Source organism: Lissotriton vulgaris, chromosome 2_1 (genome assembly GCF_964263255.1).
Source record: "Lissotriton vulgaris chromosome 2_1, aLisVul1.2, whole genome shotgun sequence".
NCBI lineage: Eukaryota > Metazoa > Chordata > Amphibia > Caudata > Salamandridae > Lissotriton > Lissotriton vulgaris.
This window is the reverse complement of record NC_141687.1, coordinates 1,973,569,152-1,974,083,937: the sequence shown is the minus strand read 5'-3', so window position 1 is coordinate 1,974,083,937 and position 514,786 is coordinate 1,973,569,152. Positions and strand designations below refer to the sequence as shown.

The 514,786-nt window shown below is 46.6% G+C and overlaps 1 protein-coding gene across 1 annotated transcript; it reads left to right on the top strand.

The window, feature by feature from the left end:
* The first annotated feature begins 113,581 nt into the window (after nucleotides 1-113,581).
* Nucleotides 113,582-390,746, top strand: UNC45A (unc-45 myosin chaperone A). The gene is made up of 20 exons (XM_086958180.1): nucleotides 113,582-113,707; nucleotides 141,979-142,137; nucleotides 152,955-152,991; nucleotides 154,068-154,243; nucleotides 159,304-159,396; nucleotides 164,890-165,057; nucleotides 169,704-169,872; nucleotides 175,349-175,519; nucleotides 177,653-177,824; nucleotides 199,653-199,953; nucleotides 211,340-211,434; nucleotides 242,151-242,292; nucleotides 262,804-262,944; nucleotides 263,441-263,568; nucleotides 300,066-300,132; nucleotides 300,496-300,609; nucleotides 324,689-324,804; nucleotides 348,190-348,307; nucleotides 375,827-375,982; nucleotides 387,784-390,746. Exons 1-20 carry the CDS (start codon nucleotides 113,687-113,689, stop codon nucleotides 388,051-388,053), a joined length of 2,814 nt encoding a protein of 937 aa, XP_086814306.1. The 5' UTR covers nucleotides 113,582-113,686; the 3' UTR covers nucleotides 388,054-390,746.
* The last annotated feature ends 124,040 nt before the right edge of the window (nucleotides 390,747-514,786 follow it).

Sequence of the window (514,786 nt, the reverse complement as noted above, 5' to 3'; positions counted from 1 at the left end):
ATCTCTTCACAACCTGAATGGCAACCCCCAATTAAGACACAATACTAGGTTAATGCTCACTTAGTTTCCTGTCATGTACATTACCCTTCGTCACTTGTAGCCAACCTTAGCGTGAGTTTACAGACGTACCGCAGCCTGGTCCCCACAACTTTCTGTGATCCGCTTCCATAAGCTATATGTTAGGAGAAAGACAGGCAAATTACTTATACGTCTACAAGGCCCTCAGCTCTACACCCTTCCTACAGAGGTTGACCTATCTGGTTTTGTTTTTATACTCTTGGGGATATTATCCTTCAGTTGTTCTACCGCCACCAGTTCAACTCGGTCACCAAGTTGTCTGACCGGTTGGCTCGTTAATCAGTTTATTTAGAACCTTACTCCTTCCTCCTGCTTCACCTCTAGAAATACTTCATTTCGTAAGTCTATTCCCTGCTGGTAATACTGGGAATGTCACGCAGGGTAGATGCTGACACATCACTTAGTTTCCTGTCATGTACATTACCCTTCGTCACTTGTAGCCAACCTTAGCGTGAGTTTACAGACGTACCGCAGCCTGGTCCCCACAACTTTCTGTGACCCGCTTCCATAAGCTATATGTTAGGAGAAAGACAGGCAAATTACTTATACGTCGACAAGGCCCTCAGCTCTACACCCTTCCTACAGAGGTTGACCTGTCTGGTTTTTTTTTTATACTCTTGGGGATATTATCCTTCAGTTGTTCTACCGCCACCAGTTCAACTCGGTCACCAAGTTGTCTGACCGGTTGACTCGTTAATCAGTTTATTTAGAACCTTACTCCTGCCTCCTGCTTCACCTCTAGAAATACTTCATTTCGTAAGTCTATTCCCTGCTGGTAATACTGGGAATGTCACGCAGGGTAGATGCTGACACCACTGCTCAAATCAACCCGGAATGGGTTTGTGTTCACCCCTTCACTGTACGGAGGTAACTAGTTCACTTTCTCTCCTCCCGCTCCCAGGGTGCTGTTCCCCGCTTACTTCAGGGTTTGAAGGCTGTCCCTTGAAACTCGGACACGCTCCGGCACTGGTCCTGAACCCGGTAGCTGAATGAGGGGCAGGACTTCACAGCGGCTCCGCAGCGCCTCTCCTCTCTGAGATCGCGGAGCTCCGGGGTTCTGTCACGCAGGACGACTGCCGCTGCAGATTCTGCCAGACTCCCTCCGGCGCCGACTCCTTCCGCGGCAAGCTCCGCCTTCTTCGTCCGGCTTCTCCACACACTGGTACGCCTCCTCCGATTCCGGCGTCAGCTTCCTGCCTATGTTCCCCGCCTCCGCTCCGCCTTCCGACGTCACCTGGGGCTTCCTCCTTTCACTCCTGGAATCTCCGACGAGCCGCGTCTTCTCCTCAGCGGCCGTCGACCACATCACCCGATGAGAGGGAACTCCTCCAGTTACCGCTATGTCAGCGATGCCTCACCTTCTCCTCACCGTAAGTGCGTTGCCTGCTCACACCTTGCGCCTTGATTATATCGGGAACAATCTCCACAATAGACTTATGCAGAGTCTTGTAGGTCCTTGAGAGCAGACAGTCCTTGGGCTACTTCCCTGATTTAAGACTTCAGGTGATAAGTGCCAAATCCTGCTTTAAGGTTAATAATCAGAATCACATGACAAGGTTCGGTCAGTCCCAGAGGGGCAACGTCAGTACAAGAATTCAGCCGGCCCACAGGTCGATCTATCCCTGTGAAAGCGCTGTCCTCCTCATAGGTTTGCCTCTCTCCTGTCTCGGTCCACACACAAAATGGCCACCCTTGACTTGGCCTTATATAGGCTGACCTCGGACTCTTAGAACCTGCTAGTGGGTTCCAGAACCTTCTTCATTGAATCCAATGGGACTGCTTCACTGAAGTGACTGTGATGGCAGTTGCTGGACACCATTTTAGGTTTCTAAGCGTCCCTAGATTTTCAGGAGCTTGACTAGGCCTCACAGAAAATGAAGGGAAAGATGGCGACATAGTCAAGGAACACCTAGCCCCCTGACAACACTGTAAAATCCTGGTGAACATAAAAAAAAATAGAAACACTAGGAGGCTAAGGGCGACAAAAAATAAATAATAATGGTTAGAACACCCCCAGAGGCAAACAGGTCTAACAGTGTACCTTTATGATTTGCATTTAAGAGTATGTGAAGTAGTACTATATAAGTACTACAACAATGCTTATGTGAATGTGGCCCATTAATCAACCCACTGATTCACAGTAAGCATATCTCCCATAGATTTCAGTATTTTATGACAAGCATGGTCAATGTTTTAACCAGGCTTATATTGTTCATGATTATTATACAGATTTCTTTGCTATTCTTTACTAGTTTTGGAAGATACTGTTGCTTAATCTGGGCATTTATAGCATAACAATGTTGTAGTTACAAATTATCAAATTACAAGGCCTAAACACATTTGTACTCTTTAAATATTACATGTAGACCTTTAGGAGTCAATGGAACCTGGCTATTTAATGGCTTTGACCAGAGAAACAACTGCAGCCCTAAATATCGAGCCTGGAGGGATGTTCAGGTAAGAATGGCAAAATCAACAAATGCAATTGTTTACATTTTTGGGGCTTTATTCTAAAATATATATACATATATATATATATATATATATATATATATATATATATATATATATATATATATATATATATTAACTTTCTTTATTTGCATTTAGAACTGTCATAGTCATACACAAATCATACCCCTGATTGAGGAGGATGGTACACCAAGAAGTCAGTTTTCATCTTCATAACTGACAGAAACGCGGCCCCATGGCCATCCAGTAAACACAGTAATGCTCCATATTTACCAGCAAATGTTGGATCTATATGAATCTAGATCATCATCAGGACGGAAAAGGAGCTTCCTAAAATCAGAATTTTTTCTGACTTGTAATCATATTACGTACTGGGCTTCGTGAATATTTACATTAACTGTTGGAATTTTGGTGCAAATCAAATCAATTGAAGACTGCCCTGTTTATTCTGTATATGCACAAGGGAGCAGATCGATTTCTCAGTTGTAACTTGCTTGTTCAAGTTAAACTCTAACGTTGGAGCAGAGTCATAGTCCTCCGGGAACTAGTTCTGATGATGATCTAGATTCATATAGATCGAAACGTCGTCGACTCATACAAGAAAATTCCCCTGTTTTATTGTATATCTTAATGTGGATGTACCTTGTTGTTTTGTGATGTCTTGTTTCACTTTGGTCACTTATGTCACACCCTGCACACTGTCACTTGTGAGCACCTGAGACTTTTTCTACGAAGAATTCAAATTGCAAATAAATGAATATTGTATAAATTCCCTATGTATTTAGCTCCTTAGCGTGAATTCACTAAACGCTTTCACTTTCTTGTTGGGATCCTGTTGGACAGCTGTCGAACCATTGTCTGTTTATATACAGAATAAGGTATTGGACATGCCATATGATGGTGAATATCTGTTTGGCCCCCAAGTGGAGGAATCCTTACAGACGATAAAGAAGGATACGGAAACAGCTAAATCCTTGGGCACCCTTCAATTCCGCAAGCCGCCCTTTCGAGGAGCGAGAGGACGGGGATCGTCCTCCAACAGAGGTGGATACAAACAACAATCCTCCTACAGACAAGGCAATCAACGCTATCAACCCAGCGCTACCAATCTTGCGGCCAGAGAAAGTCTACTTATACCCAGAACAGGGGAAAGACAAATTACCGCGTAAAGGATAAGCGCCAATGAGACATTTCACCTGCCACCACCACTGCCCCACTCTCGAGGAAAAATTGGAGGACGAATATCAAAATTTTACTCAAATTGGCTGTCGATAATGTCAGACAAATGGGTCTGGAGATCGTGGCCAGGGGCCATGCCCTAGAATTCGAGCAATTTCCTCCAAATGTCCCACCGAAAGGACCACCTCCAGCTCACTTGAAGGGGCTGTTTGCCCAAATCAAATTGATGATACAAAAAGGAGCGATCGAGAGCGTACCTCAGAAGATGAGGGGAATGGGGTTTTACTCCAGATTTTTCCTAATAAAGAAGAAAAACTGAGAGTGGCGCCCGCTCCTAGATCTTCGCGCTCTAAACAAGTATTTAAAGAAGTTAACATTCAGGATGTTATCGCTTCAGGAAATATTACATCTTTTGGCAGCGGGAGATTACATGGTCACCTTAGATCTCCAAGATGCATATTTCCATATCCCCATTCTACCTCGCCACAGGAAATTCCTGCGCTTTAGGGTGGCTGGCAGGGATTACCAATTCAAAGTCCTACCTTTCGGACTACGGTCAGCGCCAAGAGTATTTACAAAAGTTTTGGCTCCAGTGGCGGCGCACCTCCGGCTGGAGGGGATTCAAATTTTCCCATACTTAGACGACTACCTTATAAAGGCCAGTTCTCACGAGGTTGCACATTATCATCTACAACAGTGTCTACACCTGTTTCAGTCTCTGGGTCTGTCCGTCAACCTCGCAAATCCCAATTGAAACCTTCTCAAAGACGAGCTTTCTTAGGAGCAACATTGGACACCCAAAAGCTCCAAGCTTTTGTCTCGGAGGAGAGGCAAATGAAGATAAAACACATGGCACAGAATCTGCTATCAAGAAGGTCAGTTTCAGTTCGACTGTACAAGTCTTTTCTGGGGATGATATCATCTTGCATCCCATTAATACCAAACTGCCGCCTCAGGATGAGACCGCTTCAGGAAGAACTGAGCTTGCAGTGGCTGCAGGTCTCCGGCACTTTCGAAGATCTAATCAGGATCACACCACTCATGTGGAATTCTCTCCTCTGGTGGACACAAAAGCGACATCTCCAGCAGGGGTGCGCATTCCTTCAAGATGCACCAAGCCTTACCATCACTACGGATGCGTCTCTCGAGGGCTGGGGAGCGCATCTTCAGGGCCTCACAATCAGCGGTAAGTGGACTGCTCAACAAAGGCGGTGGCACATCAACCGTCTGGAACTGAGAGCCATTTTTCTTGCACTCAAGGCTTTTTGTGCAATCATTCAGGATGCCAATGTGTTGGTGAGAACAGACAACACAACAAGCATGCACTACGTCAACAAGCAGGGAGGAACACGATCACTTCTCCTGTCCCAAGAAGCCCAAGACCTATGGGCATGGGCTTTAAAGCACAATATAAATCTTCAAGCAGTGCATGTTCCGGGAACGGAGAACGTCCTGGCAGACGCACTCAGCAGGACGACGGTCTCCACTCACGAGTGGGAACTGCATCAGCAGACAGTGGAGCGCATCTTTCACCTGTGGGGTCGACCAGACCTAGACCTATTTGCGACAAAGACCAACAGCAAATGCCAATTCTTCGCAAGCTGGCATCCCCACAAGGACTCTCAGGGGAATGCGTTTTCGATAGATTGGTCTCTGACATATGCGTACGCTTTTCCACCGATTCCACTAGTCCCCAACGTCCTGCGGAAAATGAAGAGGGAACCTTGCCGACTGATTCTAATTGCTCCCACATGGCCGCGCCAGTATTGGTTTACAGAGCTCCTTCTTTTCGTCGGAGTGCGAACCGATTCAGTTGAATCCAATCCCGAATTTACTCAGCATTCAGAACGGACAGGTTTACCATCCGGATCCAACATCATTGAGATTAGCGGCCTGGCGCCTGAGTGCCATGAGTTCGCCCACCTAAACATCCCGGAAGACTGCAAAGAGGTTCTGGCCAAGGCAGGGCGCCCGCTAACATAAAGACATACAGTCTTAAATGGAAGCGTTTTTGTATCTGGTGTCGCTCAACCGGGGTTCACCCTTTTTCAGCAAAGCCGGAGGAGATTCTGCCTTTCTTCTTGCAATTAGCAAGATCAGGCCTGTCTCACGCAACCTTGAAGGTTTTTCTGGCTGCGATCTCAAGGTATCGACAGGATGGGACCAATTCCCTTTACTCTGCGAGGATTATACAACAATTCTTTAAAGGCCTCTTTAGAATGTTCCCTCCAGTACGTCGTCCACCTCCTGTGTGGCATCTAAATGTGGTCCTGGCACAACTCATGCGTCACCCATTCGAACCCATTCACAAGGCAGACCTGAAATATCTCTCGTGGAAGGTATCACTGCTGCTGGCTTTAACATCCTCCAGGAGAGTCAGTGATATTCAGGCTTTCACTGTTCACCATCCTTTCCTGCAGTTTACAAGTGACTCTGTAATGCTCTGCACTATTCTGAAGTATATCCCTAAAGTATCTTTGGATTTTCACCTCAACTAACCTATAATTCTAAAGTCATTCTTTCGTAACCCGTAAACACCGGCGGAAAGAGCGTTGCATACGCTGGACGTTAAAAGGTGTCTTAAATTCTATCTGCAGAGAACATCCGCTTTGCGCAGTTCTGACCAACTATTTATCACCTACGGTGCAATTCGTAGGGGGCAGGCAGTTTCTAAACAGACTATTGCGAGATGGATATCTACTGCGATTGCCGTTTGCCATGCACAAGCAGGACGACCGTTGCAAGCAGCTCCTAGAGCGCATTCTACAAGAGCAATGTCATCATCTACGGCCTTATTTGCTGGAGTTCCCCTTCAGCAGATCTGCAGGGCGGCTACTTGGGCCAGTCGCCATACATTTACCAGACATTATTGTCTGGAGGCAACCAGCGAGGCTGATACTTCTGTGGGCCGAGCAGTTCTACGGAATCTTTTCAACTAAGGTGAGCCTCTGTTTCCCACCTCCTTTTACTTCGGTCAGACGCTTCCTTTGTTCTGTTTGTTACACATGCTTGCATGATTGCACTCTGCTATGCTTAAAATAATATGTGTATTTTCAGTTTGCACTGTTATATGACTTATATGCTGACAAGCTTGACTACCATTGGCGTCTGCCTAGCACGAAAATGTACTGCTAGCTACTCTGATTCAGGCATGTGAATCTATGAAAGACACCCCTAATACTGGAGAAGAACAATAGTTACTTACCTGTATTCTGTGGTTCTCCAGTATTGGTGTCTTTCATAGATTCACATGCAACCCGCCCACCTCCCCTCAGAGGTTTTTAGGCTATATTGGTTTACCTTCACTCCTTGCGAGAAAATCTAAGAGCCTGAGCCTCTGGGGAGAACCTTCTGGTGGGTGCTGGCGCCTGATTGGCTGTAGTTTGGACTATACAAAATGACTAGGATAGTCATAGGTGTGGAAGTTTTTTCTGCTGTAGCTTTGGCTACTTTACTTCCTGGTTTGTTTTTATTGGTATTTACTATATATTTATGGCATATTAGTGCTTTTTTATGTACCGTGGGACTCCCACTCCGACAACGGGGAATGATTCAGGCATGTGAATCTATGAAAGACACCACTACTGGAGAACCACAGATTACAGGTAAGTAACTATTGTTCGTCTCACTCAGCCACCTCTTCCTCTTCTGACATGGAGGCTAGTGAATGAATCATAGCTCCCCAGGAGAGCAAATCATCAGGCAGTTTATCATTGCTCCTTGTACACCACATGTTGGCCTCCTTCGCACCTACCCACTCAATCATAACTTGTCTCCAATTTTGCATCGCTGGGGGAAACCTGATCGCTATCCGTCATTTGGCCACTATGAGGCCCAGATTCACAAAATGCCTGCTCAATTTCTTCTTTGATTCAGAAAAGGGGGTGGTGATGAACAGAGTGTCTGAATTAACAGACCACTCTTACCCAGTCCAAAGATCAGGGCTTGATCCATCACCGTTTTTCAGCTCACTGCACCATCCCAGCTCAGAACTTGGCTATATGCAAAATATGCGGTAGCTTGTCTCCTTTCTGGTGAAGAATTGGCTTGGTAGTTTAGTCTGCCCTGTTCCCATGATGCACTGGGCCAGGGACAGACTGATTTGCATATAGCCAGGTTCTGAGCTGGGATGGGGCAGTGAGATAAATAACGGTGATGGATCAAGCCCTGATCTTTGGACTGGGTAAGAGTGGTCTGCTTAATTCAGACACTCTGTTCATCGCCACCCCCCTTTTCTGAATCAATTTCTTCTTTGGGTCAGTTGGGAGTAGGCCCAGCAGACACTGTTGCACTGTGGCGGACCTTTCCCACCCGGTAGCCTCCTTAAAAATATAAGAGAAATACCAATGAATGATTCTCAATTAGAATTGAGGCTGGGACTGTTGAAAACAAGCATTGGCATAGCCAATAGGTCTCACCTTCTGGACCTTTTAAGTGTTTAGCAATGCAGTACATTATCCCCCACTGGCATGCCCACACACTCCAAGTCTTAAATAATATAGCGCCACATACCTCGGAAGAGCGCCGAGATGTATGTTTTTTGCCTCCGCTACCCTCAACCTAAAAACGACATGTGGGGGAAGGAGAGTGACAGGATGTAGACAGCATAAAGTTAAGTTATGTTGAGTGCTTATTTGGTTATTGCTAACTTTATTGCGGACAGGATGTTGTGTTTGCGGAAGTAATTTAGGCAAAATCCATTTCAAAAGAATGCATCACAAGGCGGCGCTTCTCAAGACAGCGCAGAACTGGGCCGTAGTCAGTCATATGTCAGACTACACAAGGCTTATTCTATTCCAAGCCTGCCGCTAAACCTACGGGCCTGCCAGGTATGTACATTAACTCTGCAGGCAAGGCGACTACACCTGTACAAAGCTATGAAATGATATTTAAAATTAAAAGAGGGATAAGTAAGAGTCAGTCACCAGCGCAGCGGTGTATAGAGAGACTGGATTTGAGAGAGGGGCAGCGCGGTGGGCAGGCACAGGGTGTGACTCAGACAGTGGCGCAAGTTCCATCTTGTATAAGGCGAGTGGTGGGCAGGGCAAGATCCCACGGCCCGTGGAGGAAGAGACAGGGTACTGAGTATTAGATCCAGGGCTGGCACGTGAAGAGCCGTTCAACTAGTAGTTGGGCCTAGCTGGGAGAATTTAGCTGTGGTAGGAGCATAAGTGCTTATTTTAACTTGTCTTTTGGTACGTTTGTGTAATGAGATTTTACATGTCTGTAGCAGTCAAGTTAACGATCGTCCAGCAGCACAGAATGCGGTATCCGCATTTAGTGATATTTTTTCCTAAATTAGAACTCATGGATGGCCAGCTGAGATATTCCTGATTTCAGTATTTTCAGAAGGCACAACCCTGACAACATCCAGCATGAGGGGAGTTCTTACAGCCCATAAATCTATATTTTTACGCACTTATATTTTCATCCAAGGAAGATCACAGTACCAACATGCACAATTCCAGTTATATGAAAACAGAAAGTTATATAATGACAAAAAGGGTGTGAAATACAGTAAATAAAATAACATACATGTAAATGGATTTAGATACAACAGCATCACAACAATACACCAAGCTATTGAGTATGTCTCAAATGCAAATTAGCATCCAGGGTAAACTAGACAAAAACGAGATAATAAAATACAAAGCTGTACAACAGAACACCACGTTAACTTATCTGACAGAACACTATCCCAGATTCATCAAATGGGTGCAGAAAGAAAGGAGGCAGAAACGTTTATGTCCAAGGACCCTAACTATGACTCTCCACACAACAATCGTGCATCATGCATTCAGAGAAAGATCTTAAAGCATACCTTTTTAAATGACTCTGACCAGTTTCTTTTCATGAAATGTCTTGTGGTGATTCAGTTAAAAGAGCCTTGTTATACAACCATATTCAGTAATGTTTTCCATTGAATTACCATGTGCCCAGGGAAACCTACAGTAGAAAATCTGAGGTCCTTAGTATCAGTGGCAGCAGTGACATTTGAAAGTGGCGGGACGTAAAAGTTGGGTATGACTTTTATATAGCGAGCGAAGCGATCAAGCTGTATAGACAAACGTGGGGCTCAGGGGTGGTCCACCTCTCAAGAAAAACTTTAAAAAATATTGGCAAATTGTGCATTTTAAGCAAATTAATTTAGTGAAAAAGCAAGGTTTATAAAGCAGTGGAAATGTATAGTCTCAAACTATTAAACACATTAAAAACTGCCCTATATCTTACTGCATTAATATGTTCAACAATTACTGTAATGCGCAAATTGTACAGCGCAACAACCTCAGGCTTCTAAAGTGTGTACACGCCCAATGTCTTGCACTGTATGTGGCATCAACTTTGGTAGAAAATGCTCTAATCAGGCTTCAGGAAGCACCCATAGCTGCTGGCTGCAATCAGTAATACAGAAATATGTGTAGACAGATAGAAAAAAGGTGAGGGCTCTTCAAAAGGGAACATGTAAAATACATTTCTGTGAGTCCCATAGTGTGCCACCTAACCAGCATTTTGGTTTCTCTCTGAGATGTTATTGCCTCCAGTTATGTAACACAACTGACATACACCTAAAACCTGCCAGTACTATTGGCTTTGTCAGTGGTTGTTAGATGTTTAAGATAAATGGGTAACAACAAGGATATCTTGTAAATAATTAATATTGGAAAGGTTTCCTTTCTTAAATTGTGAAATTGTAAATTAAATATTATTGAGGCCTCTGGAAGGAATATTGGCCTTCAGTTATGCAAGATTTATGTTAGATATGAATGCCCTTTTTCTCCACACATCTCGTCAATCTGCTCATCTCTCTCCTCTTCAGCATCGTCTTTTCACTCTCCCCGAATGCACTTCCTCACTTTACTACCCCCAAACAGACACTGCACTCATTCACAGTTAAGCGCTTTATTTATTTTTACTTTTGCCTTGTTCATTGGTTGATATCTGTATACCAACCTTCACACACATGTACACAGAATTCAATTGCAACTGGATTACATGACCATTGTTCTGTGTGCTATGCAGAGAGGCCAACCCACTGCCAGGTTCTTTGCTTTGCCTTCTGCCGCAGCACTAGGGCTCTCAATCAAAGCACCTCATAAACTCCTGGTACGACTCAAAGTAGACACTACACAAGAGTAATAGGATGCACAAAAAGATACAGAAACACAACGTGATGAAATAGCTAACACTCTTAGGGAATTAAAACAAGTATAATAAAAGAGGAGCCTAATGACTGACATGGATTAACTTATTGATTTTAACATTCGTTGTGCATTTACTGTCCCTAAATCAAACCAAGTTTTTACAATTAACGTTGAGGGAATGAAAATAAAGCCTTAGGTGTACGTCACATTGCAGAAAGTTGATTTACTGCCTGGCTTCTGTCTCCTGCTTCATAGTGAGGTAGCCTGGGCCAGACACCCCAGACTTAAGTACATCGATTTGTTTAGAGATACCATTATATCTCTAAAAAAATTGATCTATTGAATATGCTTTTCAGTAAACATGTAGGAATTTCAGAGGGGCGCAGTCCCACAGCCTTAATGGAGAAACCACTCCTGTTTAGTATTTATACAGGTTTACCCATCCTCACTAGACAAGGTGTACAGATTATCAAAGTCTAGTCTCATGATCCACAATGCTACGTAAAAACACTGTAATTTCTGTGAAGTCAGTTTGATCCACTTCCATGCACTTGTAAACCCAAATAGGCACCTCCTTCCCAGTATAAGTGTATACACAGGCAATCTGAAGGAAAGTCAGGGCAAAGACAACTAAATTTTGTTGATTTGGTATACTTCTGTGGGACAAGACAATGTGAAATTGTGTTTTTGATCTACTTCAAAGGCAAATTTGAATGTATGAATTATGTTAGGCAATAGCCTGGCTGACAACAACTAATTACACGTCCTTGCGCATCACTGATTAACACAGTACAAACACAGACTATAGGTGTGACACAACATTTCGGAAAGTTTTACAACAGTGATATTGCAGACTTTTCAATGTAATCGCCTGATTTAAACACGGTACTGTTTTTATTGCTTATGGGACACATGCAATTCATTGAGATTATGCCTGGATCACTCACCAGAATCATAACATACTCTCAGTGTTTACAATTTGACCCTTAGCTATTAGGTCTTCCATCTTTTCAAATCAAGGAGCAAACTGTGGTCCAAGCCCATCTAATGTTTCTAAAAAAATCTGGCCTTCTTGAGTGTACAAATGTTGGACATGGCCCTTCTTAAGGGATTTCCTTAAAACCTTTTGCTTTGTTTCCTCCTGTTTTTTGCTGATTCTCTTTTTGTGGCCTTAGGACTCTGGACACTTTCCCACTGTAATGCAGTGTAAAAGCAAGTGCGCCCTTCGTACGCATGCTAGGAAGTGGTGCTCACCTGATTGGTTTAGTTGCTGAGTACCCTGTAAAGAGGTATACCACATACCTAGGCCAGGTACTAGTGGGTCACAGCACTGATTGTGCCACCCACAAGAATAGCCTTTCAAACATGTCTCAAGCCTGCCATTGCAGGCCTGGGTGTGCACATTTTACCTTCTGCTTAGGGTGCCATTTCTAAACCATTAAACAACGCTGAGTGGGCCATTCGCTAACACTAGGACATCCCTAGGGTAAGCCCTGCATGGTGGGGCACGTGGTAGGGGAACATGTGTTCCATGCCCAGGTACTGAATAATTCCCATGTGCGGATTCCCTACCTAGTAGGTCAGCTCTTCCCTTGGGTCAACATGGGGAAATTGCTGAATGCTGAATGACTTTTAAAGTACAGTTTAAGCTTACAGCAGGGATTAGCCTCATTGTACTTTCAAACACGTCTCAATCCTGCCATTGCAGGCCTGTGTGTGTGTATTTGAACTTATGCTCAGGTTGACCTTTCTAAATCATTTGCCAATGCTAAAGGAGCCTTTCGCTAACACTAGAGGACCCAGCGCCTCAGATATTGTCCCTCATGCCAGGGAGGTACGGCGAACCCGAATGTGGGTTTACTGTAATAGGTTTGTCTGGTACGACTCGTATCATCTTGCACCCAATGTTGTGCCTCAGTTCCAGGGAGGTAGAGAGAACCCGACTTGTGGTTCATTATGACCGGATTGTCTGGTGTGACTCAGATCAACGCGCACCAGACACTGTGTAACACTTCCCGTGGGGTGCGGAAACAGCTGCACCCCCATTCACGAGTGTTCCGTCTTGCCCTCAGTGCGGCAAATCAACGGCCCTCTCCTCACTTGGCCTGAAGACTTTGTGTTGCCAATTAGTATTGCCCAGAACGGGCCTGGGTGGTGAGAATAAGTGACTGGGGTGGGAAACACTTCCGACAGCAATCAGAAGCGGGTCGAGAAACTGCGGGAACCCCGGTGCTTCGCAGAACTGGTCTGATGCCAGAAGATGAATTGAGGGACCTCTTGGTTAAACTGGGACAGCCTCTTGCCCACTTCTGCTCCTCATAAAGTGGGTGAACTTCCTGAGTGGTGGCCAACCCCCATTTGTCAACAGTTGCCTGGTTACCCTAGTAGTTACTTCAGCCTTCTCCCCTGGGCCCCTGACTATGTGTGACTCCGGTTTTAAATCGTTAAAGTTTTTTTGTTTACTCTAACCTATGGGCAGAGTAGTGGTGAGGTAACGGTGTGGAATGGATTGTGCCACGGGGTCCGCATTCAAATTATCATCTGACCTGCCGGATATCATTTGCACCGTGTTACTGTGCTCAGTGCGTGTGTGCGAGTGCGCTTCATGCGAATTTGCCAATATCCATTGCACCGCATTATGGTGCTTTGTGAATGTGGGGGATTGTGCTACATGAGAACAGCCTGCTAATCGTTACACAGTGAAGCAGTGTTGTTTTACTTATTTGTTTCATTACCTAACTGTTAGAACTGGAGTCACCTATTCTGACACGTTAGCTTGGCACGAGGCAGGAAGGCACCCGAAGGCAATGTGTAAAGCAGAAGTGCAGCACATATTCACACTGACTCAAGAATATGCACACAATAAAATGACACCACACCAGGTTTCTGTTTGAATCAAGAATCTTTATCTAGACTCTTTAGTGCATGTAAGTAACTCTTCTTATATACAGAACGTCATTTACCAGGGCAGTCTTATGCCCCGTACAGCATGACTCCACGCTTACTTTAGGCCCCACGGGCCGACAGGACCCTCAGAGTGGGAAATGGGGCCTTCATGGCCCAGTTGCAGTCTCCTGTGGGGAAGGGCGGACAAGGGGCTGCCACTCAGATGTTGCCAGACTCCTCGGCAGCCCCGCTATCCCCGGACACTTTCGCCCTCCCCGGGGGGTGTTACCTTTGTTTTTGGCCTCTGTGAGGCCCTCGCTGCTCGGTCCTGGTCTGGGGCAGGTCGGGGGCTCTCGCTCTCCTGGGAGCCCCCTCGCCGGTTTTCTGAGTTGGTCCCGGGCCTTCCGATGCTTGCTTCGGCCCGTAAACCAATTATGACATGGCTCTAGGGGGGCACAGCGCCAGCAGGGTGTGTCTGGCAGGGGACGGACACAGGAGCCAATAGAATGGCGGCTTCCTGTAGGCACGGCCGCAGGAACCAATGGGGCTGCGCCTGCCACCAGATGCTGTGATAACAGCGGCCTTGTGGAACGCTCCGGGCATAGTGTGGCCTTTCCTATACCGTGGCAGCCCTCCCAGGCTTCGGGGGCCACAGCGGGGATCTCAAGCGGCGCCTCCTCCTCGCCCAGCGGGGCACCGCCCACGAAGCTTCCGCCCCCTCTCCCAGGGCTCACCACGCTCCTTTCCCCAGCGGCAACAGTGCTGGATGGTCTCAGCGCGTAGCAGGCGCAGCACGCGGGGCCCAGCAGCAGTCCGGCAGAACCTGGACTGCGGCGGTGATTTGGGGCAGATAGTGCTCAATGGGGCCCATCGCGGGGCAGCCTACACAGTTCCTTCGGGCCCTCCATGTGTGGGCAGTCGACTTGGGTGATGCAGCGCTTCAGGAACACAGCAAAGGGGGCACAGTTCTTGCAGCAGCAGTCCTACAATAAAGAGCTTAACAGGCAGCAGTTCTTTCCAGTCCTGGGCACAATAGCGCTTAGAGGCTGCACAGCGCCTCAGTAGCACAGCGCTGGGGGGAACAGTTCTTGGAGTATGGCGGTAGATGGGCACATCGCTTTACCTGGTTGATGCCCCAGCAGTGCTCACAGCAGGCAGTCCACTTCTTCCTTCAACACTTGATGGGCACAGCGCCTCTCTTGGGGGGATGATGGCAGGCTCTCACTTGCAGGTTTTTTGGGGGGAAGAAGGGGGTTGAGTTGGCAGGCATAAGAGGCAGGATGGTTCCCTGCAGCACACTGGAGTTGGTCCCCTGGGTTCCCCCTCACTGGGCTAGATCAGCAGGCTGGCAGAGCCCCTCATCTAACTTGGGTACAGCAGGGCATAAACTCAGTCAGTCCCAGTAGTGTAGGTTCCTCCCCTAGGCCCAACCACCTATACTCCGGAAGAGGTTCCCCCAGGTCCAGTGGTGCCCCAACTGACAGTCAAGTTTCCCTCCTTTCCTCTTATCCTCTAGGTCAGGTGACCCTCCTGTAAAGTCAGCAAAGCATAACCCCTACAAGGGCTGGAAGCTTCCAGGAGCTTTCACATGTTGGGCTATGGAACAAAAAGGCGGGACGGCAGAGATACAGTATCAGGATGTCCCAGCCTGCTCCTAACTACTAGTGCATGTATTCAATGGCCACTCCGCAGTAGCAGGGCCCTGCGGCAGCCATGTTATTGGGAGAGAGCTCCTGCACCTCAGCACTGTTTGGCAGTGGTAAGACGCCCAGAGACCTAGGTCTAACAAAAGACGGTGGGAAAAATAAGGCGAAAAGGACAAAAAAATGGGGTAAGACCACCCTAGGGCTGACAGGTCTAACACTAATGAATACTCTGTTTTGGTTTTTACATTGGGTTTTCCCGTGCTGCCTTGGCCCGAGAGGCTCCTGAAAAGTGTTATAAATCTCTGTGCGTACACATTCCTGATATTGTTGTGACCTGGGGTGCACTTAAAATGTATGGATTTACTGTGTGCTATTTGCCCGGGTGGGCCCAGTTCTGACAACGTATCGCACTACATAAGGGCGGTAGGGTAAAATAGGATTTTTCCCAAGTGTGCATATTACTGATGTCATTTTAACACTGATAGGCCTAGTACTGCTAGTAATATTTCCAAGTGTGACTTATGCCCAGAAATACCTGTTGCTCATGTGGTGTTAATTAATGTGTGTTGAATACAATCTTTATTTACATACACCACATGTGAAGTCTCTTTTGTGATAATCAGTGTATTTATCATGTGAGAGTGCTGTGCCAATGCTTTACTCATTGCCTCTATGATAAGCCTGACTGCTCAGTACCAAGCTACCCAAGGGAGAGCGCAGGCTATACAGTGAGTGTAATCACCTAACCCTGACAGGAGTGGTAGGTTCTGCCTGGCTTTGGCACAGTCTCATCCAACCAGAAAGTACCAGTTCTGGTTGGATGAGTCTCCAGCTTCATAAGGTTCCCAGTGCCATATTACAAAGTTCAGATTAAGAATATGGATAACATGGACCCACAGCTGGCAGTGAGCTGGCTCTTTGGCATTAAACCATCTTCTAAGATCTCATTTGGTGCAAAACTGTGTTGTGGTGGTCTCTTGGTCCAGCTCAAAAATCCATTCTTACATCTAAGTGCTTGACGTAGAATGTGAAACACTCAAATCACATGGTCCATCAACAAATCATAGAACATATACATAATATGGGGCGGTATGACGCCGCAATTCCAGGTGCACTGCTGAATGCGCGAATTAAGCGCCTGCTTATTTCTTCAACCACTTAACTCTGTGTATTCCATGTACTCGATGTAAAACATTCTTTTGTAACTTAGTTCTAGTTCAATCCACACGTAGGAATATTATACCATTTTCAAAAGCTTCTCATGTTTACGTTGTGCCCATCCGGACCTCTTACAAAAACACGTAATAATGCATGATTCGTCCAAGGCAGTGTTTATTAAAAACTCAATGCATTTCAGGCTACCAGAGCCTTTCTTCAGGGGTAACTGTAAATGACAATAAAACATTCACCATTATCTTGTTGTTGATTATTAAAGTCCATTGTTGTTGTTATGCTACCTACTTGTTATATTTTAACAGTGCAGGACTAAATTGGCACAATCTCCATATATTTATATCTACTCTGTGTGTATTTCAACTCGTAAACCAATCCAAAAACAGTCCTAGTGATAGTGACGTGCAGGTATATTAAACTAACAAACCATTTTCATGTTTAAGAATCAATCACGTACTTCCCCAACATTACCCTCTCTTTGTTTCTATTTTAAACATCCCCACATTGCTTAAGCTAACATTCAAGTCTTACTACATCCTCTCTTCTTCGAATGTTTTAAATGGAGTACATGGAATACACGGAGTTAAGTGGTTGAAGAAATAAGCAGGCGCTAAATTCGCGCATTCAGCAGTGCACCTGGAATTGGGGTGTCATACCGCCCCATATTATGTATATGTTCTATGACGTGTCACTGGGGCAAGGCATTTTTTGAAAGGATAAATATGGACAAACTTTGGATGAAAAACGGTGTGCATCCCACAACTCAAATGGATCCATCAACAAATCAGCCATTTATTTCACAAATCTTGACAGAGCTAGCTCCTGGGTTCCTGTACTTTCAGACCAATAATTTGTTATAGTGACATTTGGGGTCAAAGACAACTTTATACTCTCCAAGCAGTGCTTAAAATCACATTTCCAGGATCAATAGTCCACGGGGCATGTGTTAGTTTTCTCCCTTGTATAAGTTCATGTAGAAGAAACACTGGTCCCAAAGTTGAAAACAATGCAATCAATACAAATGAACCACATGGTTATTTTAATCATTAGTTATAATAAATCATAAATAAGGAAATTTCATTAAAAAAAATTACTTAATGACGGCGCAGTGGGTGTGCAGTGAGAACTGTGCTCGGTGCTCTCATCAAAGTGATACACACATGTCAGCAAATTCAGTGATCAAAGCTGTGTATCTTAAAAACAAGAACAACACAGCCCATTTATTATGTATTATAATCTATCTGGGGTCCATGGTGGTAGTTGGCTATGGTTCAAACCCTTAAGAAGATGGGGGACAATCATCAGTACACATAAGATAAGGAGGAGCCTGAAACAAGGGGAACGAGGGCTCAAAGAATACTAGAGATAGTTCAGAAAGAAAAGTGTTTCGGCGTGAGGTGTAAAACTCACAGAGCAAAGATTGACAGTTTCTGTGGGGAAAAAAGGCGACTGTCCCTGAAATAAGAATCCAAGATATAGCCGGGAGGCTGCCCAATAAAAACATAACTGGCAGAAGTAAGAAGAACAAGCTCTACCTAAATCATGGTCGATCAAACGAACAAGTAACAATGTTGTAACTGTGATGTCTGTCCCACTCGAGTATGGCTGAGAAAGACAATTATAAAAATGGAGGGAAAAAGGTCTTCAAGTGCCCTGAGTGAAGAAATGTGAATAAAAAACGGTATCAAATTAAAAAGGCCATGCCTTTCAGATTTTCCAGATGAGCAATTATAATGTGAGGAAAATACAGCTGATTCATTGATATCAGAAGTAATCTGGGGTTGTGAAAGTCCTTACTGTATTCTGCAAGAAGGGAAGAAAGCCAGCAGACAGAAATCATGTGCACTCTTCGCAGCACATGCGAGCACAGAGTGCTTCATAGCGCTCTGAAAAATATTAAGGGGATTCCCAAGGAATGGTCTGTAGACAGCAGGTCTGCAATCCAGTCAGGCAAATACCAACAAGGGAAGATGTGCTCGCTCATATAGAGAAGCACATGCTCAGTGGGGAGATCTTAGAATGCCATGGCAGAGTAATGGAGGACTCATAGGTAATAGGGAATAAGTGGCCGCCATGTTGGGAGAACACAAATTGTCTTATGGAAAGGTTACAGGAAAGAAACATTTGGAAAATAGCTAGATCAACAGATTAGAAACAGATGTATTGTCAGCCAAAAGAATTCAATTGAGGTCATGTGTAACACAATAATATAGTAAACATGATTAATGCAATGAACAGCCAGGTTAAACCTCTTCATCAGTACAGATCATCAAATACAGGGCAAATCAAGAAAGGAAAAATGATGTACTTCTTTAAAATAAGCTCATGATCGATGTGGTATGCCTTCTAGATATCTTCAAGTCCCATCAATAAAACAGTGTTTAGTACCCCATCTGTACTTCAATAAATCTTACCCAAGAGAGGGCTTTGGAACTTGGACCAGGGAAGTACTATATGTGGGTGAAGGAATGATTCCCACATGATTATTTAATTAACAGCCCAAACCGTGGCAGGTGATCAGATATGAAGCTCTTCAAGCAATACTCCAACAATTAATGATTGTAGCCTGAGCCTATATGTCTTTTTATGTTTAACTCATTGACTGAGCTATGTCTGTGCACAAATACAGTCACAGCAATGGTGGTTTCACAATGAACAACAACTGAGATCGTTTTTTCTCCCTTATTTTGGATGTGTTTTAGACATACTACTGAGGGTAGGTGCTAATCCTATTTAGATAAAATGAATAAAATGCAGCTTTCAATATAATGTGTTTGTCTGTTTTTAATAGTTGGATGTACTGAAATCAGTATTTGCAGCATTTAAAGTTTCTGCCTTCCAACACCTTCTATGCAAATATCATCATGAAAACTGTTAAGATAGCATCCACAATTTAAAAAGCACAACACTGAGCAATTCCAACAAATGGAATCCCTAATACATTTTAGGACAAAAAGTCCTAAAACCGCAAACTAGCGTCCCACTTGATGCTACAAACCCAAAAATCATTAGGAAAAAAGGCTATACTAGATTACCTAGAACTGTCTATTGATTATATTGTGCATTTGTAATATGTTTTTGTTTAAAAACACAATTTAAATAGCAAGATGAACAGAAAGAAATCAATAATAAAAGTAATGCATGAATCTGTTACAATTGAGAATAAAAGTCAGCAAAACATCAAAAGTCTTTTGTGATATTCAGAAGGGGGGAATATTTAGGATAAAAAATACTTATGTAAATCTAAGTATTTATCCTCATATCTTGAAACTAATACAAAGAATCTAAACAGATTGCATTACTGAGGCAATAATAACTATATACAACTAGCTTACCCGTCGCACGTTGCTGCCATCTCAGAAGAAAGGAAATTCAAGGAAACTCGTTATGATAACATTAAATTTACATTGTGTCATTGTTATTGAAACGTATTCATTTTATTTTTGAAAGCATTTCCAATCTTGATTCTGGTTGCTTGTTCGTTTGAGAAGAACGGGCTTGGGCAATGCGTACTCGATCGGCTTCCAATCTTGATTCTCGTTGCTCGTTCGTTTGAGAATTACGGGCTTGAGCAGTTTGTATTCGAACAGCTTCTAATCTTGCTTCCCGTTGCTTGTCTGTTTCTGAAGCTCGTAATGCCTTTTTCTTTCGTGCTTCTGATGTACATTGAGCAATCGATTTCTGTTTGGTGGTCATAACTGTCGACAATGCTCGTAAATTCGCTGTCTATTTCAGTATACGAAAGATTATGAGGGCCCTGGAGGGCCGATTAAAAAAAATATTTTGACAGAAACCTTTGCCGGAGTGTATTCAACAACTTCCCAAAGTTTCATGCCGATCGGATGAACGGTGTAGTAATGCATAAGGGACAAACAGACAGACAGACATAGTTTCGTTTTTATATATATAGATAATAACCCGTAAATATAAGAAACAATACAGAGAGTGGCTAGAAGTTTTCCGACAATGTACAATTTTTAGATGATATACCAATAACAGTATTATTAAGAAAATAAATCAGGGGTAACCATGGCAATTGAACATTATGAGAATAGAACATTGAGACATATAGATAGTGTCCAATTTATGATGGGAACAAAGAATATCCCTCAAACCTTATATGATAGTTTAGATGAACATTTCAAGTTAAAAGCAAATTGTTGAAAGGCAATAGCTAAGAAAATATCTAGTATTTACAATCCAGGAAGGTAAGAGAAAATTAATTGGTTTAAGTACCTAAAAGGAGATGGAGAATGTTAAAGGAGTGCTTTAATTTGAATACTTGTTTGATTTGCAACCAAACCTTATGCCAAAAGGAGAACTTATTGGGACACCAAAATAACATATGCATAGTATCACTTTTGGAAAATACACAAGTCCAGCATTGAGACAATATGGATGTGGAAAATTTTGAACAATGTGAGGGGGTATAATAGAGTCTGATAATATAAAAACAGGCTTTAAGTAGTATTAGCTGTTCTAGAAACGTTATATATACGTGGCCATAACGTATTCCTAAAAGTAACATGCCAGTTCATGCCAAGGTATTTTTCCCAAAAGAGTTCAGCTTTGGATTTGGTTCTAGAAGGGATTGTGGATAAAATAACTTTGTTAATAACAGATGCTTTAGGCTAAGAAGTTAGAAGATTAGTTAGGTCAGACTTATGTGATCTAGCGAGAGGATTGTCCTATAGTAAGAAAAGACTATCCAATACAGCTTTTATAAGCAAAGAAGAGTGGGAGTGAAAAGATTGAAGATACTTAACACCTTAAGTGCTGCGCCCGTCCAACGGCCGACGGCACCACTACCTCGGGAGTGCTGCTGTCGGCCGTTGGACGTTCCAACTGCACCTGCGCAATGGAATGTCCAGCACTGGATCTGGACGTTCCATAGCTGCTAAGGTGTTAAATGTCTGTCAAAATTGAGGAAAAGAGATAGGAATATAATTTTCAATTAATTGTGCTATCTACATAATACCTTTATTCTTTCGAGAACGCTATAAGATCGGTCTGTTCTGGATTAATTGTCAGTGAACTTGCTCTCCCACTCTCGCAGCTCCACCATTGAGTGAGGTCATGGGCATGTATGTGCTTCACATTGCACTTTGAAAAATGCAAAAAAAGTTCATTTTCAAGGAATTCGCAAATTACCACCAACTTGAAGTTGGTGGTAATTTGCGATTCCTTAAGGCCAATTTGCATTTGTTTAATTCTTCTTACATTGCATTTAAGGAATCGCAAAATTAGCGATTCCTTAAATGCAATCGCAAAATAAGGAATCGCTAATTTTGCGATTCCTTATTTTGCACTCAATTTTGCTACATACATACCATTTAGAGAAAATGAGTTAGCAAACGCCGAAATTCGCAGAACCCATTTGAGCTTCATACATATGGCCCTTAATTTCCTAAAGGTGACTTTGGGAATATATACCGGTAACATAGAAATAGTATAGGGCAAAAGAAGAGAAATTATAATTTTAATGGAGTCTTGACGACCCCACCAAGATAAATATAGGAGATTCCATGAAGAGAATAAAATGTCCATTTTGGTATAGTGTTCCTTAAAATGAGTTGTAACCAAGTCTTTTACTGAATTTGTACCTAAGTATTTAATCTAAGAGGAGGACGCCCAATGAAAACCAGCTTCTATGAAGGAATGTTTAAAGGTATATTTATTTAAAGTAAGCACATTCCATCTGGTCTTTGTTGACTTTATAATCTGAAACCTTAGAGAAAAGGCCTATTTCATTCAGTAGTGCAGGCAAGGACTTCTCCAGGGATGAAAGAAAAGTAAGACATGATCTGTGTAAGCCTCTAGTTTAAGATGACGATCACGATAATGGAAACCAGAGATGGACGAGTTAAGGGAAAGGAAAGGCTCAAGAGCAAGGACAAATAATAACAGAGAAAGAAGACAACCCTGTTGAACACCACGCTGTAGAGGAAAATATGGAGACACTGCACCATTAACTAGAACAGATGCCTTTGGGGAAAATGCCAAAATAGACACCGTAAGGTAGGACCCCAAAGAGGCTCCCAGGCTTGGGATTGATCCAGCGTCACTACAGAAATTCTGTCTCACATGCGTCACCATTCACTACCTAATACTCACCAAACTAATCAATACCAAGGCCCATGCAACCAGGACAGAAAATCATGAAGCTGAATCATATGGCCTAATTAATCACACTATCAAATTCATATGTACATATTTATAACTGCAGTATAACAATTTATTCATAGATTAACAAGAAAACATTTAATTAGATCATGAGGCCAACGGAAATAAGCTAATGGTAACGACTAAATAATGAAGACCAGCTTGACGTTTTAAGTCTTTTATTTTTAAAGTTTCATTAGTTCAAATCTTTATTAGCTCATTTATTAAATTCAAGCATTTATTTAAAGTCAGTTTTAAATCATTTGATTATTGGCTCAAAAGGTCCGACACTTTAACATTGCACAGAAATATTTAATAAAGAAAACTTCAACACTAAACCCTACTGTTAAGCTTTCTGACCCGAAAGAGAAAAAATCATTTATTAAGCAAACATGCCTTAGGTGTCCAAAGGAAAACGGACAGCACTTCGCCCTCAGGAAACAGTCAGCCCGCTCCCCTCAAGAGGCCAGATTTTTATACCTTTCTTACTCACTAATCTAACTAGAAACGATATTTTTTTGGAAAAAGCAGCAACCTAATTGGTTGTCATCCATCAGACCACCGAGAGGCCAACGCATCAGTCTTAGTGACATCATTATGTCATTGTCCATTGACACGAAGCAACATTGGCTTCCCAGAGTTGCAACATTTAACTAAACGTTCATATTCGTTTCCTCCAGGATTTTAGCCAAGCAGCCTCTACACGCTTCCTTGGCCTTGACGCGTTTGCTTTCGGAGCTTGACATACACATCGTCCTTTGTTTGAGCTTCTACACGTTTTCGTGGAAGTTTTTCAATGACAACACCGTCACTGCCGTGCTCAGCTCCCTTTGTCAGGCCAACCAACTTTTCATTAGAACTAGGCCTCAAACCTTTCACTCGAGCTAGTATTTAAACAAACACAAAAAGGAAATTAATTCAAGCTAAATAAACCCTTTTGTTACCCACCCTTCATTGCTAATATTTTAACCCATTAATAAATGTCACCTAGCAGAAGCAAACAAATAAAGCAGCACATTTAATATCTACCATTCTTCTTAATGTCCAGCTGGAATCTTTATTGATCTGAAAGAGTAAAAAGATGATCGAACAATACATAGACAAACAGTCACGACATAAGACAAACACTCAAGCACACATAATGAAAGCACATGCCATAAAATGATCAGCCGCATTTAATTGTGACAAGGACAATAGGACGAACAAGACAATATTAATCATGTGTTACAAGACAAACTCGCAAATGCAACAAGAGCACATAATGTTAATCCCACGTGTTCGTGAATGTAATTTTACTCTAAGTTGATTTAATCAAACAAATCATGCAACAATTTATTAATAAATTAGTTCATGTTACAGAGAATTAACTTCGCGAGTCAGAATAAAATGAATTCTGAAACTCTCTCCATCAGGATCATCCGTCCTCATAAGCCCTACTGCATCGTCTACACATCCCCTTACCTCACAGAAAACTTGAGAAGTTCTGCTCTGTGGCAGCACCAAAGTTCATGCTCCAGGCCGTGCTCATGTCCGACTCACTGTGGATCCTAGCAGTGGTTGAATGACATGGAGTTGCGGTGATCGCCGACAACATACAGCTGTTTGGGATGGTGCTTGTTTAATTTTACTCTAAGTTGATTTAATCAAACAAATCATGCAACAATTCATTAATAAATTAGTTCATGTTACAGAGAATTAACTTCGCGAGTCAGAATAAAATGAATTCTGAAACTCGCTCCATCAGGATCATCCGTCCTCATAAGCCCTACTGCATCGTCTACACATCCCCTTACCTCACAGAAAACTTGAGAAGTTCTGCTCTGTGGCAGCACCAGAGTTCATGCTCCAGGCCGTGCTCATGTCCGACTCACTGTGGATCCTAGTAGTGGTTGAATGACATGGAGTTGCGGTGATCGCCGACAACATACAGCTGTTTGGGATGGTGCTTGTTAGACTTGGCTTCTTTGGCATGGTTTCCCCAGACTTTTTGCCTCTACCGCCTGTATTTTTGATACTGTGCTGGATTTTTTTTTTACTGGCTTAGATGCTTTGGGCACGTTGCCACTGCTGATCAGTGTCAAAGTGCAAGTGCTCCCTGTGTAAATTATGATTACAATTGGTTCTCCCTGATTGGCTTCTTTGATTTACTGGTATGTCCCTAGTAAAGTGCACTGAAGTGTGCCAGGGCCAGTACATCAAATGCTTCTAGTGGGCCTGCAGCACTGATTGTGCCAACCACATGACTAGCCCTGAAAAGGTATCTCAGACCTGCCACTGCAATGTCTATACGCAGTTTGTTAACTGCCATGTCGACTTGGCAAGTGCAGCGACTTGCCAGGTCCTAACCTTCCCTTTTCTTACATGTTAGGCACCCCTATGGTAGGCCCAAGGTACCCCCTGAGCAGGGTGCAGTGTACTTGAAAGGTAGGAAATGTAGTGGTGTGGGTGACATGTACTGATAGTGAAATAGTGCCAATTTTCGTTTTTCACTGTTAAGGGTATCTTGTCCACAGGATAGATTGGGAAATGGTTTGTAACATTTTACAAGTATAACTTCCCATTGGGACAAGATGGAGAAATAAAGTTTAGGCTCTCTGAACTCATAATTTAATAACACATCTTTTAGTAAAGATTGTTTTTAAATTGTGTGTATGAAAATGCCACTTTTAGAAAGTAATAAACAAAGCAAAGGGGTAAGACTGTATCCCTCAGAACCTGGGCATACGATACAAGTAACAATTGGTTCTGTGGGGTAGTGCAATTTCTTTGTAAATATACGCACTTAAGTAAAATAAATCTAAGAGTGGCGCTAGAACACATTTACGTAAGCAAAGTTATTCATGTTTCTAAGAGGAGATATATTTTACTTAAACTTTTAAAGATTCAAAATACAATTCAAGATAGTAGAGGTTTTGGTTAAACAGTACAAAATTACCAAAAAGACAGGCTGTCTGGTGATTCAGTGAATGAAGCGGCGCATGAGAAAAGGTTCAGGGTGACGTGGTGAATAAAGTGACAAGGTGACTAAATCTGTGTATTATACAGATAGGTGAAAGCATCAATGCTATACAAATATTTACAAGTGAGATACTAAGAACACAGGTCCGTCTCGGTTTTATCTGGCCATACTTTAATAGGTCTTCATCTAGGTTATAAAGGTAATCCTGAATCTGAAGGTATTTGTAAAACTTCTCCTTGGTTAGCTCAAACTTTTTCTACATCTGTACAAAGGAATGCAGTTGGCCATTATCAAAAAATCTCCCAGCTTCAAGACTCCACAGGCCTTATACCGGTTTCACATACCATCTTGAAATATGCCAGGTAAAAAAGAGGAATCCCACATAAGGATATAATGATTTATTTTAGTGATGTGAAGTCTCTTTTTAATTTGCTCCAGATCTTAAAGGCCCCATCCACTCTCTTAATCTTAGTCTTCTAATAATAGCTCTTCTGTAGGTCCCTTAAAAAGCACCACTTCACATCAGAACCTGACATGAGTTGATATATAGACGGTGCTACGGCCGGATTCACATCTTGAGTTTTACCTGTTAACAATACGGCAGAATGTTGTATCATACACCCCCAGTAGTATAGAATGAAACCAGGAACCTCCCATCCTCCTCGATTTTTTGGTAAGATCATACATTTTTAGGCCTGCCTTGGTGTCTTGAACTGCCACACGAAGCTATTAAACAAGCTGTCCAGTTTAGTCAGCCAGCCTATATGTATCTCAAGTAGGATGGTTCTGAATAGATACAATAGCTTCGGGAGTTCGGTCATTTTCAATACATTGCACCTTCCATCCAACGTCAGTTGGAGATTATCAATTCTATGAAAATCTAGCTTGATTTTACTGAAGAGGGGGGCTAGGTTTAATTCCACTATCTTCCCAATATCAGGTGTGATAACCACCCCGAGATACGTTGCCTCCTTTACCCAGCGATGGTCAACCAGAATCATTGCCTTCCGTACTTATCACTTGGGTCTTCTCCTCGTTGAGATGATACCCTGAGACAGCCTCTAACTCCTGTGCTTTCTCCTCAATATATTTTAAAGCATTTTTAGGGTCTGGCAATATACATCATGGGCATATGCCGTACTTTCTACTGAATCTTGCTATTACATTCCAATCGTACTGAAAATGGATCACTGTATAGAGCGAATATTAGAGGCAAGTAGGGGCACACCTGTATTGTTCCTCTAGTTATACTGATTTAATTCGACATCTTGCCCATTATCTGAAACCTCGCCTTAGCAGCTTGATACAAAGCACTGATTGATTTGATAAAGCCCTGACCGAGTCTCTTCCACCTCAATACCTCCCAAAGGTAGTCCCACAAGACTTGGTCAAAGGTTTTCTCTGAATCTTAAAACACCAGCCAAGGCAGTGATTTATTTACTTCTGCTCTATCCAATAGAGTGATCACTCTACGCACATGATCATCAGTGACCCTCCCCATGCTGGCAAGGAGACAGAAGCTTCGAAATGACCTTGCTAATTCTCATTGGTAGAATTTTCTTTTTTTATAGATTTTAGCATCAGCATTTATCAAGGATTTTGGTCTGTATGACCCTGGGTTCCGAGGAGGTTTGCCCTTTCAAAAAAAAAATCTAAATATTGTTTTTTTCCCATGATGGTAGTATTACCCCTTCTAACTGTGCTACTGGAACTATAAGGGACATAGCCGCTTGGAGCTCTGGAAGAAATACTGCATAAAATTCCAGAGGAATTTTGTCTGGCCTGGCAGCTGTGCCCCTTGCCATAGCTTTAACTGCAGTCACCAGCTCTGCCGCTAATATTTGTATTCCCGGAGACGCTTTAGCCTCTTCCTCGATTGGGTTCCCCGTAATTGTGCTAAGAAAATTAGAACATCAGTTTGGCTGTGGATCTATATCTTCTAAATAGAGCTCAGTGTAATACATGTGGAAACTTCTAAGATCTCTACAGGCACTATTGTTTGTTAGACCCTTCAGCCCTTTGGGTGGTCCCTCCTAATTATTTTCTTTATCCCCTTTTTGCCCCCTGTCTTTTTCTTGTGTGTCCACTATTTTTTTTCCATTTTTTGGTGTTGACCTTAGAACTCTGGGTGCCTCATTATTCCTATATAATGATGAGGCGCAGATGCTCTTTTAAAATGGAGGTGGGAGTAAGTGATCCTCTACAAAATGGTGGCCTGCCAACTGACAAGTTTACCTCATAGTCTAGTGCAATAGGGTAATATGAAAGGTTCCAGAACCTTCTGGACCTCTCTGGACACTCTAGGGACAGGCTATATAAGTGGAATGTTGAGCGACCATTTTGGTGAAGGTGAATTTTACTGAAGTGTGAGCCAGTTGGAGTACAGGCTGTGAGGAGAGGAGGTTGGCGCAGTGTGGAGGGCTTGACTGCCTTTTGGGGCTTCTCTCTCTACTTGCTGATGCTATCCCTCACTTGCTCATCTGACCCAGCAGGACCCCTAATATTGAAAAGGAGTGTTACCCTCAGGAGTAGACCGGAACATGGACTGAGGAAGAAGGTCAGGTGAGGGAAGCTGAGCCTGCCTCCTTCTTTTGAAACTTAAACCCCTGAGGGGTAGACCCTTGCCGACATTCAACACCCTGGCGTGACCCATTTCACCTACAGCTTTGTGATCTGCCTGAGTCTGCCCCCACCCCTTGACCAGGAACTTACTAGATTTGTGAGGGTCGACAGCTGATCCTGGGTTCCCCGCGCTTGTGTGACTCTCCGCGGCGGGCCTGTGTGAGCTCGTGAGGTGAGTGACGCCGCGCTGATTATCGGAGCTGACAGCGTCCTCAGAACGGAGCTCAAGAGGGTGAAGCGGGAGGCAGAGACTGATGCCGGGTTCTGTCAGCGGGCCAGATACTGACTAAAAGAGAGCCGGGGGCGCCAGAGTTGGCTGGAGGGACCGTCCTTGGGAGGTTGCCGGCAGCGACGGAGATCCTGGTTGGAACCCCACCCTGGGGCTTTCTAGGGAAGCACCCGGAAGGAGTAGGCGGGATTGTAGGAAGCCGGGAGGGGGAGGAGTTCACCCTCTCCCAGTGGGTGGCAGTGTGACAGAGGCTGAAGCGTGTCCTGCCCTCGGAGAGAGGGACCTGCCTCCGTGAGACTTCGGATTTCCAACTGGGCTATCGCTTGTGATTGAGACTCCCGGAGGGGAAGGATTTGTTACCTCAGGCTGCTAGCACTGATCGGAACAGCCGATTGAACACCTGAAGCTAGAAGAGAAGCAGGGCTTTGGAGTGGGAAGGGAGGTGTGTGACCTACGGATCCCTCTGCTGGGCCTGGGGAATAGCTAGACTTCCTGCCTCACCAAAGACGAGTGAATGAGGGGGACTGGGAAACTGCACTACATCAACGGAACCATCAGGGGAGATCTCACCCTTTCAAAAGAGTAGTGAATCCGGGAACATCTGCTGATTCAACGGTAGCAGTACAAGAAACAGTGAGATAACGAGCTAGAGGCAGGGGTATTCACGAGTCTGGGATTGTACCTTGCCTGCCTAAGTACATGAACTGTGAATCTTTTCTTAAACCAATGTTTACACTTCAGAAAGGCGAATGTCAATTGGGAATGGTATTTAAGTTGAATTGTTATACTGAAAATTAACTTTCTTCACCCCCTAAACATTATTGTGCTAGACCATTTAAACCACCATCTGCTGATTCTATTATTCTGTCTCAGGACCTCGTACTAGTTTCTATAATAGTTAAATGGGCTATTACCAGAAAAAGGATTCCGTTTGAATTTATCCTGCTGATTAATTTTATGACTAGGTGAGGTTCGCTAGAGTTACATGATGTGTGCCATATGATAGCTTCACAGAGTTAGGAACATGAAATGTAAAATGATGACATGTTAAGGCTGATGTAACTGAATTCAAGCATAAACAGAGAAGATAAAGCTTTTTTATTTTTCTAAAAAGAAGGTGTAGTGTCATTTTTGAGTGGAAGTACGCTGTGCTACTGTATTGAGTGTGACGCAAGTGCAACAATTCGCCTTAAAGTTAGGCTTTACCTCTTGAGCCAGGCTATCCTAGGTGGACCGGTAATCCCAGGTCCAACATTTTGATGTTCAGTGGTGGGATTAGGGCTTGTGCTTGAGTCCACTTGACAGTGGCTCAGTGTGCACCACGTACCCTGCACCTGGAGTTTTCTCCTAGTAATCTCCCTAATTGGATGTTTTGTTTTTTCCAAATTCCTTTCTGGTGGTGGGGTGAAGTAGCCCTATTTGACGCCTCTTTCTTGTATACTCCAAGTAAATGTCTGAGGTCCCACCTGGTAAAATGGAGTTTGAGTTGGATGAGTTGGAGACCTACACAGTGGCCCAACTTGTGGAATTTTGCCAGGAAAAGGGGGTGTTCTTCAAGCGTGGTGCGAAGAAGGTGGAACTTCAAACCAGATTGAGAGCATGGGTGGCAGCTCACCCAGATGGGAAAAAGGAGGAGGACGAGGAGGATCGTGACACTGTCATTGAAGCAGACATGCTGTACCAAACCGGAGGGGGGAATCTGTTACCCGGTCCTAGGACACCTTCGAGGGCGGGCAGTAGTGTAACTGAAAGGAGCCATGACTGCAGCAGAGTTAGCTGACAGGAGGGAGGAAAGACAATTAAAATGGGAGTTAGCTAGGTTGGAAAAGGAGAGGGAGGAGACGAGGCTCGCTCATGAGCCTAGCTTAAAGGAGTTAGACCTCAAAGCCCTACAGGTAGGGACCTTCAGTAATCCTATTGGTGGCAGCGTACCTAAGGAGGTTACCAGGGAACCCAGACCCTACTTGCCCAAGGATGTAGTCGCCAGTTTTAGTGTGGGAGACGACATTACCAAATGGTTGGCTGCCTATGAGGTCTCATTAAGAGCCCATGGGATTTTAGAGAGTCATTGGGGGGGGGAGGGTGGCCTGTACAAGTATATGCCTCCAGTGGGGAGGGATGCTCTCTTAGCTCTGGAGCCAGAGGAACAGACCAATTACCCTACCATGAAGGTTGCTTTGATTAGAAAGTTTGGGCTGATCCCTGAAAAATACAGGCAGAAATTTCGAAACAGCCACAATCTCGCTACACAAATTTGGGTAGATTTTCTAGACTACGCTTAGAAGGCCCTAGAGGGTTGGGTGCAAGGCAGTGAAGTGACTGACTACGAGGGGTTGTATGATTTGTTCTTAAAGGAGCACCTCCTCGAGAAATGTTTTCCGGAGCTGCGTCAACTCCTGGTGGACAGCAAGCTGACTAGCCCTAGGAAGCTTGCAGAGGAGGCAGACATCTGGGCTAGTACCCGGGTGTCCTCAAAGAGGACTGGAGAGGATTCCCAAAGGACTGGTCAGGGCGCTCCCCAGAAGAAAGAGGGGGGAGACAAAAAGAGGGAGTTCTCAAAAGACACCCAAAACAGTTTCCAAGGAAGGGGATCAGGTTTCACCCCTAAGGTTAATCCACAAAAAAACCCCATCCTGACCATAGTCAGCAGCCAAGGGTTGTCCGCTGTTACGAATGTGGTGGGGTTGGGCTCTATAAAGGTTATGCCAAGTGCCCAAAGAGACCACCACCTCCCATTGGAGGAAAAACCCTGGGAGTGGCTAGTATATTGCTCGGGGACGAGTTGCATCTAGATAAGGAAGGTGAGTGGGCGGGAATAACCTTAGTGTCCCTGGGAGACAGTGAGATGGTTCCCAAGATCCAGGTGCCCCCAAATACCACCAAGTATGGGCATTGGGTCACCATTCACGGCCAGAGAGGGGAGGCTCTGAGGGACACAGGTGCCAGCATGACTATGGAAAGAAAACAGCTTGTGTCCCCAGAGCAGGTGATTCCAAACGTACTCCACACCGCCGCGATGGTTGACGGCAGAATAGGTCACTATCCTGTGGCTGAGGTTCCCTTCGAGTGGGGAGGGGTCGCAGGTCTCCTTCGAGTTGCGGTGAGCCCTGCCTTGCTAGTCGATTGTCTGTTGGGGTATGACTTGGAGTACAATGCTTGGAGGGAGGTGGAATTCCGGACTCATTCGGAAATGCTGGGTACACCTGATTGGACCTGTGCAAGCACACGGTCCGCGACTGCCCGGGAGGGGAGTTCGCCAGGGCTGGAGCCTGGAACAAAGGCACAGCCGGCTGCGAAAAAAGGGGAAAATCCGGGGATAGGAGAAACCTGCCTCGGCATCCACACCCCGTGAGATGGATGGGACACCTGAGGTGGTGAGCCCGGAGTCCACGGAGGGGGATGTTGTCTCCCTGGAGTTCCTACCTATCCCTACGGAATGGCATGTGGAGGGAGGACCTACCAGACAAGAGTTTTGTCAGGGGCAGAAGGAGTGCCCTACCCTTGAGGGTCTGAGGCGACAGGCCGAAGCACAGGCAGCGGGTAACATTGCAGGAAACTTCCACATTTACCGGGAGGATGGTCTTCTCTACAGTGAACCCAAGGCTCCGGTGCACGTTCGTCACAGGCCTTGGTAGTACCCCAACGTTACCGAGCCTTTCTCTTAGAGTTGGCTCACGAGATTCCCTTGGCAGGACACTTCGGTCAGGACAGGACCTTTGCCCGGCTTGTCCCCGATTTCTATTGGCCTCAGATGAGGATTGCGTCTGACACTTTCTGTGGGACGTGTGTGTCTTGTCAAGCCAGTGGGAAAACAGGGGTTAAGCTGAAGGCTCCCCTGGAACCACTACCTTTCGTTAGCACCCCCTTTGAAAGGGTGGGCATCGGCATTGTGGGGCCATTGGATCCACTCACTTCAGCCGGTCACAGGTTTATGCTGGTTCTCGTGGATCACGCCACCCGGTACCCAGAGGCAATTCCTTTGAGGACCGTTACTGCACCTGCGGTGGCTTGGGCCCTGATGGGGATTTTTACCCGAGTTGGTTTCCCCAAGGAAGTTGTGTCCGACAGGGGGGCCAACTTTATGCCAGCCTACATGCGGGCTATGTGGAAGGAATGTGGAGTTACTTACCGGTTCTCTACCCCTTATCACCCCCAGACCAATGGTTTGGTAGAAAGGTTTAATAAAACCTTGAAGGGCATGATTAGAAGTCTGCCTGAGAGCCTGCGGAGGAAATGGGACGTCCTCCTACCCTGTCTGTTGTACTCATACAGGGAAGTGCCACCGAAAGGAGTGGGCTTCAGCCCCTTCGAACTTCTGTATGGGCAGCCTGTCGGAGGACCTCGCAGCCTGGTGAAAGAGGGATGGGAACACACTCCCAGGAAGCTTCCCCAGGATGTGGTGAGCTTTATGCTGGCCTTCCGTAGCCAAATGGCTAAGTTGTGGAAGCAACCTTCTGACAACCTGGAAGCCAGCCAGGCAGTTATGAAAGAGTGGTATGACCACAATGCTCACCCTGTGGAGTTGGAGCCTGGCCAGAAAGTGTGGTTCATGGAGCCTAGAGAGCTTAGTGCCCTCCAGGATCACTGGACAGGCCCCTTTGAGGTGGTTGAGAAGAAGGGTAAGGTCACTTACTTAGTGGATCTTAAGACCCCCAGGCAGCCCCATCGGGTGCTCCATGTCAACCACCTCAAACCCCACCATGAGAGGCCTGAGGTCATCCTGATGATGGTGACTGATGGAGCAGAGGAAGAGGAAAGTGAGCCTCTCTCTGATCTATTTTCGTCCCAAGAGAAGGATGGGTCAGTGGAAGGGGTGATCCTCTCACCATCCCTAAATCCTGAACAGCGGAGGGACTGCCGTCAAGTCCTGGAGCAGTATTCCTCGCTGTTCTCCCTTATCTCGGGAAGACCCACCTGTGTACCCATGACGTGGACACAGGGGACAGCCCACCTGTGAAGTCCAAGACCTACCGGCTGTCAGATAAGGTGAAGGCCAGCATTAATAGTGAAGTCACTAAGATGCTGGAGCTAGGAGTGATTGAACCTTCAAGCAGTCCCTGGTCCAGGTCGGTGGTTCTGGTACCAAAAGCTGCCCCGCCGGGCACCACTCCAGAACTCAGGTTCTGTGTGGATTACAGGGGACTGAATTCTTTAACAAAGACAGATGCTCACCCAATCCCTAGGACGGATGAGCTCATTGACCGGCTGGGAGCTGCCCAATATCTGAGTACTTTTGACCTCACATCAGGGTACTGGCAGATCTCCCTTACAGATGGAGCAAGGGAAAGGTCAGCCTTCTCCACTCCTGAGGGCCACTACTAGTTCTGTGTGATGCCCTTTGGGCTCAAGAACGCCCCTGCCACGTTTCAGCGGTTGGTGAACCAGGTCCTCTCCGGTATGGAGGCTTTCTCTGCTGCTTATCTTGACGACATCGCTGTCTTCAGCAGCAGCTGGGAGGACCATTTGTGTCAACTTCAGGCTGTCCTTTAAGCCTTACAGCAGGTTGGGCTACCGACCCCTGCCAGATTGGGCAGGGGTCGGTAGTGTACCTAGGCCACTTGGAGGGCAGGGGGAAGGTGCAGCCCCTCCAGGCTAAGATTGAAACTATCATGGCCTGGGAACCCCCCAAGACTCAGACGGAGGTCCGAGCTTTCCTGGGCCTCACAGGTTACTACCGCCGCTTTGTTAAGGGGTATGGCACAATTGTGGCAACCCTTACTGAGCTCACATCTAAAAAACAACCACGACGGGTAGTCTGGACTGAGGCGTGTCAACGAGCTTTTGACACCCTAGAACAAGCAATGTGTGCGGCTCCTGTCCTAAGGGCCCCTGACTTTTCCAAAGAGTTTATTGTCCAAAGGGGTGCATCAGAGCATGGCATTGGGGCAGTGTTATCGCAACTCAATGTGGAGGGTCTGGGCCAACCTGTGTTTTTCCTATCTAGGAGACTGCTTCCCAGGAACAGAAGTGGAGTGCAATTGAACGGGAAGCTTTTGCGGTGGTATGGGCTTTGAAGAAGTTGCGACCATACCTGTTTGGTTCGCACTTCCTTGTTCAAACTGACCACCGGCCCCTACGATGGCCGATGCAAATGAGGGGCGAGAATCCCAAGTTGTTGAGATGATCTATCTCCCTACAGGGAATGAACTTCAGGGTGGAACATCGGCCTGGAGTGGACCACGCCAACGCAGACGGTCTATCAAGGTACTTCCGCCTTAGTGATGAGAACTCCCAAAGGGTTGGGTAGCTCTCCCCACTTTCAGCAGGGGGGGACGCTTGTTAGACCTGTCAGCCCTTTGGGTGGTCCCTCCTGATTATTTTTTTATCCCCTTTTTGCCTCCTGTATTTTTCTTGTGTGTCCACTATTTTTTTTCCTTTTTTTTGGTGTTGACCTTAGAACTCTGGGTGCCTCATTATTCCTATATAATGATGAGGCGCAGATGCTCTTTTAAAATGGAGGTGGGAGTAAGTGATCCTCTACCAAATGGTGGCCTGCTCACTGACAAGTTTACCTCATAGTCTAGTGCCATAGGGTAATAAGAAAGGTTCCAGAACCTTCTGGACCTCTCTGGACACTCTAGGGACAGACTATATAAGGTGGAATGTTGAGCGACCATTTTGGTGAAGGTGAATCCTACTGAGGAGTGAGCCAGTTGGAGTACAGGCTGTGAGGAGAGGAGGTTGGCGCAGTGTAGAGGGCTTGACTGCCTCTTGGGGCTGCTCTCTCTACTTGCTGATGCTATCCCTCACTTGCTGATCTGACCCAGTAGGACCCCTAATATTGAAAATGAGTGTCTACCCTCAGGAGAAGACCGGGACATGGACTGAGGAAGAAGGTCAGGTGAGGGCAGCTGAGCCTGCCTCCTTCTTTTGAAACTTAAACCCCTGCGGGGAAGACCCTTGCCGACATTCAACACCCTGGCGCAACCCGTTTCACCCACAGCTTCGTAATCTGCCTGAGTCTGCCCCCACCCCTTGACCAGGAACTTACTAGATTTGTGAGGGTCGACAGCTGATCCTGGGTTCCCCGCGCTTGTTTGACTCTCCGCGGCGGGCCTGTGTGAGCTCGTGAGGTGAGGGACGCTGCGCTGATTATCGGAGCTGACAGTGTCCTCAGAACGGAGCTCACGGGGGTGAAGCGGGAGGCAGAGACTGATGCCGGGTTCTGTCAGCGGGCCAGATACTGACTAAAAGAGAGCCGGGGGCGCCAGAGTTGGCTGGAGGGACCGTCCTTGGGAGGTTGCCGGCAGCGACGGAGATCCTGGTTGGAGCCCCACCCCGGGGCTTTCTAGGGAAGCACCCGGAAGGAGTAGGTGGGATTGTAGGAGGCCGGGAGGGGGAGGAGTTCACCCTCTCCCAGTGAGAGGCAGTGCGACAGAGGCTGAAGCGTTTCCTGCCCTCGGAGGGAGGGACCTGCCTCCGTGAGACTTCGGATTTCCAACTGGGCTATCGCTTGTGATTGAGACTCCCGGAGGGGAAGGATTTGTTTGCTCAGGCTGCTAGCACTGATCGGAACAGCCGATCAAACACCTGAAGCTAGAAGTAAGCAGGGCTTGGGAGTGGGAAGGGAGGTGTGTGACCTACGGATCCCTCTGCTGGGCCTGGGGAATAGCTAGACTTCCTGCCTCACCGAAGACGAGTGAATGAGGGGGACGGGGGAACTGCACTAGATCAACGGAACCATCAGGGGAGATCTCACCCTTTCAAAAGAGTAGTGAATCCGGGAACATCTGCTGATTCAACGGTAGCAGTACAAGTAACAGTGAGATAACGAGCTAGAGGCAGAGGTAGTCACGAGTCTGGGATTGTACCTTGCCTGCCTAAGTACATGAACTGTGAATCTTTTCTTAAACCAATGTTTACACTTCAGAAAGGTGAATGTCAATTGGGAATGGTATTTAAGTTGAATTGTTATACTGAAAATTTACTTTCTTCACCCCCTAAACATTTTTGTGCTAGACCATTTAAACCACCATCTGCTGATTCTATTATTCTGTCTCAGGAACTCGCACTAGTTTCTATAATAGTTAAATGGGCTATTACCTGAAAAAGGATTCCGTTTGAATTTATCCTGCTGATTAATTTTATGACTAGGTGAGGTTCGCTAGAGTTACATGATGTGTGCCATATGATAGCTTCACAGAGTTAGGAACATGAAATGTAAAATGATGACATGTTAAGGCTGATGTAACTGAATTCAAGCATAAACAGAGAAGATAAAGCTTTTCTATTTTTCTAGAAAGAAGGTGTAGTGTCATTTTTGAGTGGATGTACGCTGTGCTACTGTATGGAGTGTGACGCAAGTGCAACAATTCGCCTTAACCCCTTCGCAGCGCTAAGAGGGGTGGGGGTGGGGGGGCGGTCGCGCGGCGGTCCCGTACTTGTGACGGAACCGCTCTGTCACGGCTCGCGGGTGAGCTGTGCTTGTGACGGAACGGTTCCATCACGAACTCGCCCGCCCATTAATTAGTCAGCGCAGGCACGGAATTCGCGCCGCGCAGGCCCGGCGAGCGGGCCGTGACGGAACCGTTCCGTCACAAGCACAGCTCACCCGTGGCTTGTGCCGGAGCGGTTCTGTCACAAGCATGCAACGGGTTAAAGTTAGGCCTTACCTCTTGAGCCAGGCTATCCTAGGTGGACCGGTAATCCCAGATCCAATACTGTTCTTCTCAGCTGTTTGTTAAAGATTGCCTCGATCCCTCTTGCTGTCTTCTTCTGTCTAATGCAATGTGCTAACAACCTGCACATACTGTCCACATATTCGTAGCACTCTGCCCTATAATTCTGATATCTAGCAGCCGCCTCCTTGCTGTAATATTTGTTTATCCTTGCCTTAATTATCACTAATTCCTGCACGCTATCACCACTATCCAGCCCCAGCCTATCTAGCTTAGCCAAATCAAGCTCATATTTGTAGAGTATATCATACATTTCCTGTATCTGTCTCCAATTTTACTGTTGTTTAGACAAACTATAACTCAGTGTCTCTCCCCTCACTCCTGCTTTTACGGAATCTCAGACCATTCCCGGGGGCAGCTGTGCCCTGATTTACTAAAAGAAACCCCTTCAACCACTCATGCATATGAACCAAATGGTGCTTATCCTTTAGTAGCTTCATGTCAAACGTCCAGGTTCTGAGTTGTCTTTCAAGGCCTACCATTGCACATTTTAGTAAAAGAGGATTGTGATCTCATATCGCCCTAGGGAAAGATTGAATCTGACAGAGAATAAGAGGGGTTGACCAGGTTGATAATTCCAAATTAAGTAAATTGTGAATCTCTGGATCATCCAGATAAGGGCAATATATAGTGAGCATGTTGTTACCCTCCCTGTACCGATACGCATGCCTGCAATAGCCCACCTTCCTGCATTATCCTCTTTAGTCTTGATTATCGACCTCACAAACTGATTGGACAATATAGTAACCCCTCTCGTATTAGCCCCCTGCATCATGCAGCTTAGTAATGTATATCCCAATTCCTCCAGTATTTTCCTGTTGTCCCAAAGGAACATGCACCTCTTGTAGGTATATAACTTCCAATCTAATAACCTTAAGACCCATTGCCATTCAACCTCTTTTGCACTTATCATTCAGACCACAAACATTTATTGTGCAAATACAAAGTTTACTAAGCATCATATTCTTCTCTGATAGTGTTTTGATCCAGATTACACAGACCGCCTTTTTTAACACATAAGGATTATTCAACCTCTTCTCTGCTTTCTTACCCCTACCACACTCCTGTTGGCTGTCTAGAAATATTTGACCCATACCTTCCTGACACACCCCATATATCTTTCTTTTTTCTATTTTTTCTTCCCTTCTCCCTGTCTTCCTTTTCCCCTCTCTCTTTTCTTCCTTTTTGCTCCCTAGCACATAACATAATATAGTGATAGGCAAAAATGCATTATAACCATGATACCTTAGTGTAAAGTGCCCTTATACCACAAAAAATCTTGCTATGGTGATTACACATAACATTATTCTAGGATAATGTCCCATATATATAACACATTTTAAACACTAGTTCTTTGGGTACCCTCTGCCTTGACCTCGTGCAAAATCTAAGACCAGCCTAACCATCAAGAAACTCTTTTACTTTAATTTCTGATGTGAAGTAATACGTATGGTCTCTTTGAGTCAGACTTTGAGTTTGTCTGGGTTAAGTTAATGCCTGTGCCCCCTAAGACTGCATGGGTTGTATTAACTCCCGTAGCCACCAATGTCTCTCCACTGTAGTGTGGCAAAAGTCTGGTCTCACAGAAAAAGAACAGTCATCTACCACTCTCTTTGCTTCTGGTTGTGTTTTGTCGAAGATAGCCTGGTGCAGAAGATAGTTACCAAAATATACCAAGAGAGCCCTGGGTCTGCTCCCTTCTGAGTCTTAGCGCTAATTATTATTATTATTATTATTTATTAATCTTATAGAGCGCGACAGCTACCCGAAGGGTTTCCCGGCGCTAATTGACAGTAAACAACATGATTGATCCTGAAGGAGAAGGATTATTGGGCAAACAGCCAGGTCTTTAGGGCTTTTCGAAAACGGAGATGGCACTGCTCCATTCGTAAGTCCATGGGAAGAGAGTTCCACAGTTTGGGTCCCAGTACAGCAAAGGAACGGCCTCCCACTCTGGAAAGCCTGAACCTAGGTACGCAGAACAGATGTTGGGAAGAAGAGCGGAGTGAGCGTGTGGGTAAGTAAGGCTTGACGAGTGCACGAAGGTAAATGGGAGCAACATCAATTTTAATCTTATGCATAAAGCATAGTGCCTTAAATTTTACACGATTTACAATATTGAGCCAATGAAGTTGCTTAATGCGTTTCGTGATTGGATCATATTTCCGGCATCCACACAGGAGCCGGGCAGCAGCATTCTGAACCAATTGGAGACGACGCAAGATCGCCTTGGTAACCCCCAGATAGAGCACATTACTGTAATCTAATCTAGAGGTCACCAGGGCCGTCACAACAGATCTTTGGGTGTCAGATGGCAGAATCCAGAAGATCTTTCTCAGCCATCTAAGAATAGTAAAACAGGTGGCTGAGACTTTATTGACTTGGTCTTTCATCGACAGATCCCTGTCAATGAGAACCCCGAGGTTCCTAGCACGTTCAGATGGAGTAGGTAGAACGCCCATGGTTGACGGCCAGTGTCTCGGACTCCAAAGGTCAGGCTTGTTGCCGAAGACAAGCACCTCCGTCTTTTCGCTGTTAAGTTTTAGAAAATTACGGCTCATCCAGCGAGAAATGTCACTAAGACCAGATTGCAGAGAGGAAGGTGAAGAAGGGTCTGCTTGAGATAAGGAAAACACAATCTGAGAATCATCAGCATAAGTGAAAAGATTGAGGCCAGAAAGCTGTGCAACATGAGCCAACGGAACAACATAAAGATTGAAGAGGAGAGGGCTAAGGATAGAACCCTGGGGAACACCATGAGGGGAATTGTGGATATTCGAAGTGGAAGTATTAGAGAAGATTTGGAAGGTCCTATCAGAAAGAAAGGACGAAAACCAGAGTAAGGCTTTGTCACAAATGCCAAAAGAGGCAAGGCTATCGAGAAGGATACTGTGGGAGACAGTATCGAAGGCTGCACTGAGATCAAGCAAAATCAGTGCAGCTGTTTGACCTTGATCTAATAATTGGCGAATGTTCTCAGTAACACCTAATAGGGTGGTTTCTGTGGAGAAGCCTTGGCGAAAGCCAGATTGAGATGAGTGAAGAAGATTATTGGAAGTGACAAAACGTGAGAGATGTAGATGAATGTGTCTTTCCAAAATTTTTGAAAAGGCTGGCAGCAATGAGATAGGCCGGAAATTAGCAGCAACATTAGGATCTGCAGTGGGTTTCTTGAGGAGTGGGGTAACCATTGCATGCTTCCAGCAATGGGGGACCGTGGCTGAAGCAAGGGAAGCGTTAAGTAAAGAACAGATCACTTCAAGTTGGGAAGATTCAAGCTGGCGTAGAACCGAAATAGGTACGGGATCCATGGGTGAGCCAGATTTGATATTGTTTAGAATTTCTAAGAGAGTGGCAGGTACAAGGTCAGGCCAAGTCTGCAGAGAGGCCAGGGGAGGGCAAGTGGTAATAGGGGGTGACCAAGGGCAGGCAGTAGATTCCTCAAGTGATTTGATATCTCTATAGATTGTGTCGATTTTAGATGTAAAGTACTGGGCAAGTTCGTCACATTTCTTACTCGAAAGAGGAGGGGGTATAGCGACTGTCTGTGAACCAGCAAGGTCTTTTACCACTTTAAATAAAACATTTGATTTATTCATGGCTTCAGTAATCAAATTTGTGGCATAGGTGGCTCTGGTGTGAACACAGGCCTTGTGGTATAGTTTCAGTTCGGCTTTATACGTAAGCCCGGCAGCAGTAGAGTAATCTTTCCTCCAGGCCCGTTCTAATCTTACATTGAGCTTTGTGTAGACGAAGAGTTTCATTATACCATGGGGCGGGAGAATTATGGACAACATTTTTTTTGTCTGTAAGAGGAAGACAGATATTTATAGCATCAGAGAGCCAAGAGTTCACCGAATTAGCAGCTGAGTTCATATTGTCTAAGTTAGGTTGATATTTAGGCAAAAGATCAAGCAGTTTTGAGTTGAGAGCTGTAGTATCCAAATTCTTCCAGATTCTCCTTTTAAAATTGAGAGAGGAATTAGATGTGGTCTGAGTCTTATTGGTAGCTACAGTGAATTTAACTGGATAATGATCTGACCAAGGGACAGGTAAGGCAGGAAAGCATGTTATTAGTGAAGAGTTTGAAAAAATAGGATCTAAAAGATGTCCACCCCTATGGGTGGGGCCCTTGTTATGTAAGGTTAAGTTCATAGCAGCAAGATCGGTGATACAGCTATCAGCAGCCTTATCATTGGGGTTGTCTAAATGTAAGTTTAAATCACCAATGACAAAAAAGTTACTGGAAGATACGAGCACAGAAGCTATGTAATCCAAAAATTGGGTATACCAAGAATTAGTAGTGCCAGGGGGACAATACATTAAAAGTCCAGTAATAGTAGAATTGGGGTTTAGAGTGAGCTTGAAGTGAAGAGCATCACATTTGCTCAGAGTAATGGAATCAGCATGGCATTGGTATTTTTTATTGAAAATTATTGCCACACCGCCTCCTGTCCTTACAGGACGGTCACAACGGACAATGGCATAGTCACTGGGCAGTGCTTCGGCGATATCAGGGCCAGAGTTGTCGTTGAGCCAAGATTCAGTGATGAATAGCGCATCAGGCGCCTCATCAGTAAGCAAGTCAAAAAGATTGCGTTTATGTTTGGGTAGAGAGCGACAGTTATGGCTGATAAAGATAAAGCCAGGAGGAGAAGGATTGGTAACTAATTGTTGTTGACTTTTACATAAATCAGGAGTATTTAATAGGAAAGGGCAATCAGGGCAGTGCAAAGGAAAATTTCCAAGCAGGTCAAAGGAGTGCGTTATATGCGTATTGACAGGTCTTAAGTCAAGTAATTGTTTTCTGGAGTATGGGCGCGGAGCCGATGGAAAAGAACCAGGGGTTATGGCCCCGGGGCCCGGTTGGGCGCGGACGGGCGCAGACGGGCACGCCTTTTTAAGCAGCTAATGCTGCTTAAAAGCGAATCTGTGCACCCTCTTGATCTCTGTTTCCCAGTTCCAGTTTTGTAGTTCCACAAAGGCACTTTTAAACACACCAACAATAAAGCACTGGGCATCCTCTTACGATAGCCCTTCCTCCACCCCTAGAACCCTGAGGTTATTTCGTCTTAACCTGTTTTCAAATTCTTCAAGGTTCCACTGTGTGTCCACTAAGCATGCCTGATGATCTACACCCTTCTGTTTGTTGGCTATGGTCTCTGTTTCTAAGGCGCCCAGCCGGCCTTCCATTTCAGACATTTTGGTTGCAAACTCCTTTCCAGTTTTCGCCATCTTAAGAACAGACCCTTGGAGCTTCATATTGGCTGCCTTCATCCTCTGAGAATCTAATATGGTGTCATCGCAATGGGCCATAACTCCTTGATAACAGTTAACACATTCCAAAACCCAGAGGCCAGCGATTGAACTTGACTCAATAAGACTCGCTTCTGCATCTCAAGAAACTCTCTTTTGATTAACAAAGACTCAGTAAATCTCAGTAAATCTCAAAATGCTTTTCTCTTTTACAAACACAATGTATTGCATCAGTTTGCACGGATCTTTCGTCCATATCTTTTACCCTCTTTTACTGTTTTAACTTTCTTTGTAAAACTTTTGATTATGTATCTACTGTGGTAAATAAAATTACCTGGTTAATTTTTCCGTATAATTATCATTACAAGACAGCTCATAAAAATGAGAGGCAGAGTCCGTGGTATCTGAGTTGTACGGGGTTTATTAGAAAATCTCGAGGTTGGAGATCATGTTCCGTCACCACTAGGGTTCGGGAAGGGAAAGTCAACGATTTATTAACATTACACATTATATATAGTACAGTAACATAATTGAATCCAATGCAGTAGGCGTAACAGGTGGAAAAGAGTGAGATAAGAACACATGTGCGAAATAGGAGGCGTGAAAATAGGCGTACACGAAGGCGTGCACTGTACATGTCAGAGGGACGTCACAAGAATCGTCACATGTGGGTGGGTGCATAGAGAAAGTTGCGGAATCAGCAGAAAAGTGTGGATGCGCGCGCAGCTAGCATGACGTGACATGGATGTGGTAACTGGGGAGAACTTTAACACTAGTAGAGGAGACAGAAGTCTGGGATGTCAGAACGACCTGGACCTATAACATATCTGGTATCTTATATTTGGAGGATGTATTATCTGGAGTAAAAGGTCTCTCGGGCAGAGGCTATTCTATACTGTGGCTAGTGCGTGCATATGTGTCTACGTGTCTACGTGCAGGGCCATGGGCCTACTATGGCAACGGGAACTGTAAATTACTTGCATGGAGACAGGAAGGCTTGCTCTTTGCTCTGCAGTCGGGGAGGTGTTTACCTAAATCACTAGACAGGAATGTATTTTCGAGGAGGCTGAACAGATAACTTGAAGGCAAAATACGGTTTTGGCAGGCAGGCCAGGTTGAGCCAGGCACCGCTTCGCTTGGCAGGGAGTAAGGCAGAGGTCAGGGATACGTGTCCATGCTGTAGCTTTCAGAGGCAGAAGGCAGAAAGGGCTCGGAGACAGAAATCAGGGCCTAGCTCGGCAGAGCCAGGAAAAACGAAAAAGTGTACCATGTAAAGACGTTGGCATGGTATGGTTAGGAACTGAATTATCGATCCATTCATGGTGGATCTGAAAGAGGACATGTTAACGTTGGACGCAAATGTATTTGCGTCTTCATATTCGGTCATGGAGGGAAATTACATGTACTTTAAGCACGTACATGGAGACGTTGGGGTACACGTTAGGGGACACTTGACCATAAAAATTTCAATTACCTCATTCCCTCCTTGTCCCCTACGGACCCTTCAGGATATATCTATTTTCATGAGTCCATCTATCTGTTCATATAACATCATTTGCTCATCTTTTTTCATTCGAGCACGAGAACGTGGACTTGGACGGGGAATACATGATGTGGCGCACAAGCCGCAAATCGCTGGCCCACATTGCAGACATAGGCAACAACTGAATACTATGAGGAGGGCTATTCCAAGGAAGGATAGGACTTTCCATCCCCAGGCGGATAATACGCTCCAGAGCCAACCGGACCAGGTCCAGGTGCCTGGATTCTGGTGTATCTGACTAGCAATCTTGTGGAGCCGAGTTATGGCTCTGTATACTGACGGTGCATTATTTGGAATGAAAACACAACAACTGGATCCGATTACTCTACAAGCCCCGCCCCTATCTGCCAAGATGACGTCAAGGACGAGACGATTTTGAAGAACGACAAGTCTCATAGCAGACTGCTCCTCTGTTAAGTTACCTAGGGCAAACGTAGTTTCATTCACTACAGCTTCAAGGGTTCTGGTCAATCTACGTATCAGTTTACTGTTTGAGACAGTTCCTAAATAGGGAAAGAATCCTTTATTGAAATCTGTGTATTGCTCCCATGTTGTTTCAGTATAATCGACAATTGGGAGATCTCTCTTGGGTCTAACATGAATGAGATGGGAATTTCTATGGTAATCAGGTGGGGCTAGAAAAATAGGTGGCAATAGGAATGCAATATAACAAGTACCATCCCAGTCTGGAGGTAAACGTATGTAAGCTGTATGGCCACAAATGAAATAGGAATGTCGGGAAGCTTTGAATGTAGACTTGCCTTTATCACTGAATTCAATAACTGTGTTACAATCGCTGTGTCCTAAATGTACTGAACCATTCTTTCTAACGCATAGGTCACCTTTCACTGGCAGGACTGTAATTGAAGGTGAGTTCGAACTAGTTTCTGACTGGACATTCAAAATCATGAGGTTAAGTGTAAAATTACCTAATCCATATACTTCATTTTCCAGATCGGTACCTGTCATTTGGGGAAGACCCTCCTTGTCAGGGAAACATGTCTTATGCATAACTGTGTTCAGGTCTCCCCATATCCAATTACCTTGGGAAACATCGGACTTACTGTCTAACGAGGACATTAATGTAAACCATGCACCACACGAACCATTATGTGTGAACAGATAAGGAAAAAGAGGCAAGGCTCCCGTCATTTTCTGGTAGGGAGGGAGTCGGCCACATATCCAGCAGTTAGTAGCATTGCTGGTCTGGTGAGAATAATGTAACATACGGATGAAAGAATTGTTACGCAGTGCAAGTCGGTAAGAAAGTTCATGCGGGGGCAGATCACTAAAGGTGTGGTCTGCAGTGTTATTTAAAGAAGAGTGTGCGTGTATAGGAAAATATACATGTAACATATAGCTTAGGCATATAATCGTAAGACTCAGAAAAAACATGATAAGTAAAGTAACGATACATCTGCTAGCTTGTACATGTCAGGAACCCGTCTAACCGCTTCACCCAGGGGGGACTTAAACAATTAAACTGTCTGACTTACTAGACCTTAATTTCAATTTGTACTCCTGGGACGGAGTTTTCTCTACCAGGGGGAGTTTAGTATCAGTTTCTGGTATGTGAAAGTCCTGGGAATCAGTCTTTGGCGGAAGTCCATAAAAACGTTTCACGTGACTGGAGTGTACCCAGCCCTTCCTCCCCTCTAATTTGACTGCAGTCCTGGTTGTTAACAAAACAATCTTCGGCTCCTTCCAGCGGGGCTCCAGAGGGCTTGACCTGTCGAAATTTCGGATTACAACGACGTCCCCCGGGACCAGTTCATGTGGTTTCACCTCGGTGTTGTCTGGGAAGGCTGCTGCAACCTGTGAACGACATGATTGTAGTGCAGACATCAAGGAAGCAAGGTAATCTGTCAGCATGTTACTATCAACATCAGTTATTTTGCGTGGCAGAGGCGTCCCCCACATATTCGGTGGTCGGCCAAAAACCACCTCATACGGGGATAGCCCTGTTCTAGAGTGGGCTACCATTCGCATATAGAAGAGGGCAACTGGAAGAGCTACTATCCAGTCTACTCCTTTTTCTGCACAGACCTTGGCAAGACGTGTTTTCAGAGTCTGATTGTGTCTCTCGACTAGTCCCGCTGCTTCGGGATGTCTAACACAGTGGAACTTCCACTGATATCCTAACAAAAGGGAAACTTGCTACATCAGTTCGGACGAGAATGGCTGTCCGTTATCTGAGTACACGACACGAGGCAAACCATACCTCGGGAAAAATTCATGAACCAACTGCTTGGCAGTGGTCGGGGCAGTGTAATCTGGGACTGGATATGCTTCTGTCCATCGGGAAAGTGCACATACAACTACGAGGACATACTTGAATCCTCGGCAACGTTCCATCTGGATATAATCCATCTGGAGGACTTCAAAAGGGTGATCAGGAGGATGAAATCCACCTTGCTCTACGGGAATGCCTTTACCTGGGTTGAACTGACAACAGATCATGCAAGTACGCACTTTCTGTTTTGCTGCTGCTCGTAAATGTTTATTGAACCAAAGGCTTTGAATACTGTCTAACATAGCTTTTTCTCCTAAATGTGCAGGACTATGTGCTGTGTTAATGATAACTTGAACCATGGAGTCGGGGAGAAACCAAGTGGATTTTCCCTTCGTCATCCATCCCTGTTCTGTCTGGATCCCTCCTAGTTCTGTCCATTTCTTGATTTCGTCTGGGGTAGCATGTGTCTGTATGTCAATTACATCTAGTGCGGGATCCCTAACTGTCATGCAATGTGTTGGAACTATTGTTTTTGTCATATCAGTCGTATGAGTATGAGTCTGTGCTGTATGTTTGGCTGTTCGATCTGCCAGGTCGTTACCCTGGGAAATGGTATCTGTGACTTTCGTATGTGCCTTACACTTCATGATGGCTATGGCTGTAGGCAAATGTATTGCTTCTAACAGAGCTTGAATGAGGGGACCGTGCTGTATCTTGGCACCGTGGGAAGTTAAAAAACCTCTCTCTTGCCAGAGGACTCCGAAGTCGTGTACAACTCCGAATGCATAACGGGAATCTGTATATATGTTAACTTTCTTGTTCTTGGCTCGAATACAGGCTTGGGTCAGAGCGATGAGCTCTGCTGCTTGGGCAGACAGGGTGTCAATACGATGTGTTTCTATGACTTCGGTTTCAGTGGTCACTGCATATGCGGCCACCAACTCTCCTGTACTGGTTCTCATGCATGAACCATCCACATAAAGTGTCAGGTCCGGATCTGGTAATGCGATATCTGTCAGATCTTCTCTGGGCTTTGTCATAGTGTTAATGACTTCCACACAGTCATGTGCCAAAGGGTCTATTGTGCTAACTGGTAAAAGTGTAGCAGGATTCAGTGTGTTGCAGCGTCTGATTTCTATGTGTGGCTGAAATAATGTCAATTCATAACCTGTCAGTCGTGCTATAGTCAAATGCTGGGTCTGTGTTCGGTTCAAAAGAACTTCCACGGAATGTGGAACCTGTACTGTCAATTGGTGTCCTAATACTATGGAATCACTTTGTCTGATTGCTAGAGCTGTTGCTGCTACAGATTTCAAGCACGCAGGCAGAGCCTGGGCTACTGGGTCTAATGTACTAGAAAAATAAGCACATGGCTTGTGTGAACCTGCTTGATCTTGGGTGAGTACTGACAATACAGTACCTTCGCGCTCTGTAACAAAAAGTGTAAAAGGCTTGCTGTAACATGGTGTCGCTAGAACAGGTGCTTGACATAGGGCTTTCTTCAGGTCGTCAAAAGCATGTGTATGTTCCTGAGTCCAAGGGAGGACAGTCGATGTCGCTGCCTCCTGGGTTGTCAACTGTATCAGTGGCTTGGCTAGATATGCGTACTGAGGGATCCATTGTCTACAGTAAGAGGTGAGGCCTATGAAGGCCGGTACCTCCTTTTGTGTCTTGGGTTGTGGCATATGTACAATTAACTGGATGCGGTCAGGTGCAAGCTGTCTCCCGAACTTGGACAGCAAGTGACCAAGGTACACAACTTGCTGAACACAGAACTGTAGCTTCGAAGGAGACACTTTGTGTCCCTTGTCGGCCAGAAAAAATAGGACTGTCAGAGATGCTTGTTCACATTCTTTTTCACTTCGAGCGGTGATCAATAGATCATCGACATACTGAAGTAGGGCAGTGTTAGCAGGCATGTGGATACTGTCAAGTTGTCTTTTCAGTGCTTGGCTATAGATACTCGGACTTTCCGTGAACCCTTGAGGTGCACGTGCAAATTTAAAGCTTCGGCCATTTAGACTGAATCCGAAAAGGTACTGGCTTTCTGGATCAATGGGAACACTAAAGAAGGCATTCTTCAGATCAATTACAGTGAAGAACACCGCTTCGGAATCAATGGCAGTCAATAGGGATGAAATATCTGGGACCACTGGGAACTGAGGTATGATACATTTGTTAAGCTCTCTAAGGTCAATCACTAGACGATATACAGGAGGTTCTTTTGGATCAGTACGTTTGAGAATCGGAATGATTGGGGAATTACAGATATTGGAGTCAGTTTCTACAACTACTCCGTGAGCAATGAGCTCGTCAATGATCTTCAATAAGGCTGTTACAGCCTCGGGTGGCAATTTGTATTGTCGAATTCTGGGCAGAACAACTCCTGGCTTGAGTGTGACACGATATGGTGTGATATGCATACATCCAACATCAGTCGGACCTTGTGCCCATAAATGCTTTGGTACATTCTGTAAACGGGGATCAAAATCTCTCAACACATAGTGACCCTTAAAGTCACGCAAAAACAATCTCACTCCTTCCGGAGAACAACATATTACAGCTCCTAGAGCTTTCAGTGTTTTAATACCTAACAAGTTTTCTGGACATGACTTCGTAAGCAATAAATCTGTAGTACGGGACAATGGACCAACTGCTAGGGGAACTGGTTTCGATACTTCATTAACAATAGGCTTTCCTGAAAATCCAAGGGAAACATTCTGTGAGCCTGAGAGGGGTGCCCCTGGAACCTCGTCATGACTAATAGTAGTTCTGCTTGCCCCTGTGTCAATCAAAAATTTTCTGTCTTTTCCTAATACCTGACTATGTACATAAGGACCGTCTTGATCTACAGGAATCTCGATGAGAGGCAAACCCACTTCCCTCTCTAGGCTGTTTCATGAATACTGTTGGTAATCTGGATACTCTGACTGTGCATACTGGTACATCTGCTGTGTAACGTGTTGTGTTGCGGCAATGGGTTGGGGCTGTGGTACCGCTACGGTCTGTTGCTGAACATGCTGTGGAGCAGGTTGCGGATTCTGTTGAATATTCTGTTGAACATGTTCTGGCCTAGGCTGACGTGGTCTTTCTTTCGTTTTGCCTGTAGCAATATTATGTTTTAGAACGGCACAATCACTAATAAAATGACCTGGCTGTTTGCAATAATTGCAATTTCCTTTAACGGGACCTGTAGGGTGACTAGTCTGTGTGTTCTGCACGTTACCCCTCTTCTGACCATCTGCTGGAACAGACTGGGCAACTAATACTTTCATTTTAGTGTCTTTCATGCGTCTTTGTTCATGATCGTGTTCCTCTCTGATCCTATTCTGGTGATACTGTAACATTTGTAACATTTGGGAAGGCGTATTTGCTTGCCCTGTACATTCGACTTTCAATACTCTGTTCTTAACATGGGGTAAGGAATTCTCAACTAATTTGGTTACGAAAAGATGTGGGAATGACTCGCTACTTGTTTTTAGGCCACTGTTAATAATAAAACATTTCTCGAATCTAGAATAAAAATCACTAGTGTCTTCATCTGGTTTCTGTTTGCAGGCTGAAATTGCATCCCAATCTTCCTTTTTAACTGTCAATAATCTAGGCAAAACCTGTACTAACAATCCTGGTAATGCTTTGGTTTTATCCCCAAGACCTAAACCTGGGGTACGTCCCTTATCTTCATCTTCTAATTCGGCCCAATTAATCTTTTTGTCTCCCACCTCCCAATCCTTCTCTTTCAGTTTCTCGTAAATCCCTGCTGGCAATAATACTTTCAACATTTTAAGAATGTCTGAATATGTGTAATCGCCCATAAGTAACATGTCCTTTAATTCACGGTGGAATCCTGCAGGGTCTTTATCGTGACAAGGTACTATTTTCTTCATTTCCAATAATTCCATTTTAGTCAAAGGAGTGTATACAAATACACGTTCAAGCGTATCATCTGGCTTACAAATTGGATGTACTTCTCGTAAAGGGTTCTGTCTGTCTAGGTGGTATGGCTGTCTGACTGGGGGTGGAACTGAAACAAGACGTGGAGTCAGGAACGTACTATATTTGTGTCGTTGTTCTAAAATGATATCAATCAAATCGGTACCTAGACCTCTCCACCTTCTCAGGAGTAAGTCTTGTAATAGATTATACAGGGGACCTGGATCAGACTGTTGATTTTCATACTGGGTAATGAGATGTTGAGTCATGTATATACCAGCTAATCGCTGTTCTTCTGGAGTAAGACTTAAAAATGTTTGCGCTACTTGTTCGTCTTTATATATATTGTCATCCCCGGCCCACTGAACTGCTGACCGGGCCAGTTCCTGATCACGTAATGTAGTGAGTTCATGGTAACCTACTCTTTCTTTCAGGATTTTGTCAGTAACTTGGAATATGTGTTCAAGAGAACACTGTTCTGGTATCGGGGAAAGGTATCGTTTCTTGCTTTCTTGACGAATGGGTCTGTCAAAAGGATTACCTAAAGGGTACTGTTTAGGAGGTTTTGCTCTACCTACATACGCTACTATATCTTGAGTTCCTGTAGTATTCTCTTGTTCTTCCTCCTCTGAGGATTCTTTATCGTCTGACTCGGCTGTCCTTTCGGTATTTTGTCGGGTATGTATGGCTACTATTTCCTTACGGATTTTTCTAGACATGGCCTCTATGCATTTCTCTCTGTCATGCTTACAATCTGCAATATTCTGACTCCATTTAGTCAATACATTCATCTCTTCTTGATCATAACCTGGTCGATCTTGTTCTCTTATCAAACAATTAATCAAGAACCGTAATATTAAAGCTTGTGTATCAACTTTCTGATATGCCATGGCTTCACGAACACATTCAGGGCCTTCTCCTGTTTGAATAAAATGATATATCCTATCTAATTGTTCGGGCATTCCTGGTAGTGTAACCAGAAAATCTGCAACACGTCTTAAACGTAACGAGGCTAACATCATGAGTCCTGTCTTGCCAGGTACTGAATCATATCTACAATCTGTAAGATATTCTTTAAGTTTTTCGGCAGGGGTCGCTTTTGGGGTACGCAGTGTAGCTAATTCTCTCATTGTCAGTCGCTGTACTTGTGGCGGGGTGTGATAGGGACCTCCTGTGGCACCTCCTGAGGCGGAAGCATGGGCATAACCGGGCTGTAGCGGGATTGAACCTTGGGCTGCGTCTGTCGCAAAAGGATTAGTAGGGGGAACAGTAGGAGACGTGATAACAGGTGCGGGAAAATGCTGACGTGGAGGGGTCGTGGCCTGTGGTAATCGATCAGCAGGATTAGGCTGTGGCGGATTATTATCAGTAGGTCGTATGTTGGTATATGCGGGAGCTACATCATCTAAATAGGAAGAAAGGAAAATATCTGCTGCGGTCTTATGGTAACGTGCTTTAGTCGGGATCAATGGTGGGGGCAAGTTACTGGATACTTCCGGGTTGGCCTTAGGCAGGCACTCGGCAAGTACTGGATACATGCCTGTAATGAGTGCATTTCTTTTTCGGTCTAATTGTTCTGATCTGACCTGTTCTCCTTCCTCTAGCAACTCCTTTTCTTTGGCTTTTTCAGATTCTTCTCTACTTCTATCTGCTTTTCTGAGTGCTTTTTCTGTTCTTCTATGCGATTCTTTACGCCACAATTCTATGGCATCTTTCTGGGATTGTCTGGCTTTCTTTTTCCATAATGCTTCTTCTACTCTCATGATGCACTCGGCATCCCATGTCCCTGAGACAGGCCATCTAAACTGCTCTTCTAAATGCTTAGTGTAGTCCACCCATAAGTCTAAATACAACACAGCGTCTAAGCCGTGCTTGTGGTACATAAAATATCCTGGAGTGTCCCTAGGTGGGACAGGCACTGCTTCTTCGAGTATCCCTTTCCTAGTTCCTATCTGACGCAGTTTCGAGAATAACGGCATCTTTACTGTGACACGAATACAATAAACACGGCAATAAAAAGCAAACAGTCATTCATACCACAACATGAAACACATTAAAACATTCTGAATAGATACTGCCTAGTACATAGAACACAATACGTAGAATTACGTGAGAATAATACTAGAGGGCTTGAATCTTGAATCACAGACTTACTAGATGCACTGCTAAACAGTACAGACCGGTCCCATAAAGAGACACGTCATACCGCACTCACCTAAGTGAACACGTACATACCAGGACTGTGTACCCAGACCTGTCTTTACCGGACACAAACTAATGCACCCGTCTAGATGCGTCCCTAGCAACGGTACTCACCGGGAGCAATACTTGAACTTGAACTTGAAGGCCTCGGACTGGACTGGACGTCTACTGGTACTGCTACTACGCATGCGCCTCGTCACATCGGAACAGGTGGGCCTCTGTATACCTCGGACACTGCTGCTCTCGGCTGGGCTCTGGTCGGGATCCTCCGCACTCCTCACCGCCTCGTCTGGATGTCGACCGCAGTCTCAGTCACCTCCGTAGGCCTGAGGGAAATACAGGAAAACCTGCAGATGCGCATGGATGTCCGTCACAGCTGTGGCAGGGGACAAGGCTTGCGACGCATCGCCGGCGCGTGGGGTGGGGGAGGGGTCCCTGTTCGGGCGCCAAATTATGTGGTAAATAAAATTACCTGGTTAATTTTTCCGTATAATTATCATTACAAGACAGCTCATAAAAATGAGAGGCAGAGTCCGTGGTATCTGAGTTGTACGGGGTTTATTAGAAAACCTCGAGGTTGGAGATCATGTTCCGTCACCACTAGGGTTCGGGAAGGGAAAGTCAACGATTTATTAACATTACACATTATATATAGTACAGTAACATAATTGAATCCAATGCAGTAGGCGTAACAGGTGGAAAAGAGTGAGATAAGAACACATGTGCGAAATAGGAGGCGTGAAAATAGGCGTACACGAAGGCGTGCACTGTACATGTCAGAGGGACGTCACAAGAATCGTCACATGTGGGTGGGTGCATAGAGAAAGTTGCGGAATCAGCAGAAAAGTGTGGATGCGCGCGCAGCTAGCATGACGTGACATGGATGTGGTAACTGGGGAGAACTTTAACACTAGTAGATGAGACAGAAGTCTGGGATGTCAGAACAACCTGGACCTATAACATATCTGGTATCTTATATTTGGAGGATGTATTATCTGGAGTAAAAGGTCTCTCGGGCAGAGGCTATTCTATACTGTGGCTAGTGCGTGCATATGTGTCTACGTGTCTACGTGCAGGGCCATGGGCCTACTATGGCAACGGGAACTGTAAATTACTTGCATGGAGACAGGAAGGCTTGCTCTTTGCTCTGCAGTCGGGGAGGTGTTTACCTAAATCACTAGACAGGAATGTATTTTCGAGGAGGCTGAACAGATAACTTGAAGGCAAAATACGGTTTTGGCAGGCAGGCCAGGTTGAGCCATGGCACCGCTTCGCTTGGCAGGGAGTAAGGCAGAGGTCAGGGATACGTGTCCATGCTGTAGCTTTCAGAGGCAGAAGGCAGAAAGGGCTCGGAGACAGAAATCAGGGCCTAGCTCGGCAGAGCCAGGAAAAACGAAAAAGTGTACCATGTAAAGACGTTGGCATGGTATGGTTAGGAACTGAATTATCGATCCATTCATGGTGGATCTGAAAGAGGACATGTTAACGTTGGACGCAAATGTATTTGCGTCTTCATATTCGGTCATGGAGGGAAATTACATGTACTTTAAGCACGTACATGGAGACGTTGGGGTACACGTTAGGGGACACTTGACCATAAAAATTTCAATTACCTCACTACTCCAATGTTTTTTTTAAAAGAGTCATTGCAAAGATTTTTATTAATCACGCAATAAAGTTTATTATTATTATCCTTGATATATACAGTCTCCAGCATAATCACCTGAGGTTGAACCTCTGCGCTAATGCTACACTAGGGGTGGCTCCTTCTGGTCTTGCCATTGCTGAGTAGTCCCACATGAGAGCTGTGTGGTTTGCTTCTCCATTAGGTGTATTAATATGTTTGAGAGGTTTTCGAGTCTCCATTCTTTCACGCCCATCACCACATTCACTTGATCCACTGGAGCAGCTTCTCAGGCTGTCCTTCAGGTAATATTTCAATTTCAATTCTTCCACAGACCAGTCAGCTAAAAGAAGTGCTCCACCACTTCCATCACTTCTGGGTGGCCATCTGATTTAGACCTGACGCTTCTAGGGGTTCTAATTTTAGGCACTTTCCCTTTCTTTCCCATAGCGTTCGCCGGTGCCAGGCTGACTGCTTTTGGCCTGGTGACATTCTGGACTCCTTTCCCTAGCCCATCCTAGTTCCTGCTGCATCATCCATGGCTTCTGATACTAATATATCCATAGTTTTGCCAGGGTATATCGAGGTAGATACTAGATTCCAATGCCCATCCATATTTACCATATCCGTTACAGTGGGAGTAGGAGCTAGCTTAAGCGTACTCACATTTATTGACTCCATTGATCCTCTGCTATTTGGTGGTCTGGTCCCTTCCGTATCACCATGCAGTATGTCTGTTCCACGAGGTAGCTCTCCTGGCTCAAGGGCGGTTTCTCCGGCTTCCATGACTGCGCCTGGGTCTGTTTGTTTTTGAAATCCGATGGTTTGTGGTTACTTTTGGTCCCGCTAGCCCCAGGAGAATCCTTTTCGCATGCCTCTCTAGCTCTACCTTTCTTCCCAGGGAGTTTGCCTTTCCCCATTACTGTTCCAGTACCGCTCACCACCCGCGGTTTCAGGACTGATTTAGGGCCCATCCTAATGCCCAAGGGTTTGTGTCGCTTGTTGCAGTGCCACTCAGTAACTGTCTCCAACCTCAACACCACCCGTAGCAGGCCCTGGAGAAATCTTCTGCTGGGACACTCCCACCATTGATGTGCCATGCAGCCAGGTAGCATCATTTGTTTGGGGAGGAGCTCCTACTCCTGCATTCCTGCTCATCCTCGGTAGGGAAGGTAAGGGGGAGGGATCTGTACAGCCGCAACTACACGGTCTGCATTGTGCCTCCTGCTGGCTATGCCTGGCTAAAACAGTTTTATCCTTCAACAGTAATAACATTCTAGTGCTCAATTTTGTTACTCTTTTAAATTTGTCTCTGCTTAGTGCTAGATCCCATGATGAGGAAAGGCCCAAATTTATTATTGCTCTGTTTAAGTAGGATCTTGCTGGAGATCGAGCACTCCCTTATATTTACAGCCAGAGATGAAGACTTAGGGCCAGATGCATGAAGAAACCGTTTTGCGATTTCCTAGTTGGAAATCTCAAAATGTGTGTTGAACGCTTTTTGGGATTCCTTGGGAATCCCAAATGACCTAACTCATAAATATTAATGAGGTAAGTCGCAATTTACGACCCCCTAGGAATCGCAAAAATCACAGGGATGGTGGCGTGCTGGGATCAGCAGACCACCATGTCTGTGATTGCTTTTAAATAAAGCACTTTTTTTTTAAAATGCAGCCCATTTTCCTTAAATGAAAACATGATGCGTTTCTAACACAAAAATGAAAACTTTTCTTTTCATTTTTTAAGAGTAGGCCCACCACTGCCTGCTCTTAAAAAATGCTGCAAGAAACATTCACAAAGTGGAAGGGGTCTTTTGGGGACCTCTTCCCTTTGCGAATGGGTTACCACCTACTTAAAGTAGGTGGTAAAATGCGAATGTTTTGCGACCGCATTTCGGTCGCAAAACAATATTAGGAAGGGACGCCCTAAACACAACCCCTTCCTAATAGCGAATCGCAAACCCATTTTGCGATTCGGTAACAGGTTACCGAATCGCAAAATAGGGTTTGCTGCATCTGAAAAGCATTTTATTGCGTTCGCAAACGGGACGATTCTCTGAATCGGCCCGTTTGCGACAACAAAAATGCTTGATGCATGTGCCCCTTAAGAGTGTTCTTGCTCGCTGCTTTGTTCACAAAGGCTGCGTGCCAGGCCAGAGATAGCTTTACAAGGCCAAACTCCAGCCTGATCTGAACAGGAGACGTATAAAGATTTTTTGTTATTGTTTTCTCCATGATGGTGGTATCCTGACCTCTAAAGGCTTCGATCCCATAGGGTAAGCTTAGAAGGACCTTTGCTTGGGATACTTGTAGTAAAGGAGTTAATATTGAGCCTAATGTAAAAATTGTACATGTATACCACATACAAGGAAATTACGTTTTATTAAATGTATATATTTTTTCATCACGTAAATTTGCTTAACACAGTAAAACATAACCAAAGAAAAAATAAAAACAAATTCATTAATCTCTAAAAACAATCACATCTCCCATGAATATATTTTCTTATTTCAGTAATACGTAGGGGAGCTTTGTTGTTGTTTCTTGTGGTCACTGTCCCCATGGTTTGAGGAGCTACTTTCTTTTAGTTATTTTCTTTGAGGATGTTAGTCAGAGCATGGTATTTGACTGAGCAGAAGGCATACTAAAGGTCCGAACGGACGAATAAGCAGGAGTTACCCGAGTCAAGGAAAAGGAGAGAAACATCCACAACTTGCTGAAGGGCAATTTCTGTGCTGTATCATTGTCTGAAACCAGACTGGAAGGCACTCAGAATGTTTTTTCCTGCATAGTGAGGGATATTTCTGAAGCTACACTACTGTCTAACACTTAACCTAAGAAGGGAAGGTTTTAGATTGGATGGAAGTTGTTCAGGTCACTGGAGTCAGCTGGGCGCTTCTTTAGAATGGGGAGACTTGGCCAATTTTCAAACTGTCAGGGAAACCCCTTGTTTCCATGGAGGACCCTTATGGTAGCAGCATCTTGGTCATTTCCTCGCTCAACGTCCTGGCAAAGAGTTGGACTGGTGGTTGATTTGACCTTAGTTATGGTTTTATGTTAATGCTGCCTTTGGGTCTGTGTTAAAGAATGATCAGATCCATTGGGCCTTGCAGTTCTGTATTCACTACTTAGGGTTGTCAGATCTTGGTAGAAGTGAGGGTCCATTACAGAGTACTTTCTTTGCAAAGGAATCTGGAAAATCTTCACATTTGGATGATAGAATGTAGACCGTGCTAGTTTAAGACTGACTTCTGGGTTGTTTAATGATATCAAAAAACAAGTAGGAAGATTTTTAAAGAAGTCAAGCAGAAATATGATGTAGATAGAGTTTGCTTAAAGATGTTTGATTTTCTAGCATCCCTAAGACTAGCTTGATTACACAGAGATGTTGTCTTTAATTTTTCTCAAGATGTCTCAAATGCTTTCTTTAAGCACATAGCATTTGTAAGAACCAGGGGAGAGAGCATTGAAGCATTTCCTCTTGCTCCTCAGCGAAGCATATTCATTACCAGGTTTTACATTCACTTGTTATTTTCAGTTGTTGTTGCATTAATATCTCCCTGGGAGACAATGGTGACAAGGTTTTCGATGGGCTCTTTAGCAAGGGATCTAATGTCTATGTTTTTGTTATCATAAAGCCAAGGCATTTTCGCTTTTAAATTGATATCTCCGTGCAAAGCATGACCTGTCTTTCCTTTTTATTTTTAAATATTTTTATTGTTATTGCAAGAGGATAATAAAGCAAATACATTATGGTTCATAACATAACATTAAAAAGAGAAATTTTACCACAAATTATTATTACAGAAGACTTCATTAGGAAGAAAATAAGTTCAAAAATAGATAATAAACATTTAAGATGACTGTAGATTGAAATGGTCTCGTCAGTCTTTTAAAGTTAAACAATATTTAGTAAATCAAATAAACTTTCCCCAAATGTTCTCCCTTTTTCTCAGAGAGCGAGGCCCCCTTAGTCTTGCTAATGCTAGTTCCATTGTATAGATTTCGTTGACTAAAGCCCACCACTCCATAACATGTGGAGGTTCTGAAGAGATCCACGACCTAGCTATTATTAATCTTGCACAGGCAAATAAAATAGAATTCAAATCTTTATGTATACTATTTACATCCTGTAGATCTAATAAGATCAAATGAGCTGAAAGCGGTGGAAATATGATTTGTTTCTTATTTAAAACGCCTTCTATTCCCTTCCAAAACTGAGAAAGCGCAGGACAAGAGAAGAGCATATGTTCTATATCAGCAGCTTCCAGATCACATTTAGAGCACTTCGTGGTTTCGTTAGATCGATTATTTAGTGACCAACTGGAAATTCTTTGAGGAGTGTAGTATAATTGACAAATGGTTCTATATAGTTGTAATCTTATATTAGAGGACTGAACCACCTGATTAATTTGACAGAGAGAAGCGGAAATATGACTAGAAGTGATGTTTAATTCCAATCTATTCGACCATTTAGATGCTATCTTTCCACAATCAACCGTCTTACCTTGATTTAAATAGCCATAACTTTCGCTTATAAGTGATTTGGTCCGGTCCGAATACAAACATTTTAGAGTATCTGAATAGCGAACCTCATTAATTTTCATTTTCCGGACTAGAAAATCCTGAATTTGCATATACTTAAAATGCATACCGTCATTCACTTTATATAGAAGTTTGAGTGACGTAAATCCTAGTAATCCATCGGAGCCATAGAGGTCCCCCAAAGTTTTGATACCGCACCTTGCCCATAAAATCCCTGCACCATCTGAGAAAATTCCAGGCAGTCCTGGATTCCCCCACAATTGCAATTCTGCATTAAAAAAAGAAGTCTTATCAAAAATCATAATTGATTCCAGATTTTTGTTGTATGTCTAGCAGTCTTAAACTTGACTCGTTTAAAGTAATTTGGATCGTGGGCTCGAGCCAAAAATTGTTTACAATCAGGTCCTAACATGATCTGATGAAAAAATAACGAACTTTCATTTTTAAGTAGGCTGCGGATCCGACCAAAAAAAGTTGCGAAAAAATATAGTCTAAAATCGGGGAAAGTTAAACCTCCCTTTTCAATTGGGAGTTTCAGTAGCTGAATTGATCTGCGAGATTTTTTGTATCCCCATATGAAACTACTGCAGATTCCATCCAATTAAAAAAAAAAAGATTATTGAGTCGTAATGGAATTGATCTAAATAAATAAAGAAATTTAGGCACAATTTTCATTTTGATTAGATTGATGCGTCCAACCAGACTAAGTGGTATCTTATTCCAGCTTTTTAGTGAGAGAGTTACTTCCTTCAATAATGAATCATAGTTCAGTGCTATTATTTCATCAATATTTGCCGCTTTTTTTACTCCCAAATAAGTAGCATTTGGGCACATACCTTGCACCGAGACCGCAGGTTTATAATTGACAATGACCTGAGTTTTATTTATATTCAATTTATAGCCTGAAACATCCCCAAATCTTTTCGCTTCCTCTGTTATCCTTGGCATGGCCTTAACTACATCAGTGGTGAATATCGCAATATCATCCGCGTATGCGGTTATTTTTATTTTTTTTTTAAACTTTATTGACATGAAGGAGCAATGGTTAATCAGTTGCATACATCTTGTCGGTAATCGTTACAGTATTGTAGAATATCCATTTAGTAAAGAGCGAGCTATCTCTTGTAACAAGGACTGAACCGTCCGTGACTTTACGAGTTTTGTATACACATCAGTCGTAAGTTGTATTGCATACAGTACATTCCACTGTTAACCCCCCCTCAATTATCAGTGTTGGCGATATTTCCGTACATTGAGAACAGTATCAACAAACTTCCCAATTTACCCCCCCTAACCATGTGTCATCGTAACCCTTTTGTGTCACCCACATCCCGTAATATCCTGCATCTCCATTTGCATTGCTGTGTGCGGCCAGGTTAGTGCCGCCGATGTAACATTGTCCTGCTCTTGAGGCCACTGCCCCGCATTCGTGCAGTTATTCTTCCTCCCCCTCTGAGTCTGATTCCTCTCCTTCTGGCAAGGGCTCACAGATTCCCCCTCTATACGTGTTCCACGCTGCCCAGACTTTGTTCCACTTCCGGGGCGCTGCCCGAAGCATGTAAACCGCTCTCTCTGTCACCATTAAGATGTCCATGTTTTTAGCCCATCTACTGGCCGTGGGTACCTCCGGCGCCCCCCATTTCTGTGCTATATCCCGCTTAGCTACTGCCATGGCCAATGTTGCCCAAATCAGTTCATACCTACCCAGATCATTGGGGTCCCAGATGTTTAAAAGGCATTTACGTGGTTCAGGCAATATGGAAAGTCTAAGGGCCTGAGAGATAGATCGGAGCACCTGTCTCCAGAATTCGCGGATTTGCGGGCATTCCCAAAGTGTGTGGATCAGTGTCCCTTCCTCCCCGCAGCCTCTCAAACAGAAGGGGTGTTGTGCTCTTTGTATTTTATGTAATAGTGTCCTAGTGTAATAGATGCGGTGTAGGATCTTAAGCTGTACCAGCCTGAGCTTACTAGAGATTCCCACTTCCTTTGGGGAGGCCAGTGCCTCATTCCATTCAAAGTCGTCTGCCTCACCTATCTCTCCTTCCCATTTTTCTTTTAGCTTTAGCGTTGGGTCCTTGAGATTGTTAATTAGCTTTTTATAGGTAAGGGAGGTGGCGCTTTGGAGCATGAACTCCGTTAACAATCTATCCTCTAATGGAGATGAGTCCGGTAGTGTGGTGCCAGTAGGGACTGCCTGTAGTAATGCATGTCTAATCTGGACATATCTAAATGTCTCCGTGGGTCCGAGGCCGTACTGCTGTTGCAGGTGCGGAAACGGTATTACTGAGTCATTGTCCCAGAGGTCTCCTACTGTAGAGATGCCAATTGAATCCCACCGCTCAAACCCCTTACAGCCTCTCAGGTTCCCCAATGCCTTCGTGTCCCACAAGGGCGTCATTCTGGTGATCCGGCCTGCCCATCCCAGCCGGGCCTGCGCCATATGCCATAGCGCCACCGTGTGTTTGGTCGGACCTAGTAGGGTCTTCATTTGCGATTTATTGTAGAGCACGGATAGCATACATTCCGTCCCAAGTTGTGCCCAGTCCGCCCGATAGGCCTGGTCGTCTTTCGGGGCGTGGATCCAGCAGTTTACAATTTTGAGTTGGGCCGCCCAGTAGTATAGCTGGATGTTGGGGAGTGCTATGCCCCCCTCGTACCAGCTTTTTACCAGTTTGTCGTATGCAATGCGCGCTGGGCCTGTGTTCCAAAGTAGGACCGTGACCAGTGCCACAATCTGTTTGAAGTAGCGCGGTGGTACTAGGTGTGGAGTATTTTCCAGGACATAGAGGAGTCTTGGGAGGGCCATCATTTTGTACAGTGCCGCCCTGCCCAGTAGGGTCAGGGGGAGGGCTGCCCAATGCTTAACATCCGCTCGCAGGCGATCTATAGGTGGTTTCAGGTTATTGACAAAGAAGTCCGCTTCCCCGTTCGCGATGATAATACCCAAATATTTGAAAGAGGCCGATGTCGTGAGGAGTGGGCAGTTCTCCTGTGGTCTCGGTGCCGGGCCTTTTAGCGTATATATGGTGGATTTCGACCAGTTGAGAGTGTAGCCCGACGCGCGCCCATGCGTGTCACATAGGTCTAGTAGGGCTGGGATGCCGGTCTCGGGTGCGGTCATGTAGATGAGCATGTCGTCCGCGTAGAGCGAGACTTTGTCCTCCCATCCCTCCTCCCATTTGATGCCTGCGAACAGGGGTGTTGACCTGATCTGGATGGCCAGGGGTTCAAGCACCAATGCGAAGAGCAGGGGGGACAGGGGGCAGCCCTGTCTAGTCCCCCTGCCCAGAGGGAAACTCGGTGACATGTGGCCATTTGCCACAACCTGTGCGACAGGTTTCGCATATAACAACCTTATCCACGCTATGTATTTCGGCCCGAATCCCATGCGTTCCAGTACCATGAAGAGGTATTCCCACTCCACCAAGTCGAACGCCATTTTGGCGTCGAGAGAGAGGATCACTGCCTGATCCGTAAGGAGGTGCGCTCGGGCTAGTACTCCGTGAACTTTTCTGAGATTCATCGCAGTGCTCCGGTGGGGCATAAAACCCGACTGGTCAGGGTGGATTAAGGTACTAAGGTGGGGCAGCAAGCGGGTAGCCAGGAGTTTAGCTAGTATTTTGGCCTCGATGTTCAATAATGATATCGGACGGTACGAGGTACACTCTGTCAGGGGTTTTCCCGGCTTGGGTATTGTTACAATCGTTGCTGTGCGTTGGTCCAGCGGCAACTCTTGTCTATCCCTACTCTCCAAATACATGGCCAGCAATGGGGCACCGAGGTCTGAGGCCATGGACTTGTACCATTCCACCGGTATTCCATTAGGGCCTAGTGCTTTACCGGACTGCAACGCCTGGATCGCCAGCTGGATTTCATCCTCCGTCGGATCTAGTTCTAGGTTATCTCTATCTTCTTGTGCAATGCTAGGGATGGTAATGTCCGCGAGTGTTGCCGTCGCCGTTTGTCGTGTGACCTTTCGTTCTGGTGTGTATATTGCCTGGTAGTATCGCGCTAGTTCGCCAACTATTTCTTCAGGGTGTACCAGTGTTCGCCCTCCCTCTGTGTGTAGCCTATGAATACCTCTCGCTCCATTCCCTCTCTTATCCAGCCACGCCAGCATACGGCCTGCCTTGTCCCCCACATCGTAAATCCTATGTCTAGTGTTTGCGATATATCCTTTCTCTGTTGTTTTGAGGTGTGCTAGGTATTGTTGCTGCCGAACCATAAGGGCGTGTGCAGCGGGCGGGGAGGGGTTTGTCATATGGGCAGTGTTGGCCGTTTCGAGTGCAAGTTCCAGGTCTGTGAGTTCCTTTCGTGAGTCCCGTTTGTGTCCCGTAATTGCTGCGATGGCCGCCCCCCTGAGGACTGTTTTGTATGCTTCCCATAGGGTGGAAGGTGACTCTACCGTGCCCGTGTTTTCTGCAAAATATTGCGTTGTCACCAGTTTGAGTTTCTTCCGAATCTTGGGGATCTTTAGAAAGTTGGGGTAGATTGGGTAAAGTCGAGCATTCCGTTTTCCTCCGGTGGTGAGCGATAGGGTAATTGGTGAATGATCTGAGACCCCCCTGGGAAGTGTGTCTACCTTGTCTACCATGTCTAGACCTATTTATTTATTTGTTTGCATTTATATGGTGCACAGCTACCCAACAAAGGGTTTCCCGGCGCGACAGATCCCTGTGTCAATGCGGTTACAGGAATTAGATGTTGAATAGCCATGTTTTTAGGGCTTTCCTGAATTTGACGTAGCTTGGTTCAGACCGCAATGTGTGTGGCATTGAATTCCAAAGTGTGGGTCCTAGAAAAGAAAAGGACTTGCCACCCATGCGTGACAACTTGATCTTTGGGATTTCAAAATTATTTGCCGTAGAGGACCGAAGAGATCTAGAGGGACGGTAGGGGCGCATCAGGCTTTGTAGGTATTTTGGGGCGGTATTGGTGGAAATCCTGTGCATGAAACATAGGGATTTGAATTTGACCCGATTTTCAATTTTTAACCAGTGTAGTTTCCTAATGTATTTGGTAGTTGGAGTAGTGATGGGAATTTTCCAGAGTAGTCTGGCTGCTGCATTCTGTACTGACTGTAACCTGCGGACAGTAGCTTTATTTGCCCCCAGGTACAGAGCATTGCCATAATCTAATCTGGATGTGATCAGGGCGTTGACAACTGTTTTCTTGGTGTTTTCAGGTAACATCCAGCAGATCTTTTTAAGCCATTTCAATATGGCGAAGCAGGTGGATGAAGTTTTTACTGCTTGCTGGTGTAGACTGAGTGAGTCGTCAATAATGACTCCCAGGTTGCGGGCATGCGCGACAGGGGTTGGGGGGGTACCCATTTCAGATGGCCAGTGTTGGGGTCCCCAAAGATCTTTGTTTTTACCCAACACGATTAACTCGGTTTTCTCGCCGTTAAGTTTTAGAAAGTTTTTCTGCATCCAACCGGCGATTTTACTAAGTCCGAGTTGTAGGGAGGATGAATTGTCAGCGTCTGCTGCTGATAGCGAAAAAAGCAGCTGAGAGTCATCAGCGTAAGAAAACATTAAAAGCCCAGTGTCTTCCACAATCTTGAACAGGGGACTCATATAAACATTAAAAAGCAACGGGCTAAGAATGGAGCCCTGAGGTACTCCGTGTTTAAATGTCCTTGTATCAGAACAGGCAGTTTGCGAAAATACCTGAAACGTTCGATTTTCTAATAGTGATCTGATCCAATTAAGAGCTGCCCCGCGAATGCCTAGGGAGTGGAGAGTCTGTGCGAGGACCGCATGCGACACGGTGTCGAATGCCGCGCTGAGGTCGAGTAGCACAAGTGCTACTGTTTCGCCCTTATCTACCATGCGACTGATGTTTTCGGTCACCCCTAGCAATGTAGACTCAGTGGAAAAACCTGCACGAAATCCCGACTGGTGAGATGGTAACAGATCATGAGTGGTGATGAAATCTGTAAGGCAACGATGAACATGCTTCTCTAATAACTTAGCAAAGGTGGGTAGCAATGATATTGGGCGAAAGTTAGCTGGCAGGTTGGGGTCTGCGCCAGCTTTCTTTAAGAGTGGATGAATCATCGCATGCTTCCATTCACTGGGTACAGTTTGTTCAAGTAACGACGTATTAAGGAGATCGGTAATTGTAATTAGAACGTTACTGCTAAGTTGTTTTAAGATTGAACATGGCAGTGGGTCTCTAGGAGAGCCCGATTTGATGGTTTTTAGTAGCCCTTGAACCATGTCAGGGTTCAGCAGGGGCCAACTATCTAGTGTGGCAAAAGATGTATCATCCAAGGAAGGGCAATCAGTAATACCTATGGTATTACCTGGCGTATGTGATGAACAATTGGGGGTCGCTTCAGGAGTGAAGTCGTGTTCATTGGCAGCATAGTTGATGTCTTGACCTAGACCCAGTGCCATGAGGTAATCTATGCGAGACAAGCTGTTATGTACTGCCGAGTAGTAAGTGTATTGATTGGCCTCGCCGTGCAAGTGCCGCCAGAGGTCCGTGAGACCTAGTGCTTCCGCAAAGTCCGATAGTGGTGTAGTACCTCGTGGTCGGGTTCTGGGGGGGAGGGTGTCCCTAAGTGGATCCATGACTGCGTTGAAGTCTCCTCCTACAATCGTGCCGCCATCGGGGAGATCAAGAAGGAATTTGCCCAGTGCTGGTAGGGCCACAGAGTGTAAGGCTGGGGGAATATATACTGATACCATATTGAGAGCCCTGCCCTCCCACTGCCCATGGACCGCTGCAAAGCGACCCTGGTCGTCCGCCACACGGCTGGTGATCATAAAGGGGGAAGATTTTCTCACCAGTATGCCTGTACCCCTGGAGCCTGTAGTGAAGTCTGCATGTACTGCCATTGTGTATCCCCGTCTGTCGAGGGCTTTGCATGTGGACCCCGTGAGGTGGGTTTCTTGTAGGAGGATCACATCTGGGTTCTGCCTTTTAATGGCCTGAAGGACCAAGCCCCTCTTGATTTTATCACCCAGGCCCCGAACATTCCATGTCAGTATTCGCAGCGGGGGAATCCTCCCAACTGTGGAGGGGCCTCCGGTGGGCGTGTGGTTAAGTGGTCTGGCCATTAGGTAGATGAGGGATGTCTGCACACAACGTGTGCTGTGGCGTGGCCCATGTGTCGGCCTGTGTCGTATTGCGTAGGAGAAATTCAGATGTCAGGGTGATAGTACAATGTAGGTGTTGGACGATGACTACAAACCAAATTAAACATTTCAACATGAAAACTTCAATCCCATCCCCCCTCCCTGCTACCCTGCTCCACGGACAAACTCCCGCCCGCTTCCCCAACTGTGCAGAGTGCTTCAGCCCTCCCCTAGTCTTTATACTTGCTTGTGGGGTTGGTGAGTCCCCTCTGGGCACCGCCTGTGCCCGCCCTACTCAGCCGCGTCCGAGCCACGGTACCGCGGCGCCCATAGTCCCGAAACAATAATATAGTTCAGTGTCCTGCCGGATCCAATTGTCCAGAGTCTAGCGGATCTCTCTCCAGGTCGGATTCTATTTCTTCCTCTCCTCCTTGCTTTGGTAGTTGAGAGGACCGACTGGGTGGTGTCCGTTCAGTGTGGTGCCTCGGCCGGTCTCGTTGCGAGCGGTGTCGCTGCCCTGTTGGTCTCCAGCCCTCCAGCCATTCTTGAGCCACCTCCGGCGTGTCAAAGAACCAGGTCTTCCCCTCGGCCACTATCCGTAGTTTGGCAGGGAACATCATGGAATATGGCAGTTCCCTATCGCGTAGCGCCTTTTTCACCTCTGTGAAGGATTTGCGTCTCCTGGCCACTTCTGCCGTGTAGTCTGGGAAAAATGCTAGGGTTGCATTCTGAATCCGCACTGGTGGTGAATTTCTTGCCGCTTGTAAAACTGCATCCCTGTCCCTAAAATTAAAGAGGCGGGCTAGCACTGGTCGTGGAGCTGCCCCCGTCTTGGGCGGGCCCTCCGGTACTCTGTGCGCTCTCTCCACCGAGAAGAAGTGAGACAGTCCCTTGGGCTGGAGTTTGGTCTTGATGAGGTCTTCTATATAGAGGTCCATGGCTCCCTTCCCCTCCGTCTCTGGAAGCCCAAGGATACGTACGTTGTTGCGTCTCGAACGCCCTTCCTGATCGTCCAGTTTGTCATGCAGGAGTTTGGTTACTTTCTGCATCTTTTCCATGGCCAGTTGGAGCTCTGAGGTGTCTTCCACAAGCGATTTTGTGACCACTTCCACCTGTGACACCCTCTCCGCCATTTTGTGAAAGTCCGCTCTCAGCAGGGAGACCTCTGAGGAGATGACGCCCACCGTGGTTTTCACCTCCGAGAGTGTTTTCATAATGTCTTCCAGCGTTATTTTCGGTGCATTGTCCGTGTCCTGGGCGTGCCCCGTGGAAGGTCGCCCTGCGGTGTGCTGTTGTCCTTGGTGGCCGTAGGCGAATTTATCCAGTTTAGCTTGCGTGGATCCACTCCTGAGGCCTTTACCCGCCATGGCCTGGGGGTCTGTGAGGTCTAGCTATATAGCCCACGCAACCGTGACCTGTGCGCCTCCTGAAGTCTCCGTTAGCTGTTATCAGTTAGTGACCACCAGGCCGGCGGAAGGTGGACAGAGCGCACTCCTTCTACAGTCTGCTCAAGGATTCGGTGGGCCGCTGTTGTGTTTCGTGTTGCTGCCCCCAGTGCTCTCCCTCAGGGCTGGAGCGGCCACCGTGACCCCCACCTGTATGCTTTCGTGTTGTTCTGCCTCTCTCCAACACCGCGACTAGCGTAGATGCCGAGCCCGGGCAGCCGCCCCCTCGCACACCGGACCGGTCGCCGCGTGTTGGGCCGCTGCGGTGGTCAGGCTATGTGGGTCTCACCTGCTCTTCCACGTTTATGGCCGGTACGGCGCCGCCTCCATGGGGCACCGACTTACCCGACCTTAGCTCCGGGGTGGTTTCGTGTCTCTTGCCACTCCGCCGATATGCGGATGCCCTCCGTAGTGCCTTGCCTCTCGTTAGGCTTCCGCGGGGGGGGGCGTAGGACGACGGCCCCGCTTCGCGTAGCCCAGGCTGGGATCGCACTGACCTCTGCGCCGTCCAGGTCCCGCTTGGTGGCTGTGGCCGTCTGTATGCCGCCGGAGGATATCGCCAGGAACTTCCGGATCGTCCCGAACCTTCCGGCGGGTGCCGGGGTGTGTTCGCTTCACTTGGCCGGATCAGGTGCACTTCCGCCGGGGCCCGGATGGCACGCAAGGCCGGTGTTGCTTCTCCGGCTGTAGGCCCCAACACGCCACACGGTGTAACTTCGTCTCCGGTGCACCGATACCTCTGAGAATTGGACCGGTGACACCGCTGTGTCTCCGGGCTCGAACGTCGCCGCTTCAGGCGTGCTTGTTAGCGGATTAGTGTGTCGGATATCATGGAAGGCTGCAGTGCCCTCGGGAGCTCTCACTCTATGCGGCCGCCATGCTTGGCTGCTAGCCACGCCCCCCGTATGCGGTTATTTTTAAGCTATTCCCAGCATGTTGAAAAGGGATAATATCACCTTGAGTAAGGCGTGAGTTTAAAAATGGTTCCATAGAGAGGGTGAACAACAAGGGTGACAAAGGGCACCCTTGCTGTGTTCCCCTTTCTATCGGAAAATTGGAATAATTCATTCCTGCCTAACTTATCTTAGCCATCGGCTGATCGTACAGTGACTGGATCCATCCAAGATATTGCCCCTGAATGCCGAAGGCCTTAAGAACTGCCCATAAATAGTCCCACCCCACTCGGTCAAATACTTTTTCAGCATCTATCATAACCATTCCGAGTGGGGTGAGTTCAGTTGACGCTACATCAAAGGCTGTAATAGCCATATTAATATGGGCAGTAGTATCTCTCCCCATGACCAATCCATGTTGTTGAGTGTTGACCAGCTCAAGCATATGGGGAGCTAGTCGATTTGCCAAAATTTGAGCAAAAGCCTTGGCGTCAGCGTTAATCGATGAAATTGGTCTATAAGACCCACAATCATCCGCAGGCTTTTTTTTCTTGAGAAAAAATACAATTTTAGCAGTTTTCCAGGACAAGGGGGCCTTCCCAGTTTCTCCGATTGAATCTATCACTAGCCCAAAGAGAGGAAGTAGTTCCTGAATGCAGGTCTTGTAAAGTTCGATGGGAAGTAAGTCTTCACCAGCTGCCTTACCAGAGGAAAGAGAGGTGATTGCAGATTTTATTTCAGTAGCTGTGATCTTAGAACTCAGTTGTCTAACACCTTTGTTATCTCGTTGATTGTTCAGGTTAGTACTGAGATATAATAATATATTATCATTGGTGGTGTAGTTCTCAGGAGTGTATAGCTTACGATAGTATTTAGCGAATTGATCTAGTATCTGATCTGGCTGATTATAGATGACCGTATCTAAGCCCTTAATTGCTTTAATAGTAGTTCTAGCTTTCTTATCTGTGACTTTATAAGCTAACACTTTCCCAATTCTATCCCCATTTTCATACTGTGACAGGTGGTACTTATGAAGTTTCACACTGTATTTCTCCCTTAGCATCTTTTTAGTATCTGATTGTAATTTCACTAATTCGGTTCTTAACTCCTCAATATTTGATTTTCTTTGCATGAGGGCCGCTGCCAACTGTTGTACCACAGATAGAACATTGGAAGTCATAAGTTTTGTCTCATTCCGACACTCAAAATTCTTTTTTAGGACATATTGTTGGCAAAGCCCCTGATACTGGCCTTACAAGCATCCCAAACAAATATTACTGCCGCAGAGTTCATATTAATTTCTATAAATTCAGTAATATGTCCTTTAAGTTGTGAAATAAATATTGAATCTGAAAAAAGGTGAAATGTAAATTGCCGAACTCCTTGCCTCATAGTAGAGATATTAAATTCCACCAGTATAGGATTGTGATCAGATGTTACCCTCGGACACAATTCTATGCTACAGCTTTCCAATATTCGATCTGTGGCCCATACCATATCTATCCGGGAGCATAATTTGTGAGGTGCTGAATAATAAGTAAATCCTATTAAATTAGAATGTATGGTACGCCAGACATCCTTCAAATTATGCGGCCGACTTAGTTCCAGCTCTAACTTTACGCATCCGTTGTGAAGCACCTTGCCTGGTAGAATCTATGTCATAGTTCATGACACAATTGAAGTCACCCATAATCAGTAATTCTCCCTCCCAGTCTAGCAACTCTATATTTAGCCGATCATAAATTGTTGGTTTGTCAATGTTAGGCCCATAAACCACACAGAATACATATTTACAGTGTTCAAATTGTGCTTGAGCAATCGCCCATCTCCCCCTCGGATCAGCAGCCGTTCTAATAATTTCGATCATTAAATGCTTCTGCTTCAATATTGCCACCCCCCTGATCGAGGCTCCCAAAGTAGAACAGACAATAAGCTCGTAATCCAATTGTCTGAGAAGTTTATTGTCTTGAAACCCAATATGAGTTTCAGAAATCATAGCCAGATGTGGTTTATACATGTTAAGCTCTTCTTGAACAAGTCTCCTCTTATGCTTGCTGTTGAGACCAGTTACATTCCAAGCTACAAAACTATTTTGGAAACTACATGGCTAGCCTTCCTCTGTATTATTAAACCCCTAAAATGAAGTGCTTTGCTTTGTTTCTGTTGACCGCCTCTACCTCTTACAATAAGATTTTTCCCCCAACTTACCCACTCATCCTTCAATCTGAGCTCAGCCCACCCACCCTCTAGTCCCTGCAGAGAGAACACCCCTCTATACCCTGCTGCCGTTGGAGTGGCAGCACTGCCAAGTAGCAGCCGGGAAGCTTCAACCGAACACCCTTAACAAAAAAAACAAAAAAAATGTTTCCCATATGGAGAGAGAGACAAAACAGTATTGAATCATATGGTTAACATTCCTTTAATGCTTACGTATGCATTATCAAATATATACATAAGGTTATCAGATATCCAGCACCTAACTCAAGAACTAAATTTAGCTAATGCTTGCTCAGATTCTTTTAGATCTGTGAAGAAATATACATGGCCACTCTTGATCACCTTAAGACGGGCTGGTTCTTGTAAATATACAGTGCAGCCAATATCTTTGAAAGAATCAATTACCTGGCGTAGCTGCCATCGCCTATCCATTGTACTTTTGCTCAGATCTGAGCGCACAAAAAATGTTACACTATCAACAGTTACAGGAGTATTAGGCCTAGCTTTTAAAGACACAGCTTGCCTCAGCAAAAAATTTCCGAAATTTATCAAAAGAGGGCATGGGAATTTGCTTTCCTTATTTCTCTGAACAAGAGGTAATCTGTGCACATGTTGTAATTGCGAGTCCCAGTCCCAATCTGAAAGATCTAGGAAGGCTTTCTGAAACAGCTTAACTACATAGGCCCTGGGGTCTGCACCTTCTGATCCCTCGGGGATCCCAAAAAGTCGCAGATTTTGCCTTCTCACACGATTCTCCATATCCTCCAATTTAGCTTCCAGGCTAGTTATTCGTTCTGCATGTAAGTGGGTTAGAGATTCAGTTCGTATAACTCCTTCCTCCACCTCAACTACTCTCTGCTTTAGTTCCTCGATTTCCTGCGTCACCCCACCTAGGTTGCTAGATACTTCTAGCAAAGAGTTCTGCAATTTAGTATTGTCCTTTCTTAACTGCAGAAAATGTTGTTGCCCTTCTTGCCGTTGGTCCATTAGAGTCTTCAAAATTAAATCAACAGAAGAAGCAGAGTGATCTAGACCCAATGTCTCCTCAGAAGCGGGTGGCTCATTAGCAGACATAGAGGACAAAATAGGAACAGTAGCTGTGGCAGTGGCAGCAGCAGTAGCAGTGGTGATGGCGGTGGTAGGAGGTGGGGGCATGTCAGAACGGATAGTGGCTATGACATTGGCTGTGTCCCCCATTCTATCTCCATCCAGGTCTGTGATTGGTGAGATCAGACTCCCGTATCTCGAAGAAGAATTCACGCTATCCCTTGAATTTATATCTTCCACAGAACGTTTTTTTTTGTAGTAAATCTTTTTATTATTTTAAAAACAAGAAACAAATAGACATATCGGGTGCCATACATTCCGGTACAATAATGAGATGAACAGGCAGAAAACAGGATATATACAAGCAAATGCAAAAACAGTTGAGACGCCTACGCTTACGTGTGAGAAGCAGGATATGCAATAGTGCAATATATGATCCACGTTAAGCGCCAGTCCTCAGAGCTTGTCTACTCAAAACAGTCAGAATAATAACAGAAGCATGATCACCAGATATTAGAAGATGATTGAAGTCAGGATATTCCACCATCTATACTTATAAAGAAAAGTGAGGAGAGAGTGAAGAAACAGAAACCATAACACAAGAACCAAAGACAAAATAATTTTTTTTTTAAAACATCCCCCCACCCTGCACCCCTGCATATGGCTATTGCCTAACCCCAACTAGCAGTGTGCCTGTCGCCCCAACTAACTAAGTTCGTGGGTATAGAGACAAAATATCGACTCCAAAATATCGACTGGACATAATATCGAGTTTTAAATATAGACTGGACAAAATATCGACTGGACATAATATCGACTACTAAAATATCGTTTTTCAGGTAAGTGAAGTAATATCGACTGTATAAAATATAGATAGCAAAAATATCGATTTTTTAATAATATATAATATTTTATAGTGTATTTTTATGTAATAATATGTGTGAATAGTGTGTATTAATGTTATAAAATATGTTATTACATGAATTTTGTTTTGATAATAATTGCGTAATGTAATTCTGTAGCGGGTTGTGGGTTTATAGGGGAATAGGGTGGGAAGTAATTTAATAATAATTAATTAATTAATATATGTTTGTTATTATTTTTAATTAATAATTAATTGATAATTAATTAATATTAATTAGTTAATTAATTAATATAATTTTGAATATATTTTGTATTAGTAAATAATTGTTAATTAATTAATTGTAATTAGTTAATTACATTAATTAGAGTACATTTTTAATATATATAATTTTGTGTTATTTTTAAGTAATTAATTTTGAAAAAATAATATTAATTATTAAAATAATTACACCTAATGTTCTAATATATTTACTTTATTGTTATTGTTAATTAATAATTAATTGGTAATTAAATAATATTGATAAATTTTGGGTAAAGGAGCATTTTTAGGGTTCAGGGTCAGTTTTCAGTTCATGGGTAAAGGGGTATTTTTAGGGTTCAGGGTCAGTTTTCAGTTCATGGGTAAAGGGGTATTTTTAGGGTTCAGGGTCAGTTTTCAGTTCATGGGTAAAGGGGTATTTTTAGGGTTCAGGGTCAGTTTTCAGTTCATGGGTAAAGGGGTATTTTTAGGGTTCAGGGTCAGTTTTCAGTTCATGGGTAAAGGGGTATTTTTAGGGTTCAGGGTCAGTTTTCAGTTTTTGGGTAAAGGGGTATTTTTAGGGTTCAGGGTCAGTTTTCAGTTTTTGGGTAAAGGGGCATTTTTAGGGTTCAGGGTCAGTTTTCAGTTTTTGGGTAAAGGGGTATTTTTAGGGTTCAGGGTCAGTTTTGGGTTTTTGGGTAAAGGGGTATTTTTAGGGTTCAGGGTCAGTTTTGGGTTTTTGGGTAAAGGGGTATTTTTAGGGTTCAGGGTCAACAAATAAGATTTTAAAAAATTATTTTTATTATTTTCATTTATTATTTAATTATTATAATTTAATTTAAGTCGTTTTAAGTATATTTTAGTAATAAAAATTTAATATTAATTTAATTTAACACTGTTTTTAATAAAGTCGATATTTTTTACATCTATATTTTTGTTAACGATATTTTGTACTCGATATTTTTGTACTTACCTGTTTGTAGATACAAACTCGATATTTTGACTGTCGATATTTTGTCCACGATATTTTGGCAAGTCGATATTTTGTCAGTCGATATTATTTCAGTGATCCAAGTTCTAAAAGTAGAAAGAGAAAGTGGAGGAGGGCATATTCATACATGCCCCCGGTCCTCCCCTCCTCCCCGCCAGAACCAAGAATCCCCAAACTAAGGTCAAGAAGTCTATTAAGCCGCATATACGTATCACAACAGGGGAAACTTTAAACACCGCTCAACCTCTCGAACGCATCATGATAGCAAAACCCTTGTCCAGTAAGACTCGATGCTAAACCCAGTCACTCAGCCTCATCCTTGACTCGTCCGATCAGACGTGCGAGCCCCTTCCGGACAAATTGTCGCCTCCGCAGGATAGTCAGAACTGAGAAAGATGTATCAAAGTTCAAATTGAGATGTAGCAGAGAGATGAAAGTGCTGAGAACACCGTCAAGTCCAGAAACTCTCCTCGCCATTATGTACTCCCAGCTTCGTTTTGTCCGCCATCTTAGTAGTACCGATATACAGGGGAGAGACGCGGTTTCCAGCCAACAACAGTTCCCATCAAAAGACTCCGGAAAGGGAGCACCTAGCAGTCCTTCCTTAAACGGCAACGATCGTAGGCCAGACAATCCATTCACAGCATCGAGCACGCTTCCATCAAGCAAAACATTGGTCTGAGGCTCCGACACCTCCCACAGTTCGGGGTCTGCTTCTTCCAACGACGTGGCCATCTTGGGGGTCCCGAGTGGTTTCATTGCTTGTAGTGGAGCAGGGTCCGGTCCACTCTGCCCGATTTCAGACAAACGCTCCATCATTTTGTGAATGCGGGCTTCAACACGATCATGAAGTGACCCGATGGCTACCAGCACAGTTCGTAGTGACGGGTCACTCTCAGTCCGCTCCACCACTCCTCGGTCGGTCTCAGTCATGTTCACGGCCCCAGAGAGCCCGGTCTCCTCAGGGGGGAACAGATAAATGTGGAACGGACAACGGCAGAGGGGGACTTATCGATTGGTTCAATATCAATCTGGACTCAGCTACCACAGGCGGAGATCTCAACCCAGCGAGCACCGGCGGGGCCAGACTGGGCCACCGGGTCAGGGACCCCCGCCCACCACTACAGATGTGCATCGTCACCCCTCCTTCGATGTTACCGACTCAGCCAATCGCCGTCAACCTCGGTCCAAAAATCTTCCACTTCGGTAGACCGGACCCCGTCCCACGATCACAGCCAATGTTGTTCAACCGAGACCCGGCTGGGCCAGTACTCGAGACCCTGGCTTCCAAGCTGGTCTAGGCCGCAAACTGCCACACAACGTAACTTCGTCCACCAAACCGGTAGAAATCTCGGGATTGCACCACTAAGTTGTAGTTTGGTTCATACACACGGAGGCAGGGCGCATAATCAGGATAAATGACAGGATCATCTGGCAGGATTCAGAGGTCAACGGAGCCGGGAGCTTACGCAGCCATCTTGTTTGCTAGCGTAGCTCCTCCTTCCACAGAACTAGCACCCGATAATCTCAGCGCCATATTCTTGACACCGCCTTTCGCTTGAATCCACTTTCATCCTTATTTAGTTTTTTACGAAGATTAGCTGGCGAAGGGCCCAAGAACTAAGAATTGCCACTGTCTTTTTTGAGTTTGGATTTAGCTTTCATTTTCCCCTTTTTTAGACCAGGAGGTTTAGTAGTATCTGCTCTAGCATTAGCACTACATAGCTCCACCTCGTCGTCGGGGATTTCTTCGTACTCGGCACTCAGACTCTCCTCTGTCTCCTCTGTCCCTTCAGAGAGGAGACCACTAGTGTCTAGAATATCAATTGTTTCGCTAATTTGTTCCTCCCTCCCAGGATTAGCTGATATTGGCAGCCCAAAGGCTCGTTTAGTATATCTATAGATGCATCAGCTATATCAACTGAGTCAGATGAGTCAGGGCTTTCTAAATTCAAAGCCAAATCTGAACAGTCCTTTGTTCTATCCTCAGTAGTTGAGTCAGTTTGATTTTGTGTTTCTATATCCATATCTAATTTATCAGCACCTTCCACCAAATTGCCTTTCTCCACATCTTCTCCGGTTGGCTCAAAGGGAGTAGGTGTATTTCCGCCTCTATTACTAGCATTAACACTTCCAGGCGGTCCTGCAGTTCCTGTAGCTTTAATATTTACTACATTAGCCGGAAAGGAAACAATGTTACCAGTGCTCCCCTTGCTAGATACATTGTTACAGCCAGTTTTGCTTATGTTATTACAAGCATTCAGATCCGCCACAAATACCGGGGGCCGAATCAGCTGTTTACTTGCCGCATTAGCCACCGCAGCGTTCGCAAATGTAGCCCCCAGTACTTTAACCCCAACAAAGGATTCGGTGATATCGCTGGCCATTACCTTCAATGTTGGTGTTGATGTTGGCGAGTCTGCTTTGGCAGCTTTTTCAGCACGAGTTGATCTAGTATTTAATTTCGGAGCCATCGTCCTTTCTGGCATCAATCCAGTTTTTAGAGCCCCCAGCCGCAGTGTCTTTTCCCGCGAGTCAATGTTTGATTGAGCCGAGAGCAGCGTGAGGCCCGCCCACTGAGTGCACCGGCTGAGGAATGGCCGGGTGCTCGGCAGCCTCCACACAAGCAGCCGCCGCCAGTGCCAGCCACTAGAGAGACGGAGCATCCGGCGTCCCGCGTCCGCATCCAGCGAAATCAGCAAAGAAGGCGCAAAGTAAGCCCAAGTACGCCAAAATCCTTCTCTTTTCCTGTAGCGTTTTTTAATTCATGAAAGGTGCTCTCTCATAGTCCCTCGTAACAGGGAATCGGCTAGGCGGCGTCAATCCGCCACCTTGATTCTCCCCTGGTGGCCCTTGGTGTGGTTTGGGATGCTGTCAAAGCAGGATTGAGGAGGGAGTTTATCAGTTTTGTGGCACATAGAAAGAAGCCGCATGACCTGTCTTTCCACACTGATCGCATTTACTTTCTACAGTGGGGCATAAGTCAGTATTTGGAAGGCTGTAGTCACAGCAGTGGCATATTTTCCTAGGCAGGCGGTCAGGAATTTGCACATCCCTGACAAGACAAGAGGCTCAGAAAATCTCACTATGCCAGTGATGAGTCGAATGAATGAATGAATTCTTTATTGCTTGATTGACAAAAATCATTGCAATTAAAACATCTTAGAAACAAGACAACATATAAAACATTATCATATTCCTGTAAATAGTAGTCACCTGTATAAAAAGACAAATCTGTTATTACGACCAATACCATAAGTAAAAAGCCCTTTTTAGGTTTTGACTGGCGATGCGTACTTCAGTACGCATGCGCCAAAAAACCTTTTGATGTGTGTGTGGGGTAGGGAATACGCCCTCTCCTCTCATTGGCTAGCTCCATAAATGGAGGCTAGCCATTGGGAGAGGGCTTCATCCGTCAATCTCGGACCAGATTCGGGGGCGTTCCCGAGAATTTTTGGCTTTTGGCTACGTCAGCCGAAAGCCTGTTCTCGGGCACGCCCCCGAATCTGGTCCGGGATTGAGGGCACCCGCCTTCCTGCTCCTGTCTCACGCGGCGCCCGGCATTGACAACACCAATAGGTCTGGCTCGTTCTAGGAGTTCACCGGAAAAGCAGTAAATCATAGGAATAGAGGAGCCTTTCAGGCGCGCAGTCAATCAGGGGGCGAGCTGCAGAAACCAAGTGCACACTGTATTTATTACAAGTTAAGAAACTTTAGTCAGGCTCTGCAGTGCTGAAAGTGCAGCAATGGCTCAGAGTTCAGATCAATACGGACGTGACCTGCGGGGGGTGCTTTGTTTGCCTGCAGATCTGATAAGCTCCTTCACAACTCCTGGTCTGACTGGGAAAGGCCAGGATCCCCTGCCACCCAACCCACGCGCTGTTCACCTCGGTGACAGGTGAACATCGCATATGAGCCTGGAAGCTGCAGATGGTATGTGGGTCTCTTCAGTGGTGAGTTGAGGCGACCCACAGATCCCCTGAAGCCACGCGAACACAACTAATGACAGATGTCGCTGAAATCACCGACAACCCGCACGGCAGTATGCAGCTTCACCTCTGAAGCAACGGTGAACACCCGAGACAGGAAGGTACAACGAGGTACGCCCCTCAGACAGCCAGACCGCGGCAAATCCCGTCCAAGAGCACCGAGATACAATTAATAACAAAAGCCACGCTGAGGCACAATTTAGGACCACAGTTTATACTGTGGACACAACTTTACGGTTCTTAATGCGGTTACTGGTCTGACACTGACCGCACTTCACAGCAGCACGGCAAACTTGAAACAGGGCCCTGCCGACAAGCCAGGTGAAGGCCGGCACTTCTCAGCAGCATAGCAATACCTTAAACGGGGCCTTGAGGCAGCAGGGGCCTATTTGAATGTTTGACCTATTTGAAGGCAGTAGGTGAGTGGCGCAGAGCCCCGCTGAGGGGAGGGCTATACAAGGACAACTATATCTGATATATGAGAGACTGGGGGGGGGCTCTTCACATTCTGCAGGGGGTGTGGGTCCGTGATTTTACGTTACCTCACTGGAGGGCGGGCCAGGTGCCAACAGGCACTTCGTAGCAGCACCACAATACCTGAGACGGGCCCTTGAAGGCAGACCAGGTCCTGGCCTGCCCTTTCCGTGAGTCGGGCACAACCTGGAACAGGGCCTTGCTGTCAATCATTCCTAACACAATCCCATTGGACAGTGCAAGTGTCAGAGCCACCACAATCTACTTTACGGGAAGTGTCTGCCCCTTTCCAGCAACACTGGTGGTTGTTGCACTTACCACAATCTACCTACCTACATCTGCACACTGCAATATAATAAAGGCACCAGCACTGGCAATCTCCAGGGGCACTGCAATACTCCGAACGGCAAAGTGCAAGCAGCTCTCAGCATCAATATCCTACTCTGGACAGAGCTGAAAACCCTCAGAGGGACAAAACCAGCGCTTTTCACCCCACATACAAACTACGGATATTTGTCGGCAGCACTCAAGATGAGGATCCTAAGTTAAGCAGGACTGACACTTCTCTGCAGTTGAACATAATGTGAATGGGAAGCACTGCCATACTTAAATGGAACAGTACTGACACCTTTCAGCTGCGCTGCTGTACTTTCAAGGAAACAGCGAGTCACACCTCAGCAGTGCGGCCACACTAGGAAAGGGCAGTGCTGGCACTATTCTTTGGCAGGGCAGCACTCGTCATCCCAGGAGCACCCTCTCACCAGTCCAGTGTCTTCTATGGGTGGCTCGCTATATTTGCAGGTCAGGCCGATGTAACGATCCAAGCTTCTGAAATCATGTAAAGTTCACCTTTACACCACGCTTCTCACTCAAGTCAGCTGGTTCGTTCTTGGCGATCAGTGCCTGGAGGAGGCGTTTCATGGCGCTGTCTAGATTGCCATATTTAGCCGTGGATTTCCTGCACCTATATTTGCAGACTACACTTCATGAATTGTACACGCGAATTACTTGGCTGTACAGTTCACCTGCACTGGCATAGTAATTTAGCCAAACGGTATAACAAGCACTTGAACGCTTCTAAGAGGCACAGAAGCAGCACTTTGGAAGGGAGCGCGCAGCGAGTACTCGCACCCAGTGCTCCATGTCAGACTGGCTCGGGGTGTCCGGTCTATGCCCTCGGCCGCAGCTCCGCCCGCTAACTCCTGACAGACAAAGTTGCCGGATGACCCACTGGCACCTTATATCCTTGCTAATTTGCTAACTATTTTCAGCACAGCCTGCAGCACTTCCGGGAGAGTGTCACATGCTGCCAGAAACAAATTGTTGATGCCCAGAGCATCCCAGTGGGTGGCGCTAGCATTCCACGGTGAACATGAAAAGGCCGATGCATCGCCCTAGGAATGCGTGGCTGAATCAATAGCCTTCAAACATACATTATTGGAGGAGGGGTGGGAGCGAGGACATCAGGCTATAAGCGGCCTTTAGCATCATCTCTTCCCAGGAAGGCGTTTAACGCGGTTAGAGCCCTGGCTTTGCTCACGGCCGGAGCCCAGTAATGAATCAGCCATTGTTACTCTGCAAAGTATTCAATGGCCACTAATGCTAAAAGTGCACGAAATGTCACCTTGCCAAAGTGTTCCACGGTTCCTGCAGGAGAGAGTTCTGTGGTCTACACAGGACATTATCCTATGGAGCCAGGGAGATGCTTTTCAACTCCTTGCGGGAAAGCAGCCACGGTTTTCTGTAAAGGGCTAAAAAGTTTTAAACCCAAAACGAGCTTGAGGCTCATAGAAACAGCCTCCGGTATTCCATTGTTCTGTGGTACAAAGTATTAGATGATCCAAACTAGAATACAAAGTCCTCTGATGCAAGTCGTTCAAGGGTCTCATACAAGAAAAGATTACAATGGTCCCATCATGGAAGCTTTCCAGGGTTAATGGATGGAGGCTTTCTCTCAATGGAACCCATTGGTATAATGCCCTATGTAATAAGACATCCACGGATCCCCATGGCATGTAAGACTGCGCTGCGAAGGGCACACAGTCCTGATTCAGTAGTGTCCCGCCTACCTAATCCCCAGCTCTGTCTGGGGCAAACCATTCATCTGTTCATTTGATCTCTTATCACAGCAACCCTGTCATGTACAAGTTACTTATCTTTAAGGCCGCTGGAATTATGCGCATGGGATCACCAAATTATGCGGAAGGGTTCAGTAAAATACGCAGCCAGAAAATACGGCATAATGTGGCACTTTTTTCACACTAATCATTATTTTGTAATTTTTACTGTCTGGGTTAAGATTTCACCTCATTAGTGCCAGCTTAACAACCAAATACAGACAAAAGCAACTGAAAGATGACCAGTTAACCTCTGCAACGAGCCTTCCTCTGCACATAAACCCACGTCCCCATGTTTTTCAGTAACTTTCGATCCGTTTGAGCTAGAAACTATTTTTTTTGTTAGGTTTTGACTGGCGATGCGCACGTAGTGCGCATGCGCCAAAAAACCTTATGATCTGTGTGTGTGGGTCGGGTATACGCCCCCTCCTCCCATTGGCTAGCTCCATAAATGGAGGCTAGCCATTGGGAGAGGGCTCCGTCGGTCAATCTCGGACCTGATTCGGGGGCGTTCCCGAGAATTTTTGGCTTTTGGCTACGTCAGCCGAAAGCCTGTTCTCGGGCACGCCCCCGAATCTGGTCCGGGATTGAGGGCACCCGCCTTCCTGCTCCTGTCTCACGCGGCGCCCGGCATTGACAACACCAATAGGTCTGGCTCGTTCTAGGAGTATGTTCATGTTTTTGTTGTATACCAAGATACAATAATAGAATAAATACTAACAGAAAAATACTCAAATTTTAGTCATTGCTTTGATCTAATTCTTTGATCTAAATCTGTGCTAATGAATTAAAAGTATTTCCAAAGAGAAAATGTATTTAGCGTGAGAGAATATCAAACAATTTAAAACGTCAAAGAGAGTCGTTTTCAATCGTAATAACAAACGTTAAAAAAATTGAATTTATATATTATAAATAACAATTAATTTTTGGTTCATTTGGAATTTCAAAATATTTATTCTTTCAAATACCTGATACTTTTATAAATAAACAATTACTTCAAAACTACTGAGCATATAACCCCAACCTTGGTTGTGTTGTTCACGTACATTAACAGTCACAGCATTTAAACATGGCCTCTTCGACGACAAATGGGCAGCGGGCTCCCTGGGAGCGCCCATGACGCATTGGTCCTTCCTCAGTGTTCATGCCGCTCCCACTGGCAGGGCTCTGTCGGTTCGCTAGGGCTCGCGGACGGTGTTGGTTTGTCCCGCGGGGCGAACCGTAAGGGAGGGTGATCCGCAGCTGTGTTGGTGAGAGCTGCGAGCCGAGACAGCGGCTACTCCTGGGACCTCAACACCGCTGCCCGCGGCAAGAGAGACAGCAGGGGCGGCGGACTTGGCGACCATGGTGAGCAAAGGATGGCCGAGAGGGTCACCTGCAGGGGTGTGCTTGTTCAGGAGGGTGGGAGTAGCGGTCGTATGAGGAAAGAGGAACTGTATCGCAGGCGCGGTACGTCCCTTCAGCTTCCACTGATGCCAGTGCTTGATCCGAAGCTCAGATGGCTGGTTCTGCGATGCCGGTAGCCTTATAGTGACCCGGGATTCCCCCAAGGTTTCTTAGAGTAGGGGTGAGCTCGGGGCAGGCGCTACTTCTTCCCTACACTGGAGATGAGAAACTGTGATTATCTCCGGAAAGCAGGTCACACCGTGCACGGCTCCTCTGCTCTGCCCATTCTCCGTAGATTCATCCCGCGGAAGCTGGGAGCGCTGCCGCAGCCCCCGGCACCCGGGGACCAGTAATTGCTGGTTTTCATTTCCCTGTTAAAAGTCATGGTGTCCACGCTTTGGAAACAGAGTTGGCATCCCAGGATTCGATTCTGACAGCTCAGTCTGGCACTTTCGCTCTGGCACCTCAAGTGCTCACCTCAAACCAACATTTCTCACATATTTGGATACCGAAGGACAGACTGATACAGGTATTCCACGGCTTCAGTTCACAGTTCTTCTAGGTGGCCATCATCCCAGCACCACCCAAGAGCCATCTGTGATCAACATCAAAGAAATAAGCGCTGCGCTTCCCAAGATGCCATCCTCAGGGCTCTTACAAATCAATCTGATCGTGAATAAAAAATAGAATACTATTTGAGAAAAGGAAACTGTTATAGGTTCATCCCAAGGAAATCAAGCTCGTGTAACACATTGCCTATTAGGCTCTGACTCTGTTAGATCCAGCCAATGAATAAGAAGTTGGTACTGAGCTTCTTGCATTCCTACCACTTCCCCAAACACCAGCGGAAACAGCTGCCTTGCCGCAGTCGCTGAAAGGCCACACAATGTGCGTTTGAACTGAGAGCATTGTAGACCGAGGGTTCTTGGTCGTGTTTCCAAATATCTAGCTAAGTTTAGTCCTCCACAAAGATCGGCTACTCATTAGGGTCTTCGTGGAATTATTTTCCTGACGTTATGTCTGCGGTGTTCCGCATCATTGTCAGTTCAGAATCCTTACATTTTCAGTGGCCGACATTTGACACGTTTTCCCTTTCTAAATTCTGCTTATACTCTTTATTTCACCCCAGCATGTTGTAATGCACCTGAAGGTCATGCCGGGCTGAATAATTACGTTTACATCGAAATTACAGTCTTTAGGGCATAAAGAAGGACTCCTCAGCAGTGTGCTACCAAAGGAGTCAAACAGAAAATTTACTAGTACAAGAATGTCCTTCAACTAAGCGGGTGCTAGTATCAATAGTTTAGTAAAGTGAATGTAATTTGAGATTGTGATTGTAGGTGGCAAGCAGTGGCTGGCAAACAAAGAGTAAGTTGTAACATGAACAGAGGAGTATTACTGCCCTATCCCCACAGAATGCGATCGTGGAAGTTGCATGCTGACAAGTCCGTCATGTCCTACTTCTTTGAATTGCCATCCCTTCCTGCCTCCCCTTTTTAGGTTTTGACTGGCGATTCGCACGTAGTGCGCATGCGCAGATTCAGAGTGCAGAGTGGGGCTTTGTGTGGCTGTGTGTGTGGGGGGCTCTGTGTGGCTGTGTGTGTGGGGGGCTCTGTGTGTGTGTGTGGGGGGGGCTCTGTGTGTTTGTGTGTCATTTGCGAGAGATAAAGCTAGTGGCATTGTAAATAACAATGCCATTTATTTATGTTAAAAAAAACATAAATAAAAATAATGTCAAGAGCAATGCCAATAGCTCTAACTTTAACAAAGGCAAAACCATTGCATTGTAAATGCTTGTTGAGTTTCTATTTAAAACTGCCACACAAGTATCCTTAACAATTTATAGTTACAATCATAGTTATAGATTCAAATCCAATTAGCATTTTAAATCATTGTATAAATCAACTATAAAATCCATTAAAATATAAACTGGATTATTAAAGTGCAGATCTGGGGTAAACAGTAATTCCATTGTGCAAACAAGCTATAGAAGTGCATAAGTGTCTACCATTTTTCAACCAAGTAATAAAGGAGCATCGGCATCTTCATTGTTTAAATAGGTTACCATAGCAGCATAGACACTAAGGCCTAGATGAAGGTAATTTTATTTTACCACTTCTTAAATACCGAAGTTTACCGATTCGGTATTTAAGAAGTGGTAAAATAGAGGGGGGGGGGGGGGGGGGGGGGAGGTATCACAGAATCGGTAAATACCGAATCGTTGAGATTCGGTATTTACCGATTCTGTAAATACCGATTCGGTAATGCCCTTGATTCCTATGGGCATTGAAGCCCGTAGGAATCAATGGGCATTACCGAATCGGTATTTGCCGATTCGGTAAATACCGATTCCAGCAAGGGAGCAGGGGGTGTCACTTTGACACCCTCTAGCACCCCAAATACAGGCATGTGTGCCATGTGGCACACAGACATGCCCTAAGGGCATGTCTGTCTGTCACATGGCATAGGTGTGCATGCACACATGTGCATGCACACCTGGATTTGGTATTTTATCACCCAATTGGATTGGGTGGTAAAATACCGAATCTGAAAGGCCTTTGGGACTCAGAAGACTCCCACCTACATCTAGAAGTTACCGAATCGGTAAAAATACTGATTCGGTATTTTACCAATTCGGTAACTTTACCGATTCGGTAAATTTACCGAATCGGTAAAATTGGCCCCCCTACATCCCAAAAACCCATTTACCGGTCGGTAACGGCCAAAATCGACCGTTACTGGCCGGTAAATGGCCACCTACATCGGCACTTAGTCTTTCAGGAGGCCATAATGTGCAAACAAGCAGTTAAAACGCATCCATGCATTCAAAATTTCTCTTAGGACCATTTGAATTGATTATAGTATACCTTAGCAATGAATGAGAAACATTTTTCAGTGGCAGCTAAAAGCTTTATCAATTGGCATAACAGCGGAATCGACTCGCCAAATAGACATAAAATAAGAGCCTGATGAGTCATTACTTCAACCTGAAATTCCACAATGGCAATGGCATATGCCACTGTGAGGATCTCATCCAGTGAAAATGTGTAATCTTGGAGCTTCCTCACAGTTAAATTTGCCAAATTCACAGTGTTAAATATGCGCATTCAGTCATGAGACAAAAGTGTTAATAGATTCACTGAATTTTTAATGTGTTGAGTGAAAATTGTAATTTTCATAATCAACATTTTTTGCAGAAAGGAAATCTTGACCATCCCTTCAGCTAATTGTTGTCATGATTCATGGCTAACCTTCCCAGGAGGGTTTGGCGGGGGGCGCAAGCTCAGCATTCCAAACTCCCTTATAGTGAGTTTATTCTAGAAAAGGCAAGGATGGCACGTTTCCCCAGAGTACCAGGGCAACTTAGTGAGAGGATTCTCAACTCTGGAGGGAATGGTGTGCACCACTACCAGATAGTAAACTACAATGCCTGTGAGTACACTTAACTCTTGCATTGCTGGTAATGGTGGCAACCATCTTGAACTCATCATGGATTTGTTTCCTACTGATTCATGGCAGCCTTACTAGGAAACTGTAATGTTGGTGCTGTAGCCAGGGCTTTGCTATCAGAAATGTAGATGTCTTAGAGTGTATTGCTGTCAGGATGAATTAACTTTCTGCATGGGATTGAAAGGGAGCAATACACTATTTCGTCTCACCACCTCCACCAGTGACCCACATATGCAAAAATAAAAGGGCCATAGGTAGAAACAGGTAAAGATGAAAGGCATAAGAAAGAACAGAGAGAAACACCGGGCTGATTCGCCACTCCTGATGATCAAGCATGCCTTCAAGATGTAGTGGACAGGTGGTCAAGCAAGATGGCCGGGTAGACACTCCTCGCAGAGCTGCCACCAGCAATTTCTTATTCATTCCTAACTCCTGCAGCATTGGAGGCTCTCGACGCCTGACACTTATCTGTAACCCTGCATAAGTTGGGACTGACTGCAGCTGTCAGTGAACAGAAGGCAGAGTAGTGACGGCAGGGACCAAACAATCAACACCACTGTGGGCCCTAAATTCCTGAGATTGCTGGGACTGGGCGGGCTAACCGGACGTGGTCGCCCATGGTGGAGACACAGCTGCACTGAGGCGCTGCGCGTAGTGCCACGGAGTAGCGGGAGGCCGTCCACTGAGGAGACTTGCAGAGAGGTGCTGTGGGACAGGGCCCCCCAAGGGGTGCATCCGCTGGGACCAGGGTGAGCAGTATGACGGCACCTGGGACACAGGTCACGAGCCTGAGAGAGCGGGCGGCCTAATGACGGCTTCTGATGGAGGACTCATGATGCAGTAGGATTGAGGAGGCCCTGGAGAGTAGCTGCTGGTGTGCCCTGGGTCAACGGGCAGTTGTTAATGTTAATGTTATGGGTGTCTTATATAGCGCTCGGCTACTCCGAAAAGTGTGCCGGCGCTTTCTGACCCATAGCTAAAACAGAAAGGAAAAGATAAAAAAGGGAAGACAGACCTGTCATTGACCATAGAGCCAAGTTTTCAAACCTTTTCTAAAGGCCAGAAGGTTCGAAGTACAACGGAGCGCCAGGGGGAGGGTGTTCCACAACTTGGGAGCGAGATGTTTGAAAGAGTGTCCCCCTACCCTAGCTTTCCTGATAGTAGTGACAGTTGCCAGACCAAGGGATTCTGATCCGAGGGATCTTGTCGGCTTGTAAAAGGTAAGGCGTTTCTGGATGTACTCAGCACCTACAGCATGGAGTGCCTTAAAAACAATCCGCTTCCTGACAGGGAGCCAATGAAGGGAGAGTAACAAATCTGAGGCTCTGGCATGGCGGGGAAGGCCAACAATGGCCCTAGCTGCCGAGTTTTGGACCACCTGGAGTTTTTGTAATAGGTAGTCTGGAAGACCCAAATATAATACATTTGAGTAGTCGAGCCTGGAACAGATTAAGGCCTGGACCGTTGTCTTCCTATGCATCAGAGGGAACAAAGGAAGAAACTTGTGCAGCATTTTAAGAAGACCAAAGCAAGTACCAGTTAAGCCCAAGATCTGGGACTTCAAAGATAGACTATTCTCAATTTTGACCCCAAGGTTCTTAGCAACCAAGGAGGAAGATGAGGGAGGGAACATATTCACAGGCCACCAATCCTGCCATGACGGGTCAGCCTGACACCCGAAGAAAAGCATCTCAGATTTGTCAGGGTTGCACTTGAGGCTGTTTCACTGGAACCAGTAGAAGACAGCCCCAAGACACCTGCGGATACTCTCTCCGTTAAACTCGACACCCTTTCTACAGGTGAAGAGGAGCTGGGTGTCATCAGCGTATGATATGATCTGGGCCCCAAAAGACTCCGCCAGCACCGCCAAAGGAGTCATAAAGATGTTAAAAAGGGTTGGGCTAAGCACCGACCCCTGTGGAACTCCGACCTCCAAAGGCGGCACTTCGGCAGAGTACGGGGGGGCCCAGACCACCTGTCGATGACCCGCTAGGTAAGATATAAGCCAGCTCAACACCGTCCCTCTCAGACCGATCTCATATAGTCTGCTGAGGAGACCCTCATGAGGGACGGTGTCAAAGGCCGCCGACAGATCTAAAATCACCAGCACAGCTCTTCCACCTGAGTCCAGTACTTCCTTGATGGCTTCATTTACCTCCAGAAGAGCAGTCTCTGTGCTAAGATTGGAGCGAAAGCCCGACTGGGTGGGATGAAGCAAGCCATGAGTTTCAAGAAAAGTGGAGAGCACAGAATGAACATGCTTTTCCACTATCTTTGCAAGACCCGGTAAGAGAGAAATTGGCCTATAGTTTGCATGATTCTCAGGATCAAGGCCAGGTTTTTTGAGAAGTGGAACAACCATTGCCTGTTTCCAAGCCAGAGGGTCAGTACCACTCGCCAGTGATAGATTAAGAACTGGATTGATCAATGGGTTCAGAATCTTCGCGGCTCTAGCCAAGAAGGTAGCAGGACAAGGGTCCAAAGGGGAGCCTGATTTGATCTTAAGAAGGAGGTCCAGGGAGGTGGAAACAGAAATAGCTGGAAACTCAGAGAGAACAGGACTGGACTCGACTGATAAGATTGGTGAGTTGCTTGGGTTGGAAACGGCACTAAGGCCAGAGGAAGGAAAAGAGTCTTGAATCCGCTTAATTTTTGTTGTAAAAAAGTTTGCCAGCGAGATAACCCATGGCTCAGAAAACTCATGATGCACTGCGCTGGCCTTGGGGGAGACAAACTCCTTGACAATAGTAAAAATTTCCCTACAGGAGTTAGACGCCGACTCAACTCTTGCGGCAAAATAACTCTTTTTTTCAGTCAAAATGTCTGCATGATAGATCTTAATGAGGCCCTATAGGTGGCCTTGGCTTCCGGATCATATTGCTTGCGCCAAAGCCTCTCAGCTGCCTTACAGTTGCGCCGGGATAGTGCCAAAGACTCCGAGAACCAAGGCGCCGAACTCCGCTTAGTAGATGAGCGGGGCGCGGAAAGAGGTGCAAGTTCATCTAACCGCTCAACCAACCACTTCTGTAGCGTGTCAAGGTCGCTTTCTAAGTCACCTGATAGAATGCAGGGATGCTCCAGGCAGGCCTGAGCCAAACTTTCAGGAGTGACCCGATGGTATGCCCGACTGGGGTGCCTAAGATGGTTGGAGTTTACACAAGGAGATTTGCTAGTTCCCTGTATTTGAAAGCAGATCAGAAAATGGTCCGACCAAAGAACAGGGACGGGACAGGCCATAACAAGAAGAATGGTGGAAAACACTTGATCAAGAGTGTGGCCCTTATCATGAGTCGGAGCCACCAGATAGGGAATAAGACCCAGAGGGGCGGTGATGTCATTGATTTTAATTGCATCCCCGTCCATATCAGCATCCATGTGTATGTTAAAATCCCCTATCACTATGCAATGTTCTGTCTTAAGGCAAAGTGTCGTAATTACTGTCTGTAACTCATCATAGAAGGACCCTCGCAGGCCAGGAGGTCTATATACCAGGAGCCCTGAAAAGGATTGATGGGGAGATAAAAAAATGGAGAAAACAAGGTACTCACAGCCTGAGATGGACGTCGAGGGCACGCCCACACAAGTGGCAGATGTTTGGACCACAATTGCAACCCCTACACCCCTACTGATAGATCTATCCTGTCTATGGTCCATGGTGCGACGTGGAGGAGGAAGCTAAAGCAGAGGCTGTGTTGCGGGTCTTCCACTCAAAGAGACGAAGCCAGTTCCTGCGGGGCCTACGAGTCGGCAAGACCGGGCCCGGGCCCTACTGTGAAGGAGTGCCCTTCAGTGGGGACTGTGATTAGGACTGCAAGCCCGTTCGCCGAGGACACTAGGTGAGAGTCAGGGTAGACTTACTGCATGGTATGACAGAGCATGGGAGCTACTGTCAAGTGGAATCCTGTGACAGGCCTGTGGCATGAGAGCTCTGGGCAAACAGTTCTGGCACTGTTATGGGATTACTAGCGGTGGGTGACCTGAGTGTTGGAAACTACAGAGGCCCCTACCTATTTAGCACTGCACTGTGGATCACCTTTGAAGTGCACCCCCTAAGGAAGTGGAGTTGGAAAACTGTCAGCGAGGTGGAGTGGTCTGGACCTGCTGCATGGTTCCATGGAAAACATTTAGCCAGGTCCCGCATAACACAATGGGAAAGAGATCAACAATAAACCAGCGCATGCCAAAACAACAGTAAACTACACTCACGCTTTGCATCTGGCGGAGGCGACTGACGGACCGAAGGACCAGCTGGGGGATTCCTCCAGACCCGGTTCCGACCCTGGTGGACTTGATGGCTGCAATCCAGGGCGTGCGTAAGGAAATTGTGGTGACAATAGACTCTGTGGCAATAGAAGTCAACCTACTGAGAGCTGATCTTTGGAAACTGGCAGAAAGGTTTACTACTGCTGAGGAGAATGTCAGAATTACAGCAAGACATGCAGCTGCTGAAGGACTCAGAGGGGAGGTCACGCTGGAACAACCTGCAATTTGTTGGGCTTCCGGAGAAGGCGCAGGGGCAATCTGCAGAACTCTTTCTAGAAAAATGTATTGTTAGCACAGAGCTTCCTAAACAACTGTCAAAGATTTGTTTTAATTGAGCGAGCGCACTGTGTGCCGGCTTCTCTGCTGAGGCCTGGGGAGCCCCCCAGGGCTCTTATAGCACGCTTGTTACATTTTCAGGACCGCAATCCCATCCTTCAGCATGTCCAGGTGTAAGGTCCACCTCAGTTTGATGGCAGGAATATTTCTATTTTTGCAGACTGTAACAAAAAGGTACAAGACCTGCGCAAGAATTACATGACTGTCAAAAAAGGGCTTAGTGACCTCAACTTGAAGTACAGTTTCATGTATTCCGCAAAGGTGCGAGTGCTACATGGGGGGAGGCTTTGTTCTTCTTCACACCTGAGGAGGAGATCGACTGGGTGGATACTCTTGCTGGTGATCCACACCAGAGCAACTCCAGTTGGAATGAGAATACTCTGAATGCAGTAAGACAATCTACATGTCTGTGCAGGCGGAACTTACGATCGATCGGCCTTGATGGCTTTAAGGGGACTGGATGGATTGTGGTCTGTCAAGATGAAACACTCATGGACACGGATGTGGTGTGGTGCACACGGGGGAATCATTATTGCGACAGAGAAGTGATCTTGGGTCCGGCAGTGACATACTTTTGGAGGTCTGAAGTGTGTAAATCTTGGGCATCCGCAGCGAGGGACCTTAGCACTTGGACTAGCCTATTTGCCTGACTTGTATACTGAACGATTTATGTCATAATGTGCCAATTGGCTAATCCCAATGAGTAAATTCTGGCCTGGGATCCTTAAGTACCGCAAAATGTGGTCATAATATGGCAAACATTCACTATGCTGGCAGAGGCAGGAGTGAGGTCCGCGGTCTAGGGATAGACGTTTGAATGCCTAAGGCCAGGCAGCTCTCTCTGGATGGCGGCCCTCTTGCAAAGTACAAGTTATAGTTGTGGTAGGGATTTCTTTTTCTTGCACGAGAAGATGAGGCAGTGGAGGCTATTTCCTAGCCTGCTTGTTGCAGTGTTGGGCTGTTTGAATGTACTTAGCATGTGGAGGTTGTGGGTAACTTGCGCTATAACTTGTTTACTGTTTTGGAGCTATTTGAACTGCTCTTGCATAAATCTGTACCTGTTGATGTTACACCTGTCACTCACTCGGTTGGCTGTGTGGTGTGGGGGTGAATATGGAAGGAAGAGGCCTGCACAGAAAAGAAAGGTGGATGATAGGTAGCTTAGTGCAACTATTGACAGGGAATGTCACAGGTTTGGGTTGGTTGGAGAAAAGGTGAAGGGTATATGTCTATTCGAAAAGATATAGAGTCGCAATTGCCTTCATACCCGAAACCCATGTCTGGGGGGACTGTGTGGCACATCCGTGGAGAGGGCAGGGGACAACTCTATGCCACTTTCTACTTTGGATTTGCAAGGGGTGTCATGGTCTGGGTAGCCCCAGGGGTTTTGTTTTGCCAAAGGGACATTCATTGGATGCAGAGGGTAGATATGTGATCCTGTTTCGGGTGCTGGATGGGTCAGATGTTTGCTTGGTGAATGTATATGCGCACATACTGATTGCCCAGATTTTTATGGACAAGAAACACTGCAGCAACGGAGGATCGTACTGCAAATCTTATCCTAGCGGGTGATTTTAATTGCGTTATAAACGGTGTGCTGGACCGTGAACCGCTTAACCAGGGATGACGAGGGCTTTGCTGGACACTTTGGAGGGGGTGCTACAGTTGGTGGACATATGGAAGGAGAAAAACAAGAGAGAGAGGGAACATTTATGTTACGCACCTTCCACTAGGACCTATGGCCATTTGGACTACTCCTTTGTTTCCACTGCACTGACTCAGGCTGTGCAGGAGTAGTCATACTTAGCCTGGTATCTTTGTGACATTCCCCTCAGTTGGTGGGCTACACAATGGGGTGCCGTTGCTAGCAATTCTGCTGCAGAATGAGAGAAGGTGCATGGAGGGCTGTGGACGGTCTCTTTTAATGCCCATTTTAAATTGATTCAATATAATTATATTCCACAGGCAAACATTATACCCAAAACCCTGCACATCATATATGCAACTAGCGCAGCTGCTCTCGTTGCATGGAGGCCATGGCAGACTACCTGCCCATGGCTTGGTCCTGTCCGTCACTCACACCTTTTTGGCAGGAAGTGGTGGAAAAGCTAAACGGGGCCACTGGCTGGACTGCTCAATTCACTGCCAAGCAGGTCCTGTTAGGTCCTGTTAGGTCCTGTTAGGTATACTCCCATGATGGGATTCGCAAAATGGAAATTACCTACATATGCCCCTTGGTCCCGAAGGCACAGTGAGTACAGGACCCGTGTTAGTGCCTACCTTTGCCGCTTAGGGCAGCATATCAAATACGCAAAAGGTGATGGATGGAATGCTTGCAATTTGTCTAACCACTGGCAATCATTTGTGGTAGCATTCGGACTCATTATTCTTTTATCCACAATGCCACCTCAGTTTGGACTCCGCCATATGCAAATCAGTCTTGACCTGGCTCCAGTAAGAACTCCTTTCTGAACTGGACCACTAGCAACCCAAGACTGGTTTTGTCCTGATTAGGGCTCGTCAGTCAGGTATAACTTGTTTCTAAAGGGACACATGGATATACCCCTGCCACTTAGGGTAGTACATCAAAAATGCAAACGGTGATGGAAGGAATTCTTGCAATTTGTCTAACCACTGGCAAGCAGTAGCATTGTGACCCATTGTACTTCTTCCCACCATGCCGCCTCAGTTTGGGCCCAGTCATATGCAAATCAGTGTTGACCCCGTTTTAATGTGAATAGTCCAGCCTAAACTGCCAGGTCAGATCTTTCCTGAACTGGAAAAAAATTGCTTTAATTGGGGCTTGCTAGTGGCACAGCAAACACAGGATCCATGTCTGGGCAGGTGGTTGTTAAGTGTTTTGGGTATGTTACCGTGGGATTATCCAGGGCAGATTGTTAGCTTGAAACTAATTGAGGTACTTCAATTTTTTTTGCTGACCAGATGTAATGAAGGAGACAAGAAAACGCCTAGTTATCGTTTTCTTGGTTGGCAGGAGGAGACGCTTTATTGTGTAGCAAGGGTTAGATTGTTAACGATCAGGTGAATTCAACTTGAATGGGGTTTTCAAGGTGGAGCTAAACAGATAAGACACTGATCAAGCAAAGAAATATGGGGCAACAAGCTAAGGAAAGGTGTCTTGAGGAATACCATTTCATGGGCTATAGAGAGTTTAAGGACTTAGGAAGGGTACTTGGACTGTGATTGTGTTTTTTTTGGGGGGTGGTAGGAGGATGATTTTCCCAGATGGTTTAAGGGTAGAAACGTTAGGAACTGCTAAATGTATTAGTGAGGTAGGATTATATATACTTTATAATGGATTGCCAGTTTGACGCAGGTACCTAGCCTATAAACACTTACCTTAAATTGATTATGCTCATTGCTCTGTCACATAGGAGTAGTACGTCCAATACTTTCTTTTTTCCATTGTATTCTTCAACTTTTAGTTTTGATATTTTTATAATCTGTTCAAAATTACAAGTGCCTGAATTACATAAAAATTAAAGCTGGTGACCAGGTGATCTCTGAATTACACCCCTTTTCAGATGCATGCCATTAAAGCATATATGTACGAAGGAAATGTGGGGGAAAAAAGTTGAAAATTCAATTTGCGCCATAACCACTAATTTAACCTCTCCCCTTGGGTTCCAGAACAGCGTGCTACTGGGCGTAAAGCACTTCAAGACCTCGTCAGTGGTAATGAGCACTATATATTTTATTGTAATTGCATCGCTTACTACCCGAAGCGCTTTTTCGGCGAGTAGCACGCTACTCCGGGACCCATAGAGGATTAGTGTTGAATTAGTGTAGTGAAATATGCAAGTACATTTTAAGTGGTGGATAGGTTAGTCAGTTATTTGGATTTGGAATGATAGCAGAAGGATAGAGGAGGACAATGGTTTGTATTCATATAGAGCTTGTTGACACACGCTATTCAGGAAGCCTACAAAGGATTAGTGGTGAATTAATATTGTTAAATATGAAGTAATTTCAGTGGTGGATATTAGTCAGTTACTTGGAGTGAGAAGGATAGCGGAGGAATAAAAGGGGAAGAAAGATTTGCATTCATATAACACCTGATGGGTGTTGAATCACTTTTCTTGAGTAGTGGATATGTTATTCAGTTATTTGGGTAGTATATTAGTATAGTTTAATATGGAATTTGAGAAGTGAACATGTTAGTCTGTTAATTTCGATTGAAAAGCATAGTGGAGGGATAAAAGAGTGAAAGATTTTGTTTTTTAGCTCTTAGCAATAGGAGGAGGCTTTTGGATGAGTAAAAAGGAGTTTTGGAGGGGAGGACTCAGAGGAAAGAGTTTAGAAAGGTTTGTTTTAGGGGATCGGTATAGTAAAAGAGGTGTCAGATGATGCAAGGAGGGGTAGAGTAGGAGAGAGTCTAGAAAGGGTTATTTTGGTAATCATAGTAGTGGTATGGGGTTTGGGATAAATGAGAGAGTGGATGTAGAGGATATATTGATAGATGTATAGGATGAGAGATAGGGTAGTGCATTGGAAGGAGTAGTAGAAGTTTGAGATGAGTCAGAAGGTTGGGCTCGAAGATATATTGAGCGAAGTATAGGCTGAGAAATAGGGTAGTACATTGGAAATGCTAAATTAGAAGAAAGTGATAAATATATCAATCAATCACAAAAATGTGTATAGCGCGCTACTCACCCGTAAGGGTCTCAAGGCACTGGGGGGGGGGGGGGGGGGCTACTGCTAGAACAGCCAGGTCTTGAGTTGTTTCCTGAAGGAGAGATGGTCCGGGGTCAGCCGTAGGCGAGTGGGGAGGGAGTTCCATGTCTTGGCTGCCAGGTAGGAGAAGGATCTTCCTCCGATGGTGGATTTCCGAAATCGTGGGACGGAGGCGAGGGCGAGGCTGGCGGATCAGAGCTGGTGGGTGGGTGTGTAGAAAGTGAGGCGGCTGTTGAGGTACTTCGGGCCCGTGTTGTGGAGAGCCTTGTGTGCATGGGTGAGGAGTCTGAACGTGATCCTCTTGTTGACGGGGAGCCAGTGCAGGTGTTTCAGGTGGGCAGAGATGTGGTTGCAGCGAGGGATGTCCAGGATGAGTCGTGCTGAGGTGTTCTGAATGCGCTGGAGTCTTTTCTGGAGTTTGGCTGTGGTTCCAACGTAGAGGGTTTTCCCGTAGTCCAGACGGCTGGTGACGAGGGCCTGGGTGACCGTCTTCCTGGTGTCGGTGGGGATCTACCGGAAGATCTTTCGAAGCATGCGCAGGGTGTTGAGGCAGGATGACGAGACGGTGTTCCCTTGCTTGGTCATCGTGAGGGAGGAGTCCAGGATGAAGCCCAGGTTGCGTGCGGGGTCTGTTGGTTTGGGTGCGGTGCTCAGGGCAGGGGGCCACCAGGAGTCGTCCCAGGCAGAGGGAGATGGTCCTAGGATGAGGACTTCCGTCTTGTCTGAGTTCAGTTTCAGGCGGCTGATCTTCATCCATTCTGCGACATCTTTCATTCCTTCCTGGAGGTTGGCTTTGGCATGGCGGGGTCGTTGGTGAGGGAGAGGATCAGCTGGGTGTCATCGGCGTAGGAGATGATGTTGAGGTTGTGTCGGCGAGCGATGGCTGCGAGGGGGCTCATGTAGACGTTGAAGAGGGTGGGGCTGAGTGAGGATCCTTGTGGTACGAAGCAGATGACTTCGGTGGCCGCGGATCGGAACGGGGGGAGGCGGACTCTCTGGGTTCTTCCGGCGAGGAACGAGATGATCCACTCCAGGGCCGCTCCTTGGATTCCGGTGTTGCTGAGGCGCTGTATCAGGGTGTGGTGGCATACGGTGTCGAAGGCTGCTGAGAGATCCAGGAGGATGAGGGCAGCAGTTTCCCCGTTGTCGAGCAGGGACCTGATGTCGTCAGTGGCTGCGATGAGGGCGGTCTCGGTGCTGTGGTTTGCTCGGAAGCCTAACTGTGAGGGGTCAAGGGATCCGTTGGTCTCGAGGAAGGCGGAGAGTTGTCTGTTGACGGTCTTCTCGATAACTTTGGCTGGAAAGGGGAGGAGCGAGATGGGGCAGAAGTTCTTGAGGTCGGTGGGGTCCGCTGTGGGTTTCTTTAGGAGGGCGCTCAATTCGGCATGTTTCCAGCTCTCCGTGAAGGTGGCGGATGCAAAGGAGCTGTTGATGATGATCCGGAGTTGAGGTGCGATGATGGAGTCGGATTTGTTGAAGATGTGGTGCGGGCAGGGGTCGGTAGGGGAGCCGGAGTGGATGGTGTTCATTAGGCGTGTGGTGTCTTCAGCGCTGACAGGGGTCCAGGTGCAGAGGGTGGCGGTGGGGGGTGCTGGTTCAGTGGTAGGGTGCATGGTCTGTGCGCCGAAGCTGTTGTGTATGTCGGCGATCTTGCAGTGGAAGAACGAGGCGAGAGAGTCTCAGAGGCCTTGTGATGTCGTTGTTGCAGTCGCTGGGGTTGGAGAGTTCTTTAACGATGCTGAAGAGTTCCTTGCTTTTGTCCCGTCATTCTTTGAATGCTGTCTTCTTGGTGGTGCGGATCAGCTGGCGGTGTTTGCGGGTGGCGTTCTTGATGGCTGTCATGTGTTCTGTTGTTTGGTCATGGCGCCAGGCTTTCTCGAGGGTGCGGCAGGTTTTCTTGAGGTCGTTGGTAAACCACGAGGTTTTCCTGCTGCCGGGTCTGCTGGGAGGATTCTTCAGTGGTGCGAGTTCGTCGGCGCAGTCGGTGAGCCACTGTGTGAGGTTGCGGGCTGCTTCGTCGGGGTCTGTCGTGTTGGTGGGTGGGTTCTGGCTGAGGGTGGTGGCGGTTGGTCGGCGGTGATCTTGCTCCAGCTTCTGCGGGGAACCTGTTGCGGGTGGTGGTGTGGTAAATAAATTTACCGTATGCAGAATTTCTATGCGGTATAAGTTCAATAAAATAGCTCAATCATAAATGAGAGGCAGAGTCCGTGGAGGCTGAGTTTATAAGGGTTTTATTCCATGTAATGGAATGGTTCGAACCATGGTATCATGTTCCATCACCACGAAGGTTCAGGAAGGGATAGACAATGCTTTATTAACAGTGTACAATATATATAGTAAAAGCATACAATGGTGATGGATACAGAAGGCGTAACAGCTGAAAGAAACAAGATAAGAACACATGTGCGTAACAGAGGGCGTGCACGAGGGCGTACACGGAGGTGTGTGCTAGAAACGTCACATGAAAGTGTCACAAGTGGGTGGATTCATAGAGGAATCCTGCAGTGTCAGCAGAAATATATGGCTGGATGCGCGCGCAGGCAACATGACGTGTGATTGATGTGGAACTGGAGGGTGAAGGGGACTTGACATTTAGCACCAAAAGGGGAGACAGAAGTCTGGCGTGTCAGAACAACCTAATCCCAAATCATATCTGATATCTTGTGTTGAAGAACTGTTTTATCTAGAAGGAAAGGTCTTTCGGACAGAGGCTATTCTATACTGACTGCTAGTGCGTGCATATGGGACTACGTGTCTACGTGTAATGCGAGGGGCCATGGGCCTACCATGGTAACAGGAGCAATGAATTTCATGCACGGAGACAGAAAGGCCGGGCCCTTTGCTCTGCAGCTGGGGAGGTGTTTACCTAAATCTCTAGACAGGAATGTATTTTCGAGGAGCGGAGCAGATAACTTGAAGGCTGAATTGTCTTGGCAGGCAAGCAGGCCGAGCCGGGCACCGCTCGCCACGCAGGGAGTAGGGTAAGGGTCATGGATGCAGGTCCAGGCTGCAGCTTTCTGAGGCAGAAGGCAGAAAAGGCTCGATGGCTCGATGGCAGAAACCAGGGCCTAACTCGACAGAGCCAGGAAAACGTGAAAGTGCACCATGTAAAGACGGTGGCACGGCATACTTAGGAACAGAATTATCGACCCATTCATGGTGGATCTGAAAGAGGACATGTTAACGTTGGACGCAAATGTATTTGCGTCTTCATAGCTGGTCATGGAGGGAAATTACATGTACTTGAAGCATGTACATGGAGCCGTTGGGGTCTACGTTAGGGGACACAATTGACCATAAAAATTCCAATTACCTCATTCCCTCCTTGTCCCCTACGGACCCTTCATGATATATCAATCTTCATTAGTCTATCTATTTGTTCATATAACACCATTTGCTCTTCCTTTTTCAGGCGGGATTTAGAACGTGAACTTGGATGAGGAATGCATGATGTGGCGCACAAGCCGCAAATCGCCGGCCCACATTGTAAACATAGGCAACAACTGAATACTATGAGAAGGGCTAGTCCGAGGAAGGATAGGACTTTCCATCCCCAGGCTGATAACACGCTCCAGAGCCAACCGGACCAAGTCCAGGTGCCTGGATTCTGGTGTATCTGACTTGCAATCTTGTGGAGACGGGTTATGGCTCTATATACTGATGGTGCATTTTCTGGAATGAAAACACAGCAGCTCGATCCGATGACTCTACAAGCTCCGCCCCTATCGGCCAGGATGACGTCAAGAACAAGACGATTCTGAAGAACAACAAGTCTCATAGCAGACTGTTCCTCTGTTAGGTTGCCTAGGGCGGAAGTAGTTTCATTCACTACTGCTTCAAGGGTTCTGGTCAATTTACGTATCAGTTTACTATTCGAGACAGTACCTAAATAGGGAAAGAAACCTTTATTAAAGTCTGTGTATTGCTCCCATGCCGTTTCAGTATAGTCGACAATCGGGGGATCTCTCTTGGGTTTATTGTGTACTATATGGGAGTCCCTATGATAATCAGGTGGGGCTAGGAAAACAGGTGGCAGAAGGAATGCAATATAACAAGTACCATCCCAATCTAGGGGTAAGCGTACATAAGCTGTCTGACCACAAATGAAATAGGAATGACGGGAAGCTTTGAATGTAGACTTGCCTTTATCACTGAATTCAATCACAGTAGTACATTCACTATGACCTAGGTGTACTGAACCATTCTTTCTGACACATAATTCACCTTTGACTGGTAATACTGACATAGCGGGTAAGTCTGGTTTCGTATCGGATAGTACATTCAGAATCATGAGGTTAAGTGTAAAATTACCTAATCCATATACTTCGTTTTCTAGATCGGTCCCTGTCCTTTGTGGAAGACCCTCCTTGTCAGGGAAACATGCTTTATGCATAACTGTGTTCAGATTTCCCCATACCCAGTTGCCCTGGTAAACTATGGAATCAGAATTTAAAGAATTCATTAAACTAAACCATGCACCACAGGAACCGTTGTGTGTGAACGGGTACGGAAAGAGGGGCAGAACTCCCTTGTATTTCTGATAGGGAGGGAGTCGGCCACATATCCAACAATTTGTAGCGTTGCTGGTCTGATGGGAATGATGTAACATACTGATGAATGTATTGTTGCGCAGCGCAAGTCGGTATGATAACTCGTGAGGGGGCAATTCACTGAAAGTATGCTCGACAGTGTCGTTTGAGGAAGAATGTGCACGTACGGAGATAGGAAAGTACATGTGTAATAATATGCTTGCAGCAATAATCGTAAGACTCAGAAAAAACATAATCAATAATGTCACAATGCAGTGACTGCGGAGAGATTTACAATATTCATGTTTCTTGATCTGTTTCTGTCTATCTCTCTCTCTATTGGGGTCTAACTTGTACATGTCAGGAACCTGTCTAACCGCTTCACCTAGGGGAGGACTTAAACAATTAAACTGTCTGACTTGCTAGACCTTAATTTCAGTTTGTACTCCTGCTGAGGAGTATTTTCTACCAGGGGGAGTTTAGTATCAGTCTCTGAAACGGGGCAGGGCTGGGAGTCTGTTTTTGGCGGCAGTCCATGGTATTTCTTAATATGACTCGAGTGGAGCCAGCCTTTGCGGCCCTCCACCTTCACCGCGGTCCTTGTTGTGAGAAGAACAAGCTTCGGCTCCTGCCAGCGGGGCTCCAGCGGATTCCTCCGATCAAAATTCCGAATAAGTACTAGATCTCCAGGGACGATCTCGTGTGGCTTCACCTCGGTGTTGTCGGGAAAGGCTGCTGCTACCTGTGAACGACATGATTGTAGTGCAGACATCAAGGAGGCAAGGTAATCTGTCAGCATATTACAGTCAACATCTGTTATTTTACGAGGCAGAGGCGTCCCCCTCATATTCGGTGGCCTACCAAAGACCACCTCGTACGGGAATAGCCCTGTTCTCGAATGGGCTACCATTCTCATGTAGAAAAGTGCAACTGGTAAGGCGACAATCCAATCAACGCCTTTCTCTTTACATACTTTTGCAAGGCGTATTTTCAGTGTCTGATTATGTCTCTCTACGAGACCTGCTGCCTCGGGATGTCGGACACAGTGGAACTTCCACTGATATCCTAGCAGGAGTGATACCTGCTTCATAAGCTCGGACGAGAATGGCTGGCCATTATCTGAGTACACGATACGGGGCAAACCATACCTGGGGAAAAATTCACGTACCAGCTGCTTGGCAGTGGTCAGAGCAGTGTAATCTGGAACTGGATATGCTTCTGTCCATGGGGAGAGTGCACATACAACTACGAGGACATATTTGAATCCTCGACAACGTTCCATCTGGATATAATCCATCTGGAGGACTTCAAAAGGGTGATCGGGAGGATGAAATCCACCTCGCTCTACGGGAATGCCCTTTCCTGGGTTGAACTGACAACAGATCATGCAAGTACGCACTTTCTGTTTGGCTGCTGCTCGTAAATGCTTATTGAACCAAAGGTTTTGAATACTGTCTAACATGGCTTTTTCTCCTAAATGCGCAGGACTATGTGCTGTGTTAATGATAACTTGAACCATAGAGTCGGGGAGAAACCATGTGGCTTTTCCCTTCGTCATCCATCCCTGTTCTGTCTGTATCCCTCCTAGTTCAATCCATTTCTTGATTTCATCTGGTGTAGCATGTGTCTGTATGTCAATTACATCCAGGGCGGGATCCCTCACTGTCATGCAATGTGTCGGTGTCGGAACTATTGTCTTTGTCATATCAATTGTGTGAGTATGAGTCTGAGCTGTATGCTTGGCCGTTCGATCTGCCAGGTCGTTACCCTGGGAAATGGTATCTGTAATTTTCGTATGTGCTTTGCACTTCATGATAGCTATGGCTGTAGGCAAATGTATTGCTTCTAACAGAGCTTGGATGAGGGGACCGTGCTGGATCTTGGCTCCATGGGAGGTCAAGAAACCTCTCTCTCGCCAGAGTACACCGAAGTCGTGTACGACTCCGAATGCATAACGTGAATCTGTGTATATGTTAACTTTCTTATTCTTGGCTCGAATACAGGCTTGAGTCAGAGCGATGAGCTCTGCTGCTTGGGCTGACAGAGTGTCAATACGATGTGTTTCTATGACTTCAGTTTCTGTCGTTACTGCATATGCGGCCACTAACTCTTCTGTACTTGTTCTCATACTTGAACCATCCACATAAAGTGTCAGGTCTGGATCTGGTAATGCGGTGTCTGTTAAGTCTTGTCTGGGGTTCGTTGTAATGGTAATGACTTCAATACAATCATGTGCCAAAGGATCTGTCTCACTTAATGGTAAAAGTGTAGCAGGATTCAATGTATTGCAACGTCGGATTTCTATGTGTGGCTGAAACAATGTCAATTCATAACCTGTCAGTCGTGCTATAGTCAAATGTTGTGTCTGTGTTCTGTTTAAAAGAACTTCCACGGAATGTGGAACTTGTACTGTCAATTGATGTCCTAGCACTATGGAATCACTTTGTCTGATCGCTAGAGCTGTTGCTGCTACAGATTTCAAGCACGCAGGCAAAGCCTGGGCTACTGGATCTAATGTACTAGAAAAATAAGCACACGGTTTGTGTGAACCTGCTTGATCCTGTGTAAGTACTGACAATGCAGTACCGTCGCGTTCAGTGACAAAAAGTGTAAAAGGTTTACTGTAACATGGTGTTGCTAAAACTGGTGCTTGACATAAGGTTTTCTTTAATTCGTCAAAAGCTTGTGTATGTTCCTGAGTCCAAGGGAGGACAGTCGAAGACGCTGCCTCCTGTGTTGTCAACTGTATGAGTGGCTTAGCTAGAAATGCATATTGTGGAATCCATTGTCTACAATAGGAAGTGAGTCCAATGAAGGCTCGTACTTCTTTCTGTGTCTTGGGTTGCGGAAGATGTGCAATTAACTGAATTCGTTCAGGTGTCAGCTGCCTACCCCACTTGGTCAGCAAGTGCCCAAGGTATACCACTTGCTGAGCACAGAATTGTAGCTTCGAAGGAGACACTTTGTGTCCCTTGTCAGCCAGGAAATGCAAAACTGTCAGTGACGCTTGTTCACATTCTGGTTCACTACGGGCGGTGATCAATAGATCATCGACGTACTGGAGTAGGGCAGTGTTGTCAGGCATGTGGATACTGTCCAGTTGTTGTTTTAATGCTTGGCTATAGATACTGGGGCTTTCTGTGAATCCTTGAGGTGCACGTGCAAATTTGAAACTTCGGCCATTTAAACAGAATCCGAAAAGATATTGGCTTTCCGGGTCAATAGGGACACTAAAGAAGGCGTTCTTGAGATCGATTACAGTGAAGAACGTCGCTTCGGAATCAATAGCTGTCAATAATGAAGAGATATCTGGGACCACAGGATATTGTGGTACAATGCATTTATTCAATTCTCGTAAATCGATAACTAATCGATAAACTGGAGGTGCATTTGGATCAGTACGTTTAAGAATTGGAATGATAGGGGAATTACATAGATTTGAGTCCGTTTCTACAACCACTCCTTGTGCAATGAGCTCGTCAATGATTTTCAGTAAAGCCACTACAGCATCTGGTGGTAACTTGTATTGTCGAATGCGTGGTAGTACTACTCCTGGCTTCAGTGTGACACGATATGGAGTGATGTGCATACAACCTACATCAGTGGGGCCTTTCGCCCATAAATGTGCAGGAACATTCTGTAACCTGGGGTCAATATCTCTCAACACATAATGGCCTTTGAAATCACGTAAAAACAGTCTTACTCCTTCCGGAGAACAACAAATTACAGCTCCTAGAGCTTTCAGGGTCTTTATACCAAGTAAGTTTTCTGGACATGATTTCGTGAGCAATAAATCAGTAGTGCGGGACAATGGACCAACTGCAAGTGGAACAGGTTTCGATACTTCATTAACAATAGGCTTTCCTGAAAATCCAAGGGAAACATTCTGTGAGCCTGAGAGGGGTGCCCCTGGAACCTCGTCGTGACTGATTGTTGTCCTGCTTGCCCCTGTGTCAATCAAAAACTTTCTATCCTTTCCTAACACCTGACTATGTACATAAGGACCCTCTTGATCTACAGGAACCTCAATAAGAGGCAAGCCGACCTCCCTCTCTAGGCTGTTTCATGTGTATCGCTGATAATCGGGATAGTCAGTTTGTGCATATTGGTACATCTGCTGAGTTGCATGTTGTGTTGCGGCAATGGGTTGTGGCTGTGGTACCGCTACAGTCTGTACTGTCTGTTGTGGAGCATGCATAGGCTGGACATTCTGTTGAGCGTGTTGTTGGACCTGGTCCTGTCTAGGAGGACGCGGTCTCTCTTTCGTTTTACCTGTGGCTATGTTGTGTTTCAAAACTGCACAATCATTTACATAGTGACCTGGCTGTTTACAATAGTTGCATGTCCCTTTAACAGGAGCTGCTGAATTATTGGACTGTGTCATACTCTTTTTCTGACCGTCAGCTGGAACTGACTGAGCAACTAGCATTTTCATTTTCGTGTCTTTCATTCGTCTCTGTTCATGATCATGTTCTTCCCTGATCCTGTTCTGGTGATATTGTAACATTTGTAGCATTTGTGAAGGCGAATTAGCTTGCCATGTGCTCTCGACTTTCAATACACGATTCTTAACTTGGGGCAATGAATTCTCGACTAATTTGGATACAAAAAGATGCGGGTATGACTCGCTACTTGCTTTCAGGCCACTATTAATAATAAAACATTTCTCAAATCAGGAATAAAAATCACTAGTGTCTTCATCGGGTTTCTGTTTGCAGGCTGAGATTGCATCCCAGTCCTCCTTTTTAGTTGCTAACAAACGTGGCAAAACCTGTACTAACAATCCTGGTAATGCTTTAGTTTTATCCCCAAGACCTAAACCTGGGGTTCGAGTCGTTTCTTCATTTTCTAATGCAGCCCAATCAATCTTTTGGTCTCCCACCTCCCATTCTTTTTCTTTGAGTTTCTCGTAAATACCGGCAGGCAATAACACTTTCAATATTTTCATAATGTCGGGATAGGTGTAATCTCCCATGAGTAACATGTCTTTTATTTCACGGTGAAAACCTGCAGGGTCTTTATCATGACTCGGCACTATTTTCTTCATTTCCAATAATTCCATTTTAGTTATAGGCGTGTATACATACACACGTGTAAGGGTATCATCAGTATTCCTGACTGGATGTACTTCTCGTAAAGGATTCTGTTTGTCAAAGTCAAAGTGAAATTGTTTCCTGACTGGGGGTGGAACAGGAACAAAATGTGGTGCCAAGAATGTTCTATATTTGTGGCGTTGTTCTAAAATTGTTTCGATTAGTTCAGTACCTAGACCTCTCCATCTTCTCAGGAGTAAGTCCTGCAGTAAGTTATATAACGGACCTGGGTCAGATGCTCTATTTTCATACTGTATAATGAGGTGTTGTGTCATGTATATACCAGCTAATCGCTGTTCTTCTGGAATAAGACTTAAAAACGTTTGCACTACCGAATCATCTTTATATATGCTGTCATCTCCGGCCCACTGTACTGCGGACCGAGCTAGTTCCTGATCACGTAGGGTATTGAGTTCTTGATAACCTATCCTTTCTTTCAGTACTTTGTCAGTCATTTGGAATACATGTTCAAGGGTACATCGTTCTGGTATCGGGCAAAGGTAACGTTTCTTGTTTTCGAACGCTTCTTGTTTACGAATGGGTCTATCAAAGGGCCTCTCAAGAGGATGCGGTCTGGGGAGTTTCTCTCTACCTACATATGCCACCATGTCTCTACTTGCTAGTTGCGGTGTTTCTGCTGTTTTCTCTGATTCATCCTCCTCCTGCGAGGAGGTTGGATCGTCTGATTCAAGTGGCTCTTCAGATTCTCGACGGGCATGTATATCTGTTATTTCTTTACGGATCTTTTTAACCATAGCATGTACACATCTCTCTTTATCATGTTTACCATCCGCTATATTCTGGCTCCATTTGTTCAATCTATCCATTTCACTCTGTGGGAAACCTGCCTGATCTTGTTCTCTTATTAAACAATTAACCAAAAATCGCATGATTAAACCTTTGTTCTCAACTTTCTGACGTGACATGGCTTCACCAACACTCTCCGGTCTTTCTCCTGTTCTAATAAAATGATACATTTTGTCTAGATGGTTTGGCATTTCTGGTAGTAATTGCAAATAATCTGTAACACGTCTCAAACGTAGGGACGCTAACAACATGGGTCCTGTTTTACCAGGCACTGTGTCATATCTGCAATCTGTGAGTTCTCTTCTAAGCTGTTCGGCCGGGGCCCCTTTAGGTGTCCGAGCTATCGCTAATTCTCTCATTGTTACTCGATGTATCTGTGGTGGAGTTCGATAACCTCCTGTAGCACCTCCTGAGGCGGAGGCTTGGGCATAACCTGGCTGTAGGGTCGGTGCCTGCTGTAACTGGGATGCAGCCTGGACCGTGCCAGACCCAAAAGGATTAGATGGATGCAGTTGTTGAATACCAGGGGGAACAACGGAAGCGGGTGCAGGAAGCGGACCTGGGGGCTGATGATCATGGGGTAGGTTACCGTCAGCAGGTGGGACATGGGCAGGTACATTGGTATATGCGGGAGCTACATCGTCTAAATAGGAAGAAAGGAAAATGTCTGCTGCGGTCTTATGACGTAATTTAGTCGGAACCAATGGAGGGGGCAGATTTTTCGGTGTTTCCGGGGTCGCCATGGGCAGGCCCTCGGCCAGGACTGGATACAATCCTGTCATAATGGCATTACTCCGTCTATCGTGTTGTTCCATTCTAACTCGTTCTCCTTCTTCTAGTAGTTCTTTTTCTTTGGCTTTTTCAGAATCCTCTCTACTTTTCTCTGCTTTTCTGAGTGCTTTCTCTGTGATTCTCTACGCCATAATTCAATGGCATCTTTCTGTGACTGTCTGGCTTTCTTTTTCCACAACGCTTCTTCTACTCTCATGATGCACTCGGCATCCCATGTCCCTGTAGCGGGCCATCTCTGATTCTCTGCTAAATCCACCCACAAGTCGAGATATAATACGGCGTCTAAGCCGTGCTTGTGGTACATAAAATGACCGGGAGTGTCCCTGGGTGGGATGGGAACAGCTTCCTCGAGTATCCCTTTTCTAGTTCCTATCTGTCTCAGTTTAGAGAATAGAGGCATCCTGTAACTCGATACTTGATACTTGATACTTACTCGGACTTGGACACAACTAATACAATAAACACAGGAATGACGATCAAACAATCACTCATACCACGACATTAAAACATTTCAGAATGGACAATAACTTGATAACTGGATACTGGATATACTGCTAAACAGTACAGATACACTGCTAAAACAGTGCAGACCGGGTCTGCGTACCCAAACCCGTCTTGACCGGACACAAATTAATGCCCCCGTCTAGATGCGTCCCCAGCAACGGTACTCACCGGGAAGCACGGAACGGAAGGCCTCAGAAACTCGACTGGACTGGACCGGACTGGACTCGACTCGACACGTGACGTAGGTACTTCAGAACTGGTGGGCCTCTAGACACCTCGGACCTTGCTCTCTCGGCTGGGCTCTGGTCGGGATCCTCCGCACTCCTCACCGCCTCGTCTGGATGTCGATCGCAGTCTCCGTCACCTCCGTAGGCCTGAGGGAGATACAGGAAATCCTGCGGGTACGCGTAGTTGTCCGTCACGGCTGTGGCAGGGGGCAAGGCCTGCGACGCATCGCCGGCGTGTAAGGTGGGGGAGGGGTGCCTGTTCGGGCGCCAATTATGTGGTAAATAAATTTACCGTATGCAGAATTTCTATGCGGTATAAGTTCAATAAAATAGCTCAATCATAAATGAGAGGCAGAGTCCGTGGAGGCTGAGTTTATAAGGGTTTTATTCCATGTAATGGAATGGTTCGAACCATGGTATCATGTTCCATCACCACGAAGGTTCAGGAAGGGATAGACAATGCTTTATTAACAGTGTACAATATATATAGTAAAAGCATACAATGGTGATGGATACAGAAGGCGTAACATCTGAAAGAAACGAGATAAGAACACATGTGCGTAACAGAGGGCGTGCACGAGGGCGTACACGGAGGTGTGTGCTAGAAACGTCACATGAAAGTGTCACAAGTGGGTGGATTCATAGAGGAATCCTGCAGTGTCAGCAGAAATATATGGCTGGATGCGCGCGCAGGCAACATGACGTGTGATTGACGTGGAACTGGAGGGTGAAGGGGACTTGACATTTAGCACCAAAAGGGGAGACAGAAGTCTGGCGTGTCAGAACAACCTAATCCCAAATCATATCTGATATCTTGTGTTGAAGAACTGTTTTATCTAGAAGGAAAGGTCTTTTGGACAGAGGCTATTCTATACTGACTGCTAGTGCGTGCATATGGGACTACGTGTCTACGTGTAATGCGAGGGGCCATGGGCCTACCATGGTAACAGGAGCAATGAATTTCATGCACGGAGACAGAAAGGCCGGGCCCTTTGCTCTGCAGCTGGGGAGGTGTTTACCTAAATCTCTAGACAGGAATGTATTTTCGAGGAGCGGAGCAGATAACTTGAAGGCTGAATTGTCTTGGCAGGCAAGCAGGCCGAGCCGGGCACCGCTCGCCGCGCAGGGAGTAGGGTAAGGGTCATGGATGCAGGTCCAGGCTGCAGCTTTCTGAGGCAGAAGGCAGAAAAGGCTCGATGGCTCGATGGCAGAAACCAGGGCCTAACTCGACAGAGCCAGGAAAACGTGAAAGTGCACCATGTAAAGACGGTGGCACGGCATACTTAGGAACAGAATTATCGACCCATTCATGGTGGATCTGAAAGAGGACATGTTAACGTTGGACGCAAATGTATTTGCGTCTTCATAGCTGGTCATGGAGGGAAATTACATGTACTTGAAGCATGTACATGGAGCCGTTGGGGTCTACGTTAGGGGACACAATTGACCATAAAAATTCCAATTACCTCAGTGGTGGGTGGTTGTAGCTCTCCTGAAGTTGAAGTGGACGCAGCTGTGGTATGTCCAGTGTAGACCGGTGGAGTGGCTGAAGGAGAAGTGATTGCTGGAGGAGAATACTGGGTCAAGCGTGTGGCCGGCGTAGTGGGTGGGGGTGTTCACTAGTTGCTTGAGTCCGAGGTTGGCGAGGTTGTCCAGCAGGGCGGCAGTGTGGCAGTCCTTGTTGTTCTCCAGGTGGAAGTTGAGGTCACCTAGGAGGATGTAGTCAGTGGAGGTGAGGGCGTGCGGACTGACTAAGTCTGCGATGTCTTCGCTGAATTGTGTGCGTGGTCCCGGGGGTCTGTAGATGAGAGTGCCCCTGAAGGTGGTCTTGGGGTCGGTGTGTATCTGGAAGTGAAGTTGCTCGGAGGCGGTGAGGGTGTTGTCGGAGTTGGTTGTGATGCGGATGGTGTTTCTGTGAACGATGGCGATGCCCCCTCCGGTTTGGTTGACGCAGTCCCTCAGGGTGATCTTGTAGCCCTCCGGGATGGCTATGGCGATGTCGGGGGCTGAGGAGGCGTTCATCCAGGTTTCTGTGAGGAAGGCGACGTCTGGTGATGTTGTGTCGTGGAGGTTCCAGAGTTCGATGGCGTGCCTGTGGACGGATCGGGTGTTGAGCAGGATGCACTTGAGGTGGTTGTTGCTGATGCTTGGCTTGGCGGGTGCGGTGCACATTCGGAGGCAGGTGAAGTTGCAGGCTTGGCAGGTGAAGGGTCCGTGGGTACATTTCGGGGTGGCTCGGTAGCAGGCGGGGTCCGTGGAGGGTGGCGGCGTCGTAAGTCCGTCGGGTGGGCTGGCGTCGTCGAGGGCCAGGGGTCCTGGTGCTGGGCGCGGTCCAGGAGCGAACGGGCGCAGACGGACTTGCCTTTGGCGCACAATCGGCACGCCCGGTGCGTGTGAACGCTGCGCGTACGCGCGGGCTCCATATGAGGCGATGTGGGAGGGAGGAGCAGCTGGGAGGCGGGAGCGGGGCGGCCAATGGGGATACAGAAGAAAAAAGGGGGCGGGCCGAGAGGGAGCAGCGGCGGGAAGCGGGGGCGCACACCAGGGGTACAATACTAACGAGGCACAAAATCAAATTCAAATTAGCAGAAAATAAAGAAAAATACAGTCACGAATTCACAGAAGGAGGGCAACAGCGGGGAGAGAGAGAAACGAGTAGCAGCGGGGGGCACCGAGGCCAGGGGCGAGCCTGTGGCACCGGGGCAGAGACGCTCTACAACTGGCGAGCCGTGCGGCGTGGTGGGTGTCCTGGGGTCAGGTCACACTCGCCTGCGCCGCATGGGCTCCATATGAGGCCAAGTGGGAGGGAGGAGCAGCTGGGAGGCGGGAGCGGGCGGCCAATGGGGATACAGAAGAAAAAAGGGGGCGGGCCGCGAGGGAGCAGCGGCGGGAAGCGGGGGGGCACACCAGGGGTACAATATTAACGAGGCACAAAATCAAATTAAAATTAGCAGAAAATAAAGAAAAATACAGTCACAAATTCACAGAATGAGGGCAACAGCGGGGAGAGAGAGAAACGAGCAGCAGCGAGGGGCACCGAGGTCAAGGGCGAGCCTGTGGCGCCGGGACAGAGACGTGCTACAGCTGGCAAGCCGTGTGGCGTGGGGGGTGTCCTGGGGTCAGGTCAGATCCATAATTAGATTGAAAGTATATAGATACATAAAGGAGGTAAGTATATGTAGATTAAAGATATTGATAGAGGCACAGGATGAGAAATAGGGTAGTGCATTGGATATGCTTTTTCAGGAGAAAAGTAACAGACACACAGATCTAAGTACATGGAAGGTACAAAGATGCACAATGGAAGTATGTACATGTAGACCAAAGATGATTTTTATTTATTTATTATTCTTTCTCTCAACAACATAATTATTTTACATGTTTATACAAAGTGATACACAAAGATAGTTACATATCCATAGTGGAAATAAAAATGCTTGTATACAGAGGGATATGCAGTAAATTTCTGCGTATGGTGCTTATGTGGGGAAGAGCTAAATCTTGAGTAGTTTTCTGAAGATAAGGTGGTTGTTGGTGGACCTTATGTTGGGGGGTAAAGAGTTCCATAGTTTGGCTGCTTGAACAGAGAAGGATGTGCCACCCATGTATTTTTTCTTGTATGGTGGGATTTTGAGGCAAGATGCTCTTTTAGAGCGGAGGTTCCTTTGTTGATTTTATTCCTGATGAAGAGTGGTCCCATTCCATGTATTGCTTTGTGGGTGATACAAAGTAGCTTGAACGTGGATCTTCTGGCAACCGGTAACCAATGCAGGGCTTTTAAGGCAGGAGAGATGTGGTCTCGAGGTTTGATATGCAAGAGTAGTCTGGCAGCCAAGTTCTGAATCCGTTGTAGTCTTTTCACAGTCGTTAAAGGTGATCCGTGGTAGAGGCTATTGGCGTAATCGAGTTTGGACAGAACAAGGGAGATAGTAGCTTGGACCTTGTGTGGAAATCCCAAATGAGGGAAAATTCTTTGCAGCGTTTTTATAGTAGCAAAGCTTGATCTTGCTAGTTTATTCACTTGGACATTCATCGACAGCTTGGAGTCCATGGTCATTCCGAGGTTTCTTACTTCCTTCGATACTTTAGGTAGGGATCCCAGTTCATCAGGCCATGCAGCAAGCGGGTTGTAATGTTTCCAATCGCCACACGTGAGTATTTCAGTTTTTGAAGCATTCAAACTGAGAAGGCTCCAGGTCATCCACTGATCCACGGCTCTGAGACAGCTGAAAATTGCTGATTTTCGAATGTCTTTGGGGCATTCCAGTTGAAGAAGTATTTGCGTGTCATCTGCATAGTTATAGCACGTGAGGTGAAATTTATTGATCAGTACTGGTAATGACTTCATGTAGATGTTGAAAAGCATGGGTGAGATGATAGAACCTTGAGGGACCTCTGCTTTTGTGGAGTATGGTTTGGACGAGAAAGGTGGGGTATGGATGACATTAGTTCTGTTTCAAAGGTAGGACGCTATCCAGTCTAAAGCAGTTCCCTCTATGCTGGCTTCATAGAGTCTTTGTTTCAGAGTGTCATGGTCAATCGTGTCAAAGGCAGCTGAGGAGTAGCGCAGCAACCCTGTTACGGTCAACTGTATTCTTTAGGTCATCTCAGATGGCAAGGAGGGCAGATTCAGTGCCTCTTCCGGGACGGAATCCTGTTTGGAAGTCTGAAAGTATGTCATTCTCTTCAATGAATTGTGACATCTGGGCGAACGCTGCTCTTTCTATCAGTTTGCCCAGGAACGATCCATTTGTAATGGGTCTGTAGTTGTCAGGGTTCAGCGGGTCCAAGTTTGTTTTCTTCAGTAAAGGGTGTATGTATAACTTTTTGAGTTCTTCTGTAAATATTCCAGTAGTTAAGGAATCATTGATGATTATTCCTACTGGAGTGGCAACAGAGGTTGTTAAAAGAATTGTCTTGAAAGTTTGTATCAGACAGGGGTCAGAAGGGCTGCCGGCAGTCCTGCTTGCTTTGAACAGGTCCATCAATTCATTGTGTGAGATGTGTAGGAAGGAACAGAGAGGCTTGATTAGAGCACTCTTGGATTGGTGTTTTGTACAAGGGTTAGTGCTGGTACTTTGTTTCTGTTTTAAGTACGATTCCAATGTGTCTGCTTTGTCCGTGTAATTATTTGGCAGTTTGTCTGTGAAATCTTGAGTAACAGGATGAGTTCCTTCTAGGCAATTTGGTTTGCGAAAATCCTTGAGTATTTTATAGAATTCTTTATTTGCACAGTTAGCGTTTTGAATTCTGTCTGAATAGTACCTTTTCTTAGCTTTTTTGATAGCCGACTTGTATAATCTGTTAAATTTGTTTTGAGCCAGGTACGTTGCAGCTTTCTAATTTGTTGTTTTATGTCTTTTATTTCTATGTTTCTCCAAAGCGCTTTTTTTCTTTTGTTCTGTTGTGTGGTTTTGAGTGGTATCAGGATGTCAAAAGCTTCCTGTAGCCACTCGTATAGCTTTTGAACAGAATTTATGCTTTCCAGATTTGTACTGGATGTTAGTTGTGTTTCCAAGTGTTCCAAATTGAGTTTGTTCCACGGCCGATAGGTGGATAGATGTAAGGTAGTTTTAGGTGAGTCGCTTAGCGTTGTTTTATGTTGTAAGGCAAGCAAGTGGTGGTCTGACCATGTGACTGGAGTTATAGTTTGAAAGGTAACTAGTTCAGTATTAGCAAAAATGACATCTAGGATATGTCCAGCAGTGTGTGTCGGATTGTGGACAATCTGATGCAGGTTCAATGCGTCTAGGCCGGTGATTATAGTTTTTGGATGGGTAATTTTGGGTTTATCAAACCAAATGTTAAGGTCACCCAGAACGCATAGGTTGGAGTGTATTCTTATCAGGTTTGAAACTGTGTCTAGAAGTGCGTCTGGGAATGTTGCCTTGCTAGGTGGAGGTTTGTAAGGAGCAGGAAGTTACAGGAGGAAGACGGTGTAGGATTGCATCTTGTTAGAAGAGCCTCACAATTCTTTATGGAGATGTTGTCAATTTTAGTGATATGTATTGTTTGCCTGAATACAACAGCTAGACCACCTCCTTTTTTGGCTATACGATTTTGGGCAATTATTTGATAGCCTAGAGCCGTCGTTCCCAAACTGTGCGCCGCGGCACCCCGGTGCGCCGTTATGCGTTGCAAGGGGCGCCGCGGCACGATGTGGGAAATTACAGTGGCAGCGCTAGACATTTAGAAATGACACCTGCATAATCGTTATAACCCCGCCACTTTAAGGAAACAGGAATATAAAGAAAGGGTAGTCTGATCTGTAAGCAAAATGCAGAGTGGAGCTGCAGGGGCTCTTGGAAGGAGTGAAACAGCAAGGCCTCATTAACATGCAAATGGTCTTTAAAAGACCTGTGAAGTGCTCGGGTGCAGCTGCTTGTGTGCCCAGGAGGTCTTATCAACAGGCTGCCACACACAACTGAGGGAGGGGACTGGGGGGGTCTGAAGCCCTTTGAGTTCAGTGGGTGTTGCGCGCCTGAGTCCGAGGGCACAAAGAGAACAGGCATGGAGATAATGGATAGAGGGCACGAAGGGAGCAGACATTGAGGAAAGGGGCAGTCTCAGGGCACAAAGGGAGAAGGCATGGAGGGAAGGGGCAGTCTCAGGGCACGAAGGGAGAAGGCATGGAGGAAAGGGGCAGTCTCAGGGCACGAAGGGAGCAGGCATGGAGGAAAGGGGCAATCTCAGGGCACGAAGGGAGCAGGCATGGTGGAAAGAGGCAGTCTCAGGGCATGAAGGTAGAAGGCATGGAGGAAAGGGGCAGTCTCAGGACATGAAGGGAGAAGGCATGGAGGGAAGGGGCAGTCTCAGGGCACGAAGGCAGCAGGCATGGATAGAAGGGGGAGTCAGAAGGCACGTATGGAGATGGCATGGACAGAAAGGGTAGTCGGAGGTCACGAAGAAAGGAGGCATGCACAGAAGGGGCAGTCTGAGGGCGCGGGGGCAGGCATGGACACAGGGGGCAGTCAGAGTGCAACAGTAAGTACACACGAGGTCAGGCTTACATCCCCACCCACCCGTCCACCGGTAAAAAAAAATGGTGGGGAGCCATGGCCAACTGCCAATTAGGTCAAGGGAGCCCCGGGTCAAAAAATTTGGGAACCACTGGCCTAGAGGAATGGCTTCATGCAGGACTGTAGCCATATCTTTTCCCAAACAAATGGTAACTGTGCTTGCCTATATAAACACGTAATAATAGTGCTTATAACAATGTTAATGTCGAACCAGCGTCAACAAATTCCACCCACCTAATCACTTTTCAAATCGTACTTTGGCTCCCAGAAGACTATTTGGAGAGAACCTGTTCTGAAACACGCTCACTCACACTGTCAACCAAAATAATTACAATTTTAGTTGGGCTCAGTCAGCGGTATGCGTGAAGCAAATGTCTAAATATCACACAGAAAAGACGGCGCCTAGAGTTCTCGCCAACAAAACAGACACAATTCCTCCTTCTTCCATATTAGGAAAGACAAGAAGCAACATTCATGCACTCCCAGCACTGATACAGACGCTTCTGACATCATAGCTGCGCGCCCCGCTGAAGGGGCGTGGCTTGTCTGTGAACCGGGCTCGGCGACTGCTGGAGTCTGACAGCCCCAGGCACTGGAAGCTTCACCCGGCTGCTAGTCGCCAGAGTTCAACGACCTGTCCGAGGCTATCCGCAGCACGGAGATGGGGGAAACCGACCCAGAGGTGAGCACCGAAGCCTAGGCTGCCTCATCCCGAGCAGAACATGTCATGTAAATGGCAGTGTAGGGACGGATCCTCTTCAGCGGTTTGAAGGGAATGGAAGGATATTCAGTGAGCGCTCCCAATAAGTTATGGAGTGGTGAGCCATGTTAAAAGAAATAGTTTGATAAGTACTGGGTAGGATCAGTGCGAGGTAGAGATAAGTGTGGAGTGGTATTCTTCAAAGCGAACATAATTCTTGATAAAACTACATGTGTAAACAAGTATAAATGAATATCCTCACACGAAGTTGTAGAGGGAAGCGAGTTTTATTTTTTCAACATGTAGCACCCACAAAATAGAACATCGAACTCTCCTGATGGTCTGGCAGCAACTGACATACCAGGTGCTGCCAGAACCTCAAGAAGAGAACGTTCCTAACAAATCATTCTAAATCCTACATTCCAAGTCTAAATGACCTCTTACCACACCTCCTTCCTTATAGCCAAACAAAAATTTTCTTGATACAATACATAGCCTTTAAATCCTTTTTCATAATTTTTTTCACCACCTGTTAACAAGATGAACTCCTATTGCCAGATATATAATTGGCAGTCATGACAGGCACTCAAACATCACAATTGCCAACTTCTGTTTGGTTTCAACCAGGCTTGCCAATCAGAATCACTATCTACATAGCTCCGAGATTTAATAATGTTAGCTTGTGCAAGGGAAATGTTTATCTGTTGCCTTCTATTCCACCAACCATAACCTTGGTAACTCTCACAATTTGCACTGGTAAAGAAAATTTCGAATCACCCATATTAACTTTCCTTGGATTTCTAACCATAACCTAATCTCCGATGCTCAAATCTTTGTTTTAAACATGATGTTTTAGGTCAAAGTGCTCCTTCACTTCATTGTGTTCATACAACTGAATTTGAAGTGCTCCCGACAGATTGTGCATTCTGTTCTCTCTCCATTTTGTCTTCTAACCATATTCGAAACATACAGTGTTTTTAATGGGCCGGTACTCACCGGTACAGAGTACCGGCACTTTGTAATTTTCACCCCTTGAGTACCGGACCTTCTCCTAGGATAAGAAGAGTACGGGTACTTACTGGGGCCTTGCCCAGACACAAGTAGTGCTCCTCACATTTTATTGTGCTTCAGCGGCACTTTTTACAGGACCCGCTCTGATTCTGCAATCTTCGGCTGAGCTCGCACAGGAGCGCCAGAACAGCAGCTCTTGTCACCTAAACACAGCAATCTTGCCTTGCTTCTGTAACTCTTCCAGCCATGGTGTGGCGGCAGGGAGTTTTGTTTACCCTTTGATCCTTCACAGTGGGAATTTAGAGTCCACCATAAAACTAATGGACGAGGGCTTGGGGCGCATTATTCAGGCAGTACAGCTTTTCAGCATGTCATTGTTTTAAATGACTGAAAATTTTAGTTCATCAGCAATTTAAATTAGGCATTTTTATTGGGTCTCGTGGCGTCGACTGCGCACATGGGTAGTCTCGCTCGCAAGATTTTATGATTTCAAGGGAGATTCACTAGCGGGCTTTAAGCCCCGCCCCTCTTTCCCATTGGCTGGCATCACCGTTCATGTGAAACGGTGGCCGGCCATTGGGAAAGAGCTTGTGGTGACGTACAGTTTCTCTCTTTCTGCCGTCCCACTTGGACGGACTGCCCTGACTTCCTGCTGGCGTAAAAGGTTTGTTATCTTCTTTATGGGTCCAAACAGATGGCCCCATAAAGAAGATAATAAACCTTTTACGGCAGCAGGAAGTCCGGCCGAGTCCGTCCTAGTGAGACGGCAGAAAGAGAGAAAACTGTCCGTCATGGCGAGCGCTTCGAGCACGTGTTCCGATCGTGAGTTTGTGTGGCTGTGTGCATTTTTGCGTGCATTCCAGCCCTGAGCTCGAAGTCCAATGGGGAGCGCCCCCTGACCTCTGTCAGCAATCACCTCTCTGCGCTACCCAAACCTCTTCACGACATCCCTAACAAGTGCAATAAATGAACAGTCAAGTTTCTAGGAGAGACTGACGCCACTTCACGGAGTCCCTAAAAACACCAGCTCCGGATAACACAGCATTCAAAGACGAATGGAGTATTAGTAAACACGCCTGCTGCTTAGGGCCGGGGTTTAAGGTACAGAGATTGGACATTTTGGCGCTAGCTCAAGAAAGCACGGTTAGCGCACTAGTCTTACTTTTTTCGGGCAGGCTCGTATGTGCCTCAACGCAGATCCTTTTCTAGCTCTTCAAAATGACAAAGAGAATCCATCCCCCCAGGAAAGAGGCGCAAAGGGACAATATCCTTAAAGTTATGCGCATGGGTGTCGTGGGTCATTTTCAGTGGCGGCAGAACTCTCCTCCCTTGTTTTGACCTCCACGTTGTTGTTTTCAGAATTGGTAGCATCCCGTCGGGTTTTCAGGTGAGCGGTTTGCTTTGCGCTGTCTTGGGTCTACCCGGGACATGTATTGGGGTTTGTGTTCTCTCGCCCATTATTCTGCAGTTCCACTCTGGGGGCGGAATAGCTCTGATCTACTCCAAGGCCCGCCCTTCTGCTCCTCACTATCAGTCTTCTGCGGGAACAAGGCGCGGTGTGGATCCATGAATGAGCGCTGGCTATGCACTTTATGCTTTTTGGTTATCCCGAGCTTAGGAGGCGATTCGAGTCAGCAGCCCCAGCCCAGCAGACTCTGCATGGTATTCCCAGACGCATGTGTGCTGTACTCACCCCTCCCACACACAATCAGTGACAGCTCTCGCTATCTCTGTGGGCTAATGTGCTCAATGCTGCACTGCTAATTTCCCCTCTCTTGGTGAGAGGGTCTAGGCCCTGGCCTGTAAAATCGTTCCTGGCAAACATGGGGCCTGCAAGTGATGAACAGCGCTACATATTTAAGCGGGCGGGGCTTAAAATCATTTAGATGCATTCCAGACATAAATGTAGTTAAAAGCAGTGGAACTCCAGCCGTGGCATAGCCAATAGGTCTCGCCTTTGGGACCTTATAAGTATTTAGTTATGCAGCAGGTCTCAAAGGCGAGACCTATTGGTTATGCCAATGCTTGCATTTATATCCTATCAGGTTTTATTGGGATCAGCAGGGCATCATGCAGAGCAGGGTGGCTCACTACAGTCCATTCAACATTCATTCGAGAGGGTCCTTTTTCAACCCACAGTGCACACAACATGCATGAGGCCAACATTTTAGAGCAAGCAAATGGGAAATAAAACAAGCATTTGCAATGCAATAGGCCTCGCATTTATGCGAGTTTAAGCTATTGGCATTGTAAATGACAATGCCTTTTATTTATGTTTAAAAAATCAAAATAAAAGGCATTGTCATTTGCAATGTCAATAGCACAAACTCTTGTAAATGCGAAACCTATTGCATAGCAAATGCTTGTTACTTGAATGTAAATCCCCGCCTTTGCCGCCAATTTTATGACTACCCTCAAACAAAAAAACACCTTAAAGGCAACACAATTTTTTAGGGTTTGGTGCATTTAAACCGCTTGTTTTGAATGGGAAACCATGAATAATCCAAATGCGACAGGCAGCTCAATGAAATACCTTACACTTTCAGACAGTTCTAGATTTCTTGCATATAAAGTTTGGAAAGGTTGACTTCAGGTCAACCCAGCATGATATACTGCATGACTTTTCCCAAATAAGTATCTGCCTGGCTTGCCTCCAACTACTTGTCCGCTGATATCTTGTCCTTAATTCTGTTAACTACATCCAAGATTGTAACCACACTCTTTGTATCTTCCAATACTTCATCCTCATCATCATTCAAAGACAATCTGGACAAACAATCAGCTTGGAAATTCTTGCTTCCAGACAAATGTTTGATCTCAAAATTATACGCCTGAAGTATGGATAATAATCTTCTCAACTTTTCAGAAGTATTGTTCGATCCCTTACTTATGAGTATATGTACCAATAGTTTGTGGTCAGTAAAAAGATCTAATTCACAACCTCAAATATATGCTTTACATTTTTTGCACAACCCACATGCACGCCAGGGCTTCACCTTCTATAGTACTTTAGTGCTATTCATATTGTTTCAGTGTTCTCGACGCAAATCCAGTAGTTTGTTCATTGCCGCTAACCCACTGGCTGAGAAATTCATCAAGTCCGGTTAAGCTGGAATCCACAGTAATCATAAACTAACATTCAACTTTGTATGCTTTCAATGCAGGTACTTCAACAAAACGTTTTTCCACCTCCCCAAATACTTCTTGCAATTCTTCATTCCAAAGAAATTTTACTCCTTTCCTCAATAACACTATCAAAGGTTCTACTGTGCGAGAGTAACCTTGCACAAATCTAGCATAACACTTTGCCAGACCGAGGAACGATCTAAAACTACCTCTGCCCTTAGGTGCGGTGGCTTCTCTGATGGCTTATATTAGGGAAAATGTTGGTGTTATCCCTGATGAAGATATAGTGTAACCCAAGTATTCCAACTTCTGAAATGCAGAGTGACACTTGTTGCGTCTGATGGTCATGACAGTATCAGACAATACTTTTAATACTTTGTCCAGAATACAAATATGAGCCTTTGGCAAATAACAAAATATCATCATGAGAGGCCTGTACTCCCTGCATATCACCCAATAGATTATTCATAATCATTTGAAAAATGCTCGCCACTGGCTTCAAGTCCAAACGAAGTCTACAATACTCAAAAGCTTCGAATGGTTTCAGAAATGTTGTAAGTTTCCTGTGAGGCTAGTGTCAAAGCAATTTGGTGATATACAGAGTGTAAGTCAGTCAGTGAAAAAAACTTAGCCCAACCTAGAATTGCCAATAAGTCCTGGATCTTAGGAACAGGATGGCAATGAACCACAATATTTTTATTTCATTGGTGTAAATCGGCACACACTCTGCACACCTGACCCTTTTTTTGGCTACGATTATTGATGAAACCCACTGGGAGGACTCTGTTGGCCTGAAGACAACTTGTGAACACAGGTCTTGTAATTATTATTATTTTTTTAATCCTTCCTAATGCCAAGGAGGACATTGAGTACTTAATAGATGACAGGTTTGAGTTGAATGTGATGCACAAACCCCTTAATAAAACTAATTTTCTCCTGGAAGATGATGGTGAATTTTAGTAAGATGTTTTCAATGCCTAGGTGATTCTGTATCAACGCTCCCACTTGGGCCTTATGTTTGGTTAACTCATCTATATCATCCTCTATCAATTCAACTACTCTTACATGCTCTTCAGTTCAGGAACTAAATACCTAAATACAAACCCATCCTTGCTAAATCCTTCAAATCAAATCAGGTGTTTGTTAAGCGTGACTACTCACCCCGACACAATGTTGAGTCCGTAGGTTCTGATGATGGGGGCGAGCGGAGCCATGTAGTTGTTGAAGAGCGTAGGGCTGGGGCAGGACCCCTGAAGGTCTCCACAGGTGGTAGGTGTAGGGTCTGACCCGCTGCGTTCTGCCGAAGAAGAAGGAGCGGATTCAGTCGAGGGCCTTGTCTTGGATCCCCGCGTCGTGGAGTCTGCGTATTAGGGTGCGGTGAGAGACCGTGTTGAACGCCGCTGAGAGGTCAAGGAGGATGAGGGCTGCTGTTTCTCCTTTCTCCAGTAAGGTACGGATGTGGTCTGTTGCGGCAAGGATGGCGGGTTCCGTACTGTGTTTTTTTCTGAAGCCTGATTAGGAGCAGTCGTGGATGTTGTGCTCTTCGATGAATGTGGTGAGTTGGTTGTTGATGGCTTTCTCAATGACTTTCGCTGGGAACTGGAGCAGGGAGATGGGTCTGTAGTTTTTGAGGTCGGTGGGGTCCGCCGAGGGTTTCTTCAGGAGTGGGTTGATCTCATCGTGTTTCCAGTCGTCGGGGAACGAGGCGGTTGCCAGGGAGTGGTTGATGGTGTGGCAGAGCATTGGTGCGATGGTGTTGGCGGCTCTGTTGAAAATGTGGTGGGGGCAGGGGTCCGTGGATGCCCTGGAGTGGATTAATTTCATTGTCTTCAGTGTGTCTTTGGTGGTGAGGGCTGTCCAATTGTCGATCGCTGGCTTCAGAGTGTCGGGTGTGGTTGGTGAGGATTCAGTGTGTTGGTTGTCTTTGTTGAAGTTGTCGTACATGCTCTTGATTTTGTGGTGGAAAAAGGTGCTGAGTTTGTTGAAGAGGTCTTGTGAGGGAGGGATGTCGTGGACATCCCTCCCTCACAAGAGGGTCGGTGGACTCGCTGGTGGGTTGGGCGAACTCCTTGATGCTGTTGAAGAGTTCTTTGCTGTTGTGTGCACGAGTGGACATTCTGTCTTCAATCGCTTTTTTTTTCTCGTTTTTCTGATGAGTGGGTGGTGGGCGTTGGAGGCGGCTCTGAAGTTGTTGTGGGCTTCTGTGGATTTGGTGTTCCTTCAGGTCTTTTCAAGGCGGCGGAAAGTGCGTCTGGATTCTCGAAGTTCGATGGTGAACCATCTAGTTTTCTTGGTGTGGGTGTTGTTGTTTTTCATGAGGTGGGATATGGTGTTGGTGCTGTCGGAGATCATCTGGGCAGGGTTCGGGCTGCGGTGTTGGCGTCGTCGTTTTCCACGATGGTTGGGGTGGAGTTGCTGAGTGATGAGGTTAGCTGGTCGTCTATAATGAAAATGTTATCTAAAAATTTGAGAACAGTTTGAGTGTCAATCCTGTCTATAAACTTGACAATAGGCCATTTCGAAAAAAGATCAAGAGCTACCAATCCAAATTTCTTTAGCTCCCCTATAGGTCCAATAATGTCTACTTCAACAGTATCCCATGGAAGATCAGGTATTAAACCATCACTCATTTCAGGTTTCAAAGTTTGAAGTGTCTTGTCAGCGGAATTACAAACCACACATCTTTTCACAAAATCTTCAACCGCACCATCAACACCTGGCCACCAAAACATTCCCTTTACAATAGATTTGGTCCTTATGATCCCAAAATGACCTTCATGGCATAATTGTAGCACTTTCGTCCTTAATGACACCAGTGGAATTATTCTGTCACCTCTGAAAAGTACACCATTATCACTAGATAATTCCATGCGAACTAGCCAAAAAGCCTTTAAACCAGCATTGATATCACCCTTCCTAGGCCAACCTTTGCAGATATAATCCATCACGCTCCTCAACACAGTATCTTTTTCCTTCTCATCCATCCATTCAGTTTTATTGATGGCGGGTGCACCAGAATCATGTACCAAAGCAACACAGAATTCATTCAACACACTCTTCAAGAGGGGATGGTAATCTGGATAAACAATCAGCAATGCGATTATCTCTTCCAGGTAAATAAACCATTCTATAAATGTACTCCTTCATTCGCATAGACAATCTAGCCAATCTTGCAGACGCCCCAGATAATCCTTCACATGACAAAATGCGAATTAATGGCCTATTATCGGTGTGAACAATAACTGGTTTGCCCGACACAAAGGCTCAAAAATGTTCCAAAGCCCATGCGCAGGCCAAAGCTTCCCTTTCTATAATAGAGTATCTACTGTCAGCAGGAGAGAGAGCTGTAGAGGCAAACAGAATTATTCTTTTCTTTCCATCTAAATCCCTTTGTGACAACACCGCTCCAAGGCCTTTATCACTTGCATCCGTTGACAACAAACACTCAACATTAGGGTCAAAACTGGCAAGTGCACATACATTTTGTAAATCAACTTTGATCATTGTGAATTCCTCCTCACACATCTTAGTCCATTCAAATTTTGTGTTTTTCTTGAGAAGAGCACGTATGTTAAAAACTTTTGCAGCAAAATTCCTTATAAATTTTGCACAATATTCGGCCATGCCAAGGAATGCTCTCACTTCTTCTTTTGTGACTGGTGCAGGAAATTTTACAATATCTTCTACTAACGCAGGTTTGGGTTTGACACCTTCTTCACTAATAATGTGGCCCAAAAACGACACTCTCCTCTGGCCAAATTTACACTTGGATAATTCTACCGTCAAACCTGCTGATTGTAACGTTTCTAACACTTGTTTTAATTTCAAATCATGATTTACTTTATCAGCCGCTGCAATCAGAATGTCATCCTGAAAAAAAGAAACCATACCCATTTCCCCAAAAAGTTTATGCATCAATCGCTGAAAGACAGCTGCAGCTGATGCCAGCCCAAAAGGCGTACACCTGAACTGGTAACAACCAAACGGCGTTATGAACGCCGTACGTTTTCTAGACTCTGGATCTAACTCCACCTGATGATATGCAGCAGAGAGGTCAATCGTAGAAAACCATGTTGCACCTCTCAATGAAGACACCATTTCATTAGTTCATGGCAGGCGAAATTTTTCAACTACGATGTGTTCAGGTGGCGCAAGTCAATACATAAACACATTTTTCCATTGGGTTTCCGGGCAACCACAGTCGGAGAAATCCATTCAGATGTTTCGATTTCTTCAATTATACCTTTAGATAACAATCCTTAAATCTCTTTTTTCACCTCCTCTCTGATCAGTATGGGGATAGGTCTTACCTTGTGTACTTTGGGCTGAGCATCTGCCTTTAAAATAATTTTGTGCTCAAACCCCCTTAGAGCGCCCAATTCTTTACCAAAGATTTTCGGAAAACTCTCCGATAGCACCTCCCCCAGTTTATCATCCATAATCAGGACTTTATAATATAATGTAATATTCAAATGTTTTTGATCAAACCATCCCAAAACAGATGGTCCCACCTTCGCTACATATAACTTCCCTCGAGTGGACCTTCCATTCAATAAAAAGGTAAGCTACCTGAAAACCAGCATGTCAATTTTTTCTCCCATATAGCTAACAGGGCAAATATCTGATGTATTCAAATGTTCTCCGATCTTACTAACACATTTTTGCTTCCAAACCTCTTCATTTACAGTGGTGTAAGGGGATCCAGTATCCGCATATACACTCACCATTACCCCCCCAAATATATCTCGCAAAATGGGTTTGCCTTCCAAGGAATTTTCTGAAATATTAATAACATAATTCCCTCTGACATTCTTCACCCACTCATCATCCACCACATCTTCTTCCACATCATCAACTTCCTCATAGTATATATATTTAACATTACTACGCCTACAGCACATTTTACTAAAATGGCCTATAAAACCACATATGCCACATTTCTTCTTTAGTGCAGGACACATTTTACTGAACGCAAGATGTTCCTTGCTATCACATCTAAAACATCTTCTTTCTTTTACATTTTGTATTCTGAAACTTCGTCGGTTGATTTATCCATCTTCCTAGTTGCTGTTGACGATAACCCTTCACAGGACCTTGAATCTTCAAATAGCTCCAGATGTTTTACTTACATCCCTATCAGTCTCTTTAACCACGGTAGCGCACCTACCAGACATCTCTGACTTCCTCTAAACGGCTACCACATCATCTAATGGTGCGTCTCCATTAACCCAAAGACGATCTTGTAGAGCATAATTATTGTTATGCATGACCAATGGTTCACGTATAAGATCGTCATGCAACCCACCAAATTTGCAGTCAATAGCAAGTTTTTTTAAATCGTCAATCCATTCATCCACAGTCTCTTCCTTTGTCTGTTTTCTTTGAAAGAACTTATGTCTTATAACACCAATGCAAACCTTTGGCGCAAAATATTTGTCCATATCTTTAATAGCATTGTCAAAATCATCCAAATCTGGATCTGTAGATTTACTCATCCTTGAATAAGTTTTTAAACCCATGGGTCCTAAAGAGTGTAGCAAAATTAGCTTTTTTTGCTCAGATTTCATCATTTTGGTTTCATCCACCGCCTCTATGTAATTTATAAAATATTCTTTCCACTCAATCCATTTTATACTTGGTTGAGCACCCTTAACCCAAAATGGCTCAGAAGAGCTTATTGAGAAATTTTGTTGCGCCATATCTTTATTTATGCTTGCAGTGCTTACTGTACATTAATATTGTATAATGAGAGAGATTCCTCAAAATAAATAATATCTTTCTCCCGACTTTCTCACCTGTTGTTGTTCGAATATCACGCTTATTAATCGCGATATTAAAAAAAAAACTGCTTCTGCGATGATTCAGATAAAGCCTTATATATCTTTAAAAAAAAAAAAAATCCAATTCACCGCATTGAGTCGTAGAGTACCAAATCTTCTAAACAGTGCCAGTTTCCCTCGTCGCCAATTTGTAGTGTAGGAATCATGCAGAAATTATAGTTAAGGTACTTTATTTGTCAAAGAATGAAGATAATTACAACAACAGGTGATCGCCAGCGAAACGATGTAACCAGTCTTCAGGCAGCTCATCAACTGACCGCTACAGCTAGAATAATACATGTCCTAACATTCCTACATTCTACACACGAGCATTTAAAGAGACAATGTAAGCAATATAACAATGAGTCAGTGGTCTTGCTCGCCTGTCCCCGCAGTGGCCGACATTAAGTAATTGTCAGGGAGGGCTGTACAGCTGGGAGGTGGGAGCGGGGAGGGGAGCTGGATTGGGCCGGTCGCACTGGTCGTGCTTGGGGGGGGAGGGGCCACCGGGGCAGCAGCGGCGGGAAAAAACGGGCTAAAAAAGGCAAAACGAAAAAGGCAAAAAGAGAGAAAAGTGCAAATAAGGCAGAAGAAGTGCAAGAAAGGGTGGAGGAAAGACACAGAGGACACAGGAGAGTGAAAGGGGGAGATTGAGATGAGGGTAAAAACAAGTGACAACGGAGGAAAGACACAAAAGAGTGAAGGGGGGAGATAGAAGTGAGGGAAAAAACTGTAAAAAAAAGGAGAGAAAAAGCAGAGCAAGAGAATGGAGACAGAGGCCCACTGGACCACCAGGGATGAGGTGCAGGTGAAACCTGCGGGTGGAGGTGGGCCTTGAACACCAACACTCGAGAGTGCAGGGGCTCTGGGGAAGGCCTCACTTAATAGTGGAGCTGCGAGGGAGAGCAATTTCACTGACCATGAGTCAGTGGTCTTGCTCCTTCTACCCATTGATGTTCTACCCTTTAACAGCAACATGCACCTTTGTGAATGTGACTCTACTTAAACATTCCACATTAGCAATTAAGTAAACCACCATTTTTATGTCCTTTTCTCCAAAGGCTTTTGGATTCACATTGGTCGGAATAAGTTTTACATCATAACCCCAAACATCTTAAAATGTAAAACTCCTCAAGATTGTTATGGGAGATCTCAAATCCACCTTGACTTGCAGAGAAATCCCATCACTCTAGGCTTGTACAAAAGCTCCTTTTACGACCTCTGAGCCTATAATGGAATTATATTCTATTGTCAAAAACCACACTGTTAGATTTTTGTAAGTCTGTTTCATCATAATTCAATGCTATTGACTTTAACTGACGTCCTATTTCTTTTACAAACCGCTTGAAAATGCCCATTTTCTTACAGGACATACGCCGCTTTTCAAGTGCAGGACTGTTAGGATTGCTACCAATGTGAATTTTTGACCCACACCTGTAACAGTAAACCTTAGGGCCCCCATTAGGATGGCGGGCGGACTTTGCCCACCTCCCATCCCCATGCAAAACAGGACCGCCCGCCATAGGAGCGGCGGTCCCGCCTTAGCAATTAGGATGCGCCCGCCACACTGGCAGGCGTATCCGGTATTTTTACCATTGCGCCGGGCGGTGCTGAAAGCGCCGCCCGCCGCAATGGTAAAAATGCATGTTGTGCATTTCAAAGCACAACATGACAGGCACTGCGCGGTGCCTGCCATGTTGCACTTTGAAATGCGGGGGGACAGGCCCCCTCAGGGAGTCTCCGCATGCCTTTCCGTGGCGGCATTGCCGCCATGGAAAGGCATGTCTGAAAGCCCTTCATAATATGGCTGGCGGTGTCCGGGGTGTCCGGGGCGGAAAAGCGGCGGACGGTGTTTACGTCCGCTGCGGTCCCCCCTGCCATAGTAATATGGCTGGTGGGAAATGGGTGGCGGGCGGGCATGAATGTGGGGCGGATCGCCACCGCCACTATGGCGGTGGCGATTCGCCCGACATCGTAATGGACCCCTTCGTCTCCGTACAATCTTTTTATCTCCTTTCCCACATACGCTAACTGCACATAAAGCGTCCTTGCATGCTGCGACAGTCTCATCATTAGTACTCAGTAGGTTCACAGGAACGTCGGCATTCAAAGCTTTCAGTGAAATATTGGTCAGTTTTACTTCCTTTGCCAAATCTATGACTTAACTAAGAGTTGGATTTCCTATGGCAATAATCTTTCATGGATTCTGCAGGAGTAACAATTGAACACAAATTGGTCTTGTATACATGTCTCAATATTTTCTTCAAATTCGCATGTCGCAGCAAATATTAAAAAACTCAGAGACATATTTCTTTACACTCTCCTCCACATTCTGCTTACGCTTAACAAAACCTGGGTCTCTCAAGTAATATACTGGGTTCTTCAGAATAGAATTTCCGTTGTCCCTCTACAGCCTCCTTCTACTGATCAGTTTGACCATCACTATCCCCTACGTGAGCTCGCACTGGTGCTGCAATCGGAAGATTATCAAATATCTCTTGTGCAGCATGCCCAAGACTACCATATAATAATGCCAATTTTGTATCCAAAAATAATATCTGGTAGCATCCACTGCGACTAAATATTAAAAAAATTACTTAAACCACTGCTTCCACTTGGTTTGTCCAGGTGGTGCAGAAAAGATGGAGGCAAAACTAACTGGTGTGGTGAACTCTTTGTAGATATGCTGCGTAAAATTAAATCAATCCAGACCCTCCAAAATGTTTTGTAAAAGAAAAACTAAATAAACATTTTCTATCCTTAAATATAAATAACATCTAAATAATGTTTTCCAGGAAGATCACAGTATTAATACATTTTTGGTTTGCCCATCATCGTGTAACCGTAATGACAGGCCATAGATAAAAACCAGGGAAGCCTTCCTCTTTGTGAATTTTTTGGTGTGTCTAACACCGAAACCAAAACACTTTAAAAGCTCCCAAATTCAGGCGTGCCTTTCACCGCATATACAGGCCGATGGAGTGTGATGGTCGAAATCAGGAGAAATCACAGTGGAAACAAGAAAACAAAAACAAAGAAGCATTTCCGAAATTTGAGCCTACTGAACTTCCAAAGCAAGATGGCTGCTGAACGCGATGACTTGGTTAGCACAGTCTCTGGGGGACTAATGTGTCTTGCACAGAATGAAGAATGAACCCTGGACAAATTCAGTTGCAGGTACAAGCACCTGGCAGTGACAGCATGCACCGGGTAGCTTTCAGCGCTCAAACAAACAAAACCTCCTAAAATCATCCGAAAATTGCCTGTAAGAGGGACAATCAAGGCCAGACAGTACTCATGACAGCCCCAGACTGAGGTGCTGAAAACGCCCAACGTTGTACAGTTTTGGCTTCTGATGTCTTGAAATGCTGATCTCCTCCAGGTTGGTGAGCATGCATATGTGTTGAAAATCCAGCTTGTAGGCAATATGTAAAAGGAATATCCTCACTGTTGGACTTGGCCCTTTCTGCAGGGTCATCCCTGAACTTTTTGCCTTCCTCCAATATTCTCTCTGACCTGTTTTTGTTGGTTTAATGACTCTGGGCACTTTACCACTGCTGACCAGTGCTAAAGTGCCTATGCTCTCCCTATGAAAATGTGTACATTGATTGATTTCCATGATTGGTTCATTGGATTTACTGTCAGTCTCCAGTGGAGTGCACCAGGAGTGCCAGGGCTTGTGAATGCCAATATTGCTATTGGGCCTGCAGCGCTGGTTGCGCTACCCACAGAAGCAGCCTTTTAAAATGTGTCTAGGTCTGCCATTGCAGAACCTGCGTGCAGTCTGGTACTGTCATGCTGGCTGGGCAAGTGCACACACTTGCCAGCCTCTAAACCTTCCCTTTACTTCATATGAGTCACCCCTATGATAGGCCCTAGGGCAGGGTGCATTGTAAGCATAAGGTAGGACATGCCCTGGTGTGTGTGGCCTGTCCTAATAGTGAATCACAGCCAATTTCGTTTTTCACTATTGTAAGGCTACCTGTTCTCATAGGCCAAGATGGGCTGCTGGAATTATTACACCCTATAATCCCAGCAGGCTCAGGGAACATGGTAGAAAGTCAAGTTTAGTATGCCTGAACTCAGAATAATAAAATACTTATTTTAGTAAAGTTTATTTTAATATCCTGTGTTTGCAAATGCTACTTTTAGAAAGCTAGCATTTGCTTGCCTAACCATTTCAGCCCGCCTCTGATAGGATGTGTATCTGCTGTCTGGGTTGTGTGAGTGACAGGGTTGGGGGATGACAGGTGGTGAATGCAAGGATTACACCTTAGTGGGAGGTGGGAGTGCCCCTGGACTCTGAATAGGATTGTGCTCTGCCACCACAATGCTGGCTTCACCTCCTGGGGAGCGACTGATGACTCAGCCTGACACCTGGCCCAGGAAGAGGGAGGACTGTCAACAGAGTACTCCTGGCTGCCCCTGTCATCACAATGCTGGCTCCATCTCCTGCGGAGCGTCTGATGTGCCTGCCCCTCACACTGAAAGGAAAAGCCAGGAACAGCACAACAGAGTGCTTCAAAACTGAAATAGGCTATGCAAAGGCCCCCCTGGCCTGAAGGAACAAAAGAAACTGAGTATAAGTATAGGAGCCCTGCTCCCTAGAAACTAGATCCTATTTCCCACAACAAACCTCTGCCCAACTAGAAGGACTAAGAAGAAGCTGGAAGGACTGGCCTGCTGTCTGCCTTGCTGAGGAAGGAGAGGAGAAGACCTATAAAGGACTTTGCAGAATTGTGCTTGAGACTGTCTCCAAGGGCTTGTTGGAGCTTGCCCCCTGAACGGAACCCCAGGACCAGTGGGTTCCTTGTGCCGTCGCTCGCCTTGTACTGCGAGCCGTGTGTGCCTCTTGCTGGAGCTGAGTCTGCGCCCCCATCGCCCCCTCGTAGGGCTGTGGCGCTCTGGAGCTCGCCTGCCCTTTACCCGTGAGAGCCTCGCTCTGCTGGAGTCGCTCTCTGCCCCTGGGTCAGGCTGCCTGCTCCTCTGCCCCGCCTGACATTAGGAGCGCGCTGAAGCGCTCGCTCGCCCCTCCTGCTGGAATTCCTCCAAGGCTGGTGATCATCGCCGGGACAGCTGCCCACACGTTGGAACGTGCCCTGCTGCCCAGCTTCACCCCCCTTTTGAGACTTTACAGGCCGCGTCGCCCCCTATGGGAGACCCCAGTACAGTCTGTACTGAGGTCGTGGGCCGCGCCTGCCTGTGTGCCCACACCCGCTGCAGTGAAGGTCCGAAGCTACACTGGTGCCCCCAAGCGCACCAGACCCCTACGAGCCGTCCCCATGCCCGAGGGACGACTAATCCAAGAAGTACGCCTGCGCTAAGAAGCGCACCAAGAGCCTGATTCGTCCCCCTGCATCGAGGGACGACTGGATCCTTGACCCACGTTCCAAAGGTATATCTATTGTGCACACCACGGGCTCGGGCCCGCAACGTTCTTTTTCCCCCGTCTACAGTGAAGTGTGCGCTTTCTATTTTAATCTGATCCGAAGCGCCTTTGAGCTGAAGTGCCTTTTGAGAATCGAAGCCTTTGTATTCGGAGCGCATTACCTTTCCTGTGCGCTTGGCCCGCCTGCTCCTCACTGCAGCCAAGAGCCCCCACCGCTGGAGAAGGCAGGTCCTGGGTTTCCCCGAGGCCTCTCTCATCTCCTCCTTGCTGCTCCTCAGCTCAGCCCCCACCGTGGGAATCCGCGTCCGCCTGCTCACGCGAGATGCGTGAGCATTGGTAGGGCCCGGGGTTTTCTTCAGTTTTTCAACGCACAAGAGCGCTACGAAGCGCACCTTCCCAAGACTGGGTACAAACGCCTGAAAAAAGAGTGTCCATGAGTGCAGGACACCCTAACTAAGAAGTAAAGACACTACTTGATTAAGTAAAGAGAACTGTGGCCCACATCTGAGATCTGGTTGCCCAAAAGTAAAGTAACACGTTATAAGGTCTTGTGATATCTGCCTGCCTAAAAGATATATATATATATATATTTTATATAAAGATTACATATTTTTACAGAACCACAGCCTGGTGTCTATTTGTGGGGGGAATCAGTGTGTTTTACTGTGAAGGGTCATGAATGCTTAACTATAGCGCCCCGAAGTTTAGCCTTGTCTGCTCCGCCACGCAACCTAAAGGGTGAGCAGGGGTCATTCTGAGGGGTAGTTCCCTTGCCCTGATTAGAGTAGTGATTTCTGCCTGGCTTTGGTGCCAACCTCAGCCAGCCAGGAATCCCATTTCTAACACTCACATGAAGTAGTAGTGGAACATGAGTTTTATTCCAACATTTAGCGCCCACGGCATGGCACATCCAACTCGCCTGATGTCCTGGCAGCAACTGAGAGAACGGTCACTGCCAGAACATTAGAAGAGAATGTTTCTAAGAAATCATTCTAAATCCTACATTCCAAATCTAAATGACATCTTACCACAACAAGCCACAACATAAATACAAAATGTCTGTAATCCGGCTAAGGGTCTTGTTACGATTTTGGTCGGATCAAAACCGACAGACCGCCTATTGCGCTCTAACCAACTTCTGGTACCGCAGTCCAACTGCTGCATTATGATGCAGGCGGTAGGAGGCAGTGGGTGAAGGGACTGATTGACGCTTCTGACGGGCTCAAAGGGCCTGTTGGTCGAAGGGTAATACCCTGCAATAGGGACGGTGCCTGCTCTGGCACCGCCATAGGGATTACAATATCCCTTTCAGATAGCCTTTCAGTGGTGGTCTGACTGCCATAAAAAGGCTGACGTTAACGGACTTTGGGGGCACCTAGGATGGCCCCCGAAGCCTCCGATAAGAGGCCTGGGGGGCACCTATAGTGCTTCCCCCAGACATCCATACCCCATGTGCCACATGGTGCCCTGCACACGGGGAATGGATGTTTGTAAACATTCATTCTTCCAATACAGCTTGTGCTGCAGCCCTTTTTCAGCCACAACACAAGCAAGGAATGGAATAAAAGGATGTTTTCGAATGCCTCATGGGCAGTCGCATCCTATTTTGGCAGATAGAAACACCGACTACTAGTCGGTTTTCATTCCAAAACGATGTTGGTCGGACACGTTTCCGACCGGCATTGTAATAAGGCCTGATGTGTTTTTTTTTTTTGTGAACCTCTTGAAATTGGATGCATGCTGGATTTATATGCATCCTTAATGGTTACCATCGTATGGGAGATGATTCGAACAGCTAACTGGCATGAAGACGGTTGGCGCGAGGAGATGAGTATGCTGGTTGGTGGGCTTGTATTGATCTTATTATAATTAAATACTTCAATAACAGCAAGAGTTGTCTGGTGTCTTACCTTTCTATCACCGCATATTGGCAGCAAGTTGAACCTTGCGTAAACCAGCTCAACAAAAATTTCTGAAGCTTATTGGCGATGTCCGGGAATGGTAAGACTCGACAACCTCCACATTTTCTGCCTAACCCTCGTAAACAAAATGTGGAATGGAAACGTTGGTTGCGAGCATTTGAAAATTACTTGATGGTGGTAACTATTCCCCCTTAAAGAACGGTGACACTATTATTTGTCTGGGGAATGAAGGCTAGAAAATATTTGATCATTTACCAAACATGCAACCTCCAGGGGATGACACAGGCCACAATGGAAGGTAGAATGTGTTTATAGAAGCGCAAAGGAGACTAATTTTGCATTTTTCAGAGGAACCAGGGGTGCTTTTATAGCGTTTTCATTTCTATACTAGAAAACATTGATTAGTATGTGGCGGCACTCAGAATATTAGCCAGTACATGCTAGTTCAATAATGCAATAGATGAACACATTAGAAAGCAGATTGTCTTGAATTGCTATCTACAAAAAATACAAGTGCATTTTCTATGTTGTACAAATCCTACCCTATATAAAACAGTTGAAATTGCTAAAGAGAGAACGTTTTATTGAATCAGTGAAAGTGCTCACTGGTACTACTGGTTCAGAGTGTGTAAATGTGAGTTTAGTAAAGAAGACGGAAGTCACGGATGCAAGAAATATTCAAGACGGATCTTATGGTGACAACTGTTATAGGTGTGGATCAAGTAATCACTTGGGTAACTATGAATTGTCCTGCACAATGAAAAAAGTTTAATAAGTCTAAAAAGGTAGGATACTTTATGCCTGCTTGCAAGGGTGTTGACAAGTAATCACTTGGGTAAGAGTATGAATTGTCCTGCACATGGAAAGAAGTGCAATACGTGTAAAAAGATTGGAAACTTTATGCATGTTTGCAAGGGGTAACAAATAGAAAGAGATTTTCAGCACACCCCTATGTTTACAAATACGGCCAATGTAGTTCCCTTAGGTTTGTAGAATCAATATTTTACCTACTTGTTTCTTTAACATGAATAGAACAATCCCAAAAAGTAAATTCTACTCGTAAAGCAGAGTCCACATCAAACAATATATCTTCAAATGATGTAAGTCTTTTCTTTTTCTTTTTTTGATGTTCCATCCAGACAAAACTGCTAACACGTGTTTCGTCTTCCCATAGACTTTGTCAAGGCATACGACAAAATGAAAGTAGACCAAATCAGATACGCAAAAGCCAAATTGATCAGAATCCTGATAGCCTTTTCTTTAATATAACCGTGACTCGATTACTTGCAGCAGTTCTGTGTTGCTGATATGTGAATCGCTGATGTTGAATGTCTCTTCCTGCCTCACCTCAGTTCTGAACTGAAGGTTCCGTGTGTTTCCACAGTGCCAACAGCAGAGCAGACCATGAAGGGTTCCCACTTGGCGAGGTGAGGCAGGAAGAGACATTCAACATCAGCGATTCACAGCGGAATGAGCCAGGAACCCGGACAGGGACCCAAAAAGGGCAAGTACCCGACAGGGCATAGGGCGGCTGACCTCCCAGCGGATTGATCAACACAACGAGTCAAAGCCACACAAGTGGGGGTAGCAGCTCCAGAAGGCAACAAATCAGACAAAGCCCCAGACCCGAGAGGGAAACCGGCTAGTGAATACCTATGCCCCTTTCCAGGTGACCCACACGACCACAAAGCTTTTGGGCCTAGCCAACCTTATCCCACTGTCGGTAAAAGAACGGATATGGTATGGAGAAAAGAATACATTAATACTTTTTCACTGCTAGAGGTGCGCCAGGCACGGGAGGGACAGACGCAGGCCCAGGGTGGAAAGGTCTTTTGAGAATTGGCTGAGGGCTTTTAGGATATTGGCTTGTGTATTCATTGAAAAATTCCCAGAGAGTGCAGCAGCACTTATTTTGTATGAACATAAGGTGCATGATGCACAACGACAATATCAGGGTGAAGCATGGCTAAAATATGATGAGTGCTTCAGGGAAAAGATGCAGACCTAGCCACTAATGTAGTGACACTGCCAGGACATGGAGGGGTTCACGACACACATGGTGGCCGCCAGAGAGGGGGTCAGCACAAAAGACCACAATTTTTGGCCCTTCGGGAGTAAAGGCAAAAACGAAGGGCAAGGTCAGGGGTTCACAGGGAAGAACCAAGGGGGAGGAAAAACAGGAAAACCATGCAGGAAATTCGATAAGGATGAGTGTAAATGGCGAGCAGGGGGCAGTTCAAGCACACATGTGGGTCCTGCGGGGAAAGCCATCCCACAATATGCAGGCAGGCGCAGGGGGCCTGGACAGGAAAAGAGAAGGCAGCCAATAAAATGTGAGGAGTCAGCCCCCCTAGAGTGGCATCAAGGGGGCGGGCGGGGGACAGCCGCTACCAACTCCGATAAATGTGAGCATGCTGCTGCAACTACTGGTTCATTATCCCAAGGCAACGGACAGACAAAACTGGCAGAAGGCTTCATGCAAGGTTTTCTAATTCCCTTCAAGGGTCCCAAGGGCGCCAGTGAAAGAGGGGACTTAAAATCACTTGGAGACAACCTGGGGCTAGCTAGACAGAAAATTGAAAAGGAAGTCCAGCAAGGCAGGGTGGCTGACCCTTTCATCCCCCCTGCCTCCCTCCCTGAGAACCTGGTGATATCCCCATTGGGCGTAGTATCTAAGAAGGCAAGTTCAGGTTAATACATCACCTGCCACACCACCATGATGATTCCGTCAACGATTGGCTTGAGCAGGGGAGCTGCTCCGAAGCATACGGATCAGTGAACAACGCTGTGGACCTAATAAGGCAGGCAGGAGTGGGGGCCCTGTTGGCAAAGGCAGACATTGAATCAGCTTTTCGCCTCCTGCCAGTACACCTACAGAGCTACCAGTTGTTAGGCTTTCAGCTAGATGGACTTTACTACTATGACAAGTGCCTCCTGATGGGTTGTTCAGCAACCTGCGCATACTTCGAGGCTTTTAGCAGTTTCCTGGAATGGGAATTAGGAACAAGGGCCCCAACGGGGGAACGGGTGGATTACTTAGATGGCTTTCTCTTTATTGGCAAACCGGGCACAGGGGACTGCGCCGACCTTCTTCGGAACTTCACAGACATGGCCCGGGAATTGGGAATCCCCTTGGAGCATTATAAGACAGAGGGCCCGACCACTAAATTGTTGTTCCTCAGGATTGAGCTGGACTCTGTGGCAGGGACATTCAAACTGCCACCTGAGAAGGTGGCGGAGCTAGGAGAGATTATAGGTAGATTGAAGCGACAAAATAAGGCAACGCTAGGAGAGGTCCAGCTGCTGCTGGGAAAATTGATCTTCGCCACAAGGGTGATCCCTGCGGGGTGTGCATTTGCTAGAAGATTGGCTTGGTTAACCAGGGGCATGACACAGAGACACCACAGGGTCTGCATAACTCAAAGTGTGAAAGAAGACTTGGGGCAGTGGGAAACCTTCCTGTCAAATTTCAATGGCACCCTCATGTGGCGCGAGCCTTGGGTACCAGCAAACTAACTCGAGCTTTGCACAGACTCGGCCGGAGGTGTCTGCTTTGGGCCCATCCTGGGGACAGCATGGACAGCGGGTGCATAGCCTGAGGCATGGAGAAAGGCAGGGGCCACGGCAAACATCTTTCTATTGGAGTTGTACCCCATTGTAGTGGCATTCCACATTTGGGCGGAAAGGCTGGCGAACAGGCAGATACTGCTATGGTCCGACCACCATGCAGCAGTGTAGACAATCAACACCGGGACAGCACAGAGGGCGTCAGTGGTCGGCTTGCTACGCAAGCTGGTTGACTGCAACTAGGGGCAAACATCTCGCTTAGGGCACAACACATCCCTGGAGTGGACAGCTCTACTGCAGATGCAATTTCTCGTTTTCAGGGGGCCAGATTCCGAGAGCTCGCCCCAGATGCGGAACAAGGGATGACCACGGTGCAGGAAGACACGTGGGCATGGGTGGACCTAGTTTAAAGGAGATTCTAGAGAACGCACTGGCCCCAAAAACAATGAGACACTACTGTAAGTGCTGGGCAACATTGACAGAGCTGGCAAGGGGTCAGCTGGCAGGGCAGAGTGAGGTCCTGAACTTAATAGAAAGGGCTTCTTTATCAGGGAGACTAAGTCCTGGGCCCAGGCCCACCTGAACGCCGCAGCCTACTACACGAAGATGGAGGCAGGGGAGGACCCGACAAGGGGCTTTCACTGTAGGATGGCATTGAAGGGCTGGGGTAGGTTGCAGCAAGGACACAAGGAGGCCCATTCATTTCGACATACTTCATCAGATCTTAGGGGCCCTCTGGGAGATATGCACATCAGAGAGGGAGGCCATACTTTTAAGGGAAGCATTCGCACTGGTGTTCTTTGAGGCTTATAGAGTTAGCGAGTTGGTGGCCCCAGCAATGGGCGACCCGGAGATGGCGTGCATTAACGGGGACGACCTAGAAATAAGGGAGGGCCATATGTTTGTCCTACTGCGGCGGTCCAAGACAGACCAAGCAGGCAAAGGGAGATGAACCAAAATAAATTGCATAAAGGATAAATCCTGCTGCCCGATATGCCTTATGCAGACATATGTGGCAGCTGAGGAACCTAAACACAGGCTGCTTTTCAGACATAGGAACGGGTCGGGTCGCTCCTGAGCGTTTCCAATTTATAGCAGTAATGAGAAACGTGTGAGAGGCGGTGCGACTCCCGGCTAGGGTGTTCGGGTCCCACTCTTTCAGGATCGGGCCGCCACCACGGCGGCTGGCCTGGGCTTGGGCGGCAAACAAATCAAAGGGATCAGGCGGTGGGCGTCCAGTGCATTTAAAAGATATATATCTCCCACTTGGTACTGAGCCCGGTCTCTTCTCCCTCGATCCCCCACCGTCTAGATCCGACCAAGTAGCACAAGAAGGTATGGATCGTGGGACACTCCTACGTAATGAGAGCAGAACAATGGGCAGCTGCCAGACGCGAATTTGGCTTCGGGATACCGACCTAGTCTGGCTGGGACAATCCGGAATGAGGTGGGACCAAATGCACCCTGCCGTGCGGGAAGCATTGAGACAAGGTGGCAGACCGGATGCAGTAGGAGTCCACCTGGGAGACAATGACATGGCTGCACTGGGATGAAGAAGCCTGCTAAAAAAGATGCCGGAGGGCCTAACAGCCTATGTGTTGGAACCGGTCTCGTGGCGTGGTCCCGCTCCCCCGCCTGGCGGGCCCTGGACGACATCGCCCTCTGTCCCCCGGGCTGAAGATACCCCCTCCAACCTTCATGAGAGCCGCCACTCCTGGCGACCCCAGCTCTCCCCACACCAGAACATGGCGACCCCTACTCGCCCCACGCTGCTGGCCCGATACCTATCCCGGGCCGCCCTCGCAGGCCCCGACTCCATCTTGGGCCTCCCTCGTCCAGGCCCCGTGGCCTCGGCCCGACCTCGGCCGCGGCCCCAACGCAGCCCCGACATCGAGGCACCAAGATCCGACCAGGTGGTAAATCGGCCACTTGACACATCAGGGAGGATGGGAGTTTCGATGGCCCTCCTACCACCCCCGGACGCCGGGTTTCGATCGCCCTCCTGCCTCCCTGGGCGCTGGCTCCACCCTCCTGCTGAGTGTCTGGTCGCTCTCATCCCGGCCCCTCTGGCCCCCAGGTGCGAGGGTCCGGACATCAAAGACCACCAGACCTATATCTGGGGCAGCCCTGGAATGGGTCACTAGTTGTATCCTTGCGTCGAGAGACCCGAGACGAACTCACCTATTCCGAACCCTGAAACCCTCTTTGGAGCCCTGCTGGCGCTGCCGCGGCCCAACCTCGCTGAAACCATCTTTGGAGCCCTGCTGGCGCTGCTGTGGCCCAACCTCGCTGAAACCATCTTTGGAGCCCTGCTGGCGCTGCCGCAGCCCAACCTCGCTGAAACCATCTTAGGAGCCCTGCTGGCGCTGCCGCGGCCCAACCTCGCTGAAACCATCTTTGGAGCCCTGCTGGCGCTGCCGCGGCCCAACCTAGCTGAAACCATCTTTGGAGCCCTGCTGGCGCTGCCGCGGCCCAACCTCGCTGAAACCATCTTTGGAGCCCTGCTGGCGCTGCCGTGGCCCAACCTCGCTGAATCCATCTTTGGAGCCCTGCTGGCGCTGCCGCGGCCCAACCTCGCTGAAACCATCTTTGGAGCCCTGCTGGCGCGGCCCAACCTCGCTGAATCCATCTTTGGAGCCCTGCTGGCGCTGCCGCGGCCTGACCCTGAGGAACCCCCCAGCTCGAGGATTGAGAGCTGAGCGCAGGGTGTCCCTGTACCAGGCTGGTACCGAGACTGTCCCGCTACCCCCTTCCCGCAGTTACTAAAGACCGTAAGGATCCCTCGATCCATTTGTACTGTATTACTGAGATAACCTGCCTACATTGCTGATAAAGACGTTAAGAATCTATCCTTGTGTGGTGTCCATCTGTAGTGGTGTGATTGCTCGACCTGTACGATTCTAAGAGAGGAACCTCTCCAGGAGGCCTCTCGACCTCGCTCGGCCAGTTCCAGAAGGAGAGGTGGGTCTTGGGGTGGTCGGCCAGGCAGCCTCTGCCTCCCCCCTAAGATCGCCTTTCTAACACTATGCAAGACTGGTGCGCCTGGCCGAGGTAGTGTTCTCGGAGGTAAAAGTGCGGAGGACATGGAGGAAGGCCATATACCTGGGGGCGGTAAAGAAATCCAGACACAAATTGATATCACCATGACGAAGATATGTAGGGCTAACGGCTGGGGTTTCATAAGACACGGTTTTATAAACTTGAGATCGCCAGGTTATCACTCGGAGGTCGGGGTGCACCTGATAGGGGTGGGGATGGATCTGTTCCTGCTTAATATTGTGAGAGAGTTACAACAAGTGGGTTTTGCGTAAAGGAAAGGCGGTGTAGCGGAACGAGGGGGGAGCTTCCTCTGATCGAAAAACCGTAGGCAGCTTGGCGGGAGAAACTCTTGAAAGCTAGATAAAAGGGAGAGAGCAGATAGTCAACAAGAACGGACGAAAGAACTATAATTGCAAGGACAATAAATGTGTCAGCGGATTGTTATGCATGGCCATGAAGATTGCGATATGTATAATGTTATGTTTTTAATAAACTGCAACCTTTTAAGGCACCAAACATGTTGTCACTGGTGTGTTTGAAGGCTACAAGGGACGCAGTGGAAATGTCTGAGGGAGGGGGAGGGGACTCTCCTCTTGGGAGGGGTTTAGTGTGAGTGCCGATGATCTGAATGAAGCAACTTGTGATCAAACACACTCCTTACTTTTTAGGTTTTGCATAGCGTTGCAGCGTATGCGCTGCTAGCGCTCTTGCGAGATCTATTGCTGTGTTTCTGTCCGGGTTTCTTTGGAAGTGGGGTTGGTGACCGCCCTGTCTCCCTGAGGCCCCGCCCACCCGGGATGCGCGCTGCATCTGGACTTCTCGTCTGATGCTCGTCAAACGCGCTCATTAGGTTTCGCCTGTCGAAAGCTGCGCAAGCAGCGTTTGGCGCAGGCGAAAACTTTTGTGAAGAGTATGGTGCCTTTGTCACGCCTCTCACTTCCATTGGCTAGCTCCATAAATGGAAGCTATCCATTGGAAGTGAGATCTGTCTGTCATGGTTCGAGGTGACTCGTGGGCGTTCCTGAGATTTTTCTCATCCAGCCCCTTTTAGGACGTCAGTGCGGTGGTGGGCGGGGTTTATTTTTTTTGTAGTCCATGTTTCGTTTGGTCATTCTGCGGCCGACCGCCGCCGGAGGAAGTCCAGGTCCAGGTGAGTGCTTTGATCGTTCCCGCCCCCCCTCCCGCTGTCCATGCCTTTCCCGCCCCCCTCCCACTGTCCGTGCCTTTCCCGTTCATCTTTTACTCGTCTCGTGTATCCCGTTGCTTTGTTTGTGCGTGTATCCTGTCTCGTCTATCCCGTCTCATGTGCCCCAGGCCAAAGTGCAGCACAAAAGAGAAACTGCCGCGTGCCCTAGAAGGATACACCCCGCCCGCCCCACCTCCCGCTGTCCGTGAGCCCGCCAGCCCCCCCCCCCACCCTCCCTCCCCCTCCCGCTGTCCGTGTGCCCGGATAAGACCCAGCGTCCGTGTGCCCGGATAAGACCCTTCGTGCGTTGGGAATTTCACAGTAAAACATTTTTCAAACTGCAACACACCTATTATATTATTTTTTTAATTCTAGCCATGCTGCACTGTAGCCGCGCTGGCTAAAAAAACATTGACATGGTAAATAGCTCTGGTAAGCTAGACCTATTGGCTTTGCCAGTGCTTGTTTTGTTACCTTCTGACTAGGTTTAATCTATCTCCCTTTCAAACCCTGTAATAAACTCTCTGAGACGTGTGAGACTTGTGTGTAATCTTCTGTAATTCCGCGCCATTAAGGGAGGGGGAGGGGGTCACTTGCTATTCTTCCCTTCATCCTGAACCACAGCCTGGGCTCCTTTCTTCCATCCCTGACAACTTTCATTCCCACTCTGCAGATCCCACACATTCCTTAACACAACTCAGCCTTTTTACCTCATAACGTGTTGCCAGACCTCTTCATGTGCCACACACCTTTTCAATCTCTACTACTCATATTTCTGTACCTCCTTTATATTACCCAGTTACTTTTTATCTTCTTTGCAGCCTTGGCTGGCTCTGTTTGTGGGGCTGGCTCTGTGTGTGTGTGTGTGGGTGCAAATGCAATAGGTCTCACATTTACGAGAGATTAAGCTAATGGCAATGTAAATGACAATGCCATTTATTTATCTGTTTTCAAAACCAACACATAAATACATATTTTTTCGTTTACAATGCCAATAGCTCTAACTTTTCCAAAGGCGAAACCTTTGCATTGTAAATGCTTGTTTTTATTGGCAGTGCGGCTCCTTTGTTCCCTCCCTGCCTCTGTTTTGCCTCACTTGCCCGGACTGGAGAGTTTGCACGGACGGCGTTGCTACTGTTACTCCAATCACTGCAGCCACGTTTACTTTAACATACTGCGGGTGGTGCGATTGTTGTAAAAGTAAAGGAATAGCTGTGCAGTTTAATATCTCAGTTTTGGGGTTTGATAATATGATTCTTGACTTTTCCAACAATCGTGGCACCCACGCTTTAACTTTAACATGCCGCCGGTGCCGCGATTGTTGAAAACAAGCATAACATTCCAAAACTGAGATATTAAACTGCGCACCTATCACTTTACATTTCCAACAATCACGGCACCCGCTGTATGTTAAAGTTAAGTGCAGATGTCGCCAAATGGCAAACAAGGGGTTTGTGTCTTCCATCCTATTGCAATGCGCCACTGGTCTGCCCCAACCTCTGTACTTTTCATTTTACTACTTTTACACCTTTACTTTTTCTTTTTTGTGTTTTTTAGGTTGTTTTAGCTTTATAATCAAGTGTACAAATCAAATCTAGTATAATTGAGAGATATTTAGTAAGGCTAAAGAGGTAATCAGCAGTTGGTTATATCCAAGAACAAGTAAACCCCCAACAATTCGTTTTGCATGTTCTCTTTGGGAAATTCTTGTCATCTAGGGTCATTTCTGTGCCACAGAATGTTCAGTACCTGTTTGTGGTGGCTTGGAACATCGGGTACTATATCTGGAGCTCATGCGATGGGAAGGTTGTGAGCCCTGCGTTATCCTATTGTATATAGTCAGTATGTCTCTCATCCAGGCTTTGATTAGCCTGTTACACGGTATGTGTTCATCTAGTGGGTCAAGGTTTCGTCACTTAAGGAAGTCAGTGAACACTGGCCATTCACAGCACAGTGGTCTGTTGTCTGTTTGATGGTTGTAGAGGGTGGGTAATATTGCATCCCAAGAATGTGCCAAAACTCGCAGTTCACGCCGCCTTTGTGCTGTTGCTATAGTTTGACTAGGGAATTGCTGTCTGCTTCTCACCTTTTATTCTGATCTTTTAGCTATAAGGATTTTGGGGGTGCAATGGGAGACTTCCATGCCGGCTTTTTTGCCAGAGAAAAAGCTAGATCTGCAAATTTGCTAAAATTGATTTTTAGGCCTTCACAACAGCCCCAGCTGGGGATTTGCAGTAAAAAAAATTGCGGGAAAAAATAGAAATGTGGTCTACTGAAAAAATTAGAATGAAATAAAAGTTGCAGCTGATGCTGAGGATGGTAACATCCAACTAAGATTCCGAATTCTGTGGTTACCTATGCATCTCTGGGGAAGGGAGTTTGAAATACTACAGGGACGAAGGGGAAATAGTTCTCTGTGGAAATGCCTCGTAAAAAGTTGCGTTTATAGTTTTGCAAAACCTTTATAGAAACTATTGAATACTAAAAACATACAGCCTAGCAGTACATTTCAATAGATGTATCTAGACACAGATCTCTCAGTAGGAAGTGCTGAATATTTTATGCGTAGTATTTAGTAAATTGTGTAATAACGTACTTTAAATTTTTTTTAAGTAAAACCCTGACTGGACACTGATGTATTTATTAATCGGTATTTGGCTGCTTTACTGTGTATAAAGTTTATTGCCCATATCGCCTTCTTCAGAAGACTTTGTCACTCTGCATTGCTACTCTCGAACATGTCAAGGGCTGAACAGGAATATTTGGTAATCCAATAGTAAGGTGGCCACGGGGGCACCAGTTGTAAGTAGCTACGCTTGGATACCAGCAACCTAGGGTTACCTGAGGACACTCAAACTACAAACAAATTCTCGTTGGCACTCCCCTTTAATTAATATTTATACCACTAACCTAGAGCATCCCCAAAAATTTGGGAAACAGCATTGGATTTATCACTGGAAAAGGGAGTCAGTGCAGTGATCCGAGGTAATAATGAGCGCTCTCCAGACAGGGTAGTTGCTCAAAACAGCTGGTTGCTGCTCAGGATAGGAAGCACTAAACTAGTCTTTTCCACATAACTCTGTAATCTTTAGAGGACCTATAACTTTTTATTATTTCAGTTTTCTTTTGTATTTCCCATGACAGTGTTAATGTATGGCTCTTTCATTTTTTTCCTTGCTTTTCTCATTGCTTAGACTAATGCAATTTATCTAAGAGAGGAAGGTAACAAACTATTTAAAGTTGGGGAGTATGAAGCTGCCTTGTCCCAGTACACCAAAGCCATCCGACTATGCAGTAACAGAATGGAAGTGGCAGTTCTGCATCGGAACCGAGCTGCATGCTATCTCAAGCTGGTAAGCTTCCTAAAGATATGTGCATAACTGCATACATTTTGTTAAAATATGCGAGCAAGTGTACTATAGTAGCCGCAGGACTCCTTTCGGATTATTTTTTGGCAGTTACTTTAAAACACTTGAATCCGTAAAATTGCCTACTTGGCATTTGCTTTGGGAGTACAAGTTAAAATGTTTACAATAAATTGTGTTTTTATACCTCTGATGTTAAGGGGCAGAGTAACTAGTTGGTTTATCCACTTGGCTACTTAAAGTCCTGACGATTCAGAATCATGTATTTCTCAAACTGGAACACCTACTTGTTTTCTCTTTGTGATGCAATACTATGTACAAGCATCCTTATATAGAATGCGCTGTTCAATTGTACTTCAAATCACTCCACATGTATGTCTTAAACGTTCCATGTATGTGCCAGGAGCATGCAGGGTTAGAGCAGCAGCCACATATATGAACTTGTGAAGGGGAGGTATTGTACCACAGAGTGTACTCTTTTCATAATATGGAGCATCCATGGTGTGGCAGAAACCTGCAGAGAAAAATCTTCCCCAGCATCGATGACGGAGTCTGCTTCAAAATGGCTCCCATGTGGGCAACGCCTGCTCCTGATAGTGGTTGCCGGTAGGACTGTTGTAGACCCAAGGGAAGGAGATGGTGAGAGATAGGGAGAAGACTGGACAAGGTGGGAGCTACTATGTATAGTCACTGCTCGAAGCTTCTTGTTGTGGGCCCTGCCAGAGGGACTTGACCCAGTAGAGACTGCCGCCTAAAGTGAGCTTTGTCAGGATAACTGGTGAACTCTCTCAGATATATAGGACAGCAGATGATGTGAATATCTTGGGGCTTTTTGGAAGCAACCCTGGATGTGACTCAATGGGACGTTCGGTTGTAGTTTCTGATTGCCTCCAGTATGTTACATGAGTCAGTCTCGGCATCGTTTAGAAGTTTAACATAGGGAGAATTACTTATGTTGTGCGAGATACAGGTAAGAGGCTGTTCACTGATAGAGTACTATGTACCAGCACCTGCGGAGATGAATTGGCAGTGATGTGGTACCCTTCTGAATTAAAATGACAAGACGGATGATATAGTTAAGGAGTTAAGTGAGCTGATTTTCTGTTTAATATCTTCTGGGCATGCTCAATCAAACTTATTGATTATGATGGACTTGACATTTGATTATAATGGGCATGACATTTATAAAGAGAGAGCAACATTACATGTAGAAGTGGAACATATCCTGAGCTCTTCCTCAAAAAAAGCATGTGACAAAAAATGTTCTAATCTAAGGCTTGATACAACTATTGGGTATAGGTCTTTGGTAAAAAGAAACTGGATGCTGTGCTATGTGTATAGAAATATGTTGTCCTCTAACCTCAGCATTGGTGTCCAACATCGGTCCAGAAAGGTGAGATCAGTGACAGGTATTCAGGATTTCTAAAATTTTTTTTTTCATGTAATACATTTATATGGATATCATTCACAATACCTGGCCTGGATTCGTGCCTCGTGACATATATTGGACACCCCTGATTGATGCATTTGTGCCATGAGATGTGCTATCCCACTTCAGCACAACTGTGTCTTTTTAGGTCGAGTTGGCGTAAGCAGCGCGAAGCGCTGTTGTCCCCAGCGAGCTCTATTGTTAAGGGCTTGCCTGGGAAGTGGGACAGGAGATGGGCACGCGCAGAGCGATTGGAGCAGGTGCACCCGCACGACGCGGTGCACGTCTCCTATCCAGCTTCCGATGCAAGTCAGCCTCCTGCAATTGCATTTTTTTCAAATGCTCACGTGCGCGCCACACATACAGCATGCCCCGGTCACACGCGCTCCACACATACAGCATGCCCTGGTCACACATGCTCCACACATACAACAAGACCTGGTCACGCGCGCTTCCCACATACAGCATGCCTCGGTCACACTCGCTCCACACATACTATTTTCGAGAAGCTACCACCCTAGCATCCAAACTTAAGGAAAGGGGGTACCCCAAGAAACTAGTAAAGAACGCTACCAAGCGGGCTTGGTACTGTCCTAGGGAAGCCTTGCTTACACCAAAAGAAAAGACTGACTCAAAGCGCATAGCGTGTGTCTCTACTTTCTCACCAATTTCCAACCAATTAAGAAAGTCTATTCTCAAGCATTGGCCAATAATAAACACAGGTGCCCTCTCCATTGATAAACCAGTTTTTGCCTTCAAAAAGAGTAAAAACCTTAGAGACCACCTTGTTAGGGCTGCTTTACCCAATTCTCTACCTCCTACTACACTTGATAATGTATGGGGTCTGTCCCCCATTGTTGGGCATGCTAAATGTGGTGGATGCAATAACTTTGACAGCACTATAGAAGGAAAAAGTTTCACTTTTAACAATGTTACCATACAATGTCGATCCTTCTCCAACTGCAACACCTGCAACGTCATCTATTTAATCCTATGCCCATGCCAAAAAGTGTACATTGGACAAACCAGCCAGAAAGTAAAAATTTGCATTGGGCAACACAGAAGCCGAATCCGATGCGGTACTCCCAACGCACCTTTGGTGGAACATTTTGCAGCCCAAGAACATTCTGATAGCGACCTGAAATGGACTGTCTTGAAAGTGCTGAGACTTCCACCGAGAGGTGGCAACATGGGACAGTTACTCAATAAAGAAGAGCTGAAGTCCATCATACAGTTCAACTCTATCCAGGATGGCCTCAACAGAACAGAGGATTGGACTAGCCTAATATAAGCTAGCTATTGATGTTTCTTCTTTCCTCTTTTTTTTTTTTTTTTTTTACATGAGCTGATATAATTGTCTGTGTTCATTTTTGACTCCTTCAAAATGTCAGTTGTTTTTAAATAACTTGTGACCTTGTTATCCTGAGAACCAGCGTCTTGAACGTACTTGCACATGAGCCCATACAAGGATATGTGTTCATTTTAATCTTGTTTGTTTTTTATGACCTCGTCAACCTTAAATCACGTCCTAAGTGCACTTTTTTTCTCACTCACTCACGGGTCACACCATTCCAAGATGGCGCCCATTACCGGAGTCACTGTCATTACTTTCGACTAGTCCCTCCTCACTTTCCATCACCATAATCGAGGACCACATTAGGCAGCGCTGCATGCAGACACCCAGCACTCGGCCATCGAGCCATCCAGACGGGACCCTATTTCGGCCCCACTACGAGCGAATTGAGGTAAGCCCTGATCCGAAGCACTACCTTAGTTTCTTTGAGGGCCCTTCTCAGTCCTTTGTGCCTTATGTGCGCCCTCTATATTCTCTCCTTGCAGGCTCGCACGGAAAAGGTCCACGCTATTTAGCGCCCTGCAGGGATCTCAAACCTTAATTTACGGTAAAAACCTGCTTGCACTCGCCGCCTTCACCCACCCACCCTCACTCACCTCCAACCTTCAACTCCGTATTTATTTCTTTACAGGCTACCTTCAATTGAAGCTCCCTGTCAAGCCTACGCTAGAAACGCTAGGCTCTAACGGTAATATTTTGCTCCTTCACCTCCCATGATCACTGCCTCCACTTTTACCAGTAGGCTTTAATTCCGGACCCCTTTTTTCAGGTCCAAACTAAACCTACCAATCCGGTTTGTTACCAGTAACCTTTTCTGACGGCACTGCCAGGCGAAAACGGTAAATCCGGTAATTTTATTCCGTCCCCCTTTTTTTGCTATTCGAAAAGCTAATAATATAACTTCCTTCTTGTAGGACATATCCCACGTCAGCCAAATCGAAACGTGAATACCGACTGATGTGTTCCAGCCACGTCCGGCCCACTTTATGTCGCTCGTGGTAATTAGAAATCCCTTTATTATGGTTAGCTCACAATCTTGGCCACCTCTCGGCCAACACTCCCCCACCTTGCCATTTCTTCACAAGCACTGTGTATCCCCACACTGAGCACCAAAACTTCAATGTCCAATGCGGTATGTCCCACTCAACTCGGTCATTTTCACTCTCCAAATACGAGCACATTGCCACCCGTGCCCTTTGGAAAAACAACTGCATGTGCACGTGTTGCACCCTGCATGAAAAGAGTGGTGTCTGACTAGCTGTTTAGCCTTTCATTATGTAACCAATTGATGAAAAACATTTCCCCCCCCCCCCCCCCCTTTTTCTTCCTGTTTAAACTTTGCAGGCTTACTCGACTAATCAGGCAAAGCCCACTTTAGTCCTGAAGATGATCCCACTATATCTTTGGAGATAGGGATCGAAACGTTCGTCGACTGTTTTGCAGTACTGCCTGTTTTATGATTTGCAATTTCCATGGCAGTTGCTGTGGGATTGAGCTTATCAACATTTTGTATTGTATCATAAGCCACCCTGCTCTCCTTGTTTGCCTGTTAATTCTTTTTCCTTTCCCCCATGTATTGTCTGCCTTTTGACTTGGTACAGGCTTGTGCCCAGTTACTAATGTGTGACTTGTCTCACTTTACTCTGTCTATACTTAAAAATTGTGTACAAAATAAACTCTTCTAGGTACGGCTGGACACTGAAGAAAGAAAAAACACAGTCCTTATTTCAAGCCTGTGAAAATCATTTCTCTAAGGATTATTTAAGCCCAGGACCTTTGTAAAATAAAAATAATTATTAAAAAACGGGGTGCTCTGGCAGAACAGTCTCTTTTGGGTCTTCAGTACTGGAATCAAAAGAGTTACGCTAGGATTGCGTGCACTAGTTTAGCAATCTGGTCGCCTATAACAACTACAGCAAAAGACGCGGCTTCAGAACAGAGGTACACTGGCAAATGGGCTTGTCTCTTCACTGGGAAAGTAGAGGCAAGTGCACTTTATGACTGAAGTACATTAGCAGTGCAAACTGTCTTTCTAGAAACGTAATTGCACACTGCTCGTTAGGAACAAGGCGCATAGCACATCCATGTTGGTCTATTAGGGTGTGCAGCTGCAGGCAAGGGCTGAGGTGCCTTGAGAGAGCCGTGTGATACCCCGGAGCCCTCGGTACTGCCTCAGAGACCAGCAGAGTTCCATCCGGTCATTCACTCCCACTCACCGTCCTCAGGGGGAGCTACGGAAGGCGGCAGAGTACCCCAGCACTGCGGGCTGCTCTTCCCACCTGAAGTCTGAGGGCCGGAGGAGTCTTCCAGCACGGCGCGCTGCTGCCCCGCGTCAGAAAATCCTAACAGCCGTCCTCCAATAAGCATTCCTAGCGGGATACTTTTACTTGTTTCCAAAATACAAGGCGTGCTAGGAGGCCAAGGCGGGCAGGATCCGGGGGGCGCTCGTGCAGATGGCGGGCACACCACAGCTGGCCACATCCGCTGTCTCCGCAGACTACGGCACTACCTTCGCGGCCCCCTGTCACATGTCTCACTTTCAGATACCGTTTCCGCAGGTAGGTTCTACCTGGTGGCCTTGCTGGCAGCAGGTATGCCCATTACTGGGGGTGCACCCATAGGTAGCAGCCTCAAACACGGTCTCTGCAGATTCTAGTACTGGTACCCTGTTACCCCCGCTGTCAGAAGGTCTGTGAGTTACCACTGCTCCTCAGAGTACAGTACCTTCTGGTTGCATGCCTATAGAGGCTGTGCTCGCTGCCACAGGTCTCAACCACCACCTTTTCCGATGCTGCCCTACCTGGAGATCCGGTACAAAAGGGGGTGGTGATGGACGGAGCATCTGAATCAATCAAACACTCACACCCAGTCAAAAGAACTGGGTTTAATCCATCACCGTTCTTTAGCCCACTCTGCCACCCCAGTTCAGACATGGCTATATGCAAATCAGTCTGACCCTGTGCCAAGACATGGCTTGGCAGTTCGGGCTGGACTGTTCCCATGAGGCACAGGGTCAGACTGATTTGAATATAGCCATGTCTGAACTGGGGTGGCAGAGTGGGCTAAAGAACGGTGATGGATTAATCACCGATCTTTTGACTGGGTGTGAGTGTTTGATTGATTCAGATGCTCCGTCCATCACCACCCCCTTTTGTACCGCTTTTGGCCGCCACAAGTGTGGCAGGGAATGCTCAGATGTGAGTGCCTTGCTCACTTTGCCACTGGATTCAAGCAAGCAGGGCTGAAGACGGCTGGAATGCCAGAAACCGGTCCTCGGAAGCTTGTTTCCGGTCCAGGGAAGACATGGCTTGGCAGTTCGGGCTGGACTGTTCCCATGAGGCACAGGGTCAGACTGATTTGCATATAGCCATGTCTGAACTGGGGTGGCAGAGTGGGCTAAAGAACGGTGATGGATTAAACCCAGATCTTTTGACTGGGTGTGAGTGTTTGATTGATTCAGATGCTCCGTCCATCACCACCCCCTTTTGTACCGCTTTTGGCCGCCACAAGTGTAGCAGGGTATGCTCAGACGTGAGTCCCTTGCTCACTTTGCCCCTGGATTCAAGCAAGCCGGGCTGAAGACGGCTGGAATGCCAGAAAACGGTCCTCGGAAGCTTGTTTCCGGTCCAGGGAAGACATGGCTTGGCAGTTCGGGCTGGACTGTTCCCATGACGCACAGGGTCAGACTGATTTGCATATAGCCATGTTTGAACTGGGGTGGCAGAGTGGGCTAAAGAACGGTGATGGATTAAACCCAGATCTTTTGACTGGGTGTGAGTGTTTGATTGATTCAGATGCTCCGTCCTTCACCACCCCCTTTTGTACCGCTACCTGGAGATCCAGCTGCCAGCTGGTCAGCCGTTTTGCAGTCTCAGCAGACACTACTTAGAGTCGTGTGCTGACAGCTCGTGCATGCCCCTTTGGTTAAGAAACTCAAAATGTGTCTCTAGTTTCCAATGCCTTCAGAGTCACCCAGCTGCCTGCTGCTATGGGTCTCACTTTCAACCATTTTCTTTGGAGCCACAGCTTGGCAACCCTGCTCTCACGGTGTGTATTGGGCGCCTTGTTGTCAGCACATGTGCCCACTGACTGGGCCCTCTACATGTCACTATAAAAGGCACATGGTTCTTAAACCGTTAAAGAGAAAGAAAACAAATAATGTGGACAAGTACTCCACGAAACTGAGTAGCCTGGAGGATGCTGACATTTTCTGTTCATCATATGAAAACGGTCTAAATGCTCCTACAGATTCTGCCGTTGACTCGAACTGGGCAAACACAAAGGCTCTTAGAGAGGGAGAAAAATTCTGCAAGCTAAACTACAGGGGCTTCGCTATAACCAGAGCCGCACTGCACTCCGCACCAGAGCCGAGGAACATCAGGGGCTCCCTCGATCACTATTATGGCTCTCTTTTACTATGCAAACTAGAATCAGGAGGGCCAATTCAACTTGCTTGCACAAGAGCCCATGACACTCTTGCTATGTCAATGCTTGATTAATATGTTGTATGAACATTACTTCCGAAAACAGGAGACTGGGAGTCTGCAGAATAAATCACAAGCAATTCCCCATCTTGTTCTAAATATTTACTGCCAAAAACCCGCGGGTGCCATTTTTAATAATACACAGCAGGCACCAGACAGATGAAGGAGCTTCATGGGATGGGTCTAGTGTCTGTCATTGAGCAGCAGCGCCTCTCCAGAGATTTGGACCTGCCACTTGCCATAGTTTGAAGTTGATGCCGCAAAGCCTGAGGCGCTCCTGGCAGGATCAGCCTAACACAATCCACATGTGTTTATCAATGTGTGGCATATGGAACGCAATGGGTAAAACTGCACCCGCTGCTATTAGTGATGTTTCTCTGGATGTCAACTAAACTAGTACACCTGAAGCAAGACGGTAAATCCCAGATACTTTTCCGCAACAGTTATTTATAATACCTTAGCTAGTAAACACGAGCTAGGTCAAGTGTAAGCTCGGTTTCAATACAGGCCCTTTTTAGGTCTGGTGACTGCATAGCTGTTTCACCAGCGTCATGTAAAAAAAAAATCATAAATAAAAATACATCTACATGCTCACATATACACAAGGACTTTGGGTCAGCCTTCTTCCTCCTTTTCGGGATTGGATGCAGAATTAAGAACGAGGAGGTATTTACACTCTACATGCACATCAAATGCTCGCACTCACTCACTCTATCTATCGTCCTCACTCTATCTATCTATCGCCCTCACTCTATCTGTCTATCGATCGCACTCACTCTATCTATCGCCCTCCCTACCTCTATCTATCTATCTATCTATCTATCTATCTATCTATCTATCTATCTATCTATCTATCTCCCTCCCTCTATCTATATATTGCCCTCCCTCTATCTATCGCACTCACTCTGTCGGTCTATCGCACTCACTCACTCTGTCTGTCTATCGCACTCACTCTGTCTGTCTATCACACTCACTCTGTCTATCTATCGCCCTCCCTCCCTCTATCTATCTATCTTTCGCCCTCACTCTATCTATCGCCCTCTATCTATCTATCTATCTATCTATCTATTGCCCTCCCTCTATCTATCGCACTCACTCTGTCGGTCTTTCGCACTCACTCTGTCTATCTATCACACTCACTCTGTCTGTCTATCTATCACACTCACTCTGTCTATCTATTGCACTCACTCTGTCTATCTATCTATCACACTGACTCTGTCTATCTATCGTCCTCACTCTATCTATCGATCGCCCTCACTCTATCTATCTCTCTATCTATCTGTCTATCTATCGTCCTCACTCTATCTATCGCCCTCACTCTATCTGTCTATCTATCGCACTCACTCTATCTGTCCATCGCCCTCACTCTGTCTATCCATCGCACTCACTGTATCTATCGCCATCACTCTATGGCCCTCACTCTATCTATCGCCCTCCCTCTCCCTCTATCTATCTATCTATCTATCTATCTATCTATCTATCTATCTATCTATCTATCTATCTATTGCCCTCTATCTATCTATTGCCCTCTATCTATCTATTGCCCTCTATCTATCTATTGCCCTCTATCTATCGCCCTCCCTCTATCTATCGCCCTCCCTCTATCTATCTATCTATCTATCTATCTATCTATCGCCCTCTATCTATCGCCCTCCCTCTATCTATCGCCCTCCCTCTATCTATCTATCTATCTATCTATCGCCCTCTATCTATCTATCGCCCTCTATCTATCGCCCTCCCTCTATCTATCGCCCTCCCTCTATCTATCTATCTATCTATTTATCTATCTATCTATCTATCGCCCTCTATCTATCTATCGCACTCTATCTATCGCCCTCTATCTATCGCCCTCCCTCTATCTATCGCCCTCCCTCTATCTATCGCCCTCCCTCTATCTATTGCCCTCACTCTATCTATCTATCTATCTATCTATCTATCTATCTATCTATCTATCTATCTATCTATCTATCTATCTATCTATCTATCTATCTATCTATCTATCTATCTATCGCCCTCTATCTATCTATCTATCTATCTATCTATCTATCTATCTATCGCCCTCTATCTATCTATCTATCTATCTATCTATCTATCTATCTATCTATCTATCTATCTATCTATCTATCTATCGCCCTCTATCTATCGCCCTCTATCTATCGCCCTCCCTCTATCTATCGCCCTCCCTCTATCTATCTATCTATCTATCTATCGCCCTCTATCTATCTATCGCCCTCTATCTATCGCCCTCTATCTATCTATCTATCTATCTATCTATCTATCTATCTATCGCCCTCTATCTATCTATCTATCTATCTATCTATCTATCGCCCTCTATCTATCTATCTATCTATCTATCGCCCTCTATCTATCTATCTATCTATCTATCTATCGCCCTCTATCTATCTATCTATCGCCCTCTATCTATCGCCCTCTATCTATCTATCTATCGCCCTCTATCTATCTATCTATCGCCCTCTATCTATCTATCTATCGCCCTCTATCTATCTATCTATCGCCCTCTATCTATCTATCTATCGCCCTCTATCTATCTATCTATCGCCCTCTATCTATCTATCTATCGCCCTCTATCTATCTATCTATCGCCCTCTATCTATCTATCGCCCTCTATCTATCTATCGCCCTCCCTCTGTCTCTCTATCGCACTCACTCTGTCTCTCTATCGCACTCACTCTGTCTCTCTATCGCACTCACTCTGTCTCTCTATCGCACTCACTCTGTCTCTCTATCGCACTCACTCTGTCTATCTATCGCACTCACTCTGTCTATCTATCGCACTCACTCTGTCTATCTATCGCACTCACTCTTATCGCATCACCACCGTACCACCACAGCATCACCCAGGTGCACCACAACATCACTATGCACTACCACAGCATCACTATGCTCTACCACAGCATCACTAAACGCCACAGCATCACTCGTCGCCATCACTCAGCGCCACCACACCATCAATCTGTGCAACTATTCAACAACAACTGGTTCAAATATGTTCTCTAAATGTTTCAAGCTTTATTACAAATGTCACAAAAATTTTAATATTTCACTTCTGTTCTTGGATTATCGTCACAATAAAATACACTGAACATAATCTTCTCAAAAGTTATTTACAAAAGTTTAAGCTATTGCCATTATAAATTACAATAACTTTTATTTAAGTATTAATTATTTAAAAAAAATTAAAACCCATTGTTTTTTGTAGTATCAATACATCTAAGTCACGTAAATACAACACATATTGCATTACAAATGCTAAAGGTATCACATTTGCAAAAGTTATAACTATTAGCATTGTAAATGACAAAGCTATTAATTTCGCTCTTTTCAAAACCAACACATAAAAAAATATGTGTCATTTACAATACCAATAGCTCAAACTTTCCTATTGCGAGAGCTATTGCATTGCAAATGCTTGTTTAATATTAACAATTAGTTGAGTTTGTTACCCGTAAGGTTATACTTTCTCACTTACTAAATGTATTTCTTTTGCTAGACAATAACACTGTTTTTGTTTTTACAGGAGAATTATTCAGATGCTGAGGCTGATGCAACAAAAGGTATAGTCTCTTTTGAAAGACAGTTCGGTTTCCTTGACCATGTTGCAAGTTTTGAGAGGAAAAGCGCGCTGATAGGTTTCCATGAAAGACTTAGTTGGAACTGTGTGAAATGATAAACAAATGCAACAACTGTTTGATTTGAGGCAGCTGTCGCAATTCGGTTCCAACAAGATAACATACCTGACAGTTATTGGCTACTACTTAAGAGCTAATAAAAACCCTGAAAACTCTGTAGCCTATAAACCCCTTAAAAAGAATAAAAGTCGAATGTCAATTAAAATATACTAATTGGTGTTTTGAAAATCACCTTTTATTTATCACTGAACATGCAGATGCATTGTGTATAATATTTTTGTTTTTAAGGATGATGCCTTGTACACTCTCAGACAAGACCTTCCAGAACAACTCCTTGAGGCAATGATAAATTGGTCAACTAAAGGGACATTTAAGCAAAATACTGCTGATGGTCTGCTACAATATTTACCTTTCATATAGGAAAATAGTGGGATCTCTTTTGTAATTTTAATGGATGTTTGTCTGGTTTTAATTACGTGAAAATAAAATTGACTCTGGCACTTTGAGAATAGTGGAACTATGTTGTAATAAACAGTTGTTCTTTCATCCCAACATGGCATGGTTATTTCCCCTACTTGAATTGTAGATCGTCCTACCAAACCTGCAGATGCGATCACAGCTTAACCTTTCCCTTTCCCTAATCAGCAATGGACTGGGAGACCTGTCTCGTTAAATTGATGAACACTGTCAGAAACCTGCATTTAGAGCACAGGAACACAGCTTTTGGATTTTAATTTAGTTGTCAGCTCATATTGTGAATACGATTTTCAAGCCAGGTAGGAATTTGCTTAGCATCTTGTGAGCTGTTTATTTTATCACTTCTTTGCAGCGGTCTTACTGGATTGGCTGTGCTTTCAGCTATTGTTTCTCATTTCCTATGATGGGTACAGACCATGGGAGATGTGTTAAGTCTACATTTGTAGGGTTTGGGTTTTATAGTGGTGTACTTGTTATAAACTTGTTGTACGTGACATCCTTATGTTTGGGTCATATCATTACAGCTATTAATGTGGATGGCGGGGATGTAAAGGCTCTGTTTCGTCGCAGCCAGGCGCTAGAGAAGCTTGAACGACTAGATGAAGCAATTGTTGATCTTCGGAGGTGTCTGGTTCTAGAGCCAAAAAACAAAACATTCCAGGAGGCCCTGCGTAGCCTTGGAGTGCGTGTTCAGCAACAGGTATTATTTTTTTTTAATGGGATGAAAGCTGTAAATAGTTACGCTTACCAGAAATGAAGCCCAGTGAGATAATGCACCTACTCAGTAACTTTGGTTAAAGATTTCACTTAACAACTTGATTTAGCCCAGACTTTCATATTTCCGGGTGTGATTAATTTCAGTACTGTTGTGTTGACCAGTAGCAATATTTGGTATTGATAGTGCTGCTTAAGGTTGCAGTATCAAGTGCTCTACTGTGTTTCTATGTAAAGATGGGTCTCAGTCAGGTTCCTTCATCAAGTACTTTATTGGCAACCCTGCTTAACGTAGCATGAACGATCACAACAAGTCCTCTGTCTCCCATCAACTGTCCCACCCTGGAACCCCACATACACATTCCTATTCTAAGAACCTACCCACATTCCTAACAGGAATACTACAACACAACACATCTTCCCCCTTACAATAATAAATAAACAAAGGAAACTATATACAACAACAAAGGAGAGGAAAAAAACAAATAATAAATTGATCAGACTAACATATAATCTCTAAGTCTGTGAGGAGTATGAATGACTCTTCCAAATCTTCCCAATCTCATTGTATCAGTACAAGTTTGTTCACCCAAGCTTTCACCTTCTATGCAATTACCTTCCTCAATTCTTTCTTCATCTTCCATTGTATTTTCCACTTCATCTTCCCACAACCATTCCCCAAACATAGCTGTAGTTTCCCCAACATCCTCCTCCTCTGCTTTTTTTACATTTAGCTATTCGACTCATATGCCATACCCGACCATCGCTAAGTCTGGCTGAGTTTTTCAGACACTCCACAACCCTACAAGGTTTGGAAAAAACACTTTCTCCCTTAGCCACTTTACCCCACTTCTTGGGTTTTACCCAATCTCCTACTGCAAGCTCTTCCACCCTTGTCACATTTTTCTTATCATAGTTCCTTTTGTACACTTGTTGTGCTTTTATGATATTCTCCTTTACTTTTTCTGGTGACCATTCAACATGTTTTGTACTATTCATCCAACCAGTATTGTCCCTTGTGATCGGTTCTCTACCCCTCATCATCACAAATGGACTCAAACCAGTGAGAGAAGGTGTGAGACGATAACCCCACAACATTTTTTTAAGCTCAACTTCCCAATTCTTTTTATTCTGGCATGCAATTTGTATTGTCCCTTTAATGACGCGATTACATCGCTCTACAGCTCCATTACCAGAGGGATGGTACACAGATGTCAACGCATGTCTAATACCATTCCTTTTTAAAAAATCTTCTACCTTCACTGCTGTAAAATGTGTTGCATTATCGCTGATAATTCTTTTCGGCAATCCTTCTCTCAAGAATATACCCTTAAGAAAGTCGATCAGTCTCTGCATCAGCTTTTTTGACAATTTCTAATTCAACCCATTTACTGAAGTAGTCTATTAAAACTATAATAAACCTACCCTCATACTTGTTCTGGACAGGACCAACAAAATCAATTGCAATAGGATTTCTCTGAAAAATTCTTCACGAATTTCGAATAATACTCCGTCAGTCCTAAAAAAGAACGGAGTTCATCCTTATTCTTAGGCTCCGGAGCCTCACTCACCGCCTGTAGCAATTCTTTCTTTGGAGAGATACCGTCTGCACCAATATTATGACCTAAATAAGCCACTTTTTGCTTAGCAAATTTACACTTCCCTTATTCTGCCATCAGCCCCTTATTTCTCAAAACATTGAATACATCCTTCAATCTCAGGTCATGAGTCTTCCTATTTTCTCCCATTACCAATGTGTCGTCCTGGAAAAACAACACCCCTGAAATCCCTCTTAGAATTTCACTCATAAAGGGGAGAGGTGTGGCGCCGCGGCCAGGGTGACTGACTCCGGAATCTGGGGATCACGGTTCGATCCCCAGGGCCGGCGGCAGATTAGCCCAGCACCATGTGACTCTGGGCAATAGCTTGCTTAATCTTCCCGACGGCCCCCAGCGCCTAGAGACCCTTACGGGTGATTGTGCGCTTTACAAATGTGGATTATTATTATAATCCTCTGGAAAACTGCCGCCGCGGAGGCTAGCCCAAATGGCATCCTGACATATTGGAAACACCCAAAAGGTGTAATAAAGGACGTTATCTTCCTGCTTTCTTTGTGCAATTGAACCTGATGGTACGCTGACGATAGATCAACTGTTGAAAACCATCTCATGCCCTTCGTTTTAGCCAATAACTCATTAATCTTAGGTAAGGGGTATTTATCTACTAAGATCTCTTTGTTCACACCTCTCAAATCCACACAAAGTCTAATCTTTCCATTTGATTTCCTTGCTACCCCAATCGGAGACATCCATACAGACGACTCTATTCTCTCGATAATTCCAGATGTCTCCAACCTCTCCAACTCTTTCTCCAATTCATTCCTCACTGTAAACGGAACATTTCTTACTTTATAATTTACAGGAACAGCATTCTCTTTCAACTTTATTTCATGCTTGAACCCCTTAAGCACACCAATTTTTCCTGAGAATACATCACTGTACTCTTCTTTATTTTTTTTCGTAAAATCATCATTCTCTTCTAATACCATAACTTGCTCTTTCGCATTAGGGTTAAGTATTATATCTAAGCTCGCTTGATTTTTCCATCCTAAAACACTTGTCCATACTCTGCCACATACATCCTTCCCTCTACTACTCTCCCTTTGAACACAAATGTAACATCTCTACACCCTACAATAGGAATTTTTTTTTCCAGTGAATCCTCTCAGATTGATGTCACTTTCCATTAAATCTATGCCAATTTCTTTCTCAAACTTTTCCTTCCACATATCCAAATTGACAATAGTATAAGGCGATCCCGAATCAGCCACTAATATTACTTTAACCCCCGCCACTTCAATTTCACATTTTGGTTTGTTCCTACCATTACTCTTTACATCCAAAATAAAATCCCTTATTATAAAAATGTCATCATCATCTGAATCATTTTCTTCATCTTGCTTCCTTTTTTCGTCTTCTTCCTTTGTCACATATTTTATCCTTGTACTTTTTTCCCTTCTATAACAAACTCTTGCATAGTGACCAATTAATCCACACACTGTACATTTCTGATCTTTTGCTCTACATGCTTGACTGTTCGCCAAATGTGTATAACTTCCGCATCTATAACACACCAAATTGGTTTTGCCTTCTCTTCTGTATTCATTCTTTGGCCCTTGAAAATACTTCTTCTCCGACTTCCTCTCATTAAATGTGTCTCTCTTCTCTGCACCAACACTGCTCGCTCTTATCGTTTTCCTTACAACGCACACCTCTTCTTTTTCTTTTCCCTTCTCATCGTCCAAGGCTGCTTTTGCACACCTGACTGATACTTCAGCTTTCCTTACCACGGCTAACACTTTGTTGAGTGTTCCATCTCCCATGGTCCATAATCTTTCTTGCACCCTCTTATTCTTTGTGAGCATAATGATTTGATCTCTTATTAACTCCTCTTCAATCTGTCCAAATCTGCATTTCTCTGCGATTCTTTTCAAAACTCCTAAGTAATCATCAATTTTTTCATCCTGTTCTTGTTTCCTCCTGAAAAACTTGTATCTGTCAATTGCTACACATACTGTCGGTGCATAGTACCTTTCTAAGTCGTCCAACGCATTTTCATATACATCTGTTTCTTCATCACCTCTTTCTTTTTTTGCATCCGTTCATATTGTCTAATTCCTTCTGGTCCTAAGGAATGCAGTAATATTCCTTTTTTTATTTCCGGTGTCATTTCCTCATTTTTAATAGTGAACATGTAATTTCTAAAGTATACTTTCCACTCTTGCCATCTTATTTTCGGTTCACCAGGCTCTGTTATGAATGGTCTTGGTGGTGTCAAAGTGAACGTTTGTGCTGCACACATTTTTCCTTATTTTAATCTTCTTTACACTTTTAATAAACTTCACTTCTTTATTTTTTTTTTGTTCTTCCTCCTCCTTTCTTTTATTTATCTTTTCGTTCCACTTCCACTCTTCAAAATATACTTATCAACATTTAAACTACTATTCTGCTTCCTTCCATTCGTTTCCTTCTTTAAAACGAATACGAGTTTTCCCAACTCGTCAAAATGGCCGCCGACGTGATGACGTCACACGCTAGCCAATCAGCGTGTGTATATTCACTTCCTTCTTCACGCGTCACAATCGCTGCTTCCCCTGCTGCCCTGCGCAGTGCCAGAGTCGCTCTTCACGCGCCTCTCTTCACGTGTCACAATCACCAAGACGCTGCTCCTCTTGCTGCTGTGCGCAGTGCCAGAGTCACTCTCCACGCGCCTCTCAGTGCTTCAATCGCCGCACGCGCTTCTCAGCTGACACGCGCTGCTTTAAACGGTAACACAATACTTTCTTCTTCTTTCTTTTTTTTAATTAAAAAAATCATTTACTTCTCACTCCGTCATTCCGCTCACCTACATCTATGTCAATTTCACCATCAGTTCGAATTATCCTCGTCCGTCTGTATCTTCTTCCACTTCACTTAATATCTTTCCTTCAAACTCCGTGGGTCCACGCAGAGTTGCCCAATCCTCTGTCGCCAAAATTGTAAAGATGGGTCTCAGTCAGGTTCCTTCATCAAGTACTTTATTGGCAACCCTGCTTAACGTAGCATGAACGATCACAACAAGTCCTCTGTCTCCCATCAACTGTCCCACCCTGGAACCCCACATACACATTCCTATTCTAAGAACCTACCCACATTCCTAACAAGAATACTACAACACAACATTCTACAGCATAATATCTTTTATAGATTTTACCACTAATAGAACAATCTAAATCCGGAAAAGTCAAATCCAGGCTCGTATTTCAGTAATTGGAATTGTTTGTGTTTTCTGTAAGTGGTTTTACTGAAGAAGTATTTTACTTTCGTTTTGGTAGCACAGATTGGATAGTTAGACATCATTGACACTCACAATAAGGGGGCTGGTGGGTTAGGGAAGATTTATTTTTGAGTTAAGTAAAGACATTCATTGAGAAGTTACCAAACGTTTTTTGTTTAATCACAGTGGTATGTAACTTACCTGGTGAACTTCTTTTTCTTTCTTTCTCAGGTCCAGCGTATGTCATCTACAGACTCCAGAGTGGAACAGATGTTTCAGATCCTGCTTGACCAGGAAGAGAAAGACATGGAGAAGAAACAGAAGGTATGGATTTTGAATGTATGAAGTCCATGTCGTAAATCAGTAATTACTTTGGAGGACATAAAGATCTATATAATTGGAGTTGATTCTTCACATAAGTGTTATGCCCACATGGTTCGGTTTTGAGGAAAGGGCTGGGCTTTCCAAATTATGTTTTTGGATATTGAAGTTCGGTTTATTTGATGTAAGTGGTGGATCTGTCTGCTCTGATTGATGCATTTATGTAATAAAATCATTTAAACCTAAAAAGGTGCCTTGTTCTTAGGAAGACCTATTGCCTTCTTTTGAATTAGTTCATCTAAGTGCAACATTCTAAAATATTGTTTTTGCATGATGTTCTATGATAAAAATGTAATTGGTTTCACAGTTAATCCATTCTTTGAGACTTTTTGATCGGTTGACTGCATACCTGTACAGTTAAAATGGTTTCAGATTTTAACTTCTTTATCGTTGCCTTTGTTCATACATTGTTGCAAAAAAAATCTTCATGTGGAGTTTTGGTGGGCTCACCCTACTCTCAGAAATCTCTGGGAGTAGGGTGATTGAAAATTAGCTATTTCATTCTAGGGAAAATGTCTGAACTTGGCTGGTGGGCTAACAGGCCCAACTTTAGGTTTCCGTCCCAATATGCTAAATGTATCATTCCCTAAGGAAATTAAGGTGACATTTATTAGGATCCCTTTTACGTAGTGAAGTAATTCTTGATTCCTTATGCTGTGCATCTCCAACTAGTCATTTGAGATTAATAACTGCCATAGTCCGAGTCAGTATAACTCAATATGATGGCTTTGGACTTTGGCACTCAGCAAATATCCGGTCCTATGAAATGATTCCTAAATAGTTATCAGTATATCTCTGTCTTCCATCTTTCTATTCAGAACCTGCATTTGGGTTTTGCTAGAAGTGTTGTTGCCAGTATCTGGGGATGATATCAAGATAAACGCGTCATTTAGTTTACCTGAAGGACTAAAAGACCTGCTAAAACCAGTATTAAAAAGAAAGACTTGAAGTGGAAGAGCTTGTTAAGGAAAGGGTGAGAAACGTTCAAACAAATTCTAAGCATTACTTGCTGTAGAAATTTAGAAGATGGTTTTGTGTACAAAATCCAACCCTGTTTATAGCTGTAAATTTCTAACCTTGCTTGCAGAAATACGCGAACCTTTAGTCCATCTACCATATGGCCATTGGATCAATTTGACATAACGCCCATTCTATTCAAGCAAGATTTGCAGCGCATATGCTTCAGACCTGGAACTGCCATGTAAGTCATGGTTGTCGTGGGCAGGAAAAATAAGCAATAGTCCCAATGCGCATAGGAAGCATATTCTGTGTTTCAGTGCCATTGTTTGTTCCTTTGGCAGAAATAAATCTTAACTAGGGTAGTTTGTTTCTGCAAAAGAAAGAAATGCTAACTTGCCACAAAGAGTGTTTGCATACTTATTGGAGCTAACACTATGCCAACCGTCTTTTCACTGCCTTCACTGTGCTGTAGTTACACACTGCATCAGTACACCCAGCAAAAATAGAGGAGATGAGAAATCATTGGAGCACTACCTCTTAACCGTGATAAATAATTTTTGTTAAAAATAGGGTCCATGGGCATAGACAGTAGCCCCAGAAAAAATAAATGGGACACTTATTCGAGGCGGACCACAAAAGCCACTGGGAGATTCATATCCACCTCTAATCAGCACTCCAAAATAGCAGAGTCCCCCCCCCCCCCCCCCCCCCCCCCTAAAGATAGAAAAAAATATCTAGGCAGGTAGATACTAGAGAATAAGGTAAGATGGATAGGAGAGAAGCAAACCGGCATGCAGCAGTGGACTTCCCGCAGTGAAAAGTCTAAGAAACCACTGAGACATACAGCCAGCCAGCTTTACTGTTTTCACAAAAATGCTCCTACCGAGTTAACAGGAGGTCTTGACAAAACATTGCCCCAATTAACATGACAGAAATCTTTCATGGCAAGTGGTCCTCCATCATGTGATTGATGGAAAATAACAAAAAGGACAGCGCCCATGATAAAAAGAAATAGCTATGTGCAGAGCTAAACTTGTTGTTTAAAAAAAAAAAATGTATTGGCATTTGATCATGTAGCTGGTATTTCAATACATATAATGGAACATTTGGACAATAATTATTAATTTCTAATCTCTTATGAAACTGTCTTCCGACCACAAGCAATCCTTTTGCTTATTCTCACCACATATATTCACATGCCATTCTTAGAGAATACCCTCTTGTCAACATAACCATTTAACTCCCCTGCATACCCCCTATGTGTCTGAAGGCTACCTATAGTCTAGGTTTGATTCCAGCTTCTGGCTCCACTTCTATCCTGCTCCTGGTTCGTTGAAGTTTGTGCAGAGCTAAACTTGTGTCCTATAACCTCCTCAACATCAAGAATATATGTACAGATCACTTTTTGTGGAATCGCGCCACTTCTGCTTTGAGACTTCTGCTGTCCCCATACATTTCAATCTAATCTAGGGGATTTATAAAGCATATGGTTACCCTAAGGCTTCCCAACGCTTGCACTAATTAGCATAAACATAGAATTGGACCCTAAATGAAATCCAGGGGGTATCTAATTAATGAATATCCAGGTTTTAAACAATTTTCTGAAGGTGGGTTCTAAGTGTATATAGCGCAATTTGATCAGCAGGGAATTCCACAACTTAGTCAGGTACTGAAAAGAACTGCCTCTTGTTCTGCATATTTTTGGTACTATTGCATGAAGTGCATTCGCGGATCCCCAGGACCTTCCAGGGCTGTAAGGTTTGATGAGGGTGCCTAGTAATTGGGGCCCTTTGTTATAGTAAAGCAATACAGAGAACTTTAAACTGCACCTGCTGCTTGAGGGAGAGGATTTTCTCATTGGTAATCCTTTTTAACCCTTTTGGAAGAGGCTGAATAGTGTGTTGCCTACTCTAATTTGGTACATATTTTCAGTTTTAGGACTTTGTGCATATAGCAGGTTTGGTTTGATTATGGTGATGACCCTATTTTCAAAGGCTATGGGTCTGATTGGTTCATTGGGAAAGGATCTGATTGCATGTTGAAGGGCATCTTTCCATTTATATGATATGTTTGTGATATTAGAAGCCTGTCAGTATGCCTGCACAGTGCTTCCACCTGGAATTAAAACTGTTGTCTTGTGCTCCTAAGAAATATTTCCTTAAGTGTATGTTCGGAAAAGGCTTCAAGGGATCAATTTCACCTAAAGAAGTCTTTGAGCAATATGGCATCTCCTCCTATTTGAAATACTCCCTGCTTACATAACGCAGTGACAAGCCTGCTATTCTCTTAACTGTTTATGACATTTACATTATGGAGAAGCAACTATAACTTACTTTTTATCCCAGTTGTCTCAGCACTTTGATATAACTCGGTGTTTGAGATCTTCCTCCTTTTGGCTCCCAAAATGAAATAACTTTGATTTGTTACGCCACATTCTGGATGCTGCAGCAACCTGCTGCCTACCAGTATGGTACTTATGTTTACAGAGGCACCTTCTATTCACTAGTCCTGCATTTTTTGTTTCTAGCAGGAAAAAAGAGAATTAAATAAAGGGTTTATCTTTTTAATGACTACCAATACTCTCTAATTTTAATAGCAGTTCAAAAACAGCCAGGGAATGTATTCTTTATCTCTGTCTTTCTATGGGGCCTTCCTGTTTCTCGCTCCCCTCATAGGCCCTCAATAGTTCCAGTAGATTACTTCATCCCGCCCCATCCCATCCCGCACCCACTTCACATGGGTTCAGTGTCCCAATACCTCGCTGTCTGGCCAACTTCATATGTTGCTTTGTGATTAGGGCGCTGTCAGCGGAAGTGCACTACCCCGGTGGGGTGCACTACGTGAGTCCTAGTGGTGATGTCCTCGTGCTGACGTGGTCTCTTTACGGCTCTTGTAGTTATCACATGTACTTCAAGAGCGGAGTCTGCTTCCTCCAGCCCCTGGATGCTTCTCAGCGCAAGGCTCCAGGCTTCAGAACTATAGTTCCCTTCAGCACATTCCAGTTCAGGTGTTATTGCAGGAGCTTGTGACACACTTCAGGGACCTCTAGCCTCACCCTAGGCCGTTGATGCAGGTCTCTCGCAATGTCACAGCAGTCGTATTGGCTTCCGGTAGCATTTTCCACATGTCCCTCTAAGCAGTTCGTCAGCTTTGAGGTGGGACTGCACGCTGTCCAGAGTCATGCAGGGGACGTTTCTCCATCCCAGTGATCCTGAGTGACTGCTTTACCCCTTCACTGCTGATTAGAGCAGGAGCAGAGGCTGCGGTGTGACATGATCTTCACTCTCACTGTCTATTTGCTGTCACGTGTTGAATGACATCCTTCATGCTCGCATTACTCATCTAGAGTTCTGTATACTAGGTATGGTTCTCATTGGGAGCCATTGTTGTGATCACTGGATTCCAGCACCAGGTATTTACTTCACAGCAGAGGAATAACAAAAGTAATTTTTCTGCAGCTTTTACATTCTCGAAGGAAGCCTTTGTGCCACTGGTGCTCCTACACAGCGCCTACCTCTTGAGCCTCCCTGACAAATTAACGAAATGCCAATTGATGCTGTGCGTATGGTATGTTGTTTGCCTTTCTCTGTCTCATGGCTGTGAGCAGACTGGAGGGAGACAGGGGAATGCGAGTGGTGCTGACTCTGTCAACCACCCTATCCCATGTCTTCAGAGACCTGCTGGTGACTGGGGAATCCCCTGCGTGCTGTGCAGTTCTTGGACAGACCCTGTCATGGTGACTGTGGGTAGGATTCCGAAGGCAGTTTTGTATTTTTTGGTGGAGGGGAGTAACAGGACTCCAGGCCATGATGTTGGATGGCTCTCCCCTGACCGTGCTATCCCTGCAGTGTTGCTGAATTGATTAGGATAAGAGGAATTTGCGGAGTCCCGATTAATATTGTAGATGGATAACTTAATAAGAGGAATGTTTTTCATTTTAGAGTTCCAAGTGACATCACATATTCAACTCGAGCATCGCTCTATTTGATGTAAAAATCTGTTATTCACAATCTATAATTCTATGTATTCTCAGTTTACTATTCTTTGATAACCCATTGCAAGCACTTGATCTCTGTATATTTTAACAAATGAAACCCGTGGAAAGTGTTTTATTGGGAACAGAAAGGTACACAGAGGAGTTAAATGGAGTTTACCCATATTGTAACTGCCTATCAACATGGAATGAAATGCATTATATATTTATAACGGGCAGCATTCAACCCAAAAGACATCTTTGCTATGTAAAAAAAAAACTATTGGTAAGGTCAAGCGATAAAAAAGGCAGTGCAAACATGGTGTTATTATTTTTTTTACCATTACAGAATCTTGAGTCCATCTCATATTTGTTTGCTACAAGCAAAACTATGTCTCTCATGCTTTCTTAATGGAATATCTACAAACCTTATTGATTGTGAAATGATTTTACTATAGATACCCTCAGCTAACATTTGTTTTTCTTTTTTCCATGTACGCTAGGCTGCCCAAAACCTGATTGTCTTAGCTCGCGACGATACAGGCGCTGAGAGGATTTTTCAGAGTGATGGAGTGAAGCTGCTGCTGCGAATGCTTGACACAGGGAAGACTGACATGATGTTGGCAGCCCTTAGGACACTTGTTGGACTATCATCTGCTCATCAGTCAAGGGTACATGTCACTTAGTTGCTAAAAAATCTTTGGTCTGTATTTCATAAAAATCCTTGGGCAGTGTGATTCCAGGTTCAAACTGGAATATTTAAAACCTTGTTCAGTTCTGCATGAAGTGTAGAATGTTGAAGTACAGAAATCGTGACAGTTTTGGCTCCATCAGAAAAAGTCTTGGAGAGCTTGTAGTGTAGTTCCTATGTTCCCAATAGGCTCTGCGCATTGGAATAACATAAACAATAGTTTAGATGTAGGACTGTAGTCTACTAGGTCTCTTAGACTTAATTGTGAATGCTAGCTAGCTCAGAGGTCACCAGAAACTTTCTCGAATAAACAAGTGGGGATTAGTTTCTGACAACCATATAACATGACAACTTGATCCCCAAGAATAAGGAATGTATCTCCAGAGTCGCGGAAACAATAGATGACTATTTCACTCAGTCAATCGTGCATGCTTTGTTTCACCAGGGTTTTCGCAGAGAAATAGAGAGACAGGCGTTTTCAATAAAAAGGTTATTTATTGAGCAGGCTTCTTTCTCATGCAAGAGAAGTGAATTGCTACAATCGCAATACTTGTCATAAAGTAAAGTGCGTACAGTAAAAAGAGTATTATGAAATAATAATGTAAAAGCATTTATATGGTTTCTAAGCCATAAGATACTTAAAATAGATAAAATGCATACAATGATAAATAATGACTAAAAGTACTCAACTGGTGCATCTAAAATACGCCTACCCCGGTGTACCTAACCTAAGTCTAATAAGAAAGGAAGAAGTAAGTGAGGTGTAGCTTGAGTTAAATAGTTTCTGCCAAGAATCTATCCAAGAATTCTCTAAGGGTCTAATCAGCTCCGTACCTTGGTTATAGAATGAAGGAGGTCTTGTATCTCTCTCTCAGGACTCGATCTCCCAGTAACCCCAAGGGTAGTAGGGAAACACTGGAGCTGGATTTCTCAGCAGGAGAAAAGACAGCGTCTCTCTCAGTGCGTCAGCTGGAGGGTCGGCTTCCTTCGGCACTCGCTACAGCATGGCGTCGGGCAAGTAGTTAGTCGATCTGCTCCAAACCACTGTGTGTTTGCTAGGGCAGATGTGGGTATATTTATACCTGGAAGGTGCCGAGTTTGACGTAAGGGTGGACATAATAACGTCACTAAGAACTCAAAGTTCTTTACACGCTCCAGGAGTTCTGGGACAAATCAATACTGAAGCAGGGGGAAGTCCCGTACTGCTGAAGGCTGGTTGTCCTCAAGAACTTGTTGTACTCTTTGTGGAAGTAGCCATGCCGTATTTGCACTGCATTGTCTGTGCCTAAATATGGTTTTGATTCTTATGCATATATAATGATATGATAAGTTATACCTATATAAGAGCATGAATTGGAAAAATTACACTAGAGCTCTAGATACGTTTACAACAAGCTTTGTAACAATATGTTGGCTAACTGAAGGATGGCTGAGGAGTATTTTTTAAACTGCATGTTGAACAATTAAATAATGTGGCTACTAAAAAACAAACAACAAGCTTTTCAAGAAAACTCTGTTGCACAGTTGACACGTGCAACCTATGCATCAAAGGGAAAACCGGTCGCAAATGGGCAAATTCTCAGGATCTGCCCCTTTGCGACCGGTATTTTTGCATTTGGGATGCATCATCCCAAATGCAAACATCGCAATTTAAGGAATCTCTAAATTGTGATTTGTTAAATTGCGATTGCATTTAAGGAATCCCAAATTGAGATTCCTTAAATGTAATGCAGTAAAGTAAAAAAATTAGCGATTTCGCAAATAGGGGGTGTAAATTACCATGAAGTTGACCTTCATGGTAATTTGCAAAAACTTTGGAAAAAAATGAACTTTTGTGCATTTTTCCAAGTTTCATGTTGCGCGCACACATGCCCTTATGGCATGTGTGTGTGCAACATATGTGCACAGATCAATTTCAGGGGTGCAACAGGGTGTCATTTTGACACCCTTGCACCCTTGAAATTGCATGAGCAATTCGAGAGTATCTACTAGTACTCGTAAATTGTTCATACAATCTCCAATTTATTCCTATGGCCTGGAGGCCCATAGGAATGAATGGGAAGGCATTCCTTAATTGCGACTTGCAATTTGCGAGTCGCAATTAAGGAATGTGTAGGAGTCACAATTTTTATAGGGATTCCTACATGCATAGGCTTTTGCGATTTCTTAATAATTGCAAAAGCCTACGTTTATGCATGTGCCAGTTTGTGCTTTATCACCACCCTATTTCCCATTCTCAACATTTCCTTATTTGAGGATGACACACCAGTGGAGATGGGCATTTACAATTTTTAAATACATATAAATACATGTCATTTTTTCTTGTACTTTTTTATTATTACGCCTCTTCCCCATACCCTCTTTAGGGAAGGGCATAACTGTGGGCACAATCCAAATCACCTTCTTTTAGAGATGAGTACAATTCTCACCTGGGTCATCTTTAAGTTTCATGTAAGTGATGTTGCAAATTCGGCTGTAGTGATTCATTTCTGATCCCCTGGGATGGAAGGGCATGCTTATATTTACTTCATGATGAGCTGCTTACTATATAGAAAGAGATTGGCCTGCAGCACTCTGCTTTAGCTGAGTCTGTTCCACCTGCTCCTACACCTATGAGCATTGGACATCTCGTACTAAATGCAGTGCTAAACCATTATTTTTCTTCTCAAGCAGTTCCTGAAAGGGCTAAGCTAGCACCAGCCCTTCACAAAGATGGCGAGTAATACATTGGTTGAGGTCCGTGAGATGGAGACATCTGGAAAATGCATTCACCAGTAGTCTAGGGAGTAAATATGCACCATTAATGTAACAATCTAGGACTCCATAGTGTGCTTGTATTTTTTGCTGAGGTCCTACATCTGAAAGATGATTTCAGTCTGTCAAAAATCCTCTTCCAAAATTAAAAAGACCAAGAGAGTATGCCGTTCACAAGTTTCTGTTTTATTCAGAGCACTCACTAAGAATTGAAAGACTCTCTTGGTGGATTTGCTTTTTCAAACGTTGCTGGTTGATGTTTGCCATCAAAGGGCACCAGTCCTGTATTCTCTGTCCTGTATTCTCTGAATAGATTATATGTATTACTTTGTCACATCGCTCCCAGTACTTAAGTTGTCAAACAGTAAGTGGCAGGTCAAAGTTTTACTCAGAGTTTCTCTTCCGGTACTACGAGTATCCGATGTGTTGGAATACCAAGGCTACGTAGTCTTGGTTACACCTCATATCCATCACCAGACTCTCCCAGCCCCTTTATCTGACTCTTGCAAGTTGTATTAGATTCCTGCATTCTCCTTTTGTCACTGTCTTTCCATGATTCTCCATTTCCCCCTTCTGTGTTTCTCTTTCTTGCTCTTGGTGAGAAAAAATAAGTGTTGGTTCCTAAAAAGGAGTGCCGGTGGGTCCACTTGCTCAAATTGGGCACTGAGCGGATCTGTAGTTATATGTTGCTCATGTAGTACAAACCCTCCATCTGAAGTTCAGTGTTTTGCTAACAGAACTGTAACAAGGGGAAGACTATGGTCTAATTTTTTTAATTGTGTGAAATAGACACAGATGGCTTTAAATATTTTGTTTGATGCACTAAATGCATTGGCCCTGTGGTCTGTCTCGGCACTTTCTGATACTGTCTACTTTTGGCTTTGTTCTTGAAAAGGTGAAGCAGCCAAGAAGTCCATGCTTCTGAAGCTGCCCTTAAGACGGTATAGATTCATTGGAGTAGGATGGAGGCGCTCATGAAACAAGCTTCGGAAGACATTAAGTGGTCTGTTCCCTTTCGCCCGAAGCCTCTTCTATAAAATAATGTTGTGTCCCAGTGAAGTTGAAATCTCTTGCTTGGGGACAGTGCAGCACTGATAAACATACTAGTGGTTTCAAACTGCCAGTCTGTCTTTCATTGCAGAAGGACTTTGAAGAGAGGGCAGGGTTGCCCCGCACATGGGTGCAGTCTGTAACTGCACCTGCCGGTGAGGGATGCCCGAGAGGTCCATGGGTCCCCCAAGCTCTCTTGCCAAAGTGTGGAATTACTGTGAAATTATTCATAGGTGGCAAACAATTGTTGCTGCGTAGAGGACATGGCCCTATCCAAATGATGAATTGCCCTGTGGAGATTATACTAGTGCCTAATGTGCACGGTGTGATCCATGTTCCATAGAGGGCAGCACAAGTGTCTGCTACTACTTCTGTAAAACCAAGGTGTCCTGCAGTGTAGAAATGGACACAAACATTCATTATGCCCTCAGGGTACTTTTTGTAACGGGGCCCCTAGTGAATATGTGTAAAAGTGCCAGGATCCCAAGACTACACTCTAATTGGAGTAACAGGAGAGACTACATGTTGGTTGGAGGGAACACAGAGCTACTGATAGGCTTGTGCTTCCTTTTTTTATTCATCTCCTTTCATTTGCCCTTTCCTTCCCACTCTGGAGTTCAAAATGTTTTTTGTAATGTTACACTGCACAGCAAATGCTACTGCTATTTTTCATAGTTTGAGTATAATATGAATGCATGACTGTGCAGGTATGTCTAATTATGTCGTATAATTCAAATGTTGCTGTGCTGTTCTTGAGGCAGACAATAATCAGAAAAATGTTCTCCAATCCTAAAGTTTCAATACTTTATCTGTGTGTTCTAGACAATGGTAATCCTTAGTATGGTGGGGATGGACCGGCTTAGTACTGTGATGGGCGTGAAGGATGAACAGGTCTCCCTTGCTGCATGCAATCTGCTGCAAGTCATGTTTGATGCTCTGAAGGAAAATATTCAGAAGGAGTTTCGTGGAATGGAGGAAGCCATTGTCCTTGGTAAGTGCAGTCTTCGAGCCATTGCATGCCAAAGTGTATGTTGACTCAGTATATGTGATGAACAGTCCTTGTATATGGAGGAAGCGTTGTTATTTCAGTGATTCTTGTAAACCTTTTTGAATTAGGGCATCTGGAGTTAATTGTTTGGTCTTTGTATTTCTACCTCAGGTTGAGTTCACGTTTTTTGTTCTTTCAGTGCGCTCTATTTACTTCAACTGTTAAGAAGCCCTCCCTTGTGAGGCTTTAATATTTGGTCTTGTTCATTGAGGATTAGTAACTGCTCTAATTAGAGTTTAACTAGCAGCCCGCCCCAGCGTTGCCTGAGGCAGAAGGGGGCTGGGGGCAGCATTTCAGGCTTGCCCGTCCCTCGGCCCGTCTCTCGGCCCGTTCCTCCGCCCGTCCCTTGGCCCATCCCTCCGCCCTTCCCTCCAGGTTCACTTACCTTACTCACCGCTCCTCCTCGCGCTGCTGATTTTACCGCTCCACTGCTCCTCCGCTTCTCGCTTGTCACGTCCCTCGGCCCGTCCCTCCAGGTTCACATATCTTACTCGCCGCTCCTCCTCGCGCTGCTTCTCGCTGGTCATTACCGCTTGTCCGCCGCTCCTCCCCGCCTGTCCGCAGCTCCTCCCTGCGATCATGTCCTCCGCTCTTCCTGTTGCTCCTGAACGCCGCTCCTCCCCGCGCTCTCGATGTCATGACGCAGACGTCGCGGCCGACGCTTCTTTCAGGGGACTGCTTTGTTTTTAAAGTTAATTTTTTTTAAGTTACGTTTTATTTTAATTTTATGTAGCCTATGTCCATCTACACACCCTGACAATTTCAAGGATGTATCGGGTGTGTGGATTGGCGCTGTGGTTCCCGAGTTTACCTTGCCAAAAGAGTGGAGTTCTCTCTTTATAATAGTATAGATATCTGTTCAAGGTATGCGTTCTGTCGATACTCATGCTTTGCATACTCCTGCCATTTAGTGTTGGGTCCAGATGTATGCAAGTTGTTTTTCTTCAAAGAAGTCTTTCCTAGTCACGATTGTTTTCTTTTCGCCATAGGGTTAGGACGTGGATTGCTGTGCTCCGGTTCAAAACCATCCTTCGAGTTCACCTCGGTGCACAATCCACTGTACCCTCGATGGTATTGTTATCATACTCTTTTTCCCTCTCTCAGTGTATCGATTAGATCGGGAAAGTTTCCATCTTCGGTCAAAAACATAGCGGCGGCCTTCTGGCCTAGCTGTATCGGTCCAACATTCTGTTAACAGAACAGACTCTGTTTCAATGCTGTCCTCTGTGCCACTTGAAGTACCCTGGCACCGATCCACACCAAGCACGCAACTTGTGCCACTCACCGGTGCACAAGGAAGAACACTGTGAGACTTGCTGGTCTTTTCGATCAAAACAGATCCTTCAGGATCGTCGGGCTCGACGTCGAGAAAAGCAGCGCCAAAGCACTCAACATACTCCAGATATCTTTGGAGAAGAATCCGAACAGGAGGAAGTGACAGCTGCGGAAGAAGAGGGGGCCTTTTTGGTCCCAGAATCGGATTTCGAGTTAGAGATCAAATTGGAGTCTGACGTAATTCCAGTGGGACAGAGTGCAGTGAGTACTAAGGCCCCCTTACCACATAAACTCTCTTCCACTAAACATAAGGCTTCAGCACCACCTATGCCTTTCCGGCCTTGGTCGGCACCGAGATGATGGTTCCAACACCCTGCCCTCGGGCATTGCACTAAAACAAACAATCAAGCCTTCCGGATCAGGATCGAATTGAGACAAATGGTCGGATCCGAAACATTCCACTCCAAAAGACAAATATGGTTCGGAGCCGAAATCTTCAATTTCAAAACACAAGTCTCCTTCGGAATCGAAACCTTCAACTTCGAAGGATAAAAAGGACAAGTCTAGTTTGGCACCGAAAACTTTGGAGCCAAAATCAAGACAAGATCTCCCAGATCCCCCGGATCCGATCTTAGAAGCAGGGCCGGCTTTAGAGATGGTGGCGCCCTGTGCGACAACCACTGTTGGCGCCCCCTCTACCCACACATCAAGCTATGCATTTCTTTCTTTGGCACTGTCTGTGCTTTCAAAGCTGTGTACCTGCATAATTTCCATCGAATCACAATTTCACTTGGCCCATATGTGACCATTATTCTGTCTCCATAGCTGTCAACCGTGCAGTAGGCACGTACTCCAGTTTATCTCCTTAACAGGGAGGGCAGTGCACATGGGATGGATGATGGAGTGCGGGATGAGGAGGGAACACTCAGGAAAAGGGGTACCCACTGGCCCATATATAACAGATTCTGTCTCTCTATATCTGTCTCTCTCTGCTTGCAAAGAGGCCAAGGAATAGATGATTGTGTTGTAATGTGGATACTTTTCTGACCCAGTGACATACACTGGTTTCAGTCTCTGCTCCACAGCTCTAAATCATCTCTCATCTTCAACATTCATTCACACTTTAAAGTCACACTTTACAAGACTCCTATTACATAAAAAACAAAAGTACAGAAACTCATCCAAGAAAAGGAAATAGTACTACAGGTTAGGGGAGCATACCATGCAACATGATCTACCCCAGTTCAGACATGACCATATGCAAATTAGCCTTGACCCTGTGCCTCATGGGAACAGTCCAGCCGAACTGCCAATCCATGTCTTCCCTGGGCTGGAATCAAGCATCCTAGGACCGGTTTCTGGCTATCAGCCGTCTTCAGCCAGGATAGCTTGACTCCAGTGGCGTGGAGATTACCTGCTTGGCAATCAGAGAACTCTCATTGACTTTTTCTAGCAAGTCTTGTTGCTGATGTTTTCACAAATCATTCATAATAGACCTTACTCTGTGTTTCATCTTTCCCTGCCAAGAAGGGTGTTTGCACTGTGTTCTTTAGAAACATTACATCCATTCCACAGACTTTCCTACCTGTCACGCCCAAACTCTTACTTCGATTGTCCAACCGCAATGATTTGTCCTCACTGATGTCACAATATTCGAGTCTGGTTTGGGATCAGACTTTAAGAATTCAGAGTGTGTTGTTGGAGACTTATATTTTTTCGTGAGACGCAGAGTAACAACCTTCCCCATAGTAGGGGTCTGTCTTTGAAATATTTCAGGGGTGTGAAATATACGTCTTGAAGAAAATGGAGACCCAGAGCAAGGTGTCCTACCCACTGGAGATGTATATTAGATACAGGATGCAATATTTGGAGGAGACAACTGCAAAGACTGCAGGGACTCTTGAATGGGATCCTGAAATGGAAAAATAGGTCTCAAAGGCCTAAGAGGCAGGGTATGAGGATCCAGCGTGCCTGGCATTGGTAATGCCAGAGGTGGTCTGGATATGCATTAAGATGTAAAGAACCTTGGAGTGGGAGTCTGAGCAGGTGACTCAAGTTTCAGTGAATAAAGAGGCTTGTATTATGCCATTGAAGAAGCAGGAGGAGATGGAGAGCAAGACATCATCAAAGATATTGATGGAGATAGTGAGATATTCATTCTTGCCCTTTTTGATGTTGAAGGAGATGGTGATCTTGTTCGACGTCATGTCTTTGATGGTTCCTCTTAGAGGGTGAGGGCAATGATAACTTTTTCAATGTCAGTGAGTTGTCTTTAACGTTTATGATGGTGGTGATCTTGGCGATGTCTTCCAGTGGTCCTTCGATGTCATCTACTTTTTGGAAGATCAATCCCCCCAGTCTTCTATGCAGTGTGGATTTAAATGGTGTCGACCCCATCTTAGTTGGAGAGCACGTAGACACCGAAGCCTTCAAAATTGATGCTGTGAGTCTCAACAACTAGCTTGGAAAAACAATGAGAATAATGATGTTGACTGTGCATTTTCCTTGTCTTCAGTCCCAGATTTGCCCCTTGCTTCCAGAGGATTTATGGAAAGAGAAATCCTGAATACTCTTCTTCCTCTACTCCTTTTCAGCTCTCGTGTCCTGGAGCATCCCTCTCAGCGTTATGCTCTCCTGGCCCTTTAATGTCCTTTTTGACATATCAAGGCATATATTACATTCCGTCACAGAGTGTGAAGCCAGGGGACATACCACACAGACACTGTGTTGGGTCAGAGACCAACACTGTCGCCTTCCTTCCATTATAAGGGTACTTCTCAAAAAGAGAAAGCATTCTGACTGGAAAATATTTCCAGTTGTAGGTGAAAAATACTTCACTCAGTAGATGAGTGTAAAAACTTTGAGTGAAGGTAAAAAGGCACAAAGATATGAGCCATTTCTATCAAAAACAGTGGTGTGGAACTTCCCATCTGCTTCAAGATCCTACTCGCAGGAGCTTTCAGCGTAGGCCCATCAGACTACATGTTTTCCTTCCTGGTATACACTTTCAACCCCCTTTTGCAACTAAGACGCTGCGGTGCATACTTAAAATGTGTATTTCTTAAATCCTAAAAGCTACATTAAGGGTAAACTAAAATTACCTAATAGGCCACTAAATATTTCACAATGGCTTTCACTCTGTAGTTCTGGTTAGGACCAGGTTTCCATAGGAAATGTATTTGTTGGTTTGCTAATAACCTTGATGCCATATGACAAATCTTCACAAACCTTTCCAAAAATGGTTCATCCAGTCCAGCTCCTTCCTGAAAAGTCCTGAAATATTGCTCGTCCATACAGTTTAGCATAGGGAATTTAGATACAGCTACAGCCAAAATAGTTGAATGGAATTTCTCAAAATTTGGCAGAAAGCAAGATATTTACTCAGAAAGCATACATTTGATGTAAATCTGTTCGGTAGTTTTTGGAAATGTAGGTTAAAAATGTATCTAGAGGCCTGGGAGTACCGCAGGAAAAGCAGATCAAAAATATATTCTGAGTGCTGGCAGTGTGTAGTTGAGTGTGGTAAGGGAGTGGCCTGTCTGTGGATGATGTCATCAGTAATGTCATTGAACATGTTATGGGTGATCTGATATGTAAGCAGTTCAGGGCGGGGTTGCAAGTTCTACTTCGCTCAGATAACTAATTAGTGAATTTCAGTGTTTTACAAAAAAATTAAATGTTATGTTGTAACTGACATTGTCAAACATTTTACTTCAATGAACATTCCTACAATGCAGAACTAGGACCACAAGCAACTAACCTTTTCATATTCAAGTCACATAAAAAGCAACAAATAACCTTTTCTTTCACAAAAGTAACATAAAGACCCAGCCAAAAGACTCTAAATGTGAGTCTCCAGTGGCAGAAAACATACCGGGGTTGTTAGAAATGTTGAATTTAGGCAGTTTTAGTTATGTTTATTTTCGTTGATGTTGTTAAAGACGCTCCCATGTATCTGCTAGTGTACTAGTGTCTGTTTTTCGTAGTTGAAAACCAAAAAAACTTTGAGAACAAAGTAACAGGCCTCAGGTATGCCTCATTTTTCTTGTATTTGTGTGCTGGATATGTTTGAGTGAATGTGTTTATTAAGGAGATGTGGAATTATTACCCATGTTATTTCCATCTTTGTCTTGTACCTTAAAAGATCCCTCGAAGGAGCTGAAGTCCATGATCTTTCACCTGTTGGAGATGCTTGTCCAGAAAAATATCTCTGGTCAAGGCAGAGACAATGCTTTCAACCTACTGATTAAAGTGGTTCCACGGAAGTCTCTGCGGGACCCCAACAACAGCTTGACCCTTTGGGTGATCGATAATGGTGAGCACATTGGTATTCACTGGTAGTAAATTCTGTCCCTAGTTGTTTGTATGCTCTCAATTATTTTTATTATCTGAAAAGTAGTTTGTGTTTAGTTTTTATTGCTTAGTTGCCATCCCTTGCACTAGAATGTGACCTGTTCGTATCAACTCAGTGCTACCATATAGGTTATTTGTAGAGCATATATGGCAACAATTTTTTTTAACGTAATGAAAGTAAGTTTTAACAAACTTGTGGAGGTAATCTTGAGTATTGTGGACATTTTGTTTTGCAAATCATTTTATTGAAGGTTACCAACTTGTACCACAATGTAAAACGTATGACAGCAGCTGATAGTCAGGTCTTATACACATAACAACATTAAAAGTGATTGTCCTCAAGTCTCGCACATCCAGCAACATAATGATTGAAGAAAGAGCTGTATGCTGCTGGAAAGGCTGTATCTGTGACCAGAGGGGGGAGAAAACCAAAATGTTAAAGGGAAAACTAGAATGGGTGGGGGGGCACAAGGGGGAAAGGGAAGGAAAGAGGGGAGGACGAGCCAACCCGGGCCGAACCTGCCATGGCTAATGATGGGTGTCAAGTGTTGGGCATCGGGCTTTCTATATTACCAGGTTGGGCTTTCATCTCGGGGGTTGCAACTGTACTTTTTCGGGAGACATCTTCAAACAACTGGAGGGCACGGAGCCGAGGAGGAGTAAAGCAAGTGTATTCTAGTTTGTTGAAGTGGTCGAGCAGTGGTTGCCAGACACGGGTAAAATTTGGTTCTGTGTGTGTGACCCAGCATGATAAGTGCTCCATCGCCATGACATGCCAAAGGCAGGTGAACCATGAAGCGATAGGTGGCTCAGAGGGCTTTTTCCAGTGAAGGGCCAATACTTGCTTGGCCGCACCTAGCATTTGTGCAGTGAGATGCCATTCGGCATTGGGTCATAGTGGTAAATGTCGGGGATCGAATGCCCAAAATGGCCACGGTGTGTGTGCTCGGGACAGGAAAGCAGATAGTGTCTTTTATGTGGCTTAGGGTTTTCTTCCAGTATAGTCTAAGTTGTGGGCACGACTACCTGATATGGATTAAGTCTCTTGTTGCTGATTGATAACGCCTTTAGCTTGGGGAGGAGGTGGGAATTTTTTTTTGTAAACACAGGGGAGTGTAATACCATCTAGTCATGATTCTGTAAGCGGTTTCGTGTTGGGGTATGCTCCTATATATTTTGAGGATATTGCGCCATAGCTGTTCCTATTGTTTCCAAGAGATTTCCTCTGAAGCATCCGTGTGCCAGTGTGTTTCGTAGGTGTGGGGTTGGACAAGGGTGAAGTGGTATTGTGGACATTTTGTAAAGAGTTGTGTCCAGCTGGTAGGAATGCCAAGATTGCAGCTCAAAGAGTGCAGATATATTAATAACAGGAGTATGTTTTATATAATACAAACTGAGCTTAAATAAACTCTGGTATCTGTGCTATCCCTAAAAGGTGGATGCTAGAAATACTGGAGGCTGAAGTTCTCATGAGGTTTGTGAACTATCTTATCCTGCTTCTCCATTAACCTCTCACTGTTCTAGAGGGTGAAAGTAGGTGGACTCTTGTATTGTGAGAGCTGGTGAAAACGGTTCTACTCCACCTGAAGAGGAGAGAACAGTCACATATATTCTGCTGTCTCAGCAGACAGAACCTTCAAACTCCCAACGAAGGTCCAGGTTCCAATTGCATCTTTCTCCTGCAGAGTGATAAACATGCTGCAAATAGGAATCTCTTGTTCTGCATGGATTTGGAAGTGAGTGGGGGGAAGTGGGGTATAGTTGTGAATGTGTGTATAAAACATATGCACACAAACCAGATGATACAAGGAATTTAATTATGCTGATCACGTGCTTGCACAGTAGGCTATAGTTAGAGAGCCCAGTTAATGAAATGTTTCCTATAGGTTCAGTCTTCTCTGCATTTGTATTTTAAAGCAGATAGTGTGAACTGTGGTGCACCAGTGTTTTCTAAATTTGTTCTCTGGTGGTTCTAGTTTAATATGGTTATATGCATGATGATGTTTTGTTCCTGCAGATAAAATACCATTTATAACTTTTAGTTCTGCTATTACAGTCTACAGTCAAGTAAAATATGAATTGTGTGTGCTTTCAGGTTTGAAGAAGATCCTAGAGGTAGGTGGATCTGTGATGGAGATTCCAGGATGCCTTCCTGTTACTGATAATAGCCGGATGAGTGCCTCTGTGCTTCTCAACAAGCTCTTCGATGACCTGAAATGTGATGCAGAGAGAGAGAATTTTCACAAGCTCTGCGAAGATTATGTTCGGTGAGAAGTATACATTTTATCTAAGCTGTGGAAGATTTAGATAGTGTGAAATATGCCATAAAGTGCATAGTCTGCTTAGAAAAATGTTGTCCAACTTAAAACGTTCCTATGTGCATGTAAAAGCAGCACTTTGCCAAATACTTTTATTTACTTTTTTACATGCATTACAAAGCCTGTAATGAAAATACTGGCAAGAAAACATGAAGAGAAATACTGATAAATTACACTTGTTACAGTAACACAAATGTTCAATGTTTAGAATACACCCAATACAGGAGTGTGCCACAAATTAGTTTTTATGAATGACAGCTGTGTCTACCAAGGTGTGATCTCAGAAAAATAATGAAATAATTTGGTGTGATATAGTCAAAATGTGACTAAACTATTACATGATTAAGGAGATATATTTTCTAAGAACGATCATGAAGACAAATTAACCATAGGAGTTGTTTATAATATTACATCATTAGACATAGATCCACGTTTAACAAATAAACCTATATGTGCCCAGTGTGAGAAGTGAACATACTTTGCTGGTGATGAAGGTAATAGCCCAAAGAAGTGATCAAACAAGAGATATAGTGACAGACTGTATACACAATAATTGCTGAATGTGCCAGTAGTTGTACAGTCCACTTGAATCAATTTGCTCCGCTCTGCAGTGTAATGGTTTACCGAAATGTTTAAGCAGCCATATATGTTGATGGTGTTTTAGATCATCATTAGGATGAAAGCAATAGACTGCGGATATGCAAGAGTCTATCCTTACACAGTATAGAGTGAAAAAAGTTATAACAAGTAAGAAATTGTACAAGAATGTTCGAGGCATGTGGGCTGCTGAATTCATATCTGTGCATAGATCACCGCCTAGTGTTGGGTCCGGATGATTGCACATTGTTTTCCTGGAAGAGTCTTCGAAGTATCACTAGATAGGTGGCTCCTCCTTCGGACTACAGTGCGCATGGGCATCCTCTCCATTCTCAGATTGTTTTTTTCCGCCATTGGGTTTGGATATTCTTTCCAACACTCCAAGTTCGGAATTAACTAACTCTTCTCTTAAGGCCAAAAGGCCTTCGGATCCGTCGGTATTGTTCAGCGCTCGGTACCGATATACTTTCTAAACATCTATTGCACTTCGGTCGTCGAATCGGGCCGTGAGGCCTTCTCGACACCACGTGGCCCGACCGTCGATTCAAATACTGCCCGCAGTGCAACTCGAAGTTCCCGCACACAGATAAGCATCCCGTGTGCAACAATGCCTATCTCCAGATCACAAAGAAGATAGTTGCCTGGCCTGTGCCCAGTGCCGGTCGAAAAAGACTATCCAGAAGCGACGGGTGGCGAGGCAAGAAATGCAGCGGTCGGCGCCAGAGCCCGATAATATCTTCGACAATGAGGAAGAACTAGCTAGCGCCGAAGACTCTGATCAAGACGAAAACCAATACTCGGAGCACGACTCCGAAGATTACCTTGAAGAGGAGGACCAAATCGTCGATCTTGAGGAATACAATCAAGACATCGTAGCTGTTGAAGACGACTCCAATGACGACGAGGGGCGAACCGGGAGTACACCGCCCCATATATACACTATACCGATTTCAGAGACTCGGGTCGAGGCATCTACAGCAGGCCTTAGCCAAGGTCAACATTCTAGTTCTACAGCCCCGCCATACCGCCCGGCTAAAGATTTCTCTGAGACATGCCATACGGCACCGGTTCCATCGAAACCGAAACTGGTCGACAACACCGTCTTCGGACCAAAAGTCGTCGAACCGAAAGTAATTAGGCCAAAGGTCGTCGAGTCAAAGGCTGTAGCCCCAACACAGCCTTCGAAGCCAAAGATCGTCGAGTCGACATCAAAGATTAAAACTGTCAAGTCGAGCCTAAAGCCGTCGAGTCAACATCGCGGCCAAAAAACGTTGATTCGACGCCAAAGCAAAAGCACATCGAATCGACCCCAAAGACAAAGCCAGTCGAATCGAGCAAAGGAGTCTCAAATATCGACAAGGGGATAAAAACAGTCGACGAAAGTAAAAGGCCTACGCCCAAAACTAACGTTGAACCGAAAGTGAAACCTAGGGTGGACCAAAATAAATCGGTCGAGCCGAAGCAGCTGGAACCAAAAAAGGGCATCAAACCAAAACCACAAACACCTAAAACACCTAAAGAGACTGTCGAACCGACCTAACCGCTCGGTCCGAAAAAAGTGGTGAAGCCAGCCAAAGACGTTCAACCGACAAAATCTGTCGACAAACATCAAAAACCAATCCAACCACAAGAAACAGTCAAACCAAAGGCTACTGCACCAAGGCCAAAAACTGTGGAGGACGAGCTTATTCACCCAGACCCCTCCACAGAAGACCAGTCAAAACTGTATATTAACCCAGAAACTGGTAAAGTGACTGTTTACACAAAAAAGAAAAGGCCTCTGCCAATAGAAGACTTTCCTAGAATACCACTCAAAAAGAAAAGAGACTGTGCTATCTCTCCAATACTTTTTGAACCTATCACTCCATCTATGCCTACAACCCCATATACCCCAACATCACCTGACTACAACCCAGATGAAGATCAGGATGCAGATGTGGGGTTTGGTTACCCACAAAACCCAACTGGAGACCCCAACCTACAACCATGGGGTGTAGGAGGAGAACCAGACAATTAAGGGACTCTGCCCATTACAGAACCTGCAGTTTACCCAACTAAGCCATCACCCACAGAAGATACAGTGGCCTTTAATTCTTTACTTGATAGAGCAGCTACCTACCATAATGTAGATATGCACTCTGATGCTATTGAAGAAGACTTTCTCTTTGATACACTAACAACATCTGAGAGACATGTAAAAACACTCCCCATGTTGAAGGGTGTCTTAAAACACGCACATGACATTTTTAAGGACACTGCTAGGGCATGGGTCATAAACCCTAGAATTGAAAAGAAATATAGGCCTGTACCTATAGATCCTACATACATCAAGGGCCAGCTACCCCTAGACTCCCTAGTGGTATCCAACGCACGTAAACAAGCTAATTCCCAAACTACCGGAGAGGCTGCTCCTCCGGACAAAGAGTCAAAGATCTTTGAGGCATCAGGCAAGAGAGTAGCAGCTCAAGCAGCAAACTCATGGAGAATTGCCAATACACAGTCCTTGCTGGCCAGATATGACCGGGCACACTACGACAGCTTAGAAGAAATTCTCCAACACTTACCTGATACTTACAAACAACAGGCAGATGAACTTATACAGGAAGGAAAGCTCATCACCAATGCCTCAATTAAATGTGCCCTAGACGCGGCGGATACAGCGGCCAGATCCATCAATACAAGCGTGCTGCTAAGGCGACATGCATGGCTCCGCATATCGGGCTTGAAGAATGAAGTTCAATCCACAATTCTTAATCAGCCTGTCAACCCAGACTTTTTATTTGGTCCAGCAGTTGACTCAATTCTGGACAAAATGAAAAAGGATGCGGAAACAGCAAAGTCCATGGGAGCTCTCCAGTCCCAACAACACCGGGGATCCTTTTGTCGCTCCAATTATAGAGGAGGAGTGCAAAGTAATACATCACAGCAATCCTCCAGCTACAAAAGTAACACGCAATCCACATGCAACAAAAACACAAACAGGGGTGGCTACAGAGGCAATAGCACCAAAGGAAGGAGTTGTGGAGGAAATGCAAATAGATCCTCCACTAACACCAAACAGTGACTTCTTGGCACTACCCCCAGACCATATAACACCGGTCGGGGGACGACTACAACAATTTGTGTCCAATCTGGTTAAATATCACAAAAGACAAGTGGGTCAGGCAAATTATCCAACATGGCTATTCCCTAGAACTCACCTCAACCCCACCCAACATACCACCTGTGCACTGTCCAATGTCACAAGAACATATAACACTACTGCAGCAAGAGGTCATCAGTATGCTGCAAAAGGGGACCATAGAACCAGTTCCACTACATCATCAGGGAACAGAAGTATACTCCCTATACTTCCTAATTCCAAAGAAGGACAGGTCTCTCAGACCAATATTGGACCTCAGGCCCCTCAACCTGTACATTTTGTCGGAGCATTTTCATATGCTCACTCTCCAGCAAGTCTTACCATTGCTTCGCAAGGGAGACTTCCTAGCAACTCTAGACCTCAAAGACACATACTTTCATATACCAATACACACTGCTCACAGAAAGTATCTCAGGTTCACCATTCAAGTACAGCACTACCAGTTCAAAGTCCTACCATTTGGTGTCACAACAGTTCCACAAGTCTTCACCAAATGTCTAGCTACAGTGGCGGCACATCTCAGAAGGCAACACATCCATGTGTACCCATATCTGGACGATTGGCTAATACACGCGCCATCAGCCCAGCAGTGTGCCAACCACATGTCAAAAACCATCCATCTCCTGCACAGTTTAGGCTTCTTGCTAAACTACCCAAAATCACACCTGCAACCCTCCCATGTACAACAATACCTGGGAGCAACTATAGATACACTGGCAACAAAAGTATACCCCAACGCAGCACGGATCAACGGCATGCAAGCATTGAACCAAAAGTTCAGGCCCCAACACTCAGTACCAGCTCGAGTGTTTATGCAACTAATAGGCATGATGGCCTCGTGCATATTCATAGTCCCTCATGCCAGACTACACATGCGTCCGCTCTAAGAGTGCCTAGCAAGGCAGTGGAATCGGGCTCAAGGGCAATTACAGGACCTAGTGTTGGTGATCAGTCGGGCATACAACTCTCTGCATTGGTGGAATCCACAAAACCTTTGCAAAGGACGACTGTTCCAAGAGCCTGTCCCACAAATAGTGTTGACCGCGGACACATCCCTACTAGAATGGGGAGCCCATGTCCTACACTACACAGTACAGGGACTCTGGAATGTACTACAAAAGAAGATGCTCATCAACCTTCTAGAGCTGATGGCTATCTTTCTAGCTCTAAAAGCGTTCAAGACACACTTATGCAACAAAACCATGTTGATCCGGACGGACAACATGACAGCTATGTATTACATTCAAAAACAGGGAGGAACACAGTCACCACAGCTGTTGCACCTAGCTCAAGCAATGTGGAAGTGGGCCATTCAAAGGAACATGTTTCTTATGGCAGAGCACCTCCCAGGCAAGGACAATCAAGTATCCGACCTGCTCAGCAGGCACAGTCAACAAATGCACGAATGGGAGATTCACACCACAGTGCTCCAACCATTCTTCCGGAAGTGGGAACACGCGGAAATAGTTCTGTTTGCCACAAGCGAAAACGTAAAAGGCCAGTACTTTGCCGCCAGGTTCCCACATCCACAATCGCAGGGAAATGCGATATGGATGAACTGGTCAGGCAAATTTGCGTACGCTTTTCCCCCAGCTCCATTAATACCGCTGGTGGCACGCAAGTTGCGCCAACATTTGCTGACACTGATCCTAGTTGCTCCCACATGGGCGAGGCAACCATGGTACACAACGTTCCTAGAGCTGTCGTTGGTGACCCATCAAAGACTGCGACTCACGCCCAATCTTCTAACTCAGAGCCATGGAGAAATCCAACACCCAGACCCGCAACAGCGGAACCTGGCGATATGGCTCCTGAAATCCTAGAATTTGGATACCTGAACTTGCCTCCAGACTGCATGAATATTATCAAAGAGGCAAGAAAACCCACTACCAGAGCATGTTATGCAGCAAAGTGGAAACGTTTCGTCATTTGCTGTCGTAACAACGATATTAACCCACTTGATGCTTCTACTCAAAACATCATTTGCTATCTCTTGCACCTACAACGCTGCAATTTAGCCTATTCATCCATCAGGATACATTTAGCTGCGTTAGCAGCATATCTTCAAAACAGGCAACAACTTTCACTATTTCGGGTGCCAGCAATTAAGGTGTTTATGGAAGGACTCAAACGCGTAATTCCTCCAAGACACCCACCTTCACCAGTCTGGAATCTCAACATTGTTTTAACCAGACTTATGGGACCACCTTTTGAACCACTACACTCATGCGAAATACAATTTCTTACTTGTAAGGGGGCTTTCCTTATTGCCATTACTTCGCTTCGAAGAGTTAGCGAGCTGCAAGCCCTAACTAGTCAAGAGCCATTCATTCAAATACATGCAAATAGAGTAGTTCTCAGAACACACCCTAAATTCATGCCAAAGGTGGTATCCCATTTCCATATAAATCAAACCATCAAACTGCCAGTGTTCTTTCAAAATCCACAAACAGTAGCTGAAAGGGCCTTGCATACTCTAGATGTTAAGAGAGCTCTGCTATACTATATAGACAGAACTAAGGCATTTCGAAAAACAAAACAGTTGTTTGTTGCTTTCTCACCGCAACACAAAGGCAACCCTATTTCAAAATCAGGTATAGCCAGATGGATCGTTAAGTGCATCCAAATATGTTATTTAAAAGCCAAAAGTACCTTAACAGTTCCCCCTAGGGCGCATTCCACACGCAAGCTAGGGGCATCCATGGTTTTCCTGGGTAATATTCCTTTACACGAAATTTGTAAAGCAGCCACATGGTCAACCACACATACATTTACAAAACACTATTGTGTAGATGTACATTCAGAACAGCAAGCTGCTGTAGGACAGGCTGTTCTCAAAACTCTTTTCCAGACTGCTGCAGCTGACACCGGTAGCCACCGCTAAGGGAGATACTGCTATACATTCTATGCACAGATATGAATTCAGCAGCCCACATTCCTCGAACGGAATAGGCTACTTACCAGTATGCATCTGTTCTTGGCATGTAGGGCTGCTGACATTCATATCGCCCACCCACCTCCCCGGTGCCTGTCGCTGCTGCAGCATTCACTCTTTGTATGGCCATCTCTTACTATACTATACTCCATCTCTGCCACAATAGTGAAAAAAAATCTGAGAATGGAGAGGATGCCCATGCGCACTGTAGTCCGAAGGAGGAGCCACCTATCTCGTGATACTTCGAAGACTCTTCCAGGACAACAATGTGTAATCATCCGGCCCCAACACTAGGTGGCTATCTATGCACAGATATGAATGTCAGCAGCCCTACATGCCAAGAACAGATACATACTGGTAAGTAGCATATTCCTTACTAGTCTATATGGAGCAGGGTGTGAAGGACGGAAATGCTTTAAGCTCCGCCAAGAGGTAATGAATATTTAGAAAAGATAAAGAGAAAAGGGATGAGTCATGAATTTAAGGTGCAAGTGTGCTTTAAGTGGAAAGGAGAGTGAATTTAATGAAAAGGCAAGTGTGCTATAAGTGGAAAGGAGAGTGAATTTAAAGAAAAAGCAGTGTCCGTTGTATCCACGTGGAGAGATCAAAAAGGGGATGTGGGAGAAGAGAAAAGAGAAAAGGAACAGAACGCTGAATAAAGGTCTTCATAGAATGTACAAGACCGAATCAAATAGGAAAGTAAGGAATGTAAACTCAGGGAAATTATGCTATTTAAAATGGAAATCTCAATATGGACACAGAAGGAAGAAGGTGTAGAAAGGAGTGGATGGAAGTAACCGGAGTGGGGCTGGGAAAGAAGGGACTTTTTTATATACTTTTTAACATTGCATTAATCAAAAATACTTTTCTATTTTCTTTTATCACATGTAACTGCTTTATCTGATAGCATCATCAAGCCGCAGATTCCTTACCTGTGAATTTCCCAGGCGTCCAACTGGACCCGGAAGATTTTCCTTCGAGCAATACCCCTGTTGGGTCCTTGTGAAGTCGTCCAAGCCGGAAGTGATGTCTGCATCACTTGTATAGGTGCCATCTTGGCGCATTGACATCAGTTCTTTTCCTTCCATTCCAGCCAGCGCAGATCCGTGAAGAGACCTACCCCTTGTCACTTTTTGACAAGATTTTTTTGACATTTTGTCTAATCTCTTTTTTGGTATGTAGTTTTTTTTTCTTTATGTCCAAGAAGTCTGGATTCAAGTCGTGCAGTGCCTGTCACCTCGCCATGTCGGTGATGGATCCTCACCTGGTTTGTCTCTGGTGTCTGGAGCGCGACCACAATTCGAATTCTTACTCCGACTGCTGGGCCATGGCTCTGAAAGCTTTGCCAGAGCAGTCCCCAAAGCTGCTTGCGGACCAGCACTCTGCACCCGTCAGTCTCCCCAGGGGTCTTGTTCACGGTCCTGATCGAGATGAAGGTCCGTGCACCGCTCTAGGAGGCCCAAGTCTTCATCCTCCCACTTGAAGTTGTCGATACAGTTATGTAAGAAGTACAAAAAAAACACAAGAAGTTGAAGCATGCTTCGACTTTTCCCTGTCAGTCAGCCGACGGAGGATTCTCAGCGTTCTAGGCTCCAGTCTCATCCCCGACGACTCGGGCCCCGATTTCTCCCTCTTCTGTGGATATGGAGGAGCCTCATATGTTATGGGGGTGCGAACGGCAGCTGGGGTCCTGGACCTTCAGCTCGCTTCTGTGGCAGTTAGAACTGACATCTTGAGAGAGGTCCTGCAGCCAGGTGTCTCCTCCTCTGAACCCTTCGGGTCATTCAACAAGTCCTTAACAGATATCCTTCTGGAAACCTGGTCCAAGCCCAGCACAGGGGCTTCTGTGAATAAGAGAATCCCCCGCACCCATCGCCCTGCACCGGGTGACCCAAATTTACTCACCAACCACCCTACACCTTAGAGCTTGGTGGTCCAAGCTTCTGCCTCCCACGGCGTGTTGTCTTCCGCTCCCCTGGATAGAAAATCCAAGAGGCTGGACATTTGAGGTAAGAAAATGTTTTCTTCCACCAGCCTTGTATTGCTGATGATGAACATAGCATGCTTATTGGGCCATTACTCTCACACCCTGTGGGAAACGGGTGTGCAAGTGCTGCCACAGGTCTCGGAGGAGGCCCGGGCCATCCTCTCCCAAGCAGTATCAATCAGGAGATATGTAGCAACGTTTGCCATTCGTTGTGCTCCCGACACTACCGATTCGCTGGGCAGAGCAATTGCAGCAACAGTGGTTGTTCCTGCCACGCCTGGCTGAGGACTTCTGGCTTATTAGGTGATGTCTAGGCCTCTCTTTATCATGGACATGCCCTTTGATGGCACACATCTCTTCGTAGACATGGCAGAAATTGCGCTGGAGTGTTTTAAAGACTCCCAGACTCCAGGCCTTAGGCCTCTCAGTGGCCACACGTCTCCTATCTGCCATGCTTCCCTTTTTTTGGCTACACCATCCATATCCCAGGCACAAGACCGTGCAAGTTCAAGAACCTCTGCGTGTCTGTGCGAGCGGCTCGTTCCGACCCCATCGGTCAGGTGGGCAGCGGTCTGGTCAGTCCACGCATCCCCCTCCTCAACCTCCACCTCCAAACCTTCCTAGTCCGGCCCTTCCAGATCATGGGCAGCCAGTTGGTGGCTGGATCATCCATCACCTTAACCACTGGTAGAACATCACATTGGACAGGTGGTTTCTCCAGATAATCCAAAGAGGCTACTCCCTCCCCTTTGAGACTACCCATCCCTCCATACCTCCAACTTACGACCGGCTAACAGAGGATCACCTGACTTAGCTTCAGGCGGAAGTCATGGCTCTCTTGGCCATAGGAGCCACTGAGAGGGTTCTGGAGCTATAAGTAGGCTGTGGTTGTTATTCCCATTACTTTCTGTTCCCAAAAAAGGACAAGGGAATTCGTTCTATTCTAGATCTGCGAGTCCTCAACTACATCCTCAAAAAGGAAAAGTTCAAGATGCTCACTCTAGCTCATATCTTGTCTGCCCTGGACCCAGGAGACTGGATGGTAGCTTTGGACGCTTACTTTCACCTACTCGTCCTACCTCCTCATCGCTACCTGCAGTTTACGGTAAGCCACAAGCACTTTCGGTTTATTGTGCTCCCCTTTGGCCTTACCAGCTCCTTGGGTATTCAACAAGGTGATGGTGGTGATTGCAGCTCATCTGTGCAGATCAGGGGTGCCAGTCTTCCTACACCCCCACCCCTCCGCCCCCCGATCTCGATGACTGGCTGTTGAAGGCGAGCTTGCCTCAGGTTGTTGCCTCCCACCTCCAGACTACAGCGAATCCCCTGAATTTGCTGGGGTTTACTATAAAACATGCAAAAGTCACACCTGACTGCCTCTTAGACGCTCCCTTTCATCAGACCTGTTTTGTACACAGTACAGTTTGGTCCTATCCTCCTGAACGGGGAGTCCAGGATAGTCGGGCTATGCTACTGATGTTTCAGCCTCTATCCTGGATTTCGGTGATAATGACTGAGGCTGCTGGCCCACATGGCTGCCTGTATTCTGCTAGTGAATCATTCCAGATAGCATATGCGGGCTCTGCCGTGGGACCTGAAGTTCCAGGGGGTGCAGCATCTGGGGATTCTCTCCGACATGGTCCAGATCTGAGGAATCTGCTCGAAACCTGCTGTGGTGGCAGACAAACCACAATTGGGTCAGAGGCAGACCCATCTCCCTTTCCCAACTAGATCCTACAGTAGTGACAGATGCTACACTCCTGGGATGAGGTGGCCATCTGGGAGAGGTGGAGATCAGAAGACTCTGGTCTCCGGCGGAATCTGGACTTCACATCAAGTTGCTGTAGCTCTGAGCATTGAATGCCTTTCTTCCTTCAATTAAGGGAAAGCTGGTTCAAGTATTCACGGACAACACCACCGTTATGTGGTGCTGCAAAAAAAGGATAGAGTAGGGTCCTTTATTTATTTATTTTTTCGACAGCTCGAGAAGTAGTGTACAACTCAAAATCCATCTAAATGAGGTGGGGCGATTAGTTAATTTAATTTCTAATAAGACTGTTGAATGATCGGAAAGCTACTCTGGCAGATGGGTAATTTGGATCGTGTCTCTGCTAGTTGTACGATCCACCAAGAAGAAATCAATTCTTGAACGGGGGGCATATTTCTTGTTATGATAGGTAAAATCTCCCTCTGTCAGCCCTCAGGGATTTCTTTTCTTCCCATACGTCAAGGAGGCCACCCTCTATCATTAAACGTTTCAAGATTTTTCGAGTTTTTGGTGTGGCCTCCGCAGCTTTTTTTGACGTGGAGTCGAGAGTGGGGTTTAACACAACTTTAAAGTCCCCATCCATTATAATTTGATCATGTACATCTCCCAAATGGAGAAATAGGGACTGAAGGTAGGCCGGGTCATCAGTATTCGGGCCATAATAGCTAACAAAAGTTACCCAAGTTACATTGATCTTCGCCCTAACCATAACCCATCTACCATGAGTGTCTGACACTACCTTCCCAACGACTAGACGATTATTTTTCCTAAAAATGATAGCTACTCCCTTTGTCTGAACTGTCTGTGCTGAAACAAAAAATTGCTCTATCCATTTATGCTTTTTTAGTATTCCTGCCCACTCTTCTTTTACAAGATGCAATTCTTGGATCAGTATAGCATCATAGTTAGCAAGTCGGAGATATTCCAAAATTTTCTCTCTTCTGGCCGGGAACCTATGCCCATTCACGTTCCAGGATAGGACCTTTAAAGCTTGAGTGCTACCCATAGTTACTATTAAAACAGCATTTATTTAAAAGACCTTCCAGCCATGAAATCCTACTTCCAGATGCATTTTTTTGTGAATGAGGATTTTTTCCCCCCAAAATGCTCCCCCACCCTGTGATTAACATCTTTTCATTTGTCTTTGGTGCTTTTCCTTACCCTTTCCCACCCTTTCCCTCCCTGGGGACCTCTCTCTTATCTCTAGAGGCATACATTAAGCCTCTCTCCTTTGTCTCTCACTCTCTCATGTCGGATAGGGAGATTAAGTCAATATTAAGAATCTCAATTGGATGAGCTTTCAACCTGTTGAATCCAGGAGCTAACCTCTTCAGGATCTCTAAAATTGTAAGTTCTATTCCTCCACATAACCTTCAGAGAGACAGGGAACTGGAGTTTCGCGGTGGCTCCTAAGCTATTCAGTTCCTGTATCCGTTTGCCCAGTTCCCACTGCCTGTTTTGTGTGGTGCGAGATATCGGATCTTATACGGAATGACCAATCACCCCTGCTATAGACTCCCCTTTTCAGGCCCTGAGAGAGAACAGCCTCTTTTATGGAGTAAGACTTAAAGTTCACTAATATTTTCCTGTGGGTTTTCTTTCCTGCACGCTTGCTAAAGGGGTCGGTCCCTATGGGTCCTTTGGATGTCGTTTTCTAGAGTCGCCTTCTCGATTTTTGGGTGAAGGTCATTCAGGAGATCAATTACAAAGGTTCTAATATCCCCTCCCCAAGGTCTTCGGGGACATTTAAAATTCGAATGTTGTTCCGTCTGGCACTATTTTCCAAACTTTCCAATTTGTCTGCCCAGAGTTTCTTTCAATTTTAGTTTCTTGATCTCCACTGTATTTTCCGTGTCCTTTCTACAAAGATCTTCTACTGTGGCTTCTACCACTGCCACTCGGCCCAAGATATTGTTTATTTTAGCTTCCAGTGTCTCTCAGTTCCCCTGAATCTTCGATTTGATTATTTTCATGGATTGTGAATTTTTCTCTCATCTCCAAGATCAAATTTAGGAGCAGGTTCCCTGTTGTAGAATTAGCCTCCGCTTGATCGGCCATTGCAATTGGGGTGGAATCGACGCTTGATGAGGGGTCGGGAAAGAGGTAGAAGGCACAGAAGAAACAGTAATGCTGGAGTTTGTGATGGCTGCGGATTGCTGCACCATTTCTGGTTGAATACAGTCACTTTGTAGTGAGACTGTGTCCTCTGCTTAGCAGGAAAAGCTATTCATTAATTGAATCTTATTATCTCCCTGCTCCATTTTCCCCGAGTCGCATACAGTGCTAGGTATTCCCGGAGACGCTATGTATGGACTCTGAGGTTCCTCTGGGTTTTGATATGACTGCGTACCTGGAGTTCCAGTTTGAGCTTGCACTTTAAAATCAGTACGCAGAGATGGAGCTCCCTAATTTAGGTGGTTTAGGTAATTTAACCTGTTTGTTTTTTACTTTTGTGACCTTTTTACCTCCCACTTGCGATCGAGTGGTTACTTTCTCTACTTGTATTATTTTAGATGGGATATTACTTGAAAGGTCCTCTGTAGGGGACAGCTTCTTCCCCCAAATGCCTTTACTCCGAAGAGTGTATCTATGCAAGCTGCTACTTAGGCTGCAGCTGCTTGTTTGGGGTATAATATAGCCTCCACTTATTACCTCCTATTGATTTTTGACCCTCCTCTAGTTGGTGTGATCCAGGGGCTGATATTTCGCTCAGGCTGGTTTAAGTTGTAATGCACTTATTTTCTAAACAGAGCACCAATGCCCCCTTCCTCCTTCTTACCGGGGACATCAGCGGGGGGCTCTCACTCTCCTCTGCTTCCTTTCCACCGCAGCCTTGCCGGCTGAGTGCGAGCAGGACCGGCAATGGGCTCCTCGCGCTGGGAAACCCCACTCTGGCCGCCGCCTGTCGTCCTCTTGCCAGCTGCAGCACCGCCTCCACCCAGACTCCCCCTCGCGGGGGTGAAGCAGAGACCTCAGCAGCCTCGGCCACAGTCCCTGCCACCCTCGCACTGGCGCCCAGTCAAGGGCCCGAGCCCAAGCCCAGGCTGCAACCACACAACCTGCAGCGGAGACTGGGAGAAACCCGAGTCGGGATGCCGTGCTGCGCCGACGCCAGCCAGGAGGGCAATAAGTCTCGGAGAAAACACCACTTCAGGGCCAGAAGTATGCCGCACAGCACCTTAGCGCTGCTCCGCTCTAGGTCCGCCCATCCTTCCTATGTTGCTCCACATCCGACACAAGAGGTGAGAACTCACAGCTGCTCAGCACTCACTGCCGTCCACCATGTTCCCCAGAGTAGGGTCATGGACCCTTTGTCAAGAGGCCCTGCATCTAAGGACATGGCTAGAACAGCAGGGCATATCCCTGGTGGTTCAACACCTGGCAGGTTCTCTGAACTCAAGAGGGGATGACGCAGCCGTCTATGCCTAGCAGCGTATCACGAATAGTTGGAGCAAGGTCCCTTTCAACAGCGGTGAAAGCCTTGGTTAGATCTGTTCGCCTCGGTCGAGAACGTGCAATGTCACCAGTTTTGTGCACGGAAGTTTCCAAGGCGGCTCTTGCTCAGAGATGCTTTTTTCTCAAGTAGAGCTCAGGCCTCCTATACGCCTTCCCGCCTATACCAGGCTCAAGTCATTCTTGTGGCTCGGGCCTGAGCACGGGGAGTCTGGTATCCCTAGCTTCTCCAGCTGGGCATCGATCCTCCGATCAGGCTGCCCCTTCAGGAGGATCATCCGTCGCAACACAAGGGTGGTCCTGCACCCGTAACTGGCAAATCTACCCCTTCTTGCGTGGAGATTAGGCGGCAGTAGTGGATAGCATTCGACTTTCCTCCTGAAGTTTGCAATATTATTTTGGCCGCCCTTTTCTGATTCCCTCTCTCGAATTTTCCTTTTCATTTTGACCCTTGCCAAGCAGGGCTCTGCTCTGGGCACTCTCAAAGCGTACCTTTTAGCCCTGTCTGCCTTCCTGAGGCTGCCAGATCAACCCTCATTATTTAAATATCCCATTGTAAAAGATTTCTCAAACGCCTTGTACACATGGTCCCACCTTCCCCTATGATTATGCCTCAGTCGGAGCTTAATTTGCTTCTCAGCTTTCTAATGTGCGCTCCATTTGAACCTCTGCACAATTGTCCCCTCCGGCAGCTTACCATCAAAACAGTCTTTTTGGTGGGAATCACATCAGCCAGGAGGGTTAGCGAATTGTAGGCAGTGTCATCCAAGCCTCTTTAACTGACCATCTTCCCTGATGAGGTGCTTTTCTACTAGGGCCTCTTTCTTACCGCAAATGGTAACATCATTCTATGTGGGGGAATCTGTCGCCTTGCCCGCTTTCTATGCTGCTCTCTCTAAGGAAGAAGAGCGACTCCGCTACCTGGACCGAAAAAGAGCAGTGTCATTCTACCTTGGCCGCACTAAATAGTTCCGATTGGACGACCAAGTGTTCGTGGGGTACGTTAGAATGAAGAAAGGTTGTGCTGTGCAGAAGATGACTATCTCATGATGGGTCGTCCTCTGCATCAAAATGTGCTATGCTCTGGCCAAAAAGCAGCCTCCTGAATGCTTAAGGGCCCATTCCACCAGAGCTAAAGCTGCTACCACGGTGTTGCAATGTGGAGTCCAGTCCTTGTCATTTGTCAGGCAGCAACGTGGGCATCCCTGCACACGTTTACCAAGCACTACTGCCGCCCTAGACAGTCAAGTCCGTAGGGATGGCCTTTTTGGCCTATCTGTCCTGCAGGACTTCCTGGTCTAAACTTGTCCACACTCCCTCCTCCGGCAATGGGATTGCTTGGGTATCAGTTCAAAAGTGAGGAATCTGTGGCTAGATGTTTTTATCATATGGATAAGTTACTTACCTTTTGGTAACTCTTTATCTGATAGAGACATATTCTAACCACAGATTCTTTACCAACTCACCCATCTTGCCCTGCACTGCGGACAGGTTTCTAGGGTCAGGGTGATGATCCTTTTCAGGGCCCTAGTTGTTTAGAAACGCTACAATATCATTGCACTTCATGGTTTTGCTCTACTTCCTTGGAAAGTCGTGAAAAGTAACGGACATCAGCACGCCGAGGTGGTGCCCATATTGGTGATGCGGACGTCACTTCCGCCTCGGACATCACTGAGATTGTCACATGGAGCCGACCTACTCCACCTACCAGCACGCAGGGGTATTGTTGGAAGAAAAATCTCCTGAATCCAGTCTGACACCTGAGCAATTCAAAGATAAGAAATCTGCGGCTAGATTATGTCTCTACCAGATATGGCGTTACCGAAGGTAAGTAACATGTTCTTCAATCCCCAAACCATTTGATTTTGTTGTAGATCACCTACATGCACAGGTTGTTGAAGATAATCACTTGACAATCATACTATACCTTGACTCCCATAACTTGATATACTTTCCTTCCACACCTCCGATATTAATGTACATGAAAACAGAGAATTGATGAACGATCCTTTTCCTATCAGTCAAAAGTCACTTTCACAGAGTTCATTTGTTTCTTTTCTGGCTGTATTTTAGCTGCTGTTGGGACATTTTAATTATCCTATTCAGAGAAAGATTAGGTGGCAAGATCAAACAGATTTGAGCCTTGAGAGGCATATTTCATATTTTAGGTAATGTTGATAAAAGGAGCACCATTAACTAGGATAGCAGAGCTACACGGCAACAAAATTGCATTAAGAACTATCTAAAACAGTGGAGTTCAAAGGATTGCATTGCATCCTCTTTATCCCATTTTTGATTGGTGATTTTGGTGCCCTTCTATGTGATCAGTTCACTTATATTGCAATGTTGAAGCCATATCACATGCAGAAATAGATTTTAAACAAAGGAAATGTTTCAAATCAAGAGGAATATTTTCACCTGCACCCATAATATTGAAGTGTGCCAATTGGGTCTGGACTTAAATGTATCTGTAAATAGCAAGAAAATGTTGAAACAGATTAACCAAAACTGATAATTATGTGGTGTATGTGTTGCCCTGAAGCGTACTCATTGGCGTTATTTATAGTGACGAGACAATATTTATTTTTTCAATTTTTATTGATATTTTTTATGTTTATATACTAAGACAGTATGAGCCAATGATACATAACAATGGCAACATATTGCAAATAAGTATACATAGTAGGGAAGCAGTAAGTGGGCTGCTCTGTATCAAGCATCATAAGGAGCCTAAGGTGAATGTACCAGGAGAGGATTGTTGCATTATACCAGGGGGCTAGATTTGTGAAGGCCTGTAGGGGCTTGCTGTAGGTTCCAATTTTGTCGTTTGTTTGGCTGTGCAAGCTCAGTCAGTGTGCTGGAAGCTTTGGTTTCTGCAGGGAGGAGCAGGTATGTAGTTGGGTTGCTATCTCGCTCTAGGTCTAGGTTTAGGGGGAGCAGTTCAGCAAATAGTTCCAAGGCTTTGTGCAATATACTAGATCAGTGATTGATCTTTTAACATTTGGACGCTCCCCCACCCTCCAATCTACAGTCCACCAATCTTTTTGGCAGCAGGAGCGTGAGAGCTGTGAATTTTCTGTATGAGGCCTTAACACAACCTAGAAACAAACAGTGGGGTCTAGCTGTATCTCTTCCCCTATCATAGAGGACAAAGCTGCAGTAACTTCCCTCCAAGATTCATGTATTCTAGGTCAGATCTAGTCTGATTCAGGAACCCTGCCGCATGCGCGCCACATCTGGTATAGCGATTGATACGCAGCCCAAATTTGTGAAGGCGCTTGGGTATAGTAGAGGTTTTGCAACTATCTATAATAAATGACCCGAGGATGGCCACTTGAAGATACTAGACTTGTCTGTGCACTGCTGAAACGCTAGGTCTCCTCTAAGATCTCGCACCCCAGATCAGCTTCCCAGTCTGCCTTCGACCTCTGTGGTTTCTCTTCCCTTTCCTCCTGGGATACCTTATAAAGTGAGCTGATATGGTGTTTAGTGGATGTGGCTTCGAGAAGGGTAGCTAACATGGCAGAAGTTGGATTTTTGGGGGTGAAAAGCAGGAAGAGCAGTCCTGTAGTTGCTGCTTAGCCTGTGGTATGTGAGTGTATCTAGCAGAGGCCCCGGAGTATCACCCATAAAGTCTGTCAATGATAGGAAAGTGCCCTGGTTATATAGGCTACCCTATGTAGTTAAGCCTTTTTCTCGAAGTTGAGATATCATTAGGCACCTGTGAGTGACTGGCAGCAATGGGTGGTAACTAAGCAGAAGTTTAGGGGATTAGAGTAGATCCTTTTCCTTTCTTCTCAGCTTATCACATACCCTGATCGTTAAGTCTGCTGTTGACATGTCTACTGTGGGACCCCGTATGGTCAAACCAATGAAAGATGTCCGGGTGGGGGACGGCTGCTAGGGGGCTGTGGGGTTGGGCTTTTAGTATCTATTTATAAAATTCAGCTTGAAACCATTGGCTCCAGACGCCTTGCATGTGAGAAAGGAGCTAATGGCTACAGTGCAGGGTGAATGATTGGTCAAGAAAGGTTTTTTGTCTGTTGCTCAACCATCCAATGGCAACGTCCATTGAGTAAGCGTTGGTGTCAGTCAGTAGATGGGAATAGTAGGAGGTGTACAGTGTGCCAAGAAACTCTGTGAATACAAGGAGTGTACTGGCAGCCTCATTGCATCTCTTCCCTCTCAGGTCCTCTATTTCGGTGATACAGCGAGCTATCCTGAGGAGGAGTTGTATTCTAGCAGACCGTGATCTACCCCGTTTACTCCCTTCTATGAGAGCAGAAGTGGGCCTATTTCCCTCTATACTTGCATCTCTCTTGCCTTCAGTCACTCTGTGTATAACCTGTTCTAGTATGCCTGCGTTCTGGCCGTCTGCCAGCTGGATTTCTTCGGCTCGTAGCTGAGTTTCGAACTTTTGTAGGTGGTCCCTAAGAGTCTGCCCTATGCCATTTCGCTTTGCAATACAGTCTCCCAAAAAGGTGGCCTTGAATGCCTCCCAGATAGTGCTCATAGAGCTGACTGTTCCCTCATTGTAAGAATAATAATCCGCAATGTCTGTCTGCAGCTCCGCTTTGAACACCGAGTCGAGCAGAACCTCAGGGGAGAGGCGCCACAAACGCCTCACTGGAAGCACGTAGGGTACTGCGAGATGTAGCACTACCGGTGAGTGGTCTGAGAGGGTGGGCGCTAAGTGATCAGCCAATGCCCCCAAGTGCCCACGGCGCATGACTAGCCATTAGTCTATTCATGACCAACCACTTAAAACCCTTGAGAAGAACATGTCCTCCCTGGCGTGGGGATGTCTGGCTCTTCAGAAGTCAACCATATAATGCTCAGTAATTGTTGCCCTGAGGTGGGTGGATGGCATGCTCTCGCAGCTGGTGGAGCGTGTGATTTTTCAAGGCATCTCTGCTGCGCATTGTTGAAATCTCCTCCTCACTATAAAGAGTGGACGTCTGACGTCTGTCAAGAGGACCTTTCCCCATAGGCGGTCAAATAATGTGGGGTTGTCTATATTTGGGTCATAACAATTGACTACAGTAGGCAGCGAGGCATCCATGCTTCCCCATAATATAACATATTGACCTTGGTCATCCAGCATCTCTTCCAGTGGGTGATACGGGACTCCTTGTTTTTTTTTTTTGTTTGTTTTTTAAACACCTTTATTAACATTGTTCAAATCATACACAGCTTCCCGCCTACAACCCACTCGGGCGGGCGATGCGACTATGATGGATACAGTCGAGCACCAGGTAAGACAATGTACACAGCCTGACGCCGTCAACCCAGGGGTACGGCAGCGTAACAACACAGTATAACAAGCAAGCTAAACGTGAGACATCACCGGGGCCGTCGCCACCCACTTGCCGATGTACCCCAGTGGCTTAGGGGGTAGGACACGTAGGACGGGTGCTGCAAAGTCAGAAATGTAGGTGTATTTTGTGGTTAATAAGACCCCCGAACTCCCAGAAAGAACTCCCGGTCCCCCTCCCCCACCTCTCCCCCTCCCCCCTGTCCAACCTGTCCACAAACCCACTCAATAGCAACTACTCTACGTCTAGGCCATGTCGTTGCCCCCTCTCTAGTTCCCAAATGTGACTCCCTTAAAGTGTTTCAGGTGAAGCCCATACCCATCCCCCCTTCATAGCTCGGACTCTACCACTCGTCATTCGCCTTGTGGCAACCGGGTATCAATACTCCACCCGGCCATCTAACCGGCCCCTCAGGCATCATCATCTCTCCCGCAATTGAGATCCTGGGGGGGGAGGGGTCCCTATAGTAAAGGCCATCATTGTGCATCCACCCGTTCGTCACCCTGCGTGTCCGCTACCTCCTCTCTAGCATATCTGAAGGTGTTATACAAACCCCAAAAGTTTTTCGGTCTACTTGTGGGGGGGAGGAGCTCGTTGTAGTGTTCAGCTTGCGTGCAACAGTACACCATGTCCCTGACCCATCGTTTTTTAGTCGGGGTCGGCCCATCCAACACTGTGCCACCGTACGTCTCGCAAACAACAATCCCATATCCGCCAAACGCCTATACGCCACTGGCAGAGGTTTCGAATAGCCCAGCAGCGCCAAAGCTAGGGACTCCTTGTTTTATTAGAATGGCCACACCTTTCAAGTTTGATGAGAAAAGGAAGTAGCCAGCCTATTGTAAGGCAAAGCTAGTCGTCGTCTGCAGATATATGTAGGTTTCTTACAATAACACCACTTTGATCTGGTGGCGGTCATGGTATGATAGGACCTGCCTCTTCTTCCGAGAGTTGTTCATTCCCCCACATTCCATGCCATACAGGTTATTGGTGTTTCCGGCAAGGGGTTGGTTTGATCTGTCATGTAGTTGGTGGGACCAGTTGGGCCTTTCTGGCGGCATTTGGTAGTTGTGTGTTTAGTACAGGCACCAAAGTAAATAAAATTCAATGTGTAACATCACTACATTCCATTCTCCCACTCTGGTGGCCCAAGCCCACCAGGACAAATATCCCCATATTCCCTCCCCCAACACATAAAAAAGAATTCCAACAGTACAACAAAGGTGCATCCCACCTAGTAATAAGAACAGCATGTTTTATTGGGGATTCTCCCTCTTGGTGCTTAATGGAGAGCCGGGCAATGACCCTTAACCTCAGTTGAGGGCGTCGGAGGCGTCAAAAAGTGAGCCTCCCAGCTCTGTGCTGAACTGATAAGTGCGTCAAGCTGGCATTGTGTAGTTGTCAGTTTCGAATGGGTCTTGACATAAGCAGCAGCTGCTTCGCACCCCATGCAAAGTTAGAACAGCAAATTTCCTCAAGTGTGGCAGACTGAGCCTGTCCAAAGATGATTTTATTTTTACTGTGCAGTGAAGGGTACCCATGTAGTGCCCTGCATGTTTATTTGATCTCTTTAGGTGCCATGTGGAATTCCGTGCATTCTTTTTTTAATAACTCCTTGGGCTAACAAGCTGCCAACCCGGTAGTTAAATGCTTATGTCTGTTGTGAGCTGTAATTAACTACCGTGGAGAGTGGCATGTTAATTCTGATAAACTGTAGGGAGGAATGGGGATGTTTTCCAACGGCTAGAGCGGTCTACCTCGAAGCTGGGGAATAGGGTACGAGTCTCAGCAGGGCCGCCTAACATTCTGAAATTCGGGGCAAATCACTTAATCTACCTGTGCCTAACAAAATGAATGTGTCCGTCTGTAATGCAACTGGTGCTCATGTAAAGCGCTCTGATACTTTTGGGTTGAGTACGCGCTATATAAAACTCCCCCCAAAAATAAAATAATATGGTGAACCAGACCCTAATTTAATGATTCCTGCAGTAATTCCTCATTGGAACCTCGCTATTTATCAATCCTCGCACATGTTTAGGCACTATTTCAAAATATTCATAGGTAAATTACTTTTTCTGGAAAGCTCTGCGACCTCTATCAGGGCCCAAAAACATTTACCCTAGCTTTGAATCATTCTAAGCCAACCTTTCTTTATTCGATTTATTTGAAATACATTTTACCAAGAGTTTCAGGAAGAGTGTACCAGTTTCTCCACAGGCTTCCCATTCTACGAACAGATGTGTGATTCCAGCTGCCTTCTTATAATACAGCCCTGCATTCCTGGGTCTGCACTGATACACCTCCATCCTTGTTAGTTTTAGGTGCTCCTTCACCACGATGGCCTCTACATGAGGCAAATTTTGAAACTCCATTACAGGCACGTAACTCAGATGAATCATTAAATTTTTACAGGAAAACAGTATGATGCGATATATAGCTATACTCTTGAACTTCATTCTTTACAACCATACGCATAAAGTTGTGCTAGAATACATTTGATTTCAATGTTCGAAAATGTTGGCTATTTCCACTTCTCTGTAAACTGCTTTAAAGTTTTCTTTTTTCCTATTACAAATTCAGAAACTTGTTTGAAGGCCAAGATTTAGATGGCAAGCTGCGGGCCATACAGACTGTTTCATGCCTGTTGCTGGGTGCATCGGATGCTGGGAACCGTACTCTGGAGTTGGGTGGTATTATGGAGAGCATCCTAGCACTGTGCTCCTCTGACCGTGAGGTTGATCAGATGATTGCAGTTGAGGCATTGATTCATGCTGCTGGTAAAGCCAAACGTGCCTCCTTCATCACTGCCAACGGGGTCACTCTCCTGAAGGATATTTACAAGCGGAATGAGAACGATTCTATCCGGATCCGTGCCCTTGTGGTGAGTGCATACATAGCCACAAATATTTCAGTTAAAGCATGGTACTAACTAGCAATTGCACAGCAGTGACACGTAGACCTATTGTCTCACTGACCTACAATACCTGTACCCATTCATCGACAACAAAATGTTCATGGTTCCAAATACAGTCACATGGTCTTGAGGGGGGTAGTAAGAACCAAGCCACCTCCAGAATCATCCACTAGAAAATCTCATTCATCGCCTGATAAAGGGATTGGGGAAGTGATTCCCTGGGAAATAAATAATTTCACACGCACACCACTGGGAACCCAATGAAAACACTAGGACATGAGCACCAAAAACAAGATCATACAATCTTTCCTACCAATGAGTACTACAGGACTCGTACCTCAGATTTTGGAGAAGTTGTCATAAGCAGACACACCCGCTTGTAGAATCCATTGTGACTTTATCAGAACTAAAACATGGTGTAAATAGAGTATGTTGCTCTTAAATTGCATTGTACCATATAGAGATCAATTACCTTGAGGAGGATTAAAGGAAGAACACGTCTTTTGTGTGTGCTTATGGTCACTGGTGAGTGCATTGGTGCTTTTTTTTTTAATGAATTTTTTTAGGTCAGCAACCGATGCTGATGGCATGTTGCATGAGGTACTGTAACAGACTTCAGTCAATTTACTGGAGGGAGTAATGGGACTTCATCAAAGCATGGAAGCCAACTAGAATTGACCAACCAAATTGGAGTTAGGGAAGAGACAATACAAAAGGATGATTACTCCAGCGATATGAACCTTCAAAGCGTAAGCTGTGCTGCAGGAGAGGATATTGATTTAGGCTTATTGGGTTGAGCAGCAGGGGTCATGTTAAGCCTCAATGTTTCTCCTCCGTCTAATCTTTAACGGTATGATGGTGCTGCTTCTGCCTTTGAGTCCAATTCCTACCCAGGATTCAGGTTTTAAAGTCTTTATTTCGATATCAAAATCATAAAAGACAATTCCTACCCACAAACCCTGTTTGATTTCATTAGGTAGTACATAGTACTCCTCTTTGTGGGGTAGTTAATATGGCGCATGTGTAAGAATAACATGAGCCAGACTGAGATTGTCCTGTGAGGGAGTTGCACCACAGAAGTGGGTGAGTTTGACCTGAGATCATCAAAATTGAATTTTCGCCAACTTGCCTGAAAAAGTTGACATCTACATTAAAATATGTACAGTTCTCATCGTATATTCCACTTCATATATCATTTGGTTACATACTTTCTTAAAGCCCAATCCTGGCCTCATGGTAGTCAGGGCACTGTACCCCACTAATATACTTTAATGCTGTCCTGAAACACATTACATTGGTTTATAAAGCAGCAGCATAAAGCAGTAGTGAAACTTTAAAATATAATGCTTTATGAACAAGTATTACTGATCCTGATTAAATGGTGTGATGCCCTGAAGTTGGATCCATATCCGTTATATTCTGGCCTGGATTCCGAAACAGTGTGTTGCTGGAGGTGTATCAGTATTTCCATGCCCCTGACAATGAAAGGTATTTATATCTATGAGTGCTTTTGGTTGAATGTAATGAGGCCTGTTCAGGAATCAAAGTAGGAAATTTGCAAATCACTGAACACAATTGTTGAACATGCTTCTTATAGGAACATGCTTGTGGCATTTATCAGGAGACAAAACATATCCTGTTGTTGTAGATTAAAAATCAAAACTACTTAACTTTCAAAATAATAAATACAGTGGCATCTTAGAAGGCCCTGAAAGTTTGAGATTAACAAAAGATTCTAGAAGAATATTATGAAATGTACAACAGAGGTAGATTTCCTTGAGCATTCAGAAATGTAAAAGGTATGCACACTGATTTTACACCAGGTGGAAAAATCTGCATGTGGAAATTTGCACATTTGGTTTTATCGTTTTTTTCTCAGGGTAGAAAATATTTTTCGCTCCTAGAAACTCCTTATCTCTAACCCCCATTAAATATGAGGTTCTTCTCTCCCCATCCTACACTTGACACAAGCTTGCCATGACAGTAGTACATAAATGTGGCTTTCCAGAGTTAATCAATCAATCATGACATTTGTATAGCGCATTACTCACCCGGAAGGGTCTCAAGGCGCTGGGGGAGAGGGGTCCGTTAATGCTCGAAAAGCCAGGTCTTGAGTTGCTTCCTGAAGGAGAGATGGTCCTGTGTTAGCCGGAGGTGGATGAGGAGGGAGTTCCATGTCTTGGCTGCCAGGAAGGAGAAGGATCTTCCTCCGGCGGTGGCTCTGCAGATGCGTGGAACGGCGGTGAGGGCGAGGCTGGTCGATCGTAGCTGGTGGGTGGGCGTGTAGAAGGTCAGGCGGTTGTTGAGGTACTTGGGGCCCAGGTCGTGGAGGGCCTTGTGTGCGAGGGTGAGGAGTCTGAATGTGATCCTCTTGCTGACGGGGAGCCAGTGCAGGTCTCTCAGGTGGCCGGATATGTGGCTGTGTCGGGGGGATGTCCAGGATGAGTCGTGCGGAGGCGTTCTGGATGCGTTGGAGTCTTTTCTGAAGTTTGGCTGTGGTTCCGACGTAGAGGGCGTTTCCGTAGTCCAGTCATCCGGTGACGAGTGCCTGGGTGACCGTCTTCCTGGTTTCGGTGGGGATCCACTGGAAAATTTTTCGGAGCATGCGCAGGTTGTTGAAGCACGATGATGAGACGACGTTAACTTGTCTGGTCATCGAGAGGGAGGAGTCCAAGATGAAGCCCAGGTTGCGTGCGTAGTCCGTTGGCTTGGGAGTGGTGCCCAGGGCAGGGGGCCACCAGGAGTCATCCCAGGCGGAGGGCGATGACCCCAGGATGAGGACTTCTGTCTTGTCTGAGTTAAGTTTCAGGTGGCTGTTCTTCATCCACTCGGCGACATCTTTCATCCCTTCGTGTATGCTGGTTCTGGCGGCGGCGGGGTAGTTGGTGAGGGAGAGGATCAGCTGGGTGTCGTCGGCGTAGGAGATGATGTTAAGGTTGTGTTGGCGTGCGATGGCTGCGAGGGGGCTCATGTAGACGTTGAAGAGGGTGGGACTGAGTGATGATCCCTGTGGTACGCCGCAGATGACTTCGGTGGCCTCGGATCTGAATGGGGGAGGCAGACTTTGGGTTCTTCCGGCGAGGAACGAGATGATCCACTCCAGTGCCTTCTCTTGGATTCCGATGTTGCTGAGGCGCTACACTAGGGTGCGGTGGCAGACAGTGTCGAACCGCTGCGGAGAGGTCCAGGAGGATGAGGGCAGCTGTCTCCCCGTTGTTGAGCAGGGATCTGATGTCGTCAGTGGCTGTGATGAGGGCGGTCTCGGTGCTGTTGTTGGCTCGGAAACCGGACTGCGAGTGGTCGAGGGATCCGTTAGTCTCGAGGAAGGCGGCAAGCTGTCTGTTGACGGTCTTCTCGATGACTTTGGCAGGAAAAGGGGGGGGCGAGATGGGGCGGAAGTTCTTGAGGTCGTGGGGCCCGCTGTTGGTTTCTTCAGGAGGGCATTGAGCTCGCCGTGCTTCCATTTTTCCGGGAAGGTGGCGGTGTTGAAGGAGGCGTTGATGATGTTACGGAGTTGGGGTGCGATGATGGAGTCGGCTTTGTTGAAGACGTGGTGGGGGCAGGGGTCGGTTGGGGATCCGGAGTGGATGGTGTTCATCGTGCGGGTGGTGTCTTCGGTGCTGACCGGGGTCCAGGCGTAGAGGGTGGTGGTGGGGGGCGTTGGTTCGGTGGTTGGGTGCGTGGTTGGTGCGCCGGAGCTGTTGTGTATTTCGGCGATCTTGCGGTGGAAGAATGAGGCGAGTGGGTCGCAGAGGTCTTGCGAGGGAGAGATGTTGTTTCCGGCGCTGGGGTTGGAGAACTCTTTGACGATGCTGAAGAGTTCCTTGCTGTTGTGTACATGTACATGTATTTATATAGCGCAAATCACTGACCGATGTCGGTATCTAAGCGCTTGCTTAGGGAACCCGTCCTGGTATTCCCCTGTGAGATAACCCCGGCAGGGTATCCACAAGGTGAAAGCCAGGCATCCTGCCGCGAGGGGCCGTTGTGGAGATTAAGCAAACTATTGCCCAGAGTCGCAGAGTGTGAACCCGTGAGTCGAGAAGGCACCGGAGCGAGAATTATCGAGTCCGTGGAATTTTTTAGCCCAAGACTCGCTGAGGCGGGGAATTGAACCCTGGTCCAGGGCCGATCTCCGCTTCCGGGTCTGCCGCCTCTAACCCCTGAGCCACACTTCTCCACTGTGTGGGCATTGTTGTCCAGTCGTTCTTTGAATGCTGTCTTCTTGGTGGTGCGGATCAGCTGGTGGTGTTTGCGGGTGGCGTGCTTGAGGGCAGTCATGTTGTCTGTGGTCTGGTCGTTGTGCCAGGCTTTCTCGAGGGTGCGACAGTTCTTCTTGGAGTTCTTAAGTTCGTCGGTGAACCAAGAGACTTTCTTGCTGCCGTGTCTGCTGGGAGGGGTCTTCAGTGGTGCGAAGTAGTCTGCGCAGTTGGTGATCCACTGTGTGAGGTTGCTGGCTGCTTTGTTGGGGTCCGTTCTGCTGGCGGGAGGGTTCTGGCTGCGGGAGGTGGTGAGCTGGTCGGCGGTGATCTTGTTCCAGCTCCTGCGAGGAACCTGTTGCGGGTGGTGGTGGGTCGTGGTTCTTCTGAAGCTGAAGTGGACGCAGCTGTGGTCAATCCAATGAAGTCCAGTGGAGTGGCTGAAGGCGATGTACTTGCTGGAGGAGAAGACTGGGTCAAGCGTGTGGCCGGCGTAGTGGGTGGGGGTGTTTACCAGTTGCTTGAGTCCGAGGTTGTCCAGCAGGGTGGTGGTGTTGCTGTCCTTGTTGTTCTCCAGAGTGAACTATTCTGGTTTTGTGAATACAAGCAAAGGTACACGCTTTTGGGCTATTTTTTCAAGTAAACCTTTACACAAATAACCTCAACCCTACCTCTAAAGATAAAGTATTTAAGGAATTCTAATATCATCGATTTGAACCTGACATGGTCTGGTCGATTCAGCTGGAGGACATGGTTGATGGTCTCAAAAGTTTCTGATAAAACTAAAAGGATAAGCACTCCAACACCAGCCCAATCCAATGTTCGCTTTAAATCATTCTGCGTGGATACAGATCTGTGCTTCAGCACAAGTTTGTAAATGGTACAGCAGCTGGTTCAACTTGACAAACTGGCTAGATATGGAGTAAGTGGGTGGGTATGAAATTTTTGACGTCTTTTGAAAAAATAGTGTTATCTCAAGATTGATTTTATTATGGCAACTCTCTGTTCCTAAAAGAAAGCCAAGATTCCACCTGCTTTATAAATACACTGGGGCAGATTTATGTTGGGAATGCGCCACGTTTGCGTCACGCAACAGCGGCGTAAACGTGGCGCATCCCTACGACCCATTTACAACGTGACGCATCTAGGCAGATGCGTCACGTTGTAAAGCCCTGCGCCACTTGTGGGCGTTCCGGGCCTGGGTGGGCGTTCCGAGGCAGGTGCGCCTCGCAAAAGTGGCTGAGTGAAATCTATAAGATTTCACTCAGTCACTTTCAGGCCAATGCTGCGTCAAAACCCTGCGGTCTTGACGCAGCATTGTAAAGATGGGGCACCCCTGAGCCTTGCTGGAGCTGCGTTGCGCTTGCGACGCAACTCCAGCAATGCGCCGCCACCTTTACGGCACAGATGCGTCACGCATCTGTGCCGTTTTTGCCCCATGGTGCACCGCATTGTAAATGCGGCGCACCATGGGTGGCGGAGCAGTGGCGCAAAATAACTGGCGCATCCCTGGGGATGCGCCAGTTATCATAAATCTGCCCCTATGACTGCATCCTTCATCAGTGATGCAGATAATAGCTGGATCCTTCAGCGTGCAAGTTCCTGAGTGACAGTTTACCTTGATCAAGCAGCTCTGGCTCAGGGAATTGCATAAACTCTGCAAATGTTTCTGTGGTGGGATTGTTTTCACTCATCTTGAGATTTTACAAGTTAGGAGTAGACTCTTTATCGAAGCAAAAATTAGGTAACTCAATTACAATTACAGAGTTTCTTTGATGGGGCAAACACTTTGAGAACCCTGAGCATAGATTAATTCAATGTTTATTTGAAATGGTGCTTTTGTGGTTTCAGACGCTAGATTTCCTCAGTTCTACACTTTTTCAAATTAACTCTATGTTAAGGCAGCTCAAGTGCTATTTTTCTAGTTATTCGATAGAAATGATGATTTTCAAAGTTGTTTTATTGGTAATACGTTGTTAAATATTTCTAACAGCGCTTCCTCTAATACCTCTAGCAGGTCTTTGGCATCTGTATTGCCTCAGGTTATATGCCATTTCTCAAGGGAAAAGGAGCAGTTGAAAGAGCTGTGTCCAGCACCTTTCAGTCCCATTTGGCTGGTGATTGAAGAAATGAATGTGAGTGTGACATGCACCATACTCACTTTTTCTTTTTTCAATTACTTATTGACTTGGACGTAGGCCCCCAACCACAGGGAGTTCAAAACTCGATTTATGTGTTGGCTGCTGTTATTATTAACTTCATGCACTGAGTGTTCAGAGGGCTTGGGCTTCTGATTAAAAGAGCGCACTAATACCCAAAAGTATCCTGGCTCTTAAAAAAACAAAAACAAATGCAAATTGGGAAGAATTGTGGATTTTTACTGCCTAAATAGGCAGGTTTTCAACTATTTTCTAAACTTGAAGACATATGGGAGGAGCTTTAATTCAAAAGATGTGAGTTCAAAGCCTTTGCTCTCTGGAAGGCAAACAATCCCCCCACGCCCCCAGTGGCAGATTTTCCTGATTCTAGGTATCTGAATGGGAATAGGTGACCTGGAACGTTTGGGGAATACCATGAGAAAAGTTGATTAATAAAGAGCTTTCCCATGTTATGAACAGCCTTAAAACAGAGACTTTTAAAAAGGATTCGCTACTGAACAGGAAGACGAAGTAAGGTGGGCATATGGCCAGATATGGATTTGTGTGGTGGAATTTCCAGGCGACAGCATTTTCTATCAACTGCATTTGCTCAAACCCATTAACTGAAAGTCCTAGGTAAGAGCATTTGCATATTCTATCTTAGATCCTACAACATCTTGAAGGATAGGATAGTGAACATTTTCAGGTAGGAATGGCAGGGCCTCATGAAGTATTTTTAGGTGACAAAAGCACAGGAAATTACTGTTAAGTTCATAAAGTCATTAATAACGTAACAGACACAGCTGTCTGCTCGCTTCATTGCCATAGAAGCACGTTTAGAGCCGAAGACCAGTTCTTTGAGCAGGTCCCAAATTAGAAACAAATGATGGTTGGGGAAAGGCCTTTCCTGGGAATAGGTTACCTCTTTCTGTTTGATCTGAAACTAATCTATTGAAGTTCAGAAAAACATTTTAAAAAAAATACATTTTCCATAACTAATAATTGCAATGACTACTAATCTAGTCTGAACAATATCCTTTGTCTCTACATAAATAAAATGCCTTCGGGTGTATGCTGCGCACTACAAATACTTCACAGACAAATCCTGAAAACCTGGCCAGTTTTTGTTGACAAAAAGCAGTAAGGGCTGTCAATCTCAAAGTTGAGTGCAAGGTCTGTAAATTAACTACGAGGAGTGGTAGAGCAGCAGAGAGTGTTGGGAGTGGATAAGGGGGAAGCAACAAAGAGTGTGCAGGGGATGTTGGAGCAATGGATGTGCTTGAGGTACGGCCCTGGGAGAGGAAAAATAAACTTGAAATGCTAGGGAGGGGTGGGCAGCAGTGGATGATCTTGGAGTAGGGTTATTAGGGAGAAGCATAAAGTGCACGGGTGCAGTAGCACAAGAGAGAGCAGGAAAACATGCACTCTAATAGAGTGTTGAAATACAATTGAAATACATAGTTCCCTGAATGTGAGCAGTGTAAGGATACAAGTCAACCAATCAAAAGGATAGTAAAGAGGATATGCTCCATGTTGTGAACTGTTGTCTACAAGCAACTTTTGCGTTCTTGTCTAGCATTTTAATCCACGGTGGAGTATTGCACTCATGCCTTCAGAGGTTATGACACTCTTGTAGACAGGTAATCCTAGGATTCTTTTACCTAAGGGATCCTTGTTCACAGAGGTTTGTCACTCTTCTTTTCTGATGGATACTTTTAACCGCAGATTCCTCATTTGTAGATTGTTCCCCTAGTGCCAGTCTGGATTTGGAAACTTTTCATAGCAGTGCTCCCGTGTGTATCTGGGTGGGGATATGTGGCTCCTTGTTGCTTTTGTTCCGCCCTGGAAGTGACTAGGCAGAGCTGCATCTAAGCGACACCCCTTAGAACGATCCTCTTGAGTGAGTCTTTCCATGACCTCTTATGCAAAGCACAAAACCATAAAACAGTTGGGGGGTACCAGTGTCCAGATGTCTAGTTTGGGACCTTTTTAGATGGTAAAAAGAGACCACTACACAGAAGGAGGAGGTGAAAGGCTGGGATGAATCTGTGTTTAGATAAGAGTATTCACTAGAAAGAGCGCTACCAAAGAGAAGTAACTTGTTCATTCACAGGCAATTCTGGTTGTCCTGTCCATGGAGCCGGCTATGCCACTTCCCATAATTGATAATGGAGTTCTTCTCCACAGTAGACCAAAGCACCCTTTTTCTACAATTACCATACATTTCCTTTCCCTATAAGACTCTTAAACTCAATTCTCCGGCTACTGCCTGTACTCTTGGTTTACCAGACCCAAGCACTCTTAAATACTGGGGCTTTCAGCCCGCCTGTAAACATGGAACTCTGGCAGGGTCCTTACATTCCTAACAGTAGAGGCTTTATACGAAAACTTCCCAAAAAATAATGGTCCATGCACAGCCGTACCGGGCACTCCCAACGGCGAGCCAGTAATGGGTCTCAAATACTTTGAGCCCATCTCGCGGCAGGAGGTCATCCGACACCTGCCAATGGCAAAATCAGGGTCCCCAAGTGACATCTGCCCGCCTTACGTCATGGCAATGATCGCGTCCTGTTGTGCGCCGCACATTCAGGAGATCCTGAACTCCTCGATGGCCAGCGGCTTTATTCCCATGATATGGAAGGAGGCCCACGTACGCTCAATTCTTAAAAAACCCTCCGCCGATCCAGCGGTACTAAGCAATTACAGACCTATATCACTGCTCCCCTTGCTAGCAAGAATTTTGGAGGCTCACATCAACAGCCAACTGAGCCAGTACCTGGAGTCCAATAATATTCTGGGCATGTCGCAGTCCGGTTTTCGACCGGGCTTTAGTACTGAGACAGCAATTCTGGCTGTCACAGATTCCATCAGATGTACATTGGATGAAGGGAAATCGGTGATGCTCATCCTACTGGACCTCTCCGCAGCATTTGATACTGTGTCCCATCAACTGCTGGCGGAGAGGCTCCAGAACTGTGGTATCAGGGATCAGGCACTGAAGTGGCTGGTCCACTTTTGGTCTGATAGGAAGCAACAGGTCATCATGGGCTCATTTAAATCATCTAAGTACATATTGAAGAGGGGAGTCCCACAGGGCTCATGCTTAAGTCCGACCCTCTTCAATATATACATGGCCCCCCTAGCTAGAATAGTGCAGCATTATGGTTTTGAGGTTGTCTCATACGCAGACGATACTCAACTGATTTTCCCAATTGAGACAGATCTGGCTGAGGAAAAAACGCGCTTTGCCCAAGGAACGTTGGCCATCTCTAGCTGGATGGCTGAGTCCTGTCTCCAATTAAATCCGGAGAAAACAGAGTTGATGTTACTTGGGAAAAAACAGGACGTTGAACTAAACGACTGGTGGCCAGCCGAACTGGGGGCCGCTCCTGTCCCTTCAACCTCTGTGAAAAGCTTAGGGATACAGCTTGACGAGAACCTTTCCATGAAGATAAATGTGAGTAACATTGTAAGCTCATGTTACTACAGTCTACGACTGCTGCGGAAAATTATTCAGTTTCTGCCCCTTAGCCATTGCAGAACAGTGGTGCAGGCCCTGGTAATTAGTAGGATTGACTATGGGAATGCACTGCTGGCTAAAGTAGGATCCACACAGCTAGCAAAGCTCCAAGTGATTCAAAACACGGCAGCAAGGATGGTCTTGAACCGTCCACCAGGCACCCCATCACTCCCATTACTAAAGGAATTGCACTGGCTACCGGTAAAGAAACGAGCTTTTTTCAAGACCTGGTGCCTGGTTTTTAAAGCTGTGAGGGAGATTGGCCCAAAATATCTTCAAAACAAAATTTGCAGATTGACATCAGCATGCAATCTGAGATCAAACAGTAAAGCCCTACTAGCGATCCCACGGATCTATCGGAATCGCACGGGAGGAAAAGCCTTCTCGTATGTAGGCCCTAAATACTGGAACTCTCTGCCTGAAGAGCTGCAAAAGTCTCCTTCGTATCTGACTTTCAGGAAACATCTTAAAGCCTTCCTCTATCGCTAAAACCACTCTGGTTCTACAACTTCTGCTTTCAGAAAAGGACTAGGTAGCGCGGATATGCCCCCGGGTGATTCAGGCGCTTTACAAAAACCCAATAACAATAACATTTGTCTTTTTTGTCTTCATAATTGTAATTCTTCTGCTCCCTTGTCTCTACCGCTTTTTCAACAAGTCACCTTGGTACTGTTTTCTACAATAGACTATAGCACTCCTTTATTGGGTCCTGTTTTCAGAAGCAGATCCTGGTACTCTTACCTACATGTAAATGTCCAGTATTTGTAAAGCGCAAACAATTGCCCGAGTGAGTCAACGCGCCGGGGGCCGTCGAGAAGATTAAGCGAGCTATTGTCCAGAGTCACAAGGTGCTGGGCTGATCTACCGCTGGGGATCGAACGTGAGCCCCTAGGCACCGGAGTCATCCGCCCTGGCCGCTGCGCCTCACCTCTTCCCACACCTCTTCGCTGCAGGAGACCATGGCAAGAGATGCTAGCACCATTGTTTGTAGGAGTCCTTAGCACTATTATGAGTTAGTGAAAACATTTACTAGCCTAGTAGAACAGACCAAACCAACTTCAGGCAATAGTAACTACCCCTTTTGTTACCTGGCATTGACATGACTCTTATTTAGTGGAGATACTGGCACTGTTGTCTCCCCCTCCTAGTGCCCACTGGAGGTCTTTACCACTAATAATATCCAAAGAGGCACTGGTGGCATAACATTACAGACCCCATTTATAAGAAAATCAGACTTATATTAACAAATAGAAATAAATTATTTGTTTTGCCACAGCTTAATTGCACATTCTATTTTCCTTTGTGTTAACACCCCATTCCTTACATTTAATCTATTGCTTTAACTCCTTAACAAATTTTCCACTTACTTTTTTCAGTTTTGACTTCAGATTAGAGCTCTTTCACCTCGGGTCGCCTAATCTCAGGCAAATCTGTTTTGTGATGAGGTTTGATTTCAACAAGTCTGTGTTTATTTTGCTGTTTTGTTTTCGTTGCAGGGTCTTTGCAAACTTGGATCTGCAGGAGGAACAGACTTCAGTATGAAACAATTTGCAGAGGGTTCGACCTTGAAACTGGCAAAGCAGTGTCGCAAGTGAGTAAGCTAATCAGATAATGGTGGGATCTCTTGATGAAGATAAAGACATTCCTCCTGTAAATAAGCATTTGGGATGTTGTTGCTGTAATATGAGCAAGATAGAATTCTCTAAGAAGTAAAACTAAGGCACATAGGATAGTTTGTTACCTTGAGTTTTCCTTTTTACATAGTCTATAAAATATAAAAAGATGGGAGTAGATAGAGCATAGATAAAGGACCCTACTCTTCAGCACTGGCAACAAAATACCAAAATACAGTGGCTGCTCAAAACAGTTGGTTAGTAGCAAAACCTGTACATATGAACATCAAGGTTTGGCAGAAAGTTTGAGATTGCTGGTTGGTTCAGCTCGGATATGCAAATAAAATGTATTCTGCAACCCATTATATAATGAAGAAATAAAGAGAGGGATACAATTAGTTTGAAATAGTCAGTGAAAACCTTTATAATCTTACATATAGCAGCTGTAACTTGTGTTCATTCAGAATCCACAGTTGAAGAGAATGTGATAGACAAAGTATCCTTTAATTTTATAACCATCTACAAGGTAGGCTGTGAGAACCAAAATGCTACATGCCGCTCATTTCACATTTCGTGCAGTTTGTGCAGGTTGATGGTAGTGTTTGTGAGAGGCGAGTTTTAAATGTATGTCTTGTAAATACAATTACTTTTTCTTGATAACCAAATGTTACTGTTTTTGTTAAATCATAACAAAACACAGTACGATCATGATATCATGACTTTATCCAAGACATTGATACAATACATTCCATCACATTATCTAGGGATAAAATTATAATGTGCCCAGCATCTCCCCCAAATATTGCAATGTTTATGCCTTCACCCCTGGCTTTGTGGATGAACTCTTCCATTTTTTGCACCAGTCCAGTTCCGTCAGCCATTCGGCTGTGAAAGGAGGGTCAGGGGAATTCCAGTATCCAGTAATATATTGTTTAGCAATCATTGTCCCAATACCCACTAAGGTATGGTCACCTGTTCAGCTGTCCCCATTGTCCAAAATACCCAGGAGTGGGACACTGGGTAAACCGTCAACTGGTCGGTCTATTATTTTTGAGAGGGTGGAAAATATTTCATATCCGTATTTTACCATGAAAGGACAAGTCCAAACTATATGGAAGAAATTGCACTTATTAGCATTGCAACAGAAGTGTAAGGATGAACAAATATTACCTGCTCATTATAGCCTCTTAGGGCTGAACTAGGTAGTGTGCATATAATTCAACGGTATGAAAGTCGACCAAAGGAGAATAACTAGTTTCTCAGAGGCTATTTTGGCATTTCTCCAATAGCTTTCTTCCAGAGGTCACAGCCAGCTCTCCCATCAACGCACCAGAAACAGATCTGGGACTTTAATAATTAAAGATTCATAGGTTATAGGATGATATTGGCCTCTAGCAAGCTGTATTCTGGAGGCTCATTCAAACTGGATTTGTGAGGGGTCAATTCAGCTGTAAGTATTAATAAAATTGGGTTCTTTGGAGATCAAATTCAGTTTGAAGACTCTGGACAGACTTCATTTGTGTACCCTGTCAGACATACCGTAGCTTGGAGATTCCAATCATATCCCACTGTTAAAACCCTCCAAGTAGGCACTGTTTAGAAGCTATCTCCCCTGCCAGAGGGACGTTTCAGGTGTGGGGCTGCAGTCTCATCTGATCCGGTACAAAAAGGGGGTGGTGATGGACGGAGCATCTGAATCAATCAAACACTCACACCCAGTCAAAAGATCTGGGTTTAATCCATCACCGTTCTTTAGCCCACTCTGCCACCCCAGTTCAGACATGGCTATATGCAAATCAGTCTGACCCTGTGCCTCATGGGAATAGTCCAGCCCGAACTGCCAAGCCATGTCTTCCCTGGACCGGAAACAAGCTTCTGAGGAGAAGGCACGCAGGGTTAGGGACCCATGTCTGATCCAGCACAAGGCCAACCACTAATACAAGAGGTCTACTTGGGTGACTTCTGCTTGCAAGTTTAGAATGGGTTACCCATATGGTGAGCCTATTTTGTTGCCTCAAACGACAAGCGAGATCTCTGTACGAAACGCTGGGTCCTTTTGACCCCCATGCAGCCAGTCATTCAACGCCAGAATCTGAGATGACCAATAGTATAGGTGAAGGTCCACTATGTCCATGGACCCATCATTGGTAGGCTGCGTTTGTTAAAGGCGATATGGGGAGTTTGATTCACCCATTTAAACAAGGGTACCCAGGCAGTCCGGTCCGCAGCACAGCTCTGGGAAATAACTAAGGGGACATTTTGTACAATGTATAAAAAGCTCTGCAGGACCATCTTTTTAAATGGTACCACCCTGCCAAAAATATTGAGGGTGAAGTTGGACCATTTACTTTATTGTTTCTGTGCCTGAGCCAGCAGTGTGATGAAGTTAAGACTCCATGTAAGCCCCAGTCGCAATGTGTATTCCCATGTACTGGAAGCTATGAATGCACATAGTGAAGATGGGATTGCCAGTCAACCCTGTCTTTGTTGCCAGTGAGTGGGACCAGCAGCAACTTTGACCAATTGACTTTTAGGTCTGCAGCCTCACCACAAAGGTCTAACATATGGATCTGTCGAGGGCCTGCGTCGTGAGATCAACCCATGCTATCAGCATAGAGTGGATTCTGATGGATACTTTTAACCAGAGAGTTTTCACCTTGTGGGTTTTGCAAGGTACCAGACTGAATCCAGAAAACTCTAAAGCAGTCCTCCTGCGCATCACTAGGTAGTACCATGTGACTCCGCGTCAATGCCCTTCCACTCCAGAAGTGACAAACATAGCACATATACGTGTCACCCATATGCGCTGACATCAGTTCCTTTCTTTCCGTCCCTTCAGACTTGGATCTGGATCGCTTTTCCTCACACAGAGATATTCAATGTGTAAGGTACATGTCACATCTAAAATGACAGAGTTTAAGATATCTAGGGACTGTTGCAAGCAGACATCTGTGACAGACCCCCATGAGGTATACCTGTAGAACTTCAGTTCAATGCAGGACTCAAGGCCACAATCAAGTGCATCCAAAGGCCATCTGAAACATGAAGCTCTGCAACGTCAAGTCCCTCTTGAAGTCGAGAGCACAGACTTTCTCGTGAAGTTGTTACCGAGGAAGAGCGTCCTTGCAGTCAAAGTGTTTTGAAAAGTCCAAGAAAAAACATTAATTGAGAATGCCTTTTAATGGCACATGTCTGTTTGGTGAAAAGATGGACACGGCCCTAGAGTGTCTTTAAAGAGAGATGAGCCACAACGTGTACTTTGTGCCCTTCAGCTCCAGTACGGCAATACATCCCAACATTTTTGCACTTTTTGGTAACATGCCAGGGGCTTGGTTTGTCAAGAATGTCAGGCTCCACCTCCTGCACAACAGTCCTCCCAGCTCATTCAAGGTTAGGCTGTTGGCCCAACAAACCACAACTTAGCCATTAGCAGCAGTGGTCATCCGACTCCTTTGCTCCTCCGGCTACAACTCAAACCCCCTTTTGTGCACCCTTAGCAGCACACAGTCATTGTGTAGGAGGCAGCATCACCCACTTTCAGCAAGGGTGGCAACATATTACATACAACGGGTGGTTCTTGTATTGTCCAGCAGAGCTGCGCTCGCCATTCCTTTTCAACCCACAGCACCTTCATCGAACCACTTCTCATTGGACTGTCTGTTTTTTTGCCAGTAAATGTAGGCTAGTTTGGCAAACAGGCCATAGAGAAGGTCCCAGCCTTAAAGTAGGCACAGGGTTCTATTCCGGTACTTCCTGAAGAAGGACAGAGGCCTCCATGCTATCCTAGATCTTTACCCTCTCAGCGCCTTCCTGGGCAAGGACAAATTCTAAATATCACTTTGGCCCAGGTTCTCTCTGTCCTGAATCCCAGAGACTGGATAGTGGGGTGGACATGTAGGACCCTTATATATGGGAAACGACCTTAACACGGTCAAAACACTACAATACATTTACATCGCTGCTATTACGACTTGCACAGGAGGGCGCTCAAGACTAAGGAATAGTGTGATTTACCATTCCAATACCTTCCCTAATGTATGCAGGCTGGAGTTTGAATAGTAAATCATAATATTCCTAAGTCCAGCGCCCTACAGCGCAAGTCGTTGTAACGACTTGCGTTGTAAGAACAGCGATGTAATGTACCGCGAGCTAAATGATCGCGTTGTAGCGTCATACATCCTATATATACACATCCCCATCCTACAGGCGCTACCTGTGGTTCAAGGTGGGCCACTAGCACTTTAGGGTTGGGTTGCTCCCTATTGGCCTCACCTGTACCCGTCTGCTATTCACAAAAGTGATGGTGGTGGTCTTTGCTCAGCTTTGGAGGTCAAGGGTAGTAAGGGGCCCCTCTTACCTTTGAACAGATCAAGGGTACCAGCCTTCCCCTAGAGTGACGACTGGCTTTTTTTATTGCAGTTTAATCTCTCAATCAGATCAGAATCCAATCTGCTCACTTTCCGAAAACTTCTAAAAACCTGGCTTTTCAATAAAACTTCAACCTAATCTTTACACTGCTCCCCAAATCCGACCCCTTGTGCTCAACTCATCTCTTTTCCTCTACAGCGCTGGGACGCCCCCGGGTAGCCAACGCGCTATACAAATTGTCTTTCCATTCCATTCCATATATCGCAAACATGGCCCATGGGCCATAGAGTACTTTACTTGAGTATTAGAATACATTACAGAAGATCAGATTTGAAGGCTGTTGAAGGCAGGCTTACCACAATTAGTTCCGGACCACCTCCAAGTGACTGCATAACTCTTGACATCATCGGGGTTCTCATTAACCTGCCTAAGTCACACTAGACTGCTTCACAAAGGTTCCCCGTCATCGGAGCCATCTTGGATACTGTGCAATTTCGAGGTATTTTTCTGGTCCAGGGCATCCATGCTATGATACTGATGTTACTCTGTCCTGGGCGAGGATGGCTCTGAGGCTTCTTGGCCTACCAGACTCCTGCTTGCCAGCCATGCCAAATGGCACATGCAAGATTTGCTGTATTAGCTGAAGTCTCAGTGGGCCCAGCACCAAGGGAACCTTTCAGATTCCATCCATGTGTTAGAGGAGCCTGCAAATAAGATCTGAAGTAGTGATTGCTCAACTCCAATTGGGCCAACAGCAGACCCCTTTCCCTAAATCATCCAGAGTTGGTAGTCGTGGCTGATCCATCGTTACTGAGTTGGGGTGGTCATCTGGAAGAGGTGGAGATCAGGGGACTCTGGTCTCAAGTGAGCCCCTTCTCTACCTCAACCTGCTGGAGGTAGGGTGATGAAGGTGGCCCTGAAGGTCCCCCTGCCCTCCACTATGAGATGGCTGGTGAATGTTTTCACTGACAACACCACCACCATGTTGTACTGCAACAGGAGCAGCGGGTGGGATCCTGGGTCCTGTGTCAAGCGGTTTTGCACCTCTGGGGCTGGCTGGCTAAATCCTTCCTGGAATTTCTTGGTAATACACCATCTGATGGGATCTTTAAACGCCAGGGCAGATGAACCCAGCTGGTGTTGCTTAGCTGATCACAAATTGCAGTTAAACCCAATGGTAGCACAGGGCATCTTCTGACAATGGTGAGAACCCTGACTCAATCACATCGCCACTGCAGAAACCGTTCGTCAACCCTTTGCACGCTGAAGTTCCCAAGAAGGCTATGTCTCTGAGATGCATTCTGCTTAGAGTGGAGGATAAGACTCCTCTAAGCCTATCCTTCACTACCTCTCCAGCCTCAAGTTCTGAAGAAGATCAAGAACGACTGGGTCAAAGTCATCCTAGTAACCCTGGATTGAGCCATGTGGGTATGATACCTGGAACTTCTTGTGTGAGCCTTTTTCCTTTGATAAGGCTGACTCTGTGGGAGGAGCTTTTGTGGTAGCAGCAGTGCAAGTCTTGCACCCAGGTCTATACAGCCTGCATCTCTATGCATTGAGATTGAGCAGCAGCATTTGACCTACCTCCAAAAGATGGTGAAGTCATTTTGGCAGCCAGATGCCTTCAACAAAATCTGTGTGGGCAGTACACTGGAATTCAAACAGAGATCAGAGCCATCAGAAATAACAATATGTTCGAGGCATGTGTGCTGTAGATACACATGCTTTGCATACTCCTGCAATCTAGTGTTGGGTCTGGATGTTTGCAAGTTGTTTTTCTTCAAAGAAGTGTTTCCTAGTTACGAGGTAAGGTGACTCCTCCTTTCAGTGATAGTATGCATGGTCATCGACTCCATTGTTAGATGTTAGATAGTTTTTTTCTGCCACCGTGTTCGGACGTATATTGTTAGTCTCCGGTTTGAAACCGTTCTCCGAGTTCCCCTCGACGCGCAATCCTCTCTATCCTCGACGGTATCGTTTTCGAATGCGTTTTCCACTTCTCCGTGTATTATTTCGACAACGGAATCGACTTTTCGGTCGGAAAGCTTTGTGGACGGCCTTTGGGCCTAACTGCGCAGAGTCAACTCTCTGTCGATGGATCGTACTACATTTAAATTCTGTCCTCGGTGCCACACGGAGTATCCGCGCACTGACTGACTCACACGAAGTGTGCAACTTGTGCTGGTCTCCCGAGCACAAAGAAGACAACTGTGATGCTTGCAGATAGTTGTGGTCAAAGAAAACTCTTTGTGATCGTCAGGCTCGACATCGAGAGATGCAGCATCAAAGCCACGCCGGACATAGTCGGTGAAGACCCCGGTCAGGAAGATGTTGAGGTATCGGCAGCAGAGGAGGGAGCCTTCTCCGAACATAACTCGGAACTCGAGATAGATCTCAACGCTGAAGAACTGCTGCTTGAGAAGGTGATGTGAGTAGCGAAGAACCCTTGCACCCACAAACTATCCCGGAAAAACACAAGGCTTCGGCACCACCTCTGCCTTCTGGCCAAGGTCAATACTGAGATGACGTTTCCGAGGGCCCGCCTCCAGGCTCAGCTCTGAAACACCAAGTCAAGCCTTCGGCTCGGTACAGAGTCGTCCAAAGTCCTTCTCCGAGCCGATGCCATCCAGTTCCAAACACAAGACCGTTCAGAGCCTCAATCTTCTGTGCCGAAATACAAGCAACCTTCGAGCCGAAAGCTTCCGCACCGAAAGGCCAGCCTACGCCGGCCCGAAAACTTCGGCGCCGAAACAAAAAGATACCCCATCGGATCCGAATATTGACAATGTTCAATTAACACCAGATCCGAGGCAAAATAAGCTATATATCAATCTTGAAACTGCCCATATTCACACAAAGCCCCCTCTCAAATGGTTAATGATGAGGACCCTTCTTATAAGATTCCTTTAAAGAAGAAATGTGTTGCTACAAGTCCTTTGCATCTACCATCATCACCACCTCCACAGCCTCCTTCTCCACCTGAGAATTCCTTGCAAATTACACCTCAGGATTCTCCACAATCTCATCATGATGATGGGGGCGGGGGTTACATCTCCTAAGAGATCAATAGACAGACTATACAATTGATCCCCCAGCAGATAATGATCCCGGCCTTTACCCAGCCAAGCCTTCTCCTCAAGATGTCAATGCATCCCACCAAGTGGAGAGGTGTGGCTCACTGGTTAGAGGCGGCAGACCCGAGTGCAGAGAACGGCCCGGGACCAGGGTTCGATTCCCGACGCGGCAGGGTCTTGGACCAGGATCAGCGGACTGATAATTCTCGCATCGGTGCCTACTCCGACCAGGGAGCACACTCGGCAACTCTGGGCATTAGCTTGCCTCATCTCCACAACGGCCCCACACAAACGCCGAGGATGCCTGGTTTCACCTTGGAGACCCCCAGGAGGGACTATCTCACAGGGAAAGCCAGGACGGGTTCCCCAGCGGTCTATAGCGCTACGAGGCCTCCGGGTAGCAGTGCGCTTTACAAGACACAACAATTTACAATTTACCAAGAACTCATTGCCAGGGCTGCACAATATCATGGGGTGGCATTACACAAAGAATCACTAGAAGAAGATTTTGTGTTCGAAACTTTAGGATTCCCACATAGATCATCACAAACACTTCCCATGCTTAAAGGCATGATGAGACACGCTGATGAGATTTTTAAAGACCCAGTAAGGGCACGCATATTGACTCCTTGAGTTGACAAAAAATATAAGGCTTACCCTACAGACCCCATATTTATCAAGGGCCAGTTACCATTAGATTCTCTGGTAGTGTCTAACGCTCGTAAGCGAGGGAATTCTCAGACATCAGGATATGCTCCTCCGCCAGGTAAGGAGTCCAAGTTCATTGACGCTTCTGGCAAGCGCGTAGCTGCTCAAGCTGCAAATTGGTCTTTTAGCCAGGTACGACAGGGCACACTGGGATGAGCTGTAGCAATTGCTTCAATATCTCCAAGATGAGCATAAAGCTAAGGCTCAGGGCTTAGTAAATGAAGGTAAACTTCTTTCTAATTCCTCTATATGTTGTGCTCTAGATGCTGCAAACACTGCGGCTAGAGAGGTCAATACTAGCATCTTGCTCAAAAGAAACACTTGGTTAAGAATTTCTGGGTTTAAGCCAGAAGGTCAACAATCCATCCTTAATACACCTTTTGATAAATAACATATCTTTGTTCCAAGTGTAGATCAAGCGTTCGAGAAGATGAAAAAGGACACTGAAGTGGCCAAGATTCATGGAAGCTCTCCAAGCTCCATCCAACAGAGGCTCCCTTCATCGCTCCTTTTACAGAGGAGTGTCTAAAATTGTATCCCCAGACCATAATACCTCAACATATAGAGGTAACAACCAGTCCTCTCCCTCCAGAGGATTTTTTCGAGGAGGTTATAGAGGCAACAACTTCATAGGTAGGGATAAGGGCAACACACCACGTAGCTCCCCATCCCCAAATAAACAGTGACTTGCCCACGCCCCCCAGCCAACCCCCTCCCCCCCGCCCCCCCGACTACACCACACCTATCCGGAGAAGACTTCAACAATTTCTCCGTTTGGCAGTCCATAACAATAGACAAATGGGTGATTGGAATTATCCAACATGGTTATTGCTGGAGCTTCCCAGTAATGATAAAGTATTGCCATTTTTAATGTTGCATTTTGAATTATAATGTATTATTTTACAACGTCCCACAACCTTCCCCTAGTTATATACACCATTTGTATCCACAGGCACAAGTTGACCTCCATAAAGTAGAGGACTAATACGTCATTCTACTACACATAACTCACACGATCCTGAAGAAAGCCCGACCGACCTATCTAGGCAACAGAGGGCTGAAACATGTCGACCCATTTAGAACACGAAAATTGAATGCGTAAGAATCCTAATTATTCTCCCTACGCATATCTACAATATTTTCATCCTTGACTCGAATCCAGGAAAATAAATTGAACCATCTGGCTGTCCGAGTTATTTTAAACTTCACATTCACCACTAATCACTGATCACTGCTGCTTTTAACCTAGGGCGAATACCTCCTGGTGGAGGTTGCATACCTACTAAACCTGATGATTATGCAGTGACGTGAATAAAGGGGCTGAGAACCAAGATATACCGCTACCACGAAACACTTTACACGTGCATGAGGGTCTTACCATGGGACATACAATTCACCCAGGTTATGCAGGACACGTGATCCCCCTCCGCTAACTGATTTGTGATCTTAGCAGTAATCCCCCAAACATTCCACCTCGATCTCACAAATTGTCTCCAGGAAATCTACAATTGCTACAACAAGATGTTCAATCTCTCGTACTAAAAGGAGCATTAGAGCCCGTCCCAATTCAGTACCAGGGCTTGGGGGTTTACTCTGTGTTTTCTCATTCCCAAACAGGTCTGTTCTCTAAGGCCTATTATGGATCTCAGAGACTTAAACCTTTATGTACTGTCAGAACACTTTCACATGGTGACTCTTCAACAGGTACTCCCACTTCTAAATAAAACAGATTTTATGTCTACTCTAGATTTAAAAGATGCATATTTCCATGTTCCAAGTTCAAGGTGCTTCCCTTCGGAGTGAACACAGCGCCCAGAGATTTTACCAAATGCCTGGCAGTAATCTCTGCTCATCTCAGAAGACAGTAGATTCATGTCTTCCCCTATCTAAACGATTCAAAGCCAACACGCACCAGAAATGTCTACAACACACACAGATGACAGTAGATATACCGCATCAACTGGGGTTCACCATCAATGCTCACAAATCTCACCTGCACCCGTCACAGTTTCAGTCTTTCCTAGGAGCGTCTAGACACAGTCAAAGTTCTAGCCGCTCCCAACTTATCCAGAATACGCAATATTCAGGCTATCATTCTACAGTTTCAACCCAACCGAGCTTTACCAGCCAGAGTGTTCATGCAACTGTTGGGAATGATGGCTTCTCGCAAGGCTTCACATGCGCCCCTTACAAGAGTGCTTAGCACATCACTGGAATCAGTCGCAGGTTCAATGAACCGATCTATTGTTGGTAGACGGCCGCACCCATCGCTCTCTGCAGTGGTGGAACCCACTGAACAAAAGGCAGTTCGTTCTTCGACCCTATTCCACAGATTGTGATCACAGCAGATACATCTCTAACAGGTTGGGGGGCGGAGGAGCTCATCTCAAAGATTGCACAATACAGGGCCTGTGGAGCAACAAGCACAAAACTCTCCACATCACCTATCTAAAGCTTTCAGCAGTCTTTCTAGCACTCCAAGGCTTTCAAACTCACCTCTTAGCCAAAACTGTCCTAGTCCGAACAGACAATATGACAGCGATGTATTATGTGCAGAATCAAGACATACTCTCCAACTGTCACCACTTGCTCAAACCATTTGGAATTGGGCAATCCATCACAAAATCTATCTTCTGGCAGAGCATATCCCAGGAGTGAACAATCAAATAGCTGACCTCCCCAAGTTCTCCTTCCCTCCTTTCAACAATGGGGTTTTCCACAGATATATATGTTCGCCGCAGTCGAAAACGCTAAATGCCCAAGCTTCGGCTCCAGGTTCCCACTCCTGCGCTCAAAGGGCAATGCCCTATGGATCAACTGGGCATGGAAATTTGCCTACGCTTTTCTGCCTCTCCTGCTCATTCCGTGTGTGGTTCGGAAACTCAGGCAAACATCCCTCACACTAATTATAGTAGCTCCAACATTGGCCCGTCAACCATGGTACACCACCCTGTCAATAGTTTCACCCGTTCAATAGTTCCACATCAAAATCTGCACCTGACCTCCAGTCTCCTCACACAGAACCATGGTGAAATCAGACATTCAAATCCCAAAGAACTGAATCTAGCGATGTGGCTCCTGAAGTAATAGAGGATGGTTATTTAACCTTACCACCAGACTGTATGAATATTGTAAAGGAAGCAAGAAGGCCTATCACCAGAGCGTGTTATGTAGCTAAGTGGACAAGATTGGTTGTATTCTGCAATAACATCATCATCAATCCTTTAGATGCTTCTATACAAAACATTATCTGTTACACTTAAAGCAAACTGGACTAGCATATATATTTATGTGTTTGTACCTTGCAGCAGTAGCTGCATATTTACAGAATAGACAACATCTGTCACTATTAAGGGTCCCCGTAATCAAAGCTTTCATGGAAGGACTAAAAAGAGTAATACCACCAAGGATTCCTCCTGCCCCTGTACGGAATCTCAACATTATTCTCACAAGGCTCATGGTGCAACCTTTTGAACCATTGCACAAGTGCCCTTTGCAATTTCTCTCATGGAAGTTTCTTTCCTCATTGCCATCACATCAGTGAGAAGAGTTGGTGAGCTACAGGCATTAACCTTAGAAGAACCCTTTTTTCAGCTACACAAAGACAGGATAGTTCTCCGCACCCCTAAATTCCTCCCCAAAGTAGTTATGCTTTTCACATAAACCAATCGGTTGAGTTACCAGTTTTCTTTCCTCAACCTGATTCTGTGGCAGAGCGCGCTCTTCATAAGCTTGACGTTAAAAGGGTTTTACTGTACTACATAGCTGGGACAAAGGACTTTCGCAAAAGAAACAATTGTTTGTTGTATTTACTTCACCTCACAATGGCAATCCTAAATCTGGTATTGCCAGATGGATTGTTAAATGCATTCAAAGTTGCTATGCTAAAGCTAAAAGAACTTTAAACATACCCTCTAGAGTGCATTCCACTCGCAAAATAGGGGCTTCAGTGGCCTTTTTAGTTAACATTCCTCCAGCTGACATATGTAAGGCAGCTTCAAAGTCTACACCACACTATTACCAAACACTATTGTGTAGATGTGTTAGCACACAGCACGTCAACAGGCTAATGTAGGCCTAGCGGTACTTAAAACACTGTTCCAAACAACTGCAACATCTACAGGTTAGCCACCGCTTTGAGAGTATACTGCTTTGTAGTCTATGCAAAGCATGTGTATCTACGCACACATGCCTCGAACAGATAATGTTACTTACCCAGTAAGCATCTGTTCTTGGCATGTAGAGCTGTAGATTCACGTGCGCCCACCCGCCTCCCCGGGTACTTGTAGCTGTTGTAGTTATTCATTGTACATTTATTGGCTTGGACATCTCTATACTACACTTACTTACTCCATTTTCACCCTCTTGTGGAAAAAAAATCTAACAATGGAGTTGATGACCATGCGCACTATCACCGAAAGGAGGAGTCACCTTACCTCGTGACTAGGAAAGACTACTTCGAAGAAAAAAAACTTGCAAACATCCGGACCCATCACTAGATGGCAGGAGTATGAAAGCAAGTGAATCTACAGCTCTACATGCCAAGAACAGGTGTTTACTGGGTAAGTAGCATTATCCTAATATTCCACTGGCTACAGCCAGTGGATTATAGCATTGTTACACTATAATACAGGCCACCCTCTGCCAGAATTAATCAACATCTGATTCCATGAGATAGCTTTTGTCAAATTCATCCCAAGAGGCGGTGATAGTAATCTAGCTCTGAGAAAGATGAAAACAACGTAGATCATTAAGTTACCAGCAGTGAACAAAGGAAGAGGGGCCAGATGTACGACCATGCAATTTCCAATGTACAACAGTGTCTGAGACACTGTTTGCGATTCCCAATGGTGTTGCAAATTGCATGCCTCATTAGTATTCATGAGGCTGTCGCAACTTGCGACCCCATTTGGAATGGCGGGCAGTCCCAGGGATGGTGGCCTGCTGGGGTCAGCAGACCTCCATGTCTGTGACTGCTTTTAAATAAAACAGTTTTTTTTCAATGCAGCCAGTTTTCCTTAAAGGGAAACGGGATGCATTTAAACAAAAAAAAAATTTGAATTTTCATTTTCATTTTTTAAAACGTGTATGTGCATGCATTCCTTAAGGGTTCCCCTGGGGACCCCTACCCGTTTGCGAGTGCTTTACCACCCTTCTGAGGAGGCTGGTTAACAGCAAGTGTTTTGCTACCGCAATTGCGGTCGCAAAACATTCTTATATAGCTGTTGGGGTCGCTATTAGGAAGGGAACACCCCTTCCTCATAGCGAGTCGCTAAACACTATTTTGCGAATCGCAAATTATTTGTGAGTCACAAAGTAGTGTTAGTATATTGCACACAGCATTTTTGTATTGCCAAACCACTCTAAAACCCATTTGCGCATGCAAAAATCCGTCCTACATCTGGCCCTAATGTGGCTTAATGTGTGTATGTCTTAAATGGATTTCTGACATTCAGGTAGGGTATGTGCAAATGAGTCTACATAAAGAGTTTTCTCGTTGAAGTGTTTTTTAATTTCAAACAACGTACAAACTTCTAAAAATCAATATGAATTCTGGCCTAGAAGTCAGACTAAAGCCAAGTCCCTTACGTAAAACATCTGTCTGATGTTTTGACAATGTATGATCTGACGAGTTGACAATTCATATATTATTGGTGGATACCTGTTCAACATTGTCGATAGGTGGGATACTGGGGACTGAATTAAATTATTTTAATTGTGGAATGCCGATCTAGTTGTCACTCCTTATTTTGAATTTTTTTGTTACTGTTCTTGCCTCTTCTTGTTTTCTTCTGCTTGGATTCTGTTTGTTGTATTTCTGTCTGGTCCCTTTCCTGACCTTTCCAGCTCCACTAAAAAAGAGGTGTTCATACTGGTAGAACGTCTCGCAATAGTGTGAGTATTCTCATTCTTGTCACTCGTAATGCTAGAGATATCAGACTCACAAGCTGATGTGGATGCAACCATCTCCTTCGTTTTGTCATCGATTGTGTTTGGACGTGTTTTTATATAATTGAATTTACGTGCATAGGTAAATGCTCTGCCATTACGATAATCATTCTCATCTCTTTTTAGTTTGTGCAGCTTTTTGCTTTTGATCTAAAGATGATGTTTATTAAAGACATATTTGAGAATCTTATTATTTTTGTCAGTAGCCTCCGGTAAATTTAACCCTTTCATTTCCTTCTCCAGTTTGGTAATCTCCTGTATGAGTGTTTCTCCCTTGCAGCATGTTTAATCAAAATGTTCATTATGCTGTACGTAGAGGCCAATATGAGATATTCCCATTCACTTAATAGGTCTGCATCCAGGTCTTCAAAAGAGGGAAATGAATAACCCGGAGACCTCGGTGAACATGTTTTATATCTATATATTTTCTAATAATTGTGGAGTCCCACCATCTAGATAGCTCTTGTTGTTTAAGGCATTCTAGTTTAATAAGCTATAAAGAGTTTGTGTAACAATTTATCCCTGTCATAGTCAAAGGAGGCCATAGCAGTCAAATCAAATGTTTGCTGTTAATAATGTAAATGTCCTACAGAGTAGAGGAGTGCTGATTTTCACAAATACAAATTCTGGGGAAAGATAGGTAGCAGTGGTATGTCAAGCGCACTTCCTATGTACATACAGTGTTGTAGGAATAGTATTAGAAGCATACAAAAATGTATTGGTGCTTGCTTGGTATCGTGTACCCTACTACCCATTAGGTACGAAAAACAACAAACCCAGAAGGTCCACTGTACAAATTGAAATTATACATGGATACCGAAGCACTCCTAAGAGAAAATCAAAGTCCACAAAGAAGGGTATGTAGAAGGTCCAGTTCCAGGGATTTATTAACATGTAGCGAATTCAATGATCCTTGTAAATATGTCATGAAAGCAACAGCTGGCTTGTTTCGTCACGAGCAGTGACTTTTTCAAGGTTGTTAGTGTACAAAATTACAATAAAACAGGAATAATTAACATATTGTACAAGTTTTATAACATTTTTGAAAAAGCATGAGAGAAACCAAACACCAAAAGGTGAAGTAGTATATCATGTTTTCCAAGAAAAGTATTGGAAAAGTGAGGGAAATACATCATGACTTACCAGAGTAGCACAAAAGAATAGCCTCAATAAACCTTGTGAAGATAGCACAGCGTGAACGAAACAGCAACCAACAATAACCGAGTAGTGCAAGACAATAGTCCGGAGAAATCTTGTAATACGAATATAGCGTGAATGAGATAGCGACCCACAAATGCTATAGTCCAAATAGAATGTATAAAGTGGGCTGGTGAGTAACCAGAGAAGTAAAGACCAAAAGTCAGTGTCACGAACATTGCACTTCCAAGAAGTACGCACACCAGAAATATGTAAGGATATCAAAAATAAAACATTAGCCTGAAAATAAAGGTACCAAGACGCGATGTGGTATATAAGGTGGGTGAGATTCTCAGATCATCGGTTACAAGTGACAGAACTAAGTTAAAAATAAGAGTGATCAACACAGCATTTATATGGTCCAAGTAGAGTCCAAATATAAAGTATATCACAAATAAAACACTAACCTAAAAATAATGATAGTCATCCAAGTAGATAAGTAAAAAAATACTCAAAGTGATGTATATGATGAGTCCTAGGTCGGTTAAACCAAAATGTGACGGAACTAGGTTAGAAACGAGAACAATCAATTTACCGTCTATATAGTCCAGGTCAAGGCCAGATATGAAGTGTAGAGGACAGGACTTACTAAAATATTTCGGGGTGTGAAGAAACTTGATATGCAAATTATAGCAATCCTCAATGTCAAGACCGTTCTTTAACTTTGGTATATTAGGAGACAACTTGCTTGGTAATTGTCAGTGTGTAGTTGGGAGACCATAAGTAGTGCCCAACTGCAGCAGTGCACATATAAATAATAGCATCAGACCAAGTAATATATAAACTATTAGTAGAAATGTGTGGACGTAACAAAAACAGGTCCTAGACCTACCCGTGTCGCGCAAACAGTCCTGCGGTGTCGAGCAGCGCCCGATACGTTTAAGGGCCTGTAGCTGAGGAGTCCGTAGTAAGCGCCATTACCTACATACCGACATTAGTGTTCATATAAATAAGTGCATCAACAAAATGCCAGTAAAGCAGCTAATGAGACAATGCAGTCATAACGAAAAACAGGCCTGTGGTATAGTATGCTGACCCGATGCACAGAAGCGAGACGCCGACTCGTCCTCGTGTTTTAATGTGTGTGGAGGAGATCAACAATGCACTAGGAATACAGCCGTGTTTCATTTTTACCATAAAGTTCGGCCATACCAGGGGTATATTTTCACAATCATTCTACACATAACAAGCCTACACTCTCAATGTTCAGATAATATAATCTATGAATAGCATGGAAGTGTATAGCAAAACGAGCTACTGTTATCATAAGTATGCCCAAAAACATTTTTATCAAAATTGCCAAAAAGTGTTTGTCAGACTGGGGGAAGTACATCTTCCACCGCTCGGCCAGTGCTGTTGCGTTGAGTGGTGCTGTGCCATTGAGTGGTGCTGTGGCATTGAGTGGTGCTGTGGCGTTCAGTGGTGCTAAGTGATGCTGTGGCGTTGAGTGATGCTGTGGCGTTGAGTGATGCTGTGGCGTTGAGGGATGCTGTGGCGTTGAGGGATGCTGTGGCGTTGAGGGATGCTGTGGCGTTGAGGGATGCTGTGGCGTTGAGGGATGCTGTGGCGTTGAGGCATGCTGTGGCGTTGAGGGATGCTGTGGCGTTGAGGCATGCTGTGGCGTTGAGGGATGCTGTGGCGTTGAGGGATGCTGTGGCGTTGAGGGATACTGTGGTGTTGAGTGGTGCTGTGGCGTTGAGTGGTGCAATGCAGTAGGTCTCGCAGTTATGCTGGTTTGATATATTTCATTGTAAATGACAATGCCTTTTATTTATATTTTTGTTTGTAAAACAAATAAAAGGCATTGTCATTTACAATGGCAATAGCTTAAACTGTGTAAATGTGAGACCTATTGCATTGCAAATGCTTGTTTGAAGAAGGTTTTGCCTTGTGTGGCCGTATTGTAGGAGTGCTAACAGCTGTGGGGACTATGGGCAGTCACAGGAAGCACGAGGGGAGGGAAGGGTGGTTTAAATTAGCAGATGCAGCAGTGCGGCGAGGTGCTCTTGGATGCCGCTCAAACACAATTCTTTTTAAAGCTGGCTCCACTAAACAAGCAATGCGTGCAACGAAATAAATAATTTAAAGCGGGCACCATGCTAAATATAAAACATGCACAACTAAATAAACCATTAAAAGCAGGCAGAAGTGAAAGGGGAGAAGAACCAGGCAGGGAAGGGGGCGGTTTGAATTTACAGATGCAGCAGTGCGGAGAGAAGATCTTGGGTGGCGCCTGAACACATAAAAAAACAAGATATATGCATGTGGAAAACAGATCTGGAGGTATTCTATTGGAGAAAATATCCAGTGGTTTAATTGCGCAGGAGCGGATTGTGGACACCTATAGACTAATTAGATCGTCTTCCCATTTTTTGTGACGCTGCAACATAAATGTAAAGAATAATGTTTTGTATGTCTTCGAATGCTTAAAAATGTGTTGAAAGTAGTCACTGCCTGCTCCCCCTCAAAGCATGCCACAAATGTTATTTTACTGGAAAATGTCAACTTTCCTGAATTGCAATAGTCATGTGAAAATATAAAAAAAAGGAATGATTTGCGAAATTCTACTTAACCCCTTCCATGCTGATGACGAACCCCAGCCGTCATGCACTACGGTGCTCGTGTGCTAATGACGGCTGGGGTTCGTCATGGCCCGCCCCTGTTCCTTTGTTTACCGCACAGCGGCGGAAACGGGCCAGCAGGGAAGGGGATAAAAGGCGATGCGTGTAATAAGAAACAAATCCGACATTCAAAATACAGCTGAAATGGTAGCTTTACACTAAAAAGTGTGCCTTCATGCAAAACTGTGGGAGAGCGAGAGCAAGAGAGAGGGAGAGAGAGAGAAAGAGCGAGAGAACGAGAGAAAGAGAGCGGGAGAGTCAGAGAGAGGAGAGAGAGAGAGAGAGAGAGAGAGAGCGAAAGCGAAAGAGAGAGAGAGAGCCCGGGAGTGCTAAAGAATAATGTTTTGCATGTCTTAGAATGCTTAAAAATGTGCTGAAAGTAGTCATTGCCTGCTCCCCCTCAAAGCATTCCGCAAATGTTATTTTGCTTGAAAATGACAACTTTCCTGAATTGCACTACTCATGTGACAATATAAAAAAAGGAATGATTTGCGAAATTCTACTTAAAAGGTGATGCTTGTAATTAGAAACTAATCCGACGTTCAAAATACAGCTGAAATGGTAGCTTTACACTAAAAAGTGTGCCTTCATGCGAAACTGGGGGAGAGAGAGAGCAAGAGAGGGGAAGAGGGAGAGCGAGCGAGAGAAAGAGAGCGGGAGAGTCAGAGAGAAAGCGAGAGGAGAGAGAGAGAGCGAAAGAGAGAGAGAGAGCCCGGGAGTGCTAAAGAATAATGTTTTGCATTTCTTAGAATGCTAAAAATGTTGAAAGTAGTCATTGCCTGCTCCCCCTCAAAGCATTCCGCAAACGTTATTTTGCTTGAAAATTTCAACTTTCTTGAATTGCACTAGTCATGTGACAATATAAAAAAAGGAATGATTTGCGAAATTCTTCTTAAAAGGCGATGCGTATAATTAGAAACAAATCCGAAGTTCAAGATACAGCTGAAATGGCTGCTTTACACTAAAAAATGTGCCTTCATGCGAAGCTGGGGGAGAACTGAAAAATAAACACAAAGCTAAACAATTAAAAACCCGTATTGTTAGAGAGTTAGGCAGGCGGACATAAAGATAGCTGTAAGGACATAAGCAGTAAAAGATAGCAAGAAAGATAGCAAGAGAGGCAGGCACACGTACGGATTGTTAGGAAAGACAATAGAGGAGCAGACAAGTAGATAAAACATGTAGTTAACAACAAAGTCTGAATCAAAGATTATCAGAAAGCTCATTAAAGTGGCAAACATGAAGACACAAACATAGTAAGCCATACTTATATTGACAACTAGCCAGAGAGATAAACTTGTACGTCTTAGGCAAACAGGCAGGGGCCCAGGTTAACAACAAGACACCACTAACTGAAAGAAACCAGTCTTCCTGGCTCGATGCTGTTTGGGAGATGGGAGGGGAAGTAAGAGAGGGGGGGGGTGATAAGGATGAAAGCGCATTGCTTTGAAGTCTCATGGCGGGGGCGGGGGAGCAGCTTGGGAGGCATTCCTTGTAAGTCTGGTGCTGCGAGTCTGATGGGTTTGACGTGGTCGCGAGTCTCACACGAGTGCATCACATGAACTGCAGGGAATCCGCTTGGTCAAGAGTTTGTTTCCCCTACTATATGTTCGACCTATTGCGGGATATAATAGCTCGACCTAAAAAGCAGCCGACCCAGACCTAATTACCGCTCACAAGGAACCTTTTAAAATGAACCCCCTTGGCAAACCTGGAACCACGACCACCCACCGTGTGGGGAGCGAACACTAGTCCATCCAGTACTCAAGGACCAAAGACGGCCCAATGCCAGCCCTGTCGGAATAACCTGAGCCTCGAGGAATAGCGCAGCAACGGTTTACCCACTGGATGCCTCAACATCGCCCCTACTGAGAAGGCATTCTTTCCCTCCTACAGAGAGAGGGGCATGCTCTGGTCAGAACGCAAATGCCAAATCCCTTTGTAAACCCTGATGGTCCCTTCCGATGACACGATGCAGCCATGTAGGAAAGAGAGCCCCCATATTTTTCCCCACCCAGGCAAGCCAGTCTCTGAAAGTTTATTTGTGCCAAAACCTTCAGAACACACAGATTCTCTCGGATGATACGATGCTGCCATCTAGGGATGATAGCCCCCTAAACTCTTCCCACGGAGGTGGACTACTGAAGCTCCCTCGTGCAGCCCCCTATATGGAACACCTGCACCCGGAGGCAATATGCACTCATATGCAGAAATTAAGGAAATGCAGGTAGCTCCCATAAACATTTTTTTAAATGTGGACACCCATGTACACCATAGGTTATTATTGGCAAGATAGATACCATGCAATACATTGCCCCACACACTCAAATGACATGTGATACATTGCCCCACACACTCATTTGTCCCACACGCTCAAATGACATGTGATACATTGTCTGACACACTCATTTGCCCCACACACTCAAATGACATGTGATACATTGGCTGACACACTCATTTGCCCCACACACTCAAATGACATGTGATACATTGTCCCACACACTCAAATCACATTGCCCCCCACACACACACTGTTTTCCCTTCTGACTTAAAAAAAAGTAATTCTCAAAGACAAGTGCAGAGCGATTCTTCAGTGAGCTTCTAAGACATTTGAAGTTTCCTTTCATTATTAATAAACCAGTGAAAGAGGGTATGTTTTGCACTTGTTTTGTCTCTGAAGAAAATAGAGGCACAATCCGCTCCCTACCGATACCAACCCTCAGTGCCATTAGTATGACCTCATGTACACACAAAGTACTAACACACTGCCCAGTAATTCATGAAGACGAGGTGAAAATAAAAGGGTAACACTGAAGACGGTTTACTTGGTGACCAAATATGTGCCTGGCCCGCCATGCTTGCCAGACAGTACAGAAAATACACAACCTCCACGCCTGGCATTTGACACATATGATGGGCCTGGAACACAGGCACCCCTCCTAAAGCAACTCACATGCCCATGTCCGGTAAGGGGGCCGCGTGACAGACAAAGGCCTTTGCAACCCTTCCAGTGCTCGTTCGAAAAAAGAAATAACACTGCACACCAGACCTGAAGAGGCATGCATATTTCACAATACCACAAAGTACAGAAACATACAGCTTATGGTCACAAAACATCCCTGCGGTTTTACACCCGATATACTAACAAGGGCCACAGAACAAACATAGTGTTTGTCCGACAGCAAGGCACCGAGGCTCAAGGGAAGATCCCCCAGAAAGATTTGGGTGCAAACCTCAGCTCCTCTCGGTGCATCGCTGTGTCTGAGTAGTGATGGAGCCCAGTGAAGTAGCCCGTTCAACCATTATTTCTACTTTTTTGCTGCACCTCAGAACAGCTTAAGTAGTCCGTGTCTTCCTTCCCTTAAAAGATGTTAATATTGTCCTTCTTCTTTGATCAGTCTGATATTGTAAATGGACTGATAAGCTGTGCAGATTGTTTCAGCGCTCCTTGCAGTAGTCTTCTTTGAGTCTTCTTCTTAAATGTACTTACAGTCCAGCGATCATGTGTTTAGGTCCAGTGTACATGTAGTTACGGTACAGTGACAGATTACTTTATGTGAACTCCAAGTACATGCTACATTTAATGAGCACTGATGACTCATGCTCATTCCATCACCAACTGTCCTTGGTGGAACACTAGGCTACAACATTTTTCCCCATCATGCATTTCTCTGATCAGTGACATCACTGCACAAGCACAGAACACATGGGACAGCAAAACAATGGACATATTGTGGTTTCTAATGCAGTAGTCCACTTAAGAATCGGTATATCCTGGTGCTGCTAAACGCTATTGAAATCAGCGCTGTGGGTTAATGGTTTGACATTGAGCGTTATGCAGCCCGACTCAACAATACACAAATTACTGGTGTGTACCCAACTCATGCCACATAGCCCATGTTACGGCTGTGCACTTTAGGTGTTGTGCAGTTTAGGAAACAGTGCACCTGTTACATCTTTATTTACGGTGCTGGCTGCTTCCAGGTCCTCATTGAATCGAAAGTTCCAGTCAGATGCACTATCTGTCATGAAATTCACTTCTTCCGTCGTGGACATAATTTGACTGTTTTAGTTTTAGTATGGAACAAGTTCAAGGAATTCATATGGGGAATTTGTCATTAGAGAGAAGAATACCAGTACCGCTGAGAATTGTCTCAAAGCCCTTTAGATTACAGATATTATAATACATCACTAACAGACATTATCAGATGTTAGGATTCAGAAATATCTGGTGAGGCAACTACAAAATAAATCAAATTAATTTATTATAGCCTTATAGCCTGCCGTAGCGGGCTAGACCGGCTATTAAAGGCCCGCTACAAGGCAGTGGGACTTTAAAAGCAGGTATAGCCCTGCTACGTTGGGCTATAAGGCTATTAGAACATTCTGCCAGTAGAGGGCAGAAAGTTCTAAGAAATAAAACAAAACCTTCAGGGAGCGCGTCCCAATGTTCTAATATAGCCTTATAGCCCGCCGTAGCTGGCTATACCGGCTATTAAAGGGCTGCTGCAGCATTTAAAGGCCCGAGCCGAAGGCAAGGGACTTTAACAAGGTAGCTGGACTTTATGTATTAAATCTTTTATTGAGCACAGGCAAACAATATGCACCTCGATGTGGTATGCGGGCCGGCCCCTCTTCGGGGAAGCCAAAAGCGGAGATCCCACTGATACCCATGACATGGCCAGCTGGCCACACTGTTCGTTAACACAGCAAGCCGCCTACAACCCAACCGGGCCGGCCGCGTCTTAAGAGGTGCTACAAAGGTGCAAGCTATGTAGTACTAGTGCAACATGAAAGAACCATAAAACCGTTAACAACCCCCCTACCCTTCCCACCCTTACCCTCCCCTCTCCTTGTCCATGTCCGGGAATAATTGGTTGGTTACTGTCTTCCATTAATGGTCTGGTGGTGCTGCGCTCGCCTGGCCTGTGCGCTTGTGTGAGCGTGTCTTGGGTTCTGGGAGAGGTGTTTCCGCAAGGCGCAGCAGGCGCAGGTAGCGTGGGCAGCTCACCTCACGAAATTCCCCCGTAAGTAGGGTGAGGAATGGTCGCCAGAGCTCCGCAAATTCCGTCCCCCTCCCTGCCGCTGCCAGTGACAGTTTCTCCATTCCCAGGATCGCCCAGAGCCGGTGGAGCCACCCCAGCTGTTGCGGAGCCTGGGCCGCTCTCCAGTGGGCCACAATGTTCTGGACCGCAGCCCCCAGAGCCAGTGCGATCAGCCACCCCCTCCAGGACTTCAGAGGATACATGAGGGCGTTCGGGAGGCCTAGTATAATGTATGCTGGGAAGCGCGGCAGCTGTGTATCTAGATGTGCATCTATGAGGTCCAGGATAGGGTCCCAGTAGGGGCGAAGCGCCTTGCAGCTCCATAGCAAGTGTTCCAGTGTTCCTAGCTCCCCGCACCCCCTCCAGCACCTATCGCTAACTCGGGCATCCCATTGGTGTAATCTCTCAGGGGTGTGGTACCAGTACGTGGCTACTTTAGTTAGTGTCTCGGTGAGCCCGGGGTGGTGTGCTGAATGTCTGGCTCTGTGGTACACCCCCTCCCATTCTTTCCTTGTGAGCTGCCGCCCCAGGTCCCTCTCCCACCTGACCTGTCCCGCGTTGTATGTGTGTGCCTGAGTGAGGAGCAACTGCTGATAGAGGTCCGAAATCAATTTTTTATCCGAAGTGCGTGTCAGCAGCCACCTTTCATAAGGCGTGAGGTGTCGTTGGGCACCAGGCTGGATCGAGGGGTGGAGCACCCAGTGCCGCACCTGCAGGTACTGTAGGCGTTCCGATTCGGCCACACCGTAGTCCGCCTTGACCTGGTGGAACGGGAGGATCCCATTGAGGTCGAACATATGGCCCGCCGCCCTACAGGGCGTCGACCGCCAGGTCGTAAACGCTCCGACATCCAAGCCTGGTGTGAAGTCAGGATTTTCGAAAATGGGGGTCATAGGCGAGGGAAAGGTGGTCAGTCCCCTGGACACGGCCACTCTATCCCACACTCTCAGGGCGGTGCTTGTGATTTCAGAGGCGTACAGATTAGGGGGCCGATGTTGGCGAGGCAGGAAAGGCACGCCCTGAAGAGTGCGCCCTGCCACCGCCTGGTCCTGGAAGAGCCAGTGTTTGCCGGACTCCAGTTGAAACCACTCCACGAAGGTGCGTAGTTGCGCCGCCTGGAAGTACAGGGTGAGGTCGGGTACACCGACCCCCCCGTTCATTGGGGGCAACGTGGCGAGGGTATGCTTAAACCGCGGTCGGCGGCCGTTCCAAATGAATCGCGACAGTTCCGATTGGGTCTGTTGAAGCCAGCCGGCCGGGGGATTCAAGGTGAGCGTCTGGAACAGATATAAGATCTGCGGTAGCAGTGTCATTTTGACTGCGGCAATTCTGCCTAGCCACAAAAGTGTAAGCGGCTTCCATCGCCGGAGCTGCTCCCGGAGTTTGACTGTGAGCGCCTCATAGTTGATTCGCACAGTACCCCGCACTGTAGGAGCCAGACGGACGCCCAGGTACGGGACGGCTGCATCTGACCACAGTATTTTGAATTCGGACTTAATCTCGGCCACTACGTCCGGGCGCAGGGAGATGTTCAGGGCTTCAGACTTAGCTTCATTGATCTTAAAACCCGAGGCCAGGGCAAAGGTATGAAGCTCCACAAAGAGAGCACGCAGGGATTGCATCGGGTCGGTGAGTGACAGCAAAATGTCATCAGCGTACAGGCTGATTTTGTGCGTGTCAGCACCAAATTTAATGCCGGAGATGAGCGTATGTTGTCGCACCCTCTGAGCCATCGGTTCCATGTACAGTGCGAATAGGAGCGGCGATAGTGGGCAGCCCTGGCGCGTGCCTCTGCCAATATCGAATCTCGGGGAAGTATGGCCGTTCACCCTCACGGTGGCGTTGGGCCGGCGGTAGCAATTGAAGATGCGGTGGCGGAGTTTCTCCCCAAACCCGAAGTGGCGAAGAACCTGGTCGAGGTAGGGCCAATGCACCCTATCGAATGCTTTCTCCGCATCGATGGTGAGGAGCATGCAGCCCGGTTTAGTGCGCGACCCGGCCTCAATGAGGTGTTGTCGCTGGTCTGCCGTTGGGGGATAAAGCCTGCCTGGTCTGGGTCTATCAACTGCTGCATGTATGGTGCAATGCGGCCTGCCAGTATTCCGGTGTAGAGTTTCAAGTCTACATTCAGCAGCGAGATGGGCCTGTACGAGCCACAAGCTGTCGGGTCGCGGCCCGGTTTGGGAATTACAGAGATTGACGCCTCTAGCAGGTCTGGGTGTATGGCACCAGGCGTGTCGAAGGTGTTAAACAGGTCGCGCAAGAGGGGGGCAAGCTGCTGACAAAAGGTCTTATAGAAGGCTGCAGTAAAGCCGTCGGGGCCCGGGGATTTCCCCACTTTGAGGCGGGCAATTGCAGAGATGACTTCCTCCAGGCCTATGGGCCGTTCCAGAAAGTCCGTTTGGGCTTGGGTAAGGGTGGGGAGCTCCGCGCCCTGCAAATAAGTCGGCCCGGCAGCAGGGTCCAAGTGGTCCGCATCATATAGCGCCGCATAAAAGTTGCCGAAGGCCGCTGCGATTGCCGCGTCCTCCGTGATCTGGCCGCCACTAGCAGATAGGAGGGAGCGCACCTGCTGTCGTTGGGTTTGCGCCCGCAGTCTGCTCGCCAGAAGCTTCCCGCAGCGGTCGCCTCCGGTGTAATAGGCGTGCTTTAGGCGCATAGCGGCGTATTCCGCTACGTCCTAGTCTAGCGCGGCCAACATTTTCCGCTCGGCGCATAATTGGCGCCATGCCCTTGCCGCTCCTGTGCGCTGGTGCATTTGTTCCAGTTCCGCCACCCGTTGGGTAAGCTCGGCACGCTTTAGAGCCCTTTCTCTGTTGTTGACGGTGGCAATGGAGATAAGTTCACCGCGTAGGACCGCCTTGAGGGCCGCCCATTGAGTGGCTTTGGTGGTGTCGTCATTGGCGTTGTGTTCCAAAAAGTGGTCAATCGCGGTCGTGAGCTGCGTTTGGGTATCGGGCAGCTGCAAAAGGCCATCACGCAGCCGCCAGTATCGTTGCGGAGCTGGGGTGGTCCCCACTCGAAATGTCGCTACCACCGGGGAGTGATCCGATAGCGCGGCTGGCATTATCTCCACCTCTTTGACCTGCAGCGCCAGTTGAGAGAAGCATAAAAAATAGTCCAGCCTCGCATAAGTCTTGCGCGCCGCCGAATAATATGTGTAGGCCGTCGTCTGGGGATGGGTATGTCGCCATAAGTCTATGAGGCCCAAGTCCGCTATGTGTGCGTGTCCTGCAGCTGTGAGTGCCCCTACTTGCCCGAATCTCTGGCCTGATCGGTCTGCTGTGTTATGAAATACAATGTTGAGGTCTCCACCCAGTAGTAAGTGCGTGTGTGTGGTGGATGTTGAGGCCTCCAACGCTGTGTGTAAAAACCTTTCCTGCCCCTCATTCGGGGCATAGACCGAGCCCACGAGTAGAGTATGGCCTGCAATCTGGAAGCTGTAAAGTAGAAGCCGCCCTTTAATTTCAGCCTCCTTCTGGAGGACCCTCCCCTCGAATGACTTAGCTACTAGAATCGCTACCCCAGCTGCTTTCTTCAGGGATGAGGAGAAGAACTGCCATGGAAAGGCGCGCGATTTGAGTCTGTGCTGGTCGCTACGGACAAGGTGTGTTTCTTGGAGGAGGCAGATGTCCGCCTTGGAACGCTCGAGGAAGGACAGTATTGCTTTGCGCTTGTTCGGACTGTTGAGCCCCCTCACATTAAGCGAGAGCACTGTCATGTGTCGTGTCATGTCCGAGTTAGTAGGGGAGATGCTAGGTCCCACCTGGAGGTGGCGGGCGCGAGCTGATGGACCATGGAAGACACTGTGCCGGAAGTCCTACCGACTCCGTTAGTGGTAGTAGAATCCCTTGGACAAGGAGAGCCCCCCCAACCCTCCCCTTCTTCCCCCAACTCCCCCCCGACCCCAACTGGTGCAACTCCCCCCTCCCCCCCAACCCCCGTTGACGCGATGTTCGAACCTTGAGAAGGGTGCAAGCACCGATGCAATTCCCCCCCCACCCCCACCCTCTGCCCATGTCAACTCAACCAGAAAGAAGTCTGAACCATCATAGTCCCAGATCCAGGTGAATGTCCGCTGGACCTGTGGTAAAGGAAACACTTGGAGTGTAGGCGATGGCGACGGTGACGGCGGACAGTGCACGTCTCCGTCCAGGTCGGCCATCGAAGGGATGGCGAAGAACTAGTGCGGGCTAGCGAGGCTTCGCCCCCGCCGCCGGAGTGAGCAGTCCCGGCTGAGCCGTAACCCCGTAGGTCTGTGAGTCCCTGGCCAGGGGTCAGTCGTTTTCTTGATTCACAAGGCCTTGTGCGACGGTCTCCACTGCTGCACGTTGGCCTTCTGCTATCTCTTTGGTGGCGGGACGCCGCGGTCTATGCCGCCGCCCCTGCTGCCGCCATCGTCCCGGCGCTTCCTCGCTGGGGGTGCCCCCCGCCACCGGGTTCTCAGCCTCAGTCGGTTCCTCAATGTTCAGGAGGTTGCACGCCTCCCTGAGGGAGCGGATCTGGTGAAGATTATTGCCCATCTTGAACACAAGTCTAAAGGGGTGTCCCCAGCTGTAGGAGATGTGGCGTTTCCGCAGCTCTGCTGTGACAGGTCGGAAGATGCGCCTCTTCTCCAGGGTCAGCGCTGCAAGATCTTGATAAAGAGCAGGGGAGTGTGCGCCATAGGACACCGGCGCCATCTGGCGCGCCTTGTTGAGGATCTCCTCTTTGGTCCGAAATTCCTGTACGCATACGAGGATGTCCGCTGGGTAGGCCGTTGCCGCTCTAGGTGGGCCCGTCCTGTGCACTCTGTCCAGGCCCAAGGGAGAGTCTGTCGGCCGGCCTAGGATATGATTGAACAGGCCCTGAGTAAATTGAAAGAGGTCTTCGGTGTCTGGGGAGTGCTTCACCCCCCGGATCCTGATGTTATGCCGCCTGGAGCGGTTCTCCAAATCCTCGGCGTGCGTCTGGAGGTCCACTTGCTGGTCGTGTATGCGCACCAGTTCCTGTCTCAGCGCCTCAATTTCTATATCCCGTGCATCGCTCTTCGTCTCTAGCTCCGCTACTCTCTCACCAATGGCGTCGGCGTCCCGGCGCACCTCCTTTATGTCGTCCTGGAGTTCTTTCTTCAGCTCCTGGATGTCTCCGCGCAGCCCCATGAAGAGCGACTCCAGGAAGGAGCGCGTGACTGGGCCCTCCGGGTCTGTCTGTCCCTGGGCTGGCGAGGCCTGGCTCTTCTTCTCGGAGCCCGCGCGGTGGCTGGTCGTTGCGACATCCGCCTTCTTCCCCACGGCGCCGGGGGTGAAGAGCTCAACGAAGGAGCGGTCTTTCCTTGTCCTAGCGTTGGACATGGCCCCTACGGTGTCCCCTGCCCAGCAAGAGGCCGCTACTAGCACCGTTGGCCCAGGCCGCTGATGCCGCTGTGTGTCTTGGCGTCCGGCACGTGGGTAGCGTAGAGGTGGCGCGCCCTGAGTGTTGGTTATGTGTCCAGCCGGGTGCCGGCATCGCAATGCGGCTCTCGCAGTGAGGGCCCAGGTGTGAGGGCTCCGCTAGGGGTTCTCCACGCAGGTGGGAGCTACGCCGGGGGGTGTGGTCCTCCTCTCGCCGTGGTGCTCAGGAGTGTCCTCAGGCCGGTATCCGGGCTAGTGCTGGATTCGCCGCCCAGGCCTACAGCGTGAGTGAGAGGGCAGGGCTGGGCTATTTGTCAAGCTCCCCTCGTGCAGGCAGGCGCTGTGTGCGGCTGGATGGCTCCACTCTCGTTGTGCCCCCCAGACGCAGCCCCCGGGCGGATCCCGTGCAGGCGCGAGGGCCGTCCCGCAGGGCAGCAGTGCGAGAAAGTGGGCAGGAAGGTGGCTGGTCCCAAGTGCAACGCACGGTGCAAGCGGCCGCAGGGCGCGGGCCAGGTCGATGTCGCGCTCCACCGCGGCCTCAGTGCATGGACGCCTAAGATGGCGGGTTGTTGCTGGGGACCGCGCCTCTCGCGCTGACTCTTTCCCGGCCAGGCGGGTCGGGACGCGGGCGTTTTGCGAGGGGGGGGGCCGGTGTCACTGTCTCGCCCCCCCCCCCCCGGTACCTCTTCTCCACCGTGCTGTGAGTCGGGTCCAGGGGCTCGCGCGGGTCCTCCAGTCGGCTCCGCCAGGTCTGGTGACGGGAGCCGGCGGCAGCCCGGGCAGTGTCCGCTCCGTTCACCGATGGGGGCGGCCGGTCCGCAGAAGCTTCCACGTGGGACCGTGAGAAGCCTTGCACGTCTCCGCGCGGGCCGGACCCGCCGCCTCTGCTGATGCCCGCCTCGGGCGATCTCAGGCGGCTCTGTGGCTCCTCCCTTCTCGGCCTCACTCTCGTTCGCGCTCCTGACTCGTGGAGTGCGCTAGGCCCCAACCGCCGCTGTCTCCGCGGCCGAATACCGCAAGGGTCAGGCTGCCTCCGGTCTCAGAACCGGGCCAGAAGGTCGCCGATGCTGTGGCGCTGGTGCCAGGGGCCCCCCGGGGCTGCTCACGGCCGGGCAAGTGCTAAGTTGGTGCTAAATTCAGTGACCGGCGGCGGGAGCTCAGCAAGGCAGGTCCGCTCACACCGCCATCCTGGCCACGCCCCGGTAGCTGGACTTTAATAGCTGGTATAGCCCTGCTACGAAGGGCTATAAGGCTATTAGAACATTCTGCCACTAGAGGGCAGATTGTTCTAACAAATAAAACAAAGCCTTCAGGGAGCACGAGGGGATTGAATTCCCCTCAAGCTCCTTCAAGCCTGAACAAAGAAGCATTGGAATGTTGGAGCTCCAGGCTTATACCAGCCATTATAAGCCCAGAGCACTCCATTGTTTTCAATAGAGCTATCAATATTCCAATGTTCTAATATTTTGTATAGTAGGAAAGTGCACCCGAGATACCAGACTGTGTAGGACCTTAGTGTGGCGTATGAAAAACACAAAGCTTCATACCAGGCACATTCATTTGGGAAAATGTGTGATTAGTCAAGGGAAATCATACCAATTCTGTGGCCTGTTTGGGCCGAAAAAAATACTATTATTGTTATATCTTGTTATATCTTAGAAGATTGCTTAAACACTTGCTTTACATCTAAGAAAATGACTGATCTACGTCATTTCCATATTCATGTTGTGATCTTCTTGAATAATGTACTATTGCTTAGGATTACACTGCAGAGAGACACTCATCATGGTCGCCCACTGTCTCATCTGTTGTTTGCATGAGCTCTGGAGGCTATAGTCCCTAAAGATAGGGTGCCTTGCCTGTCACACAGTGCACAAGTCCCTTTTCTTTTTCACAGGGTTCAATTTGGCCCCCTAAAAGAGGGGTATTTCTGTTGACCCTGGCTGGAGTGTTTTGAACCAGGAATTTAGAGCCAATGTAAATCCTTCTTTTGACTATTGGTATTCTCCGGGATCATAATAATTCTCTTGTGCTCATCATATCTCTTCATTTTACAACTACTTATGTCAAAGGTACTTTCTTCAGTCCTTTCATAGTGGATTGATTGCACTAACAGTATCAATGTACAATTACAAAATATTCACATTTAATAATCAGTATCCATTGTTAAATAAATATTCCCATTGATTCCATTGTAAGAATAGCAACATAAAAGAAAAAGCTTTCTTCTTGCTATCCGTCTGTCTTCTGAGCACCTTGCACCTGCCTCTATTAAAGGAAGTCACACATTTCAGAGTAGTAGCCTACTCCATGGAACCAGATATAATCAGATTAATTTCTCCTTGTATTCTACCCCACAGGTGGCTGTGTAATGAAGAGATAAAGGCCAGCACGCGGCGCTGGGCAGTGGAGGGACTAGCATACCTCACCTTCGATGCAGATGTAAAGGAGGAATTTGTCGAGGATAAAGCAGCTATGAAAGCCATGTTCGAGTTAGCAAAGGTAAAATGGGAAGCACTACATTTTGAAGTTCTAAATAGATGAGTGACTAAACTTTTCTCTTGCTAGAGGTCTCTGTCTATCACCTGCTTATGTTGTCACAAATCCCTATGTAAAGGACTTCACGAACCATTGCATTAGGAAACCACCTTTCTTAAACTCGCTCTAGCATTTGGATGGGGATTTTTGCAGAGATTAATTCCACTGCGTGCTCGGGTGAATTTTACGTACTGGAATTTAAATTCAATCAGTTGCTCAAGATCATACAGAGGGTGCCAGGCAAGGCAGAAACGTAATGTATGTTGAAGCTTCAAAGTAAATGGCGCATCCTATCTCAGGTCCATTTTTTATGGGATTTCAAAAGAATATATGACAGAAGAATGCTACTTTCACGTATGTTTTGACTTTTTGACAGCGTGAAGTTGATATGAGGGGAACACTTGGTGCACAGAGAATCCCCCCTGTCCACCAGATGGCTCATTTTTAGGTCGAAGCTAGTAGCGCCATGCACTGCTCTGAAAGGCTCTCTCTTATTTGTTGCGGACTAGGGATTAATGGTCAACATAAAAGTAGGACTGCCTTCGCAAAACTCCATCAAGCTATTGCCGAAGCCACGTTGGAATGGTGTTAGTCTATTCCCTAGACTAATTTCCAAGAAAAAAGGAGCAATTGTCAAGCGTAATAAAGTCAGAGTGTTAAATGGTTTAGCAAATTATCTAGATTTATAGTATTCTAATAAAAATCACAGTTTTTCCAAAAATAACATAGCAACATTTTATATATAATTAATAAGCTTTCAGCTATGAAAGGTAAATTGATTTTATCTACTAATTTTTATATTATGGCAATAAAAGTCGTAGTACTTATATTTTTGCACATCCACCTTCTATCCAAGATGTCCGGCGGCGTTGTTTGTGTTCCAGTGTAGGAAGTGACTGCTATAGAGCTTCTGTTCCAATGGCGCTCGTGGGACACCTCAGATGCACCTTGCCCTAGAGGGAGAGGCAGACAGCAGTTCACAGTGCGTGACTTTTGCCCCCTGTCACCTTGCCGACCCCTCTTCTTCCTGTAAGATGGCGGTTGTGACTTGGGACTGTTGCTCCTGGCTTCTGCGGCTGGGCAGTGGGGCAGGGAGAGGTGGCCTCAGGTGGCCCAGGGTCACTGCAGTGCGGAAGGCATAGGGTTCGGAGGTTGCTAGGCGGATTAGAGAATGGCAGAAATATGCACAGCAGTGGAAACATCTAACAATACATTCGCCAAACAAAATAGTGTTTTTGATCAGCAGATTGCTCAATAACATATTATAATTCCAAGGTATTTGTGTCTAGAACCTTAGAAGCCTGTTGAGGTTGGATCGAAAGTATACTGCCTACTACTGCTCGAAGAGCCAGGTCTTGAGGTGTTTCCTGAAGGAGAGATGGTCCTGGGTAGTTCGTAGGTGTGCGGGGAGGGAGTTCCATGATTTGCCCGCCAGGTAGAGAACTATCTTCCTCCGGTGGTGGTTCTGCGAATCCGTGGGACGGTGGCGAGGGCGAGGCTGGCGGAGCGGAGCTGGCGGGTGGGTGTGTAGAACGAGAGGCGGCTGTTGAGGTATTCGGGGCCCATGCTGTGGAGTGCTTTGTGTACATGGGTGAGGAGCCTGAATGTGATCCTCTTGTTGACGGGGAGCCAGTGCAGGTTTCTCAGGTGGGCGGATATGTGGCAGTGGCGAGGGATGTCAAGGATGAGTCGTGCGGAGACATTCTATATGCGTTGTAGTCGTTTGTGAAGTTTGGGGGTGGTTCCTGCGTATAGGGTGTTTCCGTAGTCCAGTCGGCTTGTGACGAGGGCCTGGGTGACGTTCTGTTTTCGGTGGGGATCCACCGAAGATCTTACGGAGCATGCGTAGGGTGTTGAAGCATGATGACGAGATGGCGTTGACTTGCTTGGTCATCGTGAGGAAGGGGTCCAGGATGAATCCCAGGTTGTGTGCGTGATCCGAGGGTGTCGGTGCGGTGCCCAGCGCCGTGGGCCATCAGGAGTCGTCCCTGGCGGAAGGGGATTGTCTGAGGATGAGGACCTCTGTCTTGTCTGAGTTCAGCTTCAGGCGGCTGAGCTTCATCCATTCTGCGATGTCTTTCATTCCTTCCTGTAGGTTAGTTTTGCCGGAGTCTGGGTCTTTGGTGAGGAAGAGTATCAGCTGGGTGTCGTCTGCGTAGGAGATGATGTTGTGTTTGTGTGCGATGGTGGCGAGGGGGCTCATGTAGATATTGAAGAGGGTTGGGTTGAGCGAGGATCCTTGGGGTACGCCGCAGATGATCTCGGTGGCTTCTGAGCGGAAGGGAGGGAGGTGGACTCTCTGGGTTCTGTCGGAGAGGAACGAGGTGATCCAGTCCAGGGCCTTTCCTTGGATCCCAATGGTGAAGAGGCAGGTTATTAGGGTGCGATGGCATACGGTATTGAAGGCTGCCGAGAGGTCCAGGAGGATGAGGGCGGTTGTTTCTCCATTGTCCATCAGGGTCCTGATGTCGTCGGTGACGGTGATGAGGGCGGTTTCGATGCTGTGGTTGGCTCAAATCCGGACTGGGATGGGTCGAGCGAGTTGTTTGCCTCGAGGAACGCAGTCAGCTGTTTATTGACGGTCTTCTCGATGACTTTGGCCGGGAAGGGAAGAAGGGAGATGGGGCGGAAGTTCTTCAGGTCATTGGGGTCCGCTGTGGGTTTCTTCAGAAGGGTGTTGATTTCTGCGTGCTTCCAGCTCTCGGGGAAGGTGGCTGATGCAAACGAGCGGTTTATGATGTTCCGGAGATGGGGTGTGATGATGGTGTCGGCTTTGTTTAAGATGTGATAGGGGCAATGGTCCGAGGGGGAGCCGGAGTGGATGGAGTTCATGATGTTGGTGGTGTCTTCAGAGCTGATGGGGGTCCAGGCGCTGAGCGTGGTGGTGGGGGTCGCTGGTTCGGTGACTGGAGGCGGGTTCTGGGGTCCGAAGCTGTCATGTATATCTGCGATCTTTCGGTGGAAGAACGTGGCGAGGGAGTTGCAGAGTTCTTGTGACGGTGTGATGTCGTTGTTGCTGGCGGTGGGGTTGGAGAGCTCTTTGATGATGTTGAAGAGTTCCTTGCTGTTGTGGGTGTTGTTGTCTAGTCGCTCTTTGAATGATGTCCTTTTGGTGGAGCGGATCAGCTGGTGGTGTTCACGGATGGCGATCTTAAGGGCTGTCATGTTTTCTGTAGTTCGTTCGTGGCGCCAGGTTTTTTCGAGGGTTCGGCAGGATTTCTTTGATTCTTTGAAGGCGTCGGTGAACCATGGAGTTTTCCTGTTGCTGGTCATGCCTAGGGGGTTCTTGAGTGGTGCGAGGTTGTCGGCACAGTTGGTGATCCACTGTGTGAGGTTGTGGGCTGCGTTGTTGGTGTCAGCGATGTTGGCTGGTGGGTTCTGGCTCAGTGATGAGAGGAGCTGGTCTGTGGTGATTTTGCTCCAGCATCTGCGGGGGATTTGTTATGTGCGATGGTGGTGAGTATTCTTTTTGAAGGTGAAGTGGATGCATCTGTGGTCGGTCCAGTGTAGTACGGAGGAGTAGCTGAAGGAGACATGGTTGCTGGCGGAGAAGATGGGGTCGAGTGTGTTGCCAGCAATGTGGGTGGGGGTGCTCACCAGTTGCTTGAGTCCGAGGTTGTCGAGCAGGGTGGTGGTGTTGTTGTCGCTGTTCTTCTCCAGGTGGAAGTTCAGGAGGATGTATTCTGGTGAGGCTAGGGCGTGCGGGCTGATGAAGTCGGCAATGGTTTCGCAGAATTGTGCCCATGGGCCAGGGGGTCTGTAGATGAGTGTTCCTCTAAGGGTGGTCTTGGGGTCGGTGTGAATCCTGAAGTGTAGGTGTTCGGCGGCGGAGAGTGTGTCTTCGGTGATGGTCGTGATGTTGATGGTGTTGCTGTAGACTATGGCGATTCCTCCTCCGGTTAGGTTGACGAGGTCTTTCCGGGTGATCTTGTAGCCGTCCGGGATGGCTATGGCGATGTCTGGGGCCGAGGAAGCGTTCATCCAGGTTTCCGTGAGGAAGGCGACGTCTGGTGCTGTAGTGTCCAGGAGGTCCGGTGGGTGGTCTGCAGGTTCGGAGGCATGTGTATTTGCGGGCTTGACAGGTTAAGGGTCCATGGGTTCGCTTCGGGGTGGCTTGGTAGCATGCGGCTGTTCGTCCGGTGTTGAGTGCGTTGAGGGTGGCGGAGTCGTATCTCAGTCGGTGCTTTGGGTGCAGCGGGGGCCAGGGGTTCTGGCGCGGTCCAGGAGCGGACGGGCGCAGACGGGCTTGCCTTTGGCGCACTTTCGGTGCGCCAGCAGCTCACCGAAAGCGCATCCGCTGCGCTTCCGCGCGGCTTCCTCCATAAGAGGCTAAGTGGGAGGGAGGAGCAGCTGGGAGGCGGGAGCGGGGCAGCCAATGGGCGAGGGAAGGGTTTTCAGAAGGCAAAATCCGGCGGGGAAGCAGCGGCGGGTGGGGGCAAGGGGTGCAAGGGGAAGCCAAGGGAATCAAGGGGAGAACAACAGTAAAGAGCACGGTGAAAAACCAGACAAAATACAACCACAGAAAATAATGCCACAACAATAAAATTTACAGCAATGCCAGCCCCAGGGGAACACCAGCGGTGAGCTCCAGGCAGCAGGAGGGAGTCACGGACGCACACTGGGAGCCGTGCGGCGTGTGGGGTGACCAGAGGTCAGGTCACAACCACTGCCGCGTGGCTTCCTCAATAAGAGGACAAGTGGGAGGTAGGAGCAGCGGCGGGAAGCGTGGGGCGGGGCGGGGGGGTCAAGGGGCGCAAGGGGAAGCCAAGGGAATCAGGGGGAGAACAACAGTAAAGAGCACGGTGAAAAACTAGACAAAATATCACAAAATACAACCACAGAAAATAATGCCACAACAATAAAATTTACAGCAATACCAGTCCCAGGGGCACACCAGCGGCAGGCTCCAGGCAGCAGGAGGGAGTCACGGACGCACAGGGGAAGCCGTGCGGCGTGTGGGGTGAGCAGAAGTTACCTTATCTCTCACATCACTCGTGGAGCAAAAGTCCTCTACGCCAATTTGTTAGCGCACATTAAGCTGGTGTTTGCACTCTGAGCTTGTTGGGCCATCACAAATACTGTACCGCTTGAGCCCTCACTGGTCCAAACTCTGTAGTCGATGGCTCAGTGGACTAGTCCGTCCACATTAGGAGCCTGTGTTCGACCGGTGGGTCCACTCAGCTTTTCATCTTTCTTTCTGCTGGACTGCTCACTTTTTTTTTACATTTAGTATTACTTGATCGAACATTGCTGCCTACCATGTTAGATTGGTAAATTAAAAATGTCTAGTGCCTCAGTACGCATGTTATGTACATGCATTCGTTACCCCCTATAGCCACCCAGCCCCAATGACAAAGCCAATTGTTCTCCCATCGGCGAGACCTATTGCATTGCCAATTCTTGTTGTCATTGCAGTATTATATTGTGTTGCTTCTGTCTGCGCTGTGCGAACTCTGTGGGTCGGGAAATTATTATGCTTTTATTTCACATCTGAAAAATGAGAATGATCTGAATAAACTGAGGAGGCACCTTCGTTTCCCTGAAGCGGCATATGGTTAAACCAGCTTTGGGATTTTTGTATAACAGGTAGGCTACTTTATCGCTCAAATTTTTTTTTATGTTTATCTAGTCGAGAGCATTTTTCTTTCTCAGTTCTAGAATAATGTTTTTAAGGGGGTAATTGATCGCCACATTTTGTGCCAATCATGGTTCCAATCAAGACTTCTTTGTAGGTTTGTACATCAAAACCGACCCAAAGCCCATTGATGCTGGAAAGCAGGTACAAGTACATGCAAATGTTCACCCTGTAGTTGGGAAAATATACAAATTAATATTTATTATGGGAGCTAACAGGAAAATGTATTCCAAGGATTTTTAGGACTTTTTAAACAGCACTTCAGCTTTGTGACCGCCAATTGTCTCTTGACTGCTCATGAAATCAGTGTCTGTTTTTCAGTGAAGCATCAAACACAATAAGTGCTACATCCCTTAGAGGCCTTCCCTGGCCACAGCTGCCTCAGTACCTGTGGCACCATTTACAAGGGACTGACATCTGGCCAAAGAGTGCCAATTGGGTTTTGTCTCAATGCAGTTTAGGGAAAGAACATAGGCACTGGGTACCTGTTTGGAAGGAACCCAGAGCCCACTCAGTCAAAGTACATCAGCAGTTTGGCAAGACGTGGGGGCAACCATGCAAGAAGAGGGCACTTTCTCACAACTAGCAACCAGCTTTCGAAATTCTTCTGTAACAAAATTACTTCCTCATATGGCAGCTTCGACACTCAACTGAACCCAGTCACAGTGCATTTTTCATTAAATCCCACGATAGCATCAGTGTGGGTTTTAATGTGCTGAGAAGTTTGATACCAGACTTTCCAGTTGACTTTCCAGCCATCATGATACAGTGGAGTTCATAATGACAAAATCCCAGCACCCGCAATGGCAGCATCTGCTGTGCTTCAGTGGGGACAGTTTCCATCCTTGCTAGTGAAAGCACCGGGACGCCCCTTGGCTGGGGCAGCTGAGCGCTACATAAAACTATGGTTCGAGGCATGTGGGCTGCTGAATTCATATCTGTGCATAGATCACCGCCTAGTATTGGGTCCAGATCATTGCACATTGTTGTCCTGGAAGAGTCTTCGAAGTATGACGAGATAGGTGGCTCCTCCCTTGGACTACAGTGCGCATGGGCATCCTCTCCATGCTCAGATTGTTTTTTTCCGCCATTGGGTTCGGATGCACTTTCAAGCACTCCAGGTTCGGAAAACTTTTCAAAAGGCCTTCGGTTTCATCGGTATTGTTTGCGATCGGTACCGATAACATTCTTTAACTTTACTTTCCACTCCGGTCGTCGAATCAGGCCGCTAGGCCTTCTCGACGCCACGTGAACCGACGGCCGATGCAACGAAGTCCATTCAAGTACTGCCCGCAGTGCAACTCTAAGTTCCCGCACACCGATAAACATCCAGTGTGCAACAAATGCTTGTCTCCAGATCACAATGAAGACAGCTGCCTAGCTTGTGCCCAGTTCCGATCCAAAAAGACTATCCGGAATCGACGGGCGCAAAGGCAAGAAATGCAGAGGTCGGCACAGGAGCCCGAGAATATCTTCGACGACGAAGAAGAACTGGTTGACGCCGAAGAATCTGATCAAGCGGAAGATCAATTCTCCAAGCACGACTCCGACTATTACATCGACGACGAAGAAAGCGTCCAGGACGAAGAATACGACCAAGATATCGTAGCTGTCGAAGATGACTCCAATGGCGACGAGGGGCGAACCGTGAGTACACCGCCCCATATAGACACTACACCAATATCAGAGGCTCAGGTCGAGGCATCGCCAACAGGCCTTAGCCAAGACAAATATACTGGTTCTACAGCCCCGCCATACCACCCGGCTAAGAACATACAAAAAGAGCCATCTGAGACACTTATTCCAAGGCCAAGCCCATCGAAACCGAAACTCATCGACACGACAGTCTTCGGACCGAACGTCGTCGAACCAAAGGTGATAAAGCCAAAGGGCGCCGACCCAAGGGCTAGCGCTCCATCAACACCTTGGAAGACAAAGGCCGTTGAATCGATATCGAAGCCAAAGGCTGCGAATCGACCTCAAAGCCAAGGGCTGTTGAATCGACCTCGAAGCCAAAGCACGTCGACTCAAGCAAATCGGGTTCAACGGACGAAAAAGAAAAAAAGGGCGTCGGCGAACAAAAAAGGCTAAGGCGGTCATTGAACCGAAACAGAAACCAAAAGTAGACCACACCAAATCGGTCGAGCCGAAAACTATCGATCCGAAAAGGGGCGTCGAGTCAAGACAAACAACTCCAGATGCAACTCTAAAACCTTAACAGGTTACCGAACCGACGAAAGCGCTCGGTCGAAAAACAGTGGTAAAGCCAGTAAAAGACGTCGGACCGACAAAACCTGTCGGCAAACCTCAAAATCCAATCCAGGCACGAAAGCGGTCGAACCAAATAAAGGTATCGAACCGGAAAAGGACAAACCAAAAACTACGGCGCCATAGCAAAAAACTGTGGAAGAGGAGATCAAAACTATATATTGACCCAAATACTGGGAAGGTGACTGTTTATAGAAGGAAGAAAAGACCAGTGTTAAGTGAAGGCTTGTCAAAAATTCCCCTCAAAAAGAAAAGAGACTGTGCTACCTCTACTATTCTTTTCCAACCTATCTCTCCAGCTATGCCTGCTACTCCATACACGCCACACTCACCTGCACGCTCTGACTACAACCTAGATGAGGATCAGGATGCAGAGGGGGGTTTTGGAGATATACAAAACCCATATGTAGACCCCAATACACAACCATGAGGGGATGGAGGTGAGCCAGACAATGAGGGGGCTCTACCCTTGACAGACCCTACTGTATACCCAGCTAAGCCATCACCCACAGAAGACACAGTGGCTTTTAACTCATTAATAGACAGAGCTGCAACCTACCATAATGTAGAAATGCATTCTGATGCTATAGAAGAGAACTTTCTATTTGACACACTGGCAACATCAGAATGTGGTGTCAAAACACTCCCCATGTTAAAAAGGGTCCTAAAGCACGCAAATGACATTTTCAAAGACACCGCTAGGGCACGTGTCATCAACCCTAGAATAGAGAAGTATAGGGCTGCACCAGTAGACCCTACATACATCAGGGGACAAATGCCTTTTGATTCATTGGTGGTATCCAACGCACGAAAGCTTGCAAATTCACAAACAACTGATGAGGCTCCTCCTCCAGACAAGGAGTCGAAGATTTTAGAAGCATCAAGCAAAAGAGAAGCAGCTCAAGCAGCAAACTCATGGAGAATAGCCAATACATAGGCCTTGCTGGCCAGGTATGACCGGGCACACTGACACTTTAGAAGGATTTCTCCAACATTTACCCGAGCCTTACAAAGAGCAGGCAGATGAACTTATACAGGAGGGAAAGCTCATCACCAATGCCTCCATTAAGTGTGCTCCAGACGCGGCAGATACAGCTGCCAGACCTATTAACACAAGAGTGCTGCTTAGAAGGCACGCATGGCTTCGCATATCTGGATTCAAAAACAAAGTACAGGCCACAATTCTTAACCGGCCTATAAATCCAGATTTTTTGTTTGGTCCAGCAGTTGACTCAATTCTGGACAAAATGAAAAAGGACAACGAAACAGCAAAGTCCATGGGAGCCCTTCAGTCCCAACAACACAGAGGCTCCTTTCGTCGCTCCAGTTATAGAGGGATGGCACGAGGTAACACATCACAGCAATCCTCCGCTTACAAAACTAATACGCAATCCACATACAATAAAAACACTAACGGAGGTGGATACAGAGGAAATAACACAAAGGGCAGGGGTCGTGGCGGCAATTCCAATAGATCCTCCACTAACACCAAACAGTGACTTCTTGCCACTACCCCCAGACCATATAACACCGGTCGGGGGAAGACTACAACAATTCCTGCCAGTCTGGTTAAACATCACTACAGACAGGTGGGTAAGGCAAATTATCCAACATGGCTATTGCCTAGAACTCACGTCAACACCACCCAACATACCACCCGTACACCGTCCGAATCTGTTAAAAATTAATCCAGATAAAACGGAGGTCCTGGTAGTTTCAACTGCCACCTCACCTTGGAATGATCTGTTTTGGCCCCAAGAGCTTGGACCGACCCCAAAGCCATGCCCTAGCGTAAAGAGCCTTGGTATTAAGATCGACCAGGAGCTCTCAATGACCAGCCAAGTATCCTCCGTCGTTGGAACTTGTACTAACCTGATTAGGCAGTTGCGAAAGTTAGTCCCCTTACTTTCCCTAAACATGCTCCGAACCATTGTCTCGGCAACTATAGTCTCCAGGATCGACTATGGGAATGCATTATATCTAGGTCTGCCAAAAAATCTGATTAACCGCCTGCTGGTCACCTTGAATGATGCAGCACGGTTAATTTTTAGATTACCCAGACAGACCCATGCCTCCCCATTATTGCACAGGCTACACTGGCTCCCCATAAAGCAAAGGGTGGAATTTAAAAGCCTGTGCATTGCCCATAAGGCAATTTATAGGCAGGCACCTGCCTATATAAAAGAGAGGCTTGAAGTCTACAATCCCAAGCGAGCTTTAAGATCTTCTAACTCCCAATTGTTGTCATGTCCGCGCTTTAAAATGGCAACCAAAGGCGGGAGATCCTTTTCAATCCAAGCCCCACAAATGTGGAATAAACTACCTGAGGCCCTTCGTAAAGAAACTAACCTCCTCCTTTTTAGGAAATCTTTGAAGACACTTTAATTCAGAGATGCCTTTGGATCTCTGTGAGTTAGGCTGATATAATCTGAATCCCTTGCTTACTTATCAATCTCTTGTTGCTGTATCTGTCAGAAGCGCCTAGAGGCCTGACAGTGATTTGGCGCTATACAAAATCCAGATAACAATAACAATAACAACAATGTCGCAGGAACATATAACATTACTGCAGCAAGAGGTCATCAGTATGCTACAAAAGGGGGCCATAGAACCAGTCCCACTACAACATCAGGGAACAGGAGTATACTCACTATATTTCCTCATTCCGAAAAAGGACGGTTCGCTCAGACCAATATTAGACTTCAGGCCCCTCAACGTGTACATTTTGTCAGAGCATTTTCATATGCTCACTCTACAACAAGTCTTACCGCTTCTTCAACAGGGAGACTTCATAGCAACTCTAGACCTCAAGGACGCATACTTTCATATACCAATACACCCTGCTCACAGAAAGTATCTGAGGTTTACAATTCAAGGACAGCACTACCAGTTCAAAGTCCTACCATTCGGTGTAACAACAGCTCCACGGGTATTCACCAAATGCCTGGCAACAGTGGCGGCACATCTCAGAAGACAACACATTCATGTGTACCCCTATCTGGACGATTGGCTAATACACGCGCCATCAGCCCAGCAATGTGCCAGCCACATGTCAAAGATCATTCATCTCCTGCACAGCCAGGGCTTTTCGCTAAACTACCCAAAATCCCACCTGCAACCCTCCCACGTACAACAGTACCTGGGAGCAACAATAAATACACTAGCAGCAAAGGCATATCCCAACGCAGCACGAATAAACGGAATGCAAACCTTAAGGTTCAGACCCCAACACTCATTGCCAGCTCGAGTGTTTATGCAACTCATAGGCATGATGGCCTCATGCATATTCATAGTCCCCATGCTAGGTTGCATATGCGTCCGCTTCAAGAGTGCCTAGCAAGGCAGTGGAACCAGGCTCAAGGGTAATTAAAAGACCTAGTGTTGGTGACCAGTCGAGCATACAACTCTCTGCATTGGTGGAATCCACAAAACCTCTGCAAAGGACGACTGTTCCAAGAGCCTGTCCCACAAATAGTGATGACAGCGGACGCATCCCTGCAAGGCTAGGGAGCTCATGTCCTGCATTACAAAGTTCAGGGACCATGGACTATGCAACAGAAAAAAATGCACATCAACCTTCTAGAGTTGTTGGCAATCTTCCTAGCACTAAAAGCATTCAAAAAACACTTATGCAACAAGACAGTCTTGATCCGGACGGACAACATGACAGCGATGTATTATATCCAGAAACAAGGAGGGACACACTCCCCAAAGCTGTCGCATCTAGCTTAAAGCATGTGGAAATGGGCCATTCAAAGGAACATGTTTCTCATGGCAGAACACCTCCCAGGCAAACACAATCAGATGGCCGACCTGCTCAGCAGGCACAGTCAACAGATTCACGAATGGGAGATTCACCCCAATGTGCTCCAACCATTCTTCCGGAAATGGGGACAACCGGAGATAGATCTGTTTGCCACAAGCGAAAACGCAAAATGCTAACACTTTGCCGCCAGGTTCCCACATCCGCAGTCGCAGGGCAATGCGATATGGATGAACTGGTCAGGCAAATTTGCCTGCGCTTTTCCCCCAGCTCCACTAATACCGCTAGTGGCACGCAAAATGCGCCGACATTCACTGACGCTTATCCTAGTTGCTCCCACATGGGCGAGGCAACCATGGTACACAACGTTCCTAGAACTGTCAGTGGTGCCTCATCAAAGACTGTGATTAACACCCAGTGTTCTGAACCGTGGCGAAATCCCACACCCAGACCCGCAACAGCTGAACCTGGCGATCTGGCTCCTGAGATCCTAGAGTTTGGATACTTGAACTTGCCTCCAGACTGCATGAATATTATCAAAGAGGCAAGAAGACCCACTACCAGGGCATGTTATGCAGCAAAGGGGAAACGAGTCGTCATTTACTGCAGAAAGAACAACATAAACCCATTAGACGCTTCCACACAAAACATCATTTGCTACCTCTTGCACCTACAACGTTGCATCTTAGCCTACTCATCCATCAGGATACATCTAGCTGCGTTAGCAGCATATCTCCAAAACAGGCAACACCTTTCACTAAATAGAGTGCCAGCAATTATTCATTCATGGAGGGACTTAAACGAGTAATTCCCCCAAGGCACCCGCCTTCACTGGTCTGGAATTTGAACATCGTTTTAACCAGACTTATGGGACCAACTTTTGAACCACTACACTCATGCGAACTACAATTTCTTACTTGGAAAGTGGCTTTCCTTATTGCCATTACTTCACTTAGAAGAGTTAGTGAGCTGCAAGCCCTAACTATTTAGGAGCCATTCATTCAAGTACATGCAACTAGGGTAGTTCTCAGAACCAACCCAAAATTCATGCCAAAAGTGGTATCCCAGTTCCATATAAATCAAACAATAGACCTGCCGGTGTTTTTTCAAAACCCACAGACGGTTGCTGAAAGGGCCTTGCATACTCTAGACGTCAAAAGAGCTCTACTATATTACATAGATAGAACTAAAGCATTTCGGAAAACAAAACAGTTGTTGCTTTCTCACCACAACACAAAAGCAACCCTACTTCTAAATCGGGGCTAGCCAGATGGATTGTTAGGTGCATTCAGATATGTTACTTAAAAGCAAAACGCACCTTAACAGTTCCCCCTAGGGCACATTCTACACGCAAACTAGGGGCATCCAAGGCTTTCCTAGGAAACATTCCTTTACACAAAATTTGTAGAGCAGCCACATGGGCAACCATACATACATTTACCAAACACTACTGTGTAGATGTACATTCCAAACAGCAAGCTGCTGTAGGACAGGCTGTTCTCAAAACTCTCTTTCAGACTGCTGCAGCTGGCACATGCTATTCATTCTATGCACAGATATGAATTCAGCAGCTCACATGCCTCGAACGGAATATGCTACTTACCAGTATGCATCTGTTCTTGGCATGTAGGGCTGCTGACATTCATATTGCCCACCCGCCTCCCCGGTACCTGTTGCAGCTGTAGCATTCACTCTTTGCATGGACATCCCTTACTGTACTATACTCCATCTCTGCCACAATGGCGAAAAACAATCTGAGCATGGAGGGGATGCCCATGCCCACTGTAGTCCAAGGGAGGAGCCACCTATCTCGTGATACTTCGAAGACTCTTCCAGGACAACAAAGTGCAATCATGCGGACCCAACACTAGGCGGCGATCTATGCACAGATATGAATGTCAGCAGCCCTTCATGCCAAGAACAGATGCATACTGGTAAGTAGCATATTCCTAACATAACATAACATATACTCTTACTGGCATTACTGCACTTGCAATATATAGGAATTGGTTAGACACTGTAGGGGTACAGGGCTCATGCACCTGTACCCCCAGCACTGGCATAGTACACCCAGCTAGAGGGGTGGCTGGCCTATTGCAGGGCACTGTTTTGTAGGCATGGCAAACAGGGATGTGTGGCATGTCGACTCTTGTTATTGTTATTGTTATAGTGGATTTGTATAGCGCCTGGGTCACCTGCAGGTCTCAGGGCGCTTTGACCACAGAACATAACATCCGGGATATTGAAAAGGGGGAGTACTTAGGCTGAGCTGAGTGCTGTTCTGAACAGATTTGTCTTCAAGGCTTTCCTGAAACGGAGTAGATTTCCCTCCTTTCGGAGTGTCTCAGGCAGGGCGTTCCAGAGGTTCGGTAGTAAAACCGAAAAGGATCTCCCTCCCATTGTGGACATTTTAAAACGAGGACATACAAGGAGATTGGCATCAGCGGACCTGAGATTTCTTTCCGGCCTATATATCTCGATCCGCTCCTTGATATAGGTCGGGGCCATCCCATAGATGGCTTTGTGGGCTATACAAAGGCTTTTAAAAACGGACCTCTGTCCAATTGGCAGCCAATGTAGACTTTTTAGTAGTGGAGAGGCATGCGTTCTCCGCGGAAGGTTAAAAATAAGTCTTGCGGCGTCATTTAGGACTACCTGAAGTCTGTTTGTCAGCATTTTTGGCAGGCCTAAGTAGAGCGCATTGCCATAGTCAAGTCTAGATACTATGGTGGCTGAGACCACAGTGCGTAGCATCGACTGGGAGAGGAGAGGGACTAATTTGCGCAACTGTCTTAGAAGACCTGTACAGGTGCCAACCACGGTAGAAACCTGGTTGGTCATTGAGAGGGCACTGTCCAATTTAATACCCAGACTTTTTACCGTGGCTGCTGGCTGTGGGGTTGGGCCCAGCTCCTGGGGCCAGTACACATCACTCCAGGAGGAGCACTTGGATGGTACTACCAGCACCTCTGTCTTTTCGGGGTTAATTTTAAGCTGGTTGGTGGACATCCAGTTGACCGTGTATCTAAGAATGTCCTGAGCGTGGGACTGGGCTTGTGCTGTGTCATCTATGCCCAGCAGCAACTGTGTGTCGTCGGCATAGTTGAACACCCGGCAGCCCATCCCCGCTAGTGTATGAATCAGGGGCTGTAGATATATGTTAAACAGGAGTGGGGATAGAGCTGAACCCTGGGGGACGCCGCAAGTCAGACTTCCCACTCCTGATACATTATCTCCCATCTGGATTCTCTGGGTTCTCCCAGATAGAAATGATTCCAGCCACCGAAGGGCTAAGTCCTGGATTCCAAACCCAGCCAGCCTATTCAGCAGAATGGAATGGCTGACAGTATCGAACGCCGCTGATAGGTCTAACAAAATCAGGGCGCTCGGTCTTTTACTGTCAGCCATCCTTCTGAGATCGTCCAGCACCGAGAGCATGACCAACTCGGTGCTGTGATGTGCACGGAAGCCTGCCTGCCTCTCATGGAGTAGATGGTTAGACTCCAGATAGCTTGACATATATTTTAGTACATGTTGCTCAAGTACTTTGGACAGGAAGGGCAGCTGGGATATGGGTCGATAGTTTTTTAGGACATTGGGGTCTGCCCCCACCTTTTTCAGCAACGGTCTTACACGAGCTTCCTTGAAGCTAGTGGGGAGCCTGCCAGTGCTCAGCGATTTATTCAATGTAGTTAGGATATGGTCCTCTAGGATTGGACCTGCCAGGCAGAAAATACTTGGAGGGCATGGATCTGCTGGGGAGCCGGATTTTGTCTTTCTCATCAATGATTCGAGGGTTAGTGAATCTATGGGGGGAAATGATGATAAGCAGCTGGCAGTTGGATTTAGAGCGATATGCTGCTCAGTTGGGCTGCACCCCATGCTTTTTATTTCGCACATGATAGTATCGACCTTATCCAGAAAATATTTCTGGAAAGTATCGCAGTCTATGCTACTTTCTGCATCCTGGGCTCTTTTTGTTAGTTCCTTCAGGATTTTAAATGTTTCCTTTTGAACATTGTTCGCCCTATTTATACGGACCTCGTAGAATGCAGCTTTAGTTGTCCGAATAGATTTTTTGTAGCTACGAAACGCCGTCTTGTATTGTTCACAAGTAACTGTATCCTTATTTCTCCTCCAGTTTCTCTCTATATTACGCAGGGCCTTCCTTTGGTCCCTCAAGGCAGATGTGAACCAAGGGGCTCCCTTTTTCCCACTATTTTTTGTTTGAAGTTTCTCAGGAGCTATCTGATCAATGGCCTTTACCAGATAGTCCATCATGTAATTACAATCCTGATCTACATCTTTATTAAGTATTATTGGCTGGACAGTACCTCTAAGTGATGTAGTCAGTGTATGTTGGTCTACATTTTTCCACTGCCGGGTCAGTCTGGTTTTCGGTTCTGGGCGTGGAAGTATGGTACCTAGGGGGATATCACAGTAGATCAGGTGGTGATCTGACCACATACACGGGAGGATTCCAGCAAGTACCACCCTAGGATCTGTTGTCCATATTAGATCTAGGGTGTGGCCTTTTATATGGGTGGGAGCGTTTACAAGCTGCCTGAAACCTAGAGAGGACATGGTTGTCTCTAAGGTGCTGGCCGCTGGCTGTTTCCTATCTTTGTCCCAGTGAAAGTTGAAATCTCCTGTAACTATGACGTTTCTATATCTGGAACACATGTCAGAGACATAGGTCATTAAGGAGTCATTAAACCCTGAGGTGGCGTTGGGAGGGCGATAGACTGTGAGAACTGTAACACACATGTTATCGAACATGATTTTTATCGCCAGTAAGTCGGCCAAATCCGCCGACTCCGCCAGTATTTTAGTCACAGCTAGATGTTTTTTAAAAATTATAGCCACCCCTCCCCCTCGGGTGTTCCCTGTGCGATTCTGCCAGTGGATATCATAATTTTCAGGGACAGCAGCAATAATGTCCGGTATGGAGTTATCCCCCATCCAGGTCTCGGACAAGGTCAGGATGTCAATGTCTTCACCCTGCAGTAGAGTGTAGATCTCGAGACTATGACAGCAAAGCGACCTGGTATTTAGGCTGACGAGCTTTAAAATATGCGGGGGGGCTCGGGACCTACCCATCTGCGGTGCCTGGATGGACAGTTCCTCGATGCGCGTGTATGTAGCCAGGTCTAGGGGTGTCGTGTCCCCGTTTAGATGACGGATTTCCTCACCAGAATATACAATTCGTTTGGTGGGGGGCCCTGCCCCTGCGCCCCTCCGTGCGCGGACGGGCGCAGACGGGCAGGACTCTGGCACGACTCCGGCACAGGTCCGGCGCGTCCGCTGACCGCGTCCGCTGCGCGGAGACATGGCCGACCGTTTTTGTACTGGCACCTACAGCCCAATCAAAGATGGCCGCCACGTAATCCGGGACCCGGGGCTTCACCAGCCCTACCGAGCACCTTGGGATCGTGGGACGAGGGAAGTAGCAGTCCTCGCGCTATAGCGCCAGTTCCCCAATTAAAATTATGCCTTTTAGTAAAACGTCTTCACTTTGTTCTGTACCAAAACACACAGCCTGCAAAGGCAGTGTGTGTGTGTAAAGGTACAGGGCCTCTAAGGGTGGCACAATAAGTGCTGCAGCCCTTAGAGGTCTTCTGTGGCCACAGTGCCCTTGGAACCTATGGTACCATTTACAAGGGACAGACCTGTGGCCAAAGAGTGCCAATTAAGTTTTGTTTTTACTACAGTTTAGGGAAAGAACATAGGCCCTTGATACCAGTTTGGCAGGAACCCAGGGCACACTCAGTCAAAGTACATCAGCAGTTTGGCAAAAAATGGGGGCAACCATGCAAAAAGAGGGCACTTCCTTACACTGCTACAATGCGCTATTCACTAATATTCTGAAAAGATTCCTAAATAAATTTAAAAGTTGTGCATGATGCAGCGGCTCCCCTGCTTTTCGGTATCCCCAAACATAATTCGGTGGCACAAGCTTTGGTCCACCTTAACTGGCTCCCTGTCAAGAAGCACATTGATTTTAAAGCTCTTTGAATTTCCTTTAAAGCATTGCAAGGATCCAGACCTCAATTCCTCAGACAGCACTTTCAGCTTTATTTCCCTAATAGACCGCCATGCTCATTTTCTGCACCCAACCTAGTCATCCCAAAATTCAAAAGATCCAGATGAGGTGGTAGGAGCTTTGTTACCTACGCTTCCAAACTGTGGAATTCTTTTCCACTGGATTTAAAGCTAAAGGCTGACTTACTGGCCTTTACGAATGCCTTAAAGACTTTGGGCCGGTCGGTAACGGACGATTTCGGCCGTTATCGACCGGTATTTGTAGTGTCAGATGTAGGGGGCCAGATAATTACCGATTCTGTATATTTACCGAATCGGTAAATTTACCGAATCGGTAAATGTGCAGAATCGGTAATATGGGATGTAGGTGGCACTGGAAACAGTGCCACAGGCCTTTAGAAATTCGTTATTTACCATGAAATACAATGGCATGGTAAATAACGAATTTCTGTGTACATGCACATCTGTGCATGTACACCTGTGCCATGTGGCACACATACATGCCCTGAGGGCATGTTTGTGTGTCACATTGCACACAAGCCAGAATCAGGGGTGCAACAGGGTGTCAAAGTGACACCCTGTCCCCCTTGTCAAATCGGTAAATTTACCGATTTGATAGGAATCAATGGCAATTACCGAATCGGTAAATACCGATTCGCTAATTACCGAATATTACCGATTCGGTAATTTTTTAAAAATTATTACCTACATGGCATTTACCGAATTGTAAATACCGAATCGGTGAAATTCGGTATTTACGATTCGGTAAATGCCATTTACCGAATGGGCCAGATGTAGGTAAATAAGAAATACCGATTTCTTCACTATTAAGAAATCAGAATTTCCTATGTAGGTAAAGATTCGGTAAAAAATACTTAGGGCCAGATGTAGGTCGCCAAATACCGGTCAGTAACGGCCGATTTCCGCCATTACCGACCGGTATTTGGAGATTGAGATGTAGGGGGCCTAATAATTACCGATTCGGAAAATTTACTGATTCTGTAAATTTACTGATTCGGTAAAATACTGAATCGGTAAATTGACCGAATCGGTAAATCTATATGTAGGTGGCACTGAAAACAGTGCAACAGGCCCTTAAGAATTTGTTATTTACCATGAAATACTATTTCATGGTAAATAACGAATTCCTGTGTACATGCACATCTGTGCATGTACACCTGTGCCATGTGACACACATACATGCCCTTAGGGTATGTGTGTCACATGGCACACAAGCCAGAATCAGGGGTGCAACAGGGTGTCAAAGTGACACCCTGTCCCCCTTGACAATTCAGTAATTTTACCGAATCGGTATTTACCGATTCGGTAATTGACATTGATTCCTATGGGCCTCAAGGCCCATAGGAATCAATGGCAATTAACGAATCGGTAAATACCGATTTGGTAATTACCGAATCGTACCGATTCGGTAAAATTTACCGAATTATTACCTAAATCTCATTTACCGAATCGGTAAAATTCGGTATTCTAGAGTCGGTAAATGAGATTTACCTACATCGGGCCCTTAATCCTTAATATTCTTTATTACCAAATCGGTAATTTAGATTCGGTAATAAGGAATACCTACCCATTCATTTCTATGGGCTTGGAGGCCCATAGGAATTAATGTGAAGACATTCACTATTAGCGATTCGGTATTACTGAATCGCTAATAGCGGGAGCACTATCAAGGGTGCCAGGGTGTCAAAAGGACACCCTGTTGCACCCCTGAAATGTGCATGTGTGCACATGTGGCGCACATACATGCCCTAAAGACATGAATGTGTGCCACATGGCACTTAACAAAAAACAAAAAAGTGATTTTTTTAAAAGGAAATCGGTAATTACCACCAACTTGAAGTTGGTGGTAATTACCGATTTCTTAAGGCTCAAAAGCACTCTTTAATGTGCTTCCTACATTGCATTTAAGGAATCGGTATTACCGATTCCTTAAATGCCAGAGCAATAAGGAACCGGTATTTACTGATTCCTTATTTCCCGATTCCTTATTTACCGATTCCTTATTTACCGATGCCTTACCTACATTAGGAATGGCTAAATACCGGTTGGTAATGCTGAAAGTTACCGAATTTCGGCGTTACCGACCGGTATTTAGCCACCTACATCTGGCCCTATGTCTTCTGACAGTTCTCTTTGTCCTTACACCAAAGGCAGTACCTACTCTGAACATTAGCGCCAAGACATCTCTGGGTATGAGAGCGCTTACAAATGTTATTTTCATTTCAAGGAATTGCCTAAATAAACCCAAGTTGCGTTTTCCATTTTACTGAGTTTGTGTTTAGTTTGAGCAGATGCTTATTAATTGGATAGGATTTGGCATCTTTGTGGTACATTGAATGTGGAATAATCTGTACGTGTTTTTATAGATGATAGTGTGAAATGTGAAGTGGGCGCCATGATCTGTCTATATATGGAAAAAGAAACAGGTCAAAAGGTTCTGAAATCTGAATGTGAAGCAGCCTGTTTATACTGATCTACATGAAAAATAAAGTGACTACACAAACCTCCAAATCATTTAAAAGCCTCTTTCTTATTGAAGCACGGTATTGTCTTGTCACTCAAGTGCCTAAATACTGATATTATTTTACATCCTCTTTATTACAATATTGTTTACTATGAGATGTAATATGAGCCAGCCTCGGATCATACCTTGCTGTTAACTATAAAGTGAGACTTGTAAGTTCTGAAACTTCAAAAAATTTAATTTGCTATACTTACGTTTCTTTTTTTGGGATGTTTTTTGCAGTCAGAGGACAAGACTGTGCTGTTTGCTGTTGCTTCTACCCTGGTGAACTGCACCAACAGCTATGACAAGGAAGAACTGGATCCACAAATGTTAGAGCTGGCAAAATATGCTAAACAGCATATTCCAGAGGAACACCCCAAGGTAAGTTAATAAGTGGGAAAATCAGTGAGGGGCCAGATCACTGCTGTGTAGCTAGATATACTGTGGTATTTTTCCTTGGAGAGAACATTGCATCGTTTTTATGGGTTACAAAAAAAAATGACTACATGGATTAGACAAATGTATCCTACCCTACTTATTTGTATCTGTGTTGTAGTCCTTCTTTCTCATCTTTTATTGATTTTTCTTTGTCTTTTACTTTCTCTCTTTTTCCTTGACACCTACATAATCCTTGTGCTTATGCAGAGCACATGCCAGTTAAGAAGGGGGTGATAGTAATGCCAGTCGCGCTGAGAAGACTTAATGCTGGTATTATGAATGAACATATTCATCAAGGGTGAAGGTGAAGATGTTCATAGATCTGAGGAGGGAAAGTAAGAAAGCCTAGGTGAATGATGTGTTGTATGGATCTTCTTATAGTCTTAAGCCGCTGCTATGCTACAAGAATGTGTCTCTTATTATTGCCTTTCTACATTAGGATAAAAAGGACTTTGTGGTGACTAGGATCCGAAAACTGCTGGCTGCAGGTGTTGTCTCTGCTCTAACTTGCATGGTTAGGAATGAGAGTCCAGCACTAACCGATTCCTGCCGAGAACTGATATCTAGGTAAGTAAATACAATGCATTTTAGTCCCAAGATAAATTCTGTTGCATTGCACCAAGACATACATGGTATAAATACGTTTCATCACGAGGAGCCTTTTTAAATAATATTAACCAGTACTGAAATTGTGGTAAAGTAGTATTTCTCATTCCTTGAAATTTGGTTCTTGTAAATATTTGAGGATGACTGAGCGAGAAATTAAAATTGATCAGCATTCTTTCTGAACGTTATCAATAATATACAAAAGGTGTATTCCAAAAAAAAGCTAATTTAAAAAACAAAATGGAGGGAAAACTTGTCAAATTCATTGTTATTTGCTTAAGCAGTGGAATGCAGCTTGTACAAAGATGGCATTCCTTTATTGATCAAACTTCAAAAACAGAATGATAAAAAGTGCAGGATAATGTCTCAATCCCACCATAAGCATCCTTAATGTTGAAAACCACATTATTGTTGAATAATTTTTGCTTGTTGCTATGGGCTCTCTCTTCATTTCACATACTTGCCTCTCTCCAGCTGTGCAAGCAAATCTTTCATTAGTTGTAGCCATTTTATTTGGGCTGTTATGATGAAGAGATTTTCATAATGCTTTTATCAAGGCACTGTTTTCCATTTTATACTGTACCTGCAGGTTCTCTGAACAATGGGAGTCTGTTTGTGGGCTTGTACATCTTCATTTGAAGTGTAATTTAGGATCCAATTTTAACATTGGTTTTGATATGTTTCATGTTTTATTGGTTTGAGTCTGGTTTAATTTCCGAAAACTGCAAATAAATAGTCTGCATTTTTCAGTTTAATATTTAGTCTTCAACGTTTAGCAACTTTTTTCTGATGTTTTTATACTGTTTATGGAGTAACTGAAGCAAGTTGTTTAAAATATGACCGCATCTCGTAAGCAAATTGCGATCATGGCTGAAGATGAGTATCACATGAACTGTCTGACCACTAGATATATACATGTGAGCTGTTCAGGTCAGCATGCATGGAAGATAGACTGTTTTGCCCTGCTGATTTCCTTTTGCGTTTAGAATTGGCCTCATTAGATGCACATATTCTACATTCTGCATAGGTAGAGCTTCTCCTTTCTCTCATCCCCAAGATAACAGTGCCAGCATTAAGGTGGAGAATCACTATTTAACCTTGCTTTAAAAAGTAGCAGAAGTCCTTGTCTGTAGTAAATGTTTTAGTGATGTCAAGGGGTACATTTTTCTAAATAATCCATGGCAATGTTATGACCCAGATGTGCAGTTACAACCAAAAAGAGAAATGGCTTCAGCTAATATCGGAGACATTTAAGACTAGGAACATCCTTACTCCTTGGAAAGATTAAAAACCACTACATTACCTTGTACAGACTCCTAAGGCTGCTCCCGAGCGGTCGCTCTCCTAAAACGCTTTTAAAACTTTTTAAACTTTGATATTGCGACTGTTTAATTGAATTTCCCTTTGTGTCCGCCCCCCCCCCCCCCCCTCGAGCCACACTTTGCACATTTTAGGGGCTGATATTAATGCCCAGGACACGCTAGCACCTCATCACTCTTCCCCGCTTCCCAGGTGGGGCTTGGCCGTCCTCGAGGCTAAGTTCACCGGGTCCCGGGTTGCTGTAGTTGGCGGCCATCTTAGGTTGGGCGCGCTATTGGACGAGCGCTCTAGTCGCTCTACTTAAACGGTCAGTCATGCCTCCGCGCAGCGGACGCGGTCAGCGGACGCGCCGGACCTGCGCCGGAGGTTCGCCAGAGGTAAGCCCGTTTGCGCCCGTTCGCGCTCGGTCGGGCTCAGGGACCAGAACCTCTGACCGATCTTCCAGCTGTTTACAGACATACTCCCGCCTGACTCTCCTTGCACTTAAGAGTGTCCTGCTGCCCTCTTGCACTCATTCTATAAATCCAGCGACGGATCGTCCCTCCTGTCAACACTGCCCGTTTAGAACTACGGAAGCGGATATTAATACTACTAAACCAGAAGGCATCCTGAAAATGGCTTTGGTCAATTGCCGCTCATTACCTAAACATGCTACTGAAATTCTCTTGCTAATTCAAGATCTCGGACTTGACATTCTCTTTTTAACTGAAACGTGGTTGGGATCCACGTCTGGCCCAGATATTGTTCAGGCCCTTCCTCCGGGATATCTGATCCAACGTAGGGACAGACAACTTAAAGTTGGAGGAGGGATAGCCATAGTATATAGGGAGAACTTAATCTGTCGTATGATCGACAGCTCCATCCCTGACTGTGAAAGTGCACAATTTGCCATCACTCTATCCCCAGAAGTGTCATTTTCTGGACTTTTAATTTACCGTCCACCTGGCGCTATTGGACAATTTCCGAAAGGAATTATCGAATCAACTATAGAGGTGGCTAGCAGGGTCTCAAATTTCATAGTACTGGGAGACTTGAATCTTCATTTCAATAATCCCTCAGATACTACTGCCACAGAATTAACTAAAGATCTTGCGGCATGTGAACTGAATCTGATAGTCTCACATCCCACCCACTCTAAAGGGAACCTTCTAGACCCCATATTTTCTAATATTGTGGACTTAACATCAGCCGAGCCATATCCTATCCCTTGGACAGATCATATGGTCATTCCCTTCATATGGAATACGCCCATACCCGGTCCAGCAGAACTGCCCAGTAAAACTCTGAGTAGGCGGTGGACGAAATTAAAAATGAATGAATGGGCAGAGGCACTGAACACAAGCGAACCTCAGGTCAATCAGGACATTGACAGGGCTAATGTGGACTTTAACCAATGGATTGAATCATCATTGGATAAGGTGCTTCCAAAAATAAACATCTCCAAAAAGAAAGGCTCCACTAAACAACCTTGGTTTACTTCTGAGCTAAGGTCCCTAAAACAAGAATGTAAACGGTTGGAGAGACAGTGGCGAAAACATTTTGAGGAAGAGAAAAAAACCAAATACAGACTCTCTCTAAAAAAATATAAATCTGCTCTTAACGTGGCCAAATCCATCTTTTATGCAGAAAAAATAGAGATCTCAGCCAATGCCCCAAGAGAGATGTTTAAGATAGCTAAATCTCTGTTAAAAGCCCCCGACCCGTCATCTTCACCACTCTGTACGGAGGAGGCTGACGCTCACTGCAACAATCTGGCGAATTTCTTTGCTGAAAAAATTCAAAAGATCCTCCTGTCCCTCCCTCCTAAACCTTAGAAGAACCTATCCTTCCTTTGCCAGATGATACAGATATTATTCTGCCTTGCCACTCTTTCTTTTCCCCCCTCAGTACTGAACTCTTACCCTCGCTTTTCAACTCTGTAAAAAGCGGGTCTCCGCTAGACCCTGCCCCTATGAATATTCTAAAGTTAGCCTTGCCCAACATCAGTACATACATCATCCATCTAGTTAACACCTCACTTGAATCAGGAAGGGTACCCCAAGACTGGAAACTGGCAATGGTTAAGGCCCTGTTAAAAAAGCCTCATCTCGACCCCCAGGACTTTTCCAATTATCGTCCCATTTCCCTGCTCCCTGGCATTAGTAAACTTGCCGAGAAATGGGTAAATAAACAAATAGCATCCTTTCTGGAGACCCATAACCTGCTCCATCCAACCCAAACCGGGTTTCGGAAAGGACAGGGTACAGAGACGGCACTGTTGAGGGTGGTAGAGGATTCCAGGAGGATTCTGGACGCAGGTGGCAGCGCGGCCATTATCCTCCTGGACCTCAGTGCCGCCTTCGACACGGTGAACCACTGTGTCCTCCTGTCTCGTCTCAGAAAGCTGGGCGTCAAAGGCAGGGCACTCATGTGGCTGGAGTCCTTTCTTGGCGATAGATTCTTTAAGGTCTTTTCAGAAAATAGCTGCTCCCCATCAATGCCATTACAGTGTGGGGTGCCACAGGGCTCCTCCCTTAGCCCCACACTGTTTAATGTTTATATGGCGCCCCTGGCGGAAGTAGTAGCCCCCTTTGGGATCCAACTGGTAAGCTATGCTGACGACACCCAGCTAGTTGTCTCTCTCAATCAGGTGGAATCCCCCCCCTCCAGGCTTTGCCGTTGCCTGGAGGCAGTAGCAAACTGGATGGACTTGTCCCACCTGAAATTGAATGGAGGAAAAACTGAGCTGATGCTTCTAGGAAAACGAGCCACATTTAACAACGTGATACATTGGCCCTCCTGTATGGGCCCAGGACCCACTCCAAAGACCGAGATAAAGAGTCTCGGGTTCTGGTTGGATGCAGAGTTGTCATTTAAGACCCAGGCAAGGAAGACAGTGGCCACCTGCTTCGGACTGCTGAAAACAATCCGGAAAATCCTTCCTCAGTTACCCGAAGCAGCAAAGAAAACCATTGTCCAGTCCCTTGTTTTATCCAGGTTGGATTATGGAAATGCGCTCTATCTTGGAGCCCCCGTGTCGGTTATCCGGCAACTTCAGGTTGTCCAGAATTCCGCAGCACGGCTACTCACGGGCACTAGCCATCGTACATCAGCCAGGCCCGCACTCTGTACCGTGCATTGGCTCCCCATAAAGGAGCGAATCCATTTTAAGACACTTTGCACGGTCCATAAAACACTCTATGGGAGTGGCCCCCCCATTCTAGATGACATGATCAGACCTTACAAACCTACCAGGAATCTTCGCTCGAACCAACAAAACCTGCTGATAGCTCCTAGGATCAGCAGAGCCTGCACAGGAGGTCGCCTGTTCTCGCACAATGCGGCTGGGTTGTGGAATGCTCTTCCTCCACCTCTTCGCCAAGAGCCTAACCTCCTTGTCTTCCGGAAAAAGTTAAAAACTCTTCTGTTTCCAAAAACTAGATAATACAGATCTCCATTTTTAATCCATCTCTGTCTGGTCAGTCTTAAGCGCTGGGATGCTCCCGAGTAGCCATGCGCTATAGAAGAGCCTTTTAATAATAATAACCAAAAGGTTCGTTTGATGCCAACATGTTTTGGCACACAGAAAGCCCTGTGACTATAATGATCTTTCACTCTATTGCACGAAATTCAAGCCAATTTAGGTTGGTGCAGATGTGCTTTGCAATATGGCATTTCTTCAAACCAGTCATATCATACCTTCCTACTCAGAATATGTTACCATATTTTGAGTTATTTTCTATGAGAATCTCCTTTTTGTGACCTAAAAGGGCAGGTTATTTCTAGACTGGAAAACAGGATACCTCCAGCAATTAAAAAAAAAAAAAGTTTGAGGTTGTGCTTTCAGTCATGGTTATTATATTCTGGGTTGTTTATTGCAGAGTTTTATGAAGTGGATGTTTTTATGGACAAGGGTTTGGAACCATAAACTAATTTTGATGAAGAAACAATGACTTCAAATAAAGTGTTTAGGGTTACCAAATGCCTCCACTTCCACATCATTTGATTTTTCATAGATTCACAGTCTTACATCATTTCCCATCGTCGAAGTGGTAGTCCATCAGTAACTTTAACATAGTAGTAAAAAGCACTGCCTACCATACTAATAGGAAAGTGTCTTTTTATTAGCCCACCCCCCTCATTGTAAAAGGCCCAAACGTAAGTCCAAACGGTGTGAGTGCTCCTTGCTTCAACCCTCCCAGAGGCCATACCACCTCGGATTTCTACTGTATGTTGTGTGAAAGTGCTAGCCAGAACTTTACTCTCACTTCAGCTCTGCTAAGTCTACAATGTATCTTAACATATATCCCTTATAAACCCTTTCTTAGGTAGAGTGTAGATTTTTATCTACCACCAGCTTTAAGGATACACAAGTAGATCAGACTGACAAAATTGAAAAACCAAAGAAAAGCCTGTTCAAGACTTGTCTCTCATGTGAAAAAATACAAGTTTTCACAGATGAGCCAAACAAAAAGGTGCATTTAGTGCTTGTATCCACACCATTAGCCTAAAGACTGCAAGATTTGCAGAACATTTTCTGCCAAAAAATCTCAATGACTGAGGGTGAAGGCCATTGAGATGGCTTCAAAAGACCAAAACAGTGCAACTCCCCTCCTCAGTAAATTTTAAACCAGAGGAAGACAAAACCCATGAGTCAGACCAGCTGACCGATACCCATTATCCTAACCCCAACTGTATCAGCCATATACTATACCTGTCAGCAACAACAACCACCACCACTGTAGAGAACATTTGCACACCCACCCGTACATCAGATCCTCATCCAAGCCCTGAGGCAGTTAAAAGGGTCTGAATGCTAGATGTAATTGACAACTCCAAGGCACCAGCTACCATCCTCCAAACACACACGTTTTCAGGCCTTGTTGTGGGCAGAATCTCTGGTTTTGAAACCAGTTCAGAATGGTACGCTTCAAGAGGTACTATAGTTACTGAAGAGAATTTTCCACCGTTGACTGTAATCTGCTAAGCCTTCAGGCGTAGGAAACCCACCTTCACCAATCGGTTGTTAGGATTGAGGAGGAGAGTCTGAAATAAGAGGATAAGGATTGGCAACTCCCAAGAAAGTTCAATGTGAACTTGGAACCAAATTTGAGACCTCTAAAAAGGTGTCACCTTCAAAGAGGTGTCAGAAACCCTCATCCTCTCTGAGAATGGGCAAAGTGCATAGCACTCTGTCACCATCACCAGGGGATTCGGTCTCCAGCTGAAGAACCGAACCACCTGCCGGTCCAGGCGTGAGGTGAACAGATCTACTGAAAAAGGTGCCCACCCATCCTAGATCATTGAGAAGACCCCCTGGTCAGCTTTCAGACACTTGAATCGTGGAGATGGTAGGAATGCTAGTCTGTCACCTGGTTCGCTTGACAGGGGAGATACTCGCCCGTGACCGATGCATGATGGTGCAGGCAGTGTTGCCAGAAATCTTTCACCAGATCTGACAGGGCTTTCAACCTGGTCCCCCAGAGGTGACTGATATAACGTAATTCTGATACGTTGTCTATCTTGAGGAGGACGCAAGACTGAATTTTGTCCTTGGTCCAACACCGGCCCGTAAAAGACCCGGCGAGGAGTTCCAAGCAGTTGATGTGCAACTTCTATTCTTGTTGTGACCAGCTTCCTCCTGTGGAGAGTTCCCCACATCGAGCGTTGCAGCCTGCTCTGCTGGCATTGGACTCTATGACCAGGTCTGGCTTGGAATCGAAAATCGCTCTCACATTCCATGTGGTAGAGCCGCCCCTGATTCTCCTCTCTTGCCTCTTCTGACAAAGGAACCAACTGTGAGTACGTGACCCCTTTCTGCAAGTGGTGAGACGTTGCAATTCTTGATAATGCAGTGGCGCTGGGAAAATGGGCTGAATGGAGGACGACAGTAGCCCCAACAGATGTGCAACCTGCCAGAGGGAAGTGTACTATCTGTAGAGGGATTGCCGCAACTCGTGCCAAATCTTTGTCATCTTCCATGACGGGAGACTCAAGGTGGCCATTGTGGAGTCTTATCACAAAACCCAGGATTGCAGTTGTCTGAAAGAGTGTCAGGAGGGGCTTCTGCCGTCTCCAGCTGCATAGACAATTTCTTGGGGCAGGGACTCATAATGAGAATGTCATCCAGGTAAATGATGATCCTCATCCCCTGCAATCGCATGTGCTCTACCACTGGTTGGAGGAATTTCATGAAGCACCACGGGCTACAGATAGTCCGATGGGGAGAGTGGTGAACTCAAAGACTTCGCCAGGAGATGGAGCCCCTCCTTCCTGAAGTGGCGGTACACCAGCCTCTCGTTGAACTCCTTGAAATGTATTATGGGGTGCTGACCCCTGTCTCACTTGTCTACCAAGAAGAGGTTGAACACGTTGGGGTGTGGAGTCGGGCATATAGCCCCTTTGTCTAAAAGGGCCTCAGCCTCTTTGTCTATGAGATAGATATCTACCAGAGAAAAGTTTATCGTCTCTGGGCACAACACGTGGTGTGGAGACCTGTAATACCTGATCTGAAAACCTTGGACTGGCTGAATGACTCACGCATCCATTGTGAGGGACACATACATGTGGAAATAATTTACCAGAAGGCCCTCAACTTTTAGCTGATAAGAAAGACGAACACTCACCTTTGGTGGAGAAGTTTGTGGCCAGTTCCCTGGAGGAGCATCTGCAGCGGAATCGCTGTCCTGTGGTGGGGTTGAATGTTGTTAAGTTGGACTGATCTTGGCATTGTCTGCACCTGGAGCCGTGTCCCCTAGAGGGGAGTTGTGAGGAGAAGCGGCCTGCCAAGCGGCCTCTGTCACGGGCGGCTCCTTGGAAAAGCTGAGGATTAAAAATCCTCTCTATGGAAGTTAGGGCTTTGTCGAGGGACAAGAACGTCACCACAAACCTCCCCAGCTACTTGATGAAGGGGTCACTGAAAAGACCTCACTGGGCTGCTGTCCCCGCCTCGCAGGATGCTATGTCATCCAGTTTAGGGTCGACCTTAATGAGAAGTGAGTGGCGAGACACTGTTGAAAGGGCGCAGTTTGCTTTCCCTAAAAATATGATGGCTGTCTATGCCCAGCCTGAGAGGACTTCAGGAGAGATCATAGAGCCCAAGACCTTGGCTTCTTCAGCCATATTCCGAATCTATGTCACCAGACCCAGCACATTCAGGAGTTTACTCCAGTATTGGAACTTTCATAGATTCACATGCTTGAATCATTTCCCCGTCCTCATGATGGTAGTCCCCGATATTTAAAATAATAGTAGTAATAGTAATTGACTTAAATATTCATAACACACTAATAGGTATAGACCAAAAAGGGCCTATGCCTCATAGTTTAATAACCTATTCTAGTCCTTATAGAGAAAAGGATCACATTTTTGCCTCAACCAATCAGCACCAATCACCCTCTAGAACACTCCTGAAGGAAGCTCAGAAGCCCAGATTTTCAACTGCATGTTGTGCTAGGGAGTCTCCTCTGAACTCTGCTCAGTTTCTTCTCATCAAGAAAAAGAATTTTGGATTTCTTCAACAGGAAAGTACAATCTTTTATATATATTTCTTATATCCTCTTCCTGCTTTTGCAGGTCTCCGTATATTTGGACGATACAAAGGCTAAGAAGGCTCTCTTCAGAGAATGTGCCACTTGCCTGAAGAAAAGACTTTATTTGGATGATCCCCACAAGGATTGCATTAACTGCCTATATCCAGTTCATAAGACATCTGATTGCAAAATCTGCCGTACCTTTTCTAATGAAACCCTTAAAACTTGGTACTTGTATAGCGCACGACTTACCACTAAGGCATCTCGGCGCTGTACTCATACCGCTGTAGGAACCCTTCCTGGCTTTTCCCTGTGAAGTGTCCACTCCTGGACCCCCCCCCCCCGCGCCCCCCCACGGTGAAACCAGGCATCCCAGCGCTGTTGGGGCCGTTGTGGAGATTAAGCAAGCTATTGCCCAAAGTTGCAGCGTGGGACCCATGATTAGAATAGGCACTGAGGCAAGAATATCAGGTCAGAGCTCTGCATCAAGGTCTGCCGCTCTAACCATTGAGCCACACTTCTCCACGAGAAGGACATCTTCTCATCTGGCTTCAAAAGTTAAAAACTAGATCAGATCCTGTGTCAGACTCCGAGAGTAACCAGTCCAAAAGCCTCTTCAAAAAGGGCAAGAGAGTCATCGCAGTCTGATAAAGAACCTGCTAAAAAGTTCGCCAAGAAGTCTTCTCATGAGTCTTCCTTTGAACGCAAAGGGTCTCATAAAAGAGAACAGCCAAGGACTATAACTGAGCCAAAAACACATCCCACAGAACTTAAACTGGCTTTCAAAAGACCTGCTTCTGTAAGTCTGTCACAAAGTTTTCAGTCAGTAAAGAAAAGTACTTCAGCGCCGTCGACGACAAGAGGATGCATTTCTGGCACGTCAACGTCTACTACATGTTCTACGGCTGTGTCCTCGTCGACGATGACCCTTACTTCGAAGCGAGGTCCTGTTTCATCAACCATTTACTTGATATCTCACAATGAGTCTGATGCACCGTCGATGAAGTTCTCATCGTCGAAACTGACTACATCATCGAAGAAGATACAATCGAGAGGATCATCGTTGACATGCCACCGTCGGAGGAAAAACGGACGACGCAAACAAAGTTGGCGAGGTCATCCCTGTCGACGAGTGTTCCACCGTAGTCAGACTCAGTGCCGTCAACGCAAATGAAGTGTCCTGCGTCGATGAAGTCTCTACCGTCAAAGACCCTGCAGGTGTCGGCGATGTCCCCTCCATCGCCTAAGTCATCATCGTCGACATCTCCTACGGCAAGTACAGTCAAGGTCGTAGAAGTGAAGACGCCTTCGTCGACACAATCGTCAACCTAATCGTCGATGAAGATTGCATCTTTGAAACTGACTACACCAAAAAGATTCTGGCATCAGAAATCACGCCTGAACACACTTCACCCAGCAAAATGACTCCTCTTTTAACCACACACCTTTTGGAGGAGGGAGAGTCTGAGGAAAGGGATGAGGATGAAGGTCCCTTTGGGGTGGCATATAGCCCTTCAGAATAACATGTCAAGTGCCAACCAGACGATGATGAGGATAATGAAGAACAACATTACTATAGTCAAGCTTATTTTACCCAGCCTGAACAACATCATCAGTACCATGAGGAAATGGTCACAATGCTGTCTGCATTAATGAATGATTTACAGTTTATGCTGCCAGACTACAGACAGCGCTTTCCACCTTCTGACCCATCTATTATGCCTACTCCTCCTCCTCCTCAAGTGACATCATCAGGGAGAGTTAGAGCTCCTACGGTCCTTGCAACGCCAAATACTCCTCAATCTGTTCCTCTCCAGGAACCTGTTTCTTCTTCTGTCAAGGAAGGGGAACTTCATGATACAGCTTCTGAATGGGATGACTATAGGATGTCTTCACCAGCTTCACCTGTTCTTCCTCTGGTAGATTTCCCACCTCAGGTTATTGGGGGATTTCACAATCTGTTGGATAGTGCTGCGAAAAAGTTTGCCATTCCAATGCCTACCATACATTCTATATGACTTATTGGCCCACATGCATCAAGCATTTTTGTAGTCGCAAACGGTGCGATTACTTAAAATCGGCCGTTTGCTCATGCAAAAGTGCTTTTTGGGATGCATGAAGCAATTTTAGAATTCGCAACATTGTTGCGAGTTCTAAAATTGCGGGTGCTTTTAAGAAGTCGCAGATGTGCGACTTCTTAAAAGCAATGCATCATTACTTTGACAAGTGGAAATTCGCAATTAGGGTTCCAAATTTACCGAGTGGTTGAACCACTCGGTAAATTTGGAAAAAGTGTTTAAAATGCTTTAAATGTTTTTTTTTCAACATTCATGTTTCACACACACATGTCCTTAGGACATGTGTGTGTGAAACATGATGAGAAAAATACATTTCAGGGGTGCATGGGGGGGTCCTTTGGACCCCCCCTGCACCCATGAAATTTTCTAAGTGCCACTCGCAATTTGCATTGACTCCTATGGGCCTTTTGGCCCATAGGAATCAATGGGAATTGCGAAAATTAACTTAAGAATTCGGTATTTCTTTGGGATTCGGTAAAAATTGCGATTTTTACCGAATCACAAAGAAATACCGAAAAAAATGATGCATAGCATTTTGCACTTCTTAATTTGCGATTCCTTATTTTTCGCAAATTAAGAAATGCAAAATGACACAATGATGCATGTGGGCCTAAGAAACCTTTTCGTAAATCAGTGAGGTCTATCCCCATAATTGATTATATTTGGGAGGAAGGGTTTAGAATTATGGAGATTCCAACATCTATGCCAGCTGTGCTCCCACGTCTAGTTAAAAAATATAAAATGACTGAGGACGCCCCAGCATGCCTCACAGGACACCCAAAACCGGAATCAGTAGCAATGCAGGTCACTCAGCGCCGCTCGAAGAATTCTACAGTACCCCTTTCTGCACCTCAAGATAAAAAGTGCAGACGTTTAGATTCTATTGGGAAAAAATTCTCATCAATGTCAGCTCTCACAGAAAAAGGCAGCAAATTTTAGGGCGCAATGATCGCCAAACGTGATCGGATATTGCTTGTTATGTTGATCAATTGCCACAGGATGTTAAAGAGGAGGCTACAAAGATATTACATGAAGGAGAAAGAATATCAAACTGAATTATAGACTCGGCAATGGATGTTGCTGTAACAGGATTCAGACAATTTGCTGGTTCAGCAGTCCTAAGGAGACGGGGCTGGCTGAAAGCCACCTCCTTTCGACCTGAGATCCAGAACAAGATATCGGACCTTCCATACAATGAAGAGGCTCTTTATGGCAGCCATTAAGTGGAAGCCCTTAAAAACATCAAGGCAGACACAGACACTGCCAAGTCTATGGGTACGCTGCAGATCCGGAAAACACCTTTTCAGAGATCGAAGGGTAGAGGTCAACCTTCCTATAGAGGGGGTTTTCAGCAGTATCGTTACCTGGCGTATTCTTCCACGTCACAGTCATGCAGGCCTCAGTTCTAACAAAGACAACCGCCTCAGACATCCTGTGTCAGAGCAAATAGAGGAAAGATGGCAAGGGCTGTTAAGGATACTTCCCGCCGCCAATGATGCATCTCCGGCTCCGGATCTCAGGTCACCAACCCAATTGTTTCAATCTCGTCCTACCCGTCTGGGAGGCAACATTTCACACTTCCTTCACCAGTGGCAAACTATTACTACAGACCAATGGATTATGCGCCTAGTTCAACTTGAAAACACTCTAGAATTTACTCAAACTCCACCTACAACTCCCTCTCAAACCTCCCACCATAAACATCTCAAGGCTCTTCAACAGGAGGTGAAGATCATGCTGTACAAAGGGGCAATATAAAAAGTACCTTTCTCAAGCACGGGCACAGGTTCTACTCCAGTTTCTTCCTAATCAAAAAGAAGTTAAGGCAGTGGAGACCGATTATGGAAGTTCGAAATCTCAATCTATATCTGAAGAAACACCAAGTCTTTCCGTATCTGGACGACTGGCTTATCAAAGCCCCGTCCGAACGAGAAGCGAGAAAGTCGACAGAGGCCTGCACAGATCTTTTCAGAAGTTGGGTCTGACTATAAACCAGAAAAAATCCAATCAGAATCCAGCTCAAAAGATTGTTTTCTTAGGACCGATATTGGACACGGTCTGCTTAAAAGCATACCCGGCAGTGGAAGGTCAGCAACGACTCCTTGTACTGGCAAATCCCATAAAAAGAAAAAAGTCACTTTCGGTCTGACTTTTCAAATCACTTATAGGGATGATGTTGTCGTGCAAACCACTGATTCTGTATTGCTGTCTCAGGATGCGCCCATTTCAGGAAGATCTGGACAGACAGTGGGTACAGTCGATAGGCTCTTTCGATTACATGGTCAGTGTAACTCTTCGTATGGTGAAGGCCCTTGAGTGGTGGTTAGACATAAACCATCTGTCAGCAGGGATGTCCTTGCATCACCAGACCGCACCATTAGTGATCATAACATATGCGTCCTTAGAAGTATGGGGAGCTTAACTCCAAGAACCCTAATTATGTGGAAAATGGCAACAAGCTCAGACACAATCTCACATAAGCTTGTTAGAATTGAAAGCTGTATATCTGGCCCTCCAGGCATTTCTGGCCAGGATTCAGAATTCATCAGTGCTAGTCCGAACAAACAATACAACAACGATGCACTACATAAACAAGCAAGGGGGCACAAAATCTTGCCTTCTCTCCAAGGAGGCCCAAAGGTTGTGGGAATGAGCCATAGACCACGGGATCTGCCTTCCAGGGCGGCAGAATACAATTGGGGACACGTTAAGCAGACTGACTTCATTGTGTCACGAATGGGCGCTGTACCACCAGACCCTGAAAAATGTATTCCTTCGCTGGGGCTCACTGCGCTTGGACCTATTTGCAACTCCCCAGAACAGCAAATGCCAGTACTATGCTAGTTTAAGGAGGTTCAAGGGAACCCAGCAGGTAGTTAAGCAACGCAATCTAGAAATTCGAGTTTAAGTGACATTGAAAGAAGAACAAGTGAACTCGATACAATCCAGTGAATAATTAGGCAGTTAGACATGCATTTGTATTTACAGTTAAAAAACAGAATTGTGGAGCACAAGTCAGAATGGCAGGAGTGTGAAGGTCATCATTCGGATAGTTCATGATTATAGCAGAGAAGTCAAGTCTTCTGCGCGATTGAGTCCATTTCAAATGCTGTCAAAGCGGATTATCATTTTTAACTCCTCTTTGTTCAGCAAAAGAGACATGTTGCCACCTCGTGGGGGAAATTTTAGTACATTCAACACTGTCCATTGTAGGTCATCCTCGGTGTGACCAGTCTGTATGCAATGTTCGACAAGTGGTGCATTGGGTGTTTTACACCTGACTCTACTCCTATGTTGGCCAATCTGGGTCTTTACTTTCTGCGTTGTTTGGCCGATGTATACTTGAGGGCAAGGACACTGAACCAAATAAATGACGTTACATGTATTGCAGTTAGAGAATGTACAAAAATTCACAGTCACATTATTGTGGGTGAAGGATTTACCTTCCATGCTAAATTCACACACATTGCACGCGCCACATTTAGAATGCCCCACTAGGGGAGCGAGTCCCCAAAGGGTATTGAGAGTTGAGGGTGGTGCAGGGTTAGGAAGTGCGGATCTCACTAGATGGTCTTTCAGATTGGAACTCTTTCGGAATGCGAATAGAGGACGTTCAATGTTCAGGGCCCCTGCATTCAATATTGGCCAGTGTCTGAGTATAGACTTGCGAAGTGGGTTAGAAATGGAGGAGAAAGTAGTCACACAGGCAATTCTGTTACCCTGATATCTTGTTTTTGGGCTTAGCAATACCTCCCTTCGACAATACCAGGCTCTTTTGAGTGCATTGCGCACAAGCCTTTTAGGGTAACCACAATCCCTCAATTTGGTGGAAAGAATGGCGGCCTCTTGGAAGTAGTGCTCTTTGGCAAAACAATTACGTCTAATTCTTAAAAATTTAGAATATAGCAATGAATCCCTGAGAGCACGTGGATGGTTACTACTGTAGCTGAGCAATGTATTGAGTTCAGTTGGTTTCCGAAACAGTTTAGTGCGTAAATTGCCTTCTGAGTGGTAAACAAACAGTCAGGTCTAGAAATGCTATTGATGACTTGTCGGTGGTGATGTTAAAGGTCCTAAGCAGTTGTTGTTCTGCCAGTGTAAACATTGGTTAAGTGTATCTGTGCTGTTGTGCCAAATAAAAAATATATCGTCGATATATCTGCCCCAGAGTGTTATTTTAGCGAAAAATGGATTGGCTGGAGAAAGGATGGTATTCATTTCGAGATGGTCCATGAAGAGTATGGCCAGGTTGGGGGCAAAAATGGCCCCCATCGATGTACCCTTTACCTGTTGATAGAATTTATTTTCAATCATGAAAAAGTTTCTTGTGAGATATAACTCCAAAAGTTGGAGAATAAAAAGTGTTGGCACAGAGTGGTGGCGGGATCTCGAGTCAAGTACCTCCTGGATAACAAACATGGCCTCTCTCTGGGGAATATTCGTGTACAACGATTCCACATCCATTGTACAGAGTGAATCGATGTCTTCATTAAATGGGTGGCGCTCAATTAAATTAATCCTAGCCATACTATCTCTCACATAGCAGGCAGTGGATGGAACAAATTCTTTAATAAAAAAATCAACATACTGGCCCAGGGGTTCTAAGATTGATCCACGTTGCTCTTCCCCATTAGGTTACGATCCTGTTCTTGCCTAAGATGCGGTCCGAGGGGAAACAGCTAGGTAGTACTGAGCGGCGTTGCTGATTAGGAACATTGTTTCCACCGAGGCGATACCGCCCCCCTCAGAGACCATGATGTGCTATTAAGCACCTACAAATGTTCTTCAGTGAGCAATACACTCGCCCTAAAGGTCACGCGTATGTATTCTGAACCACGCAAGTATCTGAGTGGTACAGCGTCATTCACTTTCTTTCACTAATAATTCCTTGACCCGAATTTTGGTTTCTAGGAGTGGCACAATACAGGGCTGGTCCCTGTATGGTCCTGACGAAACGCTAGGAGTAGCGTGAAACATGTTGACCATATACTGAACCTACCTACATTGTTGGTTGGTGTACAGTATAACCCCATTTTTAACATACCAGTCTAGGAGCAGAATAAAACATTGAGGCCCACTAGCACGGTATTTTTAACCCACACTCTCACCCACTCCACTTTTTTTCTACACCACACGTAGTCCTTCACTACTACAGTGCTCCTACGTAGTGCGCAAGTCGCAGTACGGCCCTTTTCGTAGAGAACTGGGATGGCCCCGATGATGAAGCATGATGAAGCATGTCACCGTGAGGAAACTGCGGTGAGTGAGGACTAAAAAAAAAACATTTTTTCTTTCTTTTTTGGCTACACTTAGACTATATTTTGTAGTTAGCCACCACACGAGACAGGTCTCCGAACCCAGATGCTGGGTTCTTTTTTCTTCATCTTGTGGGCATGGCAGGAATATGTGAGGAGGTAAAGCCAAACCTAAACTCTCCGGGGCTAAGCAAAGAACAAAAGTCAATATGTATTGCAGGGACAAGTACCTTATCACTACATCAGCCAAAGTCATGTTTATTTCAGATAATTAAACCCATAGATTATGTTTCACAAATGATTTGAAAGGTTCACAAAGAATTAAAATAATGCCCTCATACAGGGAAACAGGATCAGTCCACGTTATCTAGTTCATTTGCATCCCAACCTGTCTTGCAGTACCTGTTCCAAAAAAACAGCTATAATGTGAAAGAACAAGTAGCTAAGCAGGGAATACTAACAGTGCTAGGGCATTTTCAAGGTGACCACACTAAACATCGGATCTGAGATGTGTGGGAGTGTATTATGGCAATTAACTTAGGCTCTGAGGGTTGCAGTGTGTGGGGGAGTGTGTTATGGCAATCCTAGTGTCGTCCCATATCTTAACACAAAAATCCAGTTTGACACAGTCTCTGTACCCACAACAACTTTAGAGAAAAACCTGAGAGGCAGAAATCCTGTATAACAAAGCTGAGCTTTTAGGACCAGATAGTAGATTTTGTTTTGGCTTTGTGCTTCTCTCTTTTGAAGTGCACCACAAATATTGTATGTATACCAAGCAGACCTGTCAACCCGACTGCGACACTGTAATGACAAAAGAAGCCCACTGTGATTGGGGCCCAACTAGCTGAAAAGACAACAATAGGGCCCTTCCCAAGTGCTGGTTAATATTTGCCTGTCACAGGGTAGGCCTCTTTGAAGTGTACCCAAGTGTCACATGAAAAGCCCTTGCTGACACGTTGGGACATTCAAGTAGAGCTTGATATTTTAGTGTGAAAAAGGATCTTTTCAGCCCCCCCTTGCATATTCTGGCAGGTTCAGAGGGGACATATCTGCCTATTGAGGTCAGCCTATTCTTTTGCATCTGTGAGCAAGTTCATACCTCATTTGTTCCTGTTTAAATGCTCATTACTGGCTGGTCGAAATGGGACAATAAAATGCAGATTTAGCTTAAAGTGGGCTTCATGCAGGTCAAAGGTAACTTTTAAAAAGTTATCTTTCTGTACAATTTATAACATATCTGAATTAAAATAGTTGTTTCATTATCTTTCTAGATAGTCCCATTCCCGGGATATAAGATTAGTATTTAATATTGCATCGCATCACCGTGTTTTCCTATAGAACAGTCAAACCTGCTACAGTGAAAATAGCTATCTGATAGAGACATCTAGCCGCAGATTCCTTAACTTAGAATATCCGTAGGCGTCAGACTGGATCCTGAATTTTTGTAGCAGCAGCACCTCTGCGTGCCGGGGGACGACGCCACACGACCCCGGCCTGACGTCGTCCACGGACGTGACATCAGTTAGGTCATATAAATCCATCCTGGTGCGCTGACGTCAGTTTCCTTCTTTTCCGCATGCAACGAGGATCCGAAGTAGGCGGTTTCTCTGGCCTGTTTTCAGGCCCCGTTTGACGCTTCACATCTGGAGCAGTGTGGGATGCCTTCGGGCTTTAAAACGTGTACCTACTGTTCGCAGCAAATGTCCGCGATGGACCCACATCTTATCTGCATGTAGTGTCTGGGCGAACAACACGAATCGACAGATTTCGACGCCTGCCAGCACCTCAAGCCGAAGTCCAGGCAGGTTCCCCTTCTTTGACCCATAGCACCTCTACCGCACCACATAGTCCAGTGGGTCTCCCTGTGGAGTCGCAGGTGGTTGCTGGTGCTTGCAGCTTTGCTTCAAGCCCACTTCGGCCTTCAGGACAGGCGGCTGCCTATTCGGAGGCGGGGTGGGTGCTACTTCAACGCCGTAGACTTGCCTCCCCGGCTCCAACTCCATTCCTTACTTCTTAGTCGGAGCCTGTTGTGGTTGAGGCTGGGTCAGCGCCGGTCCGCCGCTGTAGGCTTGCCTCCCCAGCTCCGGCGACATTCCCTTCTTCGGAACCGGAGCCTGTCGTGGTTGAGGCCGAGTAGGGCGCCAGATGAGGCCGAGCCGGCGCCGACCGAGGTTGCCCTGGCGCCGTCTCGACGCCGGATTATTGACTCCTCTCCGGAGTCTTCCAGGGGAGGTCCGGCATCGCCTCAACGTCCTACGACGCCGGATCTGTCCTTGCCTCTCCCCCCCCCTTGGAATTTGTGGCCCTGGCGGATTCCCCACAGCCTCAGGAGCCCCATCAGGACCCTCATTCGTCAATGGGGCTTCAGTCTTTTGGTCATTGGTCTCATCCTCAGTTCATTGGACAAACCCCTTGGGGTGCTAGGCTCAGTTTACAGCCCTCACCCACGGATGAGTTGCTGTCCCCTCCTCGGAGGGCTACCGAGGCCGGCACGGCATTCATAAGAGCTGTCTCCTTGGCCGCCAGTGTTCTAAGTATGCAACCCCCTTCGGTCCCCCTGCCTGTTGACCCTTTGCTGGATGCCCTCCACCACGGGTCGTGGAATGTAGAGCCGCTTCTGCCTTTCAAAGCTTCTCTTTATGATGCCCTGTTGAGCACCTGGGCTCGGCCAGCTTCCAGTGATCCGGTGGCTTGTTCTATCTTGCACCGCCAACGTCCTGCTCCATACGACCTTGTTTGCTTATTTATTCACCCAAATGTTCAGGCGTTTGTACTGCAAGCTGCTTTCCCTTCCTTGCCTCAGCTGCTGCTTCCTCCCTCCCGAGAGTCCAGATTGCTGGAGTCTTGGGATCGTAGTATATTCGCCTCCACTAGCGCAGCTCTTCGCTCACTCAATACAGTCTGTACGTTGGCTCGGCTACATATGCCCTTTGGGACTGTACTGAGTCTCTTCTATCTTTCACCTCTGGGGGGCGCTCGTGTGGACCTTCTCCTTGATGGCTGTGATCCGGCGTAATGTACAATCCGCTCGGCCCTGGATACCTCGTATTCCTTAGGCCGAGCTATGGCTGGTTCGGTTGCCCTACGGCGCCATGCTTGGTTGTTGGATGGCATCTTCCCAGAGAATATCCGGGAACGTCTTGTTGACCTTCACTTTGATGGGGTCCTTTTGTTTGATGCCCACGCCGATTCGGCTGTTCAGCGCCTTCTTGCAGGCTTTCGCCCTCCCCCATAGGTCTGTACTTTGCAGGTCTCAGTCTGTCATGTTCTGGGGTGGTAACCCTTTCATTTAGCATCCACCAGATGCACTATGCGTTTTTGGACTGGCAGTAAGCCTACTGTGGCGGTGTTCCACAGGTTGCTTGTATTCTGTCCTCTGACTGTGGTTTACCCTAAGAGGTGTTCCCCTGTTTTTCTTGTGGGTGTGCTATACTCCAAGTGGGGTACCTGTATGCTATTGTATAGCTCCTTTATGTGCTAGGCGGGCATGGAGGTCCCTTTGGGCTCTCTACGTCCACTGACGCCATTATCTTACCATTGCACTGTGTTCATTGTTGTGCCTTTGGTGCTATCTCCTTTACGCCATGGGTCTCGCCTTGCCTGAGCCTTGCTTATGTGCCTCATTTTCCTCTTTTGGAGGTTTTCAATGTATTTCAAAACACGGCTGCCTCCTGCCCCGGGTGCACTTGTTGGGTTCCGCCTACGGCACCCGTGGCTGCATGATCGTGGCTGGCCCCTTTTGCTATATATGTATATACCCACGGATTGCCCGTGGGGTATCCCTTATTATACACCTCCATCTCTCTTCGCTGATGCGAGGTCTGGTCTTATGTCTGTGTTTCAAGGAGAAATTCAGTGCTTGTACTCGAGCTTGCCCTTGTCCTGCACGGCGGTGTCTTTTCTTAGTACGTTTATAGTGCACTTCGGTGGGTGCCTTTCACTGCATCTTCGGCAACAAGGGTTCCTTGCGTTTCACTCCCTGGGGTGGTCCCCCACTTCAGGATGCCCTTTTTTGCAGTTCATGTATTAAACAGCCCCACTCTTATGTGCGGGGTGCATTTCCCCTCCCAGTCGGATGGGGTGGTCTGGAGATCTGAGGTTCTTTTAAACAATTATGCATGTTCCTCTTGACAGCTCCTATTAGCACCTTCGGTGCCTCTGCTGCGACTCCCTTCCGATGTTTCCTTTATCATTGGGTGTCACCAAACTCTATGCCTGCGGGACAGCTTCTCTAATGCAGGTCGTCCCAGGTGCTGGGCCCTGCGTCTCTGTCTCTCGTGGGTGAGTTCTCACCTTGGCCTTCAGGCTGCCTAGTTGGGCAGTCCGGTGCTCATTTTAGTTACGCCACCTTGTTGACTCCGTGGCTGCCGGCTCTGGCTATGTTTTAGTTGTAGTTTGTATCAGCCTGCTTCAGCGTGATACTGTTCGTCCCTGTCGCCCCCTTTTTCTGTTGTTCTGTTGCAGACCCACCTCCCCCTTGGGGCATGGCTGTGGTATCTATTCTAAGTTAAGGAATTTGCGGCGAGATGTCTCTATCAGATGTCCGAGTTACTTACCTTCGGTAACGATGTATCTGGTAGAGGCGCTGTCTAGCCGCAGATTCCTTAACACCCACCCATCCTCCCCGCTCTGCGTGGACCTTGTAAGGTGGGCTTCTCCGCTTTGCCTCCTTTCAGCTGGCACTGGTTTTCATCCAGGGGGCTCACATTGGTGCAACTCTTTTAAGAATTACCATATGCAGCTGCCTGCCTCTAAGTGGCTTCTTTCCTGTACAACACTGCTTTTTGATTCCCCTTCATCAGGAGATTCTTCTTCTTCTCCTGTTGCCTTCCCTCCCGCCTTCTCCATTGACTCAGGGCTCTTGTCTCCTCTATAGTAGTCTTCTTTGGGGGTCTGCTTGGTTGTGTTTCGGCCTTCCATTACTATAAGGGAAGTGCCATTCTATTCATACCTTCTCGCAGTAGATTGTTGTTCTTTCTGTGCTCCCTCCTTGTTGGCTGGCATGGTTCTACGTGGTAATTACAGTCTACCTTTGTCTGTTGAGATGTTCTCCCCTTGTTGCTCAGCCTTTGGGGAGGGTCCATGCTTTGCTTGCAAGTTTCTTTCTCAGAGCTTTTCTCTGCCTTTACTGCTTTACTTGAATGTAGACTGTGTCTGGTACGGTCTTTTATGATGGTGTTTTGTGCCATCCGCCTTCTTTATTTTACAGATTTTTCATCTTTTCGCTTACTGTTCCCATACTTTAACAGTTTTATTGGTAGCTCTGCATTGTGCCGTGGAAAAGTTTCTCCGAAGAAAACTGACGTCAGCCTGCCGGGAGGGACTTATATGACCTCGCTGATGTCACGTCCGTGGACGGCATCAGAGCGGGGTCGTGTGGCGCCATCCCCCGGCGGGCAGAGGTGCTGCTGCAAAAAAAATTCCAGATCCAGTCTGATGCCTGGGGATATTCTTAGTTAAGGAATCTGCGGCTAGACAACGTCTCTCCCAGATACATTGTTACCGAAGGTAAGTAACTCGTACTTCAGGGCATTTACACTGTCATTTCATTTTTAGCATTAAACCTTTACATGTACTACTTTTAAATGTCATGTGCACTGCTTTTATGGGCAAAAAGTCCCTTTTAGGCGTGATTTATAAATATTTAAAGGCGAAGGCCTGTCAAAATTGGTTATTTTGTCAGGTCGAATTTGCAGTAAAAACCTGCACAACTAGGCTCCTGGTAGCAGGCCAGAAGTCATGTTTACATTGTCACTGTAGTTGATGGCACTACGAGTGCCAACGTCCTCGTATGACATTTAACGTATTGGCCCAGGGTACCATTTACTTGGGACTTATAATTAAGTTTAATATGCCAATCAGGAGTCTACCAATTTTCCATGTTAAAAGGAGGAGCACAAGCTTTTTACCACTGTTTAGCTGGGGTCAAGAGCACAGACTTCTATAGCCAGCAAGCAAAAGGCAAAACAATCAGGGTGGAAAGGGGCAGAAAGGGCAAACTTCTAACAGACACTAAGTAACCATGCATGTCGGACAGTTCCACCAGTGTGTCCCAGCCTACCATAGACTGACTGCTTGCCCAAATAAGTCTAGGATAAAACACCTCTTAATCACTGAAATAAAGTATTAGGTAACATTGTAGGCATATCCATAAACTGGCACAGGAACCTGAGTAAATCTACCATTTTCAAAAGGGACTCCCTACCCAACAGTAACAGTGATGTTTGATGCACATCTGAACTAAGATGGCCAATTTCCCCACTGCTGCCACAAATACTTTGAATCCATGTTCCAGGTGATGTTAATTCCCAGATGCTTATTGCCTTTCTCTTTTCACAGGAGTAGTTAGGCGTATGCTGTTTTTCATGTACTTATTGTCAAGAGTAGGGCGTTGGATTTATTTAAGTTATAAGTATAAATCAAATAAACAGACAAACGTGGAGTCTGCATGGTCTAGACTGAGAAAGGAATATGCTACTTACCAGTATGCATCTGTTCTTGGCATAGAGGGCTGCAGAGTGGTACATTATGAATAGATCGCCATCTGGTGTTGGGCTCGGATGATTGCACTTGTTTTTCTGTTGGAGAAGTCTTTTGTAGTCACGAGGCTGGTGACTCCTCCCTTGGGTGATAGTGCGCATGGGCATCGGCTCCATCCTTAGATTGTTTTGCCATGGTAGGGTTAGATGGAGTAGTATAGTAGAATACAGATAAGAGTGCCCATGTAAGTGTATCTAAATAAGATAATGTTGGAACAGACACAGGTTTCCGGGGAGGCTGGGAGGGCATGTACCACTCTGCAGCCCTCTATGCCAAGAACAGATGCATACTGGTAAGTAGCATATTCCGTTTGAGGCATATGGGCTGCAGATGGTACATTATGAATAGACTATACAGCAGTTCTCTCCCTAGCGGTGGTCGCCCGTGTCTGTTGCAACTGTCTGAAACAATGTTTTTAATACTGCTTGTCCCACTCTAGCTTGTTGCGTTGTGTGCACATCTACACAATAGTGTTTTGTGAAGGTGTGCGGTGTAACCCAGGTAGCTGCTTTGCATATGTCATCTAGTGGAATGTTTCCCAGAAATTACGTGTAGAGTGAGCTCTAGGAGGAACAGTTAATGTTCTCTTTGCCTTTAAGTAGCATATTTGAATGCATTTTACAATCCATCTGGCAATGCCCGCTTTGGAGATGGGATTGCCTTTATGTGTGGGAGAAAACGCAACAAATAGCTGTTTTGTCTTTCTGAAAGTTTGTGTTCTTTCTATATAGTACAATATGGCCCTTCTAACATCCAGTGTATGTAGGGCTCTTTCCGCTACTGTTTGTGGTTTTGGAAAGAAAACCGGTAATTCCACTGACTGATTGATGTGGAATGCTGAAATAACCTTTGGTAAGAATTTTGGGTTTGTTCTAAGAACCACTTTATTTTGGTGTAGCTGCATAAATGGTTCTTGAATCGTAAAAGCCTGCAGTTCACTTACTCTTCTAAGTGACGTGATAGCTATGAGGAAGGCTACCTTCCATGTGAGGGATTGTATTTCACACCTATGCATAGGTTCAAAGGGTGGCCCCATTAGTCTGGTAAGCACTATGTTGAGATTCCAGACTGGGGAAGGTGGAATGACTCTTTTGAGTCCTTCCATGAAAGCTTTAATTGCTGGTACTTTAAACAGTGACAGGTGTTGCCTGTTTTGTAGGTACGCCGCTATGGCTGCTAGATGAACCCTGATAGAGGTATATGCTAGGTTACATTGCTGTAAGTGTAATAAATAGCAAATGATTTGTTTAGTGGATGCGTCCAGAGGGTTGATGTGCTTACTGTTACAGTGTATAGCAAACCTCTTCCATTTTGCTGCGTAGCATGCTCTGGTGGTAGGACGTCTTGCCTGTTTAATGATTTCCATGCATTCTGGTGGTAAATCTAAATACCCAAACTCTATGACCTCAGGAGCCAGATCGCTAGGTTCAGTTGTTTGGGATCTGGGTGCATTATTTCTCCATGGTTCTGTGTAAGATGCATGGGTAATAACCTTAGCTTTTGATGTGGTACTTGTGAGAGTTGTAGCAGCGTGGTGAACCACGGCTGTCTTGCCCACGTGGGTGCCACTAGTATCATTGTCATTGAGTGTTGCTGCAGTTTTCTCACCAGTAATGGAATTAGTGGTAGAGAAGGGAACGCGTAAGCAAATTTGTTGGACCAATTTATCCACAGTGCATTGCCCTGGGACCTTTGGTGTGGGTACCTGGATGCAAATTGCTTGCATTTTGCGTTCTGATGATTTGCAAACAGATCTATCTCTGGTTGCCCCCATTTTTGGAAGAATGGCTGTAGTATTTGGTCGTGCAGCTCCCATTCGTGAACTTGTTCTGACTGTCTGCTTAGGATGTCTGCTATTTGATTTTGAATTCCTGGTAGGTGTTCCGCTAACAGGTAGATCTTTTGAGGAATGGCCCATCTCCATATGTCCTGTGCTAGTTTGGACAGTTGGAGAGAGTGTGTCCCCCCCTGTTTTTGAATATAATACATTGCAGTCATGTTGTCTGTTCTGATCAGGACTGCCTTGTTTGTTATTTGCATTTGGAAAGCTTTTAGTGCTAGAAATATTGCTAATAGTTTTAGGTAGTTAATGTGCAGTTTCTTTTGCTGTGCACTCCACTTCCCCTGTACTGTGTATTTGTCCATATGCGCTCCCCATCCGGAGAGCGATGCGTCCGCTGTTATTATTACTTGTGGAATTGGCTCTAGGAACGACCGTCCCTTGGAAATGTTTTCTGTGTTCCACCACTTCAGAGAGCGATACGTCCGGTCGTTTACCAACACCAGATCTGTAATCTGACCTTGAGCCTGATTCCACTGTGTCGCTAGACACTCTTGTAGTGGGCGCATTTGTAGTCTGGCATGTGGTATTAGCAGTATGCAAGAGGACATCATGCCTAATAGTTGCATAAACACTCGTGCTGTTAGTGAGTGTTGTGGTTGAAATCTTTGTATTAACCCGACCATTGTCTGTACTCTGATTGGGTTGGGGTATGCTATTGCCTTTTCTGTGTCTACTGTAGCCCCCAGGTATTGCTGGATCTGGTTTGGTTGCAGGTGTGATTTTTTGTAGTTCACCGTAAACCCTAGGTGGTGCAGCAATTGAATTGTCTTCTGTGTGTTGTGAAGACATTCTTCCTTTGATTTGGCCTTTATTAGCCAATCGTCCAAGTATGGGAAGACATGTATTTGTTGTCTTCTTAGGTGTGCTGCCACCACAGCTAGGCATTTTGTGAAAACTCTTGGTGCTGTTGTGACACCGAACGGAAGGACCTTGAACTGGTAGTGTTGTCCTTCTAACACAAACCTTAGGTATTTTCTGTGGGCTTTGTGAATTGGGATATGAAAGTAAGCGTCTTTTAGATCCAGTGTAGAAAGAAAGTCCCCTTTCTTCAGTAAAGGGAGTACTTGTTGGAGCGTGACCATGTGGAAATGCTCCGAATTTATGTAAGCATTGAGAGGTCTGAGGTCTAATATTGGCCGTAGGGACCCGTCCTTTTTGGGGATCAGGAAGTATAGAGAGTATGCTCCTGTTCCTTGTTGATCCTTTGGGACCTTCTCTATTGCATGCTTTTGTAGAAGTGCTAGCACTTCTTCTCTTAACAATGTCAGATGATCCTGACTCATTGGACGCTGTTTGGGAGGGATGTTTGGTGGGGTGGCTGTGAGTTCTAGGCAATAACCATGTTGGATAATCTGTCTCACCCACTTGTCTGACGTGATGTTTTCCCAGACAGGTAGGAACTGTGATAGACGTCCCCCGACCGGTGTTATGTGGTCTGGGGGGAGTTCTATGAAGTCACTGTTTTGGTGTTGAGGCGTTGCGGTTGTTATTATTTCCGCGGCCTCTACCCTTATTGTTGTTACCTCTGTAACTACCTCTTGAATTACCTCTGGGTGATGTTGGTGTGAAAGATGTGGATTGCTGATTTGTTCCTGTGTTTTTTGAGCCCCCTCTATAGGTGGATCTACGAAAGGAACCTCTGTGCGTTGGCTGTTGCAATGCTCCCATTGACTTAGCCGTTTCCGTATCTTTCTTCATCTTTTCTAATGTCTCGTCTGTACTTGAACCAAACAATGTCTTTTGATCAAATGGTTTGTTCAGTAGGGCTGTTTGTACTTCTTGTTTGAATCCTGAGATTCTAAGCCATGCGTGCCTTCTTAGCATGACACTAGTGTTAATAGACCTTGCTGCAGTGTCTGCTGCGTCTAATGCACACTTAATGGAAGTATTGGTTATTATTTTACCTTCCTGTATTAATTGGTCTGCCTTCTTCTGATGTTCTTTTGGAAGATGTGTGAAGTTTTTCTAACTCATCGTAATGTGCCCTGTCATAACGTGCGAGTAGTGCTTGTGTATTGGCTATACGCCAGCTATTCGCTGCCTGTGATGCTACTCTTTTGCCTGATGCATCTATTAACTTCGACTCTTTATCTGGTGGAGGAGCCTCTCCTGTAGATAATGAGTTTGCTCTTTTACGAGCGTTTGAGACCACCAGCGAATCTAGAGGTACATGCCCCCTAATAAATATTGGGTCCTTTGGAGCCGCTTTGTATTTTTTATCGATTCTTGGGTTTAACACCCTGGCTCTCACTGGGTTTTCGAATATTTCCTCTGTGTGAGTGAGAAGACCCTTCAGCATAGGAAGAGTACCTGATGTTCTCTGTGCACTAGGTAGAGTCTCTAACAAGAAATCCTCTATCTGAGGTTCTGTGTGCATATCTAGTTTGTGATATTTTGCTGCCCTATTAATGAGCTGCACAAAACCTGTGTTATCATCAGGTGGTGAAGGCTTTGAGGGATATAGCTCTGGGTCGTTGTCCTCATCTGACCCTACATCGTAATTTTCCCATGGATCTTCCTCATCTGGGATAGATTCGTCATCCCCTTGAGGTTCTCCCTCCCCTATATCACATCTACCTCTGACTGAGGTGTAGCTGGTCTTGGTGTGGAGGGTGTAGGAATATGTGGCCTATTGTGAGGAATAGGAGAAGAGGGTGTGTCTCTAGGACGAGGAGAAGCAGGAGGAGTTATGTTCGGCCCCATTGTTCTCTTTTTTGAAGGAAGAGGTTTATCTTCTGACTGTTCACTCTTTCTCTTCTTCGTGACCACTTTCCCAGTTTGTGGGTCAATAAACAAGATCTTTTGTTTGGGATCTGTTTGTTGCTCTTGAATCGGTACCGAAGGTCCTGGTTCCGAGAGCTGTTTTTGTTTTTGATCTTCAGATCTTGCTGTTTTCGACACCGAATGTCTGCTCGATTCCGACTTTTTGGGTATCGAGTGTCTCTTGGGCGATAAATCATATTTCTTTTTCGACATGGAATGTTTCGATACCGAGCTCTCCTTTGTATGTAGCCTCGGTGTCGAAGTCGATGTCGCCCTTTTCTCGGATCCGACATGGTGGGATTCCGAGTGCTTCGGTTTCAGTTTCGGTTTCGTTGCCGGGCCCGAGGGCGGGGCGTCGGAAACTTTTTTCAGCGGTTTGACCGGGCCCGAGGGCGGGGTCGTTACCGCACGGGGTCGGTTTTTCGGTAAGGGGACGTCGTCACTCACGGTTTGTTGCTCGAAGAGTTCTTCAACCTCCGACTGGTCCCCTTCCGACCCCGACTGGTCCTCTTCTTCCTTGATTTGTTCGTCTCCGAACAGCTCCGGGATTGCCACCGCCTGCATTCTGGAAGCCTCGTGTCTTCGAGCTCGACGATTTCTAATCGTTAGCTTGGAGGAGAATGCTGCGCAGGCTTCGCAGTCCCTGGATTCGTGTTCAGGCGATAGACAGAGGTTGCACACCTCGTGTAGGTCCTTGTGTGGGAACTTAGCACCACACGATGGACATTTTTTGAATGGAGTCCTTTCCATGGACTCCGGGCTTGACTGCGTCGAGAAAGGTCTCCTGTTCTTCGACGTAGATCCAAGTTTTTCTCTTCTATTTTAAATTTGTAACGCGTCGGAATGGAAAAGAACGCGTTCGATAACAATACCGTCGAATTGGAAAGGGAATACGCGCCGAAAAATCACTTTCTTCTGAAGTTGATCTGGAGCGTCTCGATCTTCATCCGAACCCGATGGCGGAAAAAAACAATCTAAGGATGGAGCCGATGCCCATGCGCACTACCAACTAAGGGAGGAGTCACCAAGATACAAAAGACTCTCCAAGAGAAAAACAAAGTGCAATCATCCGAGCCCAACACCAGATGGCGATCTATTCATAATGTACCATCTGCAGCCCATATGCCTCGAACGTAATGTTTCAAGTATGAATCTGCAAATAATCTACAGTGCAGTCTGCCTTTGATAAAGTAGGCAAAAGTCTGGTCCATCTCCCATAAAATGTATATTTTATAGGTTTTCAGACAATGAAGTGATATGATGGAGCTAACAACAAATCATCATTCGTTTAAACATGATACATGAAATAAGAAACATTTAGGAACACCTACTTTCATGCATAAACATAGGAAATGAGAAATAATATTGTGACATTTGTGGGACAAGTGAAAACAATACGCAGGGCATGGGTTTAGCGCAGCCCTGGACAAAGGACCTTGAACATTTTGCAAATACAGGAACACTAAGCATATGGCTTACGTTTCAATGAACACAAATTAATACATTTCAACTCAGCAAAATAAAAGCCACCACCGCCAAATGAATTATATTTTTTGTATTTTCTGTCTACGAAAACCACAGGAACCAAAATTTACATGTAGGAAAGCTTCTTTCACAAAACAATTATGCACTCATCTTCTGCAGCTTTAAAATGAATGTCAGTGTGAGCAGGTTGAGGCTTAGTTACTGTAACTAAAACTCATTTAAAAAATAAAGTATTATTTTCTATGTACTAAAAAACTCTCTAACACATGAATGAAGAATTCAGCTACAGGAACCACTTTAGTTACCAGATTTGAAAAAAAAATACAAGTCAACTGACTGCACACCAGCCTTTTTGCTCAGTGAGGTCAAGACTAAATCTGAAATTCTAGTCACTGACCTCATAATCCTCTCTTGTTTTGTATGGCACTTCTAGAAAAGTAGGACTTTTGACAAATAGCTGAAGAGTAGGAGCTTTAGCATCAGTGGCTGTGTAGATTTCCAACACCAGTGCCTTTTTGATGTGCTTTGACAGGCAGTTGTGGCATTATGTTTCTCTTTTGCTGGACAAGTTAACTTCTGGGTATAGAGAATAATAAGCAAGAGCCTTGCTTCATGAAAGAGACCTTGTCTCATCTTCCTTAACTGATATCTTCAACAGCAGGAAGATGATAAGAGGAGCGCTTTTACATTGTTGTGGTTGGCTAAAAGCACATGCTTCTGCCAGGAGATATCTTCTTAAGTGAGTGATATGCCTTTTGATTTTCGCTCTCAAATATGGCGGCAAAGCTCTCCAAGCTATCAAACCATCACTCAGCATTTTGCACCGTGGATAAAGCTTCCAACTCAACAGTAAAAACATTTATGCATTGCGGATATTCTTCTTTTGTCAATTTCCACCCTACTACCAGTCGGTATACTACAACCAGCCCTCATCCACTTCCTACTAATGTGGTACACAATAATAGTCAGGAGGATGTACTTAGTGTAGATGATGGAGCTCCTTTTCTTCTTCTAGCAAACCAAAGGACCATGTCTGACGTGTCTGGCTTCTCTGGTAAGCTCACCCTACTCTCCATTATTTAATATCATCTGGCATGGTGACATAATAGAATTCATCTCCATGCCACTTTCGACCCCCTACAAGAAAGGAGAACCTTACATTTAAAGGCTTTACAGGCAGAGAACATATACCTTCTTCGGAGAAGGACCATTGTGCCAATGCCCCAGTCACAATGCCATCAAGGGCTCTTGTCAAAGTTTTTACTCACACAGAAAGGTCAGTAGAATGGTGCCTGTTTTGACTTGAATGGCACTCAATAATTTCATCAAGGCACAATCTTTGATGATAATTTACATTCTCAGTATTTTGCAGTCCATCAACAGGAACAATTTTCTACCATCAGTAGACTTGAAGGTTGCGTATTTTTATGTACTGTTTGGTACCAAAAACAGGAGATTCATTTGTTTGTGTCAAATGATAACATTTCCAGTGCAGGGCACCACTATTTGGAATTCATTTGACATCGAGTCTTCACCAAATGTCTAGCTCTGCATTCTAAAGGGGAAGGGTGTGCCCTGATTTGGACAACTGGTTCATCAGAAATTCAGTGCTTTTTAAGAAAGAGGTGATAAGCTAATATATTTACGTCAGGCGCACAACAAACAAGCACAAGCTTCATACGAATGTGGCACCTTCAGGAACAGCTGGATATACAATGGAAGCATATGTCCGGTCCCTGGGATGTCATGGTACCTATAACACCGAAGGACAGATAGGCTCCGCTGTGATGGAAGAGCCCATACATCTGTCTAGGTCAGAAGACGTATCCGGCAGAACTGCAATTTCATCTCACCACAGACTCTTCACTCCAAGGCTGGGAAGCTCACCTTCAAGACCTTTCCACTTTCATGTATGGCTGGCACCTTGTTGTGGTATGTCTATTCTAGTGTTGCAGGCTGTTGGACATGGCCCTCTTTTGAATTTTTGTCCGAATCTAAGCTGCCAAAGTACACCACTGTGTGCTAAGGCAGTTTTCAAACCTGAAACTGGTTTAGTGAGACAAACAAGGTATTACTTTAATTTCCTTATTGCTAAAATTCTGTAGTTGCGTCGATGCTCCCTTTCTAACTTCTGTCTTAAGGAACTTGCCCCTTCTGTCTTCTTAGCAGGTCCGGATTGTAAATGGTTTGTACAGTTAATAATAACCATTAGATTATTTATCTGCTCTAGGTGTCATGAAGAGGGAAATGTGAAACACAAGGAGAGGAAGGTCAATGTTTGTGTTTTGTAGTGGACAATAATGTGTGTTTATCTTTGAGTGCTATTGAGCTAGAAGGCCATCCTCCCTGTCATGTGGTGTTTACATTTCGAATATTGGTGCTGCTGAATTAAAACATACCCACATAAAAAAATTGTCTTACAGATAAAAAAGAAAAGGTAATGCAACTAAGGAAGTGCTTTGCACAGAAAAGACTATGTGTACACATTTCACTATTTAAATTTGAAAATTATAATTTGTGATCTAAACTTCAGCGAACTTAAAAAGAAAATTAGGGCCGGATTATGAGTTTGGAGGCATGGGACCGGGACCGCTTGCTCCTTCACTACCAAACTCCACCGCCGACTGCCCGCTGGATTACAAATTGTAATCCGGGGGGGGGCGGTCCTCCGGTGGCTGGCACAAGGCGCTGCATTTCAAAGTCTCATAGGAGAGCCTTAGAAAGGCAGCGCCCGGGGACACACACAGCGCGGTCCAGCACAGCATGGAATGGAAAGTCCATGCCATGCTAGAACAGGGGGTGCATGCAGACAGGGGGGCCCACCATGTGCCACAATACATGCATCACAAAGGCCTGAGACAACAAGGGGTGCTTCCTCTTTTGACTCTCTGCTACCCTTTTCACTGCAGCCTCACTACTTTTTTACAGCTCGATGCAACCTAGCGAGTATCCATTTTACAAAGCTGAACGTTTACAGTTTTTACACATTATTAAAGCTCCAAGCAGTGTTTTTTAAACAGGTGCTAATAAGTGATCACAGCTTAACAAGTCAATTCTTGAAATGATTTGAAATTTAATGATGTCACAACTGCAAATTCGAGACAAAATGCTGAGCAATGCCAGGCTACGTTATTGGGAGCAATTTTTTCTAGCATCTTTTTAGGTCTCGCCTACACAGCGCTTGCACTGTGCTGTGAGATGTATTGTTTACAGTTTAGTGGATTTACAATCCACCCACAGCTACATTAGTTGTTTTCGTTATCACTCTCGAACGCTTTAAAAACATTTTTTTTATTTCTTTATTATTCCTAGAAGTGCAATGTGCTTTCCTACTTTTAACATAGGCATACGGCTTCTTATTTATGTTGCTTTCACCCTTTCTGTCATCTGTATTGACGCTTTATTTACACCCCAACTGTACTGCTCTGTGGCACTCCACTCTGTCACTGCATGCCTCACCTCTTCGCACAGTGCCACTCTAATCTATGCCACTCCATTCTACCCTACTCATATGCCACTCTACTCCACACCACCCTAATCCACTCTCCCCCACGCCACTCCACCAACGTTTAGCCATGATGAACAGTAGCTACGCTGCTGTACAACATGTCTAAAAGACATTTGCAAAGCCAATAGTTCTCTCATAGGCAAGACCTATTGGCTTTGCCTGTGTTTGTTTTAAAAAACCTCCCTTGTGTCAATTGGGTGTATGGTTCAGTTTGACGTGCAGACAGTGATTTGTGTACAGTGCCATTAGCGGACACATTACTTACCTTGAAGAAGTCAACATTTTCAGCTGGAGACTCCAGATCTGGTTGTTGCGTCCATATGTAACCCTAATGTTTATTGCATAAAAGCCAGACTTTCAACTTGGAGCAGGAGTGTCTTGGTTCAAAGGCAAGACTACTTGGCTTTTGAGGCATTCAGGATAACACGATTGCTTCTTCTTTTTGTGTGGTTACAATACCACCAGCAGCTAGTAACAAATGTATTTAAAGGGTTAAAATGCACCTGTGGTGGCTCCATCTGTTATGAGCCCCAATGTACCCTAAAATGGGCCTAGGTAGTTTACCTACATTTGTCTTATCTTGCTCTACATTACGGCTCTGGCGCTGACCTTTTACCTAGCTGGGTGCCTAATAAAAGTTGTGTGTTTTTCTTCTTAAACTAGCCTCATTTATTTGCATGGGGGTTCTTAGTATCACAGCAGGATTACCATCTTCTGCATAATAACTCTGTACAAAAGTCACTGCTATTGTCATCCTTGGCTGACAGGCCCACAGTACTATGACACATCTAGGTAGAGCCCCTGAGAGTACCTTTTGGGTATACAAGTACCACATCTTCGCTGGGTAAGCCAGAGGAGAAGCTTCCATGCTGACACGATACACAGGAGTCCCTGCATGCAGACACTCCAGCACCCAGTGGTCTGACATCCCTTTCGGGGTATTCAACTCGAGACCAAGATAGAGTCCTTCATTCCCTTCCATTAGTTAATGGTAATGGCTGTTTACTAGGGGGAGTCTTGGCTTTACACCTACATACATGCTAGGTACACTTTGCTAGGGTTAGCATTTTAGGAGTATGCCTGATTACTGCCATGTATCTATATGTCTGCATATATTCGCTGTTTTAGCACCATGGTAGAATTCTACATTTTTCTACCTTTTATTCACTGTGTTGGTGCTTATAATCGTATACATCTGCTTCTGTCTAATGGTTTTTGCAGCACATGGATTTTATACTAAAATGACACTGGTTCAATAAATGCTTATTGGAAACATCCCAACCATTTATTCTGTGTATCTTTCTGAGACAAAGTGAGTACGAGTGACTGAGCGATAAGTACTGTACTGTTTCCACGATCCCTGAGGGGGTCAGGGTTGTCATGTTCGATAGTTGCCAGAAACTATTTGCTCCTTGGTAAGGTTGGGTGGCTTATCGTGGCACTGTGAGCTAGCTGGTCTGCAGACGAACATATCCTTTGGGGGTGTCTGGAATCAGTCTGGACACCAATCCCTTAGTTTGTTTATACCTCTCGTTCAGTGCAGAGTTAAGTTGCTCAAAACGCAACATCAACTAATTAAATTAAATTGACCATTTCTTCCTTAACCATTCTCCTTTTGAGAATATTTTGCACAAACACATACCCCAGATGTGTAAGACCCTTCTGTTCACACTGCACATAACTCACACAATAGCGCCCTGTAATTTCACAATTGCAGAACCAGTATATAAAAGCTGGCCATAGCATCTTTTGTCCTATATCGATGTTCTTATAATGAATGTCCATTTTCATGGTGAACTATTGAAAGTCATAAAGGATTTTGGTGAGGTGAGCATGGAGAACACTTTTCCAGCACCCAATTGATGCCATCCAAAGAAAATCTGGCATTAGAAATTGTAATTATTAAAGCAATTGACTGAATGCTATAGCTTCAAGTGACTGAATATTTCTAAAGGTTTGGTATCCCCAGCCATCCCTCATTTAAGTGTCAGTCTTTAATCATATGGCAAAATCTCTAGGATTGGTTTCACAAAAATCTAAACCAAAAGACTAGCCAAAAGTGTCAGATCAGATTTCTCAAGTTTGGTATTGAACCCCATTCCTAAGGACATCCTGAAATGAGTTGTAATGAAATGTAATGAAAAAGAGATTTTTAAAGCGCAACACAATTACCCGAAGGTGTCAAGGCGCTAGCTCATCAGGTAAACATGTGCCGTACGATCTTAACTGAGAGTCAAAGGTTAAACAGCCATGTCTTTCTTTTAGGACAGCAGTGGCAGATTTATGCTTGGGAATGTTCATCAAGATACATCTGGCAACATTTTGCACAATCTGTACTTTAGTCAAGCATTTAGACCTGAGGTTGAGAAAAAGACAGTTGTAGTAATCAGGTTTGGATAAGAGCAGAGCAGAGATCGCTAGCTTGTGTAGATTAACCGGAATGAAAGGGAGGATTTTTCTTAGTCGTTTTTGAGTATAAAAGGATGCAGAGGTAATTTGTTTCACATGACCTTCGAATGTGAGCTTTGAATCAAAGGTGACTCTTAGGTTTTTTACTTTATATGAGGGGGAGTGGGCAAAGGGCCCAGTTCTGATGTCCAGAGGGCAGGGGACCAAAAAGTGGTGTTGCTGCAAAAGAGTAGAACCTCAGTTTTGCTGGAATTGGTGGCCATCCAGTCCCCAACTTGACGGAGGCAGGTATAAAACTGTGATGCTGTGTCCGATGGTGAACCTGTCACTGATACCACAATTTGGGTATCGTGCGCAAAGGAGATTGCTGAGAAGCCCAGAGATCTAATCAACTGCTCCAATGCGGCAACATAGATGTTAAAAAGGGCGGGACTCAATGACGAGCCCTGGGGTACCCCACAAGGTAGCGTGAAATTGTGTGACTTGAATTCAGAAAGCGCTACAAATTCTTCTTGGTCATATAGAAAAGACCTAAGTAGGGTGAGGGCTTTTCCTTTTGTGCCTACCCGATCAAGGCAGTCCAGTAGTTTTGCATGACTAACAGTGTCAAATGCAGCAGAGAGGTCAAGCAGCACTAATGCTGCACTGCCCCCTGCATCTACCGTTTACCTAATCTGTTCTGATGCAGAGATCAGTGCCAATTCAGTGCTATAGTGTTTCATGAAGCCTAAGTGGGTGGCATCCAGGAAAGATTTATTCTCTATATATTCAGATAGTATTACGGTCATGACCTTTTCAACCATTTTAGCGGGCAAGGTAAGTCTTGAAATTAGCCGATGATTATTAGGATTTGCGCCATCTAGATTTGCTTTCTTTAGAAGGGGGAGGACTGATGCTAGTTTACATCTGGTAGGGAAGATGCCTCAGAAAACATTCGGTTGAAAATGGTGGAGAGATGAGCAGCAATTATTCCTGGCAAAAGATTACAAATCTTGGAGGGGGGGGGGTCTAATGGGGATCCCGATTTGGTAGATAGAAGTAATTTGATAACCTGGTCAGATGTCCAGAAAGGAAAATTAAGTAATTATGGAGGTTCCATAGATTGTGGAGTTGTTGAAACGACCTCTTCTTTCATGTTAGGAGTGACAGGTTCATTGGGCACAGTAGGCCACAAAGTTTATCATGGGTCAGCTGGTTTGGTGGGTTTGGAAACTTGCATGGGCAAACTGTGGGCTGGGTTCATGTGTCCTGTGGCTCGTCTAATTCAGTTGCTCAGACTTCTGGCAAATATTCGGAGGTAGTGGCTGGTCGGGTCATGAATCACCTGGCCCGGCCAAACAACTGCAGTTTGGAGAAAGGTGCACACAAAATGGAGACTGCTGCTCTTGCCCTCCCTTTGTACAAACTAGCAAACTGCATTAACCCATGAGTTGAATAGTGAGGTAGACCATTGTCCTTTTTCCTACCTAAATATTTTTGAGAGGGATTCCATTTTTTGGGGGGTTATATAAACAGCCTTGTGAAATCTAAGAATACTCTAAAAGATGGTATTTTAGGTATAACTTTTTGTGCCATTTTTTATTTTCATTCTATAGTTACATACTTTTTTCTCTGTCTTGTGGGTATTTGTACCCTTATGAAGTGTGTCAACAATCTGTCATTACTTCTTTTAACTGAGGAAATTGATGTTGAACTCTTGTCTGTATCATGGTTAGTAACTTAGTTGTCATTCTTCTCTGACAGGGTATTTTTGGCCTTGGTAACGGAACCAGATGACAGAGGAAATGTTGTCGCTCAAGGAGGAGGGAAGGTGAGCAACTTTCTCCTCTCAGACATTAATTCATGTTTGTCTTCTCTTGACATTTAAATCTAATAATATGTAGCATTTTTGTAGTAGTTGATTGTTGTTAAATACAAAAACCTGGTAATACAAAGAGGATGTGGACTAGACTTTAGGTTACTGGGTGTATTATTTCTACAAACAAAATACTATACACTCTCCTATAAACCATTCCTACAAAAGTATTTTAATAGGCCCAGAATGACAATTCTAACGTAATGCATATCTACCAGAGCATTTAAGTATTGGTGCGTACAGCAAGATAAGAACTTAAGCATTGTTCTGTCTGTATACTTTCCTGCACTTCATCTGTAGTTCCCTTTCATTTCTCAGGCTCTTATTCCATTGGCTCTGGAAAGTACCACTGTTGGAAAGACAAAGGCAGCTCAGGCTCTGGCAAAGATAACCATTACTTCTAATCCAGAGATTGCTTTTCCAGGAGAAAGGGTAAGCAGAGTAAAGAAAATTATTTTAAGACAAGATTGAAGGGGTGGGTGCATGGGTATTAATTTTATTTCTATTAAATATTGGTATTGCCTTGAGACATTCTTAAACAGCTAAAAATCCACTGCAATTGGTTACTCCAGTTACATATTAAACATTGTGGAGATCCTACATCAAAGCCCTGATGGATATATGTACTACAGGGGGCTTGCCTATTTTGTTAAGATAATATCAGCCTTTTGTTTGTTGCACTAGCAATAACAGGCTTTGTGCTTTTCTCATATGCCCCAGAGAATGAAATACGCTCCCATTCAACATCTGAAAAAAAGAAGAAAATAGTGACCGTGAGAATGGTAGTCATCATATTCCTCCTTTGATACCACACCTGTGGATCTAAAGATTGATGTATACAGCACTTGATTGCTCTTTTTATTGTTTGGTACAAAAGGGCGTGGTAATGGACGAAGCATCTGAACAAATCAAACACTCACACCCAGTCAAAAGATCTGGGTTTAATCCATCACCGTTCTTTAGCCCACTCTGCCACCCCAGTTCAGACATGGCTATATGCAAATCAGTCTGACCATGTGCCTCATGGGAACAGTCCAGCCCGAACTGCCAAGCCATGCCTTCCCTGGACCGGAAACAAGCTTCCGATGACCGGTTTCTGGCATTCCAGCCGTCTTCAGCCCAGCTTGCTTGAATCCAGTGGCAAAGTAAGCAAGGGACTCACGTCTGAGCATACCCTGCCACACTTATGGCGGCCAAAAGCGGTACAAAAGGGGGTGGTAATGGACGGAGCATCTGAACCAATCAAACACTCACACCCAGTCAAAAGATCTGGGTTTAATCCATCACCCCCTTTTGTACCGCTTTTTATTGTTTGAGCACTTTAAGTGGGGTATAGAGTTAATACAGGATACGTATGTGGATCCACCATGTGTTATTAGAAACTAGAGTTTAGTCATTCTTTTAGTTATTGTTAATTTTTACAGTGAGTTTGTGGGCATTTGTATGGTGATTTCTGTTTATATGTGTTTTTCGGAAATTGGATTAAAATGTGTAAGATGTTTTAAATGCTGCTATAAAGGAGTTTTGTTCTGTCCATGCACAACACTTTTTTGGTTCATTTCTATCTATTTACTGACAACATCCCACCAAAATCTTCTTCCAGTTCCTTTACTTAAAGCCCCACCCACTTAGATACCCAAACTGTCATACTGCCTCTCAGTGTTCGTCACTGTATGGCACTAAAGTGTTTCACGACCACCTCTCCTAATCCTGAGAGGCACTCCTTTTTTGTCATCTGTAGCTTTCTTATCTAAATCAAAGTTTATTTTCCTTCTGGACTCCTTGCTCACACATTGTATATATCTGTTCATCTTCATCACCTGCTCTGCTATCCACAAACGACTTTTCAGCTTTAGAAAGATTGATCAACTCCTGCAGCTTAGTCTCTGATGAATAATGATATTGAATTGTAATGCTAGCATTTGTGTAGCGCTTACACCAGGTATTATGGTATTTTAGCTCTTTCTCTGGCTAGGCGCCATTTTATGGGTATCTATAAGTGGCATTATTTAGTAGAGGTTTTTTTTTTATTGATTCGTTCATTGAGGTTTGCAGACAGTTATTTATTTTTTAATTAGAAAGTAGTTTGTATAGCTCAGTTTGAATGTAAACTGAGTCCAATGTTAAAAATTCTTTACACAGCTGCGGCCCTGTCATTAAGGGCTGAGGGTCCGCACCCCCTCTTCCAGCTAAGGTCAGCTTGACACACACACTCTTCATGGTCTGGTCAGGCATGATCTGTACATGTGTTAAATGCGCATGTGCCTGGAAGTTTTAGCCAGTCTTTGCCAGATGAACATTTCACAGCTCGGAGGGCGTGGCCTTTTCTGCCCGGAAACATCCTTGAAGTTCTCCCCTTCATGACAAGGGGGCGAATCACCTTAGGCTCACACCTAGGCTCTTGATACCTCATCACAAAGTGGGGTAGGGTCAGCAGCTCTCATTTACCCCTATCCTATCCTACTCTGTGATGTGGTATGGAAGTTCTCTTTTCATTGACTGACCCATGATGAGTACAGCCAATTGGAAAAGGTTTTGAGATCTTCCAGCAGTCCCTTTCTTCCTCGAAGCCTCCGGGAACCACAGATGCTTCTGCTTTTCCCTCCTGTCTACTGATGTCACCTCCGGGGCAGGTAAGTCCATATGTACCCATTCGTGCTGTGAATGGGTGTGTGTATGTGTGTGTATTAGTGCCTTATACGGTGATACTGTGTTGTGTGCAGGAGGTTATAAAAGCTACATCTTACATATGCTGTCTACAGATGGGCATTTGTGGGGGAGGGGGGTCATTTTGCTGTTGGATCTCCAATGAACCTGTTTGAGATATGGGAATTGTTTTCAGTCCATGTGGTAAACACTGTCTATTATATACTAATTGGAAGGATGCATGGTATGTCTTTATTTAATTTAATATGTGCTCGTAAAGTATTTTGTAAACTAGAGCTGCTTCATAGGCGTTTGTTAGAGTTTTATATGCCACAAACTAGACCCGAGGATATCCGGTATCGGAGCGCTTTACAAAGCACCAGTTTTGTTACAGATGGACACTTTAATTTTTGTTAGACACATGAAGATGAAGTGATTTGCCCAGAATCACAGGATGTTGAGCGTCGTTGCTGAGACTCTAACCCAGTTCCCCAGCTTCGAGGTCGGCGGCTCTAGCCGTGAGTCTACAGACTCTCCCCATGATGTTCTGTAAGACATCCTTTACAGTGAGTAGGCAGACTTGTAAGAAAGTAGCGAGTTAGGCATAGAAGATTAATATAATACAACATTGCAGTTTTATAATCGACACTACCCAGTTAGATGGTTTATAGTAATCCATGTGAATAGAGCATGATTACAGAATGACATTGTGTTGTCGAATAACTACTCTTGATGTTACGTAGATGTTTTGTCTAGTAAGATATTTGGATGCAGGACCGTTCTAGGAGAGAAAAGCAAAAGGATGTTCATCACAAGCTTGGCAGTCGTAGATACATAGATCCAACAGTGATTGAGGCTTTGTTCAACACGGTAATTAATATTGAATAAGTGAATTTCCTACCATTGGTTGCCCCCATTTTGCCTGTACTGCATTTGAGGGAAGGATACTTGGCATGAGGGAACACTCTGCCAGGCATGGGTGCCCAAAATCTCTTCCCTTAGGATGTGTAGCTATCCTTCAGCTCTTTGTCTCATTCATCTCTGGTGTAACATCAGTGACCATCTCTAAATACTGATTTCACTACCCATACATAGTCTACTCAGGTTTTCATCTATGGTCCTATCTTCATCCTCCACTGTAAGCCACAGATCTTCAACAGGCTTACAATCATTCCCAGTGTATTGCTGTCCACTCGCTCACCCTCTGCTCATCAAAGGAGGATGATTCCTAATACCACGCTTTCTGATGGATACTTCCTTCTGATGGATATTCCTTACCTTGCGAATATTCCACTAGGGGGTCAGACTGGATACGGAAACTTTCGAGCGATTCCACTGTCTTCCAGTAAGTGGCATTGTGTGACTCCGTTCCAACATAATTCAGCTAAGAAATGGCGAGCAACATTTGAACTTGAAGCTTTCGGACAAGGACTGGAATAAGTTATTGGGAAACTACAATAAAGGGCTTAGAGATAAATGTAACTACTTTAAAATACTGCATCGTTGGCACTGGTCCCTGTCTAAATTAAATTCAGCCAAACTTAGCCTCCATTCCCTGGGTTGGATAAGCCAAGAATCTGATTGTGTTACAGCAAACAAATGATGGACGGAATGCTGACAATGCAAACATTCTCCCCCAGTCAAAAGATCTGGGTTAAACCGATCGTTCTTTTGCCCACTACGCCACCCCAGTTTGGACCCAGCCATATGCAAATCAGTCTTGACCCTGTGCCCCATGGTAACAGTCCAGACCAAACTGCAAGGCCAGGTCCTCCCTGGACCGGAAACAAGCATCCTGAGACCGGTTTCAGGGTATGTCACCCTTCTTTAGCCAGGCTAACTTGAATCCAGTGGCACAGTGAGCAAGGGACACACGTCTGGGCATACCCATCCCACTTAAGGCGAAAAGTGTTACAGCAAACAAATGATGGACGGTATGCTGACAATGCAAACATTCTCCCCCAATCAAAAGATTTGTTTGCTGTAACAAGAATCTGATTGTGACATAGTTAATTTACTGTGGGAATGCCCCAAAATTTGCACACTCTGGCATCAGATGGAGAATTGTATGAAATAATACTCTCCTATTAATATTTCCTTTATATAGTGACTATCACTTTTTCATGACACCTCAGATGTGACATATATCCATTCAGTCTTTTAAATGGCTTTCCACAGCCCTCGGTGTAGCAAAAGTAAACATACTAATTTTTGGAAGACAAATATAATTCAGACGATCCAATCATATCTTGAGGACATGTTCGATATGGCACAATTTGAGGAAATGATCTATAAACTAAACAACAATTTGACTGTATAAGGGGAACTTTTTTAGATTTCTGACAACCCTGAATGTGTTCCTCCATAAGCTGACAGGTGTACATCTACTTGGGGTATAGTGTTCACCTAAGTATTTCATTACTTTGCATACTGATAAGTTATGACGAGAAGATTGCTCTCATATATATGAGAATTTGGTACTTGATTGTTCTTTGCTCTTTTCATTTATTATTTTACTTATCTTCATATGTCTCATCAGTACTTTATGTATGTATGATAATATTTAAATGATGATCATAGCCTGTTCTTTTTTTCAAAAACTATAAAGAATTGAGATACAAAAAAAAAAGAAAGTGACGAGCCAAGCTGCATATAAGTGCAACTCCTGCATGCTTATGTCAGTTCCTTTCTTTCCCCACCTTCAGAGCTCCTTAGTCTTCAAGACCCAGTTTTCTTCAAAACACTTATTGTGTGCTAAGGAAAATGTTACCCCCTAAGACAACAGGGTTCAAGCCATGTAGGAATTGTCTCAAACAGATGTTTGTGACCGACCCTCACAAAGTGTTTTTTTTTTTTAAGAACAAACTATATTGATGATTTTCTTGCCAACATTAAATTTAAAAAAGCAATATTGTGTATATATTTATATAAAGTGAGATACAGTATTGGCATGTATGAGCAATGTTGTACGTTCAATGTTGAACCAGTGAACAGGAAGAAAAAGAAGAAAAAATAACCAAATGAATATATAACAAAAAACCTGCTGCGATGAAGGCAATAGGAGTATTGTCCTTATGAAATGTCCAGGTCTCCACCCCTGTTAAGAAAGCTCCATCCCATCGTTAGTTTGGCAGTATATATAGAACCAATTTAGTTGTGGGGCAGAACCTCTATATCTAATGCTGTGGGCTGTGATGACCGTGTCAAGATAATTTGTCTATAATCTGGCCAGCGTTGCCATATGCATGTGTGTTTTTGGGGGCATACTCGAGCTTTAAAGACCGGCTCCTCCAACCCTATGCAGAAATCGAATCCACGCTTCCACCCCCCCAAAAGAGGTGGGGATGGTGCCTTCCAGGAACGGGCTATGTCGAACTTAACCACAGTCAGACCCAGGAACAATAGGTGTTGGTTATATCTGGTACCCCCCTAACGCTAACCGTGGTTTGCTTGGTATGTCCCATCCCATCACTTCAACCAGACATCTATGCATACCCTTCCAAAGTCTATATACTGTGTGTATAAAGGTAGCCTCTACCGCTCCACAGCGGAGACACATTAGGGAGGCAATAAATCCAGCCCTATGAAGCTTCAAGCGGGTATAATACGTTCTGTGTAAGTATTTCAGCGGAATTAACCGTAGTCGTGAGGAGACAGCAGCCCCTCGTCTATAGGGCTTAGGTCTGTTTGCCAAGCTTTCCTAAGGGATTCCATTGTTGATGTACTGTGGGTGACTGATGTTTGATATATTTTAGATAATTTGTGATCAACCAGGTCTCCCATGAGGAGCTTCCGTTCTAGTGGGCTAAATTCAGGCAGAGAGGTAACATCCCTGAGATGTGGAGTAATTGCATGACGAAACTGCTGATATTTGTAAAATTGGATGCGTGGTTTGGAGTATTCATCTATAAGGTCAGAGAAAGATTTGAGAGAGAGACCCTGGAGAACGTCCGCTAGTGTTGAGATACCGTTTCGGTCCGAACCTTGGAATCCCTGTATCTGTTGTAGTTGTGAAAGAATATTATTACACCATGTCTGAAAGAGACTATTATTTATGGATTCCTTACCTTAGAATTACCCCCAGGTGTCAGACTGGATCCGGAGAATTTTTCTTCAGCAGTACCCCTGTGTGTCGGTAGGTGGCGTCAGTCGACTCCGCGTTCGTCGTTGGCGTCGTGATCAAAGGAATGACGTTGCGGTATCTACTTAGCGGCCGCCCCTGCCCACTGACGTCATTTCTTTCTTTTTCTGCGCCAGCCGGCACAGATCCAGAGAGAGCGGTACCTCTAGTCACTTTTTGACTGTCTTTTTTCGACTTTTGTGAAAATCTTTTTCGAGTCGTTCGACTCCTGGTGCACAGGGATGTCACATCAGCAGACCGGCTTCTAGCTTTGTGGCTCCTGCCACAAGCTGATGTCGGTGACTGACTCCCATCTAGTGTGCCTCTGGTGCCTGGAGCGCGACCACGACCCGAGTCGTACTCCGACTGTTGGGCCATGGCCCGAAGTCTTTGCGGTACCTGTCCCAAAAACTTCTGGAGGCTCGGTAGTCGGCTCCTTGCCGCTCAAGGTCCCGGTCGAGGGGTATGTCACGGGACTGCTGGCAGAGACATCACCACCACTCCTTGTTGAAGTCTTTGTCTTCGGGTAAGTTGAAGCACAAAAAGAAGTCAAAGAAGCACCGTCGCTCTTCACGTTATCCCCGTCCGTTGGTAGACGCGACATGAGATGCGGAAGGTAGTCGTCCTGCTCCGCCCGCACAGCCTGCTGGGTCGGCTCAGAGCTTCCCTCCCCTCCCGGGAGCTGGAGCGACACCAGCCCAACTTTTAAAAGTTTTTACGAAGCCTTCCACTCCATTTTTAAGCAGCCCGACTCCGCCGGCGCGTCTTGGGGCCCCACAGACTCAGCTGGGGGTTCTAGGCATTCGATGTCGGCGGCTTCGGCCCTGGGCCTGTATCCAGATCGGCGCCGGTCGACCTTAGGACACCTCCTCTGGCTCTGAATCCATTGGCGACACCTCAACCTCCTCCGACACCGGTTGTGTCCCCAACCGACACAAACACCAGCCTCCCCCTCGACATGGACACAGAGTCGGACCAACGCCGGTACTGGCGCCAACCGGTACTTTTATAGCACTGTTCAACCCTGGTGTTCCCTATCTCCCTTAGTGGCAACCAGAGGAGGGTGAGGAGGATTGGGAGGGGTCTGTGGGCCCTCTGGCAGACCAGTTGGAAGAATCAGACTGGAGAGAGGAGTTGGGTGAGGCCAGTGGTCTGGACACTTCTTCAGATTGTGGCATGCTTTCTCCCCCTACCGTGGCTACAGAGGAGGGGGCCTCTTACGCTGTGGTGTTGCGTAGGGCGGCTGAGGCCTAGAACCTTAAACTTCCTACGGTGGCGGTCAGGACTAACCTCCTGACCGAGGTGCTTCAACCGGCAGCTGCCTCTTCGGAGCCCCTGCTGCCATTCAATGAGGCACTCACGGACAACCTTCTGGTCACTTGGTCCAAGCCCAGCACAGGGGCCCCTGAGGATAGGATGGTTGCCCGACTCCACCGCTCGGCACCAGGCGACCCCATTTCCTCTCCCAACACCCTACCCCGAGAGCTTGGTGGTCCAAGCCTCAACTTCCAAGGACGCATTCCCTACTGCTCCACCTGATATGGATTACAAAAAGCTGGATCACCTTGGGACGTAGATGTTTTCTTCCGCCAGCTTAGGACTGCGGTCGGTGAACACCAGAAGTCTATAGGGCGGCTACACCCACTCTGTGTGAGACATGGCCCCACAGGTGCTGCCATATTGACCGGGGGGAGGCCCGTTCTCTCCTGTGCAGTTGCTGAGGGTAGAGATTTAGCGACGTTTGCCATACGATGTGGGCTGGACACCGCCGACTCGCTAAGCAGAACGATTTCAACATCTGTAGCCCTGAGACGCTACGCTTGGCTGAGGTCCACTGGCTTTTCGGGTGATGTCCAATCAACTCTTTCGGACATGCCACTTTGATGGCGGTCGCTTGTTTGGTGATAAAGCGGACAACGAGCTCGAGCGCGTTAAGGTTTCCAGGGCTACGGCCTGATCCTTGGGCCTCGCTACCACCACATGCCCCGCGCAGTCTGCTTTTCGCGGCTACGGAAGAGGTGCCCCACCATGTTCCGCCCAGAGCCACAGGCCTGTGCAAGCTAACCAGCCTCTGTGTTGCCGGGGATGTGGGACCCAGATTTGTGGGTCTGTGGGCCAGCGGGTGGGCCAGTCCACCAGCACCCCCTCTGCAGCAGCCTCCAAACTCTCCTAGTCTGACTTTTCAGGGCCACCTCCCCCACTGGCTCAACATCTCGTCGGACAGGTGGGTTTTGCATATAGTCCTAAGGGGCCACAACCTCTCCTTTGAGACTACCCCTCTCTCCTTGCCACCTGCTTTCCATCGCATATTAGAGGATCACTTGGCCCTTCTCCATCAGGAAGTTGCGGCTCTCTTGACAAGGGAGCCATCGAGCGAGTTCCTGTGCCAGAAGTAGGTTGTGGTTGTTACTCCCACTACTTCCTGGTAGCCAAGAAGAACAAAGGCCCGCGCCCTATCTTGGATCTCAAGGATGTCAAACGCTTTCTCCGGAAGGAGAAGTTCAAAATGTTGACATTGGCTCAGGTCCTGTCTGCCTTCTACCCTGGAAACTGGATAGTAGCATTGGACTTGCAGGATGCTTATTTTCACATTCCCGTCCTGCCTGCCCACCGGCGTTACCTATGGTTTACGGTAGGCTCTGAGCATTTTCAGTTCACAGTACTCCCCTTTGGCCTTACCAGCGCCCCTTGGGTGTGCACGAAAGTGATAGCAGTTGTCGCAGCTCATCTGCTCAGATCAGGGGTTCCTGTCTTCCCCTATCTTGATGACTGGCTTTTGAAGGCGAGTTTGTCCCAGGCTATCGTCTCCCACCCCACGGCGGACCTCCTGCATTCGCTGGGGTTCACTATCAACGTGCCAAAGTCACACCTGATTTCCCTCTCAGATGCTCCTTTTCATTGCGCGGTTCAGGACACAGCGCAATTTTGGGCTTACCCTCCCGAAAAGTAAGTCCGGGATATTTGGGCTATGATTCCTATCCTTCAGCCTCTATCCGGGTTTCGGTCAGAATGACCCTGAGGTAGCTGGGTCTCATGGCCTCCTGCAACATGCCAGGTGGCATATGGGGGGGTCTGCAGTGGGACCTGAAGTTCCAGTGGGCACAGCATCAGGAGAATTTTTCTGATTGCTTCCAGATCTCGGAGGGCACTGCACAACAATTGCAAACCAGGATTGGGTCAACAGCAGATCCCTCTCCCTTCACAGTGATGACAGATGCATCACTTCTGGGATGGGGTGGCTACATGGGGGAGGCGGAGATCAGAGGCCTCCGACAATCTTCTGGAGCTCTGGGTGCTTCATCTTGCACAGAAAGCATTCCTTCCTTCTGTCAAAGGAAAAGTAGTGCAGGTGTTCAAGGGCAACACCACCACCATGTGGTATTGCAACAAACAGGGCGAGGTGGGGTCGTGGATCCTCTATCAGGAGGCACTTCGTCTCTCAAAGTGGCTAGAACATCAGGGCATGTCCCTGGTGGTTCAACACCTGGTGCGTTCCCTTAACGCCAGGGCGGACAAACTCAGCCGCCGGTGCATGATGGATCACGAATAGCGCCTTCACTCAGAAGTGGTTCAAGGTTTCTTTCAGCTATGGGGAGAGCCTTGGTTAGATATATTTGCCACCAAAGAGAACGCGCAATGTCGGCTGTATTGCGCATTGGAATTTCCAAGGCAGCACTCGCTAGGCGACGCTTTCGTCGCAAGTGGAGTTGTGGTCTTCTATACGCCTTTCCGCCTATACCACTTCTGCCCCGAGAGCTGAAGAAGATTAAGCGCGAGTTTTTGAACATGGCTATCGATCCTCCGATCAGACTGCCCCTTTAGGAGGATCTTCTGTTGCAGCAGCAGGGGACGTAACTCCACCCGAACCTGTCCAGCCTCCACCTCCTTGGGTGGAGATTGAGCGGCAACAGTTAACAGCCTTCGACCTTCCTACGTAAGTCTGTAATGTTATTTTGGCAGCCAGGCGTCCCTCTACTAAAACAGTAAATACTTGTAGATGGAACACATTTGTGGCATTGTGCGCAGCAACAGTTGTGTATCCCTTTTCCGCCCCCCTCTGAGGTTCTCCTCTTCCTGCTTTCTTTGGCCCAGCAGGGCTCTGCTCTGGGGACTTTCAAAAGGCTATCTTTCGGCCATTTCGACCTTTCTTTGCTTTCCAGGTCAGCCTTCTCTTTTCAAGTCCCCTATTGTAAATTGTTTCCTTAAGGCCATTAGTCATCTGGTTCCTCCTATTCCTTTCAGAATGCCCCAGTGGGACTTGAACCTTGTTCTTACTTATCTTATGTGCACACCCTTCGAGCCGCTACATAATTGTCCTCTCAGACTCTTGACCCTTAAGACTGCTTTTCTGGTTGCCATCACATCAGCTCGCAGGGTGAGTGAGCTTCAGGTTCTTTCGTCTAAGCCTCCTTTCCTTGTTGTCCATCCGGACAAAGTTGTCCTTAGAACTCGACCTACTTTTCTTCCCAAAGTGGTTACCTCTTTCCACATAGGACAGACCATCACTTTGATCGCCTTCTTCCCGCCCCGCATCCTTTTAAAAAGGAGGAGAGGCTCCACCATCTGGATCCAAAATGTACGCTCTTATTTGATCTGGTTAGCACAAAACAATTCCGGGTGGATGATCAGCTCTTTGTTGGCTATGTGGACGTCAAGAAAGGTCGGGCCATGCAAAAATGAACCATCTCTCGATCGGTCGTTCTTTGCATTGAAATCTGCTATTCCTTGGCGAAAAGGAACCTCCAGTAGGGTTGCGCGCCCATCCCACCAGGGCGACGGCAGCCACTACTGCTTTGGGACGTGGAGTCCCCCTTCATGACATCTGCCAGGAAGCCATGTGGGCTTCATTGCACACGTTCACTAAACATTACTGCCTGGACAGCCAAGTCCAGAGAGATACCTTCTTTGGCTGTTCCGTTATTCAGGACTTCCTTCTGTGAACTTGGTTCGCAGACCCACCTCCGGGGTTGGTATTGCTGGGGTATCTATTACTAAAAGTCTCTTTCAGATGAACAAGTTACTTAACTTCGGTAACAATATATCTGTAAGAGACATATATTATTTATGGATTTCTTACCGCCCCACCCATCCTCCCCTTTCTGCAAACTGACTTCTAGGGTAAGGGACTCCCTAATAGGGCCCAAGTTTCATGCACCAGTGGTCAGTGTCTTAATGGCTCTGCGCTTCTGGCGTGGAATGTCGTGTAAAGAACTGACATCAGGGTGCAGGTGTGGCGTCTAAGTAGATACTGCGATGTCATTCTGGCGACCACGATGCCAACTACGAACGTGAAGTCGACTGACGCCACCTACCAATGCGCAGGGGTACTGCTGAAGAAAAATTCTCCGGATCCAGTCTGATGCCTGGGGGTAATTCTAATGTAAGTAATCCATAACTAATATATGTCTCTTACAGATATATTGTTACCGAAGGTAAGCAACTTGTTCAACGGGGCCTCACCTGTAAGACTGTTCAGCCAGCCGATACGGTGAAGAGATTGACGCCATAGTGCCAGTACCACCTCGATAGCCAGAGGAAAAGCAAGAGAGCTGGTGCAGCCATACAAGTATTTATTTAGTGACGTATCGCCCAGTAGCCACTGCTCCAGCGTGTAGGCCAGGCTCGTCCCTGGGGCACTACCACCAGTCATTAAGAACCTGTAAGTAAGAAGCAGCGTAGTATGACTGTACATCGGTGGCCGCGACGCCCTCACAGTAAGTAGAGAGGAAACGTGTGCCGAGCGCCATTCTGATTGCTCCTCCCCCCCACAGGAACCCATTAAGCATTGTGTTTAGTTGTCTAAACTATGTCAGTTGGATAGGATAAGGGTGGTTGTGTAATTAGTATAGAAGCCGAGGTAGGGATATCATTTTAAATATTGCCGAGCAGCCATACAAGGATAGGGGCAACCCCGCCCACGACTTTTGCTCCATCTTGACCCTAGTGAGGACTGTATCAATGTTCCATGCCCTAGTTTTCTTCTGCCTATTGGTTATGAAGACCCCCAGCTATTTCATACCCTTCAGAGTCTGAGACAGATCCAAGGTCCATGTGTAGTCGGCTGAGGACCCATGCAGAGGCCACAGTGTAGACTTAACATTCATAAATAACCCCGATGTCTCACCAAAACTTTTCATGATTTGAAGGATGCGAGGGCCTGATCTCTGAGGGTCAGTCAGGAAGAAGAGAACGTAACTTGGAATCAGGGATCCCAACGGCCACACCCTTTAGGCGCTATATATCAATGACAGGGGACAGGACATGGTTCCAGTTGCCACCCACCACAGCGAGCCCCTCCGGCAGAGCAACCCACACCCCTACTATATGGTCCAAGAAACTCTGGCCAAGTACCGGGGTGGCGTGAACACTACCAAACACAACGTGCTCCCCGGCTACTGTCCCATGTACGAAAACTTAGAGACTGTGTATATCGGCCCACTTCTGTATCAATGTGAATGCAACTCTGCAGTGAATCAGAATGGCGACACCCCTGAAACCCCAAGTGAATCCTTGCATGAAAAGCGTGTATGACTCCATATCGGGTTAAACAAGGGGCCTTAATACTGAGCATATGTGTCTCCTGTAACAGGAGAACATCAGCACTAATGTGTTTGGCCTGACGAAGGAACACAGATCTTTGATCTTATCTTACAATGCCCCTTGTATTCCAAAGCACTGTGTATAGCTGCCATGAAGAATCTACAAAAGGTCTACTGCCATTGTGTCATAGGAAGGTGAAGCCTTGTGTCAAGCAGTCATGGACTATATAATTGTAAGGGATTTTTAGCTATGCAGCACTTTACTAAGGAACGAAGGCAAACAAAAGCACACATAACACCCTAACTCTCACCCATCCCACACCAATTCCTCAAAACAGCAGAAGTGTCGCCCAGTGGAAGTATTTCATCAAGCCCCAAACAGGAAGACGGAGTACAGCCGTCGCAATATATCCCTTGAGTCCCTATTGTGTCCAAAGTCCTTACTGGGGGGCTGGAGCAAACCCCTGCAATCGGCCTATATTTGACCTGAAAACCAGTGGCTGAGCCACCCACTCCGTCGGCCACACGCTGGACCTCGTCTTCTCCACAAGCACCCACGTCGCCTTCGACCACACCGCCAAGCTCCACTGGACCGACCACCACTGCCTCCATTTCACCTTCAAGAAACCAACCACGCACCACTGCACCCAACAGCTGCCTCGCCGCTGCTGGGGCAAAGTCACTGAAGACCAGCTGACCACCACCCTCACCCAGAACCCACCCACCGACCTCACGAACCCAGACACCGCAGCCCGCAACCTCAGACAGTGGATCGATGACTGCGCCAGCACCCTCGCCCCGCTCAAGAAACCCTCCAACAGCCACGCCAGCAAGAGAGCCACCTGGTTCACTGACTAACTCCAGACCTCCAAACGCGCATGCCGGAAACTGGAGAAAATTTGTCGCAACAAACACACACCGGACAACCACGCAGCCCACAAGGATGCCACCCGCAGACATCACCACCTCATCAGAGTAGCCAAGAGATCCTCCTTCAAAGACCGCTTGGATAACAACGCGCACGACAGCAAGGAGTTCTTCTGCATCGTAAAGGAACTCGCCAACGACATCCCGCCCTCACAAGAACTGTGCGACTCACAAGCCATCTTCTTCCATCGGAAGATCGCTGACATCCACGACAGCTTCAACACCACGACGGCCCCCCACTACTCCAGACTCCACCTCCCCTGTGAACATCACCAGCGCCATCCACCTGATCTCTTGGTCCAATGTCAACGACCACGAGACACGCAAGGTCATGAACTCCATCCACTACGGGTCTCCGTCAGACCCGTGCCCACACCACGTATTCAACAAAGCAGACGCAGCCATCGCACCCCAACTATGGAAGGTCATCAACATCTCCTTCGAAACAGCGACATTCCCGTAAAGCTGGAAGCACACCCTCCTCAAGAAGCCCAAGGCGGACCCCAAGGACCTCAAGAACTTCCAGCCCATCCCCCTGCTCCCGTTCCCGGCAAAGGTCATCGAAAAAATCGTCAACAAGCAACCGGCCCGCCACCTGGAAGACAACAACATCTTGGACCCATCCCAATCCGGATTCAGACAAAACCACAGCACCAAGACAGCCCTCATCTTCGCCACAGACGGCATCAGTTGCCAACTAGACAACGGCGAAACATCAGCCCTTATCCTCCTAGACCTGTCAGCCGCCTTCAACACGGTCTGCCACCACACACTAAAGACTGGCCTCCTTGAAGCCGGAATCCAAGAGAAGGTCCTTTACTGGATCACGTCCCTCCTCTCTGGCAGTACCCAGAGCGTCCACCTCCCACCCTTCCAATCCAAAGCCACCGACCTCATCTGCGGCGTCCCCCAGGGCTCATCCTGACACTGTTCAACATCTACATGGCCCCCCTGGCACAAGTGGCCCGCCATCACAACCTCAACATCATCTCCTACGCCGACGACACCCAGCTCATCCTCTCCCTCACCAAGGACCTACACACCGCCAAAACCAACCTTCACGAGGGAACAAAGGCTGTCGCCGACTGGATGAGGAGCAGCCGCCTGAAGCTGAACTCGTACAAGATGGCGGTCCTCATCCTCGGACCCACCCCCTCAGCCTGGGACGACTCCTGGTGGCCGACCACACTGGGAACAGCACCAACACCCACCGACCATGCACGCAACCTAGGATTCATCCTTGACTCCTCCCTCTCCATGTCTAAGCAGGTCAACGCCGTCTCCTCCTCCTGCTGCAACACCCTCTGCATGCTCCGCGGGATCTACAAGTGGATCCCGACCGAAACAAGAAAAACAGTGACACAGGCCCTCGTCAGCAGCAGACTGGACTACGGCAACACACTTTACGCAGGAATCCCAGCCAAACACCTACGACGACTGCAACGCATCCAAAACGCCTCCGCCCGACTGATCCTCCACGTCCCCCGCCGCAGCCACATCACCCCCCACCTGAGAGACCTACACTGGCTCCCCGTCGACAAGAGGATCACCTTCAAGCTCCTCACCCACGCCACAAAGCACTCCAAAACGCCGGACCAGCCTACCTGAACAGCAGACTCTGCTTCTACACCCCCACCCACCAGCTCCGCTCTGCCAGCCTCGCACTCGCCGCTGTCCCCCGCATCCAACAAACGACCTCCGGCGGCAGATCCTTCTCCTACCTCGCCGCCAAGACCTTGAACACCCTCTCTACCCACATACGACAGACCCAAGACCTACTTGCCTTCAGAAGACTCCTCAAAACCTGGCTCTTCGAGCAGTAGCAGCACACCCCTCCTCACCCAAATCCCCCCCCCCCCCCCCCCCCACCCCGCCTCAGCGCTTTGAGACCCTCACGGGTAAGTAGCGCGTTCTACAAGTACTCTGATTGATTGATTGAGCAAGAGGAAAACCCAGTCTACCCACCCCGGGGGTCCAGACCATAGAGATAGTAGCATTATTTCTTTGAGGGCAGCATGTTTACCGGATCTTGTTTATTGTTCTTGGATCGCCATGTGGATCTAGAACTGTGGTGTCTTTTGTCTTTGGCTCGTTCGTCTGCCCCGGGGTTGGCAGAGTCAAGATTGTTGTCTGGGCGACAATTCCAAGGTGGTCTCAGGCAGGATTATGAAATGGTCGTTAATGGGCCAGCGGAGCTTTCAGAGCACGTCCCCAAGAACCTGTGAAAGTGTTTCTTCTGTGCCTGGTGTTTGAGCACGACCCCAGGATCTGTGATGACTGCACTCAGATGATTCTGAAGGCCATATGGGACCACTAGGCCAAACTTTGTTGCCAAACATAAGAAGACTCCATGTCCCAACTGGACGAAGTCGAAAGAGAGGTCTCATTCCCACAGCAGATCATCATTGCAATCGTAGTCTTTCCGGAAAGTCCAAGAAAAAGCAAAAGTTGGCCCCTTACTGCCACTCTCCGACTACAAATAGGAGTAAGTACAATGGTTCTGTCGGTCTCATTCATAAATTACAAGGAAGTTACGATACATCTATCCACTCAAGACTTGCTTATAGTATTTTATTCTCCAAATAGTGCAGACGGCGCAGTGCTCATAGGTGCAGTGATGTGACCAATAAAATTAGACAAATATGTACAAGAGGGATATCCACAATTATATATGATGAACAGTTCGGTGCAAATACTGATTTATGAATTGAATCCTAAGTACACTGGATAATCTGTACTCCAGTGTTGACATTCCATCTCACACCCTAGTTTTAGTGGATCTATTTAGGAAAAGTCATGCCGTCTGGCACATCTCCTACTGGAGTAGATTGTAAAGAATACTATTTACTACATGGATTTGTTACTCATCTCTAAGAAACACTTCTTTATAGTAAAATCTATGTCACAGCTGTGTCTCACTTTCTCATGCAGAGGCTGCTATAATACTCCATTGTTGGGTCACCAAAATTGCAACAGTGAATGAACAAACTTATATGGTTCATGTCTGTGTTTAAGAACCTCCCAGTTACATCATGAATCTGTACAGGAGCAGCTCGCCATAATGCCTACCATATTGCATAGCCACGTGCAATCAAGATGCATGTGAGGCCATGCCTCTGTCAGTGTGGGTGCACCTGCATTTCCAAACATTTTCTGGGTGCCAATTTGAGTCAGGCACATACACGAGGCAACAGCAAAGATGATGCCTTCCCTTTTGTTTTTTATGAACACACTGTCTCATAGTTTATCCCCAAGGAGTAGATGCCAATATATGGGAATGCTATTGTATGCCAATGCAGCACCAACAGTCCCCACTCCTTGTACCTGTGTTTGCTATGGGGAGTATGCAAAATTGTCTCGCAGTCACATACAGACTGTAATGTTACAGTGTCATAGCACTCTATTATCAGAAGCAAGACCCGGTGTGTTGATGTTTAGTGTTATCCTGAGTCTCAAAAAATATGTCCCAGCTTAATTGGGAACTGTCTGAGTGCAGTGCATGCTAGCGCAGACTCATATTCAGTGTCTTTCATGAACAACTATTTATGGAATAAAATACCATAAGCATTGCTGAAATCCAAATCTTGATTGGATTGATGTATCGTAACGTAATGGTAATTTATGAATGAGACCCATGGAACCACTGTACTTACTCTGTCATACCCAGGTTACGAGCTAAAAGGATTTGGCCCTTCGTATATTTCTAAGACTCCAGAGTAGTGTCTGAGGGCAAAGGCATCAACATTCCTCCAGGTCTCGTCCCCGGTCTCCATTGGATGCACCCCAAGTTCCCAGGTCTGTCGAGCGATGCCATGTGCGCCCACTGAGCCCTCATCAGGTCCAGCATTGGCTCCGGAGCTGATTTTGGTTCCAGTGCAGAAGTTTCTTTTTAATTGGGGATGGTGCTGACACTGCTGACAGAATTGCAGCCCATTGCCCCATCTGACTCAAAGCACAATTTACTACATCTTCAACTGTGGCTGTGCCCGGCTCCGACCTGCTCACAGTTAACTGGAAACTCTTCAGATTCTAACACTTTGCTCTTAGTATGTGATGGGCCTAAACTTTGCCCACTATTTTCATCAGTGACTCAGTCAATGACAGTTACGATGATCAGGCTGATTGTATCCCACAATAAGATAAGGAAAACTTGTATAAAGGACTCTGTCTGAACCCCTTCCCTTTCAGGGGACAAGAAGGAGCTACTGGGCCCAACTGTGGGTGTTGAGGACTTTTACTTCTGATGGCAACAAGGCGAAGTTCCCCTTGAAGCACTTGACTCATTAGTAGCATGGGTCAAGCAAGTCTAAGGCTTCTAGGAGTGGGGGATTGGGGGGCAGAAGGGGGGATGGAGGGTTGAGGGTGAACACAGGCTCACCACTCAAAATTAATTCAATAGAATCAATGATTGTCCAGTCAAATTCTTGCTTTTATGAAAAAGGAGTATTCATATGCGAACATAAAGTCAAATACGGCATATTCAAACAGCACACACAACCCTCTGAAGTTGGGCTGTGGTTTTCAATAGGCAGGACCCAGAGTCCCACTTCCCTCTCACTAACGATAGTGTTTATCCCCGTTCACTATGGGCGACATTCAGCTTAGGCCCCACATTTAGTCCAAGTCTAATGAGTCCCATTCCAACTCTTATGAAAGTCAAAAGTGTTCCACTGCTTAAATCGCTCTGTAGAAGCTCCCTCAGGGGCCCTCTGTCTATACGATTAGTCTTACCCAATCATGGAGGGATTGCTCGACTGGAGTCACTGGGAGTGCTTTACTTGCAGGTGTTGCAGAGAGCTACAGCGGCTGCTCTTGGTGAGCAGCACCCGCTGCTCTGCAGGGGCAGCGGCTAGGCAACCATGACACTTCCTGTGGCAAGAAGATAAGTTCTTTCTCACAGATGAGTGCTATTGTGCCAGTCACACTACTCAGTCAGGGTCTTGGGCCAGCATGAGTCACCACAGTGGCCTCTCCTCTTGACGCTGCCCTGAACCAGGCAATAGCCTTGTTCTTTACGGTGGCACCCTATGCCACATGGGGTCATCGACATCATGCTGCAAATGGTCTATGGCTGGATCAGCACAGTAGTAATCTTCATGGTGGCCTCCTCTGGCATACGCCGGGGTAGCTGACTTCACTCTGCACACAGACTACAGCTCGAATGCCATGGCAGTGATGCCAACCACTGCTAATTTCACTGGGCCTCCTCTAGTAAACAGGGTCAGCAACTTGCACACGGATGATGACCTAATCAGTGCATCAGCCTTCTCCTCAGACCTTGCTACAGGACTCTACTACCCAGGATTCCCCTCTGGCCCTTGCTCACTCCAACGCTCTCCTCTTCCTCCTGGCAAACCAACAGGCACTGGTGCTCCAGGAGCAGTTGGTCTTTGATTTCCCTGGGTGATATCCCGTCGCCCAGCTAGGAGACAGGCAGACCTTTGCCTCCAGACTGGATACTGGTTGCTTGGAATTCGGGTATGAGTCTTTTGAGTTTGAATTGAGGGTGTGCTTCCTCCTCTGCCTTGCTCTTCATCCAGAAAGCAGTCTGTCAACGCAGGAGCGACTTTGATAGCCCCACATAGCACAGTGATAAGTGCATCGAAGATTTACCCCAGGTTTCCAGCCTTACGCTTTAGGATTCTGTTATCAGCCCCATCTCCTTACTGAGATGTGCCCGGGCCTGTTTCAGCAACCTCTTCCTCAATCAAAGAGCATCCTTTGACATGTACTGAAGAGCCTGGCTCTCCTTCCCCCACCAAGCTCACAGGTATGCAGCAATCCACAAATCTGTCTGGTGGGGATTTCTCTACCTTCTCATGCTCCTTCAGTCAGTTCTGGGTTACTTGCTCAATCTATTCAGTTTGGATGTAGTGAAATCCATTGTACGTTCTGGCTTGGACATGACCAACTGCTTAGGTCGAGCAATGGGTACCAGTGTTCCCCTTCGGCGTCAAACCTGAACGAGGTCTACAAGCTTCTGCAGGGATGTCCAATCATCCCTGATGAATTTGCCGTTTGGTATATTGCGCCTCTTTGGTGACAAAGCTGGTTTCGGCCCTCGAACTATTTAAGGAAAGCAGGGCCACAGCAAAATCCTTCCAATAATTGAACCCTGTCCAAGCTATGGTTGGAGTTTCCAGTTTCACCAACACCACACCTCTCCACCAGCCATTAAGACCTTTTAGTCCTTTAGTGTGCGAGGCCGGGCTTCTCAAAGACAATAGCTCAGATGACCAGGAGCATCTGCAAAGTAGTCAGATGTGACCTAGCCACAAGGGTATGGAATTCCAATGAAGAGAGGTTGGCAGTCATCTATAAGTGGTTGACAACTACCTGGGGCAAGCCTGCCTTCTGCAGCTAGTCGTCTAGGTATGGGAAGACTGGACCCCCAATCTATGATAGTGTGCTGCGACCACCATAATCACTTTCATGCACACCCAAGGGGCACTGGTGAGGCTCAAACTGAGCACTTTAAACCGATAATGCTCCTAACCCACTGTGAATCACAGGTGGTGCTCCAGGCTTGCAGGACGGGGATATGGAAATAAGCATCCTGCAGGTCCAACGCCACCATCCAGTCTTCGAGGTCTGGAATAGACAGGACCTGGACCGGCCTGAGCGTCTTGAATTTGTTTTGGCATCTTTGGAGGAAAGTTCCTATTTCTACTACAGCAAGGACATACTAAAGTGTTTTTTCAGCTACTGCTGGAGGAGGGGTGGGAGCCTTTGCTGCATGTTGTCCCTGCTCTCTCTCTCTCTCTGTGCCCTTTCTCAGTAGCAGAGTCCAGAACATTCAATTATTTTGGTGTTTTAGCCTCTGTCCTGGATCTCAGTGAGAATGACCATGAGGTTGCTGGGTGCAGGGAGCTGGTTTTTTTTTTTGCAGTACCCCCAACCCCCACCGTTAACCTCATATTTGATGCAACTTTGACTGAAGTGCACTGGGCTCCTGCTAACCAAGTCCCCAGTACCAGTGTTCTTTCCCTAAAACTGTACACTTGTTTCTGCAAGTGCCAAAACCTTTAGCACCCTATGTAAGTACCTAGTAAAGGGTACGCCTGGTACTTAGGACATAAAGTACTAAAGAGGGTCCTTAAGGGCACAAATTGTAACAACCTAAGAGACCCCTCCCCAAGCACCTGCAAGGCTGCCATTTCAGGCTGCGTGCCTTGGTGCAGACAAAAGGGAAAACACAACACATCACTGTGTGTCATGTCCACTAACACTGCATGTAATATTTTAAGTCACCCCAACATCAGGGCTGACAGCCCTAAGACAGGGTGCTCAATATTACCATGTGAGGACATACCTGCACGAGCAGATATGTCCCTGTGCTGGTCAGTCCTATTACTGCTAGTGCAAGTGGACAGGGGAGCCATTTAAAAATATGTGATGGACGCTGGTGAAAGGAGGTCCCCAGCTACATGATGTCTTCACTCAAAATAGGAATGTTTGGTATCAAACATCTTGTATTGATAAACCCACACATTATAGAGGCGAAGGTATTCTGCACCGTGTAGCATATGTGATAATAGTTCCATGAGACCCTCTTGCAGTTGCCATTACCTTCTCATTATTCATCTTGATCCCAGGATTGTATCAAGACCGAACCACCCCTCTTCTTATGCCAAGAGTTTTATGCCTGAGACTTGCCTGCAGTGAGCCAGGCAGGACATTAAGTTTCAAAGAGGGACAAGGAGACTTCAAGATCTTGTGTGCCACCCGGTCAGCTGCCAGGCGAAATAGCAACAGGGAACATGAATGTACTGCTTTCCACAAGTCTTGCTTGACCTGGGAAAACAGAGTAAAACTTCAAGGCAAATCATGAGGCCATGGAGCGATTTCCTTTCTGGTGAGTCATTTCCAGATACGACTGCTTATTCAAGACTTTTGCCTTTCTGTGCTGAACATTTATCCTGTTATCAACATCCAGAAGCTCAGAACTTGCAGCATAATATCATACGCCCTTTCTTCAACCTCACACCAGCCTTCCTACTGGTACTAAACCTGAGAAGACTGAGCAATATTGCTGGCACCCCCAAAATATCACTTGTCATTCTCTACTGAAGGACAACAATTCTGAAACACGTATCTAGAGATGCACAGCAGTGGGTGCACCAACATTGGTGAATAGTAAAGACTTTCAACTTAAGTCCGTGTTATCATGCACTGCATTTACAACAATGCATCTTGGCTAATTGTGTGCTGATATGCCAGGCAGTGTGCTCCCGCCTCCTTTTCTGATGTTTTGTGTAATCTGCCTTCTGATTCCATAAAGAATTATACAATTTGGAGATGTCATACAGACGTCTGAGTGATAACGAAGCAATGGCCAATGTTCCTTAAGCGTTAAGCAGGGAAAGAAGTGCGAGTGCTCTCATGGCCCACAAGTTCCATCACAGCAAAGGTGTCTGTCTTTCTCTCATTAGTTTTTGGAACCCTCGGTCTTCAAAGCACCTACCCATTCTAACTGCATTAGACAACCCACATTTGCTGCATCCAAAGCATCTAGCCACCTGGAAAGCAGCACAACTTGCAGCAAATGCAACTATTCTTCTGCTGCCTGTTTACTCAATTTTCATCTGAAAGAGAAATAACATTGCTTAGTTGTAAGATGCCCGGGTGTATTATCTAAGGAAGAAAAAAAGGAAAGAGAACCAAACACTCCAGGGTGTTGAGAGTCGCATGAATAATATAAGGATTGAAGCTTCAGAACACCCAGTGAACATCACTCCCCAGGAAAGCTGAGATAGAGGTTTGAGCAGCCTACTTCACCCCCATCCCACCAGACCCTTTCCTGCCTTCTCTGCCTTGTAGAGGTGGGCCTCCAACTGCTGACGACTCAGTGCATTATGACACCAAGAGCACCCAAACATCTTTCCTCTACCATGTTGATGATGTAGTCACATGAGGTGGCATATCAAGCGGTGAATAAACTAAATTAAAGCTATCACTCCTGTGTATAGTGTTATGTGAGGCATTTCTTGCAAGGTTTCACACTAGACCAGTGGGGACTAGTCTAAGGTTGCTGTGGCCTTATCCCTCTCATTAATTTAAAAATAGATTGGCTTATAACAGTTGATCTGTACATTAGGACAAGTTTCAGACGATGCAAAGGGCAGTATATTGGTTGGGTGATATTTCACAAAGCAATGTAGATTTAAATAGTGTATTTTAAGTAAGTGGTGTGTAAATTACATAGATAGTAGGGGTAGATAAAGTTCCTCTTCAGGTGTATTTACAGATTTTACATATTTGGACGTGTAAGTCACTATGTGAGATAGTTAACCTCTGTTACTTTCAAGTTTCTTGAGGTGAGGTTTTTTGTGTTTCCTGTATTACTGGGCTGGTCCTAATGGCCACTGAAAGGGTGTTCAAGTAGATATATTCTAGAATAAAGAAGGACCAGAATCTATCTGGTGTGCATGGTGATTCCTGTTCATTTAGGATGTTCTGATTACCTGACCTTAAATTGCAGGATGGTATATATCTGAACAAGATATCAGACTGGTAATTTTGGGCTGTTTTATTAACACCTATGTAGGTTTGCTTTAGAAGTCTGTTCTAATGTATTTCATAGCCAGCCAGCTAGGTGACTACAGTGTGAGGTAGAGTTATTTTTCTAGGGATATGGTTAGCACCATAGTTGCAAAGTTTAACCCCAGAGGAATAATGGCATGATGATAAAGGTCCACTTGAAGACTACAGAAATAATTTATTTCAATGAATTGATCATTTTTTTGGGTATAGCAAAAGGGTTATGAAAAAAGATTTTACTTATATTTAGGACTTGACATATTGCCTTTGAGGCAGTAGAAGTGATGAATGATTCCAAACAAGGGCCTCAAAAGGAAGTGGCAAAACTCACAGTTTTAGGAAGGACATAGATAGACCTAGAACTATATATGTAATGGTATAAACAGTTATTTAGGAAAGGGTTGAGGACTCACCTCTTTTTAAGACACACCACATCACAATGCATTAATTGTCCACAACTTCCTCTTCTATTACTATTGACAAATTACAGTGGTCTACTGCCTTATGTCTACTTTTGCGCTATAGAAATAACATTTGCATACATACTGGAGGAGGAAAAGTATAGGCCCTCCATTTTAGCAGAGTTCAGTATAAGACAATATTGGTAAGACAAACAGATATGATCTGAAAGTATTTGTAGAACCATTTATCATACTTAAACCCTCATGGCTGATTTCTGAAGGATCCGCAATACTGTTTTCTAGATTATTTAAACCAATGTGTTTCCTTGTGTTTTCAGATCTATGAGGTTGTTCGACCTCTAGTCAGCCTTCTACACCTTGATCGGACCGGGCTGCAAAACTTTGAGGGACTGATGGCGTTAACTAACCTGGCAGGAATAAGTGAAAGACTACGGTATGCCTCTTATTATTTACTCTGGAGTAAAAATGGAATATGGTCTTTCCATCTGCCATGAACTGTGCTGATGTGATTTTATTATGTTCTGCACAGTCTGTCTGAGTAAATCTTATGTAAATCGTTATTTTACTTGAAATGGGAAGTGTAAATGACAATTGCCTATTATTTGTTCTTCTTCTGATTAGGATACTTTCATAAGGGGAGATGAGGTTTTCTTTTTATTTGCATGAATAAATGGGCAAGTTGACCTCTACATGATGATAAATGTATATATTTTTTAATCCCAGTTTACCAGCAGAGAAGTTTAAGATATGATTCCATAATCCTGGAACTTGACTCTATCATAAAATACATCTAGTTATTTAGAACACTCTATGAGAGAAGGACTAAAGATTTTCCATGAGAGTGTTGTAAGACACACTCATGGATGGTGTCTATTAGAGCACATTATTAACCATACTTGGTTGGTGGTTACATACAAGCCGGAATACCTGGCCCTACGGTAAACTGTTATCTTTTCTTTACAAGTTAATTATGAAGGCCAACCAGGCAAAATCCTCCCTTGTTTTCCCAGAAAACACAGTTCATCATGCCCTAATACAGACTACGTTCAACACACTTTTCCATCATTTTTATTTAATGAGTGTTACCACCTGCAGTATTTGCTCTCTGTGGCGGCCCCTTCTACTTTGTTGTTTGAACACTCTCCGTTCAGTGCTGGTTTGTGCGTTCATGCAGAAGATTGCCTTTTCAAAGAAGAAAGATTTTTTTCCGACTTTGGGAGTGAAGCTTCGAATGGGTCTGTTGTCTTTTATATAATGTCTTGCAGGAGCATATTTTGACCAGATGATAGGCATTCATGTAGGTTGAGCCCAAGCAACATCAGTAGCTTCTAAAGACGTATTCCTATGGTATGTATATCCATGTTCCTCCTGGTCTTGAAGCGTTCTATGCTGATCGTTTCTGGTCTCAGGACCGATTGCTTTCTTTCCCCTCCCAAAGAAATGTTAAATTGTTGTCCCATTTCCTCTTCTCCCTCAACCCACTCTGGACTCCATCGCCGAAGACCAGGCCTCCTGCCCCTCGGCTCTTGGTGTGCCTCACCCTACACCTTCCTTACCAGCTCTGGAGAATGAATCGGCATAGTGGGAGATGGAATAAATTCCCTTCAAGAGATGCCCCCTGTACCACTGTGGTACCCCTGGGCTGACCTCCACCGCATCTGGAAACTGTGCCTCTCACTAGAAGACAACAATATCCTCTTCAGCTCCTGCTCAGCTCTCAGGAACAAGAATAATATTTTGCAGTGTAGAGATATGCACCATCTGAGTGGGTAGGACATCTTCGGTGAAGCGGACCCACTTGGCACTGAAGAGAATGAATACAACAGGCCATCGGGAGTGTCGGCCCATTCGCCAAGCTCAGAGGTCATCCGCTCCAACTCTTTGGAGCCGAAAGAGGAGGAACTCGAAGAGGAAGAAGAGAAGTCAAAAGATGCTCTGTCTACCTCCGTCAGCATCAGGCTTTTTACCAAGGCCACGCTGAGATGCATGAGTACACCCAGACCAGCAAGACACAACGACCGCACGTCAAAGCCAAGCTCTGCTCCCATATAGAGTTGTGCGTAGAGCTCCCCAGCTACATCATGGCTTCACTGAAGCCAAAGATGCTTAGTATCGAACATCTTGTATTAATGAACCCACACTGATTCCAGTGATGGATTTCTTAATATATGCCCCCAGAAGGCACCTTAGAATTGCCCCCTGAAAACCTGCCAATTACAAGTGTGCTAGCTCACTGGTCTTGCACAGCCTTCCAAAACAGAATAGTTTCTGGTCCTCTACACTCCTCAGGGGTGAAGGCTAACGCTCTCAGGAGATCAGGAACCAAGCCTGCTCTGGCAGAGGATGTTTTACACTCTCTTCTAGCAGGATGATCTATATATTCACATTCCAAGGTGGGGGGGGCGGCTTCAAAGAGCCCACCGCCTTTGGTATGCGAACCTGGCTTGCCCATTGACTACTACACTACACACCCTTAAAACCCCTAAATTTAGTATGATGGGGAGCCCCTGGCACCAGGAAATCCGATCCTGTCGACCTGAAAGAAGAAGACGAATGCTGAAGAGTCGCAAGAACAGAAGAAGCAACTGACTTGGCACCAACCCTTCTGTCCTGTCTGCTGTCCTCGACAATTGCGCCCAAGACAACTTATCCTGGAGCTGCATGTGTTTCCAAAAGCCTGGGAGGACTTACAGTTTTCAACTAAGACCCAGGAACTTCTATGGAGCAGCATAGCTGCTACCCTGCATCTTGCAAGCACCCCAGAAGAGTTGTGAGGACTCTGGACCACCACAAACCCAACACCGGAAGGCACCACTGCACCTAGCCCGAGTTGAAGTGGGCCGGTGGTGCCAGCACGGTCCCCAGATCCTCCAGACTCGAAGCCCACCTTGGGTTTCCCAGCTGTGGACTTCCCCACGCCTCCTGCAGCCTCTTTGTACAAACCCCCTCTACCGTACGTGTCGTCTGTGACGGAAACTGGTGACGGAAACCTGATGCCTCAGGACACCTCTGCACCTGGCTGCCCTGGCCCAAGGAGAAGAAGTCTAAAGGTGTCCCCAAGCATCATGAGACCTGAGCCATCTGCTGGTTAAGCCGGATTGGCCCCCCAGTCCCAACTGGCAGCCTCTTAACTTAACTTCTTGCGGGCTATGGAGGTCACACCTACATTCCCTACAGGGTCTTATCACTGTACCCTGATTCCGGCTAGCTACTCAGTCTCCAGTTCAAGACAAGAGGAGAATAAACATTCTTGAATGATTTCTCCAGCCACAACTGTGCAATTATGTTTTTAATTTAGGTTTCGACACACTATGGATAAGGGGTCAAGAAGTTAACTATTTGACAGCTGCTAAGTTTCCTTAGGCCTACAAAATATCTGAAATCAAACTCCAGTGGCCACAACATCACGAGGCAAGAAAGGACCTGAAGCTTGTAACATGAGCGTCCCAGTTTAGTCTGTCCACTTCAGTTGCTTGCGATTGTTGAGAAAGGATCCCTCATATTTGGATACTACAGAGCCAATACAAGAGAAGTCTTCAGGCTCCTGTGTTACCATGACTTAAACCTTGAGGAAGTTGGCTGTTTCTGTACGACACGACAGAGAACTGGAATTCTAAAATTTACCATAGAATCTGTCCTTTGTAAATGCTAAAACTGAGAGAATGAAATCTGTGTTTTTGAGGAAATAAATCACTGTGCAACTATTTAATCAAGTCTTTCTTATAAGTCTCGCGCTTCCTAAGTATGATGGCCTCCTGTAAAGCCATAATCCCTCACGCCAGGCTATATATTTGTCTAGTTCAAAAGTTCCTCTTGGCACAATGGTCTCAAACAGAGGGTCACTGAAAAGATCTAGTGTTGATAAGGGCCAGCATTTATTGCTCTCTGCAGTGGTGAAAAAGCAACAATCTGTTGTGGAGCAGGCCCTTCTCAGACCTAGTTCTGCAGGTGTCTTTAACCACATATGCATTACTTGCCATGTTGGGGACTCACTTCGGGGACATGCCAGTCCAGGGTCCATTGTTGAGGTGGTCTCTGATCCTGGCTACATCATCAGGGTCTTCACACCAACCATCTGTATCTTTTAGCTATACAGCTGCTTATTCAGGCCTTTCTCCAAGACTTTCAGGGCAAAGTAGACCTGGTGTGGACCGACAACATGACCACCATGTCCTACCTTCAGAAGCAAGATGGCACACACACTTCGCAGGTGTCAGAACTGGCACAATGTATTTGACATTGCGCAATCCTCCACTGCGTGCATCAGCTATCGAGAACCTCCTGGGGGTGAACAACAACTTTGCAGACCTGCTCAGAATGGTAACTCCACCTACAGGTGTTACTGCCATACTTCCGTCAATGGGGTAGGTCCTGACATGGGCATCTTGGCCACTTGCAAAAATCCAAAATGCCTAAACTTTGCCTCCAAGTTTCCACACCCTGAGTCCCTAGACAATACTCTGTGAAGAAACTGGTTCGGGATCTTGGCGTATGCTTTTCCTCCTCCTTAATTTTCAAAAATAAGCTAGTAGGACCAGCACGTGCACCTGTTGAGCCACCAAGTGAAAGAGGTTTGTCCACTACTGTATCTCAGATCACTTAATCTCACCCAGAGTCCGAGACATCATTTGGGACCTCTAACATTTGCAGGCAGCTGCATACATGTGGAACAGGGAACGCTCCTTATTGTTCAAAACCCCAGTCATTAAAACATTCATGGATGTCTTTAACCACATCATCCTGCCGCACTCTGGAACCTTAATGTTGTCCTTCACAAACAGATAAACGAGGTGTTTGGATTGTTGTAACACATGTTCAAAGTCACAGGCATGAACAGTGCTGTTCAGTGACCTTAGTCTTTCTGATTCATTTTTTAGGAATGTAAACATTCCCCTGATGAAGGGCTCCCAGCAGCTCGAAATGCATTGGAACTACTAATTTGAAATATAATTTGGATTCTTCACTTCTACTCTTTTCAAACTATTGACAAATGACCCGTTTCTACAGCGCCATCAACAGCTTACGTTTGAAAAGGATTGTTACTTACCCTGTAAGCATCTGGTGCCAGATGTAGGAAGGCTATTACCGGTCGGTAAAGGCCGAAACCGTCCGTTACCGACAGGTAATGGGCTTTTCCTATGTAGATGGTAAATTTACTGATTCGGTAAATAACAAATCTGTATTTACCGATTCGGTAAATGACATGTAGGAAGCACTTCAAAGAGTGCTTCTGTGTTTTAAGGATTCGTTATTTACCACCAACTATTAGTTGGTGGTAAATAACGAATACCTCTGTAAATGCAAATCTGTACATTTACACCTATGCCATGTGACAGACATACATGCCCTTAAGGCATGTATGTGTGCCACATGTGCACACAAGCACTATTCAAGGTTGCAACATGGTGTCAAAGTTACACCCTGCCACCCTTCCCTATTACCCTATTTTACCGAATCGGTAATTACCGATTCGGTAAATACCGAATCTTAACGATTCAGTATTTTTTACCTAATTATTATCTACATAGCATTTACCGATTCGAAAATACCGAATTGGTAAACTTAGGTATTTTCGAATAGGTAAATGTCAATTACCTACATCTAGCCCCTGTTCTTGGCATGTAGAGCTGTAGATTCACATGCTATGCATATCCCTGCCATCTAGTGTGGTGTCCGGAAAAGGTTGACTAGGTCCATGCCACCTCCTTCCTCTTTTCTGCCAAAGAAAGTTGTCAGTCATACTGTCTACAGTAACTTCGTTGACAGCTTTGCCTACACCTTCAATCAACAACTCCTCATCGATGTTGCAAGCCAAAGGTAGAGACTGTCAAGAGCGTCAAGCCCACAAAAGTAGATATTATTGACAAGCTCATCAGTGTCGCTGCAAAAGGCTCATCTATCAACGAACCCATCAGCCGACAATCAGATATTCATAAAGAAGACGTTGACAACTGACCTGTCGACAATACCATTGATGGCCAACCCGTTGGTGAAACCGTTGCCCTCCGATGCAACAAACTATTGACAATTGCCTTGTTGACTACAGCGCCATCAACAGCTCACGTTTGAAAAGGATTGTAATTACCCTGTAAGCATCTGTTCTTGGCATGTAGAGCTGTAGATTCACATGTTATGCATACTCCTGCCATCTAGTGTTGGGTCCAGATGTTTGTAAGTTGTTTTTCTTTAAAGAAGTCTTTTCCAGTTACGAGGTAAGGTGACTCCTCCTTTCGGTGATAGTGCGCATGGGCATCAACTCCATTGTTAGATTGTTTTCCCGCAAGAGGGTGAGAATGGAGTAAGTGTAGTACAGAGATGTCCATGCATATGTAATGTACATAGTGTGAACTGCAACAACCATAGGTGTCCGGGGAGGAGGGAGGGCGCATGTGAATCTACAGCTCAACAAGCCAAGAACAGATGCTTACAGGGTAAGTAACATAATCCGTTCAAGTCATGTGTGCTGTAGATACACATGCTATGCATATATGGTATAGCAGTATCCTCCCAAATCAGTGGCTAGCCAGTAGGTGTCTCAGTTTAAAAAAGTGTTTTTAGCACCGCTTAGCCTACATTAGCTTGTTGATGTGCTAATACATCCAAACAATAATGTTTGGTAAATGTGTTTGATGTAGACCATGTAGCTGCTTTACATCTGTCAGCTTAGTGAATGTTACTTAAAAAGGCGACAGATGCTCCTATTTTGCACGTAGGATGTGCTCTAGGAGGTATAGTTAAAGTCCTTTTAGCTTTAACACAGCATGTTTGAATACATTTAACAATTTAACTAGAAATATTTTGAGGTGGAGCAAATGCAACAAAACGTTGTTTTGTTTTGCGAAACTCCTTTGTTCTATCAATATAGTATAATAGTGCTCTTTTGACATCAAGTGTGTGAAGAGCCCTTTCTGCTACCGAATTAGGTTGAAGGAAGAACGCTGGTGATCCAACTGATTGGTTAATATGAAAAGCAGAAACTATTTTTGGAAGGAATTTTGGGTTTGTACGAAGAACTACTCTATCTTTATGAAGTTGAAAGAATAGTTCTTCTAAGGTAATGCCTGTAGCTCACCAACACGCCTTAATGAAGTGATAGCAATTAGATAGGCAACCTTCCATGAAAGAAATTGTAGAGAACAATTGTGTAATCGCTCAAACGGTGGACCCATGAGCCTTGTGAGAACAACGTTAAGGTTCCAGACAGACGTAGGGGGTACCCTTAGTGGTATAATTATTTTAAGGCCTTCCATAAAAGCTTTAATAACTAGAACTTTGAAAAGGGATACATGTTATCTGTTTTGCAGATATGCAGATACTGCTACAAGGTGTAGTCAAATAGATGTGTAAGCAAAGCCAACTCGCTGCAGATGCAAATGTTCGCAAATAATGTTTTGCATAGATGCATCTAGTGGATCAATTGTGTTATTATTACAATAACTAACTAACCTTTTTCACTTTGCTGCATAACATGCTCTAGTGGTAGGTTTTCTTGCTTCTTTAAGAACGGGCATACAATCTGGTGCTAGAATCTGAAAGAAACAGGTTAGTATTAGATTCCTTACCTTAGAATATCCCCAGGCGTCCGTATGGATCCGGAATTTTTTTTGCGTAGCAGTACCCCTGCGCGTTGCTAGGTGTCGTCTGCGGGTATGCGTCGTTGGCGCCGGGATGACGTCGCCGGAGTACTTAGACACCGCCTTCGCGCGCTGACATCCGTTCTTTTTTCCGCGCCAGCAAGCGCTGATCCGGAAAAAGTGGTACCCTTTAGTAATTTTTTTACTAGACTTTTTCGATCCTTTTTGATCTGTTTTGACTCCATTAAGTGCCGGTGGGGATGCCCGGGTTCAAGCCCTGTGCCGACTGCAACCGACTGATGTTGGTTACCGACCCCCATCGCCGTTGCCTGTATTTCTTAGGGGCCGACCACGATGACAAGTCGTGCCCTGACTGCCAAGCCTTGACGTCGAAAGCTAGGCGGGAGCGGTCCCGTAAACGCCTCGAACTCCGGCCGTCGGCCCCGCGCTGCTCGAGGTCCCGGTCCTGGAGGAGGTCCAGGGACCGGTCGCGGGGCCGGAGTCATCACAGCTCGACGAGTCGACACCACTCGTCGGGCTCCAAGTCCTCACCACTCGTCGGGCTCCAAATCCTCAGGTAAGAGGCACAACAAGTCGAAGAAGCAACACCGCTCTTCTGACTCACCCGACACTCGCGGGACGTGGCCGGGGGTTCGGGTGACACCACCCAAACGGAGCCGCAGGCGTCTCGGCCTGCTCCATACCCGCCGGTCCCTAGGCAGAACGCGACGCCGGAGGAGATCGAGGCCTTCCTCATGGCCATGAGGTTGCTCACTCCTCCGTCGGGTTCCGCGGCGCCTTCGGGACCTGCGGTCCCGACTGAGAGCCCAAGCGGGCCGGGTGCTTCGGCCCCGGCGCCATTGGGTCCTTCGGCCCTGGCGCCGTTGGCGACTTCGGTCCCGACGCCGCAAGGCCCCTCCGGATCCGGGTCGCCGCTGGTCGACCGAACGACCCCTCCGCCGGTGTCGACTCCTAGGGTGTCGCCCCGGACGACGACGTCCCCGATTCCCCGCCCCCCCCTCGATCCGGTTCCGACGCCACATTCAGCGCTGAAGAAAGTGCCTTACTTCTATGATCCGGCCCCATCGTTTGAACCGGAGTAGCAGGGGTTGAAAGACTAGGCGGATTGGGAGGGGTCTGAGGACCCTCTGGCATGGGATTGCCAGTCTTTTCAGGACTGGGCAGGTGAACTAGGGGAGGCCAGTGGCTTGGACACTTCGCCAGACACTGGATTTGTCTCCCCTCCTACCGTGGCTACGGAGGAGGGGGCTGCCTATAGTGTGGTGTTGATGAGGGCAGTCAAGGCCTTGTCTCTTGAGCTCCCCGTCGCGGCCGTGAGGACTAACCTCCTCACTGAGGCCCTCAAACCGCAGGCAAGCTCTTCGGAGCCTCTACTGCCGTTCAATGAGGCCTTAACTGACGTTCTTTTGGGCACTTGGTCCAGGCCCGCTGCAGGTCCGCCTGTAGATAGGAACGTGGCCAGATGCCACCGCCCGGCCCCGGGCGACCCTTGTTTCCTGTCGACCCATCCCACCCCCGAGAGCCTGGTTATCCAGGCCTCCAATTCCCAGACCACATTCCCGACAGCTCCCCCTGATCGGGAATCCAAAAGGTATGAACAGTACAGAAAGAAGATGTTCTACTCACTTAGTTTGGGGTCGCAGTCGGTCAACAACGCTTGCCTTTTGGGCCGTTATACCCACTCTCTGTTGGATAGGATCGCGGACGTGCTGCCACAATGCCCGGAGGAGGCCCGGGTTAAACTCGCTCAAGCCCTTGCGGAGGGGCGAGATGTGGCACAGTATTCTATTCGATGTGGGCTGGATACCACGGACTCGCTAGGCAGGGCGATTGCAACGACGGTGGCGGTTCGCCGCCACGCCTGGCTGAAGTCCGCCAATTTTTCCGCTGATGTCCAGAACACCCTTATGGACATGCCATTTGAAGGCCGTCGCCTCTTTGGCGACAAGGCAGACAGTGCGCTTGATTGCTTTAAGGACTCCAGGGCTACGGCCAAGTCCTTGGGTCTGTCGGCCCCGCGCCAGCAAACTGCTGCCTTTCGCTCCTTTCGTGGCCAAGGAAGGGGCACCCCCACACGTCCTGCCAGCCATGGGCCGCAAACTAATATCCAGCGCGGTGGCGGACGTGGTAACCGCTGTGGCCGTGCCAGGGGACAACAGCGAGGCCAGTCCATATCCACCCCCGCAGCATCCGCCTCAAATCCCTTCTAGTCCGAGCTTTCAGGCCCATTTAACGCCCGTGGGGGGCAGGGTTAGCCATCACCTTCTCCACTGGCGCAACATCACATCGGACAGGTGGGTGCTGCAAATCGTCCGAAGGGGCTACTCCCTCCCCTTCGAGGCGACCCCTGCAGCCATGCCACCGCAATACCACCGCATGTCGGGGGATCACTTGCAACTTCTGCAAGAGGAAGTTACGGCCCTCTTGGCCAAGGGGGCCATTGAGCGCGTTCCTGGGCCAGAAGTAGGGTGTGGTTGTTATTCCCACTACTTTCTGGTTCCCAAGAAGGGCAAAGGGGGCATACGCCCTATCTTGGACCTGCAGAATGTCAACAGCTTCCTCCAGAAGGAGAAGTTCAAGATGCTGACTCTGGCTCAGGTCTTAGCTGTAAGTGTATGAAAAAAGGGAATGGCCCAACTATCCAAGGGACAGGGTACCAACAAATGTCAAAAGAAAATTATCCCTTGGGTTCATTCAGTATCTCAATGACAGTGATTCATTCACACTCCACTCTAGTTCGGAACAGTCCCATGTGACAAAACAATGGTTATCAATACAAACATTCCTCACTCATGAAAGAACCTGAAATACTATTATCACAATGTGTAAATTTATTAAAATCATGTATCAATTAAAAACATTAAAAAACAATCCAAATGTTACATTACCACATAAAAAGTATACACAAAAGAAAAGAGACTAAAAAAACCCGTAGTGTAACACTTAACACATCGGAATGTTAATTCATAGGAATTTTCACATTAAAGTCAGGATCACATAGATCAGTTCTGACAAGTCGTTCTGTGAATTTAACTTGAAAACATTGCGTTGACGCGTTTCGGTGTGTTGCTCTATGTGCACCACCTTTGTCAAGACTAATATTGCTTTGTCTATTTCTCAACCCACATTTTGATTAAAATTGATCATGAGGCTTGAGTAGTGCTGGATATTAGTCACTACGTAGCAGATTTTCAAGGGCGTTCTTGTAAACCCACGATCATCTGAATAAGGCTACCACAGACTCACTGTGAGGGCTCTATGGCGATGTCCTTGATATAACCCGATATTTTCCTGTGTCTTATTTGGTTTTTCGGATCTTTAATCTTTAAACCGCTCAACTCGATCTCCAAGTGTATATTGTGATAGTTCACTTGTATTATATGGTGCTCTATATCACTACTTTTTACTCCGAAATCCACTTAACGAGATGTTTGTTCCACATAAAAACACAGGCCCCATGTACGGTGAACCCTGAAATGCGGGTGAGTTGTGTGCTGTGCGGCGTCCGTTTTTCAAATAAAAGCTTAGCAGCCATGGACCCGGGAGACTGGTTGGTAGCATTGGACTTGCAGGACGCTTATTTTCACATCCCTGTCCTGCTGGCCCACCGGCGCTACCTGCGGTTCACGGTAGGCCACGAGCACTTTCAGTTTACTGTGCTCCCCTTCGGCCTTACCAGCGCCCCTCGGGTGTTCACGAAAGGGATGGCGGTGGTAGCAGCTCATCTGCGCAGATTAGGGGTGTCAGTCTTCCCCTATCTCGACGACTGGTTGTTGAAGGCGGTCTCGCCCCAGACAGTCGTCAGCCACCTCCAGACTACAGCCGACCTCCTGCACCTGCTGGGGTTCTCCATCAATGTGCCGAAGTCACACCTGTGCCCCTCTCAGAAGCTCCTCTTCATCGGAGCAGTTCTCGACTCGGCGCAGTTTCGGGTTTATCCTCCCGAACAGTGGGTTCGGGATATTCAAGCTCTGATTCCGATCTTTCAGCCTTTATCCCGAGTCTCGGTCAGGTTGATGCTGTGGCTTCTGGGGCTGATGGCCTCCTGCATCATTTTGGTGCATCATGCCAGGTAGCGGATGCGGGCTCTGCACTGGGACCTGAAGTTTCAGTGGGCCTAGCATCAGGGCAACTTGTCCGACCATGTCTTGATCTTGGAGGGCACTGCAAGACAGTTGCAGTGGTGGCTCACGGACCGCGATTGGGTCAGCGGCAGATCCCTCTCCCTACCCCAACCGGAGCACGTAGTTGTGACGGACGCGTCCCTCCTGGGCTGGGGGGGCCACATGGGAGAGGCGGAGATCAAAGGCCTCTGGTCTCTGGCGGAGTCCCGACTCCATATCAATCTTCTGGCGCTGCGGACGATCCGACTTGCACTGAAGGCATCCCTCCCCTCTGTCTGGGGGAGTGTAGTGCAAGTGTTCACGGACAACACCACCGCCATGTGGTACTCCAACAAACAGGGAGGGGTGGGGTCGGGGACCCTATGGCAGGAGGCTCTGCGTCTCTGGCAATGGCTGGATCATCAGGGCGTGAACCTGGTGGTTCAAAACCTGGCAGGTTCCCTGAACGCCAGAGCGGACAAACTCAGCCTTTGGTGCATGATGGATCACTAATGGCGTCTGAACTCGGACGTGGAGCAAGGTCTCTTTCAGCAGTGGGAAGAGCCTTGGTTAGATCTATTCGCCACAGAAGAGAACGTGCAATGTCATCAGTTCTGCGCGTTTGAATTTCCAAGGCGGCACTCGCTCGAAGACGCTTTTCGTCGCCAGTGGAGCTGCCGTCTGTTGTACGCCTTTCCGCCTATACCACTTCTGCCCAGAGTGCTGAAGAAGATCAGGCGCGACCGGGCCCAAGTCATCCTTGTGGCTCCCGACTGGGCACGAAGATACTGGTATCCCGAGCTACTCAGCATGTCAGCAGTGAACGGTCCTCCACCCGAACCTGTCCAGCCTCCACCTCCATGCGTGGAGATTGATCGGCGACAATTGAGACAATTTGACTTGCCTCCCGAAGTCTGCGATGTGATTCTGGCAGCCAGGTGTCCCTCCACAAAATCGGTATACGCCTGCAGGTGGACAAATTTGTGGCATGGTGCACAGCAAAGGCTACGGATCCACTATCTACCCCCTTTCTGAGGTTCTCCTCTTCCTTCTTTCTCTTGCCCAGCAGGGCTCTGCTCTTGGCACTCTTAAGGTCTACCTCTCTGCCATTTCTGCCTTCTTAAGGCTTCCTGATCAGCCCTCTCTTTTCAAGTCCCCAGTTGTAAATAGGTTCTTCAAGGGCATCACTCATATGTTCCCCCCTGTTCCTTTCGTGATGCCTCAGTGGGACTTGAATCTTGTTCTGACTTATTTGATGTGTGCTTCCTTCGAGCCACTTCATAACTGTCCTCTTCGTCTTCTCACTCTTAAGACTGCATTCCTGGTTGCCATCACCTCTGCCAGGAGGGTTAGTGAGCTCCAGGCTCTTTCTTCTAAACCTCCTTTCCTTTCTGTCCATCCGGACAAAGTTGTGTTATAGACACGTCCCTCTTTCCTGCCCAAGGTTGTCACAGCCTTCCACATCGGGCAGTCCCATCACTTTACCCCCCTTCTTTCCGCTTCCGCATCCCTCGAAAGAGGAAGAGAGGCTCCACCGTCTGGACCCAAAACGTGCGCTCTCATACTATCTGGATAGCACACGCCAGTTCCGGGTGGATGACCAGCTCTTTGTTGGTTACGTGGGCGCTAAGAAGGGACGGGCGGTGCACAAACGGACCATTTCTCGATGGGTCATTTTGTGCATCAAGGCTTGTTATTCACTGGCTAAAAAGGAGCCTCCTGTGGGGCTGCTTGCCCATTCCACTCGGGCCACGGCGGCTACTACTGCCCTGGGTCGGGGAGTCCCCTTGCAGGACATCTGTCAGGCAGCTACGTGGGCCTCACTGCACATGTTCGCTAGACACTACTGCCTGGACAGCCAAGTCTGGAGAGATGGCTTTTTCAGCCGTTCCGTTCTCCAGGACTTTCTGGTGTGATTATTGGTTCTCAGACCCACCACCGGGGTTGGTATTGCTGGGATATCTATTCTAAGGTAAGGAATCTAATGCTAACCTGTTTCTTTCAGATGCACAAGTTACTTACCTTCGGTAACGATATATCTGTAAGAAACAGTAGTTAGTATTAGATTCCTTACCGCCCCACCCAACCTCCCCGTTCTGCGAACCGATATCTAGGGTTAAGGTCATCCCTTTTCAGGGCCCTAATTTTATGGCGACAGTGTGGGTTTTTATCATGGCTCTGCGTTTCTGGCGTGGAAAAGCTGTGTATAAGAACTGACGTCAGCGCGCGAGGGCGGCGTCTAAGTACTCCAGCTACGTCATCCCGGCGCCGACGACGGACGCTGAGCCGCAGACGACGCCTAGCGACACGCAGGGGTACTTCTACGCAAAAGTTTCCGGATCCAGACTGACGCCTGGGGATATTCTAAGGTAAGGAATCTAATACTAACTACTGTTTCTTACAGATATATTGTTACCGAAGGTAAGTAACTTGTGCTTTAGGTATCCAAACTCTGACTTCAGGAGCCAGATCACTAGGTTGAGATCCTTGGGATTTGAATGTCTGATTTCTCCATGGGTCTGTGTGAGAAAGTTGGAAGTGAGCTGCAGTTTTTGGTGTAGAACCACTGGCCGTTCTAGTAGTTGACTAAACAGAGCTGCTTAGCCACCCACATCCCCCTCCCCACCCCCCCGGCGCCTTGAGACCTTCACGGGTGAGTAGCGTGCTCACAATCCCCCTGATTGATTGATTGATTAGTGTGATGAACCATGGTTGACAAGCCCATGTGGGAGCAACGAGAATCAGTGGGAGTGACGTCTGCCTGAGTTTCTGAACCAGGAATGGAAGAAGAGAGAGAGAGGCGGAAAACCATAAGCAAATATCCTTGACCAGTTCATCCATACGGCTTTGCCTTTGGATAGATGGTGTAGGAATCTGGAGGCGAAGCTTGGGCATTTTGAGTTCTCTGCTGTGGCAAAGAGGTCTATTTGTGTAAATCCTCATTTTTGGAAGTATGGAAGGAGAACCTGGGGATGGAGTTCCCGTTTGTGTACTTGTTGCCGCATTCTGCTGAGGGGGTTGGCAAATTGTGCTTGCTTGTAAGATGTTCTGCCAGAAGATGAATTTGGGATGTATTGCCCAACACCAAAAGGTCTGAGAGAGACGTGCCAACTGTTGAGAGGGCATTTCCGCCTATTTTGTACATATTACACAGCTGTCATATTGTCCTTCCGGACTAGGACAACTTTCCCAATGAGGTGAGCCTGAAAAGCTTTTAGTGCTAGATAAACAGCTAGAAGCTCCAAATAATTGATATGGAGACTTTTGTGTTTGGTGTCCCATAAGCCCTGAATTGTTAGATGGTGGAGATGGGCACCCCAACCTGTGAGAGATGCACCGCTGTTAGTGCGACTTGTGGGATCGGGTTGATGAAGGTCCGCCCTATTGATAGGGTTTCTGTGTTCCACCACTGCAGAGAGCGATGAGTGTGGTGGTCTACTAACACTAGATCTGTTAATTGACCCTATGATTGATTCTACTGACGTGCTAAGCATTCCTGTAGAGGATACATGTGTAATCTTGTGTGGGGCACTATTGCAATTTATGAGGCCATCATCCCTAATAGTTGCATGAAAGATTTCTCTTCTTGGGTATTGGTTGTTTTGAAACTGTAGTAGTGAAGTTTGAATGCTTGCTGCATTGGGAGAGTCTAGAGCTGTGTGAGTATTTAGCGTTGCTCCTAGATATACTTGCAACTGTGAGGGTTGAAGATGGAAATTTTGAGCATTGACTGTAAATACCAATTGATGGAGAAGGTTTACGGTAGTTTGAGTGTATTGTAAGCACTTTTCCTGTGTGTTGGCTTTGATGAGCCAATCATCCAGATATGGGAAGACATACATTTTTTTTCTGCTTAGATGAGCTGCTACTACAGCTAGATATTTTGTGAATACTCTGGATGCAGTAGTCACTCCGAATGGGAGTACTTTGAATGGTTAGTGGTTTCCTGCTAACACAAATATGAGACATTTACGATGTGCTGGATGGACAGGAATATGGAAGTATGCGTCCTTTAAGTCTAGAGTGGACATAAAGTTGCCTTGTTGTAGAAGTGGAAGCACTTGTTGAAGGGTAACCATATGGAAGTGTTTTGACAGTATGTATAGGTTTAATGGTCTGCGATCTAAGATTAGTCAAAGAGACCCGTCCTTCTCGGGGATTAGGAAGTAAAGTGAGGAAGCTACTGATCCTTGATGTTGTAATGGAACTGGTTCTATAGCTCCTTTTGGTAGAAGAGCTTGTAGTTCTTGTTGGAGGAGCTGTTGGTGTTTCAGTGAGAGTTTGCGATTGCGAGGTGGAATATTGGGAGGATTGTTGATAAGCTTCAGGCAATAACCATGTTGGATAATGTCTAATACCCATTTGTCTGATGTTACTGATTGCCAAAGGGGAAAGAATTGTTGGAGTCTTCCCCCAACAGGTGTAAAATGGTCGGGGGGAATTGTAGGCAAGTCACTGTTTGTTGGGATATGGAGAGGTACATGTCGTTGTGCCTTTACCTCTGTCTTTGAAATTGTTTCCTCTGTACTACCTTTATAGAAACCTCTTGATGGTGAGGGTTGTGTGTTTGACCAGCATGAGGACACATTTGGATCCGAGGAATTACCTTTGGATCCTCCTCTGTAAAATGAGCTGCGAAAAAAGAGCCTATATTGGATGTTGACTGAAGGGCTCCCATTGATTTTGCCACCTCTGTGTATTTTTTTCATTTTCTCAAGTTACTCATCTACTTGAGGTCCAAAAAGATTCTGTTTGTCTAAGGGGATATTAAGAATGGTTTGTTGAACCTCTGGCTTAAAACCAGAGATTCTAAGCAATGCATGAATACAAGAATACTGATGTTAATACCTCCTGCTCCGGTATCGGCATTTAGTGCACATCTGATAGATAAATTAGATATCGGTTTTCCTCCTGCACTAATTCTTGCCCATTTTTCTTGTGTTTCTGGGAGATATTGAAATAACTGTTCCATTTCATCCCTGTGGGCCCAAGCTAATAGGCCTTGTGTATTAGCTATACGCCAATGGCTGGCGGATTCTGCAGCTACCCATTTCCATAATGCATCTATTAGCTTAGACTCCTTGTCTGGAGGTGGTGCATCTGTTGTAGTTTGAGAATTTGCCCTTTTGCGAGCATTTGACTCAACTAGGGAATTCAAAGGCAACTGTCCTCTAATAATAATCTGATCAATTGGGGGAGGTTTGTATTTCTTATCAACCATATGTGGTAGTAGGCTCGGAAGCCGCAGAAGGCGGAGGTACCTAGGGCAGGTGAGTTCTCTAGATTCCGTGAGCAATAGGGAATGAAATGGCTGCCAGAGCTCTCTGAATTGTTCCACATCCCCCGCCACCGTGAGGGACATTCTCTCCATCCCCAACACATGCCACAGCCTATGGAGCCAACCTGTGGTGGACGGTATCGTAGCAGTGTGCCAGTGTATTAAAATGTTTTGGACTGCAGAGCCTAGAGCTATCGCTATCTGTCTGCCCCTACGGGATCTGAGGGGGTACATCAAGCCGTTCGGAAGCCCCAACAAGGTGTAAGCAGGGAAGCGTGGTAATTCGATGTTGAAGTGTGTGTCAATATTATCCAACACTTCCTTCCAGTAAGGCTCCAGCAACGGGCATTCCCATAGAATGTGCGTGAGTGTCCCCCGGTGCCCGCACCCCCTCCAACATGTGTCCTCCTTGTTATGATCAAATTTGTGGACTTGTTCAGGTGTGTAATACCAGTAGGTGGAGACCTTGGTTAGAGTATCAGTGAGCCCCATGTGGTATGCCGAGTGCTGCGCCCTATAAGATATGTGCTCCCATTCCCTAGGGCTTAGTGTCCTCCCCAATTCCCTTTCCCAGAGATCCCTCCCGGGGTGATAACTGTGTGTTGCAGGTGGTTGCAGAAGCTTGTAGAGATCTGTGATCAATTTGGCATCCGATGTGCGCGATAAGAGCCACTTTTCGGCTGACTCTCTTACTTGCGGCTGGAGGGCCCAGTGGCGAGCCTGCATATAGCGGTGTCGGTCGCTCTCCGGTAGTGAAAACTCCTGACGAAGTTGGGAGAAGGGGACAACCCCTTCAGGGCTATAAAAATGGCACAGGGCTTGACACCCCGCCTGCCTCCAATGCGTGAACGCCCCTCTCTCTAGTCCTGGTGTGAAATCTGGGTTGTCTACTAGCGGTGTGAGCGGGGACGGGAACATGGTGAGACCGTATAGAAGGTTAGTAGCGTCCCATACCCATAGGGGGACCCTCGTAATAAAGGAAGCGTAGAGGTTTTTAGGCCTATGGGGACGACACAAGAAAGGAATCTCCTGTAAAGGTCTCCCCGCCACCGCCTGGTCCTGGAAGAGCCAATGTTTATCGGACTCCCATCTACTCCATTCCACTAGATAACGGAGCTGCGCAGCCTGGAAGTATTTGCGGAAATCTGGTATCCCCAAACCGCCCGCCTCGGGGGCCAGCAGCGAGAGGGATCTGCGCATTCTAGGCTTCTTACCCTGCCAAACAAAGCGTGAAACATCTGCCTGTAGTTGCGGTATCCACCCAACAGACGGTTGGAGCGGCAGGGCCCGGAAAAGATAAAGTACTTGTGGCAAAATCGTCATTTTGACAGCAGCTATCCTGCCCAGCCAAGAGAGTGTCCCGCGATTCCATCGCCCTAATTCCTCCCTAATTTTTGCTCCTAGGGCTTGGTAATTGGCCGAAACCATGGCCGGCAGAGTGGGCGCAATCTGAATCCCCAGATAAGGTACTGCACCGAAGACCAAAGCATAGGAAACCTGTGTTGTAAATAGGCTCTGGTAGCCGGCTTGAGGGAGATATCTAAAGCCACCGACTTCCCCATATTCATTTTAAACCCCGCTACCATGCCGAAAGAGTCCAATTCCTCTATACACGCCGGAAGAGCCGTCCGGGGTCTGTCAATGGACAGGATGACATCATCCGCGTAGAGGCTGATAGCGTGCGTGAAGCCCCCCATCCGGATTCCGGCCACCGCAGGATTATCACGCACCAGTTGAGCGAGCGGCTCCATATAAAGAGCAAAGAGTAAGGACGAGAGCGGGCAGCCCTGCCTAGTACCGGGTTCAATGTCAAAGGTCGCAGACGTGAACCCGTTAACCCGGACTACAGCAGATGGTTGCTTGTAACAGTTAAGAATCATGGATCTGAACTTATCCCCTATCCCCGCTTTCATTAAAACGCACTCCAGAAAGGGCCCGTGGACTCGATCAAAAGCCTTCTCGGCGTCTACCGCCAGCATCATTCGTTCTCCCGGAATCCGGGAAGCTTTCTCTAAAAGGTGGGCAATCCGTTTCGTATTGTCCACTGTCTGTCTCCCAGGGACAAACCCTGCTTGGTCAGGGTCGATGAGACCGGGCAAGTGAAGAGCGAGGCGCGCGGCCAAAATCCCAGTGTATAGCTTCAAATCAATGTTTAAAAGAGAAATCGGTCGGTAGGACCCACAGTATTTTGGATCCTTCCCAGGCTTAGGGATAACCGTAACAGAGGCCCGGAGTAGATCAGGTGTAATAGCTCCAGGGTCAGCAAAGGAATTGAAGAGATTTGTGAGTACAGGGGCTAAAGTTGTGCAGAAGGTTTTATAATAGAGGGCCGTGAAGCCATCTGGACCAGGCGCCTTGCCATGTTTAAGTCTGGCAATAGCAGAGATCACCTCCTCTATCCGGATGTCTCTATCCAAATACTCCGCCTGCAAAGGATCCAGGGATGGCAACGTAACCGAATCCAAATAGGTAGTCATAGCTATCTCGTCCGGGGGCTCTCCAGTGTAGAGGTCCTTATAAAACTCGCGGAAGACGGCCGCTATCCGAGCGTCCTCCGTCTCCACGTTCCCTGCCTGATCAGAAATTTCCAGCTGATTCTGATGTGTCACCCGAAGCTTGTGGGCCAGCAATTTGCCACAGCGGTCTCCTCCAGTATAGAAGGTGTGACGCAGCCGAAGTGCCGCATACTCCGCCCGATTGAGATCGAAGGCTGCCAGGAGCTTCCTCGCTTCCTTAAGCTGCCTCCAAATCCGGGGAGCCCCAGTCCTACGATGTATCTGCTCCAATTCTCCAACCCGACCTGTGAGTTCATCTCTCTTGGCCTGCCGTTCTTTGTTGTCAGCCGCGGAAATTGCCAAGAATTCCCCACGAATCACCGCCATTTGCGCCGCCCATTGCGTGGCCCGGCTAGTGTCGGCGTTGTCATTATGGGACTGATAGTCCCGGATCGCCTCCTCAATACGGACCACCACCTCCTTCCTGTGTAACAGCGTGTCACGTAGACGCCACGTTCTGGGCCGAGAGACGGTCGGCGGCAAACACAACGTAGCCTCAACTGGGGCGTGGTCCGAAAGGGAGATCACACCTATCTCTGACCCCGAGGTTAGCGCCTGCACCGGGGAGGTAACAAAAAGATGGTCCAATCTCGCGTACGTCTTGTGCGCATGGGAATAGTATGAGTAGTCCCTATCCGTGGGGTGCATGTGTCGCCACAAATCAAGGAGGTCAACCTCCTCCAGCTGAGCCTTACGGTCCGCAGAGAGTTCCCCTACCTACGGGGAGCGTTGCGCCGATCTATCCATTGCAGAGTTAAAGACCATGTTGAAATCACCGCCGAGTATAATATGACGGTCCTGGGAGGAAGTGATATCCTCGATTGCGCTCTGCAAGAAGCGGTCCTGCCTTTCATTAGGGCTATATAGGGACCCGATCGTAAACAGGAGGCCCCCTATCTTGAACCGATATGCAAGGAGCCTGCCCTTTTGTTCGGTAAACTTGTGAAGGACCTCTCCCCTAAAGTGTCTGGCTACTAGTATCGCCACCCCAGCCGTTTTAGTAGTATAAGAGGAGAAGAACTGTGAAGGGAACTTATGATAACAGAGTCTGTGCGTGTCTTGCGATAGGAGGTGCGTCTACTGGAGAAGACAAATGTCCGCCTGGGTATTCTCCAGAAGTGAGAGCACAGCCCGTCTCTTGACTGGATTATTCAGCCCCCGTACATTCAGAGTCACTACCTTGCAAGTGTCAGGAGGCATGTAAAGGGGTGTAGCAGAAAGCAATGGGGCCCCACAGTACCAGGGCAGCAGGGGCACAAACGCTGCCGTGTGATAAAGGCGACATAATAGGGAACATAGCACTATCACGTGTGGGACAGAAGTGATCGAGCAAAACCAGAGGCCCAGCCAATGTCCGGATAGCCATAGGCAACAACAAGCACTGGACAACCCACCCCTTCCCCCTCCCTCTCTTCAGCAAATCAAATAGAAAGTCAAAACTGTAAGTGGGGCAGTCAAGTCTGAGCAAACCAAGAAGCATATACATTATCTGAATGACAAGGAACCCCATTGTGCACTGGACGACCCCCCACCCCCGCCAACACCCGGATCCCTCCCCCTTGCCTGTCCCCCCCCTCCCAATCCCCCCAAAAACTGTTTCCCCCCCTCCAACTCCCAAACGGACCCCAGTTCCCACCCGCAACTGGAACTGTCCCAACAACCCCGACCCCACCCCCCGGATCCCCCAACATCCCACCAGAAACCATTGTCCAAGTCCGGTCCATGACGGACAGGCCTGTGGAAAGTCAAAAAAAGTGGACGTCCAGCCACTACGCACTCCCCCGTCCCCCCGAACCCCCAAACCTGCGTTACAGACACGGCGATGTCAATCTCCCCCCGGAGTTCATTCAAGCTGTCAGCACAACTTCATTTGTCGCAGCGTAGGTGACTATAGCTCGTGGTGCGTCATCCAGGTCCGCAGCTGCAGTAGGCGAACCCGGCCCCGTTGAGGAGGCCGACGACCGCCGGCCAGGGATCGTCTGCCAGCCATCCTTGGTGATACGGCGCTGGCGAGGTGTGAATGTTCCGTCATCCGTAGCAGTGATACCCAGCACCCCACATGTATCCTGAAGGGACCGCAGCTGGTGTAGAGTCCCGTTCCACCGGAAAATAAGGCGGAAAGGGTGCCCCCAGGAGTATTGAGTGCCATGCTCCCTAAGAAAATCCGTCGCAATTTTAAAGGCCTTGTGTTTCTGCAGGGTGGACGCTGCAAGATCCTGGTAGAGTGCCACATGATGACCCCTAAAGTCCATGGACGATCTCTTCCGTGCTTCGCGAAGTATTCGTTCTTTCAGGGGATAGTCCGGCAGGAAGGCCAAGATGTCCGGGGGGGGCGCCGAGGCCCTGCGCTGTAGGCCTACTCTGTGCGCCCTATCGATACGAATAGGGAAATCATCCGATTCACCCAGCACCTCTCTGAATAGGTCCCGCAGGTATGCAGCCACATCCTCCCCTTCTTCTCGGGACGGAACACCCCGGACTCGGATGTTGTTCCTCCGGGAACGGTTTTCAAGGTCCTCGGTATGTGACTGAAGATCAAGATTCTGGTCTCGGAGCCTTATAACCTCTTGCTGCAACTGCGTGATCTCCTCGTCCCTGGCATGGCCAGCGCCCTCCACCGTAGCCACTCTCTCTCCCAGGCCATCCACCTCCCGTCGTATCTCCCGGACCTCACCCGCCACCTCCTGCTTGAGGGTTTGGAAGTCGTCCCGCAAGGTGCCTAAGAGGGACTCAAGGAAGGATCTCGTGACCGGGGGCTCCCCTCCACTCGCTCCTTGGGAGCCGCCCGGAAGACTCGGAGACGGCTGCCCCCTATCTTGTCTCGCGGCATTTCTGCCCAACATGTCCGGCAGGGTGCGATCCCCCTTCTTGGACCCTTTGTTGTTCGCCATTGAGTCTACTAGGGCGCCTTCCGGAATGTTCGGCGGGCCTCGACAAGGCCGCTAGTCGATTCTCCGGCCAGGCCGCTACTGCCACGTGCCCCACTACCAACAGCCGTGGGGGTCTCTGTCCACACCTCCGGCAGGTCTCGTCCAGCAATGGAGCGGCCCACGATCCGTTCAACCCGGGGACCGGCGTCCCACCCGAGTCTCCAGGCCCGACCCGTCTGGTCCTGTGCCCTCGTCCACCACCGCCGACACCACCGGCGAACTCCCCGACTCCTCTTCAGATGGCCCCCCACGAATCTGTCTGGCAAATTCCTCTCAGGCGCCTCAGCGTGGGGCCGATTCCAAATGTACCACCGCTTTACCTCCAAGTCTGTACCAGACCTTTCACACCCAACGCCTTCTTCCCCAGTCTCTCAAAGGCGATGAATCGGCGTCGGCCGAGGGGTCTTTCCGGGGGGGATACAGGTATCCAATCTCCGCTAAATCCCTCCACAAGTGCGCCTCTGGGGCTCCCCCGGAGAGGTAGGCCGCAGTTTCGGCGCCACGTGCGAGATCCTCCTGGGCCGCAGTATCGAGTCTCTCGACCCCCTTCTCAGTACTTGCGGTTCCGGGGACGCAGTTCCATACCCACAGGGTACCTCCGCTGAGTTATCGGGCGAGTGCAGCGCCTTGCGATTCCTGGTACCTCCGCCGTCCGGAGGAATAGGCCAAAGCTACGGCCTCACGTAATGTCCAGCCCCGCGGCTCCCTCCTTCGATGCCCCGCCTCCGGGCACCAAGCCGCTCAACTCCTCGGGGTTCGCCGCAGGGTAGGGTGCTGTGGTGAAGGTCGGGGTCCGACGAGAAGCAACGGCGGCTCCTCCGCAGTCACCAAGGCGGGCGGTCTCCCAAACCAAGCCTCGGCTCCACTTCCGCTCCGGACCAAAGGCCCTCTTCGCACCCGGCCAGGACTCCGGGACCGTTCAGCTTCCAATGCCGGCGATTTCTGCCCTCACAGCCTCCACTCCGACATCCAGCGCCTTTATCTCGCCAAATGCACGGTTCCGGGGGGGAGACCAGTGCTAAATTAGTAGGTTAAGGGCTCAGGTCCGGCGGAGCTCACAGCGAGTGCGACCGCTCAGCCCGCCATCTTGGCCACGCCCCTCCTTTGACCCTTTTTAAAGTATTTTTATTACTGTTTGGACGTAGCCAGGCAGGCAGTGCCTTACACTGCTATGTTCAACTTACTGATGGACTCCCACTTCGATGACTTGAAGTGATTTAAGCATGTGAATCTATGAAAGATACCAAAGCTGGAGAATTACGATTACAGGTGAGTAACGTTTTAAAATAAAAGGTAACTAAATATTCCTCAGCTTCCTGCACTTCTACACACATTTCTCTGTCTTTTTATTTTACAGGCAGAAAATCATCAAAGAGAAGGCATTGCCAATGATTGAGGGTTACATGTTTGAAGAGCATGACATGATCCGACTGGCTGCCACAGAGTGTATGTGCAATATGGCAATGAGTAAAGAGGTGGGGAGAATTGTATAATGGCTATGACATGTAGTTTAACTTTGATTGATCTTCCTTTGTCACCAGTTTGTTATAGGACTTTAAGCCTGGCTTTGAGTCCTGGATATATTGTTATATTTTCATTAACTTGTTGGAACTGCTTATCCCTTTTACATGAAATAGAATGTCCATAACCTTCAACTTTGATTACAGTGTCAGTAGCCACTGTTCAACACGCAGTACTGTACCAAAAACAATGATGATTCAGATAACTTAGTTTTGACCAGCATCAGTTAGGTGGGTGTTAGTGTGATTTCTGAAATAGAGGTGTCAAGTTTTCACCAGATTATCTGGGTTGATAAATGTTGGGAAAATCATCATCGACCTTTTTAGAGCTTATGTATTTATTTTCCTTTTTCTTGTCCTGTTAGTGTCCTGCGATTGCTACATGCTCCTGTTTGCTTATTTTTTTGCTAGACAGTTCTCCTTGTTATTGTTGAGGCTATATGGTGGTCCATTTCCAGGTTGACTGCAGGGGTTTACTGCCCCCCTAACCTTTTCCAGGCAAAAGCATGAGCATTAGGCATAGTTCTGCCCTGAAATCGGACAGCTAGCAGGAGTGATGGTGGAAAGCATCTCACTGCTCTGCCCTCTTGGCCTGGCCCCCCTGCTTCTTTAGTTTCATCATAGCCGTAGTCCCTCCTGTAGTATATTTACTTCCACACACCCTCATCAGGAGGTGGGAATCCAGTATTTGACCAGAGGATAAGCTGGTTGTCTGGTTCATAATTAGGACAAAAACATTGACGTTTGATTACTTGAAAGTTTTGTTCTTCATTGCCCCATCTTTGTCAAGGATCTCTCTGTCCCTTAGGCGTGTGGGTCTACACCATCCCAATACTAACCCCAATATTTGGTGTTACTGCTCTTGGCTTATGTTATTTATCTGTATTAGGCCCAGTAGACCGGATTCCCCTCAGGTTCACCTGCACAGAAGAATGCTGCAAGGAAAAAAAAACGCCATATGCCCACTTTAATTGTACTTCCCGGTTAGACCAAAAGTCATTGATGTGAATTGCATGTCCGTTTAAGCGTCCCTGATGTTGAACTCTTCTACCTTTGATTGTGCTGTGCACTCTATGGTTGGCCTTGTTTGACCACTGTTCAGTCACTTATTTTACAGATTTTTTTTTAAATACCTGCAGTTGCTGTGTTCAGGTTGCTACTAAAAATCCCATTAGCCTGAGTTTTTTTATTTGTCCTCTAGCACAGCATTTATTTTCTGGGAAGTAGGTACGGATATATACACAAACAACAACAATATCCCAGGGTCTATACATATAAAAGACCACGTATAGTTAATCACACCAAGGCTACCCCAAATGATAATCGAAAAATCTTGAAAACATGTTCAATACATTTTCGGATTCCCATCAATCACCATTCCAGGTGACATGCTTTATCATCTGGGTCTCCTTTGATAGTCAACCTAGTGACTATCAGGGCTACAACTCTACCATATTGATGGAGGAGCCCCAAGGATGTTTTTAAACCTCGGTAGCCTTGGTGTGATTAACTATACGTGGTCTTTTATATGTATAGACCCTGGGATATTGTTGTTGTTTGTATAGTTAATACGGGCTGTTTATCTTGGCTTATCTTAAAACTTGGCCTCTGACCTTACCTAAAACATGTTGTATTACGGATATATACACACCAAGAATGCCAGGTAACCTCCCAAAAATGCTTTTTTATTGTATTTTGGGATTATTCTACAGGAATCCAAACAGATTTTGAAAATAATCTCACCCACAACTTTTTTGTGGCATGCCTCATCATTGGTGATTTTTCACATCTATGAGAAATAAAATATCATAAGAAATTGTCCTATAAGATTGTGTTTAACAGATACTTAGAGGGGGTCCTGCTCTGCATTTATTCCATGAGCTTATAGAGATTTGTGCAGTGTCTACACACCTTGGTTGGGTGCCCATCTCATAAGAAAGGAAAGAACAACGATTTCTTATGATATTTTATTGTCTCTTTTATATAATTTTTAACCCTACAGGTTCTTTTCTCATAGAAGAGGTTCATAAATTGAAAGCATTAGGCCTCATTATATCTGCAGGTAACAGAGTAGCCCTAATGAAGGATGTCAAGTCAAGTCAAGTCTGAATTTATATAGCGCACTACATACCCGGAGGGTCTCAAGGCGCTTGAGGAAGGGGGTGGGAGGTTTACTTATCGAATATCCAGGTTTTAAGCTGTTTTCTGAAGGCTAGGTGGTTTTGAGTGAGGCGTAGGTGGGTGAGAAGGGAATTCCAGGTTTTGGCCGCTAAGTAGGAGAAGGATCTTCCCCCCATGGTGGCTTTGTGGATGCGCGGCACAGCGGCGAGGGCTTGGTTGGAAGAACGCAGCTGGCGGGTGGGGGTGTAGAAGGAAAGGCGCGTGTTGAGACAATCAGGTCCAAGTTCGTAAAGGGCTTTGTGTGCGTGGGTGAGGAGACGGAACGTTATCCTCTTGTTGACGGGGAGCCAGTGAAGGTCTTTCAGGTGAACGGAAATGTGGTCTGTGCGGGGGATGTCTAGTATGAGTCTGGCAGAAGCATTTTGGATGCGTTGGAGTTTTTTCTGCAGTTTTGCGGTGGTACCGGCGTAAAGGGTGTTTCCGTAGTCCAGACGGCTAGTTACCAGTGCGTGGGTGACCGTTTTTCTTGTTTCAGTGGGGATCCAGCAAAATGTTTTTTTGAGCATGCGTAGGATGTGGAAGCATGATGATGAGACGGCGTTGACTTGTCTGGTCATCGAGAGTGAGGAGTCCAGGATGATGCCTAGGTTCCGTGCGTGGTCCGTCGGTATGGGGGCTTTTCCTAGGGCCGTTGGCCACCAAGAGTCGTCCCAGGCGGAAGGGGGTGCGCCTAAGATAAGGACTTCCGTTTTGTCCGAGTTCAGTTTTAGACGGCTGTGCTTCATCCACTCGGCTACTTCTTTCATCCCTTCATGTAGGTTGGTTTTGGCGGAGATTGGGTCTTTGGTGAGTGAAAGGATCAGTTGAGTGTTATCAGCGTAGGAGATGATGTTGAGGTTGTGTTGATGTGCGATGGTTGCGAGGGGGCTCATATAGACGTTGAAGAGGGTGGGGCTGAGAGATGATCCTTGCGGGACGCCGCAGATGACTTCGGTGGCCTCTGACTTAAAAGGGGGGAGGTGGACTCTCTGAGTTCTTCCAGCGAGGAACAAGATGATCCAATCCAATGCTTTTCCTTGAATTAAAATGTTTCTGAGGCGTTGTATCAGGGTGCTATGGCAGACTGTGTCGAAGGCTGCAGAAAGGTCAAGGAGGATGAGGGCGACTGTGTCTCCGTCGTCCAGTAGTGTTCGAATGTCGTCTGTTGCTGCGATGAGGGCGGTCTCGGTGCTGTGTTTGGCTCGGAAGCCAGACTGTGAGGAGTCGAGTGATTTGTTGGTTTCGAGGAAGGCGGCGAGCTGATTGTTGATGGCTTTCTCAATGACTTTGGCAGGGAAAGGGAGGAGCGAGATGGGGCGGTAATTTTTGAGTTCGGTGGGGTCAGCTGTGGGCTTCTTCAGAAGGGCGCTGAGTTCGGCGTGTTTCCAGCTTTCTGGGAATGTGGCGGAGTTGAGGGAGCAGTTGATGACGTCTCGGAGATGGGGTGCGATAATGGAGTTTGCTTTGTTGAAGATGTGATGGGGGCATGGGTCTGTAGGGGATCCTGAGTGGATGGAGTTCATTAGGCGAATGGTGTCTTCTGTGGTGATTGGGTTCCAGTTGAGAAGGTTATTCGGAGGAGTTACAGGTTCGGTTGAATTGTATGCGGGTTGGTTGCCAAAGCTGTTATGAATGTCGGCGATTTTGTCATGGAAGAATGAGGCGTGGGAGTCGCAGAGGACTTGAGAGGGGGTGATGTTGTTTGAGCTGGCAGTGGGGTTGGTGAATTCTTTGATGATGTTGAAAAGTTCCTTGCTGTTGCGGGCGTTTTTGTCTAGTCGGTCTTGGAGTGCTGATTTCTTGGCTGTCCGGATTAGTTGGTGGTGTTTGCGGGTGGCGTTTTTGAAGGCGGCTTGGGTGATAGTGTTTGGGTCTTTTTTCCACGTTTTCTCAAGGGAGCGACAGAGCTTCTTGGATTTCTTAAGGTCATCGTTGAACCAGGGGGCGTTCTTGCTTCCTTGCTTGATTTGATGTTTTTTCAATGGTGCTAGTTTGTCGGCGGTTTGGGTTAACCATTGTGTGAGGTTGATGGCGGCTTGGTTAGGGTTCGTTGAGTAGGCCGGGGGTTTTTGAAGAAGCGATGTGGAAATCTGCTCGATGGTGATTTTGTTCCAATTTCTTCGCAGAGTTGGTTGAGGGTGGTTGTGGATCGTGGTCTTATTGTAAATGAAGTGGATGCAACTGTGGTCCGTCCAGTGGAGGGGTGTGGTGTGCGTGAAGGAGATATGCTTGCTGGAAGTGAAGATAGGGTCGAGTGTGTGTCCTGCATAGTGTGTGGGGGTGTTAACAGGTTGTCCAGGAGGGTGGTAGTGTTACTGTTGTTGCTCTTTTTCAGGTGGAAATTGAGGTCTCCCAGTAGAATGTATTCTTCTGAGGGGAGGGCGTGTGTGGTGATGAAGTCAGTGATGTCTTCGCTGAATCTAGTGCGGGGTCCTGGTGGCCTGTAGAGGAGGGTGCCTCTAAGTGTGGTCTTTGGGTCGGTGTGGATCTGGAAGTGAAGGTGTTCGGCGATAGCGAGGTTGTCTTCTGAGCTGGTTGAGACGCGGATGTTGTTCTTGTGGACGATGGCGATGCCTCCTCCTGTTTGGATGGTGCGGTCCTTACGGATGATCTTGTAGCCGTCCGGGATGGCTATGGCGATGTCTGGAGCTGAAGAGGCATTCATCCAGGATGGACACTTGTATGAGCTTTCTCAACGTCCGAAACATGTTGGCAGAGACTAGGGTAGGGTAGGGTGACATTATATCTCACCATATACCCAGATTTGTCACGGTTTTAATCAAATCCGGGATATCCATTATTAAAGGATACTCCAAAAAACATTTTTATAAGTGTATTGGATCCCTGTAATTATCCAACAAACATTTGTTTAAGAACTCCCAGCAATGGTTGAGTCCGCCATGGTGGTATTCACCAACTATGATGTGGTAAATCGATGAAGCGTGTCACAAAAAGATGTGGGTGTTAATTTTTTTAAATCGTTTGATATTCCTGTAGTATAATCCCAAAATAAAATAAAATTTTTTGGGGGGTTGTTCACCTGCCATTCATGGTGATATTAAGAGTAGGTACAGATAGCAGGTTCTTTCCCCTTATCCTATGGAGTATACAGTTTTACCTCCCATAGGGCTACAGTTATGCCCAGTCATAATCATCTTGCCATGTAAGTGCCACCAGGGTCTTGCTTCAGTCTCCAAGTTATCTCTTGCCCTTAGACTCAAGGGGTCATGCTTTAGTGACTAATTTCAGAAGAAAGCTTCAGAAATGAAGATTGGGGTTTTATGGTCTTCAGGTAGAAGTTAATTTATGATGTTTGTTCTTCATTTAACAGCTGGTGCTGGGGGTTAAAACTGAAGTTTTTCAACCAGAGCTTTGTAAACCCACAATATGACTTTTCCGTGGCAGGCCATGCTTCCCTTCTTTTCAGTTTTCACTCCTTGAACATTTCCCACACCTCATTGTATTTTATAAGTAAGAATTAAGTTCCTTTCCTGAACTGAAAGAGCAGACAGTAAGAGACAGTGGTGGATCCATCTGCAGTCCTCCATTGCTCCCCCTGCTAGGCTTGCATTTTAAAAATAATCCTACTTGCATGCATACATGAGATATTTTCAACATAGACCAAATAGGGAAGTAAAAAGAGGTGTGATTGTCGGTCATTCGAGTTGTCAGTACCTACAGAAGTGTAGGAAGAGCCAGATGAATACATCTTTCATATTTTGAGACTTCTGCTATACTGTTATACAGCTCAACAAGGCTGTGAGACCCAGGACAAGTGTATACCTATTCCTCAAATATTGGATTGAGGGGAACAGAGTGCTGGAATTGATACAGAAGTGTTTAAACTGAAAGTTGTAATTGGTGCTAAGCAGGGAGTCAGGAGGGCACTATAAGGAATATATGTTTTATTTATGGTTCTTATCCTCCATCTAGGCTCTATTCTAATAGATTGAGGATTCAAGTAGAAGTGAAAGTAACAAATTTCAATCCAAGCAAACTAAATTGATGCTATTGGAGTTGCACAGACGAAGGTGGCTCACTAATGGCAATGAAAAGTAACAGATGGACAATTTTGTTTCAGTAGGAGCCATGCAAAGTCTCAAAACAAATTTCTGTCACTACAGCAACTGCAGTCAGAGGATCTACATCCATAGAGTAACCCTTCATACTTTCAAAATATTTTCCTTGATCTGATAGAGACTTTTAGCCACAGATTCCTTACAATAGAATTATCCCCAGGCGTCAGAGAGCACCTGGTCATTTTCGAGCAGTACCCTGTGTGCCAGTAGGTGACTTTGTTCACCTCTGCGTAGGCCCCATAAGTGACATATGCTACCTAAATAGGTGCAATCTTGGCGTGCTGATGTTAGTTTTTTCCTTTCCACAACAAATAGCGCTGATCCAGGAAGAGCTACCCCTCAATCACCTTTTTACTCTCTTTTTTCAACTTTTTGTCAAACACTTTTTTGAGAAATACTTTCTCCTGGCGTGACAGATGTCTGCCAATAAACAGGCTGGTTTCAAACCATTTGGTGCCTGTCACAGACAAATGTCTCCCTAAACTTCCTCCCCGCCCGATGTCGGACGACCATGTGATGATCAAGATTCCGGTCGCTCTGAAGGTCCCTAGATCACTCGTAGAGACTCCCCGCTGCATCAGTCAGTCGCCCCACCCTCCCCCGGTTAAAGTCCTTGCCTGATAAGTTGCACACTAAAAAGAAATCCGAGCAGCTGGAGAGGTCTTTAACTTCTCCATATTTGTCCAAATTCTCGGACGAAACGAGGGAGCATCAGTACTCCAGGCCCGCGTCTCTGCAGAGCCCAGAACAGGTTCAGCTCCACACTTTCCTGATTTTCCAGAGCAACCTCTGCCTAACTAAGAAAAATCCCCCCCTCCCTCCCCTCCCCCGGAGTGCCTTCGGGCCTTATGGGTTCGGTAAAGACCTCTACTGGATTCCCGCAAGCAAGGACGCCCTTGGCACTAGTTGGACCCCTTGGATCTGATGCTGAATCTGGAGCAGCACCACCAGCAAGACTAAGACCTTATCTGACGCTTGCTCCTATACTGATGTTCTCCAGCCATTGATTCCAATGGACAACGCCATCCCCATAGTCCTTGACACAGAGCACGACTGGTATCACATGACACTGGTTCCTTTTGTCTTTGGTAGGCCTTGAACAGGGGATGGATGGCAGGAGTATTGCGACCCTGATGAATATTGCCACCCAATGAATGATACCGAGAATCCCTTGTATAATCTGGCTCCTTCGCTATGGTGGTGCATAGGGAGGCTGAGGTCTAGGACCTTCAGCTGCCCTCGGTGGCAGTCAAGTCAAACGTCTTGACAGAGGTGCTTCAGCCAGCGACTGCCCCTTCTGAACCCTTGCTCCACTTTAATGAAGTCCTCAACAAAGTCCTCCTTGGGGCTGTACAGGGCTCACATGCACAGGACAATAGGCCACCACCCTCCTCCAGGGCACCCCAATTTCCTCACCCAGCACCTTACTCCGTAGAGTGGCACATTATCTTTCACTCCATAAGATAGGAAATCCAAGAGGCTACATACCTTTGTAAAGGGAATGCTTTTCTTCCGCTAGCCTATCACTGCAGTCAGTGAACACCGCATGCCTCTTGGGCTGCTACTCCCACACGATCTGGGACTCAGTTGTGCAAGTGCTGCTTATTGTCTCGGAGGAGGTCCAAGCCATTCTCTGTCAAACTTTTGCAGATGGAAGCGATGCAGCAAAGTTTGCCACTTGTTGTGGTCTAGACATGACCGACTCACTGGACAGATTGATTTCTTCGTCGGTGGCACTTTGGTGCCATGCCTGGCTTTTTTGGGGGATGTCCAAGCATTGGCTATGGACAAGCCCTTTAATGTCTCCCGTCTCTTCAGAGAGAAGGCAAACTCAGCACTAGAGTGCTTTAAGGACTTTAGGGCTAAGGCCAGGTCCTTGGGTCTCTCTATGGCCACTCGCCAACCCCAGTTCACCTTTTGCAGCCACATAAGGGGTTTCCAACTGCATCAATACCCTCCCTGCCACTGCAGCCAGCAAACTTCCACGCTTTTTTCATGGGCGAGGACGGGGTTCCCACAGACCATATGGGACAGGTAGCCAGAGTTCAGGCCAGTGCACCAGCCCCCCCTCCCCCCCCCCCGCAGCCTCAGTCTCTAAGCCCCTTTAGTTTGTCATCCTACCATCACGGGCATCCATTGGAGGCAGGATACACAGTCACCTAATCCACTGGAGGTTAATAACATCAGACCGTTGGGTACCATAAATTGTACAAAGGGGCTACTCCATCATCTTTGTAGCTACCTGTCCACCCATACCACCCACTTACGATTGGTTGATGGAGAACCATCTTTCCTTACTCCGCCTGGAAATGTCCGCCCTCTTGGCCACAGAAGGTAAAGACAGCGTGCTGGAATCGGCAGGAGTTGGTTGCTATTCCCGCTACTTTCTGGTGCCCAAGAAGGACGGAGGCTTTCGTCCTATACTAGATATGTGTCCTCTCAATCTCTTCCTCAAACAGGAGAAATTCAAACTGCTGCACGCTTGCTCAAGTTCTCTCTGCACTGGATCCAGGAGACTGGATGGTGGCATAGGAATTGCAGAATGCTTATTTTCACATCCCCATCCTACTCGCTCACAGACATTACCTGCAGGTCATGGTGGACCAGGAGCACTTTCAATTTACAGTGTTTCCCTATGGCTTCACTAGCACCTCTCAGGTGTTCACCAAGGTAATGCCGGTGGTTGCAGCACAGCTGCAGAAGTCTCATATTCCAGTCTTCTTCTCCCTGAACGATTAGCTGTTGAAGGTGGGCGCACCCTAGGCACTTGTCTCCCACCTTCAGACTATGGCGAACCTCCTGCACTCACCAAGGTTTATTAACAACGTGCCGAAGTCACACCTGACTTCCTCTCAGATGCTCCCTTTCATCTGAGCTGTTCTGGAGACCATGCAGTGTTGGGGTTATGCTCCTGAACGGCAAGTCCAGGATAGTCAGGCTATGATACTGATGTTTCTGCCCCTATCTTGGATTTTGGTGGCACAGCCTCTGAGGCTGCTGGGTCTCATTGTCTCCTGCATCCTAATAATGAAGCATGCCCGCTGGCATATGCAGACTTTTCAGTGGGACTAGACAATTCAGTGGGCACAACATCAGGGAAATCACCCCAACAAGGCCCAGATCTCAGAGGGAACTGCAACAGATTTGCAGTTTTGGCTAACTTTAATCATTGGGTCCATGGCAGACCCATCCTCATCCCCCCCCCCCCCCCCCCCCCCTCAGCCAGAACGGACTGTAGTGGTATATGTGCAACTCCTGGGCTGAGTCATCCACCTGAGAAGGCGAAGTTCGGAGGACTCTGGTATCCAGCGGAGTTCAAACTTTGCATATCCAGCGGAGTTCAAACTTTGCATAAAGTTATTGGAGCTTTGGTTGATTCACTTGGCATTGAAGGCCTTTCTTCCCTCCATCAACGGAGGGCTAGTGCAGGTGTTCACGGACAACACCACCGCCATGTGGTACTACAACAAGCCGGGCAGGGTGGCGTTGTGGACCCTTTGTCAGGAGGCTCTTCTTACTGGACATGGCTGGATGGTATCTCTTTCTACTGTGGCTATGGAGAAAATAGCTTCTTTCACTACCAGTGGTGGCTCCTCCGCTAAGTCGAAGGAGCGTTGCCTCACTGCTCTTGGAGCAGTGCAAAAAAATAAAATGATAATACCATGACGTTATTATTTATTTTTCAGTAGGAGAAGTGGTTTGCCCTCTCGGGCCGACCTAACCATCATGCATACTTTGTATGTTCTCCACTGGGCTGTAATGCAGCCTGGATGGAGAACATTCTCCCAGCCCCTATCTGAGCACTGAACCGCAGCGCTCAGACCAATCAAAACGCTGCTGTCATGGTGACAGCAGTGTCTAGATTGGTTGGTAGAGTCTGGGAGCCTGGGTACCTCTGTTCTGTGCTGCCAGTTCTGAGCGAAGAATGCTCCGCCCACCACCCCCATTCTGAGGCAGCCGCCAGTGTTCACTACTATGGTGCATAGGGCAACTTAGGTCTTTGGCCTTCAGCTTCCCTCAGTGGCAGTCAAGACTAATGTCTTGACAGGTGTTTCAGCTGGGGACTGCCCTTCCCATATCCCAATAGATAGTGCTCTGTATAAAGATTTGCTATGCACTCGCCAAGAAGCACCCACCTGAGGGCTTGTGCACTCATTCTAAAAGAGCCAAAGCTGCAACCACTTTGTTAGTTCGCGTAGTTCTAGTCCTGGACATCTGTCAGGCTGCAACCCGGGCTTCCTTACACATGTTTACTAAACATTACTGCCTGGACAGTCCGGTCCATCGAGATGGGCATGTTGCCCGTTCGGTCCTGCTGAGCTTTCTGGTCTGTTAGGTTCACTAGCTCGCCTCTGGTAAGGCAACAAGTTACTTACCTTCAGTAACACCTTATCTGGTAGAGACTCTGTCTAGCCGCAGATTCATTACTTACCCTCCCATCCTCCCTGCTCTATTACCAGATTAAAGGATGAGGGCTTCCCCTTGAAAAAGGCCCCAGAAACTTGCACCAGTGGTCAATCTTCATTATGGCTCTGCACTCCTGGTGTGGAAAGTCGCAAAAATGAATGGACGTCCGCACACCAAGGTTGCGCCTATATATGTACAACAAAAAACAAAAGGGGACCGGGCTCACAAAAGGTCCAGTACACAGGTCTCAAGGTATGAACTGTGAAAATAAGAGGGATGCTGTTCCTATAATGGGAAGGGAGGTGCGGTCCTAACCAAGGAGGCACACGCAGAGAATTCAACTAAAAGGAGCAAGGGCCCTAACGCACCTCAAAGAATGTCATGCGTCGTTATCGGGTTGCTCCTCTTTGGGCCTGCGCTGCATTGCCCAACTGGCCCTGCAGGGGGGCTATTTGCTGGAGATCTTTTACCTGTGATCTTGGCTGATGATGAAGAGTGTGCAAGTGGTATGTGTGGTGTATACAAGAGTGAGTAAAGTGCAGGAAGGGTGTGAGCTAAAAATGACTATGAGAACCAGCTAAACCAACTTTGATTAGAAGGTTCTCTCATGATTAAAAACCTTCAATATTTGCAAGAAAAGGGTATAGTGATCCTATCAAGCATATGTTAAGTAAGAATGTGGGTCTACATGTTTCTTGCCTTCTAGCATTTGAGAGATCAAGGCATTTCTACAGGACCAGCAAACCCTTTTATCTACTCACTGAGGAGCGGTTAATATATATATGATCATGAGTAACTGTACCCTCACCAAGTTACACCAACCGTAACAGTGTCCCTCGGCGTAAGAACCCGAAACGGGCAGTAGAAGGGAGCCAAACACTCCGGTGTGCAGACGCTCAGTGGCGTTGCGTAAGACTAAGAAGTCGTTGTACGCAAATAGTGACCGACCTACCTTCTAAACACTCCAGGGTGGGCCTATATAGGTACCACATACGTCACTTCTGGCGCAGATGCCGCCAATATCGAGCAGAACAATGCCATCTATGGGCTGCAGAGGTACTGCTCCAAAAATTCCAGATCCAGTCTGATGTCTGGGGATAATTCTAAGGTAAGAAATCTGAGCCTAGATAGAGCCTCTACTAGATAAGGTGTTCTGGAAATTAAGTAAGATGTTCACTTGTGATTCTGTGGCTTAGTGTACCTATCTCTTCACATTATTTTTAGAACGCCACCAATGTCCTCTACTTTGTGGCTGAAAAATGTATTTTCTAACTCCTAATATAATGCCCACAACTAGTATGAACTGTCTATATGCTTGAACACGGCATTCAACTCTCCTTTTTTATTTCTTCAGTTCATTTGGAAGGCCATCACTACATTTCTCACCTCACCACTCAAGATTTGAGGTATTTATTGTTTCTAATATCTGAAAGAAACACAAAGTGATCGATTCCTTACCTTAGAATTACCCCTAGGCGTCAGACTGGATCCGTAAAGTTTTTCATCAGCAGTACCCGTCGGTAGGTGGCGGCGTGCGGACCCCCCTTGGATCCAGGCCTGGATCCTGGTCGACGTCGAAGCCGGTTGACCTCATAACACCTCCATGGACGTCGTCCCTACCGGCACCACCTCAGACGTTGCCCGCTCCTCGAGACGACGCCCGCGGTTTCAGCCCGAAGGGGATCCTACGTTGGGCTGGCGTCGATCAATGCCGTTCTCGACGTTGCTCGGGATTTCTATCCCCGTGTCCCTGCTCCTTATTTTAGGCCTTTGGAACGGCCTAAGGACTGGGAGGGGTCTGAGGACCCTCTTGCAGCTGCTTGCGAGGATGATCAGGACTGGGCAGAGGAGTTGGGGAAAGCCAGTGGTCTGGATACCTCACCAGACCGTGGCAATGCGGTCTCCTCCTACCGTGGCTACGGATGAGGGGGCTAGTTATGCTGTGGCGTAGGGCGACCGAGCCACTACACCTCATGCTGCCTTCTGTGGCCGTCAGGACTAACCTCCTGACAGAAGTACTTTAGTCAGCTCCTACTTCTGCGAAGCCGCTGCTCCCCTTCAACTAAGCACTTTCCAACGTTCTTTTGGGCACCTGGTCCTGGCCCACCACAGGGGTTCCTGTGGATAGGAACGTGGCCCGAAGCCATCGCCCAGCTCCGGGTGACCCCATTTACCTCTCCCAACACCCCACCCCCGAGAGCTTGGTTGTCCAATCCTCTGCTTCCCCGACCGCCTTCCCTTCTGCACAACCAGTTAGGGAATCCAAGAAACTGGATCAGTTCGGAAATAAAATGTTCTCTTCCGCCAGGTCTGCTCTGCGGTCCTTGAACGCAGCAGGCCTCTTGGGCCGTTATTCCCACTCTCTGTGGGATACAGTGGCGCAAGTGCTGCTTCAGTGTCCGGTGGAGGCCCGGCCAGCTCTCTCCCAGGCTGTTGCAGAGAGGAGAGACGCAGCTAAGTTCATGATTTGTTGTAGCCTAGACACCGTCGACTCACTGGGCAGATCAATTGCAACAACAATGGTGGTTTGACGCCACACCTGGTTGAGGACAACTGGATTTTCGGGGGTTGTCCAAAACACATTATGGACATACCCTTTGATGGCCGTCGCCTCTTCGGCGACAAAGCAGACAGTGAGTTAGAACAGTTTAGGGATTCACGGGCTACGGCCAAGTCCTTGGGGCTGTCTTCAGTCAGCCCTTCTCCGCCTTCTGCTTTTCGCTCCTTTCGTGGCACCGAAAGGGGCGCCCGCAGCGTTCGCAACAGAGCCACAAGAATGCGCAGCAACAATCTCAGCTCAGATGCAGGTTCTGCCATGGCGGACCAAGGGGCGAGTGGACGGTCAGTCCGCCTCCACTCCGGCCACCTCTGCCTCCAAACCTTCCTAGACTGAACTTTTAGGCCCATCATACGCCAGTGGGCGGCAGGCTTCACCATCACCTCCCCCACTGGCGCACCATCACATCAGACAGGTGGGTTTTAGAGATAGTCCGGAGGGGCTACTCCCTCCCCTTCAAGACTACTTCTTCAGCCATGCCACCTCGGTACCACTGCATGTCGGGGGATCACTTAGTACTTCTTCTGCAAGACGTTGCGGCCCACTTAGCCAAAGGGGGCCATTGAGCCAGAAGTGGGTCATGGTTGCTATTCCCTCTACTTTCTGGTGCCCAAGAAGGACAAGGACCTGCGTTCTATCTTAGACCTCCGGAACTTCAATCACTTCTTCCGCAGAGAGAAGTTCAAGATGCTCACTCTGGCTCAGGTCTTGTCTGCTCTCGATCCACAAGACTGATGGTAGCCCTGGACTTGCAGGATGCTTATTTCCACATCCCAGTCCTGCATCCCACCAGCCTTACCTGTGATTCACGGTAGGCCACGAGCATTTCCAGTTCACTGTGCTCCATTTTGGCCTTACCAGCGCCCCTAGAGTGCTCACAAAAGTGATGGCGGTGGTCGCAGCTCATCTGCCCAGATCACGGGTTTCAGTCTTCCCCTATCTCGACGACTGGTTGTTGAAGACGTCCAAGCCCCAGGCAGTCGTCTCCCACCTCCAGACTATTACCGACCTCCTGCATTCGCTCGGGTTCTCCTCCATCAATGTGCCGAAGTCGCACCTGGTTCCCTCTCAGAAGCTCCTCTTTATCGGAACGGTTCTGGACACAGCGCGGTTTCGGGCTCTGATTCCGATCTTTTAGCCCTTGTCCCGGGTTTCGGTCAGAGTGACTTTGAGGCTGCTGGGCCTCATGGCCTCCTGTATCCTGCTTATCGATCATGCCAGATGGCATATGCGGGCTCTGCAGTGGGACCTGAAGTTCCAGTAGGCGCAGCACCAGGGGTACCTGTCCGATCACGTCCAGATCTTGGAGGGCACTGCACAACAGTTGCAGTGGTGGCTCACGAACCGGCATTGGGTCGATGGCAGATCCCTCTCTCTTCCCCAACCGGAGCTTACAGTGGTGACGGATGCGTCCCTCCTTGGATGGGGCGCCCACATGGGAGAGGCGGAGGTCAGAGGCCTCTGGGCTCCGGCGGAGTCCAAGCTCCATATCAACCTTCTGGAGCTTTGGACGATCCTGCTTGCACTGAAAGCATTCCTTCCCTTTGTCAAGGGGAGAGTAGTGCAGGTGTTCAGAGACAACATCCCGCCATGTGGTACTGCAACAAACGGGGCGGGTTGGTGTTGTGGACCCTATGTCAGGAGGCTCTGCGTCTTTGGACATGGCTGGACCATCAGGGCCTTTTCCTGGTGGATCACAAATGGCGTCTTCACTCGGAAATGGTGCAAAGTCTCTTTCAGCAGTGGGGAGAGCCTTGGTTCGATATATTCGCCACCAAAGAAAAAGCGCTTTGTCATAAATTCTGCGCATTGGAATTTCAAAGGCAGCACTCGCTCGGCGACGTTTTTCGTCACAAGTGGAGTTGCGGTCTGTTGTACGCCTTTCCGCCTATACCTTTTCTGCCCAGAGTGCTGAAGATGATCAGGCGTGACCAGGCACAAATCATTCTTGTGGCCCCGGACTGGGCTCAAAGAGGATAGTATCCCGAGCTACTCAGTATGAGCATCGGTCCTCCGATCAGACTGCCTGTTCGGGAGGATCTTCTATCGCAGCAGCAGGGGACAGTCCTCCGCCTGAACCTGTCCAGCCTCCACCTCTTTGCATGGAGATTGAGCAGCAGCAGTTGATTCCTTTCGACTTGCCTCCTGAAGTTTGTGATGTCATTCTGGCAGCCAGACGTCCCTCCACTAAAGTTGTAAAAGCCATGTAGGTGGAACAAATTTGTGGCATGGTGTACAGCAAAGGCTGTGGATCCCCTTTCTGCCCCTCTTTCTGAAGTACTACTGTTCCTTCTTTCTTTGGCCCAGCAGGGCTCTGCTCTGGGCACCTTTAAGGGCTATCTTCCTGCTATCTCAGGCTCCCCGATCAGCCCTCTCTTTTCGAATCCCCTGTTGTAAATAGATTTCTCAAAGGCATTACACAGCTTTTTCCTCCTATTTCTATGCCTTAGTGGGACTTGAACCTGGTTCTTACATACTTGATGTGCGCTCCCTTTGAGCCTCTCCACAACGCCTTTTTGTCTCTTAACCTTGAAAACTGCCTTCCTGGTGGCCATCACCTCCGCTAGGCGAGTGAGTGAGCGCCAGGCTCTTTCTTGTAAGCCTCCTTTCCTATTGGTCCGTCTGGACAAGGTTGTGCTCAGGCCACATCCTTCCTTTTTGCCAAAAGTTGTTACAGCCTTTCACATTGGGCAGACTATTACCGTGCCCACCTTCTTTCCACCTCCGCATCCTTCCAGGGAGGAAGAGAGGCACCACCGTCTGGACCCAAATTGTGCGCTCTCCTTTTATCTCAACCGCACATAACAGTTCCTGCTGGATGACCAACTCTATGTTGGCTACGTTGGCACCAAGAAAGGTCGGGCGGTACACAAGAGGACTATCTCCCACTGGTTTGTCTTGTGTATCAAAGCCTGTTACTAGTTTGCTAAGAAGGAACCTCCGGTGGGACTGCAGGCTCATTCCACCAGAGCTACTGCAGCCACTACTGCATTGGGATGTGGTGCCCCCCCTGCAAGACATCTGTCAGGCAGGCACGTGGGCCTCGCTGCACACGTTTACTAATCATTATTGCCTGGACTGCCGAGTCCGGAGAGACGGCTTCTTGGGCTGTTCTGTTCTGCGTGACTTTCTGGTGTGATCTTGGTTTGTAGACCCACCACCGGGGTTGGTATTGCTGGGGTATCTATTCTAAGGTAAGGAATCTATCACTATGCTTTTCTTTCAGATAAACAATTTACTTACCTTCGGTAACGATATGTATGAGGCATATGAGCTGCAGATAGTACACTGTGCATTAGATCGCCACCTGGTGTTGGGCTCAGATGATTGCAGGTTGTTGTCTTCTTGGAAGAAGTCTTTGCTAGTCCCGATAAGTGACTCCTCCCTTGGACAATACTATGCATGGGCATCGGCTCCATCCTCAGATTGTTTTTTTCTGCCACTGGGTTACGTGTGAGAAATTGGCCTGATATATGATGCTCACTAGTTCTAGTGATCACCTTGTATCAGTCCAAACAACCCTTACGGTGATTGGTTGTAAGTCAACCTTAAAGACCAGCTATCCTAGTGGTAGCATGGAAAAGCAGTCTTAGGCTAAAGTCTTTTGGCATGTGAAGCCAGCTGTTTTACCACATATAACCCCTTGAATACCAAATGAAAGGACACCACACAGGTAGTTATGAAAATAAACAATATATTTATTAACTAACATACACCTCGGAACTCTTTATGAGGTCAGAGGGCTAAGCACATGACAAGACTCTTAAGAAAAATACGTTAAGTAGCACGAGTTACAATGTTGCCCATGGGGCGCAACAAACCATATACTAAACAAGTGGTATAAGGAAGTCGATAGAAGGAATGGAGCTGTCCCAGAGGCTGTAGGATCGCTGGGACTACACTATCCTAACTTTAGGTAAGTAATAGGAGGCCCACGGAACGCGTGTGCAGAGTGTGAACTCACACGCGAGATGCTTAACAACGTCTATGGACAGTACAGTTCAAGGAAAAGGTGAGTACGGACAATCCTGACTATATAGGACTAAAACGACTGTGAATCTGGACACTAGGAGAGTAAATCTACCCTTGAGCACCGAAATGCTCTTGTTACCTCACCCACGGGCTGCAGGTGCATAGGTGCGAAGTCGTGTCGGGTTTCTGCGTTGAAGTCTATGGAGCCTGAAAGAAAAGATGCTGCAGGCGACCAGGAGGAAGATGTCCAGTGTGATCCAATGGTGGATCAGGGAAGCTGAAGACCTGAAAGCAGAGGGGACAATGTTCAAAGTCACTAGCCAGTGACTGGAGTGGAACCAGGAAGGAACCAGAGGCTTGCGTCGCGATCAGGTGAAGAGTGGACGCTTGACTCTGCAGCCACGTGGACCAGGAGGTGTCTTCGACGACCAGGATGGAGGCACGAGCTGTCCCACGCAGGCTCTCGCTGTCGGCAGTGTTGGATCCGGATTCAGCGTCAACAGGCCTTGGCAAAGGCAACCCACGCGGTGAGTGGAATCGGCGTCTGGTGCGGACCAGGAGAGTCCGGGGTGCTTCTCCTTTGCAGGGAAGCAGGGGCCAGTCTGGAGCAACCAGACCAGCAGTGTGGATTTCAAGGATCGTCGTCTAGGAGGCCACTAGCCAGCCGGCAAGTGACCAGACAACGCGTCGAGCAGCAATCAAGCAAAAGGGCCCCACACAGATCTCGTGGATGCTGGAGGGCTGATCTTCTCTGCAGGAGCTGCTCGGGGCTGGGGCTTCTCAATCCCCAAAGCACTTTCTCGAGGATACCTCAGAAGTCTTGCTGGAAGCGAAGTGCAGTTTCTTCAAGATGGCCGGTCCCACGTGTCTCGTCGCACCCACGGATCTCAGCTGTGCTGCAGATGTAGGTAGAAGTCGGAGAGGTCTGGAAGTCCGGGTCTCGTCGGGCTCTGAAGTCTGGATCCACTCGGGAAGACGACAAAGTGAAGGCTCTGGACGCTTGATGGTGCCTGCTTGTGCAGGGTGGACACTCCTTGCCCATAAGGGAGATTTCTTCAGTCTTCTGTGGAGCAGAACGTCGAAGTCCAGAGTTTCTTCTTGTAAAATCAATTCAGGATAATCTAATTTGGAATGGGACCAGCTCCTACCTTTATCACTAGGTCCCTTCTATGTGTGGGACCAGGAAGGGGGGTGGTTACACCCCCTATCCTTTGTCCGGTTTCGCGCCAGAGCTGGGGCTGGAGTGCCCCAGTTACTGGTTTGAACCAGTGGATGCCCAGGGCACCTTGTGTGCCCCAGGCATGTCTCATTCCTTTCAGGCCTGTCCTACCTAATACAAAAAATCCTGTCTGGGGCGGTTCTAGCACCTCCCAAGGCAGCAAACCCTTTGTCCAGGCCTCCCTCGCTGGAAGGACTCCCAGCAGCAGGAGGTCAGACTTGTGTCTGGTGGCAGCATCCATTTTGTGATGCTGAGGCTCGAGTTTAACTTTAACCGGGGTTTACAGTTAGGTACATGTTGTGTCCCTCTAGAAGGGTGGAATACTACCCCCGGCGCCAGAATTGGCGAGGGGGTAGTATTCCAATTCGTATGACACCTTACTCGACATGTTTTGATAATGCTATGCCAAAGTTAGCAATAACTGCGAGGATTATAATGCACTTAAGAGTATATGGTATAGCGTTATCATGGAAACAGCTAAAGGACTTGGTTCCGAAAGCTGCAGACAGGCTCAGCTCATGCTTGAGCACCATCTCACATAATTCCAAGCACTCTGCCTCCAGGATTGTTAAGGCCTGCCATAGGAGTGACTTATAGGAGGATATGTGTCCATTTTAGGTTTAGATATAGGTGTACTATATCTAAAGCAAAGGGTGATTACACCACCTTGCCCCAGCTGATTGATCAGCCAGTTGTGTCAGATTTGGATGGCCAGCCAGGGGTGGCATAATACATGCTGCAGCCCCTGGTAGGCCTTGGGTTCACTTATGCCCTGGGTACCTATGGTACACTGTACAAGGACTTACAAGAGTGATCCAATACCAATTGGTAAATGCACCTAAAGTACATGGATGTCAATTTAGAGAGAGAACAGCTAGGCTGTGGGTCTGATTAGCAGGCCCACAGCCAGGGAAAGTCGTAAACCAGTGAAGCAAAAATCTGGGGTGACCATAGGATTGCAGACCCTACTCTCCTACATAACCCCCCCCCCCCAAACTTAGGGACATTAAACTAACCTTGACCTGGTGAGTCTTCCTGTTCTAAGTGGAAATACCTGGAGAGACCATCTGCATTGTCATGGTCCGTCCCTGGTCTGTGCTCCACTGTGTCCATCCCCTGTAGGGAAATGGACCACCTAAGAAGTTTGGGGTTTTCACCCTTCATCTGATTTAGCCACAAGAGGGGCTTACGGTCTGTCTGAATCTTGAAGTGAGTTCCACACCAGTATGGCCTCAACTTCTTCAGGGCCCAAACCACAGCAAAGGCCTCCCTCTCAATAGCTGACCAACGTTTCTCTCTAGGGGTCAGCCTTCTACTTATAAAAGCAATGGGCTGGTCATGACCATCAGTATTCAGTTGAGATAGAACAGCTCCCACACCCAACTCAGAAGCATCTGTTTGGACAAGTCTGGACTCTTGAGAATAGGTGCAGTGCACATGGCCTGCTTTAGGTCATCAAATGCCTTTTGACAGCTAACTGTCCACTGAACTTTCTTTGGCATTGTCTTACTTGTCAGGTCATTAAGAGGGGTCACAATTGTCCCATAATTTCTGACAAATTTCCTGTAGTACCCAGACAGGCCCAGGAAAGCTCTGACCTGTGTCTGGGTGGTTGGAAGAGCCCAGTCCTTTATGGCATGTATCTTGCTCTCCAATGGTTGAACCTGGCCTCCACCTACAAGGTGGCCCAGGTACACAACTTGACTCTTCCCTATCTGGCACTTAGTAGCCTTGATAGTGAGGCCTGCCTTTTGCAGGGCCTCCAAAACTTTCCTCAGGTGGATCAGGTGATCCTCCCAGGTGGAGCTAAAGACAGCAATTTCATCTAGATATGCTGCACAAAAGTCATCCAACCCAGTGAGAACTTGGTTCATCAACCTTTGAAAAGTGGCGGGTGCATTTTTTAAACCAAAGGGCATCACCACAAATTGGTAATGCCCTCCTGGGGTAGAAAATGCTGTTTTGGCCTTGGCATCCTCAGCTAACCTGATTTGCCAATACCCCGCTGTCAGGTCAAATGTACTCAAGAATTTGGCAGAAGCCAATTTCTCTATGAGTTCATCTGCTCTTGGTATTGGATGGGCATCTGTCTTAGTGACAGGATTGAGACCCCTGTAGTCTACACAAAACCTCATCTCTCTCTTACCATCCTGGGTGTGAGGTTTAGGCACTAGAACTACAGGACTTGCCCAAGGGCTCTCTGAGGGTTCAATGACTCCCAATTCCAACATCTTTTGTACTTCTTGTTTTATGCAGTCCCTGACGTGGTCAGGTTGCCTGTAGATTTTACTCTTTATAGGCAGACTGTCACCAGTGTCCACCTCATGGGTGCACCAGTTTGTCTGACTGGGTGTCAGAGATAACATTTGTCTAAAGGATTGAAGAACTTGTTTGCAATCCTTTTGCTGATGTTCAGAGAGGCTGTCAGAAAAGACTACACCATCTACTGACCCATCATCAGGGTTCTGAGTGAGCAGATCTGGGAGAGGGTCACTCTCTTCCTCCTGTCCCTCATCTGTGGCCATGAGCAAGCCCATGTCCTCCCTGTCAACAAATGCCTTGAGCCTGTTCACATGAAGTACTCTGTGAGGGCTCCTGGGAGTTCCAAGGTCTACCAGGTAGGTGACCTCTCCCTTTTGTTCAATGATGGTATGGGGTCCAGACCATTTGTCTTGGAGGGCTGTTGGGGCCATAGGCTCCAACAACCACACCTTCTGTCCAGGTTGGTAAACAGTAAGGACAGCCTTTTGGTCATGCCAAGCTTTTTGAAGTTCTTGGCTGGCCTCAAGATTTTTAGATGCCTTCTCCATGTACTCTGCCATCCTGGAGCGGAGACCAAGTACATAGTCCACTATGTCAAGTTTAGGCTTTTTGAGAGGTAACTCCCATCCTTCCTTTACAAGAAATAAGGGTCCGCTTACAGGATGCCCAAACAGAAGCTCAAAAGGGCTGTAGCCAACCCCCTTCTGTGGGACCTCTCTGTAAGCAAACAGAAGGCAGGGTAAAAGGATGTCCCATCTTCGTCTAAGCTTTTCTGGCAACCCTATTATCATCCCTTTTAGGGTCTTGTTGAATCTCTCAACAAGCCCATTGCACTGTGGGTGATAGGGGGTGGTGAATTTGTAATTTACACCACACTCCTTCCACATTGCAGTCAAGTATCCTGACATAAAGTTTGCATCTCTGTCAGAGACAACCTCCTTAGGAAACCCCACTCTGGAGAATACTCCAAGTAGGGCCCTGGCCACAACAGGAGCTGTAGTGGTCCTAAGGGGAATAGCTTCTGGATACCTAATGGCATGATCCACTACCACTAGTATAAGTCTGTGCCCAGATGCTGCTGGGGGGGGTCCATTGGTCCAACAATGTCAATCCCCACTCTTTCAAAGGGTTCCCCCAACACAGGTAGTGGTATAAGGGGGGCCTTTGTTGTGCCACCTGACTTGCCACTGGCTTGGCAAGTGACACATGAGCGGCAAAACTCTTTGGTGTCTTCAGACATATTCACTCTCCTGTTCTTACCCCTTGCCTTTGTAAAGCGCTCTGATATCTGCAAAGATCTTGTTCGCGCTATATAAAACTTTCAAATAAATAAATAAATGAGGCCAGTGAAAGTGTGGGACAAGTCTTTCCCAAGTCTTGTTATGGCCTAAGTGACCTGCAAGGGGAATCTCATGGGCTAAGGTAAGAAGGAAACCTCTCGGAGACAAGGGGATAACCAGCCTCCTGGTAGCACCAGGCTTGGGGTCTCTTGCCTCAGAGTATAGAAGTCTATCATCCCAGTACACCTTGTGGGTACCTGTAGCATTCCTTGCAGCCTCAGCAGCAGCCTGCTGTCTGAGGGGTTCAAGAGAGGAACAGTCTAACTGTGCCTGGCTCAAGTCTGCCCTGGAAGGTCCCCCTGTCCCAAGAAACTCAACCTGTTCAGGTTCAAGCTCTTCTAGGACAGTTCCTTCTGGGGTCTTTGGGTCAGCCTCCTGAGAGGGCTGATCCCCACCTTGAGGTAGGGGGGAAGGCACTGCCTTAACACTTCTGCTCTTTCTCTTGGGGAGTGTCTGGTCCATTGTTCCAGGATCCAGCACTTGTTCAGCTGGGCATTTCTTGGCCTGTGACCTGGTCACAGCAAGGACATGTGCTGGGAAACCTAACATTTCCACATGAGTCCTATTCTCCACATCTGACCATAAGGAGGATTCCAAATCATTGCCCAACAGACAGTCCACTGGGATGTCTGAACTAACTACAACCCTTTTGAGGTCAGTTACCCCTTCCCAGGAGAAGTTAACAATTGCCATACTGTGATTGGTAGTGACATTGCTAGCATTGGTCACTAGGTAGTCTGAACCTAGTATTTCCTGATCAGGGTCCACAAAGTTTGGTGTCACCATAGTGACACTGGCACAAGTGTCCCTGTAGGCATGAGCCACTTTTCCATTAATTAAAGGTGTTTGTCTGTATTTGCCCAGAGTACTGGGACTTACAGTAGGGGTCAAATCCATGTCCCCAGTACAGACAAGAACAGCCTGAGTAGGTGTCCTGACCAAGTCAGAACCCACCTCAGTTCCCAGGGTTAACCCAATTATAGCCTTGGGGGGTGCACTGCCACTACTAACTGTACTAGGGGGTGCAGGTGCCTTAGAGGCAGTAGTGGTAGGAGCTGTGCCTTTCTTGGTGCACTCACTAAACCAGTGAGTCTTACTTTTACAGTATTGGCACCATGGTTTTCTTTGACCATCATTCTTCTTCTTTTGGGAATTCTGGGACCCACCCTCCTTAGATTGTTGGGGCCCTGTTGAAGCCTTCTGGTCATTTTGCTTATTCTCATTATTACCCTTCTGGTCTGCTTTCTTCTGGCCACCACCCTGGTTCTGGTTCTGCTGCTTGACCCTTGTCCTGACCCATCTGTCTGCCTTCTTTCCCAATTCTTGGGGAGAGGTCAGATCTGAGTCAATAAGGTGCTGATGCAACAACTGGTTCTGACAATTATTTAAGATTTTCTCTCTCATAATTAGATTATACAATCCTGTGTAATCAGTAACTTTACTTCCCAGTAAACAGCCTTCCAAAGCCTTAGTGGCACAATCAACATAGTCAGTCCAATCCTGAGCTTGAGTTTTCTGGGTGCCTCTGAACATCAATCTGTACTATTCAGTTGTTAAGCCAAACCCATTAATCAAGGCACTTTTCAGGACTTGGTAATCATTAGCATCCGCATCTCTAACAGTGAGGAGCTTGTCTCTTCCTTTACCTTCAAAGGAGAGCCACAATATAGCTGCCCACTGACTCTGGGGAACCTGCTGTACTTTGCAGGCTCTCTCCAAAGCAGTCATCCATTTGTGGATGTCATCTCCTACCTTAAAGGAGGGCACTATTTTACTCGGGTGTCTATTATCAAAACTCCTGTCTTTATCTCTAGGGATAATGCTGCCACCAGTGGGTTCTACCCCACTCAATTTCTGCTCTCTGGCAAAGGCAAGTTTCTCTTTGGCAAGGGCAAGTTCTTCCCTTTGGATTCTCAGATTGACTTCCTTCATTTTTGCTTCATGTTCTCTTCTCTGAGGGGAAGTCATCCCTCTCTGAGAAGATGCCTGAGAGACATGGGTGTGAATAGATCTGTTATAGCCTCTGGATTGAGACCCAACTAGTCTATTCCCAAGGTTAGGCCTGCTTGAGGATGGGCCTGGGGCTCCCCCAGTTCCATTCTCATGTAGGCTTAAGTTGGCCCTGGTAAGTCTGCTGACTTTAACCTGGCCATTGTCTACCTCTCCCTCAGATAATTCTCCATCTTCCTCACCATCTACCTCTTCGGTTTCAAGGGGGTTAGATTCAGGGTCACCTTCTAAGGGGGGCATGCTTCCATCTGTAGGATTAGAGGGGCCTGGATTAGAAGCCCTTCTAGCATCATATGTCTCTAAGAGACCTATCAGAAAAGGAAGGGTAGGGTTAGAACCCTGTTTCAGTTTCCTGGAGGTACACAATTTTCTCATCTCCTGGAAGCTGAGGGCTGCATATCTTGAAATGACCTGTGGAGGGTCAATAGCCACAAGGGGAGCCACTGTGTTCTCTCCTGTGGCAGACATGCTTTCTAGTGAGGTGTAAGTGGTGCACTTACCTACACTATGTGTTTTCCTACTGATCCCTTGCTAAGAGTTGTAGTCCGGGTGTGCTACTCTCTTTCTACTACAACAGCTGGTTCAGTAGAACTCAGAGTATTTCTAAGCTCGTTATATGTACCTAAGGTACCTTATGTGATCTTTCAAATGATATCTCAAGATTATATTTGGTAAAAACAACAGCAAGCTCAAATCCTAACCGCTGCACACCAATGTGAGAAGTTGGCCTGATATATGATGCTCACTAGTTCTAGTGATCACCTTGTATCAGCCCAAACAACCCTTATGGTGATTGGTTGTAAGTCAACCTTATAGACCAGCTACCCTAATAGTAGCATGGACAAAGCAGTCTTAGGCTAAACTCTTTTGGCATGTGAAGCCAGCTGTTTTACCACATATAACCCCTTGTATACCAAATGAAAGGACACCACACAGGTAGTTATGAAAATAAACAATATATTTATTAACTAACATACACCTCTGAACTCTTTGAGGTCAGAGGGCTAACCACATGACAAGACTCTTAAGAAAAATACGTTAAGTTGCACGAGTTACAATGTTGCCCTAGGGGCGCAACAAACCATATACTAAACAAGTGGTATAAGGAAGCCAATCGAAGGAATGGAGCTGTCCAGAGGCTGTAGGATTGCTGGGACTACATTATCCTAACTTTAGGTAAGTAATAGGAGGTCCACGGAACGTGTGTGCAGAGTGTGAACTCACACGCGAGATGCGTAACAACGTCTATGGACAGTACAGTTCAAGAAAAGGGTGAGTACGGACAATCCCGACTAGATAGGACTAAAACAACTGTGAATCTGGACACTAGGAGAGTCAATCTACCCTTGAGCACCGAAATGCTCTTGTTACCTCACCCACGGGCTGCGGGTGCATAGGTGCGAAGTTGTGTCTGGTTTCTGCGTTGAAGTCTATGGAGCCTGAAAGACAAGATGCTGCAGGCGACCAGGAGGAAGATGTCCGGTGTGATCCAAGGGTGGATCAGGGAAGCTGAAGACCTGAAAGCAGAGGGACAATGTTCAAAGTCACTAGCCAGTGACTGGAGTGGAACCAGGAAGGAACCAGAGGCTGGCGTCGTGATCAGGTGAAGAGTGGATGATTGACTCTGTAGCCACGTGGACCAGGAGGTGTCTTCGACGACCAGGATGGAGGCACAAGCTGTCCCACGCAGGCTCTCGCTGTCGGCGGTGTTGGATCCGGATTCGGCGTCAACAGGTCTTGGCAAAGGCAACGCACGCGGTGAGTTGAATCGGCGTCTGGTGCGGACCAGGAGGGTCCGGGGTGCTTTTCCTTTGCAGGGAATCAAGTTTATGAATTAATCACACTTATAATCATTAATTACTTAGTCTGAGTCTTCATTCAATTGCTCCTGATATGTAATCCAAAAATTCTTTATAAAATTGCAAAACCCAACGCAATCAATTGGAGAATTAATTCATTTTAATTCTACCAAGCATGTATATTCCTTTTATAATTCAAAGGTTCAAATACAATTTTAAATTCAATCTTTAAGTACGAAAATTGAGGGTGCTCATAAGAACTTGCATAAAGGTAGTGCTCAAGAATTGACGCTTGTGATTGAAAGGAAGGAAGGAAAGGAATTGGTGACAATGTTTAAAAACACAATACTGGTACAATAATTTCAAACAGTATTAGCTTGTCCACATTCAAAATTCACAACCTAGTGCTTAAAGGTTAGTTTCCATTTATTTTACACGTTGGCACACTAGGTTTTTTGGTGGTCCAAGGGGGTTCAAAATTAAAGGTGTCGACGTTTCGACCCGACTTAATGCTTGTGGGTAATTGATAGCCTCTGCCTGCGGGTCTTCTTCAGGACAAGGGAGCACCCTCCGTACCAAAGGAGTATGGTTCCCTGATGTGGATTAAGGTGGTCAAGGTACTCAATATCCAACCAGAGGTATCTGGATCCGTGTCCCAGAAATTTCATGCACCATGAAGGTGAATCCAGCTTATTAAATTAGTTGTTGTGTTCGTCTATCAGTCACTTCGTTTTTAAGAACTTCTTTTTTTGGATATGGGGTCAGGTGACTCATCCTGAGTCGTGAGGTCTACGTGAAGTGTGCCGGTGAGGTCACTATCGTTTGGAACTTCTATCCGTGGTGACTCTCCCAACTACGGAACCCATCTCAGCCACGGATAGAAGTTCCAAACGATGTACTACTCTGCAGCTCTACATGCCAAGAACAGATGCATACTGGTAAGTAGCATTTTCCATCTGTAAGGAACATTAGTAGTGATAGATTCCTTACCACCCCAACCATCCTTCCCATTCTGCGAACTGATTTCTAGGGTTAAGGTCATCCCTTTCAGGGCCCTAGTTTCAATGCATCAGTGGTCAGTTTCTTTCATGGCTCTGCGTTACTGGTGCGGAAAGTAGTGTACAGAACTGACGTCAGCGCACGTGGGTGGCGTCTAAGTAGTGCCCGCTACGTCATCTCAGTGACCACGATGCCAGCGATGGAAGCGGAGCCGCACGACACCACCTACCGATGAGCAGGGGTACTGCTGACGGAAAACATTTCGGATCCAGTCTGACGCCTGGGGATAATTCTAAGGTAAGGAATCTATCACTACTAATGTTTCTAACCGATCTATCGTTACCGAAGGTAAGTAACTTGTTCAACTATGCACTTTACTTTGTCAGAATTTGTCAGTACCTTCCAGAGCCCCTCCACCAGAAAATGTGTAATTATTTAAATGTGGGGGTTGTACCTGATCTGGGGAGATCATTTGCTGGTTATTCTTCTATTTTACACATTTTATCCGTGATTGAGCTGCAAGGAGAGGGTGACCTAACGGCATGCTTGCATGGATTTTAGTTGTAAATTGATTCAATTTTGCTTCCTTAGAGCAATCCAAATTTGAGTATGTGTAAAGTGAATACTTGCCATCTCGTATATTGCAGCAAATATGGTATGCTTGTTACAGGTGCAAGAGTTGTTTTTGGCTGAGGGCACAGATCGGCTGAAATTGATGGTTTTGTACAGTGGTGAAGATGACGAGAAACTGCGCCGTGCTGCATCAGGAGCTCTTGCCATGCTGACTTCACTAATGCCTGAACTCTGCAAAAGAATTCCACAAGTGGTGAGTGTAGGAAGGATCATTTCATTATGATAGATTTTCTAGACTTTACGGGTGTCATATTCAGATCTGTATGGTAGGCAGTATTTGATGGATAGTTGTAACCGCACCTTGCGAATATCCCTAGGTGCCACATTGGATCCAGAAACCAAAATGCAGTGTTCATAAGCGCTGGTAGGTGTACTGTGTGTGCAAACATGCTGAGGTCATTTAGCTTCTGAAGCAACGAGCAGACACGCATATAAGCACCACTTATGTGCCATGACATCAGTTTCTTTTTTCCTGCGTGTGGAACCGGAGCTCTGCTCATCTTTTTCATCACTTTGTAAAATTATTTTTCATTAAAAAAATGTTTTCATTAAGTAACGGAACATGTCACCCCCTAAGTATACACGGTTTAAGCATTGTATGGATGTGAAAAACAAATGTCTGTGTCAGATCCTCACTAGATATGTCTCTGGTATGTAAGTCAGTGCAGAACTCCAAGATATGCATCGACTCTGCCCAGATGAACCCAAAGCCAAATCTCTGTGGTGATGCACCCCAATACTCCATACTGGTCCTACTCCAAGTCAAAGTTGAGAGTGAGGACTCACTCCAGATCTCTTTCCCGAAGCCATTCCTACAGCTGATCATCTCTGGGGTCGAAGTCTTAGGATAAGTCACAGAAAAGACATAATTAAGTCCAAGCAAGACTCAGCCCCTTCCTTCCAACCTCCTGAGAAGCCACGAGGGCCTCACTGTGTCTCTGGCTCTTGCTCTTGTTCTACAAAGGAGACAAATCTATCTCTGGTCCCGATGGAGCCCTAGTTCCCAGGTCTGTCGCAGCAGGTTGAAGCCTTTTGAGAAGCAATGTTGTGCATCTTTGGCATGCTGCTGGCTCCCTCTGACGGGCTTTCGGACAACAACTGCAGTTGGTTACCACTGGGGGTGTGGTCTCAGCACCGTCTGTGCCCCTTGAACATGCTTTGAGTTCTGCACCAGCAAAGATGTCGTCTTCAGGTTCGATGCTCAGTTTTGCGCTGGTCCTTAGGCTTCCATGGTGCTAGAAGTGGAGCCACAACTCACTAAGGTCTCTGACTCTGACCCAAATTCATTCGACCTTAACCAAGACCACACCTAAAGCCTGGTGTCTGGGACCCCATATTCAGCCACTCACAGCACTTCCACAGATGCTTCCACATCTTCATTCAGGCCACAAACTCATTGTTATTCATCCAATAGATTTTACAGGGGCAACTTTAGGGGTAACAACTCCACAGGTCGGAGTAAAGGTACACCAACCCTTAACGCCCCATCTGGCAGCAAACAGTAACTCCATAATCATTCCACTGATCATCCTACACCTGTCGGGGGGTCGACTCCAGTAGTTTGTTTCCAATTGGCAGTCAATAACATCAGACATCGGTAAACAGCTCTATTGATAGGATTTTTAGGAAATCAGGCCCCCTATCTAACAAAAACTCGAATAGATCCTCTTGGGTCTCACCTATGCTGGTCGCTCAAAAAATAAATTGCAAAAGATTGGAACGAGACTGGAGGAAGTCATATGACCCTGAATTAAAAAGACAAAATAGCGATACAGCTCTATCATAAGAGCATTAGGAAAGCCCAGGCTATTTTCTTTGAGGAAAAAATAGCAAAGGCTTCCAGCTCGTCTAAGGAGCATTTTAAAATTGTTAAAGGACTCACCACTGTAAAACAGGGAGCAATCAGTCCACAATATTCTAAAGAAAGGTGTAATGGGTTGGCCACTTTCTTTAAAAGTAAAGTGGAAAATATTTATAACTCTCTTCCCCCCAACCCAATGATGACACCAGGAGCACTGCTAAACCCCCATGATGAATCACAAAGTGAACAAAAGGAACCAGATCATTCGACTGGTCCTGCTCTTATGTCTATTTCGCCGGTAAATACAGATCTCATATCTTCTTTACTACAGGAAATTAAGTCAGGCTCCCCACGGGACCCAGCCCCACCGCACATTCTTGCACAGGGAGGAAGATTAATGCTTACTCAACTATGCAATTTAATTAATCTTTACTTTGAAAAAGGTAAAGTTCCAAGAGACTGGAAACACGCAATCATTAACCCTTTGCTGGAAAAAACAGATCTGGACCCCACCGACCTATCAAACTATCGCCCAATATCGCCCAATATCTCTGTTAATCTTTTTAAATACTACACTTGTGTGTTATTATTTTTAATACTACTCCTGTGTGTGCCTGTGATTATTTTGAAAACTGTCACTGTTTGGGCACTGGACTCGAACCCAGCATTGGAGGCGACTTGCTCCAGTGGGTTCCGCCATTTTGGGTTGGGAGACGGCCGAGCAGTGCAGTGCTCCGCCCCTCCCGCCCTTTTCTCTTTAAATCAAGGTCTCTCCACGCTCCACACTGATTGATAGTGTGAGCGCGGGAGAAGTAAGCGTCCTGAGGCGGAAGCCGGGACAGAGTCATTGATATTTTTAAATAACATAGCGATTGCTCCTCTGTTAATCTTTTTAAATACTACACCTGTGTGTTATTATTTTTAATACTACTCCTGTGTGTGCCTGTGATTATTTTGAAAACTGTCACTGTTTGGGCACTGGACTCGAACCCAGCATTGGAGGCGACTTGCTCCAGTGGGTTCCGCCATTTTGGGTTGGGAGACGGCCGAGCAGTGCAGTGCTCCGCCCCTCCCGCCCTTTTCTCTCTAAATCAAGGTCTCTCCACGCTCCACGCTGATTGATAGTGTGAGCGCGGGAGAAGTAAGCGTCCTGAGGCGGAAGCCGGGACAGAGTCATTGATATTTTTAAATAACATAGCGATTGCTGCTCTGTTAATCTTTTTAAATACTACACCTGTGTGTTATTATTTTTAATACTACTCCTGTGTGTGCCTGTGATTATTTTGAAAACTGTCACTGTTTGGGCACTGGACTCGAACCCAGCATTGGAGGCGACTTGCTCCAGTGGGTTCCGCCATTTTTGGGTTGGGAGACGGCCGAGCAGTGCAGTGCTCCGCCCCTCCCGCCCTTTTCTCTTTAAATGGCTCCTCTCACAAGGAAGCGCAGCGGACGAGCGCAGCGGGCGCGCCAAAGGCGAGCCCGTCTCCGCCCGTCCGTGCCGGACCCGCGCCCAGTGCCAGACCCCCTGCCTCTCCCAATCTAAGCCCTATACCCAAACGGGCTTATAGTAGAGAGACAATCTGGGCCTTAAACATTAAGCCCCCCAGCAAGGGCTGCATAGTATGGGAACCTGGGACCAATGTCCCATTCACATCTTCCCACTGCCCCAAGTGCATTCAACAGCTGCCCAAACCCCTCTGGCTTCCTACTTCAGCCCAAGGAAACCATAATACAGTTTCCATTAGGAAAAATATCCCCCTGGTGAAGTGCCTCCTTCTCAATACGAGGTCGCTAGTTAAACACAGCTCGGAAATAGCAGAGTTAATTCAGGATGAGGACATAAAAATAGCATTTATCACTGAATCATGGACGGATGCAGCATCAGGTCCAGATATAGTGAAAGCCACTCCCCAGGACTTTGTCTGCCACACTCAAGACAGGGACAAGAGGAGAGGGGTTGGCCTTGCCATCATCCACCATAAAAACATTCGAGGCTCCTTTCAACCTGGTCCCGCCGGCCTTGATGAATCGCTGCTTTTCAACTTTACTCTCTCAAATCATTTGTCCCTCGTAGGCTGCCTTTTTTTACAGGCCCCCAGGTGAGAAAATGCGATTTTTAACAGCCTTAAGTAAATTATTAGAAGCGGCAGCAAGTACCCAAAGGTTCACACTACTTGGTGATTTTAACTTTCATTTGGAATGCAATACAGACACAGACACTCGTGACCTGTTAGATCTACTGCAGGGGATAGATATGATGCAGCTGGTATCTGACCCCACACACAGAGCAGGACACACCCTAGACGGGATTTTCTCGAATCTCCCCAGTCTAAAAGTTACTTCGGTCCTACCAGTCGCCTGGTCCGACCACTCTGCAATTTACTTCGACATTCCCCTCACCACCCCTGAAAAACCACCCAGCACTAGAAACGTCCCGAGACAAGTCAGAAAATGGAAGAACATTAAAGGGGACGATCTGGATAACTTACTAAAAAATTCCCTGACCTCTTTTCCTAACAACGTGGAGGAAGCAGCCAGCTCATACTCGGCCTGGCTGGGCCAGGCCTGCTTACGCTTGGCTCCCCCCAAAACCACCCACTCTACCCGGACGAAACCGGCCGCCCGTGGTTTACTGAACAAATCAGGGAACACAAAATACGTTGTAAAAAGCTCGAAAAGGTCTGGCGAATGAATTATAGCGAGCTGGACAAACAAATTCTCAACTTCGGGCAAAGACGCTACAAAGAAAGAATCCTACAAGCAAAAAAGGCCTTTCTATCCAAACAAATTGAAGATGCCAGCAATACCCCCAAAGAACTTTTCCAGACGGTCTCTTCCCTAGCAAACCCAAAAACCATAGAAATCCCCTCCAGTCTCGCACTATGTGAAAGCCTAGCCACTTTTTTTCGTGAAAAGGTCGAGAAAATCTTCTTTTCCTTAGATAGCCAGGTGAAGATTTCCCCCTCGTCTGAGGACCCAAATTCCCCCAGACCTGCGGTCAGTCTGCAACAGTTTGAACCCATCATGGAAAAGGACGTAATGAGCGCATACAAAAAATCAAATCAGGCTCCCCTCATGATCCTTGTCCCACCGCAATAGCCAAACTAGCACCAGATGCCATCGCCAGGGGACTCACTCCCCTTTTTAATCAGATGCTGGAGAAAGGGGAATATCCCTCCAGATGGAAACGAGCCTCCATCCTGCCCCTGCTAAAAAAAACTAATTTAGACAGCATGGATATGAACAACTATCGCCCAATAGCCCGACTCCCCCTTCCTGCCAAAATTATAGAAGGTAGCCTGAATGCCCAACTAAGTACCTTCCTAAAAACAGGGAATCATCTTAATTCTTCCCAGCACGGTTTCCGTGCGGAACACAGCACGGAATCCGCTCTGATCAAATCCATGGAAGACATAAGGCAAGTGATGGATAAAGGAGGCAGAGCAGCCCTGATCCTGTTGGATCTTTCTGCGGCCTTCGACACGGTCCACCACAACTTACTGGTGGACCGGTTGAGGGCCTGTGGAATCCACGGAAAAGCATAAAAAATCCTTCAGGCATTCCTTTCCGCTAGAACACAGTCCGTGGCGCTTGGAGACCACGAATCACAGTCATTTGTACTACCCTGTGGAGTCCCCCAGGGATCTTCGCTTAGCCCTACCCTTTTTAATGTTTATGTGTCTACCCTTGCCCCGGTGATTAGATCGTTCGGTTTTCAACTCACGGCCTATGCCGACGACACACAGATTGTGGTGTCCCTGCTACCCGGCAACACTGACAACACCGCAGACAGATTCAAAAACTGCATGCACGAAGTGGGATGCTGGATGGCACAAAGTTGCCTTAAACTGAACTCCTCGAAGACAGAGGTCCTGCTCTTTGGAGCCAGAGAGAACTTTTGGTCCCCGAGATGGTGACCAGATGAAATGGGACCACTCCCCGTGCCGGTTGACAAAGTGAAAAACCTGGACATTCTTGTGGACAGCTCTCTGTCCTTTAAACCTCAGATTAACACACTCTCTTCCTCCCTCCATTACACCCTCAAAACCATCAGAAAAATTCTCCCTTACCTGGAGAAGAAACACAGGAAAACTATTGTCACTGGTCTAGTGCTTTCGCGTCTAGACTACTGCAACAGCCTGATGTTAAACGCCCAGCAGAGTGTACTCAACAAACTCCAACTGCTGCAAAATGCAGCCGCCGCCTGATCACCGGCACTCCCAAATTTGCGTCGGTATCCCAGGACCTGGTGGCTCTACACTGGCTGCCAATTCGTAAAAGAATTGCATTCAAGGCTTTGTGTATGGTCTTTAAGGCCCTTCATGATATGGGCACCAGACACATGAAACTGCTTTTTCACTGGCATAAACCAGCACGAACCCTGAGGTCAGGAGAAATGGCCCTGGTTACGGTCCCCAGAATCAAAAGAGCTCGATGGGGAGGTAGGAGCTTCTCCCTTAGGGCGGCAGAGGCCTGGAATAAACTTCCACTCATGCTCAGACAAACTCAGAATCTGATGGCTTTTAGAAAAGGACTCAAGACATGGCTTTTCACTCAGTAAGCCTGCGCTCTCACGTTTGCCCTATCAAACCAGTGCCAGGACACCTCCGGGTATTAAGGCGCTCAATAAATGTGCTAAATAAATAAATAAATAAATAATACCAATAGTGGGGGAAATCGCTGAAAAGCATGTGAATACTGCAATCTCTACCTTTCTTGAAAATAATAGTATCATTCATCAGACCAAGAAGGGGTTCAGACCTAAACATAGCACTGAATCAGCCCTGCTGGTGGTCACTGAAAAACTCAAATCTATTCTGGATCAAGGAAGAACTGCAGCTCTGGAACTCTTAGATTTGAGCGCCGCTTTTGATACAGTAGACCACTCAGTGCTGAACCAGAGGCTGGAAAACGCTGGAATAGGAGGAACTGCGAAGAAATGGGTGGCATCATTTCTGAGCGACAGGTACTTCTAATGTATGGAGGCCGGATTTCAGTCAGACCCTCTTTCAGCACCATGGGGAGTCCCACAGGGATCCTTCCTGAGTCCGACATTATTTAATATTTACCACAGTCCTCTGGCTCAATTAATACAGGAGTTTGGCATCCCCATCGTGTCATATGCCGATGACACACAACTAGTGTTTTCAATCTCGGATTCTCTTAACTCAGACCACCGGCAACTTGTCCCTTGCCTTGAAAAAATTGGATCATGGATGTCGAACTGCAGGCTCAAGTTGAACGGAGATAAAACAGAACTGATGATTCTGGGTAACAACATTAATCCGCGATTGGAAATTTTCTGGCCAGTAAGCTGGGGCCATATCCTTACCTCAAAGCAGCCATCAAAGATCTAGACATGTGGCTGGACCAGAACTTAACCATGGAGGTTCAGGCTAATAAACTGTCCGGATTTGTTTTGGGATGTTACTTCTGATTAGAAAAATCATATCCTTGCTCCCAGAGGATGCAAGGAGAACCATAGTCCAGGCCCTGGTAATATCGAGACTGGACTATGGCAACTCCCTCTTTTTGGGATCACCCTAAATATGTCATAAAAAGACTGCAAATTGTTCAGAACGCCGCTGCTCGAATGTCGCTGAGCATACCCAGACGCCAATCAGCCAAGCAAGGACTGCGGGAATTGCATTGGCTCCTGATCCAAGCCAGAATTAAATTCAAGTCTTTGAGTCTTGCCCACAGGGCCATGTATGGGAGAGGCCCTGCTCTCATCCAAAAGTTGATCACTCACTATTCACCCCACCGGCACCTTAGATCTAGCTCAAAATTTCTGATGAAAGCGGTCACAATTAAAAGAGCCAGATGGGGTAGAAGATCTTTCACACATCTGGTTCCCACGCTCTGGAACAGCCTAGATCCAGAGATTCGACTCATTGAAAACGAATTGTCTTTTTAAAAAAGCCTCAAGACCTGGCTTTTTCCGTTGGACTAAGTGTTTTGACTGCCCTCACCTCTGTCTTCCAGCGCTGAGATGCCCAAGGGTAGTCATGCGCTTTACAAATCCCATAAACATAAACAAGTGGGTGATGGGCATTATCCAACATGGCTATTGCTTGAAGCTCACCAGCAATCCTCTCAATATTCCACCTCACACTCTCAAGCTTTCTCTGGAACATCAACAACTGCTCAAACAGCAAGAACAAGCACTGTTAATAAAAGGAGCTATAGAGCCAGTTCCAGTACAACATCAAGGGTCAGGGGTTTACTCCCTGTACTTTCTAATTCCCAAGAAGGACAGCTCTATACGGCCTATTTTAGATTTAAGTGATGTGGCAACAAATGATGGACGGAATGCTGAATAAATCAAACATTCTCCCCCAGTCAAGAGAACTGGATTAAATCTATTGTTCTTTTGCTCACTACACCACCCCAGTTTGGACTCAGCCATATGCAAATCAGTCTTGGCCCTGGGTCTTGACCATGGGCCCAGCTGATAACGACCAGGCCATCATGAGAAATGTACCCTCCAAGCCCCCAGTCCTCCCACTGGAACACCCAAACCTCTTTATTGCACCCTTAAAGCCGCACAGCCACCCAGTAGGAGTTAGTCAGTCACTTCCTGTAGAATTGACAGAGCATTACTCTTGACATGCGAGTCCTCCAAATTGTCCAGTGGAGCTACGCCCTCACATTCCTTTTCGACCTGCTGCACCTGCCACCTACATCAGAGGGGCTTTTGGAGGATCATCTGTCTATTTTGTGTCAGGGGTGCAGGCTCTTGAGGCAAAAGGAGCCATAGGGATGATTCCAGCTTCAGAAGAAGGGACTGGATGTTATTCCCATGGGTAATTCCTTGTGCCGAAGAAGGACAGAGGTATTCGCCTTTTCCATGCCTTCCTTCACAAGGACAAATTCAAGTTGCTTATGCTAGCCCAGCTTCTTCCTGCCCAGAGACTGGATGGTGGCATATGACCTGAAGTACACCCATTTTCACATCCCCATTCTGCAGACCCACAGGTTCTACCTGCTGTTCAAGGTGGAGCACAAGCATTTTCAGTTTGCTGTACTCCCTTTCAGTCTCACTAGTGCTCCTAGAGTATTCACAAAGGTGATGGCGGGGGTCACTGCCCATCATCAGGGATACTAGTCTTCCTCGACGGACTGGCTGTTGAAGGCGGGATCGCCACAGTCAGTTTAGACCATCTCCAGACGACGTTCAAGGTCTTTACATCATTGGGGTTTTCAATCAGCTTCCTGAAGACACACCTGACTACATCACAGAGGCTCCCCCTCATTCGGTGCAATTATGAGCCTTTCCTTTTGACCAACGATTTCAGGACATGGATGTTTCAGCCTTTGTTGTAGGTCTCAGTGAGGATGGCTCTGAGACTTCGTGGACTGCTAGCTCCTGCATCCTACTTGCTGACGATGCTTGATGATATATGCGGGCTCTGTAGTGGGTGCTGAAGTCACAGTGGTGCCAGAACCAGGTGAACTTATCAGATTGAATCCCTGTGTCGGAGGAAACTGCTAAAGACCTGCAGAGGTGGATGCTTGACTGCAATTGGACTAGTGGTAGACCCCTCTCCCTACCCCACCCAGCATTGATAGTGGTAGCAGATTCATCTCTACTGGGCTGGAGAGATCATCTGGAAGAGGTGAGTACCAGAGGACTCTGGTGTCCTATAGAGTCCCACCTCCACAAAACTTTAATGGAACTGCGGGCTATTTGCTTGGCATTAATGGCATTTCTGACAACTGTCAAGGGCATACTAATCATGTTTTCTCAGACAACACAACTACCATGTGGTATTACAGAAAGCAGGGTAGGTTCTTGGGTACTGTGCAAGAAGGCTCTGCACCTCGCAGCTTACTGAGCCATCAGGGCATTTCCCTGGTGGCACATTACCTAATGGCATCTTTTAACGCCAGGGCTTGGCCATCAATGCCTAGTAGATCATGAATGGATGTTATACTTGGAGGCAGAGCAGGGTGCCTTCCATCAATGAGGAAAACCATGACTTGATCTCTTCGCCACCACTGAGAATGTGCAGTGTCAAAACTTTTGCGTTTAGAGTTCCCAGGAACGTTCTCCCTCAGAGATGCATTCTGCATGCACTGGAGCACGGAACTCCTGTACACCTTTCCCCTGCTGCCTCTTGTGCCCTGAGCTCCGAAGATCAGGAACAATCGTGCCTGTGTCATCATAGTGGCTCTGGAGTGGGTCAGAAGAGTGTGGTACTCTGAACCTTTGGGCTTGAGTATCTGTCCTCCAATCAGGCTTCTACTGTGGGAGAATCTTCTTTCGCAGCGCAGAGCCTTGCACCTGGGTCTGCACAATCTGTATGTCTGTGCATTGAGATTGAGCGTCAGCAGTTGATCTCCTTCAACCTTCCTCCTAAAGTTGATGATGTGACTCTGGCAGTCAGGCTTTCGTTCACTAAATCTGCGTTTGGCTTCCTTGTTTTTGTCACCCATTGTAATGCATACATTTTCTATCAAATTTACTGCAAATGTTTCTGCCAAAAGCCTTATTAAGGCCACAGGGGGGGGGGCCTGAGCTTGTCCCTCACTTTCCTCATGTGCGCACTTTTCAAGCCAATGGACAGTTGTATACTGGACCTCCTCACATTGAAAATGCTCTTTATGGTTGCAATAACATTGGCGTGCTGTGTGAGTGAGCTTCCTCATACCACCTTTTTTCCATCCAGACAAACTGGTGTTTCGGACTCAAACAGCGTACCTACCAAAGGTGGTGACGCCTTTTCATGTGAGGCAAACCATCACTCTACTGGCTCTCTTTGTGTCAACTCATCCCTCAAAAGAGGAATTGAGACTCCATCTCTTGGACCCCAAAAGAGCACTGAACCTTTACATCGATCGTACCAAGGAATATCAGATTAGATGATCAACTTGTTGTGAGGTTCACTGATTTACAAATGGATTGCTCCCTGTATTATAAAACCCCCAAATGCCTGAGGGTTCATTCCACCAGAGCTAAAGCTGACAGGCAGAGGGCCTGTCCTGGAAATCAGTCAGACTGCTACATGGACATCAGTCCACTCGTTCACAAAGCACTACTACCTTGGCCAGGTCCGACGGGAAGGGCTTTTCGCCTATTTGGTCGTGCAGGACGTTTTGATCTGAGCCATTGCACAAACCTTCTACCTTGGGAGGTATTGCTTTGGTATCTGCTCACACGGTAAGGAATCAGTGGTTTGAAGTTTCCATGAGAAGAACAAATAACTTACCCTTTGGTAACGCTATTTCTGGTGGATACATAACCGCAGATTCCTCACTGCCCTTCCCCCTCCCCGCTTTGTGAAATGGTCTCATTTTCCATGTTAAAAGGTTGTAAGGTGAAACCAAGTGTCACCCTATGACCAAGTATTAGGAATCTACATCATGGGTGCTGTTGGGCTCTATGTGTGAGGGCACGGACTAGCATGTAAAGAAACTAATGTCCGCTCTTCCGGAGGTGATTGACGTTGGCACAGAACTACTGGTGCTACCTTACAGCAGGCTGCTTTTTGAGTTTCTGGATCCAGTCTGGTGCCTGAGGATATTCACAAATGTGAGGTATCTTTGGTTAGATAGAGAATACATGAGAGAGCACGTTGCCAAAGTTAATTTGTTCAACAGTATGCACAAGTACCTGACAGCTTTATTTGCATCAGTGTGTCACGGAAGGCCCTAACAATCTGATTCAAGTGATAAGAAATTAGCTATCCGTAAGACATTTTTACCAAAGTAGGGAACAAATTAGTTTTTACTTCCTCTAGCATCTTTATCTCCTTTTCTTTAAGTTCACCCATTAATAACACGTGAAAGTACTTTTAAACATGCATTTAATCACACTCGTATAGCATTTCTCAGCCCTGAATTCTTTATAAAGTATGTCTTAGACCCACTCCTAATCCTTGTTGAAACGCTATGAGAAAGAACTACATTTACCAAAATCATAAAACTATCAGTCTCAGCCACTGGATGTTAGACAATTGATTTCCTGCAGTAAAAATGTAATTCATCGTCTGAAAACAAGGCCGTGGGAGACCATGCTATGATGTGTTTTTTGCTTCTGCTGTGAAATGGGGATTCACTGGGAATGCTGATTAGGAGAGACCGTTAGGCAGATACACCCCTGGTTTGATTATGAGTATCCTGGTAGTTTGTCAGAGAGGTGGGTCTTCATCTTAATAAAATGATTCTTTTTGGTTTATCCATTTCTCTAGAGTGTGCACTGGCTAGAAATCTTGCAGACCCTGTTGTTGAGTGAAAATGTGGAACTGCAGCATCGGGGTGCGGTGGTGGTACTGAACATGATGAGCGCTGATCAGGAGGTGGCTGGAAAACTGATGGAGAGTGAAATGTTGGAGATCTTGTCTGTCCTAGCAAAAGAGGAAGAGGATAAGAAAAAACAACCTGTCTCTAGGGCAGCTAAAGAGTGTCTGGCCAAAGCTGTGGAATACGGGTTGATCCAACCCAACAGGAATGAAAATTGACTCTAAAACCTATTTAAACTGGTTACGAGTGACCACGGAAAGTATTTATTCACAACTCGCAGGTCTCCTAGTGTAATTTTGATGCAGTGATTTGTTAATGAGTATTTCCGCAGGAACATCGCACTTGGCTTGTGTGTTGAAAGTACCCCTCTGGTCACATATTGGGACTTCACACGGCTTTGTCCTTTTTTACAGCGGCTCCTGGCGGAGCCTGCATGATGTGTCCACACATATAATACATTCCTTGGGCTGCTGCAGAGACGCTCCTTAATTGACCTGAATGAAAATACATTTGAATTAACAAAACTATTAAAAACAAAGTGAACGGGATTGATGGAGGGAATCAATGTAGCTGTGTTTTAGTTTTTAGTTTCTCAATTTGTTGGATTTTAGTGTTGTTTCAAGTGCCTATTGCACACATGTGTACTTACCATAAAGCCATAGGGTAAAGCTCAGTTACTTCTCTCTCTACTTCAAAAGGGTTACCTGCGTGGGTATCATTCTTTTACCACAATGACGTAAATGCTTTATGCATCTGGAATGCTAGAACCTGGAGGATTGTGGATTTTTTGATATAGCACTGTTTCAAAACTGAATTTGGTGGCAACCAACATCATAAATTGGCAAACAAATTAAATTAGAGCACCTGCAGCAATCACCTTCCCTCTTAATGCAGCTTCGGTACAGACATTGCTCCCAGTTGGCATACGTGTTTTTTGTAGGGTTGGCCTTCATATTTTATTTGGCTTTTTCAGTGTTTTAAACACCCGTGTTTGCAAGCGGGAAATGCATGCTCAGTGTGATGCTTGTATGTTCAGCCGATTGCTACCTAATCAAGGGGTCTCGGGCATCATATGTAATCAAAACAATGTTGTTGGAACTATTCTGCAGGCCTGTGATGAGAGCCAAAATATAGTAACTGAAATAAAAAAAGCATAAGGGAGATTGATGTAAGGTGAAACCAAGTGTCACCCTATGACCAAGTATTCTCTTTGGTGTGTCCCTCGGAAGGAAATGAGTAGATCTGAAAGGTCTGCTTATCCGTCTAAGCTTTTTGCATGTGTTATGTTGTGTAGTTTTTTGTTCTCAATGCTGGATGCTTCTTTTACAAAGATAAAGGTTTTGGATAATATTGTCTCCCGTCTTAATAAATGCGATCACAAGAAATTAAATCACTTCCCAGACTTTGTCCCAGTATAGCACATATGGCGTGGACACAGGGTTTTTTCCTTCCACTGCAGCTTTGGATAAGCGACTGGCCACAAACGAGTTTTCTTTAGAATATAAACATGTTTCTATTGTCTGCTTCAGTGTTACCCCAAATATTTTCTGGAGAGCAGTATTGCAATCTTCTGTTTATCATTTAAGGCTGAATTTACGATATTACAACACTGAGAGCCATTATGGGCTTTATTTCTTTATCTTTGGGGTTCTTATGTTAAGCATAGGTATCGTTGAATGTATATCTATTATATAAAAGAATTTCGGACGTTTTAATTTGAATAGACAAATTTGGAGCAAAAGCTTTGCTGCCAGCTGTGCCTCTGTGCAGTTGCATGTGTGTGAACCAGAACTTGCTCTGTGGCATCTGTATAAATGGCTGGTGTACTCTTGGGTGATTATAGTTCACTTTTTTGTCACTTATGCCAGCATAAGATAGCTTGCCAGAGCTGAAAGGAAACAGTAGAAAGATAGGTAGTGAACCATGTCATGTTGATTGGTTCACTTACACTGTCCAAAGGCTCCTCGAGAGCCGTTCATAGGACACCATGGTGATAGTCAAAGGGAAGAGGAGAGACTAGGGGAGCCAAGTGCAAACGTGGGGGCTCAGGAGAGAAGTGAGGGAGGAACAAGAGGAAGGCAAGCTTGTAACATGATTTTATAATAAATGAAAGTGTGGAGAAGTGTGGCTCAATGGTTAGAGCGGCAGACCCTGATGCAGAGGTCTGGCCTGGGACCAGGGTTCAATACCCGCCTCGGCGGGTCTTGGGCTCAATTTCCTCGGACCTGAGAATTCTCGCCTCGTGCCTATTCTAATCATGGGTCCCACTCTGCAACTCTGGGCAATAGCTTGCTTAATCTCCACAATGGCCCCCACAGCGCGGGGATGCCTGGCTTCACCTTGGGGGTGCTTAGGAGTGGACATTTTACAGGGAAAAGCCAGGAAGGGTTCCTAAGCGGTATACGGACAGCGCCGGGACACTTCCGTTGGAAGTAGCTGTACGCTCTTCAAATGCTGGCATTTACAAATGCTGGCATTTAAATGCATTGCATGCTACACGCAATCGTCTCCGAGATCGATCATCAGTAGGAGACCAACAACAGAAGGTAAGCATGGAAGTGAGGTCTGTGAGGTCAGAGAGAAAGCAATTAAGAATGCTTTAGGAGAGATAAAAGTGGAAACATTTGTAAAATAGCATCGTATTGGTTCAATGGAGACTCCCTACAAAACAAATAGAGTTTTCCATCACAGCCAGGAGAACGTGTGTAGCAATATAACCCTTGTCTTTCTCCATCCCCAGAAAACCTTTCCCATTACTAGCCTTTACAGACCTCTAAAATGAGGAGGATCGAGGGCAAGGGCAGCTTTATCAGAGAATGGCCTATGTACATTTTACAATTTTAAAAACGCACCTAAGCAGTGAAAGAGGCCTAAAAAGAGATTTAGCCAAGTGATGAGTTTAGGATGATTGAGACAATTTAAAAAAAATGTTTTTAAAAAGAGCGCAGTATGCAAGGGGCAAGAGCACAGGATCAGAATTGCTGAGGAAGAGACCTATCCGAGAGAAGATAGCATGTGCCTGTAAGGCTTACCTGCAGATTAGCACACAAAACACGTTTTTCAGAGTAAATCTGAAACACTGGAACACTTGTTTCTACTCTACTTGGTTCTACTCTACTTTCTGTTCTTCTGCCTTTTAGCTTGAAGCCGTTTGTGTACATCCAAGCATCAGTGGTGAGAAGATAGACCGCAAAGGTGTAGATAGTAGCACTCTGAATACCACCAACCTTGATGAAAATCTGGTTGTAATTTTCACCCGAAAAAGCAGAGGTACCAAGTAAAGGTGTAAAAACACCAAAGTGCAAAGTCCTGCGAAGAACGATGCAAGAGACTGCACTCTTGGATGATTATTAGGGCTGGATGGCTACCCTTTCATTATGATCCGTCAGAAATGACTTTATCCAAGTGAATGTAATGTGGATTCCCATTAATTGTAATCAAGCAAAAAGCAGTTGATGGTGTCACTTGACAGCCACAAGAAAAGTTGACCCAAGGTTGTAACACCCCCTACCGCAGAGTGAACTCCTAAAATCATCCAAAGTAGCTACAACCATGTAGTGGGTTCCAACCCTAAGGTAAAAGCTAACTTGAAGCTGGAGGAGACTGTTGCTACTTTTAATGAAGTATTTAATCTTAATAATGGTTTTCCCCAAGCCTTCGGGCATGGTAACTGTGAAATAAGGTATTTGTTAGTTGAAATACTACAATTTAAAGATAAAGGGAATAGTGATTTCATCTGTTAGGGCATGTACTCCGGGGGAGTCCGTGGGTCAGCAGTTGAGAAAATTGTGAACATTTATTAGGACACATTTGTTTTAATGGCCTGGCAGTTCGCGCTGGACTGGTTCCATGAGAAACAGGGTCAAGGCTGATTTGCATATGGCTGGGTCCAAACTGGAATGACATGGTGAGCAAAATAATGATGGATTAAACTCAGATCTGTAACTGTGGTTGAATGTTTGACAATGTTCAACATTCCGTTCATCATCTTTTTGCATTGCATGTGATTTGAGTCTATCATGAGCTTAGAGAGAAGTTGAAACTGAGTCTAGAGACTTTGGGTTGATATTCTTTCAGTGTCCAGCACAATTAATTGTCTAGATGAATCCAGGTGCCTGAATTGCTGATTAACTTAAGGCACTCTGAAATGATCAGATTGACCCAATCTGACCAAGCATGAAGCAGAAACATTTCTTGAATAGTATATTTCATAGAAATCTAAATTGGCTTATTAGAAATGGTAGCAGTAGTAATACGTCATTCATTGTAAGTATAATGATAGACTTCAGGTCAGAACAAAGTGGTGAGTGCTGAACATTATATACTGCAAGTAAGGTCTTATAATTGTAAAAATTACAAACTACATGTGAACACTTCTCTCGCGTCTGACATGCCAGCCCCCCTTAAATTATAACACTAAAAGACATAAAGTAATTGCAAAGTGATAGCTCTTCTTGGCCTGGTCGCAACATTTTTGGTGTTTTGCTGTAAATTAAAATTACTGCCTAACAGTGAAGATTGAGTCCTAAGAATTATTCATTTTTTCTAATTTCTTAGTTTTCCTGGTTATGTGTACTGAGTTTCTGGTAGGTCATTTTGTAAAAAATGAAAGTTTCTGTAAACGTAACTTAAAACACGCTAATGCATTTCATTACTCCTGGAGCTAGAGCACTGTGATTTTACTTGTACTGCACTGTTAAGCTTTGTTTGCATATTGCACTCCTAAAGGGAAGAAAAGGGAGGCAAGTTTTGATGAAGAGCTCTTTTCTGCAAAGATTGTTTTTAAATGTGAAGATTCGAAACAAGACTGTTGTTCCTGTATTGGCTCAGTGATAATTAGACCCATACATGTATTATTGCTGCATATCTAGAAACAGTGATGTAAATGTCTTCACATGCACAGATGTAATTCAAATATTTAAGGCACAACATGTCTTATTTTTATAAATATGTACATAACCTAAAAATGCAATAAAGTCAATTTTCTTTAGAATCTGTGTTTATTCTCACCCTTGAACATTGTTTCCACTTCTGTGATTAACTCCCAGTAGTTTGATTCCAACTTACTAGTATGGATATGCATGGCCTTATACTCCCTATGCACAAAAGCATACATTTTTCAACGATCTCAATCTTAGTAAAAAATCTTGTAAAGTTAGGTCCCCAGTAAAGACCTTGTAAAAACGTTAGAGAATAATATTTTTATTCTTCTAATCTTTTGCTGCTTTAATTTCTTCACTAAGACAAGGTTTTTTTCATTATATAAGAATCCCTGTCAGTTATTATTTTTCAAAGATCAATTACCACTATTCTTAGTGGAATTGTTATTCAAAAGCCTCAATAATCAACAATATTGGACACCATTTTATCCCCACCAATCAAGTTCATTATTGAGCCATGGAAAACACCTAATGATTATGAAAGCAAGTTGACAAATGCAAGGTAATGAATACAAGAATAAGAGATAAAAATGAATTTTGGCAAAGAAATTACATAGAAACCCGTAACATACAGTGACAAAACTAATAAATCGGCACATTAATCTGTAAGCAACTAACAACCCACATATTCATAGAGGCCAATATAACATAGAACAATGATCTAATAGGCTCTCAAAAGGGTTAACAATCTGAGAATCCTATAAATGTTTGGAGTTATTCTTTTAGGTCTTATCATTCATTTCTTGTCAACATTTTGGCGCTGCACACCACTACATCAAATTCATGTTCATGAGGATACAACTTTAAAACCTGGGATATATTGAGAAGGCGAGAATACAAGTGTATGCATCTTGAACAACATCAAATGCATTAACAGAACCCAAGCAACTGCTTATACAAACACAGACAATTGTAGAAGAATTCATGGGCATTTACAAAAAATAAGTGATATTTGTATAAGCATGTGTGCACTACAGCCACAAAATCCATTATCTTCGTTTTGGAACGTTTTTGGAAAAAAGCACATTTCCTATTTGTAAAGTTTTTGTTTTTTTAAAACCTTAATTTTTGGCATACATCAACAAAACAGTTCCCCCCCACAATTGGCATCATTAGAGAAAACGCGTGTATACAGTTCGTCAACCCACTTACGGCCCATGCAGGCACAGATATCACAATGTAAGCAAGTTTCTGGAATGCGAAGCAAATCACCAATATAAATACGATAAGGCACACATGTGCGTTGCCGACAGGGCACTATTCCAACACCCTCCCTCCTCCCCGCTCCCAACATCCCCTCTCTCAGAGTCCGACAGCTCAGGGGTGAACAATTCAGCACTGGTGGCATCAGAGTCATCACAGGACGACCCCACAGCGCACATCAGCTTCCATGCAAGCAAGTCCTCCTGTAGCCTCTCATCCCTGCGTGTGCGCGGCATGTGTGTTTCTTCAGCGAAGGTCCATTCCCTGACATCCCTCAGCCACGTTGATATCACAGGGGCCCTTTGTCCCATCCAGGTGATAGCCACCCGTCGTCGCGCTAACACCAGTAGCAACTCCAGCATTTTATATGATAAGTTCCTCTTTTTGGGTTTGGGGACCAGGGCCAACAAACAGTGAAGCGGGGTCAACGTAATCTGAAGGCCCGTGAACTTTCGAATGTGTTCCACTGCTTCCTTCCAGAAGTCCCCAACTTGCGGGCAATACCAAGCCAGGTGTAAAAATCCGGCTTCTTCCGCGCCACACCTAGGACAGGTGGCCGGTCTATCCGCAGAGATACGGTGCAGGGAGACCGGGGTCATGTAAGTGCGATGCAGGAAATTGAAATGGATCAGTTTAAATCGCGCATTGCACGACACCTCTCGTGTTAAGGTTCCTATGCGTTTGCGTTGCCCTAGCTCAAGGGTAACCACCCAAATCCGTCTCCCAGGCCGCCCACGATGGTGAAACCGGCGGGGTGGAGTCTCGTCTCATGGCCGAGTACAACAACGTAATCAGCCGCCGTCCCCTGCCGCAAGATAGAAGGATGTTCCGGGTGTGGGATAATGGTGGCGCCTCCGGATATTGCCGCCAGGTCGCGCTTGCCATCTCCTGGAGTCCTCTATAGTGCAGGTACTGTCCCCCAGACAGTGTGAATGCCTCCGTAGCCCACTCAATGGTCACAAAAACATCGTCCGGATAAAGGTCCGCCAAAGTCTCGCATCCGCCCTCCCGCCAGTCCCGGAAAGACATGTGTTCCTCCATCAACGTCACGGGTGCCAATATCCACACCGGTAGCTCCTTAGGGGGCCCGCCGTAGGACCCTCTCAACAAACCGCTGCCAAACCCCTGTCGCGTGTCGGACTACGTACGGCAGATTCTCATCTGCTTCTCTACCTCGCATCAGAGCCACCTGTAGCTCCCCCTCGTCGGCCCTGCCCGCCAGGAGGCGCAATTCCCAGTTATCCGTGCCCGCGAACCATCGCGCAGCCGACAGAAGTTGTGCCGCATAGTAGTATAGATCGAATCTCTGGACCTCTAGGCCCCCTTCCTCCCAGCTCCGGACAACAGTGTGCAGGGAGACTCTGCTGCGTTTGCCTGCCCAGAGTAAGGAAGTGAGTAGCGTGTTGAGCGTTCGAAATATACGTGGGAGGAGCGGGCACAAGGTATTTTGCAGGACGTATAAGATCCTTGGCAACATTACCATTTTGGCAACAGCTAGCCTCCCCATTAGGGAAAGTGGGAGCGTGTTCCAAAAGGACACAGACTGCTGCAGGGAGCGGAGCACCCGCTCAGCGTTTCGGGCCAAGGACAGTGCATCAGACGCAGCCACCTGTATTCTCAGGTATCGGAAGGCCTCCAATTCCCAGCGGAGCCCCAGGTGCGGGAGACCCAGGCGTGGGTCCTCCCCACAGCCCACCAAAGGAAAGATCAGGGACTTCTCAGGGTTGAGGCACAAACCAGAAGCCGCACCAAAGCGGTCTAAAAATCGCAGTATAACAGGCAGCGATTCCCTTGGGGACTTCAGGTAAAACAGAGCGTCGTTGGCATATTGGGATATCAGATTTACCGTATCCCCTACTTTGACTCCCCATTGTGCCATCTCCGTGCGAATAGAGACCGCCAGTGGCTCAATCGCCAGGGTGAAAAGGAGCGGTGATAGTGGACACCCCTGTTGAGTGCCCCTACCCAAAGGCCAGTCCTCCGAGCGGGCCGACCCAAGTCTAACCCTTGCCCTGGGTGCCCCATACAGGATCCGGATCCAATTACAAAAGACGGGCCCCACTCCCACCAGCCGGAGCACCTCCAATAGGTACCCCCAGCTGACAGTGTCGAAGGCTTTGGCCAAATCAATTGACACCAATACCTGGGGATCCTCTCGACCACGTACTTCGTGAAGGACATGGTTCAGGGGCCTGAGATTCATGGCGGTGTTGCGGCCCGGGATAAACCCGCACTGGTCTTGATGGACCAAGTGCGCCATGTGCGTCGCCAGCCGGGAGCCCAGGAGCCTGGTAAGGATTTTTACATCCGTGTTGATCAGGGTAATAGGCCGGTATGCCGCAGGATCGCATCCATCCCCTCCCGGTTTTAGAATCATACAAACTTCACCCTGATACATGGTGGGTGGGAGGGCGCCACTGTCAAGTGCCTCACGGTAAACCTGCAAAAGAAGGGGAGCAGGGGTATCCGCAAACGCTTGATAAAATTCAGGTGGGAAACCATCTCCACCTGGGCCTTAGCCATCGGCAGGGCGGCCAATGCCACCCTGACTTCCCGGAGTGTCAAAATCGCATCTAGTTCCTCCGCGTCTTCCGTCGAGAGGGCCTGGAGAATCAGGCCTTGAAGATATCATATTTGTAAAGTTACTCACTGATTTACCAAGTGCTAAAGAGATAGCGCTCTTTGTAGTAGAGACTCTATCTAACTGCAGACTCCTCAACGTTTGAGTACTCCCCAGGCATCAGACTGGATCTGGAAAATTTAGAGCATGTCTGCTAGTCGGTGGCCATGCATCTCCACAGTGATGCTGTTCTGCTCCGAAAATCATATGCAGGTCCAATATAGCCACCGCTCCTGCGTACTGACTTCAGTTGCTTTTGAGGCTGTTTACGCCCCAGACACAGAGCCCTAACGGCAAATTGGCTTTCACCAGTGGGCAGATTCCTAGACTTGGGAGCTTATTAAAGGGTAGGGTCCCATTCACTGAATGGGGAGGATGGGAGTGTTGTAAGGTATCTGCGGTTAGGAAGTCGCTACCAGAAAGACTGTTACTGAAGGTAAATAACATGTTCTTCTGATAGAGATGTGTAACCACAGATTTTGCACCTTTTGAATAGATACCAAAGCAGTACGTATTTCACGGTGAGTTCTTGAATGGACTCAAATCAAAATTGTCCCTTGGGACCGAGTGGGTGAAATGTCCCTCTCTGCTGACCTGGCTATCCAGACAATAGTACGTGAACATATGGAGACGCCTATGTAGCCGCCTGACAAATGTCCAGGAGAGGAACTCCATGTGGCAAGGCAGTGGAAGCAGCTTTGACTCTGATGGAATAAGCTTGCAGCCCTTCTGGAGAATGCTTTTTGGACAATGCGTAGCAGATCATAATGCAAAGTACGATCCAGCGGGAAATGGTCCTTTTCCACACAGTCTTGCCTTTGTTCGCTCTGGCAAACCCCACAAAGAGCTGATCATCCAACTTGGTGTGTCTTTTAGAAATGATGTAAAAGCAAAGTGCTCCTTTGGAGTCCAAACAATGTAGTCTCTCCTCCTCCTTAGAAGGGTGAGGTGGAACAAAGAACACGGGGATCTGTGCTATTTTGTCCGATGTGGAACATGTCACAACTTTCGTCAAGAAGAATGATTGCGTCCACAGAACCAGGTTGTATGGGTAGAAGGTGGTGTACAGCCGGTTGACACAGAGAGCATGACGCTCACTTACACGCCGAGCTGAAGTAAAGGTGACTAGTAACACCATCTTGAGGGTGAGAAGCTGTGAAGTAGTTTTAAAAGCGTTTACATCAAATAAGTAAGACCTTCAATAAATTCATACTGTGGCATGACAAAGGGAGATGGAAGAAGCATAAGTTGTAGGCATTTCAAAAACCGCCTCACAGCAGGTGAATTAGAATGAGAGCTGATCCAGAAACCCAAAAAAAGGACCAAAGTTTCTGTAAACGTAACTTAAAACACGCTAATGCATTCCATTACTCCTGGAGCTAGAGCACTGTGATTTTACTTGTACTGCACTGTTAAGCTTTGTTTCCATATTGCACTCCTAAAGGTAAGAAAAGGGAGGCAAGTTTTGATGAAGAGCTCTTTTCTGTAAAGATTGTTTTTAAATGTGAAGATTCGAAACAAGACTGTTGTTCCTGTATTGGCTCAGTGATAATTAGACCCATACATGTATTATTGCTGCATATCTAGAAACAGTGATGTAAATGTCTTCACATGCACAGATGTAATTCAAATATTTAAGGCACAACATGTCTTATTTTTATAAATATGTACATAACCTAAAAATGCAATAAAGTCAATTTTCTTTAGAATCTGTGTTTATTCTCACCCTTGAACATTGTTTCCACTTCTGTGATTAACTCCCAGTAGTTTGATTCCAACTTACTAGTATTGATATGCATGGCCTTATACTCCCTATGCACAAAAGCATACATTTTTCAACGATCTCAATCTTAGTAAAAAATCTTGTAAAGTTAGGTCCCCAGTAAAGACCTTGTAAAAACGTTAGAGAATAATACTTTTATTCTTCTAATCTTTTGCTGCTTTAATTTCTTCACTAAGACAAGGTTTTTTTCATTATATAAGAATCCCTGTCAGTTATTATTTTTCAAAGATCAATTACCACTATTCTTAGTGGAATTGTTATTCAAAAGCCTCAATAATCAACAATATTGGACACCATTTTATCCCCACCAATCAAGTTCATTATTGAGCCATCGAAAACACCTAATGATTATGAAAGCAAGTTGACAAATGCAAGGTAATGAATACAAGAATAAGAGATAAAAATGAATTTTGGCAAAGAAATTACATAGAAACCCGTAACATACAGTGACAAAACTAATAATTCGGCACATTAATCTGTAAGCAACTAACAACCCACATATTCATAGAGGCCAATATAACATAGAACAATGATCTAATAGGCTCTCAAAAGGGTTAACAATCTGAGAATCCTATAAATGTTTAGAGTTATTCTTTTAGGTCTTATCATTCATTTCTTGTCAACATTTTGGCGCTGCACACCACTACATCAAATTCATGTTCATGAGGATACAACTTTAAAACCTGGGATGTATTGAGAAGGCGAGAATACAAATGTATGCATCTTGAACAACATCAAATGGCTTAACAGAACCCAAGCAACTGCTTATACAAACACAGACAATTGTAGAAGAATTCATGGGCATTTACAAAAAAATAATCGATATTTGTATAAGCATGTGTGCACTACAGCCACGAAATCCATTATCTTCGTTTTGGAACGTTTTTGGAAAAAAGCACAACATTTCCTATTTGTAAAGTTTTTGTTTTTTTAATACCTTAATTTTTGGCATACATCAACAAAACAGTTCCCCCCCACAATTGGCATCATTAGAGAAAACGCGTGTATACAGTTCGTCAACCCACTTACGGCCCATGCAGGCACAGATATCACAATGTAAGCAAGTTTCTGGAATGCGAAGCAAATCACCAATATAAATACGATAAGGCACACATGTGCGTTGCCGACAGGGCACTATTCCAACACCCTCCCTCCTCCCCGCTCCCAACATCCCCTCTCTCAGAGTCCGACAGCTCAGGGGTGAACAATTCAGCACTGGTGGCATCAGAGTCATCACAGGACGACCCCACAGCGCACATCAGCTTCCATGCAAGCAAGTCCTCCTGTAGCCTCTCATCCCTGCGTGTGCGCGGCATGTGTGTTTCTTCAGCGAAGGTCCATTCCCTGACATCCCTCAGCCACGTTGATATCACAGGGGCCCTTTGTCCCATCCAGGTGATAGCCACCCGTCGACGCGCTAACACCAGTAGCAACTCCAGCATTTTATATGATAAGTTCCTCTTTTTGGGTTTGGGGACCAGGGCCAACAAACAGTGAAGCGGGGTCAACGTAATCTGAAGGCCCGTGAACTTTCGAATGTGTTCCACTGCTTCCTTCCAGAAGTCCCCAACTTGCGGGCAATACCAAGCCAGGTGTAAAAATCCGGCTTCTCCGCGCCACACCTAGGACAGGTGGCCGGTCTATCCGCAGAGATACGGTGCAGGGAGACCGGGGTCATGTAAGTGCGATGCAGGAAATTGAAATGGATCAGTTTAAATCGCGCATTGCACGACACCTCGCGTGTTAAGGTTCCTATGCGTTTGCGTTGCCCTGGCTCAAGGGTAACCACCCAAATCCATCTCCCAGGCCGCCCACGATGGTGAAACCGGCGGGGTGGAGTCTCGTCTCATGGCCGAGTACAACAACGTAATCAGCCGCCGTCCCCTGCCGCAAGATAGGATGTTCCGGGTGTGGGATAATGGTGGCGCCTCCGGATATTGCCGCTATAGTGCAGGTACTGTCCCCCAGACAGTGTGAATGCCTCCGTAGCCCGCTCAATGGTCACAAAAACATCGTCCGGATAAAGGTCCGCCAAAGTCTCGCATCCGCCCTCCCGCCAGTCCCGGAAAGACATGTGTTCCTCCATCAACGTCACGGGTGCCAATATCCACACCGGTAGCTCCTTAGGGGGCCCGCCGTAGGACCCTCTCAACAAACCGCTGCCAAACCCCTGCCGCGTGTCGGACTACGTACGGCAGATTCTCATCTGCTTCTCTACCTCGCATCAGAGCCACCTGTAGCTCCCCCTCGTCGGCCCTGCACCTTTTGAATAGATACCAAAGCAGTACGTATTTCACGGTGAGTTCTTGAATGGACTCAAACCAAAATTGTCCCTTGGGACCGAGTGGGTGAAATGTCCCTCTCTGCTGACCTGCCTATCCAGACAATAGTACGTGAGCATATGGAGACGCCTATGTAGCCGCCTGATAAATGTCCAGGAGAGGAACTCCATGTGGCAAGGCAGTGGAAGCAGCTTTGACTCTGGTGGAATAAGCTTGCAGCCCTTCTGGAGAATGCTTTTTGGACAATGCGTAGCAGATCATAATGCAAAGTACGATCCAGCGGGAAATGGTCCTTTTCCACACAGTCTTGCCTTTGTTCGCTCTGGCAAACCCCACAAAGAGCTGATCATCCAACTTGGTGTGTCTTTTAGAAAGGATGTAAAAGCAAAGTGCTCCTTTGGAGTCCAAACAATGTAGTCTCTCCTCCTCCTTTGAAGGGTGAGGTGGAACAAAGAACATAGTGCTATTTTGACCGATGTGGAACATGTCACAACTTTCGTCAAGAAGAATGATTGCGTCCACAGAACCAGGTTGTATGGGTAGAAGGTGGTGTACAGCCGGTTGACCCAGAGAGCATGACTCTCACTTACATGCCGAGCTGAAGTAAAGGTGACTAGTAACACCATCTTGAGGGTGAGACGCTGTGAGGTTGTTTTAAAGGCGTTTACATCAAATAAGTAAGACCTTCAATAAATTCCTACTGTAGCATGACAAAGGGAGATGGAAGAAGCATAAGTTGTAGGCATTTCAAAAACCGCCTCACAGGACGTGAATTAGAATGAGAGCCGATCCAGTAACCCAAAAAAAGGACGAAAGATACCCTATTATCGTTCCCAGAACAAAGCCTTGATGGGCGTAAGACAAAACAAACAACAAAACTACTGATAACTTTGTCTGGGGATGTAGGAAGCTGGCTCTGTATATACTGTACCAAAGTAAGGTATAGTGTGCAGAGTCCGTGAGTCCCCAGAGCTATAACAGAGGCTAAATTAGGTAAGTACTAACGGCTTTCTTCGTTGTAGTGTGGGCGAGCAGTTAGGCTTATCCAGAGGGTGTGTTAAGCATTTATTGCATTTATTGTATTCATTCACTCAAGGACTGATTACACACACTCTGAGACAGAATCCGGACCAGTTGGGTCAGTATAAGAAAATGTATACTAATGTTTTATTTCTAAAACCTAGTAGTACTTGGTAAAGGTAGGTAAAATGTACTTTCTATTGGAAACCTTTACAGAGAAATGCAATTGGGAATGGATTTGCAATTGTTACGGATTGGTTTAGTTTTCAAAAGCAGGTTAAATTACACAGTATTCTAAATACTTTTTGATTACTTTCAGATTACATTGTCTACTGGGGTGGTATGCCTAGATACCACACCAAGGAATCTCACAATACAAGGTAAGTAAGACTTTTCTTGGTTTAAGTTAAAGTGACTTTTTCCTCCATACAAAACAACAGTTCAACACTTATAACATTTTAGGCACAAAAACTCATAGCATGGGTTCCTGTGGGAGAAAAATGGTTATCACATTCACGTTTAAGTAAACGTCTCCCGAGTGGGAGATTTGGGGGTTAGGACCAAGGTTCCCCAAGGTATAGGTAGGCACTCAAGTTGCACCACAAGCATTGGGGCGGCCGAGTGCAGGGGCCCAATGTTAGCCAAATGGCTAAAGGGACCTTTGGTTAGGGACCGCTACAAGAGGGCCACTTGAGTGTGGAAGTGAAGCTCCTGGGGTTAAGGTCAGCACTGCAAGAGCCAACGATCAGCACAGGAGCTGCACCACTAGTGGCACAGGGGCGGCCCGGTGCAGGGTGCCAAGAAGACATCATGGACCTGTGGTTTCTTATGGAGACCTTCAGTTTGACAAAGTTGTTGCAGGCTAGGGCAGGGAGACTTCCTGAAGGCAACTACCGACTGGAGAGGTGAATTTCTTGGGGATGCCTGGACACCGTCAGCCAGGCCACCCAAGGCCATGGGGCGTCGGGTGCAGGGGTATCTTCTGGCATCGGGTTTATCCAGTATTGGGGTATCTTTCATAGATTCACATGCCTGAATCATTCCACGTCATTGAGGCGGGAGTCCCACGGTATATAAAAAAGCAGTGCCAAAGCAAACTATAGTAGTAGGCCTAAGAGAAAGGCCTGAGGCCTAAACTGCAGTAGCCTATCTACCTCCTTTTGCCAAAAGGACCAAGAACTTTGTCCCAGCCAATCAGCTTATAGCACCCTCTAGAACCCTCTCTGCAGAGCCAGTTCTCCTCAGATGTTCACCGCACGTCGTGTGGAAGGTAGTCTCCCTGAGTCTCTACTCAGTTTTTTTTCTACTTCAGGATGTCTGACAAGAAGGCCTTGTTTAGACCTTGCAGAACATGCGACAAGAAAAGAGTCCATGTTGATGATCAACATAAGGAATGTATTTATTGCCTCTATTCAAAGCATGAGGCAAAAAATTGTAAGATCTGCCGCACCTTCCCTTCTAAGACCTTAAGGGATAGGGAGGCCAGAGAACTATTGTAGCTCAAATCTTCTTCTGCTGATGATGATGACAAAGCTTCGACCTCCAGTAAAAGAGCAAGATCACAAGATGGTTCTTCAAGTCTACATGTCAAAACCTCCCACTCCACTTCTGGCTCTTCGCAGAGATCTCCATCTTCTTTCTCTGAAGCTTCAGCTGTCAAGAAATCTAAAGAGTATAAAACTGAGAGTAAAAGCTGCTCTGTCTCCTCAGCTGTTCCTATGACTACCATCTCTGTTACGTCTTCTGCCCCTTCGTCGACGCCGACAATTTCTACCACAGCTATCACCTCTCCTATCCTGTCAACTAGGATTTCCATTGTGGCGGAAAGAATCATTGTCGACGATCCGTCAACGTCATCCTCGTCGTCGAAGTCTAAGCACTCGTCAACGAAGGTACCGTCGACGAGGCCTCCGTCATCGTCGTCGACGAAGACATCTACGGTGCCGTCGACGACCGTCTCGTCCACGAAGAAGTCAAGTCCGTCGACGGCGGTTCCGTCGACGACGAGCCCGTCGGCGATCCCATCGACGTCGAGCCCGTCGACAGTGATCCCGTCGACGACAGTTCTGTTGACGTCGAGTCCGTCGGCGACGATTCCGTCGACGATGGTCCCGTCGACGAAGCCAGGGATGGGGCCTGCCTTTAAGTGTCCTATGGCAACTATTCAATCACCAATGTCTCCATTGTCTACGGTGCCACCGATATCATTAGACACTGCTTCTACAAAGTCTCCAGTCACAATACACGCATTTTCTACGCCTGTTTCCTCAAAGACTCTCCAACTAACATCTTTCCAGCGGCAAGAATGTTCTTGTATCTCGCCGCTTACACCATCTCGCCTCCTCGATACTTATGCTTATGAAGAGGAGGATGACTATGATGATGATGACAAAGAAGGAGCGTTTGGGATAGCTCACCATCCTTCGGAATTGAACATTAAATGTCAGGATGATGAGGAGGATGATGAGTACGCTGAGCATTACTATCAAGAAGACATTGTAGTTCCACATCGTACAGCATACCAGAGACAGTCTTGTGCGTCAGAGTCCAGCCATCTGCCACCGAGCCTCATCCAGGATTTACAGGCCATGTTGGCAGACTATAGACAACGCTTTCCACCACAGCAGGTCGTTTCTCCACTTCAGCCTGCAGCAGTTCCGGACCCTATTCCTCAACCTGAGATTCCAGCACCTATGTCTCAGGTCGCGGAACATCAGCAACCTACTTTGCCTACTCAGACTCCAGATACTTCTTCGGATGAAGAAGTAGAGGAAGGCGAATTACCAGATAATCCTCCTTTGGATCCGTGGGATGATTTATTATCCCCATGCCGTCTCCACCAACTCCACAACCTTCAGACTCCCCACCTGAAGACATAGGTGGATTTCACAATCTTATGCAGCAAGCTGCGAGTAGATTTCAGCTGCCGGTAACAGTGGAACAGTCGGAGTGTTTTCTTCACAATTTTACAGAATAGACCAGGATGGTGTCCAGGGCCATTCCTATTATAGACTACATATGGAAGGAGGGCATCAAGGTAATGAGAAATCCTGCTTCTGTACCTGCTGTGCTTCCACGGATTGATAAAAAATATTGTGCTCCTCTCGGTAGCCCTTCATGCCTTACTGGACACCTGCAGCCAGATTCGGTCATTTCGCAGGCCGCACAACAAAGATCAAAAAACCCAGCCACTCCCATCACTACGCCACCAGATAAAGAGGGACGTCGTTTGGACCTTATCTGTAAAAAAAATTCCGCCATGGCTGCCGCCTCAATCAGGGCAGCAAATTCTTCGGCGTTCATAGGACGTTATGATCGCCAAATGTGGTCAGACATGGCTGGTCTGATTGATCTAATCCCAGAGATAAACGACAGGAGGCTCGGAAGATCTTGATGGAAGGAGAGCTTGCAGCTGCAGAAACCATTGACTGTGCTTTGGCTATTGCAAATACGAATTTTAGACAACTGGCTAGGGCTGCAGTTCTCAGGCGTCAGGGCTGGCTAAATGCTACCACATTTCGGCCTTAGGTCCAGCTAAAAATTCTGGCTATGGCTTATGATGGCAAATCTTTGTTTGGGAAACACATAGACAAAGCCCTCCAGGCAATCAAAACGGACACTGATACTGCGAGATCCCTGGGTTCCCTGCAGTACAAGCGGGGATCATTTAGAGGTGCTAAAGGATGTGGATACTCCTCTAGAGGAAGCTATTACCAACAAAACAGACAATATCAGCCTCAATACTGGCAAAATTATCAGTCTTCCTACCACCAGTCTGGTACGGCTAGTTTCTCTCGCCAAGGAGGCCGAAAACGCTCCAACAATCAAGGGCGAGATACTCACAGAAAACAGTGAGATCAGCCGGGCGCCACCCTTATTTCCTTCCCTCCCTGTGGGCGCGAATATATCTGGCTTTCTACACCGGTGACAACAGATTACATCCGATCAATGGGGGCTAGACCTCGTTCAACATGGACACACCCTAGAGTTTGTCACCAAACCACCAACTACTCCGCCCAGGGGACACCCTCCCCCTCGTCTTCACTTTCTGTTCAATGAGGTTCATTCAATGTTCCTCAAGAACACTATAGAAAAGTTTCCAGTTCATCAGAGATGGACAGGCTTCTATTCCCGTTTTTTCCTCATAAAGAAGAAATCAGGGGAATGGCGACCGATCTTGGACCTGCGCAATCTCAACAGATATCTCAAGAAGCAGGGTTTTCGCATGGTCACTATCAGAGATTCTAAGCTGCCTGAACGAGGGAGATTTTATGGCTTCTTTGGACATGGAAGACGAGTGACCGGTTCCTTCGACGACATCATCAAAGTAACCCCACGCATGGTAGATGCTCTTCAATGGAGGGCGCAACTGCGCAATCTGAAACAATTAATAACATTCCTACAAACTCCTCCGACTTCATTCTGACGACAGATGCGTCCATGGAGGGCTGGGGAGGTCATCTCCTAGACTTAGGAGTGCAGGGCAAATGGTCTCAGAAATACAGACAATGTCACATCAACAGTCTGGAATTGAGCCATCTTTCTATCCCTACCTGCGTTCCTTCCCAGAATCGCAGGGTCTTCAGTCCTGGTCCGAACGGACAATACCACCAGTATGTTTTATGTGAACAAGCAGGGAGGAACAAGATCAGCTACACCATCAAAGGAAGCTCAAGAGTTATGGGAATGGCTAACCCTTCACAACATAACTCTCAAAGCAGAACATGTCAGAGGCCTCTACAATACCTTAGCGGACAAGCTCAGCAGATCCTTGTCAGATTGCCACGAGTGGGAACTGGACAACACTCAATTGGCTCAAGTGTTCCAGGCATGGGCAAGCCAACGTTGGACTTATTCGCGACACAGCAAAACAAAAATTGCCGCTATTACGCCAGCAGATACCCTCAACAGGGATCAAGAGGAAATGCCCTGTCCATGCGATGGTCAGGGATTTATGCTTACGCCTTTCCTCCGATCTCGTTGATGCGCAAAATGAAGCTGGAGAGCTGCGGTCTTATCCTAATTGCTCCCAGGTGGCCCCGCCAGTATTGGTTTCAGGAGCTCATGTTGCTATCACAGGAGCCTCCAATCAAACTTCTCCAAGCTCCAACACTGCTATCACGCAAAGAGGGTCAGATACTTCACCCAGACCCTCAATATGTGAAATTACACGCCTGGCTGCTGACTTCTTAGAGTTTCAGCACCTCCAAATTCCTCAGGATTGCCGTGATTAAAGCTCCTGCAGAAAAAATTCTTCCTTACCTTTTACATTTGGCTCGCTCTGGTCTTTCTTTTTCTTCAATAAAGGTCCATCTAGCGGCTCTATCCAGGTTCAGAAAGGTAGCTAACATTCCCTCACTATGTTCTTCATCGTTAATAAAACAGTTCATGAGAGGTCTTTTCCGGGCTTTTCCTCCGGTTATGCCTTCCCCACCGGAATGGGAGCTCAACACGGTTCTCTCACAGCTGATGAAACACCCATTCGAACCTATTCACAAAGCCGACCTCAAGTATCTAACATGGAAGGTCGCCTTACTTCTAGCTCTGACATCCAACAAAAGGTTAGGAGAAATTCAGGCTTTCACTATGAAAGAACCCTTCCTGCATTTCTCTCAGGATTATGTCACTCTTCGAACTAATCCAAATTTTGTACCCAAAGTGCCTTCTCAGTTCCATTTAAACGAGCCAGTCAAATTACGAGTTTTCTTCCCAAGTCCTACTACTCCAGCGGAAAGAACACTGCATTCTTTGGACATCAAGCGATGTTTGAATTTTTGTCTTCAAAGAACAAGAAACTTCCGAAAATCAGATCAGTTATTTGTGGCTTATGGCCAAGCTACGCTGGGGAAAGCGGTCACTAAAGCCACAATTTCCAAAGGATAGCCTCCGCGATCCATTTTTGTCATGTCAAATCCAACAGGCCGTTACAAAGAACTGTCAGGTCTCACTCTACAAGAACTGTAGCGGCGTCTACAGCATTGTTTGCAGGAGTGACATTAGAAAATATTTGCCGTGCTGCGACATGGAAGAATGTCCACACGTTTACAAGACATTACTGCCTGCAATCGGCAAGTCAAGAAGATGCGGCAGTTGATCAAGCGGTCTTACGTCATCTGTTTCCATAAGAACAGCTTCAGGTAACCTGTGTTTCCTTCATTTTATGGTACAACTATGCTTTTCAATATATCTGTGTTTGTAAAGATGTAAACGTGTTACAGATTGCCTACTTATTATGTGTCATGTTACTCTTCCTGATTAATATGATATGACTACTCTTTGGGATTTAGTCATGTTTTATCATTAGCAATGTACTTACTTCACAATTGTTGGTTGGTAAATATAATGTTTATGGGAGTGTATCATTATAAGTCTCCCACCATCCGCAACCGACGTTTACCTGGCATACTGCTTGCTACTCTGATTCAGGCATGTGAATCTATGAAAGATACCCCAATACTGGATAAGAAAACAAGTTACTTACCTGTAACTTCAGTTATCCAGTATTGGTATCTTTCATAGATTCACATGCACCCACCCTCCTCCCCGGAATGTCAGTTATCTAATTTTGGGATACTCATTTCCCACTAGTGCTAACGAAAATCTGAGGAGAACTGGCTCTGCAGAGAGGGTTCTAGAGGGTGCTGTAAGCTGATTGGCTGGGACAAAGTTCTTGGACCTTTTGGCAAAAGGAGGTAGATAGGCTACTGCAGTTTAGGCCTCAGGCCTTTCTCTTAGTCCTACTACTATAGTTTGCTTTGGCACTGCTTTTTTATATACCGTGGGACTCCCACCTCGGTGACAGGGAATGATTCAGACATGTGAATCTATGAAAGATACCAATACTGGATAACTGAAGTTACAGGTAAGAAACTTGTTTTCTTTTTTACCAGCTCCGGTCGCAGTAAGGGGGACCCTTCAGGTTGGGGTTGGAAGAGTCGTCTTGAGGCTTGAAGGAGGTCGGCGATCACCAGGTTCAGGGTCACGGTCACTTGGGAGACATGTTATGTTAGGGGAGATTTATACACCGTCAGGTCTCTTGGAACTGAGTTAGGAACCACCGTTATCTGAATCTTTACCTAGCTATAGGCTTGAGTAAGAAGCAATGTTTTCAGCTTTTTCCTAAAACACATGTAATTTGCTGCCTGTCTAAGTGCGATGGGCATAGAGTTCCAAAGTTGGGGTCCTAGCTTGGAGAATCATGACCCTCCCATCCTTTTGCATTTAAATCTCGGGAACACAAGTAAATTAATTTGCGCTGATCTGAGATTGCTTTTCGGGGAATATCTATGGATCCTTGTGGATAGGTATTTGTAACCTTTGCTGTGGATAGCTTTGAAACAATGCATCCTATTTCAAACATAGATCGCTGCACCACTGGGAGGCAATGAAGTTCCTTTATCAGCGGCTTCGTATGGCAATGTCTTGTTGTTGAAAGAAGATTCTTGCAGCTTGATTTTGTATCATCTGAAGTCTGTAATTTTGGTTCATAGGGTGGTGACCCAGGTAAATAGCATTAGCGTAATCAATTCTGGACAAAATCAAGGCGATAATAATTTAAGTGCTGGCCTCTCTGGCGAAGAATCGTCTAATTTTCCTGAAGTTGCTGAGCTGGAAAAAGCAGGAAGATGTAACCATGCTTATCTGGGGTTTCATGGATAGGTTCATGTCAATTTGAATGCCAAGACTTTTTACCTTTCTCTTGGTATTGGGTGGGGGGCCTAACTCTGTTGGCCAGTAAGGAGGTTTCCAATAGTTTAATTTATTATTAACAATCTCTGTTTTATCAGAGTTAGGTTTTAACTGGTTGCTATTCATCCAGTCTCTGATGAACAGCATGGTATTCTGGAAGAACTCCTTGGAGTCAATGTCTCATCAATTGTAAACATCAACTGCATATCATCTACGTAATTATAGATTTTTACCTTCATTTGTTCTAAGGTATATTTCAGGAGGCAGAGTCGTGTTGGGACAGCCACCTGGATCCTGATTCTGTGGTTGAGTCTTGGCTTGAGCAAATTCGGTGCTCCCGGGAGACAGAGTCTGCAAGGTTGGTGAAGGGCATGTCCTCCGGGCTATGGGGGGCTGCTGGCTACTGGGCACACCAGTTTCTTTGCTGTAGGCAGGTCAAAGTTGTGACAGGGCAGTAGGGCTGGGGTCAAAGCATTTGGTGTCCTCTTCTTCCTGGGTCAGCATGGCTCTTCAGTCCTTCTTTCTTCCTCGAATCTGAGGAGGTAAGGTTCGGGTTGCCCCTAAATACTAAATTTAGGGCCGTTAAAGGGGTGTGTAGATCGGGACCAATGGGTCCCTTCCTTGGGTTGGGTACACCCTCTATCCTGCCTCCTGCCAGTGGGAGGGGGCATGAGCCTCTCCCTAATTGGCTGGGTCCCCTCATCTTCAAGATGGAGGGCACTAAGATGGGTGCTTCACCGCTCCTCCATCACCTGAGGGTTATGGTTGGAAAGTGTGGGCACACCTAGCTTTGTTTTCCCGCCAATTCTCCTGTCCAAAAGGCTGGGGCAGCAAAAGGCATGGGCAGCTTCCAAAGGCAGCAGGCCTTTGAAGCTTCCACTCCGTGGTCCCAGCCCAATCGTCGGGGAGGAGGCATGACACCTCTGCCCAGGATCCGCTTTGTTTCTGGACCCAGAGAGCGCAGGCTCTCTACCCAGGGGTCCAGAAGCCTGTCTGGTGGTGGCAAATGGTAGCCAGCCATTCAGGAACCACACCTGGGCTGGTTTGTTTTTAGGGTGCATCTCCAAGATGCCCTCTGAGTGCATTTTACATTAAATCCCACACTGGCATCGGTGTGGGTTTAATGTGCTGAGAGGTTTGCTACCAACTCTTAGACTGTATACTCTTTATGGCTTTAATACACTTACAATGTCTAAGAAAGGGGTACTGGGCTCATGCCACTGTACTCCCACCCGAGGGCTAGTGCACCCTGCTAGAGGAGTGGCTTACCTAGGCCTCAGGCAGTGGGGTGCAAGCATGGCACATAGGGATGTGTGCCAAGTCGACTCTTTAATTTTTTCTCCACCAAAAAATGCAGCCTGCAATGACAGTGTGTGGGTGTTTAGGTACAGGGCCCCTAAGGGTTGCACAATAGGTGCTGCAGCCCCTAGGCCGTCCCTGGTCACAGTGCCCTTGGTTCCCATGGTACCTTTAACAAGGGGCCTACCTGTGGCCAGGGATGTGCCTATGGTACAGTTTTGGGAAAGAAAACATGCCCTCAAAACCTGATTGGCAGGGACCCAGGAAACATCAAGTTAGGTTGCATCAGATGTCAGGCAAAAGGTAGGGGGTAACCTTGCAAAAAGGGGCACTTTCCTACAGGAGTGGGTCAATCTACTATGTACCAGGCCAAATCACAAGCTTGTTCCAGTGATAGCTAGATTTCGTCTTTGTCAAGGGATGCATGGCTGGCAAGAAAGGTCCCAAGTAGTAACTTTCGCTGCACTACCTCCCAGCATAAAGATGGAGATAGTGAAGGTCCAGGTGTAGGACCCTGCCCAGTTTGCTGCAACAGCAGATCCTCTTAGAGTGGCTGTCTGATCAGAGGAAAGATGCTCATGGCCAGGAGCTGTGGATACTATTACTTCAGTGCCCAGTCCGGGGTCATTAAAATGACTTGGGCCCAGTCGGTCCTGATTTTATTAGAACTCTGTGTAGAAGAGGTATCGGCAGGAAGGCATACAGGTGTCCCAAGTTCCACCCTATCCACCCTAGGCGTAACGAGCCTGCCAGAGAGAGACACCTGGAAAACTCCAACGTTCCGAACTGCTGATAATAATAATAATAATAATAATTCCTTTATTTAGATATAAAACATATCTTTAAAAGGTCGCACAAATCACATTATATACAATTTTATGAAGTAAAAGAATGATTAAAAGAGAAGCAAACAATAAAATGTGGCTTAAAGCATGCCAGTTAAAACGTTACAAATTGAAGATTAGCCCTTCCGGTCTTTGCAAGTTCTATTAGAATGCATATTCAGATTTAGCGATGAGCAGAGACCTCAGCAGTGTCCATTTTATCTAGGTTACGGTATACTTGCTGAATAAATTTGGCCAAATTTATGCTTAAAATAATATTATCTAAAGACAAAGCAGCAGTAATGGCATGCCTGCAGGACCGAACCCCCAGCCTGTTCCATTCTGGCTTAAGCAGACGCCTGCGTTGAGAATTAAATGTAGGGCAGAGGCAGACCACGTGCAAAATTGTTTCATTTGCTAACCCGCATCCTCTGCATGTTGTGGCCTTCTTCGTGCGGCGCCAAGTGGGTAGATTTTGAAGAAAGCGCCAATCTCCCATTCTTAGAGCAATCAGACAGCGCTTTAGATGAAGTGAAAATGTCGTGGAGAGGTAGGCAGCAGGGGTTAGTCGTTTGTAGGAATTGACTACTGCCCACGAGTGACTACGTTTTGTGACTAGAGCTTTGTCTGCAGCCAGAGATTTCATTCTTACGCATTTTTTGATTATATTTTTTAAAACGGTCTGACTGGGGTTAAGGGCCCAGAGTTCGGCAACTGACATTTGGAGAATATAGTCATTCAAGAGGCGGCCAAATGTTCCCCCTGGGTTGGTCTCATTGATTTCTTTCCAGGTTAAAGATTCTAGTGTACCTTGATCGGCCTGTCTTAGTTTGTGACACAGCTTAAGATAGGTGCCGACATTGGAGGCTTCATAGTTAGTTAGTCCTAGCTCTAATCTAATCTGGGCCGGGGAGGCGGTGCTCGGCAAGTGAAGTGCCTTTCTGTAGATTTTAGTGGTGTGTTTGTTTAGGGCAGTATTCATTTTACCTTTAAAGATCTCTATGCCGTATGAGAGTGTTGGCCCAATCTTTGCTCTAAGGACTTCTAGTAAGGGGGCAAGGGTTGGGCCTGAGAGTTTCTTTGATAGTTTGGCCAGGGATACCCCTAGAGCCGTAGTTTTGGCTGCGATTGCACTGCTTTGCTTTGTGAAGTTGCCCCTGGAGTCCAAGTGAACGCCTAAATATTTGTATGATTGGTCAATCGTAAGACTTGTTTTATTGATTGACCAGCCACCGCCACTGTAGCGTTTCTTACCAAATGGTACTATCAGGGTTTTCTCCATATTAATTTCTAGATGGTTATCAAACGTGTATTGCGACAGTGCATCAAGAAGCCTTTGTAACCCTACTCTAGTAAGGCTAAACAGGGCCAGGTCATCGGCATATAAAAGGTTGCATAATGCCGCACCTCCTATTTTAGGTGGATGGCTGTTTACCTTATCTAGGGTACTTGACAGGTCGGCTATAAATAGGTTAAAGAGAAGAGGGGCCAGTACGCATCCTTGTTTGACACCACGTGAGGTCATGATTTTTCGCGATAGATGCGAGCCGGACCCTAGCTTCACTCGAACCCAGGTGTCAGAGTAGAGTTGAATGATTGGGTTCAGTATCTTGTTTGGAATACCCCACTGAGTCAGTTTTTTCCAAAGGGCCGCCCTGGGTACTCTATCAAATGCTGCTTTGAAATCAACAAAGCAGCAAAAGACCAGCCTGCGTGTTAGTAAAGCTTTGTCGATGATAGTGGAAACTGGCAGTAAGTTTGTCATGGTACCTGATTTGGCGACAAACCCTGTTTGATTCAGAGGAATCAGATCGTTATCCTTTGCCCATTGCCTCAAGTCCTCCAGAATTAGTCCTGCAAAATGTTTCGCCTCTATATCCAGTAGGGCGATTAATCTGTAGTTGTTCGGCATAGCTCGGGATCCAGCTTTGTGAATGGGATGGATTATTGCGCCCCTCCATGAGTCCTGGATTGTCGATGACCTCAAGGTGTAATTAAAGAGATTTAATAGGACCGTGGACCAGAAAGGGATGTCTAATTTATATAGCCTTTGTGGCAGGCCATTCGGGCCTGGTGCTCCGTCTTGTCTTCCTTTTGTCACTGCTTTGACCACTCGTTCCTCTGTTAGTACAAGTACAGCGTTAGGGCCTGGGGTTGTACTGAGGGCGGTGTTCAATGATACATCAGCTCATAGGGATGTGTGCCAAGTCGACTCTTTAATTTTTTCTCCACCAAAAAATGCAGCCTGCAATGACAGTGTGTGGGTGTTTAGGTACAGGGCCCCTAAGGGTGGCACAATAGGTGCTGCAGCCCCTAGGCCGTCCCTGGTCACAGTGCCCTTGGTTCCCATGGTACCTTTAACAAGGGGCCTACCTGTGGCCAGGGATGTGCCTATGGTACAGTTTTGGGAAAGAAAACATGCCCTCAAAACCTGATTGGCAGGGACCCAGGAAACATCAAGTTAGGTTGCATCAGATGTCAGGCAAAAGGTAGGGGGTAACCTTGCAAAAAGGGGCACTTTCCTACAGGAGTGGGTCAATCTACTGTGTGCCAGGCCAAATCACAAGCTTGTTCCAGTGATAGCTAGATACCGTCTTTGTCAAGGGATGCATGGCTGGCAAGAAAGGTCCCAAGTAGTAACTTCCGCTGCACTACCTCCCAGCATAAAGATGGAGATAGTGAAGGTCCAGGTGTAGGACCCTGCCCAGTTTGCTGCAACAGCAGATCCTCTTAGAGTGGCTGTCTGATCAGAGGAAAGATGCTCATGGCCAGGAGCTGTGGATACTATTACTTCAGTGCCCAGTCCGGGGTCATTAAAATGACTTGGGCCCAGTCGGTCCTGATTTTATTAGAACTCTGTGTAGAAGAGGTATCGGCAGGAAGGCATACAGGTGTCCCAAGTTCCACCCTATCCACCCTAGGCGTAACGAGCCTGCCAGAGAGAGACACCTGGAAAACTCCAACGTTCAGAACTGCTGATATTTCATGCTCTCAGCAGTGGTGAATAGATCGAGCCAAGAGCAAATCTATTTGTGGAAGAGTGCTTTCTCAATCTACGGAAGCAATTGCCACTCTTGATCTACTAGGTGTGGACAGCTGAGCGTGTCCACCCTGGCATTCAAAGATCTGGGTGGTGATTTACCACTAGGACAAATCCTTGATGAACCAGCTATTTCCAGACGCATAGTGCTTCTTAGCACAGTCTCCACAAACCCACCCCGCCACATTTGTTGCAATGTCAAATGGCAGTGATGTTGTCCATAGGCACCTGTATCAGCCTTCCCTTGGTGTATGGAAGGTAGACTTTGAACACCAAGTGTATGACCTTTAGCTCCAGGAGGTTGGTATGGAGCCGGAGATTAGAGGCCTCTGATTCCATCCCTCCCAGGTGACTGCCTCAACCCAGAAGTGATGCACTGGTCACCACTGTCCACTCAGGGTGGGGTAGTGAGAGGGGTTTGTTGCCGACTCAATCATGGTCCTGTAACCACCACTGCAGATCTTTTGCAGTTTCCACCTAAATCGGGACGTTGCTGGAGAGGTACCATTGATGTTGGGCCCAATGAGACTTCAGGTTCCACTGCAGAGCCTGCATATGCTACATGGCATGCTTGACCAATAGGAAGCAGGAGACCATGAGCTCAGCAGGCTCACAGTCGACCTCACTGAAATCCAAGACACCGGCTGAAAGATCAGGCTCATAGCCTAAATAGCCTGGGCTCTCCTTTCCAGGGGAAAGGCACGAAACCGAACCATGTCCAGTATGACTCTGATGAAGGGGAGCATTTGAGAAGGAGTCTGGTGTGACTTCAGAACATTGACAGTGCACCCTTTAAATTGTCAAGAGGTTTGCAGTAGTCTGGAGGTAGTTGACGACTGCCTGGGATGAATCTGCCTTCAACAGCAGTCATCGTGGTAGGAGAAGACTGGCACCCCTGAACTCTGAAGATGTGCTGCTCCCACTTCCATCAATTTCATGAACACTAGAGGGTACCTGGTGAGCTCAAAGGTGAGCAAAGCAAACTGAAAATGCTCGTGTCTCACCAGTAATAGTAGGTAGCGCAGATGGGCCTGCAGGAGTGTGTGGAAAAAGGCACCATGCAGATCCAAGCCACCATTCTGTCTTTAGGGTCAAGGGCAGATATGTGTCAGCTAGGGTGAGCATTTTGAATGTGTCCTTTATGAGAAAGGTTTTCAGGGGGCTCTAGTCTGAAATAGGCAAAGACATCTGACCTTTTTGGGCACTACAAAGTAGCAGGAGTAATAGCCGTGACCTATTTCTGGTGCAGGTACCCTCTTGGTAGCCCCTTTGGCCCACGGGGCTTGTACATACTGCTGTAAGACTGATAGGTGGTCCTCTATCAGTCGTTACAGACATGGTGGAAGGTGCAGCGGCGAACCCCTTCTGGAAAAATTTGCTGGACTCGCCTGTCTGATGTTATGGCCCAGTAGAAAATGTTAAATCTTTCTGCCAGCCGGGTGACTGTGCTTCATTGAGGGCATGCTAAAGAGGTTTGGAAGGCGGGGGTGTGGGGGTAGTGAACTGACTGGCACATTGTCCCTGACTGTGGAGCTGGTACATACTACAACCTCGGCCATGAAAGTGCTGGGCACCTTGCTGAGGGTAAAGTGGCTGTCTGTATGAGGTACCTTTGCCAAAGCTGCAAAAAGGACAAAAAAACTGAAACAGTTGGCTTGGCAGAGCAGACTGAGGCATTGTGGCTCTTCTCTCTTTGAAGCGCTCAAAAGCAAATCTGCGTTGTCCCCAAAGAGGCAAGTCCCATCAAAGGGCATGTCCATAAGGGACGATTGGACATGGCCTAAAAAGCCTGTCAACTACAACCAGATATAGTGACCACTAGCAACACTAGACCAAATGCTAGTAGGATAGAATCAGTGGTATCCAAATTGCAGCGGATTTTAAACTCCTGTATGGTCTGTGTGTGTGTATGGAGGCGAAGTCTTCAGGTACACCAGGCAAGATTTGAGCAACCGAAACCCAGAGAACAGGGGAATAGCGGCCTAGCAGGCATACTAGTAGCTGAAAACACTCTTCCCGAAGGTCTACACTCACTTGAACTCCCTATACGGGTGACTAGTCATGAAAGTGTGAGGATTCACCTGACTGGTGGAAGCTTGCAATACCAAGCTCTCAGTGGAGGGGTGCACAAAAACATTTGGTTGCCTAAGGCAGGTCAGTTGGTGATAAACTGGGGGGCCAGAACAAAGTTTGTCCCAAGCCCCTGGGATGGTGTCAGTGAGTGCCTCATTGAAAGGCATCAGGGGCTCAGTATTGGATTTTGCCAGCTGTTGGACTTGCGTCAGTACATTCGTTTTGACCTTTAAGGTGAGGAGCTGGAGGTCGAGGTCTTTGGCTGCCCTCCACATGACTACTGCAAAGGAGGTGCTTTTCTCAGTAGCAGGACATGGAGGTGAAATGAGTCTGGAATCAGTAAAGGTGTCAAGACCACTGGCATCATGGAGGTCATCGCACCTGTTCGCTTCGTGGTAGGGTTTCGTTACATCATAGTCATTATCGGAGTCAGTCCCAAACAAGGGGTGTAACATGAAACCTGCCTTGCGGAGGGTGACGTCGACGCTATACGTATCAGATTGGGAAGGTTGTGTTTGTTATGTTAATTCAACTAAATATAGCTTGCAAATCACCCCAAACAGTATCTCGGCACTGCAGTCACAGGCAAAAGTGAATTCAGTTAAAATAGACATGATTTTAGCTTTTTCCTGAATTTATGGTATTCAATGCAAAGACGGATATGAAGAGGTAAGCTCTTCCAGCAGACCAGAGCCAGGTAAGAAAAGGATCAGCCACTGCATCTAGTCAACACTAAGTAATGCTTTGTCCTTGGACCTTAGATTTCTGACTGGGAAGTAACATTTGAGTTTCTTCTGAAATTCTGTTCCTGGGACTGCATAGACCGCTTGACTGTTAATCTCTCAGGTATAGGACCGCAACTATTCGCCCTGCCTTGAGAAAACCCTCGACCAATTGGCCATCCTGTGTGAGCAAACAAATAAAAATGAGGCACATCCTGCCAATCAAGCACAAAAGAACATGTATTTTGGAAATTATTATTCCTTCCATTGCATTTGATTAAACAGGCACAGACCTCCATCTACAAAATTCTTCTGAAAATAAATAGGGCCTTTACCTTTTAAGGAGTTGTAGGTAATGCAGCTGATTTTAAAGGTGCTTCTCCGTCTGTCTGGTAGCCTGTGTAAAGATTTCAGCAGTGGGGCCGAGGCGGCGTCCTACCAAAGGTCGAAAAGAAGCCTAGCCCCTCTATTTTCTACTACTTGTAATTTGGCCGTGAGGGTCTCATTAGCTACGGCCAGCAGTGCATTAACATAGTCCAGTCTGCTGATTATTAGAGCATGGACTAGCGTTCTTCTGGCTGAGATGCGGCGGTAAGGAGAGGCTCTTCATAGTAAGTGCATAGTATGAAAACAGATACAGTAGCAGCTGCTGCCAATGTACAGTGGCGGGTGGAAGTGGTGGAGGGGGGAGTTAATTAAAAAACCTTTTTTAAAAGACTAAGCTGATGTTGCTGGCGAGAGCAGCGCAGGGATTGGCCTGAGCGGGCTGGTTTGATGCTCGCTCAAGCACAAGGAGTCTGCCGTTTCTCCACCGGCTGTGGAACCCTAAGTGTGCATGTCAGTTTAGCTGGCCGTCTTAGGATGGCCAAACTTACATGCACACAGTGCGGTGCCGACCTCTCTTCCTCCCTGCCATGGCCCAGCCACACCCCTCCCTACACACGCATGGCTCACAGGCTCAGCCAATCACTTAAAAAAAGAAAATATCTGGAGACAACTAGTTATAGATTCCTTACCTCAGAATTACCCTTAGGCGTCAGACTATATCCGGAAAGTTTTTCGTCAGCAGTACCCCTGCACGTTGAGAGGTGGCGTTGGTCGGCTCCGCGTTCATCGGCGTCGTGATCGCCGGGATGACGTTGCGGTAGCTACTTAGATGCTGAATTAGCGCGCTGACGTCAGTTCTCTCTTTTTCTGCGCCAGCCACCGCTGAGCCGGAGAGAGTGGTACCTCCAGTCACTTTTTGACTGACTTTTTGGCGACTTTTGTCGACACCGTTTTTGAGTCTTCGACTTCTGGTGCACATCAGGGATGCCCAGTTTCAAGGCTTGCGGCTCCTGCAGCTGGCGGTGACAGATCCGTACCGCGTGTGCCCGTTTTGCCGAGAGCAAGACCATGATCCCAAGACGTGCTCCGATTGCCGGACCATGAATCTGAAGTCTTTGCAGGAGCAGTCCTGAAAGCTTCTCGAGGCCCGGAAGTCTACTCCGCGCCGTTCAAGGTCCTGGTCGCGTGGGAGGTCGAGGGACCGGTCGCAGAGCCATTACCACCAGTCCTCTTTAAAGTCTTCGCACTTCTAAGGTAAGTCGAAGCACAAGAAGAAGTCGAAGAAGCATCGTCGCTCTTCGCCTTCCCCCCATCGGTCGTCTGACGCTACTAGGGATGCGGCTGGTGCCCCTCTTGCGGCTCCCAAATGGTCTACTACAAGTTTCCTTCCCGGGAACCAGAACTAACCCTGCCCAGATTCAGAGATTCTACGAATCAATGCATGCCATCTTTAGGTAGCCCGACTCAGCTGGGGGGCCCTGGGACTTCGATGCCGGCGGCCTCGGCCCCAGCACCGCAGGCTCCCCTTGGATCCAGGCCTGGATCCGGATCAGCGCCAGTCGACCTTGTAACACCTCCACCAGTGCCGATTCCACTGGTAGTCTGGAGGACGATGTTGTGTGTTTTCAAAACTGGCTCACTGCACGTTTGGAAGCCTTGGCACCACCCCGCCAGGTTAGATCAGAACTGGCAAGAGCATCAGCCCCGTGGTTTTCTGCTGCCATGGCTGCTAAGAGAAGGCATTGCAAGAGACTGGAGAGAATTTGGAGGAGGCAGTATGATACATCTGCTAAGCAGTCTTACAGAGTAGCAGTGAAAGAATATCATCGGGAGATTACTGCAGAGAAAAAATCCTTCTTAGCTAAAAGGATCGAGGAAGCAGATAGCTCCTGCAAAGAGATCTTTAAGATTGTTAAAGAATTCACGTCTCCCTCCTGCTGTACTCCTACGTCTGCTTTCTCGGAACCTTGGATCAAGGAGTTTGCAGCATTTTTTACTAATAAAATACGCACCATCCAGTCAGCCTTGCGAGGAACCCAGAACATCTCGATTTCGGGTTCTGCGGTCGACGGCCCTCCTAACCCCTGGTTACATCCACTGGCTTCGCATATGGATTCCTTGGGTCCTACCCTGCACTGTTTCCCCTCCTTAGAGCCTCAGGCCTCGCTTGACCTTTTGTCTAGCCTGAAATCTGGCTCTCCACTGGACCCTTGTCCCGCCAAGTGTCTTGCGACCCTGGCACCCGCCCTTAACCCGATCATCAACCCTCTCATTAATGCATCTTTGAACTCGGGCAAAGTCCCCTCATCTTGGAAACAAGCCCTACTGCTTCCCCTCATTAAAAAAACGAATGCAGACGTTAAACTGCATTCCAACTACAGGCCAATCTCGTTGCTTCCTGCCCTGGCCAAAGTCACGGAAAAACATGTTCATACTACCCTTACCAACTTTTTAGAGGGTAACTCCTTATTACATCAGTCACAGTCCGGGTTCAGATCTAACCTGAGCACTGAAACCGCTCTATTTGAGGTAACCGAGGTTGTGAAGGAGACTCTCGACAGGGGTGGAAAGGCCCTGCTTCTCATGCTCGATCTGTCGGCGGCCTTCAACACCGTTCCCCACGACCTCCTCCTAACTAGACTCTGGGAGATTGGCCTGCGGGGAACGGTGTTCGCATGGTTTCAATCTTTTTTGGCCGACCGGAGACAAACGATCTGGGCCCCCCCTTTCTCTGCTCTAATGCCGCAGCTTGAGGTGGGGGTCCCGCAGGGCTCCATACTTAGTCCCTCCCTTTTTAACATCTTCCTTACACCTCTGGCGGCACGGGTGGAGGAGCTAGGGGCTCAGATCATATCCTATGCGGATGATACACAGCTCCTGTTCACTTGTGACAGGGGCTGTGACTTCAACGGAGCAGCCATCCGGAAGTGTCTGGAGTTTGTGTTTGATTGGTTCGGGAAAAGTGGCCTCAAATGCAACTCCGACAAATCCGAGATATTGTTCTTTGGTTGTCCTGCAGACCTAAGATGGAAGCAATGGTGGCCTTCGGCCATGTTTCCCCCTGCCAGCGATTCGGTCACAGCTAAGAATTTGGGTATGATGGTTGATAACACTCTTTCCTTCAAAGCCCAGGTTGCTGGCCTGACTGGGAAGTGCTTTGCCATCTTAAGGATGTTGCGTAAGTTTTTGCCATACCTATCTTTGGAGCACAAGAAGATCACGGTGCAAGCCCTGATAGGCTCGCGCCTAGACTACGCCAACATCCTCTACTTAGGCCTTCCTGAATATCTGCTGACTCGTCTGCAGATAGTTCAAAATTCAGCAGCCAGGGCAATCTTTGGTCTAACTAGAAGAGCCAGGGCCAGCAATCTCCTTGTCTCTCTGCATTGGCTGCCGATTCGACAGCGCATCTCCTTCAAGACCTTAACTACAGCTTTTAAGGCGCTTCACAATTTCGGCGCTGGATATCTGCAGAGAAGGGTCAACTTCTATCTCCCATCTAGACCTTTGAGGTCCGCTGCCCAGGCCAATGCCATCGTCCCTACAGTGAAACGTGTTCGCTGTGGAGGTCGTTCCTTTAGTTACCTTGCACCCCGTCTCTGGAACACGGTGCCCCTGACGTTGCGGACATGCTCCAATCTTTCTGTCTTTAGAAAGGGACTTAAAACTTATCTTTTTGCCCTGTAATGCTGTTATGGTGAATTCTGGCGCCGTTATGGCTGTGTGTTAGTTGCTGGTATTTGGTGTGATGATCTTTAGCGCCGGGACGCTCTTTGGAGCAGCTGAGCGCTCTACAAAACAAACAGTAACATAACATAACATAACATAACTGGCAACATGTACGCAGCCGACACCAGTTGTGTCCCCAGCCGCCGTCAGTTGTGTCCCCGGCCGGCGTCGACCCCGGCCTCCACTTCGAGACACAGAGCCGGACCAACGTCAACCGATGCTGGATCTGCCGCCGATGGGTACTTTTGTGCTCCTGTTCTACCCTGGTTCTTTTCGGCCAGATTGGCAACCAGAAGAGGGTGAGGAGGACTGGGAGGGGTCTGGTGACCCTTTGACAGACCAATTGGAGTATGATCCAGACTGGAGAGAGGAGTTGGGGGAAGTCAGTGGTTTGGATACCTCCCCAGACCTTGGCATGTTGCCTCCTCCTACCGTGGCTACGAAGGAGTGAGCTTCTTACGCAGTGGTGTTGCATAGGGCAACCGAGGCTCTCAACCTCGAGCTACCTACTGTGGCAGGCAGGTCTAACCTCCTGACAGAGGTGCTTCAGCTGGCAGCGAGCTCTTCGGATCCCCTGCTGCCGTTCAACAAAGGTCCTCACTGACGTCCTTTTGGGCACAAGGTCCAGGCCCAACACTGAATCTCCAGTGGATAGGATGATTGCTCAATGCCACCACCCAGCAACGCCCGACCCCATTTTCCTCTCCACCACTCACCCTGCTCAGTCTGCCTTTCGCCCCTTCTGTGGCTACGGAAAGAGTGCCCCACCATGTTCCAACCAGGCCGGCGCAAGCTGTTCAGCTCATGCGCGACCGGGGATGTGGAACCCATTGTCTTGGGTCTGGGGGCCAGCGAACGGACCAGTCCACCACTGCTCCCTCTGCAGCAGTCTCCAAACAATCCTAGTCCAACTTTCCAGGCCCACCATTCGCCATCACCTCCCCCACTGGCGCACCATCACTTCAGACAGGTGGGTTTTGCAGATAGTCCGAAGGGTTGTTCCATCCCCTTTGGGACTATGCCATGCCACCTCAGTACCATCGTATGTCGGAGGATCATCTGGCCCTTCTCCAACAGGAAGTTACGGCTCTCCTGGCCAAGGGAGCAATTGAGGGGTTCCTGCCCTAGAAGTAGGTTGTGGTTGCCACTCCCACTACTTTCTGGTGCCCAAGAAGGACTAAGGCCTGCATCATATCTTGGATCTCAGGAACGTCAACCGCTTCTTCCGGAAGGAGAAGTTCAAAATGTTGACGTTAGTTCAGGTCCTGTCTGCCCTAGACCCGGGAGACTGGATGGTAGCGTTGGACTTGCAGGACGCCTATTTTCACATCCACCTGGTAGGGAATCCAAAAAGCTGGACCATCTTGGGAAGAAGATGGTTTCTTCCTCCAGCTTCGGACTGCGGTCCGTAAACACTGCATGTCGGTTGGGCCCTTACACCCACTCTGTGTGGGATACGGTGGTGCAGGTGCTGCCTTAGTGCCTGGAGGCGGCCCGGGCAGTGCTCTCCTGTGCTGCCGCCGAGGGACGAGACTCAGCCAAGTTTACGATTCGTTGTGGACTGGACACTGCCAGCTCGCTAGGCAGAACAATTTTAACGTCTGTAGCCCTTCGCTGAGGCCGACTAGTTTCTCTGGGGATGTCCAAAGTACCCTGATGGACATGCCCTTTGATGGCCGTCTCAAATTCCGCGACAAGGCAGACAGTGCACTGGAACGCTTCAAGGACTCGCGGGCTATGGACAAGTCCTTGGGCCTCTCCACATCTCGCCCTGGGCAGTCTGCCTTTTGCCCCTTTTGTGGCTACGGAAGGAGTGCCCTACCATGTTCCAACCAGGGCCACAGGCTGGCGCAAGCTGCTCAGCTCCTGCGTGGCCGGGGTGCGGGACCCATAGTCTTGGGGCCAGCGAGCGGGCCATTCCACCACCGTCCCCTCTGCAGCAGCCTCTAAACCCTCCTAATCCGACCTTCCAGGGCCACCGTTCGCCAGTGGGCGGCAGGATTCGCCATCACCTCCCCCACTGGCGCACCCTCACTTCAGAAAGGTGGGTTTTGCAGATAGTCCGAAGGGCTGTTCCCTCTTCTTTGAGACTTCCCCCCCCCCCCACCCCCCCCCCCCCCCCACTGGCTCACTTCCGCGGCTGACTCAGTGGCACCTTTAAAACCAGTCAAGACGAGGCGCAGTCATGACGCTCAAAGGTGGTTCACCGAGGATCTCAGAGCATTAAAACTTAGTCTTCGCCAGGCAGAAAGGCGCTGGCGCCGGGGGTATTCTTCCGAAACAAAAGAGATTTTCTCTTCCCGGCTGAAAGAGTTTAAGTCAGCAATAACTTTGGCCAAATCGTGCTATTTCTCTAATAAAATCTTGGACTCCTCGAACAAGTCCAAAGACATTTTTTCAATTGTCGAGGAATTGTCCAATCCAGCGAGAGTCACTATTGCCCCCCTCCTCTCCCAGTCCTTGTGCGACTCCCTGAACCAATTTTTTGTGGACAAGATCATTAAGATTAAAACCAGCATTTCCACCCAAGCCTCACTTGCCCCCCTCTCGCCCAGTGTCCCCGGTCATTCCAACACTCACACTTTAACCCACATTCCCCTTATCTCAAAGGTCAACTTTCTTTCACTTTTGCATAAAGTTTCCTCTGGTTCCCCTAGCGATTGCTGCCCCCCTCAGTCCTTCGGGAAGCTTTCATCTCCTGCCCAGAACCCCCCCTTGCCCTTTTAAACAACTCTCTGACTATTGGGGAGGTTCCTGGATCTTTCAAACAGGCTGAGGTGGTTGCCATTTTGAAACAAGCATTAGAAATGCAATCGGGCTCGGATTTATTTGAGTTTGAGCTAATGGCATTGTAAATGCCAATGTATTGTTGCTATGTGTTATGGAGTGTGTTCATGTGGTGTGTACTGCCAGTGATCTCCTTGTGAGTGTGAGAATATTGCACCGTTACTGCCTGTGATGTCCTTCTTGTGAGTGTGAGAAGCTTGCACCTCTGCTGCCTGTGGTCTCTTTGTGAGTGTAAGAAGCTTGCACTGCTGCTGCCTGTGATGTCGTTCTTGTGAGTGGGAGAAGATTGCACCTCAGCTGCCTGTGGTCTCCTTGTGAGTGTAAGAAGCTTGCACAGCTGCTGCCTGTGATGTCCTACTCACTAGTCTACTCTACTCACTACTCTACTCACTGCTCTGCACTCACTACTCACTACTCTACTCACTACTCTACTCACTACTCTACTCACTACTCTGCACTCACTACTCACTACTCTACTCACTACTCACTACTCTGCACTCACTACTCACTACTATACTCACTACTCTACTCACTACTCACTACTCTACTCTCTACTCACTACTCACTACTCTACTCACTACTCTACTCACTACTCACTACTCTGCACTCACTACTCACTACTCTGCTCACTACTCTACTCACTACTCTACTCACTACTCTACTCACTACTCTGCACTCACTACTCACTACTCTACTCACTACTCTACTCACTACTCACTACTCTACTCACTACTCTACTCACTACTCACTACTCACTACTCTGCACTCACTACTCACTACTCTGCTCACTACTCACTACTCTACTCACTACTCACTACTCTACTCACTACTTTCTGCTCACTACTCTACTCACTACTTTACTCACTACTCTACTCACTACTCACTTCTCTACTCACTACTCTGCACTCACTACTTTACTCACTACTCTACTCTACTCACCTCACTACTCTACTCACTACTCTACTCACTACTCACTACTCTGCACTCACTACAAACTACTCACCTCACTACTCTACTCACTACTCACTACTCTACTCACTACTCTACTCACTACTCTGCACTCACTACTCACTACTCTACTCACTACTCTACTCACTACTCTACTCACTACTCTACTCACTACTAACTACTGTACTCCCTACTCACTACTCTGCACTCACTACTCACTACTCTACTCACTACTCGCTTCTCTACTCACTAATCTGCACTCACTACTTTACTCACTACTCTACTCACTACTCACTACCCTCCACTCACTACTCTACTCACCTCACTACTTTCTACTCACTACTCTACTCACTACTTTACTCACTACTCACTACTCTACTCACTACTCTGCACTCACTACTCACTACTCACTACTCTGCACTCACTACTCACTACTCTACTCACTACTCACTTCTCTACTCACTAATCTGCACTCACTACTTTACTCCCTACTCTACTCACTACTCACTACCCTCCACTCACTACTCTACTCACCTCACTACTTTCTACTCACTACTCTACTCACTACTCTACTCACTACTCTACTCACTACTCACTACTCTACTCACTACTCTACTCACTACTCTACTCACTACTCACTACTCTACTCACTACTCTGCACTCACTACTCACTACTCTGCACTCACTACTCTGCACTCACTACTCTGCACTCACTACTCTACTCACTACTCTACTCACTACTCTACTCCTCTACTCACTACTCTACTCACTACTCTACTCACTACTCTACTCACTACTCTACTCACTACTCACTACTCTGCAGTCACTACTCACTACTCTACTCACTACTCTGCACTCACTACTCACTACTCTGCACTCACTACTCACTACTCTGCACTCACTACTCACTACTCTACTCACTACTCTACTCACTACTCTACTCACTACTCACTACTCACTTCTCTACTCACTACTCTGCACTCACTACTTTACTCACTACTCTACTCACCTCACTACTCTACTCACTACTCTACTCACTACTCACTACTCTGCACTCACTACTCACTACTCTACTCACTACTCTACTCACTACTCACTACTCTGCACTCACTACTCACTACTCTGCACTCACTACTCTACTCACTACTCTACTCACTACTCACTACTCTACTCACTACTCACTACTCACTACTCTACTCACTACTCTACTCACTACTCACTACTCACTACTCTGCACTCACTACTCTACTCACTACTCTATTCACTACTCTGCACTCACTACTCACTACTCTGCACTCACTACTCTGCACTCACTACTCTACTCACTACTCTACTCACTACTCTACTCACTACTCTACTCACTACTCACTACTCTACTCACTACTCACTTCTCTACTCACTAATCTGCACTCACTACTTTACTCCCTACTCTACTCACTACTCACTACCCTCCACTCACTACTCTACTCACCTCACTACTTTCTACTCACTACTCTACTCACTACTCTACTCCCTACTCTACTCACTACTCACTACCCTCCACTCACTACTCTACTCACCTCACTACTTTCTACTCACTACTCTACTCACTACTCTACTCACTACTCTACTCACTACTCACTACTCTACTCACTACTCTACTCACTACTCTACTCACTACTCACTACTCTACTCACTACTCTGCACTCACTACTCACTACTCTGCACTCACTACTCTGCACTCACTACTCTGCACTCACTACTCTACTCACTACTCTACTCACTACTCTACTCCTCTACTCACTACTCTACTCACTACTCTACTCACTACTCTACTCACTACTCTACTCACTACTCACTACTCTGCAGTCACTACTCACTACTCTACTCACTACTCTGCACTCACTACTCACTACTCTGCACTCACTACTCACTACTCTGCACTCACTACTCACTACTCTACTCACTACTCACTACTCACTTCTCTACTCACTACTCTGCACTCACTACTTTACTCACTACTCACTACTCACTTCTCTACTCACTACTCTGCACTCACTACTTTACTCACTACTCTACTCACCTCACTACTCTACTCACTACTCTACTCACTACTCACTACTCTGCACTCACTACTCACTACTCTACTCACTACTCTACTCACTACTCACTACTCTGCACTCACTACTCACTACTCTGCACTCACTACTCTACTCACTACTCTACTCACTACTCACTACTCTACTCACTACTCACTACTCACTACTCTACTCACTACTCTACTCACTACTCACTACTCACTACTCTGCACTCACTACTCTACTCACTACTCTATTCACTACTCTGCACTCACTACTCACTACTCTGCACTCACTACTCTGCACTCACTACTCTACTCACTACTCTACTCACTACTCTACTCACTACTCTACTCACTACTCTACTCACTACTCACTACTCTACTCACTACTCACTTCTCTACTCACTAATCTGCACTCACTACTTTACTCCCTACTCTACTCACTACTCACTACCCTCCACTCACTACTCTACTCACCTCACTACTTTCTACTCACTACTCTACTCACTACTCTACTCACTACTCTACTCACTACTCACTACTCTACTCACTACTCTACTCACTACTCTACTCACTACTCACTACTCTACTCACTACTCTGCACTCACTACTCACTACTCTGCACTCACTACTCTGCACTCACTACTCTGCACTCACTACTCTACTCACTACTCTACTCACTACTCTACTCACTACTCACTACTCTACTCACTACTCTACTCACTACTCTACTCACTACTCTACTCACTACTCACTACTCTGCAGTCACTACTCACTACTCTACTCACTACTCTGCACTCACTACTCACTACTCTGCACTCACTACTCACTACTCTGCACTCACTACTCACTACTCTACTCACTACTCTACTCACTACTCTACTCACTACTCACTACTCACTTCTCTACTCACTACTCTGCACTCACTACTTTACTCACTACTCTACTCACCTCACTACTCTACTCACTACTCTACTCACTACTCACTACTCTGCACTCACTACTCACTACTCTACTCACTACTCTACTCACTACTCACTACTCTGCACTCACTACTCACTACTCTGCACTCACTACTCTACTCACTACTCTACTCACTACTCACTACTCTACTCACTACTCACTACTCACTACTCTACTCACTACTCTACTCACTACTCACTACTCACTACTCTGCACTCACTACTCTACTCACTACTCTATTCACTACTCTGCACTCACTACTCACTACTCTGCACTCACTACTCTGCACTCACTACTCTACTCACTACTCTACTCACTACTCTACTCACTACTCTACTCACTACTCTACTCACTACTCTACTCACTACTCACTACTCTACTCACTACTCTACTCACTACTCTACTCACTACTCTACTCACTACTCTACTCACTACTCTGCACTCACTACTCACTACTCTGCACTCACTACTCACTACTCTGCACTCACTACTCACTAATCTGCACTCACTACTCTACTCACTACTCTACTCACTACTCTACTCACTACTCTACTCACTACTCACTACTCTGCACTCACTACTCACTACTCGACTCACTACTCTGGACTCACTACTCACTACTCTGCACTCACTACTCACTACTCTGCACTCACTACTCACTACTCTACTCACTACTCACTCTTCTACTCACTACTCACTACTCACTTCTCTACTCACTACTCTGCACTCACTACTTTACTCACTACTCTACTCACCTCACTACTCTACTCACTACTCACTACTCTACTCACTACTCACTACTCTGCACTCACTACTCACTACTCTACTCACTACTCTACTCACTACTCTGCACTCACTACTCACTACTCTGCACTCACTACTCACTACTCTGCACTCACTACTCTACTCACTACTCTACTCACTACTCTACTCACTACTCACTACTCTACTCACTGCTCTACTCACTACTCACTACTCACTACTCACTACTCACTACTCTACTCACTACTCTACTCACTACTCTGCACTCACTACTCACCTCACTACTCTACTCACTACTCACTAATCTACTCACTACTCTACTCACTACTCTACTCACTACTCTACTCACTACTCTGCACTCACTACTCTACTCACTACTCTACTCACTACTCTGCACTCACTACTTTACTCTCTACTCTACTCACTACTCTACTCACTACTCTACTCACTACTCTACTCACTACTCACTACTCTACTCACTACACTACTCACTACTCACCTCACTACTCTACTCACTACTCACTACTCACTACTCTGCACTCACTACTCTACTCACCTCACTACTTTCTACTCACTACTCTACTCACTACTCACTACTCTACTCACTACTCTACTCACTACTAACTACTCTACTCACTACTCTACCCACTACTCACTAATCTGCACTCACTACTCTACTCACTACTCTACTCACTACTCTACTTACTACTCACTACTCTGCACTCACTACTCACTACTCTACTCACTACTCTGCACTCACTACTAACTACTCTGCACTCACTACTCTGCACTCACTACTCACTACTCTGCACTCACTACTCACTACTCTACTCACTACTCTGCACTCACTACTCACTACTCTACTCACTACTCACTTCTCTACTCACTACTCTGCACTCACTACTTTACTCACTACTCTACTCTACTCACCTCACTACTCTACTCACTACTCACTACTCTACTCACAACTCACTACTCTACTCACTACTCACTACTCTACTCACTACTCACTACTCACTTCTCTACTCACTAATCTGCACTCACTTCTCTACTCACTACTCACTACTCTACTCACTACTCTGCACTCACTACTCTACTCACTACTCACTACTCTACTCACTATTCACTACTCACTACCCTCCACTCACTACTCTACTCACCTCACTACTTTCTACTCACTACTCTACTCACTACTCACTACTCTACTCACTACTCACTATTCTACTCACTACTCTGCACTCACTACTCACTACTCACTACTCTGCACTCACTACTCTACTCACTACTCACTACTCACTTCTCTACTCACTAATCTGCACTCACTACTTTACTCACTACTCTACTCACTACTCACTTCCCTCCACTCACTACTCACCTCACTACTTTCTACTCACTACTCTACTACTCTACTCACTACTCTACTCACTACTCTACTCACTACTCTGCACTCACTACTCACTACTCACTACTCTGCACTCACTACTCACTAATCTGCACTCACTACTCTACTCACTACTCTACTCACTACTCACTACTCTGCACTCACTACTCTACTCACTACTCTCCACTCACTACTCACTACTCTGCACTCACTACTCACTACTCTACTCACTACTCTACTCACTACTCACTTCTCTACTCACTACTCTGCACTCACTACTTTACTCACTACTCTACCCTACTCACCTCACTACTCTACTCACTACTCTACTCACTACTCTACTCACTACTCACTACTCTGCACTCACTACTTACTACTCACTACTCTACTCACTACTCTACTCACTACTCTGCACTCACTACTCACTACTCTGCACTCACTACTCTACTCACTACTCTACTCACTACTCTCTACTCACTACTCACTACTCTACTCACTACTCTCTACTCTACTCACTACTCACTACTCTACTCACTACTCACTACTCACTACTCAACTCACTACTCACTACTCAGCACTCACTACTCTACTCACTACTCACTACTCTGCACTCACTACTCACTACTCTACTCACTACTCTGCACTCACTACTCACTACTCTGCACTCACTACTCTACTCACTACTCTACTCACTACTCACTACTCTACTCACTACTCACTACTCTACTCACTACTCACTACTCTACTCACTACTCACTACTCTACTCACTGCTCTGCACTCACTACTCACTACTCTACTCACTACTCTACTCACTACTCTACTCACTACTCACTACTCTGCACTCACTACTCACTACTCTACTCACTACTCTCCACTCACTACTCACTACTCTGCACTCACTACTCACTACTCACTACTCTACTCACTACTCTACTCACTACTCACTTCTCTACTCACTACTCTGCACTCACTACTTTACTCACTACTCTACTCTACTCACCTCACTACTCTACTCACTACTCTACTCACTACTCTACTCACTACTCTACTCACTACTCTACTCACTACTCTACTCACTACTCTACTCACTACTCTGCACTCACTACTCTACTCACTACTCTACTCACTACTCTACTCACTACTCTACTCACTACTCACTACTCTACTCACTACTCACTACTCTACTCACTACTCACTACTCTACTCACTACTCACTACTCACTACTCACTACTCAACTCACTACTCACTACTCTGCACTCACTACTCACTACTCTACTCACTACTCTGCACTCACTACTCACTACTCTACTCACTACTCTACTCACTACTCTGCACTCACTACTCACTACTCTGCACTCACTACTCTACTCACTACTCTACTCACTACTCTACTCACTACTCACTACTCACTACTCAACTCACTACTCACTACTCTGCACTCACTACTCACTACTCACTACTCTGCACTCACTACTCACTACTCTACTCACTACTCTGCACTCACTACTCACTACTCTGCACTCACTACTCTACTCGCTACTCTACTCACTACTCTACTCACTACTCTACTCACTACTCACTACTCACTACTCTACTCACTACTCTGCACTCACTACTCACCTCACTACTCACTAATCTAGTCACTAATCTACTCACTACTCTGCACTCACTACTCTACTCACTACTCTACTCACTACTCTACTCACTACTCACTACTCACTACTCTACTCACTACTCACTACTCTACTCACTACTCTACTCACTACTCTACTCACTACTCACTACTCACTACTCACTACTCTGCACTCACTACTCTACTCACCTCACTACTTTCTACTCACTACTCTACTCACTACTCTACTCACTACTCTACTCACTACTCTACTCACTACTCTACTCACTACTCACTACTCTGCACTCGCTACTCTACTCACCTCACTACTTTCTACTCACTACTCTACTCACCACTCTACTCACTACTCTACCCACTACTCACTAATCTGCACTCACTACTCTACTCACTACTCTACTCACTACTCTACTCACTACTCTACTTACTACTCACTACTCTGCACTCACTACTCACTACTCTACTCACTACTCTGCACTCACTACTCACTACTCTGCACTCACTACTCTGCACTCACTACTCACTACTCTGCACTCACTACTCTACTCACTACTCTACTCACTACTCTGCACTCACTACTCACTACTCTACTCACTACTCACTTCTCTACTCACTACTCTGCACTCACTACTTTACTCACTACTCTACTCTACTCACCTCACTACTCTACTCACTACTCACTACTCTGCACTCACTACTCTACTCACTACTCACTACTCTACTCACTACTCTACTCACTACTCACTACACTACTCACTACTCTACTCACTACTCTACTCACTACTCACTACTCTCTACTCACTACTCACTACTCTACTCACTACTCTACTCACTACTCACTACTCTGCACTCACTACTCACTACTCACCTCATTACTCTACTCACTACTCTACTCACTACTCTACTCACTATTCTACTCACTACTCTACTCACTACTCTGCACTCACTACTCTACTCACTACTCACTACTCTGCACTCACTACTCACTACTCTGCACTCTGCCCTCACTACTCTGCACTCTGCCCTCACTACTCTGCCCTCACTACTCTGCCCTCACTACTCTGCCCTCACTACTCTGCCCTCACTACTCTGCCCTCACTACTCTGCACTCTGCCCTCACTACTCTGCGCTCTGCCCTCACTACTCTGCGCTCTGCCCTCACTACTCTGCGCTCTGCCCTCACTACTCTGCACTCTGCCCTCACTACTCTGCACTCTGCCCTCACTACTCTGCCCTCACTACTCTGCCCTCACTACTCTGCCCTCACTACTCTGCCCTCACTACTCTGCCCTCACTACTCTGCACTCTGCCCTCACTACTCTGCACTCTGCCCTCACTACTCTGCACTCTGCCCTCACTACTCTGCCCTCACTACTCTGCCCTCACTACTCTGCCCTCACCACTCTGCACTCTGCCCTCACTACTCTGCCCTCACTACTCTGCCCTCACTACTCTGCACTCTGCCCTCACTACTCTGCACTCTGCCCTCACTACTCTGCACTCTGCCCTCACTACTCTGCACTCTGCCCTCACTACTCTGCCCTCACTACTCTGCACTCTGCCCTCACTACTCTGCACTCTGCCCTCACTACTCTGCACTCTGCCCTCACTACTCTGCCCTCACTACTCTGCCCTCACTACTCTGCCCTCACCACTCTGCACTCTGCCCTCACTACTCTGCCCTCACTACTCTGCTCTCACTACTCTGCACTCTGCCCTCACTACTCTGCCCTCACTACTCTGCCCTCACTACTCTGCCCTCACTACTCTGCCCTCACTACTCTGCCCTCACTACTCTGCCCTCAAGCACTGCTTACACTGTGGCATGGAGTCATCCTGCTCAGCTCTCGGCCTCGTGCGCCACTCCGACAAACTGTATTAGTAAGCGTCTTCCTCCTCCTCTTTCCTGCCATTATAATCCCTTTGTATAATTCCAGCCAGTTACATCGGCATCGTGTTAACAGTTTTCTCTGAAAACTGTGTATTGTACTGTGCTCCTGTTTGTAGTTAGTAAATTAAGGACAAAATTAGGGACAAAATTAAGGACAAAAGTTAGTAAATTAAGGACAAATCCTTTACTTTGATTTGCCTTCAATCGCCACAATGGCGGTGCATATGCCTGGGCCGTTTGTCTGTACCCGTGCTCGATTTGCTCTTGCAGAAACCTGCCATTTGCTTGTTTGTGAATACTGTGCATTTTGCGACAGCACAAATTGGGCATTTTTGACTGCCTCAAGTTGCTCGGAAAAAGTTTTTGCATAAAAGTAAGCAAAATCAGCCCCACTTTGTCACCCTAGGAAAGGTAATTAATATGCTAGAATCTGAAATGCCCAAGTGCCCATCAGGTCATCGAAGGGTGTGGCTTAACGGCTAAAGCGGCCGACTTAGAAGTTAGGGAAGCAGGTTCGAGTCTGGCGGGAGGCTTAAACATCCTGTGATATCGGGCAAAGCACTTATTCTCTCACTGCTTACTAAACAAGACTTTTGCATACGAAAAATGTTCGGTATGTAATTTGAATCCGGCCGCATTCCACGCTCAGAGACGAAAAAAAAAAGAACTACAGTTTGGACGAGCATGTATGAGTCATCTTCTGTGAGCCTCGCCTGCTGCCTCTCGCCATTTTACATTGAACGCGCTCACCGCTGTCAACGCGCTCGCATCATCTGGATTGCATTACACGGGCACTCTGACAGCTCCTAATTAAGATTAATCACTCTCCCGTGCTCGTTCGCGCACAGAAAATGCCAACTCGGGCACGCGTACATTGCATACAGCCTATCACGTCAACGCTACTGAATACACAGCACAGCGAAGACGAATCACTAGGCAGATGCCATAAAAATCTAAGGAATGTCCCAGCCGGAGTCCTTTCTGAAACTTTTTTTTTTCTAAATACTAAAGAGCTCGCAAGCTCCTCCTACACTACGTGTAGGGGAGGCCCGAGCCCTAAAAACCGTCGGCAGACCCTTCCATCATGAGCAACTATCGCTCAATTTCCCTCCTTCCTTTCCTCAGTAAAGTTTTGGAGTCGCATGTCACTCAAATCCTCAGCACTTTTGTGGAAGACTCGTGTGTTTTGGACCCCCAGCAGGCTGGGTTCAGACCTGCGCACTCCACAGAAGCAGTCATCCTTTCTGTGATGGAGGAATTGCGCAGGGGGGCCGATGCTAACATCTGCCAGGCCCTGGTCCTCCTGGATCTATCGGCCGCCTTTGACACGGTCGACCATGATATCTTGGTCGACCGTGTCGGGGAGGCTGGCATCCAGGGCACTGCCCTGGACTGGGTTCGGTCCTTCTTGACCCAACGCCATCAAGCAGTCAGGCTGTCCCAGTTCTCCGCTACTCACGTCGAGCTGACCTGCGGTGTCCCACAGGGCTCTTCCTTATCCCCCCTTCTTTTTAACTTGTACCTGGCCCCGCTAATCCGCTCCCTTCGTCGGTTTAATGTCACCACGTTCAATTACGCGGATGACATACAACTAGTTTTTACCATCGACTCCTCTGATGAATCTATTTCCACTTTTCAAAACACGCTCTGCTTCATCAGTAATTGGATGAGCTCAAATCTGAAGCTCAACCCCGACAAGACCGAGCTGGTTCTTGTCGGGGGACCCTCCAATCCCTGGCACCCCTCTTTTTGGCCAGCAAGCCTTGGCAGCCCTCCCTGCCCTGTTAATTCTGCCAAAAGTTTGGGAGTCGTCATTAGCAGTGACCTTTCTATGACGCCCCAGATAAGCGCTGTAGTATCCTCTAGCCACTTCCAACTCAGGAAAATACGTAAAATCTCTCGCCTACTCACAACCGAGGCCCTTATCTTGGCCCTGCTTGCGCTAGTCATGTCTAGGCTTGACTATGCCAATGCATTATATGTAGGCATTCCTGCTTATCAACTTAGGAGAATTCAGTTGATCCAAAATCAGGCCGCCCGCCTGATTTATCACCAACCTAGAGATCAACATGTCCGTCCCCTTTTAAAAAGTCTCCACTGGCTATCTGCCCGCTGCAAATTTAAGCTTGGCTGCATTATTTCTAAATCTCTTGCAGGTCACAGTCCCCTCTTCATCTCTTCCCTCCTTCACCCGTATGTCCCTTCCCGCACCCTTCGGTCATCTCAGATGGCCCTGTTATCAGTTCCTAGATTCAAGAGGAAGAAACACGGCGGCCTCAGGTTCTCATTTTTAGCCCCGGCCCTTTGGAATTCCCTACCCCTTCCTCTTAGGTTGTCTTCTCCTTATTCTAAGTTCAGATCCTCTCTTAAAACTTTCCTCTTCACTGAGTCTTATAATTAGCTGCTATTTCATATTTCTCTTCTTGCTCTCTCAGTTAAAGCGCCAAGGAACCTAATGGTGTTAGTTGCGCTCAAAAAGTTTATTTAACATAACATAACATAACAGCCATGCCACCTCAGTACCATCGCATGCGGAGGATCATCCGGCCCTTCTCCAACAGGAAGTTAGGGCTCTCCTGGCCAAGGGAGCAATCGAGGGGTTCCTGCCCCAGAAGTAGGTCGTGGTTGCTACTCCCACTACTTTCTGGTACCCAAGAAGGACAAAGGCCTGCGTCCTATCTTGGATCTCAGGAACGTCAACCGCTTCCTCCGGAAGGAGAAGTTCACAATGTTGACGTTAGTTCAGGTCCTGTCTGCCCTCGACCCTGGAGACTGAATGGTAGGACTTGCAGGACGCCTATTTTCACCTCCCCGTCCTGCCAGCCCACCGACGCTACTGGCGGTTCACGGTAGGCCATGAGCGTTTTTAGTTTACCGTGCTCCCCTTTGGCCTTACCAGCACCCCTCGGGTGTTCACAAAGGTGATGGCGGTGGTCGCAGCTCATCTGCGCAGATCGGGGTTTCCAGTCTTCCCCTATCTCAATGATTGGCTGTTGAAGGCGGGCTCCCCCCAGGCTGTTATCTCTCACCTCCAGACTACGGCCGATCTCCTGCATTCGCTGGGGTTCTCCATCAACGTTCCAAAGACGCACCTGACTACCTCTCAGAAGCTCCTCTTCATCTGAGCGGTTCTGCACACAGAGCAGTTTCAGGTTTATCCTCCTGAACAGCGAGTCGGGGATATTCAGGCTATGATTCCTCTCTTCCAGCCTCTATCCCGCTTTTCGGTCAGGATGACCCTCCGGATCCTGGGCCTGAAGGCCTCCTGCATCCTGCTGGTGGATCATGCCAGATATCATATACGGGCATTGCAGTGGGACCTGAAGTTCCAGTGGCACAACATCAGGAGAACCTGTCCGATTGTGTCCATATCTCAGAGGGCACTGCACTCCAATTGTAGTGGTGGCTGACGAACCAGGATTGGGTCGACGGCAGATCCCTCTCCCTTCCCCAACCAGAGTTCACAGTGGTGACAGATGCATCACTTGGGGCGGCCACATGGGGAGGTGGAGATCAGAGGCCTCTGGTCTCTGGCGGAATGCTGGCTCCACATCAACCTTGTGGGGCTCCAGGTGATTCGTCTTGCACTCAAAGCATTCCTTCCCTCTGCCTGGGGAAGAGTAGAGCAGGTGTTCACGGGCAGCTTCACCGCCATGTGGTACTGCAACAAACAAGGCGGGGTGGGGTCGTACACCCTATGTCAAAAAGCTCTCCACCTCTGGACATGGCTGGAACATCAGGGCATATCCCTGGTAGTTCAACACCCGGCAGATTCCCTGAACGCTAGGGTGGACGAACTCAGCCACAGGTGCATGATGGATCACGAATGGCGTCTTCACTAGGAGGTGGTGCAAGGTCTCTTTCAACAGTGGGGAGAGCCTTGGTTAGATCTTTTCGCCACAGAAGAGAACGTGCAATGTCAGCAATTTTGCGCGTTGGAATTTCCAAGGCGGCACTAGCTCGGCGCCGCTTTTCGACGCGAATGGAGTTGTGGTCTTCTATACGCCTTTCTGCCTATACCACTTCTGCCCAGAGTACTGAAGAAGATCAGGCGCGACCGGGCCCAAGTTATTCTTGTGGCTCCGGATTGGGCACGAAGAGTCTGGTATCTCAAGCTATTACACATGGCCATCGATCCTCTTTTTCGACTGAATCTTCGGGAGGATCTTCTGTCGCAGCAGCAGGGGACGGACCTCCACCCAAACCTGTCCAGCCTCCACCTCCTTGCTTGGAGATTGACCGGCAACAGTTGACAGCTTTCGACCTTCCTCCCGAAGTCTGTGATGTTATCTTCTCAAAAAAATCAATGGGGGAATGGATCACTTATCCTGAGTAACCAGGGTTTGTTAATTTTCAAATAATGTACCGATAAAAAAAACCTCATTCACGTACAGAGGCTGGGGTGGCGGTATATCGGGATTCTCCGCCTTTCTCTTAAAAACGTGACAGCATCATCATAGGGTTAGTCCTCATGCTTCCTCCACCCAGAGGTAAACCACTGGTTAGTGCAGTAGTGATCAGTGATGGTGAATAACAGTGTAGATGAAAAATTGGTTAAAAAGCTCCTATAACCAGATAAAGAAGATTTTTTTAATGGGTCTGGGTTCGGACTTCTTTAAAAATTGTTTCTTGCGTGGGAAGTGTGATTAGGAGTCTTCCGCACTATCAAATGTCCATAAAAAGGTTGACATGTTTCAGCCCTGTTAAATGCCCAAGCGGGTCAGGTAGGCTTTCTTCAGGGCCTAGAGACAATAGTGATAGAGACCATGTGTTGTCCGGGTCTATTTAGGTCAAGGTGTGTTCACCCGACTCTTTTAAGGTCAGATAGTACCTGTAGATTGAAGGAAGGAAACAAGACAAACATACATGCACAGAGAATGTCAGTTGCGCATTCTCCAGAAATTGGTACTGTCCACATACATGGATAGAAGTAACAAAAAAATTGCAATTCTTTTACACATGACAAAATTCTCACTCAGTCCCATTTTGGCAAGGTTATACAAGCCTTTTAACCAATTTTTTTCCATCTACACTGTTATCTACCATCACTGATCACTACTGCACTAACCAGTGGTTTACCTCCGGGTGGAGGAAGCATGAGGACTAACCTATGATGATACTGTCACGTTTTTAAGAGAAAGGCGGAAAAGCAAGATATACCTCCACCCCAGCCTCTGTATGTGAATGAGGGTTTTTTTATCGGTACATGATACGAAAATTAACAAACCCTGGTTACTAAGGACAAGTGATCCATTCCCCCATTGATTTTTTTGGTAATACAAATAAGGAAGCCGAATAGATCGCAACTTCTTCCTTCTCCCCCCTTCTGATTTGAGATATGTTATCTTGCCAGCCAGGTGTCCCTCCACTAAGACGGTATAGGCCTGCAGATGGAACAAATCTGTGGCATGGTGCACAGCAAATCAATCACGGAAGCCACGGACGGAGGAGGAAGCACAACGAGGCTGGGGGTTGATTGGACCCTCAAATACCCTTTTGTCCAGAGTTGGCTCATGGGGCATTGATCCCTACCTTCCTAAGCATACTACATCTGTATTTCTGCATTAGCAAGGGAATTGTATAAATATAAAATATATATCTATACATATTGATAAATATATTACCATCACACCACTTTGTACATACACTTTTTATTGTGGAAAGACATTAGTGAGTGACAGGGGGATCTGACCCCGGTCCTGACGAAGGGGCATGGCGCCCCGAAACATGTTGACCCGCACAGGAAAGTAAGCCCATTAACCCGCTTACCCTTTCCGAAACAACATTTTTTAACAATACCAGCCAGTGTTTATTAAATCGTTTTTTCTATCACTAGGCCAGGTATTTTTTAAACATCACTTTTCTATTTCACCCCTGACCCTACTGACACTCACTCCAAATCACTCACATAGCACCCACATTTAAAAGGTGCTCCAGCGTAGTCGCTTGTTGCAGCACTGCCCCGCCCGGCAGCCTGGCGGGAAGACCCCGATGATGAAGCATGACACCAAGGGCCCTTTTGGTGTGTGAGGGGTATTTTAACACATTTTGTGTATTTCCAACAACAACAAGATATACACTGACCTTATCTGAGGTGGACCTTTTTGATTAACAGTACTTTTGCAAGAGGAGGACGTGCCCACCTCGGTGCCATCCAGCACCACTTCTTCCTTCCCTCTTTTTGATTTCTCTACAAATGGTGCACGCAAAGACTGTGGATCCCCTTTCCGCCCCTCTTTCTGAGGTTCTCTTGTTCCTTCTTTCTTTGGCCCAGTAGGGTTCTGCTTGCTCTGGGCATTCTAAAGGGCTACCTCTCAGCCATTTTAGCCTTTCTTAGGCTTCCTGATCAGCCTTCTCTTTTCAAGTTCCCTGTTGTAAATCGCTTTCTTATGAGCATTACTCATCTTTTTCCTCCTGTTCCCTTCGTAATTCCCCAGTGGGACTTGAACTTGGTTCTTATGTATCTTATGTGCGCTCCTTTTGAGCCGCTACATAACTGTCCTCTCAGGCTTCTGACTTTAAAGACTGCCTTTATGGTGGCCATCACCTCTGCGCGCAGGGTGAGTGAGCTCTTTCTTCTAAAACTCCTTTTCTGGCTGTTCATCCGGATAAGGTTGTCCTTAAAACTTGTCCTTCCTTCCATCCCAAAGTGGTTTCTTCTTTCCACATTGGACAGACCATCACTTTGCCCACCTCCTTTCAGCCTCTGTATTAGACGGACCGGGAGGGTCGGCCGAGGACAAGAGGAGAGGTCTCCGGGGAGAGCCGTCTCCAGCGTTCATACAGACGAGTAACTTCCCCCCCACAGAAGGACACCACACAAAGATAAGGTTTACGTTCTTTATAAGCAATCTTAAAGTACGGTAGAATGGTACAAGGAGGTCTGGACTCAGGGGTCCCCTCGATTCTAGTCTCTCGGATGGGAAGGGGGTAGCGGGACAGTCTTGTTACCAATCTGGCAGAGGTGATGATATGATGGATAGCTCACAATCCTCGAGCTCGGCGTTCTAGATGGACGGGCCGCGGCGGCGCCGGCAGGTCCCGAGATGATCGTAGGTAGCGACGGTCCGCGGCGGCGCCAGCAGGTCCCGGTGAAGATGGTAGTTACAACGGTCCGCGGCAGCGCCAGCAGGTCCCGACGAGGGTGAAGGATTCAGAAGGTTGCGGCAGCGCCAGCAGGCAAGACGATAGTTCGCAAGGCAGGGCTACGGCAGCGCCAGTAGTCCGTCGAGGATGAGTTCTTCACGGTGTCTCTCGACTCCAGGATACAACTGCCTTCCTGCTCTGGAGCTACCCCAGTTATAGGTCTGGCGCCCTTTGATGTCCGGACCCTCGCACTTGGAGGTCGGGAGGTCCGGGATGAGGGAGTCCAGACACCCAGCAGGGGGGTGGAGCCAGCGCCCGGGGGAGCTGGGGGCGATCGGCACCTGGCGGGGGAGAGCCATAGACACTTCTTTCTCCCATCAACCTGCCAAGTGGTCCGTTCACCTCCTGGGTGGATGGTGGTGCCGGGATGTCGGGGCCTGGTCAGGCCCAGGGTTAGGGTCGAGCTGAGGCCACGCGGCCTCGTGGTGCAGTGTCCAAGATGGCGGCCGGGCGAGGGAGCCGGTAGTGGTTCGGCCCCATGATACAGAGATGTCCGGGGGCAGGAGTCCCGTATGAGACGGGGTGCGGGTTGCTTCTGTGGGTAACACCTGGTGGCCCGGGGCTCGGGCCCTGTCATGCGGGGAGGGAGCAAGCCCTTCATGTGGCCTGTCCAACATGCGTCCCCCCCCAGCTGAAGGCGGGGAGAGTCACCCATCCTCTTGGGGACTCTCCTCGTCGAGGCGGAAAAAGCGTGACAGGCCATCTGCGTTGGCGTGGTCTTGGCCAGGTCGATGTTCCACAGTGAAGTCCATCCCCTGCAGGGAGATGGACCAATGCAATAGTTTGGGATTTTCCCCCCGCATCTGCATTACCCACTGCAGGGACCGATGATCTGTCTGCACCCGGAAGTGGGTACCGAAGAGATAGGGCCGGAGCTTTTTGAGGGCCCATACCACTGCGAAGGCCTCCCTCTCGATGGTGCTCCAGCGCTGTTCTCGGGCCAGGAGACGTCTGCTGATGAAGGCCACTGGTTGGTCAAGTCCTTCGGGGTTCAACTGGGAGAGGACCGCCCCAATGCCATGGTCGGAGGCATCCGTTTGTACGATGAATTCCCGACTGTAGTCGGGGGCCTGGAGCACAGGGGCAGTGCACATGGCGGCCTTCAGCTTCTCGAAGGCCGCTTGACAGTCTGGGGTCCAGTTGACCTTCTTCGGGTGGTTTTTGGACGTGAGCTCCGCGAGGGGCCCCACAATGCTGCCATAGTCCCTCACGAACCGCCGGTAGTAGCCGGTGAGCCCCAAGAAGGCTCGGACCTCGGTCTGCGTGACGGGAGGCTGCCAGGACTGGATGGCAGCGATCTTGAGTTGAAGAGGGGCCACCAGACCGCTTCCCACCTGGTGTCCGAGGTAGGTTACGGACCCCTGACCAATTTGGCACTTGCTGGCCTTGATGGTGAGGCCGGCCCGTTGGAGGGCCTGCAGGACCTCTCGGAGGTGGTGGAGGTGGTCGGACCAGTGGCGGCTGTACACAGCGATATCGTCCAGGTAGGCGGCGCTGAACTCCTCGAGTCCCGCCAAGACCTGGTTTACCAGTCGCTGAAAAGTAGCTGGAGCATTCTTCATGCCGAATGGCATGACTTTGAAGTGGTAGTGGCCATCGGGGGTGGAAAAGGCGGATCGTTCTTGAGCCCGGGGTGTGAGACCGATCTGCCAGTAGCCCGCTGTCAGGTCGAAGATGCTGAGGTAGCGGGCAGCCCCCATGCGGTCGATCAGTTCATCTGCTCGGGGGATGGGATGAGCGTCGGTTCTGGTGACAGCGTTCAGGCCCCAATAGTCGACGCAGAATCGGAGCTCAGGGGTGGTGCCAGGGGCAGCCGCTTTGGGGACCAGCACGACCGGGCTGGCCCAGGGGCTGTCCGAAGGCTCGATGACCCCGAGCGTGAGCATCTTTGACACCTCCTCTTGGATGCAGGCCCGTACCCGATCTGGTACGCGGTACGCCCGATGTCTGATAGGGGGACTGTCCCCAGTGTCCACGTCGTGCAAGCACCAGGGGGTGACTCCTGGGGTGAGGGAAAACAGGGTCACAAACTGCAGCAGGAGGTCCCGGCAGCCTTGGCGCTGTTCCGGGGTGAGGGCATCTGAGAGTCGGACCCCGTCCACGGAGCCATCTTTCTCACGGGTCTTTAGGAGATCAGGGAGAGGCTCGGACTCTTCTTCCGCTCCGCTGTCTGTAGCCATCAGGAGGCTGAGCTCCGAGCGCACAAAGTGGGGTTTGAGTCTATTGGCGTGGAGGACCCGGAGGGGGTTCCGTGGAGATTCCATATCGATGAGGTAGGTGACGGGGCTCTTGCGCTCGACCACCTTGAAGGGCCCCGTCCACTTGTCCTGCAAGGCACATGGTTCGGTGGGGGACATCACCCACACTTGTTGGCCAGGTTCGAATTCGATGGAGGAGGCATTTTGATCGTACCACTTTTTCATGTCCTCCTGACTGGCCTCAAGGTTCGCTTTCGCCATTTCTCTGAATCGCCTGGTCTGATTGCGTAGGGTCAGGAGGTACTTGAAGACATTTGGAGGGGTCTTGAGGGGGGCCATCTCCCAACCTTCTTTGACTAGGCTGAGGGGCCCTCGCACAGGGTGTCCGTACAAGAGTTTGAACGGGCTGAAGCTGAGGGACTTCTGGGGGATATGCAAAGAGGAGGCACGGCAGTAGCACATCCCACTGGCGACGGAGGGGCTCTTCCAACCCCCCAATCATCCCTTTGAGCGTGCGGTTGAACCGCTCGACTAGTCCGTTTCCTTGAGGGTGATAGGGGGTCGTGAATCGGTAGGTGACCCCGCACTGTTGCCAGAGGGACTTCATATATTTTGAAATAAAGTTTGTGCCTCTGTCGCTGACGACTTCTCGGGGGAAGCCCACCCGGGAGAAGATCCCCATTAAGGCCCGGCCAACCACCGGGGCTGTTACAGTTCGCAGGGGAACGGCCTCGGGGTAGCGGGTGGCGTGGTCCACCAGTACCAGGATGAACCGATGTCCTTGTGCTCTACGGGGGTCCAGGGGCCCCACAATGTCTATTCCCACCCTCTCGAACGGGGTGGTGACAACTGGGAAGGGTTGCAGAGGTGCTTTAAGTTTGCGGCCGCTCTTCCCGCTGGCCTGGCACGTGGGGCAGGACCGGCAGTGGTTGAGGACGTCGTTTCTCATCTTGGGCCAGAAAAAGTGGGTCACCAGGCAACTGTAGGTTTTGCCTGACCCAGGTGTCCAGCCAGGGGGACATCGTGGGCCAAATTTAACAAGAAGTCTCTAAAACGGAGGGGCACCACCAGCACTCGACTGGCCCCTAACTCCGCGATTCTCTGTTCACTGTACAACAGGTCGTTGTCCCAATAGATCCAATGGGCTCCGGTGGTGTCCCCTGCGCTCTGGGCGAGGGCTTGCTGGCGGAGTCCCTCGAGGGAGGGACAGGTCTTCTGCTCTTGACGGAACTGTTCCTGAGTGGGCCCCCCTTCTTGACGCCACTGAGCCAGGCCGGGAAGGTCCTGGGGCTGAGCGAGCCCTTCGGGAGTTTGCTCTGGGGGGTCAGTATGGTCGGTGTCCTCTACTGGAGCGATCGGGGGAGGAGGTGCTGGCCATTCGGGTTCTTCTGGTCGGGGGATGGTACGGGCGGCCATGGACCGGGTGGTTACGCATGCCCAGTCCGGGAGGCCCAACATCCCCAGGTGCTCTCTTCTTTCCACGGCGGCCCACGGGGAGCTCTCAAGATCATTCCCCAGGAGACAGTCCACGGGGGCATCATCTCGGACCGTCACCTTCAACATGCCGGAGACCCCTCCCCATTCGAAGGGGACGCAGGCCATCCGACATAGGCTCTCCGAATTGTCGGCTGAACGGACGGGGCAGAGAATGTTCGGCAGGATCTGTTCCGGGGTCACCAGGTGACAGCAGACGGCCGTCACACTGGCCCCTGTGTCACGTAGGGCTTCGGCCCTGCGCCCATTAATGTTCACCCACTGACTATATTTTCTGGTGTTGGCGGGTAGGGGAGCCCGCGGGACCATGTCTCTTCCCCCTAAGCACGCTAGAACCATGGCGGCCGGTTCCCATTCTTGTGGTTCTTGTTCGCATTCTTCCTGTTCTTCGGAGATTTGTTCTCCCCCCAGGGCGGCGGCAGCTACCTGGCGGGGTCTCGGAGTTTGGTTCTGGGGACAGTTCGGGTCATTGGCGTAGTGGCCTACTCGCTGGCATCGGTGACACGTGACATTGGCTCGGAACCCCGGGCGCACCGGGGGTTGCCCCGGTTGGCCGGGGGCGGGGTGCTGGCAGCAGGAGCGGCCGGGACGGTGTCTCTTCCTCGACCCTGGCCTCCTCCTCGGGGACGGTGCTGACCTTGGTTGTTCCGGTTCTGTTCGTGCGGCCCACTCCGGCCTACTCGAGTGCTTTCCCACCGGTCAGCCTCGGCGGCGAGCTGCTGTGGGTCAGTCAATTTACTGTCGAGGAGGTGCTGCCTGAACTCGACGAAGCAGTTGTTAGAGAGGTGCTCCCACACCATGAGATTAAAAAGTTGCTCGTAGGTCGTTACATGGCTTCCCTTGATCCAACCCTCGAAGGCTCGGCTGAAATAGTTTACATATTCCACCCAAGTTGTACCCGGGATCCGGGTGCAGTCTCGGAACCTCTGGCGGTACATTTCGGGTGTGAGCCCATATCGGGTGAGGAGGGCAGCCTTCATGTGGTCATAGGAGGTCATCAGATGGTCTGGGAGCTGTAGCAGGGCATCGCGGCCTTCATTGACGAACCTCCCCCATAGACCGGCTCCCCAGTCACTTCGATCGATCCGGTGGGAGGTCATGGCGATCTCGTAGGCCTTGAACCACTGTTGTATGTCGTCATCTCGGAAATACTCTCGAACGACATCCTTGGGGATGTGTACTTTCTTTTCTGTCGCTCCTGGGGTGCGCGGTTGCTCGGGCACCCCCAGTTCTTTGTTCTGCTTCCGTAGGTCTATTTCTGCTAGTTTGCGCTCGTGTTCGTACGCCAATCTCTTTTCTTCGAGCTCTCTCTGCCTCTGTTTTTCTTCCCGTTCTTCTCGGAGCCGCAGATGCTCTAGGTTCAGTTTTTGTTCGGCTAATTTGAGTTCACCGTCCATTTTGAGCCGGGCCATTTCCAACTCATGTAGTCTGCTTTTTTCTCTCTCTTGGATCTCTTCCTGCGAGAGACCCGTTCTTCGCTCCTCGGGAGCCGTGGTGTTCCTCTCTGATGCTGCAATGTTTTGGTCCGGGAGTCTGACGGCCCCGGTTTCTGCCCACGACTCAATGGCGTGCTTGAAATCGTCTTTAGTACTCAGACCGGTGGTAGCAATGCCTAGTTCAATGCAGAATTGTTTCAATTCACGATGGCTGTACTCTTCCAATTTCTCCATCTGGAATTTCTCGGTGGATCCGCTCTCTTTGGTTGTCATTGTGGTTTTGTCGTGGGGTGAGCTACTCTCTGTACGATTACGCGTTGATTCGGATCGCGCCGCTGGCCACCAATGTTAGACGGACCGGGAGGGTCGGCCGAGGACAAGAGGAGAGGTCTCCGGGGAGAGCCGTCTCCAGCGTTCGTACAGACGAGTAACTTCCCCCCCACAGAAGGACACCACACAAAGATAAGGTTTACGTTCTTTATAAGCAATCTTAAAGTACGGTAGAATGGTACAAGGAGGTCTGGACTCAGGGATCCCCTCGATTCTAGTCTCTCGGATGGGAAGGGGGTAGCGGGACAGTCTTGTTACCAATCTGGCAGAGGTGATGATATGATGGATAGCTCACAATCCTCGAGCTCGGCGTTCTAGATGGACGGGCCGCGGCGGCGCCGGCAGGTCCCGAGATGATCGTAGATAGCGACGGTCCGCGGCGGCGCCAGCAGGTCCCGGTGAAGATGGTAGTTACAACGGTCCGCGGCAGCGCCAGCAGGTCCCGACGAGGGTGAAGGATTCAGAAGGTTGCGGCAGCGCCAGCAGGCAAGACGATAGTTCGCAAGGCAGGGCTACGGCAGCGCCAGTAGTCCGTCGAGGATGAGTTCTTCACGGTGTCTCTCGACTCCAGGATACAACTGCCTTCCTGCTCTGGAGCTACCCCAGTTATAGGTCTGGCGCCCTTTGATGTCCGGACCCTCGCACTTGGAGGTCGGGAGGTCCGGGATGAGGGAGTCCAGACACCCAGCAGGGGGGTGGAGCCAGCGCCCGGGGGAGCTGGGGGCGATCGGCACCTGGCGGGGGAGAGCCATCGACACTTCTTTCTCCCATCAACCTGCCAAGTGGTCCGTTCACCTCCTGGGTGGATGGTGGTGCCGGGATGTCGGGGCCTGGTCAGGCCCAGGGTTAGGGTCGAGCTGAGGCCACGCGGCCTCGTGGTGCAGTGTCCAAGATGGCGGCCAGGCCGGGCGAGGGAGCCGGTAGTGGTTCGGCCCCATGATACAGAGATGTCCGGGGGCAGGAGTCCCGTATGAGACGGGGTGCGGGTTGCTTCTGTGGGTAACACCTGGTGGGCCGGGGCTCGGGCCCTGTCATGCGGGGAGGGAGCAAGCCCTTCATGTGGCCTGTCCAACACTCTGCATCCTCCCAAAGAAGAAGAGAGGCTCCACCGTCTGAATCCAAAACGTGTGCTTTCATTGGATTTGGTTCACACAAAGCAATTCCGGGTGGATGACCAGCTCTTTGTTGGCTACGTGGGTGCCAAAAAAGGACAGGCTATGCACAAACGGACCATTTCTAGATGGGTCGTTTTGTGCATCAAAGCTTGCTATTCCTTGGCAAAGAAGGAGCCTCCAGTGGGGTAACACTCCCATTCCACCAGGGCGACGGCAGCTACCACTGCTTTGGGATGTGGAGTCCCCCTGAATGACATCTGTCAGGGAGCTAGGTGGGCATCTCTGCACATGTTCACAAAAGATTACTGCCTGGACAGCTAAGTCTGGAGAGACGGCTTCTTTGGCTGTTCTGTTCTCCATGAATTTCTTTTTTTTTTTTTGGGGTGGAAAACCTTTATTGTTACTTCAATCGGTTACAAGTATGGGCCTACAACTACCAGGGCCGGCCGCTAATCAGTTTCATCACAGTAAGTCAGTTATGACACGACTCAGCAGCCCGTGAATCGGAGGTACCATAGATTCAGTTAAAACTTGTTATTGAGCGTACAAACTAAATTACAGGATTCAAAAGGCTCCATTTTATAATGTAAAAAATGAAAGGATCAGGTGCCATACAATAACACAGAGCCGCCTAAAGGGCGGGCAAAATAGTAAGACATCCACAGTTAGAACGATCGCAGTTAGAACAGTGGCGCTAAAGCATATGATTCAGGATAAACAAGCATACAGTCACAGGTTGCACCAGTTAAGCGCCCGCCCATTGATACCGATAATACTGTAGAAAGTATAGGCACAGATAAAGAAAGATCGATAATATACACAAAAAAGACCCACTATGCTGACCCGAAAAATGAAGAAACGAAAGAAAAGGCAAAAGAAAGGAAACGAAAGAGAAAGAAAAAAAAAAGGCCATAGAAACAAATAAAGGCAAAACAAAAAATCCCCTCCCCCAACCCCCCACCCTGCACCCCTGCAGATGACTATGGCCTACCCCCCTTAGCAGCGTGCCTGCCGCCCCAAATAACTGAAACCCGGAATATAGAGAGAACGAAGAGATATAAAAGAGTAACTAAACCCCGACACTAAAAGTAGAAATGGAGGAGGGCATTGTCGTACACATCACCGGTCTCCCCCCCCACCCCCGCCTTAACAAAGAATCCCCCACAAAGCTGACGCAATCGAGCAAAACACAATAGAAGATTACACCGGAGGAAACTATAAACCCCGCCCGGTCTCCGTTACCCTAATAAAGCAAATCCCATTACCGATTAAACCACAATAGTAAACCCAAAACAACAGTCTCAGCCTTGACCCCGTCGATCAAACTTGTTGACTCCCTCTGGTAAGTAGAACTCCATCCACAAATTGTCAAAATATACATAGAAGTTGCCGAAATATAGTCTGCTAGATGGAGAAAAAATGGCAAACCCCAAAGTACATGGGTACTCCAAGGCCCGACACTGTTTCCTCCGCCATCTTGATGAACCAGCTGGGAGGGGGGTGCGACACAATCCAACGCAGTTCACAGTCTCGACCAAAAGTTTCCAGAGTGGGAACAGCAGTTAAATGTTCCACTGGTAGCGAAACCAAGGATTCCGACCATACAGTCGATACACAGATCGCAGCATGTTCGATCAGTTCCACTTCTGTAGGGGCAGGCACAGCTCCATGCACAGGGTCTGAATGCACCGCTGGGGTGTCTATCGGGAGTAGAGCTGGCCGTTGAGTCCAGTGCGATGAATCAGGGTCCGGTCCCGATTGCCTAATTCTGTCCGCTGCCGACATCAGTTTACAGACCTGGGCCTCCATAGTCACCTGAAGTACCTCGAGGGCTGCCAGCACAGACCGCAGTGACGGGCCGCACTCAGCCCGCTCCGCCAGGTCTCGCATGACATCAGGCATAGTGATCCCCTCGGAGAGCCGCTCTCCCCGGGGGAAGATTAGGCGGAGCAGGGATGAACCGTGAGGGACAGATAGTCAACATGCGTTCGTGCGCGCCAAGTCCCCAACCCAAAGGCACCGGCGAGGCGAACACTGGGCCTCCGGGTCGGGGACCTCCGTCACACCGCCTCGGGCATCACACGTCTCCTCACCTTCGATACTAGACCAGGCAGCAGATCGGCAGCAAAGCAGTCCAAAAGATGTCGAAAGTTCCATGGACCGGACCCTGCCGCCCTCACCAGTCTGCTGTTGTTCAACTGGGACCCGGCAGGACCAGCACTCGAGACCCTGGCTTCCAGACTGGGTTAGGCCTCGAGTCAAACCTCGACATTACTCCACTCCACAATGTCGGAAAAGTCTCGGGATTGCTCCATCGGACTGCAGATTAGTTCATAGACACGGATATGTGGCGGAACATCAGGATAGATGGCAGGATCTGCAAGCGACAGACGGAGGTCGGCGGTGCCGGGAGACTAAGTGGCCATCTTGTTTGCTGTCGTAGCTCCTCCCTCCAGGAAGTTCTAGTGTGAACTTAGTTTGCAGACCCACCTCCGGAGTTGGTATTGCTGGGGTATCTAGTCTAAGGTAAGGAATTTATAACTAATTGTCTCTTTCAGATGAAAAAGTTACTTACCTTCTGTAGTGTAGTTCCTATTTTCCCTATAGGCCCTGCACATTGGAATAACAAACAGCAGTGTAGACGTAGGACTGCGGTCTTCTAGGTCTCTACTGACTATGTTAGACTTAATTTAGGTTTGCGCCAGCTAGCTCAGAGGTCACTGGAAACTTTCTTGACTGAATAGGAAGTGATCAGCTTCCCTGGCTCAGACAAGAAGGGATTCAGGTTCCGACAACCGCATTAACATGACAACTTTGCTCCTCAGAATAAGAGTCAATCTCTAGAGTCGTGTGAAACAATAGACAGCTATTTCACTCAGTCAGTTGTGCAGATTTACTTTCACCAGGATGCAGAGAATAGAGAGACGGGCGTTTTCAATAAAAGATATTATTTATTGAGCAGTCTTCCTTCTCATGCAAGAGAAATGAATTGCCACAATTGCAAGACTTGTTATTATGAAAAGTGCGTACAGTAAAAGGAGTATTACGAAATAATACTGTAAAAGCATTGATATGGTTTCTTAGCCATAAGATAGTTAAAATGAATAAAATATATATACATTCATATATACATTAGCTTACGACCTCAACTGCTGCTTCTAACTACGCCTACCCCAGTGTACCTAACCTAAGCCTAATACATGGGGGGGAGTAAGTAGCAGTTTAAGTTAAGTTGGTTTTGCCAAGAGTTTGTTTCAAGAATTCTCTCTAAGGGTTTAGTCAGCACCGTACCTCTGGAATAGAATGCAGAAGGTCAGGTATCTCCTCTCAGGGTCCGATATCCCAGTCACCCGCAAGGGTAGGCTGGAAACGCCGGAGCTGGATTTTCTCGGCAGGAGAAAAGACAGCGTCTTTCTCAGCGCGACAAGGAGGAGGGGCAGCGTCCGTGGGCTTCTCGCATCTGCTGGGCTCTGCAAGGGGACAGCTGATCTGCTCCAGTATTCACCACCACCGTGTGTCTGCTTAAGGCAACGTTGGTATATTTATACCTGAAAGGTGCAGAGTTTGACGTACGTTTTTGGACATAAGACGTCAATAAAGATGTCACTAACAACTGGTCGTTCTTACAGTGCTCGCAGGAGTTCTATTACTAATCAAAACAAAGCAAGCGGGGCTTTCCCTGGTTGCTGGGGGTTTGAGATGTCGAAAGAACTCAGTGTGCTATCTAGGAATCTAAGGAAGTGGCTTCTGCTGTGTCATGGACTGTCATGAACTGCAGAGACGAGTTACTGAAATATGGCTCTGATCGTTATGCCATTATAGGGATATGTATTGATTATAGCCGTATAGGGGCATGAGGTCACAATATTGATCGGGGTCCTAGATAAAACACAACACCCACTCCACGAATTTATGTCCATCAAATTACTAAAAACTAAAGCAATAAGAAGCATGTGTATTCCTACCCACCCCAAAATACATTTTGCATTTGAAATGGTGTATATGAAATACATGGAAATAAATTGGTACTGTACGTTCTCAAGCATAGTAATCATTCAAAAATATTGCATATGTAATTATTTGAACGATTCTGCGAAGAATTACACAATAAAAAGTCTCTAAGTACAGAAAAGAAGGGCGAGACTATTTCATCACATATAAATACAATTGCTGTAAAATGTGTTAGAGGCTGAGGTAATATTTTGTCTCTAGATCTACTCAAAATAGAAGCTCTGTTCTTTATGAATAGTTCTACTTTAAGCAAAGTACGTCTGCCAGAAAAAGGTAAATATTTTGGAAATTTTGGAAAAAAATCATTTCATGGTGAGCGGGGAAAAAATAGTTTAAAACGCTTTTCAGTAGTTTTTTGTTTATCAAAGCTGAAGGCCGAATTCAGAGTTCATGGGAACGCTATGTGCCGGAATGTTTTTCCAAAAAGTTATTGTTTCTGTTCAGGGGAGAACATAATTTCAGACAGGCTCGCAAAGAATTGGTCTACATATTCAGGTGACAGTTCGACCAAGTTCGATAATGCTGTAACTTGGCAGTTGTGAGAATGATTGCTATCATCGATTTCAGGATCAGCAATGCTCACAGAAGGTCGTACCTGGGTGATGTTGCTTTCATTTCTTGCTTCACTGCCACCACCTAGTCGTAGTGCAGGAGTCTCAACGAATGCCGTCATCAGGATTGGTAACCGCTGGGGACAACACGATGCGTGAGCCGTTACTGGACTTAGCAAAGTATCGACGTCCATTGGTATTGCTGATGGTAGTGCAAGACAGGTGTCTAACACGCATTCCTCTCCGCATAGCATACATTGAAGCACAGGTAAGATGCAGGTCTGCCATATAGGTCTGAATGAAAGAAACCAGGTCATATTCAGATCTCGTAGCAGGTCTATCCCAAGGACTTTAGTTATGCGGTCCCGGTAGCGTATTGCTAGGATCGTTTCTTCCATCCATGCCGGAGTCATGTCTGCGGTTTGGTTTGCCATATCGGAGCAGGAGAGTCAAAAATTAAATACCTGCTACGAGTCCCAAAAGTAGTGGTACGCCGCCAAAAATCGAATGTACAAAATTAGGAAAGATACCCAGGCCTGCTTCAAATGGTGTTAACAGTCCCGAAAAAACTGTCTTAAATACATTCGAGATACCACTGGCATTCAACATATTTAGGATTTGCTAAGCATTTCTGTGAAATGCACCGGGCAATTTGTTGATAAATGTGTATGTATCTCTGCCGCCGTCCTTGCAACTTGGAGATCATACGTCTCTTTTGATGACGAGATGGGCACTGTTGTCTGCAAAAGCACAGACTTCATTCTGCTTAAAGTATCAATTTGTATAGAAGAGATATTCAAACTAGGCCAAATCGGAGCCACTGAGTCTCCAGGGCCGTTCGGATACAATGCTTGCATACAGCAAGTGACCATGGAACTCACGCTTAAGAGATATGCTTTCCCTGGCACCAAGCCACAACAGCTGTGATCTGTTATTAGAACGTAACTCCCGTTAGAAAGTTGCCTAAAGAATGGCTCTATTTGTGCTGCAGGTGTGCCATGCTGGTGGCATGAAAGGTTGTTTGAAGTACCCTCACAGGCCCCATGTAAGTTAATACCTTGGCACAAAAGTATGCCGCTTAGTGAATGTTTACACTCATTACCACTAAGATATACATTTTTGTTGTTGTCACTATAACATGTGTGTGTATAAGGTAATTTCCATGATGACTTAATGTATCCTTTATCCAACTTTTCATACTGGCCTGCCGGTATATACTCAAGGCGATTTTTAAATTGGAAAATTGTTATCGGAATTGTGATAATCCCGTGTATTATCCATTCAAAGACAGGTCTTTCTGAAATTGTCAATGGTAATCTCTCAAGTTTTTCGATGCTCAGGATTGTATAGTCTGCTCCTTTCTGTGCCAAACTGATTTGTTTATCAGTAAGGTTAAAGATGGAAAACAATGACGTTGTGTTGATTAAACGCCATGGCACATAGCCCGAACGGAGATTTTGCAACGTCCAGCCTAGCTGTACAATAGAACGTAATTGGGACTGGCCATGTTGTAACATTAGCAAGTCCTGGTCTATTATATCAATAGCAGATGATACAATACTGTCCAGTGAATATATTCTGGAAGACAGAGTCATTAACCCATTGTCTACAACAGAAAGTGATGTTTCCAAATTAATACGATCAATCTCTCGTATTTTCTCTGCCGTTTCAATTTGAGTTTCTTTCCATGCCGCATATATGCTGGCCGCTATGAAAGGTTTTTGACGCTGTTTGCGTGGTCCCATAATGAAATCGCGCAAGTCAGCACCATCTTGAAGTAAAGACAAGTGTTGCTTAATTTGTGCCAGTGTGGATGTTTGTAGCCATTCAAGGCAGAGTTTCCCTACACTGTATGTTGTTACTATCCCTGGATGTTGTCTCTGGGAGTATCTAGGGTCTGGTCTGGACATTTTTAACCCCTGTATTTTGTTCAGGAATCTATCTTGACAGTTATTCGTGTCTGTAGGCCAGATTAACCACTTTTTCCAATCAGGATGTGTTCTGTTTTCATTTAAAATTTGGGATATGTCTAATTCAATATCTGTGGTTGCATTACCAGGTATTGGCTTTGGAATAGACGGTTTGTTAAGGTCTTTAATCTTGGCTAGTCCAAGACAGGGTGTCTGTTGAATTGTGTCATTCAAGAACATTATTTGCTCTGGGATCATGCAGGCTCGAAATAATGCTTCTAGGCCTTGTACCTGCCAATCTTTTGTACCCCAGATGGTTTTTGTTTCAATGTTATTTTTCCAGAAATCAAAATCAAATGTAATCATTTTTTCATAAAATGCTTCTGAATATATCAATTTAGTATTTGTCAGCATGGTTTTCGTCCCTGTTTTATCCAACAGATTATAATAAAATGTTTCTGCATTACTCGTGTTAAACCCTGAGAAGTATTGGAATTTCTCATAGAATGTTTTTGAACTGCTTTTAGGTGGAGTAGCACAATGTTCCCATTGGTTATATTTAAAAACATTTCTAGGTTGAGCAGATTTATGTAAATAGTGGTCTGCGTAATGTGAGAAACAGTACATCTGTTCATAATTAGATGAACCTTGTAAATAATCATGTTCTGTAAATTTTGCTGACAACACTAAATCCGACATCATATCATTTATACTTTTAAAGTCCCAATCATCAGAGAATGTACTTGGTTTTGCAAAGTCACTTAATGAAACCTTAAACTGGTGAGGATATTTCAAGATCTCGACCGGGCCATATATTTCATAGTCTGTCTTGTCCCAAACTACCCCGCCGGGTATTGGAATGGCTGTGACATTTACTGATGATAGTTCTCTTTTCTCGACGTGAGATGATTTGTGAGGTTTCAGAACTAAGTTGATGTTCTGACTTGCTGTGTCCATTGAACTGTGATAAATTTTCCTAAAATTAAAACTAAAATTAGGCATAGTAGTAGTATAAGTACCCCCAATACAATCCAATGCTCAATCAATGGTGCATTCAGATATGCTTCTTTGATTTGATGAAAGAGTTCTGTTGCTTTTTTTTTAAAGTCTTTGTTTCTGGCGTCACTTCAGGGTCGCTTTGATCTTCAGAAAAGTTGTCGAAGTTGATGAAGTAGCCAGATGCAGTTCTTTCAATTGTTGGAATTGTTTTTCCCATTTGGCTTTCATTAGCACATTTTGATGCCACATCATTGTAGACTGGCGTTTCATGACGAACTGTTTCAATTTGTTTCAAGAGGCACAAGTTCCATGGCATTTCTGCATAGTCCTTTTTTATTCTCTGCAGGTTTATCAAATGTGATTAGTCTTTCAGTTTGAACCTCTTGGATACTTGCAAATTTGGGTATTCTGTTATTTCTTGGGAGTCCACTGGGCCTGCTATTGATTATAGGCCACATGATTGTGGTTTTAGCAGGTCGATTGATACAACTCTGTTCTCCTTTTTACCAGCAAGGGGCGGTAGTAATACTGATCTTGTTCCGTTGATTGCTAAGACAGGTACTGCTTTTCTGTAAGAAGGCCCAAATTCCTTCTTCACCGCTATTTTCTCTCTGACCAGATCCCCAATCTTTGGAATCCAGACAGGTCTTGCTGGGACAGGTGGTGTGTCTTCAGTGGTGGTTGGCTGTTGTTTTAACTTTATGTTGCTCAGGACTTTTCTTGTTTCGTTTAAGTCCTGTAAAACAGCCAAACGATCTTTGATGTCAAAGTCTTTATTCTTATCTTCTACCACTGAAGCTAGACTATCTAAGTCCTGAACATGCATTCTAGTTCCGAACAATAGTTCGTACGGGCTGAAACCTTTTAGAGAATTTCTTGGCAAGTTGTTAAGACTATGTTGGACACTTATTAAATGTTTGACCCACCCATCACCCGAACCTAATACCTTTGCCGTTATAGATTGCTTTATGTCTCTGTTTTTTCTTTCCACTACGCTGTTTCCCTCAGGATGGAAGGGACAAGAGAATCGCAATCCAATGCCCATGCTGGTCATGGCCTCCTTATAAGCCCGAGAGCTAAAAGCAGGACCCTGGTCAGAATGTGCCGATAAAGACTCGCAAATCTTTATAACAGTTTTGGCGTCAGCCAAGCGCTGGGGCCACATTTTTATAGTGAATGTAGTCTTAAGCAATTAATAGGACGCTGGATTACATGTGTAGATAGCTTTATGCTACCTTCATAAATGGCCATGGCATTACTCCGCTTGACTTGTTACTGCGGTCTCTGTCGCAGTCTGGACAGCTCTTTACAAATTTATAATGGTGCAGGCTCATCCCCGGCCACCAGTATACTGATTGTAATTCGGTGAGAGATTCCTTCATCTGTTTGTGCCGTGGACCTTCACCCATGTGTGCGTCTGCTATTAATAACTTTCTCCGATTCGTGTTTGGAATTACCCTATCCCCCACTCCAGGGATTCAAGCAAAAGGAACGGAGTTTGCATCAATTACATATGTATAATTGAGTGGATAGTTCACAGGTAATGCTGCACAGTTGCCTTTTGAAGACGTTTTTACTGCCAGCATGGTTTCCCCGTCTATGTATTTTTCTGAACACTTTTTTGTGGCTACGGAAGCCGGTTTAGTTGCTTTCGCTATGGCTGTATTAGCCAATGAATTCCCTGCAACGTGAACGCCATCACGTTGATGACTCAGAGTGTGTATCACGTGAGTCTTTTGTAGTTCTTTCTGTAAAAGAACTACTTGTTTCCAAAGCATTTTATGCTTGATTGTGGCACCTGTGTCATCCTTATAATCATTTTGAACCCAGCTCTGCAAATCATTATTGTAAGAATTGACGCAAAAATGCGAATCGCACACGATTAGTGTCGGGAATTCACGTTCATCATTTTCAAGCGCCATCTTTAAAGATCTGATTTCAGCTCGCTGAGCCGAACATTTTCTCAGTGATTCAGTTTTTGTTATTTTTGTCTGAATTTACCGCAGAGCCAACGACCTTTAACAATCGCGCAGGCTGCGTCGTAGGATTTATCTTCTACATTGTAATGCTGTACAAATCTGTCTGTATAGATTATACAGGAGTACTGTTCTAGAGGGAGAATTTCGATTGGCAGGGGATATTCTTTTTCATATTTTAAATCATTCAGTTTTTTCATGTGCGGGGCGAAATAGTATTTCACGTCTTCTGCAGCAAGAGAATTTTCCCACTGTATCCATTTCGGATCCAGTGACTCTGTAGGCAGGTTTACTGGGCTGAATAGTGCCTCGAAGGCGGATTCTGCTGTGAGAACGATGATCCTTTTGCCTTATGCTAGTGCTTGTTCTTTCGCTATAGCAGTTTGCACTGCCTTCACAGTATTTTCTGTGAGACTGAATGTTTTTTCTGCTTGTATGTACAAATGTGATTTGTAAGCCATTGGTACAGTTTCTCCCTCATTAGAGGTCAGGTACGTGAATCCGCATCTTCCAGGAATGACCCGGATTACAAGGTTGCGTGTATTGTCACGTGTTTCTAATTTTGTTTTAGCTAACATGTCCGATTGCAATGATCTCAAAATTTCCGTGTGTTTTTGAGTCCAGTTGATTGGTTTAAAATTCGGTTTAATTAATTCGTAGAGAGGTTTAATCCTCTCTGCGTAGTTTAGAATGTAAGTTCTTCCGAAATTCAGGAAGCCTAGAATCGATTGTAAGTTCTTCAGCGTTTTCGGTACTTGGAGTACAGAGCACTTCTCTAAGAAGTTGTCCGTTAGGCTTTTTCCTTCACTTGATAATTTGTATCCTAAAAATAAGACTGTTAGATGGGCAATTCTCGACTTTTTAAAGTTGAATTTGTAACCCTCTGCTGCGAACCCAAGAATTATGGTGTTCACCCTTTTCAAGTGAGTATCCAAGTCGTCGTCTTTGAGATAGATGTCTTCGACATAAGATAATGCCTCATCATCATTTATTTGTGGTAACTCTGTTACTCTGGCTGAGAATAGTCCTGGGCTGTTCTTGAATCCCTGTGGGAGCCTACAGAAATTTTTCTGTGACCCCATTATTGAGAAAGCGGTCAAGTACCTGCTTTCTGGTGCAATATTTTGGCAAAAGAACCCATTAGATATGTCTAATGTCATTTTGTACTTTTTCCGAACTATGTTATTCATTAGTGCCGCACTGTGCGAATTTTGTACTGCAAATGTTTTGCAACATGAGTTAAGGTGTCTGTAGTCCAAGACTAGACGATACGAATCGTCCGGTTTGGAGACCGGAAACAAAGGATTGTTCATTTGAGAGGTGCATGTTTCAATTACCCGTTGGTATTCAAGTTGATCTAAAATCTCCCTGACCTGTTTTTTAGCTTCTTGCTTAATTGGGTACTGCCTTTGTGCAGTTGGTTGACTTTTTAACTGGATTTTGTGAGGAGGAGAGTCCTCATCCCATTCTACATGATTTTTATATAATGCTGGTGCCTGGGCTACTGCCCATTTCCTTGCATATATATATTTAGTGTGAATTGGAATGTGATTTGAGAAGGCAGGGATAATCATTTCTTCGCCATGAGGGCACTCCCTGACAAACACTGGGGGCCAATCTTTCTCGGCTAACAGGATGTCATAGCCTTTTGAGAGGTTATCCCAAAATAGACCCCTTATTTTTCTAGTCTTATCTCCCTCTATACGCAGTGTTATTTTGTATATTTTATGAGGTTCGCTAACTCTGGTGTCTGCAGTTTCTACCTGAATGTATTCATTTGTGTCCACTGTCTCCAGATGACTCATCAGGATCTTGCGAGCTATGCTGATTTCTGCTGCACTATCTACCATTGTCTGAGCCCACTCTCCGTTTTTCAGCTGTGTCCTCAGTATTCTCGGCATGTTCGATTACTCTAATACTGGCTACCTTCTTCCTTGGGAATTGTGATGTTTTACTTTGAGCAGGTTCCTTGTCTTTGGACTTGGTGTGCTCTTCCCTTGGATCTGACCGTCCTCTTCTTTCCGATTTCTGCAAAAAAGATCGAGAGGGACGTGTATCAATACTTTGATATCTATCAGGCTTTTTCAAGTTATCCCTATTTCTACGGTTATATCTTTTCTCAGAGTGCTCCCTCTGGGGAGACTGGTGTTCTCGAGTCGGAGTTCTTTCCCTCCGTCGAGGAGACCTTCCTCTGGACTGGAAAACTTTTTTTTTGGGAGTGGACTGTTTATTTCCATCCCAGCTCTTTTTGGGAGTGTTTAGATTATTTGTAATAAATAATTTTTCAGGATTTTCGAGTAGTTGGGGTTTTACTGGTTTCCCACCCAAACTATCTCTACCTAATTCTTCATAGCATTTTTCTATAATTCTGGCAAGCTCGATTGGTTGATCTGTTATATCTGTTTCTTTCATTTTCTGGCGGATCGCCACAGATGCTGCTTCTCCTTTTATGTTGGTTAGTAATATAGCCGAGACCTGCTTGAAGTCTTTCAGTAATTTCATACCAAGAGTTAAAGCAGGTTCTGGACCGTATTCATTCTGAATTTGTTTCAGCACATCCGGTATTACCGCCATGGACGAACACCATGTGTTTTTGTGTAAATGGAAGCAAAGACTGTACCCCAAGTGTCACAGTCCTCCACATGTGGTGCGACCCCCATTGGAAGGCAGATAGTCAGAATTCTGTGTTTCTCAATAGGGGTAGTATTAGGGAATACTGCCTCTATTTGAGTAATTTTCTGTGCTAACCAGAAAGGAATTTGTTCCCGTTTTGCGGGAGTTTTTCCAAGACATGATTGTATATTCTGTGGTGTAATTTTATTTGTGTTCTCCTGGTGAGGGGTCAGCTGTGGAACATTAACAGCTGTTTGGACTGTTGCAGTCCGCATTACATATTGGACTAACTGTCTATGTATTTTAATCAGTAATTTTAGCTGTGCTAAAAGTTCTTCTCTTGACATTTTTTTAATGTCTGGATGTGGTGTGTAGCTGGCTAGAACCGGCCACGTTGCTCCTGGTCTACCTAGTGGACCGAGCCTGTTGATGTGATCATTATGTTTTAGGGCGCCTTTAAACCAGAGCAGGTGCTCTTGGTATTTTAATGGGATTTCAATCTCCTCGAAAGGAGCGTACTCTTCCGGTGGTTCCTCTATTTTGTAATAGTAGAACTCGTGTGTTGTAGCGTTTGCCGCTGGAAAGTTTATCCAAGAATAGAATACCTCTGTCTGACGATATTAGTGTGCCTCTATCACGAAAATGACTGTACCACCTCGTGATGTCAGTCCGTTTTCTATAAGTTTTGAAGTTATAGATTTTCTTATGTTTGCCGGGATGATAATTGCATCCGGTTCATTAATCCCTGTAACATCGGGACCTTGCTGATTCGCGTCTACCGCGACTTCATTGGTTCCGTTGTTATTGCCATTTACTGACATTGTATTAATGAAGGTTTGCAGAGCAGGTTTCCAAGGAAACAAAGATTAGGTGCACAATATTTTGGAACACTGTATCCTTCAACGTTGACTAAACCAGAAACTCTACATAGGAATCTCTTCCTACTAAGTTCCGGCGGATTTTAACCTTTCACCCACTCCAGACGTCTATTGGAGTATTTACGGGAGAAAGGGTCTGTGTGAAAAAGCACGTCTGAGTTACTCTAACGTCTTGCGTTAGTTTTATCGCCTTACCAAACGTTGGACGTCATGTAGTGTAGTTCCTTTTTTCCGTATAGGCCCTGCGCATTGGAATAACATAAACAGCAGTGTGGACGTAGGACTGCGGTCTTCTAGGTCTCTACTGACTATGTTAGACTTAATTTAGGTTTGCGCCAGCTAGCTCAGAGGTCACTGGAAACTTTCTTGACTGAATAGGAAGTGATCAGCTTCCCTGGCTCAGACAAGAAGGGATTCAGCTTCCGACAACCGCATTAACATGACAACTTTGCTCCTCAGAATAAGAGTCAATCTCTAGAGTCGTGTGAAACAATAGACAGCTATTTCACTCAGTCAGTTGTGCAGATTTACTTTCACCAGGATGCAGAGAATAGAGAGAGGGGCGTTTTCAGTAAAAGATATTATTTATTGAGCAGTCTTCCTTCTCATGCAAGAGAAATGAATTGCCACAATTGCAAGACTTGTTATTATGAAAAGTGCGTACAGTAAAAGGAGTATTACGAAATAATACTGTAAAAGCATTGATATGGTTTCTTAGCCAATAGATAGTTAAAATGAATAAAATATATATACATTCATATATACATTAGCTAACGACCTCAACTGGTGCTTCTAACTACGCCTACCCCAGTGTACCTGACCTAAGCCTAATACATGGGAGGGAGTAAGTAGCAGTTTAAGTTAAGTTGGTTTTGCTAAGAGTTTGTTTCAAGAATTCTCTCTAAGGGTTTAGTCAGCACCGTACCTCTGGAATAGAATGCAGGAGGTCTGGTATCTCCTCTCAGGACCCGATATCCCAGTCACCGCAAGGGTAGGCTGGAAACCCAGGAGCTGGATTTTCTCGGCAGGAGAAAAGACAGCATCTTTCTCAGCGCGTCAAGGAGGAGGGGCAGCGTCCGTGGGCTTCTCGCATCTGCTGGGATCTGCAAGGGGACAGCTGATCTGCTTCAGTATTCACCACCACCGTGTGTCTGCTTAAGGCAACGTTGGTATATTTATACCTGAAAGGTGCCGAGTTTGACGTAAGTTTTTGGACATAAGACGTCAATAAAGATGTCACTAAGAACTGGTCGTTCTAACAGTGCTCGCAGGAGTTCTATTACTAATCAAAACAAAGCAAGCGGGGCTTTCCCAGGTTGCTGGGGGTTTGAGATGTCGAAAGAACTCGGTGTGCTATCTAGGAATCTAAGGAAGTGGCTTCTGCTGTGTCATGGACTGTTATGAACTGCAGAGACGAGTTACTGAAATATGGCTCTGATTGTTATGCCATTATAGGGATATGTATTGATTATAGCCGTATAGGGGCATGAGGTCACAATATTGATCGGGGTCCTAGATAAAACACAACACTTCGGTAACGATATATCTGTAAGAGACATAGATTAGTTCTAGATTCCTTACCGCCCCACCCATTCTCCCCTTTCTGCGAACTTACTTCTAGGGTGAAGGATTTCCTTTCAGGGCCATAGTTTTGTGCACCAGTGGTCAGTGTCTTGCATGGCTCTGCGCTTCTGTCGTGGAAAGTGGTGTACAGACCCGACGTCAGCACGCGAGGGCGGCGTCTAAAAGCTATTGGGACGTCAACCCGGCGACCACAACGCCGAACACAGAGCCGACCAACGCCACCGTTGGACGTGTAGAGGTACTGCTGATGAAAAGATTTCCGGATCCAGTCTGACGCTTGGGGGTAATTCTAAGGTAAGGAATCTATAACTAATCTAGGTCTCTTACAGATATATCGTTACCGAAGGTAAGTCACTTGTTTGATAATAAAATTCTTTTATTATCATTTTATTTTTTAGTTGCTGGCTTTGAGGAGTGGGGTGACGCTCCTCCTCTATTACGGAGGAGCCGTCTCTGGCCTTGCAATACACCCTTGTCAATCTGCCTATTGTAGGATTTAAAAGGCCCAAGAGCAATGGTTTGAGTTCTATTTCCCAAAACATTTTGAAGCCATATGTAGGCCATCCCACGGATCTCTGTCTCTTATAGTCTCTGCAGCAGCCTTGGGTGCGATACAGTATCAACAGCTCAACAGTAACGGAGTACAGACTTGGTTGAGGTCAGAGTGGCCCCGAGTTGGAGAGCACAATGGGCCAGTTCGCATTCCAATGTAGATGGAGTCTGCGTCGGTGTTGATGCTTTAGGAACCGGAGTGAGTCATTGAGCCAGAGGCTGGACTATGGGCATACGCGGAGGCTCAGTCATGGGTATGGAAGGGCCCAGCTGGCACTGAAGGTGCACCTGACAGGAGTATCACAGATGGAGGGCCTATCAGCATCTTGGGGCCCGGAGGCACACAAGAGGGGATCTTCAAAGCATAATCTTACAGGACTCTTGGATTGGCCTTGGTGTTGCAAATGGTCCGAAAACTCAGGGTGTGCCGGGACAAGTTGCGGGAAGGGCTCCAATGTCAACTCACTTCAGAGACGAAATTGAGAGGCATGGAGTCTCTCGTGGCTTCTCAGGTGTAGAAGATTAGTGGGGAAGGCAGAGTCCTACTTGCATTATTTTTTGTTTTTTCTTCGACAATCGACCTCAGACTCAACCCCTGCAATTTGTAGATCAGGAATGAAACCGATCCTTGGATGGTCTCAATGCTGCTTTTCAGCGTACAGTTTAGCCTCCTGTGGCATATGGCTGTAGTGTTCATGAAAGCTCAATCACTGCAGGCTTTAGAGTCATGATTCGACCTCAGACACCCCTGATGAGGGTTTGTAACAAACATTTGTTTGCGACAGCCCTTAACTAGGTTTGAACCCTGTCACCTTGCGGGGTGACATTTCCTTTGCACACTGTAAATTTGAGCTAAAATGTGTCTCGATAAGACAGGAGGTAGCTATGACCCACGTGTGGTAGTGTGGAAAGAAAGGAACTGACGTCATTGAGCGGTAGTGGTGCCTATATTGGCCCCGCAGGTCATTTCCAGAGCAGAACACCGTCAGTGCGGTATTGCACATCACCACTTACCGGCATGCATAGGTCCTGCTGATAGTTTTCGGGGTCCAATCTGACCCTGGATAATACTCAAAAGGTGCGGAATCTGTGGTTAGAAGTCTCTATCAGAACAATATTTACAATAGATCAGTTTTATCAGATGTTTGTTGTGCACAGTATTCATTTGTGGAGTCATAATTACAAATGAGGAGCATACACAACCACAATGGAGTAGAATGCTATTAAACCATATTTTGTGATTGTCACATGGAAGTGAACCCTTCCATAAACTAAGTATAAAGTACTCCAGTCAAAAAAGAAGCAATCCAGCTGCTCTCTCTGAACGAAGTATGCCACACGCTAATGGTAGCAAATCCTGACTCACTAAAGGCCATCTTGAGCTGCTGTTTCCGAAGCACTACTTTTACTCACACTCTGTAAAACAAAGGCTACACTTATGAAAACTATCTAAATGCAGCTCTCTAAAAGGAGATAAATTGCTTAAATAAAAGGTGTTTCAGAGCAATTACCACACCACTACTGGAGCATTGCTCAGTCGTTTCGGGTGCACTCCTAGTGCCTATAAACACCACAGTGTTATGAAGTACAAGGGATACCCAAAGTAGCGATAGGTCAGGGACCTTGGGTGCATATATTGTTTCAAGAGACAGTGGTCCCCAACAGAAAAAGATGTGAAGAAAATAATAAATATAGATCAAAATTGAAGTCTATATTCTCTCTCCAGCCGGACAAGGTTTAATAACATATATAAACAAGTATAGTCAATCAGTCTGTACAGTGTTAAGTGGGACACGGCCTGTGTCCTACTACTGCATAGAGACAACATATGACATACAGAGAAGTGTGAGGCAAGAGAGGGCAGTCTGCGTCTGTTCTAACGTTAAGCAGACAGATCATTTAAGTAGTACACTGTTGTGATGTTGTGATTTCGCATATAATACATTCAAATCATCAAGTGTACGGTGTCGACGACGTTTCAAACCCATTACATTACGGGATCATCATCAGGACATTTTGGATTCATGCCTTTTACAAATTTTAAAACTCGCCCAAACAATTGTGAAAAACATAAAAACATTTTTACAAAACATAAGGAATGGTTGGAAAAAACGGGGTGGATAGAGGGCAGAAAAGGAGATATACAAGGGTTATAGACAACGAACAATATACTTCTAGACATGTCTGATATTTAACCATAAGCAACCGAAAAACTATTTGCAAAGCCCGTGGAGGGTGAAGCACGGTTTCGGCGAGTGGAGTGATGTGGATTAAAAGCGAGATGAGCCGATATACTCACAAGTGGGGAGTGAAAATTGTGGCGTCTTTCGAGGTGTTATAGTCTCATCAAGTAAGGCGAGTGACATAGTGAACAGATGCGTCAATCCAGGAGCAGGGCATACCTCGAAGAGTTACGAGGTGAGACGAGATGTTCAAGTCTGAATGGAGGAAACTAGGGTAGCTAAATAGCACCTGTAAGAAAAAGGAGGATGAATTGACAAACGTTCGTATAGAACGGTCTGGCGACAGGGGGATTTTGGAAATTGCTTACCGCTAAAGGAGTCCTGCTGTAATGAGGGGGACGCGGTTGCCAGTCCCTGGTAAATTAGTCACAAGCCTGTACAGAAAGCCCACGGAACGGAACACGCTGCTGAGCTACCAAAGTCATCACCCCCGGGCCCTACGTGACTCTCTCCCTTACTCACAGTTCCTCCGTATAAGACGGAACTGCTTTCACAAAAAAGATTACTTTAGGGAGGCAAACACTTTAACCAGTAAACTCTTAGAAAGAGGCTACCCCAGAAAACTCATTCGGAGTTCCCTTAAAAGGGCGTGGTACTGCCCTAGGGAAACCTTATTGGAGCCCAAAGAGAAAACAACCCAGAATCGCATTGTATGTGTGACCACTTTTTCGCAAATCTCTAATGCCATCAAAAAGAGTATTATTCAGAATTGGCCAACACTTAACGTAGGCACACTGAATCTTGAGCGAACTTTATTTGCTTTCAAAAAATCCCAAAACATTAAGGAACATCTAGTAAGAGCTGACCTGCCGGTAGAAAATGCGACAGGTACACTTAACGAACTGTGGGGGCTCCCACGGTTTTACAGGGCATGTGAAATGTTGATCATGCAGTGTATGTGATTGTACGATTGAAGGTAAAGATTTTAAATTTGAACAGATCACCTTCCATAGACAGCACTTCACTAACTGCAACAGTACGAATGTTATTGATGCTATATTCTGTCCTTGTGAACTAATATATATAGGACAGACAACTCAAAAAGCTCGCCTACGGATTGGTCAACACAAGAGCAGAATCCTGTGTAGGACACCCAACGCACCCCTTGTGGAACACTTCACTGAGAAGAATCATAACGAACTAGAACTGAAATGGACTATCATTGATGCAATTAAGAGCCCTCCTAGAGGAGGCAATCTAGGCACATTGCTAAACAAAGAGGAACTGAAATGGATATTAAGGACTAAAAGTATCCATACAGGCCTTAACCGCCTTGAGGATTGGACCTCGTTGCTTTAATCTATAAACTGATAACAATCTCCTCACAAAGTAGCTCTTTTGTTCATGCCCTGAGTTGATGTTTTTATATTGTAATTACCTTAAATTCCTTATTATTAATGTACTTGATTAATGTTCTGGTTTATGACTAAGTCTGTCACCCGGGCCCTAGTAGGTGTATCTTACTCGCTAAATCTGTCCCCCGAACTGTTGCTCGGTTCCACAATTTATTCGTTAGAAAGAACGTCAGCGGTTTTTTATCCTCACTCACTTACTTTTACCTAAATCACTGCACTGACTGCACCTTACAAAATGGCCACCGCGTTTACACACTCCACTACCCCGTCTGGCATCTTGTAGTCACATGTCAATAGTCACATGACTATTGGGCTCAAAATGGAAGCTCTCCCTCCCACATTCACGGCAGAAGCATTGACTCATCCATGATCCAAGAACCCCACTCTGGAACTGGATACGACTTTCCTTAGCCTCGTTGAAGCCTTCCGCCCGTCACTCGAGTTGGCCATTTACCAACCGATTCCTCATCATTTTTCAACAGAGACTGGCAACCGCGTCCCCCGCATTACAGCAGGACTCCTTTAGCGGTAAGCAATTTCCAAAATCCCCCCGTCGCCAGACCGTTCTATACGAACGCGAGTAAATTCATCCTCATTTTTCTTACAGGTGCTATTTAGCTACCCTGGTTTCCTCCATTCAGACTTGAACATCTCGTCGAGGTATGCATGGCTCCTGGTCCGCCTCCTTCACTCGACCACACTTGGTCGCACTTCAATTCCCAACTAGCCACCTTTATTCACCCCACCCTGCAGCCCACCTTCCCTCGATTGAGGCATCTGTTCACTATGTCACTCGCCTTACTTGATGAGACTCTAACACCTCGAAAGACGCCACAATTTTCACTCCCCACTTTTGAGTATATCGGCTCATCTCGCTTTTAATCCACATCACTCCTCTCGCCGAAACCGCGCTTCACCCTCCACGGGCTTTGCAAATAGTTTTTCGGTTGCTTATGGTTAAATATCAGACATGTCTAGAAGTATATTGTTCGTTGTCTATAACCCTTGTATATCTCCTTTCCTCTACTCACCCCGTTTTTTCCAACCATTCCTTATGTTTTGTAAAAATGTTTTTATGTTTTTCACAATTGTTTGGGCTAGTTTTAAAATTTGTAAAAGGCATGAATCCAAAACGTCCTGATGATAATCCCTTAATGTAATGGGTTCGAAACGTCGTCGACACCGTACACTTGATGATTTGAATGTATTATATGCGAAATCACAACATCACAACAGTGTACTACTTAAATGATCTGTCTGCTTAACGTTAGAACAGACGCAGACTGCCCTCTCTTGCCTCACACTTCTCTGTATGTCATATGTTGTCTCTATGCGGTAGTAGGACACAGGCCGTGTCCCACTTAACACTGTACAGACTGATTGACTATACTTGTTTATATATGTTATTAAACCTTGTCCGGCTGGAGAGAGAATATAGACTTCAATTTTGATCTATATTTATTATTTTCTTCACATCTTTTTCTGTTGGGGACCACTGTCTCTTGAAACAAGGTAAACACCACAGGCCCTAAATCCTCAAGCTCTATTTTAACAATATGACTTAAATAATAAAACAACCTTTGCTGAAAATATCAGAGGGTCCAAAAAAAGGGGGAAAGTTTCAAACGGGAAAGTAGGCTCCTCGAGTCGTTAGGTCTCGGAACTGCGAACAGATTGCGAAGCAATCTGTCGTTCCGAGACTCTTTTGCAATCATTCTTGCTTTCAAGGAGTCAAGGGAGACAGGAGACAAGTGAGGTGCACGCGCAACCTTGGAACTGGGATCAGGTCGCGCGCGCTTCCTGTCTCCCATGGCTCCTTGGAAGCAGACTCACACGCACGCACACACATACAGACCCCCCCCCCTCGCCGCACATACACACACTCAACACGCACACATACAGAACATTTCACACAGAGACCCCCCCCCCTTCCCCTTCCCCTTCCCCTTCCCCTTCTCCTTCCTACCTCGTCTCGGCGTGTCTATGCGCTCCATGGTGACGTCACCGGCTTGCCCCAGTCGCGTGCCGTCCCTACCTCTCAGCTTGCGTGCCAGTGCTCGCGCGCAGCCGCCGTTCACGGCTGCGCGCGCCCCCCGCAGCTAAGGTCGCCGGTACGTAGGGAGAAGCGGGTTGCTTTGCCAATTGTGCCGGTGCTTTCTGGTGCTTAGCACCGGCACTGCTCCACGGGGGCCCCCTTCACTTCATCATGTATTATCCCTGTCGTGAATTAAATGGTGCGCAGTGCGCACGGCATGCACGCCCCTGTGCCCCGGCCGGGCAGCACGCCCCTGGGCCCCGGCCGGGCATCAGAGGCTCATCATTAATTAGGTGCGGGTCGGGCGGGGCCTCACAGGCTCGCTCTTCATTAATCAAATGTGCGCAACTGCTGCGCACGCGCGCAGGCCCCAGCCGGGCCTCCGAGCCGTCTTTTTATTAATTACATAGTGCGCGTCATTTGGCATGAGCATTCAGCGCGCGCAATTTAAAGTGCGAGTGAGACGTGAGGTGTGGCATCCTAAGACCCAGCCACGCTCCAACGACAGAGAGAAGGACCTCCGTCACCGCCGGCCGGCGGCCATAATTTAAACTATTACTAGCCCTTGCCTTCTACTGCCTGCCCGCCGTGCCCGGCCCGCTCCCGCCTATAGCCTACCTCGGAAGCTGCAGTCCAGGCCCAGCCCTCAGGTCAGTACCTCACCTACTCAAATGTTTGAGGCAATTGTAGTTTCCATGCCCATTCAAATATTGGTATCCTTGCAGAGACTGCCAACAAGTGTCAGTACTGCACTGCTGAAGGTACAGCCGCCGTCATATACAAAGTTATTGGGCCATTAAAAAAACAACGGGCCTGCTATACATTTCTGCCTATGTCTCCATTTAAATATGGCAGTGCTGCTGAGCGGTTCTGGTACTATCCGATTAATAGCGCACTCTCCTCCCAGTACTTGCCCCTGGAAGTGTTATGTATGTCCGTTTTGTTAACAACCACGGCGGCTCCTTTCACTTCCGACCGAGCAAGTAGTAAGGGGGGTGAAAAAGACTCGGAGCCCCGGCCCCCGTCCCAATCCTGTACCTTCCGTTTCTGTGTCGACTACCAGCTGTTCAACAAGGGCACGCGTGGATTTTTAGACAATTTTAGCGCGCACAGGCTGTTCACTGTATCACTGCATTCTCTTTTATGCCCTTATTGTGGGAAAGTGTCACCATTTTTACACAGACTGTGCATTTATCGGAGGTGCCCATAAGCTGAACAGAAGTGTCTCAACATTAAAGCAATATTAATGTAGTTTTATATAGAGCTTCATACTGCGCTTAAGGAGCTGTCAACAACAAGTTTTGCTATTACTAATTGATTCAATTCACCTTCCTCTAAACAGTGAACACAAGCAACAAAATGAAAAAAAAAATATTTGCGTTTCAATCTCAATTTGTAGTGTTATAATGAAATACAAAGCAATTAAAATGTGTGTTGTGAACTTGTGAGTGCAGAGTAGTGAGTGCAGAGTAGTGAGTGCAGAGTAGTGAGTGCAGAGTAGTGAGTAGTGAGTGCAGAGTAGTGAGTGCAGAGTAGTGAGTGCAGAGTAGTGAGTGCAGAGTAGTGAGTGCAGAGTAGTGAGTGCAGAATAGTGAGTGCAGAGTAGTGAGTAGTGAGTGCAGAGTAGTGAGTAGTGAGTGCAGAGTAGTGAGTGCAGAGTAGTGAGTGCAGAGTAGTGAGTGCAGAGTAGTGAGTGCAGAGTAGTGAGTGCAGAGTAGTGAGTAGTGAGTGCAGAGTAGTGAGTGCAGAGTAGTGAGTAGTGAGTGCAGAGTAGTGAGTGCAGAGTAGTGAGTAGTGAGTGCAGAGTAGTGAGTAGTGAGTGCAGAGTAGTGAGTAGTGGGTGCAGAGTAGTGAGTAGTGAGTGCAGTGAGTAGTGAGTGCAGTGAGTAGTGAGTGCAGAGTAGTGAGTGCAGAGTAGTGAGTGCAGAGTAGTGAGTAGTGAGTGCACAGTAGTGAGTAGTGAGTGCACAGTAGTGAGTAGTGAGTGCACAGTAGTGAGTAGTGAGTGCACAGTAGTGAGTAGTGAGTGCAGAGTAGTGAGTGCAGAGTAGTGAGTGCAGAGTAGTGAGTGCAGAGTAGTGAGTAGTGAGTTCACAGTAGTGAGTGAGTGCACAGTAGTGAGTGAGTGCACAGTAGTGAGTGCACAGTAGTGAGTGAGTGCACAGTATTGAGTGCACAGTAGTGAGTATTGAGTGCACAGTAGTGAGTGCAGAGTAGTGAGTAGTGAGTGCAGAGTAGTGAGTAGTGAGTGCCCAGTAGTGAGTAGTGAGTGCACAGTAGTGAGTGCAGAGCAGTGAGTGCAGAGCAGTGAGTGCAGAGTAGTGAGTAGTGAGTGCAGAATAGTGAGTAGTGAGTGCAGAGTAGTGAGTAGTGAGTGCAGAGCAGTGAGTAGTGAGTGCAGAGTAGTGAGTAGTGAGTGCAGAATAGTGAGTAGTGAGTGCAGAATAGTGAGTAGTGAGTGCAGAGTAGTGAGTGCAGAGTAGTGAGTAGTGAGTGCAGAGTAGTGAGTGCAGAGTAGTGAGTAGTGAGTGCAGAGTAGTGAGTGCAGAGTAGTGAGTAGTGAGTGCAGAGTAGTGAGTAGTGAGTGCAGAGTAGTGAGTAGTGAGTGCAGAGTAGTGAGTGCAGAGTAGTGAGTGCAGAGTAGTGAGTAGTGAGTGCAGAGTAGTGAGTGCAGAGTAGTGAGTGCAGAGTAGTGAGTGCAGAGTAGTGAGTGCAGAGTAGTGAGTGCAGAGTAGTGAGTGCAGAGTAGTGAGTAGTGAGTGCAGAGTAGTGAGTAGTGAGTGCAGAGTAGTGAGTAGTGAGTGCAGAGTAGTGAGTAGTGAGTGCAGAGTAATGAGTGCAGAGTAGTGAGTGCAGAGTAGTGAGTGCAGAGTAGTGAGTGCAGAGTAGTGAGTAGTGAGTGCAGAGTAGTGAGTAGTGAGTGCAGAGTAGTGAGTAGTGAGTGCAGAGTAGTGAGTAGTGAGTGCAGAGTAGTGAGTGCAGAGTAGTGAGTGCAGAGTAGTGAGTGCAGAGTAGTGAGTGCAGAGTAGTGAGTGCAGAGTAGTGAGTAGTGAGTGCACAGTAGTGAGTAGTGAGTGCAGAGTAGTGAGTGCAGAGTAGTGAGTGCAGAGTAGTGAGTGCAGAGTAGTGAGTGCAGAGTAGTGAGTGCACAGTAGTGAGTGAGTGCACAGTATTGAGTGCACAGTAGTGAGTATTGAGTGCAGAGTAGTGAGTAGTGAGTGCAGAGTAGTGAGTAGTGAGTGCACAGTAGTGAGTGCAGAGCAGTGCAGAGCAGTGAGTGTGCAGGGTGAACAATTCCAATCCATACCACATAATTCCATTACACACCATATGCATACACTCCATAACACATGGCTAAAAGACATTGCCATTTACAATGCCATTAGCTCTAACTCAAATAGACCTATTGCATTTCCAATGCTTGTTTTTTGGTTGCAGACGACTTGGGTGTGGAGAAGAGCGGTCCGAGCGACTTTGGGAGAATCAAAACCAACAAGGACAGAAGTTTAAATTCACACCAGGGATCCGAATGGTGTGTGGATTATTGAAGAGAGATACATGGCAGTAGCTCCATAAGTAGGAGTAAAGATTTTATCGCCAGTGCAGTCTCCCGCCTTCTTTCCATGAAGAAGAGACTAAACAGGGTTGTTTTTAAAATAATATGAAAGGACATCGCAGAGGGGAAGTGGTCGCCGCACAAATGTAATTTCTGAAAAACTGAAGGATTTAAAGAACCAACTTAAAGACACGATGGTTATATAAACAAAAATAAGAGGAACACGATAAATGCAAAATGCAATAAGGAAATCTTTTAAAGTGACAACCAACCAGTGCCCTTTTTAGGAGAGACCTATCAATCTGTCTTGAAAAAGATGGTATATTCTTGTTAAAAGCCATTGAAACGCGTCGACGCCTACATCCGCACAATCAAGGGACAAAGTCTATCCTGCAGACAAGACAAATTAAGCGTGTCCAGGATTAGCTTTTTTGAATATTGGGTTTTCCTGATGTGCATTTTTATGACAAATAGGAGTGTCTGTGTCTGTCTCTCCCCCCTTTTTGTATGATACAGTGTTAAAATAATGTGTTGTCTGTATATTCTGCTTGTAATAGATTTGTGAAATTCAGATGAATATTATGGTAATGATATTGTACATGTTTTTTAATCTAAAAAAGTAAGTTACAGAATTCTTTGTTTGTGCATTACATAGTGTTAGAGACCATTGCTAATATATGGGCTAACTTTGGTGTTCGTAATACACCATTTGATTGATTTTGAATTTGTCCACCAAGGGATTTCCCTTTCTTTTTCACTCCTCTGGAGTGGGTACAGTGTCTGGGCATAAAGTAGTCTTGCCTGCGCCTCTTCTTGTGTCTATTCTTTTGCATGGACAATTTTGAGAAGGGAGATAATCTTGATGTGGATCACAAATGATGCTTAGACAAAGGAAGGATGGATGACCATTTTGGAAAAATTCAGACCACATTAGAGATGACACAAATTTTGGGAATTCATGATGCATATTACAAATGTGCAACCTCCCACCAACACAGATGCAGTGGATTATTTTCCAGTTCAAAATGCAAATGGCATTGACACCTCTCTAGAGTGGAGCTGGGATGCCCTTTAGGACCACCTCCTGTGAAGGTAGTGTCCTTCACAGCAGTCATCAAGAAGGTGGCGGAGGTGATAGAATTACCTCTACCAATGGAGGAAAACAAACTAATTCGCTTAACGGAGCTCTAGCCTCAGAGCCCTTGATCCGGGTTAATGAGGCCCTGAGCATGTCTATTAACACCTTCGATGCTAGTGACAAGGTCAATTCGTCATGGGTGTAGGAAGGTGGATATCTGACTATGGTTACCCCCAAACTTTTTGCCTGGTGTTTAGCTGGTTTTTGACTTAGTTGGCCTGGGATCCTGCTATTCAGGGCCCAGGCTGATTGCTCTCTCCTTAAAATGGACTCCATGTACCTTAGGTGCATTACGAATTGGAACTGGTTCACCTTATGAGCCCCTGTATTAGTGCACCCTAGGTGCCCAGGGCATAGGTGTATCCAGGGGCTGCAGCATGTATTGTGCCACCCCTGGCCTGGCCTCCATATTTGACACAACTGGCTGATCACTCAGCTGGGGTAAGTCGGTGTAACCACCTCTTACTTAGGTACAGTATGTCTGTGCCTAACCCTAAACTGGACACATATGTTCCTATCAGCCACTCCTATGGAAGGCCTCATCAATCCTGGAGGCAGAGTGCTTGGAAATATGTGAGATGGTGCTCTAGCATGAGCTGAGCCTGTCTGCAGCTGTCGGGAACCACTCCCTAAGCTGTTCCGGGATATTGCCATACCATATACTCTTAAGTGCATTATAATCCTCGCGGTTAAATGCTATCTTTGGTTTGGCTTTATCAAAACATGTCGAGTAAGGTGTCATACGAATTGGAATACTATCCCCTCGCCAGTTCTGGCGACGGGGATAGCATTCCACCCTTCTAGAGGGACACGACATGTGTGTAGCCTTAACCCCGGTTAAAGTTAAACAGAGCCTCAGCTTCACAAAATGGACGCTGCCACCACAGACACAAGTCTGGCCTCCTGCTGCTGACCGAAACTCGGCAGATGGTGGCCTGGACAAAGGGTTTCCTGCCTTGGGAGGTGCGAGCACCACCCCAGACAGGATTTTGTGTATTGGGTAGGACAGGGCTGAATAGAATCAGACATGCCCGGGGCACACAAGGTGTCCCCGTGCATAGGCCAGTCCAAACCGGTTCTGGGGCCTTCCAGCCCCAGTCCTGGCGCGGAGCTGGACAAAGGAAAGGGGGTGTAACCGCCCCCCTTCCTGGTTCCTCCCAGAGGAGGGACCTAGTAGGTGATCCACCCCCAGTTTGGGAATAAGAGGGGGAGCAGTGCCATTGCACAGCAGATCATCCCGAAATCAACTTTAAACAAGAAGAAGACTGGACTTCGACATTCTGCTGCACAGAAGACTGAAGAGAATCTCCCTTGTGGCCTAGGAGTGGCCACCCTGTGAACACAGGTACCAACCAGCAACTCGACGTCTGCTTTGCCGCCGCCTCCCGCCGGAGACCGAGCCCAGAGCCCGACAAGAACCAGACTCCCAGACCTCTCAGAGCCCGATCCACAGTCCCTGCGAAGAAGGGACCCGTGGAGGCACCGAGTGACGTGGGACCGGACCTCTTGAAAGACACTCGAAAAGCTGACTGCGCAGCTTCTGAGGCATCCTCGACGTTGTGCTTTGGGGGTTGAGAACCCCCACCACCGAGCAGCCCTTGCACCGAAGATCAGCCCTCCAGCATCTCCACGATCTGCGTGGGGCCCTTTTGCATTGTGCCACTCGACGCGCCATCCCGGCCACTAGCCACGCGGCCAGCGGCCATCTTGGCGACGAACCCGAAGATTTACACAGCAGGTCTGGTTGCTCCAGACCTACCCAAGCTCCTGTGAAAAGGAGCACCCGCTCTGACCTTGCTGGTCCGAGTGAACAGCATCTTTCAACTTCTGCGTGGCTTGCATTTGCCAAGGCCTGTTTGCTCCGATCAGGTCGCCGACACCGCCAACAGCGAGAAGCCTACGTGGGACAGCTCGTGACCGACTCCTGGACGTCCTCGACCCCGGGTATCCACGTGGCTGCAGAAAGAAGCTACCCGACAACGCCTGTTTGCACCCGACATCGCCTGGTTCCAATCTGGTTCCACGGTAGTCACTGGCTAGTGACTTTGAACACTGTCCCCTCTGCTTTCAGGTCTTCACATCTTCAGATCCACCCTTGGATCCACCGGAACTCTTCTCATCGAGCCGCCTGCAGCATCTTCAGCTCCAAGCACCATCGACCAGCGTGACGAAACCCGACACAGCTTCGACCCTGTGCACCCGCTTCCTGTGGGTGAGGTAACTCAGCTCCGCCGGTGCTCCTGCACTGGTACACATCCCAAGGGCCTGTGTTTTAAGTTTCAGCTCCGTAGGTCACTCGGAAGGTTCCTAACTTTCTAACTTTGTGCTTTTTACGCACCATAGACTTTGCATTGAGAAGTGCGTGCACTTTGAACACTGCACCCGAGTCCCGTGGGCCTTTCCCGACTTAGTTAACTCCAGTCTCGAATAGCTCCAGCGATTCCCAAGGCCCTAGGCCTCTTCACTTTCCTCCTGGTATCTCTTATACCACTTTCTTAGTATATGGTTTAGGTGGCCCCTAGGGCTCATCCATATTGTGCAACTTTTGTGTATTTTAAACTGTCTTGTGATTTAACGCTTGTGCTTCTGTGCTCATAAAGAGTCCAGGGGATTTTAATAGTTAATAAATCAATATATATTTTCAATATATATCTGTGTGGTGTCCCTTTCATTTGGTATTCAAGGGGGTTGTGTATGGTATAACAGCTGGCTTCACATGCCTTTCAGAGTTTAGCCTAAGACTGCTTTGTCCACGTTACCACTAGGATAACTGGTCTACAAGGTTGAATTACAACCATCATCATAAGGGTTGCTTGGCATGGTACAAAGTGATCACTAGAATTAGTGAGCATTATATACCAGGCCAACTTCTCACAATGGGTGTTACCTGCGCTGCGCGTTTGACGAGTTGACCATGTCACAAACAATGGGATTTTGAAAATTGCAGCACAGCACGGGAATATACAATAGCAATGATGCGGTTAAGGTGTCTTGGACCACACCTGCCTAAGGCACCAGCGGTGAGCTGACAGTTTGCCCAGCGCTGTCAGCAAGCACACCAAGATCTGGACTATCTTCCCACCTTTCAGATTCTAGTAGTACAAGTATCTTGCATCAAGCAGAACTCAGGTTCTTTCCCCACTGTAAGGAAGTGGGTTTCTGTTGCAGTAACCCCCAACTTTTTGCATGATACACTTTTCCTTGGTGTGCCCTGGGTCTCTGCCAATCAGGTGCCCAGGGCCTGTGTTCCTTCCCTAAAAACTGTACTAAAGCCTAAACCCAATTGGCATCTCTGGCCACATGTCAGTCACTGGTAAATGGTACCCTAGGTACCCAGGGAATTGTGACCAGAGAAGACCCCTATTGTGCCACCCTTAGGGACCCGGTACACTGACACACACACGCTGCCTTTGCAGGCTGAGTGTCCTGGTGCAGAACTAAACAAAGAGTCGGCATGGCACAAATCCCTGTGTAACGTAAAACAAACAATTTAATGGGAGGGTCCAAGGGCGAAATTAACGACTCGCATTAGGTACATGCCCCAAAACAATCTCTCAATACACAAAAGAGTACCTAAAGGTCGAAGTTACCACTCAACTGTAAATGCAGCCCCAACACCATACAAACAACACAGTGGGAACAAACAGTGTGAACTAAGTGTGATAATAATCGAGTTAAAGCTCGAGGGCATAGGGAAAAATTCCCATCAGAAACCACACTGTACCGCCCTCTTTTGCATCATTTGGGTACTCCTTGCCCAGGAGACATAACAGAACAAAAACAGACAGCTTGTTGTTATCTTGGCCGTATTCAAATGTGCATAGAGTATACTTGTAAAGGGAGGTAATGTAAAAGTTAACAGTATTGGTGTGGCTAATGAAAAAGCAGTGTAAAAGTAAGTGAAAAAAGTGAATGGTGCAATACTTAAAATTGGATAGGCTAGGTAGATGGTAATGATAACAACAAGCTGTCTGTTTTTGTTCTGTTATGTATCCTGGGCAAGGAGTACCCAAATGATGCAAAAGAGGGCGGTACAGTGTGGTTTCTGATGGAAATTTTTCCCTATGCCCTCGAGCTTTAACTCGATTATTATCACACTTAGTTCACACTGTTTGTTCCCACTGTGTTGTTTGTATGGTGTTGGGGCTGCATTTACAGTTGAGTGGTAACTTCGACCTTTAGGTACTCTTTTGTGTATTGACAAATCCCTGTGTGCCATGCCCACAAAACCCACTGCCCTTATATACCTCAGTCACCCCTCTAGCTGGGTGCCCTATGCCAGCTGTGTGGGCACAAGTGCATGAGCCCGGTGCCCCTACAGTACCCAGGGCCATTCCTGGGCACTGTAAGTGCAGTGATGCCATTAAGAGTATATGGTACTGGGAGGTCGTCATTACGAACTCCACGGCACCATAATGGCTACACTAAGACTGACAAGTTTGATATCAAACTTCTCAGCACATTAAACCCACACTGATGCCAGTGTGGGATTTATTGTAAAATGCACCAGAGGGCATCTTAGAGATACCCCCTGAAAACCTATCCTAAAATCCACATTTGGACTGAGAGGCTGTCTAGGCTGCCACACAGCAGACATGTTGCTGAACCCCTGGGTGGAGAGCCCCCCGCTCTCCTGGGCCTGCAATAATGCACATCCTGGGCGAGGTGCTAGGTCTCCTCCCCCAGGATGGGCAGGGGAAAGCGTCACAGGCCTGCTGCCTTTGTGAGTTTCTCCAGGCCACTTGCTGTACTCAGCAACTGGCCCCCACCAGTTCTGACCCCACTCTGGCGGGAAACCCTACGTCAGGAAGGGGGGGGGTGCCAGCCTGTGCCAACACTACCCCTCAGGTGGGAGAGGTGAGGTGAAGCACGACCCCGGGCTCAGGCCTTCTTGAAGATGGGGAGCCCTGCCCAATCACAGCTAGGCTCCTGCCCCCCTCCCACAGGAGAGGAGCAGACTAGGTACCCACCCCACCCCAGGACAGGGACCTATTGGTCCCTGCCCTTGCCCTACCTGTAACGCTGCTAAATTCAGTATTTAGGGGCAACCTGAACCTTCCTTCCTCAGATCCCGATAAGAAAACCAGAAAGAAGATCAAGAAGAAGAAGACCCCCCGTGCAGCTGCTAACAGGACGACACCAACTGACATGGCCCCAGCCCTACCGGCCTGTCGACCCTGGAATCTGCCCCTGCTAAATTCCGGCGACTCCTGCGGACAGCAACCTTGGAAACCCAAAGGACTTGCCTGCCTTGACCCTCTCAAAGATTGGGACTCCCCTGAGCAGAGACTCTGCTCCAACAACCATACCCATAGTGCCAGCCAGGAACAGCAAATCCAGCCCACTCTGCACCCGCCGAGCCCAGCCCATGCCCGAGTGATCCAATCCCACAAGGACGTCCCCCCGGTGACTGTGACCCAAAGTCCAGTGCCCAAAGACCCTCCTCGACGACCCAGACCACGCCTGCAGCCTCAGAACCAGGGACCCCTCCAACCACAACCAGCCGAGGGTAAGATTTCCCGATGCCCAAAGACACCCCGGCGCCCCACGGCCCCTTGTGCCCTCCTTTGGGGTACTTACCTCTACTCCAATAGCCCAACTTACCTCTCGAAGTGGTGGTCGCACCTGAAGAATCTCCGTCCCCGAACCTGCAGCCTTTGTTCACTTTGTAACTTTCCCACTGGATAACATTGAGCGCCCGACGGCTCAAAAGCACCTTGCACCCAGCTGCCCGAGTTCCGCTGGAAGTGCAACTACTACACTACTCTACTTCCCCACTTGCCCTGAGTAAGTGTCCAGGAGCTCAGCTCTCACAGCCGCGTGGCCTGCCTGCTGCAGCCACCAACCAAAGACTCCCTACACTCCATTAAATTGCATGGGCCGACTCTCTCTGCACCCGGTTGCCCCAGTGCTGCTGAGGGTGTAACAACTGTACCTTTCCGACCCTGGGAGACACCTGAGTCTAAGCCCAGAACCTTAACCTCACCAGTCGAGTACTAACCTGAAAGCCGATAACTCACTTTCGTTCCATAGGCTAACATTGACTGGTTTTCACTGACATTTATTCTAAGTGTCGATTTTTGCAACTTTAAAATATTCCTCTAAAATCAGCCGAATAACAATTTCCGAAATACTCACCTGGGATCAGGAGAGAAGCCAGTGCTGTTTTTCTCTCTTAAATTTCTTCTAAGTGTCGATTTTTGCAAATTACAAATATTCCTTAAAAATCGTACCAACTGCTGAAACCTAAATACTTACCTGTCTTAGGTAGAGGCTCAGTGCTGGATCTAGGAGTCCAGTACTGGATTACAAAAGTAACGAGAACCTACCTTACCTGTGACCTGAATTTCCTTCCATAGGATAACATTGCTAATTTTTCTCTGAAAAGTTTCTGTCAACTTTGAAAATACATTTATATCCTTTAAAAAGTACACTGTAACCAAAACACTTTTACTTAACTGTTTAAAGCTTAGGTCTCGGGACTGAATCCAGGATCCAGTCCTGTGGTTAGCAAAGTAATCCTGTAAGTAATCTATTGCATTTTTATAGAAAAACCCATTGAGCTCAATGTTAAATTGTTTAGAATTGTGTTGCCTATTGCAACCCCAGTAACTATTGTCTACAAAGTAATTACCCAAAGTCACTCATATTGAGAAAAGTATACTTTGAATAAAACAACTATACCCTTTTGATATAAAATCAATTTGCCTAGAGTTCAGTTCTTGCATGTGAAACCTTTTGCTGACTGAGTGTGTACAACAAAAGCTTTACACTGTCCTCTGATACTGCCTTACTGCTTGGCCAAGCTACCACATTAGAGAGTAAGGTCAGATCGGACTTTAACCCTTGTTATACCTCTGGGGATTGGGGACTCTATACACACTGTACCTTACTTTGGTCGAGTATATATAGAGCCACTTTATTACAAACACCACGACTCTGAAGATTGCAATTCCTTTTGGAAGCTGAAGCTGATGCTGCTCAGGGAACCGGTGGCTGCTAATAAGTCCGCCGCTAAGAGGGTTGGAAAAAATATTTAATTCAACTCAAATGGAGGAGCCACCCCTACAAGGAATGCCAAATGCAACTCCTAGAGGCGACGATGACCCGGACGCTCTGAGACTTCTCATCAACCTCGATCTCTTACTTCGAAGGTCAGTTCGTGGGGCCATTCCAGGAGCCATTCCCATGGGCGCCAACGCCCATCGATGTACCAAGGTAAGCACAGGCAGTTAAAGTTGTAGCATCCCCCGACTTTGCCGCATAGAGACTCTTTCTCAAGGCTCCTTCTGTATGCCAGTTGAGGAGGCCACTCATAACTCAACCTGCGCCTCTCCATCTTTCAGGGAGCTGGGGTGTTGATGACCCAGAAGAGAGAGTATTATAATTCTCTACATCTTATCTGTGGATCTTCACCTTCCCCTGGGGCATCATTGGGTCCCATGGCGGTGAGAGGAGGGCCTCTGAGTCATTGGGTCGACGTCCGCTGACTCCTCTTTGGCGCCGGTGCACAGCCCTTCAGGGTTTCCACCTTCGGCATCTATCCTTGAGCAGCCGACTACTGCCACAGAATCGGAGGTGCCGATCAAAGCATTTCCTCCTTTTCTCGGCTTTGGTCAACGTGAGTGCAGAGTCGATACAGCCATCTGTAATGAATGTTATCCTTCCACTTCCCTCTCATGTTGGTATGTCTGAGGGTCATCCTGTAGGAGATGATGGGGAGGAGTTGGGGTTTCTGCAGGGACATTGCAAATTCCTAAAAATCCGCAACCTTGCACTATTATTACTTATTATGTTTAATTTGCACGTTGAGCACATATTAATCTGTTTATGAATGGTTGAATGTTAAAATGATATAACTACATTAACCAGAATGCACCAGTTGTAAATACAGGTAGTCACTGTGCACTAAAGATAAAAGAAAGCTTAACCATTAGCACAACGTCCCGTCAACAAGCCTCAGGTCGAGGTGAAATGCGTTGGGCATTGGCCACAAGCTTGAAAATAAAGCCGCTGTAATTTTTTAAAAGAATACTCGAGTGAGTGCGTTTTCATTTACCAATCGATGAATGTGTTTATTCTTCCTGACTCTGATGTGCATGTGATCTGGGAGTCCTTTTCTCTAGGTTTCTCTGGACAGTTTTCCCTCAAATACGTCTTTGCCAAAGTAGGGAACTGTAGTTTTCATGACATCTGCTGTTGCCACTGGTCCTCCTAGTCCATAGGCTTCCTTCACCCTTTGAGGTCCATGTACTATGATCACACTATTGTCTGTTGTTTTCTGACACTATTATTCAGCTACCCTTGGAGCTCGGTTTTTCCATGCTTACAGGGTTATTTTTACATACAGTGCCTGTGGTTCTGCTTCAGTTTTTGTAAGGATCCCAGGCTCATTCTCTTTTAATTCCTTCACACGTCTGGTCTCTTGTTGATTGCACCGGCTGGTTCTTTCTGAGAGATTTTTTTGTTTAAGTCTGTAGATCCTCCTCCATGTTGGGTATAGCTATGGCATTTAATTCCAAAGTTAAGGAATATGCAGTAAGATCTCTCTATCAGATAAACAAGTTACTTACCTTCGGTAACGTATTATCTGGTGGAGAACTAGTCTAGCCGCAGATTCCTTCACGCCCTACCCATCCTCCCCGTTCTGCGAATGATCTGCAGTGTAAGTAATATTTCCTTTTGTAGCCCTGGTTTATACATCAGTGGTCAGTGTTTGGTGTGGCTATATACTTCGATTATCCATTTGGTCTTTCCTTACAGAGCTTATCTGGGTATTACCATTCATTACCACTGTCTGATTACTGACTTAAAGACAAATCGATATTTTTGGCACACTATTTCCACAGCCAGTTTCTATAGTGGCTTCGTGTTTTGGTGCAGAAGGTTTCACAGAAGAAACTGACGCCTGGGCGCTAAGGACTTATTTGACTGCGCTGTTGTTACAACCGGATTCCATGTAAATAGGGAGTCGTATGGCACGCAGAGGTACTACTGCAAAAATTTTCAGATAGGCGCCTGGAGAGAATTCAGTAGCTAAGGAATCTGCAGCTAGACGATGTCTCTACCAAATAATGCATTACCGAAGGTAAGTTGTTCATCAGCACTAAGGTGATGCAGTGGTTGCAGCACATCTGCCTAGCTCAGAGTTCTTGGTAGTACTGTGCCTGAACAATTGGCTGCTCCAAGAGAGTTCGCTGCAGGGCTTTGGACCACCTCACTACAGCTTTCCTTTTGTTTAACTTGGTCTTCTTGAACAACCCAAGTGTCCTCTACAGCTCTCTGAGTCTCTTGTCCATAGGGGACGTACTAAACACATCATCTCTCTGACCCTACCATCTTCCCCAGAGAATTAGGGGGACACAGGATTTGATTTCAATTGTTTGGCAGGAAGCTCAGATTTCAGTCCTGAAAGTTGTCTGCCTGCTAAATCTACTGGTTTCCTGCATTCTGTGAGTCAATCTTCTTGCACACTGGCACAAAAGGGTTCTTCAATGGTGCCTCCATGTGCAATGGTTCCAACACAGGGTCAATCTGATCTCGATCCCCCGGTCACCATGACTGATCGCCAGTGGTAGTCGGTAAAACAGCCAGATGGATGGCTGGTGCCAGGTGAATGCCAAAAGGTAAAGCTAACACCCTATATTCAGACCGGACTCATATGTTAAGGAGTTTTAAAAAACTAATCAATAGCTTAAAGAATTCAAGAGCACAAGGCTCGGATGGATTTTCAGCCTTGATTTAACAGTCAAAACCCTTTATTATGGGCTAAAGTTTTAACTGTCCTATATCATGCCGTAATAAAAGCAAACAGAATTCCAGAATCCTTGTGTGGAAGTATTAGGGTACCAATATACAACGAGCATTTGCAATGCAATAGTTCTCGCATTCACGCGATTTAGAGCTATTGGCATTGCAAATGACAATGCCTTTTGTTTATGTTTTGGGTTTTAAAACCTAAATACAAGGCATTGTTATTTACAATACTAATAGTTTAAACTATACCAACAGAAAGGGCGCTTCAGATATATTCAGGTCAAAGAGCAAACACCCCGACTGGCGCAGATGAAAGCACCTCAGAATAGTGAATGGACAGCAACTTCACCTTAAAGCAGACATGGTTTGTCACAAAATAAAGGAACACTGCCACCCGCAGTATTTCATCTCAATGGAAGAAACAGGAGTTGTTAATAAAACCCACAAACCGCAGCTGCTCTTCACACAGTTGTGCTGCTGCTTTTATTGGCAGCGCTGGCAGGGCCAATAGGTGGTTGAATCTGCAGTGGCCTCCTGAAGAAGGCCCTGGCAGTTTTTGTTCTTACAAATTAAGCTGGAAACCTTTACCCTTCCCATAGCCAACACAAATAATGCCCAGCTGCCATAGCACAGTGTCTGAGCACCCTGTGCAACTAAGGCACAAGAGGGAGTAAAATAGCAAAAGAAAAAAAAAAAAGAACATGGGGAATAGCAAGGCAGGAAAGTCGAGGAATCTTAAAAAATAAAAAGAACAAACTTAAATTGTGCTGACGGTGGTAACAAGACGGAACAGGAAAAATATGATAAGAAATTGGGGTGAACTTATGGTGGGGCGGGATAATACTTTACTTCAAATGTGGGTATTGTGCATTGTAACACGGGGCAAAGTGTGCACTTTGCAACAGGACACTCACTACACAAGGGTGCACTATAAATCTGTTGGATACGAGGGCCGCCATTCACTGATGTGCCAAAAAGTGCACTATCTGCCTGATGTGAGGGTGGCACTCACTGGAGGGCAGGGAACAGTCAAATCAGGGAGGAGGAGGGCACATGGTGCACTTCAACGACCTCTTTTCATTCAGTCACAGTAATTTGTCCCCATAGACAGAGAACGTGACTGTCGGTGATACAAAAAACATTGTAGCGATCACACAAGTTCACTCAGTCACACACTGGTTCTTCTCACCAACAGAAAATGTCATTGACACACACATTTTCGTTGGGTGAGTTCATCTTTGCGAACAAGTAAATACATCCTTACTGATACACCACAGATGCTGTAGATTGTTCATCGCAGGCCAATCAGTTTATCTTCAGACACACAAGCGCATCCTCACACACATGAAAGTGCATCCTCACAGGCACGGATGTGCATCCATAGATACACACGTGCATCCTCACAGACACAATAAGTAATTACTACAGTGCACAAATTCATCCCTGTTGTCGTAGTATATAATCATCACATGCACATGTGTTTGCTACCACACACCTACAGTTTTTCTCTCGTATATTCACCTTTGTAGACAAACTAATTCATCATCAGAGATGCACAAAGTTCTCTTTTATGCACGCATGTTCATCCTTGCAGACGTTACTTCGCACAGTCACAGAGAAGCACGCACTAGTTCACTGTAATGGGCCATCCAGCTCTGCTTCAGACAGATGCTTGTCTTCAACGCACTGAATGTTATCCTCACAAGCAGGAGTTCAGTCTCAGAAAAGTTTTACTTCACAGATGCTCACGAAAACCGGCCAGAAGGGGGCAAGCACAGCGTCTACCTATCTAATATGTAAAAATACAGTACCGTAGCAAGGCACAATTGTGTACTACCATGAAACAACCTACGATACACTGGGTAGTGGTGTCCTTTGGAGGGTGGGCCAGACAAGGACCCTTCCCCATAAGCAATGCTCGCTAAACAGCCCCAGCCAATCGGAAAGAGCAAACCCATAAACAAGAAACAAGAGGGGAAAGCAGAATAAAACAAGCAGCACCAAACTATGGGGACGTCGAAAATTTGACCACTGGGATCGGACAGAAGGCCAACGGTGTATTTACACCACGGTTGGAGGATAGGGCCTGACTGGGAGGGATGGACAAACGGGTAGCTGGAGCGCTTGTTTACCTTTTTCGTTTCCCCTCCCGCCCCTGGAGACTCGGCTTGGCATCTGTGAGGGAGGAGGTAGGGGAAAGGCGGAGGCAGTGTGGTCCTGGGAGTGGCTTGAATGGATCAGGAATGAAAATACATGAACCAGGGCAGCATCGGTATCCTCACGAAACGTATTGCAGTGGGGATATAAAGCAAATGACGGGGGAGGGAGTGGTTTGTGGTCAGAGTAAGCTACACGGTAAGGAGGAGGTGGGAGAAAAGTTTTCAAATGTGCATATATGCTTTTGTGCCCTTTTACGTACCACAAATACAATGCGTTCACACTAGAGTGTTATTGGAAGTTCCAAAAAACAGTCTATGGACAACAGTGCTTTATAGATAGATACCTGGGTGTAAAGCAACCAATAAAGACTATTGAAAAGAAGCAGCCGCCGAAACTGATGTCCCGCAAGTGCCGGGGGGAGCAGCCCGTTCTTAAAGTGAAAGCGGCGTGGCATGCTGTGTCCTCCGTACCTCCCCCCAGCTCAACAGTGACCGTTTTTAGGTTTCGCCTGGCCGTAGCACTGCTCGCTCAGTCGAAATCTTTTGATGTACAGTGTGGGGCTTTGTCCCGCCTCTCTCTTCCATTGGCTAGCTCCATAAATGGAGGCTAGCCATTGGAAGAGATTGGTTGTCAATCACTCTTTTCCCGTCACAACGCGATTCGGGGGCGTTTCTGAGTCTTTTTTCAAGTCCCGCCCTCTCCTCTTCCCATTGGCTGGAATTTTACCTTCCAGCCAATGGGAAGGGGAGAGCTCGAAAAACACGCCCCGAGCTCTCCTCCGTCGCGCTCTCGTCTCGTTTTACAATTCGAACGCTTTCGCGATCGTTTGAAGTGCCGCTTGTTCTAAAATCCTATGCATGTTAAAGACCCCAGGGAAGATGCTACCCCTATATGCATATCACAAAGCCTCGCAAACAATGTTGAGTCTGAAAACTTTACATATTCCTGATGTTATTTAGTGGAAAACTCACTCAGACTTAAACACGATACACACATTTCCCAGCACGCAAAGCGACATCTTGTTTGTACACTGGCTGCTTCCATGCAGACACTTTCCCGAAGAGATGAAAGAAAAGAGTTGTGCTGATTAACAGATAACAGCATCAGGGCAATGCGCAAACAGGAACGTTCTCGAAGCAATGTTCGGTCTGAATTGCGCACAGGCACGGAGGCGGCATGAGGGCGCAGCCTGTGATGTAAGTGGAGCTGTTTACACAACAACTCTATTACTTACTCAGTGGTTGCACCGAGGGTCCCGTGGAGCGCTCATTTCGTTCTCAGGGTGAGTGACCATATTCACAGCATAGACAGGACCACAGCTTCAATAAATTGGACTTAAATGGTGGCTAAGTGTTATTTGTTATTCATTGTAACACATTATATAATTTTAAGGTTTGCGTAAGGGCGCCCTTCTGTTAATGTTTCAATTGGTGGGAGTGGAGGGTGTTTACACGTTTTCTACACATACTGTTTTTAAAAAATGTTGACTCTAAATATCTCTAGTCTGGTGTGTGCGGTTTAATGGTGTGTTTAACCAGCCGTCTCTCAGTGCTAGAATATATGGTGTTTTCTCATATAGATATCATGTCGCTGTTTCCTTACCTCTTACCACACGAAGGGTTGGAGGCTTTTTGCATAGCCTGGGCACTTGGTACACAAGAGACACCAGAGCCGCCCTCACTGTTGGAAAGACCATCTTGGTTATAGCTGAAATAATCTTTGGCCTGTAGGCTCAGTTGGACTTTGCGCAACACTAGATACACAAATGTTGGAATTTCAAAGACTGTTGTTAGTAGGTGTAATCTTAATTATCATACCAGTGCCTCAGGATTTGAGAAGCAATGATATTACTGGCGTTTGTGCTGCTCACATCTGCACTTTGTCTCTACTGCTCGTGTTTTCGGATTGTTAAAAGATGGTGTTTGTGTTCATGATTGCGACGTAGGACGGGAACGGAAAATCTGTTTCCTGACCACCTTCCCCGTCTGGGTCTATTTCGGGGCGTTTGGCCTCCTTTTAAGTAACATTGGCCTCTGGGGGTCGTTTAATGGAAATTTGGGACAATGGCAGACCCGGGCCTGCTCCGGGCTGGGGGAGAGATAAGGGTGGGCTGATGTGGAAAGTGCTGGCTGTGCAAACAAAGGGGCCCAGCTGCAGAGACACCCCCGCCCCCACCCCTGCGGAGAGGCACGCTTCACACCCCACCCCACCTGCCCCTGCCCCGACAGCCTCGGCGAGTCCCCCTTACTGGGCTCCCCATCTAAATTAATCTCCCCTCCCAAAATATTAGGGCTTCGGAGCTTGAGCACGATTTCCCTCGGTTAGGACAGAACTGATAGCTATGGATTTACTTGAATCGGCGGAACTGTGTGTCAGCCGGGCCCTTCCATACCCCCACGCCCCCCCCCCGGCCTCCCCCTCTGAGGTCACCCTCAAGATGTCAAAGGCTTTTAGGAACGGGTTGCTGCTGCACGTGGAGCCTTTGGGCGCTGCAGCGGGCATGTCAGACCGTGCAGGAACCGATGAGAAAGGAACCTGCACGCTGAAAGCACCCAAAGCAAGGAAGCAGAGAACTAAACACACGCACCCACAGGAGAATGGCGCAGGGGGGAAGCAAGGAGATACAGAATGGGACACTTCTCTATTAAACAGTGTAGCCCAGATGACTAAATTAGAAGCTTTTGCTTAAATGAATTTATATGTGTAAATCACAATTGAAAATGTTTCAGAACTCCTAAGCTGATATTTGGAGAAAAATGGTTTAGTATCCATAATATATTTGAAGCTAATATGTCAATAATAAATGATGCAGTGTTGGCGAGACTTATTGCTAATATTACCTTAAAGCCAGGGCCATTACAACTATGCCTGTTATGTATTACCCATGTACAGGCATTGAACCTTGACCAGGTCTATCATCGTCTGTTTCATCTTATTACCATCGGACGTCAGAGGCGTCAACATGGAACATTGGCTTCTGATGCTCTGACAGGTAATCCAAGCGGCGGGCAACAATCGTTGCCCGAATTGTTCTACTTTACCACTTTGGCGAAGTTATCTAAGTAAACAAAACTGTTTAGCATCATGTATGTCTCCGGAAATTAAACGTGAATCTGCTTCCTCAATGGTCATTTTAGAGAGACGCTCGCTTTTTCTTTCGTTCTCGGTGCAGCCGTCGTTTTCGCCTGTATTAAACAGCCCAGGGTTGAGGGTGGACTCTTTCGGTGATAGGTCAAAGCACGCCGCCCCGAGGAATGCACAGCACTGGTTTTTAGGTTTCGCCTGGCCGTAGCACTGCGCAGCAGTGCTCGCGCAGGCGAAATCTTTTGATCTACAGTATGGGGCTTTGTCCCGCCTCTCTCTTTCATTGGCTAGCTCCATAAATGGAGGCTAGCCATTGGAAGAGATGGTTGTCAATCACTCTTTCCCCTGTCACAACGCGATTCGTGGGCGTTTCTGGGTTTTTTTTTAAGTCCCACCCTCTCCTCTTCCCATTGGCTGGAATTTTACCTTTCAGCCAATGGGAAGGGGAGAGCACGAAAAACACGCCCCCGAATCCCAAAGTGACCTTGCGTTTCTCCGAGGCATTCCTGCTTCGCCTCGGAGAAACGTGGTGGTGGGAGACGTAACATGTACGGCCCAAGAGAGGCTGTCATTGCCCAGTACGTGGCTAACTGACCGCAATACCACCAACCGAACCAGACGCGCTCAAAACTGAACAGTACCCGCCAATTAAAGGAGGACGGCTCGGACTAAACCACTGTCGGAGTCCAAAGTCAACAAGCATGTCGGAATTGTTTGTGGCGTGCTCGGATTGGTTAAGCATTGGGGAGAATGCACGGGCGGTCCATGTAAGTGGCAGACAAGTTGTTTCCCTAGTATCTGCCTTCATGCTTGTTTTTAAATGGTGGCTTTGCGCTCGTCACTGCTTCCACCCTTCCACTCAAATACAGGGCGCGCTGTGCTTTCGCTTGTTGATTCTATTTGCGTGTACATCGTGCCCCCATTCCGCGCTCTCCAGAAAGCAGAATTATCAGCTTTTTTATGCAGCTCTATCGGTTTTGTCGGTGCTGACGGTGGTTCCTTTGTTCTGCATCTGACATGCGCCAGAATGCTCAGACGCAGCAAGAGACTGCCTTGATTTTCAAATTGTAACTTAAAATACCTGAACTTCACCCTTTCGTCTCCTGTCGCAACCTCAGCGTCCCCAGCACCCCCAGCCCTCCCCCCCTGCCAGTCTCCCACCGTGACGACAAACTTCAGACCCGCCCCTGCCCCTGGGCTAAGATAGCCTCTGGCTCTAACTCTTCATTTGAAGCCGCTAGTCCGTCATCTTGACCGAGGGAGGCTCTCAGTGTGTGGACGGAGCGCCCGCCGGAGGCAGGAAGGACAGCGCAGCACAGCCTCCCAGAGAATTTCATTACTGTTGAAGTTATTTGGCAACCTGTGTGTTCAAGAACCGTCTCTAATTGTGAATCTCTCTGACGTCGGGAGAGGCAACGGGCCCCTCTTGTATAAAAAACACACTAATAAATCGTGTGTTTGTTCAACACTGTCGCTTTCTGCACCCTCATTGCTGATAAATTTTGTTTATTTTTTGTCGACCCTCTTCTGTTCTCGGCGTCTTCCTCTGTCTTCTGTCTCCGCACTCCCCGCTCTGCTCGGTGTTTGTTGATATTAGATAACTGTACCCCATGCTCCTGTACAAAGTTGTGGCGTGCCACGGGAGCTTGCCGCAGTTTTAAACTGCACAGATAAACACGGGGCTGCACCTCAAGGCACGACAGGCCGACGCCAGAGCCCCCGACCCCCCTACTGCTCCCACGCTCGTACATTACAGCTCCCTGCTAGCTGTGCCTCACACTGAACGATCGGTAACCCCGTCCAAAGTGCCGGTGAGATTTCTTTGGTAATTTTGTTCTCTCCCCTCCTTCAAGAAAACTGTTTTAGGGTGTCGTTAGCAATGGGCTTTCTGGGTATCTATAAATGCGAGAAGGAAGATCTCAGTTTTTGTCTTGGATTCTTGGCACATTGTGTGATTCCCGTCAATTAATAGTGGTCAGCAGTTTTATTGCCTATTGAAGGGAGAATGCGGAGAGCGCTTAGAAACCAGCTTCGCTCGGAGTTTGTGAGCTACGTATTGCTGTTAAACGTTGCTTAGTATGAAATTAACGTGAAAATGTTTGCGCATAACGGTGATGCACCTGAAACAATCGTGTGCGTTTTTCTCCCCCCCCCCCCACCTCCACCATTATTCGGTACGTTAATTCGCGGGATATTTTTCCCTGAAGCCTTTTGCTGATGACAATTACCTCCTCTGAGGGACAGCTGGCAAAGAGCTGCCAATTTGTCAGTCATTTAAATAAAGTGTACAATTGGTAACCCAGGTTAGAACCAATTTATTTAAATAAAGTGGGTGATTGAGTAAACTCATGCTCCTGATTTACGTGTGATCTGCACTTGCACCTTCGAATTCAGGTAAGGCCAACTCGGCCTGTCTTCCTTCCGATGTCATTATGCCGTAGTAACTCCTGCTGTCTGATACGCTTATACGAGAGAAACTGTTGCGTTAAGGGGACAAGTTATCAGTGACCTTTAGTTAATATAAAAGGAAATACTTTATTTAAGTAGCATTGGGCTTCAGGGGTTCACTGATTGGCTCTGTGTGTGTGTGGCTCTGTGTGTGTGTGTGTGGGGCTCTCTGTGTGTGTCTGGGGGGGCTCTCTTTGTGTGTGTGGAGGGGCTCTGTGTGTGTGTGGAGGGGCTCTGTGTGTGTGGGGGGGCTCTGTGTGTGTGTGGGGGGGCTCTGTGTGTGTGGGGGGATCTCTGTGTGTGTGTGGGGGGGGCTCTGTGTGTGTGTGTGGGGGGAAAAAACAGTGCTGAGCAACTGGCACCTATTGGCGAATTTAGACTGCCCATTATCAAATCCTTTGTTTGCCTACAAGAGGAATCAAAATGTAGGACAACATATCATGAGGGCGGACGTGACTTTACCAAAAAAGAAAAGTGACCTGTTGAGCCAGTGGAACCTTAAACCGATTACAGGGCATCACAAGTGTGGCACCTGTGTCGTATGCCCAAACACTATCGAGGGCGATGAGTTCCAACACAGGACTACCAGATGGAAACATTCAGATTTCTCAAACTGTAAGACCAAGAATGTCGTTTACCTGGTTCAGTGTCCCTGTGACCAAATCTACATTGGCAAAACTACACAACAAGTTAACACACGCATTTGCCAACACCGGTCCAGGATCAAGAATAAAATCATGACTGCCCCCATGGTTGAACACTTTATAAATGCCAGCCATGATGCAAATCATCTTAAATGGACGGTCTTGTATACATTGCGTCCGTCACAGAGCAACGTGGATGTAGACAGAATGCTTTTGAAAACGGAAGCATACTTAATATTGAAATTCAATAGTGTACAGAGGGGCCTCAATAGCTTATCTGAAGTCGCCAGACTCTGATCTAATAGTGTCTTGTTGCCTGACGACCGCTCGGGTCGCGTCTCAGTATTCACCTCGTTTTTAATCATAAATATGGGCCACTACCCACTCAAATACGTGACATTAGCACTAAACCAGCACAAACTACAAATCCCATAATGCTGAGCGACTTTTCAATGACTTATTGCCATAGCAACCGTGACAGCATCCATCTTGGGAAACCATGCAGAATGTTGTGAGCGGTTAATCGAGCCACACCGAGGTAAGCGATGCTCCTGCGGCACTGCGCCGCGGACCAGCGCGCTGTAAAGGGTAGACGCCAGACCCATACTAATAATACTTCCGTTTCCCCTTAGCGGAGATGGAGCCCGTTTAAAACCTTATACACGCCGGCTTCGACAAGAAGTCTTTCCAGGCATCAGGATCCCCTTGGACCATTCCTTGTGAAAAATTTAAAAGGTACTATCCTTATATTTCGGAACAAAACTGTTTTAACACCCAGACCGCAGTTTCCAAATACCGACAATTATGTTTTCACACACAGCGCCACTGGCCTTCCTGTAATTGCGAGCACGCCGCAGAGCCCTTCTCTCCGCAATAGACAGCCGTCCTCACCAACCTTGAAATTAATGACGGTACGCTCATTCTTAATTCATTTTTATGCGCCAGCATTCAAATGTTCATTTTGTGCTAATTTCCACTCACTTTGATTGTAGGCGCTCCATTTTTGGACCCACTCTCCAGTCTGCACTGACAAATCCTCCCGCTGAATTAGCTTCTTTAAAAAGCGGTAGGTTTTAGCTGATTGTCACATCATAAGGAGTCTTGCCTCTTCGCTTATTCATGATACTTAAAAACTTTTTCCTTTTTGTAATTCTACAGACAGATTAACTATGCCCTGATGAGAATCCTGATAGTTAACCCCTGGATTCGAAACGCGTCGGCCAATTAGAAAAGGACAATTTATTTTCAAGCTATTGCTGGCGACAAAAAAGAGTCTCGAATTCACTTTCGCGCTCCTTTTCCTAATTCTTCCTTTCTTTTCATTCCACTTTTTTTGCTTTAATCAAACCTTCCACTTATGCAAAAATGTGTTGCACCATGTATTTGTTATATATGTCCAATGTTTCTGTCTGTTTCACATTGATTTTTGTATAGTTGTGACCATATTCAGGACCACATTTAATTTTGACATTGTGTTGCATTGAACAACCTAACTTTGATTAAAATTCATGATATGTATAGGTCTTGTCTGCTCATCATATGTTGTGTTTGACAAACATAGTATAAACTAAAAAAGTAACTGGTATAAATAAAAGTACCTTGTTGGAAACGACAAATAGCGTCTTCAACGTGCCCTGATTTTTGGCTGTGATTGATTAGTGGGAGGCACTCTTGTTTGATTACGTAATTAAAGGAGGACGGCTCGGACTAAACCACTGTCGGAGTCCAAAGTCAACAAGCATGTCGGAATTGTTTGTGGCGTGCTCGAATTGGTTAAGCATTGGGGAGAATGCACGGGCGGTCCATGTAAGTGGCAGACAAGTTGTTTCCCTAGTATCTGCCTTCATGCTTGTTTTTAAATGGTGGCTTTGCGCTCGTCACTGCTTCCACCCTTCCACTCAAATACAGGGCGCGCTGTGCTTTCGCTTGTTGATTCTATTTGCGTGTACATCGTGCCCCCATTCCGCGCTCTCCAGAAAGCAGAATTATCAGCTTTTTTATGCAGCTCTATCGGTTTTGTCGGTGCTGACGGTGGTTCCTTTGTTCTGCATCTGACATGCGCCAGAATGCTCAGACGCAGCAAGAGACTGCCTTGATTTTCAAATTGTAACTTAAAATACCTGAACTTCACCCTTTCGTCTCCTGTCGCAACCTCAGCGTCCCCAGCACCCCCAGCCCTCCCCCCCCTGCCAGTCTCCCACCGTGACGACAAACTTCAGACCTGCCCCTGCCCCTGGGCTAAGATAGCCTCTGGCTCTAACTCTTCATTTGAAGCCGCTAGTCCGTCATCTTGACCGAGGGAGGCTCTCAGTGTGTGGACGGAGCGCCCGCCGGAGGCAGGAAGGACAGCGCAGCACAGCCTCCCAGAGAATTTCATTACTGTTGAAGTTATTTGGCAACCTGTGTGTTCAAGAACCGTCTCTAATTGTGAATCTCTCTGACGTCGGGAGAGGCAACGGGCCCCTCTTGTATAAAAAACACACTAATAAATCGTGTGTTTGTTCAACACTGTCGCTTTCTGCACCCTCATTGCTGATAAATTTTGTTTATTTTTTGTCGACCCTCTTCTGTTCTCGGCGTCTTCCTCTGTCTTCTGTCTCCGCACTCCCCGCTCTGCTCGGTGTTTGTTGATATTAGATAACTGTACCCCATGCTCCTGTACAAAGTTGTGGCGTGCCACGGGAGCTTGCCGCAGTTTTAAACTGCACAGATAAACACGGGGCTGCACCTCAAGGCACGACAGGCCGACGCCAGAGCCCCCGACCCCCCTACTGCTCCCACGCTCGTACATTACAGCTCCCTGCTAGCTGTGCCTCACACTGAACGATCGGTAACCCCGTCCAAAGTGCCGGTAAGATTTCTTTGGTAATTTTGTTCTCTCCCCTCCTTCAAGAAAACTGTTTTAGGGTGTCGTTAGCAATGGGCTTTCTGGGTATCTATAAATGCGAGAAGGAAGATCTCAGTTTTTGTCTTGGATTCTTGGCACATTGTGTGATTCCCGTCAATTAATAGTGGTCAGCAGTTTTATTGCCTATTGAAGGGAGAATGCGGAGAGCGCTTAGAAACCAGCTTCGCTCGGAGTTTGTGAGCTACGTATTGCTGTTAAACGTTGCTTAGTATGAAATTAACGTGAAAATGTTTGCGCATAACGGTGATGCACCTGAAACAATCGTGTGCGTTTTTCTCCCCCCCCCCCCCCCCCCCCCCCCACCTCCACCATTATTCGGTACGTTAATTTGCGGGATATTTTTCCCTGAAGCCTTTTGCTGATGACAATTACCTCCTCTGAGGGACAGCTGGCAAAGAGCTGCCAATTTGTCAGTCATTTAAATAAATTGTACAATTGGTAACCCAGGTTAGAACCAATTTATTCAAATAAAGTGGGTGATTGAGTAAACTCATGCTCCTGATTTACGTGTGATCTGCACTTGCACCTTCGAATTCAGGTAAGGCCAACTCGGCCTGTCTTCCTTCCGATGTCATTATGCCGTAGTAACTCCTGCTGTCTGATACGCTTATACGCGAGAAACTGTTGCGTTAAGGGGACAAGTTATCAGTGACCTTTAGTTAATATAAAAGGAAATACTTTATTTAAGTAGCATTGGGCTTCAGGGGTTCACTGATTGGCTCTGTGTGTGTGTGGCTCTGTGTGTGTGTGTGGGGGGCTCTCTGTGTGTGTCTGGGGGGGCTCTCTTTGTTTGTGTGGAGGGGCTCTGTGTGTGTGTGGAGGGGCTCTGTGTGTGTGGGGGGGCTCTGTGTGTGTGGGGGGAGCTCTGTGTGTGTGGGGGGATCTCTGTGTGAGTGTGGGGGGAGCTCTCTGTGAGTGTGGGGGGGAGCTCTGTGTGTGTGTGTGGGGGGCTCTGTGTGTGCGTGTGTGGGGGGCTCTGTGTGTGTGGCTCTGTGTGTGTGTGTGTGTGGGGGTGCAAATCCAATAGGTCTCGCATTTGCGAGTGATTAAGCTGTTGACATTGTAAATGGCAATGCCATTTATTTATCTTCTTTCAAAACCAACACATAAATAAAAATGTTGTCATTTACAATGCCAATAGCTCTAACTTTGGCAAAGGCGAGACCGTTGCATTGTAAATGCTTGTCTTTTGAGCGTCTGTTTTTGGCATACATATTTAAGTGACAACAAACTACTATAGCACCAACCTCCACGTCTAAGACAGCAGTTAAGTTTCATACTGCACTTTGTCATATCAAAAGGGAAACACGGCAAAATTAAACGCGGTTCTATAGCTGGCCGTCTGCAGAGAGGGATTGAGCGGCCGAGCCGTAATAAATCAAGGCGCGGTGGTGGGAGACGCCATGCGCTTGCAAATCACCTGTCTGGTGGCAGGCGCACATGGGTTATTTTTTGGGTTTTTCTACAAAGACCTTTATTACACAGTCCTGTAAAACACAGCCACAAGCCTACAACCCAGGGGCCGGCAGCAGTAATCACATCAGTTTCCGATCAACACAGCCCTTTAGCCGACAACCCTGGAGTCCGGCAGCGTAGCAGTATAAGGCATTCAAAATACCACCAAGGCGCACACATGGTTTGTCTCCCTTCGGGAAGGAAAGCGACGACAATAGTGCTCGCAGGCGATGCAGCACATGCTCTGCGTTCGCACGCGAGACCTAATAAAAAGGGTACGAGATACCTTCCCCAAAATGATAGAATGATCTCACTGCTAGACATAACAAGCAAGATAAATGTGAAATTGCCAAATAAAGTGGCTTTTTAACCTCTATAAGACTGGTTATTTTACATCTCGTCCGTTGAGGGCTCCTGGGGGGAGGGTGGGGGGGGGCATTTGCAGAATGTCCACCCCAGGCATCTTCGAGCGGGTGAAAGAGGCCAGTGGGACAGGTGTGTGGCCATTGGTTGTTTACGGATTAGGGTGGGGCTTAAACAACAGTTTATGTCATTATGAAATTCTAGTCAATTTACGGTGGTTGAAGTAAGAAATAACACAATTTTGCTGTCCTTCCCACCCTCCCTTTTTAGTGTTTTGTTGCTATTTAATTTCATGATGTTTTTTAGAAGCAGACAGGTGGCATTTGTCTCTTGGAAAGGTGGCAGAAATTGAGGCGCTTGAGACAGGCTGGAAGGGTTGGGGTCATTGCAGAGTAGGTTTGGGTAGAGGGCACACAGGGGAGCGATGACTGAGGCAGGATGAAGGCTGTGGATTAAAGAAAGGGGATGGTGAGGATGGTGTGTTAGAAGAATGTTTGGGGAATTGTTTTATTCTGGGGAAGGCTTTAGGGTGGTGGGAGGGTGTTGGGATATTGACATTGCATTAGTGAGACTTTGTTTATATTTTTGAAAATGTGAATATGCATATCTGTCCAAATAAAGCGGCCTTTTACCCTCTATAAGACTGGTTATTTTACGTATCGCACGATAGGGTTAGGAGTGGTTTTGAGGCAGGGTGAAGGTTCCCTCTTTCCTCTGGTGTTGGTGGCCATTTATTTAGCCCCACCTGCCTTCCCACTTAAAACTTAAGATTTTGCATTGGAAGGGTATGAGGACAGATAGGTTTGAGTGATGATGACAGCGGCCTTTGATTAAGTGACACAGATGTGTTAAAAAACATTTTTGCAGTTGCTAAAATGAAGCTATTATCAACATTAAAAAATACATCTCATGAATGAATCGGGTATGTGGGCATGTATGTTAGGCTGTAATGCAGTTGCAGTGTTTGTGATTTGTTTTGTGATATCCTCGGTTCATTCGAATGGCCTTTTCCGTATTGCCCTGGTCAGGTTCAGGTGACTGCGCAGTCTTGCCCGATGTTTATACTTTCGGATTTTAAGATCTAGAGGACATAAAGCCAGGGCTTTAAGTGGGACGGATCTCACCGGTGCTGAGCACCAACTTTTTTTTAAAGGGGGCCTTGAAACAGGTCTCTATCAGGTTCTGTTTTGTGCCCTGGCACTGGTGGTCCATTTTTTAGGTCAAAGCCTAGAGCTGCGCACATGCGCAGTCTCGCTGGCGAGATTTAGTGTTTTCAGGAGGCTTCAGTAGTGGGCTTTAAGCCCCGCCCCTCTTTCCCTTTGGCTGGCGTCACCGTTTATGCTAAATGGTGGCCAGCCATTGGGAAAGAGCTTGTGGTGATGTACACTTTTCTCTATTTCTGCCGTCCCACTTGGACGGACTGGCCTGACTTCCTTCTGCCGTAAAAGCTTTGTTATCTTTATGGGGTCAAACAGATGGCAACTTGCAAAAATAGGACCCGGTTCGCGTTCCTTTCACGGGTGCACAGCATTTGTGGTAATTCAATGATGATTTTCAAATATTAAACAAATACTCCATGTACTCCGAAATCTTAATCACTGCTTCTTTTATTTTAATTTTCGATGTTTCATCGCACGTAAGACAATGTGTTTTGAATTGCTTCTCATGCCACAGATATGCTACTCCAAGCCTTTTTCTGGGCACGCCTCAGAACACAAATCAAAAATTAAAATAAAAGAAGCTGTGAATATGATTTTGGAGTACATGGAGTATTTGTTTAATATTTGAAAATCATCATTGAATTACCACAAATGCTGTGCGCCCGTTAAAGGAACGCGAACCCGGTCCTATTTTTGCAAGTTGTTATCTCAAACGTGAAACAGGGCGGATCACGTGCTCGGGCTGCACGCTCAGCAGTTGAAAATGGATCATGAGCCTTGAAGTCAATAATAAACAAAGGTGTGCACAGTAACTCTTTTGAATGAAACTATGTTTGGACTCTGCCCTAATTACTTGTTGCACCCAGCAAAGCAAGTGGAAATATAGAAAACAACGGACTTGAATACGCACGTGAGATGTACATCTCAGCATCAGAAAGAATTTGTTTGTCAATCAATGAGTTTATTTTAAACCGACAGACTAACACATAAGGCGTTTACAACAAATCTATTGACATCGTTGAAAATAACAGTGTGTTACGCATAACCGACATCAGCCTGCATTTCCGTATTTTATTACTTTTTAAGCAGCGTGTTAAACAAGATCAAAAGGGAGGGCGGGGTACTTTCATAATGTTCATGGGTGTCAGTGGGTGGGAATAACAGTTACGATTATCGGATTTGGATTCGGGCCGTGTGGTCGAGGAAGGTTGAATATATTGCATTGTGGGATGAGTAGTTAGCAGACTGGCAGTTAAACTACTGGAGTGTCATGAGTAGTCAAGTGAGGAGAGGAGGAGTTACGGCACACAATTTAAAAGGTTCGTAAGATCAGAGAGGCGGTTGCCGTCAATAAGCAAAGAGCAGGAAGATATACTTGAAGTAACACAAAGGTATGTAAATAGGCTGCTCACTGGAATTCGGTTGTTTAGTTTAACAGTGTGGGTTGAAATGTTCGTGGGTTTAAGCAACAGCATAGAAGAGTGAAGTAGGCAATGGGAATAACTTAGATGATGGGACCCCCAGGACATTGTTTAGGTAACTGAATGTTACCATTTTAGAGGGAAAAGGTTGTTTTAGGGCAGGCTGTAATTCACTGCATGGATTTGTAACATGTAATGTTTTTTTCAAAAAACGAGAACAGTGTATGTCATAATGTTCTAAGAGTCGGTATTAATTGTTACATATTTTTCTATTTGTAGTGAAACCCCTGAAGAAGAGCACATAAATGCTCAAAATGCATTGGGTATTAGAAGATCCACTTCTGAAGATGTTTTATTTGTGTACTGAGGCGTGCCCAGAAAAAGGATTGGAGTAGCATATCTGTGGCATGAGAAGCAATTCAAAACACATTGTCTTACGTGCGATGAAACATCGAAAATTAAAATAAAAGAAGCAGTGAATAAGATTTTGGAGTACATGGAGTATTTGTTTAATATTTGAAAATCATCATTGAATTACCACAAATGCTGTGCGCCCGTGAAAGGAACGCAAACCCGGTCCTATTTTTGCAAGTTGTTATTTCAAACGTGAAACAGGGCGGATCACGTGCTCGGACTGCACGCTCAGCAGTTGAAAATGGATCATGAGCCTTGAAGTCAATAATAAACAAAGGTGTGCACAGTAACTCTTTTGAGTCAAACAGATGGCCCCATAAAGATAACAAACCAAAGGAAAGCAGGCCGAGTCGTCCAAGTGGGACGGCAGAAAAAGAGAAAACTCGGCGTCATGGCGAGCACTTGTTTTCCTTGCAGCCCCCCGCGCTAGCAATGCTCCAGGGATAAGAAGCACTCATTATTACAGCCATTGTTCGGCGAAGGCTGCCCGTCTCTCTCCCTCTCCCTGCGGGTATCTGTTGTTTTCTATCTCAGAGGGAAGGGGGGCGGGGTTCACACACACTCGTGTGCCTGCGCTGAAGTGTCCTCTATATAAAGGACTGCCTGCCTGCTAATGGTAGTGTGCGTTTATTTACTAGTGTTTCTTCTTCATTGGTTATAGACATTGAAATACCCACGACGGAGAAAGGATGTTATAGGTATCATTCTCTGCTCAACATATCAGTGAAGATTTCCTGGCTAAAGAATGTTCTTGCCTAAAATGCTTGTGTCTCACTAGTTGGTGGAATAGTACAGCATCAACCGAGGTGACAAAATGGAGGTGGGAGAGAGCAAGGAAGGCGTGGGCCAGGGAGCAAAGCAGAACAGCATAGGAGATAGAAATGAAAACACGAAAAATCCAAACCCCCTACTAGAAAGGGAGCCCTTGCCGTAGTCGCCCTTGAACTATGGTTTATCTATATCCGAAGCCTTTCCCCCGTTCCTCTCTCTCAATAGCCATCCGCATCACTGACCTCTAGTATTTGTATCTTCCAAAGCTGTACTACAAGACGGGTTGTTTTCACAAACTTCTTTTTATTTTATTTTATTTTTCTTAGCATGATTCTGACCTTCTGATGTCTTCCTCCTAATTGTAAAGCGCGCTGATGCCCTTGGGTCATGTTCGCGGTACAACAAACTAAATAAATACAAAGTGGTTGGGAGGGTGGCTGATGGAGGAATCTGGGCTGTATAAAAAGATAGATCTGCACCTGTCATGGAGCGCTTGTTTCCAAACGTTTCCCTTAAGGCACCGCAGCCCGTTCTCGGGATCAAGCAAGGCGCTTTCCAAAGATCTGTGCATAAAGGGACTCGGGTGAACTCCGAGCCTCCCTCCAGCACCAGAACAGTCTGCCAGAGATAAAAAAAATATATATACATACAAGCCCTTTTCGGCTGAGCAATCAGCAGTTTCATTAATGCCTCCCTTGGACAAAGAGACAGAATTTAACTCTGCAAAATATAACAGCTAGCTCTGAAGCTGCAGGGGCAATGATTTAACTCTGTGGTGAGAGCGGGGCTGGGGCCCCATCAGCAGGCTGTTTTTGCCTCTCGGCCTCCGCTTCGATGAGCTTCAGTCATTCACCCCCAGCAGTTACCGGGTGCAGGGCCTAGCGCCGACGAGGGCCTCTCTGGGTGCTGCGGGCGGGTGTTGAGGCGCTTCGCTGGAGGCGCACCTAGAAGCTGCTCTGAGGGATGCTTCTGTGAAGTGCTGCTGAGAAGGGGTTCAGGTGCTGCTGGGCAGGGGGTTGTATAACATGCATTGTTAGGAACGTCCCTAAAAACGATTTGCTGGACTTCTCGACGCTGGACTCCGCCTGACTGAAGCCTGCCGATCTGTCACCAGAGGAGTCACCTCAACATGCCCCTTGGCTCCTGTTGGTCGCCAGCTGACTTCCTGTGGCGGCTTGTTGCATCCCTCGGACCCACGGAGACCAAGTACCGTCCTCCCTGTTTATCTTTGGTGCTGTGTGGGGTCCAATCCTGCATGACCCCTCGACCCTTCTCCTACAAGCCCCAGTCTTGGCTCACATGCTCCTGGACAGGGCCTCCTGTCATGTTTCGCTCTTTTTAGGGCTCGCCTGGCGTTGCAGCGCGAAGTGCTGCCGCTAGCGAGCCTTATTGTCGTTGTCTTGCCTCCCCAAGAGGTACAGACCGGTGCACGAGCAGACACCGGTCTGTGAACGCGCGAGCCGCAGGGATCGCCAATGTGCACGCTCACGGCGTCATGCTCGTGCCCTCCCGCGTCTCTTCCAAGGCGCGCTCCAGGCTGACTTTTACCTCTTCAGCAGCGCTCGCCTTACAAGGCACGTCGTTCACGGGTGCGCGCTCCAGCAGTGCGTGGAGATCAATCTGCTGCCCTTTCCTTTGGGCTTCCCCCGCCCCTACTTAGCGCAAGGAGAATCTCGCACCACAGCTATTTCTTTGTATTTTACCCGAACTATCGCTATGTACTGCTAAGGACAGCCGCAGCTCCCCGCCCTCCCCCTATGGAGGCTGGCATCGTGCGGTGACGTCGCGCTGATTGGCAGCTCTGCCCGTGCTGGTTCCGAGGAGGGGGCAGGACTGGTCCTTCGCCACAGCTCGTTTCCTCCTAGTTTGTGTATTTTATTTATTATTTTCCACCTCTCTTCTTATCCGTTCGATTCCCGAAAATGTAATTACGGCGCCCCGCGATTTGTAGAATATTGTCCATACCACGTGTAGAACACGGGCCTTTTATGACTGCTTTATGAAATTCGGGGGCGCAGAGGGTGGGCGGGGGGTAGTCGGCGTGCACTGCTCGTGTGACTAATTAGAATAAAAATGTACGTATAACCTTTTCCATCTCCTGTTCATTTGTATGCAGCTCGGCTGGACAATTGGATACATGAATTGGCTTTCATTCTGTTTGGTGTAGCGGGGAAAATGTGGTCGCTTCGTTGTCCCACAACATTGCTTGTTTTTTATGTTTCCGCCACGCTGGTTCTTGTTTAATTGATGTGCTTGGGTGCCGCGCTGCCTACCATGGTGCCCGGTTTTATGTTTATTTTTTATTTTTTATGTTTTAGTAACGTCGGACTCTCCCACACCCTTAAATCTCCCCGTATACTACATGACACACTCTGCTCTTCTGTGAACCCCTTCTCCAGAATGCAAGCTGCAAATGAGCAGGCGGGAGACATCACATGAACAAGGCCATTTATCTAGTTTGTCCAAACAAACAGCAGTAATTCATGATTTGCATGTGAAAGGCTCCGGAGCGGAGGGGGTGTCTGTAATGGCGTGAGCTGGGGCGGTCCCTCTATGGAGCAGTCCGTGCCTGGAGCATTCGTGTATTGCGAGGGTGCAGTGGGATCCAACCACCCCTTCCCCCCCCCCACCAGGGCAAGTCTCATGTTTGACTCGTGCAGGGAGAGGAGGCGTGAAAGCCTCCCATAAACCCCCCCCGCCCACATGACCCTTTTGCCGCTGGTGCGCTCCCTCTGGCTCAGCCAGTCCGGCTCCTTGCACAGGCCCTCCGTCGCTGGAAGACCGGGTGTAGGAGGTGTCTCCCCTTCTCATCCCTCCTCTACCAGGTGACTCCCCCCTTTGTCCAACCTATAGCTTTCATCTTTTGTATCCCTTCAGCTCCCACCATCCCCTGGCGTCTCTTCTCTGCTGTCCCTCCCCGCACCCTTTCCGCTCCACTTTCACCCCTCATACATTCTACGGTCCCTCCTGGTTTAACCTGTCTTGTTTCCACAGCCCCGCCAACTCCTTAATGTGTGCCTCACTTACAGATTCCCCCCAAAACCCCACAATCATCTACTGCTAACTCGCTCTGTCGGCCTCCCTGCCCTTTTATCCGCATGCTTCCCACGCACTGCAGCGTGTTTGGGAGGAGGTGCAGGGTGGACAGAATTTGTGAGGAATTATTGAAGCAAACGTCACGGGCGAGAATTGGTCTGAGAGATTACCCCGTCCCTCTCCACCCCTCCCATGGAAAGCTCTCTCTTGGGGCATCTCCTCTGCTCCGGGCTCAACTTGGACAGGTTACTGCACGCAGAGTTCCGATCTGGTCTCTAAAATCATCATTCGATGGGGGATGCGGTTAGTATCCCATGAATCTCTGACTGCCAGGCTGAGTCCATGCCTGGTAGAGGTTGGTGCCATGTTGAGCACGGGTGGCTCCTGTCTGGCCCTGCTGTGCGTCGAGGGTCTCTTTGGCCCTTTGGCAAGTAACGCTGCATTCCTGATACCGTGAACCCTGTTCTGAGTCCCGCTAAAGGTGGTCTTTTGATGACGAGGTTGTAGTGCATTTTTAGACCTTGTTAGTCAGATTTTGTTCCACCCCATGCTCTTTGCCCCTACTGTTGTTATTCTCTACACCCTGTCAAGTGCACCTCTAAGGCATGGCACACACTGGCATCACGAGCGCAGAAAATGCCAATTTACGCACCGGCGTTACCACTGGCACATCATCCTAGACTGTCAGTCACGCTTAAACAGAAAATGAGGGGGACCCTGGGCGAGATGGGACTAACAACGCTAGGCACATTATTCCCGCACAACACATTCATTTCTATTAATGACCCAGCCTTGTGTGCCCATCGGACACCACTAAAAATATTCGCATACCACACACTGAGGGCGGCAGTGAGAGTTCTCTATAAAGAGTTCCCGGCGGAACGCACACCATTGCAAGCTCTCCAAATGTTACTCACTGCACCGACACGAGTAGCGCTGGTTACTAAAATATATAATGCATCATACAATGAGCAGAATACTGACCAGGACAAAGCACGGGCAAGATGGGAAGAGACGACAGGATCCGTGATATCTGAGGAAGAGTGGGACTTTAGTTGTGCACAGTTACGCCTACTTACGCCGAACTGCAATCTACGCATCATACATTTCAGATACCTCCACCAGACATACTACACACCAGCGAAATTATGTAGATACGGACTTAGAGCAGATGATAAATGTGAAAGATGCTCCGCTACGGGAGCCGACTTCCTTCATACAGCATGGGCATGTCCCGCATTGGAGAGGTTTTGGCGGGAGCTGACGGACGCACTATCCCAAATGCTGTCCGAACCAATCCCTAATTCACCTACAAACTGTCTGTTAGGAGTATATAAGCTTAAGCAGAATAGGCGGCGTAAACTGTTGGCAGTGGCGCTCTTGTTGGTGTTATGTTATGTTATGTTATTTTTATACTTCTATAGCGCACGGCCACTCCACGGAGTATCCCGGCGGTGAAAAGACGAATAGCCATAAAGTGGGGTAGCAGGCGACCACCCAGGTTCAAAGAATGGCTGTCTGACTTGACATATTGCAAAGAGACACTGAATACATACGAGTAGGACCTGCCACAGGCATCTAGGCCAAATGACTTCTGGCAGCCTTTTGTGGACTATTTGCTACACCAATCAGTAGACCCCTCAGAGTAACAAGGGAGGGAGGTGGCTGAGGTCACTCAGGGTTCTACACCAGGGGAGTAGAGTGCAACTCCAATGGACATATAAATAGAATGATTAAACGCAAAGTGGTCCTAACAGGTCGGCATAATGATAGGGAAGCGGGTCCGAAAGAGACATTTATGGTAATGTTTAGTAGACAGCAGGCGACAATAACGTGATGTGAAAAATGTTGTCAAATGATGTTTCAATGTATGCCAAAAATGTACTGTGAACTGAACACATATTCCATTGTAATACCAATTGATGTGGATGTAACTACTGCTTGGTGAACAAAAATAAAAATAAAAAATAAATAAAAAAATGTTGTTATTCTCAGGAGATTAGGGTGCAATAGGAGTCTGTTGAGATTATGGGCGTACAACACGTTTGGTGCCGAATGGGATTCTGCCACAGGCTGATGATAAGTTCAGTGATCACCAGTGGTCACTGGGTGTTCGTTTATAATCTGTTCTACTTTGACCAAATTTGCTTTGTGATGGTTCTGAAAGTGGTCCAGTTGGTCCTATCATATGTAAACAATTCCTTTGTTTATCTAGTGCCAGGTGATATCATGAATACCTAGATGAAGGGCCCATCAAATACCCACCCCACTTCCCAGACGGCACATTAGTTCTGATTTCTTTCACCCAACATCTGGAATATGTGCCCCCTTCTTGTCCTTTCACTTCTCATCACCACCGCTTTCCTAGTAACACCCTTCTCATATCGCCCGACCCTCTCCCGTCCCATTTTCCCAACATGGCCACGACTCGAGTTAAGGCTGGAATTAATTTCTACAAAATCATGTATCCTCCCAACCAGACAAAAGCTTCACTAAAACGATTGAAGCATAACACTATTGAACGTTTCCCTGATTCCCTTTTTGTTGATCAATTTTACAATGGTCGTTTTGGGAGGCTCAAAAACTATTTCATCTTCTTCACTCACAACACTCCCTCTTGGTCCACCAGCTTATATAATTCCCTTAACGTCAACTACTCCTCCTCTATCCCTCATGGCAAACAACTAAAAATTTCCCCTCTGCGCGTTTCAACGGCTACCTCACTATCTCACTCTATAACAACTGTACTGTCATGATCCAAGGCAAAGACACCTGTCTCTCGCTCTTTGACCACCTCTTCACCTCCCTACTCCCCTCCTCTGCGACTGGGTTATCCCCTGACTCTTCATCTAGCTCCACCCACTACTCACTCTCTCTTCCCCTGACCCCCCTACATACCATCAGGGTGCACCCTCGAGAAGCACAGGTAGCCCCTCTTCCCTCCCTCTCCCCTGTGCCCTCCTCTCCTATGCCTCCCCCCTCACAGTTTGCCCCCCCATTCATCACTTCAGCTTTACCTCTAACGAATACGCTCCTCGTCCAATCTGCACCATCCCGGTTCCCCAATCCCTTCACCTCACCCATACTCCTACCTGCCACCCCCCTTTTCAGTCCACCTCTCCTCCAACCCTCTCCCCCGGTTAACCTTCCCTACGCTCCCCTTATTCCTCCTCCCCCCCCTCTTCTCTAACTCCTCCTCCCCTCGTTATTCACCCCAATTTCTCCACAAACCCATTGCATATCTCTCCTTTCCCCCACTCCTCCAGCTGTGCTGTGCCACCCCCTTTCCCCACTTGGTAACCCTTTCCAATTCCCTCCCTCGGGCACAGCAGAACCACTTCCTTTCTTCAGCTTCCCATTCTCCCAACCCCCCTCACTCTGCCAGATGCCCGTTCCCTCACAGCCACCTCTTCTCGATGACAGGACCTCTTCATCCACCTCCCCTCTTTTCCTCCCTAAGCTCCTACATTCCCATGACTCCACACAGGGCTCCCCTCTCCTTCTACCATACCGCCCTGATCCGCATCCATCTCCCCCTAAATTTGTCCTTAATTCCTTTCCTTCGTGCAACTTCAACAAAGACAACTCTCCCTCCGCCTCTGACTCACCAACTCCCGCTCTCAACCACCACCTTTCCCCACCTTTGAACCCTATACCCCAACTCCCCTCCTGTACCCCCACCTCTCCCTGCCTTCCACCACTGTTTCCACCCCCTCCTGTTTCCATCCAGCCACCCAACCATCCGTGCTCTGCCTTACTCTCTCTGGAAAATAAGCTAGACTCTCTTATCACCTCCATCTCCCAGCTTGTAACTGCCATTTCACTTTTAAGCTCCAAGATTTCCACCTTTCCATACACCTCTACTCCTTTGGAAAACCCTCACCATCCCACGAGATGCACCTCGCCCCCTCACCCCACTATAGCCAAGCTGAACCTGTCGTCTGCAAACTTCGTTAACTCACACAAGCCTTTGAATGCCTCCCTTCTGCAACCTGTACCTCCCAGTAACCCTACTATCTACTCTATTCCGACCATCTCCTCTGTCAGAACCAAGCATCCACTTAAACCCTTCCGAGCACCCTCGTATAAACACAATATCCTGATCACCCTTCAGAGCCCAATTGCCCCCGTCACCAAAACAGTCTTGACAGAGCTGCGCTGTCTGCTCCACAACTGCAGATCTGCAGTAAAACACAAACTTGAAATCTCCGATACCATTAACTTTCACAATATAGACATGCTCTTTCTCACCTCACAGAGACCTGGTTCAACGATACCTCTCACTCTATCTTTGATCTCCTATTACCCACAGGCTATTCTTTACTTAGGAATGACAGAACTGACAGCATTGGGGGAGGTGTTGCAGTCATCTTTAGGAACTCCCTTCAACTGAAGGCTTCTCCTTTCACCTCCTTCCGCACTTTTGAATGCATTTCTCTTGAGTTACAATTGATTGCACCACCGCTCACCCGTCAGACTCCATGCCATTTACCCCCCGCCGGGTAGCGGCCCTTCGTTTATGGAGGAACTCACTGACTTCATCAGAGATCAATACTTGCAAAGTGACAATCAGACCTTTGTGGGTGACTTCAATCTCCACTGGGGCTCACCGCAAGACTCTTCTGCGAACTCGCTGGCCACCTTCCTCCCTGCTAACGATCTTATCCATCACTGCACAGAGTCAACACACTCTAGGGGCTCAATCCAGGATCTTGTCATTTCTAAAGCAGACATGTTTTCTATCACTACCCCTATTCATGTAGACTGGTCTGACCACCTCCTCATCCCATTCTCTCTTCACCTATCACACTCTATAACTCTTGGCCAACCTAAGAGGGCTACCTCCTGGTTCCGTGATGCTAAAAATATTTTAATGTTGTTTCCCTCTGTGAATCAGCTTTGTTATCACTTCCAAGGGTAGACCCGAACCTAGATGTTGACGAACTCACCTCCCAATGCCTCACAGTCCTTGCAGTCGAAATCAATAACGTCGCTCCTCTCCAAAGTAAAAAGACAAGGCCTACTCCCTCAGCACCCTGGTTCAACAAATCCCTCTATGAAGAAAGGAAGCAACTAAGATTCCTGGAGAAACAATGGAGGCAAGCGCCCTCCACTGATAATCTGGCCACGCTTCGTTCAGCAAGATCCAAGTACCACAAGAACATCTTCCTTGGGAAAGCGTCGCACTTCAGAACCCTCCTTGACTCTGCCAAAAATAGACCCAAAAAACTATTCGATCTCATCAAGGTTCCTAACCGCTCTCCCCCAACCTCCAAGCTGGTGGATTCTACAAAGAAAGCAGCGGATTTTGGTATATTCTTCGACGAAAAAGTGAAATCCCTTGTGGCTCAGGTCGCTCATCCTACCCCTCCAGAGGAGCGCACATCCTTAGCCATTTGGCAGAACTTTGACCCCATCTCTGAAGATGCCCTCCTCAAGTGCATCCTTGAAACAAAGCCCTCCAACCATTCTCTGGACCCCATCCACAGTGCCATTGCCATTGACTTCTATTCCTATTCTCTTTCCTATTGGACCACTCTGGTCAACCTCTCCCTCTGTCAAGGCTCCCTTCCTGTCTCCTTCAAAACTGGACAGGTCACCCCTCTGCTTAAACAACCCACTGCTGATGCGAATGACCTCAACAACTTCCGCCCCATCACTAACCTACCCTTTCTTGCGAAGATCACAGAAAGATGTGTAGCGAAACAACTCTCTCGTCATATCAAGGACAATGATCTTCTTGACAATTGTCAGTCCGGCTTCATCCAAAACTGCAGCACTGAAACAGCCCTATTGCAAGTGGTTGATGACGCGCTGAGGATACTCGACTCGGGGGGGGTCCTGTCTTCTAATTCTCCTCGACCTTTCTGCAGCCTTTGACACTGTCAAACACAACACTCTCCTCAACACTCTGCAACAGAGAATGGGCATGGAGGGCACTGTGCTTAAATGGTTTGCTTCCTTCCTCTCTGATAGATACCAAATGATCAAAATAGCGAACAGTCTTTCATCTCCTTTGGCTGTAGGTCAAGGTATTCCTCAAGGCTCTATACTTGCACCCACATTGTTCAATCTCTACCTAGAACCACTGGGAAATCTCCTAAGTAAATCCGGGATCCACTATCATCTCTACGCAGATGACACTCAAATCTACCTCAAGGTTGCCTCCACTCATGATCTCGCCATCCTAAGCTTGACTCTCAACTCCATTCAAAACTGGATGTCAACTCATCAACTGATTCTGAATCCCTCCAAAACTGAATTCCTCCTCCTCTCTTCCTCACTTTCTCCTCCCCCGGTTCAATCATGGATGGATCAGATAAATCTGCTTAACAATAAACCCATCATTGTCGACAGCGCAAAATCCCTTGGTGTCATACTAGACAACAAACTCAATCTAATCCCCCACATCAACTCCATTGCAAAATCTGCACGATACCAACTGCGCCTTCTTTGGGGAATTTGTCGCTTTTTCCCTGAACAAGACCTTAAAACACTGGTGCAATCGCTGGTCCTCTCCAGACCGGACTACTGCAATTCTCTTCTTACTGGCCTCCATAAATCCCACCTGTCCCCCCTTAAATCTGTCCTCCACTCAGCAGCCCATTTCAAGAAGCGACCACATCACTCCGTTGTTATCCACCCTTCGCTGGCTTCCAATCGAGGCTAGAGCTATCTACAAGACTGAATGTATCACCCACAAAGCCTTGCACTCCTCCTCTCCTCTCTACCTGTCGAATAAACTGAAACTGTCTGGAGGCTCTAGACCATCTCGAAATGCGGAAAATCTAATGCTTGAACCCCCCACTTTCAAGAAGGAAAGATCGATGGCCCAATCCTTTTCAGGCAACGCAGTGAGAATCTGGAACTCACTTCCGCCTCAGCTCCGGACCACCTCCTCCTCCCAGGCCTTCAAAATGGACCTCAAAGTTCTCCTCCTCCAAAGACAGCTCCAAATCTAATTCACGCCCTCTCTATCATCTGAAGGAAGACCTCCCATTATTGAAAATTCTATTGTCCATGACTATGGCAGTGCCTTCCCAGTGTGTTCTAGCAGTTTGAGTGTTTACCATGTATTTCAGTATTATCCTTGTGCCTGTGTATGGTACCCTTTTGTAACTTGCACACGTCACTTTTCTCTTGTAACACACTATATGCTACCTCTCACTTTTTGTTTGCTTTAGATACTTGCACAAGTGCCACCATTGCCTACGTAACATTTGTTCTTCTGCTGGAGTGTCTGCCATTTATTGCAGTATTATACCTCTACTTGTACTTTGTACGCTTTTGTAACCTGCACACATATCACTTTTTCCTCCTGTAATGTACCGATTGCTACCTCATGTATTTTGGTTGCTCACTATTGTCACTTTTGATTCATGTATTGATTTGATTCATGATTCAGGGGCACTTATTCCATTTGTCAGAGGCTTCACCTGACAGACGTTCAAGGACACCGAGGGCAGTTCCAGCCAACTCCTCGCCGCACCCGCTCCGCGGGTGCCGCTTCGCACGGGAGTGCGCTTCACATCAATCACCGGCAGCAGATCCCGAAAGGCGGAGGTAAGGGTGAGAGGCTCGGCGGGGCTGCGAGTGTGCGGGGACTCCAGCAACCAGGAGTCCCTGCGAGACCACGGAAACACCATCCGGTCCGCTCTCCCCGCCGGCCCGCCCCCCGCCCGCCTAAGGCTCTAAAAGGCGTCTCCCTCCAATACCTGTTGGGGCACTTACTCCATTTGTCAGAGGCTTCACCTGACAGACGTTCAAGGACACCGAGGGCAGTTCCAGCCAACTCCTCGCCGCACCCGCTCTGCGGGTGCCGCTTCGCACGGGAGTGCGCTTCACATCAATCACCGGCAGCAGATCCCGAAAGGTGGAGGTAAGGGTGAGAGGCTCGGCGGGGCTGCGAGTGTGCGGGGACTCCAGCAACCAGGAGTCCCTGCGAGACCACGGAAACACCATCCGGTCCGCTCTCCCCGCCGGCCCGCCCCCCGCCCATTACGCCCACTATATTACAGCATTAAACTCCCGCAGCGCGGGACGCAGCTCGGGGCGAAGACCGGGCTAAGAGCGGGCCGTTTGAGGCCGTTCGAGGACTGAGCAGGACTGGACTGGCCCACCCCCTTTCGCTCATTATTTTTATAATCCTCCCTAAGCCTATAAAGGTAAATAAATATCCATACTACTTCATTCTGCCCGCCTGACCAGCATTTGTCCTTTTGCACTAAGCGCCATGAGTACTAGGGTAACACGTAGTAAGGCTTCTAAAGGTGGGCCACAAATTAGTGGCCCCATGGATGACTTTATTACCCGTACTAATATAGCTATAGACGAAGAGATATCCAAACTTCAAACCCGGGTCTCCTTAGAATTGGAAGCTGCTAGAAGGCTGTCTCAAGTCATTGCACTTTCAAAAAAATCCTCTCTAGGCCACATAGCTGCTTCGGTTACACCGGAGCGTCCTGTCCGCCCCCACTGCGTAGTTACTCAGGTCGATGTCCATCAGTCCCCGATCCCTGCTATTTTTCCCCTAACCTTAGAGCATCCACCTAACATAGACGAGGTAACTCCACCTACAGTTTCTCGTGTACAGAATTCTACCCTCAGCCCACTCCCTCAGGCAGTTCTGATCACTACCAACACTAGCGGCAAACAACCAAAAAGAAAACGCCACTCTCGCTCTGCCTACTTTCGTAAGAAAGCAAAAATTGCAGTCTCTCATCATCTGGCGGTGAGTAATGTCACAGCAATTAATGCTGTAGCAGAGCGTACTCCAAGTACACAGCCACCAAGTGAGGGACGGGGAGAGGGCCCAGTCATTCCCCCTACTATCACTTTAGAGGATGAGGGCCCACAGGCAGAGGGGCTGGGTAAGAATAACAAGGAATTCATAGAGATGGTTTGGGAAACCCTCAAAAAACGTCTCTCACCCCTTGACCTTAGATTGTCAAGGATAGAAAACAACTTGCTCGAAATGGAAAAGAGCATTATCGCTCTGGCCACTCTCGGCTTGAGAAGTCTTGAAAATCAGGGCCTCAGTGTAGCTGACCCAATACCACTAGCTCCTGCATCCCAAGCCCAACAAGCTCCCCTCCCAGTACCATCTACTGTAAGGCCGGTTCCTAAACCGAGGACTGTGACTGTGGACCATGCTTCTGTTACTACTAAACCTCAGGTTCCTAAACGGGGTTCCACGCGTCATCCAGAAAATCCTAAACCTGAAGTGCTTCCTAGACCCACTCCTAGTGAAACCCAGGGCCCCCCACAAAGGACAACTTCAGAGGGGGTTATATCGACCTTCCCCCAGAGGCCAATGATTATGTGGTTGTGCTGACGGGTGTCCCTACGATCAGCAATGGCCAATACGAGAACCATTGGTCCCTGAAAAACAAGATAATGTATTGGCTTAATGTGAACAGACCGATCCCTAATGGCCGAAGAAGTCGTGTCCTGATGGTTCGTAGAACTCCTTGGGTGGGCCCAACGAAGAAAACTAGTCCCGGGGACTGTATAGTGGTGACCTTCGAGGATCCACACACGGCGCACCATATCTGTTCCTGGCCAGGCAGTGAAGAGTCCTCTGTTATACCCAGGCCGTTGTCCTTCTTTTACCCTCCCCGACCAAGACGCAACCAGGTGGATGATTGGACATTGGTACAACATCATCCATGGATGAACCATCCCCGGAGTCATAAGGATATCCTCCCACATTGGAATGGCCTCTCTACTTACAATAGATTCGGCAGTCTAGAGGAGGTAGATTGACTTTCTACGCAATCGGCCCAACAACAACCGAGGGAAATATCGCCACCACAGGCTCAAGGTCAAATTGCATGCTTAGCTCCCGACCACCCAGTAGGCCCAGAAGGGCCACTAAACAGTCTACCTATTGATGGGGAGCCATCCATACCCAATATTCTAGATCATTGTGGAGTGGAAGAATGGATAGACTTACCCTGTTTGACTCCCCTTTCATTCATCTCTACTGAAATAGCAGGGACTAATCTGTCTGGCACTGTTGTGGCCCTGAATCACCAGCAGATTGAGCCACCTCCAAGGTCTTCTAGACCGGTTGTGAACAAACCTCCCTTGCCTACCTACTCTTTCAAGGTTTCTTCTTCTGGCGATCCCTTATTAAAAATTCTAAGCTGGAATACGGCAGGGCTTGGACGCAACTTTGACATTCCCGAATGGAATGCTTTTCTAGAACCCTATAACATCTGCATCCTCCAGGAAACCTGGTGCCTAGAACCAAGACACAGAGTGGGCTTTTCAACCTACTTTGTCCCAGCTGTTCAACATCAAGGATCCAAAGGTCGCCCGTCTGGCGGCCTTCTTATATGGGTCAGCATTGCGCTAGGTCTTAGTGTAAAACAAAGGACCACCCAATCACCGGATCTCCAGTGGATATCAATACATTGTAAAGGGGGAAGAAACTTGGAAGTATTTAATCTCTATCTGAGGGGTGCCAAAGGCGGTGCATCACGTTTAACCTCAACAGGCCTAAACAGCAACCTAGCTGCCTGCAATGCTGACTCCTACGTTCTTCTTGCAGGCGACTTTAATTGCTGCTTCGAGCCACTGGCCAGGGAAGACATTTTGGATACCTTTGAAGAGGACACCAGGAGAGGTATCCCCATCTTGACTCTTGACCCGATCCCTAAATGGACACAAAGTGCAATAGATATTAACGCCCTTTGCATGGAGTACAATCTGAGACCAACAAATGGCCGCTCCAAATCTGACTGTATGGGTGCTCATACATATAACAGGCCGGGCCACTCCTCTAGAATTGACTTTAACATGCTTAATTATAACCTTTGGTCACTCCACCAAGACATGGAGGTTATAGAGTCGGGTGATAGCGACCATAACCCCCTTTCGTTAACCATCACCTTTCCTTGGCAGGCTGGAAACCAAGGCACGTCTGACCATAAGTGGAAAACTTCCCATGAAACCGTTCCCACAAATTGTGGCAGGCGCCTAAAGTGGGCCAAAGTTTCAGCAGACGAAGCAAGAATGGCGCAAGCCGGGATTATTTTGTCAGGGGTGGAGCCTCGGCTGGACGCCTCAAGTCCCACCAGCAAAAAGGTTTTACCCTTATTTACAGAGACTATAGTGGCACTGAGTGACTTGTTCATCGTCCCCCAATCAACTCTTAGGGCTGCCTCGAAAGGTGTCCCTAAAGCGAGAGATAAGTGGTACTCTACCAAATGCCGTGCAGCTAAGAGGGAACTTATCTCCGCACTAAAGACCAAAGACCCAGCTAACATCAGGGCCGCGAGGAAACTTTACAAAAAATCCGTGACTGAGGCCAAGGAGGCTCATGATTCCAACTTTTGGGGGGAGCTAGTAGAGGCAAGCAACAGGAAAGATGCTAAGGGGTTTTGGGATCTATTAAGAGCTAGGGAAAAGCCTATTGACCAGCAGTTAACTTGCAATATCCCTGGTGATGTCTGGCTTGCCCATTTCTCGAAACTATACTCTGCTCCTTCGGGGGCATCTCACTTAGTTTGTCCATCTCTGGGTCCACTACCCAGCCCTACAGCTGACCTCCCATGCCATGATGGTTTATTTACTAGCCTGGAAGTAGAGAGGGCAATCAGGTGTATCGTCCCAAATAAGGCGGCAGGTCCTGATGGAATTCCGGGTGATTTGATAAAGAACCACCCCTCTTATTGGAGTAGACTAATCGCCTCCCTTCTAAATGAGGTTTTGTTGGGAGGGTCATTCCCTGATTCATGGAGGGGCGCTGAGGTCGTCCCTATTTTTAAGAAAGGCTGTAGGGACGACCCAGCAAATTATCGACCCATTAGTTTACTGGACTCAACCCAAAAGGTAGCGGGTAATGTGGTATTGGGCAGGATTATCCAGTGGGCTGATGAAAACCGGATTCTGTCCGCCAGGGGTGTGTGCTTGCCCCCACTCTGTTTTCTCTTTACGTTAACGGAGTGGTGGAGCACCTCCTCCAACATCCATCAGATGCACCCACCCTGGCCGGAAGGAAAATTCCGACGCTCCTATTCGCGGATGACACCCTTCTAATTTCGAAATCACCAATGGGCATCCAATCATTGCTCTCTAGCTTCAAGGCCTTCTGTGATACAAAGGGTCTGGCTATAAACATAGGTAAGACTAAATTTCTAGTCCTCAACCCGCCCAAGAAATCTGTCTAGATTCTGTTCCACTCGAACGAGTCAAAGAATTTGACTATTTGGGTATACGCATTAGCGACAC

What these genes read in the sequence shown, in the direction of transcription:
- UNC45A (XM_086958180.1), top strand. Translation starts at nt 113,687, where the DNA reads ATGGGGGAAACCGACCCAGAG. An exon ending in TCCGGATCCGTGCCCTTGTG is followed by an intron (nt 199,954 to 211,339) that starts GTGAGTGCATAC and finishes TTTTCGTTGCAG; the next exon opens with GGTCTTTGCAAACTTGGATC. An exon ending in CTGGCAAAGCAGTGTCGCAA is followed by an intron (nt 211,435 to 242,150) that starts GTGAGTAAGCTA and finishes TCTACCCCACAG; the next exon opens with GTGGCTGTGTAATGAAGAGA.